The sequence below is a fragment of the Brassica napus genome, chromosome A6 (genome assembly GCF_020379485.1).
Source record: "Brassica napus cultivar Da-Ae chromosome A6, Da-Ae, whole genome shotgun sequence".
In the NCBI taxonomy this organism is placed as follows: Eukaryota; Viridiplantae; Streptophyta; class Magnoliopsida; order Brassicales; family Brassicaceae; genus Brassica; species Brassica napus.
In genome coordinates this window covers 4,124,624-4,666,506 of record NC_063439.1, presented here as the reverse complement: position 1 = coordinate 4,666,506, position 541,883 = coordinate 4,124,624, and the positions used below count along the sequence as shown (strand labels likewise).

Below are 541,883 nucleotides of genomic sequence, written 5' to 3'. Positions count from 1 at the left end.
AACGCCTAGCGAGTTAGTGAAAAATCGGAAATTAATCGGAGAGTAATCGGTGATTAATTTTTTAATATTTTTAAATTATAAATATTTATATATAAATAAAATATGAATATAAACATCAAAATACATAAAGAGACATCACAGGATGCGTTGGTGTAATGGAGTGCGCAGATGTTGGGGCAGTTTAAGGTCAACGGTTCGATGGACTGCCAATGCGTATTTAATTTTACGCCAAAAAATTTTAAAAACACATATCAAAGATCCCACATCGGTAAGGTATAAAGAGGAAAAGGGTTGAAGACATCTATAAATAGTCACTAGCTAGTCTCTGAGTAGTTACTTGCAAATGGGCTTTAAATATAAGCCCATAATTAACTGGATAGTTGAAGTTTACGCGGATTTAAGCGGTAAAAGTCGGTTCAAAAACCGATTAATCGCTTCGATTGACCGATTTATCGGTCGTCCGCATAGTTAAGCCGATTTGGCTTTAATCGCGGCGCTGGCTTGCCGTCGAACGCCTACGCGGACGATTTTGCGGCTAGGCGTCGGCGTTTTAGAACACGAGGGTTAACTAATCTAGACTTAGGGTTTAGAGTTGAAGGGTGGGATAGGGTTTTTGGAATGTGAAATTTAGAATTCTAATAAATATATAAAGAAATACTTAAAAAGTATATAAAAAATTTAAAAAAAGTAGTTTCAAACATGATTTTCGTTTTTGAAAAAGAAATTTGAAAAAAGAATAAAAAAAATTCGAAAAAACAATTTCAAAAAAAAACTTTATAAAAAAGTTTGAATTTGAAAAACTATAATTCGAAAACATAAAAAAAAAGTTTCTTTTTTTTATTATTTTTTTATTATTTAAATAATAATTTATTATATATAAATAACAAGTGCATAAGAGTCTTTTGCCACTTAGGGCCTGACTGGTTCAACCGCATCAGTTGCGATTGCGGGAGTTTGCGGATGCAGGTAGTTGCGGTTTCTAGCGGTTTTAAGAGATTTGTACGACTGGTTCTGCGGTTAGAAATTGGTGCGTTTGCGAGATACTTATGACTGGTTAACTAGCAAATGCAGGAGCGGTTAAATAATAAATTAACAATATTTACATTTTTATAATTCTAATTTAATTTTTTTATTGAATATTTTTATTTTAATATTTATATTGTTTTGGAAAAAAAAATTTTATTCTCCCGCAACCGCAAACACTAGCTGGAACCAACTTTTTAATTTATGAGGTTCAGAGCGATTTGGAGCGGTTTGGAGCGATTTGAGCGATTGTTGCAAAACGCCAACAACCGCTACCAATCACAAAAGCTGCGTTTGCGGGTGATAGCTGGAAAACCAGTCATACCCTTAATGAAAAAAAGTATTTTTGAAAATGTCTCTTTAGTGGTGGTAAAAATGAAAAGTGGTACCATAAAAATGGTAAACATGTAATTTCTCTTAAAATGAATATTATTACTCTATATTAGAAGTAATATTGTTCATCCATTTATATTTGATGTAAGGTTTGGTATATTATTAAATATATTTTACTTTATATTTACCGTTAAAAAAATGGAAAACTATTTAAAATGCTCAAATCGCGAACTTTCTATTACAATCGAATCATTTATTAAATAAAAGTCGATCCTGTTTGGCTCCAAAAAATCCAATTGGCGTGGTTTACGTGTGAACATAGAATGCAACTTAACAAAGAATATAATTATTTATCAAACAAGAAAAACGCGGACGAAAACCCTCTCTACCCCTCTTGAAGAAACCCTAGCCTCCATCATCGTCCGCTCCGGCTCGGCGGCGTTTTTGCCGGTGCCGGAGGCCCTCTCTCCCTTCCTTCCTCTTTTTTTTCCTTTGCTCTCCTATACACCTCTTTCTCCCCTTCCGATATGCTCTCTACTCTGTCTTCGCTGGAATCCTAACGCCGGAATCTGCTCGCGAGGATTCAAGGCCTCCAGTGACCGACGGATATGGAGTAGAGGCGAGGTAGTTGGAGCACTGGGTGTTGAGAGAGTCGGCGTTTAGGATCGACGGCTCGCCAGATCTATTTTCCCTTCAGATCCACGGCGGTGCTTTCACGACGGCGGCGCGTGACTCGCTCAGGAGCCTCCTCCACCTAGGACCTTTCGTTTTCTAAAGCGATGAGGGATTTTCGTAGGAGTGGACTTCGGTTAGAGAGCTTTGTGCTCTGATGGGGAATTTATGTTTCCCTCGACCCTTGTTCGGGATGGTCTCCGTTGGTCATGCCTATGGAGACGCGTGCAGGAGCGTTTGGTCGGCGTGTGTTGACAGCGTACCCCTGAGGACGGCGCGTGCAGTTCAAGCGACTGAAGTTGGGGTCTGAGTCGTCTATGGCTCGATCCTGTTCTGAAGATTGATTCACCATCTCTGGTTTCCTCCGGTCACGGTATCATCATTTTACTCCTTGCTATAAAACCACGGTGTTGGCAAACCAGCAGGAGAGAGCTTCCTTTTCCCAGTGCGTTTTTCAAGCCTATATTCACCTTAGGGTGTTTTGGAAGACATGAGCTTTAGTTGCCGGTTCTCGGCGATAACATATGGCAAGCTCTTACATCTCAGGAGTTGTCAACCGGAGGTGTAGAGTATGACAACCCATATGGTGAAGTCCCAACATCCCAGCGCCGGTTTTGGCCCTTGCGCTAACTGGTGGTTGAGCTTTACACTTTTTGTCTTGTGGACTCTGCTGAAATGATGATACGGCTGTCGCCAAGGTCCGAATTTTGATCCGCAGTTCTCTTTTGTGCCTCAAGTTCAGAGACAGGGATCTCCTTTGGATGAGTGTTCAGTCGGGACAATGCACTCCGGTGTTGTTGCTTATGGGCCATGGTTTTCACTCTAATTTTGCGGAGCCCAAAAGCTTGTAGCTAAGAGAATGTCTTGAATGACAACCAGATGCCACAGGTTGATGTCCTATCTCTCGAAACTATTGGCAACGAACTCCGGATCCTTTGCAAGATGCAAAGTCTAAGCTCTTAGGACTCTGATTGCCTTGTCTAAGAAGTTGCGCCAGTTTGGTGTTGATGCAGTTGGTCTTGCGCTCCACTCAAATCCCACGGTACCAACAGCTCCGGGCTTCAATATGAGTTTCTCTGATAGGATACTTGGAGATCTAAGATAGCTTAGGGCCAGCTTTGCATTCTTGTTTATAGTGGTAGAATTAGTGTGGTGTAAGGGACGGTTCATTTCGAGTCGTGGAATGAACTCGTTCTCGTTTGTGGTCAAAGAGTACAACAATGTATGATTGGGTAGCGTAGGATCCATCGATGTGTTCCTAGGTGGTACTAGATCGCTTTGTTGTCTTTGTGGTTGAAATCTATTTAGGTCAAAATCATTGTAAACTCTATATTGGTTAATGAAAGTTGAAGTTGAGCCAAAAAAAAAAAAAGAATGCAACTTAACGAATCAAAATACATAATAGCGTGACATGTACGTGGCATAAAGTTTCTATTGCTCCAACAAAACCTCTTTTATTATCTTATATGATAAAATTCGATTTCTCCTTTATACATTATATTTTTGACCTCCGGATATTTTTATTTGATTACTAATAGAAACGACCAAATTACAATACACTGGCCGCTGCCCCTCTTATCACAATAGTCATCATCCTTTTCAACTATCTAAAATATCTAATCATTCTAAATTTCTTTTTTTTTATTACCAGCAAACAAATTACGAATAATAAATACTAATGCGTTTTGGGACGCCACTTGTACCCTCGATGTTGAAACCTGGAGAAATATTTGTGGTGCCGCTAAATTCCAAATATAATTTGTTTTTTTGAGAAAAAAAAATTGAATCCAAATTTATTAAAAACATAGATCTAACCTACAGATAAACCATTTTTCGAATATTCAAATGGATCGAAATGCAATAGTACGTATTCGTGCAAGATGACCACGAAAATGTAACTTATTTTCGCATGATAGTTAGATCGAACCTAAAATGTGGTGACATCCCAAACATTTTCCTTTACCATCCCAAACATTTCCTTACGACCACAACTCACCGTCGACTATTCCAAATATAATTTTATGGGTTCATTTGTCGTAGTTCTACATTCAACGTAGTATCTCGTGGTCGTTCCCAGAGTTCTGTTTATTTATATATTATTGTTGTAAGGAAATCTCTTGGTGCATATATTTCTTTATAATCTTTTGTTTTGGTTAAGTTTAATTTGAATCTGAGATGGAACTGACAATTTTTATTTTTTTAGTTATGCAACAAATTTTTTTACATCTACTAGTATGAAATGGAAATGACACATTTTCATCTATAAGTTCATTTTCTCTTTGAATGTATTGTGGCTTATTTTGCAGATAGTAATCATCATCATTGCTATCCGATGTGAATAAAATAACATAACTTTATGCATTCTCTAACCCAAGAACTTATCGAGTTTATCTCTATCGTCACGAAAGAGAAAGGACAATGAATATAACACACATATATGTGTGTGTATCTATATATTATACTTATCCCCTTTGCACATATACTTTACTTGAATAATTAAACCCCTTCATGTGACGAGATCAACCCTTATAAGAACGAGAGATTCGTTTTTGTCACGGATCCTTATCTGTCTGCATTTGTTTTTCAGCTATATGCAATTATTTAATAATTTCATTTGATCAGATTAATGCCATAAATCTAAGTATCCAACATTTTAAAATTTTGAAGTCATGTTTTCTTTGGTCAAACTTCGAAGTATTGAACTAATGAATCAAAAATCCATACTAAGTCTTCGAATGTTTATAACCGCCCCGCTCCGCACCGCAGTTAACAGTGACAAAAATCTCTATATATACCATATATTTATATGTTTTTATAACTGTTAAAACGACACTGCAGTTGAACCGCTTGTTCTGCACCGCTTAAACCGCAGTCACCATTCGGAGCCTAAAATTGTCGTGATTAATTTTCTAGAACCCTAGGTTAGATCGCGGTCAATAACAAACGCTATTCACGCATTTAAAACATTTTCATTCTACACACACATCACCTCTCTACCTAAAAGTATCTAGCTAACAACATTTTAGAGTAGCCACATTTTCTAGTAGTTTTACCACAATTTTCTGGCTTCTTGCATATATATATATATATATCCACACATATATTCGAAACAATTGAATTTTATGATTTGTGAATGTGTTTTAATATCATAGGACAGTTATAGGCAACGTGAATCAATATGTAATATGATGCATCCGTTTTATTCAGTTCCCAATTTTTAATGGTGTCGGCCAATTAGTACCTGGACTGGACCAGCCGCTTTGAAAAATAAAATTATATGATATATTTATTACGTGGCATGTATTTTGTAGATGTGGATTGAGATGGCGCAGCCTTAAAGATATCTTAAGTCACTCTAGCTAAAGTTATCTATACTATTAAAGCAAAATCCCTCATAGGATTCTGCTCTTATTTTGTTAGATATTTACAATAGTGTGCCACTCATAAATTTTTGTTTAATATAATTAATTATATTGCCTTAAACACTTTAACTCACTAAAAGAATATTCCTAAATAATGGCTATAACCGATTGTTCATTAACCGTAAAATCTCAACATAATTATTCATTAATTAAACAAATGCCTAATAATTCACACACCTATTATCAAGATCTCACGTCCACATATAAGAAAATAATACATTACTACCAATAGAAAAATGGGTCCTAATCAAAACATTTGTTACGGGTGTATATTACTTAATTACTTATGTTATAACTAACTGCATCATAAAAGTCAAAACATTTGTTACGGGTGTATATTACACATATTTTACTATAATAATTATTATTTTTCTTTCATGTATAACAATTAGTTATTATAGACATAGAGTGAAATAACATATTATTTTGTATACATATTATATTACACTGTATGTATACGGATGTTAGATGTTACTTTTAATTGAATTGTATTTTATCTTATTTAATTAGCTGAATTATTTGAAATTTAAGAAAAATCTATTACTTTGAAAATATACTTCCATGTATTCATCTGAATTGTTGTTATATTAAACTTGGTCACAAAACATTTCGATCATTCAAAATAAAATAATTAAAAAGGACTCCTACATATTAATTCTAAGATTGCATTTTAATAAAAATATTTAAATTAAGACGGATTGAACCAACATTTTAACACAAGTTTTATTATAAAATAAATATCTAAACTGATTAATAAAAGGTATGAGTTATTAAAACAAAATCAATGAAAAAATTAAATAAATAAATTACTTATAATACGGTTTTGAATAATTTTAAATTTACTAAATTGTAGTTCACCTAAGAAAAAAGCATAATAAATAGTACATATAATTTTTTATAACTAAATACAAACCTAAAAGAAACAAATTATATAAATTATAATTTTGTTACATAAAAATATTTAAACTAAAATTCAATCCCGCGCTTTCAAAACGCGGGTCAAAATCTAGTAGTTATTATATCAGTTAATCTTTAACCGAAAGGTTTCTCTGTGGCACCGAAGATAAATTATAATTTAAACATTACCACATTATCCCCTAACGATAATCGCGATTACAATAAACTAATTTAAAATTATTCATAAGTAGATAAACACTCACTTTAAGAATTTATTTATTTTACAAATGCTATAACGTTTTAATGATTCGACGATTTACTTTGTTTAAGTAAAAATAATGTTCCTATGAATGATACATCAGCAACGAAAAGTTACACACACTTAGTTGACTACGATCGTAAGATTATTGATGGGGAAATCGTGACGAGGATTGCGTATATATAAAAATTCATATATGTTACCCGATAACCACTTGACATCATCGAAAATTCGGTTAGTGGAATAATAAAAGATTAGACGTTATTTCTTCCAGTTTTCACGTTTATCTATTACATTGTCACTTACTGGTAATGTTATACATATTTAACTAGGAGCATATTGGCAATTCGCCCAGAATATTATTTTATTATTGTTAATTATTATTTTTTGAATGATATAGTTAACTAATTATGCGATCGTTTTTATTTGCAAAGAGCATTATTTTGTATTTTTTATTATGTTATGTAGTAATAGGTGATATGCTAACATATTATGTGTATTTTTTTAATAATATGTTGTTGTGAGTATAGTAGTATTTACTAGTGGTGGAGTGAGTTTGTGATGTAATGCATATTGAATTTCAATAATTTTACATTTGGAGATTTGTTGACTCTAAAGCTAATAGTTTCAGGATACAAAAATAATATTTTTTTCCAATTATTTGAACATTACTTTTTAAAAATGTTTTATGCTCTTTCTTTATATTTTTACATTGAGCCATCCCAATCTATGCATTTCGTTTATCTTTCCAGCGTGTTGTGATTCTCACCATCACCAAAAAAGACTCACATATGTGCTCTTGTTCCTCCTCACCTTTTTCTCCTCTTCTTCCTTAGATTTCGGCTCAAGTTAGGAACTGCATCTCCTTGGTTTGGGTCAGAGTTTAGTCGTCTTTAAAGTTATTTTTCTCGTCGTTAGCTTACCATCGATAGTCCTTTCTCGTCTTGGTTTTCAAGATATGGTTTTTGGTGATCTGACTTCTATAGCTCGAGGACGGCTACACGATTTGATGATTTCATTTTGTCTACCCTTCCATATATGTTCCCTCATCTCGTTGCAGCTTTCATCGCTGCTTGAGTCTCTGTGACTCTCCTTTTCGCCATGTTTGGCACTCCAGGTTTGGATAGTGTTCTCCTCCGAGTATGCTCTGTAGATTTGGAAGATTGCGTATGGTCTCAAGTCTGGGCTCTGGTTTCTCGGGGATTGGCTTCTGTTCTCCCTCACTTATGTTGTTCTCTTATTCCCTTGCTTCCCTTAGTATAAATGTGTTGATTTAGTCTCTTAGAGCTTTGGTCCCTTCTATCCAGAGCCTTATGGTTCTTCACCGGCATATGCGTCTTGTTTGTGCTTGTTTAGTTTGTGAGGTGCTTCTTACCTCTTAGTTGGTGGTTGTGCTTATCGTTCGTTATGTATGTCTCTTCCTGCTTCGTGGTGATTTTGGCCTTCAGTTGATTATTCTTCCTCTAACCCGCTTTCTTGGTTCTTTGCATTGGTCTTTGATCACGCTCCTTTGTGTTCGAGGAATTGCTTTATCTCAAGATTATCTTTCTACATTTTTCTGACTTTTGATTGTTCTGGCCAAGACACTCTATAATAAAGTGGGGTAAGACAGTTTTCGTTCTTGATCGTCTTTGAGCTTTGGACCTTTATTGAGTTAGTGTTACTTTGACATTTTTTTTCTCTGTGATTATGGAGGTTTTATGTTTAGATTATGTATTATGCTTTAGTTTGGTTAATATTAAGATAAATATATAGTTGTAAATGAAATAATAGAAAATAGTAAAAAATAATAAAATAGCAAAAAATTATGTTATTTTTAGCTGTGTATAAATTAAATATTTATGGTTTATGTCCTTTCTATCCAGAGCTTTGTGGTTCTTCACCGGCATAAGCGTCTTGTTTGTGCTTGTTTAGTTTTTATGGTGCTTCTTACCTCTTAGCTGGTAGTTGTGCTTATCGTTCATTATGTATGTCTCTTCTTGCTTAGTGGTGATTTTGGCTTTCTGTTGATTATTCTTCTTCTAGCCCGCTTTCTTGGTTCTTTGCATTAGTCCTTGATCACGCTCCTTTGTATTCGAGGGGTTGCTTTATCTCAAGATCATCTTTCTATATTTTCTGACTTTTTATTGTTTTGGCCAAGATATTCTATGATAAAGTGGGATAAGTTAGTTTTCGTTTTTGATCGCTTTTGAGCTATATACCTTTATTGCGTTAGTGTTACCTTGGCATTTTTTTCCTGTGATTATGGAGGTTTTATGTTTAGATTATGTGTTTTGCTTTAGTTTAGTTAATATTAAGATAAATATATAGTTGTAAATGAAATAATAGAATATAGTAAAAATAATAAAATAGCAAAAATTTATGTTACTTTTAGTTGTGAATAAATTAAATATTTAAAATACATTTCTATATATTTTTTTTTCTTTATTCGCTTTTCAATTTTTGAATAATAAAATAGATTATCAAACTTCAAATGATGATGGTTAGTGTGAGAAGAATTAGATAGTGCATAATTAGAAAACAGTGAACTAAATTGCAATAATCTAAAAGAAAAATGATCTAAAATGTAAACGACAAAAAAAAACACATGTCAACAAACTCTCATTCCGCATGTAATAAGAAGAGAGAAAAATCTATTTTATATATATAGGTTTTTTGACAACAACAATACGAATCTTTAGAAAAAGCAACAACGATACGATTCATTTTTCCTAATTTTTAATTACATTGTGACTATATTTCAGTTTTTTTGTAACGATATTCTATAAAAAAAAGGACTACTATTGAAATCCTACTATGTAGCATCCCTAAAGATAAATTTTCTCCTTTGAATAATCACAATAAAATATTCCATTTGTTTTATAATTAGAATTGCTTAAAAATTTTGCACATAGATTAAGAAAATTAGTAATTTTCTGTTTTATCTCTATATAATACGCTTTTTTGTTTGATTTTATTAATCTAATCAATTAATTTTAAATCTTAATTTTTATCTACTTAAAAAATTATCATTAAAATTGGATTATTCACGCATGTTATAAATAAGAGATAATTATCATTCCTTATATTTTGGTTATACATTATAACCCTCCTTCGACAAGTAAAGTCTATTCAGAGTTATACAATGATAACAATATTTCTCCTAGACTCACGCAAACATTAATACGAGTTTGGATTATTCATAACTCTATTTTGTATTTTGAATCTTCGACTGTGCAAATAAAATAATGTCAATTACCTTGCATTTGAATCTTGGACTGTTTTTTTATAATTCTTGACAATGCACTAATAAAACAAATCTACACATACATCATCATCATGCATTTTTTAATCATATACAATATATATGTGGATGATAGAATTCATCGACATTTATCATTGATGCATGTCAGGACCGTCTCAAATTAATTTTAGGCCCTGTTCAAAAAACATTTTAATCGTATATTTTATAAAACCTTGAGGTATATATAGACGAAATATTGCAGATGTATAAATTAGTAGATAGATGTATTAAATGATTATTTAAATTATTATTGGCACTGGATGTATTTATGAATAAAGGGAATGGGACAAACGATTGGCACTGGAGTCATATGCTAATAATATTAACTAGAACAACCAAAAAATATTTCCTAAAATTATGCTAACAAAAAACATTAATGATTTATGTTTATCTTCCTAGAGTTTAAAAACCTAACCGAATAATAACATATAACAATTTTCTTTTATTTTCTTGGCCCAAAATTTTAAGAATGACTTTTTGATCTTTCTAGAATTCAATTAGTAGTTGACAAAAAAAAAAGAATTCAGTTAGTAGCCCATTTTGATATGAATTCTCTAACCAAACTTTTAATTTCATTTATGTTTAATAATTATTATTTTTTGATAAAATAAATACCAATCATTTTTTTCATATAAATTTACGTATTGAAAATATATTAAGTAAGTTCATATCTATAAATCTATACATTTTCAAACTAAAAATTTACAATAATTATTTTGCGTATGAAAAAAATTATTACACAACTGAAGATTATCACACTTTACTAACTTTTTCTAAATTTTTAAATTAAGTTGAATTTTAAAGATTTGTTTTATGAATTTTAGATTTCTTTTTACTTCTATTTAAAAATTATTAATACTTTGATATATTTTGGATATTAAAATGGGCACGTGTTTAAAATTTTGTGTATTAAAATGAGCAAAATATTAGTTAAGGTATTAAATTGGGTAACAAAAAAATCTTGGTATTATAAAGCTTTATAAAATTTAGTTGAGATTTTTTTATTGATTTTTTTTCTTTTGCATATTATAATTTTTTATATTATGAAAATATTAGAATAGTATTATAAGTATAATTATGTCAAACTATACAAATAACTATACATTTGCATTATCAACTATGTAAATAATATAATTTAATACAAAACAACAAAATGTTATACAAAACTTTTAGAAAAATCATCAAATCATGAAATGTTAATTTTAAAACATCAAGCATCAATATAAATATAAATAATTGTACGCATATCACGGGGTTAGAATCTAGTTAATGAATTAAAATTAAGGGTAAAAACTGAAAATTTGATTTTATATTTATATTGAAAATGTAAAACGATATTTATATTGAAACAAATTTGAAAACTTAAAATGATATTTAATATGAAACAGGAGGAATAGTATATTATGCTAGATGATGTTCTCAATTTTGGTCATATTCAAAGCTAGCCTTCTTTTTAGTTTTTTTTTTTTTAACAACACACAAATTTCATTAGCAAGGAAGAATTCAGTACAACATAGCCGAAGTGCTGTTACAAAGAGCTGATTTTTCTAGGGAATCAGCTCTAGAGTTTTGAGCTCTCGGGATGAAAGTAAACAAGATAAATGCGAAAGTAGATGATAAAAGCTCAACATCCATTAGAACCTCCATTGACAAAATAATAAGAACATGTTTTTCTCGAGGCTCCATCTAAACCAGGACTCTTGTCTTGTTTCTAAAGTTACATTAATACTGATACCAGCAAAATACTATAAAATAAAGAAAAACAATGAAGAAAGCATAAGAAATGGAATCGTTTTTTTTTGGCTAAAAGAGTATAAGATATGGATGAGTTGGATACAGGTAGGAATCCGAATAAATCATTGGGTTTGAAATGTATGAGCATGATATAGATATAAATTTTATATCTTAAATACTAACTCCTTCAGCCAAAAGATGAGACTATTTCTCTTCGTCTTTTTCTTAAAAAAATTGTAGTTGAATATTGAACTCGTGAGGTGGTGACGGATGGATGATTAGCAAGTTGTTTGACCATTGCACTGACATAGGCTCATAAGTTCTTCTGCTAGCATTTAGCATTTTTTTTTTTTTTTTGGTAAAAATGTAAAGCTAGCATTTAGCATTAATATCAGCATTTAGCATTAATAATTTAATCTGCAGTGTACTCAAGGTTTATGAAATTTTCAATTTTAAAATTTATTTGAAATGTAATATTAATTATCATTAAAATTTATTAACATATTTTAAGGTAAAATATTAATTTTTGCTTTCGTACTAGCTTTAATAGTTTAATCAATTTGCAATGGAATTTTGTATTTTATACTATAAACTAACTAAAACAGCAAATTGGATAATTTTTTTGGTTAATAAGTAAGTTTGATTATACGATATAACATTTTCATAGCATAGTAAATACGAAATCATAAAAAGCTAATTCAACATATTGAGTGTGAAAAAAAACATATCGAGTGTGAAAGCTTGAAGCTCAGAAGATCCTTCTTCAATAAAGCAATCTAACTATATAAAAATGTTTTATATAGTACGTCTTCTGTTCGAATCAGATATTTCCCAAATTCGCATTTTGTTTCTTACACTAATCGATATATCGTTAAAACTTGACAAAATTAAAGGAAGAGACTGATGATAAATTTATTTAAACGACAAAAGAATATATTAGTACTAAAAGGACCAAGTTGCGAAAATAGGGTCCACCTTCGGACCAATAAGAACTCGTCCGTACAAATTATGTCTATTTATACCTATGTTTGGTTGTTTCATTTTTGTTGTTTATTTTAGCGTCATAAATCATATGCTACTACTGTACTTCTTTTAAGTACTGTTATTTATTTTTTAAAATATAAGTCCTTTCACTATTTTCAAAAAGAAAGAACTTCAAGTAACCCTCCTACTCCTAATACTCAAATATATGAGATATAAATTCCAACGAAAAAATTACAAACAGGTAGTGGAAACCAACTTTATTATAAAATGATAAACTAAGAATGCAGTACATAATCGTGCTGGTGAAAGTGCATTTATTCGATAATTAGCACATGTTTTACAGTTTTCATAACTAAAATGAAGGGCCTATCACTTTCTAAACCAAACTAGATCTCAAATACTTAGAATCATAACAAGAAACATGGATGAGTCCTATGACATTCTATAAGAAAAGAAAGGTAAGGATGAAGTGCCAACAGCCACGTGACAGCATAATCATATAGTTCTACAGAAAATTCAGCCATCGCATATTTTTCCTTTATTTTGTGGCCGCATACTCATTTAGGACCATCTGAATTTAAACGCCAAGAAATATTAGGTCGAATGTGGAAATTAGGTTGTGATGTTTATTTTTTGTATGGGTCTGTGCAGCCAAAAGTATAATCTGTCATCTGTTTTTTTACCAAAAACAGTAATCAAAATGAAACGTTTAGATGACAGTCTAGAAAGCTGATTAATTTGTGTCTTTTGGAACACGATTAATTAGTTTAAATCTCACTTTATATGATAACTAAAATTCATTTTATAAAATAGAAATATCAAAAGAAATATATTTTTTTTTTTAAAATACAAAAATCTAAAACTAACAACGTCTAGACGATCTACAAATATGAAGTTTGAACATAAGTTTCAAATGTGTGACACCAATAACCAGAACTATGAAACTTCGATTGTACGGGTCCTACTACAATGCACCATCAAGTCTAGTTTCGAGAAAAAAAAACACTTTAATTGCTCAAGAACTCTAAAAATAATTGTCCTGTAAAAACCCTAGGTTCAAAAGAAAAAACGGGAACAAAAATTAAAAGGGAAAAAGAAAAGAAAAGTAGTTGTGCTGCTGTCAAGAAGCGCCCATATTTATTCATCCACACAAAACACGTACGACCATGCCTCATAGTGATTTGTCATTGCCCCACCTCCCATCCTAGTGGATCAAATTGAATATAATAACAAAAAAATCAAATAGAAACATGTAAATCAAAGATACAAAAATGTCAACAATATTTCTATTGGAAGAAGGGAGAACCAATCAAATTTGGATCTCACAATATTTTGCAGAGCTCTAATTGGTTCTTTGCATAAAAACGAAACCTAACTAAAGGTCCGAATGGTAACCGCGGTTTTGGTAATAAAAGCGGTGCGGAATTGAAGTGCGGTACGGTCCAACTGCGGTTCGTGCGGTTTATGGAATAGGTGCGGTTTTGATAGAATTAGCGGTGCGGATTTGTGTTTGATTGGTGAAAATATAATATGCGGAATTGAAAAAGTTAAAATATAAATATTATAAAGGAAACATATCATTATAACTAACATAACTAAAAAATTTAAATATTAACAAATATTTTTAAGTGCACATGATTTATTTTAAATTTAAATTAAAAACTCGAGTTTGATATTGAACCGAGTCATTGACTTATGACGAGTTTAACTGATTTTTGACCAATTTTCTAGTTCGATTTTGTTGTAATTATTTTCACATTATTAATATTTATGATTTTAGTTTGTTTGTTTTCTGTTTTTTTTTATAATAAATTAAACAAAAAGGAAAATGTTTTGGATTTAATTTGTAAAAATAAAAAGATATTAATTTCATAAAGTATTTTAGATGAATTAAATCTATATTTTTGAAAAAGTTGTAAGCTAATAAAGTAAAATATATTATTTAAAATAAATCAAGGGGAATTTTAAATATTAGAACTATTTTGAAATAACAATTCTAATATATATAATATTCATTAATTACTAATAAAGCATTTTGAAAATAAAAAATACAATTAAAAATGTAAATAAAGTGGTAAATAAAATAAATAAAAACTAATATTTAATACTTTAATTTTCTCATAACATATGTAGAACACTATCTTTTGCTTTCTCATTTGTACAAATGAAATAGATTAAGCATTTTAAATTACTACGTAAATTTATTGTCATGTTTTAATAATAAAAAGAATATCTAGCTTCAAAACCAAAGCAATTGTGAGACACGTTACTTACATATTACAATGATAGTATTAGATGTTTTACCAAAAAAAAAAAATGATAGTATTAGATGATATAAAATATTTATATCAATAAAATAATATAAAAATAAAAGCCATCAAGTGCGTTATTGGTTGGACCGCTGGTCATGGCCTGCTTTGATAATTCAAGTGCGTTATTTGTTTTAACACGAACAAACAAAAAACAGTTTTTGACAAGTGCGTTATTTTCAGAAAAACGCTTTTGATTTATGTTTTGTGTTGATTGGTGACATCTGCGGTTTTTCTGTCCCATCATAACAAATACGCACCGCGAAGGTGTTCCCATTCATAACCTAATGCTAGAATAATGCTTTGGTAAAGCAACAAATAAATCAGATGATCAGATAAGATTGTAAGCTATCCACATCACTAGTTTTTGTTTGCAAATCATACTATAATAATGCATACGTATTTATGGTATTATACTACAAAAGTAGTTATTTTCCATAAAGAGTAAAAACACAAAGAAAGCAGGGAATTTAATTGGGCTTGATTTTACCAGTATGCATATTTCTGATGTCGTCGGTCGTATATATTATCAATATAATAAAGGTCTATTTAGCTAGAAATCAAAATTCAGTGTGGTAATTGCAGATCTATGCAAACTTTTTAATAATTGGCGAACCATGACAATTTTTCCATGAGTTGCCAATTATCTCCTTTATCCACACCTTCCTCGTTACCTGCTACCCGGGTTGCTAGCAAATAATTAAATTTGTATTCAAAACGCAATACACTTAGCGAAACCGGCTACATTCTTTTAAAACTATGATATTAGTTATTGCAACCGGATGTATCTATAAAAATTAAAGAGAGAAGAGTTTTGATATATTTTACAAGTAACTTGCAACCGGCAGTTATGACTATTTATTAGTTTTATAAGTGTACAAAATCGGTTATATTTTTCCAAATTGGTGAGAGAAGAGTTGTAAGATATTTTTAGAGAGGAGAAGTGAAGAGAAGAGGAGAAGATATTTCGGTGAGGATAAGATATTTTCGAAGAGGAGAAACCGTAGTTGCCTATACATAAAAACCGGGTACAACTAATAGAAACCGGATTTGAGTATATACATAAAAACCATGTACAAAGTATAGAAACCGGATTCGAGTATAATTGTCTGAATACTATTTTTGTCGACTTACAGGGACTTCGTTAGGTGAACCCGGTGGAGATGAGTAATGGCTGAGATTTGCCAACATTTTTTCTCTTATCTTACGATTCTTGTAGTCACCTACTCCCTAGGTTGTTTGGAGGAACCGGGAATTGAATCTGAAACTTTTTTTTTCATTGGGAGAAAAAAAATCAAAAGCAAAAATGAAAGAAAAGAAACAAACTTTGCTTGAAAAAAACATAAGAAACAGAACACATGTTCGTTATTACACACATGAAAGAAACGACAAAGGTTGTTGTAATAAGGAGAGAAAAGAGACCAATTTTAATGGCGGTGACTCGGAATCCACATGATTTGAGGATGAGACCGATGCTACTTGTCGTACTCGTACTCACCTACTCCCGTAGGTTGTTTGGAGGAAGTGGGAATTGAGACCGATTCGGGGAATAATATTATTACAGATCCCTTTGGTTTTTTTGCATAAAAGAGAAAGAAAGTCTTAATTCTTTGCATTATTGACACTTTTTGTGTGCAACTGTCTGTTTTAAGTAATCACGTCTGACGTGTAACAGATACTGTACTTTGATTTTCCTGTGGAAATAAGGACTGTCTTGGTATTACCTAAAAAAATACAGTGTCTTACCCATCTACCTAATTATCTCCTATATTTTTGCTATCTAGTGCAAATCCCCTATAATAAATCCCAATAAAAAATCATCTTCCTTACAATGTTATGAAATGGGATAACTAAGAAAACAAAAATAAAGAAGCAAAATCAAATAGTTTTTTTCTTTCTCCTTTTCGATCTTTGAGTGCATTATACGGACGACCATCATGGTAGCAATATACGTTTTTCTATAGAAAAAAACGTAGGAAAAGACTGAAGGAATAAATAAATAAATAAATAAATAAATAAGAAGAAAAAAACATCTAAAATGTAAAATAGAACATAAGTCACAGAATAAAGAAGCAGATACATATTTGGAGAAATCGTGGATTTTTACATCAATTTTGGTACTGTTATTTATATTTACCTTTTTAGAAGAATATTTTTACAGATACATAAAATATGAGATTTCTTTAAAAAGACAAAAGATTTCTCTATCATTATTATATATATATATAACTGTTTAAATAAATAATAATACAAAATAAACTTTTTAAATAGCTTTCGAATTATACATTTCAATTTCATTTTTTATAAAGTTTTTATTTTTTTTTTGAAATTCAAAAAAAAAATTTAAACTATTTTAAATTGTTTTATATAATATTTTAAGTATTTATTTATTTATTAAAATCATGAGCTTCACCTTTCAAAATTTCACCCCTCAAATCTAAACTTTAAGTTTAAATTAGTTAACTTAGAGCTATAATCTTTATATATCTTTTTGAAACTAAAAGTAAATGTGGCTAAAGTAAACATAAAAAATGATACTAAGAATGTATTTCTACATATTTTTCCATATTTATATCATTAACTAAGAAATTATTTATAATAATAAAAAGAAACCATCATTGAAGATTGAAGAATAAAAATCAGATCTGGAGTATGAAGTTTCTGAAAAAGAGACTACATTAGCAGCAACAAAATCTCAGCACGATAATAAAATCTAATACTATTTGTTTGTTTTTTCTTATAGTATTATCTTTTTTTTGTAACACTCTTATATTATTATCTTACTATTTATAAAGAAGCATCAAAACTCAGGGGGGATGAACTTTGGTAAAAGGATGTCAATTTTTCACGTGGACCCTTTATCCAATCCTGGTCCACACGTCGGACCCACTTTCCCATGCACACAGCCCACAACATATTCATTTCTATATTTGTTCATATACTCATAATATTTATTTTCTCATACAACTAACTAAAACAACGTATAATATTTTAACAGCGCAATGAGCCATGCATTGACCTAATATAGTAACCAAAGTAAATGCGAATCATCATAGTATATTTGTAGTATTAGCTATTTCAATATTCTTCGACGACGCTTCCTTTGGGGTCATTGTGTGTTAAGTTGACCCATACACACAACCCATATTACTTGCCATACACCTGCCCATATACTATAATTAATCCCCTGAAACACGCATTCTACAGATATTATTTTTATGTGTTACCCAAATAAAAAGTGACAATAAAATAATATCATATGTGACACTTGCTGTTTCTTTATTTCCCTCCCTTCACTCTCTCTCCTTCTTTCTATATATGTACACACGCATACATACACACACCACAAACACAACATCAGACTATCTCTCAAAATACATTTTCTTGTTTCTCCATTGTTTCCATAAGAAAGTTTCAAGAAACAGAACAAAAAAAAATCAAGAAGTCAATGGAAGTGAGTAGCGTAGACGAGAGTACAACGAGTACAGGTTCCATATGCGAAACTCCGGCGATGACGTCGGCAAAGTCGTCGGTGAATCTACACAGGATGGGAAGCGGATCTAGCGTGGTGCTAGATTCGGAGAACGGAGTTGAGGCGGAGTCGAGGAAGCTTCCCTCGTCCAAGTATAAAGGCGTAGTTCCTCAGCCGAACGGACGATGGGGAGCTCAGATTTACGAGAAGCACCAGCGCGTGTGGCTAGGTACTTTCAACGAGGAAGACGAGGCGGCGCGTTCTTACGACGTGGCGGTTTACAGGTTCCGAGGACGAGACGCCGTCACGAACTTCAAAGAGGCGAGGCTCGACGACGGAGAGGTCGAGTTTTTGAGTTCTCATTCGAAAGCCGAGATCGTCGATATGCTGAGGAAGCATACGTATAGCGAGGAGCTCGAGCAGAGCAAACGGCGAAGAAACGGTAACGGAAACACGGCTAGGACGTTGACGTCGTCGTTGAACGGCGACGGCGTTTCGACGACGGAGTTTAGATCAGCGGAGGCTCTGTTTGAGAAAGCGGTAACGCCAAGCGACGTTGGGAAGCTAAACCGTCTTGTAATACCGAAACACCACGCGGAGAAACATTTTCCGTTACCGTCGAGTAACGTTTCCGTTAAGGGAGTGCTGTTGAACTTTGAGGACGTGACGGGGAAAGTGTGGAGATTCCGTTACTCGTATTGGAACAGTAGTCAAAGCTATGTGTTGACCAAAGGTTGGAGCCGGTTCGTTAAGGAGAAGAATCTACTTGCTGGTGATGTGGTTAGTTTCAGCAGATCCGAGGGTCAGGATCAACAGCTATATATTGGGTGGAAATCGAGATCCGGACCGGATGTAGAAACGGGTCGGGTTTTGAGACTGTTCGGAGTCAACATTTCACCGGAGAGTTCGAGAACCGAAGTCGTAGGGAGCAAGAGAGTGAACGATACTGAGATGTTGTCGTTGGTGTGTAGTAAGAAACAACGCATCTTTCACGCCTCGTAACAACTCCTCTTTCCTTTTGTTTTAATATGTTTTTAATTCCACTTTCGATCTCTTTTCAGTTGAATCAGTTTCTACTTATTGCCAAAGGTTCATGAGTTGTTTTTGTTGTAATGATGAACTGTATATTTTATATTTAGAATAAAAAGGTTCTTTTGATCTCTCATGAGTTTTTGTAGCATGAGAATGTTTTTACCAAATCTCGCCGTGTTACTTTCTATTTCATGTGTAGTAGAAGTAGAACAAATATGCAAGCATCTATTTCATGTGTATATAGAACGCATATGTATGCATTACCTACTACTGCTTATGTTATTTGATGACATTCATACGAAAGATACCCTGACTAAAAATATAACCGATGCTCTAGCAATGAGTCGAGTAGTAATTTAGAAAACGTTTTCCTATTATAGGCCAAGTTTTGAAGCGTTGTTAAGTTTCCAGCAAAAAAAAATTTTCATAGCTGCGACATGACCACTATTCTGAAAACATATACTAAGATATATCGTACTCCGATTCCCATGGCAAAAGAGATAGACAGTTTATAATCAATGCTTATGAATGATTTTGAACGAAAATTGAATGGTCAATAACGATTAAGATTTCAATTTTTGTTGAATAATGTTTCTTATAAAATTATTTAGGCTATGAACTGAAGTTTGTTTGTTTGTTTGTTAATGGTATTGCTTAAAGTCATGATATATAATGATAACATAAATTACAAATGATGTATATGTAGACATTAGTTACAGAATGTGGTTATTAGTTACGTAGAGATGTACTGATCTTATGAATGTTTCGTCTATATGCGTTTTCTTCGGTTCAGTTTGGTGGACTGTAACATTATTCAAGTATAGCATAAACTTTGTATCAAACAACTAACTAGTACCCACTCAATTCGAAGACACATCCAAAAAAAAAAAGAAATATATATATATCTCAAGTTGAATTCGAATAGTAGTACATCAGGAGCATAGGTGAAAATTACAAGACTATAAGTCCCAATCAACAACACAATCTAGTACGATTTCATCCATATAGTTTTGTTTCATACTATAGATATTCATTTTTGTATGATTTACTGGTCAGATGGTAGAAATGTTTGACATTAACGTTTGGTAGTGATCACCCTAATTTGTCCTCTGGAGGCATATATAAAATAAAGTAACTGGATGTAATAATATAAATATATTTTACCAAAAAAGGAATATACATAATGCATATAAACGGCTGTGATTCCAGCATGATTGTATTTTTACATCCGTTAATGCCTCCCACTTTCGTTAGTAATTTGTCTTTGGTAGCTCCTTTTTCAATCAATTTGCATGGAAACGATGAGCATGTGCATATAGTCGAGGAACAAACTTTCACAACTGATTAGCCATTTAAACTTTTACATTTCATGGTTTTCATTTGTTTTTATATATGATTATTGAATAATAACAAATCCATAGAGCTTTTGCAAAACCGACTATCACAGTTGGAACCACAAAATGTGTGACATGGTCACACACACACTGACACACACAGCCGTTCCTGACCTCAATTTTAGAGAAGCTGATAAAGCTCACCAGAAAATATGTTGAGCCGTCAAAGGATGTGAAGCCGACGGCTCAGCCCGGTGGCACAGTTCAAAATTTTACTGTTTAACTATCTCAGTTTCTCTGTTGATAAGGGGCCTGCGTTTTATTGGGCATTTGATAAGTCTTTCTCATTAACCTAATAACTCATATTGGGCCTATATATGTCTATTATTTTAACACTGCTATAATTTATAGCATATTGCCCTTAATTGTTGGGCTTTTAATTACAAGGTTTCATACTGGCTTTTAAGGTATTATAGAGCCGCTTCTCGTTATGTGACTAAGCTGGATGTTTTTCTTAGACTTTATCATATGCCATGTAAACCTGCTATAAATGGAAAGTTTGGCCTGTCAGGCGCGTGGCCATAAATTTCCAACACTAACATTTTCCTTTTTTTCTTATCTATGTATTTTTAAAATATTTTTATAAAATATAAATTTTATTTAGTTGGTGTTACAAAAAAATATTATTTAGTTGTATATAATTATCCACTATTTTTATCTAAATCGCATGCGCTATTCTCTATAGCAGGAGTAGCAAGCCGGAGGTTTTAGCTATCGTTAGCATCCTCACCTTGTCTCGTTCAAAAGTGCTCAGTTGAAGTCTTTGTGCTTTATTATTCTCTGTAAAAGTTCTTTTGTTTTGTTCCTCATTTCTGCTAGTTTAGATCGGTTTAGTATTAAGGTTGATTAATGTTCTTGGTTTTAGTCTTCCCGTGTTTAGGACTAAGTCTCTCCGATCTTGGAACCAGAGGCAGATCCACGTTGTGAAATGGATCCACATTCTGCAACAATTTTGGTTTGAGTACATAGCTTATGACACTTGGTTTGGCTCTCTTTTAGTGATTTTTGATTTGTTTTTTATATTGGGCTCTAGTCCAACTTATAAGAGTCTGAATCTGCCACTGCTTGGAACTTTCGTCTCTAGAGAGGTTTGTAAAACCTGTCGACTTATGTATTCCAAAATGAATCCCTCCCCTTGTAATCTTCTTTGTTAATATTACTAGTGTTTAAAAAAAAAGTATCCACTTACTTTAGTCAGGTACTCCTTACAATCTCTCAGTTTTTTTTTTCTTTTTTGAAATTAATATCTACCAGTTTACAATTTCCTAAACAACATTTTATACTCCGTACCTTACTGGATCCAGTTTACTCAAAGTTTGGAACTAAAATTCTACACGACATTTTATTTATATTCGAATCAAGATATTTCTGACAAGTAGTCTGAGAGATTACGTAGTTTTTTGGTTATAACAGTGTGTTTGAAAAAATAATCACTTTGCATTTTTTGACAAAAATCACTTACAACACGATGCGATAGAGAAAAGATTAGATAAAATATAGAAAATGAGACAGGGAGGGAGAGTGACAGAGAAACTGAAGTAACCTAAGAGTCGTGAAATTTCTCTCTCCAAGTGTAACATAGACAACAAATGTGTGTAACGTTAGACATCACTACATAAAGTGACAACAGACAGTTTCTGTGTTTGGATAATTCGAACTGCCACTTTCGACGATTTAATTACCATTGTATGTTACCTCCATTATTTATCACCAGAGGTGCACTCTTTTATAGCCACTGCATCATATATATTTTTATTAAAATTTTAGGTCTCATTTAATAAATCATCGTTTTGTAGTCCAATTTAGGAGAACACTAAAGAAATATGAATATTGGGGATTGCTCGTATATAAATCCCAACTTTCATGTCCATATATTTCCTAGCATGTAAATAATGTTATAGATCCAAGAAGAAAAAACTTGCGGTGCTCTATAAAGTTTACACATTACAGTCGGACCTTGATCTGAGATATCTCTCGGTTACAAAAGAAAATGCAAACCGATTAATTATTATAGATAACCAATTATTTTTTTTGGGTAAGAAAAGTTTATTACTAAAAAGGCAGAAATTGTTTGATGGATCATGGAGGCATGGAGCTATGACAAGGTTAGACGCACTTAAAATCCGAATCCACTAGACATTTATTTCGGGAATTCATACTAAAAGATACTTTAAAATTCACTAACCGTGATGAAAAATATAATATCAAACACATCTCGCTTAAACAAACCCTAGTTAACACCCATGGATCGTAAAATGGTCATTTAATTAGTGGTTGTCATTAGAAATTTGACCATAACGACGAAAGTGTTCATATCTAATCCCGTAGTTCTTCTCTTCACGACCACTTTCTCCATTACCATCTTCTTCTTCTTCATCATCATCTCGTTCATCTTCTTCCTCCATATGATCGTCATCATCATCATCATCTTCATCTCCTTCTCCAATGGATACAACACGATCACCTACCGTGTGAGCCGCATGACCATCTCCAAAAGCCCTAACGTGATCTTTGAGAGACCTCTTATGCTTAAAATCCGATCCGCAAACGCAAAACCACACCTTTCCACAATTCTTCTCGTGCGTTCTCCAATCGCCTCTCACTGCAAATGTCTTCTCGCACTTTTTGCGGCAACGAAAAGGTTTCGCTCCGTGCTTTCGCTTGTAATGCGTTTGGAGCGTTCTAAAGTCTTTGAGAGGCTTTGCTCTTGGATGGTCTATGTTATTCTTACAACCTTCTGCACAACAGTAACATGGCAGCCTTAGTATCGAAGATGATGATTTCGTCCCTCGCAGCGACTCTGGACCCTTTCGGTATTGCGAACCATGACCCCACATATGCATCTACAGAAAAAAATACGAAAGATGTAACTTAAATAAAACAGTAATTTGGTTATTTCATGTTTCACGTCAAGTTCATCTATCATGAACATTACTTCGTTGATTATAAATCATCTTGACGATTATAATAAATATCTTGGAAAACATGATAATTCTATACACATATATGGTTAACATAACTAGTAGTATTTATGAAGATAATATGAGATAATGTCCAATTGATACCCTTGAAACGCAGAGAGGTACAGATCGAAGTTAATTCAACAATTTTTTTTATAATTAAATTATTTTCAAAATACTTTTTTATAACCATTTAAATCAGCTAGCAACACATATGAGATTATTTATGTAGATCGTAATAAACGTGGATTTAAAAGGAACTGGGAATATATATGGGAGTCAGATCAAGAAAATTTCCTGATGATATATAATTACATCAATTTTGTAGTATGAATAATTGAATAGTATATAATGATATTCAAACCTGCATGTTATTGAAGCGGTTGAAAGTTTTGTTACAGACAGAACAAGAGAACTGAGTGGGACCGACAAGGATCTGAGAAAGAGAAGGAATCCAATACTGTCCCTGCCTCGCCGTCAAACCCTCATGGTTGTCCCCGCTGGTTTCTTTTTCGGAAACCGGAGGTCCGATATGAAGAGCAACCGTGACGTCATTAGGGTTTGTTAAAGGGAGATTATGATCGATTTCGTGATTCGGAGAAGGTTTAGTGCTGGTGGGTTTGTGATTGTTAGGGTATTGTTGACCAGGAGGTCCAAGGCGGAGGACGACGGAGTCTTCGTCGCCGGGGATGCAATATTGGTTATCATTAAACATTGAGGAGAGAGAAGGAGATATAAAAGAGAAAGATGGGGTTTGGGTAAATGGTGGAGAAAGACAATGGAGGCTGGACGAATTGGTAATAAATGGTTCGTTTATTTTGTACTTACTTTCGCTTTTGTTCGATCCTCGTAAATTGATGAGTGAGTGAGTTGCAGACCCATGTTTAGTGCCAAACATAAGATATACACATTAGTCATGATTCAACTGTAATGTTTATAGGATGCATCTTTTAACGTTTGGATATGAAATATATACTGGTAATCTTTAATGTTCCCTTCGTTAGTACATTATTTCTAGGATAGAGTTAGAATTCTATTTTTTTTTTAAACTACAATTGATATATAGAATGAGCTTTTTTTATCAAACATAACCCAAAGACGACTATCATTTTAAATGAATGGAACCCCATGGGTGACGTTACAACCAAAAAAAAAAGCAAAAAAAACCAAGAATTTTTTTTCAGTCGTAGTTCAAATTAATGTAGCGTTGGGTTTGAAACAAATTTTGTGTTTCAAAAATCTATTATACTATATGATATTAGACCAAGAAATGTAAAATCTAAAGTTTGGAACTCCATTAGTTAACAAAAATTAAAGTATTCGTACTTGGTTTCAGCCGCATAAGTAAGAAATAAAACTAATATGCAAACAATGCATATTCTTATTATCTTAGCTGTGTAAGCCTTATCAAGAAAAATTTGAATTTTTGTATTATCATATAGTACTAGATAGAAACCGAATGGATCATTTTTTTTTGCTAAGCAAAACCGAATGAATCATATTTACATGTTACCATATACTAGACAGAAAAACCGAATGAACCATTACCAAGTGAACCATCACATCTGAATTTTGTATTACCAAGTGATCCACGGAAAAACCGAATGAACCACACGTTCGAAAATATCGGACATGGATACACATATGTTAATTTAACGTGAGGAAAGTGTTACTGTATAAATTAAAAAGTTGATGTGGGAATCTGTCACTCATTATTAGCAAAGAATGTACTATTTCACTTGGAACTCGCTCTACTACTTTCTAGGATCTCAAAACCATCCTTGGTTTCACGACTTCTCTCTTTCAGTTCTTCTAATCTATTAAATATATTTATACTATATATATATATATATTATCTGAGTGAACATTTACTCTCCTCAGAATTCACAAACCTAAAGAAAAAGGTGAGAGTACGCTCTGATACAAAAGAAAGGCAATAGACATGGAGAAACGTGGCGTTAACTGTAGATGCGAAAGCTTCTGTCTCTCTCCGCTTTCATCATCTGAGTTCTGAACCAACTTACTGAGATAGTGATAGTCTCAGTGATGATGATATTATTAAAGTTCCCATATTAAATTTTAAATAAATCTGTCCTGCCAAAAGATACCCTAATCTATTCTCACACTTTTTTACTTTAGTTTAAAATCTAAGGAAAGTGGGGAAGTTTACTTATTTGCTTGTTAATGGAACTGGAATATAAAGTTGGACGAAAAGTATACATTCTGCTTTGCTTCATTGCTACAATTAATGCTAAATGCATGTGGTATAAGTTTTTTTTCTCTTTGAAAGAGGTTACCCCTGTGTTTGAATATTATTAACGTAACTAATGAGGATATTAAATTTCTGTGATATGTATTGTGAAAACATGATTTTGTAAAAAAAAAATCAAGTGTTTTGATCTTTATTATTTAATTTTTATATCTATTTGGGATTTATGTAAATTAGAGTACCTTTAATGGTTAGTATCTACAAATAAGTTTCTAAACTAAAAAATAATAATATTCTAAACAAACAAAATTGTATAATTAAAAGTTAATGCTTTTAAAAAGTCTAGACCACTTACATATGACCATATGTCCAATGAGTACGAGAACAGTGGATTCAAATGTGTTTGCATAATTGGTTTTCTCTTTTCTATTTTATTTTCTTTTTTATTTTTCTTAAATGTTAAGATACCGTAGAAATCCTCCTCGATGAAAGTGCTCTTAGGCCATCATTATCCCTAAAACCGTGAAAGGTTTTCTTATTTTTTTTTTTTGTCTGAAAAAAATAATAATAATAATTAAAAAGCGCATCAATCGCGGGCCACCACGTATCGATGGAGCCCGCGAACAGTGCAAAAACCCCTACAAATTCGGTTTTTATTTTGGGCTTTCTAAAACCGATTCTTAACATTTTGGTGGGGCCCCTCATTAAAAAGGCACTAAGAACCTCTTTAAAACCTTACGATAATGATGGCCTTAGAGCATCTTTATCCTAAAGCCCCTATAGGGTCTCTTAGTATTTTTTTAGTAATTTTAATTAGTTAAAGTGAGGTTAGAGACCTAACTAAGAAACCCGTATAATTAGCACTTCCATTGCAAGTCTCTTGTTTAGGGATTCTTAAAAAACAGATTTTTTTTCCTTTTTTTTAAGAAAAGATTTTATTTATTAAATTACAACATTAGAAAAGAAAAAAATTTAAACATAGATTTTAATATAGAACTTCAAAACAAAGATAAGTAAAAAAACGATAACAAATTGAAAGATACATTCGAGATTAGTTGTTTTCCACTGACGAGAGGAATCGAGAGAGAGAAGGCCAAAGGGTGACCCATAGGAGAGGAATCGAGAGAGATACAGCGCCAAGAAGAGAGACAACGCCGACGAAAGCCACCGAGAGAGACAAGCCAGAGAAGAGACCACCCACGGACCAAGGGAATCAAGAGAGAGAAGCCCAAAGGGTTCCTCAGCGAGAAGAATCGAGAGAGGTAGAACGCCGAGGAGACCTAGATCGCCGGCGAGATCAACCGAAGGAGACGAGCCAGAGAAGATCCGCTCCACCGCGGAGAGGTTTTGAGAGAGAGAGACACGATTTCGTCGAGGCAAAACAAACAAATGAGAGAGAACCCGAGAAGGCCGAAACACCACCTCTCCTTCGCTCAGTCTTCTTTCGACACCTGTCTCTAAGCGACGTTCCTACCGGGGCTTGTTTAAGCAACGTGTTTTGCTCTTTTTCTATTTTTCATTTTTTTTTAATTGTTAATTAACATAAGAGACAGGGGTTAGAAACCCCGATAAAGATGCCCTTATTAGAACTCTTAAAATTTGTATTATGTATATATCTATGTATGTATATATTATATAGGTATAAGTATTTGTGGGGTCCATAATTTTTGTGGAACCCCATAGACAAAAGTTCTTAAATTCTCTATTGGAGGTGCTCTTAGGATTTCAATATTTTCTGAAAAGTAACAAGGACTTTTAAAAATTAATTTATGCTTCTTTAGTAAGAGTTTTTAGTGTTTTTGTTTCATTAATATTAAGTGAGTCTATTTGAGTTTCGCTGTTAAAACCAGTTATTTTCATGGCTGAAACAAAAAAAGTAAGATGATCTCTTGTACATGTCGATCTGAAACATTTGACCAGCTTTCCTATAGACAAAGGACATTGGTTTTAAAGTTTGTGCTATAAATTAAACTATTGGATTAATTGCAACGATTTTCTATAGACAAGATACTTGTTTTCTCTATTGCTGCATCAGTATAATTAGATTAACATGATTGTCGACTGTAACTGTTTAAACGGAATCTTCTTTTTTTTTTAACAAAAAATAAATAAACGGAATCTTCTAACCTCGCTAAATAGTCCACGAAACTTTAAACCGAGGTACTTTCTATATTTTGATTAGACATATCGAAAAAAACCTTAAAACTATATCGTAGAGAGAGAAAAAAAAGAAGTTAGCAAAGAATCACACAAACATATATTATATGAAATCTTGGTCTGATCAAAGTCTTTTCATATTTTTGGTTGATTGAAGCAGTTAGATTCTGAAACTTTAAAGAATCCGAAGCAGAAGAACACAAAATAGTACGGCTGAAACAAAACTGTAGCTCCCTCATCTCCTGTGTATCTCTCCCTGCTCTGTCGCATTATATTTATTAATTAGTTTAAACTCTCTTTTTTTGTATATCACTGAAATCCGTGGACTCGATGAACAGATGAAAGCTATTTTTCAATGTTTCTTTTTCATTCGTGATGTTATAATTTTATTTACCCTTTTTTTTATTGAACAAAAAAAAAATTACCCATTTTTTTTCATCTCACAACTCTTCTTTCCTAATCCCAACATTTTCTTACCCTTTTCACCTTTTTTTGTCTAACAATCTATTTCACGTGGCATAAGAAAACATGAGCGTCTAATCTAGAGTACATATAGTAATTTAATTTGATGCTCGATTGATAAAATGATAATAGTTTACTATTGCAAATCTGGTGACGTCCTTAAAATTTTAAAGAGTGTACTTGACAAAATAGTCTACTATTGTGAAAGGCTTAAATGTGGTGGTCCAACATTAGGCCCTATTGGGCTTGAAAATGGTAAGCAATCACAAAAAGGCAAAAAGACGGCGTCGTTTTACAATGTGATTGCATGTGGTTTGATACGAGCCTTTAAGATAACTCCCGAGTCTCTGAAGGATTAAAAGCAAATAGAGATTTACACCGATACGATGTGCCAACTCATTTCATAATTTCCTATCTAATCAACAAATTGACTCAATAATCACCGATTTCAAGCTTATTGGCACGATAATTCTATCATTAAAGATGACAGCTAGATCGTTATAGTGATGTCTTCTTCTTTTTTATACGAAAATATCATCTAAACAGTATAAGAGAAATTGGAAGTATATATGTTAACCTAGATGGGCTTCCAACCTAAAACCAATTGGTACTAAGTGGAGTGGCCCATCTATCTTATATATTGCTAAGGATCCTTTTCAATATCCGATGTGGAATATTTATCCCTAATACGCCCCCTCGAGATGATGGCTCTTTGAGCATCAATCTCGGAATATTCGGGCAAGGATCGATGGGCCGACTTTGGACTGGATCGATAATGGATCGGATTGGACTGCGTGGATCAGGCTCTGATACCATGTTAAGCTAGATGGACTTCCAACCTAAAACCAATTGGTACTAAGTGGAGTGGCCCATCCATCTTATATATTGCTAAGGATCCCTTCTAATATCCGATGTGGGACATTTATCCCTAATAATGTACGAATCAAAACTCCTGTTGATTGTGAAAGGCATTGGCGTCCATTATCTTGGAAATTTGGAATGAAGCACGAGGATCTTTGCTAATACAGTCCAACATGTTATGTTTTTTTTTCCATGTTTTACTTGGCAATGATACAGATCCAACTAATTCATATTACCGGTTAAGAGTCAAAAATGCTATACACCTACATATACGGAAGCAAATAATTAGATATGTAGAAAAAATTCAACAAAGTCAATAATTTTTATAGAATATATGTGAATTCAAATGGATAACGGGATTTTATTTTTGTATGAAATAATAGAGATGGAAAAAAAAAAAATTTTGGTGTAAATGTTAAATTCATACCAAGACTTTTCTTTTACATTGTACGAGAGGATCCACTTATTACAAAAAGGAACAAAGACAGAGCAAACTGTTACAAGCAAAGAAGATCTAAGCGATCATCTAAGGATCCGGTGGAGGAATTCAGAAGCAGACTTGCGGGGGAGAGTGAGTAGCAGCAGATGATGGCGGGAGGGAAATGAGACGATCACACATGAGGCGATCAGCACGCGCAATAACACCAGCTTCAGACGTTGACGTTTGCTGGAATATGCGAAAGTTCTTCTTTCTCCAGATGCAGTAGATAATACATTGCAGCAAGAGCTTACTCACCCCTTGTAGAGACACGGAAGAAGCCACCTGATAATGGGAGAGAATACCAGCCACTGCCTGCAGCGTTGTAGGAGGAGAGGGAATAACATGACCAGTGAATCGCGCCCAGACAGCAACCACAAAAGGACACCCGAAGAATAGGTGCTGATGAGATTCTTGATCCAAAGAGCAAAGGACGCACTGCAAGGGAACGTCAATTCCCCAAGAAGCAAGTTGATCCCTTGTAGGCAGCCGTGAAAGCATAGCCATCCAAGTAATGAAGGAACATCTTGGAATCTTCTCCTTAAACCAGACCAATGAGTACCACTGGACTGTAGGAGCTGCCTCGCGGATAGAGTGCCAAGTTGCCTTAGTTGAGAACTTAGGAAACAACTTAAATGTGGTTATCTTCTTGTACAGCTTTTTTTCCTTCTCCCATTATGTGGCTTCGTCATGAAGAGACATTTGGCTTTTGAGTTTGAAGTCATATATTGGTCAATACAAGTTTAGTGATCATCCTTTAACAAAACCTAGATCTCATCATATTTTGACAATCTTGTACAACTGTAGCAGGCTCATGCATGCCACTTTTCTTTCCGGGTTTCTCTAAGTATTTAGTAGTACTTAAAACAACTCAGCATTTTTACTCCGAAATTCCTAATAACAAATAATTTCCTAGACTATATTTGCGAAGTGATTTTACCACATGTCCTTTCTACAATCAATTTCACAAAACAAATATGACATGACTACTGAAATTGATGACATGTCTTATAGCTTAATATGACATGGACAATTGTATTTAATGTTAATTTATATTTTTGGTAAACTTTTTAAAATATGGTAATAACTCATATATTACATTTAATGTCAATTCATATTTTTGGAATTTTTTTTAGAATATGGGAATAACTCATAAATCATCACTAAAATAAATATATTCAAATATGACATTATAAATTTCGAATATAATTTAATTATATATTTTTAAATTATACAATTTTATTACTAAAATTTTCAAAAATGTATACAATTGTTTTTAGAAAAATTATAAAAATTTAATCGTAAAATCATTATTTTTTTATATATCTACAAATTTTATAAATATTGTTTAATTTTAATTTTTGGTAATTATGCAACTTTTACAAATTTATTTAATATACTTAATTAAAATAAATAGATCAAAAAATCTATCTAAGATTATAATTTCAAATATATACATGCATATTCTTAAGTATATTTTCTATGTTTAATTAAATCAAATTTATATTAAAATATGAACAAGTGAGTCGAGTAGTGGTTGAAGCTAATAAAGCTGCAACGGCTGCAATTCAGAATCAGATGGATGGTAAATTTTGTCAAAGTTGAAACTTTTTGGTGAAAGGAAAAAAAGTTGCAAATCTTTTTTGTTTTGGTTTGATGTTGATTTCGGTTTTGTTACCGGTTTTCTCTGTAACCCTGATTGAGCTAAAAGAAATGGGAAGCTTGTTTCAGAGGTTTTTAACATAGAAATTTCGATCTTTATTATTTCTTTCTTGACAACAATCTGTATGTACATAGAAGAAGTAGAAGAAGATGAAGATGGTGTCTTCTGTTTTTGTAAATCAACGGCTTTATGATGGAATCTTTGGGAAGAAGTGATGTTGATTGATATTATGATCTTGATCTGGATCACTGACATGTCTTTCTTTTAGATATTACACAATAATTTTGTAATAGTTTACTGTCACTTGGTTGCCCAAGGAAAACTAAAAATTTAGGAGAAGGATGAGAAGATTCTTGCTCGGTCTACGCTCGTAGTATCAAAATAGAATGCAATAATTCTAATTCTATTTTTTAACTGAGAGCTTTACGTATATAGGTACTTTCGGCTTCCACTTTTACAGTTTAACATACTTGTAGCTGGTGGTGTACTTTGTGTCTTACTTTTGAATTATTGTGACAAAAATGCCCTTTACGAAAAGTCTCGTGACTAGTTGGTAGGTTTCTGGAGTCTTGTGCTTTTATAGTGACAATTGAATTAGTGCAAATTAAATTTGATCCGATGGATGTGTGTTTCGTGGTACATAAGAAGTTTTTTTTATTTTGTGTTTAACTGTATAGTAAATTTTTTTTAGTTATGCATATTAACGTAATGTATGGTTGATTTGGGAATGAGTTGTTATGTTATAATAGAAGGTGCAGTTAGTAAGAACATACATTTGTGGTCAAGATCATAGTATAGGTATGATCATTAAAAAATTGTGGTCATTTCTTTGAGATTCATAATTTGTTTTTTAATAACTTTTTGCTGACCATTACAATTCAATAATTGTGGTTATGGAGAAATTATTTTATAAGCAAGTATGGTTATAAAATTTGGTTCATTGGCTTATTGATGTGGTTAGGCAAGTGTGGTTATAAGCTTTGGATCTTTTTCTTTTCTTCCAGCTTTCTCACCTCTCGTTTTGAATCTCACCGTCCATTAAACAAAAAAAATCAAAATATAGAGGAAGAAAATCATAAATCCACCATATTTATGATTAAAAGGTATATGGCATCACTATTCTTCGCTTAACCTTTGGTTTCATTATCTTTCATCTCGATATCTACGAGCAAGAAAAAAGTGAAGAATAGAAGGTGACTCAGATCTGACTCAACGACGCGGTGAGAGCGAGCGAACTTCACCTATGAACGTTAAGCTTCCTTGAGATCTAACGCTTCCACCGTCGAAGAAAACTTTGTCATCATCACTTCCAACTGAATCGCCTCTTTCAATATTTTTTTATTTTTTGGATTCTTTTCTCGTGAAATAAAAATTTGTATTGAAGAATAAAAGGAAAAAAAGAGAAAGGTAAAGCTTCACAAAGAGTTGGGTCACGATAAAAGTAAGGGAAATAGAAAGATAATTAATTTCAGGGGTAATTTAGACAATAGCACGTACAAAAATACTTGACATGGGAAAAGTATGCTAAAGTGATATAGAGCAGAGATAAAGTATGTCTAAGTGTAAATTTTTCTTTTTAACTATTACTAGAATAGAACCCGCACTTTAAAAGTGCGAAATTATTTTTTTGACAAATGTATTAACATGTTAGTTTCAGATATGGGTGTTCAGATTTAGCTCGCTTTTAGATTGTATTCTTGGTTTTCGATTTGGTTCAGGCTAGTTGTGATTTTTCATTTTTGGTTCAAAAATATAGGAAATGGTTTCAGATAAATTACACTTTTTTGTTCTTAAAAGTTTACAAAAACTTTTTTTTGCTCTTAAAAGATTTTGAACGATTTCGATTTCATTATGTTTATGTGAAGCATATTTATAGGGTACAAAATGTATTTTAAATATTACAATGTTTTTAGTGAATCATCTGTTTGTTATAAAAACCAAAGAAACACATTACAAAATCTTAGATAGGTATAGTTTATATTATCTAATAGCAGTGTTTTAAAACTCGATTTGGACCCGCAGGCGAACCGGTAAATTCGGTAATCCGATATATAATCCGGTTTGCGTCTTATAAAAATCATTATTTAAGAATCCAACAAACTCACAAAAACCACAAAAACCCAAAACCCGTATATCGGTTAAATCATTGGTTGAACCAGTAGGTAACTTTTATTAGAATCTATTTTATATTATAATTAAGAATTTAGTTTTCAATTTTTATCGTATATAATACCGATTAAACTGTTTTATTTTATAGTATATAATTTTAATTCAATTTTTATTTTATGTATTTATATGAATTGTGTATTGTGCTATGACAAATAAAAGTCAACACCTAAGTGACGTAACAGGTGAACCGGATCTAATGTTTATATGATTCATGCTATTTTGAAGTTTTTGTGTTCATAATAAGGTTAATATAACTCTAACAGAAGAAAAAGTGATTTTGGTCAAGACGCCATATTACAGATACAATATGTTATTATAAATAAGGAAAGAACATAACATTAATGTATGAAAATGTATCAAAAAAATGTATCAATAGGAACCAGAGAGAAACAAACACAATTACCAACGATGTCATTATTGTAGAATAACTATACTGAGAGTTGTGTTAGGTCCAACAGGTCCAATCTAATTTAATATGCATTGACCAGGTCCAATCTATTTAGTAAGGCGTTGGTTTAGTAGATAACCGAATTAGCGTTTAGTATGTCGTTTTTTTTAGTTTAAGTAGATCTCATGATATTTGTATAAGTTGCGTGTAATAAGATTATAACATTCTTGAAAAGGTCCAAAAGTTAATGATAACATGTAACATTTTACATTTTTGTTAAAATTTAATTTTTATATTTGTTTTTTTAGTCATATATACGTTTTTCTTCGATAGTATTGAACTATTGATATATAGTAACTTCGAAAAGCCCAACCAATAATGTATTTTTTTTCAAAAAAACCCACGAGCTAAAAAATATCTGTAAATATTTTTTTTTGAAATATGTAATTTTTATATTTGTGTTATTTTGTAATCATATTTGTGTTTAGTGAAGTACATAATCATTTTTCTACATAATTATTTTTAAATTTTTACATGTTTTGCGCTTAATTTGTATATAGATACTTGTCTTATTTTAGTTTTCGTTTTGTTTTAATGGTTTAAAATAGTAAATTTTTAATTTATTTTTTAACGCTCTTGTATTGGTTCAATTTTTTTAATAGAAATGTGTTAATATGTTATGTCTGCTCATTTTCATACTTGATAAATAGCTTGCATGTATACTGAAATAACCTATAAAAACTTTGGTCATAAAAATTAGGAAAATATTCATGTTTACCATTTTCATGGTACTATTATTCATTTTTACCACCATTAAAAGGACATTTTCAAAAATATCTTCTTCATTAAGTAGCAAAAGACTCTTATAGATAATTATTTAAATATATAATATATATATATATATATATATAATTTCGAATTATACTTTTTCAAATTTGAACTTTTTAATAAATGTTTTTTTTAATTTTCTTTAGATTTTTTTTATGTTTGAAACTATTTTGAAATTTTTTTATATTTTTTATATTTTTAAGTGTTTATTTATATATTTATTAGAATATTAAATTTTAACATTTTAAAAACCCTACACCACCCCTCAACTCTAAACCTAGATTAGTTAACCATATCGTTATAAATGTCGCTACATTTATTAAAAGTGAGGGTAAAAGTGGTTAGCCTAAACATGAAAATTGATATTTTTGACAATTTCTCTAAAAATTAAATGTTATCAATAACCCATTCCACCACTAATTAATTTAATATTAGTTAACTTTTAAAATTTCATTTTAATATATACCGAGTTGATTTGTAAAATTTTTATTTTACGAAACAATGTATATTCATATAAAATTTTTATTTATGTTTTCAATATTTTATAATCAATTTATATTTTATATAAAAATAATTGTATAACAATTAAAATATAATAATTCATTTATTTGGTGTGTCTCATGTTTGTTTTAATTTATTTATAACAAACTAAAATTAAAACCAAGTTTTTAAATTGTTTTGTAGTCAAAAAGAATTTTTTATAAATTATTAATATAACAAATTAATGTGTTTGTTATAGAAGTCTTGAAAATATATATAATAACTCAAATATAAGATATTTAAATTTAAAATATTGTTGTCATAGAAAATTAAGATATTTTCAAAAAATCTAATTCTTATAGAAGTTTATAAATTACTAGAGATTTTTTCCGCGCTTCGCGCGGATTATGTCTTATAAATTTATTTTATTTATAATATTATTTGTTAATTTTTTTCTTTTATATTAACTTCTTGTTTTTCCAATGTTAGTTTTTCTTAATTTAAATTTATATGTTAATAATTTTTCATTTTTTTGTTGTAGATGGAGAATTATATTTTTTATTGATGATTTTTTGTATGTGATAGTGACATAAACTTTTTGAAATTTTAAAATAATATTATATATAGTACGATTAACACATTAAAGAAGAGAAACATATTCAGACACATTTTACACAGGTTTTATATGCATAATTTTAAACATTATATATGTATATATTATAAGTTTGAAACATGTAAATGCTTTCTAAAGCTAAATACTTGTTCTGAGTTTACATAACTTATCGAAAGTTTTATCTCTTTTTAAATTCAAATCACAGAAAAAATATAAAAAAGTCAGTATAGATAGGTTTTTTGGGCTTTTAAATCAACACTGAAAAATTACATGAATCAGATAACAACAGTTTTGTAAACAACTGGATAAAATTTGACCGAGCCAAAGATTTTCACACAATATGTTCTTTCTTCTTCAAATTGCGAAGAGCCTATAGGCACAAGAAAAAAATCATAATTTTTGTTTTCACTTATATAACATTTTTTCTCCTTTACACACGGAGTTTATTACACTGCTATAAGCAATGTAGAACTCTATTCATATAAGATTCACATCTATGCATTTTGACAAAGAAGAATTTCAGCCATCTTTAGTTTCGGAATGTACCAACTTCAGTCATATACACTATATTTTCTCTATGATTCAAAACTTATAATTTTAATATATGTGCAGATTTCCATGTGAAAAGGCACGCACGCCATCTATCATTCAACCTATTACTTTTTCCAAAGTAAACACTATAATCTTCGTTTGGTTAGCTCCACAAACTAATCTCTTTGGATCAGTTTATCAAAAAATATGGATACTAATGTCAGAAAAGAATATAAACACTTTCAACAATACATATTGGCACAAGAATATTTGGTTCAAGGAACATATTCCACGTAATGCGTTTATATCATGGCTGGCTTTGCGGAGAAGACTGCCAACCAAGGATCGCTTGAGGCGTTGGGGATTAAATGTCTCAGGAACGTGCGCCCTTTGTAATCTGGAAATAGAGACTCACCATCATCTCTTCTTTGAGTGCTCTTTCTCTCGCTTGATATGGGAGCCTTTTGCTGCTGAAGTTTGGATTTCTCCTCCGGCTGATCTACACTCTGTTGCAGCCTAGATCAATCAACCTCGCGTCAACGTAGATGCACATGTTACTCCAGTCATCAAGCTCTACTTTCAGTCATGTCTCCTCACCTTCATCAGTCATCCTTGCCTCTTTCGACCGTATGATGCGTGACCGTCTCCTCTCTTACCCGGTAAGTTCTTCTTTCTCATCTTCTCTACTTCTTTTTATATTTCTTGTATAAGACTTCCTTAAGGCTTTTTTTACCTTGAGTTGTTGTTGGTTGTTTTTGTTTCCTTGCTGTAATAAGTTGTTTAAAAACAACAGTGTAACCTTTTAGAAAATAATAATCTTAACATCTTACCAAAAAAAAAACAACAAATATTGACTTATTTATGTGAATATATATTTTATTTTAAATCATTATAGTGGACGAATAAAACACCATATTTTGTACAACAAATTTTCTTAGATTCACCTCATCATACTCACCATTTTACCATTTTAATTACATAATTTTACATGAGCTTCTTCATCCTTCCCGGTTATTTTCTCTTTATTTATAACTACAATATAATGTTATAAATTATATATATTATAAATTAATAATTTATTTACCCTTAAAGTCTAACTATTAAAATATAACATAATTCAATATAGATATATGATTCTATTAATAAATTAGCAGTTACAAATTTGAAATTTCTAGAAATATCAAAAGTTGTATGTTAGTTAATTATTTTCTAAATGATATTTATTTTTAATTCTTTTTAGATGAGAATATTTTGGCTGAGGTGGATAGTCTCAAAAGCCTTGAATTTAGTCCCTTTTATATAGTAGGATGGTGATGGAGGGTTTAATAGATTATATACCCGTACTACTTCCTCAATCAAATAGTTAATGTGTTTGTTATAGACTCCAATATGCAATTTACTGTAACTGTTATTTACCCAATGCCATGTGCATTTGGTATAAACAAAATGAAAAAAAAAATTATTAATATCTGAAAATGTCAAATAATGTGTAGTGGAAAGAAGTGGATCCCGTGTATTGTGGGATTACACTAAATTGAATGTCACGAAATGGAGCATTTAGATTAGTAAAAGTAGTTACGGTTATCCAATTGTCTTTAGATTCAGTTGAGCAAAAAAAAATTAATATATATAAATTCATTAAATCTATTAATAGAATAGATTAGATTTTGACCTGCATTTTCTAAGAGCGGGTTTGTTTTCGAAATTAAATATTTTTTTAAAATGAATTTCAATAAAAAAAAATAGTGTATAGGTCTAGGTACATTTACATAGAACCATGAACCGAACCATATCAAACAGAAAAACACAAAACCAAAATTGAAATTAATTTCATAAATAACCCAGCAGATATGATATCTCTGAAGTCAAAAATTGAAACCGAACATAGAACCAAATGGGTACTTGAGTTTTAAAATACAAATTATATACCAATAAATAATAATTATATTTGATTTCTAAATAACCAAATATCTAAAAACTACTATTTATAAACCAAATTACCCAAAATTAAAATACCCTAATATTTTTTATTAAAAATATCAGATATCTTTGTCCGATATCATATTAGCCAAAATTGAAATACCCAAAATATCAGATATTTTTTATTTAAAATTATCCAAATCATTTAATGTTTTTATTCGAACAAATTGAATTTCCTGATATTCCACAAAATTAAATTTCCTTGATTTTACACTCTTGGTTGACATTTTTATATGAACCCAATTATGGAGATTGGTAATGTTGCCAAATGATGAAACATGTTTTATTGGTTTAATTGGTTTGAGAGTCACAAATACAATTATCAATAAACTTTAATGGGCTTTTTATTCCCTTTGGCTATATGACGGAAGAGCATTAAAATTCTCTCCTGTATTTGGTAAGATAATAGTCATTAGCATATTCTCCATATATTCTTTATTGAGATGTGTTTGTTTTTTATTTTAAAATTTTAATGATGGTCACATGTTGTTATAATATATAGGGAAATACCAAAATATAATAAAAGGAAAGGGTCCAAATAACTTTCATAGGTAGATTTTTTGGAATTCCTTCCCTTTTAATAGTATTAATACTAAATTTTTCACCCGCACATCCGTTCGGGTAGATTTTCATTTTATAAATATATAACGGATACCATCGCGAAACTTTAAAAGATATTTATATTTTAGTGTTATATATTGTGTAAATCTATAATGTTATTGGTTATGTTTCTTATTCGATATTATTAATGTATAATGATTTGTTTTATATAATATACTTTATTATTAATTATAATTATATATTAATATATTTTCGAGTTTGGTAAAATAATTTCATAGTATGAAATTAAAAAAATTGAGAATCTCCTTCATTTTTTCTAATTTTTACAGACTGAATAAATATATTTTAAAATTTTATTTAGTTATACTATAAAACTGATATTTTCTTAGCATAATTTATATTTCTATATTATTTATTTTAGTATATTGTGGGATTTTATAAGTAAATACATAATAATAATACTATATTATTAATTATGAAATCAATCGCTACATTAATTTAAAAATATTTTAAAATTTTATTAAGATTTTGTTAGGGTTTTTAACATATTTTGTTATAAGTAAAAATAAAATTAAAATTTACAGTTAAAATTTATTTATTAATATCTATATAATTTATAAGATTTTTTCGAAATTTTATATATTAAATAAATTAACTTAAATAGTCAAATAGATGTAATTGATTGATGAAAGATAAGAATATTAAGAAAAAAAAGGGAAAGACGGCGATGAGCAAGGCGATTTAGGGTTTCATGTTTTCTCGAAGATGGGATCCGGGGATTACCAACGGTGAATGGATCGAAGGGAATCTTGGTCAAATCAAGGTTCGGACAGATACGGGAAGACGATTTTCATCACACCATCGATGTATGATAATGGAATTCCGAGTGGATATCTCAGAGGAGATCTGGAAGATTGGGTTTGTTGGGGAACAAAATTCGATTTCAATCATCTTTAAGATGAAATCGATTGCATTTAAAGGTATTACCTTTCATTCCCTCCAACTGAGTATCTTTCTGGATGGAGAGGAGATGCAAGGGACCGTCAAACCCGAACTCTGGAAACCTGCAGAGTTAATTTTTATGGATCAAGTCTTACTAGTATCTAGCAAGCAGTGGGTGGGGGTTTTTATTTTCAAAATATGCTCCATGAGTTTTTGTTTGTCTTTGGGACTTATGGGTCTTGAGGGTTTTGCCCCGTTTATGGTCTTCTTTACGTGTTTGCAATGGAATGATATAGTTTCTTTGGCTTTGTGGTGTTGTGATTCTTCTTGGTTCCTTAAGGCCTACGGTATACTCCTTAAGCTTAGCATTGGTAAGGACTCTGTAGTTTGGGTTCGATTGGGAATGGGTACTATGACTGTTGATGGATCTTGGACGTCTCTAGAGTGTATGTGGGTCTTTTTTATGTTAGCCTGGTTAGTTGAGGTTAGCTGCTTTAATAGGAGATCGGCTAGGACTATTGGATCACTTTGGAGATTCACTCGATGGTATCATGCATGCATTGTTGGTTTTTGGTGCAGGTGCTATTACGGTTTGCTGGGGGAGAGTAGGAAAGTCTCATCTTGGGTGGGAGCAGGGGGCGTAGATACACAAGCTCTGTCGATGTGGAGAGACAAGATCGAGTTTAGGTTCTCGTTTATAAAGGTTTTTATATGGGAGATGCAAGGGAGGATGGCAAGGGATATGAATTGTGTCTCTTTAAACACATTCATTTACCTGATGGGATGGCAGTGTTGGAGAGAATACTCCCATGACGGTTGGAATGTGGTAAGTAGGTTGCTTGGGTTTGAAGGTATTACCGTATCGGAGAAAGGTTTCAACCGAGTGTGGTGTTTTGTGTTTTTAACGGAGTGTGGTTTTTGTAAGTTGTATTATTGGTGGCAAATCTGTTTATTATGGGAAACAAGAGTTTTTTTAAATATTGTGTGGGATCATATTTTGGTTATGTGGATTCAGAGAAGGCTACTTAATTTTTTAAATGAGACCTCTTTTATTCGTAAACGTTGGAAGGTCAGGGATTACCTAACAATTTTTTTAGTATATAAACGTTCTGGGCAACTGGAATATTTGAGGAAATGGTCGGGGATGATATATACAAGGAAAATCATAAGGATGAATGGATTTTGGAGTATGGTTGGAAAGGGAAACAATGAGACTAAGAATTTCATTAAATTAGAAGTCTCTAGTCTCACGGAGCAACCAGATTTTCTTTTTTAATGAGAGTTCTAAGTTGGAATTACAGAGGAGTGGGAAGTAAGTGGACCATCAGGTATCTTAGGGAAATATGGCATAAGCATAAACCGGATTTTTTATTTTTATCTGAAAAAAAACAAGATTCTCTGCTAAGGTATCTAACAGGTTTTTTACGGATCCTTTCATGCATCATAATGTTAAGTATCTTGTCTGGTGGTATCAGTGGGAATGAAAGGAAGAAGGGGCTTCACAGGATTGTTTTCATGGTGATAATATTGCCGACGGATAATAAGATGTTGGTAATAGAGCGGTTTGTACAAATGCTAGTTTTGCTGGTTCTGTTGGATAAAGTGACGTTTGTATTGGAGAGTTATTATCAGAATGGCGAGGAATGGCTTGGTTGGGGGACATGTAAAAGAAAACATATTAGTTTGTGCTGGTTTGGAAGTGTGAATATTTTTCGTTTGCAAGTTCAAAGTAATATTAGGGCATTAGTTTTTAATTGTCGATTCTTTTGGTTGTTTGGGAGATTATGGTTTTCGGGTTGTAGAATTCATCTAGCCGGTTTAACAACGATGCAAATGCCACAGGTTTGGTTTCGTGAGCGGTGGAAACAGTACTTTATTAAATACTCTCGGAGTGTGTTCTTCGGTAAAGGTGTGACGGATTTATTTATGGGTACTGCATGTGTTTTAATCATCAGGAGGTGGTTTTCATGGAATTCTGGACTGGATGGGTTTTTGGGTGGCATTGGACCTGAATCTTCTCGCTCGTATGAGCAATACAAACGTTTTTATTTATGAAAATATTAAGTTGGAATTGCAGAGGACTTGGAAGTCATTGGACCATAAGTTATCTTAAGGAAATACGGCATAAACATAAACCAGACTTTTTATTTCTTTCTGAGACTAAACAGGAGTTTGAATTTGTTCAAAAATTTCAATCTCATTATGGGTATGATAATCTGGTCACGGTGGATCCGAACGGGAGGAGTGGTGGTTTAGTTCTCTTTTATAACAACGAGTACCAAGTAAAGATCCTATATTCTAGTAATCGAATGATTGATGTTGAAGCGGTGACTAAGGGGAAACAAGTCTTTCTTACTTTTGTTTATGGAGATCCGGTTCAACAGCTTAGAGAACAAGTATGGGAAAGATTAACTCGGTATGGGCTAGCACGATCGGAACCTTGGTTTATTATTGGAGATCTAAATGAAATTACTGGGAATCATGAAAAGGATGGGGGGGCTTTACGCAATGCAGCTTCTTTTATTCCCTTTAATAATATGATTAGAAATAGTGGTTTGCTTGAATTTCCGGCCCGAGGTAATAAAATGTCATGGCAAGGACGAAGGGGTAAAGGGAAAGGAGCATTTACGGTTAGATGTCGTCTGGATAGAGCCTTGGCTAACGAGGAATGGCATACACTTTTCCCATATTCTTATACAGAATATTTGAGAATGGTGGGATCGGATCATAGACCAGTGGTAGCTTTTTTGGACGATAAGGTCCCAGGACGGAAAAGAGGACAATTCAGGTTTGACAAGCGGTGGATTGGCCAAGAAGGACTCATGGAATCAATTGTATCGGGATGGACAGAAAATCAGGAAGGCATTTCTGGTGATTTTACGACAAAGATCAATAATTGTCGTCATGAAATATCAACATGGCGGAAGAATAATCAACCATATGGGAAGGACAAAATTCTTAATCTTCAAAATGCGTTGGAAGAAGTACAAACTGATAACAATAGGTCACAAGAGGAAATTATTGAGATTTCCAGGAAATTACAAGAGGCATATAGGGATGAAGAGGAATATTGGCACCAGAAGAGTAGGAATATGTGGTATTCATCTGGGGACCTAAATACTAAGTTTTATCATGCTTTGACAAAGCAACGACGGATCCGAAACAAAATAGTGGGTCTCCACGATGAAGAAGGTAATTGGATCTCAGAAGAAAATGGTGTTGAGAAAGTGGCAGTGGATTATTTTACTGGCTTGTTTAGTTCATCCAACCCACGGGAGTTTGATAGTTTCTTGGAGGAAATAGGTCCTTCAATTTCCCCCCAGATGAATCAATTGTTATTACGAAGAGCTACGGAGGAAGAAGTTAGACAAGCACTATTCATGATGCATCCAGAGAAAGCGCCTGGCCCAGATGGAATGACGGCCCTCTTTTTCCAACATTCCTGGAGCGTTGTTAAGAAGGATGTGGTTGATTTGGTTAATAATTTTTTGGTCTCAGGAGATATGGATTCACGTTTAAACATAACAAACATCTGTATGATCCCAAAAGTCGAGAGACCTACCAGGATGGCGGAACTAAGACCGATAAGCCTATGTAACGTTGGTTATAAGATCATTTCGAAAGTTTTGTGTCAGAGATTGAAGATTTGTCTTCCCCATTTAATTTCGGAGACGCAATCGGCTTTTGTGGCAGGAAGGTTAATATCAGACAATATTCTTATTGCGCAGGAAATGTTTCATGGGTTGCGAACCAACAAATCCTGTCAAAATAAGTTTATGGCAATTAAAACGGATATGAGTAAGGCATATGATCGGATAGAGTGGAGTTTTATTGAGGCCTTACTTACTAAAATGGGATTTGACCCGCATTGGGTTAAATTAATGCAAGAATGTATATCTTCAGTTCAATATAGAGTTTTACTCAATGGGCAGCCTCGAGGTCTCATTATCCCTAAGCGGGGTTTACGGCAGGGAGATCCATTATCTCCTTATTTATTTATTATGTGCACAGAGGCTCTAATTATGAATATCAAAAAGGCAGAGCGGATGAAACAATTAACCGGTATGAAGGTAGCCCGAGCGTGTCCAGCTGTTTCTCATCTGCTATTTGCGGATGATAGTTTGTTCTTTTGCAAGGCCAATAAAGAAGAGTGTCATACTATTCTTAGGATACTAAAGGATTATGAGGCTGTGTCAGGACAACAAATTAATTTTCAAAAATCTTCAATTCAATTTGGACATAAGATTGAGGAATCAAGCCGTCAGGAATTGCGAGATATTTTGGGGATTCAGAATTTAGGAGGAATGGGTTCCTATTTGGGATTGCCGGAAAGCTTAGGAGGATCCAAGGTTCAGGTGTTTGGTTTTGTACAAGATCGGTTGAATAATAGGGTGAATGGTTGGACTTTTAGATTTTTCACCAAAGGGGGAAAAGAGGTGATTATTAAATCAGTCATAACGGCCCTACCAAACCATGTAATGTCGGTGTATCGATTACCGAAAGCCACAGTGAAGAAATTAACGAGTGCGGTTGCTCAGTTTTGGTGGAGTCCAGGAGGAAGTACACGTGGTATGCATTGGAAATCATGGGATAAATTGTGTGAACACAAGGATAACGGTGGATTAGGGTTCAAAGATTTAAATGATTTTAATACGGCAATGCTTGGAAAGCAATTGTGGAGACTGATCGAGAAGCCAAATTCTCTTTTCTCTCGAGTCTTCAAAGGACGGTATTATAGGAATGCTTCACCCCTGGAACCGATTCGCTCATATTCTCCGTCGTATGGCTGGAGGAGTATCACCTCTGCTAGATCTCTGGTTTGTAAAGGACTAATTAAAAGGGTGGGTACAGGATCATCTATCTCAGTATGGAACGATCCCTGGATCCCATCCACTCGCCCGAGACCAGCTAATAAAAATTTTCACAATAGTTACCCGGATCTTACAGTGGATTCCCTTATTCATCAGGAATCTCGCACTTGGAATTTACAGGCACTTAGGACTTTGGTGGAGCCAGATGATGCAAAGTTGATTGAAGGTATTCCTCTGAGTAGAAATCAGATGGAAGATAGAAATGGTTGGCATTTCACTAATAATGGAAAATATTCGGTACAATCAGGGTATCAAGTAGAAAGGATTTATCCTGACAAGAAAAAACCACCAGATTATTATGGTCCCAATGTGGACATACTTAAGGCTTTTTGTTGGAAAGTTAAGTGCCCTCCAAAGTTATGGCATTTTATATGGCAGTTGATAACAGGTTGTATAGCAGTGACAAAGAATTTAAAATCAAGAGGAATACAAGGAGATACTGTTTGTGCACGGTGTGGAAATCCAGAGGAATCAGTTAATCATGTTTTCTTTGAATGTCCTCCGGCACGACAAGTGTGGGCACTATCAAAGATCCCATCAAACCCAAATATTTTTCCAACTGGTTCCCTTTTTACTAATATGGATCATTTATTTTGGAGAGTTAACCCGAAAATGGAGGATCATCAGTTTGCATGGATACTATGGTATATTTGGAAGGGCAGGAATAATAAGGTTTTCAGTAATATTGATGTTGAGCCGAGAGACGTTAAAATTAGCAGAATTAGAGTCAAGACTTTGGAATGAAGCGCAGAATATCAACAATCCAAGGGTCGCTCCTGAAGTTCAAGGCAGATTGCCCTTAGTGACCACAGGTAGATGGTGTTTTACGGATGGTTCTTGGAAGGATAAAGATGGTTTTTCAGGCCAAGGTTGGCTCAGTACACTTCCAGGGTTTGAGAGACTGTTAGGGGCAAGGAATGTAAGGGCAAGTTTATCACCTCTTCATGCGGAGATAGAGGCACTGATTTGGGCAATGGAATGTATGAAAAATTTACGACAGTATCAGGTTACTTTCGCAACGGATTGTTCTCAACTGGTGAAGATGGTTTCGGAACCAGAGGAATGGCCAGCATTTGAGAGTTACCTGGAGGATATCAAGCTTTTGAGAAGAAGTTTCACCAATTCAGAAGTTATTCATGTATCGAGGACGGACAATAAAATGGCGGACCGCTTGGCACGCAGTGCTAGGATACAACCGTCGTTCGTCATACATATGGATACAGAGTCACCACCTTGGTTTACGGAGTCTTTATGAGTCTGTAAATTTTCTTGCTGTAAAAAAAAAAAAAAAGATGTAATTGATGAAATAGACCTAGTATGATTTTTTATGGTATTTCTTTTAATAAAGAAGATATAGAATATAATTATAAAATTTTGAAAAATAGCATACACTTTTATTTTATTTTGTTTCATAATAAAATTTTATTTAAATTAATGTATAATAGTATATATTATTAATTACGAAATTACTCAATGGTATTAATTTAAATAAAATATTTTAAAATTTTAGAAAGATTTTGTTAGATTTTTTCTCAATATTTTGTTATAACTAAAAATAAAATTTAAATTTACAAATAAAATTGATTTATTATTAATATTTTTATATATTGAATAGATTAATATAAATAATTAAATAAATGTAATTAATGAAATGAACCTAAATAAGGTTAGTATGACTTTTTTATGGTAGATAAAAATGGTACTTCTTTTTTAATAGAGAAGATGTTAGCTAACCGAACAGTGGTGGTTAATGAAAGAGGATGCTTTGGGGGGAAATATGTAAATATTGTTGGTTTTGAGACTTGTTTCTGCGGATATTATTTAGCTAAGTTAGTTAAGCTTCAGCCAAACAGTACTAGTTATAAAAAAAAAGTTATGTTAGCTGAAGTTATTTTCAGTTATCTTGGATTCATAATGTAAACATAGCTTAGTATCAGCATCTTGTTCCCAAACAGTAAAGTATATGCACTTTTAATTGAAAATATGACATGTATGCAAAGACAATAAAGAGAGCTGCAAATCCCCTCCCTGGACATAACAAAGTACAATAGGCACAAGAGATTTCCTCTCACAGTGGTACAGTACACTGTCGCCAAATGAAGACAAAACACAATAAAGGTAGAGAATTTTGCTTCCACAGCAAGGTGCTCTGCTTGCTCTATTTATAGACTTACTAACCTACAAGAAAGCAAAGCAAAGCAGAGCAAAAAGCAAAGCAAAGAAGAGAGCAAAAAAAAAACAATGGCTGGAGGAGGTGTAGTACGATTTGTTGTGAAGTTGATCAAAATGGCTCTTTCAGTTCTGAAGGAGGTCTCAAAGGTGATTCTCAGGAAAGGCAAAGGTTAGTGGGGCTCAACCTTCTACTATTTCTTTCTAATTTTCCATTCTCTGTTTCTCTAACTACACAATATCTTTATTTGTTGTCAGCTTGGGTTGTGAAGGTTTCTGAAGGCAACCAGGTCCTTCTTTCAAAGGGTTTTCAGAACCTTGTTTGAGAAGATTTGGGAGAGAGTTGGGGGAGAAGATGTCAGGGAGAGGATTGAGCAGTTGAGGGAGGAGTATGAGAAGTCAAGGAATGAGAGGGAGGAGGAGTGTGAGAAGTTGAGGAAGGATGCTGAGGAGGAGGAAGCTGCTGAGGAGAAAGAGAAGGAAGCTGCTGAAGAGAAAGAGGAGGAGGAAGAAGAAGAGGAGACCAAGTGGAGCAAGATGGATGAAGAGATGGAGCGTATCTGTGGAGTCTGTGGAGCTGGAGATCCGTTTGTTTGGGGAAACTAGAAGAAATAAGTAGTAGTTTTTGTTTCTGTTCGTTCTTGTGTCTTGTCATGTGTTAGAAATAATCTGGTTAGTTTATTTAAATTTGATGTAAAAATAATTGATAGATATTTCGTAATAACAAATGCTTGTAGAATTATATATGTAATTATCACATTAACTTCTCAAACATATATTATGTATCTTCTTCGGCGTTTTCTTATTTTTTCGCTACCATTTCATTCTTTTAATTAAATTTTTGCTAATGTTTTCCTAATTTTTTACATATTTTTACCAAATATTTATTTTGCTCTCTAAATAATAATACAAAACATACAATCATCAAACCAAAAATCAATCTTAGAATTCTTTTTAATCATAACATTACCATATTCAATATATTATTTGACTTAAATGCAAAACAATTTTTAAATCAAACTTCTCACATGTTCCGTTAAATATAATCCTCCTAATCCTCAATGCCTAATTATTTATAAAGCATTTATAGACATTATAATAGATTAGTAGTTATTATAGATACGATTATTTTTATATGAATATGAAATCATTATATCGATTTCAACTTTATTGTAATAGATAGATACATATTGGACATTATGGTTTAAGATCCTGTTACGCCTTTAGTTTAATTTTTTGCTATAACAAAATCTCTTCAAATCACTTAATTACGATATGACTCATAAGTTTTGTTTTTGGATGAAAGGTGGATATGACTTGTAAGTAACAAAAGGAAATGGACAACTAGCTTTTGTAAAAGACAAAGCACATGACCTCTAACTTTAATCCAGTTATACATGAATATAAGACTATCTTAATTTTACTAGCAAACAATTCTTTGCTACAAAATCTCTTTTCTAAATACGAAAGTGTTTGGCCTGCTAAGCTTGGCATCGCATGTTTGGTAGCTACTGATTCTCGAAAGCGACCAAAGAAAAAAAAATCAATAGTTATATGATAACAAAAGAAGAATTTTTCTTATTCAAGACTTCAAATAAATGATAAATCTGTCATCTGCGGCCAATTTTCAGAATCAGGGTAAGTAGAAGTAGGAAAATTTTGGTCGAGCAAAGACATGAACCACTACAACTTTTTGAAAACAGTGATCAAGACAAAGGTTATTAAAACCTAATCCAGTCGGCTATATTGACTTTGCTTGATTTTATCTTAAGCATCACCATTATTATCCATTGCAAAACTTCTTATTTGTGTTTATATATTTATAAATATCACATTGCTAAATATAGCTCAAGAATTATCATCATGACTTTATTAAACACTGTATATATATATGAATTCGAACACTGAAACTCTTTTGTCGCATCGTAGTCCACTAAAATTCGAAAACTGAAACTCTTTTGTCGCATTTTGTCACAAGAATTATCATCATGATTTTCCGCATCAAATCTATTTAGTAAATATGTATGATTGAATAACACTTGATTTGAATTAAAATTTATGAATCATTAAATCAATAACACATGATTTCAATACATATTTTAAAATCATAGAATCAATAACACTAAATTTAATTTGGATTTTCAAATCCATCAAAATACACTAACCAATAACCGCTACTAAGATAGCTCATGAGTCTCTGAAAGGACAATTAAAGCAAATAGAGATTTACACCGATACGATACCGACTCATTTCATAATTTCCTATCTAATCAACAAATTGACTCAATAATCACCGAATTCAAGCTTATTGGCACGATAATTATATCATTAAAGATAACAGCTAGATCGTTAGTTATGTCTTCTTCTTCTTTTTTTATAGGGAAGTTTACTAGAATGACTTAAATTAGTGTAGAAATTACTAGAATGACTCTTAGAAGTTTTAAATTACTAAAAATATTTTATGGTCGAAAATACCCTTGACTATAGTTATGATCAAAAAACAATATTACAAAAGTGCCATTTGAAATTATTAAAAAAATTTCGACGGCAGATTTATTTAACGAAAAACAAATCTACCGAAATATAAATCTGTTAAATTAAACTGTTGTAAAATTTATATCTGCCATGTATTTGGTGGCAGACTTTTCTGTTACGGTAGATATTTTTAAGCTGGTAAATTTGTTTGACCGATTTAAGATTGTCGATAGATTTATCTATTTTAGTCTGTCATATGTAGTAACCGATTTGTTGAAGTCATCAGTTTTTTTTCGAAGTAGTCAGAGTTTTGAGACAGATATGTTTATCAGTAATATATATAAATTTTTATGATAGATATGTTTACCCGATTTAAATTTTCAATCGACTTTTGTATTCATTTGGTGGCAGATTTTATAAATTGCTGTTTTCGGTAGCAGACTTTTAGACTTTTAGACTTTTAAACAAAAATCTGGGTTTTGAGTAAGCCAAACTTAAATCAATAGAAATTAAAGCTGGTTTACTTTCATTTTGAATCTGGTTTATTTCTAGTGTAACTAAGACCATTTTTTTAAGTTTGCAACTGTTGTCTTCTTCATCCCACTTTTCTTTCTTATCAAGATGTCCCTATTTCAGTCTCTTGTTGCTATCTTTATATATTGGCGAAATCAGCGGTTGATGTTTTTGCATTCGAGCATACAACTTGTTTGGTTCTTTTGTTACATTCAAGCATACAACTTGTTTGGTTCTATTTGGCTTTTGGAATTATTTTGTGTCGGAATTACATTCGAACATACAACTTGTTTGGTTCTATATATTTCATAATTTACAACTAACTAAGCCGCAAATTCTTACGTAATAGCCATCTGATACAACATATACGGACATTTCTCGTGAAGTCAACATAATTTACAATAACTAAACTAGCTCTCATCTTCTGTTTCATAGCTTAAAGATCATCTCATTTATGCTGCTTACATGAATGCTCTTCTTCTACAATCTGCTAGGAAGAGATCAAGAGATTCAGTTTCTCCTTCCAAGTTGGAAAAGCTATCCCAAAAACAATTTATAATACTTTTACATCATTACACTAAACTTTCTCGTTGTCAGTTTCCTACTACAACCAGACTTATAACTCTCGTAGGCAAGCGAGCTTCTAGGGAAAAATGTAGTTCCAGAACTCTTGCTGCTTCTTGGTGATCTCCTTCTCTCCATTGATGGTCAAAGAACTCACAAATCATTTACAAACTCTGTCCTCAATCTAGTACAAACTAATTCTCAAATACCTGATAAAAACAAAATCTTCATTTTTTAACAAAACACCAATATAGACAGACATAAACAAGAAATATAAAGAACATAGGACTTTTCTAATTATGTCTGAAAATTGCAGATTCTTGTTACAGAACTATCAATTTTACTTTATGGTTTCTCCTAAACCATAAACTGAGATTTACAGTTTCATCATGTAAAGAAAGAAAATTGACAGTGGAGCCAATCAAACACTGAACTTTGCTATGGACTGGAATTTGGGCTTTTCAAAATCAAACAATCACTCAATCAATAGATGTAGTACATGAACCCTAACAAATCTGAGTAGTAAAGAATCGTGAATTATCGTTAAAATCTTCGGAAATGATGAAGAGATTTCCGTCGAAGGCGACTTATGGTTCCTCCCCTGCGATGGAGATGACAGCGAGATAGTGTGGAGGAGGCGGATTTGAAGTCGGAGATAACTGATATATGGTGTTTTATACATCTTGTATATATGCTTTTAAATTGGTTTTCAAGTCTTTATCGAGTCTTCCTAGTCCTTTTGGAGTCATTACAGGTCTGGAGTTGCATTGGATGGGAGATGGATCAGCTGGAACAAAAGAGGCAGAAAACAATGCAATTTGGTGGTTTTCACGCAGAACAGTCTTGATGACTGTTCCGAGTGAGTGTTCCAGCGGCAGAGATTTTTTAGGAAACTACAATCATTACGGGATTTGCCCTAATTATCCATATTTTCTCTCCCAGCCGCCTGTGGCTTTGATATATCATATTTTCTGTTTCTCTTTATCATTCTACGCTATTCTAGACAGAAGAAAACCATTGGAGACTTTAGAATTTGAGGATTTGCTTATTGTAAAGGGAGAAGGCTCCATCTCTCTCGTCATAGAGAAGATTATCATGAACCCTATTCTTATTCTATTGAATTGCATGATGTTTTATTCAGTCTTTGTCTCTGTGATTTCTTTGTCCATGTCTGAGTAGTCGCTTGTTAGGTTTAGGGTGTTAAGGATCATGGATCATTGAGCTAGACACAAATAGGATTGTTATTCTTTGATATCTCTGTCTATTGTTATGCTTATTGCTTATGTTAAACTGGCCATTTAGCATCTGATCACAAGTTTAATCTATTCATCAAAAGTGTTTTAGGTTACTGGAAATAGCATAGATAGGCGATTTGTCCTTAGCCAACGAAAGCTGATGTTAAGGCGAATCGTGAACAAATTGAATCTGAACTTAATGCTTGTCATCATTCTCTGATCCAAACGACAGTTTAGGCATTAGGATTGCTTGATAAATTGGTAGACACCACGACAGTGGGTTTATCTATTCTTGTTGTTCAAGTTCTAGATTGGCTCATATTGTTTTCTTGAATAGTTGTGTAGCTCATGATCCTAAGTATCCCAATGAATCACCCTGAACCTAGCTCTTTTAATCATCTGAAAACCTTTTAACTAGTCTTTTATTTTCTGTTATAATACCTCAATCTTAAAACCCCCATATTGTTTTAGCTAAGTATTGATCCTATAGAAATAAAGTGTAACAGTTGGTCTTTGTGGATTCGATCCTAAAGTGCTACATCGACATACCATTCGATTGTGGTAGTGTGCACATTAGGTTATTTGGTGTGCGTATACACGTAATATCAAATTGGCGCCGTTGCCGGGGACCATCTTTTTACCTTTATTTTTCGGTTATTTATTTAGTCTAAGACCTCTAACTTGCCTTATCATTTTTGTTGCAGCTAATGTTCCAGGTGCATGACCAGTAGACATACTCGGAGAAACGCACAAGGAGAGTTAGTTACATTTACTAACAAGGAGCTAGCAAGGTTAGAAAGAACAAATCGTCAACAGCCAAGGCAAACTGACACCACTATGGGTGATCACGCCAATCAGGATGATCTCGCTGCGGCTATGGCACTCATGCAGCAGCAGATGCAACAAATGCAGCAGACCATCCAAGCTCAGCAGGATGCTGCTGAACAGGCTGCTCTCGCGCAGCAAGAACAACAGGCGCAGACTGTTCCAATCGGGCAGAGAAACCTTCCGCGTAACATCCCTACTACGCGCTCTGCCATTGTTCCTCCACTCTGCACCAGGCAGGACTTCGAGATCAAGCCTGCTTTGATTGGTCTAGTACAGAGAAAGGTGTTCTCTGGTCTCTCTACAGAAATTCCAATGGAGCATATTGAGAGCTTCGAAAAAGTCTGCAGTTTCACTCGCGTGAATGGTGTTCCACCAGACTACATCACGTGCATGTTATTCCCATTCTCTCTTGATGGAAAAGCTGCACGGTGGTTGAACTCTCTCCCTACCGGCTCTCTCACTTCATGGGAACAGGTCCGATCAGCGTTCCTCAGCCATTTCTACTCTAAAGCGAGAACAACTGCATTGAGGAACAAGATCACCTCCTTCAGACAGCTCACTGATGAGCTTTTCTGCGACGCATGGGAGCGCTTCAATGACTATCGCAGAGAATGTCCTCACCATGGATTTGATGATGATTATATTCTGGACATTTTCTATGATGGAGTGGACTGGAAATACCAAGGTGCTCTAAACTCTGCGAGCAATGGAGACTTCATGACTCAAACCACTGCTGGAGCGTTTAAGCTGATTGAGAACATGTCTGCTAGCTCAGCTAATAAGAAAGAGGAGAGTGATTGCTCCAAGAAAGGAAACAGTTCTGACGCCCAGAAAATAGATGAGCTGACTGCCAAAGTTGATCAGCGCTACTGAAAAACAACCAAGGGCACGTCTTCAGCATGGAGCAAGCTACGGCCGGGCATTTTCAGAACCAGAACAAGCGACAACCGCAGAGCAATCAGCAAGCTGTTCCAGCTAACGAGAACAGTCATCCAGATGAGCTGCAAGGTCTGGGTATGATGATGCAACAGCTGTTGCAGGGTCAGCAGGTTCAGGCCAAAGTGTTGAATCAGGTAACCACAGAAATTGACACCAGGATGGGCAACATGTTCACTGAGCTGAATAACAAGTATGACAATCTTGCGATCCATATGAGAAAGATCGATGTTCAGCTTGCTCAAACAGCTGAGAGTGTCAAGAGGCAACAAGAGACGCTCCCTGGAAGAACTGATAAAAATCCTAGGACTGAGCACTGTAATGCAGTAGAGCAGCCGTTTGCTGAGACTATTCTAGTCGCAGAAGAGAACACAGAGCAGTCTGCTAGCTCTGGAGTGATTGCTCCTAGCGAACCTGCTGAGACTCCACCATCTCGAGTCTATGTTCCCAAAGTTCCCTATCCAATTCCACCTAGACATCTGATGGATTCCATTAGTGAAGAGCAGCTGATAGGTTTTAACAAGATGGTGAGAAGGCTTCCTAAAGAACTTGCATTTGAAGATGCTCTGCAGATTCGTCCATTGCTCAAGTTCTTTAAAAACTGTAGAGAGACTCAAGAGGAGATCAAGGTCCTCTATACCAAAGCACTGTCTACACCAGCACTGAAAGTATTGCCTAAGGTTGATGATCCTGGAAAGTTTGTTTTCCCATGTTCCATCGCAGGAACAACCTTCAAGGATGCTCTTTGTGACTCTGGTTCTTGTGTGAATCTCGTCTCAAAGGCTATTGTAGACGATTTGGCTATTGCTGATGTTGAGCGTTCTCAGCTGACCCTAACCTTTGCAAACTCTTCCAGAGCAGTCCCATATGGAACCATCCGCAGCCTTCATGTTCAAGTAGGGGAATGCATTGTTCCTGCTGAGTTTCAAGTTGTTGAGATGAACAAGGATCATGAGATGCCTTTGATATTTGGAAGGACATTCATGGCTACTGTTGGAGCAACCATCGATATGCCCAACAAGAGAGTCTGCTTCTCCAACATCAACAAGAAAGTTTTCTACAAGGCTGTACCCACCAGATCTTCCTCATCACACGCCTCTCGCATCTCAGTGTTTGATGTAGAAAAGCTGAAAGTTGTTCCAGAAAAGGAGCATGGTGATAAGGGTGAGAGCAGGCTGTTCTCTGATGAAGATCCTAGCACTGATCCTACTAAATTCAGAGGGAATTCAAGGGTGAAACAGAAAGTCCAGAAGAAAAGGATCAAGGGAGATCCTTCAATGACTTTGATACCTCTCAAGTGTGATGAGAACTCCATTGAGTATGAGGTAAAGTGCAAAGGTACCTCTAAACCGTTCTCTAAAGTCAGAGTTATTCTCACACATGAGCTGAAGGAGAAAGGGGAAGCTGCTGTGAAAGGGTTGTTGAGCAGAGTTTTGAAGCTGAACATGTCTGATTGTGGAGCTTGTTTTGGAACAAGCCCTCCTGCTCAACCCGACTGATCCCAGTCACCAAGTCAAGCTAGAGACTTAAACCAAGCGCTTGGTGGGAGGCAACCCACTGGTGAGTGTCATTAACTTTAGGATTTTCTTTTTACTTATTTTTGTTTTTAGTTTGTTGAGTCTCAGGTCAGAAATCAGAAAATCCGAGACCCTTGACTGGAGCAAGCAGCTGGCTGCTCTCATTCCAGAGCATCCTTTACCGGAGCAACCGCGTCTAGCTCTGTCAGGCTGCTCCGCGCCAGGTAAGTATCTCGAACAAAAAAAAATGTTTATTCTTGATTTCACCTTCTCTCTGATTTATTTTCACACCAGGGACGTTGTGAAGTAAGTCTGGGGGAGGGTTTTCGTCGTTTACTAACTCGTTTCTTTCTTTTGTTTTTCTTTTGGGTCAATATGAGTCAGTTTTTATTGAGTCAGTCAAAACTTTGTGGAAATTAGGACCTTATTCTGTGTTGATAACTGACCACCTCGTGCTTTAGTTATCTTATTCAGTGACCTTAGCAGTGGCGAAAGACACACATGTGGACCTGGAACACCCTGACATATCTCACTTGATTCTCCAGAAGTTCTCAGCCGATCAGGTTACACTGGGTAGACTTAACTCCACCTTACTTGAACCTAATCTTGACTGAAATTCTTCTTGTTATGGGCATTAGATCAGGGAAACGAGAACACACTCAGGACTTCTTATCCTTTTTATCCATCTTGCTGATCCTGAGTGGCTAGCTCATCTTTAGCTAGTTCCCACCCTGCACCTTAGCCTTTATTCCACCTTCATGCATTTGTTTTTCAGTGTCATATGTGCAGATATGTGCAAAAAGGTCGGAGAGGAAAGGATCAACGCAGCCTCCTACTCGTTACTGCTGCAGAAATTATGTCAGAACGGAGAACAAGCAGATAATGGGAGCAACCGCTTTATAACCAAGAGCAGGGGTGGAGAGCCAGAATGGTCGCGAAATCAGAACCACCAGTGGCACTCAGAACAATCATGTGTTACCTCCTTCTTCGTCACATCACCATATCAGTCTTCAAAAAAAAAAAAAAAAAAAAAAAAAAAAAAAAGTGATGGAGAAGGAGAAGAAAGAAAAGAAACATGGAGCCACTGGAAAGGTCGAGCAAGAAGTTGGTACCAAGTATTGAAGAGTGTGTAGAGGAAAGTGGAAAGCAGAACAATCAGTTGCCTGTTCCGTCATCAGAACAGTCGCACCAGATAGAGCAAAAACGAGTAGAGGCTGTGGACATCAATGGATCTATCCTCTCTTGCCATTTTGTGTGATATCCTGCATCCTCTTCAATGAAATGGTAGCCCCTAAACACTCTTAACTCCACCATTAAATAGCCTGTTCCACACCTAGACCGTCTACCCTGAATGATGCCTGTGATGAGAAGCTCACGCTACTCTTAAATGAATGTAGGGAGTTCTGTCTCGATAGTGTTGCTTTTTCAGGTTTGAGATGAAGAGTATGGAGCCGATTTTTGAACAGCAGTCAGTGGGGTTCCGGTAAGGGTGTGTTGTCCTAGTTTCTCTGCTTGTATGGTTCAGAGATTCGTGGTTAAAGTATGGTTGCTGAGAATAGGAGAGTTCCCACACTTTCAAACCTTTCTCCCTGTTCTTGATACTTGACATTGTTTGAGGACAAACAAGGATCTAAGTCTGGGGGAATTGATATATGGTGTTTTATACATCTTGTATATATGCTTTTAAATTGGTTTTCAAGTCTTTATCGAGTCTTCCTAGTCCTTTTGGAGTCATTACAGGTCTGGAGTTGCATTGGATGGGAGATGGATCAGCTGGAACAAAAGAGGCAGAAAACAATGCAATTTGGTGGTTTTCACGCAGAACAGTCTTGATGACTGTTCCGAGTGAGTGTTCCAGCGGCAGAGATTTTTTAGGAAACTACAATCATTACGGGATTTGCCCTAATTATCCATATTTTCTCTCCCAGCCGCCTGTGGCTTTGATATATCATATTTTCTGTTTCTCTTTATCATTCTACGCTATTCTAGACAGAAGAAAACCATTGGAGACTTTAGAATTTGAGGATTTGCTTATTGTAAAGGGAGAAGGCTCCATCTCTCTCGTCATAGAGAAGATTATCCTGAACCCTATTCTTATTCTATTGAATTGCATGATGTTTTATTCAGTCTTTGTCTCTGTGATTTCTTTGTCCATGTCTGAGTAGTCGCTTGTTAGGTTTAGGGTGTTAAGGATCATGGATCATTGAGCTAGACACAAATAGGATTGTTATTCTTTGATATCTCTGTCTATTGTTATGCTTATTGCTTATGTTAAACTGGCCATTTAGCATCTGATCACAAGTTTAATCTATTCATCAAAAGTGTTTTAGGTTACTGGAAATAGCATAGATAGGCGATTTGTCCTTAGCCAACGAAAGCTGATGTTAAGGCGAATCGTGAACAAATTGAATCTGAACTTAATGCTTGTCATCATTCTCTGATCCAAACGACAGTTTAGGCATTAGGATTGCTTGATAAATTGGTAGACACCACGACAGTGGGTTTATCTATTCTTGTTGTTCAAGTTCTAGATTGGCTCATATTGTTTTCTTGAATAGTTGTGTAGCTCATGATCCTAAGTATCCCAATGAATCACCCTGAACCTAGCTCTTTTAATCATCTGAAAACCTTTTAACTAGTCTTTTATTTTCTGTTATAATACCTCAATCTTAAAACCCCCATATTGTTTTAGCTAAGTATTGATCCTATAGAAATAAAGTGTAACAGTTGGTCTCTGTGGATTCGATCCTAAAGTGCTACATCGACATACCATTCGATTGTGGTAGTGTGCACATTAGGTTATTTGGTGTGCGTATACACGTAATATCAAATTGCACAGAGATGGAGGCGGAGGCGGAGGTCACAGAGATGGAAGTTGCAGAGATGACCCTGATTGTAGGTTTGTCGGCATGAAGCGCTTCACCCGTGAAAGGGTTTTGTTTTTGTTTTTTATTTTGTTAAATTATATCCCTAATAATATTTCAATGGCAAATTTGTGATTACTGAAAAGTAGGTTGGGTTTTATGTACTTTTGCTTAGTATATGTGTTATGCTAGTAATTACAATATTTTAAGAGTTAGTTGAGTAATATTAGGTATGATGGGAGTCATTATAAGTAATTTCTCTTTTTTATATGGAAATATCATCTAAACAGTATAAGAGAAATTAAAAGTATCTACGAATCAAAACTACTGTTGATTGTGAAAGGCATTGGCGTACCATTATCTTGGAAATTTGCAATGAAGCATGAGGATCTTTGCTAATACAGTCCAACACGTTATGTTTCTTCTTTTCATGTTTTACTTGGCAATGATAAAGATCCAACTAATTAATATTACCGGTCAAGAGTCAAAAATGTTATACACCTACATATACGGAAACAAATAAATATAGATATGTAGAACGAATTGAACAAAGTCAATAATTTTTATAGAATATATGTGAATCCAAATGGATAAGGTGATTTTATTTTTGTATGAAATAATAGAGATGGAAAAATCCTTAAATGTGGTTATCTTCTTGTACAGCTTTTTTTTTTCCCTTCTCCATGATTTGGCTTCTTTATGAAGAGACATTTGGCTTTTGAGTTTGAAGTCATATATTGGTCAGTACAAGTTTATTGATCATCCTTTAACAAAACCTAGATCTCATCATATATTGACAATTTTGTACAACTATAGCAAGCTCATGCATGCCACTTTTCTTTCCGGGTTTATCTAAGTATTTAGTACTTACAACAAGCCAGCATTTTTATTCAAAAATTCATAATAATAACAAATAATTATATGATTATTGCCAGAGAAAATACTATAACACGAAGGCTGGTAGTCAAAATTTAGGAATGAATAAAAGGAACAAAAAATGTAAATAAATCAAATAATGAAATTATGGAAACAAAAATAGAATTTAATTTCATCTCATTCTATAATTTATTCACGATTTTTAATCATAAATGTGTCATAACTTCAACAAAAAAAAGTGTTATAGCTATGTTCCACTTTTTACATATTCCACAAAAATTAATGGAATGAGATTCGTTTTTTTAAGTTATTCCCTACCCTTTGATTCTAATTAGTAAATCCAGTTGCACCCGGAAAGACTCCGACTGTATCCATTATAATTTGGTTCAAAATTATAAAATTTAACTTGATTTATAGCATGAATAATCGAATATAGCTTTCTTCATACTTTATAGAATACAACTGTAATTTGTTTTTATAAAAATGCAACTTTAATATAAACAATACTTAATTTCCGCATTTATATTTGACTTTTATTTTCTTAAATTCAATTTTAAATAAAATCCCAAAGAATAGAAAACCAATACTTTATTAAATTTTCAAGTGCCTTTTATTTACAACAGTTTATTCTTACATAACTAAAAACTCGGAATCACAGTACCGAATATTCACCACTCCCTATCTACTACTATACCATAACAAAATAAATAACCATTAGTTGTGTCTTTTATAAACGTAATATTTAAGCACATCAAGGCGTATAAAATATAAAAACATGAACCGCAAGATTCGTCTTGTAATGCGACATGCCGACTATGTTTTTTATTCTATCAAGATAGTGATCCTTGAGAGGTTTATGGAGACATATATATACATGTATTGATCCTTCTCTCTAAACAGAATAAATCTTAAATTAGAGGTGAATTATTAATTTATCCCTAAAGCACCATGATTAAGAAGATACGCAATATGGACTACAACCAGGAGGAATGTGGTCAATACATCGAAGCTCTTGAAGAAGAACGTCGCAAGATTCTTGTCTTTCAACGTGAACTTCCTCTTTGCTTAGACCTCGTAACCCAAGGTGCTTATAAATGCAAGATTGCGAGTTATGTTTTCCTTTTCCTGAATAAAACAAATAAGAAAATACAATATATATGAAAACTTATATTTTTATTTCTTTTGTCTGTTAAGCGATCGAGAGGTGTAAGAAGGAGATAACAGAGACGGCTACAGATAATGTGTACGGACAATCAGAGTGCTCGGAGCAAACAACCGGACAGTGTACGCCTGTCTTGGAACAATTTCTTACCATTAAAGACTCATCGCCCTTTAATGAAGAAGAGGTAGAAGAAGAATTCGAGGATGAGCAGGGAAATCACGACCCCGAAAATGATTCTGAGGACAAGAACATGAAGTCTGATTGGCTTAAGTCTGTTCAGCTCTGGAACCAACCAGACCCGCTTCTTCCAAAAGAGGTAATTATATTAGAGAACCCATATATCGAAACTGATCAAGACAAAATCTCACGACGACAATCTAAATATTTGTATTTTGCATTTCGGAACAGTCGCAACAGATGATGGAGACGGTGGTGAAGAGAGATGAAAGTATGAGAGAAGATGCAATGGCTAACAGTGGCGAACGAAGGAGGAGAGAGACGGAGAGAAAGCAGAGAAGGTGTTGGTCGTCGCAGTTGCATAGACGCTTCTTGAACGCTCTCCAACACTTAGGTGGACCTCATGGTGAGTTTTAATAATATTCCTATACGGCCTATTTAATTTTCTAACGATTTAACAAATACTTTAGTATTTAGGGTTCATCAACTTTTTTTTTGAACATTTAAAAAGGTATATTTGTATATTTTTCATCAACTTTTTAGTTAGTATATTTATTTTGGCTCCATTTTTCAGTAGCTACGCCAAAGCAAATAAGAGAGTTAATGAAGGTTGATGGATTAACAAATGATGAAGTTAAAAGCCATTTACAGGTAACGCATGCATTCTTTTCTTTCTACTATTTGAATTACAAATTCAGGGCACTAAAAACTCTATTTCTAGAAAAAACTGATGTTATTTTTTTAATTGGATATATAACAGAAATATAGACTGCATACAAGAAGACCAAGCCAAACAGTCCCTAACAACGGGAACTCTCAAAAGCAACATTTCGTAGTCGTCGGGGGTTTATGGGTACCACAATCTGACTACTCTACGGGAAAGACCACCGGAAGAGCCACCACTAGCGGCACAACCACGACGACGACCACAACCACCACCACCGGGATCTATGGAGCAATGGCCGCACCACCACCGCCACAGTGGCCGAGCCACTTCAATTTTACGCCGTCGATTATTGTGGAAGAAGGATCAGGAAGCCATAGCGACGAGGTGGTAGTCCGATGTAGCTCGCCGGCGATGTCTTCTTCTACTCGCAATTATTATGTCACTAAAAATTAATTTGTTTTTACGTACCCTCTCCAATGTATTGATTCATTTTATTGTACTGTTATTGTGTCTCATGTTAGAAAATATGATACCGTGATGAAAAGAGTGTATAGACTATAGAGTTTTGCACCGGAAACAATATTAATACTGAGAATATATGCCACTTTTAATTTGCATATTCTTGTTGCTCTATTCGTTTTTCTACTATTCCAATTTTGTTGACTTGTTATATTCTTGACATTAACGTATATGTGAAATAAGAAAATATGGAATTTTTTGGGGGGGGGTTTGTTCTGTTCTTATTACAATTTCAGTCATATTGTGTTCTAATTAGAAGAAATTTCCAGTATGGCATTATCTATTATTATTGTGCTTAATGATCATGTTTTTGTCAGTAAATAGTATTAGGGCTACTCTTTTTTTGTTAGCAAAATTTACTATCACAGTAAAATAATATGGACTTCTAGCAAAAAAAATAATAATATGGACGAATATATGCTTATATCATGTAACTGATTTTTTTTATAGAATATGTAGTATGAACATGGCGGTAGAGTCGAGCAAAGGGATCTTCTTAAAAGTATATACTTTTTTTTGTCGACCATATATATTTATAAGATGCACAAAACCACATGACAACAAAGTTGATCTTATTATGATAACAATAAGACCCGGAAGGACTTATTGAATTGGTTGCATTCTGGGAACGAATATGCTCGAATCCGAATGCATAACTTACTATACTTATAGTTCTATATATACCATTGTCAACATATTTCAATATTAAAGCTGATTTCATGTTGCCTGAATATGATTACAAATATGCACGTTAGCTACTGTATATGCCATTGTCGTAGAGTATACTCCCGCTGTGGAAGACTTTTATTCATTAAATAAACATGGTTAGGTCAGTTAATATATTTGCCTATTTGGGCAGTATCTCTCAGAATCTTGAATTAATCTAAAGTGTTTTAAATAATTTTTATTAGTCGTACCGGTCTTACAATTAGGTTTGCCTTTTGTTGTGGCTCTAGGTACCATGTGGCCTTTTAGAAAAAAACTTATGTCTATATCAGATTATTGGTGTGAAAAGTATAAAAAGTGTAGGATATCAAGATATTAAAACAAAGATGTTTAACGATATTACTTAATAAACCATATTCTCTCTTTGTTTTTTTCTTATGTTCAATGCTTTCTTTCACTTTGATTAATAACAAATTATATAGCACTTAATCAATTCAATACTCAAATGTATTATTTTTATTGTAAATGCTTAATAAAAAATGTTTAAAATTATGTTTTGGTTTACATCCTAACTTTTTCGAATAATGTCTTTAGAAATTTTTAAAAGTAAAATGACATATGACATTTTTCTGAATTTTTATATAAAATTTTTATCTTAGATAAAATAATTTAATACTTATTATGTAAATAAATTCATTTATTAAGGATGTATATTTCCATTTTAAGATTAGTTTGTTTTCCGACGTGCAGATTATCAATAAGACGACTTTCGTCTTCAACATCGGATTAACCTGACTAAAATTCCATATGCAGAATAAACAAACAAATTAGATTAACATTTTACTTTGAAAATATAAATATGTAATATACGGTGTACTGACGACAGATCCAAATGACCAGGAATCGGATTAGGTTTTCATTAAGTATGCGTTTAATAATATACTAGTAATTAGGATGGCTAGTTAGTTAAAGCTTTAAGCATGAGTTTATGTGCCCTTTCACACAAGTTAAAGGATAAAAATATAAAATGGCTCTTGATACTTATTTTAAGAGTAGTATTTATAATTGAAACAAGGGAAACATACAGATAATTAAGCAATCAACAAACCTCCTTTATTGGTCTATATCCAACATCTAAAAAATCATAAACTTGCGTGGAATATTCGAATTGATCTAATTAAGTCGCTATATTAAACTTGTAGAAAGAGTACAAATTTATGTGCGACCTTAACTTATCATCTTTATACACGTAAGTACGTGCTAATCTTGTTTTAATCCTCAGCAAAGTGTTTGACATTGTGAAATAAATTTTGTTTTAATCTTCAGCAAAATGGTTGACATTGTGAAATAACCAATATTTATATTCTTTTCCCAGCACATTACTGGTTGACATTGTGAAATTAATTTTTAACTATGTAACATGAACCCTTGAGAGGATTCTTCGTGGTGACTAGTAAACTAGATAGAAGCTCGGAGAAATATTTTTGAATATGTTTGAAAATAATGAGATAGTTAAAAATTAAACGATATGCATTGTCATCACATTTACAAAGAAGTGTTTTTCTGTATGTATGATTCAGGCATTGTGTATATGTTATATTATTCGAAGGTCATACTCGAATGATTTTCTGCTTTGAACATATCCCAACGAGAAGAATGATTCTTCAACAATCCAAACTTTGGGCTTCATGTGCCAGCCTCACATTGGTCCAAACCGTCCACATTGTTAGATGCCCAATCACACCTAATTGGTCATCTGCATTTTGCAGTCTGATAAAAATTGAGAGGGTTTATAATATAGTTAGTGAATCTTCTTCAACTTGGATTGAAGCTCTTGTAGTCCTGTGTCATAAGGCAGGTCTCAGCTGAAGCGCTGTCCATTGAATTGGGCCTATTAAAGATAAGAATTAAACGGGCCTAAATATAATGGCCCATATAGCTCGATTAAATACGGCGACGTATAAAAGAAGCTTCTCACTTGTCACTTGTCAGTTTCATCATCATCTTCCTCTCGGAAACGAGAAAAAAGATTCCTCTCGCTCTCTCTCTCTTCTCTCCTCTCAAGGGTTTCAGTTTCCCGCGCATTATAGACGAAAACATGGCTCCTAAAACGGATAACACAGAAGGTATAATAATCTCGCGAACAAATCCTCTACTCTCTTTTGATTTTGATTTCTCTCTCGTTTCCTGATTTTGTTTCGAATCTGCAGCGATCGTACTCAACTTTGTAAACGAGGTAATAATCACTTCTTCTGCTTATCGGGAGACCTAATTTATCCCCTTGAGCTATGTCTAACTGATTTATGAATCGATCATGTGAAGCTTATAAAATCAACTGAGTTTGGAATTTTTGGTTTTATAATATAATCAAAATCCGTTTTGTTATTGTGTTTGTTTGTTTGTTTGTTGCAGCAAAACCGACCTCTGAACACGCAAAACGCAGCTGATGCGCTGCAAAAGTTTAGCCTCAAGAAGACTGCTGTTCAGAAAGCGCTTGATAGCCTCGCTGATGCTGGCAAAATCACTTTCAAGGAGTATGGCAAGCAGAAGCTGTACATTGCTAGGCAAGACCAGTTCGAGATCCCAAACACTGAGGAGCTTGCTCTGATGAAAGAAGAAAACGCAAAGCTTCAAGAACAGGTTCAGGAGAAGAGGAAGACGATCAGTGAAGTGGAGTCAGGTGTGTTTGTTAACCTGCTTTTGAATCACTGAGGAATCTTTATTATGCTGTCTTGATGTTATCATTCTTCTTCACAGAAATAAAGAGCTTGCAGTCAAACTTGACACTAGAGGAGATACAAGAGAAAGATGCTAAGCTAAGGAAAGAGGTACATGACATGCTCTCTTAGCCTTTGGCTTAGGTAATAGGTAAAAAAAAGCTTAAAAGGTTGGTTTCAACATTGTACCAGGTTAAGGAAATGGAAGAGAAGCTGATCAAACTACGTGAAGGTGTTACACTGGTGAGGCCGGAAGACAAGAAGGCTGTTGAAGATATGTACTCTGACAAGATCAATCAGTGGAGAAAGCGCAAGAGGATGTTCAGAGACGTTTGGGATACTGTCACTGAGAATTTTCCCAGAGATATTAAGGAGTTTAAGGTGAAAAGTTCATACAATTACGTTAGAATAAGTTTCATCTTTCAAACTACATTAACCTAATGTTGACTTGGTAGGAGGAGCTTGGAGTTGAATATGATGAAGATGTCGGCCTAAGTCTGCAGGCTTATTCTGACCTGATTCCACATGGTAAAAAGAGGGGCAGAGGGCAGTAACTTTCAGGTAACTTCTTTGAAATTTCCCTCCCTCAGGTCAATTTGTTTCTAGAAACTTAGACAAAATATGCCATCTATATAGAATACAATAGTTTTACACCCTTGACCAAGGCATAAAGAACACACAAAGATATTGTACACACACTCAGTCACTAAAAACATAGATGCACCTGAAATAAAACTTAGTATCCACGAACCTGTCTGGTCCTAACTGAAATAGGACCCTTTAAAATAGCTTTACGTATAATAGGCTCTTCAACCGAATGAACCATGTTGTCCACATGTCCTGTATCCGCTCTATCAGAACCATCCATAAGACTTTCCTCATCTTTAACCTCAGTAGTAGTATTAGTCTTAGCATTATGTTTGGTTTCTTCCTCACTGTCGTAGACGACAAAAGCCTTCTCCAACAACTTCACAGGGTCTTCTCTAAATGACATCACATCCTCAATATTATCATCTGTATCCGATATAGACTTCTTAGGTTCTGATCTCACATCCACTTCACCTTCTGAAAGATGAACATCCTCCACATGTCCTGCATCTGCTCTATCAGAACAATCCTTGAGACTTTCCTCATCTTTAACCTCCGTAGTAGTATTAGTCTTAGCAATTTGCTTGGTTTCTTCCTCACTGTCGTATAAAACATCATCCTTCTCCAGCAGCTTCACAGGGTCTTCCCTAAGTGACATCACATCCTCAATAGTATCTTCTGGATCCGATATAGACTTCTTAGATTCTGATCTCACATCCACTTCACCTTTTGAAAGATCACCATCATCATTAGCTTCTTGTTCTGTTTTATTGTTTCCAGAACCACTAGATGAACTCCCCCCACCATTATTACCCGTATTGTCAGGTCCACAAGGCGAAAACTGACAAAGCTCTACAGCTGCTCGTGCAGCCACTGCTGCATGAGCTGCTGACTCAAACGCTGCTTGTGCAGCATCAGCCACGTCTTTGTACTTCTGCTTTCCTCTCTTAACCAAATCAGACAACCCATAACCTTCACCAATCTCATCTTCTCGAACTTCATTTGTTAACTTAGCCTTGGAAACATCTGATTGTCCCTGTCCCTGCACGAATCATAAAATTTGATGGTTAGTACATGCTGTCCTCATTTTTAAAATTTGTTGTGGATTGCAGGTTTACTTACCTCAGTGGACGTAGAAGAAGCTTCTTCAAGTTTCAAAACGATGTTATTTTCTGCTGCAATCTCCTTCAAAACCTTCATTCTAACTTCTCTCGGTGGATGTCTTGTCGACAACTTCTGAATTATCTATAGTAGTAACACCAAAAAGAAACATGAATATAACAAGTTGAGAAGGTGTTTTGTTCTGTATTTAGAGATATCTATATAACGTATTGAATACACTATTAGGTTGAATGAATCAAAGTTGCTTACTTTGGGATTAACCCCACAATTACTCCGCAACTCAATGGACCTAGCTGCAATATCTTTGCCAAAACGCGAAACCAAAACATTACGGATCTCTTGAAGCTCAGGAAACTCTCCGATTCTAGAAGCTGCAAAGAGCAAGCTCGAAACAGCTTCCAGAAGCTCATCAGGGCAATCTCTGTTGTGTTCGAAGAGGTGAACACGGTCGAGCAAGAGAGTGAAGTAGCCATGGATGAAGAAGAGAACGTCGAGTGTGCTTTGGTCTTTAATGACTTGGTCGACTCTGTGGTAAGCGTTCTCGTGTTGCCCAAGCTTAAGAAGCTCGGTGACATCAGAGGTGGCATGAGAACATCTGACTTGACGTTGGTTCTTGAGAATAGAGAGCCTAGTGAGAGCTAAGTTGAGAAGAGCCTTGAACTTCTTGGTTTTGAAAGTCCGACCAAGCAAAGCGTCTAGCTTCTTCCCCATTTTGTTCTCAACAAGTTGAAGAGGAGATAGCTGAAAAAGGTTTAGAGTGATTCTTGGTTTCAATGGGAGTTTTATAAGAAGGTAAGAAAATATAGACGCGTTACGAGTTACGACGTTCGATGACTTAGCAACGGAGTAGGAAAAAAACGACCAACTGAAGAAAAAGTATGGGGTCCGTAATTATAAAAACAACAAGGACACTTCTGAAAATCGTGCGAGAGGGTTAATTATCTTTTAATTAACGCGGGGATTAATTATCTTTTAGATTAAATAAATAAATAATTTAAAATGTACATGAGTAACATACATGAGAAGTTACTTTTTGTTTTTCTATTCTTTTTGTCTAGCTGATGTGAATATTACAAATTTTCATATATATATATATATATATATATATATATATATATACCTTCATTATTAGAAAATTTTGAATATATTTCTCATCTGAACACCAAATGCATGGAAGATTCAGGTTCTCCACATCTCAAATGTGATTTTCCGTTGCAATCACTAATATACGGTATAACGTGGATTCATAACGAGGAGAACGTTCGTGCCTTCGTAGACATATTAGACCATATCCAATGGTGATACTCCCACTTGAGTCCTTAACAATATTTTAAGCATAAATTTTTTTTTTTTTTTTTTTCATTAGTTAAGGATTCGGATCTAAAATACTCGTCCAATGGTGATCCTGAAAAATGAGTCCTTAGGAATAAAATAATATTATTTTTTTAAAAAAATTAAAATTGAAATTTTATTAATTGCATTATTAAAAAAAAAGATACAATGATTTAATAATATTCCAAAGAGAACTAATTATTAATCTTGATTACCAAATTTATTCCAAATGTTTTCGATCAAATCATTCTTCAATCGATCATGAGTTTGCCTATCACGAAGATCATTGCGGTCGGGAAATGTATCATTGAACAATGTAGGAATTTCGTTTAGGACCTCCGAGGTTCTCGAAGATTCTCCTTCTTGAAAATCTGAAATATTAACCCGGTTTGTATAACCATCTCGTTCATCTTCAACTATCATATTGTGTAGTATGATACATGCTCTCATAATCTTCCCTATCTTCTCTCTGTCCAATGTACGAACCGGGTTTTTCACTATCGCAAACCGAGCTTGCAATACTCCAAATGCCCGCTCGACATCTTTTCGGGCTGCTTCTTGCCATTTAGCAAATGACGCTTGTTTGGGACATTGAGGGAGTGTGATAGATTGGATAAATGTTGACCACTTTGGATATATACCGTCCGTGAGATAGTATGCCAACTTATACATGTGTCCGTTGACCATGTACCTTACCCTCGGAGCTCGACCTTCTAAGATATCGTCAAAAACCGGAGACCGATCGAGGACATTAATATCGTTTAAGGTACCTGGAAGACCGAAGAAAGCGTGCCATATCCAAAGATCTTGTGAAGCTACAGCCTCTAAAACAATCGTCGGTTTTCCGGATCCACGTGTGTATTGTCCTTTCCAAGCGGTTGGGCAGTTTTTCCACTCCCAATGCATACAGTCAATGCTCCCGACCATCCCTGGAAAACCGCGTTGCTCTCCAATATAGAGTAGTCGTTGAAGATCCTCCTTTGTGGGTCGTCGTAGATACTCATTACCAAATAAGTGTATAACTGCGTCAGTGAAATGATGTAAACAAGAGTGTGCTGTAGTGTCCGCAAGTCGGAGATATTCGTCAACCGAGTCAGCCGCTGTACCATAAGCAAGCAGACGAATAGCCGCCGTACACTTTTGAAGTGATGATAGACCCCACCTACCGGTTGCATCTTTTCTCTGCTGAAAGAATATAAAGTTCTGCTTGAGGGCTCTGACAATACGCAGGAATAAATTCTTGTTCATGCGGAAACGTCTTCTAAATATTTGTGCCGAGTATGTCGGGTCTTCACTGAAGTAGTCATTCCATAACTGATCATCTCCTCCTTCACGGTCTCGTTCAATATAAGCACGGTTCGCCTCATCATCGGGTTGGTCCTCCACTATGTCGTTGTAGTAATCTTCAACTATTTCATCAACAAGTTCGTCTATTCTTTCGTCTAGACCATCGGATGAAGATGTTGACATTTTAAGAAGTCCTAATATGTTAATCATAGAAAACTTTAATTTTGAACTTTTTTAAATAGAGTTTATCATATTTACAATATTATAAAACTTTAAGTTTGAACCTTTCATCAACAAATTTTTATCATATTAACAATATTATAAAACTTTAATTTTGAACCTTCTCATATTAGGAATATTATTGAACTTTAATTCTGAACTTTTTAAAATAAAGTTTATCATATTAACAATATTATAAAACTTTAATTTTGAACATTCTCATATTAGGAATATTATTGAACTTTAAAGATAAATAAAATTTTATTTTGTTTTAGATATGCACATTTTTTTTTTTTAAATAGTCATATTACGATTATTATAGAACTTTAGTTTTGAGCTGTTATTTAAAATACTAGTCATATTACAAAAAAAAAAAAAATTTGATGGTTTGTGATTTTACAAACCGTTTGTGATTTTACTAACCGGTTTGACGATGAAGATCTCAGCACCAAAAGAACAAGTGTCTCACTGTATTGTACGATGTAACCTTCACGTGGAATGTTGAAAGAGGAATCAAATGTGCATATCTAAAACAAGATTAATAACAAGATTATTAACAAAGATGGATCAAAGAGATATGTAAACAAGATTAATAACAAGATTACTAACAAGATTGTTTACAAAATTATGTTAGCATGATTATTAACAGTTATATTCTATCAGCCGATTATGTAAACAAGATTATGTAAACAAGATTATGTGCAGCGGTTTTGATACAAAGAGAAGATTATGTAAACAAGATTATGTAAGCAAAGAAGAAGATAATGTTACATAAGTTTTGATACAAAGAAGAATATAATGTTACATAAGTTTTGATACAAAGTGAAGCTTACATATGATCCGTGAAATGTTACATATGATCCGAGGAAAACAATGAGAGTACTTTAGAAACTCTCTGAAAACATGAACTTGACTCTCAAGAGGAAAACAATGAGACTACACTGCAAAGACTACAACTACTACTTATAATACATATGCTAGAGAGAGTGACCCGTGACTCATACAACTACACCCGTGATTCCTACTCCATCACCCGTGAATCCTACTCCATCACCCGTGATTCCTACTCCATCAGATAAAGACCCGTGACTCCTTCCCACATGCGAACCTGTCAAAACAGAGTGACAAGAGTTAGTACCGTGTCATAACCATTAAAAAACAATCAGTACACAAACAGTTCTACCTCAAAAGCAAGATTGAAAATAGATCATATCATTTCGGACATTAGTTTGAGCATGAGACTGTTTTCCATATCTGAGAGAGGTTCTTTCTTAGCTAGTAAACGATCAAGAAGCTTTTGTTTAGACAGTTTCTCTTTAATTTCTAAAACCCCATGTAGCCTCGACAACTCCTCCTCCCTGCCACTCTTCTTCTTCTTGGTACTAGCTTTGGCCGCTTTAACCCCGCGAGGTCTAACTTCTGGATCGACACCTTCGGCCACTTCTGTATCCACCTCCACAGCTTGTTTGCGCTTCTCCTTTCCAGCGTCCTTAGCAGGATAGTGGGAGCACCATTTCTGGTCGTATCTCAGCTCCCTCCAGCAGTGATCCATGGCGAACTTGTAGCCGACCGTGTTGAAGAAAATGTCCAAGGCGGTTTTCATCACATCATCATCGTTTTGCCCACTTCTCTGCTCCCTCAGAGCCGCATCGTAGCAGCCACAGAACTTGGATACATCGCCGTTAATCCTAGACCACCTCTGCTTGCAAGAGGTGATCTCTCTCGGTACTGTCCCAGCGAGGAGAGGACTTGCGTTGTAGTACTCTACTATACGCTTCCAGAAAGAAGTGGACTTCTGCTCGTTGCTCATCACAGGGTCCTTACTGGTGTTTAGCCAAGCACCAATAAGGATTTTATCATCTCTGGGAGTCCATTTTCTCCTCTCAGGACATGAGGCATTTGGATTCACACCAGACTTTGCCCGAACGTCCGGAGAAGAGCTCACAGGAGACTTAGCAGGAACGTCGGGAGCACTCATGAAAGGAGAGTCATCAGGACCTTGACTACCGAACCAAAAAGGTTCAGGTGAATCAAGGTCAACTGGAATTTGACTAAAGAGAAGATTACTAAAATTTTTTCCATTAGCCATTGTTTTAATTGTTTCTCTGTGACACTCTACTAGTGACACAGAGGGCTTAAGTAAGCCTTCTACTCGATTAATAGCAATCAGATCAGAGCAGTTGAGAAGGTGGAAAGCAAATGAGTTCATTAACTACTCGACTAATTAAAAGCACATCAAATCAAACCTAAATTACTACAACCACTTTCTTTCCTTCCGGTTTCGAATCTAAATAACTACAACTACTTTCTTTCCAAGCAAATCAAAACCTAAAAGCACATTTAATTTTCCTTCCGGTTTCGAAACTAAATTACTACAACTACTAATAATATAATTACCTCGTTAAAGAAACAAAGCACGTACGCCCCAATCCTCTGAATCCTTTCCAAGTATTCCTGAAAAATAAATGAGTAAACAATCAACTTTCACACACTTTCAATATTTATAATACATATGAGAGATGAAAAAATAAAAGGAAGTAACTCACCTAGCACAATAAGCAACACCAACCCTAACACTAAGCTGAAGACCATTAGCTTAGCTCCTGATTTCTTCTTTGTGAACTCGGAAACTTGCTTCTCAAGACGGAGTAACTTCTGCTCACGTTGATTCGCTTCACCCTTAACCGCATTAAGCTCCCTCTGAAACTCTCTCAGCTCCTCCTCCACCGCCACGTCCCACCATTTCCAGACGTGGCAGTCTCTATCATCGGCATTGGAGCACGTTATGTAACGTCGGTATGGATCTTTTGGCGTTTGGGAGTATCCGTGAACTGGCTCTGAACCACAGTAGCATGTCCTTGGGATGCCATCATCACCCTCTGCTGATGGTTCCCAGTCACTGGCTTCTGCATTCCACCGAGTAATCTCAGCTTCAGCCGCGTACATCTCACATTCGGCTTCAAGGAGGGAGGTTAAGTCTGGAGAGTGTGAGGAGGAAGAAGGCTGGCTGTAACTGTATCGTCCCATTATCGTTTATCTGCAACCAAAACAAGTAAACACTTATGTTAAGGACCAATAAAATCAACAGCAAATAACGAGTAAGAACAACGTTAATCAATTACGTATGTTAAAGAACAACAGCAATCAATGTTAAATAATCAAAAGCACATGAACGAGAATCATGTGGGAACAAGAGATGAGTGTTGACAATAAGGACCTCTTGCTAAAAATCTTGATTCTCATTAAGCGGAAAAGGAACAATAGATTTGACATGTAAAGAGCTGAGCAACACGGTCCCCAAAATCGTTAAAGAGCAGCTCTCTGTAATCAACAAGAGAGGAGATCCGAGACCGATACAAACCATAAACGTTTGGAAACCCTATCTAAACCCCCAAAGAATCCGTAAATCGATTTTGCCCCAAATATTTATGAAACCCTAATTTGAAAATTTTCTCAAATCTGTCGGAATCCGAGAACCAAACCCTTAATACAGAACAAACAAGATGGAGAGTGATCTATAATCGATAAATCTACGAGTTAAAGCTTTGATTTACCTTACACGAGCCGAGGATGAGAGATCGAGCAGAATCGTCTCGAAATCGCCTTATGTCGAAGAGGAGTTTTTTTTTTTCGGTTTGGCTCGAGAATGATTTTTTTTTTCGACCCTACACAAACCAAACACAAATTCGATCCACTCACCACGTGACGCGTGGCTAAGGATTGAATCCTTAAGTCCGCTGCGACGGACCAATCCTTCGTCGATTTAACGCTAATAATAGTATTTAATTACAATTATGCTTAAGGATTTCTCTTATGGACCGGGTGAAATCCACCGTTGGACATGGTCTTAGTTTCAGTGAACTATCGTAAGAAGAATTCCCAACACAAAATACGTATAGGACAAGAGAGTCTCTTAATTCGATTTTGGTCAACATTATGCTCCGTAAATCACATTTCTATGGTTCCAACTTTCATGGTTTCTTTATTTTCTTCTCTTTTTAGCTTTCTTAAGAAGCTGCTATTGGAGCACTCATTTCAAACGCTGTGAAATAGACACCAGAGAACTGTCATTGTTACGGCTCTTATTCTTCATATTGTAATTTATTTAAGAACGACAGGTTTAAAGGGATTATTGACACGTTTCCCCTTGGCACTAACAGCCCATTAGAAAACACCTTAATCTCCACTTTATTAGGTGTGACATCAAATTAAACAACAACTGAAAATTTAAAAACCTTTGTAGACTTCTTCAACTCGTCTTTAAGTAACTTTCCACATCATGAACATTTTATTAAGTATGATGATCATGGTGTCATAATGATAAAGAGAGGCTTTTCTTATGTTAGGTAGGAAAAGAGCTGTTTAATTACGAAGCTAACTCCACTAATCTCGATTATCCTAAGACACTAACATAAACCAAACATGTTATAGTCTTTTTGTAATTATAGATTTGCAAATCAAAGTTCTAATGCTACTGCAGACCCCAAGCGTTTCCTCAAAGCGATAAAATGATATTATGTGAATCCACCTAGCAAACTATTGTAGTTAAAGCCATCATGTAGCAAAAGAATGATAGATAATAATCCACAGAGGAGATTCTAAAATCAAAATTAAAATGTGTAATATATAGACACACATGTATCTAGGGCATGTGTTCACTTGCCCGTGATGAATGTGTGAGCTAATGCATGTGACACTGAAAGTCTCTTTTCACGATCAATTATGGAAATTTTGTCCATAAGATCTCTGAAATGCAACTAACACCTTGATATCCTCACCTGCATATATAGCCTTTAATCACTGAACCAAAATATTTTCCTTCATTTTTCTCTTTATTGTCTGTAAAAAAGGAACAGATAAAACATTTTTTTAGGATAAAACAATTACTAAACCTTGATTCATAATAATTCAAATTACATAAAAGTTGTAGATATTATATACGGAATGGTTTGTTACCTTTCCACTAACACTGTCCCCCTCTGTAGCATTGAAGCTTAAGTCCTAACCAAATTGCTGATCTATAAATGGTCCTTGTTAAATAGTAGAAGGTATCAGAACAAAACTTAAACGCTGATGCTTTGAAACCGAAGAAATAATATAATCTCCAGTGTTAAACTTAAAGCTGAACTTGCGAAGCATCTTTTTAGGGAAGGGACCTTTCAGTTCCATATGGAGGCGTAATATATCATTGTTGCGGAGCCAGGGAAAAGAACTGTGTACGATTTTGTAGCTCTTTAGAAGCGACTAACAAGTAACAAGATATGGTGTAAGTGTGTAACTTCGTTTTAACCAGCAAACCATTCACCTAGACAATCAAGTCACGACCAGATGTTAGAAATTAGTGAATCAATCAGGAAGAAAAAAACATAAACATGTTGCCAGGCTTTATGTCGCAGTAAAGAACAGCACAGTTCTTGGGATGTTTAAGGTATATGAGTAACTGCTTCGCATACAATCTAACTGCAGACAATTTAAGACGACCAATGTTTTTTTTTTTTTTTTTTTTGCTAACATTTGACAAGACGACCAATGTTACGACCAAACTTCTTGAAAACCTCATGTTCACTCATCTTCTTGCAGTGTAACAACGTTCTTTGCATATGCATTGTGAGACTCAGGTTATCTAATCTTACTGGCGAGAAAATCAGAAGAAGGTATATAATTTGTTTTTGTATACTGAGGTACCACAAGATCTTCTACTAGGAGTCCTAACTATTATTACATATAACCCCGGGTAGGTTTATAAGCTATTCCAGTTTAACTCGACCGGTTATCCCGGATCTTATGTCCACTTTGTTACAATTAGTTCCACAGGTTCGGTTACTGATTTTTGAAACGCTATTGAACAGTTCAATTCGGTTTTCAAGAAATCATATATGGTTGGTTAACTTTTTTTTTTTTTTTTTTTTTTGTAACACATATGGTTGGTTAACTATAAACCGAAAATCAGTCTCAACGATGAAGAAATACTTTTTAGTAGTTGTTTGGTTTGGGCCTTATGGATATGGGATATGGTTCATGGGCTATCTTTATCGACTTTTTCTAAAGATGAAGGTAATAAAGAGATTGAGAGAAAATTTCATATACTATATATAAATTCCACATTAACAAAAACTATTAAAGATCTGGCTAAATAAAAAAATGAAGGTGTCAAATAAAGAGATAGAGAATGAGATTTCATACTGCATTAATTTCACATTAACACTATTAAAGATCTGGGAAGAACAAACAAACGAATTCGCTTATATTAATCTAGAAAATTACCCCCACTAACAAAGTATTTAACTTTCCTAATTTAAAAAAAAAAACATAATTTCCTAATCCTAATAATTAATTAATAGAAAATTAACAATCTACCATAAAATGATAGGGGGTAAAAAAACGACATGGAAGCAGCCACACGCTTTACAAAACGGCATCGTTTTAACATCTTCCACCTAATTTAAAGTTTTTACTCCGCCGGTAAAGACTCCGTCCGCCACGAAAATAGCTCGCCGGCATCGAAACCATCATCGGAAAATTCAAACAGCCCCTCTACGGCAAGGTAATCTCCGACGCCGGAACCGAAATCTAACGAGCCGTAGTAATTCGACAAATGATCCTCGAACCCCCATAACTCGTCGACTCCTGACGAATCCGACGACGCTCGCACCAGATCCGTTAACGTCTCCGTCGTTTCAACCTCCTTCGCGACGGGAACCGGAGAAACCGGCGGCAGACCAAGCTCGTCATCGGACGCCTCGAGAAGGTAGCCGAGATCCGGCTGAGTTTCACCGACCGTGGTAACCGTCGAAGACAACTCGTCCTCGAAACTCTTCATGACCGAGTCGAGATCTTGACTCACCGGTTCAGGATCCGAGTCATCGAGAACGTCGAATAAATCGTCTCTCAGCCTCTTCACCTCGGGGGAATCAATAACCGTTTCGTCAGACTCGTCCCTGACTCGCTTTTTCTCAGCTGAGTCGGTCCGAGTTAGCCTCTCTTCGTTAACCAACAACTCCTCCGCCATACTCTTTCGGGTTTATTTTTTTTGTTCGGGGAAACTTTTTTATTTTATCAGTGGCAGTATTGAAATTAGTGAGGGGTAGAGGTGCAGAATGGGAAGAAGGGAACACGAGGCTTTATAGTAAGAGAAAAGAGAGAGCGAGAATGTGAGGAGGGGAAATGTAAAAGAGCGAGAGAAACGCGTGAGATTGTGACGGATTGTTAGGCGCGTGGGAGAGCGAATCCTTTGGAATCACGGATCCCTCGCTTTTGTTTTTTGTTTATTTCTTTCTTTTTTAGCTTTTTCTGGTTTTTGTCTTTTTAATATTTTCTTACACAACATTGTTTTGAAAACTTCCAGATGTCCCTTTCTAGTTTTAAAAGTATAATTAATCGATTTGAATTCGGAATTGAAGTCCGGTCACGTTGATGTGCACATGCCCAGTCAATTACGCCCTCTGGATAGTTATTTATTTTCCTTTTTTTAACATAACTTCTTGATTTTTCCAAAATAATTTTCTTTCAACTTTATTTTGGAAAAATTCGAATATTTCTAGAAATAATCTCAAGTAACCTCAGACTTGGAATATCAACTTTTGTTTATAAGTATAATAACATAGAAGTTGAAAACAAAAAAATATGATAATATATAAGTTTCTATTTTCCTGGTTTGCTATGTGACAAAATTATGTCAATACATACTATCTTATCAACTAGTCGAATGGACGACCAACAAATAAAAGTCACAACTAGTAAAATGAAGCAAACGAATTGGTAAATATTTACATCTCGTGGTTAATTACTATGTGAACATAGTAATAAATAATTCACGAACGTTAATTTGCAGCTTTTGAAAAAAGAAGAAGGTTATATTGTAGCTACTGTTTCACTCTTACAACATTCTTTACATGCTTGTTTGCTTTCGTTCTATGAGTTAGCTACTTAGCTCCATTATGCAACCACACTTTCTGCATATGCATGGCTTCAGTGTTTTGGAACTTTTGTTCCAAGCTGTGTTTCACAAGACAAACACTTGTAAATACCAAATAATTGTCTGATCAAATTGAAATCAGCATTATGTATCAATATATAAAATGTTTGTCGTAGTATTATATCGAGTGGTCGTAGACTTTGGGTGGTCTTTTAGCACCATAGATTCAACTTTATCGTCCAGGGTACAGATTAAAGTTTAAACCGACAGGGGAAAAAAGAATACATATGAATGCATATTGTGTGATATACAACCTTTTTGTCTATTGTGTTCTGTTAAATCATTGGCCCATGTCGAGCGATGTGAATGCATTTTTTATATGAATGATTTCGATATCTACACAGGACTGAATCATTTTTTGATCATTTACGCGTATAAGTAAATAGACTTATTGGCATAAATTTATTTCCCATGTTCATACTTATACATGGTATGAAGCAGACAACATTCCCACTTCGAGTTTGCTATTTTCATTGGTCGACTCGAACCAAAGACAATTCATAGTACAAAGTAGAAGAACAAAAAATACATGGCGACCTCGAATCGAAAACCATTTGTTATTTATGATATGCGGAATACTAAACTGATTCAACAATTTTATAAATATTTTTCTTAATCAAGTAGATTTTTTGGAACAATTTTTATTGTTTATGATTCCGCTGATGGGCAACAGAAAATAAATTATATTGTGGTGAGAAATCGAGTTAATAAAACTTCAGTCTAATGGTTTTTGCGATTTTATAATTCAACTATATTTATAAAAATTACATCGTTATGTAGTTCTATTATTGAGAGCATATATGTTTAAGAATTAGGTAAGTTTAGAAATTTTGAGTTTTGGAATAACGTATCGATTTAAACAAGAGGCTAGTGTTTTGATTTGTGGGCAGTGTGCATCTTCGCAAATATACGTGGTTTTAGCAAAGTGGAGTGACAAAAAGAAGCAAAGTTGTGATTCTTGGGTAATAAATATACTCGATCCATTACTTCTTCTTTCATAATGAAACCAGTACTTAACAAATAAATAATTATATGATTGTATTATCAATGCACGTTTCTCTTATTTTGGTAAGACATTTCGAGCGGTCCAAACCAAACATACTGGTATGAATTTTGGTGGTCAGTGCGTTTTGATTATCTATCGCACTATAGTTCTTTTCTCATATTTAGGGAGTAATCAGAATTCGCACGTCAAAATTCGCGGTAACTATTTTTTTATAAGTTATACAGTTTGAGTCTAATATGAGATATGTTTTCTGAACGCACGGATACTTTCTCTTTCTTTTATTTGTCGACGATGATCAAAATTCCCGTCTCTCAAGCAATATATAGTTTAATTTTATTTTAAGATATGAAACACAGAACGCCACTAGATGCAACTTTGCACATAGAAATGCAATAAACACGATGAATTACCTTTTATCATATGAAATAAATAATTGACTTTATATATGCAAACTGCTATCAGTCTACATTATTATTCCTGAATCTAATATTTTTATTTTGTGTGGTTTTCTTTTCTTTTGTTCAGCTTGTGGCTTTCTTGTTTTTTTCTAATACCAAACGTTTTATATTAAAATCAAAAATACAATAGATTAAGTCGGTTACAATTGGAGAGAAAATAATTAAAATGTGATGAATGATAGATGTGGCTAAAGAGAAAAGAGATCCGTAGAGAATTTTACTTTGTATTTTTAAAATCTGCGTTTGAGAAAAAGCAAAAAATTCGAAATCAAAGTTGAATAACTTATGGTTTTCTAATATATACATCCACATGGAAGAGAGGCTCCTGAAACTGAATTTTAAATTCAAAATATTAGATGACAACAAAGTAGGTACAAAAGACAAAATGTACCTCTTCGGATATTTGGATGGTTTTAGTTCTTTACTAGAGAAATTATCTTATATCACTAAATATGCGTATACGTATGCATACCATATGATATAATTTTCGTCTCATCGTGCATATCATACACGTATCAATAAATAAATTTCAATAATACCCAAGGTCTTTTGTCAAAAGTTTAAAAAAGAATCCCAAGGTCCACTACAATCAATAAATTGACACCATTAATAAACTCTGCACGTAGTGAGTTACGTACTCTCTCAAACTTGGAAATCCATATTAATTAATGTCAGCTATAAACTACTATAAAAGGTTCTTATGTTTACTGTAGTTTAAAACAACTCATGAGTCTCTCTGTAATCTGTATTTATAAGTGATTTAAAAAAAAAAGTTTGTATCGTCAATAATAAACTAATTAAAGTGAAGGTGGAGGCATGGAGCATATCAGCATAATTGTTTTTGTGAACGGTAATGCTCATGTTGGGTATGAAACATCAAACTGGGGACGGTTTCAAAAACTAGCGTATGTTTTTAATATCAGCATACCGTAGCATATACTACGATTTCATTTTTATATGATTAATCCAAATGCACTTGAAATATATAAACTTATACAAGGCCCCTTAACAACGCATCACGTGAGTACAAAGCAATTAAGTACACAACCTCACACAGTAAATTACGTGGTCTCCACGACTCCACCCAGTGTTCCATATATATTTTAATTTCATTAGAAAAGCAAAAACTTAATTTTCCTTGGATTTGATAAATTTTCACCTGCCATATAATCAATTGGATCTAACTAAGCGTTTAAACTTTGAATTGTATCATTTGTTAATTTGGAGCTAGAACTCGCATTTAGATGTGATAATCGAGAAGGCATATAGGTAACTTAGAAAGTACTGCAGTAAGAAAGTGGTAGTTGACGAATTTCCATGTGCCCACCACCAAACTAGTACAGTCTATAGCTTGCATCTAAAAGGTTATATATAGGTAGTTTATTATCATCGATTTGATTAATGATACTTTAAATGCTACTAAACTTAGCTGAAGTTTTATAGTCCGGCTAATAATAGAGACAACCCACCGAATGATATAACAATCCCATGTAAACGCATGCCCTAGCCCTAATTTAGGATTGAGTATAGTTTTTTTTTCTTTTGAAATGAGCTATTATTATCTTAGTAGTTTCTAAGATTGAGAATTAAACTTTCATGAAGATTGTTTCATGCAAGCTTTTTCCTGCTACAGGCTATTTAGTCTTATCTTTGTAAACTTTTAGGTTTTTAAATTTGAAAGCCTTTAGTAAAAAAAAGAGCTATTATCATTGTTATTTTTGCTAGCTAGTATTTTTTTTTAATTTGTTTAACCAGCAAAAGAAAATCAGATTTATTTATTACGTACACGAACCATGCTGATGATGCTTGCTAGTGTTACTGTTAGATGATGCTAGTTTGTTTACTTCAAGTTTATAAGTTGGAGAAAAGTTTATATCATGTTACAAAAAAAAAAGAAAAAGTTTATATCTATAGAGTTGAGTATGATTCGATCCATTAAGTCCAGACTTTATTTTATCCAGCAACACAAGCTAAAACCCCGGAAAATTTAATTATGTTTCGTATGGTTAAACACTTAACACTATGACGAATTCATGGGAAAACAACTTTAACAAATTCTTTGGTCCATAGGAAAAAAAAATCTAAAAAGATAATAGTCTTACAAATTCGCCTTTTTGTGGCTTTTAACAAGAACAAAATAATAATTTAGCCGTTTGGTTTTTGGTTATATCAGTTATGGATTATGTTATTTTTCAACCAAAAAAAAATTATGTGGATATGGAAGATCAGGGACATACGCAAACACGACATAATTCAATATTTTTGTTGTTTGTCAAAACATCATAAGATTCGATATTTAAAACCATATAAATAACATAATTATATATATATATATGCCTTCTTAAAACACTATATATATATATATTATTTTTTTTTACTTATACATATATGACATCTTGGGAGATATTTCCCAGTTTTCTACATGATTATTTGGGATTATTTCGACATCGAACATTCGAACAATTAGCTAAAAGAGCGTAAAGTTCGGTAAAAAAAACAAATTAAAGTGCGTATTGATGTGAAGTATAATTATGTAGCATATTTTAGATTAAATGTTAGATTTATCTGAAAGAATGTTGTCATAGTTCGTAAATGTAAATTATAGTCAAAACTCAAAACAGATAAATTATTTACCACGCTTATGACATTTTAATGAGAATTGAGAAGTTCAAATTTTTTTTTTGAGAAATCCAGACATTAGTAAATACGACAATACTATAAAGCTTATACTATAATATAAGTATATTTTTGTGTCCCAAACAATTATCAGATGTATTTTTAGATCAAAATCACAAAATTTGAATAGAATAATAATTCATTTTTAAATTTCTTTTTTTTTTAAATGGAATTTTCTAATAGTAAAATTTAGAAGGACGATTTAATTCAAGTGCGCATTGCTTTCACGTCCCATCGTCTTTGGTCAGTGCCACGATAATTGCCTCCGTGGAATGGTCCTCTGCTACAGCCTACTGTATTACAAAATTACAATCACGGTTTAAAAATTTGATTACTTGTTACAAATTAAAATAAGTTCGTAAAAGTGACTTTTAACGAAAATAATGCGGTTAAGGTCTTTAAAAATATTGATTGGGCGTGCTTAAGTTAAGGCTGAAAGAATTTTTCAGTAAAGCTTCCGAGTTTGGACCCTGTGTTCAATTTAAAATGACAAGACTATGCGGTTAGTGAAGTTTTAAATTTGAATATCTTGTTGGTTATAAACTTATACGTAAGAAAAGAACGAATATCTTTTGGTTATTACTTATCGCAAATACCGTTTGAACCAAAATTAGGTATTAATTATCCTAGTCCTTCTCTTCGTTCATCTAAAGTACCTTAAAATAGTAATTGTCTTAGACATACTATTTGCGCGCGCGCGCACATATATATATATATATTCATTCCGATCTAAAAAGTATGATATAAAATAATAAAAATAGATTTCGTTTTTCTTCAACAAATTTTGATCTCTAGAACCTAAAATATTATTAAAATATTTTTTTAAATCATTCAATTGGTTACCAAAAAAATTTTTAAAATATAATGGACTATATAGTTTGTTATTTAAACATTTTATATACTGTTATTACAAAAAACATTTTACATATTAAAATATAAAAAAAACATCATATATTATTAAATGAAAATATCATATATTTTACGAAGCAAAGAGAATGCTATATAGTGAATATTAGGGGTGGGCAAAGTATCCGTACAATTTGATTTGATCCGTTATTTGTTCTGATTCAATTCGAAAAAAATCGGATATTCATGACATAACAAATCACAAATACTAATATTTTTAAAAACGGATATCTAATCTGATCTGTTATATACATATGTATATATATATGTAATATATAAGTTTTATAATATTACTATTCACTAAATTAATTATTTAGTTATTTTTTTTTTAAAGTATGTAGCTTTATAATTAATTAAATATTATTATTTACATCATATTTTTCTCTCTTTATTTTTTAATTTTGTTTTAAAATTAAATTATTTTTAACGGGTCTAATCGAATTTCTGGTAAATTATTTAAAACACCGAATATCTAAAAGTTATTGATTGAATTGAATCGAAAAATAAATTATCCGTGCCGAACAGATCACGAATAGTGCTGGGAATATGAATCATTATCCGCGGGCCTCGCCCCATTTGATCCGCTGCGGGGCGGGTGCGGGTCGAGTGATTTGAAAAATTTGGTTCGCGGGTGCGGGTGCGGGTTGAGTGATTTTTATGCGAGGCGAGTGCGGGTCAGCCAAAATTCAGTGCGGGTACCCGCCAACCCGCAAAAACTAAAAAAGAAAAGATTTTTTTTTTTTAAATATTATTTTTAAATAGAAAATTTTTAAAAAATAATTTAATTTTAATTATAAATAGATTAATATTTATTATTTTTAATAAAAAATATTTAAAATATTAAATTTTATTGTTATTTTTAATAAAAAAATATTTAAAATATTAAATTTTATTATTATTTTAATAAAAAATATTTAAATTAATAATTTTTAATATTATTAATATTATCCGCGGGTCTAGCGGATCATCCGCGGGTTTCACGAACATCGAGATCCGCTCCGTGATATACTAGAGTTTGACACAGATGACTTTGCCATGCCCTAAAATTAAACTTATACAGACCATATATAACAGTTGTGACAACAATTACAACAGATTTTTCAATCAATCCACGTCACTATCACAATCGCCGTTGGCTCCACGTAGTATAATATATATTTGCTTTGATGGTCTCAGATATGTACTATGGTAAATAATAAAATAGTAGTTTGTCATTCATCGATTGAATCTTCAAGTTTGTAAACGTCTGACCTGAAATGTTTTTTCTTTATTGAACGTGAAATGGTTGTTTTAAAAGCTGGACCAGAACTTCAAACAGATTAATGTAGTGTTATATATAATCTCAATGTTTAATCAGTTAAAACACCAACATAATTTCTCAAAGTAAGATTATATATATTAAAAATGTAAAACCTAGCATAAAAATGATTCCACGTCTAATGTAATATGATGTCCCGATAAAAGAATGACTCGTTAACAAAAAAAGTGATGCATGATTAATCTGCTGGACAGCTTTGTAAGAAAAATAAAGGAGAAGTTTACATAAATAAATAAATATAAATAAACCTTTACCAGAAAAAAAAAATTATAAATAACCCGTATTTTTTCCTATATTCTTCTTTTTCAGAAAATTAGAACAATTGACTTGAGGTTATATAGATGCTTTATTTTTCACGAGAAACTAGGTGTTTTCCTGCACCATGTACAGTGATAAATTTTTTAAAAGTTAAATTATATTTAAAATGAAATTTATTAATATTATATATTTTATTATTTTTGACTAATATTTAATATAAAGTTGATTATTTAAGCATAAAATTAAGAAAAAATAATTTTGTTTATTTTAAATTACATTTAATAATATATATGTAATATATTTAAAATTTGAATCTTAGATAAAAAAATTATCTATTTATTTTGATTAAATGTATTAAATCAACGTGTATAAAATTACTAAAAAATCATATAAAAATTGTATAATTATTAAAAATTAAAACTAAATAATATTTATAAAATTTGTAGACATTTAAAAGAAACTAATGAAATTACGATTAACAATTTATTAATATTTTTAAAAAGATGTAGAAAATTTTGAAAATATTAGTAATAAAAATTATATAATTATAAAAATACAATTAAATAATGTATTTCAAAATTTATAATGCATATTTTAATATATTTAGTGATGATTTATGAATTATTACCATATTTTAAGAAGTTTACCAAAAATATAAATCAATATTAAATGTATTGTATTAGTTATTGTTATATTCTATAAAATTTACCAAAAATATATGTCAGTAATAAATGTGATTGTCAATGTCATATTAACTATAACCCATATCATCAATTTTGTTAGCCATATCATCATTGTTTTTGTAAAAATAATTATAGAGATGACATGTAGCAAAATCACTTCGTAAATATAGTATAGGGGATAAGAAGTTGTATCCAATTTGGAAAAGTAGAAAACAGTTTAAGCATTGGTGCTCATTCTTTTTCCATAGAATTTTCAAAGTATCTTATTTATTTATTTATTTATTTTTCACTCTTTTTAATTTCTATTTTTACAACATCTTTCACAGACATAAGAATGAAAATCATCCAAGCAAAAGCATATTTTGTGAAAGTTTAATATAATGTTTGAGTGGATGTATTTTGGGATGGATATATAAGGACTATTAGTTACAAAAACAAAACAAAATATACAATGACTTTTAGTTCAAGAGTATAACCGTTTAAGAAATGTTATGCCCTTTAACATTTATTTAACCAAAAAATATATATATGTGACGACCTAACACCTTTTTCTTTGGGAACAAATTACGACCTAACACCTAACCCAACAAGGCCAACGCTATTTTGTTCGATTTCACGACGTTTTGGTAAAAGTCTATTAAATTGCCTTATGTTGCTTTCACAATTAAACTTGTCAACCTATTTTATCCCGTAGTTATCTTCATTTTTTTCTTAGGGCAGGTTTAACCAAAAACGGCACGTATTATTTAAGTCATTTTCCATTATTTATAGTAGCATCATCATGTTCATTGTAAGAAAATTAACGTCTTATAAGTTTATAACATATGAACATCGTAAAGTTGGTTTAGCAAAAAAAAAAATAAACATCGTAAGGTTAACCATTATTTTACCAAACAAATAGTTTATTGCGTACAACTCTTAGCTATAATATTTATATAATTAAATAGTCACACAAAACTCGCATATAGAGATGGCAAAAGAAGAACCTGCCCGCGGGCCAGGCCCGTGTGAACTTGCTTCGGGTCGGGATTGGGTTCTAAGACATAGGCCCGAATTTTAAGCGGGCCTTGCGGGTAAGGCTTGTGCGGTTTTGGGCCAGACGCGGGATTGGCTCGATGTGTACCGCGGGGCTCCGCCAAAGACGATCTCCTCCAGCTCGATCGGTGAGAGAGATGGCGATTGGAAAGCCGATCTCTTCTAGCTCTCACCGTGAGAGAAATGGCTTCTCCTCTTCTTTGATCCGTCACTAAGCTCCACTTCTCTATGCATGTTCTTCATCTTCTCGTTTGATCCATCTCTCATCTCTTCGCTGTTTCAGCTTAATTCTTTTCTTTTGAGCCACGATTCAAGAACTAAGGGCCTTTTGATGTTGCTGATGAACATCAATGCATTCAGGTAAGGATAAAGTTTTCGATTACATGTTCTTTTGCTCATTACCGTGATTTAATTTGTAAGGACAGATAAAAATTCATTCCCTAATTCTTTATTGTGGATTACATGATCTTTAGTGAAAGAAGAACAAGATATTGGGTCTGTTTTGTCTCTAATCAACCGGCTACACAATGACCAATCGTGTAAGTTGTCGTGTCTCATTGTTATCTCTTATCAAACAGCTTCTTATCGAGAATATATGGAGCTTCTTTTGCGATGTTTGCGTGAACAAGAATATTGTTGTTTGTTCTCATCATGAGTTAAACACAAGTGTTTGTAACAATCCAAAGATTTTGATGTTTGCGTGAACAAGAATATTGTTGTTTGTTCTCATCTTTTGCGATGTCTGCGTGAACAAAGAATATTGATGTTTGTTTTTATACTCTGTTTTCGCTCTGTTCGGTCTTGATATTGAAATCAGAAGTATGTTCGGCCTGTTGTTTCTTAATGTCCTTATCATATAAACTCAAGTGATTTTAGTCATCTATTTTCTAAAACTTTTTCTTTATAATGACATGTGGTGAGTGGGGGATTGTATTATGATCAAGGAGGAGAACGATATGAGAATGCAAAGGACACTTCACACTTGCATTCCGATCTATAAGGCAAAGGACCTCAGGTTAGTCTCTGTTCTATTTTTTTTTTTATGTCGTCTCCAGTTCTTATGATAAGAGCTGATAGAATTTAGATACTTGGTTACTAGTACATAGATCTCTTTGTTTCTTGTGTTGTTGTGTTCTTATAGCTGATAGAATTTAGGTAATAGGTTACTAGTACATAGATCTTTTTGTTTCTTGTGTTGTTGTGTTCTTCTGTTCTTATAGCTGATAGAATTTAGGTAATAGGTTACTACTTACTAGTACTTGATCGTCTATGCGTGGATGGTTGCTTGTTCTTGATCGTCTCTTACATATGATATGGTTGCTTGCTCTTGATTGTTTAGTTTGATAGTTTGATAGGATTTGAGTATGAGACTTGATCTTTACGTCTGATAGTTTAGATAATAAAAATTTCTTATAATGGTTGAGTCTCTGACCAATGAGAAATAAGAGAATAGTTGCTATAATTTTTAAAATTGCAAAAAAAAATAGAAACAGAACCCTAAACAATATTACCTAAACTCACGACCTAAGCAAAAAAAAAAAACGACGCAGAAACCTAAACTCTATCTCTAAGTCTCTAACGAAGAAGAGAGAAAGAGATGACAGATGATGGTTCAAGTTTCGATCCAAATTTCACACCGTTGAATACAATGGATTTTGAGAGCCAGCGAGTCCTTGGAGTTATTTTGGCAGCTGATGAGGCTGATGATGGTTCATCTGATGGAGCAAAAAAGAAGCAAAGAAAGAAGAGAAGGCTTATTCAAGCTGATGATGATGAAGATGATAGTGATGTTGAAATCACTCCTCCACCAATACAAGCTACTACTCTGCGCAAACAAGCCACCTGCGGAACCGTGCGAGCCTTGAAATCAAAGAAACCAATGTTGCAGTCTACTCTAGACGGTGGCATTGGATCGTCTTCGTCTCCTAAGGCGAGTAAAAGGAAAACCAAAACCAAATCTATTCACTTTACCATCCGTGGGGGGAGAAAAAGCTCCAGGCCGACACAAGGTAATGGCAAGAATAAGAAGAAGATTCAAGAGGAGCAGCTTGATTCTGAAGGTGAATTTGAAGAGGACGAGATGGAGAACGAGAAGGAGGGTAGGCAGTGGTCTGATGTATGGCCCCATTTTACTAAGATTCGAAATTCCAATGGTGAGCAGAAAGCTAAATGCAATTATTGTAAGAATGACTATGCATGGACTTCCCACGGGCATGGAACAAGTGATTTGAGAAGGCATCGTGACAGATGCAAACTCTTTCCAAGGAATCTCCGAACAAAAAAACTTGATGCTGAAGCCAAATTAGTAAGTGGCAAGTATGATCATGTTGTGTTCAAGCAGCTGGTAACCAAGACTATAATCCAGCATGACCTACCTTACTCATATGTTGAGTATGAGCAAGTCAGAGAAACTTGGAAGCACTTGAATCCTGACGTCAAATTCTTTTGTCGGAACACAGCTAAAGCAGAGGTCTATCGGTTTTATGAAAACGAGAGAGAGACATTGAAGAGGGAATTGGCTAGTCTTCCAGGAAGAGTAAGCTTCACTTCTGATTTGTGGTCATCACTGAAACGGAAGGGTTATATGTGTCTGACAGCACATTACATTGACCGAAATTGGAGGCTAAACAGTAAAATACTGACTTTTTGTGCTCTCCCACCGCCTCACACAGGTATGAATGTTGCTTTAAAGCTTCTTGAATCTGTGGAAGAGTGGGGACTAGAGAAAAAAATGTTCTCTCTCACATTAGACAATGCTACAAGTAATGATTCGATGCAAGATATAGTGAAAACTCAGGTGCTTTTGAGCAATGATTTGTTGTGTGGAGGTGAGTTTTTTCACGTCAGATGTGCAGCTCACATACTCAACCTCATTGTGCAAGATGGTTTGAAGGTTATTAAAGACTCTTTGCACAAAGTTAGAGAGAGTGTTAAGTATGTAACAGCGTCAGAAACGCGTGAGATGACGTTTGCAAAATGCGTGGATGCTGCTGGTATAAAGGAGAATGCTGGTTTGATAATGGATGTGCAGACAAGATGGAACTCGACATTCTATATGCTTGAAAGAGCCCTTCCGTACCGTGAAGCGTTTGTTAAGTTGGAGATATATGATAGGAGAAACTATAAGTTTTTGCCTACAGCTACAGAATGGAGCAGAGCTGCGAAAATATGTGTTTTCTTGGAGCCTTTTGCTAAGATTACTAGTTTGATGTCAGGTTCGAAATACCCAACATCGAACTTGTATTTCTATCAGGTATGGAAGATCCATAATTGGCTGCAGATAAATGAGGAAAGCGATGATGAGATTATCCGAGAGATGGTGATACCGATGAAAGAGAAGTTCGATAAGTACTGGGAAGAAGTCAGTGATCTTTTTGCAATGACAGCTGTCTTTGATCCACGCTTGAAGCTTCCAGTTGTAGAGTATTGTTTAGGGAGACTTGACATGAGTACACGTGATGCGAAAATGAAGAACTTGCGTCTGAAGCTGGAAACTTTGTTTCAATCATACGACAAAAAATCAAAGTCAACATCACCTTCTGCAGAGCCTCGTGAGATGGATCAACAAAATGTTCATGGAGGACCGAAAGGAACATTTGAGAACTATGGTGTAAGTCTCCTGTTTCGTTTTTTTTTTAAATTACTTATGAACCTGCGGTAGATATAGATAGCTTTGAAAGTTTTGATATTCCATCAAATTGTTTTTAAATTTTTTTTTAAACACTACAGGATTTTTTTGCGTTTCGCAAAAGTAGTGTTGCTGCGAGTGGAAAGACAGCTCTCCAAGCTTATTTGGATGAACCTGAACTAGATATGGATAGCTTTGAAAGTTTGGATATTCTCGACTGGTGGAAAGATAATACTCACAGATTTGGTGATTTGCCAGCAATGGCTTGTGATCTGCTTAGCATTCCGATCACAACAGTGGCTTCAGAATCCTCCTTTAGCATCGGTTCGAGAGTTCTGAACAAATACAGGAGCCGTCTACTTCCCAAAAATGTGCAGGCTCTGATATGTAGTAGGAATTGGATAAAAGGATTCGAAGCTTATGAACATGGTAAATTATTCACTTTGTTATATATTTTAGGGTGTCATGTTCTTTAAATTTAATTAACTTCGATTTTTAATATCTACAGAAGATGAAATGGATGGTGAAGAAGAGATAGTTGAAGTTGAAGAAGAAGAAACTTGATTTTTATTTTGATCTGGTGTTTTTTTTTATTCGCATTATGGATTTTGTGGCGCTCTTTTTCCCTTGTCGGGTTTTGTCCTAATGGGTTTTCTCGATAAGGTTTTTACCGAGGCCACGTTACATTGTTTGGATTTTGTTTGGGTGTTCATTTACATTACTTGGATATGATTACTTAGATTTGGTGTTGTTACTTAATGTCATTCTTATGCATACACATCAGTGCATACGCATCAAAGATTATTTCTGTTTTAGTTTCTTGTTGATACTACATGCCATTCAACACAAGAATAATGTTTTCCCGATAAGGTTCAATATGTTTGTATTGAACACAAGAGTAATGTTATGTAAGATACGTAGAGATGAAACGTATGATAGAGGTTCATATACTTCTTTTGTTGATCTGTATGACTGTATCGAGAAGCATTGACTCAAAAGCTATAGTTAAGCATCAAATGAGACGTTCAACTTCTGGATGGTGACCCGCGGGCCTACCCGCAAAGACCTGTGCACTAGGCGGGGCGGGATTGGACATTGCTTCTCGATACCGCATCCCGCGGCGGGCCAGCCCGCTGTGACCCGACTGAACTTGAGCCCGTGGCGGGGCGGGCCATTTGGTTGCGGGTGGGCTCGTTTGCCATCTCTACTCGCATAGTGAAGAACCCTAGGATAGGGAGGATCTCTTTAGCTGGGTGTTGGATATGATCCGAGAAGGCAAACGGCACTTCTGGAACTGAGATGGATTGAAAGGATCGTCAAGAGATGCGGAATGGCTCTTGATATACCCACGATCTAAGGCTAACCACCTAAGAACAAATGTAGTGTGTTGGTTAACCACCAAACGACACACAAAGATGATTGGCTGACCACCAAATCAACAAGCCGGTTCAAACCGATGAACTAGCTAAAGAACTCTCTCTCTCACTCAGAGAAGAAACGAAATAAACTCAAAAACATAGACTAATTTTATTCATAGAAGAGCTTACATATTTATACTACTTGTGGTCAAAGAAAGATTAAGAGTTTTTGTGGAAAACTAGAAACTTAGAAAACATAAACAAAGACTAAGACTTTTGACTAGAAATAAGTGTGTTGTTGAATGCCCCTTGATATGACCACGACTTTGACTCCTTTTGTTGATATTTCTTGATGCAAATGGGCAGGAGACCATCAGCAAAGTCCTGGTCGAATTTGGTGTAAAATCGACCCAAATTGAATTTGTTATGAATTTTTCTTTGGGCTGAAAAAGGTCCATTTCGCGCAGCCACTAAACCAGCTCCATCCTCAGTGTCACTTAGCTCATTCAGCTCCAAGCTAGTGTCACTTAGCTCACTCAGCTCATCCAGCTCATATATGTAAGTGTCACTTTGATTCAGCTCGACTAGCTCGCCCAAATAAGTGTCACTTCGTCCAACTCGTCCAAATTTAGCTTCTGGCTCGTCCATGGTTGCTTCATCCGATGGGGAAACCTTGGTTGGGTCGAGTTGTGCACCATCCTGGCCCGGGTCTACGATCCAGGGCACATCATTCCCTCTCTCTTCAAAAAGATTTGTCCTCAAATCTGAAACATTAAAAGGAAAAGGATTATAAGCAAAAGAACCATAATCAGAACGTTGCTCACCTTGAGTTCGGTACGGTTTGTGAATGGAAGATGGTTCTTCTTGATGACCACAGTTTTGCTCTCCACCTGACCCTTCCTTCGGTTCATGTGCATAGTCATCGAAAATTGGTAAAATGTCTTCCTTTTCTGGCTCGGTTTCAACTTTTTCCAAAGTCACCAACGATTTCTGTTTTTGGCACTTGTTTGCATAATGACCGACCCTATGGCATTTGAAGCACCTGGTAGAAAGAGCCTTACTTGTGGTTTTCACAGCCTTGCTTTTATCAGAAGACAACACATTAGTTTTCAAATCAGAATTTGAAAGAGAAGAAGAATTACTTTGTTGTTTTGGTGCTGAAGAAGTGTTGTTGGTTTCCTTCTTTTTGAGTTGCCGGACAACATGAATCGCCTTATGCAACATCTTTTCCAAGCTGGCATAAGTATGAAGCTCGCTCTGATCAGGCACAACACAGTTGCTTCTCTTGGCTTTGGTGAAGGGACGATCACCACTTCTGACCAACTTCTCATCATCGCACCTGTTTTGTCTCTTCTTTTGTTTCTGCACAAAGTCAAACTCATTAGAAGCAAACTGTTTCTTATCAAAAATCAATTGATCCTTTTCAAAAACAGTTTTAAAAGGAAAGTAGACGTCTTGTTGTGGTTTTGATTTCTTGAGAAGTCCAAACATCCTGAAAACACTTAACAAAGTTAGAAAATAAAAATCCTCACACTCTCAAGTGTTTAGCTCTCTATTTTTAAATGGTCACTCAGAGTTCTTTCACTGGTTCAAAGGATGATAGGCAGTCAAATTCAGCAATCAAAACCCAAAACAAACTTTGTGGGAAAAGAAAAGAGAAAGAAAGATGAAGAGAATTTTGATATGGATCCGCCTTAACTGTCCTAAGGCTGGGTTTCTCTTCAGCCAGCAGGGTTTCTCTTCCACCACTCCCCCTGGATTTCTCTTCAGAAGTGATTCAAGCCAAAACTTTTACTCTTTTTCTTTTCTTTTTTTTTTATCTTTTTTTTTAAATAACTGGCGATCACAAGGGAGTAAAGGAACAGCCCGGATCGAAAAAGAAATAAGAAAAGAAAAATGATGAAGATATGAGAAGATGATAAGAAGAATGAAAACAAACCAGCCAAAGTGGCTCTGATACCAACTGAAGAACCCTAGGATAGGGAGGATCTCTTTAGCTGGGTGTTGGATATGATCCGAGAAGGCAAACGGCACTTCTGGAACTGAGATGGATTGAAAGGATCGTCAAGAGATGCGGAATGGCTCTTGATATACCCACGATCTAAGGCTAACCACCTAAGAACAAATGTAGTGTGTTGGTTAACCACCAAACGACACACAAAGATGATTGGCTGACCACCAAATCAACAAGCCGGTTCAAACCGATGAACTAGCTAAAGAACTCTCTCTCTCACTCAGAGAAGAAACGAAATAAACTCAAAAACATAGACTAATTTTATTCATAGAAGAGCTTACATATTTATACTACTTGTGGTCAAAGAAAGATTAAGAGTTTTTGTGGAAAACTAGAAACTTAGAAAACATAAACAAAGACTAAGACTTTTGACTAGAAATAAGTGTGTTGTTGAATGCCCCTTGATATGACCACGACTTTGACTCCTTTTGTTGATATTTCTTGATGCAAATGGGCAGGAGACCATCAGCAAAGTCCTGGTCGAATTTGGTGTAAAATCGACCCAAATTGAATTTGTTATGAATTTTTCTTTGGGCTGAAAAAGGTCCATTTCGCGCAGCCACTAAACCAGCTCCATCCTCAGTGTCACTTAGCTCATTCAGCTCCAAGCTAGTGTCACTTAGCTCACTCAGCTCATCCAGCTCATATATGTAAGTGTCACTTTGATTCAGCTCGACTAGCTCGCCCAAATAAGTGTCACTTCGTCCAACTCGTCCAAATTTAGCTTCTGGCTCGTCCATGGTTGCTTCATCCGATGGGGAAACCTTGGTTGGGTCGAGTTGTGCACCATCCTGGCCCGGGTCTACGATCCAGGGCACATCACATAGTATATTGAGATAAACCTGCTTAATTTTTCAAAATATATATTTTGATTAAACATCAACTAAATAAACAGAGGGTGTACATAACAACTGTTGTATATTAAACCTAAAGAGAGGTTAAAAGAACCCCACCCATTTCAGAATAAAGATATCTACTCTAGAATTTTAGTTCGCTCACAAGAATGGGACCTTTACATAAGGTAGGGACTCTTTTTTTTTTTATTTTTTTGATCAAAAAGGTAGGGACTCTTAGAAGATAATAGAAGATGCTGTTTAAATTGATTGAAAAGAATATATATATCTTCAGTTGAGCAATCAAATATTTTGTATGGAAAAATAAAAGCCACGTCATTTGAATATTTGAGCAATTTATTGCCCGTGTTATTTGTTGTATTTTTGTTTGTCCCGTTTGCCTTATGGTAAGTCGTTTTCAGTCTTAGCTTATGATTTGGGTTATTAAGTTGTGAATTAAAAGAAGATAAGAAACCCACACCTATTCACCAACTATACGGTAACGTACGTAGTCGTGCAAATCACTATTCTATAGATCCTGATTTGGCAATTCTTCTTGTAGTTACGACCAAATATATACAGACAAATTTGAAACTATATTTATAAAAAAAAAAGGTAAAAAACTCATTCCACCTATGTTTAACTTTCTACGCCAACTTATTCTACACGGGCTGGCTTTAAAAGCCTCATATATAAAGTCCATTAGTTATGTACAAATAGGAAATAGAATTGATATAGATAGGGGTATTCACTATTGAGGTTTAGGCTTATTTTAAATAGGCCCATATAGTCATACGTGCACAACTGAATTTTCTTTTATAAAATGTCGGAAAAATAAAATGATGAAATATTTTCATCAAAATAGTAGATACTAGGGTCGGCCCGCCCTACGGACGGGATGAAAATTAACAAATAATTTAAATAGTTAGAGTAAATATTTAATATAATTAGACTAAATAAACCATATTATCTGAAAAATTAGTTATAATTTTAAAAATAAATATTACTTGTTATTTTTCAGAATATGATTTAATTTTTTCTTGCTAAAAGATTTAAGATGATTTTCTTTTGTTAAGTAATCTATGTTTTAGTTATATTAAGAATTGAATGTTGCTTTACATAATTTGAAACAAACAAAAACAATAGATTCTGTTACAATTTGGGAAAGGAAAAAAATCCACATGGTAAACCTTCGATTGCAACTTGAAAAAGAAAAACAAAAAATTGTAACGCAGGTGTTAACAATTATTTTTTTCAAATATTAAAAAAATTTTAAGAACAAAAAAAATCCATTTAAGATATTATTTTTTCATGTTTTCTCAAACTCCGACCAACATAAATAAAAATTAAATTTAACAAATAATTTTTATGTAGTTATCAAGTTCAATTTTATGAAAATCTACAATAATATACATCACACGACAATCAACATCCCACGCGTAGCGCATACTTACCCTAATATATAAAATAAAATTGATTTAAAGGTTCTAAGAATATCTACATGGACAAAAAAGAAAAAGAAAATAGCACATCATTTATACTAAATAATAACATGTCAATTATACTAATAAATAATAAAATTCACCAATAAAATTATCTAATTGATATCTTTGTTGTTTTCTTAAATGTTACCTTTTATTAAAAACTGTAATTTTCAAAATCAAATAAAAAAATATAAATCATTTTTTTGAAAAAAAAACTAACGAAAAGAAAAAAATCATAAAACGCTAAAACTATATATGCAAAATAATAAAAATAACTTAAAAGAGCATTTTCAAAACATTTCCTTAAGCATGTCAAAATATTCAAAATAGTATTTATCAAAATCTTTTTTTTTTATCATTCGTTAGCAGTTTTAACTGTAAAGTTATAAACAATCCATTTTTTTGAACAAAAAACAATCCATTTTAATCATGAAACATCAAAAAAAAAACTTTAATATGTAAAAACATAACAAAAATTTAAACAATGTGTATGATGTCTGAATTTTTAAGAAGTTCAAAATTTATTTACACGCTGATATATTTAAAGTTATGGTAATACTTTAGTTATATTAGACATGTGCCCATTTTTTCCTAGATTTAATAGCTAACATAAAATTTGTTTCTCTCTTATGTTTATACTAATAACATATCATTTATACTAATAAATAATAAAAATCACCAATACTTAAAAAGTTAAGAAGTTGTTAAATTAAATAATTTTTTTAATTGTTCCCAGTCATAGCAAATTTGAAATTATTAAAATTAGTGGTTTTTAAAAATGAGATTATATAAATTTAACTATATTTAAAAATTAGTGCTTCAAAGAGGTCGATGGCTTTTTGAGTACGGTGTGGCATGAGGTCGGGATTTTATGGTTTTTCTTTTCCAGTCGCTTAGTTTTATTGAAATTCAGAGATGTGTACCCATAGTTACAAATTGTAAGAACATAACCTTTATTCATCTTTATTTATTCAGTCACTGTTACAAATTTGACTTAGACATGATGAAACTCACAAATTGTAGAATTTTAGGCGAGTCATCGCACTTTTTCATATCTACATGTGTTTTAACATAACCCAAAGGTTTTATATTTTCTTTTCTGGTCCCTTGTTTTATGTGAACTCATAGATGTGTACCCATAGTTACAAAACTTAAAAACATAACCTTTCTTCTTTTATGTATATAATAATCACATGATTAGTGAACAACTGAACATGATAACGCTAGAATCTTATGCGAGTGATTACACTCTTATAAATCTACATATGTTTTACATACATTCATAAACACTGGTGAAGAATAAGAAAAATAATATTTAGTTAGAGAATATTGATGCTCGTGTGTTATTAGAGAACTAATGATGTTTTATGTATTTTGTGCAATAAAATCTAATATAGTTAGATTTATAGAATGCCACTGCGCCCCTTAATTAAATCTTCTTTTGTTCGCAAGTCTCTCTTTTAAATTATTATCATCACTATTGCAACACTTGTAACAACTACTGTAGCTATTTCTAATTATAAAATGTGAAAGTTAAAATGGAATTGCTTGTATACTATATAATACTTGTAATCTTGAAGTATATAATCAGATTCACAGGTATATATGGAGACTGGTCTCATTCAAAGAGTATATCTTACGAATGAAAACTCGGTTCTTGTTTTTCTTGTATGTATTGCAGATATTTAGCAAACTCAACACAAATAGATTCACAGTTTTACATATTTATATGTATCTATACTATAATAAAAGGGTTATATAATCAACAGGGAGAGTGTCCACGTAGGACATTAAAATCATCCAATCAAGAAATCTCTTTTTGACACGTCATCAAGCCAGCTCAGTTGCTTTGGTTCTTCTTCACGCCTTTCGCGATCCGAGAGGATTCATTCGACATTTTCCTTTTTCATTTTTCCAGAACCCGTTTTGCTAGATCAAATCCTAAAACCCTTTGCTTTTCCTCTCTTAATCCACGTTATCCAGTGATCCTAAAAGAAGTGTTATTTTATCTCGAAGGATTCCGATGGGATCTAAACGCAGCGATGGAGGCTTGCCGCAGAAAACCTTGCCGTCGCCGGCTAAACCTCCGTCTGAGAATCAGAGAACCGCGGCGGAGGAACAAAGGAGAAACGAGAAGATCGTGAGATTCACAGAACTGAGCCGTGGTATCTGCACAGGTTCTAAGGGAATGAAGGATCGGCCGATACGATGCATGACGTCTTCAGGAACGTCAGAAGGAAGAGGAGATCAGAAGAAATCTGGTTCTCTGGTTCTCAGACGGAGGTTGTGATGAATCACTTGGAGCTCTTGGTGGCGTTTGGTTCACTGAAGGATTTTCTTTTTGATGGTTGTGAACAGGTCAGATATGGAAGAGAAGAAGCTTGCAGACGATAGAGTCAGCGATGAGCAAGTAAAGAGAATTGAATTGATGGTTTCTGATGTTGATGCGAGGGATACCAAAGATGAGGTCTTTGAGGAAGCTATCGACAGTTTGAAGCCTGAATCTTTCCAAGCCGATGATGGGTTACACGAGGATTGCCTTCAGAGGAGAGGAAGTGAAAGTGCCAGAGGTTAATGGAGAGAGCCATGGTGAGGCAAACCTGCAACATATAACTACGGGAGAGGCTGTACCAGGTTTTGTGACTTCCCAAGTGAATGGTGATGAAGGGGAAGCAGGTGCAGGGAATGTCAGCGAGACAGCTACACTTTCTTTTTCTGAAAATGGAATCTTCTCCCATGAGAAGAAAGCTGTTCTCCTCTCTTTCGGGTAAGCTTTTATGGTTTCATTTTCAATTAATTCTTCTTCTATGTATATCTTTGAAAATAGACGAGTACTCTATAGTTTGTGGTGATAATCCTGAGCTATTGTTTTTTTACTCTATTTTATTGTTAGGGTTGTTGGAATTTTTATCAAAACTTAAGTCTTTTTGTTTGATTGGTGCAATGATTGGTGATTTCGTTTTGGTTATGCTTCTGAGCAGGTCAGAGAAGGAAGAGAAGAAGCTTGGAGACGATAGAATCATCCATGACCAAGTAGAGAACAATATATTACTGGTTTCTGATGTTGATGCGAGGGATGCCTATGATGAGGTCTTTGTGGAAGCTATTACTGGTTAGTTTTGATAAAATTTGTAATTGCAGTTATATATATTGGACTACTTTGTTCATGAAGAATACATGACCTCTACGTAAGTTTATGGTGTCTTGATCAAACATATTTCTCTTACCAAATTATGGCTATTTCCATTAATTCACTTGGTTTAATGTTTCTGAAGTCTGTTTGTCGATTTTGATTTCACTATTTCCAGGTGGGACATAACCGCAAAGAGATTGGGTTTCATGCTGGTGTTTGGAGATCTCCTGTGCATTCCTTTCACATTTAGCATTCAGGCATGGAACTAACACAATTAGGACATACTTAAATTCATCTTATAGTTAGTATCTGCTTAGCATGTTACAGTTTATCCCGGAAACAATATCATTCTTGAATGCTTGATCACTCTGTGACTGGATTGCCTTCTCTCTGGTTCAGGGCTGGCCTTTTGCACAACAAAGTAGAACTAACAGTTCCTGCAATTGTAGCCAACTGCTTTGTGTTCTTGATAGGGTAAGTTCTGAGTCATTGTTTGTTTATTTTACGTTCTTAGGAACTGAACTTAGAAAGAAACCCACAAGCTGTTCTTTTTGGCAAGTACATGGTTTTTAGAGGGGCTTACAAACAAAAACATATATTTAAGAAGAACCCTAAAACACATATAAGGATTGCTTTGAGAATGAGTCTGGGGCACAAAGAAATGGTGAGACTGTTGCCGAATACAACACTGTTAAATATGCTTCAGGTGATAGCATTCAAGTAGCTTCGGGTGAGAAATCCTTGAATGATAGTATTGAAGTAGCTTGCGCTGGGACCTCATCTCCATTGGAGGTGGAATAAGCTGTAAGGATGTCACAGAGATTGGTAATCCCCATCTCCTTTACAGAGTTTGGTAGCAACAAGTTATAAATTGCACGAGCAAATGGTAACTCTTTTGAATCCGTTAAGACAGAGGAAGCCGATTTCCTATGTAAAGCTCTGGTCGTTGGGGTACTCCAACAAAATGGTTGGTCACACCGGATGCAGCATGAAGTTAGACAAATCTGGCACTTCCCTTCGCTGCAACAGATGTGTTTCTACGAACATTACCGGGATTATCAGGTACGAAGTTTACATCCTGATCTATATATAAGCGAATACCCTTACTTAGATAGGCTTTAACATTTATCGGCCTCTTTTTACAGGTTCCGTGTTGAGCTAGCAGATGATGATGGCAACGATTGTGCCACGTTTTGTGGTCTTCGATAGGGATATGAGTAAGCACACCGAGCAAGAAGCAGACACTCTGGCTCTCGACGAGGTACATTTTTGCTACTGTGCTACATTTTTCCTATGTTAACAGTGGTCACGATCACTCTGAATGGCTCTAAAACATTAAATCTACTACATATAAGTGGGGGTGAAGGGCAAGAGCTACCAAGATGCCTTGAAGAGCTAGCTGGGAAGGACTATGTTTTTCAAATTCATGTGACTCCGTACAGTTTCACCCCTAACCACCGTACCTTCACCATCTCTGCAATCAGTGATGCTAGCTCCTTTTGCATTCACGCTCACGCAGAGGTGCGTTACACACGAGTTTTCAAAAAAAAATTCTTCTTATAGATTTTAAAAAACACATGTACAACTGTGTCACAGAGTTGCACCAGCAACCCAACTGCAGTGGTTGACGGGGAAGATGGACAACTAACAGCATCTGCCAGCAACACGGTTGAAGGGGTGAAGATAGAAATGGGCGTTGATTGCAGAGAAAGAAAACAGCCGCAAAATGCCCCCGTGAATGATAGTTTTAAGTCGATCATACTGTCAACCCATTTACCTTTCATGTCTTTTAAAATTTCTGCATTCCTATGTTTTCCCCATTTTGAACTTTTGTTGTCTCTTGCATCTTCAGCAAACTACCTCCCACACGGAGGATAGAGACTTTGATTTTATATAAAAAAGGCTGTGTTGACGGGTTTCTGCATATTGAAAATCTTCTTACCTTAATGCATTAGTCCATCTTTTTTGTAGGCGGTAAAATGAACCGAACGAAGCTACAAAATACTTAGATAGGCATATTCTACAACTAAACAAATTTAAGTGTATCACCATCGTCTACTAGAATTTTCATAGTTTAAATTTTTCAGTCTCACGCCATTCAAATCATGCGGGAGCCTACAATAAAATGTCAGTTATAACAACCTACTTCCACTCTTTTTAAAGAAATGTTAGGATTTGGTAAACAAAACAAAAAAAAAACAGACAAAAAAAACTATTGCTCTCGAAGATATTACTTCCGTTTGAATATAAAAAATTAAAACTAGCGAAAGTCTAATTCATAGTTTATTACAATTTCAGATTAATTAATGTAGGCATCTTTATAAGATCATTATTTGGAAACACATTCATGCATATTTAAAAAAAAAACTCCACAACAAAACGTCCACAACAACAACAAAAACAACCTCCAAGATCATAACCCAACCTCAAACATCATACTACTTATCAGCACAACTTATGGGTTTGTACTTCAAATATAGCGATAAAGCGACAATACTTTTTGTAGGTTTGGTTATAATTTGACTTAACATATCCCGGATCATAAGATGGTTCTGTTTGACATAAAAATAACAGATTTAAACCATGGGCTATTTTAAACAGAAACCATGTTAACTAATTTCATTTATCCTATTTCTGCTGAGATTTCATCAACGCCATTTGACAAATTTTCCACAGATTTTTTTCTCGGTCACTTAGAAAATATTTTCAATATGTATATCAAACCAAGTTTGCCTAGCTGTGAACTTAGTTAGATCAATGAACTTAATTTCTCAACTGAAATAAACGAAGTAAGAAGTCCGTTAATATGTTGGTTTGTACTTCCTTTTGAGGACGGAAGACCTAACTCAATAATTCTAAAACCATAACAATGGTTAAATAATTTGTAAATTTATCAATTATTTAACATAAAAATAATCGAAATAAAATAGATTTCTGAACATTACTAAAGTTTAATAACTACCAGTCCATTTTTCTGACCATTCTATTCAAAATGTCTTAAAATATACACAACAAATTGTGAGTTTTAATCATTTTGTAATTTCCAAATAAATTTAAAATTTTCTATTATTTTGTAATTTATAATTGATTCTAATGTATATTTACAAATACAAATGTTAAGTTATAAATTCAAGTTATAAATTTTAAAACTATAGAAGACAAACCCGGGCGTAGCCCGGGACAGTCCCTAGTATTGAGAAAGAAAAGTGACAATATTTCAAGAAGCACCTATAATGTTTTTGAACCATTTAAAGCTTTTTCTAATGGATCCCTGCATCTTCTGTTTAACTGAGTAAAACCTTATAGGCAGCTACTCTTCTCTTCCTACGGGATTCCGGATCGCTGAAACTCCAGCTCCTTGACGCCATACCATCCCCGTTCAAACGCTTTTGCTTTTCTTTATTTTCATGATCTGGTAATCGTTTGTCTGATCAGCGGCTGAATCGTTGATGTAACCTTTCACCACAGCTTCGTCTCGGTTTCCATACTCGGCTACGGCAGCCTTTGCAGCTGTTGGCTCCATTTCTTTCTTGGAGAGATATGACAGACTCAAAAGCACCCACTAAGGCCTTAACTTTGCTCTTGAAAGTCTCCACAAGCTTATTAGCTGTTTCAAAAGATACAATGGAAAAATCAAAATCACAGGCTCTAACAATCCATAAATGATTTGTGAATATAAGATTAGAGTATGGATCAAGAAGCCAAGGTGATTTGTGGGCTGGAATCTCAAAAAATCATACCTGAAAGCACGTTGCTTATGAGCTCGTATTGCTTCTCTAGCTGTAACCGCAAATCATAAGTTGAGAATAGGTCACAGTAGTCCGTGTAAGAAATTAAAATTTCAACAAAACGAAGAAATATTACCGTAGAATTTGGCTAGGTTTGGCTTGCCTTAACTGTTCATCATCATCCTAGCCTTTATCATCTTAAATCTGTTCCCCTGAAACTTTTGAAACTCTCTAAGACTCATAAGATTTTTCTCTATGATGCATCAAAGCTTCAGACGCTCTCCCTCCACTCGATCGAATCAATGGTTCTGATTCATTTATTTGCTCATCTATCGAAGCATAGAATCAGACCAAAATCCGAATCAGTAAACATATCAAACATAACTGAGGAAAAAAAAACACAAAGATACTAAAACAAAAAGGTACAAACCCAATGAAAAGAAAAAAGATCGAGCTCCCTGCAGATGGAATCATCAAAAGATTAATAAGGAATATGAGATTAAATTAAACAGTAAAGAACCGAATCTCATTGTTTTTAAAAAGTTTGTACCTCCTGATGCTTTTAATCGTCCTGAAGCATAAAGTTAGTCATTGTCTCTTCACAGCATCAGAGGAAGACTTTATCAAAGGATCTTTGTATGCTTGATATGAAAGATGAATCGAAAGTGATTGTGAAGATCCATCCCACCCGCAATCTCTCCAATATATAGATCAAAGGAAGGAAACAGAGAGGTTTATATTATCATTGGTTAAATAAAAATCATATTAATGGAGAATTAAGTAGAATACGTTGAATCTACGTTCGGGGAGGTTAAGAGTTGCAAAAAGAAAACTTTGGGTTTTCAGAGTTTTGCGGAACGGCGAGGGTGAAGAAGAATCAAAGAACGATAACCCAAAAACCTAATGTGCCACGTGTCGCCGCGAGAGAGAGTGAGTTATTTAGGTGGTGTCTGACGTGTCATAAGGAGGAGAGAGCAAACCGTTCTTTATATATAAAGATTATATATATATATAACAAACAAAACATGTAAGAGTAACCCATTGTAACAATGCAACAACCTCTTTTCTTACATCCCACAAATGACTAATCAATTTCTCTTTTTTTTTTGTTCTTCTATGCATAGCCACCAGCCATACCGATATTTGAACCGGAGCGGTTAGCTTTGTGAGTAGGCGGAGAAGAGACAGATTTGGTAAAGTGGAAGTAGTAGTAGACATTAAGGATCATAGTTGCAACCGTAAAAACTGCTCCTGCAATGAAAATTCCTTTGCGTAACGATTCACACGAGAAGGCTTGTGCGCTCAAGTACTTTGTGTGGTATGCGTTCTTAGTCGCTCCCGCAATTAAACAAGCTTCAGCTACCAGAAACGTCATCCTGAAATTGTCAAATTTGGAAATAAAGCTACTGATACATTGATGTTCAAAGCTTCGATAACAAAACATGGACAAGAAAAAAAAACATCAGGAACTCTTACCAAGAAGAGATGAAATATATAATAGACCAAGCACGGTCACTTCCTGGGGATAAAGGTCTACCAAAGCACATACATTTGGTGACACCCATAAGCAATGATTCACTAGAGAGGAGGAAAAGGAAAGCTCCAACTCCATAACCAGTGGCTACATCAGAGCTATAAACGCAGTACGTTGCATTTGTTATTGGGTCTTGTATACTTTTTCCCTGTCACATAGAATAAAAAAATGAAAAGAGAAAACATTATGTGTCACACAAACTAAACTCAATCTATGCTTCAGTCTCATGAACATAGTCTCAAACGGTTAACTCAAACCAGATGAATCTAAGAGATATGAGCTTAATTGCAACAAGTAACTCTAATTACATTCATCAGCATCATTCTATTCGAAGACTACAAATTATAGCGAGCTTCGAAATCAAAGTAGAGTTCGTCCAGAGGATAAAAACCCTAGCTTAGATAAACAAAGTGAGATACTGAGAGAGAAGAGCGATGTACAATGCTCCGGCGGCGTTCGGCGGCGATGGAGAAGCCGAAGGCGACTAAACAGAGGGCGATGACGAGGACGAAAACAAGAGTAGAGCCTTTCCCTTCTCCCATGAATCCCGCGATGAGAGAGATTGAGACTTTGTTTTCTTGGCAGAGCCGACGAGGTGAGTGAGAGAGAGCTGGAAATGAGCGAGTAAAGTGAAAACACGACCAGTGTGAGTCTAGTTGAAACGATGAGCACGTGCGTAACAGCGCGTGTATAACACTCTAAGTTATGAATATGTGAGGAGATAAATTACGTGGGATAAGAAGCGCGTTGATAAGGATTGTTGAATCTTGTGTTCGGTCCTTTTTAAAAAGTTAAGTGGGGCTTACCGCTTTCCAAGATAAAGGTCATTTTTGAAGTGCTGGGCTTATTAATGGGCTTTTGAATCCGAAAACGTTTCTTTCGTAGCCCGATAATTTGTGGACTATCTGTTTCTTAAATATATATACAGTTTACAAATGTGAGAAAATTTTAACTACAAAAAACTGTCACACTACAAAATTACAGTTTTCTCTATTTATTTATAATAATAAGTGAACGTATTTAATGTTTCAAAATTGCGATTGGTACAATATTACAGTTTTTTTTGTCCCACACTGCAGGGGAAAGTTACATGTCGGGGGTAATTTTAGATTGTTTGTTTGTTTACTTGACTAGTTCGATATAAATGAGTGGCACTACATAATTTGATGCTTTTTAATAAATTTTTATTAATTGGAAATAAAGGCAGCGAGAATTCCGGCCATAAAGTTTGACGAATCTTTTGGGTTTGATTGACACATTAAAAGCAAAACAAAAACAAATTATTACAAATTTGATTTTTCTCAAGTTGTAAGCAAAGAATCGAAATAGATCCACAGACAAAGAAATAATGAGTTGTCCTCATGTCACTTGCCTGGTCTGTAACCAACTAACCATTGCCTGGTCGAATGTACGTGTATTACTCTCATATATACATATTATATTATTCTGTATTACTCTAATATATTATTCCATTTTCACATCATAACAGAATAATTCTTAAGTTAAGTTTTATTCTATTTTCGTGTCCAAAAAAAAAGGTTTTATTCTATTTTCCTTTCCTTTTTACTTCAAAATAAGTAAGAATCAAAGAATCAAAGAACAAAGTAAATAATACAATCATTCAATTTGTAGAGTAATTTTTTTACTTAATATTTTCGGGTTAACATGTTTATGTGCATTTTTAACATGTACACAATATTCATTACTTCATTTAAATGAAAGTGCACCATTAATTCACTAATGTATGTCACAAAATAGGGAGTAAATGAGACTCGAAAATATTCAATTCCTTTGAAATTTACATATGTACAAAAGAGACAACATATAGAAATGATATCTTCACATTTCAAAACTCTTTCCTTTTGTTACAATAAGGAACTAATGCTCTTATTACTAATGATACCAACCACTCACAAACCCTTTCTGTCTTCCCTTTTTTACTTACAAAAATTCCCAAATAGGACCCAAAATCCTAAATTTTATATTACAGCCCTTTTTTAAATTACCCAAATTTTCAACATATTTGCACATTTTCACCAAAAAAACCAACATGATCCAACATCATTACCAATCCTAAACCTCTCTTTTTAATTGTTTTTTTTTAAATCCAATCTCTGTTATATATTTGCACTTTAATCATCTCTTAAGCAAGAGTCGGAACGCTGCTGCGCCTGTCCCTGTCAAGACAATTGAATCCCACGACACGAACAGGAGGTTTGTTCCCAAAGTTAGTCACCACCCTAACGCACCCGCCACCACCGCTCCTTGGAGACGACGGTGGTGGCGGCTTGGTTGCGCGTGGGGTGTACGGAGGAGGAGCCACCACGAAAAGCTCGTCACGAAAAAGCGAATCCTTTGTTAAAGGGTTAGAAACTCTACTTGGCGGTGACCCCGTGAAGAAAGGATCTTGCTGCTCACAACCACCACCACCCTGTAAAACAAACATAAACACAAAGATCAATTTCACATAATAAAACAAAAAAAAACTTTACATATCAAATAACAAAAAGATTCACTCTTTACCTTCGCAAGGATGAGATCCAACATCTCCCTTCTTGAATTCGATTCAGACAGCTCCATCTGGTGACTGAATAAAGCAAAAAAAAAAAAGACAAAACCAATCAATAAAGTTGTTACCTTTACATGTATAAAATCATGAAAACGTTAGATCTGTTTTATTACCTGACTTGCCGCCTGAGAGATCGAGCAAGGTGTTGGTGGTGGCTGAGGACATCGAGACGACGCGGTTGAGGGCAAAGGAGGGCGGAGTTTCTCCTGGTCTCCTCGAAGGCGTTTTGTTGGACTCCAGAGGTGTTCATCTTCTTCTTCTTTGGTACTGAACAAAAGAATCAATCAAATTCTAATCAACCACTAGATGCTAATTTTCTTGTTTAATGGATTGATGATGAAAGGAGGCAAGAGAAAGAAAAATGTGTTATATATACAACAGGATAAGGAAGAGGAGGTGGTCAAAGGGTAACGTGTTTCTTATGGAGATCTGGTCACAATTGCATATTTAATTAATTAATTAAGATATTTATTAAAATTGAATTAAGACAAAGAAATGTAATAAAGACAACTTGACGATACTGTAAAAATAATTAATATTTTACTGTGAATGGTGATGATGTCAAGATCATAGTGGAGACAGGATTTTAATATTTTACTTTCTTTTAATTAAAGAATAAGTAAACTACAAAAAAAAAATCATCAGAAAAAGACATATTTATTATGAGAAGAACACAAACTCTGGTTCGATGATCTCTAGCTAGAGATGGTAATGAAAGTTTATGTTTTTCGATAAAACAAACATAAGTGATAGTTTCAGATCTAAAATCAGATAAGGATCTATAATTCGAGAAGTAGATCATTCAGATCCAGATCAATTTGTATCAGATGTATTCGAAAGAGAAGAGAAGTACCTGAAGGGAGGAAGAAGAAAGAGAGTTCTAAAGATAAGTCTTCTAATTGGCTCTTAGGTTAACAGCAAAAGGCAGATAAAAAGAGAGAAAAGCTGTAGCAGACAGCGATGCTATTGCGGAGGAATCCATATTTATTTATTTATTTTCATTTAATTTTTGTAACTTCAAAGTATTTTCCTTTATTGCGTCATAATAGCAAAACGCCTATTTTAGTTCTAACCTTTTTTAAAAATTAAACACATTTCACTAAAAAAATTATGACATTTTGCAAGTATAAACATTGGCCTGAGTATACCATTCACCATGAATACATGTTATATGGTAAAACACAAATTGTGGAAGCAAAAAATAAGTAGATTTTTGAAATTCTCAGTTAAACATCCACAGTGCTCCCATTTTAAGTATCATCTTGGTCTTGGCTCAACGGCTGTTAATCTGTGGGAAGGCGCTGCGTCTGAGTCAACTGTGATGAAGTAGCAAATTGGGTTTCTAATGGAAACATTGAGAAAGCAGAACCAAAGCTTACATGCCCGTTATGTCGTGGAGATGTAAGTAAACGGGTTGTGTACTTGTAGTACAAGCTGCTCGATGATGTTTCATAAACTCGAAGCCAAGGAGCTGTTCTTGCGAGACTTGTGATTATATATAGCAGAACCTACTGTGACTTGCAAGGATTGAGCATCCGAAAGGGAGGCCATCAGAGGCTGATGCTAGAACAGCGGATAGTTTTAGGTGATGTAATTAGCTCTATGCGTTCTTATATTTTGGGGAAGCAGATCAGGTAATGAAGAGGTTCTGTCCTTTGATCATTTCGTGTGGTTCTCGGTGTTCTTCGTGATTCGTGTGATTAGAACAGAGCCAGGTAGTAATAGTGGTACTAGTAAGTAGTAACTGGTCAGGTACATCTAGAGCTAGACCAGAGATTGGGTTAAAAGAAGGCTTATATCCTCTAGAAAATGATGGTAGGAGCTGGTATTCGGGTTTAAGTCCGTCTGAAGCTACAACAAATGCATAGGCCTTAGTCTGATAATGAATACGAAGAGGATTAGACACACTTTTGCTTTAGGTTAATATTGGAGAAGAAATCTAGGGAAGCTATTCTATGATTATTGTTAAAGGAGTTTGAATAAATGACTTTTCATGTTCATTTTAATTACGTCAATGGAATTTTGGCAGAATGATATCCTGAATGAAAGGTGTATTATTCTTTTGCTTTTTACTCATTTCCATTTAGGAACGATAGGGAACAAGATCTTGTGTGTGAACAAATATTTGCATCATTATAGTTTATCAGCAAAAACCCACATAAGTCAAAAACGGTGCCTAGGCTTGGGATAAAGGGCCAAGAAGTAAGTTTCTTACAATTGGGTCTTTACAAATATAATGAGTAATAACTAATGGCCCGGCCTCGCCTCTATATTTTAGGGCTTTTCTTCTGTTTAAATTTCTCACTTCTTTTCGACATATAGAGGAGGCAGAACGAGAACAATATGGAATTTTTATTGGCCTTGTCGTTATATGTACCATATAAGTATGAGCAAGGATTATATATACTAAGGTGTATACCTTTACCCATAATGTCCCCTCAAGCTATAGTCCTCTTGCTTCCATGCTCATTTTCACATTTCTAGAGAGATAAACTGTTAAAAGAGATCTCACAGAGCTTCTCTAAGTATCTCCATTCTTCACTCTTTAAGTCTTTATCCTTAGCTTCTTCCCTTCTGTCTTTGCCGTACTCATGTACGTGTCTTTCTCCTCTTTAATTTTCCTCTCTATCTCTCTTGCTAAATTTATTGTGAATTGAATCTTGTCAAATTTTGACAGGAGAGCTGAGGATAGCAACGCTTTGGATCTCAATAACTTACCTGATGATCCATCTAGAGACTTTTTCCCATTCTTCGAAGAAGGCTCTTCTTCCTCTTCTCCTGGTACACACTACTCTAAGCTTATTCTACTCTCCATTTCCTTTTATTTACTTGAAATATTATATTATGAAAATAAAGAAATTAATCTCTACTTCTGCCTTGGGTGTGGTTGTTTGGTAAATGAATGATACTAAGTCAACACCGTAATAATTGATACTAAGTCAACACCGTTAATAACTGTGAAAAATCTAATTAAGTTACTATTGAGTAGGAGGGTTTAGAGAGAAGCAAATCAAAGATGATCAAAAAGAGTACCAATGTAGATTTTGTTCACTAAAGTTTTTCAAATCTCAAGCTCTCGGTGGCCACATGAACCGCCACCGCCAAGGCAAGATCCCATTAATTATTTTATAGAATGTGTGTATATAATATGTGTGTGTTTGCATCATAAACCTAAACTTTGTATTTTGTTGATTATGGTACGGTGACATTAGAGAGGGAGACGGAGTCACTTAACAAAGCTCGTGAACTTGTTCTTCGCAACGATACATTTCCTCCTCATCAAGGACCTCCGTCATTTAGGTGCTTTATAATTTCTCTCTTTTCATTAGTCATTTTTCTTTTAGTCCTTACTTTAAATATCATTAAAATTTATACTTTGTTATATGTATGTTCTACATAGTTATCATCAAGGAGATGTGCATATTGGAGACCTAATAACACCATTCAAACCAATGATGTATCCACCAAGATTATTCTCCCCCTCCTCTCTTCTTCCCCCGCCACCACCACCACTTGTGCAACCTTATATGTATCCACCACCTCCTGCTCGGCGGCCGTCATCCTTTCCTCCCCGTCACACCAACGACTACTATTTGTACAACAATGGTACACATCACCAAACCCTAACCAATAGCGGTTGCGGTGGCCGTGCACCGCCTGACTCGAGCTACTCTTTCATTGGTGCACCCGTGGCTAATGGCTCTAAAGTTGATCCTCCTATTTCGCACCCTCTACCTCCACATCATGGGATATAACTAAGAAAATGGAAAAAATAGTTAAATTTTCTCCATTGAATGTTAGATTTTTTTACCTATATAGTTTTGTCGGATTACTGAAAGAGACATGACAAAGCAATTGATGGTGACAAAAAAGTGAACTGCTCCCTTCTCCAAAAGCAGACCATTATCGTTTTATGTTATTTTTCGGAACATTATATACATTTTTGAAACAATAGTTTCGTTTTTATGTTTGATTTGTTTGCTAGTCAATTTTCGTCGTCACGTTATACGTAGACATATGGTATAAACAATTTGAATTTGATAAATTTGTTTCTTCTGCACCTTTTTCTATTAGGTACTAGTATTTTAGCTGAAAAGTAGACGTTGTCTAAAAAAAAAAGCTGAAACGTAGACAAATCCTAGCATTAGCAACGGAATGACCAATTACACTCAGCTTTTATATTGAGTTCCTTACTTTTCCTATATATATCTACAGTTCTGGAGAGTAATATATAGTACAGTCAAACAAGTAAAAAGACAAGAATTTTTTAAAAAAACAAGGAAATAGACAATTCAAATATTATGACACTATACAAATCTAAGAAAAAATTGAAACAAACAAAAGAACTACATTTTGCTTCTTGTAAAGTAGTCAAAAGTAATGATCAAAGAGAGAGAGAACGATCAAACATATGATATCAAGCTGAAGCATGTTTGTGTGATAAAAGGAGAAAAGAGAGCAATGCATGAAAAGAAGAAATAAATCATAGTTTTGTGAAAGAAGGCTAACCCTAGATATGTATTTTCAGTCTTCCCAAGAGTTACATGTATGTATATAAAATGAATAAATCAGAGAGAGAAAGAGAATACGTCAAGACTCATTAAAAATAAAATAAAAAGGACTGAGACTATAGACAACTGTGGTAAGGAGAAAGGACTCATTGATGCAGTTAAGTTTCTTTTGTTTCAGTCTGTCGATTACAAACTTATTCTCTAAGGTCAGCTTTTACCATTTCTTAGCTTTTTTTTTTTGTCATCTACTGTTTCTTAGCTTTGCTCCTCAATTTCAACTCTACCCTACTCCTATATTATATGTATATGTATGTATTTGCGTGCGTGTGCTTATATGAGTTGATATACTCTCATTTATATATGCATATATAAAATAGATTTTGCACTTATTTGCAAATGGTTGCACTTGCACATATAGTATAAGGTTGTGTATAGTTATAAAATATACTATCAATGTGGTGATACACACATATCACAATTTAAAAGCATTTCAAGTAGTGACATAACATTACATGATAGGTGTGCGTCTATATCTGGAAGTACTCTATCTAATTATAATCCCTGAAATCCATGAAATAATGAAATTGGGAAAATGAGACGTTTATAATTAAGAGGGGAAACGACTAAGGTATAAGCTAAGAGTAGATAGAAAATGTGTTTCAAATTAAAATAGATGAAACAGGAAAGTAAAGCTTTTCCTATTTATGCAAATAAAAGTTTTTAGGGTTCAATTACCGATTGCTATATTTATTAGTAGTAGTTCAGCAGAATAGGCTGCTGAATCTGCTGTTCCTATACAATGACACCGCCCCAACTCTAGTACACACCAAAACCATACACTTAACTACTTAAATCTTCTTATAGATTTTCATAGGTTTGTTTATTTTAGGTATGTTTCAAGTAATGTAGTTTTGAGTAAATATTCATGTGAATAGTGTGAGCTTAGGATATGATACACCTAGTTTCGCTACACTAAAGCATTACCGCAAAGCATAGCTAGCGGTTTGTAATAATTTTCCTTCAACAGCATATATACAGTATTACAGTGTCATTTTCTCATACAAACTCTAACGCCAACGTAAAAATTGCGTATTAAACGTTATGAATTCTATGTGACTGATACGTATTTGGGATTTCCCATTGAACTAAATTATCTAGGATGGTTTGGGATTAGTGAAATCAACACATAAACCTTTTTTTCTTTGAAAGATAGAATCTAATGGGTAAGAATATAGAATATACACAAACAGCCTCTAACCTTCTAGCTCACTGGGAAGCTGTTGACTTTCGTCTTGAAGTCCTCAACTTGTATGTACTTTCGGAATCTGATTGTCTCTATGGCGCTTTAATCGGATGATAATCCTATCCCCTATATATTATTTGAGAAGCATTGCAACATTTTTTTGTAGCCACGTGTCATCACTAGAATGATTCTTAGAATCCTTAGAGAAATAGGTTGGTCCATTTAAATATATAATAAGTTTTTTATTAAACCATAATATATACATTATTAATGTGATTTATTATTTCCTTAAATAAGATTACGGAATTACCTAATGTGACTAAAGTATATATGACAATTAATAATTTTGAATAATAAAGATTTGATAAAAATAAGTGTGTATTATAATTATATTTGTTTAATTTTAAGCTATTAAAATAAATCAAACAATCATAGTAACGATATAATAAAAATTAAAAAAATTATTTATATATTATATTTTTAATTTTTAAAAACGAGTATAAATTACTAAAACTGTTAAAAATTTTACATTCAAATTTTGTGATCTATGATTTAAACTTTTGTTATGACATGATACAAATAATTGAAAAATAATATAAGTTAAAAGTCTCATTTAATAAGTATCAATAATTAAAAATATATAAAAATATGTATCATTTTAAATTAAACTATATGCCATATAAAAATACATAAATATCGTAATTTTGAAATTTATTTTGAACATTTTTTTTGATAAAAAATTTGAAAAAATATTGACAACTTAATTTTTTAAAATATTATAAATTACTTAAACCATTATTCCCACAGTGAAAATTTTGTTATCACTAATTTAGACTTTTGCTTATAATAGATACAAATGATTAAAAAAAATATGAACAAAAAGCATCATCTAATAAATATTAATATTAACATATACCATATATATGTTACTATCATTTAAATTTAATTATATATCATATCAAATAGGTTAAAATATTTTTTCGATTTATTAAATTTATTTATATGTTCACACCAATTTAATAATATAAGTAGTAGATAATGACTTTTTAATTATTCAATATATATTTATTATTTCATAATATGTTATAAACATATAATATATAAAATAATTTTCATATATAATGTTTATCCCGCGCAAGGCGCGGGTCTTAACCTAGTGTTATATTATAATTTTCATATATAATGTTTATCCCGCGCAAGGCGCGGGTCTTAACCTAGTGTTATATTATAGTCGAAGCAGTGTTAAATTTATTTGATAGTTTGGTGTTTCAGATGTGTTAAAAAATTTATTTGAATAACATTGAAATAATGCTCTCTTTGGCAAAAGAACGTACACTTTCAGGCCAAATCAGAATAAAAAAAACACATAAGTCATTGAACAACAGCAAGGACACACACATCATGATGGCTTGTAGTATTTGTTAGCCACGAACGGCATCTTGGTGATATTACCTTCATAAGGTTTCCCACGTACCAAGATCTTGACTTTAGTCCCTGTCTTGTGCTGACCAGACTTCACATACCCCATAGCTATGTTCTTCTTCAGGTTAGGACTAAACCCACCACTCGTGATCTCTCCAATCTTGTTACCATTCTCATCATGGACCTCGCTATGCGACCTCGCTGGTGGTCCCGATGAGAAAAACCTCACCCTTCTGATCGTAGGTTCATCTTCTAGCTGTTTGAGGATCACATCCGCGCCAAGAAACCCGCCTTCTGCTCTTCTACGTTTCCCTATGGCCCATGTGAGGCCCGCTTCAACAGGAGAGATGTGTTGCTCCATGTCATTGCCGTATAGAGAAAGCCCTGCTTCTAGCCTGAGACTGTCTCTTGCTCCTAGACCCGTTAGCCTTACCTTTCCCTCGGACTTCTCCAAGATTGCTTTGGCTAAATCAACTGCATGCTCTTATGGAACAGAGATCTCAAACCCGTCTTCCCCAGTATACCTGTAAAGCCAAAACAGAGAGATTCATTAACTGTGAGATCTTCTTGAACTCTTCCTCTTGAGCTATTAGTAAAAAATAGCTTTTTTTAACACAGTAAAAATAGCTAAAAAGGAAAAAATAATAGTACGTAAAGTGCATTCATTTCTTCTGCATCGACTCGATTTCTGATACTATCTGAGTGAATAAAGGATCTATTGAAGAGTTGAGAGTAAGGCTTAACCAGTAAATCCTTTATACTTAAAAAATCTCATATAATTTTTGAAATTTAAGGACTAATTGATAAATTATTAGACTATCGATAAAACACTTAATCATGATCAACTTCTAAGTAAATCTTTTGTTTTTGAAAAATATTAAGCACTAAGTAAGTTATTAGACAATCCTGTCAACACTTAATCATGATCAACTTTTAAGGAAATCCTTTGTATCTGAAAAATCTTGATATAATTTTTGACATTAAGGATCTATTAATAAGGTATGAGCTCCAGATAGCACTTAATCATTATCGACTTTTAGGTTTACGTGGGTGTTACGCATTAAAACCAAGAAACATGAGATGTTACCTGGTCCTGGTAAGGAAGCAGGTGGAACCATTAATGTCCAGAATCTGGAACTGTCCAAAGTAAAGCTTGCTCAAGTCTTCTTTAGTCAAGTGTTGAAGCAGCGGAGCAGCCAAAGGACCCTACATCACAACTCACAAGATTCAAGATCACAATGTACTTACAAGTAAACAGCAAAGGGGACATTAATCTTTTGGTTCAAGTCAATAGCCAAACCTGAAGGGCAAGAAGAGATCTCTCATCATGGATATGCCACAAGACATCACCTCCTTTGGATTTAAAAGCCTTCATGTGTTCCTCCATATGAGCCAAATCCTTATCTCTACAACCAGCATTCACCACCAGATAGATATGCTCATCAGTCACTTTAGTAATCACCGAGTCATCAATAGCACCTCCCTTCTCGTTTGTAAACACAGTCAAACTCCCTGTCCCAGGAGCCAAACCAGCCACGTCAGCAACCACGAGCTTCTCCAGAAAGGGAACACAGTCTTTGCCTTTAAGACTCAAACCACACATATGTGCAACATCAAACAAACTCCCATTGACCCTGCAGTTAACCGTTGAGTCAATGATGGAGTCTTTGTACTGTATTGGCATACTCCAACCAGAAAAGGGAACCATCTTTCCTCCATGAGCGACGTGGAAGTCGTAAAGAGCAGTCTTTTTCAGGTCAGCACCAGAGGCTAAGTAGCGGCGTGACAGAGGTTTCTTGTCGGATTGAGCAAGGCGACGGGTTATGGATTGGCCTAGCTGCCATAGACTCCCACCTCTCATCTTCTTCTTCTCCTCCTCCTCCTCCTCAAGTTAATATAAAAAGTTTGATCACATGAATGAATCTTTAGATGAAGCATTTTCATCCAAGATACTCAGTTGATTGACATTGATTAAACTCTTGCACTAACAATCTAATAAACAAAAAAAATGAGAATACTTTTAATCAATAAGGCATTAACTATAAGATTCAGATTCATTATGGAAAGCAATCCGGGAACTCAGTAATCGCAATGAGATGGAAGAAATCTTACAAAAGATTGTGACTTTGTTTTTGCCTCTGGAGCTTCTTCCAGATTCTTGACACTACTACTTACGTAATTAACTGATGATTCGCTAATAAATAAATATAAAAATTGGCATCAATGGCAAAATGGACTTTGTTGTATTGTAATATATCTTTAGGTATTACAAGTTTCAAAATTGAATTGAAAATGATAAGAAAAAAAGAAGGGGTTGGTGGTGGAGGACAAGGCAACCACATCCCCATTGAGTGGTAAGTAATGTTCTTTCTTTATCTTCTTTTAAATTTTGTAAAATCAAAATAAATATAAGTATTGCAAATCACAAGAAGAAGTAGTTGTTTGATCTTTGTACTATTTTCTGATACAACTTTCTTGTTGAAACTTTTGTTGTAATCATTCTTTATGTAAGCATGCTTCTATGAATATGAGTCATTGGTTTGGTACCACTTTGGATATATAGTATCGATAAGGCATTTTTTTCTTTTTCATATGGATTTAAAGACATAAAGAACAAGCACATGACACACACTGAACCACATCTACTTATTTTTATAGATCATATTCTAAGTCTTCCTTTATTTCATAAGATCACTTATTATTATGGTTTAGTTTTAGCCCTGTGATCTCACCCTAGTTCCTTCATAAAGTCTTTGTTGTCTACCAGAACCTGTCATTGTCAACCACCAAACACACCTTTTAGCAAATTCCAAACACTGAATCTAAATGAGCTCTTCAGTACAACAGGACCAGACCAGGCCACTTACCGTTTTCCAGCCATCTGGATCGAGAAATGAGACAATCTTAGTGCCTATTCCAGGAAGTGGTCCTGGTTCTCTAGTGATCTTTCCTCCTAGCTCTTTATTGACTATCTTCACAACTTCACCGCTTTTGTACACATCATCAGTGCCTATTGCAATCTGTTCATTACATTTTAACCATTTTAACCATCAAAGGAAACAACACAAACCGGTGCAAGACAAACATAACAGTAGGCAACAGTCTTAAGCACACACCTGTGCATATGCATTGCCCTTTTTGTACTCAGTCACGCCATATTTATAGGTTAGCTCCAAAACTACCGACTCATTAAATCCCATCATGCCTATGGTGTACTGTTTCATCCGACCCAAAACAAAGCTCGTTAAGGTAAAATACTTATTTACATCGTGACACACTGATTACTTCACCTTGTATTCAGGTTTCTTAATCCTTCTCAAGAGTCTCATCCCAAGGGCCTGCAAGGAATTAAAATTGAGGTATATAAACAAGAAACTCTACTAATGAATAATCAAAATATTAAGAAAACGTTTTCATCTGCGTTGTGTTACCTTCTCATAGAATTTGATGGCGCGGTCAAGGTCACCAACACGAAGCATGACTTGACAGAATGGTTCAGGAGTTGGACCTCTCTGGATGAGTTCAAAAGGGTAACCATCAGGGTCCTTCACAATGGCAATGATGCTGCTTCCACCTTCGACCGGACCAGGTTCTCTGGTGACATTTCCACCCTTGGCACGTACGGTCTCAACCATTTTGTAAACCTAACACAAAACTTTTATATCAAGGACTGACATGCATTAATATTGATTATTGAATTCTTAAAAACAAAGTAAGACAGACATACATCTTGAGTTGAAATGGTGAAATGACCAAATCCATCTCCAATGTCATATGAGCTAACGCCATAATCTGTAAACATCAAAAGATGTTAAAACTCTACATAAGAACCAAGTAGTTTCAGTTTTGTGGGAAAGTGCACAAATTGATGTTGGAAATATCTGAAAGTGAGTCAATGCTAATAGAAAAGACAGTATATATATACTATAAGTGAGCTCCACAGCGAAGTGGGATTTTTCAGATCCAAAACCCATAAAAGCATTAGAATACTTCTCCTTAGGGACATCTCTTTGCCTCGACACCTTCATGCCAAAGCACTCAGTGTAAAACCTAGTCAAGAATAATAATAAATAACTAAATGTTTGTTACAATATAAAATGAAGAAAGAATACTAAATGTATGAAAGCTATACTTGATTGTGCGGTCAAGATCACCAACACGGTATACAACATGGAAGAAACGGCGCGTGTCATTCTTTGGCCAATCCAACAACTCACCATTTGAAGCAACATCAGCCAATTTTCTGTATAAAAAAAAACAGAGAAAAACAAATGTAACACAAGGATTATCAAAGGAACACTTGGATCCCATAAGACAAACATATAAGATCCAGAAAACATCAATCGCAAGAACGATATCCATCAACTGAATCATGGAAATGTAGATAGTAGATCATCTGCAACATTAACTCACCTGAGAGAAGATGCACGAGGCGAGCAGATACCACTGGACTTGGAACGTCCGTCACTTGAAAAACAATCAGTTTCTAACTGACCGACAACTTCTCTGCTACTGCCTGTGATATAGTGTTACCATCACAGACACATTACAACCGATAGATTCATTATTTTTGGAACGATGAGGTCAAAGCTTCAACCTAACAATCAGTAGTTGTGATTACATTACCTGAAGACCAAATGTATAAAAAGATGATGAAACAAAGACATATCTGCGTTTTAGACATTTTGATTTGTCTCAAAACTCTTCTGCCTATCTCCTATTATATATATACATATAGAGATTTAAATTATATTAAATTATAAATCAAAACTACCTTTTTTTTTTTGAAGCACTACTTATATTAAATCAAACGTTCGAAACAGAGTTTGTTGCTGCCATAATGGCCAGCTCCGAAGATAAAACATTCTTCGCCAGTCCATCCGCTACACTGTTTCTCTCACGCGAGATCCAGGTGAACGAGATGGATTCAAAAGAAGAGGCAATAGAATAAACGTCAGCTAAAATGCCATACAAACCAACTAGAGGGGAGCGCAAGTTAATAGCTTTGATTAGGATCGCCGAATCCGACTCACATCTAAGCTTGGGGAGGCCAATTTCTCTGCACTTTAGGAGGGCTTCCCTCATCGCCAGACCTTCTGCTGCAAGAGGGGACTCAACATGCTGCGCAGTGGTCGAGAAAGGGGAGACTCTCCCCTCTCGATTAGTTGTCCATCCTAGCCCTGCAATTTTTAAATTCTCGTTCCAGGCAGCATCGGTTCTCACCAAAACGCAGTCATGAAGCGGGGGTCTGGGTGGTAGTGCTTGTTTTGTTGCAGCCAGCTGAAATTGGCTAAATATCCATTCTCGGGCGCAAGCGGTTGCTCTGGATATAGTTTCCTCTACCGTGATGATCTTTCCTTCAAAAACTAACTTGTTACGAGCTAGCCAAAGTTGCCAAACGATCCAAGGGGCAAGGGCTCCTGTAGAAACTCCAGTCGGTGGCAAGTTTTTCCTTGAGCAGAAGCTGCTCCAGTTGCTCCTTAAATCTATGGATCCACTGTATTCAATGCTTGGGGAGACAGGGGCTGTTTCCCATACCTGTCTAGCAAAGTCGCAATGAAAAAGCAGATGATCAATAGATTCAGGTAGATTACATCGTTTGCACTGTCCAGTGGTGTTGATTCCCCGGGATTTGAGAGCTTCGCCCACAGGTAGCGCCCCATGAAGCGCTTTCCAGATGAACAGCTTGATCTTTGGTGTTGTTTGAATTTTCCAAACATTCTTCTTCCAGTCGTAGGATGCATCCTCCGTGCTTACTGTATCCTCTGCGGTTCGAGAAGAAAGGACTGCAGCATAGCCGGTTTTGGTAGAGTAATCTCCTGTGTCAGTGCTCAGCCATGAGAGTTTGTCCGGAGCCCCGGTTAAGCTTGGCTTAATGGCTAAAATTCTCTGTTCCTCAAAAGGGAGCACACGCTGGATCATCCCAATATCCCATTCATTCCGGTCCGGGAGCATGAGGTCAGACACTGTGAGATGTGAGAATTCTCTCGGTGGTGGTCCCATGGGTCTCAGCTGTGTAGAGCAACTGAGCCATGGTTTTTCCCAGATGTTGATGCTGGAGCCATTGCCTACTTCCCATCCTGCGGAGTTGACAATGATATCGCGTCCAATCAAAACTCCACGCCAGCCATGCGAGATAGCAGTTTTTTCTGAGCATTCTAAGAAGCTCTCATCACTGCAATATTTTCCAAGTAGAACTCTTCCAAGTAGGCTGTCGGGATGGTTGATGATTCTCCAGCTCAGCTTTGCGAGGAAAGCTTCATTAAAACTCTGTATATCTCTGAAGTTTAAACCTCCACTATCTTTCGGTTGCACCAGCTTAGACCAAGCAATCCAAGCCATCTTCTTATCTCCTATGTTTGTGTCCCACCAGAATCGAGTCAAAGTTGATTGAATTCTCTTGCACAGAGATATCGGCAACTGGAAACAGGACATGGCGTGCGATGGAATGGGAGATAATACACTGGTGAGCATAGTCATATTTCCCGCAGTAGATAAGAACCTGTTTGACCAGCCACAAGCTTTTTGCTTTATTCGATCCACAATAGATGAGAAAAGATCTCGTTTATTCCTTCCAAACAGCTCTGGGAGTCCGAGGTATTTGCCGGTACCTCCCTCTTTCTGGATCGAAAGAGCATCCTTGATAGCTGATTTGAGAGCTGTCGGTGCGTGCCGAGAGAAGTTAATCGAAGATTTTTCTGTGTTGATTGACTGCCCGGAAGCCTCCTCATATCGCTTCAGTAATCGGCATAAAGCCTCGCCATTTTCCTTGCTTGCTCTAAGGAAAAACATTGTGTCGTCGGCGAAGAGGAGATGGTTGAGACGAGGACACCCTCGTGCTACACGGACCCCTTTAAGGGTTCCTTCCTCTTGCGCTTTGTTACATAGACCCGAGAGAACCTCACTACACAAGATAAAGATGTATGGTGAGAGAGGGTCTCCTTGACGGATACCTCTACTCGGTGTGACTCTTCCTCTAGGCGAGCCGTTAATGAGGAAGGAGTAAGTAACAGTAGAGACACACTGCATAATCCAGTTGATCTACTTCGGGTGGAAACCGAGGCGTTGAAAAACCAATCTGATGAAGTCCCATTCGAGCCTATCGTAGGCTTTGCTCATGTCGGTTTTAACCGCCATAGATACTCTCTTCTCAGCCTTGGACGTCTTGAGATAGTGAAGGACTTCATGAGTGATGAGGACATTGTCCGATATTGCCCGGCCCGGGACAAAGGCGGACTGGTTCTCCGAGATGATGTTCGATAACAGTGGCTGCAGTCTCTTGGTCAAGATCTTGGAGATGATCTTGTAGTAGACATTGCAGAGAGCGATGGGCCTGTATTCCGCAACTGTCTTCGGGCTTTGAATCTTCGGGATGAGCCGGATATGGGTTTTGTTGATCTTGTCAGGCAGCTTATCCGACACAAAGAACTCCTGGATTTCCTTGACTATATCCGCTCCTATATTTTCCCAGTTTGTGTGGAAGAAGCTGGCCGAGAAACCGTCAGGCCCCGGCGCTTTGTCTGCGTGAACAGAGAATGCTGCCTCTTTAATCTCCAATGCAGATGGTATGCGGATTAGCTCTTCATTTGTCTCTGCCGAGATCATTGGGGAGAGGGCGTAGTGCACTGTATCTTCTCTGTCTCCACCCATAGAGGTAAATAGTCGCTGGAAGTACTCGACAATAACCCTCCCAATTTGGTCCTCCTGGTAGACTGCTTCCCCTTCTGCGTTCTCAATGACCGAGAGGGCATTAACTCGTTTCCGGTTCTTTGACACAGCGTGAAAGTATCCGGTGTTTCTGTCTCCTAGGCTGAGCCACAGCTGCCTACTCCTTTGTTGCCAGTAGCTCTCCTCTGCTGCATAGGCTTCGTCGAGTTCCTTCGATACTTTCGCTATCAGCTCTGTGTCGTTTACAGGGTCCGTTAGAGCTTGTTCCAGCTGGTGCTTCTTTTCCTCTATACGGGCTCTACTGTTTAGAGCTTGCTGTCTGCTCCATTCGATTAGGACTGATCGTATAGCAGAGATCCTGTCATTGACAGTTCTAAATGATCCATTCTTCCACGTCTTGGCCACTAGTTCTTTAACTTCTGGATTGTTCTTAAGCCGTCGATCATAGCGGAACATTCCACGTTTCTTCTTCTTTTCTGGCTCGAAAAAGGATAATAAGGGTTTGTGGTCAGATCCTTCAAAGGTAAGGTATTGGGAACTTGCAGTCGGAAACAACTCAGCCCAGTCACTATTCGCAACTGCACGATCTAGCCTACAGCGAACCAGATCATCACCACGCTTCCCTCTCCATGACAAGAAATCTCCCGAGTATTGGAGGTCAAATAAATCGCCTTCGGAAAAGAAGGTTCTCAAATCTGTGAAGGATCCTTCAGGGCGAATTGCCCCACCATCTTTCTCTGCGTTGCTAAGTAGGTCGTTGAAATCGCCGGTTAAAAACCAGGGAGCTTCTCGGGCCGTGTTCAGATCAATCAACTGATCCCATAGTTCTTTTCGTTGAGGTCTGTTAGTGTCGCCGTAGACAAAGGAAGCGAAAAAATTTTTCCCTTCAAAGATAATACAAGTATCAATACAGTTTGTAGAAGTAGAGAGAACTTGAAGGTTAATTTCTTGCTTCCACAATAGCGCCAATCCTCCAGCCCCGTGCCCCACAGGTGAAACTAGAACTCTGTTTTCATACTGCAGCTTGTCCGTCTTCTTTGCAACAAAGCTGTCGGGGTTTTTAGTTTCCATAAGGAAAAGAATGTCAGGAGAAATGTTTCTCTTCATCTCCTTTAGACGTCGAACTGTCCGGGGATTCCCCAAACCCTGACAGTTCCAACTCGCAACTTTTAAGGAACGAGAGAAGATGGATTTTGAAAATCCATCTTTCTTCTTCTTGATGATGCCGGAATCAAATTGCAGATGGGCTGATCCTCCGAGTTTGTTTGCACCTCTGCTCTTCCGTTTGCTCCTCGGGCTCCTCGGACTCCTCGGGAACCTCGTGATGAAGAGGGTTTTGACTTCGCCTTCTGCGGGTTTCTTTGATCCGTTTCCGGAATAAGTTTTCTTCTGGTGAGAGGTGGTTTATCTTGTGGGAGTTTTCTCTTTTTGGAAGTCGATCCTCTGATTAACTTTGGGCTTCCTTGCACCGTACGTCTTCCTGGTGGTCTTCCAGGCTTTCTCTTGCCTGTTTCCTTGGATGCATCTTGACCTGGTCCTTGTAAAGGTTGGACAGTAGGCCCTAGCCGGAGAGCAGCTGGTACTCTTTCCGCTGTGGGTTGCTGTTCCGGGCTTTGCAAGGTATCTGTAGGCGCTATCAAGGTTGCCTGCAGCATAAGAGCTGCTGTTTCCTCCATTTCACCTTCTTCCTCTGCTCTTCTCATGCGTTCCTTGCGGGCCGCGCTCTCAGTTGGATCATTGCATTGGGTGTATTGTATCATGGCCTCCCTGACTTCTCCCACTGCTGCATTAAAAACTTCCACTGGAACAGAGGCTTGAACTTCTTCCAGGGGAATCCCCCTAGTTGGATTGATTTTTGACTGCCGTGTAGGAGATTACTCTCTTCCTGGTATTGATCTATCTCTGGATCTAGTTGGTTGCAGGCTGCGGTCCCTGGATAAATAATTATCCGAAATGTTCCTTCTCAGGTCCCGTGGCCTAGAAGAAACCTCACGCAGGTGCAGGTTTGTGTCACGGTGATAGGAGGACCGACTATCTTGGCTACGATAGTCCTCTCTTCCCCGCTTGGGGTCCTCACTAAAGTATCTTCGAGGGACTGTATCTTGGCTGGAGCGAGACCTGCGTCGGGCCTCTAGTTCATCTCGCGCATCAGCATGGCGATCTCGCCGGTTATAGTCTTGTCTTCCACTGTGCTCTGACCCTTGAGCTGTGAAATGGAAAATATTAGAACCTGAGTCGTGTTGCTTGTAGTGCGTTCCCCTTCTCTCAGGCTCCTCATTTCCCATGCTAGCTTCCTGAGCTTTAAGAGCTCTTGCTTCATGCTTGGCCTCCAAACAATCTTTTAAGTCATGATCCAAGCGGAAACATTTAGGACAATGCCTATCGAGCTTTTCATATACGAAGCTCGCTGTAACTTCATCTCCATTCGCATACTCAATCACCGATGATTTGATTAGCGGGAGCAGTCCATTCACCTGCACCCTCATTCTCACCGTTGATGAAGTGATCTCCATCTTTTCAAAAACACCCAGATCTTCGCCAAGTTTCTGGATTGTCTCCTCTGTCCATAGATGTACAGGAATTCCTTGAACTTTAATCCAAAAAGGCAAGAGGGATGGGAAATTTTTGGAGACAGTGGGTTCCCATCTCTGAACAATAACCATCCATCTTCCATAATAGTAGGGTCTTTTTTCCAAGACCGATAGTAGATCCTCCTCACTGTCAAATTGAAACTGGAACATTCCGTTTCCTAGGTCAGATCCTCCTCAAGTCTTCTTTAGTCAAGTGCTGAAGCACCGGAGCAGCCAAAGGACCCTAACATCACCAGGTTCAAGATCACAATGTACTTAAAACTACAAGTAAACATCAATAGCCAAACCTGAAGGGCGAGAAGAGATCTCTCATCATGGATATGCCACTAGACATCACCTCCTTTGGATTTAAAAGCCTTCATGTGTTCCTCAATATGAGCCAAATCCTTATCTCTACAACCAGCATTCACCACCAGATAGATATACTCATCAGTCACTTAAGTACACCGAGTCATCAATAGCACCACCTTTCTCGTTTGTAAACACAATCAAGCTCCCTGTCCCAGGAGCCAAACCAGCCACGTCAGCAACCACGAGATTCTCCAGAAAGGGAACACAGTCTTTGCCTTTAAGACTCAAACCACACATATGTGCAACATCAAACAAACTCCCATTGACCCTGCAGATAACCGTCAAGTCAATGATGGAGTCTTTGTACTGTATTGGCATACTCCAACCAGCAAAGGGAACCATCTTTCCTCCATGAGCGACGTGGAAGTCGTAAAGAGCTGTCTTTTTCAGGTCAGCACCAGAGGCCAAGTAGCGGCGTGACAAAGCTTTCTTGTCGGATTGAGCAAGACGACGAGTTATGGATTGCCCTAGCTGCCATAGACTCCCACCTCTCATCTTCTCCTCCTCCTCCTCAAGTTAATATAAACAGTTTGATCACATGAATGAATCTTTAGATGAAGCATTTTCATCCAAGATACTCAGTTGACTGACATTGATTAAACTCTTGCACTAACAATCTAATAAACAAAAAAAAATGAGAACACTTTTAATCAATAAGGCCTTAACTATAAGATTCAGATTCATTATGGAAACCAATCTGGGAACTTAGTAATCGCAATGAGATGGAAGAAATCTTACAAATGATTGTGACTTTGTTGTAACTAACTGATGATTCGCTAATAAATAAATAAATATTGGTATCAATGGCAAAATGGACTTTGTGGTATTGTAATATATCTTTAGGTATTACAAGTTTCAAAATTGAATTGAAAATGATAAGAAAAAAAGAAGGGGTTGGTGGTGGAGGACAAGGCAACCACATCCCCATTGAGTGGTAAGTAATGTTCTTTATTTATCTTCTTTTAAATTTTGTAAAATCAAAATAAATATAAGTATTGCAAATCACAAGAAGAAGTAGTTGTTTGATCTTTGTACTATTTTCTGATACAACTTTCTTGTTGAAACTTTTGTTGTAATCATTCTTTATGTAAGCATGCTTCTATGAATATGAGTCATTGGTTTGGTACCACTTTGGATATATAGTATCGATAAGGCATTTTTTTCTTTTTCATATGGATTTAAAGACATAAAGAACAAGCACATGACACACACTGAACCACATCTACTTATTTTTATAGATCATATTCTAAGTCTTCCTTTATTTCATAAGATCACTTATTATTATGGTTTAGTTTTAGCCCTGTGATCTCACCCTAGTTCCTTCATAAAGTCTTTGTTGTCTACCAGAACCTGTCATTGTCAACCACCAAACACACCTTTTAGCAAATTCCAAACACTGAATCTAAATGAGCTCTTCAGTACAACAGGACCAGACCAGGCCACTTACCGTTTTCCAGCCATCTGGATCGAGAAATGAGACAATCTTAGTGCCTATTCCAGGAAGTGGTCCTGGTTCTCTAGTGATCTTTCCTCCTAGCTCTTTATTGACTATCTTCACAACTTCACCGCTTTTGTACACATCATCAGTGCCTATTGCAATCTGTTCATTACATTTTAACCATTTTAACCATCAAAGGAAACAACACAAACCGGTGCAAGACAAACATAACAGTAGGCAACAGTCTTAAGCACACACCTGTGCATATGCATTGCCCTTTTTGTACTCAGTCACGCCATATTTATAGGTTAGCTCCAAAACTACCGACTCATTAAATCCCATCATGCCTATGGTGTACTGTTTCATCCGACCCAAAACAAAGCTCGTTAAGGTAAAATACTTATTTACATCGTGACACACTGATTACTTCACCTTGTATTCAGGTTTCTTAATCCTTCTCAAGAGTCTCATCCCAAGGGCCTGCAAGGAATTAAAATTGAGGTATATAAACAAGAAACTCTACTAATGAATAATCAAAATATTAAGAAAACGTTTTCATCTGCGTTGTGTTACCTTCTCATAGAATTTGATGGCGCGGTCAAGGTCACCAACACGAAGCATGACTTGACAGAATGGTTCAGGAGTTGGACCTCTCTGGATGAGTTCAAAAGGGTAACCATCAGGGTCCTTCACAATGGCAATGATGCTGCTTCCACCTTCGACCGGACCAGGTTCTCTGGTGACATTTCCACCCTTGGCACGTACGGTCTCAACCATTTTGTAAACCTAACACAAAACTTTTATATCAAGGACTGACATGCATTAATATTGATTATTGAATTCTTAAAAACAAAGTAAGACAGACATACATCTTGAGTTGAAATGGTGAAATGACCAAATCCATCTCCAATGTCATATGAGCTAACGCCATAATCTGTAAACATCAAAAGATGTTAAAACTCTACATAAGAACCAAGTAGTTTCAGTTTTGTGGGAAAGTGCACAAATTGATGTTGGAAATATCTGAAAGTGAGTCAATGCTAATAGAAAAGACAGTATATATATACTATAAGTGAGCTCCACAGCGAAGTGGGATTTTTCAGATCCAAAACCCATAAAAGCATTAGAATACTTCTCCTTAGGGACATCTCTTTGCCTCGACACCTTCATGCCAAAGCACTCAGTGTAAAACCTAGTCAAGAATAATAATAAATAACTAAATGTTTGTTACAATATAAAATGAAGAAAGAATACTAAATGTATGAAAGCTATACTTGATTGTGCGGTCAAGATCACCAACACGGTATACAACATGGAAGAAACGGCGCGTGTCATTCTTTGGCCAATCCAACAACTCACCATTTGAAGCAACATCAGCCAATTTTCTGTATTAAAAAAAAACAGAGAAAAACAAATGTAACACAAGGATTATCAAAGGAACACTTGGATCCCATAAGACAAACATATAAGATCCAGAAAACATCAATCGCAAGAACGATATCCATCAACTGAATCATGGAAATGTAGATAGTAGATCATCTGCAACATTAACTCACCTGAGAGAAGATGCACGAGGCGAGCAGATACCACTGGACTTGGAACGTCCGTCACTTGAAAAACAATCAGTTTCTAACTGACCGACAACTTCTCTGCTACTGCCTGTGATATAGTGTTACCATCACAGACACATTACAACCGATAGATTCATTATTTTTGGAACGATGAGGTCAAAGCTTCAACCTAACAATCAGTAGTTGTGATTACATTACCTGAAGACCACATGTATAAAAAGATGATGAAACAAAGACATATCTGCGTTTTAGACATTTTGATTTGTCTCAAAACTCTTCTGCCTATCTCCTATTATATATATACATATAGAGATTTAAATTATATTAAATTATAAATCAAAACTACCTATTTTAAGATTTTGTAGATATAAACTATGTGTAAATCATATCTCACCATATTAAAAAATTTGTTTATTTTTATATACGTTTTTCTTTTTTCATTAGATTCAAAATTTATTACACCCCCAAAAATATTAAAAAAAAAGTAATAACTTCAGTCAAAATATACTTTTTGGTAAAAAAAAGTTTGTTAACAGCATTTTTTTTGGTCAATTGTTTTTTGGTGGTCAACGGTCAAAATTGTTAGCAGCATTTATTACGAGGATTTAGTGACAATTAGTTTTGGAAAGTATTCATGTCCGGATTTGAACTGAACGATCAGTCTCAATGTCATTTGTTCAACAAAGCAACAGCTTTTGTAATAAAGATTATGAAACTAATCAGAGTTAGACAATCACTAAAACATTAGATATGTTTGGTTTCCGACAGTTAGTAAGTAATTCAAAGAACATTAAAATTAATGCACAAGCATGTTCTTAACAATAAGCTAAGATTAACTGTTTGTCTCACCAATGAAGAGTTTGAAGCTAAGTTTGGAAGATGAGAGAATGGTAAGAGAAGAGTCTTGGGGGTATACCAAAGCCATACAGCTAATTCTTCTGTTTGTTTGTATTCACATGGTTCTGCACTGTATGGCAACATGAAAAATTGGAGACTGTCTTCGGTTAACTGACTAGATCCATAGGATAGCACCCTAGGATACGGATGAAACTGGTGAATTCCTGCAAAACCATAAGGCAAGATTTTTAGAATCGGTTAGACCTGAGACCGGCTATAAAAGCTCTTGCGTTTGTGAGGACAGAGACCTGTAAATGGCCAAGGGCGTGCTGAGCACGTGTTTCAGCCATGGAAGCTTCAAAATCAATGTAGAATAAGTAATCAAAGTACCTGTCGTCATCCCAAAAACAACACTCAACTACTTCCTCAAAAATAGATGTGTTCATGCTGTGAACGTTATAAAACTACTTACTTGGCGCATCCATTGTTAGAACCATCAACTACTCTTAGCGGTCTTCTTCTCTGCGGACGACTTTCTATCTTGGATAAGTTAATGTTTCTTAAAGAAAAAACAGCCAAGGCCTTGAACAGCACACCAGGACCTTCTTCTAGCGAGAACACAATACTTGTCTAACAGAAACATAAGCATTACTATTGGCCATTATAACTTTCAGTTGATTTAGTAACTGTATAAGCATCTAGTTTTAGTTACCTTATATGGTCGATCTGTTCTTGGAATCATAGGATCTCTCGCAAGTATAAGAAACCGTGTCACATTGTTAGCATCATCCTGAAACTCAAGAACAAAATATCAACTTAAAGATTGCAGATGACTTATCAGTAAAGTGGAGGATGTAGAGTAATTACTTGTATGTTCTGTGCAAGAATATCTAGACCGTATATATTTGCAGCACGCACACTCGCCACTGCTCCTATACTCCTCTCGCCGCTCGAAGAAACAGTCTGAACAATGTTCAATGACTAATTAAAAAGTACAACCTTTTTAAGTGAACTGAACTAAACAAAAAACTCTTATCACCTGAGCAGCAGTAGCAGTGTCTTTTGCAGAGACTCTCTGTATGCCTAAATCGTTAAGTGAGTTCACACATTGATCAAGCGCCTGGAGATAAACAAAAACATCAGTGAACTTAGAAGAGTCTGAAGGAAATGGAGTTAAAAGAACCTGAGGATGGCTTAGAACGCATTTAATATCTTCTATACTAACACCAGGGACTCCCAAGAGACAATGATTAACAGGCAAATGAACTTCTTGGACAATGTGAAGCCTATGACGAAGAAGCAGATCATAGTTACGGTGGATACTACCACCTACTGAATTCTCTATCGGTAATACTGCTTTATCCACCAACCAAAGCTCCACAGCCTGAAAATAATATCCAAATCATATTGAAAACATAGTGTCGTGTGTATGGAGGTGACACTTAGATAAAAACCTGGAACGCAGTTTCAAACTGGTCACATGGTACGGTTTCACAGTTTGGATATGCTTTCAGTGCTGCTGTCTCGCTATATGCACCTGGTATGCCCTGCAATCGGATAGTGTAAAATTTAAACACAAGGAAAATGAAAGAAAGAGAACATTCATATTTGCAGGTTAGGTGAGGAAAGTAGTGCTTCACCTGAAACGAAATTCGCACTTTTGAATCATCCCCAGCAGAAGACGTAAGACTGTTTGCAGTTAGCGGTTCTGCAATGGGGGAGATATAAAAGAGGTAATAAGATTTAAAGCTAAGTGAGGCCATGACAGACAGTGTATTTGGTCTCATGATGCTTCTGGGGCTTGGTACGTTACTGTTTGTTAACAACCTACGTTTTGATTCATGATGCTAGACGCCAAGAAAGATCAAATGCCAGCTAATATGGAAGAAATAGTTTAGAATTAACATAACATATGGAGTACTTCTAGGACTATAATTGAGTTTCATAATACTTTTAGGCTTGGTACGTTACTTTACTAACTACATTAGGAGAAACCAGTATCTTTCACACTCAAAATTTTATTGATAGCACGTGTAGCAAGCCCTATGGGGGGGGGGGGGGGGGGGGGACCTTAAAATGACACTGATTGATTAATTTATGAGACTACAGGACAATAAAGATGAGTTCCGAGACATCAAATGCAGCTACTAATATGGAGGAGAAAACTTAGCATTAACAAAACATATCTAAGACTACAGAACAATAAAGATGAGTTCCGAGACATCAAATGCAGCTACAAATATGGAAAAAGGATTCGCAATATTGCCATATTGTCTTATGAGACTACAAGACAAGAAAGTCTGAATCTGAAACATCAAATGCAGCTCCTGATATGGAGAAAAAAAAAGAATCTAGTATTAACAAAACACACTACACTATGTTTCATAAATGATCCACAACATCTCCACCAGCAATGATATCTCATCTGCTTAAACAAAGATTCCCACAAAATGAAAATTCAGCTAAACAATCCCCCTATAAAAATTTACAACTTTCGAATTGGATTATAGCATAGGCAGACACAACCAATCTCAACATTTTCACGTGAAGGTCATAGAACAACATGAGAAGGGGAAGAGTATGACTCACTAGGAAGCATACTCAAGTCTCTATGAAAAGTTTCCGGCTGGGGACTCTCCTGAGTCAGACCCATTTCATCAGAGGGCTTCTTGAGCTCACGTCCGTACGGAACCTCCCCTCCAACGACAGTGACGGCTCTCTGGGAAGCCGAGGAGGAGCATTCCCAGAGGGGGATACGACGTCGTTTAATGTCGAAACCCAGCAGAGGGTAGTGATAATAAGCCGTCTGGGGACAAGCCCAGATGGGGAAACACCTCAGAGCCATAGCAAAAAAAAAAAAGTTAGTAGCTTTCGTTGAGACGACGAGATCGGGCAATGCGAAAGAGAAATCTGAAGGTATTAGGACAACAAAACTGTCATTGGAAAAACGAGTTTGGTAGGAAAGTATCTTTTAAGAGTCGTAACAAAAAGTTTGGATTTTTTTGGTCTTATAAAGGAAGAGCAGACTTGGAAACTCAGACGGAAAGGGTCCACACTTGGCAGTTGGCATACGTTGATTGTTTTCCATTATTCTTACGTTTGGTGAAGTTGACTGATAAAAATGAATAGATTTTTTCAGTCTGTCAACAACAAATAGTTTTGTTCACGTTTTAAATGGCACCTTTAATTATATAACTGTCTTTTAGGATTATTATGCAAGGATTGATAAAAAAAGGATTATATTGAAATTAATTGCAATAATGTCATTGGCTATTGAAAACTTATAAAAAAAAACTTTTAATTAAATAAAGTGTATTTGAAAATCTCTTACTTTATACTGTTTCTGAAATAAAACATGATTATGACTGGATGTTACATTAAGTAGATAAAACCAGCTAATGATTTACTTCTCCATTTACTAAATGGGGTTTTGCATTTTTGCCAGCGAAATCCTTTTAAAACTATATAATATATCATATTTTAAGTTCTAAAGTATAATTTTTTTATTTAAAATCTTTTACACATTGTTGAACATTGAAAACCTTTTTTAACTCACTCTTTAGGTGATGCCATGCCACCTTGATGAATCATGGTTTAAGCCGTTTTTTGAAATAAAAAAAATTGTACTATTACCAAATAATACCATCAATGCAATTGCATAATTACCAAAGAATAAACATCAATTTTTAGATAGCATATCTTGTATTACAATTTACAAGTTTTGAAAATAATAAAGAAATCAGTTTATAGATTAGCATATTGCTCTTGTCTCTTGGTCGCTGCCTAGCGCTTCTTCCTTCACAACATAGCAAAAAACTAGTGCCTATGCCTTGCTAGGCAAGGTAGGTACACTCTGTTCATCTCTGAAGAAGTTTTGCGGATCTACGGCAGTTTTCACTTTCACCAACCTATCGAAATTCTCTCCAAAGTACTTCCTCCCATAAACCTCAGCCTCTCTGTAACTATTCGGCCCGTGAGTATTAACACCAATATCCAAATCCCTGTAGTTGAGATACGTGTGCCTAGGGTTCTGCGTCACATAAGGAGCCATGTAGCTATAGAAGCTCCTCGTCTGCTGCAAGAAACTGCTCTCAGCTGCCGTCCCCGGGTCTTTCCAGTTAATCGAGTGCTGGACTTTGTAAAGCTTCGTCCTGTGAGGGAACGGAGTCGCGGTCGTAGCCACCTCGCTCATCTTCCCTCCGTAAGGGTTAAACACCAGCCCTGTCTTCCCGACCTCGATCATCTTCCTCATCAAGTAATCCAACCCTTCTTTGGTTATCTCCTTCTCCACGTAATCCGACTTCCTCTTCCCGTAAGACGCCGAGTCCGGGTTACGGTCCAGCAAGATCTCGGGTTTCACCTGTGTAGCGTTATCATTATTCGCCCACCATAACACAGACTGTATCCACGTAAGCTCGGTACAGTTCTCTTGCTTCAGACCGAGCTCTGGGAAGTCTCTTGTTAACAAAGACAAGACATCGCTCGACTTACCGAGAAACAAGGCCACGACTGAAGCTCTAACCGTCTGGGCTTTGTTTCGCGTCACGGGCTGTAATAAAAGCCTCATGAAGAGGCTTGGATCGGTCTTGGGAGCAACGAACTGCCATTTATGAACCATATCAACTGCGTTCTCGTCTAAGTTTTTCTCCACTCTGAAGACGGTAACGGTCGGGGGGACGGGGACGAGCGTGATCTTGTAAGCCAAGATCACACCGAAGCTCGCGCCTCCTCCTCCTCTAATGGCCCAGAAGAGATCTTCTCCCATTGCTTTACGATCAAGAACGCGTCCGTTAACGTCCACGATCTTCGCGTCGGTGACGTAGTCAACGGAGAGACCGTACTTTCTGATCATGTTACCGTATCCTCCGCCGCTGATGTGCCCTCCGGCTCCGACGGTGGGACAGACTCCGGCGGGGAACCCGTGGAGCTTTGTTTTCTCCCATATCCTGTAGTAAACCTCGCCGAGGGTGGCGCCGGCTCCCACCCACGCGGACTCGCCGACGACGGTGATGTTGCGGAGGTTGGACATGTCGAGGACGAAGAAAGGGACGTTGGAGGTGTAGGAAACGCCTTCGTAGTCGTGGCCGCCGCTTCGCGTTTTCAGCTGGATGTTGAGGGACTTGGTGCAGAGGACTGCGGCTTGGACGTGGGGCTCGGAACGCGCCGCGATCACGATGGCTGGTTTGGAGGTGGTGGAAGTGTTGAAACGCGCGTTTCGGATGTAGGCGCGTAGGGTGGGGGTGAAAGCGGGTGCGGTTTGGGGTAAGACGACGTCGGATAAGGAGTTAGGAGGGGATTTTGTTTGGTTTGAGAAACATTGGAGAAAGTTTTGGTAGAGTGTTGGGTTCGGAGGAGAGACAGCGGCAAGAGACGTTGTTGAGATGAAGAAGAAGAAAGAAATCAAACAAACGAGCTTCATTTCTTTTTCTTCCTCTGATTTTCTTTATTGATTGATTTTTGTGGGTGTTCTTTGGTATATATAGTACATAGATTCCTGAAAGTCTTAGCTGTAATTCTTACCATTGGCTAATATTAGATTTTGTTATAATGGACGATTACTAAAAGTCAAGTTTTTTTCTCGTTACATAGTCAATTTTGTTTATCTTCTATTAGACCATACGCAACGCAGGTTGTTAAGTAATTCTTAGCGCAAATCCTTAGGGAAATTTGAAATAAAAACGATTATTAAATTAGGTTAAGTTAAGAAAGAATCCTTACCTAAGGATTTTTCGGCTTTGGTCCTAGATGAGCTGGCAACACCTGATTGGTGCGGAGAAGCGTTGTGTTTCGTATAGCGAAACAAACTTTCATTTACGCGTCTCGATCTGAAAAAAAAACCTCTACATCTCTCCAGGCGAAGGCAAAGGCGATTCGTCGATCCGCGTCGTCGAAGGTAAATCCGACCGTTTAAACTCATTATTTTTTCTTATGGGGTTGATGCATGTTGATTTCATCAGTTTTTAGGGATCCGATTGTGAGATTTGAATAGCTTTCGGCCTTGAAATCGAATTGGGGATTTAATTCGAATTATGGCACGCTTATTTCGGTTCTCCAGGTACCTTAAACGATATTAACGTCCTTGATCGATCACCTGTATTTGATGACATTTATCAAGGTCGAGCTCCAAGGGTAACGTACATGGTCAACGGACACCAATATGATTTGGCGTACTACCTCACGGACGGTATATATCCAAAATGGTCAACATTTATCCAATCTATCACACTCCCTCAAGGTCCTAAAGCAGAGTTATTTGCTAAAGTTCAAGAAGCTACCCGAAAAGATGTGGAGCGTGCTTTTGGGGTATTGCAAGCTCGATTTGCGATAGTAAAAAACCCGGCGCTGTCATTGGACAAAGGAAAAATAGGGAATATTATGAGAGCATGTATCATACTGCATAATATGATAGTCGAAAATGAACGGGGTGGATACACTCTGTACGATACATCTAAATTTGAAGAAGGAGAATCGAGCAGAAGTTCACATGTTGAGCATATTAACAACATGCCTACCCATTTCGGTAATATGCTTGGTCTACGGAATCATGTTCGAGATAGGCGTACACACGAAGCATTGAAAAATGATTTAATCGAAAATATTTGGAACAAGTTTGGTGATGATGAAGATGTATAATTATTGTATGTTTACTTTTAATCATTGAATAAAAAAAATTTAAAATTAAATTTTTTAAAAAATTTAATAATTTAAAATTCTTAAGGACCTCATTTTGAGTAACACCATTGGACATACATTTTAGACTTAAATCCTTAACTATTCAAAAAGCAAAAAAAACTACTATTATAATCGTAAGGACTCCAATGGTGGGTAACACCATTGGAGTTTCTCTTACGTGATAACTCTAATTTGAAGAAAGTATTTATAGTTAACTATGATGGTTCATGGTTGTAACCAGTGGCGGAGCCAGAAAATTTTTATACCGGGGTCGGAAAAAAATAAAAAAATATATTTTATATACCATAAAAACTACATATATTCTAGGCACACTCCATTGTCTATCGAATGAAAAAAATTATTTAAACAAAAAAAATGTTTATACAATGACTGCTTCTTTGTTTAGAGTATTCTGTATTTTTAAAGTTTTTAAGAAAAAAATAGCAACAATGAATAAAAAACAAAGCTCTATCTTTATCTCTAAAATACACATGATTATTGCAGTTTTACTCTACGTACACTCATAGCTTGAAACTTTTTTATGACTGTTTTATTGGCTAAAAAAAACCAACCTAAAATTTAACTAAAAAATAATTATAGAGTACGAGTTAGGAGTCCGCCGTCATCTTCTGTTCCCGAGGAAAAGGAACATATTTTATTTTCTTTTTTATGTTTACTTGTTTTATAATATTTTTACATTGTAAATTAGTTGGACCTAATACAATTTGGGATTAAACTAACATATTACTAAAGATTAAAATAACAAAACATGTTTAGGGATTTTATTTTTTTGGATAATTATCAAAAAAATGAGGTTAAAACTAATATAACTCCAAAGTTTCAATGATATAAAGTATAATTATTTTAATTGTATAATTAAATTTTAGCTTCAGTGTTAAGTAATTATTTTTATGGGGTCAAAATTATTTTTTTAGTGGAGTCAACACAAATTTTGCTTAAAACAAAACAATATTTTTTTTTAAAGTAGTGGGATCAGCTGACCCCCCTCCTCGTATGCTGCATCCGCCTCTGGTTGTAACAGCCGGAGAAAAAAAAACAAAACGAGAATGATGGTTGTAAACTTGGTGTTTTTAGTAGTTTTTTCAAGATTTTGATTGACAAGAATGAAAACAAGACTAGTGCGGCTACGTATGGAAAACATTTGCAAAACATCTGGGTCTCCGAAACCTTGTCTAAAGCCGGAACTAATGATTTGGAATTCAGCCCCCTGAGAACGTAATCTGTCTCATGCAGAGAGTTTCAAGGAGAAATGAGAACTGTTCAGTGTCGTTTATGACAAAGCCGAGGAATTTGTGGAGCCAATGAAGCAGCTGACTGGATCTGAATGTTTAGTTGACGAGTAACTCAGGCCAAACAGTAGCTGTTGGTGCTGCAAATTGTCTCCCTCCCATTAGTGCAGTAAGGCTTGACCAGATGAGTAGACCGGCTTACACTGTTCCTGTACCGGATATGATCCTGGGTTCTCTAAAGACTCTACTCAATATAGAGTACATACTTCTACACACATACCTTCTCAAGTAGTAAATCTATACACATAACACTTTGTAAGCTAAAACTGCAACTGCATAACTCTTGAATCTGTTATAATGAAAGTTTTTTCCTTGGTAAAGAGTGGTCTTAATCAGTCTGACCAAGTAAGAAGCAACACTTTGATGGTTGATTAATTTGATTCGTAAGACTATTTTCAATGGTTTACTTTATTTTTATTCTAAAATAGAATAATTTTATAATAAAATTGAGTTATACTTTTCAAGAGTGAAAATAAAGTGATGAATAAAAAAATAATTTATTTTATATATAGAATAAATTTCTTTTTTATTATATAAAAAAAAAATAGAGTATCATTAAAACATTTTAAGTCTATTTTAGAGTGAAAAATATAGTGGAGTTGGAGATGCTCTAAATTTTTATGTTGGCTAATTAATCTGGTTTTGTGTTTTGTATTAAGTCATGATTATCTCAATTTTGAAAGAAAGAAAAAAGCCGATTCACAAGAAAACCGTGACAAAGAGAAGATAAAAAGAGTTAGAAGCCCACACGGTCGTCTCAGAAACCAGAGTTAATTTCGCAACACACGTAATTTGCTAAGGTCTAAGCGAACTATCAAACCAAAAATTAGGATTCTGGGTCTGATCAAGAGCCTAATAGACTCTCGAAAGTGTCTCTCTTTTCTCTTCTCACCTCCCAAAAACTCTTCCTTTAGGATAAGCTCCACCGATCTGTTGTGTGTTTCTCTGTAATTTTGTTTCGTATTTTTCCTTATGGATTTCAATGATCCGATGCTTGCCCTGAGTTCCTGGATTGGTCAAGTGAGTTTCTTGGTAGGCTCTTTAGTTCACTAGGCTTATGGAACTAGTGATCATTGATCAAGAACAGTTTGGTATGCTCATATGAATTGTGAAGTCATTTATTCATATGTGTATGTGTGTGTGTTTTTTTTTGTATTCCACAGATTGGTGATTTTGGACTTGGTTTGCTATGGCGTTTCATACACATTGTTGTGACCTTGTGTCACATTGTCTCTGGCATCTTTGAGGCGGTTGAAAGCTATGCGATCTCGTTAGGATTGATTCAGAAGTATAGTTCAATTGATATCGAGAAGCTCAAGTGTCTAGCTGTTGTAGTGGACATCGAAGCAGCTCGTGATGTTTCCAAGGTTGTTGAGCTTTTGCAATGGCTAACGACCATTGGGGTGAAACAAGTTGGTCTTTTTGACTCTCAAGGTAAGAAGATGTCTTTTATCAAACCAATCTCGAACTGTTACATTCATCAATATATATATATATGTATGAAGATCTCTTAGAGTTGGCTTCTTTTAGGTTTATTGAAGAAATCCAAGGATATGATCCTTGAAATGGTGCCACGTTCAGTGTTGTTACAGGTATGATATAAAGCATACCATTCATTTTGATAAACTACATTTTCTTTAGTGTGGTCATGAATCAAATCTTTTAGCTTCTCGGTTCTCCCTAGCTCATGATATAAAGAAACCTTATAGATTAGTAAAAGTTATATGCAAATGGAGCTGTTTTGATTGTTACTTAACCTGCTTTGTGTCTGTCTTCTTCTTACATAGGAGACTGGTGAAAAGGATACTTCGGGCATCGCTTTAGAATTCATTTCGTCGTCTGACAATAAAGAAGCTGTTGTGAAAGCAGCCAACATACTATTCCAGAAGTACTTGAAATCCAGGCATCCTGGGAAGGATGAAGGGGAAAACGTTTTTACAGAGACTCATCTGAACGAAGCATTAAGAGTTGTTGGTTAGTGTTGATTCTCTCATATGGAACTCAAATAACTATTTAAAGTCTCTTGAAGAGAAACTGATGATTTGAACTCTGGCAGGTGAGAGTGTACACGTTCCTGATCTGTTACTAGTTTATGGACCTGTAAGGAGCCACCTCGGTTTCCCTGCTTGGAGACTTCGATACACCGAGATCGTGTATGTGCTTTTTTGCTGACCATTAACTCTTATATATTCAGATCTGAATCTCATTAAGTTGGTCTTTTATTTGTTTGTTGATAGACATATGGGATCGTTGAAGTATATGAGATACGGTTCCCTTTTGAAGGCAATCCACAAATTCACAGGCGTGCGCCAAAACTATGGCAAGTCTTTCATCCTCCACCATTATATATGCAACACAAGATCAATTCACACTCTTTACAGACTGAAGTTACTTTCTCTTGATTAATGGGAGGAAACTGATATGTTTTGGATTGTTTTTGACAGGGGTTTGATGGTGATTACAGAGAGCAGGGATTCCAATAGAAATTTTTGAATGTGATTCACATATTTGTCGTTCAAAGGAGACTTTGTTGGAGAGCTGTTAATTCAGTGCAGGCTGTGCAGCCACCATTGTTGTCAATTAGTTCACATCTTGTTCTGACAGTTCCATCTTATACAGATTCACAACTTAAAAGCTACATATGCCTTCGCATTGTATATGATTTAAAGTACTAAGAAAAATACTAATGAGCTGGACCAATCCACCCCAGTAGTGTGTGGTCATAATTCGCGTATAGTTTTCTGTTTACTAGAAACCCAAACTGGTTTATGCACAAATGTCAGTTACAGCAGTTCATTGCAATGAGCAAATAGATACTCGCTGCTACGCCAAACACTACTGTTCCAACTTTAGGCTTTATATTAAACATCATTTACGTACCAGCTTTCAGACAAGGGCAAGACTCGAATTAATGTTTGGTCAAGAACCCAATCCAAGAGCCAACACAGCAACAACGTCTGGAGACTCTGTCTGCTTCATTCAGCAAGTTCAAAACTAATCCAACTTAATTCATTTTCATCATACATCTAAATAATCCCATTATGCTTGCAAATTTATTAAAACAAAAAACAGACAAATATTATATTATACTTACGGCTACAAATTATGATCTAATATTTTTTAAGTTATAGAAAAAACTAAAACGTTTTGGCTATTCTAACTGTTATATATTCTTCAACAACAACGAAAAAAAAAACTGTTATATAATATATGCCATCATGATTCATTGCTTGATATTTGACCAAATTTAGTATGGTAAAAATACCCCAGTCATAATTTTAATTATATATCTTCTTTTGCATTGACTGATTATTTTTGAAAACTTTTCTTTTTCAAATCCCATTGTTTTAAAGAATAAAATCCTATAATAGGAATGGCACCTCTTTTTTAATTATTCTACATTGCAAATCTAATTTAGAGTTAAAAAGGTAAGACTTTATTTTTTTAATGTTGCCAAAACAAATATAAAAACAGTTACTCGCTTGCCCATAAAGTTATGGAAACAAATGTATTTCCGTTGACTGTGTTGTCTAAATAACTACGTAACATATTTGTTTCTGTTCAAGAGTTATACACTGAACAAATATGGCTAAGTCGTCTCCGGTGAAGATACCGGCCACTAGTCTAGAGGATTATGCTCACAGTCCATTCCATTACGCCGTCGTTTTGGGAGACCACGTTGGTCTAACTCGTCTTGTTTCCTCCTTGCCTAAGCTAACCGAGCCAGAACAAATACACACCGAGTCAGACTCCGCGAGCCAGGAGCGACTCGCCGAGCAAATCTCCGCCTCCATCGACCGCCGCGACGTTCCCTTGCGCGAGACGCCTCTCCATCTAGCGGTTCGCATAGGCGACGTTTTCGCCGCGGAGACGATCTCCTCCGCCGGCGCCGACATCACGCTCCAGAACGCCGCGGGATGGAGCCCCTTGCACGAGGCGCTTTGCCGCCGGAACGCCGAGATCACGGAGACGGTGCTCCGGCATCAGCGCCGCTCGGCTTGGTGCAAATGGAGACGGAGGCTGCCGCATTTGATCGCCGTCCTCCGCCGCATGAGAGACTTCTACATGGAGATTTCTTTCCACTTCGAGAGCTCCGTGATCCCCTTCGTCGGAAAGATAGCTCCTTCCGACACGTACAGGATCTGGAAACGCGGCGGAGATCTGCGCGCGGACACTTCTTTGGCCGGGTTCGACCGGTTCAAGATCCGCCGCGCGAGCCAGAGCTTTCTTTTCCTCGGAGACGGAGACGAGTTTCTCGACGTGGCTCCCGGTACGTTGCTTGTGTTGAACCGAGACGATAAAACGATCTCAAACGCGTTTGAAAACGCGAATGATCCGATTAGCGACGGTGAGATCGCCGGTTTTTGCTCTCGGACGAGCTTGTACCGTCCGGGGATGGACGTTACGAAGGCAGAGCTCGTTGAGATGACGAACTGGCGACGGCAGGTGAAGACTGAAACGGTCGGAGAGTGGAGAGCTAAAGGCTACGAGGTTGCGAACGTGAGTTTCAGTTTCAAGTCGAGGAGAGTTGTCGCTGTCGGAGAAACGGAGCAGAACTCGGCTTTGGACTGTAAGAATAATCGGAGTTTCTCAGAACCGCAGAGGAGGCCGCACGGTTGTTCCAACGCTGAGGAGAAAGAGTTTCAGCCGTCGTCGTCGTCGCGGAGGAGTAGAAAGTCGGTTTCTTTACCGGCGGAGGGGGTTTCGGTGGCGGGTTCGGTGCCGAGGATCAAAGAGAAGGAGTATGTGAAGAGTTTGAGTCCTTCGGTTTGGTTAACGGAGGATTTTCCTTCGAAGACGGAGGAGCTGCTTCCCCTGCTTGATATTTTAGCCAATCATGTTAAAGCTGTTCGGAGAATGAGGGAGCTGCTCACCGCTAAGTTCCCGCCGGGAACTTTCCCGGTAAAGGTATAAACGGCCGTTCTTGGAAACTACACTTTAATTGCGTTTCAGTTTTGTCACCTTTGAGAAATAGAAACCGTATTGTGCCAATAAAATTCACACGTGTTATAAATTTATTGGATGGATGCTGATGTGGCAAACATTACAAAGTACGAGGAAAAAAGTGTAATAAAATCTAGGTGACACTATCAATTTTCGGTTTGGTCTCAAAGTCAACGTTTCTGTTTGGTTCAATGGGTCAACCGTAATTAGACAGTACTGATTACGTTTTTTTTTGGTGGACCCAGTTGTCGATACCGGTGATACCAACGGTGAAGGTAGTCGTGACATTCAGCAAGTTTGTGCCTCTCCGGCCGATAGATCAGTTCTACACACCGCTATCAAGCCCGAGACACCTCTCGGCGGCAGTCGAAGACCAATGCGACGTGGAGAGTGAGGAAACATCCGACATAGGAACGTCAACAAGTTCACGCTCATCGTTTTCAACGTCGTCTTGGAGGAGACTGAGCATCACAGGCACCGGGAAAAGTGCACAGCGACGGCTGGAGGAGGAGCAGGCACAAATGGTGGATCCCTTTTCGATAGCGACAGGGTATAAGTGGACGAGCAACTCAGATAAATCAGGTAATGAATCAAACCACTTGTTACATGTTGATTCTTTTTTTGTAACTTTTTGATTATTGTCAATATGAATAGGGTAGTAACATCACTAGACTTCTTTTTGAAATAAAAAGTTAAAAAACTCTAAACTTCTCAGTTTTTCTTATCTCGTTTTAATTTTGTTGATAAAAAAGAAGACAGCATAAATTCTCCATACACAACAATGGTATCGTTTCTCTCATGTTACTTTTGATTTTGTAGGTAAAAGAATCACTCTATCATGTGGATGTGCTCAAGTAGTTCTCCGGGAAAAATAAACATCTTGGGCTGAAAGTTCTAATGGGCCAATGTTTCAAGGGTAGATCACTAATAGACCTATGTGTTTCATTTTTGTTGTTGTAAACTCATCAAAGGTTAAATAATTGATCTAAGATTCCAAGATGATTCTTAGATCTTGAATTAATAATTAAATGAGATGCAGGGATGTTTTGTTTATAGGCTTTTGATAACCTAACTCTTGTTGATTAGTATCTGTAACAAAACTGTAGAGTAAAATAATAGAATAAAAAGCAAAAACTAGATGGGGTTAGGTTGTTTTTTATATAACCTGTTCCTTTTATGCTTTTGGAAAAGTTGAAAGATTCCAAACAACGTTTGCTTTGCAAGTTGGAAACGAACTAACATGAGTTGGCAAGTCCATTCCAAGACAACCCAAATAATCATATTTCAATATTTTATATAAAACATAAAGACTTTAGGTTAAAGATGACAACCTAAATATATTGTTTACTAATATCTACACTCAGAAATGAAATAAATTGACAACCCATCCACTATTAGTGTCTCCATCCTCACATTTCCACTTATCTTGCTCATTCATCATCGTTTATTTCATCTTTGCCAAGAATTCGAGGTAGTCTTTATTTACTTATTTTTCTTCTATGCATAACTATATGAATCCATATGGAGGTTTGAATACAATTTTATTTGATCGTAATAGAATGGCGAGTGAAGCACCGAGTTGGGCGGATCAGTGGGGGAACGGAGGAATTGGGGTGATGGCAGCGAAGGAGGAGACCACTGACGGTAAGAAAGACGCCTCCGGGAAGAAGTCCAGCAAGGCCAAAGCAGGGTTTAACCGAGCTAAGATGGTTGCATTTATTGGTGTCAATTGGATGAAAAATCTTGTGCATAGGAAGAAGAAGGACGCTACTTCTTCATAAATAAATAAATAAAGGGTTTTTAGTAATTAAACCCCTCAACTAAAGATGAATCGTAAAAAAAACCCTCAACTAAAAATCTTGTGAAATAAACCCTCAACTTTAGTTTCGTTAACATATGTTACCCTCCGTTTAAAAAACCGTGACGGAGGGTGACATATGTTAACGGCTTATAAGTTGAGGGTTTATTTCACTGGATTTTTAGTTGAGGGTTTTTTTCACGATTCATCTTTAGTTGAGGGGTTTTATCACTAAAAGTCATTAAATTATTTATTATCATTTATGCATTGTTTTAAGATTTATAAGCCTTTAAAACTAATTTATAAATTTTAATACATTAATATATTTGTATATTAATTTATACATCTTAAATTAATAATTTTTAACACTACTTACAACTTATTATAACTTTGAAATATTAAATTATTTGATATTTGGAAATAGTGATATAAAAAATTTGTGTGTTTATATCGTCATTTTCAAATATGAAATAATTGAAAGTTTCTAAGTTATATTAAGTCTTTAGTAGTGTCGAGATAATTCATCCATGAAGTCAATCTTTCTATTTAGAGTATGACACACTTTTTCTTTTTTTCATGATTTATGTCATCCGGTTCATACTTCTCCCCCCTCCAAAATAATGCATGATTATTTTTATTCTCATTGATTTCTGAATAACTACATTATATTTTTATTTTCTTGATCAATAATATATTTGAAACATAAAGTAATACAATAAATCAAGAACAATATAGGAAAATAGGAAAGTATGAGTCTGATGACGAAAATCATGAAAATAAGAAAAAGTACGTCATACTCCAAATAGAAAGATTGACTTCATGGATGAATTATCCTCAACACTACTTAAGATTTAATATAACTTAGAAACTTTCAATTATTTGATATTTGAAAATGACGATATAAACACACAATTTTTTTTATATCACTATTGTCAAATATCAAATAATTTAATATTTTGAAGTTATAATAAGTTGTAAATCGTGTTGAAAATTATTAATTTAAAATGTATAAATTAATTTTATAATAGATTAATGTATTAATAATATACATTAGTTTTAAAGGCTTACAAATCAATCTAAAACAATGTATAAATGAATAATAAATAACTTAAAAACCCTTTAATAACTTTTAGTGATAAAACCCCTCAACTATTTTTGAATCGTAAAAAAAACCCTCAACTAAGTTTTCAACATTATAAACCCTCAACTTATAAACCGTTAACAAATGTTACCCTCCGTCATGGTTTTTTAAACGGAGGGTAACATATGTTAACGGAACTAAAGTTGAGGGTTTATTTCACAGGATTTTTAGTTGAGGGTTTTTTTTACGATTCATCTTTAGTTGAGGGGTTTAATTACTATAAACCCATAAATAAAATGTGCTTTCTGTTTCTTTTTCTCCTTTGGAGTGTCTCAGTTTACTATTACTTCATTCTTTTTAAAAGATGTGTTTGAGATGGTGCATCCCACGAATGAGTTTGAGATTTGTTCGTATATTTGATGTGCCTCGATCCTATTTACACATTTCGAACGTATTTAACTGCGCTTGCATAACCGTCTCCAGGCCCGGTTCTATGTGTGTATGTGTCCACCAACAGTGCATTTGCACTGTGTCCAATTGATTTTTGTTACTATTCTTTTTCTAAAAAGAGCCCAAATTTATAAAGAACTTCGAAATTGGCCCAAAGTTTCAAGTTTATAATAGATCATTAAATTAAGGGTTTATAGTAATTAAACCCCTCAACTAAAGATGAATCGTAAAAAAAACCCTCAACTAAAAATCCTGTGAAATAAACCCTCAACTTTAGTTCCGTTAACATATGTTACCCTCCGTTTAAAAAACCATGACGGAGGGTAACATTTGTTAACGGTTTATAAGTTGAGGGTTTATAATGTTGAAAACTTAGTTGAGGGTTTTTTTTACGATTCAAAAATAGTTGAGGGGTTTTATCACTAAAAGTTATTAAAGGGTTTTTAAGTTATTTATTATTCATTTATACATTGTTTTAGATTGATTTGTAAGCCTTTAAAACTAATGTATATTATTAATACATTAATCTATTATAAAATTAATTTATACATTTTAAATTAATAATTTTCAACACGATTTACAACTTATTATAACTTCAAAATATTAAATTATTTGATATTTGACAATAGTGATATAAAAAAAATTGTGTGTTTATATCGTCATTTTCAAATATCAAATAATTGAAAGTTTCTAAGTTATATTAAATCTTAAGTAGTGTTGAGGATAATTCATCCATGAAGTCAATCTTTCTATTTGGAGTATGACGTACTTTTTCTTATTTTCATGATTTTCGTCATCAGACTCATACTTTCCTATTTTCCTATATTGTTCTTGATTTATTGTATTACTTTATGTTTCAAATATATTATTGATCAAGAAAATAAAAATATAATGTAGTTATTCAGAAATCAATGAGAATAAAAATAATCATGCATTATTTTGGAGGGGGGAGAAGTATGAACCGGATGACATAAATCATGAAAAAAAGAAAAAGTGTGTCATACTCTAAATAGAAAGATTGACTTCATGGATGAATTATCTCGACACTACTAAAGACTTAATATAACTTAGAAACTTTCAATTATTTCATATTTGAAAATGACGATATAAACACACAAATTTTTTATATCACTATTTCCAAATATCAAATAATTTAATATTTCAAAGTTATAATAAGTTGTAAGTAGTGTTAAAAATTATTAATTTAAGATGTATAAATTAATATACAAATATATTAATGTATTAAAATTTATAAATTAGTTTTAAAGGCTTATAAATCTTAAAACAATGCATAAATGATAATAAATAATTTAATGACTTTTAGTGATAAAACCCCTCAACTAAAGATGAATCGTGAAAAAAACCCTCAACTAAAAATCCAGTGAAATAAACCCTCAACTTATAAGCCGTTAACATATGTCACCCTCCGTCACGGTTTTTTAAACGGAGGGTAACATATGTTAACGAAACTAAAGTTGAGGGTTTATTTCACAAGATTTTTAGTTGAGGGTTTTTTTTACGATTCATCTTTAGTTGAGGGGTTTAATTACTAAAAACCCTTAAATTAACTCAGCACAGGCGCAAAATATAGTCTAGCCAGGTCTGTGCGTTTGTTTTATCAGGCCCGGGTTGATGATGATGTTATGGTTTACAATAAATTTAGTTTTGTTTTTTGAGAAAAAAAATGGTTATCGTTCACAACTTCACATCATGGTTCACATTAAATTATGTGTATGCATTTACGTTAGTATTTGCATTTCCATTGTAGGCCGTTTTAACGGGAGTACAAAGACCACATGTTGAAACTTTTGAGATTATTATCATGGTTGACCCAAAAAAATCTTTTAGAGATAAATCGAGAGACATGAAAACAGATCTGCTATGATCACTTTCATGCTTTTTTGAAGATGATGCATATGATTTTTCCCATATGTAATGTACACAATAAAACATACTATAACGTTTAGACAAAAAAAATGATAGGAACTTAACAATATAGGAAATACATACGGAGGGAGAATATTTGGAAACTAGAGCCATATTAAATTCGAAATTCAAATGTATATTGGGAGTGTGACAAAACCCCACCAACATGCCTTGCTTTCTCTTACAAACCTCATAAATACTGGTAAACTGAAAGCTCGTGGGAACAAATTTTTTTTTACTGAGCGTGGGAACATTGTTCCTTCTTAATTAATCGGCTATCTAGCATGTAGCATAGATAATTACATTACGTATTATTTATATAGATATATGCACCAATTACCAGTATACAAAAGCCGATAAAATTTAATTTTCGAGATAGTTATGACTTATGAATTGGATCGAAAAATCCGTTTCGAAATAGACATACTTATTAGTGACCAATATATATTTCATTGGTCATGCTTATTTCGTCGGCTACAAATAGATTAGCTCGGTTCATATAATAATACGTATTTGCTATGACAATTAATTATAATGCTTCATTTTTTATAGTTTATATTGATTTGGTTAGAAGACTTTGAAGTGGTTAAACCATATATAAATTAGAGTTTTCAAGACCAAATTGTTAAGCCACTGTGACAACAAACTCTTGTTCTTGGAGTCTATCTAAGTTTGTTTTCATGATTAATATCATCGGTTGTGATTAAAAAAAATCATTGGTTGTAGTTGTACTAGAACAAAAATTTAAATTTAATAAGAACACATAATGGTACTTTTTTGAAAAAAAGTTTTCTAATAGAAACAATTCAAATTCAATAAGACAACCTCCTTTTTGGTATGGGGTTGTTGGTCTAATTTAATGCTAGTATGTTGCCTTGCCTTTCTTCTTCAACCATCTTCATATTTATAACTTCCTCTCCTTCACTTTGCAGTCCCACAATCTTTCAAATAGCCACGTTCCTTTTTTTCTCCGTTGATGCTACTTTTGTCTTTGACGTTGCTGAAAGTAAGAGTTCTGCAAGGATCCGATGATGTTCACCGGTAAAGTAACATTTTCAGTGCCGACACATCATTTTTATATACTTGTAATATGGTTTTATAGTTGATGTTACTTATTTGTTTCCTGATTTTCTGAGATATGCTGAATTATGATGTAAGGTAACGCGAGATATTAGTGCGGTTCAATCAAATAGTCGTGTTCTCACTTGATAGAGATCGGTTTTGTTCGATTGAGCCGTGCCAATATCACGCGTCAACCCAAAACGGTAAAGATGGTTTTATTAACCGTGAAGGTATTCTTATAATTTTTTAAAAACTGTTTCCTATTTTGAACAATATTTAACTGATGCCTTAATCTTTTTTGTTGCTCCGAAGGTATGTTGACACGCGACACAAACCCCAAAATCCAAGTACAACTGCGATATAACACTTCTATTTTTAGAAAGTAAATAAGAAATTTTAAGCAAAAAGAAAAATATGTAGTAATAGCTAGAATGAAAATGTTGTCGTGGGTTTTCTATCGCGAGGAGATTGCAACAATACAGAGAATTATAAGTTTTGATTTGTACTTATTTGCACTTCTGTCTACAGTTAATTGGCTTGTTTTTAACGTTACTTAAATAAAAGTGTAAGGTTAATAGGTTATAATCCGCTATTTGTCAATCTTAGAAGTTAGAACAACACTCTCTCAGTAGGCAATAGGGTTTATTATTTAATTCCATCAAGTCGTTCAACATTTCCGGAAGTATGTTTTGTGACAAAATGTAAACACTTTCCGAAAATTCGTTAGATTATTCATAATTTAGTGAAATAAGGAAACCGTTTCCTTAATCTTCTCACAACGAATGTTATTAATATGTGAATCAAAATGTTCCAACTTATAAAATTCAAACTCGACGGTAGCAAAAATTCCCAAGACCGAATAAATAAGTTATGATGCGAGTCTACCTGAAATCGAGCAGACTTGTTCCAATATATATTTTTTTAATGAAATACAATTGTAATTCCTGGTAAAAGAGTTGATATTGAACTCAAAAGCTTCTTAATAATAGGTCAGAAAAAAACAAAAAGGCGGAAATAGTGGCAGTGAGATTTAATGAGAAGCAAGAAAAAGAGGACATGTGGGAATTAATAAAAGGCACAACAACAACCAAGGACTCTTTATCTGTCAGTCATAGGACAAACCAAATGTGACCATAACCATTATTTCATTGCCTCTCATTAAACCACTTCACTCACCATTTTTTGCATACATTTATTCATCTTCTCACCCAAAAACCCTACTATTAATATATTCCACAAGTAAATATTATGTTGTATAATTATGAATATAGTAAGAAAATTTTGTTTCTCTTTATATTTTTTTTCTCAAGAACTCGACGTCCATAACGCAATTTCAGGTTCACCACAACGTTCGTGAACATCAGCCATTCTCTCGGCCGACTGACAGATTCCGCTGCATTTCCAGTCAAACGATGCCGCACAAACATCTCCCATCATTGCTTTTAGTTGACAATCTGCGTTTCCAAAATGAAATGAAACGTTACTATCTAAACCGGTAACTAGTACAAACTAAACTAAACCAAACCAAACCAGACTTGTTAAACTGTTTTACCATGAGGAGAAGTACTGCAACAAAGTCTTCTGTCATTAACATGCTCAACGTCCAGTCCTATGAACCAAGATCCCAACGACACATCCTCATTCGCATACTTGTGCAGTAAATCTCTTTATTTCAGAAAAGTAATTTTAAATCCATTAGACTAGAGGTCTTTTTCCCAACCATTTTGTTTGCGTTATACCACTATTAAGACAAACTTACTGGTTGATCAATATGTAAGTTGCTAGATCCTTAGAAATAGCGTAGAACTGTCCCGTGGCATGGCGAAAATACCTGTTCCCGATCTCTCCAAACTTCCAATACTCTGGTTCATGGTACTTCACACCCCTGTTTGTTTGGAAACATTTTTACTTTTAGGCTGCTGCTTTAAGAACCTAGGTGTTTTTTTTCACTTACTTTATTGCTAGGACAGGACCGGACTTCATGCATCCGATATAAGCACGAGGCTTGTTCCGGTGACTTGATAAAGTCGTCTTGAGAGTAGCTACCAGAAAAAAAGGACATCAAAACAAAATGGATGAAATGATATACAATATAAAGATTAAAGATGAAGCATTTTGATTATTTTATTTTTGTTTTTACCAAGATTCACATGAACATCATCATCAACTTTGATGTAGAATTCAGCGTCCCACAAGGAAACAGCTGTAGCGAAAAACGTCTTTGTCTTTGCGGATAACGCCATATATCCCTCTCTATGTTCCTGTGTTTGATGTCTAAAGCTTTTAATACAAAAAATAGCAAAAAAAAAACAGCAATCATCACAAGAGAATAAAGTGTTTACCAGTCTCAAGAAATCACCATATGTTTTCTCCTCTGCTTCAATAGCTTTCTCAAGAACGCTAAGAGACAACGTACTAAAACCAGAAAATTATAATGTCAGTATTGGTGTAAATGCTTTGTTTTATTCACTACAGAACATGACTTCTCCTTTGTACCTGTGTCCTATAACAAAGCGAACGATGATGCCTTTCTCTTCCTCCAATTTCTTAAGCTTCTCTCCTGAAATGATCGTTTAGAGGACCCAAAAGAAAGTTACATTTTCCCGGTTTATTTATACTCAAAGCAACTCGAGAAACAGCCTTTACCTTGTGGCATCCATGTTGACCGGACTGAGTCACGTCTCTTACGACTACTAAAGGCAGTGTTGATACCAATAACCATGAAGTATTTTCTTTTCTTGGCTTCTTCAGACATGCTAAACTTGCCTGACAATGACTCCCTCTCTGCTCTAGCAGCTACCAGTTTCATCTCCAAACTTGCAATGGATTTATCTAAGATCCTGCATTTGTTTTTGATATATATTTAACAGCAACATCATCTACAATCATATATATATCAATCATTCATAGATACTATCTGGTAAAGTTTCTAAATGGTTGTACCCGATAGTGTTGTTACCATATTCCAAAACCTGCTAAATAACACAAGATGAAACAATGAAACATCGATTGTTCAAGTGAAGTGATTAATGATTATTGCCAAGAACGCAGAAGTCTTACATTGTTTTTATTCTGAACGTGATCACCAGATTTTAAGCTTAGTTTGGAGAGTGTTGATATGCCTCTACCTTCAGGTACATTCCACACCCTGATATAATGTTGATGAATATCATCAACCCATTTTTTCATAACCAAGTACAAACCCTTCACTCCCATAAGATAAAAAAAACAAACACACTGCAGTGATACATAATAACAAAAAAGATGCAAGCTCCTCTATGTTCTTTTCATACTTGAGTCCATATCAACTGTTCTATTTCCAATACATTCCAGGCTATGATTGGAATGAAGTAAACCAAATTGATTGCAAAGAGAATTGATCAACTACTGAAAGTTACAATGTGCCACCATTTGATTAAATCTATAGTTTTTAATTGGAATATGTGTTGATTACTCACAAAAGCTACACGGAAACATGAGCAAATAGACCTGTCTGATAAAAGCACGTCTACACCGACAAAACTAGGAACTTGAGAAATCTACTTAAATATTTGGAGAGAATCAAAAGCAGATTTAGTCCCCAAGAAGATAAAATTAGTAAACATGCAAACCGATTAAAGCTCAAGAAAATAGAGCAAGAATCAAGACATGAACAGTGAGTTACCAAACTTTTCTACAGAAATCGTCGAACAAAAGCAAAAATGGGCACTAAAAGGTTTTTGTAATACCTGTTACTGAAGAACATTCCAAGGCAGAAACTTGCGATGCAGAAGAAAAACACAGAGTTTCTAGAAACCACATTTCTTGGAGTAAAGTAGTGATCTCCAAAACTTCCTCCTCCTCTGTTCTTGAAAGACATTTTGATTTAGCTGAAAGAGCTCAAATTCCAAGAGTAGTAGTCAATGCAAAATCAAAGATTTATTTAAGTTGAAGTCAAAGATTCAAGCTAACTTTTTGTGGGTCTCTTTTCTGTTTGATGGAATATCTCTCTGACTGTTTATCGCTTCACACACTCTCTCTCTACACCTGAGAGTGAGAGATGCATGAAGAAATAATAAACACAAACACACAAAAATGTTATTTTTATAACTATAAAACGGGTAACGTTTGGCAAAATGCGATGATGGCGTTTCTAATGATAGTTTTTGGAGTTACTAAAAATGTCAAAACTGATGACATTTTTTTTTGGTTACTAATTCAAATGATAACCGCAGCTGAAAGAGTTACAGCTTTAGTGTCAGGTTAAGGCTTTTTTTTTTTTGAAAAATCTAAATTATAGAAATCAGTTGAGAAATATAATCGTGGTAGGTATGTATAATAAACAAACTTTGATTAGCTTTATTTTATTCAGAATTACAAAAGCAGAATCAATATGATAACAGAAGAAGAAAGGATCAAAAGCTAATTTCTGTACATTACAAAGATAATTTATACTTTCCTTTTCTTTTGTCACTTGCGTGCAGAGTGATAGAGCTCAATGTACTCAAGCGCAGGACGATTCCATGACCAGTCTTGCTCCATCACCGTCTTACATAGTGAGTTAAACCACTCTCTACCATCATACCACGCTGATATCGCCCTGTAAGAACAAAAAAAACATTAATAGTAATGCTCCAATCAACGAGAGTGTTAGTTTAGTTTTACCTATTGAGAGCATAGTCCACACCAGGAGCATCAGCCCCGTCGAAGCTGAAGCCGTTAGGTTCTAGAACTTGTGCTTGTGCTCTTTCTTTATCATGGTCCACATCAAAAACCGTGTCGTAGAGTCCTATATTGGACAAAAGATACACCATAACCTTAAAGTCAGCTCGGTCTTAAGGTAATCAGGTAAAACCATTACCTCCAGTTTTTCTAACGACAGGAACAGAGCCGTATCTCATGGCTATGAGCTGTGTCAGTCCACACGGCTCAAATATCGACGGTACAAGAATAAAGTCAGCCCCTGCGTATATCTGTAAACACACACAAAAAGACTTAAGAGCAACACAGAGAGCAAAGTAGTGAGTTCTGTTATTTTTTTTACCAAATGGGAAAGAGGTTCATCGTAGGTTAGAACAAGCCGAGCACGGTCCCCATGAGTAGAATGCAACTGGTTAGCCAAGTTCACAAAATCATTTTGGATCCGAGGATCCGGAGCTGAACCTAGCAACACAACCTGCTTTCAAGAAAAACTGGTAAGGATTGTGAAAAGTTCATGACAAGAACTTTTAAAGGGTTGAGTAAGGACCTGTCCATTGCGTTCCAAGGTACGCCAAATAGCGTGTTTGATCAAATGTATTCCTTTCTGGTGAGTTAAGCGCGTAATAATCCCTACTAACGGAAGATCAGAACTCTTTAGTCCAAGCCTCTTTTGCAATTCTTCCTTTGCTGCTCTTTTGCCTTCTAACACGTTCTCTGAAGTATAAGGCACCTAAGAACAACACAAAAGTGTCCAAACATCACACAAGATGTAGCAAAGGACGGAAAAGGAGAAGGGATGTGATGAAAGCTTTACGGGTATGAAGTTATCGTTGTACGGATCCCATATATCAGGGTCGATACCGTTTACTATTCCGTGGAACTTGTATAAATGTGGAGATATCACAGAGTTTCCAGCTACTTCCTTGGCATACGTTCGTGACACCTGATGATATCAACAGCAGAATGAATATTTGTTAAACAGATATGCTAAGAGGGTAATGGTTTCCAGCACTAACCGTAGTTGCTTTATCTGCAAATGTCATGGCTTTACCAATGGCACCTGCCCCAAATTCCAGATTATGGATTGTGAAGACAACACGAGTTTTAACTAAACCGTAATGAGTGTAATGATCCTTGAACAGCCATGAAACTGGAGCACTTGACCAGTCGTGACAGTGAAGAATGTCCTGTACATGTTTGAGACCATGCGTTAGACTTTCATATTGAGAATTATCGATAAGACGAGTAGACGCACTGGATGAAAGCCTCCTTGAAGAAGAAATTCAAGAGCAGCATGACAGAAGAAACCAAATCTTCCTGCATCATCTGCGCAACCGTAAACACATCCTCTCTGAAACAATCTGCACCAGTCAAGCATGCAACAGCTTCTTCATGCCATTAAGAGATGATGAATGGATTGTGTAAAAGACTTTAAAAGAAATTTGTAAAAAAGCTAACCCGTTTTGCGGATCTAAGAAGTAAACAGAAACGCCTTCCACCTTCCCATGCCAGACTTTTATTTCTGTACCTCCCCAGTGATAGCTTCTGTTGAACTGCAAGTCCTTCACCTATTTTTTTTCCACAAAATTTAAGTACAAAGAGAGATCCACAGCTACAAAAGGGAAGTGAAAGTGGCAAGTATGAGAAAGGGTATCGATCTTACAAAGTTGTACTTTATGCAATCATACTTTGGAAATATGATATCCACATTATGGTTTAGTTCTTGAACAGCGCGAGATAGACTAGTGACCACATCACCTAAGCCTCCAACCTGCAGAAGGCAATAAACATAAACCAACCTAAGACATTATGTACAATGTTATTGATGGCTACAAGCCTCACGTCTTACCTTTGCAATGGGTGCCATTTCAACAGCAATATGAACAATGTGCAATGGTGGTTCCTTGGCAATACCTCCCACGACAGGTAAGTGGTAATCCAAACCATCTTTGTTATCAAAAACTCCACCATCTTCTTTCTCGGAGAAAACAAAGTCCATCATGTAAGCATCCAACGGGACCTTAGCTGAAAAAAAGAAAGAAAGAAGAGATATACATTAGTCAAATATCATTTAAAGTTTACAAAACTGAGATCTTACCAGAAGTCTTCAAGTGTGAGCTTCCATCATCTGCTGCTTCCATTTTCTGAGGTGGCAAAGGACCCAAGCGATGAGTCCAACGATTAAAAGAGCCTCTAAACCAAACCTCAGGCTTTCCTTTCAAAACCGTGTTTGAAGGATTGTACAAAACTGTCACAGAGCTTCCTGCTTGAATCTCTAGAGGCTCCGTGTAAACCACGTCTTTCTGGGAAAGCAGAAACTTTTTGAGTGTTCGTTCCTTTGTTTCTGCTTTCAAACGAGCTGTTTTCTCCATCTGCCCATTTACAAAGATGAAGATATGTAAATCTAGAAAAGAGGACAACCAAAATGTATTGAGCACTAACCTTGACACGCATAGCTTCCTCCTTTAACCGTCTCTCCTCCTGAAGTTTCCTAAACATTAGATCTTCTTCCTCTGACCAGTAAGCTTCTTCTGGTGTTCTTAGAGGAACAAGTGCGTGGAACTCTTGGCGACTATTGTTGTCATACAGAAACGCTCCTTCAGGCGGTCCATCAGCAAAGACCCAGTCAATGACTAGAGCACGGACCGGCACTATGACTGCATATCAAATTACAAAACTTCAAAAAAAAAAAACGGCAAAACAGGATATGCGACTACACAAATATATACCTTCAGCGACCCACCAGTCTCCGTTCTTTGAATCATCCTTTATCTCACCATCAACAAGCTTTTCAACGATAGATAAACCATCGACCCAATTGTTAAACCCTCCATGTATCCAGATCTCTTTGGCATTAGCTAGATGACCAGAGCTTTTGTTGTAATATAGCTTCACTCTATCTCCACCTTGGAAATTACTCGGCTCAATGTACCATACATTCCTAGCCGAGACTACAGCTTTCTCAAGAGCCTGTTGAAGCATCTCACGTCTCTTCCGAGTTTCAACCTTTGCTTGTGCTCTATCAGCTTCAATAGCAGCCTTCCGAGCTTCGATTCTTCTCTTCTCTTCCTCTTCCCTTTCCCTCTCAGCTTCTTCCTTAGCTAGCTTCTCTTGCTCTCTCCACTTCTCTTCTAGAAGAAAATTCTCAAACTCTACTTTATCCATCCCATTTTTCACATCTATACAGAAATCTTTCGAGTCATTGTTGTCATAAACACTTTGGCCGTTGAAGAACACAAAGTCAATCTTATATGCTTCTTTAGGGATATGAAGGAGACATGACAACCAATCTCCATTGATCCATGTCTTTTCCAATCTCCTCGTGAAAGATTTCCATCTCCAGTCGTTGAACGCCCCCATGATCAAAACATCTGGTTCTTTGTTCAGAGTTGATAGAGTTATGTTGAGAAACACTTCTATGTCTTCATCAGGCTTCGCAGTAAGAGGATATACAAACATTCTATCACCTCTCAACAAAGTTTCCTCTGCAAGTGATTCTATTTCCTTCCTATGAAGATTCTCTCTTTCAACTTTTAGCTCTTGGTCTAATAAAGCGTCAACCTCAGTTTCCGACCTATCTAATACATTCCTCTCACCAAAAACAACAGAACTTTGTTTCTCCACATCCGCTTTAGCTCCTGGCAACTTACTGATCTCTAAAACCTCATTTGTTATTGTAGAAGTTGCATTGCTATCTTTTTCACCGTTCTTCTTGGGAGTTTTTTTCTGAGCACTTCCCACCGTTGTTCGTCGCTCAAAGCCTCTTGGAGCTGAGCTTTTGGGCCCAGAAGCTGACATTCTCCCTTGCTTCTTCCTTGAAAAATCTTGGTGAACAAAACAAGAAATGCATCAAAAAAGACTGACTCAGAAATGAACAATGAGTAAGTTACAGACCATGTGAACCGAATCTTGATTATTAACCTGCACTTGCCGTGATCTGATGCAGAATCCCATTTGAGCTGTATTGACTTTCCAACGAAGCAAGCTGGGAACCAAACATGTCAGATGGATAGTTAATCACCTTTTCACAATCTCTATGCCAGAACATTAGATAAGAAGAAGAACTGAAACTAGTTAATCACACCAGAAGTAACCAAGCTGAATATTATAATCCAAAACTAATAAGATGAGACATTTCTGCATTTCTCCAAACTAGGACCAGAGTTGAATCTACTAAAAAACACTACATTCAGTCAAATTTCAGTTCCAACTAAAGATCTCCTAATCAAAAAGGCGATCTCACTTTTAAAAAATAAGGTAGAACACTGTGCACTTCAATTCCCAAGAAAAGAAAAGTAGAATCCAAAGAGCATCGAACTCGCCAAAAATACGTATAAGAGTGAGTATCAAGGAAAGGGAAAGAAACTTACACTGGAAAAGGAGTAAGATTTGGGGTGAGGATGGAGAAAACCAATACAAGTATTGATCTTGAGCCGACCCTTTTGATGGAACACCAGTCTGATACTCACCGGTCTGTGTATCTGCCAACACATTTCCATGGCTGCCCCAAACAAACACCAGAAAAGACAAGGAAAGTGTCTATGTGCACTTGTTCAGGTAGGAGATTTATGCTGAGAAGAGATTAAAGAATGTTTGTTGTTGAAGCATCCAGTCCACTACCTCACCACGCCATTCCTCAATCTCTGAAACTCATCTCTATATTATTCCACAGAAAATTATAATTTATTAAGAAAGAGAGAGAGAGATAAGCATTAAGCCATGTGTTGGTTAGTATTATTTTATCATGAAAATTAAAAACGTTTAAACATATCATTGCTTAGATATAACGACATGTAGCAAAATAACAACGGAAGATTTATACAATAGTAGTCGCAGCCATTCATTTTTAACTTATTAGTTATCACTGAGAAAATTCCAACAACATACGTCGTTTACTGAAATGTAGTTTTGTTCTTCTTTCTTTCTGTATATCTCGTGACAAAGATATATAACTTGGCCACGTGTCAGACATACCTCCGATTTTTACAAGTCGACGTTAAAGCCTAAGCCATTCTCTTTTCCCCAACGCTGACCGTTGATTAGATTCCTCAAAGGGTCCACGCGTACGAACAAGATGCAAACCATTCTGTGGCTTTGAACTATGGCGCTCCATCAAGAAGAGGACTAACAATAGATTTGTAAATCTGTTCATGAGGTCTAACTCCATTAAGAACCATGTAATCATGCAGCTCAACAACTTCATCTCCACCGCGATTCTTACTAAACCATGTAATCAGAGTTCCATACGTTATAGAATCAGGAACAACACCTCTCTCAACCATAACCTTCAAAACCTCCTTTGCTTTCTCGCAGCACCCAAACTTGCACAAATAATTGATCAAGATGTTGTAAGTCACCAAGCTAACCAGCTTCTTCTCACCCTCACCCTTCTGCATTTCAGATAAGACACTCACAGCTTCTTCCACATTCCCAATTTTGAGAGACTCGTTCAACACCGTGTTGTACGTCACAACGTCCTTGCTCTCCATAGCCTTCACCACTGCTGCAGCCGCATTACTCAACCCTTGCTTGCTCAATCCACTCACAATCGAATTGTAAATCACAAGATTCGGCAGCTTCTTCTTCATCTTGACCATACCATCATACACATCCACAGCTTTCTCCACCTTCCCTTCCTTTAAATATCCATCGATCAAAGTACCAAACGAAACCGCGTCAACGCTTAAACCACGAACAAACATACTCCCTAGAATCTGATCAGCACATCTCATCTTCCTCTCCGTTACAAAATGGTGCATTAGTGTGTTGTAACAAACTACATCTTCCTCAAGTTTAATCCTTCTCTGTAACTTAACAGCTTCCTCTACGTACCCGTTTCTACATAAACCTCTAATAACAATAGCGTGAGTAAACCTGTCTATCTCCACCTCTTTACTAATCATATCACTCAACACCAACAAAGCTCCTTCCACGTCACCGTCCATAAACAGCCAATAAACAACAGAGTTACACACAACGGTATTCGCCTTAAGTCCTCTACTCGTCATCTCATCGCACAGCCTCAAAGCCTCGTCTGACCTCCCACATCTTCCATACGCATCAACCAAAGCTCCGTACGTTCTCTCATTACACTCAACACCTGACTTAACCATCTCACCACGGATCCTCTCCGCCAAATCCAACCTCCCAATCTTGCAAAACCCGTTGACAATTGTATTATACGTAACATCATTAGGCGAGACAAACCCTCCAGACATAACTCTCATCTTACCTAAAAGCTCCAACGCGAACTCCATATCTCCAACCTTACAAGCTCCATCGATCATCATGTTAAAGCTAACTACGTTAGGCCAGACACCACTTTTCAGCATCCTGTAAAACACTGACAACGCTTCAAGCAACTTACACTCCTTACAAAACGAGTATATAACAAGATTAAACGTGTTCACGTTCTCAACGTATCCCATCTCCTTGTAAACGCTCCAGAACCAATCAATCTCGTTCAGATTAATTAAACATCCCATGAAGTTGTTCAACGCGTGGACAGAGACGTTGAACCCCTCTGCTCTGACCTGCTCGATCACTTCACAAGCTCCCTCAGCGTCGCCGTTTTGCGTACAAGCTCTGACCAAAGAGTCAAACACGTCGGTACTCGAACCACAAGGCTCGTAGCTTCGAACCAAACCGGACAAGACCTGTAAAGGACTCAACTTTGACATGAGACTCGCCATTATTGACAAAGCATCGTCGAACCTTCTGGACTCAACCAGCAGATGAATCATTACACAAGAGGCTTCGGAGGGGTTAGCGACGGTGTTGTTCCCCAGGAACCAGTTGTGGAACTCGAGAGCTAGCTTCGGGGAGGTTCGGAACTGGAGAAGGACTCTGGTTGCCAAGGGGTTTGTGAGAGATGGGGAGAGCTGGTGAAGAGCGTTCCATCTTCTTTGCCTTAGGTTCAAACAGAGGGAACTGAAGAGGATGTCTTCAGGGTCGGGGGGGTTCGAGAACTTCTTGGCGACGTGGAAGGAGCGTACTACTAGGAATCGAGTTCTTCTGAAGAGAACTTGAGCGAACATACAGTACAAGAGTGACGCCGGTGGCGGCGGCGGAGCCGGTGTGAGCTTCTGTGGAAGAGAGAAAGGTTTAGCCGTTTAGGGGACTTTAACGAGAAAACGGTTCGAATTAAGACAGAGCTTATATACCGGACTTTGATAACCGGTTTAGGAATAACCGAAAACTGGTATTGGTGATCATCAGCTATGTTTTGCAAATTGCACACCCCCCCCCCCCCCCCCAAAATAGTTCTTTTTTTTACTAACCAAAAAGTCCTTTTCCAAATTATTGTAATTAATTTTATAAACTAGCAATTTTTTAAAAACTAACATTTAAATTAAGTTTTTTTTGGATAAGTTGGTCAATCGGTGTATAAAACTATTATATTTTACGAATAAAACCTCTATAAATTAATAATGTTGGAACTACACCAAGACTATAATTTTTTTATTAATTTATAGATATATTAATTTATCGATATAATAACTGAACCAAAAAATCAATTTGAGACTATAAAATTATATTATTTTATAAAATTATAAATAAGTTGTGTTTTCAAAAATTCCTATAGCAATTCAAAAAATAAAAAAGAGTTTCAAGTGCATGAGTAACATGACATTAATACCGTAAGTTGCTACGGAGAAAGATTATTAACATGGCTAAACAAATGTTCCCTCCACCCTAGACGTATAGACCATAGAATATAAACGAAGAATATACTTTTGTTTTTGTGTTTAGTATAGTTTTAAGAAGTTGGGTCTCTGTCCAATTTGGGCCCCCATGACATCAGTATAGTATTTTTCCCACTCCCTCTACCATATATAAACAGCTGATATCATTTATTTATTCATGATCCATTGGGCACAGTGAAATCACTAGACATAGCTGCACACTTGCTTCACCTTTCTTCCGTATCTGTTTTTTAATCGGGATATTTTATATTTGGCATCAAAGTTCAGAGTAATCTGAAAACATCTTACTGTCGAATTATAAAAATTTAGATGTAACACGAGCTCATTGATCAAATATGTATTTCATGAAAAATATTCACTAATTTCATAAACCATAACCAGCACAAACTGGATACTAGAAGTACATGATTTCATTTATCATTTATTGCAAAAAAAAAAAAAAAATCATACGAAGACAATCAGAAGATATGACTTTGTCTACGAAATATTGACATCTAGAACTTATAGCATTCTTGAATTTTTTTCTATAATAATCAATGTTGTTGGATTTCAATGTACTACGTCTAAGAATAAAGGAATCAAATTATTGAGAGAGTGATGAACGGTGAAGAGAGGGTTTGAGCAAGATAAGAATGGAAAGAGATGTGTTGAGCCCACACATATGAAGGGCATGACCACAATATAGACTTCTCGATCATATATTCACTCTCAAAGGTCCTTTCTTGAAAAAGGCAAAGGCATTATAACTGACAAAGGGATCGAAAACAATTTTTTGACAAACTTCCCTTCTATTATGCTTTATCACAAGACTCTTAACTTGTGTCACTTTCTTTTGACCCCAATCCATACCCTACCCCCTCCATATCCTCTTCATGTCTATACAACATACATGAGTACATACATAAACATATATATACATATCATACGTGTGTGTTTGAGATTGGTATATAGATCAAAACATAAATCATTTGGCAGTGACTGGTTATCATGTGATGTTTCATAGACCACTAGATCAGTCCATTTAGGTATCTTTCTTCCATGCATTCATAGTTATACAGTCAGAACTCAGAAGTAGTTCTGTTTAGACTCTCTTCTATGTTATAACTTTCAATGACGTGTCTATTATATATTTGTTTATAACAAGATGCCATTTGATCAACCATCATGATTTTTGTTGGGAAAATTTAATTGAAAATAGTGTCTTTTCCTACTCGTGAGTGCCCACTTTGAAGTGGATTCTTTGGACAGTTTACCTGTGGACACAATAATGTTGCGAGGACACATCTGTTCTCATTAATTATATACAAACTTGCCTTTCATATCATGTCAAATTATCACTTAATTAATAACCAGACCTAATACTATTTGATAAACTAATCTTTTACCATCATAAACAATACCAGTGCTCTCAGCTCAATCATTAATATCCTTGTTACGTAGAACATGACATATGAATTGGGTTTATCATTATTAATATGTTATTCATCATATTTAGCTAAAAATGAATACTACGAGGAACAAAAATCGTATAACTAATTTGCAGTTCTGAATAAAATTTTATATTTGCTTTTTTCTGCAAATTTAAAGTTTCCGAGGTTCATGTCATGATGATATTTCTTGGTCCAGAACTAATTTATGTAATATTCATAAAAATTGAAGCCATTCTGTTACAATCATAGATTCGAGCTCGAAAGAAAGAAGTCAATCAAGTCTCTCTCAGTAAATTATCACTCAACCTTTGTAACCTATCGTCTGCCTTTGATCAAGAGTTATTTGGTAACTTTAAATGATATTGCATTTGCATGAAATAAAATTTTACGCAGCATCGCACATGAGGTTCTTGAGGATTATCAAACAATTAAAGAAAATTAGAAAGAAAAACATTATGCATGGGAAGCCAAATAAGTCTTATACATCTCACGCTTGGGATTCAAGAAAGTTTCAAAACTAATTCTACACAATAAGCAACTTTTTTTTCAAACTTTTCCAGCTGAAAATTTTAAATGTTTTTTTAATTATATATATATTGCTACTTAATTAGCCGTAGAACCCTGTTTGGCTCCAAATCGCGTCTCGAACGCGCCTCAGTTCTCGCCCTTTGAGAGTCTTTCCAACTCCTTCGAACACCGACGCGCCGCCGCCAGATTTCCTGCTCCGCCGCTTTTGACTCTTAGCTAGGTACTCGTGTGGCGGCATCATCCCGGATTCTTCATCCTCCTCTTCCTCCGACTCGTGTATCGACTCAACCGAGTTGACTCGGTATATTTTACTCCAGTCCGGCACGTTCACCGGCGCCGACGACGCTAGCTGCCGCTGTGCTTGTCCTCCTCCTCCTCCTCCTCCTACTTCTCCACCGCCAACTTCTCCTCCGCCGCGTATCTGATGCACGATCGTCGGCGACGATGACATGTCCTCGAACGCCAGCGACAGACCACCACACACGCGCCCGTTCCTCATCACCGCATCGCGTGAACTCCACGCGCCAAAGGATTCGGGTGTATCCTCGGGGATGTGATCAACGGCGTGTGACCAGACGTCCTCTTCGGTGAGCTCTGATTCGTCGGTGACGGAGTTTCCGTTACTGTCACCGAAACTGTAGCTGCTCCCAAGGTACCTCTCGCTCTGGCTTATCGTCAGCTTTCGAACCCTTGCCATCAAAGCTCCACACGATCTGTTATATTATGTTAATTACTTTTAAATTAGTTTCTTAAACATTCAGAGATTATATGTAATTGGAGATTTTGCTATAAGTTTTAAACCGAGCGAAATGAACGAGTATATATAGCATTTTTCTGATCACAAGAGTCCAAAAGAATGTGAGATGAGAGTTAAAGAAATCTAAATATCAAACATACCCCTATTATTATAAAGTTTCTCACAAAACACCCATGAATTTATCGTTTTGCTGGATGCACCCTGATCTTAATTTCTAGAAATGAGTGGTCCTTCGGTAGGGAGTTTGTTTCCACCGTTGGATATTTAATATAAAATCAACTTTTGGATGGAAAAAGTTTGCACGAAAAGTAGTACGTAATAATTTCGTGAATGTGTTTAATATTCTGCCATCTAATAAGCGCAGCGAATTTTTAATTCAGACCATCTATTTTGTCTTTCATCAAATCAAATGAGAATATTTGTGATCTCAAATCTGGTGGTATTTTAATAGTAAGGGGATCTTCGTAGGAAACACGAAACAAATGAGGAGTTAAATGGAAAACTTGATAACGTTAATAATAAAAGAAAAAAAAACGAAAAAGAAAATTGGAATAGTTTCTTGTCTGAGTAATCATTAATGTGGATAAAAGGCCCTCCATTTCCCACACGTAACAGTTAACAGATAAACAATTTGGATACGCTGTAATAAGACTAGACATGCCACGTTACGCGCTGCTGTGAGGCGCGTGTGATTTAGTCGACAGTCACCCAAGAAAGTCTAGGAAACACTTATTATCAACTTGCCAAATTGGGGGAAAAGTTGCAAATTATAGATCACTCGTTTGGGTAAATGAAAAGATTGTTCACGAGAAGTTTTTTTTGTTTGTTCATAATATTTTTATCAAAACCAGAAGAAGTTAGCCAAATTGTTTTTGTGCAAGTGCATGACTCAAATCATATTCATATGCTACACTATAGAGTTGATCATTTGTCTACACCGAGGTTTAGTTACTACGTATTAATTTGTATTCTAAAATTTATATAGTATGGTCTTCAAAATGCCAGTTTTTTCTTGTCCTTCATTATGTTCCAAGTGTCTATTATCTTCGTTTTCACGTGACTTGTGGTTATGATCATTCTTGCCTAGATTGATCGCAACATTGATATTTCCAAACTAGTAAATCATATATACTCGAGTTGAACTGAAATATATACCTGCATTTTGTTTGAAGATTAATCTATAGTTGTAACTTTAGTTTCAGTTTGGTTTGAATATTTATCACCTTGAACCAAACTGAGTGGACAAAAATTATCTCGGACTTACAGTACGTAGTTGGATACAACTTTTTTTCTAAAATAAAAAATATATATATCGACCCATAAAGGGCAATCGGAACAGTGGTTTTCCGGTAAGCCGGAGAAACATTGACAACTAGGTTACAAACGAGAAATTGAAAGGGTCTACAAGCTAGGGGTGGGCACTTTACCCGATATCCGATATGGCACCCGAACCCGATCCGAAAAAACCGAACCGAAATCCGAACCGAAGTAGCAAAATACCCGAACGGGTATTGAATAATGAGAGATTGGATACCCGAACCCGAACGGATAATACTCGAACCCGAATGGATATCCGAAGATAACCGAACATATGTATAATTAACCTTATGTTTCTAGTTTATATCTCTCATTTTATATAAAATATTTATATTGATACTACACATACTTTAAGTTCATATGATATACATACAATTACGGAAAAAATGATTTGCTACTCACTTAAAATGCATGTCGAGTTTTTTATTTCAAAAATTAACAAAAAGTTATATCCAAAATTAAAAAAAAAATAACTAAATTAATGCATTTTTAGTTTTAAAATGTTATGTCCAAATCTATTAACCATTCAATCTATTAAAAATAAAAAATTAGTTAACTAAAAGTTATATTTTTAAATACAACAAACTTGAGAAATGAAATTTTTTTTTTTTTTTTTTCAAAATCTAAATATCCGAACCCGATCCGAAATAACCGAATCCGAACTAAAAATACCCGAACCCGATCCGAAGTACAGAAATACCCGAACGGGTTCTAGACCTCTATACCGAAATACCCGAAAATCCGAAATACCCGATCCGAACCCGAACGGGTACCCAAACGCCCACCCCTACTAGAAGCAATCTAAGCAAACAAGGAGTAAAGGTCATGGGAAAGAAAGCACGGAAACAACTTACCTCCAACAACTTGAACCATCTTGAAACTGAACTGAGCTTGACTATACTTGTCCTGCCCTTATTAAGTTTTAAGTTTGAAACATAGAAAACGTGTTTACAATAATTTAATCACAAAATAATAATTGATTACCTATTAAATTTTTTCCATCATCATTTTTCCTTTTTTAATCTTATGGATCAATTACTTTAACTGCATTACGCCATATATATGAAATGCAGTGATCGAAACTACAGTTAACTATCGGCTCTAAGTGATAATCAAAATCTAGGAGTTTTTTTCTATGGTTACGGAAAACGAGCCGTGGTTAGAGACGATATATATATCTAACTATAATTTTAATTCATTGGTTCGTAAGGAGATTAAACTTTGACCAAGTTACAAAAGGAATCAAATCATACACATAACACATCTGTACATTTTGATTGGGAACTCAATATTTAAATAAAAGTGGAACGTCGAGTAGCTCAAGTATATACTTCACAACTATGACCATTGTTTAATTGTTTGAAACAAAACTAAAGAATTGATAAATCATTGATTGTTAATCAAGGGCGTAGATTAATTTTAACTTTTAAATAAATACTAAAAAGCAGCTCTCCACTTGTGACGAACATAGTACAAAGAGAGGAAAGGGCCCCAGTGTGTCCACATTGAACGGCTGAGAAGGAGAGACATAGCATCATACACATTTCGTAAACACAGAAGCTACGATTATTTTAACAGATTTGTTTTGGTTTTCTTTCTCGTAGTCGTTTTGAGTTGTTATTATTTTACAGATTTTCCCACTTTTGTACCCATATTTATAAGCAACTTAGAGTATTTGTTTCCAATAGTTGGAAAAAATATTAAATATTAAATACGGTTAATTTTTATTTATTTATGACATGGTTTAGTGCAGATACACAATATTAAATAGGGTTAATTTTTGAATATTCTGGTTTGTGTATGCTTACGAAAGAGAATATCCTATTCTAACATGTTTTTAGACATATAATTCGACTAATATTCTTCATGAATTTGTCAGTTAGCCAGAACGACAAAGTCAATTAGAAATCTCCATGTTATATTTTCCGTGAACAATACTCTTTCAATGGTTACCAAAAAAATACTCTTTCAATTATGGATAAAATAAATAAAATGACACAAAAAAAGATCAGCTAAAATTATAATTTTCCATTTTTAGTTAGATTATCTTACAATTTGACAGCATCTGTTTAGCAGAAAAAGGGGCTACATAATTCATTATGTTTGTAAATCCATCACGTATATGGTAATTGTAGATGACTCATGAGTGGTATTCCACTCAATAATGCTTAGGAAATAAAGAAAAAAAAATAAAAATAAAACATACAATCAGATATAATAAAAGTAGTGATAGAAACAGATACAATATTTTTTTAAAAAAAAAAACAGATACAATAAATATTAAAAACCAAAAAAATTGTGTAATATAGATATTTCTATATTACACGTCTAAATCAATGTAGGGATATATATTTTTAATTTGACAATTTTTTTGTCAATAATATATAAGTCAGGTAAGTTGTCTTTTTGCAAGACGAATAAGTCATTATGTTATTCTTACTCACTAACCCCACAATAGACCCCTACTACCTCTACGTAGTTTACTTGTTTGTAATCTACTGTATTTTTAAAATGACATAAATAGATCAACTGTATAATTAAGCTATTCATAATTTTATATTATGAATGATAGGACACACATTATCCAATCCTATTATTTACGAATTTATTCTGTGTAAAACCAGACAGTTGAATCCTCGTGATTTTCTTCCACAATGCTTTTGAATGTTTTTATCTCCTCCAAATTTATTGTTACGATATAAATAAACTTTCTCATGTGAAATATCCAGTTTAAGTTAAAATTGTTGAGGTGTGGAAAGATTATAAATCTAATTTATAAAAGCAAACCCTTGCAGAAGCTGACGAGCTTAGCATCTTCAAGTTTTTAATATAGTATTCAATTTGGAAATCGAATTTCTTGGAGTTGGAAAGTATAAAGAGAATAACATGATTTGGCCATGTGCAATCGTAACGCCGGAAAAAGATTGGATCTCTAGATTCAATGGATCATTAGAAACAAAAAAAGAAAAAGATAATACAGTTTTTAATGTTTTTGTTAAATTCATTTTAGAAAGAAACAAACAAAACACGTGACAAAAGAACAGAAAAAAAAAATCTTCCATGTAGATAGAGTTCAACATTTGATAAACAATGACAACAAAGCTAAACAAGAGGTTGACATTGATAATTTCCGTATTCTCTAACAGACTTAACTTACAATAACAAGTTTGCTCACAATGTTTAGTTTATTTTGCAGTAGTTCCCACTAAACTTCCAAGATGCAATGATTAAAGATATAAGATAAGATTATAAATGTAACCATGTCCCTGAATCGTGGGAGCACTTTGGCATGATGATTGGTTTGAAGATACACTTGTTTCTTTGTTGTTGATCTTGAAGCTCAAATATACCACACTATGAAAAAGTTGTTTCGGATGGCCGTCTTCGTAGGTTCCCCACACTATCAAAATCGCATATGTGTCCCTTTGTTCATCTAACATGAATTGATGTAGTGCGGATTGGTCCTGTTAGTGTGGACTGATAAATGTTACAAAATTTATCAGTCCAATTCTGTTAACCTAGACTACAATGTCTCCAGCCTTTATCAACTTGCCGTTTTGTTAAACAACCAGCTTGACTTATTCGCTAGACTGCGAATGATAATGTTGTCTAATTAATCAGTACGAACACATCGTTAAAAATAACTCTGAAAATTCTTCAAACGATATTTTTGAGAGGATGATCTTCGCATAAGTAGACATTAACCTAAGCTTAGATGCTTCAAACAACAAATCCTACCTACCGGTGAATTCAAGACTATGATTAGAGGCCATCTATATTACTTTTAGAACATTAGTTATCCTTCAGAGACACAAACTCAAAATAGTTGGCTGCATCTTCCAAAGATCTTGCCATCTTAATCAAACGTTCAACTCTTTTCAACTTCATCTCCTCAGGTCCCACTTTTCTTGCCATCAACAAACACTTCTCTAACTCATCAACAAACCAATTCATCTCTTCATACTTTTCCTCCAAGGAATGTTTTGCATCCATCAACTTAACCCTAACACTTTCCTCCCTCCACAATTCAGCCATTTGCAACATCTGCATCTCCTCCTCCGTCTCATCCCATTTTCTTCTTGTTTCTGCCTTCAAATCATCGATCCTCGTCACCAGTTCTACGCACACCTTCTCTAGTGTGTCTCTTTCTCTCCTCAACCGATTCAGTGATGATTCCATATCCCACATCTTCTTCTTTAACATAGCATTCTCAGTATTAGCTCTTTTCCTTTCTTCCCTCTCTTTGCTTAACTTCTATTTCAAGTAATCAACAAGTGGATCAGTGTTTTCTTCCCGGCTTATACTTTGGTCTCTGATGAAAGATCTAATCATCTAATATTTTCTGTAGATCCAAACTTTTCTGTCTCAAGCTCTTTGATTCTAGATTGAGCCTTCCATAACTCGGTTTCAAGACGAGGAACGAGGCTACCGTCTAGGTACTCGTCTTCGTGAAACTTCTCACTAGGTTCAACGGAGTAGTACGTTCTGAATGATCCTAAGTCCCACTTAGTTATTCTCTCCATCTGCAACATCGTAATTTAAATTAGATAGACTTCATGTTCTCTAGACAAATATGTTACGGCTATATCATATGTGAACCAACTCATGTTTATTGATGTGACAGACAGTGGCCAGTGTGCACAAAAGACTGTTTCTGTGACTTGTATCTTTTTGGAGGTTGAAAAGAATAGTTTGGTAGGACTTGGCTGTTTTTTATTTGCCGGTTAACGTCAGACAAACTCGTCATTGGACCGAACCTAATCTCTTAAACTTAAGAAACCAAATAAAGATTATGATGGCAGGAGTTTGTATTCTAGTAGTTTGTGAAGATGCCGTTAATTAGTGTCATAGTCTAGTGTTCAAAATTAAAAAGAGATGTGCGTGTTTGTGAATTGTGAGTGATAAAGAAGGACTAAATATCGGTCGGACCAGGAGAAACCGGATTGATTTAACACATTACAATAAACAAATCACTTAGAATATACGTACCAAGTGTAGGCAAAGAAAATCAACCTAGAGGAATCTCAGAAACCAAACCAACTGATCACAAACCTGATATAGCTAAAACGTTCTGCTTTTGAAGCCTTGACGCAAGCTTCCTCGCCGAGACTTTAAATCCTTTGGATCGAGGTTGTTGGAAGAAATATTACAACGGCATAAAAGTGTCAGTTCTTGTCTCTCTGGTAACTAGAATATGCGACGGAGGAGATGTGAAGGCGGCCGTCCATAAATACAATGACAATAAGGAGTTAACCATTTTTTCAGACATACATATATAGAATTATACATACACAGATACATCTGGATCTTTACATTGAATCATAATGCACAATATTAAGAAACAAAATCTGTATTGTTGGACCCAATTTTAGGTAATACCTTAATGGACCGCGATCAAAGACATGAGCCTTAGGGAGCTGAAGCCCATAGCAAATAGTCGAGTTTGAAGAGGAGTCGTCGAGGTCGCGGAGATCGCGGAACAAGAGACGGAGATCTCGGAACCGTTACGAACATCACGAGGTTGACTTACTATAAAGGAAGAAGAAGGGATATGAAGAGGGACACGTTGAAAATCCTAGAGAGAGCTACACACATACATCGACCTTGTTTTCTCCTGTTCTTAGATCATTTTCTTTACCGATCTCACTTGTGTAATTCGATCTAGTCCAACTTATTGTATTCGATCCTATTCATCAATAAAATCTATTTTTGCTTACTGGAAACTATTAACATCGTGTTCTAAAGATATTGTTGCGTACATCTTTTGTCTTCCCTAGATCAAACTCCCGATCACAATTAAATATTTAGTGTAGATTTTAGATTCTACTCTTGTCTCTTGGTACCACATTTGGTCTCTTTACATCTGTATATGCTGTTGTTATCATATTTCAAATAAATGCTTATGATTTAGTAACAAGTTCTGAACGTTTTCCTCGTCTAGTAATCAGATAATGTTACATTTTTCTTATGATTATGAATTATTGAAACTTGATTTGGTTGTTGGACAAGTTTTCACACTTTCTTATCAACATCACCAATATCTTTTTCTGAAACCACATTATATGTATGCAGATTATAAAGAAACACAATCTGGTCTTCTGGTCTTCAGAGTAGGCTCATCTCTCATAACTAGCATAAACTAAACAAGTTTTGCATCAAATCTCCATTGGAAATAGAACATTCTCAGAAACAGCAAACTTAGAAAGCTAGAAATCAAGAGTCAATTAAAGAGCAAAAAAACAAGTAAAGAAGCAGACGAACAAACCAACAGCAATACTAAAACCAGAGAGGGACAAAAGCAAAGTTGCAATACAACCTTAAACCCTGTCTTTTTAAGACAGTTGGCGACGCTTGTAACGCACCATCACACTGCCTTTAACGCCAACCACCATAGCGTTCCAGTCGATCTCAGGGAACGGTGAAACCAACTCAAGCTCAAAGTTCCTCAACAGATGACTCCATATGGCTTTGATCTGCAGGTAAGCAAAGGGCTCTCCAAGACACCCATGCCTACCTCCACCGAACGAGATGTACGAAAACGCTCCCGCGGCTTTGTCCTCTTCTCTTCCCGGGGAGAACCTATCCGGATCATAGCTGTCCGGGTCCTTGAAGATATGCGGCAAGCGGTTGGCAAACGCAGGCGAGGTTGCAACGATATGACCCTTTGGGATGTCATAGGTCTTTCCATCACGTGCCGTCACGCTGAAGTCACTGTGGGAGGCTCTCATGAGCATGATCAACGGAGGGTGAAGCCTCAGCGCTTCCTTGATGCAACGGTAGAGCACATCCATCTCGGACAAGATGTCGTGATCGATCTTGTCTCCGTGTTTCTCCATCAGCTTCCTCTGCTCATCCAAGGCAGCTGAGAAGTACTCTTTGTACTTCATCAGATACGCGCCGGTCCACGTGGAAGTGATGGAGCTCGTGTGCTGTCCCGCAAAGAGAGCAGCGATGAGCAGACCGGTGACCTCGGACTCCGTCGTCTGCCTCCCGTCCTTGTACTTGGACTCGATGAAGCACTGCAACATGTCGTTCTCGCATTTGCCGGAGCGTTTTCTCGACCCTATGATCTTTGTGAAAATCTCAGAGAGCTTTTCACGTGCACGGTCGCGGCGACGGTGAGCTGGAATTGGGAGGTAAGGGAAGAGAACGCTGATGGGAAGCATGCCGTTGTCAAGGTCGTGGAACAAAGCGGACACGTCATCGAAAAGCTGGTCACGAACTTCACGACCTAGTAAACATCTACTTGCAGTTAAGATGATGAGACGCTCTAGCTCAGTCTTCAAATCAACTTCACCACTCTCTCCCCATTTCGAGAAAAACTCCTACCAAAGAAAACAAACACAAGCATTAACCATTTGTGTTAGAGGTCCAGTGACCGTGACCAGTGACGGCTGGGACGAAACTAATATTATATGCAGTGATTTTTTTCATTAAAAAAAATTAAATTTATACCAGCAAAACACACACAACAGTTAAACAACAGTTACTTAGAGCATCATTAATCCAGATTCTTAATCTGAGGTTCTTAACTCGTGACTATTTGATACTTTTTTATTTATTTTTTCGGCTAAAAACCGGATTTTATATCACTTATCTAAGAGACAATTCGAAGCTAAGAAACAGTTCTTAGCCGAAGAGTCCGGGTTAATCATGGTGTTAGTGGAAAGCTTTAAATGTTTTGATATTACCTCAGCTTCAGTAACCATCATCTCCACATATCCTTTCAACTTATTAACCCTTAGAGCCTCAGTGAAGAACCTGAACTGCTCCTGGCGAACGGTGTAGTCGACATCGAAGACAACACCAGGGCCAAAGGTAGGGACATTGAACTGGTAGACTTCCTGCTGGCTGAGATCAGACTCTGGAGCTTTGAAGAAATGGGCGGAGACTTCAGGGCCGATGAGAAAGGTCATCTTTTTGTGGAGGAGGTTGACTGTGAAGACGCTTCCTAGCTTGGGGTACTCGTCTCTGAGCATGACGATGGGGCCTTTGAGGAAACGGAGGAGGTTTCCGATGAGGGGAGGCCATGCTTTGAGAGTGGGAGGGAGACGCTTCTTCTTGGAGGAGGATGTGAAGAAGGAGTAGATTAGTTTGGCTATGACGAGTGTCGCTATTGTAACCAAACCTGTTTTGAGTAGATTCTTGTCTGAATCCAATTCCATTTTTTTTTTCCTGTTATGAAAGAAAAGTCAAAAGCAAACATCACGATGCAAGTAGTTAGATCAGATCTTGATTGGTTCAGATTGGTTCGTGGCTGATCTAATCTAGTGTAGTGAAGATCGAGAGGTTAAGCATTGTGATAAATCGAAAAAGCTTACTTTGGAGAAATCAAATGGATAACGAGGATCGGGGTTTCAGAGACGGCGCGTGAAGAAGAAGAAGAAGGAGAAGAGACGGCTCTTCAGAGATGCTCTCTCTCACGATGGAGAAACAGTCGCTTTCCACGCTCAAGTGAAGCTGCTTTCTCTCGCCTGTTTATTTCTACTCTTCATTTTTTTTTTTTTCTAAAATGAAGTGGCATTTTTATTTATTTATTATTTTCTTAGTAGTTTTTGTTGATTGGATGGTATTTATAATTTAGTAAGAGAAAAACCAACGGCGGTAAATGGTTTATCATTAGGAAATGCAAAAAACAAAAAACAAAAATGATTGTGGAGGTGATTGGTTGAGCTTTAGTTTTATTTATTTTTAAATCATTAAATTTTACCAATCATGTTGTAGGCTTGTAGCTTTACTTTTAAAAATTAAAATCTACATCAAATTTTTATTTAGTTTTACCAATCAAAACTTTTTTTTTTATGTATTTTAGGCAAAAATACTACATCATCTTCTTATAGGCTGTAGAATCTATAAAATAAAAAAATATCTATAATATCAAATAAATTATATAATCATAATAAAAACTTTTATAAATATTTTAATTTTGAATTTGAGTTTTTTAATTACAATAATTTTTTATAATTTATAAAAAATATTAATATAAATTATTTTAATTCATATAAAATAATAATTATATATATACAACACATATTTCATATATTTTATTTTAAAATATCTACAGCATATAACTTACGGTTACAATAAATTTAACTACAGCAAAAATCTCTACAGAAAAAGTCTACAGTAACAACTTTACAGCTACCACCAATTTATCTACCCTAAACATCTACAGCTAAATTAAAGTCGAACCAATCATCATCACTGATTTTTCTAATAACACTATGTAGGGGGTTTGAATTATGAAAAACATATTAATGATTTATATTATAATTTTTTTTTGTTGTTGTATGAATTCGTTAGTGTTCATGATTTAGACGAAGATGCCATCGTACACCTTGTCCACATCATGAGATATCCATATATCTTCTTCTTACACGCTTGTGGTCATTTTTATCATGTGCCTCTTCTCCCTTTCTATTTGGATTCTCACGTTTTAACTCAATCTCTTCTTCACGTTCTCCTTTTTTTTTTTTTGTTATTTGGGGGAAAAACGGATAATATCCGAGTAAAAGACCTAAAATGGTGGTGGGGGACTAAGTAAAATAGCTGGATAGGATTTTGTCTAATGCCTTGACGGAGAAAACAAAGTAACTCGACTCTCTTTTTTAACAACTATTTAACAAACGACCGAGTCGTAGTGAGCTCGTGGCCACAACAACACATGTGAGTATTAGAAACAGCACCACTTTTGTCCTTGTTAGTTCCCAAACTTGGAATATTTTTCTCTGAGATCGATCTCTAACCACATATTTTATTACTATTATTATGTATGCTTCACTAGTGATCTGTTTCAGAGAGCATCTTCCTCATGCACACATGATAGTTATAAAACTAGCAAAACTCAGTACTGTGAGAAATCTGGCTTAATGATAAATTAGAAGTAGTTACATAAGTTAATGTTTTCCCCTAATAGAAACTAGCTGAAACATGAAAAAATCAATACAATTCGTTCAAAAATATTCACCTTATGGACAGCGAAATTGATTTCGGACCTCAACCAATAGACAAATCACCAAGAGAGAAAGAAGAAAAGCAAATTTTGAAAAATCAACCCCTCAAGAATAATCGTTTTCAAATCGTTTGACAAAAATGAAAATGATAGTTTCAAATGTGAGAAATACACTGTGAGACTTTAGCCTTATTCTTTTTTTTCATCTTCATTTAGAATAATAAAGATAACAAAATTTAAGATAAAAAAAAAGAAGAGAAAATCAATCAAGCTCCATATCATCCGAGTTCCTACGTCCGTGGGATCCATTATGTTCCGATTTGTTGGGAGGAGAGTTTGACTTCCCAATGTACTTGCACGTCCTACAACACATTCAAGATCCTTTCCATCAGTTAACAAAACATGACCTGACTTGATTCCATCATTGGTAAGTGAATATAGCTGTCAAGAGATACATATTATATTTACTTACGCGTTAAGAGCATCGGCCTTTCTCCTGATTTCACCAGATTGCAGCTCCGGATGGTTATGTGATTCTTGTTCCGTGGTTCTCTCGTGGAGCCATCTCTCGACTTTCTTACATTCATCAAGAACCTGAAGACCAAAACATACATAATGGCTATATAGTTAAACCATATAGCAATCTACACTAACTTTATCCGCCTCAAAAGTCATCATTATAGATTGAGAATAATGTTAGTAGTTTCGTATCAAACCGCGTTCTTTCTTGGAGGAGGAAGAGACTCTGCAGCCATCCGATTATCAGCTATAGTTTTCGCAAGGTCTTTTGATGCTTGTACTCGCTCTTCTCCATCTTTAAATCGATTTTCAATAGGATCAATGAGCTGCTCAGAGTTGAAACGTCAATTATCAATTAGGACATGAAAGTCATCTGCAGTATACTAACCTTCATATACAAAAATCTTAAGGATTTAGCTACCTTTTTGATGTCATTCAACTTCTCGATGTACGCATTTTCAGATTCATCATCACCATCTTCGTATAGCCATTCCTCTGTTTCTTGAAGATTTCTGGCGATGCATTCCCGTTCTGACTCAGTTGCAGTGCTTCTATACGTATTTAACATCTGCCAGTATACACAATATTATTTTGCTAAGTGATAAAAATCTTGAAGAGCGAGTAGACATATTTTAGCAAAATTGATAGAAGGAACCTTTGGATACTACCAAAGCCAGATTGGTACCTTATCACGCATCTCATAAACAAAGGATTCAAGAGCATTTTTTTTATCCTTTGTCGATTCCATCTTCAGATCTTGCTGTACTAAAGAGTACTCTCTCTGTTTGGCCTCCAATAACTCATCCTTTGTCAATGCACCAGAGACGTTCTCAACAACTGAAATTTTCATTCTTTTGATAGCCTTATGATCATTACCCTACACAATTCAAGAGAAACTTATCTCAGTATTTGTGCAGATTAGCAAGCTTTGGACAAGAGAAACTCCGGATCAACCATTTGATTGTTTAAGAAATGAATCGAGATGCCAATACTTCAAGATCAGCTTCACTTATCGGGCTTTAAGCTTTCTTACAATGAAACTGTATTTCTTTAGACGTTCCTAAATCATACTTACAGTAGAACCTGACGAAGGGTCTGAAGTGCCATCCTTTGTAGCAGGAGACTGATGGTTATTTTCGGATACTGTCTCTTCAGAAGTCGTATTCTCCTTAGGATCCTCTATTAGCTGTTTTCGGAAACAGAGAGTTTAGACTAAAGCTAGGTAAAAACGTAAACGGCTAAATTATCTGGAAAGTATTGGTATCAGATTGTACTCACAGAAGCTGAATCAATGGTGACAATCCCGTGGAGATTCAGCTGAACTCTTACTTTGACACGTGCTGCTTCTCCGTGGGAACTTTGAAAAGGACCAATCTACAAGACATCACACAGCAGAATAAGAGTTCCATAAATTATGTAGAGCCTAATGATGGCATAACCATCCAAAGTGTACTCAGAGGAAGGCCTGAGAGATAGCATACCGTAAAGGTGCCTATCTGACTTGGTGAATCTGGAGATATTTCGTTATGATCTTCGTAAAAGGCTTTCAAATGGAACGTGTTTTCTCTACGTAGAGTAAGAACCTTCACGCTTGGAAAGACTTGGCCTTTAGGAAAGAGCATTTCATTCGATGGTGTGTTTATGGGACCTTTATCAGATGAAAAGCCAATTGAGAAAGGGAAAGAATCTTGAACCTGAAAAACGGGGAAGCATAAACAAAAAATACATCAGCCATTCACAGTAAACAAATTCGTAAATGTACACACTCCATCATGCTTCAACAGACAGCATATCTGTAACAACTACAATAATATATTCATCTGCTCAATAAGTTTTTTAAACAGAAACAAGAACTACGAAAGAGTATTATCACATAGAGAAAAGAGCTTACCTCATAATCTCTCACTCGAAAAATTGGACTGAGCATTGCACACTGAAGCGCACATCCACGAGCAACGCACTCGCTAGCATTCACAGTCCTGCCAAGCTCCCTCTTAAACAACGAGCTTAGCATCTTAGATATAGCTGGGATTCTAGACCCTGAACCAACTAGCTCCACCGAATGAATCTGATCCAAACTCAGACCAGAGTCAGCCAAAGCCTTTTGACACGGAACAATCAATCTCTCCAACAAGCCAGATGACAACTTCTCAAACTCTTCTCTCTTGATGAAGCTCTTCACATCTTTCTCCTCCATCAGACATTCTATATTCAGAGGAGCCTCAGCATTTGCGCTCAAGACCTTCTTCACTTTCTCACACGACGCCCTTAACCTAACACACGCCTTGGTATTTGTATATACATCAATGCTGTATTTCTCCTTGAACTCAACAGCAAAGTAGTTAAATAAAACCTCATCAAAATCTCTCCCGCCCAAGTTTCTATCCGAACCATGAGAAAGCACTCTCATGCTCCCAGACCCAAACGACGCCACACAAACTTGCGTATCGCAGTGACCGATGTCGACAAACACAATGCAAGTAGGGCTCGAGTTAGCCGCCAAGTCTGTCTTATATATACCATATCCAAGCGCAGTAGCAGTACAATCATGCATCAATCTCAACGGCCTCAAGCCAGCAATCGCCGCCGCATCCAAATAAGCAAGCCTCTGCGAGTTAGTAAAATAGGAAGGAATCCCAATGACACAGTCCGAAACAGGCGTTTTGAGACTCTTCTCCGCCACCTGCTTCAAATGCGAAAGCAACATGCCTAATATCTGAACCGGACTAAAGCTCTGCACCTCGCCCATGTACCGAAGCTGAATCTGAATCCCACCATCAGCAGAGTCCTCAGAAGTCTCGAAAGGGAACAGCTTCAGATCCTTCTGAACATCAGGCTCTTTAAACTTCCTACCGATCAGCCTCTTCAACTGAGAGATGGTGGATTTGGGATGCATAGTAGCAGAGGCAGCAGCAGCAGCGCCCATGAACCTCTGCTTCTCACCAAAGGAAACCATACCTGGATTCTCTCTGTTGGATTCATCGTTCAACAAAACATCGATCCCACGTTGCTTTGCAACAGCGATAACACAGTTCTCGTTCCCAACGTCGAATCCCACCACACTCATCTTCAACAATCCTCAAAGCACCAAAAAATAAAAAAAATATCAATCTCGCGAAACGCAATCTCTACTCCATGATCTTCCTGTTTCAATCTCTAGTGTGATTACAGGATCGCTAAAACTAGGAGAGGATTTAGAAATGTTGTTATCTTATCGTCCTAGATTTTCTAAGCAATGTTAATAAAGAGATCTTAGATGCGCATTGTGAGATTCATCTAAGCGGAGGAGAAATCGAATCGATGAGGGATGAAGAAGACCTGAGGATGATCGAAACTTCGAAGACGTGATGAAGGAGCTCCGATGACTTCAGACGAGGACAACGTGAGCGAAGAAAGACGATGATGAGGAGAAATTGGAACGAGGCCAAGGGGAAAGGGAGAAGGAAACAAATTTATTTGCATTTGAGTCCTTATAAATTCCTTCAAATTAATTTAATAACCCAAGATATTTTTATGAAATTAATTTCATTTTTTGACATTAATTTTTTTGTCAACATTTTGACATTATTAGAATTTAAGTCAGATGATTTTATATACACCATTCTAAATTAAACAAATCAAATCTGTTACATTAAAAATATTCATTTAAATAATGTATACATTGTTTTTCTAAAATTAAAAAAATTAGTTTTTTTTATGAAAAAATATTGATGAACCTTAATTAAATTACTAAACCAAAATAGTTTTCACTGTTACATAGAATCTAAGATGGTTCAGTTGTGTGGGATGCTAATTTGAAAAATAAACTTTGAAATCTACCATGAACCAAAAACAACTTTGTTATTACAACTTCAAGATTGATTTATTTCCTCTTTATATGAAAGAAACAGAACTCATGGTTTTTTTCATATTACATTTCTTGACCAGATTCTGTAGTGGAGATAAACAGAAATTAATTCAAGAAAGAAAAAAAAAGTGAAATACATAGAAGACAATTAAAAAAAAAAAATCAAAAATCAAACTTCAAGAGCGAAAATAGGTCTTGGTAGTCCATTTGTTGCACCACCGTGGAACATCTTCTTCAAGGCTCTCATGCTGCTTTGAGAATGCTTTTGAATCCCGCCAAATCTAACGGCGGATTCTATGTTCCGACGTAGCTTAGTCAAACTCTTCCCGATCTTGGCCTTCAACCTTAGCAGCTTCATCCTCAGAAACGACGACGGGTGAGAAGAACGACGAGACACCACGTCGGCCTTTTGAAGCGTTTTGTAAATCAAGAACTTGGCTCGTCGGTGAGACACCTCTTCTGGATCTTCCTTGTCTATCTTTGAGTAAAGACATGGCTGATTGAAGAGGGTCATTTTCAACGATGATCTTTTGTGGAAGAGAGGAGTTGAAATGAGAAAGTATTTGTAGTCAATGTATTAGACAGTGCTGGTGCACTAACTTAATTGTAACTTGTATACCTGGTTTTTGTTGTTGTGATTCTTGTGAAGTTGAACTTTTCTTGATATAATAAATATAATATAAGTCAAACCATTAGGACAATAAGATATGCTAAGATAGTAGAGGTTGTTATGAATATCCAGCTAACAATGCATAGTTAATGCTATACTCCTTATTTATGTTGCAAACTAAGGTCATATAGTTTATATACACTTGATAAATTATAAGATAACACCTTAGTCTATAACCATTTCAGTTTAGAAGATTGCCGTCCAACTTTTTTTTTATTTTGTTTGTTTTGAAAGTAAGGCAATAAGCTTGCAAAATCAAACTTAAATAATCAGATTCTTCTTCCTGTGTCCCTTGGTTTGAACAACGGGTCTAAGGAGATTTTTATAATCAATTTTCAAAGCTAAAAGCTGTTAAGTGTTAGGGCTAATGTGAGAGTCCATATATGACTCCGGAGATTCATTAAGTTATCGAGTACAATGTATAGATATGGAGACACATGCCACACTGCCTCTACATACACCTCTAAAGACAATTTTATTGTCTTAGACATCAAATATCTCCAACTCTTCTAATCCTGGAGATTAGTTGTGTTCAATTTATATATTCTCTGACATATATTAATACGTAAATTAAAGCAGGCTATGTTTTCTTATCTAACTTTGTGGAGAGCCTCATCGTACATGATATTTTTTTTCATTGTACATAAATCTTCACCAACTCGATTGAATTATTCACTAATCTCTAAATTTTAAAATTCCTTCAAAATTTCACTCCCAATAACCCCCTAAGAGAAAGAAAGAAAAAGTTTTATGATGCCATTTAATTATGTTTCTTTACTCTCAAAGCAAACAAAGGAGACAGAAAAGGAAAATAGAAGCATCGCAAAACATTATTCAGAGTCACAAGCTCTTCACACTAGTTATCGGTACTCTTGAGCAAGAGAAACTCTCCTAAAACAAGTTGATAGATACGATGGGTGACTATAAAACGCTTTGGGCACAATAATTACACCGGATCCGTGGCGCAATGGTAGCGCGTCTGACTCCAGATCAGAAGGTTGCGTGTTCGATTCACGTCGGGTTCAAAACCCCGGTTCAGACATAGATCCAAAATTTTTTACTTTTGCTAAACTCGTTTTCGTTTCATCAAGGACCGTCACTATCGCTGACTATAGATAAACATAAACGGTCCATATCTGATTCAAGAAAACCATTTTAATTCGTCAAACCCCTTAACCGGTTTAAACCTGATCTCTCTCCACCGTCCAGCGTCGTCGTCTCCATTTCTACTGAATCCTTAGTAATGGCGTCTCTCTTGCGCATCTTAACATCCGAACCTCTCGCTCACAAGGTGAATCAGTTCAGATTAATCTCAACGGCTTCATCACTCCTCACTAGCAACCATCACAAGAAGAGCCGGCACGTCCTCTCCCTCCTCAGAACCGAGAACAATCCAGATCGAATCCTCGAGATCTGTAGATCCGCTTCCCTCACACCCGACCACCACCACCTCCACCGCGTCGCCTTCTCCGTCGCGGTGGCGACACTATCCAACGCCAAACACTTGGCCGCCGTATCACACCTCCTCGACGGAGTGATCAAGAGCGAACCGCATCCGAAACCCGAGAGCTTCGCCGTCCGCGTGATCATCCTCTACGGGAGAGCGAACATGCTCGAGCGGTCTCTACAAACATTCCACGACCTCGAGAGGTACGAGATCCAGAGAACGGTGAAGTCGTTGAACGCTCTGTTACTCGCTTGCTTGGCGGCGAGGGATTACGAAGAAGCGAGACGAGTCTACTTCGAAACGCGGAAGGAGTACGGCGGCATCGAGCCTGATCTCGAGACGTACAATCGAATCATCAAGGCCTTGTGCGAATCGAACTCGACGGGCTCGTCCTACTCTATTGTCGCGGAGATGGAGAGGAGGCGTGTGAAGCCGAGAGCTTCTACCTTCGGGTTGATGATTGAAGGTTTCTACAAGGAGGAGAAGTACGATGAGGTGAGGAGAGTGTTGAGGTTGATGAGAGAGTTTGGTGTTCACGTGGGTATCGCGACTTACAACGTCATGGTTCGGTGTTTGTGTGAGAGGAAGAGAACTAGAGAAGCTAAGGCGTTGCTTTGTGGAGTTATGTCGACTAGGATGAGACCCAACTCAGTGACGTATTCTCTTTTGATTCATGGGTTTTGCAGCGAGGGGGATTTGGATGAGGCGATGAGTGTGTTTGAGGTTATGGTGAAGAGCGGGTGCAAGCCGGGTTGTGAGTGTTACTTTGATTTGATACGGTGTTTGTGTAAAGGAGGAGACTTTGAGACGGCTTTGGTGCTTTGTAGGGAGAGTATGGAGAGTCATTGGGTTCCCAGTTTCAGTGTCATGAGGTGGCTTGTTCATGGACTTGTTGGTAGTAACAAGGTTGATGAAGCTAGAGAGGTGATTGCGCAAGTGAAACACAAGTTTTCAAGAAATGTTCACTTGTGGAATCAAGTTGAAGCTGACTTGTCTCGGTGAACATACTTATGCTGCGAGAGTTAACTACCTATTTTCTATCTAATTATCATGTAACATGTTTCGATTCCCCCATGAACAATGGAGTTACACTTGAACCCAATGTATATAATTTTTTAAGGAGAAATCAGATTCAATCTCTTAAACATACTCCAAACCCCCCACCCCCCACCCCCCCCCCCATGTAATAGACTCTAAAACATCTATATACCATATATGATTTTTTTTTTTTTGATTTGGTTAAAAACCACACAGAAGCTGTTGAACTATGCGACTGGGAAGTTTGTAAAGGTATACACAGGACATACCAACAAAGTATTCTGCATCACATCCGCGTTTTCTGTGACCATCCTGTTCACAACCAGATTGCAAATCATTTAGATAGAACGATCAGTCGATCAGGATATGGAAACAGGATGCTTCCTTACAACATGAGTTTTAGTTATAATAATGTAATTTGCTATGTGAGATTTGATTATACACCTTCAAGTGTGATTGCAATATCTGCATGGTCGTCAAGATATACATCACACATGAAAGCATACTATGAGATGTTATTAATATCTCACACTTTCAATGTTGTATTTATCAAACTTACAATGTACTGAATAAATATGAAGTCCCCCTGCGATTAGTGAATTCAAAAACTCTATAATTTCTCTCTCTCAGATTCAACAACATTCAACAGTAAGGGAGGAGGGCGACATCTAGGCCTGGGAATATGAATTTTTATCCGTGGGGCCCGTTGATCCGCCGCGGAGCGGGTGCGGATCGAACAATTTGGAAAAATCGATTCGTGGGTGAGGGGCGGGTGCGGGTTGGTGGATTTTGAAACGCGGGTACCCGCCAACCCGCAATTTTTTGTTTTTTTTAATTTTTAAAGAAAAATATTGTTTTTTTGGAAAAATGTATATTTTTAAAGAAAATACAAGAATTTTTAAAAATATAATCAAAATATTTAAAATTTTAATTATAAATATATTATTTATGTTATATTTTACAAAAATTAAATTAAATAAATATTTTTTAAAATAAAAATATAACCTGTGGGTTACCCGCAAATTAAGCGGGGCGGGTGCGGATACAAGTTTATTTGTTCACGGGTTGTGCGGGTCGAATTTTTTGACAAAATAAAAATTGTAACCCGGTTAGTGGGTCAGCGGGGCGGGGTTTGACCTGCAACCCAGCCCTAGCGACATCAAGAATGAGATACACAACTTGTTACGCTCAATCCTTTGCCTCCTCTACAGAGCAGTCATGCAATGTTAGAGTCTCGAGCTTACTATCTTCTTTGCAAGTAAGTTTCCTTTTTTTTTTTGTAACACGCAAGTAAGTTTCCTTGATGAGAAACTTTTGCTAATATGTGACATATCTAGTTTCATCTCAACTATTAGACCAACAAAAAAAAAAAGAACTTGATGTGCTAGACAGATGCATAAACACATTTCCAATATTACTATTTGTGGGTTTGTCAAGCACATGCAGTACTAGGCCTATGCAGTAGCAAATGAGGACAAGACATAAAGATATACGACAATAAAACTTAAGGAGCCATACCTTAACAAAATCATATACAAGTCAAAGAAGGAGAAAAAAACTGAAAGAAGGAGAAGAAGAAGGATGATGTCATTCGGCCACATTTTGTTTCTTTCAATATTATTGTTTGAATACGGAAATTCTGGGGACATATTAAGGAGTGGAGATAGATGGGTTTCAGTTAAGGGCGGCACACTCGTGTCTTCTAAGGGAACATTTGAGGCTGGGTTCTTTAGAGCTGCAGGAACGGAGAGCTGGTTTTTAGGGATTTGGTACAAAAATGTAGCCGAAAGAACTTATGTCTGGGTAGGTAATAGAGAAGAACCTTTACACAGTTCTAACGGGACCTTAGAGGTGGTTGATGATCAGCTGGTTATCCGGGACAACTCTAAACCTGTGTGGTTCGCGACTAGAAGAAGAGAGAGTTCTTCATCTTCAACAACAACGGCAGTTGCTCAACTCCTGGAAAACGGTAATCTCGTTCTCAAAGATGTCAACAACGACAATCCTGAAGATTTCTTTTGGCAGAGTTTCGATGAACCAACCGATACCATACTTCCTGAGATGAAATTAGTATGGAATTACCAAAACTGGTATCTGACTTTGTGGAGAGCATTTGATGATCCACGACCAGGAAATTTTTTCTTCGGATTCATAACTCCGCAGTATCCGGTTCTTGCCATTTGGTATAATGACTTCCTTCTTTACAGGAGCGGTCCTTGGAACGGATACAAGTTCATCGGAGCTCCACCCTTGTTTAGATTAGAATGGAAGAACCAGCATATCTTGTATTTGTCAATTAATACTACTACTACTTCGCCAGACTACACAAGAGTACAATTAGACAATGATGGATCAGTGAGACACTACACCTGGAATCAAAGAGCCAAAAAGTGGGACCAGCAATGGAGCTTATCGCCTGACCAGTGCGAACTTCATAGGACATGTTATGGGAACGCTTATTGTCGCGTTGGTTCATCATCTCCAGCTTGTGAGTGTATCCCAGGTTTTGAGTTCAGTAGCATGAACGTGACAACAAAAGAGTGTGTGCAGAAAAAGAATTGGACCTGCAACGGAGACGACCATTTCTCACTTGTTCGGAAAATGAATATTCCAGACAGCCGTAATGCCAAATCTAACCCGTCCATCACCAAGCCAGAACAATGCGGTAAGATTTGCCTTGGGGATTGCACTTGTACTGCTTATTCTATGAGCATAAGCCTAGAAACTGACAACTGGAGCTGTATAACATGGAGCGGAGACTTGCTTGACCTCCGCAGTTATTCCGATGAGGGTCTAGACCTTTATGTGCGAACGGCTGGTAATTCCATTAATAATTAACTTGTCAACTCTTTAGAATCTATTTGCTTTTATAACTCTCTCTCTCTCTCTCTCTCTTTTTTCTTTATTCCAGGGAAGAAGAAAAGCAAAACAGGATTGATCGTAGGTACTTGTGTTTGTATCTTGGTGGTTTTGGCTCTTTTAGCATTATTTTGCTACTGGAGGAGGAAAAAGACGAGAGAAATAGAAAGAGAAAGAGAAAGAGAAAGAGCCACCACCGCTGCATCATCAATTGGTAAGTAAAGAAAGAGGAGAGGAATTCTTTTTTTTTTTCTTTGAGCAAAAGAAAGATCATCTATATATATATACTACTCTGTATGTTTTAATTGCATACGTACGTACATCTTTATAACTGATCTTCTGTAAATTTTTTGTTGAAGAAATAATGATGCCAAGGGAAAGAGAAAACCTAATAGAGGCCGATCAACTATCTGCCCCGATGGATTTTGCCATGATAGTGAATGCCACAGACAACTTCTCTCAAGAGATCGGACATGGTGGGTTTGGGTATGTGTACAAGGTAAAACACTTTTTTTTTTCTTTTTTTTTTTAGTCCTCTCTCTCTGCTGCATTGTAGTTGACACACCATGTAATGTAATGTAGGGTTCTTAATTTTAGTGCTTAATTAATTTATGACCAGGGTGTGTTAGCCAGCGGGGAAGAAATCGCTGTCAAGAAACTTTCACAACTCTCGAAACAAGGGTTGGATGAGTTCCGTACCGAGGTGAGGTCTATTTCACGCCTTAGACACCTTAACATCGTCCGCCTGTATGGTTGGAGCGTTTACAAGGAAGAGAAGCTCTTGATATACGAGTATCTAGTGAACGGCAGCTTAGAGCGTCATCTTTTTGGTTAGCTGTTTTAATTTTGATTTGGGAATCATATATATATATATATATATATATATAAGTCAAAAAATAAGATTGATGATATATAAATATATATTCTGGTCGGTTTTGTAGGTGGTGGTGAGCTAAATTGGGAAACGAGATTTCATATTATCAAGGGTGTAGCTCAAGGCCTAGCATATATCGAAGAAGGGGGATACGATCTGATTCTACACCGGGACTTGAAACCTGATAATATCTTACTTGATAGATATATGACACCGAAGATATCCGATTTCGGCTTGGCCCGAATGTGTGCAAGGAGCGAGAAGGAAGTTTTCACACAGCATACGGCTGGAACTCAGTATGTTATCAAGACTTTATATTTTTCTGAAATAGTATTTTTTTTTTTTTTTGTTAGATCAATTACCTAAGTTCTTGATTCGTTATTATGCAGTGGCTACGTATCGCCAGAATCCCTGTTACATGGCATATTCTCATCTGCGTCTGACGTCTTCAGCTTTGGCGTTATTGTTCTTGAAATTGTTAACGGGAAAAGGAACAGATCATTCTCCTCTTCCATTGGCTATCTTCTCGGCTACGTAAGCTTTTTCTTAGAGTTGATATGTTTTGCTTCTTCGGGAAATAGAAAAAATATGAATGAATGAAACAGAAACAACGATCAATTGTGTTTTCTTTGTTTTTGTTGAAAAGGCGTGGAACAAATATAATGAAGGAAACTGGAGTGAAATCATCGATGAGAAGATCAGACAAGACTGTGTAGAGTCTTGGCAAGTGTTGAGATGCATTGAAGTGGGACTTCTGTGTTCTCAATATTTTGCAAGGGACAGACCGAAAATATCCCTGGTCGTGGCTCAACTCCAACAGGAAACTATTGAGATTCAAAAGCCAAAACGCCCTGCCTTTTACCCAATTGATCATGAAGGCAAAAGTGGTATTCCATCCTCTTCAAACTTTAAGGGAGAATCTTCAACATCTACTTCCTGTACGGTTAACGGCTACACGTTTTCAGAGATCGATGCTCGGTGATTTCTTAATTACTTACTATGCGGCTGATAAGTAGCTGGAACTTGGTGTATATCATTTTATCTGTATTTTTCCATTTTGTTTCTTTTCCACAAGTTTTTAATTTGGTTTAAAAACATCTTACTGAAAAAAAAATCGTTAAATAACTATAAGCTTAACATCTCAAGAGCATCCCCGTTAGTGAAACTTAGGAGGAGGGCTCAATAATCATTTATTATTATTATTTTATTTTATTTCGTTTGATTTAAAAAAAAAATAAAAAATAAAAAAAATAACCGAAACAGTGATGAAACGGGTTCACAATAAGACACTTCTGTGAAACAGGTTCATAGTTCAAAAATATTATAATTTTTTTTTTTGGAAAACGTGAGAGACTGAGAGTGAACCCCCAATGAAAATGCTCTAACATCGTCTATTTCTCGTCAGCGTTGTCCATTTCTTTATTGTTTTGTCAATGTCATCTTAAATTTGAACACATATACATAACTAAACAACAATTAAGCATATACCCATAACAACAAATTAGCTACAGTATGCTATATATTTTCTAGAGTTTTATGAATATTTTTTATAATATCTCTTTTTTTGTAACTGAATAATATTACATTTCTTATTCCTAAGCAATATGAACCGTTTGATTTTCTTCTTGTTTTTTTTACCTTTTTATATCTTCTTTTGTCTTATACTTTCTTTTTTTCTTCTTCTCCTTCTCCCAATTTATTTGATATGTATATTATGAATCATATATAACTCAACCAAAATATTTTATTGGTAATAATATACATATTTTATACATATATCATTACTTAAATTTTTTAAAAGGATTTTTAAGCACTATCAGATGAAGCTTGTACTATACTATATATCTAAAGGATATTAAAATAATATAGTACGCCTGATTATATATAAAAGAGAACAGAGTTTCTTCTCCTTAAGGCACCTCATCAAGAAGTATTATAAGACCTAGATTTTTTAACCGTGCTACCCGCGGATAAGATATTATATGTATTTCTCAATTCTAAAAATATAATGTATAATAATATATTATATTATTTAAAAAATATAAAATAAGACTACATAACATAAATATATTTTTAAAACTTTCTTTGCGGAAATCATTATGTTGTTTGATTGTTGTACTTGATTCACATATTTGCATATATAATTGTGATAGATGAATAAAAATATATTTTTATTATCAGTAAATAATATATACTTATTATATAATATAAGAAAAATGAAATTATTTACTTTTTAAACAAACTTGTCTCATGTTGGGACTCGGTTATGAACATATCATATTCGAAGGATACATTTTTACAGTTATCAATCTTCTTAACAGTCGAGAAACAAATCTGAATTTCAAAACAATATCTCATACGATCTCTTTGTGAAATAACTGATCTGAAAAAATTGAATTTAGGCATAAAAAATGATTAAAAATGGATGTGCAGATGTGTTATCTAAGTTAGCTTTACAAAGTATTATTCATAGTTCATATATTATTTATATCCATCCTATTTTTTTTATCCATTCTTTCTTAAACATCTTGAAATAACTGATGCTAATTAATAATAAACTTTTGGCTGGCAAAAAAAAATCAAATTTGTCTAATTATCGCTTAATTTGTCTAACTGATATATGTATTTCTCAATTCTAAAAAAAATAATATATAATATTGTATTATATTATTTAAAGAATATAAAATAAGACTACATGACATAAATATATTTTTTAATTTTTTTTGTGTGGAAATCATTAAGTTGTTTGATTGTTGTACTTGATTCACATATTTGTATAGATATTTATGATAGATAAATAACTATATTTTTATTATCAGTAAATAGTATATATTTATTATATAATATAAGAAAAATGAAATTATTTTCTTTTTAAACAAACTTGTCTCATGTTGGGGACTCGATTATAGACATATCATATTTGAATGAGACATTTTTATAGTTATCAATCTTTTTAACTGTCAAGAAACAAATCTGAATATCAAAACAATATTTCATACGATCTCTTTGTGGAATAACTGATCTGAAGAAATTGAATTTAGGCATAAAAAATAACTGGAAACGGATGTGCAGATGTGTTATTTAAGTCAGCTTTACTAAGTACTATTCACAGTTCATAAATCATTTATGTTCATCCTATTTTTTTGTCCATAATTTCTTAAACATTTTGAAATAACTGATGCTAATTAATAATAAACTTTTAGCTGGAAAAAAAAATCAAATTTGTCTAATTATCGCTTAAATATTTTATTAATATTGTCTAAGAAGCTTTTAAGTAATATCATAGTTTAATTTTTATTAGTTTATTTTTTTTTAATTTTTAGAGTTTTTTTGCATTTAAGTTTTTTTCCATATTAAGCTTTTATTTCTTTCACAGAATTGATATATATATATATATATGTCATAAAATTACCATCAAATCAGTTTTACTTATTTATTATTTTGTTTTTAATGAAAATACACTTTTAAAATAATTTAATTTAAAATTAAATTATATATTAATTTGTTGTATTCTAACAATTTGATTGATTTAATTAATTTGCTTTGGTGGATAACTTAAAAAGTTTTCATATGAATCTGGAAAAGCAAGCTTATGTTGTTATATTATGTTTATTTGTGTATATAGAATCTATATATAATGCTAGTGTAATAAAGAATGAACATTATTTTTTTTGTAACTTCAAAAAGATACATTATTACAATTTGAAATTAATCAAAATTGAATAAAATGGTAATTAAATATTTGTAAATCTAATTGTTTTTTTTATCTTGTTTAGTTGGATTCTCATGAAAAGAAATCTATAGGTTAAACAAATGTTTCAAAATTTGTTGTGTTATTGTTTTAAATTACAAAATTTATTGAATTGATATATTTAATTATTGCACCCTTAAATAATATTTTATTAAGACATTAGAGAACTATGTTTTGAGTTGTTTTGTTAAAATTGTACAAAAATCTATGCTTTTTCATATTTGTCACGAAAATTATATGTTAAACTTATTTTTACAAAATTCTTAACTTTGCCACGAAAACAAAAATCTATGCTTTTTCATATTTGTCAATGTTCTCACACTTTCAAAAAATATATTAGCTTAGTCAATTACTTATTTTTTTTTACAAAACAAAGTATCGGAGTCTTGAAAGTTGAATTCATATTATTGTAATTGTACTTAAGAGTTTGTGATTACTTACTTAGTGATTCTTGTATATGTGTCCAAGAAAGTTTCGATGGCTTAGTGGTAACTGCCATATATTTATGTCATACTAACCCGGGTTCGATCATTTCCTTCGCATTGTTTTTTCATTTTTTATGAAAAAATCAATGAGATGACGTGGCAACTTTGACCTCTCTGATTGGTTGATTTTCCTATCCTACATGGACATCCTCTCCATGGCTTATATTTACTTTTTAGTATTGTATATATTGATTCTTAACTTTGTCTCGAAAACAAAAATCTATGATTTTTCATATTTGTCAATGTTCTCATACTTTGAAAGAATATATTTGCTTAGTCTATTACTTATTTTTTTCACAAAAGAAAGTATCAGTGTCTTGAAAGTTGAATTCATATTATTGTAATTGTACATAAGAGTTTATGATTACATACTTAGTGATTCTTGTATATATGTCCAAGAAAGTTTCAATGGCTTAGTGGTAACTGCCATATATTTATGTCACACTGACCCGGGTTCGATCATTTCCTTCGCATTGTTTTTTCATTTTTTTACGAAAAAATCAATGAGATGACGTGGTAACTTCGAGCTCTCTGATTGGTTGATTTTCCTATCCTACGTGGACATCCTCTCCTTGGCTTATATTTGTCTTTTAGTATTGTATTGATTGACACATAAATATAGTTTTAAAAAATATTTAATCGTCCTAAAATTTTCATTTTCCTAACATTTTAACCAAATCAATTAACAAATCTATATCATGATCCATAAATATTTTCAAATCAATATTTCATTTTTAGTCAAACAAAACTTCCCACATCAATCTTTTATTAATTTATAATAATTTAGTGAACTACATAATGTAATCTAAAAACTTAAATTTTAAAAACAAAATTAATAGCAACAAGTTCATAAGAACAAAATTGAGAAAAATCCTTTTATGCTATTGCTTTTCACGTTTCATCAAACTCATGCCAATGGAAATATATATAATCTCATGAATTATTTTTTCTCTTTTTGACCATCAAATTTAATTTTATAAAAAAATGATGGAATATCGTAACAAAAATTAATATATAATCAAGATCTAGATTTAGAGAGAATCATGTAAACAAACACTAAAAAGAAAAAAATAATTAAAATACATAGTGTAACTTGAGTTTGTTGAAAAGTTTAGTCAATAAATAATAATTTAGTGAAACTTACATAATAAAATGGAAAAACATAAAATTTGAAAAAGAAATAGAGAAAAATCATAAGAACAAAAAAGATAAAATCCATTTATAATATTATTTCACATGTTATCATACTCAAACTACAAACGAAATCTCACATGTATGTTTTCCTCCTTTGTGGTTACAAGCTCAAGTTTAGAGAAATAAAAATGAAAAATGATGGCAAAGTACAACCAATGTCTACTTGATACACTAAAAATGAACATTTACTATTATCAAGTTAACAGTGGTTGTTGTAATACTTAAGATTCAGTTTCATAGGACGAGTCTACACTTTATCTTTATGAGTTTTCTGCTTAGAGAAAAAAAATGAAGTAGAGATGGAGATACCCTTACATTTCTATGATTACTTATCATTGACTGTATATCCGCATATCCAACAAGCCTCCAAACCCAAATTTTGATGTATTTTGTTCTCCAACCGATCCTAAAACTCAAAACAATATACTCCTATTTCCTAAAATGTCAAACTCATTAAACCTGCCGAGGTTCAACTTTTGAGGCCCTTTAAACCCTATTTACTTTTCATTATTTTTATATAATAAATCAAATATAAATACATAATACTTCTTATCACTTTAATATTTATAAATATATCTCAACCAAATGTTCACATATAGTTATGTATATATCTTATTACCGATGCATAAACACATAAATATGTTATAAATACAATTAATTATTAAAATAAAATTTTTATGTATATGTAGTTTAAAAATTTCGCCACTCTCTTGTCTAATAAATGTGTTGTCAAAAAATAAATTACCTCAATCTCTTCGTCTATTACAACTTCTCTCAGATTTTGTTCATCCCATTGATTAGCTTATGTCATAAAAACTGGTTGACAATACACGCAATGATATTTTGAGTCCTCGTTCGTGGTGCATGGTCAGGAATCCATGAATTTGTCCACATGTATTAGTGATGGGCCTAACTCACACCCAAAAGCTAGTTCAAAAGTGGAAGATTGCCATACAGATATATATTGCCCAAGGACCATGTCACCACACGATGTGGGACTTTAATAGGCCTCCTCGAGATGTGGGTGGGTAACGGTCTAATGGAAACAGCCCAAGCCCAACATCTCGGAAATACCACAGCAATATGAGCCATTTTTACAGGCTACATAAGTAGGAAACTGTTTATATGAGAAATCATATGCTGGGCCAAACCTAGCTCTGATACCATATTAGTGATGGGCCTAACTCACACCCAAAAGCTACCTCAAGAGTGGAAGATTGCCCATACACATATATATTGCCCAAAGACCATGTCACCACACGATGTGGGACTTCAATAGGCCCCCTCGAGATGTGGATGGGTAACAATCCAATGGAAACAGCCCAAGCCCAACATCTCGGAAATACCACATCAATATGGGCCATTTTTACAGGCTACATAAGTAGAAAACTGTTTATATGGAAAATCATATGCTGGGCCAAACCTGGCTCTGATACCATATTAGTGATGAGCCTAACTCACACCCAAAAGCTAGCTGAAGAGTGAAGCTCAGTCTGAGCAAGATAAATGATGAAAGTATGAACCATCATCTCAGGCTCTCACCTATAACATTGCTTCTCTCTGACTCTCTTTCTCTATATTTCTAATTGTCCCAAAACTTTTAGGTAAGATAGACGATGCTCTATATATACGAGATTCACTAATTTTCCAACATATGTGTATGTATATACTTGTACAATGTTTAGTCTAATGATGGTCTTAATTAGCCAACATACCTTTTTCTGTGATTACAAAACTTGAATTCCTAAAATCTATCTTCACTTTAAACTTGTCAAGAGTATCACTCTAAACAACATATTTTATTTATCGTTCTAGTACATGGGATTTCCATTACGTCTGGTTTCAATCGCGCTCTCTCTCTATGTGATCTAGCTAGCATATATGTGCCGTAGCTGTAATGTATTGTGTGATCTCTCAAAAAATTTCTGTATTAATTGACTTCACGTATGGAAAAAAATGTTGTTATTAGATGAGAACATGTTAGTGTAAATTTGGTTTCACCTGTTGACTTCACCAGTCTCTTCTTTCATGGTGTACAAGCTCCATGCTATCAACTGGTCTAACTATTTTCATTTGGTTTTAGTCTCAATCCGTTCATTCATTGCAGGAATTCAGACTAGTTATACCAAGACCTAAGTTTTTACCAAGCTCATAAGTTCAAAGCACCTACGGTTACAGCCAAAAATGGTTCTTCCTCTCCGTATGGTCTCATGCTCAACTGACATTGGCCTCCCACTGTGTCATGTGAGTATCATTACCCAAGCATCTGATATATTAGCTTAAACCTTACTGACTTGAAACTCCCATGAGTCAACTATAATGTTTTGGTAAATAATTGAAGGTAAGTTAGAATTTGTGCTGACAAAAAAAGTTAAAATTTCTTTATTTGATTATGAAGCTCTGTTTTTCTATCCTCCATTAATTTTTGGGTCTACAGATTTGGGCATACCTGCAAATTTGATCACTCCATGAGCTCTTCTTCTTCTTCTTCACTAAGCTACATCCCGATGGTTTCTTCTGTCACTGATATGCCCCTCACGCCTTACCCTCTTGAGTACTCATTGCTCAGCACATTAGCTCTATCATCATCATCCTCAGATGAAAACGCACAGGACTTCACTCTCCGAGCTCCAAGTAAACTCAAAACCACAACACAAGTGGTGGCTCTGAACCGTTGCTGTTGAAGTCTCTCCGTCTTCTTCTTTGACCACCAGCCTGAGCCATTCTGATCCTGCTGAGACCAAAAAGAAGACTCAGTTAGCACTGAGTTTAAGACTTCGAAGTTAAAGATACGAAGCTCAAAGGAGAGAACCTCACTCTATTTTAAACCCAGGTTTCAGGACTGGTGTTGCGGTTCCTGTTGGTGTGCCAAGCAAAGACGATGCCTTCAGGACTCATCCGATGAAATTGCTGAACGAGAGGAATATCAAGGGTACTTTCTTTGGCAACTACAAACCCAAAACTGACATTCCAGGGGTTGTCAAAAAATACATGAACAAGGAGTTGGAGCTTGAGAAGTTCTCACTCACACAGTACCATTTTCTGAGATCAACAAGGCCTTTGCTTACATGTTGAAGAGAGAAAGCATGCATTGCATCATCACCATGGTGCTTGAAACCAACATTCTCCTACCAATAATGTATACTTTGTGTGAGTGTTTAGTAGACATCTCTTATTGCTTTTGGTTTTTAAAGTCTCTAATATATTACCATATCGTTGTAATAGTTTTCATTCTAATAAAAAAATATATTACATTTCCCTTTAAGCGTGTGTGTATTCAACATTCAGAATGCAAACGAACTAACCGTAGTGACTCAAAAGGTCTGCCTTTACCTTCCTTCTCACGGTTTACCCTAATATTAGCAACCCCCCCCCCCCAAACGCAGCTCCAGTTTTCCACATCGAAAGAAACAAGCCTGAACATGTTGCAGGAATGTACTCAGCTATCCCTTATATGCAATCTCTCAGGTTAACCATGGTCAATACTCTTCTTCTGCCATATCTTAAAAAGAAGGTGAAGGAGAAGAACCTTTGTAACATAGTGTTTGGAAGTTGTTGGAATCATGTAATATTTCTTTTATTGTATGGATTGTTTCTGTTTGGTTAGTAACAACAACAATAATAACCGTTTATGGTAACAATATTATACTTTTGATAGGAAATAATATTTTTCTTTCAAAAACTTAAATGTAGTGTGTACTATTGTAATAAACTATCTTATATTCACCAAATCTTTTAAATAATGTTAAATACTTCATAAATAATTTTTAAAATTGATTCATTTCCAATTCAATTAATTTATTGACATCAATATGTTAACAAAAAAAAATCAAAGTTCATGTAGTAAAATACAAAACATAAATTTATCGTAATTTTTAATATTATCGTGACATCATATTTACATACAAAAAACTAAATTTATAAATATTATTAAAAGTCTAAATTTTTTTTACAAAAAGTATTAGAATAAACAAAAAAATCCATCATCCCAAATTAAAAATAAGCAGAGCTCGAAGACATGAAAAAATAATAATTTATATTTATGTTCATCATCTTTATTTTTACTTGCTATATATGGTTCAGTAAAATATAACCTTATTTTAAATATTAAAAATTACCCACATTGGAACAAAACACATTAAAATGATAGTATTCATTTACAAAAAAAACTACAAAATATTAAATTAAAACTGTAAAAATTAAGAAACTAATAAAAAATAGAACCAAACTATTTATGTAATAGTAAACAAATATACATGAGCTTCAAAAGTCGTAAATTACTAATGCATCAAAGGTACCTTATTTAGACGAATTGAAATATTCGAAATGGAATATTATACATATACATTCAAGTGTTAATTTATAATATAAACAACTGATTTAAATTTTCAATATTTTATTCGGCTTTTCAGTATCATATTCAACCTAACATAATAATGAAATGCAATGCAATTATGTAATGTCCAATCCATTCATACAAATGATAATCATGAAAACCACCAGCATATTCTTGAGAGCCCAAAATATACTAACTGATAATTAACCAATCAACTATGGGTGTAAGCACTTAACATGTGTTCTTCCTCGCAAATGATGCCAATGTAAGTCCCATATGCTCAAGAGTTTGGTTAGGAAACTACCAGTGAGAGCAAAAGAAATGTAACTTTAAATAAGGGTTGTGTGGATATATATATAATTATGATTCATATCAAGACGTGCAAAATGTTTTTGGAATCAATGGCTTACATCTATTTTGCTGCAGTTATTGAATTAAAGTTCCCGACAAATTTGCTAATGAGTGATATCGTTGCTTTCTTTAACAATGAGAGCCCTTCAGTCGATGGTGTTAACCTTGCTTCTAATGATTGATATCATCTTTTTTCGTTTTGGATCATTGCTATTATTTTTTTTTCAGATATTATTTGAGTTTTTGGTTAAAGGTGAAATTGCCCAAGGAATGATAAAAGAAAAAGACTTGGTTTAGGCAAAGTATATGCTATTCAGAGAAAAGTTTAATCGGAGCCATTTTGAAGGTTCATTGAGAATATACTTCAGGCTTACCCTACTTTAAGAGTTTTTTTTTTATGTATGTTTCTGATAATCGATCATGTCGAAATAAAGAAAATAGTTATAAGAGTGGACTCTCAATCCCCAACCCAAATTGAGTAGTACCGAAGTAGAAAGTCACGAATCAACAATACCTAAACAATACCTATTAGATCAATATAAACCCACTAATTGTTATATTCTTACTATAGAAAACAAGGAGTCCACCAATATATTCTGCCAAAACTTCAAAGACACACTAACCATATTATAGGAACCTTAAAATTTCAAGAAATCTCATAACTAATCGTACTTTACAATCACGATGACGTTTTTGTTCCCGATACGAACCACTCACCACCCAATCGGACAACCCAACAAAGCCAACCCATTATACAAAGCATAATATGGTTAAGAACTTGTACATTTTTTAAATAATTCCAACCATCTATGTAAGTTGAAAATAAATACAAAAGTCTTTATTTATGAGATCATTTTACTTTTTCATTTTACTATTCAGTGAGTAAACTGTCACATGTTATTTTGTAAAGAAAATATAACGAGACCATGTTATAACCGTAACAATTTCATAACAATTATATATTCAACATTTCATTAGGATTATTTTGTTTCTTGTTTAGGTTAGTTGAGTTAATTGAGTTTAGAAAAAAGGTTGAGACTGTTTGGTAATCGGCTATTCTCTTTGTTCAATGTAAAAAACTAACGAAAGAATATAATGCAACCTCACAAAAGTTTAACCAATTATATTCTTAATTTTAAACAGAGAGAGAAAAACATTTTTAAAGACAAGTTTAAAACTTGTAATATATTTTTTTGAACATTTTTAAAGACAGTTTTGTAATTTTTTTTTTTTTTGAAAATTTGTAATATATATATCCAAAATATTACAAATGATAAAATACTTCAATTTGGAAAAGAATCGGTCTTTTTAATGCACGATTTGGTGCAATTACATTGGGGGTGATTGGTTGGGCTGTAGAAAGTGACTTTAGCTTTAATTTTCATCTACAACCTTAAATACTACCAATCATGCTTTATCTTGGTTTTTAAAGCTACAACCAAAAAATTAAAACTACAGCAAAAACACACAAAAAATGGCTGTAAACATCTTATTTTCTAAAGCCCCATTTTTTTAGCTGTAGGAAATTTTAAAGCTACATCATTTAAAGCTAAATCAAAAATCCTACAGACAAAATATTAAAGTAAATTTTCTACAATTACAACCCAACCAATCACCCCCATTATTAGAAATATCTAAACAAAAACAGCAACAAATAGGGTCGGATTTTCTATGGTTAACATGCATAAGAAACATAACATATTACATATCCATAGCTTTTAATTACTTTCTTAATATACTGCGCAAACGACGTCGTGCCATCATCTTAAGACAGAACAACGTCAAATCTGAATCTCTTTCTTTTGCTGTCAGAATCCGACAGATAGACAGAGGAGAGAGAGAAGGCGCGAACACACAGAGAGAAGGAGACGATCCCAAGACAGACAATGGACGATCCTTCGAACGCAAAATCCAACCAATTGCCACCTCCGACGTCAACACCCTTCCGTACCACCGGCGAGCTCACTCAGAGGTTCAATTCCGTCTCCCTGAAGATCTAGATCTCTCCGAACCGTTCGGAGGGTTCGAAGACCTCGGATCCGAGGATGACCTCTCCTGCTCGTACATGGACATCGAGAAGCTCGGATCCGGATCCGACTCCGCTGGACCCTCCGCTCTGAGATCCGATAACCCGTTTCCCGAGGCTGGGGACTCGAGGCCTAGGCACAGGCACAGGCACAGCCTCTCGGTTGATGGTGGGTCTTCGACTCTGGAGTCGATAGAGGCGAAGAAAGCCATGGCTCGTGATAAACTTGCTGAGCTTTGGGTCGTTGACCCTAAGCGAGCTAAAAGGTTTCGTCTTTAACCTCAAAGTTCGTGTCTTTTCCCCAACCTCCATAGAACAGTAAACAAGTTGACTTAGCAAAAATTAAAACATAGTAGAGGCCAATGATCGGGAATTGTCGTTGCTGCACATAGCCCGCCACTCGAAAAACTCCACCTCCTGCACCCAAGACACCGCGACTTATCGTTGCTGCTCACGCCCGCCACACGATAACGTCCAAGACACCAAGACCCTATGACTTCATAACCTGGCAGGACGAACCATTATTTGATTCAGATTCACACAACCTTCAGAGACGGCTGCGACGTTCTCAACGCCCACTTACTCCAAGATATAAGTCCAAACAAACTCTTCACGACTACGAAGCCTTGCCAAACGAAATGAACCACTCCATACACACTAATGGAAGAAGAAACGTAACGGCAAGCGACCACTACAACCACCACCATACAAAATAAAATCTGCTAAATCAACTCTCACCATGGGAACTTTTGACATCAAACAAACTAAAACTTGAGCCACCACAACATCTAGAAAACATGATGCTCCAACAAGCGTTGATGAAGTTTGACGGTTTCCAATTGCTCCAACTATTAGTCTCCTATTGATAAAAATTCAGCTCGTGTACTAACAGACAATCACAATGGCACATTCCGATCAAACTACATCCCTCCAACAATCACCATCCCGACTCTAAGCTAAGAACCGAACAACACAGTTCAGACTAAAAAAGGCAGGTCTTGACATCGAAAGCGAAGCAGGGAACACCAAATCGCATCTGCCAATCTCCTCCAACAGTCTCACCGCCACAGAGGGAGGTAGATCTGTGGTGAAGGAGCTGTCTTTCCTCGCCACGCGCCGCCGTCACAAGCTACAGTCGGAGATCTGCAGAAGGAAAAATCAGATCTGACAAAAGCTTTAACCCTAAAAACCGGTTCCCATCTCCACCGTCTCGCTATGAGTCTTGCCGTTGCTCCATAGAAGGCCGGACTCCGTCACCGTCAACCGCAATAGAGCTCAGATTGAAGCCTCGACAGTTACAGAGTGACATGCATATCGACCAGAGAGAACCGTAGGAGAGGAGAGCAAAGATTAAACAAGATCAAAGAAGGAAGGGAAACGCCTCCGGCTCCGCCGAGAAGGTGGCCGGAGCTAGCTCTTCTTCGTCGGAGTTTTTTGTGTTATCGCCTTCTTATCCAAAGGAAATGTACTATATACCTAATTACGGAATTTTCTTACCTCGACAGATTTATCTTTCTTTAAAAAAAAAATCACATTATGAAAACAGGTCGTAAAGCTCCTTTTCTCTTTATTAAAAAAAAATGCATCAGTTCCTTTCACCATTTCACTACTGCTTGCTCAAGTTTCTGATGACATATGGAAGTATACCTCCATGGTTGAAGTATGCCAATTCCACCTGCACATTTACCCCCATTAATTAGTTTCACACTGAAAAACTGCCTTTTCGAAAACAGAATATTCTATTCTCTTCACTTACCTCAGTGTCGAAGCGGACTGTGCAAGTGAAAGACTTTCCGTTGTCTGTGGTGACGGTAACATCTTGGCCAGGTCTTATCTCTGAGATATCGGTTGGGAGATGGATAGTGTAACGCTCATGACCCGTCAATCCAAGTGTGTCTGCATCTTCACCAGACTTAAAGCACAACGGGATGATTCCCATTCCCACCAAGTTGCTACGGTGAATCCTCTCAAAACTCTTAGCTATCACTGCTTTCACACCCTGAAAAGTTCAAATGTCTCAGTGGATGTAAAATAGTAGCAAGCGAAAGGGGATCTAAGCAAACCTGTAGCATAGGTCCCTTAGCAGCCCAATCACGTGAGCTACCACTTCCATACTCGGCTCCAGCTAGAATAATCGTGTCTTCACCAGATGACTTGTACCTCTGATAATACAGTAGACACTGAACATGATCAACTTTATAATCAACAGTATAAAGTTTGATTAAATAAAACAAACAAACGAACCATGGCTGCGTCGAAGACTGAAAGCTTCTCTCCAGAAGGAATGTGAACAGTCTTGGGTCCAACTTCCCCATTCATGAGCTTGTTAACGATACGGATGTTAGCAAAAGTGCCCCTGGCCATTATTTCGTCATTCCCACGGCGACTTCCATATGAGTTGAAGTCCTTGCGATCAACCCCACGCTCCATGAGATATTTTGCAGCGGGACTGTCCTTTTGGATGTTTCCAGCTGGAGAGATGTGATCAGTGGTGATACTGTCCCCAAAGTTGAGGAAACAGTAAGCATCATTCACACTGTGTGGACCTGGAGGTTCCATGGTCATGTCCTTGAAATATGGTGGCTCGTGAATGTAAGTCGACTTGGGATCCCATGAGTAGAGTGTGTTTTCAGGAACAGACAGTTCATTCCACATCGGGTTACCCTTGGTGATCGACTCGTATGTTGCTCGGAACATGTCAGGCAAAACACTGGACTGAACAACCTGATCCATATGTCGAAAGACTAATTTAATAATTCTGTATCAGAGGGATGTTTTGTTCTCTGGTTGTAAGTTGAATATATACCTCAGCAATTTCTTCCGTGGTTGGCCAGATGTCCCTTAGGAAGACGTCCTTGCCGTTCTTTCCAGTGCCAATAGGCTCTGTTTCAAAGTCAATGTTAACCTGGGAAATAAGATGAAAAAGAGTGTTAAATTAGCAATATGATGATGGGTTATGTGTCATTATCACATACAAAAATGTAGGTTGAAATTTGAGAAGTTCACGCAATTTATTACCGTTCCCGCAAGAGCGTAGGCAACAACCAGAGGAGGAGATGCAAGGTAGTTGGCTCTTGTTAGTGGATGAACACGACCCTCAAAGTTCCTGTTTCCAGAAAGCACAGCAGCCGCCACAATGTCTAACAATAAGCAATAACAAATTAGCCTTATAACTTAGATCAATGTCAAGTTAGAAAGTCCAAAGTAAGTCTTAGTTGTGAATCTCAAAAATACCATTTTCTGTGATAGCAGCTCCCACTGATTCATTAATTTCTCCAGAGTTACCAATGCACGTAGTGCAGCCATAGCCCACAATATTGAAACCTTGCTGGTTCAGATATTCTTGCAGTCCACTGCATGGAGTGTAATGTAAACTTAATTTTCTCCACACAGAAGCAATAATCAAGCTTTAAGCCTTCAACATCAGAGAACTTGAAATTAATATGACATACCTCTTTAGTAAGTATTTTGTAACAACTCCTGAGCCTGGCGCAAGACTTGTCTTTATCCAAGGCTTAACCTAGAGAGGCAAGTTTTTTTCACAAAGGATTAGAAAAAGTCAAAGTATCAGAGAGATTTCTAGTTTGATCTAGTGACTGAAACGAACCTGTAGGCCAAGGTCACAAGCCTTTTTCGCAACAAGACCAGCACCAAGCATGACACTGGGGTTTGATGTATTAGTACAGCTTGTGATCGCAGCAATCACTACACTTCCATGTGTAATCTCTGCTGGTTTTCCATTAAACGAAAAGTTTGCCACTTTTTCTTGTGCCTCCTTAGGGATTGCAAAACCCTGCAAAGAATGTTAAGCACAATTCGTTAAAAACTGTAACATCCACAATGTGCAACAACAGACAGTACATAGACCGAGTAGGTGCTTAGGAAATACGACTTCCACATAACGAAGCTTCTAATTACATACCTTGAACCCAACTTTACTGTCGAGACATGAGTTCCAGTCAGCTTTCATTTCCTTCAAAGGAACACGATCATGTGGCCTGCACAGTAGATATCAATAAGATTGTCTGATCAAGTAATAAGACAATACACTTAGTGACTACAAGAATCAAGAGAACCCATACCTCTTTGGTCCAGAAATGCAAGGTTCAACATTGTCCAGGTTCAGTTCCAGATATGAGGAGTAAGCTCGATCTTGCTGAGGCTGAATTTATTCACAAAGCAAGGAAGTCAAATAAAACAAGAAAGGAGATGAAAAGCCAAAACCCCCAAACATGTAAAGGACAAGGCTGATGTACCTCATTGTAGTCGACAAACATATTGTTTGCCCGAAGGTACGCTTCAATCATGGCCACCTGCCATAAAGTATTAAATCAGCCCAGAGATATGAATATACAAAGAAAGGAGATTAAAAGACAAAATACTTACAGTCTCATCACTTCGTCCAGTCAATTTGAGATATTGTAGAGTAACATGATCCACAGGGAAGAAGCCCATGGTTGCACCATACTCGGGAGACATATTGGCAATTGTGGCCCTGTCAGCTAGGGACAGACCACTCATACCATCACCTAATAAGAAGAAAAACTTGAGATTCTCCAAAAAAAAACGTCTTTAAAAAGGAGCAGAACAGTTAAGAGTTTAAAAGAAAATAGATTACCATAAAACTCAACAAACTTTCCAACAACACCATGCTTCCTGAGTATCTGAGTCACTGTTAGAACCAAATCAGTAGCTGTAACACCATTACGCATTTTCCCAGACAGCTTGAATCCAACGACACCGGGCAATACCATACTCATCGGCTGACAAAGCAATAAGAGTTATCATTACAAGAAGGGTTGAATATAACAAAAATCTCATTGACCTGGAGCAGAAAAGTTAACAAAATAGAGTGGTACAACGAATGTCTAGTAAAGTAATCTCTGGATTCACCAATATAAGATGTGGGTAATGTCAATAATCAATAGTTTACCTGGCCAAGCATTGTCGCCTCAGCTTCAATGCCACCAACTCCCCATCCAGCAACTCCCAAGCCATCAATCATAGTTGTGTGTGAATCAGTTCCAACCACACTGTCTGGGTAGAGAACGCCTTGGGTGTTGAACACAACTCTTCCAAGATATTCCAGATTGACCTGAAATTTTCAAATCAGGGTTAAACCGAGACCAAACGCAAAATAGTTACCTGATGCACAATACCAGAGCCATCAAAATGAACAAAGGAAGATAATAAAATGTAAACAACATTTCAATACACTGGAAACATTTGAAAAAGATATATACGGAGAACCAAAAACATGGAGTTGCACACTGCAAAATAGTTACCTGATGCACAATACCAGAGCCAGGAGGCACAACAAGCATGTTCTGGAAAGCAGTCGAGCCCCATTTAAGGAAAGCAAACCTCTCCTTGTTCCTCTGGAACTCAAGCTCCATGTTTGCTTGCACTGCATTCTCAGATCGAGCAACATCAACTTGAACAGAATGGTCAATCACAAGATCCACCGGAACCTGGGAGCCATTGCCCAACGTAAGAAAAATCCAGAAGCCTAAGCTAAAAAAAAATTGAAAAAGTACCAAAGGGTTGATTTTGTTGGAATCACTGCCAAGCTTGTTCATAGCATCACGCATACAAGCAAGGTCAACAACAGCGGGGACTCCAGTAAAGTCCTGAAGAAGAACACGAGCTGGCTTGAAGGGAATCTCGACTTGTTTAGGAGCAGTCTTTTCCCAGTCGATAATCTTCTCAACATCTTCCTTGGTGACTTGGAAGTTATCACAGTTACGAATGACGGATTCGAGAAGAATCCTGATAGAGTAAGGCAATTTATCTACAAAACAGCGATAATGAAATTAGATGAGCAAAACGAAGAAGATGATTTTGTGTAACAAACTTTCTGTTATTCTCTCGTTAGACCAAAATGAAGAAGGATTAGTCAGCTCGAGTTGATTCCGGTTTACACGGAACAGACATTTAAGTTAACCAACCTAAACCATACAATAGTGAATCAATCAAACCGATTAATATTTACCAATCCTTGGATCGTTGAGAGCAGGCAAGCTGTAGAACTTCCCGAACTCGCCACCTCCAGGCTTAGGAAGAGTAGTGAAGATCCCCTTGAAGGGATGCTCCGACGCTGAAACAAATAAAGAAAAAACTCTTATGATTTGCGAAATCGAAGCTAGATCCGAAATTATTACCCATGGAAGAGAAGTTCCTCTCGAGGCGGTCTAAACCGGGAGAGACGGCTCTGATCTGAGAGCTGAGGCGAAAGGGAGATGGTCTGGAGTGAAGGCAGTGGCTCCATCGAGGAAGAGATCGGAAAGCGGGTGAGGAAGTGCCGAAAGATCTACGGCCGAGAAGAGACGAAGGCGGGGAAGGAGATGCGGAGGAGGAGGATTGAGTCAGAGACGATCGGGAGGAGAGGAGTGGAGAGCGAGAAGAAGCGGCTCGAAGGAGGGAGGAAGATGTGGTTTTATACATGATGAGAGACAATCATATCACGGAGGATGGTGATTGATGATGAATCAGATGGAAACGAACATGGAGAGAGAGGCTGATGAGTGCCATATAAGAGAATGAATATTGGATGTGCGATAATGTCTCTGTGGGCTGGGCCCCGTTTGCACAAATCATTTCTTCCCCTAATAGATCGATTAGAAATGAACACTATTGTAATTGGGCTTGTTCAAATCCAATAGGTTCAATTTCAGTTCGGTTTATTGGGGTTTTCAGTTTTTTTTTGTAACAGTATAATTGTCAATTTAAATTCTTTTTTTCTTGATACCATCAATGGAAAAATAAAAAGTCATGCTTCTTTTCAACGCTGATTTATTAGTATAGATTACAATTATGAAAAAAAATTACATGCACGATTCGACAACCGATAATATTACTCTATGAAAATATACGTCTAACTGCATCACTAAAAATGTCATATGAAGCTCCACATCTAACCAATTTTATTTGTATTACTTTGAAAATCCTTTGTAAGTTTTTCCTTCTTAGCATGTATAATTATTTAATAAATTATTTTTCTGGGAAATAAAATCTAGACATGCTGGTGTAAAAGTATTAACAAAACATTTAGTCAAAGGACCAAAAGGGTTTTCACGATAAAAAAAGTATGTTACTAAAGTAATCATTTATAAATAATAGAATATTAAAGAACAAAAAAGAATAGAGATGTTTCTATCATCAAAGAAAATAATCAATTTAGAAAAGTTCAAAATTTAAAAATAAAAATAATCAAAAACAAAATACAAGCATGAAAGAAAAGTTGCTAATATTTTATATGATAATCACATATAATATTTACATTGTAAATTAATTATAGAAATCAAAATTTTATTTCTGGATATAAAAATAATTTTATGATAACAAGCACTTTCTCCTGTCGGGATTCGAAAACAATCTATACTATACTAAAAGGGGGATATAAGCCATGAAGAGAGTGTCCACATAGGATAGAAAAATCAACCAATCAGAGAATCCGAAATTGCCATGTCATCTCATTTATTTTTCGTAAAAAATAAAAAAACAATGCGAATGTGAGAATCGAACCCGGGTTAGTATGATATATATATATAGGACAGTTACCACTAAGCCATTGAAACTTTCTTGGACACATATACAAGAACCACTAAGTATATAATCACAAATTCTTATGTACATTTACAATAATATGAATTCAACTTTCAAGACTCCGATACTTTGTTTTGTAAAAAAAAATAAGTAAGTGACTAAGCTAATATATTCTTAGAAAGTGTGAGAACGTTGACAAATATGAAAAAACATAGATTTTTGTTTTCGTGACAAAGTTAAGAATTTTGTAAAAGTAAGTTTAACATATAAATTTTCGTGACAAATATGAAAAAACATAGATTTTTGTAAAATTTTGACAAAACAACTCATAACATACTTCTCTAATGTCTTAATAAAATATTATTTAAGGGTGCAATAATTAAATATATTAATTCAATAAATTTTGTAATTTATAGACAAAACAATAACACAACAAATTTTGAAACATTTGTTTAACCTATCAATTTTTTTTTCATGAGAATCCAACTAAACAAGATAAAAATAATAATTAGATTTAACAAATATTTAATTACCATTTTATTCAATTTTGATTAATTTCAAATTATCATAATGTATCTTTTTGAAGTTACAAATATGAAAAAGCATAGATTTTTGTACAATTTCACAAAACAACTCAAAACATATTTTTATAATGTCTTAATAAAATATTATTTAAGGATGCAATAATTAAATATATTAATTCAATAAATTTTATAATTTATAGACAAAACAATACCACAAAAATTTTTGAAACATTTGTTTAACCAATCGATTTTTTTTCATGAGAATCCAACTAAACAATTAGATTTACAAATATTTAATTACCATTTTATTCAATTTTGATTCATTTTAAATTGTAATAATGTATATTTTTGAAGTTACAAAAAAATAATGTTCTTTCTTTATTACACTAGCATTATATATAGATTCTATATACACAAAATAAATATAATATAACAACATAAACTTGCTTTCCCCGATTCATATGAAAACTTTTTAAGTTATCCACCAAAGCAAATTAATTAAATCAATGAAATTGTTAAAATACAGCAAATTAATATATAATTTTATTTTAAATTAAATTATTTAAAAAGTGTATTTTCGTTAAAACAAAATAATAAATAAGTAAAACTGATTTGATGGTAATTTTTATGATATATATATATATATATATCAATTCTGTGAAAGAAATAGAAGTTTAATATGGAAAAAAATCTTAAATACAAAAACCTCTAAAAATTAACAAAAAAACTAATAAATTGAACTATGATATCACTTAAAAGCTTCTTTGACCATATTAATAAAATATTTAAGCGATAATTAGACAAATTTGATTTTTTTTCCAGCAACAAGTTTATTATTAATTAGCATCAGTTATTTCAAGATGTTTAAGAAATGGTGGACAAAAAAATAGGATGGACATTAATGATATATGAACTATGAATAGTGCTTTGTGAAGCAGACTTAGATAACATATATGCACATCCATTTTCAGTCCTTTTTTATGCCTAAATTCAATTTCTTCAGAGTAGTTATTCCACAAATAGATCGTATGAGATATTGTTTTGATATGTAGATTTGTTTTTTCAATGTTAAGAAGATTGATAACTGTAAAAATGTCTCCTTCGTATATGATATGTCTATAACCGAGTCTCCAACATGAGACAAGTTTGTTTAAAAAGTAAATAATTTTATTTTTCTTATATTATATAATCAATATATATTATTTACTGATAATAAATATATAGTTATTCATCTATCACAAATATCTATGCAAATATGTGAATCAAGTACAACAATCAAACAACATAATGATTTCCACAAAGAAAATTTAAAAAATATATTTATGTTATGTAGTCATATTTTATATTTTTTAAATAATGTAATATAATATTATACATTATTTTTTAGAATTGAGAAATACATATATCACTTAGACAAATTAAGCGATAATTAAACAAATTTGATTTTTATTTTGTGAGCAAAAAGTTTATTATTAATTAGCATTACTTATTTCAAGATGTTTAAGAAATGATGGACAAAAAAATAGGATGGACATAAATGATATATGAACTATAAATAGTTTTTTGTAAAGCTGACTTAGATAACCCATATGCATATCCATTTCCAGTCCTTTTTGATGCATAAATTCAATTTCTTCAAAGCAGTTATTCCACAAAGAGATCGTATGAGATATTGTTTTAATATTCAGATTTGTTTATTGATTGTTAAGAACATTGATAAGTGTAAAAATGTTTCATTCGAATATGATATGTCTATAACCGAGTCCCCAACATGAGACAAGTTTATTAAAAAGTAAATAATTTCATTTTTCTTATATTATATAATAAATATATATTATTTACTGATAATAAAAATATAGTTATTCATCTATCACAAATATCTATGCAAATATGTGAATTAAGTACAACAATCAAACAACATAATGATATCCACAAAGAAAATATAAAAAATATATTTATGTTATGTAGTCTTATTTTCTATTTTTTAAATAATATAATACAATATTATACATTATTTTTTAGAATTGAGAAATACATATAATATCTTATCCGCGCGTAGCGCGGTTAAAAAATCTAGTAATAATAAGAGGTTGTAAATGCATGTTCAGGTGCCTCCACTCCATAATCCTTGAAGATAAGAGTTTAGATATTTTTCTTCACACGTTTAAATAGTGTCGCAAGATGCTGGCATGACATATATACATATATATACATTTTTATATTACCATATAAATTCGAAACTAAGAAAATGGATCTATTATTTGACCCCAAAAAAAAAAGGATCTATTTGCTCTCTCTTTTTTTTTTTGGTCAAATGATCTATTTGCTCTCTTAATTCGCATATTCATGCACATATGCTTCGAGAGTACATTAAACTGTGAGACTAGACCTTGACCCGACCGGGTGGGTATTTATTTTATGTTTTTAGTTTTTTTTTATATTAAATGATGTATTTGTAATATTGAAAAATAAATTCATATTGAAAATTAATCTTTGCAGTTATAATAAAAATTAAAAGTTTAATAAAATATTCTGATATAAATTTTAAATTTCGTAATTAAAATAATATAGAGGCAGTCATATTTTTTTCCAATTTCAAAATCTAATCTTCCTTAAAGACAAAGAAAATAAATTTATAAATACATAAAATATATAAACATATTTGGAACTATAATTTCAATTAAAATAAATTTGTTAAAGAAAAATAATCTTACTGTTATTATTTATTTCTAGAGCTTGACCCGTGACCGTATAAATATTTGCTTTCACTTTATTTTTTTTCTTTGTACTAATGGTATAATATATATATGTAAATTAAAATATATTACATAATTGTTAATATAACATTTTTAAACATAACAATTTTATTTATTACTTTGAATAATTATATTTTTTTATTTTAATCGTCTATTATATCACATTGTATCATGTAAACAAAATCCAATATTTATAACTAATTGGACTTATGTTATGACAACATTATACTAATATATGAATAAACTATTTTATATTTTATTTATATGTTATATAAATTGATTATGATGTGTGATTTTTTATTTTATTATTTATTACTTATAAATATTAAAAATATTGAGTATGTTAATACGAAATATATTAGGAAATTTATTTTGGTTATGATTTGATAAAGAAAATCTATTATTTAAATTTTGGAAAGATATTAAATGTTTAATTCTATTATTTAAATTAGGAAAAGACAAGCATGCTTAAATATAGGTTCAATAAATATCTCAATGGTATTCTAATGTAAATAAGTGATAAAACTAAGGGATATTTCTATTTTGTACTTCTCTTTTAATAATATAGACTAGATCTTGACCCGTGCATCCGCACGGGTGTTTATTTTAATATAAAAGATATATAGAATTTTTCATAACACAAATGGTTGCATAAACATGCATCCATATGAATGTTTATTTTCGATTTGTAGTATATAACATTTACGATAGATCGGTGATTTTTAAGCTCATATTATGGTTGGATACTAAACCAATCAAAATGATATGTTATATAACATATTCGTCAATTAGTAATTTTTATTTACATCAACCATTTTGATGTATTTATTTATAAATTAAAACACCAATTAGTATTGTTATGTTGTATATTAATAAATCTATCTTTCTAAAATAGAATAAAATATGTCAAATAAAATTCACTTTTGTTTTAATAAAATAGATAGTAATGGTAATTTTACAGTAAAATTAATTAGAGAATATTTCAGTTAGAGAATAATGGTAAGTTTGTTTAGAGGGTATTCTACCAAAATAAATGATTTATAGCTAATTAGATAATAATTATTAAATCAGTGGCATAAATTGTAATTATGATGATGAATAAATAATTATTTTGGTTTTAATAATATAGATTTGAATTGGAAATAAATGAGAATCATAAATAAATGGTAAATTTAAGTGATGTCCTTAAATTTATAGGCTGGTGCACAAATATAGGAAGTAGGCTGGTCAAAAGAATATCCTCTAAATGTAGAGTTTTTGTTACTGTGTTTTTTTCGAAATAAAAAAGATAATTGTTTTTTTTGCGGTTAAATAGGAGGATTATAGATTATCTGATTCGGAAAATATTTAAAAATCTGATTTGAATGAAAGTATGTTAAGAGTAACAAAAATATAACATGGTTTTTATTCATAAAAAATCACATGAAAGTTTGTAGCAAACAAACCAGTTTATGATTTTGCAGCTAGAGTGATATGAATGAATGAACGTGTAGCTTATGAATTAGAAAAAATTGTAAGTATTTTGAGTAATAAAATTCTTAAATCATTTATTTCTGTTCGTACATGTTAGAGCAGCTATTGAGCTACTGGTGAGGAAGAAAAGAAAACAAACTTTCGGTGAATAATTTTTTATGGGAGTAATTGAAAATGTTTTCTATGTCATTTATTACTTTCCTATATTATGCTTACTAATTTTCATATATTATACTTACTAATTTTACGGTTTTATGACTTGATGTAATCCAAGTTTTTAGTTTGCATTCGTTTTGGGAAATTAGATAGTATTAGTTTAAGAAAGACATTGATTAATGGTTATAGTTATTTCAATGGTATTACATTGTAAATAAATGCAAATTTTAAATGTGAATATATAAGTGTACTTCTCTTTTAATAATATAGATACTATAAATGAGAAATCAACGTTTCCTTTAATAATTAACCAAATGATAGTTGTTAGTTTAATTAATAGGGTACAAATATTGTTTTGAAATAATAGCTCTAGATTAAATATTAGAGCATCTCCAATGTAAAACTCCATTTTTTCCTTTAAAATGGAGTAAAAGTGAAAATGGAGTAAAATTGCTCTAACCCTACTCCATTTCCCACTCCATAATGGAGTGATGAACAAACAAAAAAAAGATTACTCCATTTATGGAGTAAATTTCATTATGGAGTGATATATGGAGTTAGGTTGGAGCATTTCTTACTCCATATTCACTTTTACTCCATTTTAGAGAAAAAAATGGAGTAGGGATGGAGATGCCCTTAGTGGCATTCAATGGTAATTATTTAGAAAAAGTTAGGGTTAAGTACTAAATGTACTTCAACTTTAATAGTTTAGATGTCGTGAAAATAAATATTTTATATTGGTATAAGAGCTCAAGATCCAACAGTGATTTTACTTTTTTTTTGAATACCAGAAAGGCAGAAAGTCCAGGACCGTATCTTGTAATCCCTACCTGAAACCACATTATGTAGTATTAGTTATGTTCCAATGATCATTCGACCTAGAGACTTCTGACACAATGGTTTAGATTATTTTCAGTAGAGATAATGACCTCTAATACAGTGAATAAACTTTGATTATGAAACCATGTAGAAGAACTGATAATGTAGCGTAGAAATGTAATACTGCAGAGGTTAGCATAGTTTCTAGAAAGGAAATATCCTGGCTCACCTGAAAAGTCTCAAGTTAGTAAATTTGCATAATGTAATAGGTTCCTGTATAAGTTTCCTAATTTTTGTAGGTATTTGATTACTTTCAATATTAATTTATAATAAAATTAGATACATTATATATTAATAATAACAAAGTAGAAAAAAATTAGTACTAATTGAACCTCTGAATGCTAAATAGGGTCCTCTTTAACGCCAGTTGATCAATATTGAGAAATTACCACAAATTCCACATTCATAGTACTATTTTTTTTATGTTTAAACTAATTTAGACTTAGTGTTTAGAGTTGAATGGTGGGGTATGGTTTTTGAAATGTGAAATTTAGGATTCTAATATATATATATATAAATACTTAAAAAAATTAAAAAGAATTTCTACATAATTTTCGATTTTCAAAAAGAAAATTTGAAAAAAAATTCAAAAAAAACAAAATTCAAAAAAAAAAAATTATAAAAAGTTTGAATTTGAAAAAAAAAAATATTCGAAAACATATAAAAAATTATTTAAATAATATTCATTGTATATATAGAGAATAAGGGTATAATAGTCTTTCGCCACTTAATTAAGAACATATTTTTGAAAATAGCTCTTTAGTAGTGGTAAAGATGAATAATAGTACCATGAAAATGGCGGAAGCGCTTGCAATCCGTGAGACTCTCTTTCACGCCACTTCCCTGGATTTCACTTCAATTTGGCTCCGATCAGATGATCAAGCACTTATCAAATCGATCTCTATGAAACAGGAACCGACAGAACTCTACGGCGTCTTTTCGGATATCGACTCACTATCCTCTTCTTTTCTTTATTGTCTTTTAGTTTTCTCTCTAGATCTCAAAACGGATTTGCAGACTCTATTGCTAAATTCCATATACTTTCAAACTTTGGGTTGAGATCCAACTAGATTGTCTTCTTTTACTCTTTTTTTTAGTAAAATTCAATTTCTAAAAAAAAAAATGATGAAAGTGGTAAACATAAAATTTTCTCCTCAATATTTAGCATTGTTCACGATATCCATATTAATCTTGCGCTGATACCCAGAGGACTTCAAGCTCGTGAAGAATTGATGATGATCTTTTCAAACGTCATCAACTCATAGTTTTTTTTTTCCCTTAATTCAAGCATGATACCAATTTTGTTGTAGGAAATTAACTCTTTCAGTGATTGTGCATCGCTTTGCGTCTAAATAGTTTAATTTCTTTAGTGAGTAACTTCTATCCATATAGCTTAATTTCTCCCGTGAGCAACTTCCAAAATGAACAATGGAACTAAAACTACAAAACATGTTCCGCTAATAAAATATGAAACAAAGACTAAAACTAACATTACAAAGTGATGAAACTGCAGCACATCACCTATTTATTAAGAGCAATCTCAAAATTAAATGTATCACATTTTATATGTACAACACTGTATTATATATAAAAGACGTCCAGGTTCATTAATTTTTTTTTTTTGGTAAAATGTTAAATTATTATACCAAGTTTTAAATTTGTGACAGAGATTACACAGAAAACTTGTAGCGGAATGCAAAAAGAAAACTAAACAACAAATCTAGACCGAAAGAATCAAACCCGCAGAAAAGCAGAGCAAAGCCAAAAAGCCAGATTAGTAACGAGTCAAGCTCGGTCCAGAGAACCAAGGTTAGTCGAGAACGGGAATCGGGCACCGCGAGCTACCGGAGAGAAAGGCGCCCTCAAACCTTGAAACAACGGTTCCTACAGCTTCCGACTGCTATGCCTAAACCAAACCCGGACAAAGAAACCGAGCACGAACAAACCCGAAACACCAGACAACTATACTTCCGACGGCACGAAAGATAACCACCAAGCGACGATGCCGTCGTTCGTCGAAGAGACCCGGAGATTGCCGCCTCCAGTTCCACCCGCCGTGACCGTTTACACCCATTGAACCGAAATCTCATATAGAGAAGCGGACCGAAAGATGGTTACCTCTCCGGATGCACAACCGCAGGAGAACGAACCGTTCGCTAGACCAACTACTGCACGGCTAGAGAACAAGCTCCACACCAACAAAACGAGTTTGACCCAAGAGCCGCATACCTTATTGAGAGAGTGATGAAGACGTGGAGCACTCAGGCCACGGCAAAAGACCAAACCGGATACACCGGAAACTGCTCTGGAGAAGAACAGGAAGAACAAGGAACTCGCCTAATACACGCGCCATGCCACTACAACGCGCCGCCGTGACCTACGCACGTCGCCACCAGACCACACCAACGACGGAGAGACCGAGTCGGAGAGAGCCCACACGCGCCTCCCGGAGATCACCCGAAGAAGCAGAGAAACAGATCTCAGATCCGCGGAGACAGAAACCCTAACTGAACCATACCAAAGAACCCCACCACCACGCCACTAGCCGGAGGAGAACAACGACGATCCAGGTTCATTAATCATCACAAGTGGGCATGTTGCTACGAAATAGTGACTTTATTTTTAAGTTTATGAGCTATATACTACAACCATAATTTTGTTGTTATTATGTTTTAAACTTATTACTAATCGATAAATTTACAATAAATTGTTGGTTTAGCTCTGTTTGAAAATTATGAAGCATGACCATTTTTCTAAAAAAAAAATATAATTATTATAAAAAAAAAATTCTAGCAAAGAATCAATCTAAATGTATAACAAAATGAGTTTATTTTATTTAGAAAAATATATATCCAAAGATAAGCAATTTGATAAAAATCATTATATTCAAAATCACAGTTCTAAATGAAATAACATTATAAAACTATTCCGAAAGTTATTTACTTTCTATATATAAAAATTAATAAATTAATTTAAAAGTTTATAATCATATCAAAATTAAATATCCAGTGATAAAGATGATAAATATTTTTCTAAGCAATGACCATATCGACTCCTTGATCAGTGGCTGAAAGTCCGGTGCCTCTACCTTGAAGCTGCACACAACCCGCTTGGCATGCACCATCACAAATTTCTTGAGTTGCTTCGGTCACTTTCATGCATATTGGCATACATTCTCTGTGGCACAACGGCAATACTTTTTTTCCTATTAATGCTTCCTGCCCAGCCACGATCTTCATCCATGACAAAACCGTAATTATCATCAAACTCAGGGTGGCTAAGTTTCTGCTCCGACTCTTCATCTTTTTGCTCTGTACGTGGATATATTTGATCAGAGAGAGAGAGATTGAGGAAGAAATGGTTGCTTGGGAGAAAAGGGAAGGATTTTGAACTGAAGGGGATGGTCAAGATTCAAAAGATAGTCATGGCCTCATATGTGTTCGCTTTTTCCGTGAACATTCACTATTCTGTTATTAAGCGGTTCTATTGGTGCAAAAAATAGAAAGCTAGAGGGTTCACATTGCGAAACAACAATAAAACAAATTGACAGCTGTGGGATTTGAACCCACGCCCTTTCGGACCAGAGCCTAAATCTGGCGCCTTAGACCACTCGGCCAAACTGTCGTTGCATTTATCTGCCGACTCTACATTTATAGATAAACTAATGTTTTTGTAAGTTTTGACTTCTCTATTAGGACCGACGTGCATCATATAAAAAATCATATATAAGATGAAACATAGGATAAACCATTTGTAGCAAATAGGAAAATTTATACACGGATTATATAAAAAATCGATGTATTTTCCTACCTAATGGTCATTCAAATAAACTAGTTCCCACACAAGTAAAGTATATATATTAGAGCGTTATATACTTCACTAGCGACGATACCATGCATATTTGTTTTAAAAAAAAAAACTATCTCTCTACATAACTCATTACATTAGTACAATGTTGTATTATGATCTTAATAGTCTTGTTATGGTATATCTAGTCTAGATAAACAAGGTCGAGTTGCATATAGTAATATTATTATCTGTAACTTCATTCTGCCATCTTAGATCTATAACATTCATATCCATACAAAACTAGTTATTATGTAAAATACTAAAATGTATAGAATACTGGATAATGGGAGAGACAGTCCAATTTACTAATCTTTGACAGCCTAATAAATTAGTAAACCCAAGTGTATTATTTATCCGATTTCTTTTTCATAACGTGCTTGTTTCACGTGCTTTGTCTCTGCCTAGTGGCTAGTGGCTAGTGGCTATACCAAAAAGATGAGAGGCAAGCTCTTTTGTTGAACAGAATATTATGGTCCAAAGCATATTGCATATTTACGATTGTCACATACATTTAGTAATTTATAGTTAATTCTATATGTTGTGTTCATCCGGTTAATTTCTGTAAAATGAGCATGGTTTTCAGGACAATGTGCAATTAGATATAAAATACATGTTTAACTTTGCGGATTGTATCAAATGTGCTGTTTAATCCGAGAAGCAGATGATGTTTTTGGTTCATTACTTGTTATTGTTTCACTACAGTGGTAGATAAACTTAACTCTCGCAGCTGTTTATTCATGACTTAGTTTTTACTATATAAGATCTCTTTACATACATGGATGATTAAATTCATATAGTTGACAAACAAAAAAACAAAGAATTAAATAATGTTTTCTGTCTTCTTGCTTTTACATGAACATTTCCACTTGGTGGCAGCCTGGCGGACCAATGATTCTCCATGTTCTCTTGTTAATTTCATAATTCCCAGAACACCACAGCTCATGATTCATCAATATTGACTAATCTCACTTTCTTCAAAACCGGTCGGTGCTGAAGAAGCTTAACCGGGTTTTCAAGTTCGATCTAAGCAAACAGTTTACACTTTACAGTAATCATTGAGTTTACTTTTAATTTTTCTCGTTTTTAAATAATTATTTCTTTATGCCTTCATTTACAAATTAAATATATTTTCACAAAACGTATCCAACGTCGAAACCCAAAAATAATACTAGAAAACTAAGAAGAATTATTAGTGGTCAGAACAGTAAATTTTCCGGTCTTTAAATTAAAGCAATAAAGCTCCATCGTCTTCTCACTCACGGAACTCGTAACCAGTGAAATCACGTTCTCCCTCTCTCTCTTTGAAATATTCGAAGCTGAGACAACACAATGGAGAAGAGATATTCTTCCATGGCGGCTGTGCTCTTCTTCGTGGCGGCTCTAATGGTGTCTTCCTCAATCACAGCAGTACCGACACAGTCGTTCGAAGAAAACTTCAATATAATGTGGTCTGAAAACCACTTCACGACTTCCGAGGATGGACAGATCTGGAATCTCGCCTTAGACAACGATACCGGTACGTTCGGATCCATTAGCCAGGAATCTCCGGTTTTAAGATTAGTGTTGCGCGCAGTCTTCTTTAACTCAAGATTCATTTATTTGAGTTTCTTCAAACAGGATGTGGATTTCAGACAAAGCACATGTACAGATTCGGATGGTTCAGTATGAAGCTAAAGCTCGTCGGCGGCGACTCAGCCGGCGTCGTCACCGCTTACTACGTGAGCTCTTGTTTTATTTTAATTTTTCAATCTTGGAAAGATAATATTTTCATTTTGTATTATTAATTCTTTTTTTTTTTATGAGCAGATGTGTTCGGAGAATGGAGCCGGACCGGAGAGAGACGAGATAGATTTCGAATTTCTAGGGAACCGAACCGGAGAACCGTACATCATTCAGACCAATGTGTTTAAGAACGGAACCGGGAATCGCGAGATGCGACATTCCCTCTGGTTCGACCCAACCAAGGACTACCACACCTACTCAATTCTTTGGAATAACCACCAGCTCGTGTAAGTCCTCTCTTGATCTCAAAGCTAGCTTATGTTAACCAAACTTCTTAACAAAATCGAACCCGACCAAATTGAATCGAATTGGTTAATTTTATCAAATGGTACAATATGTAATCCGGTTAAACTCAATGCAAATCACAGGTTTTTCGTGGATAGAGTACCGATTCGAGTGTACAAAAACAGCGACAAGGTACCAAACAACGATTTCTTCCCGAACCAGAAGCCGATGTACTTGTTTTCCAGCATCTGGAACGCCGACGACTGGGCGACACGTGGCGGTCTCGAGAAGACCGACTGGAAAAAAGCTCCGTTCGTCTCTTCCTACAAGGACTTCGCCGTTGAAGGCTGCCGTTGGAAGGATCCGTTCCCTGCTTGTGTCTCCACCACAACGGAGAACTGGTGGGACCAGTACGACGCATGGCACTTGTCAAAGACACAGAAGATGGACTATGCGTGGGTGCAACGTAACCTTGTCGTATACGATTATTGTCAGGACCGTGAGAGATTCCCTAAAATGCCTTGGGAGTGTTCCATTAGCCCTTGGGCTTAAGCTCAATTTTTGGTCTTTCGTCTTAAGTATTGAGTTGAAATGGTTGCTGTAATAATTTTGTACGTTTTTTTTTCTTCTTCTTCATTTCATTTCTTATTGATTGTATCATCTGTTATTTAATTAATTAATTATTTAGTCGGCTATGTCTCGTAACTTTGCACTATAATATTTTTTCAACTGATGACACTATATATTCATTAAATATAGGGCTTATTTAGGGAATAATCAAAAAAACAAGAGAAATTAGATTTTTAGAGAGAGAGAAGAGAGAGATAGGAAGAGAAAAGAGGAGAGAGGGTGGGATTTTAGTTAGATAGTGAATTTTGGTTTTTTTCTTAGCTATTGGGTGCAATTTCTCTTAAATATAATTGATTTTGCCGACAAAAAAAACAAACTAATTTTGTTTGGCAATTTGCATATCAATTCTGGTTTGGGGTATACAATTTGAGTTAGATACATGATGGTGATCAAAGAATATAACTCAACAAGATCTACACATTTTTTTTAATAAAAAGTTGCATTGTCATCCTTAGCTTTCTGTATCATCAAATTATCTTTAATTAGTTTAATCCGTGACAATTATCTTGTTTTTAAACGTGAGTTGATTCCTTTGTGTTTCATTTTCCCATATTGGTGAAACAAAATAGTGCTTCCAACCGTCTCTCACTATTCTGAAATTTACCAGCATATATCGGATCTTTTCTTTGTATAGTTTGATGAAGATGTAGAACAATATCTAAAATAGCTAGTTTTAGAAAGAAGAAAATCCCAACAATAAAGATAAACAAAACGATAGTGATGATTAAGGGTCTGACTGGTTCAAACGCAGCGGTTGCGGTTGCGGGAGTTTGAGTTTGCGGTTGCGGTTTCCAACGGTTTCAAGAGATTTGTACGACTGGTTCGGTGGTTAGAAATTGGTGCATTTGCGGGATACTTATGACTGGTTAACTAACAAATACAACATCGGTTAAATAATAAATTAACAATATTTATATTTTATATAATTATAAAAAATATCAAAAATCATAATATTATAATAAATATGAAAATTATATTTAGAAAGTTATTGTTTTACATTTTTAATATCATAGAAAATATTTTTATTTTAAAATTTTATAATATTATTTAAAATATAATAGATATATTTTAGTATTTTTATAATTCCAATTTAAAATTATTATTATTATTTTTATTTTTGTATTTATATGGTTTTTGAAAAAAAAAAAAATTATCCTTCCGCAACCGTCCGCAACCGCAAACGCTAGTTGGAACCAGCTTTTGATTTTAAGAGGTTCGGAGCGGTTTGAAGCGATTTGTAGTAGTTTGTATGATTGTTTCGAAACGCTGTCAACCGCTAGCAACCGCAAAAGCTGCGTTTGCGGATGGTAGCGGGGAAACCAGTCAGGCCCTTAGGGCCTGACTGGTTCAAACGCAGCGGTTGCGGTTGCGGCTGCGGGCGTTTGCGGATGCGGGTGGTTGCGGTTTCTAGCGGTTTTAAGAGATTTGTACGACTGGTTCTGCGGTTAGAAATTGGTGCGTTTGCGGGATATTTATGACTGGTTAACTACCAAATATAGCAGCGGTTAAATAATAAATTAACAATATTTATATTTTATATAATTATAAAAATATGAAAAATCATAATATTATAATAAATATGTAAAATGTATTTTCAAAGTTATAGTTTTAAATTTTTAAAATTATAGAAAATATTTTTATTTTAAAATTTTATAATATTAATTAAAATATAATAGATATATTTTAATATTTTTATAATTCCATTTTAAAAAATTTATTGAATATTTTTATTTTTGTATTTATATGGTTTTTAAAAAAAAAAGAAAAAAAATTATCCTCCCGCAATCGCCCGCAACCGCAAACGCTAGCTGGAACCAGCTTTTGAATTTAAGAGGTTCGGAGCGGTTTGAAGCGATTTGTAGCGGTTTGTATGATTGTTTCGAAACACTGTCAACCGCTACCAATCGCAAAAGCTGCGTTTGTGGGTGGTAGCGGAGAAACCAATCAAGCTGTAAGTGTCTGAAAAATTGGTCAAACTTCTCGACAGAATAAATGGGTTTGCGAAATTGAAGCCGAGTTTTTATGAGTTACACCAAAAACGGTAATTCAATGGTGTACTTTTTTTACTTAAATCTACTACAACATTCTATAAAATAAAAATTATTAATTATTTTTATGGTTATTGAAATCAATTGTATTTTGAATAATATCAAAAAATAATCCTAATAAATCTTGAAAATGTTAAATCAAATTAATGCACTCAGAAAATAAAAAAGATTATTTTTTCAATAATAAGATGTGTTTAGGTTTTTTTACAAAAAAAAAAAAGATGTGTTTAGGTAAAAGTGCAAATTTTAAGAAGTACTATTACATTTTTATTTTAAAGTATAACCACCATTTAACGTTAAATATACAACATTTAACCAATTATCAAATAAATTTAATATTTGCATATAAAATTGTAAAAATTTTATAAATTAGAAAAAAAATAAAAAATAAATAATCGTATATAAACCTCAACCTCAACCTCAGTTTCAACCTGTCCCAAAGACAAAAACCCTAAAGAGTTTTGATGTCAGGGAAACGTTTCAATCCGTTGGAAGACCCGCCGAGTGCATCATCTAGCGACGAAGATGACCAAGTAAAGACGACTTCACTCGCACGAAACTCTTCTTCGGAAGAAGAAACTGATGATGAGTCATCCTTGAAGTCTGCTCCGGAGAAGCATCAAGCTTCCGATTCCGAATCTGGGTCTGATGAGAAGAATCCAGGAACGAAGGATTCAGCTGTGGTGAAGAAGAATCATGATTCCAAAAAGGTGAAACCTTTAACAAAGAAGCGTTCTTTGAGTGAGAGAGATGGAGCAGCCTCGAAGGAGGCCAAGAAGACCTATTTCCAGCGAGTTTGGAGTGAGGAAGATGAGATTGCTGTTTTACAAGGTCTTATTGATTACAGAAACCATACCGGGGCCAGTCCTTATGATGACACAAACGCGTTTTATCTGTCTGTGAAGAAATCTATTAGCTTTGATGTTAGTAAAATCCAAGTCATAAAGAAGATTTGGGGTTTGAAGACTAAGTATGAGAACAATCTTGGCAAAGGGGAGCTGACATTTTCTAAACCTCATGATCTCAAGGCCTTTGATTTGTCCAAGTTTGTTTGGGGAGCTGATGGGGCGGCTTTGGATTCAGCTGTCAAGTCCAATGGGAAGTCCAAGAAGAGCAGTAAGTCTAAAGTCGAGCCCGAGAAGGTGGCTTTGGATTCAGCTAATGGGAAGTCGAAGAAGAGCAGTAAGTCGTCGTCGAAGAAGGTTGAGCCTGAGAAGCAAGAGCTAGCTTCTTCTTCTTCGCCCAATGGTAAAAGCTGTGAAGAAGAGGCGATGACTAATAAAGGAGAAGCATCGAGTGTTGTGGAAGTGGATGCGTTTGATAAGTCTGTTCTTGTTAAGGCACTAGCGCGTTTTGGTGTGGATGATCTTTCTGCTCAGCGAGGTTGGAGTAGGCTTGCCTTAGAGGATAAGAAGAGATTCGAGGAGGAGTGGAAAGTGTTGCAGCTTAGGGAGCTTGAGTTTTATTCCAAGAAGAGTGGTTTCATTCATGAGGTGATTACAAAGATGGCTGAATCATTTCCACCAAACCCTTAAAGACATATATGTTTTTGGTTCTGTCTCTTTTGCATTGAACTCTGGCCTTTTTGTGTTTTTGTTCTTTCTATTGATTCTTTAAGAGTTCATTTTGGAATATTTGCGGATTTATTAATATCAATGATTCAAGTTCTTAACTAAAAGTGAAGCTATTTAAATGTTATGATGTTAATTTGATACAATCACGAAACATACTCAGCCGTGTTATGCGCTGCTTGTATTTGCTGGCTGCACATTCTCTTTGTCTTCTTTCTTAGCAGCAATGGCTGAAACATAGTATCCTGAAGTCACCAGTCCATGTCCGAGACAAAATATGCCTCCAATAAGAAAGAGCCAACGATGAGGCAAGCTGCAGAATCTATTCGATCTCGAGTTGGCCAATGTTGCTAACATCAGCGTTGAGTAGCTGACAGCAAAGAAGATCCTAAGACACAAAGGTATGTCAAAAGAATCTCAAGTAAGTCTTTTTGAAAATTCAAACTTTGTGTTGAATGGGTTTTTAAAATCTTTTGCATTTACCAGGAGATAACAAGGAGAGCTACTGCGAGAATCTTGTTGGCCGTTGCTCTCGTGAAATCTTGCTTAGAGCGAATGTACGTGCAGCCTCCAAGCACATTGGCTGTGACATGGACGATAGACAGTAGCACCATTGCAGCTACTCCCTCAGCAAAAGCTCCAGAGCTTGGGCTTCTTGGACATCCTGTATGTCTTGAATGTTGTTGACGAGCATGATGATGTTGCTGCTGCTGTTTTGCAAAGGAGAAACATCAACAAACACAAGAAATGAAAATAAATTCATTTGTACTATTGGTATAAAGATTCGAAACCTTGCTCTGAGCAATCTCAGCTTCTATCCCGAGGACTGCAGCTGTAATGTCTGCACATATGATGAGAACAGAAACCAAGAAGCCAAGTTCGCTTTCCATCTCTTTCTTATTCATAATTTACATATTTTGTTTATTCTTGATTTACTCTATTTATTTCCATTGTTAGTATGAAAGTTTTAAGGAAGAGGAAAGAATAAGATTACTTTCCTAAGCCTCCCTCTCATTACAAGACAACAGAGAGATTCAGTTTTTGGTCTCACCAAGCAAGTAAAGTTTCATTCCTTTATAAATCATATTACTTCAGATACTTTTCTTGTAAACTAGTGTGTATTATTAGATAAACCTTTTTTTTTTATAAAGATATGAACATTCAGATTGAAATAAGAGGTTGATCACATGTTTGACTTTTTCACTTCAAAAAAAAAAGTCAAAGATCAATAGAGGCAGCAGCATGTGCTATATACTCTGTTTGGAACGTGAAGAGAAGTGAAAAAAAGTATGATTACCATATCTTTCTTTCTGTAATCACATATGCTAAATTATCATATATTTTTTTCCAGGTTGTAACTGATGATTTGACCAAGCTTAATAGCTATAAATGTTAATCTTAGCTGTGTTATTGATTTTCTGAAACGTTTTTTCTTCTTCTTGGTGGTTCTTTTATGGTGTGATGTGATAATCTTAATACTTATGGAAGTCTTCAATCTCGTTTTGGAAACAGTTTGTGCGGATATGGTCAAGCCGGAAGAGACACAGAGAGAGACGTGTCTGAACAAAAGCCAAGTTTCATAGAAACTATATATAATTCACATCTAAAGACGGATCTTGAACAAACATGCGTGGAGTTTGGCTTTATCTCAAGAAGTCCCTTAGCTGCTGCGATGCTCAGAAGCCAAGCGACGGTAATGATCCAGAGAAGAACCTAATCCAGGAGATGAAGAATCCATCGGGAGTGTCCAATCTGAGGAATGAGTTTGTCGCTTATGGAGATGAGGGAGCTATGCAGAATCCAAGCTTCCGTAGCTCACGGTCTCTGGAGAGCGCCAAGTTTATAAACACCATGAGATTCGAGGGCAGTGGGGGAGCATCTTCTTCTGATTTGCTTTCAGGTCGTTACTCTTCTGAGAGGTTTGATGTTATTGGCTCTGACATCTGCGGTTTTGGAGCTCTCTCTTGTAGATTATGTCGCCAGAGAGTCAGAGATCTTTATGCGTTTGAGACTCATTATCTTACTAATCACTCTGGTAAGACTCTTATTAGTTCTCTAATCAATTTCTTGAGGAGAGTTTGATTTGTTTAAATTTTTATTTTTGGTAGTCACTAGACTTTTAGAAGGAGACTTCTCGAGAACAACTGTAGAGTTGATCTGCAACAGAGGCTACTCTCACAAGCTTGGCAAGACGAAAGGGAGCAACGTTTCAGCTATTTTGAAAGTCCAGAACCTTCAGAGAGTCGTCGCGGAGTTTGAGAACTACAGAGAGCTCGTGAAAATAAGAGCAACCAAGCTTTCGAAGAAACACTCTCGCTGTGTGGCTGATGGGAACGAGTTTCTTGGGTTCCACGGTACAACTCTTTCTTGCTCCCTCGGTTTGAGCAGCAACAGCGGCTCTTCAAACCTCTGTTTCTCGGATCAGTGTGGAGTTTGTCAGATTTTAAGACACGGGTTCGCTTCTAAAACGAGACAAGATGGGATTAAAGGAGTTCTCACAGCGTCAGCTTGCTCTGCGGCTCTTGAAGGGATCGAAATGGAACGAGGAAGAAGCAGAGGTGGAGTGAAAGCTGTTGTGCTGTGTAGAGTGATCGCAGGGAGGGTTCATAAACCTATGAAGAAGTTTGAAGATCCTAATGGTTTTTCTGAGTTTGATTCATTGGCGTTGAAAGTGGGACCAAATGCTATACTTGAAGAGCTTTATTTATTGAGTACTAAAGCTCTGTTGCCTTGCTTTGTTATAATCTTTAAGCCTCGAAACAACACCTCATAATCAAATTTTAATTCTTTGTTTCTTGTATAATTTTATTTTTTTTACCTCATTGCCTCCACTAGTAACTCTACCTCATTGCCAAACCCAAGTTGTCACCAACATGGCCATGTCTTTCTCATCTCATGAGGAAGATGACTGCGTTGTGTTATGTCTATCAAGTCCTTGGGACGACTACTCAGCTTATGTAGAGAACCAAAACTCAAGCTTCTTCACCTCCAAGAGAGATGAAATGTTTCACATACCCTACTTCTAGAGGTCACCAATCATGGGATCTTCAGCAATACATGACCGTTGTCAACTTTGAATTGTTAAGAATTTAAACCTTTTATAATGATTTGTTTCCTTATAAAACGAGTTGATTCTTGATTTCATTCAAAATTACTGCATGCTTATGAGTTATATGGTTACAAAATAAATTATTTCTTCGGGTTGGAGTTTCGTTCCGCTTGGTTTGTTTCGGTTTTGGAGTTTAGCATCATCTAACCGAATCTAGAAGTGCCGAGCCCGATGCCTGCCACGTAATCAAAACGTAAATAATTTATTCCAAGAGGGATAGTTTCGTCATTTCGTTCTTAGGCATTAGAAGAACATTTTTCCGATCATCGAGGAATAAAGGTTTTCAATACTATTTAATAAAAAAATCCGAGAGGAGGAGGATTGAGAAGAATCTGAAGCTGAACGAGACGAAACCTTTTTGAGAGCGAGCGAGCGAGAGAGAGAGGGTGGTCTCCGTCGTCTTCTTCTTCCCCGTCTCTCCGGCGGCGAAAAAAACTCAAATCTCAATCGGAGAAGATAAGAATAACACGCGATACATAAAACGAGAGATTGATTAAAAAAAAAAAAGATGTCGAAGAAGAAAGCTGCTGGTAGCACCATGACGCTCAAGGACTTCCACGGCGGCTCGATTCCATCTGATCTCGCTCTCCCTTCCGCTCCTGGAGTGTAAGTCATAACTCTTTCTCATCGCCTGTATAGATCAATCGAATCCTTGATTCATGAAGATATTATCAGATCTACGCGAATCACGATCGTTCTAGGTCTATTAGTTGTACTGGATGAACAGCGTCTGTGATTTTATTGAGTTATTGACTTTATTCCTTGATTTTTAGGGTTCCGAAGGTTACAACGGATCGAGCTTTTGTTGATAGAGCGCCTTGGGGAGGTAGGCCGGATCAGAGGACAAGGCCGAGCTCGTCTCATACTTTGAGAAACTTTGATGATAAATCACTTTTTCTTCCTCACACTGCCAATATTGGACGTAATTTCAGCGAGGATGAACGGAGGCCTCTTGATGGTCACTCTGCTCCTCGTAGGATGGTTAGTGATGATGTTTTTAGAGTTGCTAACAGCCGCTTGGAGGTGAAAGCTGACTCGGGTTTAACTGGGAGGCACGGTGGTTGGTCAGCTGCGGCTGGAACTGTTGACGGTGGGAGCTCAGTTTCAGGAACTAATCCTAATGTTTGGGCTGCGAGGAAGGAGGTCCCTGTGGTGGTGGCTAATGATGAGGTGGGGCGGTCTTCTTGGAACACGCAGCCACCTGTTTCTAATTTGGTTCATTCGAGTGCGATTGAGCAAGTGTCTTCAGGGAGGTGGCAGACTAAGCTTTTGGTTCCTTCTCAGATGGGTTTTGATGTTGTTAAGCATTCGGAGATGGAGAGCAGAGGTTACAAGGGTAATAGCCATGTGGTTAATCAAGGGGATGGGACGCATGGAACATATGTAGAACGTGGCTTGGTCGCTGAAGATGGGATTCAGGGTGGGAGGAAGTTTGCTCGTGAGTATGAGAAGCTCCCTGGGCCAACTTATTTGGACGCAAAGGAAGTGAAAGCTGTACCTCATCCAAATTATTCTGACGTTAGGCCTGCTGGGCATTTTGTGCAACCAACTGCACCTTCTGAAGCTGTGGAACGACCTAAGCTGAACCTGCTACCTCGGACAAAACCTATTGAAAGCGTTGAGAAGCCTGTGATTGATGGAAAACTGGTACTAGTTATACAAGTTTCTGAGCTATTTCTTTTGGCTTTCAGGTTTTCTTTCTTGGTAAACTGTGTGTTCTGATGGCTCAACTCTATATCTGCAGGAAAATGGTGTTTCAAATCTTATTCAACGTGAAATTGGTTATGTGGCACAGAAAAATATGAACGTTTCAAAACCTGGGTTGTCTGCAGATGAGATTCCTAACAAGCCGGTCGAGCGCCCCAAGTTGAATCTGAAGCCTGTGGCACAGTTGCTTGAGAAACCAGAAGTTAAGACTGAAAAGGAGAGGTAAGAAACTAAGGATGTTCAAAATTTAATCTGGTTATGGTGGTACTTATATTTATAGTCTCAACTCAGTTATAATCAATCATTTGGAGCTTGGGGACATTGGTAGTGTGATACAAAAAAAATTGGTTGATTTGGCTTGATTGATGGCAAATACTGAAATGATTAGGCTCTGAGTCGCGACATGTTTTGATAATTATTCAAATTGAAAGAGCTGCTTATATTGGCTTTGTGTCAAACTATCCTCAGACGTCCAAGATAGTAGAATATGAAACCATTGGATTCCATTCGTAGTTATTTGCGCTAGCTTTTTTTCTGACATTCGCTTCTCTAGATTATTAACTAGACTGACTCCTTGGCGATAAGTATATATTTGTGTGTCAAACATGCTTACGTTTTCTGGTTCCTGGTGCAGAAACGCAGTTTTTGGCGGTGCCAGACCACGAGAGCTGGTGAGTGCACTTTGTTTCATCTTGTTGTGTAACATTCTCTTGTTAAGTCACCCTTTTGTTCATCATCAATCGATTTTCTTTGCTATGTAGAGTTAATCTAGTTTTTCAACTTGATCTTAACCTGTCTATTTTGGTACTAGGTGTTGAAGGAGCGAGGCATTGATGAGACCGAGCATCACAAATTGGAGCAACAGTTAGAAAGGTAGAACCGGTTTCTTTTAGCCTCTTGCACTCTGTATAGACATTCTGGGATTCAACGCTTACTTTTTGATTATGTTTTGTTCAAAAGGACGGTCCTCAATCCCATCGAAAGAGTTCCAGTTCCAGAGCACGCAGTCCAAAGACCAGTGAGTTCTCCTCGTGAGCTGAGAACGAGGAAATTCGACCAAAAGGACGTGAGAAATGTAAGCGAAGTAGCCAGATCCGAAACCCAGAGGCGAAACTGGCGTGATAATGATGTCAAGAACCCAAGACAGCAACCGCAGGCTCAGGAGAAGACGAGGCATCCATCACCAGAGACATGGCGAAAACCCGTTCCCCAGAAACCGGAGTCACCAGACGGAACAGGACACCGTCCCGGGAAAGCAGCCTCTCCTCTTGAGCTAGCTCAAGCCTACTCTGACACTAAATCCGGAACAGGAAGCAGCAGTTTTAACATGAGCCGCAACAACCAAACGCAGCAACCGTTCTCACGGTTGGTAGGATCGACAACAACGAAACCAAAGCATATTAATGGCTACTGAGACATTGTTCGTTTGTTCTTTATTCGGAGTGGTTTTTAGTTCCGACTAATTGGGTCTTTAAGTTCTCGAACACATCTCATGAGGGTTTTGTGGGAATGTTATGGGAGATTTGAATGTGATATGGTTTCCCTTATGAATGGGGTCGGATTACATAAGCCTACGTTTTTGTTCTTTCTTCTTTGGTTATACATTTTTTCTAACCACTAGTAAAAATATTTGAAATCTTTTTACATGAACACAACATTGCACGGTATGAGATCGGACCATTGTGTAGTGTATGCGAGCATAATAAAAAAAAAAACTGTGCGCGTTTGTCTACAAAATAGAGTACGTTATCTTTTCAAACAAACGTAAATCTTTATTTCCACGAAAAATAATTATCAAAGATCAAATCATAAATGTACAAATCTCCATTTGAATGCATCTAAAAACGTGTTGTTATCTTTCAAAGAAACGTAAATCTTCATGTCTACGAAAAGAAAGCAACCCCATTAGTTTAGTATATATGTATTCAGCCGAGCTTCAGGAAGCAAAGCAATGGCTTTGGCCAGCGAGGAGGGTGGAGTGTGAGGAGGGAACCCATAAAGACAGTGGATATCATGGATTTCTCCCGGAGTAACAGAAGCACGGCAGGGTCAAAACTCTGTTCCTGCGTGCTTCAAACTTTCCGGAAGGAAACCGCGATACCCGCGGTCTCTATGAGTTCTTTCCTCCCTGACTTCTTTAATTTTCTTATGCTGCTCAAAAGCTCTGCCCCTTGTAGCCCAAGACTCTCTGGCTTTTGCTGTGTAATACCATGTTCACCTTGTAATACCATGTTCTTTGTTCTCTGTGTTATATAGAACAATGCTGAAATGTAGTAATTTCATTATTGTTTAACTATTTGTAGTTGTCACTTATTTGATCTTGAAGAGTATCATTTTTCACCTTATCAACGCTTTGAGCTCGTAAATCCTATCAATTTTGTTTCTCCAAATTCCAATTTACAAGCATATTAAGAACTCGGGAGAAAATTTGAAAAACAATCATGAATGCATGGGAACTAATGAAAGATGAATTCCTTAGAACAATAACACATCTCTCTGCTAAGAAACATTCATAACACATAGTAGAGGCACTGACATACATATGACAAAATGTTAACGTCGGTCTAAAACCAACATGACTCAGATTGATTGAAGTTTCTACACCAAACAGTACACAGAGAGTTTCATACATGTTTTTAATATATAGGTCTCTGACGAGAGACTCTTTCAGAACATTTGCATCCTCCTTAACCCTTTTCTTAAGAGTTGTCTGATTTTTCCAGAGCTGCAATGAAATAAATAGTGATGTCAGTATAAATCCATAATGACAAAGAAAAGCTCAAAAAAAGAAACATAGAGAGTAAGAAGACTGTACTGTTGTAGTTGAGAAGCTTCTCAATCAGATCAACATGAGTCATGAGCATACGCCTGCAGCAGTACCTAACTAAGTTGAGCGCATCAAGTGCGTCCCTGCAAATTGTAACCCTTTTTTATAATTCATTGAGCAACAAACAAACAAACAAACAAAAAAACAAGAAGAGGCTAAAACGAAATAAAGTGTTCACTAATGACATGAACAAGATATGCATAATAGTCTCTTCCAATAACATGTGAAGAAGAGAGCATAATCAAAAGCAAACCAATGTTACTTTCAACTCTTTAACAGTGGATGGATGCAAAAAAATATCTACAAACTACTAAATATCAAAACTAGATAAACAGAAGATTATTGAAAGCTAAATCCTTTGAACAACAAAACTCAATGATTGGTTTCGTTTCTGCTGTTAACTAATCTCATACTTGATGAGTCTCATTATGCTCCCTCCTAAAATAGATCCAGTAGCCAAAACTGGACTAATTTCTCTCAAAATTCAAATAAAGTAGTCTCCTTTCACCACAAAATTCAAAGAAGAAAGTAGTCGCTTACCCTTCAGTGTAGTCGAGCTGGAGAAGATCAAGATACGCATCCCACTTGTTTCCAATCACCTACACAAATCAACACTTACTAAAGGTCAAAACTTTCTCTCTCGAAACGAGTTTATCTAATCGAGCTAGAACCATATTCATATCAGCTAAGAGAGAGCAGAGATGTCTTGTTTGTCGACTGTAGAGTAAAGTAAAAAAAAAAAAAAACCTTTCCACAGGTAAAGCAGCGAACAGGGATGATCATCTTGATTCTTGAGTTACGCACTGAAACCTCTAAACTTCGTCTCTCTCTCAATCTTTTTCTCAGGTTGGGAGTTTAGGGTTTACTGCTTCACTTCACGCTTTCCTTTTTAATAGGTGAAGGAAGAACAGAACACAAAAGGGCTTGACGATGACTGTGTTTTGAGACGCTTCACCAAAACGACGTCGTATTGAGTGATATCTGGTTGGCTCCGGTTTGATTCGGTTTTGTTTATCGACGGTCTTTAATTTATTCGGTCCGATCCATACACCATGCTCTGTTATAACATTTATTTTATTGATTAATCTTGAATATCTTCTCTATTAAAAGAGAAGTATCATTTTTATCTATTACAAAATAGTTATACTAGAAGTTTAGATCTATATATTCAAATAAATTTTTTTATTGTTTACATTAGTTTATTTAATGTATAACATTTCTAAATAATTATAAAGATATTAATAACAAATCCATTTTAACTATAAATTTAAATTTTAGTTTTAGGAATAAAAAAATCTGTTGAAAAAAAAATCTAACAATTTTTTTTAAAAATTTAAATATTCTTTTAGTTAATACACTGATTAATTTAGCAATTAGTAGTATAATATTATTATAAATTAATTTTAATTAATTTTTTTTATTATAAACAAAATAATGAAATTATATGCTAATTTTAGAAATTTTATAAGTATGTTCTATATTATATTAAAATAGAAGTAATTAATGAATTACATATTAAAATTATGTTTTTTGTGCAAACATATTAAAATTATGTTGAATTGGTAAACCAATATATTTAAAAAAAATACTTTCATTAAAAGATAAATAAATAAAATATCATTCACTGTTTAAAGTGACTAAAATATTATTCACCTTTTAAAATGATTAATACCATAAATTAAGTAATATTTTTTTCAAAAAAATAAAATTGGTAACATATGTTAAATTTTAATATTTAGAAGTATATATTATTTATTAAGTTATTTTTAAAATGACAGAAATATATTATCATAAATTATTTTATACAAAATAATATAAAATTTTATATCTATAAATGAAATGTTATTAGCATGGGTGTGCAGGTAGAATGTAGTTTTTCATAAGAGCGTTAGACCAACCATAAAAGAAAAAAAAATAAGAGCATGTAAAGCATACGTTACATGCTAATACATCAGCTTCATTTATTATTTAATTAAAACAAAAAAAAATGGTGCTCTTCTGAAGCTAACTCCCGGTTAATAACCATAAGAGGATATCTCAAACTGACTTCTTTCGAGTTGATGATTCTCATAACCATACGGATACGAATCCCCGAAAAGGTAGTCTGAAGTCGTCTTCCACGGATCAGAATCATTACTCTCCCAGCACGAAACTTCAGCCGCACGTTTTCGATCCTCCTGGAGTCTTTTGTTACGTAAGACACAAGGAAAATAGCCTCCGAATATCAACTCGCACATATCCGTCGCTTCTAAGCCGTAACCTGACGGAACATACACAGCTTTCACTTCTCCTTTATCTTCAGCATCAGGTTTAGTAGTAGTTCCATAGCTTGAACTATCTTCTTTTTCCTCTTCTTCCTGATGAACATACACAGGTTTCACTTCTCCTGTATCTACACTTTCAGGTTTAGTAGTTACATAGCTTGAACTGTCATCTTCTTCTTCTTCCTCTTCATCCTCATCTTCTTCCCATTCTTCATCATCTTCCTCTTCTTCTTGATGATCATCTTCTTTAGTGGTTTCCAATGGTCTAGCTTCCTCTAAAGGTTCAGAGAACGTTACACGTTTCTTAACAACTTTCTTTTCACCACCATCGTAAACACCAAGAGGAACAGGAGCTATAACCTCTGGAGGAGAAGGAGGGTTTCCCTGAGTAGATGTTGAAGGAGGGTAACATATTTTCACCGATGGAGGAAGAGGTTTCCCGTACGTTGCAGCGATATCGTAGCCACCACCGTACGGCGTCGGATCGTACTCCTCGAACTCCGGCTCGTTGAAGCCTTGAACAGAGCGATAGATGCTAAACTGAGGAGGAGACTCGTAGGTCGTGTAGACATTCGGATCATAAAACAAGTGCTTAGGCTCAGACATGGTGTAGACAGAGTAAGCAACAGATGCAGAGGTTGTCTCATACTCAGATGATCCATTCCAATTATCATAATAACCACTATTATAACTCATTGTATCATTACTGTTATAACTCATTGGCTCGAAACCAAACTGCTGCAGTTGATTGTTATCGTAATAGTTATGATCATAGAGACTATTAACCTGATTGGAATCGTATGGGATCTGGTAATGCTCATAGTAGTTGGCCATCTTGTAATTTGATCCTCAGAGAGCTTCAAGGATGATCTTGAAAGTCACTCTTGCTCTGCTATTGGTGAGAGAAGAAGATTAGGTGGAACATTGATTTGAAATGTTTGGTTATAAGTCAATGTAGAGTAGTGTATTATTCCATGTGATGTGTTGATAAGGTGGGGACAACTCTGATGCAGATGGTGACGAGTGTGCTGTGACCCTACAAGTAAAGTTGCCACCAAACGCAACTTTCTTGTCCTTATCTGGAATTTAAGTATTAAGAAAACGTGGAAACGGGCGGTGGGCAGAGATTCCATTCCTCCAACCAAACAAATATGATTTGAATACCTTTGCTACAGAGTTAACCGGAACGAACCGTAACCAAAACCAAAGGGCCTGTCTCATCAATTATCATCACAGATTACATCCGGTTTGAATAAGCTAGGGACTAACCGATCGGTCAAAATCTCACACAGTCCATTTAAAAGGGCCTTGTTGTCTTATCATAGTTTCAAGAGGAATCAGAAGCGGGTGGTGGTGCTTGTCTTGGTTTCCTCTGCTGCTCAGGAGGTGGTGGACCGTCTCTTTTTCGTTCGTACCTCTTACTTTGATACTTGGAGTTATTGCGCTGCTTTGGTTGGTAGGTTGGGTATGTGCATGGGATTATCTCTCCATTGATGTACTTGTCGCCTAAACAGGAATACGAGTGAGTTAAAGAGAGAGATCTATCTATCTTAGACAGGACCCATTGTAAATCAGAACTAGGCTTAGATAGGGTTACCTCCATAGTCCTTGTTCTTGACATCTATGTAGGAGTCAGGCAAAACCCAGAGAACTCCAGGCAAACCTGTGAATATTGAAAGACTGAGAAGTCAGCATCTTTATAAGCATAAACTTTCAGTAAGAAAATGAAAGCTTTCCATAATCAGTAAACTCACCCTTGAACTTCTCAGATGTTTCTTCGTCAATGGTGCATTGGAATCCAGTATAAGTGGTGGTACTGAATGCATACATATTCTTCTTTGCCTCTTCCATGCTGTGCAAATACACACAAGTGCACTCAATAAAGCACACACAAGGAATAGGTTACGCTGGAGTGGAACTTGGACACAGTCACTCAAACAAGTACACTAACTGGTTATAAAAGCAGCACGGCAATATGCATATAAGATTAAAGTTCTCTAACAAAAACTAGCAACAGAAAATAAACTTTAAGCAGTAGTCATTTCTTGCAAAACACAAGTCACCTTATCCGAGATATTCTAAGTCAGGAGTCCTAATCTAGTGCTATTCCACAAACATCTTTTTTCCATGACTTGCTTAAAATGTTGACTCAATTATAACAAAGAGACAACCATAAACAACATCTGTAATTCTTCCCCATATTTTCATTCTTGGATGCTCCAAGAACATGTACGCATATGAAGACAGTGTTTTAGCAGTCGAATCCTAAATAAGAACTTTTTGCTATTTAATATGCGTAATTGGAATAGCTCAAGACCGCCTACTACTCTACATTGTTAATTGAAACCATTGCGTAGTGCTATGAATCTCTTCATCGGAACATTATATCAGATGTTCAACCTGTTTGCATAACTCAAGAGATTAATAAAATAAGCAAGACTGAAACTTTACACTAATATATATATATATTCATAATAAACGAACCTCAACCTACTTTCAAACTCTCAAGGTAACCTCTAAGAACAAAATCAACTTCAAAGCAAACAATAAAGGTTAAGCCTTTACTGTCTTAAGAGAACTACTGAGAGAAGAGAGAAAACGAACCTTCCAAGAACAGTAGCGAGAGTGTTGAGGTAAGTATCAATCATCTGCTCTCTCGTTGGCGCTGGATCCTTGGGGAACTCCATCACAATCAGCCAGTGATTGTAATCGCACCCTGGAAGCATTATCGTCTCCCTCTGCTCGTTGCTGCTGCTCCTTCTCGACGAGTAATCCGAATCCACCGTCGCAGCCTTGACAATCGCAGCCCGACGCGAGGAGATGCTTTGGAGCAGAGGATTCCATTTTCCGGTAAGGCGGATACCGGAGGAGAGTGTAGGAGAGCGTGTCGGGTGGCTTACGGGAAGTACCGTTTTGGGGACAAGCACGGAAGAAGTTGTAGTGAAGGAAGCCATTGTGAATTGCAGACAGCAAGAGAGATTGTTCCGCTCGGACAACACTTTGACGATAGATTCAAGGGGATAATAAGACCTTTAAACGACATCGTATTGTCGTAAGATTCATCATTGGCTTGTGGACTTGCATTGGGCCGAGATTATGTTCAGCCCATAGCTACACTTAATCCAAATTCAACCTTAAAACTAGGAGTCTTCAATTTTATACTCCTTCTATTAAGATTTCTTAATAAATGTGTTTGACATTTTTCACACGTATAAAAAAATGCTTGAAATATATTTAAATTGTTATTAACTACACATATTTAACTAATACTATCTGAGATAAATATCCCACTATATAAAAGCTACTAATTTTGGATGTTATAAAGGATGCCACATAGGCAAAATATTCTCCGCCATTCATTCTGCCACGTCACTGGTAACCCAGACCAACAAATCGTAATTGCAGCCCAGCCCGTTAATCGGTTTCGCTCACGAAATTGCTGTCTCCGTCTCTTTGCTGTTGGGCCAGATTAAAAAATTTTCCAGCCCATCCCATTACTTATTTCAACTTTCAAACTATTTTCTTTTGCATTTTCTATTATTTCAGACAATTTTTTATTTCAACTGTTTTCTATAACAATGTGCAAACCGCCTAAGTTCCCTTTGATCTTAAAATAGTACGCCCAAGATAACAAAACCCCCTCATTTCACACAGTCCCTGTAAATTTCTATAAAAAACTAAATTCTACTATCAAACCCACCCAACAAATTTACTACTACCACCTATAATTATGGCCCGGCCTACTTAAACTTTAAAAAAAACCATGACAATACTTAAAAAAAACACACCCTAACTATGTTCACTTCAAAAAAAAAAATTTAAACAAAATTGCCAAAAAAATACTAATTCTCATTCTTATCTATGTAGCACATGCACCACAAGATCAAAGCAATTAGGACAACACCCTCGAACCTCATCCAATAATCGTTAGGATCCTTAGGGTCTGGCCCATCACAAATCACAAAAATAAAGAGGCTTTCCTAGGGACAACTTTCATATGTCTTGACATCCAGGTTTGTCTAAAATTCATATTTTTAATTATTCCAACTATATTTCAAATGATTGCTTCTAACCACTAAACAGGAACAAAAAATGGAGGGGAAGGTACCTATTTCTACGTCTGACACAATGTACCAACGCTTCGAAGAAGGAAAAATTTATCACATTAGATATTTTAATCTCCTCCCCAATAACCAACGTTACAGGCTTACCGATCAACCATACATAATCAATATCAAAGAAACAACAACTATTACACTGATTCAAGAAAACATTGCACCGATTCCTTCATACATATTCCGGCCACAACGCTACACCCAGTTGATCAGCTTAGCAAGTGAAACCAACTTCCTACCAGGTAAAAAAAAACAAAAACTCTCTCACACAAAAATAAATCCTAATTTTTTTCCAAACAACCAAATTATTCCTACAGATGTTGTTGGCCGCATTTGCCTCATGCAAGGAAGTGATTTATATAACCACTACACAGATTCAAAAATCATCATTGGATTACGTTTAGACAGGTACAAACTTTTTATTAAGTAATAATTGGTTTACAACTAAACAAAATCTAATACAATAATTATTTGTAGATCGAAATTGGTACGTCTAACTTTATGGGACAAGTAGGCATCTAATTTCAAAGAGTTAAATCGCATATCAACAAGGAAAAAACAAGTCGTAATCATCACAAGTATCATTCCACGGATACATGAAGGTAATAAACTAAACATAAACTTTACAAAAAACTAAATGCTAACAAATATTTGCCTTTTTCAGAAAAACTATCACTCACAGCAACACCTGGAACGCGCTTCTACTTTAACAACGAAATTGATATCATTCAACGCTTCCAAAAGAGGAATAAACTGCTATCCTAAGCCTCATAGCAAACACCACCAGTTAACTTTTAAAACATTTACGTTACCACTTCCTACATCAATTAAATTGTCACACACAAAGATTATTTTCTCATTCAAATATCGAATTCCTCAAAACTATTTATTATTCATACTTACAGTTGTTTTTTAAAAAAAAATGATCACCGTTTCGAACTTCTCCCCTGTATAAAAAAACAAAACTTAACTTATCATTTCAGAAACCAAAAAACACACAATTTTAATTCACCTGATTTTTATTAAACATGTAATCCGCGCGCAGCGCGGACGCCGGCCCTAGTAATTATAAAATTAATAAAGTTTGCAATTAATTTTTAGCTGAAAGTAAATATAATTTGCACTGAAATTCTTAAGTAATATTTTTTGTGTAACAAGAAAAAATATTAGAATGACACTTATTATGAAATAAAAAATATTAATTAAAATTAATATAATTTTTTGTTTAACATTAGATATAAACTAATATCATTTATATTAATAATAGTTCTTTTTATTGAAACACAAGTTCAACAGAAGTTGTTATCTTGTTAAGATTACAGAGGAAAATAGTGATTGACTTACATATTTTCAGATTCAACAAAATATCAAGTTGCAAGCTCAAAAATAAACAAATTTTAAATTCAACGGAAATAGAAACACTATCATAGTCTTCAACCAGGAAGAAGAAGAAGATTTGCAAGCATCTCCTTAATCAAGATGTAAGAGTTTAATCTTTTAAACCTTAATTAATTTCTTCTCTAATTCGGAATAAGCCTACACTACACTGTAAAAATAATAATTTCCACCCGAATTAGAAACCCAACAAATCTAACCATTGCGATTGAACCACTAATATACTATTGTAATTCAATACTCCTTATGTTTCTTAAGAGTATCATTTTAACATTTTTTTCTTATTGTACAAGGAATGCAATTTAAGAATTGTATTATAATTTATATTATTTTTAGTTTGATATTAGTTGTAAACTGCATTTTTCAATGTAAACTGCATTTATTGTATAAATAATTTTGTTTATCTCAAATACTATCAATCAAATATGTATAATTAATGAACATAAATGCATTTCAATAATTTTTTAATAGGCATACAAAATATCATAATGATATTTTTTAGTGAAACGGAAAGAATAATTTATACTAAAATATGAAAATACACAAAGCATCAATAGTATATTAAAACTTTCATTTTTTACTTGTATACGAGTTAGGGTGCGTTTGCAACGCTTCCACAGCTGGTGCCGCCGCCGCGGTTACCTGAGTCACAGCAGGGACCGCTGGTTGATTAGGGGTTTGATCGACCATCGCTGTCGCGGGGGCAGTTCCAGATGCCGCCGCCATACCGCTGATATTTAAGGTTTCTTCGCGTATGTGTGCAAGACAGCGAGAGATTCTGTGTGTTTCTAAATTTCTGCGATATATATCTTTTTTTTTTCCGTGTTAAGGTTAACTCACGAAAAGAAGTAAAGAGAGTGCACTACAGTTTTGTCTGTATTTATACGTTCGCTAATTAACGAATCGGTTCCAACGGATCTTTGATGCGTCTCTTCAGATTTAGACCGAGATTTACGCGGGACCTTGTGGGCCCGTCATGGGCTTTCTGTTGAAATTGAAGAAAGGACGTCTGTGGATGCCACGTGTACTTTTTTTTTTGTCCTTGTTCTTTCTTTTTGTCGCCATTTTATGCATTTTGAGAATTGGTAATATTCTGACCAAATCAAATGATATTTATTTTGTTTCTGCGTTGCTTATGAGTCTTTCAGAACTTTTAACAAGTGTACAGTTTATTAGGAACAATATGGTCAAGTTAAATCAATTGGTCCTGACATTTGTCTTGCTATATTTTAGTTTGTACCTAGGGTTTGGAGTGGACTCCATCGGGTTTGGATAGCCGGACCAAGGATTGGTCTCCCTTGCTTTAATTTGCCTATCACCCGTTCTGAGTCGCCTTCGGGACAGTCGCGGATCCAAGACTGTTCTCCGGTTGAAACCTCCAATGATCTCTGTTTGTTTATTGCATACATGGGCATCATTACTATTTTGAGGTCTATTGAAACCTAATAGCTTTCACTATTATTTTATCTAGCTAAAGCTTTGATCTCTGTTCAAATATTTTATTGTTCTAAGAAGGTTTTGTTTTTACCTTTTTGTGGTTTTCTTAGGCACATCTCCTATGTTTAGTAGCTTCGTTAAATTCACTAAGATTTGATTTCTACATAACCTATTCTTTGTTATTATATACTTTTACTTATTTAATTTTTATTTTAATTTTTGGCAAAATATATGTGTTTTATGTATTGCAATGAATGTCAATTAATTAGTTTCACGTCTTTTTATAACATGAAGACAAACTGAATGAATATCAATATAGATGATAAGTTCTAAAATTGATAAGGTCAAAGATGGAAATTATAACATAAATTGATTTTTAAAAAACATTATTTACAAATAAAGATATGTATTTTTGTGGTATAAACAAAGGTGATGATTGGTTCGACTGTAGCTTTAAAACTTTAGCTGTAGATGTTTAGATGTAGATAAATCGGTTGTAGCTGTAAAGTTGTCTGTAAACTTTTTCTGCAGAGACTTTTGCTGTATAGGGCTGTTCAATATGGTAAAACCGAACCGTACCGAACCGAACCGAACCGAAATAGACAATATGGTTTGGTTTTGGTATATACCATATAAACCGAATGGATATAATTTTATAAAAACCGTAAGATTTGGATATGGTTTGGTATATAACCGATTAAACCGAATAAATCGAACAAAACCGATTAAAAGTAGAAACATGTAAATATATATTTATTTTATAACAATACATGAAAATCTATTTGTTACATAAGTTAAATTTGTGTTAATAACTATTACCATAATTTTATAGTAATAAAAAATCATAATTTGTAAAACACTTGAACTATAACTAAATATCGCAATTCAGACATCTTATTTTCTAAGTCTTTTTTTGATTTATTTTAGTCTTCACTAAATTAATATGAAGATTATAAATTTGATGGACAATAATTAATGGAAAATTTTCAATTGAAAAAGCATGACTCTAATGAACACTAAATATGAAAGAGTGAAAAAACTTTTCTTTTATGTTTCTGTTTTGTTTCATATTTTTATTTTCAAAATTTCAAGTTTTGATTTTAGTTATAGATTTGATTATTTTATTTGATGGTAGAAGCATTTTTATTTTTTGTTCATTTATTTGAAAATGTAATATATTTTTAATAAATTACTGTGTTGATAATATGACTCTAAAATTTATATAATATGATCTCAAACAAAATAATTATGTTTTTTGGTATAAAACCGAATAAACCGAAAACCGATGGTATATAAACCGAACCGAACCGAAGTAAATATGAATTTAGAATGGTAGTTATATTTTATTAACCGAAATTCCGAAAACCAAAAAAATGAAAGTTTTAATATACTATTATAATTTTACAGCAATAATTCTGCATACATTCATAAAAGTATATAAAGATCCATAAACCAATATCGCTATTAACTTAACTATAAGAGTAAAGACTATTGTTGTAACATAGAGAAAGACACTTGTAATTATTTTTAACGACCTTGAACGTCGGTGAGGGTAACATCATTGACAGAACTGCCGGTTTCTCCACTAGGCCAGTTACCTGAGCTGCCGCCATTTTTGACGTTTCTCTTCCTCCCCACTGTAAACGCAGGATGCTTCGGAGATGGAAGATCAATGGCGTTATGTCCCAACATGAACACAACAGAAGACATGTCTGGTCTGTCCGAAGCGCTTTCTTGCACGCAAAGCAACCCAATGTGTACGCACTTCATCACTTCGTTCTCTTCATAACTCTCTGCGTCCATTAACGTGTCTATGATCTCTCTTGCCTCACCTTTTTCCCACAGACCCCAAATCTACAGACGAAAGAACCAACATTGTCTTGTTTCCGACACAAACCTTAACCATGATATGAAATGAAATATAATTCTACAAAAAAAAAATATAATAATAATTTAACTTACATGTCCGACTAGGTTTGAATTTTCGTTGTAGATTGCACTATTCTTCTTTCCTGTTATGATCTCTAAAATCAATATTCCGAAGCTGTAGACGTCGGATTTTATTGAGAACTGACCATCCATTGCATACTCTGGTGACATATATCCACTGTGACAATGAGATTGAAACGATTCTTTTAGATTGAATAGAAAGTTAAAAGAGTCTTGTGGATAGTGAGAAAGAATATTAACTCACTATGTTCCAACAACTCGGTTTGTGCTTCCTTCGATTTGGTTGCCTCCAAAGATTCTAGCCATGCCAAAGTCAGCAATCTTGGGGATCATTTCGTTGTCGAGAAGTACATTGCTGGCCTTGAGGTCTCTGTGGATGATCCTCAGTCTTGAATCTTGATGTAGATACAAGATTCCCCGCGCAATCCCTCGGATTATCCCCATCCGTTTTGACCAATCTAACTCCGCTCTATGCTCCTCACCTAAGAGGAGAAAAGAAACAAATTTATTGATCTTTATGAAAGAGAGAATTTGGTTTTGTGTTGGTAACGTTGAACGTACGGAATATGAAACAGTCTAGGCTCTTGTTTGGTAAATACTCGTATATCAACATCTTCTCTTCCGATTCAACGCAACATCCTAAAATCCTCACGAGGTTTCGATGCTGCAGCTTTGATATCAACTTGACCTCGTTCTTGAACTCTTCCATTCCTTGGCCTGAGTTTTTTGACAACCTCTTCACTGCTATCTCCATACCGTTTTGTAACATGCCCTGAAGCAGAAACGAAGGAACCATTCCTTACTAATTATTGAACTTAACAAGATTGCTCATACATATAATATATATAGTACAGGCATTACGTATATGGTTTTATTTTACCTTGTAAACGGGTCCGAAACCACCTGCTCCAAGCTTGTTTTGGAAAGAGAAGTTATTAGTTGCTGCAGCGATCGTGCTAAGCTCAAAGAGAGGCAACTCCCCCTTTCTTGATTTATCCTCAAGATCTTCTAATACAAATGGCTCTTCAATATCAAAAGAGCTCGGGGCGAAGGTTGATGGAGGTTTCTTATGCTTTATAGCCTCTGCATGTGTACATGTTTTCAATTTATTAGCAAGGATACATATATATTTATACGATCATCATCAGAGAGTTACTTACGTCTTCGTTTCTTTATGAAACAGAACAACATGATCACTAGCAACACCACGACTACAATCATACTGATGAGAATTAAGAAAAGTCTCCTCTTCCCTGATGATCCACTTCCATTCCACCGCGCTGAAACAAGCAAAACAAATCAAAATAATGAAACAGAAACAAGTAGCAGAGTCTATGTGTATATCAATACCTAACTCTGCTTTATCTACACGTAGATAGAAATCTTGTCCTGCACTCAAGTATGTCCTTGTATCCAACATATCACCGTGCCATGTCAAGCACCCTTTCGCTCCGTCTTCGCTCTCGTGGTAAGCGCTCGCATAAGCGACACAAGAGCAGTTCCTCAAGCACCTCTTTTCACATTCTTTAAGCGTTATGTTCATATCCACACTCACACCTGATGTGTTTGGAACCTTCACCCGCTTCAACTTCGCAAAACCTTCTCTCCCATTACATATCGAAGCCGCGTTGCTCCTCTTGCACCCATCAGAAGCATCTCTCAGGTTCCAAGCTTGGGGCGTTTTAGGCTCGTGCCCCGGTAGGCAAGAGCACTCAAACTTGTCTGGACTCGTGGTATCGCAGTAACCGTTAAGGCCACAGTGGTTGTAGCTGTCACACTTCTCCTCAGGAGCCGACCAGAACCCGATCCACTTCTTATCCTTCCCGTTCCACGTGAACCGCTGCAGGGTCCCCGTCTCGTTCAGCACCATTCTCGTTATGACTAGAGGACTCAACACACCGTACGTGATCGATACTTCATCAGGACTGTTCACAAAGGAGATATTGAATATAAACTTGTTTGTCATCTCAGGCACACCGCTCCATCTCTGCCCTGTCCATGACCCAGTACGCCACCACAGAGTCGTTCCTTTATACATCATCATCTGCGGAAACCCTCTACGCTCTATCCGGTACGTAACGTTACCGAAGCCAGGGTCGCCAGGAGATCTCCACGACGTCATGAACCGGTCAACACCGTCTTGGCGAGTGTATCCGAACTTCATAAAGGGAAGCAACGTGTTCGTAGGATGGTTAAAGCTCTCCCAGAAGCTTTTCCCTGTGACAGGATCAAGCAGGACAAGGTTGCCTAGATCAGACAGCTTCGCAACTAAAGCTGGTTCTGAGATCGTATCCAAAACATCGGTGGACCAGATAGGTTCTGTTCCGTTGACAGATGCATACACACAGAGATTCCCTCTGCTGCTGAACTTTATATGACCAGACGTGTCGTTAATAGGATGGTCTCTGTTTGCAACCCATACAACTGTCTGCTCAGAGACTTGAGCATACCAAATCCCAACGTACCTGAGGTTTGAAGTCCCCAGGCTGAAGAATCCAAAAGCGAATCTCTTTCCTTCAGAGAAGATAACATCACCATCTCTCATGGACTGTGTTCTCATGATCATGTTGTTGGACAAACAAGAATGGACAAGGAAGGAGAATAAAACAAAGAAAAAGATGAAGAAGATCTTCATCCTGTGTTTTGTTTTTTGAATCAGAGTTTGATGGAAACGTATTAATGCTATGTGTCTTATTGAAATCCCAAGTGGGACTCACCTGAACTAACAACATTAACTGCAGTCATCAATCAGTCACGCTCGGTTCCGGATTTATCTCTCTAAGGTTGAACTTTCAAACATGTAAAAAACATGTGACTTGCAACATGACACGAACTAAAAAGGTTACCAACGTCGTGAAACTTTTTCTTCCTTGTCCAGTGTCCATTCAACCATTGCCTCTTTTTCACTGTGCAGGAACTGGAATCAGTCCACGCCACCTAAATTTCCCTACAATAATAAATACCTACTTATGTGTAACATGACAAGCATATATATATTGATATTCAAAGACCTACTTTATACAATATTGACAACTGAAACTTAGAAGACAAGAGTCACTTTTACATATATCATTTCTACTTCTTATTTTATTTTAATGAGCTAAGCTCAAGGAAATGTAAATCTAGACGGATTCATGGTATTTAACACAGTGCTATATATGCTGTCTCAAGCATATTATGTTGATCTTCTCTGCCTTTAGAGTATGCCTGTAATATCACCTTTGCCTGTAATATGCGGTCTCAAGCATCCCTTCCACATTCATTCTCATGGTAACCAACACAATAAAAAATCATACATCCTAATGTACTTTTTTTTATCCTTGGTAAGGAACTCTATAAGATATATCAATCACTACCTAGAAACACTTACATCCCATAGCAGGTTAAGTTAAAGATGATAATGACTGGCAATAACTTTATGTGACATTTTAACCACTACCCTCAAAGATTTATTATATATACCAATCCCCATAGCAAGTGAATATTAAGTTGACAATGACTGGATATATTAAATTCAGCAAATTCATCAGCCAATAAGCATAATCAAGAAAGGGTATGATGATCATAAGTCTTACAAAGGTAATATGAGGAGAAACCATGGGAACAATCAGATCCATCAGCGGGGAGCCAACCACCACCGCCACTCTTCCCCATTTCTTCTCCTGCTTCCTCCTTATTTCATAGTTAATCAACGTCTCACACGTAGTTGCAATTAAAACTAAAACACACACTTCTATGGAAGTAGTTTATCAAAATAAGATAGATCTCTCGACAATTCAGAATATTTCAACGGCCATGAACATCAGTGAGAGTAATGTCATTAACAGAATTGCTATTTTCTCCACTGGGGTAAGCACCGGAGGTGCTGTCGTCATTCTTGACGTGTGTCTTCCTTCCGGACGTAAACGCAGGATGCTTGGGAGGAGGAAAGTCATTGGCCTTATGACCAAACATGGACACAACAGAGGGCATGTCTGGTCTATCCGAAGCATTTTCTTGTACGCAAAGCAACCCAATGTGTACGCACTTCATCACTTCGCTCTCATCATAAATCTTTTGGTTCATTAGTTTGTCTACGATCTTTGTTGCTTCACCTTTGTTCCATAGATCCCATATCTACAAAATAAGACGAAATAAACAATATTTGGTTATGTTATGTTCTGCTTTGATCCAGGTTTATGTAAAAAAAATTGCATATTCTAGTTACTTGTCCAACTAGGTTCAAAGATTCCTTGTGGAACGCACTGTTTTTCTTCCCTGTTATGATCTCTAAGATCAATACTCCGAAGCTGTAGACGTCGGATTTAACGGAGAAGTGACCCTCCATTGCATACTCAGGTGACATATATCCACTGTGACAATGAGATTGAAAACGATGTAAGGTTGAAAGATTCTGCACAGTTCAATGTGAATTATAAAAGACTATCTCACTATGTTCCGACGACACGATTTGTGCTTCCTCTGATTTGGTTGCCCCCAAAGATTCTCGCCATGCCAAAATCCGCAATCTTGGGGATCATTTCATTGTCAAGAAGTACATTGCTGGCCTTGAGGTCTCTGTGGATGATCCTCAGTCTTGAATCTTGATGAAGGTACAAGATTCCGCGAGCAATCCCGTGTATTATCTCCATCCGTTTTGGCCAATTTAACTCCGATCTCTGCTCTTCATCTACGTGAAACACAACACCATAAGATCTTTCTGAATTGGAAGATTCGAATGTGTAGACTACATGCATCAGACAGGTTGAACTTACCGAATATGAAACAGTCTAGACTCTTGTTTGGTAAATACTCGTATACCAACATCTTCTCTTCCGATTCAACGCAACATCCTAACATCCTCACGAGATTCCGATGCTGTAACTTCGATATCAACTTGACCTCGTTCTTGAACTCTTCCATCCCTTGGCCTGAGTTTTTAGACAACCTCTTCACTGCTATCTCCGCACCGTCTTCTAACACGCCCTGAGTAGATATCGTTTTTGATTGAAAACATCTTAAACATTCCTTCCTACTTATTGAACTTAAAGATTGTTCTGATGGAGGAGTATTGTTAAAGATTTGCATAACATAAAAAGTTCAGGCATATTTGAAGATGCAGTTTGCATCTTCCTTACCTTATAAACGGGTCCGAAACCACCTTCTCCAAGCTTGTTACGGAAAGCAAAATTGTTCGTCGCTGTAACGATTGTGTTAAGCTCAAAGAGAGGTAACTCCCATTCTCTCCCCCGGTCCTCTTCAAATCTGAATGGAGAACCTGGAGCCAAGGTTGTTGAGGATCTTCTTTCCCTGTTCGACTCTGCAGGTGAAAATTTGCAAAATAGCCAGTTGTGAGATAATCAAGAAACATAAAAGCTTGATAGATACATCGTAGAGATATTCACTTACTTCGTCGCTTCCTTACGTAACAGAACGAAATGACGGCTAGTAACATTACGGCTGCAATCAAACTGATGACAATGATAAGGACTCTCCTCTTCCGTAATAAGCCATCTTTGTTCCACCGCTCTGCAACAAGTAAGCAAACCCTTACTAAGTACTTCAAAATACTTTAGATTGAAATGTTTCTTATATTCCCTATGTTCTAGATCCCTCAGAAATCATTAGAATGCATTTATAATTATACATACCTATCTCTTCCCTGTCTGCACGTATGTAGAAATCTTGTCCCGTGTTCATGTATATCCTCGCATCCAACATATCGCCGTGCCATGTCAAGCACCCTCTTGCTCCCCCCACACCTTCATGGTAAGCGCTTGCGTAAGCGACACAAGAGCAGTTCCCTAAGCACCTCTGTTTGCACTCCTTCAGTGTTATGTTCATATCCACACTTGCAACTGATGTGTCGGGAATCTTCACGCGCTTTAACTTCACAAACCCTTCTTTCTCACGGCCGCATATTGAAGCGTTGTTTTTCTTAGTACACCCACCGGAAGTGTCCCTCAAGAGCCAATCCCGGGGCATCTTCGGCTCAAAACCAGGTAGGCATGTGCACACAAACGATGCTGAACCTGTGGGATCGCAGTAACCGTTAAGGCCGCAGTGTGCATAATTGTCGCATTCCTCTTTAGGAACCGACCAGTACACATTCCATTTCTTCTCCGTTTCGACCCATGTGAGACGCTGCACGTTTCCTGTCTCGTTCACCATCATTCTTGTTAGGACTGAAGCATCCGTCACACGGTTGGTTGTGGATACTTCGTCCTGGTTATTAACAAACGAGCTATGGAAGATAGAAGAGCCTCTTCTTCTTGACATTCCTGGCACACCGCTCCATCCCAACCCGGTCCAGGATCCCGTACGCCACCATGGGGTCAGACCTTTGTACAGAATCAGCTGCGGGAACCCCGTGCGATTTATCCGGTATGTGAAAGCTCCAGAGCTTGGGTCACCTGGAGATTTCCAAGACGTTAGAAAGCGATCCAAGCCGTCTTTTCGTGTGAAACCCAACCTCATAGACGGAAGAGAAGAGTCCGTAGGATGATCAAAGCTCTCCCAGAAACCTTTCCCTGTAACTGAGTCAAGCAGAACAAGGTTCCCTAGAGGAGAGAGTCTCGCAACTAGAGTTGGTTCCAGGACACTGTCTGAAACATTGGTCGACCAGAGAGGTTCTGTTGTGTTGGCTGATGCATAGATGCAGAGGTTCCCACTGCTGCTGAACCTTATCACCCCAGATGTGTCATTCATGGGACTGTCTCTGTTAGCAACCCATACAACAGTCTGCTCAGAGATTTGAGCATACCAAATCCCGACGTAACGGAGGTTTGAAACTCCAAGGCTGAAGAATCCAAATGCAAACCTCTTCCCTTCAGAGATTATGACATCACCATCTCTCATGGAATGTGTTCTCATGATCGTATCGTCGCAGGTACAAGACTGGAGGAGGCAGAAAAACAAGAAGAAGACGAAGACGATCTTCATTTCAGTGTTTGTTTCAGAACAAGAGTTTCCATGAAGCGAGCAAATGCTGTCGGTCTATATTAAAAGCCAAGTGGGCCACACCTGAAATAGGAAACTTGTATCGTAGTGTTCTTCTGTGTCTTTTACGGAGCAGTTAACATCGGTCATTTACACCCATTGTAAGAGAAGAGTCATGTGACATAGAAAATTAGACGAACAAACAGGGAACCAGTAAATAGTCAAGTCAATACAAGTCTTCACTAAATACTAAATAGCCAGGCCCCGTTTACCTAGAATAATAAATGTATACTGATGTAACGGCACAATCATACTGTGATATTTGAAACCTGTTTTTATAAACAAATTTCTAAGTGATTAAAACTTACAAAACAAAACTCAAAGTTAGTGGTAAATAACTAAATATACACTTCTTTATATTTTCTTCAAACGCTAATCCTCCAAAGACACCTAGAAAAAAAGTACATCAATATGCTCTAGAAAGGTTACTGTGCATCTACTTTTGCATTTCAGATTTCGCAGTTGAGCTTGGAAAACTCTCAGATTATGTAAGGAGTAGTAAACCAAATTCAGCTTGCACATAATCAATCGTTTGCACTTTGCATTACCTCTGGCTTCCTTCTAATGGAACAGAACATCAAGGCAATTAGAAAGAGTGAGGGATCTCCTCCTTCCATATGAAACATGCTTACTCAACCTATCTGAAACAAACAGCAAACATATAAAATGATTTAGATTTTAAGGTCATCTGTATAGAGGTGACCTGAATAATATACATGTTCCATTTAAAAATAAGCGTTGCAAACTATGTATAGAGTTACATGTCTCAGGTATGCAAAGGTTAGCTATGTAGCTGTGACTACTACACGTAGATAAAACTCTGCTTCAGAGACTATAACATTGCCGTGTATCAGTGGCGCTCTTCTCATCTAAACAAACGATTCGTTTCACTTCCAAAAACTCTCTTCTTGTTGAACATCCACATCACCATAGGAGCCAACGTAAGACGATTTTGACTCAAAAGCAAGGCAATACGCTCTTACGAAACCATTGGCAACCACCATATGTAGAATCTGAATCAAATCAATTGCCTACCTAAACTCCAATGACTCCTTGACCGGCGGCGAATGTAATCGAAAGCAAGGCACAGATCTCTCTGCTTCGGAGACTATAACATTTGACATATATACTATCTACTATCATCCAAGCAATTGATTCGTTTCACCTCCACTTGTGTGAATGGAGACTTGAAATACCAAAAAAAAAGCGTAATATGGCGATTTTCTGCCCACGGCCGGCCGGCGATGCGCGTGGCTCATACGCGCCGTCGAAGCAGGGGAATCGCATTCCTACTACTGGAAACGGATTCAACTTTACGGTTTCGCCCTTCTGTTTAAGTCGAATTTTCAGTTTGATTGCCATTCCCTTAGAGAGAGAGAGAGATTCTATTTAGTTGCTATGGGCCTTGATTGGGCTCAGTCGGATCTATTTGCCTTTACTCGAAAATTGAAATTTTAGAAAGCCATAGTTATTTCAAAAAAAGAAATTGTTCCCGCTTTTCTGCTCGTTTTGAAAAAAATATCTAATCTTTAAAATAATTGGAGAATATATTCTGTTTTTTTCAACTTAAATACAGTAATAATACTCACTCTATGGGTTGATTACTAAACCTAATTTTTTTTTCTTTCGAAGTGTTCCCAGCCGCCAAAACCTTTGTTCTTAGATCTATAGCTTCCCCGGTGGTTTGGCTTCGTCACCGCCGGGGAGGCTCTTTTCTACTTTCTCTCATGTGGTTTATTTTCTCCATTCCAATTTCGTCATCTTCTCATATTTTTTGTCCGGCAGTGTTGTTTGACGGTCTCAAATACAACTTTTTTGTGTTCTTGGTTGATGCTAGAGAAAGGAAGGTGTTTTAGTTCTCTTCACCGGTCCAGTCTCAAGTTGGTGGTTTCATATCCATAGCTCTCGTTCTCGCGGAGGTTTTGATAAATGGTTCGTCGGTGGTGGCGTTTGTCCGGCCATATATGTGGCTGGTGTTTCCAGATACGTTTTTGCTATCCCAGTTAGGGATTAGTCCTTGTTACCTGATAGAAGCAATGTAGCGGCTGAAGAGATTGCCAAAAGTGTTACTCGTGACAATAGGCGTACGGGGTCCATCTTGGTTATCTGACCTCATCCTTGCTGAGGCGATTTCAACTATCAACCAGCATCTTACATGAAGCTTGGGTCAAGACAGTCTCCCGGGAGGTCTTCCCTAATCAAGCTTCCTTGGTTAGCTTCATCTGCAGAAGTTACTGCTTTGTTTACTTTTAAAAAGCACCTAAAAAAAAATACTCACTCTATTTTTTACTACTTGATGTTTTACTCTAATGCACAAATATTAAGAAAAACCACTATATCCGTTTCAAAATAGATGATGTTTTATAGAGTTTTTCATGTTTTAAAATATATGATGTTTTCATATTTCAATGTACTTTTTAACTTTATCAAAAACTGTGTAACCAATCATATTTTGTAATCTGTTTTGTGATTGGTTAAATAATTTTTAATTTATATTTTAATGATATTTTTATAGATAAAAGACAAGTTTCTTAATAGTTGTGTCACATCCTAAAACTTTATGTATTTTGAAACAAAGTGAGTATTTTTTAACAAAAGCATCACTAAATTACAATATATAGTTAATTTATTTAATTATAAATAAAAATAAGAAAAATTCAATTGATTACACAGTTTTTGATAAAGTTACATAGATTTGTGCAAACTTCATCTATTATGAAACAACAAAACTTCTCTAAAACATAAATCATATTGAAACGGAGGAAGTATGTTTGAAGTCTTTTCAGATAACACGTTCCTCGTCTTCTCTGTGTTCTTGTTCACTCAAGCATACATAGAAATATCACCTTTAGATTATGCCTGTAGCATCACTTTTGTCTACACATACATAGAAATATTGTCATGAACTCTAATAATCCATGGTATTCAACATACTGTCTATATATGCGGTGTCAAACATCCACATTCATTCTCATGGTCACCTGACACAATAAAAAATCATACATCTAATATGTTTGGCATCCTCTTTGGAAAAGAACTCTATAAGATAATATCAATCACTAACAAGAAACACTTACATAGTTACATCCCATAGCAGGTGAAGTTAAAGATGATAATGACTGGCAATAACTTTATGCTTTTTATTTCTCCTAAAGAGTTTGTGGAAAAAAAAACTTTTATGTGACATTTTAACCACTACCCCAAAGATAAACTCAGTAAATTCATCAGCCAATAAGCATAATCCAGAAAGAGTATGATCATAAATAAGTCTTACAAAGGTAATAAGAGGAGAAACCATGGGAACAATGAAAACATCAGATCCATCAGCAGGGAGCTAACCACCACCACCACTCTTCCCCATTTCTTCTCCGGCTTCCTCCTTGTTTCATAGTTATCAAAAATAAGATACATCTCTCAATAATTCAAAATATTTCAACGGCCATAAACATCAGTGAGAGTAATGTCATTAACAGAAGCGCTGTTTTCTCCACTGAGGTCGTCATTCTTGACGTGTGGCTTCCTTCCCGACGTAAACGCAGGATGCTTGGGAGGAGGAAAGTCATTGGCGTTATGACCAAACATGGACACAACAGAGGGCATGTCTGGTCTATCCGAAGCATTTTCTTGCACGCAAAGCAACCCAATGTGTACGCACTTCATCACTTCGCTCTCATCATTAATATCTTGATTCATTAGTTTGTCGTCTATGACAGCTGTTGCTTCACCTTTGTTCCATAGATCCCATATCTACAAGACAAGACGAAATAAACATCATTTGGTTATGTTATGTTCTGATTTGATCCTCTGTTCATGTAATTCTTTTTGCTACTTACACGTCCAACAAGGTTCGATGATTCCTTGTGGAAAGCACTGTTTTTCTTTCCTGTTATGATCTCTAACATCAATACTCCAAAGCTGTAGACGTCGGATTTAACGGAGAAATGACCCTCCATTGCATACTCAGGTGACATATATCCACTGTGACAATGAGATTGAAAACGATGTAAGGTTGAAAGATTCTGCACAGTTCAATGTGAATTGTAAAAGACTAACTCACTATGTTCCGACGACCCGATTTGTGCTTCCTCTGATTTGTTTTCCTCCAAAGATTCTAGCCATGCCAAAATCCGCAATCTTGGGGATCATTTCATTGTCAAGCAGTACATTGCTGGCCTTGAGGTCTCTGTGGATGATCCTCAGTCTTGAATCTTGATGAAGATACAAGATTCCGCGAGCAATCCCGCATATTATCTCCATCCGTTTAGGCCAATCCAACTCCGCTCTCTGCTCTTCATCTACGTGAAACACAACACCATAAGATCTTTGAATGTGTAGACTAGACTACAAGCATCAGAAATCTTGAACTTACGGAATATGAAATAGTCTAGGCTCTTGTTTGGTAAATACTCGTATACCAACATCTTCTCTTCTGATTCAACGCAACATCCTAACATCTTCACTAGATTTCGATGCTGCAACTTCGATATCAGCTTGACCTCGTTCTTGAACTCTTCCATTCCTTGGCCTGAGTTTTTCGACAACCTCTTCACTGCTATCTCCATACCGTTTTCTAACACCCCCTGAGTGGAGAGAGACACAACGTAATTTGTTTTGTTTGACGGAATAGTATTGTTAAAGATTTGCATATGCATAAAAAGTTTAGGCACATTTTGGAAGATGCATTGTACCTTATAAACGGGTCCGAAACCACCTTCTCCAAGCTTGTTACGGAAAGCGAAATTGTTCGTCGCTGTAGCGATCGTGTTAAGCTCAAAGAGAGGTAACTCCCATTCTCTCCCCCCCTGATCCTCTTCAAATCTGAATGTGTCACTAATATCAAAAGAACCTGGAGCCAAGGTTGTTGAGGATCTTCTATCCCTGTTCGACTCTGCAGGTGAGAATGTTTCAAAATAGCTAGTTGTGAGATAAGCAAGAAACATATGAGCTTGAAAGATACATCGTAGAGATATTCACTTACTTCGTCGCTTCCTTACGTAACAGAACGAAATGACAGCTAGTAACATCAAGGCTGCAATCAAACTGATGACAATGACAATGACTCTCCTCTTCCCTAATGAGCCATTTTTATTCCACCGCTCTGCAACAAGTAACCAAACCGGTACTAAGTACTTCAAAATACGTTAGATTGAAATGCTTTTTCTATTCGTCAAAATTATTAAAATAGATTTATACATATATACCTAACTCTTCCCTGTCTACACGTATGTAGAAGTCTTGTCCAGAACTCAAGAGTGACCTTGTATCCAACATATCACCGTGCCATGTCAAGCACCCTTTTTCTCCTCCCACACCCTCGTGGTAAGCGCTTGCGTAACCGACGCAAGAGCAGTTCCGTAAGCACCTCAGTTTACATTCCTTCAATGTTATGTTCATATCCACACGTGCAATTGACGTGTCGGGAATCTTCGCGTTCGTTAACTTCACAAAGCCTTCTTTCTCACGGCATAGTGAAGTTTCGTTTTTCCTCGAACACCCGCCCGTGTAGTCCCTCAATAACCAATCCCGGGGCATCTTTGGCTCAAAGCCAGGCAGGCATGTGCACGCTTCTGAACTTGTGGGACGGCAGTAACCGTTATGGCCGCAGTGTGCATAATTGTCGCATTCCTCTTTAGGAATTGACCAGAACACATTCCATCTCTTCTCCTTTGCGCTCCATGTGAGACGTTGCACCTTTCCTGTCTCGTTCACCATCATTCTTGTTATGACTGAAGCATCCATCACGCGGTTAGTCATCGATACCTCGTCCTGATTATTAACAAACAAGATTTGGAAGACAACGCCGCTCCATCTCAACCCGGTCCACGACCCCGTACGCCACAATGGGGTCAGACCTTTGTACAGAATCAGCTGCGGGAACCCCGTGCGATTTATCCGTAACGAGAAAGTTCCAGAAGCAGGGTCACCAGGAGATTTCCAAGACGTCAGAACGCGATCCAAACCGTCTTTTCGTGTGAAACCCAACCTCATAAACGGAAGAGAAGAGTCAGTCGGATGATCAAAGCTCCCCCAGTAACCTCTCCCTGTGAGTGTATCAAGGAGAACAAGGTTCCCTAGAGGAGAGAGTCTCGCAACTAGAGTTGGTTCCGGGACACTGTCTGAAACATTAGTCGACCAGAGAGGTTCTGTTGTGTTGACTGATGCATAGATGCAGAGATTCCCTCTGCTGCTGAACCTTATCACCCCAGACGTGTCGTTCATGGGACTGTCTCTGTTAGCAACCCATACAACAGTCTGCTCAGAGACTTGAGCATACCAAATCCCGACGTAACGGAGGTTTGAAACTCCAAGGCTGAAGAATCCAAATGCAAATCTCTTCCCGTCTGAGAATATGACATCACCATCTCTCATGGACTGTGTTCTCATGATCGTATTGTCGCAGACACAAGACTGGAGGAGGGAGAGAAAGAAGAAAAAATTGAAGAAGACGATCTTCATTTCAGTGTTTGTTTCAGAACAAGGGTACGAGAAACTGCTGTGAGTCTATATTAAAAGCCAAGTGGGTCACACCTGAAATATAACAAACTTGTATCTTAGTGGTCTTCTCTGTCTTTTGTGGAGCAGTTAACATCGATCATTGACGAGAAGAGTCATGTGACTTAGAACATTAGACGAAGTAACAGGGCACAAGTAATAGTCAAGTCAAGTCCATACAATGACAATCCTTCACTAAATAATAAATAATCAGGCCACGTTTACATACAATAATAAATATATACTAATGTATCAACACGGCACAATCATATTTCTGATATTTGAAACCTGTTTTTATAAACAAATTTCTCAATGATTAAAACTTACAAAACAAAACTCAAAGTTAGAGATGTAAGCTAAAAGAAAGTAAATATAAACTTCTTCATATTTTCTTCAAGCACTAATCCTCCAAAGACATCTAGAAAAGTAGAGCAATATGCTCTAGAAAGCTTGGAAAACTCTCAGATTATTGAAGTAGTAAACCAAAATCAGCTTGCACATAATCAATCGTTTGCATTACCTCTGACCTCCTTATTATGGAAAAGAACATTAAGGCAATTAATTAGAAAGAGTGACGGATCCTCCCCCTCCCATATGAAGCATGCTTACTCAAACCTCTCTGAAACAGCAAACATCTAAAATGGTTTAGATTTTATATGTGTTCATTTTAAAATAAGAGTTACAAACAATGTAACAAGTTGCATGTCTCACGTAATACGTTACCTATGGCTGGCGCTGTGTCTACTGAAAAAAAAGAAGAATAAGAGGCATTGCATATGGCAATGTTATAGTATCTGGATCCCTGGTTTCTCTGCTCCAGAGACTATAACATTGCCATGTATATATATTAATGGCTCTCTTCTCATCTAAACAATTGATTCGTTTCACCTCCACTCGTTAAGAGTTGAAACTTCAACACGAAAACAATCTCGTAATATTCAGAAACACCAAAACTCTCTTCTACATCCCTAACTCTCGCAGATAGAAACCAAGTACAGATTTCTCTGCTTCTTCGTAGACGACTACAACATTGCCGTATACATCCAAACAATTGATTCGTTTCATCTCAACTCGTGGCTCACACGTGCCGACGAAGCAGGGGAATCGCAGTCTACTACTCTTGAAGCGGACTCAACTTTACGATTTCAACTCTACGAGAGAGAGTCTATCTATGGGCCTTGGTGGGCTCACTAGGATCAATTTGTATATACTTAAGATTAATGAAGCCCAAACTGAAACATTTGGGAGGAGCTAAGTGAAAAACATAGGCGCTTGCCGCGCTGCGAATTGTTCCCGCTTTGCTACTTACTTTTGAAAAATATCTATATTTTAAAAGAATTGGATAATATATTTTTTTTTCTCATAAATGAAGTAATAATAGTTTCTTTCTGTTAACACGTTCATCCTCTCTTTGTTGTCGTTACCTATTCTCTCATCCCTCCGGACCCGGAGCAAATCAGGTGACTGTTAACACCAAAAAAAAACAATGAAGCGCCCGGAGCCTTCCACGGATCTATCCTTTACCGGAGAGCCCATCCCAGCTGAAGAAGCTATAGCGAAATGGCCCTCTCGCTATAGATCTTCAAAGGCTAGAGTATCTGCCACAGTGGGAACTCCAAAGGATGGGTAAATGTTGTTTCTTTTTTTCCTCAGTTAAATTCTCTCGAAACGTTCTTTATCTTGTGTTTGTGTTCTTGAAACAGTGAAGAGAATCTGGAGCAGGCTAAACGTCACTACAGCCAAGCTCTTGTAGATGGAACTCTTTTCAATCTTGGTGACGATGTTTACGTTAAAGTAAGCTCTCTTTTATTTTCCGTTATTAATTGTAGTGTGTTGTAGTGGCATTTCTTCTGTTGACTTTATAATAGTGAAAATAGATTTGAGAAAGTTTCTTAATTTAATCCTATAGTTAATTGTATCTGATGCATTTTTTTGGTTTAGGCTGAGGACGGGAACCCGAATTATATCGCAAAGATTGTTGAGTTTTTTGAAGCGATTGATGGTGAGCCGTACTTTAGAGCTCGATGGTTTTATAGACCTGAAGATACGGTGAGATGTTACTGTGTGTTGCGGCTTTGAGCTGACTATAAGTAGATTTATCTTCTTGCTCTTTGCTAATTGATGCTCTTGTTTATTGTTATTAGGTTATCAAAACCCTTGCAAGTGAGGTACAAGAGAAGAGGGTGTTTCTTTCCAATGTTGAGGATGATAATCCCCTCAATTGCATTGTCTCCCGCGTTAATATTGTGAAAGTTCCAGCCAAGGTATTTGATTTGATTACAATGAGTTCAGAGTAGCGTAGTTGCACGAGAAGTTTTCTGATTGCGTGTCACTTTTTTTTTGCAACAGATTGTTTCCGGAGCTGAGGAGAGAGTTATACCGCCTTGTGATTTTTATTACGATATGAAATATGAGCTAGCTCACCTGACCTTTTCAACTGCAGCGGATGGTACTTGAGTTTTGATCATTCATATTCTTGCTAACTTTGTTCATAGTGTTTTAAAGACTACTGATGATTTCTGTCTAACCAAAATGTACCAACACAGATGGTGATGCGTCATCAACAATTTCAAGTGAATCTGATTCCAACTGCATTCAGATTCCGCAGCAGAAGGAAAAGTTCTTGCTTGATCTATACAGTGGATGTGGAGCAATGTCAACTGGGTTGTGTATGGGGGCTTCCCTCTCAGGCGTAAAGTTGATTAAGGTAGTGTTCCACTTCCACATTAAAATTTTGTTGTATTTGTGCAAGATTTTACTTAGCTTTTTCTGATTTTCAGAAATGGGCAGTAGATATCAACAGCTTCGCTTGTGATAGTTTGAGACTGAACCATCCTGAAACTGAGGTAATTACTTATTGCTGATTTTGTATAGTGTGTTAGGAAGTTGATTGTCCACACATGTGATCAGTTGATTTTAAATGTTGAGCAGGTTAGAAACGAAGCTGCGGAAGACTTTCTAAAATTGCTCATAGAATGGAGAAAGTTATGCCAAAAGTTTGGACTTATTTCCACTACGGAGGTAATAGAATCAGATGGTGATTCGGAAGATGAAGAAGAAGATGGCGATGAAAATGATGACGCAGATGGAGATAGTAACGGCTCTGACATTCCACCTGAAGAGTTCGAGGTAGACAAGTTCCTTGATATTTGTTTTGGAAATCCTAATGGACTTAAGGCAGAATCTGCATTTCATCTTAAGGTACACGAACTTGACTATAATCTGGAATCTCCATTACATATAAACAAAATTTTTATTCTTTGTAAGATGTAATTCAGACGTTTGCTTTTCTTTTTTATCTCAATACTCTCAGGTGCGTTGGAAAGGTTATGGTCCTGATGAAGATACTTGGGAGCCTTTTGATGGGTTAAGGTAACTATTCCATATCTCTATTTTCCTTTTGTAGTGATGTTTTATTGTTATTGATGTTCTTCACACTATATACAACAGAAAATGCAAAGATAAGTTAAAGGAGTTTGTGACGACCGGGTTCAACACTAACCGATTTCCCCTTCCGGTAAGTCGCGTTACTTCTTTACTATGCGTTTGATGAATGAGGCAAAACCAATAGTTCTATTAAAGAATATCATCATTTTTAAAATAATTGTTTGGCTCATCATCTGAAATTTTATGGTTTTTAACTTCAGCCTCTTCAAAATATGTTTCTTTCCCAGGGAGATGTTCATTTTGTGTGTGGAGGTCCTCCATGTCAAGGAATTAGCGGCTTTAACCGTTTCAGAAATAACAAAGCACCACTTGAAGATGAAAAGAATCGGCAGTTGTTGGTGTATATGGACATTATAGACTATTTGAAGCCAAATTATGTGCTCATGGAAAATGTCGTAGATCTCTTAAGGTTTTCAAAGGGATTTTGTGCCCGTTATGCTGTTGCTCGTCTAGTTGCGATGAACTATCAGACAAGATTAGGCATGATGACAGCGGGTTCTTACGGTGTTCCTCAGGTCAGAAATAGAGTATTCTTGTGGGGGGCACAACCAACTGAGGTAAATATTAGTTACATTATATATATCAGTAAGTTATTGTCTTATAAGAAGTGATCCTTATTGCTCTCATAATTTGGTTAACAACAGAAACTGCCACCTTACCCTTTGCCTACTCACGAGACTCTCGCTAAATGCTTAACCCCTACAGAATTTGAGGCAAGTGACAAGTCATTTTGTTATGAGGACGTTTGTACTTTTCAATCTCATAGACTCTTGCCATTATCGCATTGCTTATTCATTTGTTGTAAATGCAGGAAATACAAGTTGGATATAGGCAAAGGAATCTTCTTCAGTTAGAAAAGGCTCTTACTCTTGCAGATGCGATAAGCGATCTCCCACCAGTGTGTATCTAAACCTTAAAATTGTCGTATTATGAAACCTTATGTCTACATAGTTCATCGGTCACCTTTTTTTTAATGCTGCAGGCGACAAATTATGAAAAAACCGATGAAAGGAAATATGATACAAGACCTCAAACAAACTTTCAGAAGTTCATACGTCTTTCAAGAGCTGGTGAGAATCTTAACTCCATAGAGTTTCCCTTGATGCTTACCTGTAATAACCAATGGTCTTGTTTCAGAGTCAATAATCCCCCTGGATGGTGGAGATGCTTCAAAGTCAAGAATACTGTATGATCACCAACCACTTGAACTAAATGACGACGACCTTGAACGGGTTTGCCATATTGTAAAGAAGAAGGTATGAGTCACTATCTTTTTTGATGCGATTCGTTATAGTACTTCCTTTAATGGTTCAATATGTAATAATCTCATATTCTTGTTATGGACTCTTATTGCTACAGGGTGCCAACTTCAGAGATTTGCCTGGTGTTATAGTTGATGAAGACAACAAAGTGAAATTTGACCCTTCTGTAGAACGACCAAAACTGAAATCTGGAAAATTTCTGGTACAAATGAATCCATTCTCAGCTCTGTGTATTTTTTCAGTTCCCATTTTTCTGCAGCTTCATATTGACCTGGCTTGTGTTTTTGCTTCAGGTTCCTGATTATGCAGTGTCATTTGTCAATGGAAAATCGAAAAAGTGACTTTCTCTAACTAATATGCTTCTTTTGGATCCTATTTCTCATTACCTTGTATTTAATTCACTAAAGTAACTCATCTGCTAACTGAATGTCAGGCCATTTGGTCGTCTGTGGTGGGACGAGATTGTTCATACAGTTGTGACAAGAGCAGAACCTCACAACCAGGTAAGTTTTTTTTTTACATTTCCATTTGCCTATTTCCTCTGCCCCTTTGAATTCTTTAGTGACCTCTTTGTCACAGATTGTAATCCATCCGTTGCAAGATCGTGTATTAACAGTTCGTGAGAACGCCAGAATACAAGGGTTTCCTGATTTTTATAAGCTATGTGGCCCAATAAAGGAGAAGTAAGTCCTCACTTCCTGCTTCTTTACAATCATTTCTAGAATTTGCTTTGTGTGTTTGATGTTGGAGATTCTAATATGAAAAAAACTGGATTTTCAGATACATCCAGGTTGGGAATGCGGTGGCTGTCCCTGTAGGGGTTGCGTTAGGATATGCTTTCGGGTTGGCAAGTCAAGGGCTTACCGATAATCAGCCTGTAATAAAACTCCCCTTCCAGTATCCTCAGTGTATGCAAGGAAAAACTGAAGAGCACTCTGCTTGAGAAGGTTAAAAAGGAAAGGTCTGTCTTCTCATGCAAGATTCAAAGGAAGAAGATGAATGTCTTGATTGGTTAAGAGTATTTTTATTAGTTTACATTGAAACGTTGTTGTGTGTACTAAATGAGTAATGACCCATGTGGGTCTCACTGAACCAAACAAAAATTGTGGTTACTAGCAGATTCTATGTCGGAACAATTTGTTACTGTTTTTTTTTTCAAACTTAAAAATAAACCATTGATATTTGTTACAGCAATTCCGCATCATCTAACTCAAATCATATGCTTTAGGCGAGAACCAAACACAATCACACAAAGTGGCATCAATTTTCAGAATTTAGGCAATGCGCCAAGTTGGTTTTAACCAGATTTCTGATAAAAGCTCTACGAACAACCTTTTGTTCATTCATGAGAAAAGCTACAACCTGTCTGAAAGCTAGACAATTCATGTCGATGATGCAGAAAGCTAAGCCTCCTTATCCTCCAAAGCCTTGAGCTCTTGCCTCCATTCCTCCAACTTAGAGAACTTCTCCAATTGCTCCGGCTTTAGGTCTTTGGGAGCAGTCTTCTGCTGCTGAGCTTCTGTGAGTCGGATCTGCATATATGTTAACAGAAGATGACAAACAGACAATTACACAACCCCGCTAGATTGCAGGTTTCTGCAACAACTTGGATCATCATATCTCTCACACCAAAAACATTCTCAAATCTTATTCTAAAGCAAGCTTGGGAAGTTTGAAATCTTACTTTCTTCTTAAGTGTACGTATTCTTTTCTCAGTGTCTTCTCTTGCAGTTCCTGGATTGGGTGCTTCTCCAAGTTCCGAAGTAAGAGACGCTACATCCTTATTTGAAGAAACGTCTAAAGCCTCCAAACCAGAAACCAATACATTAACAGATTGGGAACCATTGCTTGGAGTCACAACAGGAACAGCTTCTTCTTTGTCTACATTACTACTAGCTGATCCATCCTCAGAGCTGGTACCTTTTTGCAAAGCAGCCTACAGAGGTGATAATATGGAAGCATGTTACAATAAATGAAGATGAAGCTTACACATGGATAAGAGTTGAGACATATACCTGTAACCTCTTCTCTTTCTTACGTTCGTTCTTCTTAGCAGCTTTGGTCTTTGGTTTAGGAGTTGGATCCGGTTCATAACCTGGAGGTCCTAGTGAGGCCAGCTCCTTCTTCATCTATTGCAAAGAAAAATACAAGTTTTGAATGAATACTGTTCTATCTACATTTTATGCCTTGCTTCAACCGATAGAATTGATTCAAATCGACTACAAACGATTCATATCCAGGAGAAGTAGCAGAATAGTGTTGAGGGAAAAAATATTATATACCAAAGAACCTTTGGACTGATAAACGACAACTTCATCTTGAGGAACATATCCAGCTCGAATCCGGATGGGTTTGCGGAGAGTACCATCAGGTCTACGTGTAGGCTCCAGAATCCTCTCACCTTCTTTAAGGTTTTTGCTCAGTTCAGCCATTTGCTTCTTCTGTTCCCCGATTCTGTTGCTGCTTCCCATCTGTTTCAATCACCCTCGTCACTTGTCTTCTTTCCCAGCTATCAAGTTCTCCGTTTTCTGTATCAAAAATTCCAGGGATCATTAGACATCATGGACTCCAATATTAACACAGTAAAACAAATCAAATTTTTGGTTAACAGATGAACTGAATCCAACACTTTGCGAAAGAAGCCAAATGCGCAGCAGTATAGTTAACATATTTAAGCTGACTAGGGCCTGAAACATGACTCGTGTATTCATGCACACCAAATGACTTACGACAACCACACAAACAGCCAGTGAGACAATGCCTTAATATATTCATGCAATCAAAAGTCATTTAAAAAAAACTAATCAAGACAGGAGGCTAGTCACTTAGTTCAATATCTCAACACTCACTTTTGACCTCCTCCTCTAAAGATTAAAGTACAAAGTCCCAAGCTTTCTTTCTGTATAATCATCAAAGCACAAAACTTTAGGGACAATATCTCACTGGCTGCTATTAAGAACCACAAGCCAAATCTCCAATACAAATCCTAAAATCATTACTTCTTTAGATTCAAAGTTTGACCACTCTAAAGCTCAATTCAATTTTCTCTAATTCGTCTCCTCGCAGTGAAAATCAAACGAATTTAGCTAACCTATTTTCTGCAAGCGACCAGAGAGAGAGAGAGAAGGAGAGAACTCTGACCTAATGAGATGCAGGTTTTCGCCGTCGCCGGAGAACCCAAACCCGGTTAAAAGCAAGCGGTTATGAGAAAAGAAAAAAAAAAAAGTTACGACAGGTTAATAGTCTTTGGACCGACCAAAGGGTTTAGTTTTAATTTAGTTTGTTGATGACATCATCATTGTCTGGGTTGACAATGTCACACGTCGACTAAAAATCAAAAATTTAGCGTTCAACCTAAGCCCAACATTACCTAAACATCTCTCTCTCTCTCTCTCTCTCTCTCTCTCTCTCTCTCTCTCTCTCTTCCCTTGTCGGCTTTAGGTTTCTTCTCCGGGAGGTATTTTCGAACCCAACCAACGCCGGTGACCGACTTAATCATTACCCTTTCTTGCTCCCACCAAGTCCAAGTCAATGAGAAAATGCTCCTTATTTTAAACGTGTTAAAGATCCACCATACCCAACAACAACAAGCTACGTTTCCTCCTCATTCTCTCGCATTGGTTTCTCACCCTCGCCGCCATGTCAAGGTTTGTTTTTTCTTATTTGTTCCTCAAGCTTGGATTGTATTCTCATAGACCCACCACCAATTTCGTATTTTTATTGTGGATTCTGATCCGAGACTCATTTATGATCCCAAATGCAGATTTTTTTTACTGGATTTATGTATAAAGTTCCAAACTTTTAGGAGTGTACGTCTTACTGTTAATCAGATCCTTCTTTAGCCTCTCTTAGCTGATAACTTCTTTCTCTCTTCTTTCAGATTTTTAATCTTTAGAATCGTTGGAAAACAAAAGGAATATCTTTTATTAAATCAGAAAGAGAGAGCTTCCCAAGCTGCTCTAAGGTCGCCTCAGTTCAGAGTTTACACTTCCTCCTCTAGGATTCCGAGTAATGGACTTTGTAAAGGAAGCTTTTTGAGTAATCACCTGTCGCGCCGTTGTTGTTCTACTACTACTACTACTGTCTCTGCAAGAAATGTAGTCACTCATCATGCTCAAGTTGCTTGGAACAGGCTTCACCGCCAATGGAACTTACCTCGCATAAACACCATTGCTCAAGCTTTCTGCTTGTCTCTCACCCGTTCACACCTCTTAATCCCCGGCATCGCTGCCGTCACTTGTGGAAAAGTAGCATGGGCGGCGCAACGAGCTCCCTTAGATCCCTATCCTTCGCATAAATCACTCTACACAAGGGCCAAGAACGGTCCCATCTTCCTCACTTCGTTGTTGTTTTCGGTTATAGAGGGTTTTATTTTGATAGGGAGAGCTTTCTACATAGCTTGTTTGTTTACTCCTAGTGTTCTGATGGGTCTGGTTGTTGAAGTGTGTGGGCCACGGTTTAGGAAAGTGTGGCTTGAGATGGTTCATCGAACTCTTGAACGAGCAGGTCCTGCTTTCATCAAATGGGGTCAATGGGCAGCTACCAGACCAGATCTCTTCCCTCAGGATCTATGCTCCCAGCTCTCAAAGCTTCACAGTGATGCTCCTCAGCATAGCTTTGCGTACACCAAGAAAACTATAGAGAAGGCGTTTGGTCGTAAACTCTCCGAGATATTCGAGGAGTTTGAAGAGGCGCCGTTAGCGTCAGGGAGCATTGCTCAGGTCCACAGAGCTTCCTTGAGGTTTCAGTATCCAGGGCAAAAGTCAAAGTCTTCTTTAGTTGCTGTTAAAGTTAGACATCCAGGCGTAGGTGAATCTATAAGGAGAGACTTTGTGATAATCAACTTCGTGGCGAGGGTATCGACTTTGGTTCCTGCTTTGAAGTGGCTGAGACTGGACGAGAGTGTGCAGCAGTTCGGTGTCTTCATGCTATCTCAAGTCGATCTCGCGAGGGAAGCTTCTCATTTGAGCAGGTTCATATACAACTTCAGGAGATGGAAAGATGTTTCTTTCCCTAAACCTGTGTATCCGCTTGTGCACCCTGCTGTTCTGGTGGAGACTTATGAGCACGGAGAGAGCGTGGCGCGTTACGTTGATGGCGTGGAAGGACATGAGTGGATTAAAACTAGATTAGCTCACATTGGGACTCATGCTCTCTTGAAGATGCTCCTGGTAAGAGAGAGCATCTTTGTAGTCTTTTTTTTAATAAGATCATGCCTTCATTGATGCTATGATTTCTTCAGGTTGATAACTTTATTCACGCTGACATGCATCCGGGGAACATCCTTGTCCGGAAAAAGGCTTCTCGTGGAGGTCTTTTCAAAACGAAGAAGCCACATATCGTTTTCCTTGACGTGGGGATGACTGCAGAGCTATCAAAGAACGACAGAGAGAACTTGCTTGATTTCTTCAAGGCGGTTGCGCTTAGAGATGGCAGGACTGCTGCTGAGCGAACGCTTAAGTTATCTAGAAAGCAGAACTGCCCCAATCCAGAGGCTTTTATTGAGGTAATGATAAGTTCCATATTACCTCAGAAAACAGTTAAAATTGTCAGATGTAATTCGAGATTCTTTAAGTATGTGATGAATGATGATACGTTTATGTTTTGGCAGGAAGTAGAAGAAGCATTCAAGTTCTGGGGAACCGCTGAGGGAGACTTAGTGCATCCAGCAGATTGTATGCACGAGTTACTTGAGAAAGTAAGGCGCCATAGAGTTAATATTGATGGGAATGTATGCACCGTGATGGTGACAACACTAGTTCTCGAGGTGAGCCAAAATCTTTGCTTCTTTTTTTTTTCTTCCAAAATTTCAGTTTTGATTTTCAGTATCATGGAGCTTTTGGTATACATAGGACCAAAAACTAAGCTTGTTGTAGTAATTGAGCTTAAAGATGTAGCCTAGTTTGATCCGGTTACTCTTTATAACAAATCTAAAGTTTGTTTCAATCTGTTGTTAATGGATTTTGGTTATTATAGGGTTGGCAACGGAAGCTTGATCCAGGATATGATGTGATGCACACGCTGCAAACAATGGTGCTGAAAACCGACTGGGCTAAGTCTCTTTCTTATACGGTGGATGGTCTGATGGCACCGTAGGAGAATAAAAGGTTTCAATCTTTTTTTTTCAAATGTTGTTTGTCATCATAATAGGAGTCGACAGGTTTTACACATCTTAGATGAAAGAACATAGAAAGAAAGTACATGTTCTTGTTTATTTTTCATTCTTTTTTTAATCTCCTTTTTTTCTTTTTGTTGGTATGGATTTTGGTTCATTCTAACTCCATCATAGATTTGTATTTACGCGGTTGATGTCCTGTATTAACCGCCTGTTTGTTCTCTTAACCGAAGAACAGTGAACATAAAACAATTAGAAGGACTGCCTGTGAATGGTCCAGAGAATTTGAATAAAGTGTTCACGTCCATGTACATCTCTCTGCCTATCTATCTAGTTGTCTTGTACACCTTGTGGTTTTTCTGATTTTATTTTGACAACAGTATAACAGAACCGAACCAGAACAAAATGCCTGACAACGTATTGTTTCTGTTGTATAGTTTCGTTTCTTTTTGCAGCTTAAAATATCTAAACTCTAGTTCAGAAACTGAATTGACGCATATCTTCTCTGTAACTTACAACGGTATCTATGACCATCATCATCAAATATATTATCATACAAATAGGTGGCTATATATACAGATAACTGGCACTGGTACACACTATTAGCATACAAGTGGGTTCTCAATGTTTCTCCTTTCAAATAGAACTTCCATGTTTGCTCTATACCACAGTTTCGAAAAGACAAACATGAAAGTTATCTTCTGACATGATTATGCGTCAATGGTGAACACACCACAGCTGATGATGATACAGAGCTTGTCTCAGTATACTCTCGTCTACGTTGGGTTTTTAGGGTTCAGATGACATTGTTGATACAATAACTGGAGGAGAATGCAGCTCAAGCAAAGATTTTCCTTCGGGATAGCCGCCTATGCATAGCGTGTCTCCTCGACCATGCCAGATACCGTCATGTACATTGTTTATCTCCAGTGTTTTCGATTCCTACATCACATTCACAAGCAAGTTGAACCAAAAACGGTATAAATAAATGGATACAGCTTGCTATCATCTGTGAACAAATACACACCTGAGTTAATGTACAAAACGGACACATGAGATGTTGGATGCAATCGTCAAATAAACTATCAGCACCCTGTAAAGAAAAAAAAAGAGAATCGAAATGTCATAATCTCCTCAGCACATAATCACAGAGACAAACAACAAAAAGGAAAGCTTACTCTAATGTTAAACTTCCTTCTTATCTGCATACGGAAGAACCCCAAGTAGGAAGCAATCAAAAGGACGAAAGCAACAGCCAGATAGAGAAAACAATGCCTTTTGGTTACAGCAAAAGCTGCAACGTTGAATAGGAGACCGATGATAAGAATCATATGAACAGTACCCTGACACAACACAACACACACAAAATTGATAAGTCAGATACATAGAAAAGACAACATCTTTCAATGATTGGGAACTCAAAGGGGATTTTATACCTGAAGAAAGCAGGAACCAAAACCGGTTCTTGTCATGTTCTTCCCGAATCTGTAGCACGGACAGCTAAAAGACAAAAGATAAAAAATAAAACTATTAAACAAACTCTTGCTTCGTTATCATTCCAATGTCTGGAGGATATAAACTCACCAAGCGGATTCGATGCAGAGACGACGATCCTCGAGGCAGTCCATAACATCGCCTTCCCAGAGCCGCAAAACGCCGCCGCCGTATTCATCATCTTCTCCGTCGGAGCTCTCGAGTTTCCTCCACTTCCCCTGAGTCTGAAGCGCCACCGTCGAGCAAAGCAGGTCGAAATCCAACACAGATATGCCTTCCAACTCCGCTAGCATCTCCCTCTCTTCCACCGCCGCGCCGCCGCCGCCTTCAACTCCAATGTCGCCTATTACGGTGGCTCCACCGCTCTCTAGCTTACCCGAATCCGCCATTGATAAAAAAGGAGAAAACTTTAGGGTTTTTTAATCTCTACTCTGCAAAAAAGGATCTTCCTTTAATGGGTGAAGAAACGCCTTTTGGATGCTTTATGGCGGGTAATTAATTATTCATAAACCTACCATAAAGCTGTCATTACTAACGGTACAGCTGTTTGCCACGTGGATATTCTGATAGTGGAGAGTGATTGATGTCTCTTTATTCTTATCTCTATTATGCGATTCCTTTTATTTGGATTTTTTTTATAATGTCCGAAAAGGTAACAGAAAACAAAATAATCAACAACTTGTGTTTTTTTGTACATCAAATGTAACGCTAAGATAGTAAGATTTGTTTTTGACCAAAAAAAAAAAGATAGTAAGATTTGTTAATCAAACACCGGATTAGTAAGACCATCTCCAATGCTACACTATAATTTTCTCTATATTTCACTCTAAAATAGAGTAACTCTATTATAGAGTTGGATTTACTCCAATGGTTCACTCTATAATAGAGTTACTCTATAATAGAGTGAAATATAGAGTATTTTTGTTTTTTCACTCTATATTTGGAGTAAAAAAACAAGAATACTCTATATTTCACTCTATTATAGAGTAACTCTATTATAGAGTGAACCATTGGAGCAAATTCAACTCTATAATAGAGTTACTCTATTTTAGTGTAAATTATAGAGGAAAAAATAGAGTCCCCTTGGAGATGCTCTAACGTTGTTAAATAAATAGGACTTTGGCTAATTTTGGGCTGCATGTACTATATATCGTTTAATTCGTTTAAATACTTAAAGGCCTGACTGGTTCAAACGCAGCGGTTGCGGAAGTTTGTGGATACGGGCGGTTGCGGTTTCTAGCGATTTTAATAGATTTGCATGACTGGTAATGCAGTTAAAAATTGATGCGTTTGCGGGTGACTTATGACTGGTTAACTACTAAATGCGATAACAGTCAAATAATAAATTACCAATATTTACATTTAATATAATTATAAAAATATCAAAAATCATAAAATTATAATAAATATAAAATTTATATTTAGAAAGTTATAATTTTAATTTTTGAAAATTTATTGAAATTGTTTTATTATAAAATTTTATAATATTAATTAATATAATAGATATATTTAATATTTTCATAATTTCAATTTTAATTTTTTTATTAAATATTTTTACTTTTGTATATATACTGTTTAAAAGAAAGAAAAAATTTTTACCCTCCCGCAACCGCAAACTCTAGCTGGAGCCAGCTTTTGAATTTATGAAATTCAGAGCGGTTTGAAGCGGTTTAAAATGATTTGAGTGATTGTTGCAAACTGCCGACAACCGCTACCAACTGCAAAAGCTGCGTTTGCGGGTGGTAGCGGGAAAACCAGTCGCCCCTAAATTACGGGTACGTTGTTACTAATTACCATGAGTAACTTAGATCGATTCTATCTACCAGGCCTGGCCCAAAGTTATTTTTCGCTTAACCCAAGGACATTTGAGCCCATTTAACTGAGATTTTACTACCTCCGTTAGATCTTAAACTCATCAATCGAACGGCTCTTAACAAACTCCAAATCTTGCAACAGAAGAAGTACAAGACGACCAAAGTTTTGTTCCGTCTCTCTCCTTGTCCGTATCTCCACCGTCAAAGCCAAAAACTCATTCCTTTTACCCAAAGAAACAGTCTTTCATTTCATCGCCGACAAAACCATGGCTTCACCGGGAAAATCACCGAGGAAATCACCAACCGTCGTCACCGTGCAGCCGTCGTCCCCCAGGTTCCCGATCACCACCACACCGACGGCCGGAGCTCAGCGCAAGATCGGGATCGCCGTCGATCTAAGCGACGAGAGCGCCTACGCAGTCCAATGGGCCGTTCAGAACTATCTCCGATCAGGAGACGCCGTCGTGCTCCTCCACGTTCAGCCGACGAGCGTCCTCTACGGCGCCGACTGGGGAGCCATTGACTTGTCTCCGCAGTGGGATCCGGAGAACGAAGAGTCTCAGAAGAAGCTCGAAGACGATTTCGATATTTTCACCAACAAGAAGGCGAGCGACGTTGCTCAGCCTCTTGTCGAAGCCGAGATACCGTTTAAGATTCATATCGTGAAAGATCACGATATGAAGGAGAGGCTGTGTTTGGAGGTTGAGAGGTTAGGGCTTAGTACGTTGATCATGGGTAGCAGAGGGTTCGGAGCTACGAAGAGGAGCAGCAAAGGGAGGTTGGGGAGCGTTAGTGATTACTCTGTTCATCACTGTGCTTGTCCGGTGGTGGTTGTTAGGTTTCCGGATGATAAGGACGGAGAGGATGAGAAGTCCGGCGAGAATGGTGTTGAGAATCTGGGGGAAAGCGATAAGCTTCATACGGTTCCTGAGGTAGCTGAGGAAGAGGGAGACAAGGAGGAGTATCATGATGCTTCGGATAAGCAGCAGCAGCAACAAGCAGGTCAATTTCAATTTAGCTAGGGTATAAGATAGTGTATAGAAGGATCTTTGTTTTGACTTTTATGTTGGCCACTGATGTTGAGTCAGCTTCTATGTTGCAGAAGGAGACCTCTCTAAGGAGTCATAGAAGGAGAAGAAAAGCGTTTATGTGCCCTTTGGTTTGTGTTCTTGATCTGGTGTTTGGGGTTTGGACTAAATCTTTTGAGTTGTAAGTATGGTCATGTTTTCTGAGTTTTTGTTTTGAACTGTGTGGAAGTTCAGACATTAATGGATTCAGTGTCTTGTGTTTGTCTTTGGAAAAAAAAAAAACAGTTGAAAAATATTTCTTCAATGTTTCAACGAACGAACCATACAAAATAATAACGTCTTTGACGGTTCCAAAATTAATATTCACATCCGTCTCTTACACTCCAGTAGTTTTCGTAGTAGGAAAGTCAGCTTTAGCAGCACAAGTCGGTGCTAATGGTTAAAGAAGATTCAAACTAGACGAACGTCGACTCTTTGGATACATATAAAGACACAATACATGAAGCTCAATGTTCTCCCAAACAGAAAGGGACGAGACTTGCCTGAGAACACATGGGTCGTTCTCGTTTCCTTCTTCTTCTTACCTTGTCTTTTGTTGTATCTTTGAGGTTTTGTTTGTGTGTGGATGTACTCTCGTTCTCTACTGAGCTCAAAGACTCAGAGACGCTCGTGTCCAGCCCCAGCACTTTCAGGTTTGGTTTCTTCAGTCCGGTTAACTCCAAGGGTCGCTACGCTGGAGTTTGGTTCAATAACATTCCTGCGCAGAAGCAGGCTGTAGTTTGGGTAGCAAACAAAGACAGCCCGATCAACGACTCTTCGGGAAAGATTCTGATATCCAAAGACGGGAACCTCGTGGTTATAGATGGTCGTGGACACGTTCACTGGTCCACGAACCTCTCACGACCATTAGGATCTCCCAACACCACACACGCAAGGCTTCTGAGTACAGGGAACCTCGTACTTCAAGAAGGAGATAAGAAACTGTGGGAGAGCTTCGAGCATCCTCAGAACGCGTTCTTACCAACAATGACCATCTCCACCGACGCAAGAACGGGGAAGAGACTCATCCTCAGATCGTGGAAAAGCCTATCTGATCCTTCGCCAGGACGCTACTCAGCCGGTGTGATTCCTTTACCGTTTCCAGAGCTCGCCTTGTGGAAAGACGGTCTTATGCTGTGGCGTAGCGGCCCGTGGAATGGTCAAAACTTCCTCGGACTACCGGAGAGGGACTCGCGTATCGATCTCTACGGGTTTAAACTTGCTAATGACAACAGAGGATCCGTCTCCATGTCCTTTGGTTATAACCAATCCATGTATCATTTCCTCTTGGACACCGAGGGGCACGCGATGGAGAAGTACTGGAGCGAGGCTAACCAAGAATGGAGTTCGGGGTTGATGTTTCCGATAAACTGCGATATATATGCTAAATGTGGCCAGTTCACTAGCTGCCAATCCGGTTTAGACCCGCCTTGTAAGTGTATTAAAGGGTTTGAGCCGCGGAGCTACCAGGAGTGGAACAGGGGGAACTGGACTCAGGGATGCGTGAGAAAGACCCTGTTGCAGTGCCAGAGGGCCAACAATAATGGAAGTAGAGAGGGTGATGGTTTTTTGAGGTTGAAGAAGATGAAAGTTCCCAACAATCCACAGCGGTCTGAAGTCAACGAGCAAGACTGTCCTGGAAGCTGTCTGAGAAACTGTTCTTGTACTGCTTACTTTTATGACACAGGGTTGGGCTGTCTTCTGTGGAGCGGAGACTTGATCGACATGCAAGAGTTTTTAACCTCTGGCGTTACACTTCACGTCCGTTTAGCTGGTTCTGAACTCAGTAAGTAACATTCCGACATTAGTTTCATCATTTTACTAAAACTAACTCGCATATGTTCCTCAACAGAAACCTCCAGCAACCGATCACTTGTGATCGTAATCACGATAGTAGGATGCGCGTTTCTTGTTGCGGTGATTGTTCTTTTAGCACTGAGGAAGGTAGCAAAGCGTAGAGGTCAGAGAGTTATTATATATGTACTCATGTCTCTATAGATATTTTTAGATTTAACAAACTTTTTCGATTAATCAACAGAGAAAACCAGAAACGCGAGGTTACTGTTTGAGAGAATGGAAGCTTTAAATAGTAACGAGTCCGGAGCCATCGCTGTGAATCAAAACAAGCTTAAAGAGCTACCGTTGTTCGAGTATCAAGTTTTAGCTGCAGTTACTGAAAACTTCGCTGTCACAAACAAGCTAGGAGAAGGAGGGTTTGGTTCCGTTTACAAGGTTTGTTTGTAAACAGTTTATATGCTTTCATTGGTACGAGAGGTTACAACTTTTCTTGTGCAGGGGAAGTTACGAGAAGGGCAAGAGATCGCTGTGAAGAGGCTCTCACAAACCTCTGGACAAGGACTAGACGAGTTTGTTAACGAGGTGGTTGTGATCTCTAAGCTGCAACACCGGAACCTCGTGAGATTGCTTGGTTTCTGCATTGAAGGAGAAGAAAGGATGCTGGTCTATGAGTTCATGCCAGGGAACTCTTTGGATGCATGCTTATCTGGTAATTAACTTAACCGTTTGGTTTAACTTTGTTCTGTTTTAATTTGCTTTATGTCTTAATCCAGACCCGGTGAAGCAAAGACTTCTTGACTGGAAGACTCGGTTTAACATAATAGATGGGATCTGTAGAGGTCTTATGTACCTTCACAGAGATTCAAGACTGAGGATCATACACAGAGATCTCAAAGGCAGTAATATTTTGTTAGATGAGAATCTAAACCCCAAGATATCTGATTTTGGACTCGCCAGGATCTTCCGGGGGAATGAGGATGAAGCGAGCACCCTAAGAGTGGTTGGAACATAGTGAGTTTAACTATTTTCATTGAACTTTTGTTGATAACAAAACTGACAAAAGCATAACCTTCCCAGTGGTTATATGGCACCTGAGTATGCATTGGGAGGGCTATTCTCGGAGAAGTCAGATGTTTTCAGCTTAGGAGTCATACTATTGGAGATTGTGAGTGGAAGAAGAAACTCAAGCTTTAACAATGATGACCAGAATCTGAACCTCTCAGCTTATGTAAGACTATTAATGAGCTTTCCTTCTACAAACAAAAGGTTGTACACCATTCTTGAAACCTTTCTTTTTTTTTTTGTCCTAGGCATGGAAACTATGGAATGATGGAGAAGCCACCACTCTTGTGGATCCTGTCATCCTTGAAGAGTGTTTTGAAAACCAAATACGAAGATGTGTGCACATAGGACTATTGTGTGTGCAAGATCACGCTAATGATAGACCGAGCGTTTCGACCGTGATTTGGATGCTAAGTACAGAGAACTCAAACCTTCCCGAGCCGAAGCAGCCAGCGTTTATAGCTAGAAGGGTATCACCGGACGCTGAATCACCTTGGGAAAGTGAGCAAAGAGCATCTATCAACAATGTGAGCATCACTGAAATCATAGGACGTTAGCTCTGTAAGTTGCATAGAAACCTGATACTAAAGAATATATTAACAAGCTAATTAAGCTGTATTTTTTTGTATGTAAGAGTAATCTGTAGGATTAAAGCTTCAAATATTTGGAATCTAGAAAGTTTATTGTATGAGGTCACATAAATAGAGAACATGAGTCCTTTTTGTTCCTCTCCTTAAGCTTGATATAGACGGCAATACTGTATACATCTTGAAAAAAATATGTTATCTAGGAATAGAGCTTGAATAAATGATAGCCATCTTGTGATGAACTCTGTTTTGTGCTAGTCAAGGTTGTTGTTGTGTATTTAATGAATCCATGAAAAGTCAATACAGATCTTATCCATTATTCAGGTTTATTTCCGTATATACTCGGTAACGAAAACACAATACCATAGTGTTTTAATTCTTTCTCTCGGTTTTAAAATTTCACCGCTTAAAATCCATAATGTGCTCAAGTGTTATCCATTAATGTCAAAGCCATAATGAAAACTATTGGTGTTCTTTAAGTTCTGTGTCATGTTCAAAGTCACATGAATCAGTTCTTAAGTTGCATCCTTTGAGTAATTACCGGAACTTTACAGCTAATGTTGTTAGTTTAATGGTGTTCAACTTGGCTTTTAATACTACACAGCATTCATACGTTTCATCACATCAACCTACTGCTCATAAACAAACATAGCAATGAAGATTGTCTTTGTCATCTTCTTTTGCTCCTTCCTCCAAACTTGTATCTCCAATGATACCATCATGAGAAGACAGTCACTGAGAGATGGTGATGTCATACTTTCCGAAGGGGGGAGGTTCGCCTTTGGATTCTTCAGCCTGGGGACTTCAAATCTCCGGTATGTGGGGATTTGGTATGCTCAAATCTCTGAACAAACCGTTGTATGGGTTGCAAACCGAGACCGTCCCATTAATGACACATCTGGTCTGATAAAGTTCAGCAGCAGAGGGAATCTCTGCATCTATGCATCAGTCAACACAACAGAACCTCTCTGGTCGACCAATGTTTCCGACAGTATCTCCGAACCAACTCTAGTTGCAAGACTCTCTAACACAGGGAACCTTGTTCTCCTTGATACACTCACAGGGAGAGGTTACTGGGAGAGCTTTGATCATCCTACAGACACTTTTCTTCCCTTTATGAAACTTGGTTTCACACGAAAAGACGGTTTGGATCGGGTTCTGACATCATGGAGATCTCCAAACGACCCTGGCTCCGGAAACCGTACTCTACGGATGGACCGTAGAGGGTTTCCGGAGCTGATTCTACACAAGGGTACGATCCAATGGTGGCGCACCGGGCCGTGGACCGGGCTGAGATGGAGCGGCGTGCCCGAAATGAACAGAGGATACATCTTCAACAACTCGTTCGTGAATAATCAAGATGAGGTATCGTTCACTTACGGTGTAACGGATGCTTCGGTCATAACGAGGTTGAAAGTGAACGAGAGAGGAACCATACAACGGTTCACATGGATCGCTAGGGATAACAGATGGAACGAGTTCTGGTCGGTTCCTAAAGAGGAATGCGACTACTACGCACACTGTGGGGTTAACGGTTTCTGCGATCCCATTAGCTCAGAGACGTTTGAGTGCACGTGCTTACCTGGCTTCGAGCCCAAGATTACTCGTCACTGGTTCTTGAGGGACTATACTGGCGGGTGTTCGAGGAAGAACAAAACCTCGCTGTGCCGTGAGAAAGACGGGTTTGTGAAGTTAACGCACGCGAAGATTCCCGATACAGAAAATGCAAGTGTTGATATGAGCGTAACGTTGAAGGAGTGCAAACAGAAGTGCTTAGGGAACTGCTCTTGTGTCGGTTACGCGAGCGCTTACCACGACGGTGAGGGAGGAGAAAGAGGGTGCTTGACGTGGCACGGTGATATGTTGGATACGAGGACTTACTTGAATTCTGGACAAGATTTCTACATACGTGTCGACAAGGAAGAGTTAGGTACTTAAAATCTATTCCTCAAGTTCTTCTTCTGTTTCTAAAGTACTTGTGTAGTGATTTTATTTCTTGTTTCAGCGCGGTGGGACAGTAATGGCTCATCAAGGAAGACGAGAGTTGTTCTGGTTCTCATCAGTTTGTCTGCAGCCGTGATGTTACTAATGGTCATTGTGTTCTGTTTTGTAAGGAAGCGGCGAAGTAAGTAAATGTATCTATTTAGGTTCATAACTTCCTTGAATAGCACGCAACTACCTATTTAAAATATTCTTAACTGCAGAGTTAAACAGTCTTAGAAGATCTTCAACAACCTTCTCCTTTGATTTTGAAGACTCACTCAAATTTGAAGATGACAGGGAGTTACCTCTCTTTGATCTTAACACCATCGCTGCAGCCACTGATAACTTTTCTTCCCACAACAAGCTTGGAGCTGGTGGTTTCGGACCTGTTTATAAGGTAGGGAAAATGATAATCCATAGTCACTTTTATAAATGAAAATCTTCATCAATATTTCTCCAAATGAACAAGTATAGATTTATGGGGTTTGAAACAATTACTAAACATATATTTTTCTTAATCATTTGGAAGCAGAATAATAATACATATTTACTACTATTTTTTTGGGGTCATAGACGAATGTTTCATTTTTCTATTTCAGGGCGTGTTACAAAACGGTATGGAGGTAGCAGTGAAGAGGTTATCGAAAAACTCGGGCCAAGGAATGGAAGAGTTCAAGAACGAAGTCAAGTTGATATCGAAGCTGCAGCATCGAAACCTCGTGAGGATCTTAGGGTGTTGCGTCGAGCTGGAAGAGAAGATGTTGATATACGAGTACTTACCAAACAAGAGCCTAGACTGTTTCATATTCGGTAAGTTCAACATTTTCCAACAAATTCAAATTTCCCCCTTCAGAAAGATCAATTAGTTTGTATTTGTTATCCTCCTCTTAAGATGAAGAGCAAAGAGCGGCGCTGGATTGGCCGAAACGGAAAGGAATAATCAGAGGAATTGCTCGTGGAACCATGTATCTACATCAAGATTCAAGACTGAGGATCATCCACAGAGACCTCAAGGCCAGCAATATACTTCTTGACAACGAAATGATCCCCAAGATTTCGGATTTCGGCATGGCTAGAATCTTTGGAGGCAACCAAATCGAAGGATGCACTAACCGGGTCGTTGGAACAATGTTAGTTACTCTTTACTTTACTTATAAAGCTATTCAAAAACTTCAAACCATAAGTTGTTTCAATCTCATTTTCACAGTGGATATATGTCACCTGAGTATGCAATGGAGGGTCATTTCTCCGTTAAATCTGACGTCTACAGCTTTGGAGTATTGATCTTAGAGATCATAAGCGGAAAGAAAAACAGTGCTTTCCACAAGGAATCATCGAACCTTGTCGGACACGTAAGTACTAAACTGCATATTTTATCCACCTTACAAACTGAGGAATAGAATAGAACATAACATAAGCAAATGCTTGTTTTTTTTCATCTTTGTAGATTTGGGATCTATGGGAAAAAGGTGAAGCAAAAGACATCATAGACGATTTAATGGACCAAGAGAGTTATAATGAGAGCGAAGTGGTGAAGTGCATACATATTGGGTTGCTTTGCGTGCAAGAAAACGCTTCGGACAGAGTAGATATGTCCTCTGTTCTCATCATGTTGGGTCAAAACGCTATTGATCTTCCAAATCCGAAGCTTCCTGCGTTTACTTCCGTGAGAAGGAGAGGCCGAGAAAATGTTGCTTTGCCCATTGCAGAACCTGGTAGTTCTGTTAATGACATCACCTTCACCGATGTCCAAGGTCGTTAAATTTCTTACAAAGAGAGAAAAAAAAGAGAGGAAGTTTCTTGGTTTCACTATAATAAATTTCTGCAGAATATTCAAAGATATTGTTATGTATATTTAATGAAATTGAAACCATGATAAGTCAAAACTGGTCTTATCCACAATTCCAAACTATCGAGGTTCGTTCATTTCACTATATATATACATAGCAAAGCAACCCAAAACACAAAACCTTAAAACACAAAACCTTGAAGGATGTGATAGGAGAACGAGGGTGCATTGCTCTGGGCATATCTGATAAGGCTGTTGTTGCAGATGTCCTGAGTAAGCACCGAAGAAGACGACACCGTGAGAGCCGTCTGAATGAGATTGAGAATGAATTAGAAGCGCTTAGGAATGGAGTCAGTGGGGAGGAGGATACTCCTCTTTGGAAACAGAGAGATGGGAAGTATGCAAGTGTTTTCTCTGCAAAGAAAACATGGCTGCAGTTGCGATCGGCTCAGACAGTCTGTGAGTGGAGTCAAGGGGTATGGTTCACACAGTACACACCGAAATATTCCTTCCTCGTATGGGTTGCACTCCGACAACGACTGCAGACATGTGATAGGATAAACCGGTGGAACGCTACAGCAAACACAGCCTGTGTGCTCTGTGATGCAGCTGATGAAACCTGCCACCATCTCTTCTTCAGCTGCAACTACTCAAGACAAATCTGGAAATCACTGGCTGGTGGGATTCTCCAGAATGCGTTCACTACATCTTGGAATGACGTTGTAGAAATCATCTCCAACACAAGCCTGCCACCGACGAAGAAGTTCCTTATCCGCTACACCTTTCAAGCTACGGTACATGCGCTGTGGAGAGAGAGAAATGCCCGTAGGCATGGAGAACAGCCACAAACTGTGAATGTCATCACCAAGTTTGTAGATAAAACAATCAGACTCAAGCTACTCTCAGTCAAGGGGCTGGGGCAAAAGTATCTTGAGGAGAGCTTGACCACTTGGTTTGCAACAAGAGAGAGACCACCATGAAGGGATTTTTTTCATAGAATCTAGAGTATAGAGTTTTCTTACAAAAACAACAGAAGCACTTGATGTACAAAGTTTTGATTGAATAAAATTTTACATTCACTCAAAAAAAAAAGACAAAACCTACTGTGGCTTTTCAAAAACATGTTTGGTTTTTTCATTTCTCCTTGTCCTTCAGGTTCAGCTTCAGCTTCTTCATCCATTTTAGTTAAGTTTCAATACAAGAATCTACTGAAATTGTCAATCAACCCACCTCAGTTTCACATAAGGTGTTTTAAACTGAGGTAATAAGACCAAATCTGAACATAACATCTCTGATATACATCTTTTATTCTTAATCTAATCATTAACTTGCAAACATAGAGTTTCTCAAACCTTATATTATACAAACATACATACTTATTAGATTCTTACAACATACTCAACCCACATCCTAATGTCTATATTGACTTACAGCACTCCACACATTTTATTCTACACACATCATAATGTCGACATTGACATATAACAATCCAAACATTTTTAATCAACACACTTAATTGTACATAATCGGATTGGATTTATGATCTTACCGCCCTGTAACAGATGTGAGGCTCACATCATTGATAGACTCCTTTTGACTACTCTGGTCAGAAGATTCACCCTCAGACTTTTCTCTTCTTGTTATAAACGCAGGCTGCTTCGGCTCAGGGAGGTCCATGTTCTCAGTTGTTAGCATCCAGATCACAGTTGAAACATTCGGTCTATCATTAGCAACTTCTTGCACACACAACAAACTAATCTGAACACATTTTGTTATCTCTTTCTCGAAAGACTCATCAAAGACGTTTGGATCTGCTAGAGAAGCAGCCTCACCCTCATTCCACAGCGTCCACACCTATAAACATACCAAATTTACAGGTAAAGTTTAAAAGGTAGAAAATCTACTAAACAATGATTGTTAGTGCACACTTACATAAGCTAACAGGTTTGGATAATTATCTTTCTTGTAAGAGTTTCTTCTCCCACTTATGATCTCTAAAAGTATAACCCCCAAGCTGAAAACATCTGATTTTTCTGAAAATAAACCTTCCATTGCATATTCCGGTGACATGTAGCCGCTGCAACAACATCAAAAAAATAATTCATATAGGTTATGATAATACTGGCTTTCAAAATATTTGTGTTACTATTTTTCCGAAATGAGTACTTACTATGTTCCTACAACCCTTCTTGTGTTAGCTTCATCTTCATTTGCTCGGAAAACTCTTGCAAGCCCAAAATCAGATATTTTGGGATTCAGGTTGTCATCTAACAAAATGTTGCTGGCTTTTAGATCTCTGTGTATGATCCTTAGTCTTGAATCTCTGTGAAGGTACAGAAGACCCCTGCATATTCCTTCCATTATGTTCAACCGTGTCTTCCAATCAAGAATCTTTTGCTTCAAAGGGTCTAAAGAAAGAGCTTACAAAATCATTAGCTTTCCTAAGTAAGAACGAAAGAGAGGAGATCATTTTACCAAATAGATAGGCATCCAAGCTTTTGTTTGGCATATACTCGTAGACTAGCAACCTTTCTTCACCTTCAATGCAACAGCCAAGTAACTTCACCAGATTCCTATGTTGCAACTTGGAGATCACAACCACTTCGTTCATAAGCTCCTCAAGTCCTTGTCCTGATGCCCTTGAGAGCCTCTTCACTGCTATTTCTTGCCCTTCAGGTAACTTTCCCTGAAGAAAAAAAAAATATTGATATGAGATTGTATAGAAAAATCTCTTTTCAGAAAGTGTTTTGTTTAGTGCCTTTACCTTGTAAACAGGACCAAATCCGCCTTGTCCGAGCTTGCTTCTGAGAGAGAAGTCATCAGTTGCTGTAGCTAACACTTGGAACTCAAAGAGCGGAAGCTCCTCTAGCTTAACTTGGTTAGAAGCAGCCTCATCACCACTGTTAACTTCTTCCATTCTCTTTAACAACTGCTCTACACTTCTATCTTTCTTTGGTTCTCCTAAGGCAATGATTTAAGAAGCAAACAAATTATTATAAAAGGAAAAATCTCAAGCAAGAGTAAAGAACACTCTAACCTGGACGCTTTTTGAGTTTCAGGCATGCTAAAAGAACACAGACCGCAGAAACAAACACAATGCCTAGCACAAGTGCTGTGATCATTACTGCTCTCTTGCTGTGTGCTTCTACAAGATTTTGGTGAGATGTCATTAGTCAAAGAATAATAAGAAAGGTGAGACTACTAAAGTTTCTTTTACTCACTGAGTTCAGAATGCGAAAGCCGAATATAAAGATCAATGCCACTTCCCAAGAAAGATTGCATATCAACTAAGTTACCACTCCAAAGCATGCATCCAATGCCTTGATCATATGCATAAGCTGTGCAAGAACAGTTATCTAAACAAACCTTAGGACAAGCTTGCGCATTAGCTAAAGATGGTTGCACATTCACTGGTACTTTCATCTTCTGCACTTTCAAAAACCAATCTTCTTTTCCTCCATTACTACTTCCATTCTTGACTCTTTCGCACCGTAGTGGAGCTCTTCTCACACATCCACTAATCCAGTTTCCTAAACTCCACTCAGTGTTGTTCCTAGGCACAAACCCTTTTATGCATTTACACTGTGGGTCTTCCCGGTAATTGCAGCTCCCATATGGACCACATCTATTGTATTCATCACAATCTGTAGATGGGAACCTGACACCAACTCTCCAATCATTCATAGAAGTACTCCAATCTCTCTGGTATATAGCTCCATTAGGATCCAAGTTGAAGTGATACAAGAAAGAGTCATTAGCAAAGGTCAGTAAAACCGTTCCTTGGTTATCATTATTGAGGTTAAACCCATCAATGTTCAGAAGGGAATCCATATCCGGTAAACCGATGAAAACCTGACCGTTCCAGGGACCGCTACGCCACTGTGGAACCTTGTTCTTCCAGATTAGAAGCTCGGGAAACGGGAAAGCGACAAGGCCAACTGTATAGTTCCCTGTTGAAGGATCTGTATAGCTTCTCCAAGAAGTAAGCCCTGTATTCTCTCCGGTTCCATTGTTAATCCCAAGACTCATTCTTGGCAACATAGAACTATAGGGATGCTTGAAACTCTCCCACAGAATCTCACCGTTGTTTCTGTTGTCTTGTAACCTAAGATTCCCATTTTCCATTAGCTGAACCCAAGTTTCATTTGGAGCTACTGGTACTGTGACGTTGGTGGACCATAGAAGGCTGTTTCGACCATCCGTGACCACGAGGTTTCCGTCGTCAGAGATGGAAACAACACCGGAAGTGTCGTTGATGGGAGCCTCCCTGTTGGCGACCCAAACCACAGTTTGAACTGGAATCTTGTCGTACCAAATCCCAACGTAACGTAACCGACCAGTTGAGTTTACAGGAGTGAAGAAACCAAACCTGAACACACCACTTTTGGAGAGAAGTGTCTTTGACTCTGAGTCTTTGATCGGAGTTGAGAACGTGATTCTGTCTTCGCCGAAACATAGTCTCGGAGAGAAGCAAGAGAATGCTGCAAGAAGAATAAGAACAACAAAACAAGGACGTGAGTTCAGTAGAACCACCATAGCTACTAAGTGAAAAAGAACAGGTTCCAGTTTTGCTTTGTTGTTTCTCTTTGGAAAGTTATCGTGTACGAAAGGCAAGTTAATATAGTGGTGGTCTCTTTGGAAGATATCGTGTACGAGAGGCAAGTTAATATAGTGGTGGTCTTTGTCTCTATAAGAAGACTTTCTTTCAAAGAAGATTGTTTCTGTCGTAGAGTGACATTTGGGCAGTGACTTCAACATCGTAAGTCAAGCGAATTTGTCGGTTATTGAGTGGTAAAATGTCATAAATTACCATCGATGGCAGAACTTGATGTTCTGTGTCTTTCTGTAAAGTCACATGCAAACACTATTGTAGTAATATGTTTAATTTTTTCACATTTAAGTTAAAATGGCAGAACTCTGTCAAGTTGCAATGGCGACGTACATACAAACTGTATCATTGCCCCCCCCCCCCCCCCCCCCCCCCCCCCCCCCCCCCCCCCCCCCCCCAAGTTCACCATTATGTTACCATGTGTCAAAAAAGATAGAAAACAACTCGTAAATGAAACATTTTGTATGGTCTAAAGATCAGACTCTTTTACTACTTATCAAGGAAAAAAAAACATTGAAACTACATCCGATTTTTTCAGACGTAACTGTTTTTTTTTGCTATAGGAATGCAATCAGTGGTAAACAGAACCTTGAAAGACTAGCAATAAGATCACATAGACCAATGACACTGAAGCAGGAAACGGTATTGGAGCTTTCCACACAGTTAACAATAGAAATTTTGAAAAGGAAAAAGACGAAGAAGGAAAGCAAGATAAGGAGAATCATTTCAAGAAAAAATCTACTGTCATCGTATACAGGGTTCACATAGCCCAAACAATCTCTGCTCCTCTGTTCATGATTATCAGAGCCAAATCTAGGCAGACAAGGCCTTTTCCTACCGCTCTTAGCTACGGTTCTAGAGTCTTTCAGTTGTTCCCACGGGCAAACAGTTTTCGACATAGTTCCATCAAGAACCCGGGACGAGATCATCATCCAATGCTCTTATCAGTTACATACACCTTATCTAAAGAAAAGAAGAGTCTCCCATCACCAGTGTTGGTGTCCACCAACCGTCTTCAAACCCGCTGTTTAGGGTCCCCCGTCGTCGGTTCATACTCCGACTTTAGTATGTTCTTCAGAACATCAGTTTCAGGGTTTCAAGTGAAGCATCTCTACGGGTATCTTCGCCCCTTTAACACACCTATTGCTGTACTTTTCGTTTATTGTCTGGCCGTTGAGATTAACTTCGGTTGTAATCATTTGAACCTGTTCGATTTTTAGTTTAATATAAGCTTTCGTGACAAAAAAAAAATCTACTGTGGCTTCTCAAGAGTCAAGAACATGTTTCGGTTCCATTCCCATCAAGGTTAATTAATTCATCTAAGAGTAGGTCAAGTTTCAGCACTAGAATTTATTGTAACTACCAACACAGCTCAGTTTCACATTAGGTGTTTTTAACTGAGGTAAATAGTACAAAGTCTGTACTAGATGAATCTGAACATAACTTCTCTAACAATAAAAAAAATTTAGAAAAGTAGGAAGAAGACAAAGCCTACTGTGTCATCTCAAGAGTCAAGAACATAATTCGGTTTTGTTTTTCTCCCTTTCCAACAGGTTCAGTTTCTCCATCAAGGTTAATTAATTCATTTAAGAGTAGAATTTATTATAACTAACACACCTCAGTTTCACATAAGGTTTTTTAACTGAGGTAACAATACCAAGTCTGTACTAGATGAATCCGAACATAACTTCCCTGATTCTTTAATCAAACCATTAACGATCGCGGCAGCCACTGATAACTTCTCTTCCCATAACAAGCTTGGAGCTGGTGGTTTCGGACCTGTTTATTGTTAAACAGAGCATGACTCAAAACGACGCAGCTTTGGCTCAGGATCAGAAAGGTAAAGCGAATATGGGCCAAGACGAGACAAAGCCCAGTCGACAAAGAAGAGTGCATCTTCGGTGGTCTTAGTGGCTTAAGGCTACAGCCCTCGATTCTCTTAAGGATCAGGATTGAGCCATCTGTCTAGTGAGCTACGGTTTTCATTCTCTAGCATAAATATACTAAACTAGGTTGTAATCGTTGAGGTAATGAATGAAATGAAAGTTCAGTGAAACAAATTCATCTTCTTCATAAGTTTTTCAGTTTTTATAAATCTCTTTATTTATAAGGTAGGGAAGATATTTGTTTTTTTCATCTTTGTAGATTTGGGATCTATGGGAAAAAGGTGAAGCAAAGGACATCATAGACAACTTTATGGATCAAGGGACTTATAACGAGAGCGAAGTGGTGAAGTGCATACACATTGGGTTGCTTTGCGTACAAGAAAACGCTTCGGACAGAGTAGATATGTCCTCTGTTCTCATCATGTTGGGTCAAAACGCTATTGATCTTCCAAATCCTAAGCTTCCTGCGTTTACTTCCGTGAGAAGGAGAGGCCGCGAAATTGTTTCTTTGCTCATTGCAGAGCCGGGTAGTTCTGTTAATGACGTTACCTTCACCGATGTTCAAGGTCGTTAAATTTCTTACAAAGAAAGAAGAAGAAAAAGAGAGAGTAAATTTCTTTCTTGGCTTCACTATAATAAAATTTATGCAGAAGAGTCAAAGATGTTGTTATGTATTTAATGGAATTATGAAAGGTCAAAACTGATCTTATCCACAATTCCAAACTATCCAGGTTCGTTCATTTCACTATATATATACATAGCAAAGCAACCCAAACACACAAAACCATAATAGTGTGGCTTCTCAAGAAAAAAAAATGGCTTCTCAAGAACATATGTGGTTTATGTTCTTTCTCCTTTTCAGCTTCTTCATCCAGGTTAGTTAAGTTTCAGTACTAGAAACTATTGAAAGTGATTTTACTGAGGTCATAAGACCAAATCTGAACTTAACTTCTCAGATATACATCTCTTGTTCTTTAATCTAACCATTAAGCATGCGCAGAATAATAAAATTTTCAAACGTAGGAGTTTCTCAAACCAGTATTTTATATAAACATATATATTTTCTAGATTTTTACAACTTATTCAACATTCATCATAATGTCTATTTTATATTGACTTATAACACTCCACACATTTTATTCAACACACATCATAATGTCTATATTGACTTATAACACTCCACATATTATAATCAACACACTTAATTATTCGCCAAACATATTCAAACCTTTTTAATTATACATAATCAGATTGGCTTTATGTTCTTAACGCCCTGTAACAGATGTGAGGCTCACATCATTGATAGAGACCTTCTGACTACTCTGGTCAGAAGATTCACCCTCAGACTTTTCTCTTCTTGTTATAAACGCAGGCTGATTCGGCTCGGGGAGGTTCATGTTCTCGGTGGTTAGCATCCAAATCACGGTTGAAACATTAGGTCGATCGTCAGCAACTTCTTGCACACACAACAAACCAATCTGAACACATTTTGTTATCTCTTTCTCGAAAGACTCATCAAAGACGTTTGGATCTGCTAGAGAAGCAGCCTCTCCCTCATTCCACAGCGTCCACACCTGTAAGAATATCAAATTTACAGGTAAAGTTTAAAAGCTATAAAAGTTACTAAACACTGATTATTAGTACACACTTACATAAGCTAAAAGGTTTGGATAATTATCTTCCTTGTGAGAGTTTTTTTTCCCACTTATGATCTCTAAAAGTATAACCCCCAAGCTGAAAACGTCTGATTTTTCTGAAAATAAGCCTTCCATAGCATATTCCGGTGACATATAGCCACTGCAATAACAAATATTTCATTAATATGATAACCCTTCTTGTTGTGTATAATGGGAATGGATACTTACTATGTTCCTACAACCCTTCTTGTGTTAGCTTCATCTTCATTCGCTAGGAAAACTCTTGCAAGCCCGAAATCAGATATTTTGGGATTCATGTTGTCATCTAACAAAATGTTGCTGGCTTTTAGATCTCTGTGTATGATCCTTAGTCTTGAATCTCTGTGAAGGTACAGAAGACCCCTGCATATTCCTTCCATTATGTTCAACCGTGTCTTCCAGTCAAGAATCTTTTGCTTCAAAGGGTCTGAAGAAAGAGCTTACAAAATCATTAGCTTTCCTAAGTAAGAACAAAAGAGAGGAGATCATTTTACCAAATAGATAGGCATCCAAGCTTTTCTTTGGCATATATTCGTAGACTAGCAACCTTTCTTCACCTTCAATGCAACAGCCAAGTAACTTCACCAGATTCCTATGTTGCAACTTCGAAATGACAACCACTTCGTTCATAAGCTCCTCAAGTCCTTGTCCTGATGCCCTTGAGAGCCTCTTCACTGCTATTTCTTGCCCTTCAGGTAATTTTCCCTGAAGAAAAAAAAATATTAATATGAGATTTTATACAAAAATCTCTTTTCAGAAAGTGTTTTTTTTAAGTGTCTTCACCTTGTAAACAGGACCAAATCCGCCTTGTCCGAGCTTGCTTCTGAGAGAGAAGTCATCAGTTGCTGTAGCTAACACTTGAAACTCAAAGAGCGGAAGCTCCTCTAGCTTGACTTGGTTAGAAGCAGGCTCATCACCACTGTTAACTTCTTCCATTCTCTTTAACAATTGCTCTACGCTTCTATCTTTCTTTGGTTCTCCTAAGGCAACGATTGAAGATGCAAACAAATAATTATAAAAGGAAAAATCTCAAGCAAGAGTAAAGAAAATTCTAACCCGGACGCTTTTTGAGTTTCAGGCATGCTAAAAGAACGCAGACCGCAACAACAAACACAACGCCTAGAACAAGTGCTGTGATCATTACTGCTCTCTTGCTATGTGCTTCTACAAGATTTTGGTGAGATGTCATTAGTCAATGAAGAAGAATAAATGTGAGATTAGTAAAGTTTTTTTTTTACTCACTGAGTTCAGAATGCGAGAGACGAATATAAAGATCAATGCCACTTCCCAAGAACGATTGCATATCAACCAAGCTACCGCTCCAAAGCATGCATCCAATGCCTTGATCATATGCATAAGCTGTGCAAGAACAGTTATCTAAACAAGCCTTAGGACAAGCTTGCGCATTAGCTAAAGACGGTTGCACATTGACAGGTACTTTCATCTTCTGCACTTTCAAAAACCAATCTTCTTTTCCTCCATTACTACTTCCATTTCTAACCCTTTCACACCTTAATGGAGCTCTTCTCACACATCCATTAATCCAGTTTCCTCCACTCCACTCTGTGCTATTCCTCGGCACAAAACCTTGTATGCACTTGCACTGTGGATCTTCCCGGTAATTGCAGCTCCCATAAGGACCACATCTACTGTATTCATCACAGTCTGTAGATGGGAACCGAACACCGACTCGCCAGTCATTCATAGAAGTACTCCAGTCTCTCTGGTATATAGCTCCATTAGGATCCAAGTTGAAGTGATACATGAAGGAGTCATTAGCATAGCTCAACGAAACCGTTCCGTGGTTATCATTGTTGAGGTTAAAACCATCAATGTTGAGGAGAGAATCCATATCCGGTAAACCGATGAAAACCTGACCATTCCAGGGACCGCTACGCCACTGTGGAACCTTGTTCTTCCAGATTAGAAGCTCGGGAAACGGGAAAGCGACAAGGCCAACTGTATAGTTCCCTGTTGAAGGATCTGTATAGTTTCTCCAAGAAGTAAGACCGATGTTTTCTCCGGTTTTACTGTTGGTCAAGAGACTCATTCTTGGCAACACAGAGCTATAGGGATGCTTGAAACTCTCCCATATGATCTCTCCGTTGTTTCTGTTGTCTTGTAGCCTAAGATTCCCGTTTTCCATTAGCTGGACCCAAGTAGCATTTGGAGCTACTGGTACTGTGACGTTGGTAGACCATATACTGCGGTTTCTACCATCGGTAACCACGAGGTTTCCGTCGTCAGAGATGGAAACAACACCGGAAGTGTCGTTGATGGGAGCGTCTCTGTTGGCGACCCAGACCACTGTTTGAACTGGAATCTTGTCGTACCAAATCCCAACATAACGTAAGCGAGAAGTGGAGTTTGCAGGAGTGAAGAAACCAAACCTGAAAATGCCCTTTTTGCATAGAAGTGTCTTTGACTCTGAGTCTTTGATCGGAGTTGAGAAGGTGAGTCTGTCTTCGCCGAAACATAGCCTCAGAGAGAAGCAAGAGAATGCTGCAAGAAGAAGAATAAGAACAAAACAAGGATGTGAGTTCAGTAGAACCACCATAACTACTAAGTGAAACAGAGAAGTTCTAGTTTTGCTTTGTTGTTTCTCTTTGTAAGATATAGTGTACGAGAGGTAAGTTAATATAGTGGTGGTCTTTGTCTCTATAAGAAGACTTAAGAAGAGGAAAGTGCTGATGTTTTAATCTTTCAAGGAAGATTTTTGGTTCTGTCGTAGTGGGACATAATGGGCAGTGACTTCAACATAGTAAGTCTAGCGATTTTGTTATTGAATGGTGAAAGGTCATAAGTTACCATCCCTCTCAATCAACTTGATGTTCTTTGTCTTTCTGTAAAGTCACATGCAAACTATTCGAGTGATAACTATGTTTTAGAAATTGTGTTTAGCTCTTTCACATACTGTTAAGATGCCAGAACTCTGTCAAGTTGCAATGGCGACATACATACTAACTGCATTATTCCTCCAGCTTCACCACTATGTTACCATGTCTCAACAAATATTTTATAAGAGAGACGGTAGGCAATGATCTACTCTTTTATTACCCATCAAGGCAATAAAACATGGCCGCCATCCATGAATATGCCTTTGAAGACTAGCACTAAAATCACATAGACCAATGACATTCAAGCAGGCATCATTATTGGAGATTCCAATAAGAAATAAAAAAAAAAGAAAAAGAAGAAGAAAAGCAAGATAAGGAGAATCTTTTCAAGACAAAACTTACTGTCTGTGGCTTCTCAAGAGTCAAGAACATGTTACACGTTCAGTTTCTTCATCCAAGTTAATTAATTCATCTAAGAGTAGGTCAAGTTACAGACTTACAGTACTAGAATCTATTGTAAATTTGTAACTATCACCACAGCTCAGTTTCACATTATGTGTTTTTAACTGAGGTAATGATAACAAGTCTATGCTAAATGAATCTAAACATAACTTCCCTGAAATACATTTTTTACTCCCTCCGTTTCAGAATGATCCATATTTTAGAAAAAAAAATTGTTTCTAAAAGATTCATATTTTAAGTGTTTTGTTAATAAGTGTGAAAACTCTAAAATATATATTATTTTGAAACTGAGAGAGTATTATTTAACCAAACTATTAAACATGCACAGAATAACACAATTTGCAAGCATATGTGATTCTCAAAACATACATTATATAAACAAAAATATTAGCTCTGTGCGCTTAGCGCCCTGTTACAGCTGTGAGACTCACATCATTGACAGAGACCTTTTGACTACTCTGGTCAGAAGATTCAGCCTCAGAAGCTCCTCTTCTTGCTATAATCGCAGGCTGCTTCGGCTCTTTGAGGTTCGTGTTTTCGGTGGTTAGCATCCAAATCACGGTTGAAACATTCGGTCTATCGTTAGCAACTTCTTGCACACACAACAAACCAATCTGAACACATTTCGTTATCTCTTTCTCGAAAGACTCATCAAAGACGCTTGGATCTGCTAGAGAAGCAGCCTCACCCTCATTCCAAAGCTTCCACGCCTGTAAAAAGACCATATTACAGGTAAGATTCAAAGCTAGTAAACTTACTAAACAGTACACACTTACATAAGCCAAAAGGTTTAGATTATTTTCTTCCTTGTGGGAGATTCTTCTCCCACTTATGATCTCTAAAAGTATAACCCCCAAGCTGAAAACGTCTGACTTTTCTGAAAATAAACCTTCCATTGCATATTCCGGTGACATATAGCCGCTGCAATAACAAATGGTTATGATGGTTTTCAAAATATGTGTTCTTGTATATTGGGAATGGGATACTTACTAAGTTCCTACAACCCTTCTTGTGTTAGCTTCATCTTCATTAGCTCGGAAAACTCTTGCAAGCCCAAAATCAGATATTTTGGGATTCAGATTGTCATCTAACAAAATGTTGCTAGCTTTTAGATCTCTGTGTATGATCTTTAGTCTTGAATCTCTGTGAAGATACAAAAGACCTCTGCATATTCCTTCCATTATGTTCAACCGTGTCTTCCAGTCAAGAATCTTTTGCTTCAATGGGTCTGGAAAAAAAAGCTAGCAACCCCATTAGCCTTGTATTCAATCAACTCAGGTAAATACAGAGTTTAAAGACAGAGGAGGTAACTTTACCAAATAGATAAGCATCCAAGCTTTTCTTTGACATATATTCGTAGACTAACAGCCTCTCTTCACCTTCAATGCAACAACCAAGTAACTTCACCAGATTCCTATGTTGCAACTTCGAAATGACAACCACTTCATTCATAAGTTCCTCAAGTCCTTGTCCTGATGCCCTTGAGAGCCTCTTCACCGCTATTTCTTGCCCTTCAGGCAATTTACCCTGAAGATAAAAACATTACCAATCAGTTAGTCTGAGAATATACACACATCTTTTTTTTCAAAACTGGTTCTTGTTAGATGCCTTCACCTTGTAAACAGGACCAAACCCTCCTTGTCCGAGCTTGTTTCTGAGAGAGAAGCTATCAGTTGCTGTGGCTAACACTTGAAACTCAAAGAGAGGAAGCTCCTTGAGCTTCACTTGGTTAGAAGCAGACTCATTACCACTTGTAAGTTCTTCCATTCTCTTAAACATTATCTCCGCACTTCTATCTTTCTTTGGTTCTGCTAAGACAATATAACAAACAAAATTATGGTTAATAAAAAAAACAATAACATCATCAATGAGCTACACAAAAAAAACTCTAACCTGGACGTTTTCTGAATCTCCTGCATGCTAAAAGAACACAAACAGCAGCAACGAACGCAACACCTAGCACGGATGCAGTGATCACAATTGCTAAACTACTATGTGTTTCTACAAAGATTTGGTGAGCAAACATAAGTCAACTAAATAAAACTAAGTGAGAGACTAGTAGAGAGAAATATTTTTTACTCACTGAGTTCAGAATGAGCAAGTCTAATATTAAGATCAATGCCACTTCCAACAAACGATTGCATATCAACCAAGCTACCACTCCAAAGCATGCATCCGATCCCTTTATCATAAGCATAAGCCGTGCAAGAACAGTTATCAGTACATTGCTGTGGACAAGCCTGCTCGTTAGCTAGAGACTGTATTGCATTGATCGGCACTTTCATCTTCTCCAGTTTCATAAACCCATCTTCTTTTCCTCCACCACCACCGTTACTTGCATTGCACTTCAACATAGCTCTTCTCACACACCCATTACTCCAGTTCCTTGCATCCCACTCGGTCTCGTTCCTCGGCACAAACCCTTTAACGCATTTACATTGTGTCTCTTCCCTTGAATTGCAGATCCCGTACGGACCACACTTACCATATGCATCACAGTCCGTCTTTGGAAACCGTACACCGATCCTCCAGTCTCTCAGAGGAGCTCTCCAGTCTCTCTGGTAGATAGCTCCATCAGGATCCAAGTTGAAGTGATACATGAAAGAACCATTAGCGTAGGACATCGAAACCGTTCCTTGGTTATCATTGTTGAGGTTAAACCCATCGAGAAACAGAAGAGAGTCCACGTCGGGTAAACCAACAAAAACCTGACCGTTCCAGGGACCGCTGCGCCAGATAGGGACGTTGTTCTTCCAGATGAGAAGCTCGGGGAACGTGTAAGGAGCAAGACCAGCTGTGTACTCCCCCGTGGAAGGATCTGTGTAGCTTTTCCAAGAAGTGAGTTTGAGATTCTCTCCGGTTCTGTTGTTGGTGCCGAGAGTCATTTTGGGTAAGAAGGAGTTGTAAGGATGCTTGAAACTCTCCCAGAGAGTCTCCCCGTTGTTTCTGCTGTCTTGTAACGCAAGATTCCCTGTGTCCATCAGCTGGACCCATGTAGTAGTTGGAGCTACTGGTACTGTGACGTTGGTGGACCATAGAGTGCGGTTTCTACCGTCGGTGACCACGAGGTTTCCGTCTTTGGAGGAGATGGAGACAACGCCGGAAGTGTCGTTGATGGGAGAGTCTTTGTTGGCGACCCAAACCACGGTTTGGATTGGCATCTTGTCGTACCATATCCCAACGTAACGTAACCTAGAAGTGGAGTTTACTGGAGTGAAGAAACCGAACCTGAACACACCGCTTTTGCAGAGGAGTGTATCTGAGTTTGAGTCTTTGATCGGAGTTGTGAACGTGATTCTGTCTTCCCCCAAACATAGCCTCAAGGAGAAGCAAGAGACTGTTGCAAGTAGAAGAACAAGACGACGACGTGTGTTCAGTAGAACCACCATAACTAGTCCAGTTTAGCTTTTTTGTTTGTTCTCTTTAGAAGATTTTCTTGAAAGAGAGGTATAAATTAAATATAAGTAATCGTAAGACAAAGAAGAAAGATGATGTAGTTTTTCTTGGGAAGAAGATTTGTTCTGTGGTGTAGGAACGTGTTTGGTGGCTACATTGAATTTCACAGTAAGCAAAGAGAGTGGAATCAACCACCAGTATTGACTTTTCTTCTGATGTTAGTGTGGGAATAAGAAAAGAAAGCTAGAAAGAGGACTACTTGCGTTTTAGTGCCAATCTTACTGGGGACCATTGTGTTTTAACTTTTTGAGTAATTGTATTCAAAAACAACACGCTTTTCAACCCTTTTATTTTTACTATCCTTCGAGGAAAATGTGAAATTTCTACGTAGATAAGGAATAGGAGTAGTCAATGGACCGTCAAATGAGGTGTCTTATTGTAAGAACATTAACAGACTTCATACGTATAACTGTATAAAGTCATCTAGAGTTTTATACTCATGGCAGTCTGTCATAGGATACTGTTTCATCAAATGATTCCCGAGTCCTACGAAGAAGGTAGTTGACTTGACTTCAACAGCTTACCAAATAGGTCATCAAAGCTCTTAATATGAAAAGGACTTGTATGTTATTGATCAACTTGAACCTGCTAACAATTATACTGACTACTATGTTTAAGAGCACCAGCATTAATGAACCCCCGGTTGGGGTTCATAATTTGAATTTTTTTTATTTTTATTTTTATTTTTCGTTTGATTTTTTTAAAAATAAAAATAATAAAATAAAAAATTGACCAATAACGGGTTGCCACGTGGTGTAGGGTCCGCTGAACATTGACGATCCGGGTTCATGCGGAAGGAGCGTGGCGAGACAGAATCATTATTGTAGCATATTATAATATATTTTTTTCTGGAGAAGCATGTGAACTCCATTCACGAACCGCCAATGCTGGTGCTCTAAGAATTGTATTTCACACAGGGCCATTCTTTAGTGTAGGTTTTTCAGACATCTAACATGCTAAGACACTAGTATTTTTTATAACTGCAATCAGTGTTAAATAGAACCAAGAATGTACTTGGAAAGACTAGCATTAAGGAATCACAGAGACCAATGAGACTGAAGCATGAAACCTACGGTTCTTCCGTTACTATTGGCAAGATAAACAAGACCTGGACTTAAGCTAAACCGGCTGCCTATGTTGAATTTGAGAAACGATTCCACTTGAAACAGATCATGGTTTCTTGAACCATCCAAGACTCCCCCAACGCTCATGCCCCATCCCACTTCATCCTCTGGTTTGTCTGTGATAGACACTGACCATTTCACTTGCTTCTCTCTTGACTTCTGAATCTCAATCCATCCCCCAATTCTCGTACACTCGTCCATCAGAGAGCTGTCTACCTTCAAAGCAATGAAGCTAGACGACACATGATCCAAACTTCTGCTCATCTCCAGAGACTGTGCTGATGATTCAGGCTCCATATCAATATCAACACGGCGTCTTAGGAAACTCACTGGAAGTGTAACAGCTCCAGAAGGATAGTGGAGGCTGTTAGACGGTGATAAAATCTGGTGACAGCCGAGTAGAGATAGTTTCACACCACTCAGAATGTTGCAGGTTACTTGCCCAAAAGTTCTGAGACAGCGACTCCTCGCATTCAAACCTTGTTCAGCTTCAAGGTTTGTGATGGATTGAGCCAGAGAAGCTGCCATGTTTGACTTTCTGACTGTTAATCCAATGGCACTACCATTACGTTGGTTCAAAAGAGGTGGTCCAAGTTCAGAAACTTCTGTAAGATTCATCCCCTGCAACACCAATGTAGTTGTATCTGTAGCTTCATTAATAGCATAAAGAAAGGACAATAACTAGTGGATAGATACCTGGTAAGAAGACACAAGAGAAGCATCAGCATCAATGTCTCTAAAACGCGCGCCAACGGGAATAGCAACTGCAGAGAACCAATCATTAACCTCCGCCTTGTAAAAGACTTTAGCTAAAGACAGCTCCTGTTTCCCTGAAACACCATCACTGTGCTCTCCTTTGTATCCAGCAACGAGCTCAGCCACAAGCTTATCCGTCTCCCTAAGACTCGTTTCGAACACGAACCTCGAAAGCAATCCAGGTCTCACTCCTTGTCTCTCGAGTCCAACGAAACTCTCCTCGTCGGTGTTTCCCATCAGCAGCATTCCCCCAAGGGCGTGAACTTCACCCTTCACAAGGGTGCTGGTCTCTCGAAAGGGACCTCCTTTAGGGAGTTTATAAGAGGAAAGTATCCGCTCAACTTTCTCTTGTCTGTCTCTGAGCTTCATCAGATCAGAGAATGCTTCTCTTTGCAACCGCTTCAAGATATCAATCTGATACATACATACATACATAGTTCCCCAAATTGTGTTTAAGGTAAAAAAGATAACGTTTTTGAGGATAAAGTTAAATACTTTCGTGTACCCATTTCAATCAAGAGGTCGAAGAAGAAGAAGAAGGAGACGGGATGGAAGATACCGGATTCTGGCGGGAGGCTAAGTCTTGGCTCGATTTCGCAAAGCTGTTCACTTTCTCCACCATAGAAGCAATTGGATCCATTTATCGGAGAGACTGATGGGGGAAAGGTTGATAGATAATCGCGAGAATGATAGATACAAACGATGGAAAGAGATGCTGTTGGAGTGTAACAATGTGCGTGACGATCGATTTTTCGGTTTGATTCGGTTTTTGATAATTTTCCGGTTTTTTAAGCTTTGATCGATACTAAACCCCAAAATTAGTTGGATTTGGTCCGTTGAAGATTTGGTTTAGTTTGGTTTTTGTCTGATGCTCTATGTATCCTAATTGTGGCCTATCCTTTGACATGTGACTTAAACAAGAACATTTTAGTGTTTCAGATATATGTCCAGTTTACCGACGCTAAGCGCTGATTTTTCTAATATTATTTAGTTATTTTGATACATAATTTAAGAATATGGTTTGTTAACATAGTTTTATAAAATTAGAAAATAATTCATGATATCCTAGAAAATAAACTATTTATCGAAAACATGAATATACATGTATATTAATTTGATTATCCTGTCAGCATAATTGATGTTAAGATGAAACCGTTTGAGACCATGTCCTGACTTGGAAGTTATAGAATGTGATGGTGGTAATCAGATAAATTCGAAGGATTTAAAAACTAAAAGATCGAATGAGTTTTTCTTTGTTAGGGGAAAATCTTGCTAACAATTGTTTTGTTAATTATCTGATTGGTTTTGTTTTAAGCCTTATCTTGACATTAATTGGTATTTTAAAGCAAATGACATATTTTCCATGTTGATTAGTCAGATACGTGAATATATAGATAAAAAATTATAGAGAAAAGGCATTTGAAATCCATAAAGTTAATTTCGAACGTGGGATTAAAATAATTTGATAAATTAAGTAGTTAGGGCATCTCCAATTCCACTCCATATTTTACTCCAAAATTGAGAAAATAGAGTGAGAAATGGAGTAATGAACAAAAAATAAGAAGATTACTCCATTTATAGAGTAATGCTTTTATTTTTTGTTCATCACTCCATTTCCCACTCTATTTTCTCAATTTTGAAGTAAAATATGGAGTGAGGTTGGAGATGCTCTTAAGTATATGAAATTGCTGAAAAAAAATGGGACTGATGTGACAGCTTTTTCAACTGTTTATTTCATATCAAATTTTGATTGGATAGATGACTTGTGGTTTATTATATAAAAGATAAAATGTTTAATTTTCTGGTACTGATCTCATTGTTTAATCGCATACCAATTACCAAGTAAGAACCAATTGTTTTAAAAATATTATTACTGGAATTCTGAAAAAATGTTACTTTCTTCTGTTTCAACATACAAATAATTTTGAAATTTTTTGCTTGTTTCACAATGTAATGTAAGTTGTTTTCAAAATGTAATTTAAAAAGTAATATAATAAAATAATATTTAAATAAAAGTTAAAAATAAAGTTAGAAGTATGTTTTGTTATTGGTTATTTTCTCCATTTAATTAAATGTTAAAGCCATAATATGTTTTTCTAATATTTTGGTGTTTTAGGCAAAACTACTTATAATTATAACAGAGAAAGTATTGTATATCGTTGTATAGTTTTCGGGCATTAGATTAGATTATTGATATGGCTAATGGAAACTCTTTTTGACAGACAAAAAAAATAAACTATTCTATTAATTATTGTTGCATGCATCTGCTCATGTGTACAAGTTCTCCGAATATTTTGTAGGTACGATAATCGTTTTGTAAGATTGTCATCAGAGTTAATATCGTCGATTCGAAAATTCAAGGTACAAAAAAAAAAAAAATACAAACAAAGCAGCGAGCCAGCGACAAATGAAGTAATAGAACAATCAATCAAACGGAGCATGTTATACATTTCTAATTCTCACCACTAGCCCAGCATTAGTTGGTCGAAACATTCATACTATTGGGGTTTACTAATTTTTTGTTTTCTTCGAGTATCTACGTTCTTCTTTGCCGTCTAATTAACAAGTATATTATCACTTAATTATACTAACTTTTTTGAAAACAAGTTTTTTTTTTTTTTGGTGTAAATGTTAAAATTTAAACCATTTTTAAGAGTTTACATTGTTGTGTGACACAACTTATTACATAGAAGGATAAGAGAGAAGAGAGTGAACAAGAGAGAGTAAGAGCCAGTAAGAGCAAGCAAGAACAAGGAGGAGCGCTAACTATAAGGTGATAAGAACCAAAAGTACAGCTCAAGCAACGACGGGGAAGGAGTTGACGCCGTGGTTCGAGACAAAGACAGTAGCCTATCTCGCATAGCACGATAGAAATAAAAGAAAGACAAAATAAAAGAAAGACAGTAGCCTATCTCGCCGGGGAAGGAGTTGACGCCGTGGTTTGAAAACAAGTTGAGAATAAAAGAAAGACAAAATAAAAGCATGCTAGCTTTCCAACGAGCTTCCATTATGGAAATGTTATCAATGTTTATATAAATATATCAAGTGGCCATTTGATAGTATTAGCTTTAGTAGGGTTCCAGTTCCATTATCATATACACAACAAAGAACAAAGCCAAAAGACTAAGAAATCAAATTTTGAATTTAATTACTTCCTTCTTTTTTTTTTGAAACACCAATTTTATTACTTCCTATAGCAAAAAATTTACCAACCAACAAAAAAAAAAAAAAATACCAACCAAAATTAGAAAAGGTATGAAGGGAAATGAAAAGAAAGCATGATTTGACAAAGAAGGCCATAAGAATCATGATAAATAAGAAAAATGCAGAGTCCAAAAAGCACAAAAGAACACGGTGAATTATTGAGAAGTCTGTCTGCACATGTGGAACAATAGTAGAATGTTGAAAGCACCTTTTCTATAAAAAAAAAACAGTCGAAAGAAAGCCTTTAATTTATAGTCTCTCATTGCGGGTCTTATCATCTTCATCTACGTCTCCTTCCTTATATTATGACATAACTTTGGCTTTGTAAACTTGCGTAGCCTACTAATTAAAAAAATTGTGAGCTAAACATAAAGAAGAACACGAAACTCTCTGTGTCTTCTCTCTTTCTTTCTCACTGTGTTTTTTATAATTAAGCTCTAATGGCGAATCAGGTAAAAGAGAGGACTTTAGAGCAGACCTCTACGTGGGCAGTTGCTGTGGTTTGCTTCGTGTTACTATTCATTTCCATTGTCCTTGAACATTCCATTCACAAAATTGGAAGCGTAAGTCCCTTTGATTCTTCCTCATCTTCTTTCATAATTCCATTATATGTCAAGATTCCCTCTGTTTCTTCTTTTGTTTAGCTTTCTTTTTCTTTCTTTTTTCGACATATTTTTTGTGTTTTTTTGGATTTTTGTTGTTATGATCGTCTTCATGCTTTGTTCATGTTCTGTTTCCTACTCTGTCTCTGCTTTAATAATCACTCTCTTCGTGCTCTGCTTTATTACTCTTCTCTTATGACTAAATCTGCTCTTTGTTTTTTTTTTAACTGGCAGTGGTTTAAGAAGAAGCACAAGAAGGCTCTTTATGAAGCTCTTGAAAAGATCAAAGCAGGTAAAATTACTAGCACTAAAAATATATATTTTGCTACTTTACTTCTTCTATTAGCAAGCTTTTTTTTTGGTGTTCAGAACTTATGCTCATGGGATTCATATCACTACTCTTAACAATCGGACAAACACCAATCTCAAACATCTGCATCTCCCAAAGCGTTGCATCATCAATGCACCCTTGCAGCGCCGCTGATGAAGCTAGAAAATACGGCAAAAAGGTTCCCGCTAAACAAGAAGACGATGGTGAAGAAAATTCCGGTCATAGAAGACTTCTCCTTGATTTAGCTGAGTCTTACATCCATAGGCGAAGTTTAGCCACCAAAGGTTATGACAAATGCGCTGAAAAGGTGACTAACAATCTCCCGTACATAAATATATAAGAACCACTCTCTGCTCCTCCAATGTATGATTGTGATTGACGGATTATCTCAGGGTAAAGTGGCTTTTGTATCTGCTTATGGTATCCACCAGCTTCATATATTCATCTTCATCCTCGCGGTGGTTCATATTATCTACTGCATTGTTACTTATGCTCTCGGAAAGACCAAGGTAATTTTTTTTCTTGTGAATCAAGAAAGACTTGTATGCAACAAGATTTGATTATGGTTTTCTTGAGTATTGTAGACGAGGAGGTGGAAGCACTGGGAGAATGAGACCAAGACAATAGAATATCACTATTCCAACGGTATGTATATGTATATTATTAAATCAGATTTTAAAACCTAAACAGGAATTTTTTGATGGTGAATGCATTCTTGTTATGTAGATCCTGAGAGGTTCAGGTTTGCCAGAGACACATCTTTCGGGAGAAGGCATCTCAATTTCTGGAGCAAGACGAGTGTTACGTTATGGACTGTGTGTTTTTTCAGACAGTTCTTTGGATCTGTCACCAAAGTTGATTACTTAGCTTTGCGGCATGGTTTCATCATGGTAGGAACCTTATATAGTGTGATCTTTTGTTTTGTTTTATCTACTGTTTAGTATAACAAGTATAATTCTAACCTGTAGAAAATGATCTAACCTACTCTTTTTCTCAGGCGCATTTGGCTCCAGGGAGTGAAAGAACATTCGATTTCCGCAAGTATATTCAGAAAACAGTAGAAGAAGACTTCAAAACAGTAGTCGAAATCAGGTTTGGAGCTACTTAATGACTTTTATTTTATAATCTGAGAACAATCCAACTTGGAAGATTTGTCTTGACATCTTTGCTAATTAACGTTATGCAGTCCGGTTATCTGGTTTGTCGCCGTGCTATTCCTCTTGACCAACACAAACGGTAACGCTCATTGCTTTACCACGCAAACACACAATATATATATGCATCAATATATATATGTACAACACTAACATCGGTTTTTCATTTGAAACAGGATTACATTCTTTCCTGTGGTTACCATTCATTCCACTTGTCGTAAGTACAACAAAAAATAACTAAAAATTTGCTCAGTTTTGTCCTTTGGTTTTTAAGAGAATGAATGTAATCTTGCAGGTGATTCTAGTAGTTGGAACAAAGCTTCAAGTCACTATAACCAAATTGTGTCTAAGAATCCAAGAGAAAGGTGATGTGGTGAGAGGTGCCCCTGTGGTTCAGCCTGGTGATGATCTCTTTTGGTTTGGCCGCCCTCGGTTCATCCTTTTCCTTATCCATTTGGTTCTTTTCACGGTACGGTTTGATATCCTTTAACCACTAGATTTATGCCGCCCAACGGCATGATAATTAACAAACTTGGCTTCACTTTTCAGAATGCATTTCAGCTTGCTTTCTTTGCCTGGAGTACGGTAAGCAATCGATCCAGTTTTCACATTATTCACACAAACATTATGGAGCCATACTAATTGTTGTGTAATGAACTTTTGGCATCTGCAGTATGAATTCACCCTCAGGAATTGTTTCTATGAGAACGATGCAGATGTGGTCATTAGAATTGTAGTTGGGTAAGTTAACAAATTAACTTGACTGTTGTATACGCGGGAAAAAAACATCTTTTAACTGACAAAATCACAACCTTGCAGAGTTGTTGTACAAATACTTTGCAGCTATGTTACTCTTCCACTCTATGCTCTTGTCACTCAGGTACTAACACAACAAAATTTTCAGAGAGATAAAAATCATACAGGATTTTTTATATGATTTTAGTTTTTTTTTCTGACATTGTGTTTGAAATGTTTGTAGATGGGTTCTACGATGAGGCCAACGGTGTTCAACGAAAGAGTAGCCACAGCGATAAAGACATGGCATCACACGGCAAAGAAGCATACAAAACACGGAAAACACACTGAATCAAACACACCTTACACTAGCCGTCCAACTACACCAACTCATGGCTCATCTCCATTGCATATTCTTAATAACCGAAGTGTTGAGACTTTACCGAGTTCTACTTCTCCTAGATACTCTGATCATCATGACCACCACCAGTTTTGGGATCCTGAGTCTCAATACCAAGAAGCTGGACCTTCCACACATCATTCTCTTGCGCACGAAAGCTCGGAAAAGCAACCTGTTCTTGGTTCCGTGGAACTTCCTCCTATACGGACTACCAAAAGCTCAAGAGATTTTTCCTTTAAGAGGTAGATGGTTCTTGATTTACGTATGTTATACATTATTACATGTATGAGACCTGCACCATCTATAAAGATAGATGATTACATTCACTGGCCAAGCTTAAAGAGTTTCTCGAGTTTTAGAGAATTTAACAACAAATAAAGTAAGAACACGCTGAACTGAAGATATATAAAAAAGAATCATATGCATAATTTCGCCACCATGTGGTACTGAATTATATAAACATAAATATATCTAGATGAGTACACTTTGTTTTCTTTACCGAAATTAGAAATTACAAATCTTTTTTTTCTTCTTAAAACATCCTCATTTAAAACAAACTAAACATGTTTAGTTCCTTGGTTGCTGCTGCTCTTGCCCATCTCAACTCCATTCCCATACTCACCATCCTCCACAAACCTTGACCAATACCAATGTGACCTCCACACTTGTCCCATTTCCTCAATCGGAATCCCTTTAGTCTCCGGCAAGAAGATGTAGACGAAAATCGACATCACTATCACGAAGAAGGCGAATACAAGGAACAGCCCAAACTTCAAATGGCAAAGCATCGTCAAGAATATCTGAGCGATTATGAACGTGAAGATCATGTTCACCGACACCGTGATACTCTGAGCGGCCGACCTTATCTCCAAGGGGAAGATCTCACTAGGTACTAACCACCCTAGAGGACCCCATGACCATGCGAAACCCGCCACATAGATGCATATAAACGTTACAACCACTATAGCATACCACTTTGGTAACTCACCAGGGGTCCCGTCTACCCCGAACTTGGCCCCTATGCATGCAGCAACCACAGCCTACAATCACACAATAAAAAAAACAAACGACATTTTTTCATTAGAGTAATGAATATATGCTAATGCAGATAGATTCCAAAAACGATATACATTAGGTCTAAATCATAATATATAAACGTTCATACCAAACGAAATATCAATCTCTATGCACATATATGACATAACGTCAAGTATAAGTTCATATATCATAATATCAAACTTTAGAATATAGCTCTCTAAAACGCATCTACGTTCAACATAACTTTATATGATAAGTCGAATGTGTTTCCTTACCTGGCATATAAGCATTTGTGTACCACCTTCAAGAAAGAGAAACCGACGTCCCCACTTGTCAACACCATAGATTGACACAAGCGTGGCAGCGACGTTGACCGAGCCAGTGACCACGGCAGACATGAGAGAAGCGTCGGTCGTGAAACCAATGGTGTTGAACAAAACAGGAGCGTAAAACATAATCACATTGATTCCCGTAAGCTGCTGAAAGAAAGGAATCATAATGGCCATGGTGAGATGGGGGCGGTATTTACGGCGGAGGAGGTTCGTCCACGGGTGCTCTATCGACTGAGACTCTTTACTAGCTGCGACTAAATCGTCGAACTCTTGGCTAACGTCATCGACGCCACGGATACGTCTGAGCTTGGTTTTGGCCTCCTCGTGCTGGCCTCGCTCGATCATTGAGTTGGGAGTGTCAGGAAGGACTAGGGAGCCGAGTGTGATGATCAGGGCAGGGACCACAGCACCGCCGAGACTGAGACGCCATCCCCAGCCTCCTTTGATCTTGGCAAAGAAGTAGTTGAGCACTTCAGCTACGAGGATTCCGATTGTAATTGAAAGCTGGAAGCCGATGTTTAGCGCTCCCCTGTATTTGTATGGAGCCATTTCAGATAGGTAAAGTGGCACAGCCTGTTAATAGACATGAAAACATGGTTAGTCACGTCATTTAAACAATGATTGTTTACGTGATTAGTGCTTTTCAAAGTTGAAGATTCATATTGTTTGGAATCAAGAAGGGCATGAAATTAAAATACGGGGTTTAAAGAGGGTTAGTTACGGCATTGTGTTTAACTACAAGTAGATACGGTCCGAATATGACCTTTTCTAACTAAAGATACGTATCAATGAGTGAGCAAAAAGTTAAATACGATATGACATCATAAACAATATATTAACTAATTAAATCATTGAATATAAAGAGAAAGAGACATCACGGGTTAACAGAACAGACCATGTGGACTTGTGGATATTCAGCCGAAAACAAATCTATCAGGAATTAAAAAATTGCTATTATCATATAATATCATGTGGAAAATAATTATCGTCGTTGTAAACTGATAGTAAAAGCAAGAGAAAATTAATAATGTCAACTTGACCTAACTAGTTGATGATTATGTTCAATGAAAGTGGTTGGTCCATAACTTTTTTCAAAAACCAAGGTACATTTATAGCGAAATAAACATAAGTTCAAATTCATTAAATTTTATGAAACAACACGTATTTAATTTGACTTTTTCCTACTCGTGATGTAAGTGTGAAAAGGAGAAATAATTGTGGTTTTTTTTTTGACTGACCTGATTAGCGAAACCGATACCAAAACCAAGCAAGATACGGCCAACGATGAGCATCCAAACGTGCTTAGCAAAGCCATTGATAAGAGCTCCGGCGCAAAAGAGTATGCCACCAAAGAGCATCGAGAGCCTCCGTCCGAACTTCCTCGTCACGGTGGAAGCCACCAGCGACGATATTAGCGCCGCTAAATATAGGGACGAAGTGAACAGCGTAAGCGTGGGACTATCGTATTGACAGTACTGGTTTGTAGTCGCGTCTGCTTGCTGTTTACGGTAAACCGACGGGAAGAAACGCCGGAGGAAAGATGGCATCGACGTCACTCCACCTGTGGTTTTTAAATAAATTTACAAAATAAAAAAATGATCAGAAAGGGTTTTCATGAAACTATAGAAACATGTGGATTATTTTGTAATTTTTTTAAAAAAAAAGTCTATGTTACTGTTGATGATTGTGTATTTTTGAGTTATGTGTGTGTTAAATGAATGAAGAGGAACATAGATACATCATACATGTGGTGTGGAAATGTAAAAGCTGAGAAATAGTGAGATACTGACCAGAGATTCCGATATCGTATCCGAAGATGAGACCACCCATGGCAGCAACGACACAAGTGAAGAGAACAAAGGGAGTGAGTTTGCCGGGATAAGCCTTTTGGCCATCTCCGACTACGAATCCACCGCCAGCCATTTTCTAAAGAGATCTCTACAGTAATTATTTATCTTTTCTGACCTCTTTTTGCTAAGATGTTTTTCTTTCTTTCTTTGCAAACAAAAGTGGAGTGGACGTGTTGATGGAGAGGTCAGAGATTACTTATTAGAGTTATATATAGACAGTGGGGAAGAGAAGGGGGAAAGTGGTTGAGCTGTCTCTCCGTATTTTATTAGCTGTGAATCCATAATAATTTTGATTTTTTTTTCTCGTAGTTATTTTTTTTACTAATTATCCACATCATATGATAATTCAATAATGCGTCGCTGTTTCATAACTTTGAGAAACTTGGTGACCGCTATGTGAACATTATTAACTGCGTCATGTTTATATCGACTTCAAGAGCATGTAGACTTTTCAGAGCATCTCCAATGTAAAACTTCATTTTTTCCTCCAAAATGAAGTAAAAGTGAAAATAGAGTAAAATTGCTCCAATCCTACTTCATTTCTCACTCCATAATGGAGTGATGAACAAACAAAAAATAGATTACTCCATTTATGGAGTAAATTTCATTATAGAGTGAGATATGGAGTTGGATTGAAACATTTTTTACTTCATTTTCGTTTTTACTTCATTTTAGAGAAAAAAATGGAGTGGGGATGGAGATGCCCTCTCAAATATTAGTAGCTTGGTAGTCGTATTTATGATAGGACATTTCTTATACTACTAATGGCTTAGTGAATAGTGAAATAGAATAATGATAACGTTTCAGAATTAGTTTCAGTAAATTTGATATTTCATAAAGTGAGAAGGAACCATCTGAAGAAATTTAATACAGCCAAAAATCTGACAAATCAATCTGGTAAAAAGAAAAGTGGGTTGGCCACATCCAAATTTTGCAATGCGCATGTCATGTGTGAATAACATTGTCGACCATGTACGCATGACCGTCTGTCAAAGTGTAAATCAAATGCAGTTTTGATTTTTAAGACCCACTTGATGGTTCGACGGGTCTAATTCACATTATGGTCAATGTTTTTTACATCTCTTTGGCCCGTGGGTAAGACGTGGATAAACATAAATATATTTAGATTGCGAGTAAAAGATAACAGTGAAACCATTCTGGTTTTATTTAGAAAACCCTGTGACAAAAAAAACATTTATGTAACTATGACCCAGTACAAGCATAATACTGAACCATCCATATCCAAGTTTTGTGTAACAAGTCCACCATAGTACTCTGAGCTATTGTTATCTACAGTAGTTTGTACCCATATTTTGACTAAGATCAGTTCATACGTGCTAATATTCCTGGAAATATTCACTATCAATTTTCCTTTTAGACAAATACTTTAAAACCAGATAACCCTAACGTTAATAAATTGTGTATCACAAGCTATCATAATTCATAACATCAAACTTTACCCAAAAGAAGAGTTCGCGTCGGTGGACTGGTGGCAAATTAATCATACACGTCATATACTAATCAGCAAGGATCACATTTCATTCGACGGTCCAACTAATTTTCTTTATCTATTGGATAACATTAAATTCGTTTTGGATAATGTTCTAATTAGAATTAATTTGTTTCATGTGATGCAACATGGTATTTTTCTCATAACGTGACTACAAATTTTTCTTTACAGATATAAAGTTTGAATTCACAAATAGTTATGGTTTTCAACCACTAAATAATCTGGCTTTTCAAGAAACAGCATTAACAGTAAGCATTAGTTACGTGGCATGCTTATCCATATGTTTTATTTGAAAGTTTTTTCTAACGTTCACATATACAAATCCGGGACGTAAAGTGGGATCTTGTTTGACGCGGGAGAGCGAATTTGGAGGAAAAAAGTAAAGAGGAATAAAGTGATTATTTAAAACAAAGGGGGCTAAAGGTAATTAAAAAAAGCTGGGCTCGTTCTTTTCCCAGATTCGCGGCACTTCTGTGCTGTGACTAACATTTGCTTATGTTTTATCATAGTCCACACGGTCTTTCTTCATTTCTAACCAAACTCACGGCGAAGTTTTCAAGTTACATATTTGTCAAATATCTTAAAACTAACATCTATGGTAACTGCTGGAATAACGATTATGAAAGGAACGAATTATACGTCGTAGTGAATCAGATGGTCCCGCGGATTTTGTCAAGGGAATATAAAAGAACTTATCAAAAGAAGATCTATACAGAAATTAACTGAGTTATGTTTATTCGCATTTTTTTTTTTTGGTCAAGTGTTTATTCGCATTTTTTATTCAATCTTTCCTCGTCAAGTGCAGAGCAAATTTAAATGAATTTTAGGATTAATGGAATTACAATTATAAATTAGGTAGCGTTTGACAAAATAAATTAATTTCAAGAAAAAAAAACTATACAGCATTTAAAAAATAAAATAATCTTTGACCAAAAAGGAGAACATATCAGTTATATTTTCATTTCAAAAATGGTCTACCCAGTTGAAGGCATAATTAATTTCCGAAAAGGATATTAAGTTATTTGAGGGTTTTAATTTTGAAGTATAGTCATTTGAAACTGACTTATGTTTAATTAATACCATATTAAATGTTCTAAGGAAAATTAATAAGGAGGAAACTTCAATGAATATTGAAGACTAATCTTTTGTATATATAAAAATAATAATTCAGAAAGAAATCTAACCAAGAAAAAAGTTATAGGAGAAAAATAAGCAAAAAAAAAAAAGAAGTCAATGTCAACTAAAGAAATGATGGTCACAAGCGAGTGGCGCCCATTGTGTTTGGTTGGTTTCACAAATGCCGAATTCCACACAAGGTTTACTCTCCAAGACTTGTTGGTCCAATGGTCCCATCGCTGCTTGACATCACACACTAAACTATCTATCGTCTATCGACGTTTTAACTATGAAAAGTCGACGAAACTCCCTTCCACACTTGCACCGAATCAAGGGCCAATCTCAACACAACGACCAAATGAATATAATCGATCGGATGGATAATACAATTTATAATTATAAAATCTAAAGTCTATATGTCTTTTTGGTTAAAGTAGACTTCTGTATATCGAGAATAAAATCTAGATGTATGTTTCAACTCGAGTGTCTACACTACATTCGCAGACAACTGATCTGAAGTGTTCTATATACGTGACAGATTCACACTGTCAATTTCCCAAGCTGGTAGATTCTTTGATCGACTATGTATATAAGACGAATGCAAAAAAAATGTCGACGACAAAAGGGAAGCAAGCGAAGTTTCCATGCATGCCTTTTTGGCTTTTTCTCTTAGCTATTAGTTACACGCAGCATCAATCATCAAATGAGTTTTTTTTTTTTTCAAATGAGTTGATAAACTTGCGGGATCATGAGATCTGAGGCAAAAAGAGCTATAATCCTGCGGGATGTCTTGTAATGTTTGCAATTTCAATATAAAAAGTAAGTTATTTAATATTAAAAAAAAGTTGATAAACTTGCAAATTAAAAGTGAAAATATATTTTGTGAAAGTATAGCGTAACCCGTATTTTCCACGTTCATACGAATGCAACTATCATATCCCCCACATTTCAACTTCCATTGAAAGTGACTTCAATTTGAAATTGCTTGTGTTAATAGAATTATACTTGAAATTAAATATAAGAGCGTTGACGGACGAATCATGTTCGTGCGTGCCGAACGGCTGAAACTAATGGTGCCATCAAAGCAATTTAACAGCAAGACTTAGTTGGTCTCTCCTTCCATTGACTTGACTTTTATTCATAATTCTACTAATTATTTTAGAAGACAAATCTTAGTATGATAGGGGGGAAATAATGCGTGCATCATACACACAGACATACAATATATGCAATCAAAGAAAACAGTTGGAAAATTTGGTACTATCTAGTACTCCCTCCGTTTTTTTATATATGACGCTTTAGGATTATGCACATAGATTAAGAAATATTTAATTTTTAAACAAAAACATCATTAATTGTTTACCTAACCACAATTTAACCAATAATAAAAGAGAAACTATAATATCATTGGTCATCTAGCATTAATTAGTAATAAATTTTACATAGAAAACTGAAAACGTCAAATAATTTGGAACAAAAAAATTCCTCTAAAACGTCATATATAAAAAAACGGAGGGAGTAGTAACTAGTTGTTGACTTGTGGTCATTCATAAGGAAATGAAGTAGTGACTAATGACTATTCGTAGTCGTGACAAAAAAAAAAAAAAAAAAGACTATTCGTAGAAATGTCGTGAAAACTAACCAAGTGACAATGAAGACCAACCAAAATCAGTAGTGATCCGCTAAGGACGAAATAATTAGATAGTAAGAAAATTTAGTAGTCGCTTCTTCGATTTAATAAAACTAAACCTGCAAATTTTTTTGTCTTTTTGTTGTTCTGATCCTTTTATATATTCTAGTTTGCTTCTTTACAGCCGACCCCCAAGATATATGTTGTCACATACTCACATGCAACTGAATACTTAATCCAGAGATATTTACGAAAAGAAAGAAATTAGTATTGAAGTTCACAGATAGGCAGATATGGATTATGTAAGGATTATTTATTTTGAACAATTAGTACTCGATTAATCATGTCAGTAACATTCAAAAACAGTTCCAAAAATAGAGTTGATTGCAGCGAAATTTGTGTATGGAAAATATTTAATCGGCCGAAGCTCAGAATTCAATATGTTGGATAAAATAAAATTACGCCAAGGAAAAACAAGGCCTAGGCCCAAATTCTAATAAGAGGTTTAATCTTTTTTGTGTTTGAAACACAATAGGTTTAACTTATCCTCTATGAAATGAACTGATATATAATATGGATATTTGCAGGAATAAAAATTCAGCATTTTGTCCTTTTGGTGTAAAACTCTTTTCGTCAATTTTCTCTCTTTTTTATCCATTTCATTTTTAAAATTTAACGAAATAAATAGTTTTATAACTCACAATTTATAAAAAAAATTAAGCAGTAAAATACTCATATATACAAATTGGTATTTTTTTTGGTTGAAAATTTTGATAAATTAAAATTTTAAATTATGTTCTACAAAAAATAAATTTCATATTCTACGAAAAATTGGTTAGTAGAACAAACAATTAGGTTTCAAAAATTGGTTAGTAGAACAAAAATTGCACTTTATGTGTCAAGCTAGCATTTCAAAAGACTATCATCTCTCTACCTAACAACAATTTACAGACAGACCAAACAAAGCTCCCTAGTAAAAAAAACTAAAGAAGTTTAACTTCAACCAGTTCTTCAACTAAAGCTCTTGAAGAAACTGGATCGTGTGATTGCATGTGGTGTCGAATATTTTCACTAGGTTTCCCACAACAAGAAAGGGGAAAGACCTGATCCTGAAATCCAAATTGTCAGATATTCATTTGAAAAGAGCCACTGAGATTTTAGAAGCTTTCTTTTCGCAGGATATCCTGGAAAGCCGGGTTTTTTTCTTCAATGGAACTTCGGTCTCATTTCCCAAATGATCAACCTTGTTCCGGAAAAACAGAGTTTTCCTTGGTGTTATGTATTCAAAATGTGATTTCTTCGCAATCAATGTCTGCATGAATAAACAAATTATCAGAATCATTTTGTTCAGTCGCAAGATTTCAAAAGAGTCTCTAGCAAATGATGCTATCTACTTACAGCTTCACGTATAGTCTTTGACACATTAAACAACTGCTTTAAATCTCCATGCTCCACTCCACATATAATCCTTATCTGCAAATAATCCAATAAAAGTTTTCAGTAACTTCAGTCTCACCCAATAATTTTTTTTCTCTGGCCAAAAGTATAAGCATTTCACAGGGGAAACTGAAAATTATCCATTTTCAGTATTGACTTTGTTCCTAGAGACAAGAAATAATTCAAGATTTATCTCTATGTGAGTAATCATCAGAACAAGAACACAAAAAAACAACTAATCCAAATAACCCATATATAATTAAAAAAAACCTATTATAACGGGTTTGTGAGATTTGTTTAAAAGAAGACAAACCAGGATATCTTGAGGAAGAGATTCAAGCTCTCGATTCTTGCCAATGGGAATCAAAACCCTCTTCCTCCCAAATCCTTTCTTATACTTATCACAGTCTAACCCTAACCCTAGTCCACCATCACCAACTACTTTTCGATTTGTGTTTGATGATGATTTCACGGCACCTAATCCCTTCTTCCTCAATGCCATGTCGCTAATATTATCAAAATCCCACGTTCCTGTATCAGGAAAACATGTAACAAAATATAATGTTTCAGATGTAGTAACCAATGGACCCAAGAACAGTGGGAAAGTAGAGAGAAAACAATGGATGTTGGGGAATAAAGAAAACATATGAAGTGAATATAGGAACAAGAAGTATTTAGAAGAAAAATAATTTCAAAACTTCAGTTAAACTGTAGTTATCTACTTCCTCAAATATCTCAAAGCTGTTGCACAAAACAAAAAAAAATCTGAAAAACATGTGCGATTTTCACTTCTATTTTTCACCACTATACGTGAGAATAGGTTGTTGCATTATCAGTGTAGCAGAACTAAAATCAACACAGCTTATTTATCCTTCTTTGATTTGAAAAAAACAAATTATGTACCTTATTTTCATAGTAAACATTAATCGTGAAAAATAATAATATGATTCGTGATTAAACAATAGAACACAAGACAAAAAAATTAACTTTCAGTGATGTTATGTGGCAAACAATAACTCACAGAAAAACCAGCATGGGAATGGTGTATGCTGTAACGTGGTGACATGTTTCTTTGTTTACTACGTTCATTCGGTGACTTCCTCGGATTCTATGAACGTAGAAAACATTCTGACATTGTTTTCTGTTCTTCTCTCCAACCACGTGCGTTGTCTATTAAATTCTTATCACTGACCTTTGATTTATTTTGTTAAATCTTGCTACAATTGTATTTTTCCAACTCATGTGAATTTTAAATTATATTCAAAAGAGGCTTTCTTAAAAGATAGGAGTATTGAAATTTGGTGAACAAAGTACCTGGTACGTCATAAATTTCGAGAGAGATAACTATTGAGCCATTTAACTCCTTTATATACACATTCAACTTTTTGGGGCACTATGTTATACTTAATTTGATAATTATTATTTTTACTTTGTGGTTCTGTAAATTACATACTGGAGTCATTGTAACCGATATTCATAGTAAATAGATGTCAAACAATCCAAATATATATAGCCTCTTTTCAAGAATTTTTAGTTTGAGTTTGAGAAACTTTCTTCTTTTAGCTTTGGAGGTAGAAGAGAAGCTAGGTCCCAAATATTTAACTTAAGAATATCTCAGAACTTTTTCTTTATCAAAAGATTTTCTATTTAAGCTTGAGAAATAAAATGTTTTTTTTTTTTTTGAACTAAGCTTTCATATTAAAATGCATGAGAAATAAAATTTACAAGCCCTTGGCTAGTTTTCAGAGCAAGGCCCAGTAGTTTTTGAAACCCAAATAAAAGATCATAATTTAGTATCCAATGGAGGCCGAGGATTGAGTCGGGGTAGTGAGAGTCATCATGCTAGCCACCGCTGCATCAACCGGGAAGAGATAATTGGGTTGCTTGATCGAAAACTCAGTATCTTATCTCTCATTTGCCTATCGATCAAACGCCTGATCGCATCTGGGGATCGATATACCTGTCGATGGAGCCGGCTGTTGCGTTCCGACCAGATCCAGTACATGCAGCTTTGCCAACAGAGGAGAGTGAGCATTCCCAGTGGTGATCGACTACTCAATGCTTGCATTTGGTTCAGAACCTGCGGCCATGGCCTCTGGGGTAGAAGGCCACATCTCTGCGCCAAAGGAAGCCAAATCTGCCAAGCATAACTGCAATCAAAGTATAAATGGTTCCTACACTCAGGAGCCGAGTTGCAAAGGAGACAGGACGGGTCGGTTCGAAGTCCCCATCGTAACAACCTATCGCGAGTAGGACACCTGTCAAGGACGATCAACCATGTCATGAAACTCTGTTTTGGGATCCCTCTTTTGTTCCAAACAGAGTCATGCCAAGGTACAGTAGCTCCTGCCTCCCTGAGTTTGTTGTAGACCTGACCAGTAGAGTAGCGCTTGCTAGTTTGGCCATCTATCTCCCACTCATAATAGTCTTCATCTTGCGTGAGAGTGATGGTAGTCATGTACACGTGCAGGTTGACTTGAGCTTCAGAGCGTGCTGGTGGCAGTAGCCATCGTCCATTATAGTAGAGTGAAGCCAGAGTAGTGTTGTTTGGGATACCTAAGGTGGCACTGCGAAGGAGCGATCTTAGGCATCCGAGAGGGCACCAGTTGTCTGTCCAGAATCTGCAAGTGGCCCCATTCTCCACCCGAATCTTGATCCAAGGGAAAAGCTCACCACTAAGTTTTAGTATCTTGTTTACCTGCCAGGAGAACCGCTGGCTTGGCTTAGTGATCCACAGGTTGCTAACGCTCCCTTGGAGGATCTCTTCACGGAACCACGCTACCCACACCGATCCAGCCTGGAAAAACAGCAGCCATATTAGCTTCAAACAACATGCTTTGTTCCAGATTGCAAGGTCCTTGATTCCCAGCCCTCCCTCTGTTTTTGGTTTAGTTACTTCTGCCCATGCAACTCTAGCAGTGTGATGCTCTTCAATGTCTCCCTTCCAAAGGAATACTCCACATAGTGAATTTATACGTTTTACACAAGCTTTGGGCAGGATAAACGTCGAGCACCAGAAGGTTGTGATTCCAGTAATGACCGTTTTGATGAGCAGCAGCCTCCCCGCAAAAGAAAGAGCTTTGGAGGACCAAGAAGAGAACTTGGTCTTGATCTGTTGAAGCAGCCCTTCGCAATTTAGGAGAGTGAGCTTTTTGGTACATAATGGCACTCCTAGATAACGCACAGGCAGTGACCCCAGGGGCATCCCTGTTGAGAATTGAATAAGCTCTGTCTCCCCGACGCTCAGTCCCGAAGCAAAGAAGGAGGACTTTTGAACGCTTACTGCAAGGCCCGACCGGTGCTCAAACTCACGAAGTATTTGCAGTACAGCTTGAACGGATTCGAGCGAACCATCCATGAAGATCAGGAGGTCATCAGCGAAGCAAAGATGGGTCATTCTAGATGATTCACAACCCTTGTGGTAGTTGAATTTCATTTCACGGGCAGCCTTGTTCAGCATCAGAGAAAGATTGTTCATTGCCAAAACGAAGAGGTAAGGAGAAAGGGGATCTCCCTGCCTTAACCCCCTTGTACCTTTGAAGTAGCCATTCACTGATCCGTTATACCCAATTGTGAAGTTTGTAGTGCACACACATGCCTTCAGCCAGTGAAGATAATTTTGAGGCAGATTCAACCCCTGGAGACAAGAGAAAAGGAAGTCCCACGATAAGGTATCAAAAGCTTTCGCTATATCCACCTTAATGGTTATCCTTCTCTGACCATTAGACTTGTGATAACCGTGAACCAGTTGACCTGCAAGAGAGGTGTTCTCAACCAGCAACCTATCCTTCACGAAGGCTGTCTGATTCGGAACTATGATTCCCGGTAGCAGTGGCTTGAGCTTCCTTACTAGTATGCGAGAGACTACTTTGTAGATTGTGTTAAGGCAAGCAATGGGCCTGTAGTCAGTGATAAGTGACGCGCCTGTGTGCTTTGGAACAAGAGTGAGGATAGTGGCATTCGTCGAAGCAGGCATGAAGGAGGTGTAGAAGAAATTCTGTATTGCTTGTACAACTTCCGTACCTAGAAAATCCCAGGACGCTTTGTAGAAAGCAGAGGTAAGACCATCTGGTCCTGGCGCCTTGTTTGGATTTAGTTTTAACAGAATCTTCATGATTTCCTCAGGAGTTGGGATGTTGATCATTTGCGCCGCCTGAGCGTCTGAGCAGAGGAACGCAGTCAGCGAATGGAACCACGATGGAGGAGATGGAACTGTGAGCGGTAAGACTGTCGGTCCCAGTATACACTGGAAGTGGGTAATAGCGTGGCTACTCATCTCCAGGGGATCAGTAATCAGAACTCCCGTAGACAGTGAAAATGAGCGGATAGTGTTGAAGTTGAGGCGAGTCTGGACAATTCTGAAGAAGTATGTTGTATTTTGATCGCCCTCCTTTAGCCAGTTAATACGGGACCGCTGCCTAAAGTACATCTCCTCTATCTTCCTCAGGAAGATCCACTTCTGGAGCGCCAATTGTTCTTGTTCAAACAGTTCTGGTGTTGGCGTTGATAGGACCTGTCCCTGCACAAGTTGCACTAAACAGTTAGCCTCTCCTACTCTCTTTTGTATTTCTGAAAAATTATCTTTATTTAGAGATTTTAGAACACTCTTGATTTGTTTTTGTTTCCAGAACAGGCCAGTGAGGTTCGAGGCAATGCTTCCGGCGCAAGACCAAGCTTCAGAGACCACACTGTGAAAGTCAGGGTGGAGAGTTAGGTAGTTGAAGAATTTGAAGGGTCTAGTACCAGAGGAGGGGATTTTATAGGACAGGTCGGTGAGACAAGGTGAGTGATCTGAAAATAGAGCTGGGAGGAAAAAAGAGGTACAGTTTGGGAACAGGTTCAAGACAGGGTTATTGATGAGAAGCCGATCAAGTTTCTTTGCTATGGGATCATCAGGCTGGCGGTTAGTCCAGGTGAATAGTGGGCCTTGAAACCGCATGTCAAACAGTCCCATTTGAAGGAGACAGTCTTTGAGTTCTATCATCCGCGAGGAGAAGCTGTCGACAGAGGCCAGAGAATGCTCATCATAGTGAGTGATTTGATTCAGATCACCTCCTATCATCCATGGGACAGTGGATAGCGCATAAGATTGACAGAGATTCAGGAGCTCTATCCAGAGGTCAGTTCTCTCAACACTCTCATTAGAAGCGTATATTGCAGTGTAGACAAAGAGGCTAGAACCCGGAAGCTTGATCTCACAGGTGAGGGTTTGACGGGACTGGCTCAAGAGCTTCACTGATACAGAATCTTTCCAAATCATTACGATTCGACCATCTTCATCAGACAGATGGTTAGAGGCAAAGTTCCATCCTCGACAGACTTTATTCATTAGGTAGCTAAGATTATGATCTTTTATATGGGTTTCCAAAATAGTACCAAAAATGGGCTGCTGACAAGCTAACCATTGAGAAAAGGGTAAATGCTTATCCGGATCATTTAGACCACGGACATTCCAAAAAAAGAGTTTTGCACTCATTGGGTTAAGTCTTTGCCTTCTTCAGGAGGAAGAAGACCATGTGGATCCAGGGGAGCAAAAGGGTTAAAAGTATGTACTGACGAAGGGGAGTGAGGCTCAGAACGGGAAGAGGTTTTTGGGTCAGAAGAAGTAAAAAAGGAGAGTTGGGCAGTGAACGATGGAAAAACCTCAAGACTTGGGTTAGAGCGGGTACGTTTCAGAGAAGGCTTTGGGTCAGAGTTAGGGGAGGAGTCGAAAGGGGGGTTGGTGTTTTTGAAAGGCTTATGGTGGTGGGTGGAGTGTGTTGGAGGCTTTTTGAAAGTTGGGTGGGGATTTTTAGAGGACAGGGAGGAGGCGAATTTGAAGGTTCCATCAGCAAGGTTATTGATTGACAAAGGGGGGACAGGGGCTAAGGAGGAAGGATCTGTAACAGTAGTAGGAGTTTCAACCTCCATACTGACCACAGAACTGTTAGTAGACCCGATAGGCTTCTTTGCAGAGGCTGAGCCATTGGGTGGGCAAGTGGAGGTTGAAGGGACATCCTTGACAGGAGGGGGTTTTTTATGGGATTTTTGTGGGGTTTTGCTCACTTGCTTTGGTTGAGGGGGGAGTTGGAGACAATTTTTTACTATGTGACCCAACTCATTACAGTGGGTGCAAGTTGGTGGAAGCCATGGATAGGACACCATTACCTCAACAACTTCACCATTCTGACGTTGGAATTCGACCACAGAAGGCAGAGGCTTTGTCAGATCAACCGCCACTTTGACGTGAGATAGGGTCAAGCTGACAAGGTTTTTGGTGAAATCATCTGTCTCTTTCGGCTCTCCAACAAGGCCCGCTACCAGACTCAAGCCATCATCATGTCGGAGATCTAGAGGAACGCCTGTGAGATGAGCCCATATCTGGATGGACTCTAGAGCAGGCGCAGTGAACGAAGCTTTTGAGGACCATTGAACAGCATGAAACATTGAATCCCCTATGTACCAGACTGATTTCTCAATGATTTTTTGCCTCAGATAAGCAGAGGGAATTCTCACAAGCATCGAATAAGATAAAGGGTTGGTGTGTATTTCCACACGCTTCCCTTTACCCCACATGTGATTAAGCACATTCTGAATCTGAGTGAAAGGTGGTGGTCTACCATTAAAGTAGCATATTATGAAGTCCTTATGCAGTTCTTCACCTTTCTGGAAAACACTATCAGGTATCAGCACACGGGGTCTGCCAGATTCTGCAATGGACACAGGTGCCAAACGACGAAGGGTTTTGTTTTCGGATTTTCGAATTTTTTCAACAAGAGTGGGAGCTGGGGGGTTAGCGGCCAAGGTAGGGTTTTTAGGGGGAATTTCAGTTGAGGTAGGGGGTGGACATGGCTTTGCGGGTGAAGGATTTTGGAGTATAGGGTTTTGGTTAACAGACGGTGGGGGTAGGGTAAAAGGAACAGGAACAGAGCCATTAGAAGCTCTGTTAGTGTGAACAGGTGAGGTAGGTTTTGGAGGAATAACTTTGAGGGTATCAAGGTTTCCAAGGTTAGCTTTTCCAATCGACCCAAAGCTAACAGCGGAGAGCTGATTTGCTGGTAGATTAGACAGAGGAGTACCTGGTAAGAGGGGATCTACACCAGCAGTGGAGAGAGGAAGAGAGGTCGAGACTACGGCCTTGGATAACCTGGCAGTTTGTAGTTCACGACGGGAGAGAGGAGGAGAGTTGTCAAGAGGGGGGAAATAAAATGTTTGTTTCAGTTTATCTAAAGTATGTGATCTGATAGAACTTATAAAAAAGGAAAGATGCCATTTAGGGACAAGTCTTTTCCGTTTTGACGACAGTAAGTACATTGGTCACAAAGCATAAGATTCGAGAGCATAGACTAAAGAATATTTGTGTGACAACCAAAAGCTCCCGCCAAAAAAAGCACTGCGCAGTTGCCGAGATAGACCATCCATTACACGGACAAAAAAGTATAATGATTTGTACCCCAAAGAAAGAATAATGAGTGATAATTTTGTTGCCTTCGCTATCTTAGAAGAACCCAATGTAGTATTGGATATACATCACTAGTTAGGATATTTCCTATGTGAATATAAAGTAGTAAGTATAAGTACATACTCTAGCTTATCTCCTATGTAAATATTCTTCCACATATTCTCTTGTTGTACCTATATATATTGTACGCTACTCATTCAATAGAGTATCAAGTTATTTTAATAAAATATCAGGTATCGTATAAGTGATGTATATCCAATATGTAGGGTAAGCTTAAGATGTAAATACTTCAATCTATGAAGAGTTCAAAGAATATTCAGGACTTACTATTTTACTAAGATGCAAAGTCTTAGATCCTCTTCTATGTTGCATACACATTCCCTATACATAGGATAAACTAAGACTTCATCGATTTGCATGTACATATACCCTAAATTTGTCAGTTTTCTTCACTATAATTTCCAAACTATTCACTTTTTTGTTATGTTTTGAGGTCAAAATTACAAAGGCGAAAACTCTTTTAAAACAATGTAGTGGAGACGCCAAAAAAGAAAACTAACGAAGATATATCAAAATAATGGTTATAAGAGAAGGCAGAAAATATAAAATTACAATGCATATGTTTCTCTATAAGACTATAACAAATCAACATACATGTTATTGTCACATCCACTACTAAAGATGGAGATAATAACGATCCCATGTTTCAAAAAAAAAATTGTTCTACAAATCCCTTTCCGTGGTTTCATCATATATACTCTAACTACCCCCTTAAAGAAAGAAAAAACAAGAAGAAGGAATAGGCGAAGAGTTGTAAGAATCAGAATCAAACTCTAAAAAATTCATTTCAGCATGAGCATAATATGGGGCATAACGGGAATAAGAAGAAGGATAAAGACAACGATGAAGAGAATGATGGCATAACAAGTCCATTTCCTCGAGCTCTTTTGGTATTCCCTCGCGTCTTGGAGCTGATCGGTCCCTCTTCTCACAAACGAGCTAGCCTTTGCCACATGGCTCTCTATATTGTTCAGCTGTTGCCCTTGTGCTTCTACTAAAGCCGCCATGTCCAAGAAAACTTGGTGCAGCTCAAGTAGATTCTTCTCTATCTCCTTCACTGCATCATGTCTTTCCTGGATCTCAGATATCGTGTCCATGATCTCACCTCTTCCTTGCTCTTGAATCGCTTTTTGGAGAAAATTTTCACTCTCACCGCTTGCAATCAAGTTATCAATTGTTTGCTCGTCCGCTTTTTCTCCTGTTATTGTGAAATACCTGCACCAATTCCAACAAAAGTCACAAACAGAGCAATACCTTGCGACACAAGAAAACCTAAAAAAGGAAAGACCTGCGCTCTACGGTTTCCTTATACTCATCGTTCATTCGCGCACGTAGACTCTGGAAACTATCCATCAAGTCCTTCAACTTCTTCCCGAGACCGCTAACCACAGAAGACCGAGTCCTATCAGTAGACGAACCGGGCCCACAACCCGGGACATTACGGCTATTAGCGTTGGCTTTCTCTAGGGCTTCGAGCTTCTGCTTAATGATTTTGACCCTCTTAAGGACCTGACCCACGTCAGCATCCATCTTAGCTCGTAGCTCCTTCACCTTCTTGGCATTGTGCACGGTCTGGCATTCTTCGTTGGAGTCTTGAAGCTTCTTATAAAGAGTCTCCACTCCTTTCATGTCATCCTTCACATTCTCAACGTCCTCGAAGAATTTGTCGAGGTTCATCGTTTCTTGACCTGCTTCCACATCGCTCATTTGAGCCTGGTTCCGCTTGAACGAATTTGAGAATAAGTCATTCATCTTTTCACTCTATTTTTTTATGATGTTTCCTCTGGTTTTTGTTTAGTTTATGTACAAATTCTTGTTTTTTTTAATTCAGTGGTTTTGTTCAAAAGCAATAGACAAAGACATCTTCTTTTTGAATACGAAGAAGATGCAATGATCTTTTATTATTATTTTAGTTTTATGAGTTGAAAAAAAAGAAGAAAAAGCTTAAGTTTTGTTGGGAGGTTTATTTTGTTAACGTTAGAACGAGAGTCACAAGCAGTTTTGGTAATTATCTAAAATTAGCTTAATGGCATAACTTTGTTCTCAGCTATTGTTAAAAGACGCTAATATCCCTTTAATGGGCCGAACCTAAAGCCCAATTACAAACTCTCATCTCTTTTAGTTTGAATAAAACCCTAAAACCCTAATTTGGTTTCCTCGAATCGCTTTCATCTCCGATCCGACAAAGTATCTCGCGATGAACGATGACGGTGAGGCGGGGGCATTGGCTCCGCCGACGAGAGCTAGGCATATCGGGAAGAGAGCTCTAAAGAACAAAAGCGTCACCGTCTCTTTTGATGAGAAAGATCTCAAGTATGTTTCAATCGCGATAATCTGATTCAGAGTCACATAATCAATCTTGACATCTCTAATCGCTGTTTGTTTCGCGAAATTAGGGATTTTGTGACTGGGTTTCACAAGAGGAAGAAAAAGAGGAGAAAGGAAGCTCAGAAGCAGCAGGAGGAGTCTTTGAGGCGTAAGCGTATCGAGGCTCGTAAGAAGGTGAGGAACATGACCTTTGTTCTGAATCGTTTTGATGAAAAGTTTTGAGTTTTTATTTTGCTTAAAGTTTGTGTTTTTATTTTGCTTAAAGTTTGAGTTTTTATTTTGCTTAAAGTTTGAGTTTTTATTTTGCCTCTTGCTATTCTGAAGTATTGTATCTGAGCTTTGCAGAGGAAATTGGAACAGATGATGGTTGCTGGTAATGCTGAGGAAACTGAAGATGTAGAAGCTGAGGAGGAGGAGGATGCAGAGATTAAAGAGGCAGAGCCTGATGCTTTAACTTCTGGTAAAATTCTTCCTAATCACTTTAGTTTTGTATGTAGAATTGATTGATTGATTGGAATCGAGAAGTTGTTGTATTGAGTGTGTTTTTTTTTTTTTTTTTTTTTATTTGCTATCCTGGGCCCTGGCCATGTTCTAATGTTTGTTGTGTTTTATTTGTGGGTGAAAGGAACGACAATGTATGATACAGGGGAGCTGAAAGTTACTGTGACAACAAGCGAGATATCTCGTGAAGAGGATGAGCCTGTTCGCAGGGAAAAGACCCAATCAACTGAATCAGGTTCTACTGCCAAAGCTTCCACATCACAGCCGGCGCCTTTGAGGAAGTCCAAACCGGCTAAGCAGAACCGGAGACACAAGTCTAGCACCAAAACTATGAAGAAAAGGGATAAGAAGAAACAAGCAAGAGGGATCAAGAGTACGCGGTAGTAGTGAAAGAGGGATTTGTGTTGTTTCTTATGAAAGTTCAGTGTTTTTTGGAGCTTCTGATTATGAAAATTCTCAAGCGTTGATACGGTTGAAATTGTGTGTAACAATCAGATAATGTTTTTCTTTTAGTAACAAGAATATTTATCAATCCGATTATGTCTACAAAGCAAAGAGAAAGAAGAAGAAACAAGCAAAGAGGAAAGCTATAGAAATTTCTGTTGTGTCTTTTGATAGCGAAGCGTTTGGATCTTTCAGTATTAATATCAGAAACTATCTCTATACATTTTGGTTTGAATGGTAACCACTAACCGCTGAAGTTTGAAACAATAGGATAATGTTGAAACATGTATTAATCAAATTCGTAATGTTTCAAGAGTCTTGTCAGAAACTATCTCTATACATTTTGGTTTGAATGGTAACCACTAACCGTTGAAGGTTAACTACTGCGGTCGGAGGCTAACTGATTTAGGGGGTTAGTGGGAGAGCAACTTTTAAAGAAACGAAGAATTTAAAGATTCTATTGTTATTGGTTTAGTGATTCTTAAAGTCTTAATCAAATCTTTTGTTATTGGTGTGATGATTTTATAATTCTCATTAAATCCTTAGTTATTGGTATAATGATTTTGTAATTCATTGTAGAATCTTTAGTTATTCAAAAAGTTGAGTATTTTAAATTTTGCAATTCTATTAAACTCTTGTGTTATTGAAACAATGATTCTTTACATTTTTTTACTCATCAATCACTACTTTCAAAATACTAGAGTAATAGATGGTATTCTCAAAGTTTGGATGATAAAATTTTTTAAAAAAAATTGTCAAATAAAAAACATAGATCTTATACAAATAAAAACATAAATATATAATAACAGAAGAGATTGAACGGTGCCATTATAGCACATCTAACATGTCTTTCTCTGATCCCAAAGATATCGGGAGCTTCATTGTTAACAGATTTCAGACCGGTATCTCTTTGCAACACAGTCTACAAAGTTATCTCAAAAATTTTAGCTTCGCGACTAAAGCTTATAACAGAGCTTGCAGTACAAAGGAATCAAGCTGGTTTTGTAAAGGGTAGAAAATTAAGTGATAATGTCCTTCTAGCATCTGAATTGGTGGCAGATTTCAACAAGGATGGCAGAGTTTCGCGAGGTTGTCTGCAGGTGGACATAACAAAGGCTTTTGATAGCATTGAATGGGAGTTTATCATAAACATCCTCTTAGCCTTTGAGCTCCCACCTGTATTTATACAGTGGATCAAAACATGCATATCTACGCCTTACTACTCGGTGGCTATCAATGGAGAACTAGCTGGTTTCTTTCCGGGACAGAAAGGGCTTCGCCAAGGAGATCCCATCTCATCATCATTGTTTGTCTTGGCTATGGACATTCTTTCAAAAGAATTAGACAAAGCCGTACTGGAAGGTAGAATTGGAGCTCACCCTGCCTGCAATGACCCTCTAGTTTCTCACCTAAGCTTCACAGATGATGTTCTTATTTTCTTTGATGGTTTAGCCCCCTCGATGCGAGGCATTCTTGATGTTCTCAGGGAATTTCAGAGAAACTCAGGTTTAGCTCTAAATTTGAGAAAAACTTCTGTTTTTATTGATGGGAATAATCGTGAGGCAGCCTCTGCCCTTGCTGCTGAATTTGGTATAACTCAAGGTTCTCTTCCCGTAAAGTACCTTGGCCTTCCCCTATCTCCTACTAGGCTAAAACGAGGTGACTACCAGCCGCTGATTGACAAGATCAAATCAAGAGTTAGCTCATGGACTGCTCGTCACCTATCCGTCTGGAGTTAATACAATCTGTTCTTTACAACATTATCAGATTCTGGGCATCAGTCTTTCCACTATCTAAAGGGTGTCTTCAATTGCTTGAGCAAATTTTAAATGCCTTCCTCTGGTCCGGAGGTTCCACGTCTGCAAGGGGAGCAAAGGTTTCTTGGGCGACAGTGTGTACACCGAAGAAAAGTGGAGGATTGGGATTGAAAAGGCTTCTAGGTCTAAACAATGTCTACAGAGTGAAGCTCCTATGGAAACTTTTTGCTGGAACCGATTCACTCTGGATAGCTTGGGTAAAGCGGAACTACATTGAAGACAGGATCTTCTGGGTCTCAGATTTCTCAAATGTGGGCAGTTGGATTTGGAGAAGCTTGATGAATCTGCGCCCTATAGCGAGACCTTTTATACTTTGCCATGTTAACTCAGGCAGAACTGCATCTTTCTGGTTTGATAATTGGACCAAACATGGTGCGCTTATTGACATTACTGGACTAAATGGTCCTATGGTCTCCGGAATCCCCGCTGAAGCCAGTGTTTCCACGGCGGTTATGATGGGAGGATGGTCTTCGTCAAGAAGCAGGAGCCCAACTTTGTTATCTTTAAGGGCTTCACTACCTTCACAGCCGCCAGACACAAATTCCCCCGAAGAGGATTACTTTCTATGGAGAAACTCAGTAAATGATCCTCCATCTATGTTTTCAGCATCGAAGCTCTGGCATTCTCTACACCCGGATCCTGCTCTAGTCCCCTGGTACAAAGCAGTCTGGTTTAAAAAGAGAATCCCTAAACATGCTTTCATTACATGGCTGCTGGTCTGGGACAGAATGAAAACAAGGGACAAACTGATAGTGTGGGGAATGAACGTTCCAGCATCATGTCTACTATGTGGTCACATGAATGAATCAACTACACATCTCTTCTTCGAGTGTGACTATTCAAATGATGTGTGGAACAGATTGTTTGCAAGAAGTCGTATCCAATACCCAGCTGCTACATTGGAGGAGATAGTCCTTTGGATTACTGCTGGTCCTGCCGAAGGAAAATTCACAGAAGTCATCAAGCTCATATTTCAAGCAGCAATTTACTATATTTGGAAAGAGAGAAACTCAAGGCTGCATTCCGGGATCTCTAGACCGACATCGATACTTGTGAAGGACATATTTCTGCAGTTAAGAGCAAAGCTTTACTCGTTGGACAGAGCGGATCAACTTTGTAGAACACCATCTCACCAATCTGCGGAAACCATTTCATACTTGTGGGTTTGGTTTGACAGATTTCAAGTGTGACAAAGGAATCAAGCTTCAAGAGGCATTAGTACATCATTTTCTAAATCTTGCTTCACAGAGTTTCATATTTAAATGTTTCCAAATTTCCGGTTGTTATTTTATATTTCGTACTTGGGATGTAAAAACTCTTATAATTAATTTAGAAATGGTATCTTCAGGTTAAAAAAAAAAAAACATGTCTTTCAAAAATTTAATACCATAGAAAATTTAAAATAACAAAACCCAGATTTTTCATATACATATAACATGTTTTTTAAAGATTTAATACCATAGAATTTGATATATTATATATATTTATATACCTCATTGTTAACGTTCAATATATTTTCAACACATAGTTCACATATTATATGAAATTTTTTCTAGAAGAATATTCTTATATAAATATTTTACATAAATAATAACAAAAATTAATGTAATTATGAATCCATGACAATCTATGAAAGTTGTATGAATTCTTTAAATATGGATGCACTTGTTTGTTAAATTCCATGAAAACTTTCCAATTCTTCAAAAATCTATTAAACTTTTCAAATCCATAAACTCTTCATGAGTCAGCCTCCCAATGACTTATTAGGCATCACAAGTTGCAGTGTTTATAACAAATCTGTATAAAAACTCAAGGAGTGTAACATTTTATGTTACATTTTAAGTTGTTTTTGTTTGTTTTTTTGTTTGTGTTATTCATTTTTGGGTGTAATGTTTGTATTATTCATATAGAACTGTTAAACATTATTCAAAGAGCTCGTTATTAAAAAAAAAACATTAATCAAAGAGCTCCTTGACCTCGACCTAATTATAGCAGAGCAAAGGACAGGAGAGATCTTTTAAACCCCGTCAGGTCAGCTTTCCGTGAATCACGGTCCAATATATGCCACCTTTGAGAATTGAAACTTGACCTTGGCCACTTCTTAAGGAAATAAACATTATGAAATTTGTTTCATCCTTTCACAAAAAATTGAAATTGTCTGATCCAATAATTATTGCTGAGAAAACGCCTTTGATTTATCATTTATCTAAAGTTGTAGATCTTTTATTCATTTAATCCGTAGTGTGATAGAGTCCAAAATGGAGCATTTTAGTAACAAAAATCCACAAAATCACAACCACTTTCGTTATTTTGTTTCCCATGCATATTCAGAATATCGATTATTACTTTTGTTTTGAATTTGGATTTAGAACAAAATAGAGTAATTCTTGGGTTCACCCCCTAGGGTGAACCTATAGGTTCACCAACCAATAGTATTTGAGTATTTGATATTTGATATCTTTTAAAAAAGGAAACAACATTAAATTTCCAAATAAGATTATCTTTTTAAAATAAAACAATAAAAATACATAAAAATAGTTACAAAAAATAAATAAATAAATATTTTTAAGTCTTCAGCAAAATACTAAACCCTATACCCTAAATCTTAAACCCTAAACCTTAAATTTTGGATAAACTCTAAACGTTTGAAAATCCTAAACCCTAAATCATACATTAAAAACTAAATTTTAATAACACTAAACCCTAAATTCTAATCACTAAACCCTAAACCCTTGGGTAAAACCTAAACCTTTGGGTAAACCCTGAACCCTTGGATAAATCATAATCTCTAGAGTTTAATTTTAAATATTTTTGATTTACAGTTTATGATTTATGATGATTTATCCAAGGGTTCAGGGTTTACCCAAGGGTTTAGGGTTTAGTGATTAGGATTTAGGGTTTAGTGTTATTAAAATTTAGTTTTTAATGTATGATTTAGGGTTTAGGATTTTCAAACGTTTAGAGTTTATCCAAAGTTTAAGGTTTAGGGTTTAGGGTTTAAGATTTAGGATATAGGGTTTAGTATTTTGCTGAAAACTTAAAAATATTTATTTATTTATTTTTTGTAACTATTTTTATGTATTTTTATTGTTTTATTTTAAAAAGATAATCTTATTTGGAAATTTAATGTTGTTTCCTTTTTTAAAAGATATCAAATATCAAATACTCAAACACTATTGGTTGGTGAACCTAGAGGTTCACCCTAGGGGGTGAACCCAAGAATTACTCAACAAAATACTATTAGCAATTAATTGTATATAGTATATACTGAAGTTAAAATCCATGCATGCCTGTATTTATTTAGCGTAATCTTATTTTAAGAAAAAATATGTTATAGTATGGACCAAGAAAATGAAAGTATGGACCAGGAATAAAATTGAAACGTTGAATCAAATTTGTGGTTGTCACTTGTGATCAGTAACGTAAGTGGTATACGGGGCCAGCCTGCAGTTTATATGTGTAAGTGTGTAACCCTAACAAAAACGTCTAAACGGATGTGTCTTAGCTTGTATCACACAATTATATATCTTGAATATTACTAAATGGCTACACACACCAAGAAAAAGAAAGATAAAGCCACACAAGAGGCATACATACTATATCACGTCTCGTTGGCTCGTTGCAAATGGATGTCGCATCGGGAGTGAGACCTAAGGGGAAGCAAATTAAATACAAGGCCATTTTAAGTTCGTTACCAACAAAAAGAAGTCATGAGGGGAAGACTTGGAGAACTACTGTGTTTAGTTTATTTTCGCATTACAACATTTTAATTTAGAGATTGCAGAATTGACACGTTTGACATCTCTAACTTTTATCCACTAGCTGCACGTACGCAAACAAAATAAGTACAAAGGATGTCACCTAACTTGTCCCATGGCCTTATTCAATCCCATCCGTCCATCTTCCTTTTCTTTAGATCCAACGGTATTTTATAAAACAATAGCCTAAGCTTCCCATGAACCCCATGCACCTATATATAACATCAAAAGTCTATACATGGAGAGAAACACACAAATAGGAAAATGGCTTCGCCAATGAGTACGATTAAGGTGGCGGTTGTCTCAACCGTAATCACCGCTATGTCTCTGTTTGTAATGTCTTGTGTTCCTACCGCACTAGATCTCTCCTCATCTCGGTTCCCAATCCTTTGGAGTTCATTTCTCTCGTGGCTGAAACCACCTTACCTCTTCGTCATCATCAATGTTATAATCATTACAACGATTGTAACTTCTTCCAAGTACTTCCAGAGCACCGGTGTCAACCAAGATTGTGAGGTGAAGGACGTTGATATGGATGGTCATTTCGTGGCCATATTTCCACCGCCGATCGTCGTCACGGATGTGGATAGATCGGAGGTTGTATGTGAAGAGAAGGAGGAGGAGGAGATTACAGGACTTAACAACGGTGGAGATGAGCTTGTGATGTTGACATGGAAGTTGAATAAAGTGCCTACGACGATAACGGACGAGTCAGAAACTAAGAAGGCGCTGGTTTCGGCAAGATTCAGCCACCGTAAACCGGTCAAAGTGACTTCAAAAGGTAACAACAGGAAGAAGGCGTCTAGGGTGGTGAAACCAAAGTGGCACGAGAACACGTGGAAGATGATGGTAACGGAGGAACTTGAGTCAACGCCGTTGACTCATCATTCCTGGAGCCCTGAGACGCTCAGACTTGGCGCCGGGGAGTCACAACCTGTCTTGAGGGAATCGGAGACTTTCAGGGACATTACTAATAATTATCCAATATCTCCCACGGTGACGGAGATGTCGCCGAGTCTGGAGGAGCTGAATCAAAAATTCGAAGCTTTTATAAAGAAAGGTAAGGAGGAGATGCTGGATTCCCTGAGATTAGACAAAGATGTGGATTCACAAGCCAGGCTTATTAGCTTTTGAATCTCGTATACACAGCAAAAACTCAACACAATAAGATATTAGAATAATAACTTAAAAAAAACTGAATATAACAATGGGTATTGGTATTGTAAATTTGTAATACAATATAGTTGGTATTGTAATAATGCACATAGCAGTGATGGATAAGCTTCAATAATAGAGAAATCTAAAACCCTAAATGGTAACACCAGATGTATCCTGTTGAGACTCTAGAATCAGTGAATCCAACTTGATTTCATGAACCTTTGTTGTTAGATCCGGAGCTGGGCCAAAGCCCATAATTAATTATATCACACATGTATATGATAAAAACATGTCGTATGATCACGTGACATGGGTTGTTTAATAACGACGACTAACAGATATTTTTTTCTCGAACTCTCGATAGTCGAAGGAAAAGAGTTTTGTTGACTATTAACGCCGTGACATATAACGGCCAGATGACAGAACGTTATACAAACTCAGCGACTCACTTTCACCAACAGACATCACAGGGCAGTTGAAACGATGTCGTTTTCTGCCCGCTCTGGATTTCAACGAAGTTCCATTTGCCTAATGTTTCTATTTCTATGTCGGTATAATAAGCAAATAAAATATGCTCACATTGTTTTCTTTTCCGAAACTTCCTCACATCGTCTCTTGTGTGCACAAAATGAAGTAATGAACTCCGGCACATGTACTTGTGACCAAAGTCAAAAATAGCTTTATTGAAAATTCTTATCACATTCGTCACTTAACTACGCAACAGGTACATTATTAATTCTTCGAACAACAAGCTATTGGTTGTACGTTATAACCCAGTATATAGTTGTTTTTTTGGTATACAACTATTTTAAAGTATTAAATCTCTTACTACAAATGAATAAAATCAAAAATTCATGCACATCTAGACGAACTAATGGTTTAATATATATATAGTTTTCCAAAGTGACAATGGCGATAGGATTTAACCAAACCTACTGTCACGTTTAGATATTTCTGAATTTAATTCATAAATTCAAATAGAATCCGAAAGAAACAACTATATCAAACAAAGATTTAAGATAATTTGGAGCTGTTGAGTGTATAATAAAGAAACAAAAACATCATCTACTCACTAATTAACAAGTTTTAGCATTTTTGGGATATCATCTTCCATGACCGATCACAATATTAATTCTAACAACGAAGCTAATTCTTGATCAAACTCGTTACACCGTATAAAATATCTTAATGAGGTATCATCCGAGCTTACATCTTTTTCATAAGACGTTTGTAAATCGAACAAATCAACTTTCACACTATATTTTGTGGAAAATGAAATAAATTTTAAAGTGATTCTCTAGATATATGTATATATATATATATGTGTGTGTGGTTTTGAGGAAGCATGATTTTATTTTCGTCATCGATCTATGCTAAATATTTTGCTACACATATTGGTCGGCAAAGAAAACAGAACATTAAAAAAAACTTAATATTAAGAGTGGATTAGATAGCACTCGAGACGAGTCGTGGTCAAATATACAACAGTTGGAAAATTGACCTCCATATGGCCCGTTCATGCTGCTTAGCTCTTAAGATATTGTCAAAAGGAATAAATCTCTTTAAGATATTTTTCCTTTTCATTATAAGTATTTCTCTCTTTTATTCGTAGATACATATTTCTGTTTTTAGTATGCACCACATCTGGATCCATATCTCATCAGTCATTTCATTTACAATCTATGCAGCAAACAAATTAACGTACGTAAACACAAACATGCATGTAGATAATTAATGATGGACACTATACGGGAATTTGTGATATTAACAATTTAGAAAGTAGCAGAATCAAAGGGTTTGGCTTTCAAAGAAGTTTGTATCTAAGCTTCATCGGTGGGCACTTGAGTGTCAAAAGATCCGTTTTGGCTTAAGCAAAACTCGATTTATCTAAAGTCTTCTCTCGAGGCTGCTTTCTTGCTTTCAATGCAAAAAAATGACAGATGATCATGTGGTGTAAGGGTGTTTTGAGTCTCTTAATATCTTTAGTGGGTTTTCTACCTTTCGGGATAATATCAGAACGAATATATGTAATGATTTCGTTATGAAATCTTTTATTTTTGTCCAGTAACTTTAGTACTCCTCCATATCTTAATCTAATCAAGACATCCAGTGACATATTAGCTAAGTCAGATGGTTTAGAAAATAAGAGATATGTTCGCTTAATGATATTATGAATCAAGTTGTCTTGTGGTAGGTAAAAATAACTAATAATATGTTTACGACGATTTAATTTAAAACGATTTGCTATTGGAAAATCTTAGACTTTGGTTAACCCATGTTAACTTAGCTTCGGATAAGAGACGATTTTTAGTTTTTTTTTAGATTTTAACTAAAAAAAACTAAGAACCATCTATTAAATAAGAGATTAAAAGTCGTCTTTTAGTCAAAAAGTGTTAAAAACAAAAAACAAAAAAAATGTCAAATCATAAGTTAAAAACCCCGGCTAAGAGACTGAAGTTAATCATGTCCTTAGTATTAACTAGTAATTGATTTTTAGGTACTCTCCGGTCTCTACTTTAAATATCATCAAGTGACCTAGTAAACCAGTTTAGCAAAATCATTTTTAAGAGATAAGAATACATGCATATATCATGAATAAGTTGTCTTGTGATGGGAATTATATTAACTAGTAATGATTAATAATACTATATAATTTGTTGACAAAAAAATGATTTACAATTTAAGTTTAAATTAAAGAAATGAGTGGCATTTATATAAAATCATAGTATTAACTTTTTTTGTCAGCTAATCATAGTACTATTAACTGAAAAACGCATTCACTACTTTAAAGGAATGATTAATGTAAATCTCTTACGGAGAGTCTCTTATCGAAAATTAGAGACGTCTCTTAATTTTATTTTATTTTAAGTTAAGACGTGTTTCTTAGGGGGGTTATTGGGAGTGAAATTTTGAAAGAATTTTAAAATTTAGAGATTTCATTGTTATTGGTTAATGAATTCTTAAAATCTTATTAGAATCCTTTGTTATTGGTTTGTGGACTTTTAAATTCTATGGAAATCCTATGTTATTCAAAAAGTTTAGTTTTTATTGACTTTGTAATTCTATTAAACTCTTTTGTTATTGGGACATAAATTCTCTCTAGTTTTACTCATAACACACAACTTTACAAATATCACATATAGTCATAGGATTCTCAAAATCTATGTACCAAAACACACAAAAACACAAATACATAAACACAACAAGATTTTTTACATTTTTATTGTCAAGTCAAAGATAATTGTAAAAAGAAAACTAAAGATAGAAGAAATTATTAAAAATAACAATTTTAAAAAAAATCATTCATGAAATATAACTATTTGATATTAAAATAAAATCATGAGAAAATTCATAGGTTGATCTTAAAAACTTTAAAACAAAAATCAAACAAGACAAATCAAAATGTCAAAATATTAAAAAACCAAAATTTTTATCTAATTTTCAAATAGTTCTCTTTTATGAAAGAATTTAAAAAAAAAATAATAATAGAAAGATAAGTTTCGAAAGAAAAGTATATATGAAAATCTATTATAATTAATGACAATTTATACAATACATTGGGTAAAAATTCATCAAATCTACTTAACTTTTAAAAATCTATTAACTCTTGAATTTTCAAACTTCACACAAATTCTATTTTCAATAGGCCTTCCTTAGTTTTTTTAGTTAAAAGCTAAAAGATCCTACTTAAAAAAACACGCATTAATCAATCATGGTCTAAGCCACTACTATCTATAAAAAAAGTGGTTTTACTTTGACAACGCAAAAATGTATTACTCGTTTATCCACACATAAAGTGACACAATATCGTTTGAATCCTTATTAAGAGACCAATATTATATATTTATATATTAGATAAATTAAAACTTCTTACATATATGCACGGCCAGTGAATGTGAATCATCAATAATTCAGAAGAATATATAACTTCTATGTAGTAACAAAGTGACTTTTTTTTTAACAAAGCGACTTTTAAATTCGCTTTATACATGTTTAAATTTTTGTCGACCACTACATATTCAATTATTTCGTTTGTTTTCCAATGAAAATAAAAGAAGGCCATATAAGGCAAAAAAGACGTGGCCGTAGCGTGGGTAAATACTGGAAACGAAATATACGAATATACACTCATACTAGGTTTGACTAATAAGAGAAAAAAAATTATTAATGTCGGCGACTAATAAGAGAATATCAACGTAAAAAAGAAGAGAATATTTATTTTATTTTATAATATACTAGCTAGGAGATATGAGTGGTGGACACGTGAAGTTTTGTTAACGTTTCAATAAGACGGAACCAATAAAAAATAGTTATTTCCTGCTCGTGTTATGTTGTGTAAGGGGATGCGCCTACTATCTGATACGATCGTGACCGTTCATATAGTTAATCTTAAATCTAACGGTGTAAATCAGCTATCCCACTAGTCCCCTCTCTCTATATAAACGATAGAACAACACAGCCAAAGAGCCTGACAACTACTAAACACCATTCGATAAACCCGAAGAGAGAGAGAGGGAGATAAAGAAGGAGAAAAAGACTAGATCGGGAAAAAATGGCGTCATGGATTAAACCGGTGCTAATCTCTACGGGAGTTGTTGCTGTAGCTATGCAACTAAAAATCATCGTCCCTGTTGTGGCACTAGACTTCTCTCGAGCTCCCATCCTTTTCAGTTCCTTTCTCTCGTGGCTGAAACCACCATACCTCTACGTCATCACCAACGTCATCATCGTCATGATCGGATTTTCATCCATGTACTACCGGATCATCACAAACCCCGACGGCAAAGACCACGAGGGTTCATACAGCGGCGACCATAAGTTTCATAATCATGAGCAGAACGTCCACCGAGCTCAACCACGGCGGTCGGAGACGGCGAAGCATGAAGACTTCAGTTTCGTAGCCGAAACTCAGCCGTCAAAGAAGGAAAATGAGACCCCGAAGGTGGTTACGGAGAAGCTAGCCGAACCGGCGGCAAAAGTAGAGGAGGAGAAGAAGTGTTTAGTGGTTGTGGCCAAACCGGAAAATCTGACTCCGGTTGAGAAGCCTCTTGTTTCGGCTAGGATCGGTCAACGCAAAATGGTCAAGACCACCACAGCAGGTAACTAAGTTAATACTATTATACAATAAACATTAACAAGTTGGACAAAGAAGGTGACGTACGTCACAAGTTAGATGTTCTAGTTGAAAACGAAACCTAAATACTATTTTACTAAGACGTTGCTTTGGTAATTTTATTCAGAACGAAACTCTTTGAAAGCGTTGAGAGTGGCGAAGCCAAAGCGGCAAGAGACTCTTGAGAATACGTGGAAGATGATAACGGAAGGGAAACCGTTGACTAGCTATTACCGGAGACCAGACACGTTCGGACTTGGCGTAGAAGATTCCAACAAGACGAAACCATTCGGTTTGAAGAAGGCGGAGACGCTTACTGATCGAACTAAGTACTACCTGTCACCGGCCGTGTCACGGAGTCGAAATGAGCTGAATGTAAGAGCTGAGGCGTTTATAAAAAAGTGCAACGACGAAAGGTTCGAGTCGATGAGACAGGACACAGAAGTGACTCGTCGTGGTCTTTCGTTTTAGTTATGGTGTTTGTTTTTGTTTTGTCTATTCAAATTTCAATTTCATTTTCTTAGACGCTAATAACAAAAAGGAAATGGCAAATGTGGAAAGTCATGGATAAACAAAGCACCTTGATTGGCTTAGTTTGGTTTAGTTGTTATATCGCATTTTTCATTCACGAATGTACAGGCAAGGCATCAAATAGATATTTTTCCTCGTTAAAAGATTGTTTTGTGTCCAAGTAGTTACTCATAAACACACAAACAAGATATTAGACATTATTAACATTAAAATATTTTCCCCCAGGAAATAAAACTTTGAAAATTATCATTAGCGAATGTATAGTGTACAGAAAGTCAAGCTTATACAATAATAACAAAAACAAGATAGAGATTTGACATCTGATGTGATGTAGATATTTTTCCCTTCTGTAACAGATATTTTGAGAGAGGTTTCTGTTTTCTTGTGTTTTGTCATTATCAGGCGATAGGGAGAACGTGATTCACGGCAAGACTCATGAAAGATTGTTTAAGACTAATGTTTAAGAAATCGCCAAGCTATAGTTAGATAAAAGTATATATGAAATTATTGCAGTTAGATAATATATATGAAATTATTGACTGAAAAGTAGTTTTTTTTAACACAACTTAATTTCATTAAACTTTTAACATGCTTGATTACAACGATTATAGGGAATAATACATTCTCTTTGATTGAAAACATAAACTACAACAGTATATAAAATAAATGAGATAATTCTTCAATCAAACATGACAGTGGAGACGGAGCTTGAATGCGTCGAGATAGCCTTAACAACGAATCAGATAGTATAGAAATAGTCACATATAGTGATGTTGACCCTCATAGACGAGGAACCTGAAACTGAAGCTCGACATCGAGTTCAGACTTCAGATAATCATCTCCTTTCATAGAAAAGAGGTATGTAGAGACCAATCCGGTGAACTCACCGGTAAACTATTCTTCTAGTTTTCTTGAAAAAAAGATATGACATTATACACAAACTAAAGATCCCGGTGAATCCACCAGAAATCCTTTGCATTGTTATCACGTGGATCAAATCATCAAACACCCATGGACACGAGCTTAAGATTTGGTGGGCTGACTATATAAACGGTAACTTCATAATTCTTAAAAGGCCAGGCCCATAATATTAACCTTCTCGGCTTTGAGATGAACGGCCATCTGATCAAAAAATTTGGAAGCTTACGGTTTGAAATCTGAACTCAAATTGAATAAACACAAATACACAATCTATTTTTTTTTTTTTTTGAACTTTGCTGCTGTAAAAACAAAACAAAACAAAAAGGTCAAAGAGCTGAAGAATGTAAAAGTTACACATCACAACCAATAGCTTCAGGAGGGATCATGAGTTCAAATCGCAGCTCTCATGGCTCCTCTTGCAGCATCCCTTTTCATCTCATCTGCTTTCCCGCTCCCTCGGAAGTACATGTATACTTGCTGCACATGTAAAATTGCCACATTTCAAATGTTAAGAGAGTCTTCTACCTCTGAAAACTATACTGATGCAGAGACTATCTCTTTTCGGTTCTAAAAGACAAGGAAAGAGACCTGAATAACCCAGATGCTGACCACTGATTCAAGGCAGAAAAACGCAAACCCGATGAAGTAGAAGATCTGTCACAGGCAAAACAAGAATTCAATGATCAATGAGGATATAAGCGGTTCATAAGACAAAAGTTGACACAATCCAAGAGCTCATAAGGGATACAAAAAAGAAGAGCTTACTCCGACCAATGCCTGACTGCTCAACATATCTAGCGCAGGTAATATGCCCCTGTGAATTCGAGGATCAATCAAAATAGAGTAACTAATAACAAGCTTGATATGCAAGTATTAACTGATTTAACTCTAGATGTCTTTAAGCTTTTTAGAAGAAACTTACGCAAGTGACTTTCCTTTGAAGACGATAGGAGGAGCAACTGCAGCAAAGACGCAGAAAACTATGTGGAGCTGTGTGCCACAGAAAGGATTGTGTCAGATTGAAATTCTAACTGACTCACTCGGGTAAGAGATATAACCATTATTAGCTAGGGGCTCACCATGTAGAACAAGAAGAACCATCCAAAGCTCAATGCGCTATCATTTCTGCAGGAATCCAACACAAAATAAACACACTGAATCAGAGAATATGGAAAGAAAAAAAATATACTGTGAACACTTTTCCTCCATTAGTACACAATTGCGTTTTTTAGTGACAAGGTATGAGAAGTAAAAACCTGAAGGCACGGTAGAGAGGACGATACCATAACACATAGCCTCCTGGGACACCGGATATGAAGTAAATAAGAGCAAGAAGCCAAATCGTTACTCCTGAACAAAAGAAAAAAAAACAAACTCGAGGTTGTAAGACATGCGAATGGTCAGCGGAAAAAAAAGAAAATAAGACTTGAGTAAGAGAACAAGAAGAGACCTTCTCCTTTGATCCAAGCTGTAGTAACGGCGATGACGTTCCAGAAAAGTGCAAGAACCAACCCTGTTGGAGATGGAGACACACGAGTAATGTTCTGACTCAAACCTATATAGGTGAAATTAACATAGGAATGTCCATAAGACTATATTGACGTACCCAAGTATGTTGAGAAAGCAATATACTGTAGCCTTTGGAGACGAATAGGAATCTCATTTGCAATGTCATGGTGGATAAGAGGGAACAAGGGCGGCCAGTTTTTCACCTCGATAACAATTCCAGCTAGAAATAAAAGGTCAAAAAATATAAAGAGCAGACTAGAGAAGATATAAAACCAAACATAAAAGGCATTGTATGTACCTCGTGCAGCAGCATCCTCTTTCCGTTTGAGATCCTACACAACAGAAAACAAAACTGAATCATCTACTGAAAATGAAAGTTATACAGGAACACCCACATCAGCAATATCAATGTTCTTCAGGATGGTGTTTGTTTGTTACCTGCTCACGTCGTTTAAGCTCAGCTTCTTTGGCTTGGAGCTCCTTCTCCTTCTTCTTCAGATCCTGTATTCAAACAAGGAAGTGTCATTAAAACTAATCGCAAAACGTATGATATCTACTCCGACTTCAACAACCGAACCTGTGCACCAGACCCTGGTCTGTCAAGAGGAACGTCAACGGTGCGACCATAGCCAAAACCAGCAGGTTCCGGAGGCAAAGGCGATAGTCTGGAACTCGAAGCAGCTGGTACACTCCCGGGATTCTAATAAAGCATACAAATTTAACAATCATCATCAGTCTTGCACCACCACTACCTTCTTCAGAATCAAAGAAGAGCTCCATGGGACAGTGATACCAAAAGAAAAACAACAAAAGAGACGAAATCAAGAACACTAAACCCATCTGATTAGCCACAATATAATCCAAAAAGTTACAAAATTTAAAACAAATTTGGATTTACATTCTCACAAAATGGCTATTCTGTTACAGATTCCATAACAAAGCGGATTAATCAACACAAGACACAAACTTTAAGTAAGACTACTGATGAGAATGGACAAAACCCAATTCGAAGGAAGCAAACTTTTTAAAGGGAAAATAACACATTTTGATCCAATCGAAAGAGTGAAGAAAGGAGGAAGGCTTACAGCAAAAGGATTGACTTCGTCTCCTTCGTCGAAGGGGTTCCGATCGTAACGACCTGCCATCCTTTACAAACGCTTATCGACGAACACTTTGATCTGAGAGATCTCTCTTTCTCTTCACAAGGACTCAAAAGATTACACTTTTAAAGAGAAGTAAAAGGAAATTGAGAATTTCACCAAATTGATATTACATCCCATATATACCGATTCACCTCCTTATTTTACTTTATTATTTACTTTATTTTAATAACAGTTTGGAATTATATTGTTTTTACTAATATTTGTGATAATTACTTTTGTTAGCATTATCTTATTTTTATATTCATTCCTTATGTTTCGAGCAAAATTTTCGTTTCAAAATAAGTTTTGTTTTCTAATTTTAACGTAAAATTTATTGCTTTAATATTTTCATATATTTATTTATTGATTGAAATATGTTAATTTAATATTTTTTTTATTAGTTGAAATGTAGTAATGTATTGACATTAATAATAATGTTTTTATTTTAGAAATATATTAAATTAAATATTTTTTTAATCTATATGTTTAAATCTAAAACGACAATTAAAATAAAAAATATATATTAAAATTAAACACAGAAGACATAGAGAACAGATGAAGACAAATTAACCAATTTTAATTTGTAAACCATTTTCATTTTAGATTTATCTCTTTTGGATTTCCCCAATTTTTAAAGTAAAATATTTGGGATGTTAAACAAGGTTATAAACTTATTTTCTCCCTAAATAACTGAGCTAAATAATACAGTATAAAACTAATTACAAAAACTAAGCAAATCTCTCGTGTAAAAAAAAATCCTTGTTTATGCTACTTATGCGTTATGCTGTTGATGTCTCTTGACTTCTCTTATGCTTCACCCTGTGAGTGTTACCACGCTTTAGTCTTCTGTTACTAATGCTGTTACTCTTCTGCTTCTTCTTCGAGCTCGATGAAAATGGATCGATCCAGTTCTTGTCTTCTTCCACCGCTTTTTTCCATCTTTCTTCAAACCTTTGAAGCTCCCATGTCGACTGCCTCCTTATCTACTTGTTTCATCACACACTACGTTGCTAAGTTTTTTTTAGCTTCTATAACGATAAACCAAAGAAGATAGTTGTATAGATATTTACTCACCGAGGTTCTTGAATCAAATGTTGTATGGCCATGTCTCTGTGAAAATATGATGAAAAAGAATCATAAAGGTGTTAGTTAGCTTTTCTCTCGTTGGATGCCAAAAAGTGTGGAGTGTTTTGATGTCAATAAAACTTACGTTAGTCCTAACGTCACGAGTTCTGGTCTGCAGGTATTAGAGAAACAAACGAGTTATATAAGGTAAAGCGTTCGTTCATCGAGATCAAAACGAGTTCGGATTTAGAAAGATCATACCTTCTTATCAGAAGGTACACTTTCACCCAAAGTTTGAATGCCTTGATGAAAGATGTACTCTCTATCCACGATCCCTACCTTCATTTTCCTGTCTCCCTAAAACACGTTCAAACCATTCTCATAAATGTGAGACAATCAAACGAAAAGTTGCTGAACCATAATGTTTTTAGACTATTTCAAGGTTTCAAAAAGGACTAAGATGTTCATTTCAGAAAGATAATAAATTAGAGCAATATTTTGAAAGAGAAGTGTGATCACCTGTGCACAATACCCAAGTTTCATATCCATTCCCCATCCATGAACCAAGTCATTCTAAAAAAGCCAAAACAAAAATGACCTCAAGTAAAAAAGTTGAAGGGAGCAGTTAACTTTCTATAGATAAATAACGGCAAGTGAAAAATATTTTACCTGTATAAGATTCCAAGTGCAAAACCAAGCAGCTCTTGAAAACACAGGAGCCATTCCTTCAACAAATCTACAAAACAACAAAAGGAAAGTGTTATCATTTAAATATATATACACTCAATAATTCACAGAAATTATTCTGTCGCCTACTAAGCCATTACCCTGTGCAAGGAGGATCTTCACTAGTATTAGAACATTTCTTAGTGCCTCTATTGATGTAAACTCTCCTGTGTTCATGACATCATGTTGTACATTAAGTGCCAAACACTTTGAAAACAAACAAAGAGAAAAACTCTCTCCTATTGAAGTAGATTTGAACCTATGAAATTTCTTTGTTTTGGAACGGAGTGTGATCTTGTGGTGGATTTCAGTCGAGTTTCGGTCCAAAGCCGGTTGAGATATCTCCAGTCCCTCTGCTTTAACTATCTTCAAATACCTTCAGAAAATGATTGGTGTCACACTCAATCTTTACGGCTTAAAAAAAGAAACTGAAACTTACCTCTCTGGTGTGAAGTTCTCTACTCCAAGATCCTCATCCCAAAGAAAAATATAATCATAAATGGATACAACGTCCGGATGGAGAAATCGTTTTGCAAACCACCTGAAAATCAAGAAAAGGAAACATATATAATAAACCAATGTTACACAAGTAAAACATATAAACAAAACATTGTCTCAATGTTATGCATTGGAAGAGAAAAATAAGTACCATTTAGTCTGGTTCTGTGCAACTATATGTATGGCCTTTGAACTCCACTCAAGATCCCACCATTTATCCATATTTCCATCGTAATGGAAAAGAACAACCGTGAAATTCGCTGGAAGAAACTGAGAAGACACATAAACTTTACATATGAAACCTAATAGTTCTTCAATGCCTAGGATTAATTTAGGATCAACTCAGAAAAATATATATAATACCTTCTTTACCATGGCATCGACATTACCCTTTTGCTTAATGCCTACGGGTACGGCCAACAAGTTACGGTTAGTCATTTCAACACCCTGTGTTTTAACAATCACAATACACATCAGAAAATCCTCTAATTCTTGCCATAATTCTTGATGCAGAAGCACTAACCTTTGCCCTTAAACTATTACTAGACCAGAGAGGCTTTAGTTCAAGGTCCGATCTAGGCTGTAAGATACCACGCGGCAAGCCTTTTAGTTTCTCATCGACTGGTTCAGATTCCTTGATACAGTCCAGGAGGAGTGAAATTTACATTAAACCGTTTACAAATGAAGACAATATAAGATGATAGTGCAGAGTACCAAAATGTTACCACTGCCATGTCAAAGGGATAATCTGCTTCCTCTAGCTGAAAGGTACAAGTAATAAAAGGAGTTTACTAATCAAACCAACACATCCAAAGAGATCAAAATGATAGAATTTTGGTTCCAAGATTACCTCAGTCTCTTCGAATTGAATATTAGTGGTCTTATACCAAAAGATCAAAAGTGCTGTACACATGAGAAGCAAAAAAGGTTTTACTCTCCACCCGGATTTACCCTGCAAGACTCAGAAACGTTTTACCATGAGATTCCGAGCTAGTAGTCCAAAACGGTATAATAATAATAACTCGAACATAATTGAGGTTCTACTAACTAGACCAAGCTTACCACATCTTGAGGATTGTTTCTTCTCTTGACAAACGACTTCAATGATTTGATCGACTTCATAGCCGGCAAACCATGTTCCATAATCTATATTTGCTACACAATCATAATTAGAAATTAAAAAAAAAACAATTCAACGCAAGAAGTTACAAATCTTACAAGAAGCAGAAAACTCTCACCTGCTTTTGTGTTCTCCCAAGAACAGAGAACAAGAACACTTTAAACCAGACCTCACTCACTGAATCTCAGTTTAATAGGCTATTAGGCTGTGAATTCAAGACCAATGCATGTCGCTCGTATGATCAGTCTGAATTATCCAGAAGAAGAGACAAAATAGTCACGCTAAACAAAGCACAAACGAGAGTAGCAACAGAGGAAACTGAAATCAGACGCTCTAGATACAGCTAATGCACAACACAATATTTTCAATAAAAATGAAATTTTAGAATCCCCTGCATATATTATATATATATATATAATATAAAAGTTTCCAGAAAAAGAGCAATAAAAAATTGAAGCGGCAAGTTTTGTAACAGCAACAGAAAGATGGCGTTCTTCAGGTTTTACTATCTGGGGCCCCATAATTTTTTTAAAGGAATGAAATAGAAAATTTAGGATGAGTTTACTAATTGTATAGATCTAACGAAGAATAATGATTACTGTTTATTGTTTCCTCTAACGTTAATATATAAAAAGCTCTCATTGATTTGCAAAACTTATAGACAAGGAAAGAAGAAACACACACACATAATACGAAATCATTCAAATTCCTCTATTTACAAGAATACAGAGGAGGACAGAGAATGGAATAGACAAAGGTCAATGATGAAATTTAATGGCTGTGTGTGTTTGATTTATAAATTTTAGGATCTTAAAAGCGACAATAATTATCAAAGACGACCACCAAAGAAAATAAATTCACGGAACATAAATAGAAAATCAGGTATCAGACGAAGAAGACCTTTGAGAAAAGTCTGAAGCATGCAGAATCACTTTGACGAGAGAAGACAAGAGCCAGCTAGAGAGAGAGAGAGAACACAAGAGAAGAAGAGTTTGTTTGCTTTTGCATGAAAGAGAAACAAGAAAAAAAACTGGGGAACTTTTATAGGTCACGATAAATTTAGTATTATCGATCAGACTGAACGAGACGAAAACGAAACCTATCTAACAAAAAATAATAATATCAAATTAAGACAATTTTAAAAAGAATAAAAGTATCGCGACTCGTGTCCTACCCCGTGTTAATCTTACTTACTTGGTTGACAAATATATACAATTTTTGTTTTATTTTTAAATCGTACTTTGAAACTTGGATTCTGCTATACCGTTTACGATAGTATTCTAATAGTATAAAAAAAAGTAAAGAAAAGAAAATTCCATGTTTTGCGTTCTTTTACAATAACTTCATTGAGACCGGAGTTTTATGTAGTTCACTCCTTACGCCACTCCGGAACCCAATAAGTTTCATTTTCTTCTCTGTTCTTCTTCTTCTTGATTCGTGCAACTAATGTGGCTTATAACGAATCCGGTTTTTTAGCTCTATGTTTTTGGTTTTCCAATTGTTTTTTTTTTCATCTTTGAATATCAACATGATTGAACCAAACTAAAGTGAATTGGTGCATGCAAAAATGTAGTATTCCAAACTTTTTTCTCTCTTCTTAAAAAAGCTTATGTAGATATACTATATTCAAATGGTTTAAATATATTTACACGATTGTTTTATACTTTACCACATGATTTTATTTTACCTAGTAAGTAGCATTAGCCAATGGAATTATCATCTAAGTAATGCTACAGGAACTAAAAGTCTACAGAGTAAAAAGTTCGAAGAAATCCCGAAACGGCAGAAGCGGTAAAACGTTTTCAATTACCAAGTCGGTGAGAGTTTAGAAGTTTCAGTTTTAGTTAGCTAAAATATACTAGAAGAACAAAATTTGCAAGTTTGATAGTATTGTATAGTGGATAAATGTTTTTTTAGTAGAAGTCATGCATGACATTTAATAAGATTACCATTATCGAATAGCCAAATGTGGAAGAGTTGCAATATGCAACGGTATAAGCTTCTTTGATCATTTATCCCGTTACGAAATAAGGGCAATAAACGTAACCTCTCCCTCTTTTGCTACTAAAACAATACTGAAAAATGACATTGCACGTAACTGACTGTGACTACATTTTAATACGTAACCGTGTGTTTTAGTTTTAGGTAAGAAGTAAGAACATATTGTTACATAATTCTTTAAAGTTGTTTAGAACAAAATAGACGAAGCTATATTGCGTTAACAAAATATTAGTGCTTAATTGGAGATGTTCACGATGATTGTGTTTCTGATCATATGATATTTTCACGTCCCAAGACATTTCCAAACTCAACCACGGTTTCAAATACATACGACTCTAGTTAACCTACCAAACAAGTAATTAAAAGCTGCAACCGGATTGTTCATACGTTACATTCATCAAAGGAATAAACAAGAATCTGACAAATAAAATATCCTTCTGCGTTGTAGTCCAAGGCTTGTATATCTTCTTAGATCATATGTTGAAGATCTTGGACAATTTCTGATACGGGCGGTCTGAATCCTGGCTCCATCTATACATCAAAAGAAGTCAAAAGGGGTTAGTTCATTGATCTAATGCTCTCTCACTTAATATGGTGATGAATCTAAGTGAAAATTTTACCTGGAGAGAACGTGATATGATATCTGCAAAACGTGACAACGATTTCTTTGGATAAGCTCCATGTAACGACGGATCAACCATTCTTGTCAACGCATCTATGTCATGAAGCCTAGGTATAGCCCACTGCGCTAGTGTCTGATGTCCCCTCGGCCTCGTCCTGCATATATAACGGGCTTGCTCTTAAGTGAGACATGTTCTCGTTCGTGTCATAATCTTTAATCTCTTTAGAGTATGTATGCTAACCTGTCAAATGGTCTGCGTCCAGTGAGCAATTCTAACATAACAACCCCAAGGCTATATACATCGCTCTGACAAGTGTAGCTTCCATACTCCACCTCAGGAGCCGCATAACCCGCCATCTACAATTTTATAACCAATTCTCTTACAGAACTCACTCCTATGTCAAGATTTTGGATTTACAAGAATATTCATACCTGACTCGTTGGACGTGGTGGTAACATATAAGCCAAACCGCTGTCTGCAACACGCACAGAGAGCTTTTCATCAAGGAGAACCTTGGAAGACTTGAAGTTCTGGTGTACAACCGGCGGTTGGCATACCTCGTGAAGGAACCTGAAACCAAACACACTCATAAAGTTCCTCTACATGTTCCAAATATAGACATTTTGAGGTTCGTTTAAACTTACTGTAATGCCTTGGAAGCTCCTAAAGCAATATTAATACGCACATTCCAAGTGAGCTTCTTGTGCAACTTGCGATCCAAATGCAACGCATCTTGTAATGATCCATTAGGACAGTACTCATACACAAGCAGCCGTTGACCATACTCATTACAGTAACCAAGAAACTCCAATATATTCCCTCGTTTAAGCTTCAAAACATTGGAGACTAGGTTGAGGAACTCCCCATCACTCTGCGTTTTGTTGATTGTATTGCTCAGCTTCTTCACCGCAAGATACTACACATCACAGAGACTGAGTTTAAGAGTGCAAAATGGATAAGTACTAGGTTAAGAGGGAAAGTATTAACACACCTTGCCATGAGGAAACACGGCTCGGTAAACATTACCAAGCGACCCTTCACCGATGATAAGCTCTTCAGAGAAACCATTTGTGTACTGCTGAAGTGAAGCAACGGTGAAAACAGTAGCCGAAGATGAAGAATTCAACCCTGGAGGAAAATGAGCTGCTCTCTTTGAAGCAGCAGAATCGTCATTAGACTGGAAACGCCTCGGTGGTTGTTGTAGCGGCTTTTGCACATCCTTGTTATAATACGAAGCAGGAGGAATCGCTCTCCTGCTCTCTTCAGGCCGTGGTGGCGGCATAGGATAACCATACTTCCTGTCTCCACCTCCATATCCATCGTAAGGCTTAACCATAGGCTCCCTAGAAACTGCAAAAAAACAACAAAAGAAAGCCAGTGAGCCACAACACTCAAGTAAGTTTTGTTTTTTCTTTTTAATCAGTGTACCTTTTCCCAAAGTGGGGGTTGGTTGAGATGGAGGTTTATTGAAGTACGGTCGTTGTAAATCTTTACGAGCATCAGCTCCATAACGGTTATACTTCTTCCCTCTGCAACATCTCCAAAGTGTAACACACAAGCCGGATACGAGAACAATTATAGCCACTGAGGAAACGACTAGAATGATTCTCTGAGTGGACCAAAACTTTCCTGAGCCTGAACCTGAAGGAGGTGATATTTGTAAAGTTGGTTGTCCTGACCCAGAGTTCCAGGGATCACCTCCTACGTTATCAGAAGGTGGTGACCAAACCAAAGGTGGTGGTGGTGGTAGCAGTGGAGCAAAAGGAGCAGGAGGAACATTGGAGACAGGAGGGACACGAGGAAGAGGAGGAGCATGGTGAGTAGCGGGAGGAGGATCAGCAGCAGGTGGAGGGGGTGTTATAATGGATGTGTTGAATGGAGTTCCATCTTTTCTGCAGTTATAATGACAGACAAAACTTGAATGGCTGAAGCAAGAAAAAAAATTACAACTATAAAACATACTTAACTTGAAGTTTGGGACTTTTAATAGATTTGGAGGTATAGGTCCAGAGAACAAGTTGTTTGCTACATTCCTGAACCAAAAAGATATTCATAAACTATAGTAAGTTACTGAAGCTAACTTTAGAGTCAAGAACAAAGAGTAAAAAATATTACAAATCGGTTAAGGAGAGATCTTCTATAACATCAAGTGTTCCAATGAGCTTGTTGTCCTGCAGATATCTGCAGTCTAACCACATTAGATGTATAGAAGCAATGGTAACAATCTGTCTTTACCAAAATCTATGAAACTTACAGTATCTTGAGAGCAGCTAAGTCTCCCATGGAAGGAGGTAAACGGCCTTCCAGTATGTTAGCCGATAAGTCCCTGCAATTAGATACTAAATGCGTAAGCATGGAAGAACCCCCCAAGGGGAAGAAAAGAAGAGAAGAAAACATCACAGTTTAGTCAGTTTTGTTAGCTGCTGAAAGTAATCTGGAATCTCTCCTGATAAAACATTGTTCCCTAACGACCTGTAGGGGGAAAATAAAGAGTATCAGAAAAGATAAAAAGACTAGAGATGCGAGAAACAGTATCCAAAGACTTACAGTTCTGACAACTCGGTTAAAAAGGACAGTGTAAAGGGTATATTCCCAGTGAAGCGGTTGCTAGAGAGAGATCTGAAACAAAGACAAATGAAACCAAAAGTGTGAATGTGTTTAGCTGTTTGGAACTGTTAAATCAATTCTCAAAACGCACAGGTTTCGGATGGTAGAAGGCAAAGCCTGTGGAATTGTCCCTGAGATGTGATTGTCACTGAAGTCCCTGTCCATATAAACAAGGGAGGGAAAGTGTATACGTTATTTATTAGTCAAGAAGGCTCAAAAGGAAGCATGTAGATGAAACAAGAAGGCTTTGCTTACATGACTTGGATAGATGAAAAATCAGCAAGGGTGTCACTTAAGCTTCCACCAACCTTCATGCCGCGTATACTTCTGCAGCCAACAACAATAATCACACCTGGTCAGAACCTGAATAAATCTTCTTATCTTTGGTGAGAAGTTAAAAGAGCAGAAGAAGAAGATGAAGTGTACATTTCAGTGATGTTTGAGGAATCACAGACAACACCTTGCCACTTTTCTCCACAAGGGTCTCCTCCAAAAGCAAGCCACCGATGTAGAGACGGTGCTCCCAAAGTAATGTACAAGTTATTAATCGCAGAAACTGCAAGAAAACAAACCCCATCACAAAACCATCTTCCACAATTTCTAAAAAAAAAAAAAAGAGAATAAGTAGGACACTTTCAGGGTCTTGGAGTGAACACCCTAACAAAACTTTTAGGGTTTTTGAGTCTAGTCTCAAAGCAATAGAATCTACCAATCTGGAGCAGCGAAGACAAAGCTAATGGTTTACCTAGTTTACCCTAAAACTGATGCAAGTAGTCACTTTCACTTGACAGAACTCAAAATCTAGTGAGTTCAATAAACTAAAGTAAACAGATAGGCATTAAGAAGAGAGATTATTACCATCTCGGAGATTGGTGACTCCAGCGGAGAAGGGCATTGTTGTCAAGGCCAAAACAGAGAGAACAAAGAACACTTGTCGACTTGTAAAGATCATAGCTTCACTCTTTACTTGAACTCGGATTAGAGTGTCTGCTTCCAAGAAAACTTTGAGGTAAACGAAGATTATGAGTTACTGTGGAAAGAAAAAGGAGAAGGAATTAAAAGGGAAAGTGAAACATAATTTCGTCGGAATTCAAGAGAGAGAGAAAGAGTAGAGAGTAGTGAGTGTGTTTTGTCTTGAAGAACGAGCGCAAACGGCTTTGTTTTTTTTAGTTGAAGGCTTCGTCTCAAATTTTAATGTTTTTTTCTTTGTCGCCATTGCTCATCTAACTATAGTTTCTTCGTGTATTTAATATCTTTGATGTAAATGGCTTTTTCTAATGCCTTTAGGTATAACTACAAGTTAATATCATTATGAGAAATTCATTACAAAAAATTGTGTTGTCCAAGAAAATAAAGGAAAACATTCTTCGTTTGAAACAAAGATTGTGATAGTCGGATCACATTTTATTACAGCAACTTGTATCCGTTCTGGAACCATTCAAATACTTTATATCCACAAATAACATATATAATCCTAATAATATGTGATCCATTAATTCACCTAGGCTAATAAATCCAAATGATACAACAAGAAGTAGTTATGGTTACATCATTTTCTTCTGATTAAATTGGCAGACTTGCAACCTATTAAGTGTGATGGGCCATGAAAGCAGTGAAGTGGAAAAGCTCTGCAAAGTGTTGTATTATGGGAGAAGAGAGTGAGACCCCACGATGTCAACATATCACTCCCGTTTTACGTTATTGTAGTTTAATGCTTCTTGGTGGGTATAAATGGTTGATTGTGAGATTGTTCTCGTAGTTTTTTCTGTCTACAAGTTTTGATACCACAATTCAAACTATTTGGTTGATGTTGTCTTAGTTTTTTTTTTTTTTTAACGCTGGATTTCATATTCAAAAGCAAGAGCCAAAGACCCAAGCCGAGGCAAGCCTCAAGGAAAGTACAGAGGTTAAACAACCTCAACAAAACAGAGTAACAAAAGAAAAGACAGTAACATAAAAACAAAGAAGCCACCAATAGGTGGTGAAGCAGGACATAACTCCCAAGATAGAGAGTGAAGACTATAGTTTAAGAATGTGGGTTAGCCGCTTCTTGCTCTAAAAAACTATTTGGTTGATGTTGTCTTAGTTCAATTACATTTTTTTAGTTTCAATGAACTATATTACATTATTTGGAAAGTAGAAACACTTACCATATTAAAACTTATCACTGTTATTTGATTTTTTTTGTGGTATAACCTTTTGAAAAAGAGAGACAATTTCATAATTGCACTTTGTGGATATCATATTAGCAATTAATAATTCTGGTTTTGTGTTTACAGTTACAACTTACTATCACTTCTTACCAATTTCTTAAGAAAATGATATATTTAATTTGTATCTTGTTGTTTTGGTCATGTAGTGAAGGACGTGTGAACAATCAATGGTACTAATAATTTTTTGGCATGCATGTTTTCTTAGTTTGAGATAAGATTTACTTTGATACTCATGTGTGACTATATATCTGCATGAGCTATTAATGACCCGAGTAATAACACCAGCAAACTGAAGCCGTCGACTATTGCTGGTTTTGCACCTTGACTAATCTTGACAAAGTGTATTGGTTACTGAGACTATATGCAAAAGCTGAAAATAAATGCACAACAATATTCTAATGGCCTTTAACAAGTGAAGATATGGGCCTAAATTGGTCGATTATGTATCGTCAAGCCCACTTGAAGGAAACCTCCCGCTAGTGACAACTTACAACTACGGTATGATTCCTACCATTGTTTTGGTCAGACCAAGATGCCAATTAGATTAAACCTAACCAATACTACATACAAATACCGAATTAAAATTTGGTTTTACTTAACTCTACATTTGAAAATAATTCGCAAATTCAACTAGAAAATTGTAGACCGAAACTAAACTAGTAGAATAATTTTATATTCTAGTCGTTTTAAATATTTTAAGAAATCAAAGTGGTCAAACTTGAACATGATCTCTCACTCTACATAATTAGCAGTTCAACTACTATAAAACCATTGATATTAAAAGTGAAATGAACTGTCACAATTAAAATGTTTTTTTCACACCATATCAAACAATCAAGATAGATTAGGATTCAAGTAGATAGGGTATCCAGTAGTTGAACTATCAATTCAAACGTTATGTTAATGCGAACGATCATTGTAGTGCTAATATACAAACAAAAATTAGTTATGACTTATGAGCTTTGGCGATGCATTAATGTGAGTTCGAACTATAGGTCTCTTTAAAAAAGTGTTTATAGGCGAAATATACATCTTGTAAAGTTAGGCTTTATTATTTGTCCTCAATGTTTAAGATGGTCTCTCATTATCCCCAAAAAGCGAAACAAGATTAAAGAATGCAAAGGGTACTTTTTGGTCACCTGTTACCAGAGGATCCAAGGCACATAATTCGCTTATTCAAAATCACACTAGCTTCATTTTACTTCAAATTTTGGTTTTGACATCGGCCCTCCCAGCATTTTCTGCCCTACCAAATTTTAATCCGTTATAAATCATATAGTCTTGAAAACTCACGAATCACGATATTAGAAACCGTTAAAAAGCAAAATCTATTACAATGCTTTCTCCAAAGATGAGCCTAACTAGTAAAGAAAATTGCTATAGGAAAGAAAAATGTTTGAATGGTCTACCAAACAAATGTAATCAACTGTTTGTAATGTGAAAACCCCTAAATCTCTAAGTGTAAAAGTGAAATAATCAAATTGAAGGATCCCATAATTATTTTACACGGTTGGAGATCTAAAATAAGATAGCATAATCCTACATAGTCTGTATATAGAGGATTTGAGTAAGGCTGCGAATACACAAGTCAGAACATATCAAACAATTTGAACATATATACGATGAACTAGGTTTTGTCATTTGTTACATGGACATTTTTGACTCTCTCTGTGTTCAGCATAGAAGAATCTCATTATATACTAGTATATAGTTTGGAGTATGAATTGTGTATCCATAATATCAAATACTATATATTTTGGAAAGAAAATGCGCATAAAAATCTTAGAAATCCGAAATTCAATAATATTATATTGTATTTATTTAGCAATTAGACTTTATAGTTTATACATAAACATTCAAAAGCTTAATCAACTCTTTGACTAGGTTGATTAAATAACTATATTGTTAAGTATTTCATATAGTTTATAATACACACAACATACTCAAGTTGATTAGTTGAAGATCATTATTAACATGACCCAAGTCCAGAATCAAGTGAAGCCCAGCAACAATACAAAGCCTGCTACTGCACTGAGACAAGAAGACAGAAGAGCATTAGACTTGCTCATGCAAAAGAGCTGTTCTCAGTGTACGAGAAAGGAGAGTATCCAGCTAGCTAACCGTTACGCTATCTTATCTACAGCAGGCTAATGAAACCACAGCTGGCGTCAGTCTAGATCCTTCTTGTAGAGTGTATAAATATCAAGTCTTGTAATGAGTTATTTTCATCAGAAATAAAACGTAAAACTTCAGTCTTTATCTCTGTTCTTGCTTCTGCCTTTATGGTATCAGAGCACAGAAAGTAGATCTTGGATTCGCTTTCTTGCTCATCATGGACGGAAATCCCGATCCTCAGTCTGCGTCTAACTTGACGATTACTCAGTGTGTCACCTTGAAGTTGAAGGATGACAACTATTTGCTCTGGAAACTGCAGTTTGAGCAGTTCCTTTCTTCTCAGATGCTTCTCGGCTACGTCAACGGCACGCACCCTCGACCAGCTCAAACCATCACTGTTCGCGAAGGAGACCAGGTTACTGAAGCAGCTAACCCGGAGTTTGTCAAGTGGGTACAAAAAGACCAGCTAATCATGGCCTGGATCTATGGTACTCTTACTGAGAATGCTCTTCGCTCAGTGTATGGACTTCATTCTTCACAAGAGGTGTGGGTAGCTCTAGGACAGAAGTACAACCGTGTCTCTGCCTCCCGGAAGCTTGCTCTTCAGAGACGTATTCAGAATACTACAAAGGCCAACAAGACGATGACGGTGTATCTGTCTGAAATCAAGACGTTGTGTGACCAGCTTGATTCCATTGGAGCACCTATTCCTGACAGTGAAAAGATCTTCGGCGTTCTCAACGGTTTGGGTAAAGATTATGAGTCTATATGTGCGGTCATTGAAAACTCTATGGACCTTGTTCCGGCTCCGAATCTTGATGATGTAATGTCCAAGCTGACAGCTTTTGATGAAAAGCTTCAGAGTTATGCTGTTTCCTCTGAAGTTACACCTCACCAGGCGTTTTATACACAGAGAGGAGGTTACTCTGGTAGAGGAAGAGGACAGTACAGAGGAGGATCAAGAGGTCGTGGCTACTCAACTCAAGGCCGGGGTTTTTATCAACAGTTTGGTCAGACTGGTGGACGTGGAACACAACAGAACTCAGGAGGAGGAGGTTCGCGTCCAACATGTCAGATCTGTGGAAAATATGGTCACTCTGCAGTCTCATGTTACAAGCGCTTTGATCAGCATTATCAAGCTGAAGTTCCGCAAGCACTGGCTGCTATAAGAGGATCAGAGGGTCATGAGTATGAGAACAACGACTGGTATCCAGACTCTGGGGCTACCCATCATGTCACAAACTCATCACATAATCTTCAGTCTGCTCAGCCTTACTCGGGTTCCGACTCAGTCTTGGTTGGTAATGGAGATTTCTTGCCGATCACGCATGTGGGTTCTATTGCTTTACCAGTGATGTCAGGTACGCTTCCTCTTAATAACGTTCTTGTATGTCCTGGTATAACCAAGTCTCTGCTGTCTGTGTCCAAATTAACTGATGACTACCCATGTGAAATCACGTTTGACTCACGAACTGTTCTTGTTAAGGACAAAGCAACACACAAGCTTCTCAGTCGGGGAAGTAAACATGAAGGTCTGTATAGATTGGAGAATCCTCAGTTTCTGGCATTTTACTCATCAAGGCAGCAGAGCACAAGTGATGTGATTTGGCACAAGAGATTGGGGCATCCTCATCATCAGATTCTTCAACATCTATCAGCAATCCAGTCTATTTCAGTTAATAAAGTCTATAAGACTATGTGTGAGTCATGTCATTTAGGAAAGACTTCAAAGCTTCCTTTCTTTAATTCAGTGTATCAGTCTCAAAATCCCTTAGAGAGGATTCACTGTGATGTATGGGGTCCAGCACCTGTTACCTCAGTTCAAGGATTCAGATATTATGTGATCTTTATTGATAACTTTTCAAGATTTTCATGGCTCTATCCTATCAAACTCAAGTCTGATGTATATGCTGTCTTCAAAACGTTTCAAAGCTTGGTAGAGAACCAATTTGGCAGAAAGATAAGCATATTTCAGAGTGATGGTGGTGGAGAATTTGTCAATACACAGCTCATGACTCACCTTGCAAGCTGCGGTATCAAGCATTATTTGTCATGCCCACACACCCCTGAGCAAAATGGTTTGGCAGAACGAAAGCATAGACACCTTCTGGAGCTTGGAATGTCAATGATCTTTGAAGCTCGTCTTCCACAGAATTTATGGGTTGAAGCTGTGTTCACTGCGAACTTTCTCTCAAATCTCTTACCTACATCAGTTCATGATAAGAGTCTAAGTCCGTTTGAGAAGATCAACGGGGTTGCTCCAGTATACACAGCTTTGAGAGTGTTTGGCTGCGCTTGCTATCCATACCTCCGTCCTTATGCACACAACAAATTCGACCCTAAGAGTTTGCTGTGTGTCTTTGTGGGATATACTGAGAAACATAAAGGATACAGATGTCTTCATCCACATACGGGCCGTGTGTTCATCAGTCGTCATGTTCTGTTTGATGAAGAAAGATACCCCTATGCTACTGACTATCAAAGTTTCTTACCACAAGCTGATACGCCTCTACTATCAGCATGGTACAAAGGTCTTCCGGTGCCTATGTCAACTACAGAAGACAAGGATCAGTCTACACCTGAAGAACAAGTGGTCTCGGGAATGAGAAAACAGAATCATACTGCACCAACACCTCATTTTGAGTATGTTGAAGCTGACTTTCCTCCATTGCTACAAGAAGCTCCTGTGTTAGTCCCTCCACCCGCACCAAATGTTCCTGTTCAACCAGTGCCTGTGGTTCCTGTGCAACAACAACCCCAAGAAGATAATGCTCATCAGATGGTAACAAGAGCTAAAGATGGTATTAGAAAACCAAATCCAAGATATACCTTACATACTGTCAAAGGCATACCATCAGAACCTAAGAGTATTGCAGAGGCACTCAATCATTCAGGCTGGAAAGACTCGATGGGAGAAGAAATAGATACATGTGAGGAGACAAGGACTTGGAGCTTAGTTCCGCGTCCAGACAATACACATGTCTTAGGTTGCAGATGGGTGCACAAAGTGAAGCTGAATGCAGATGGAAGTGTGCTGAAGTTAAGATCACGGTTGGTTGCAAAAGGCAATGAACAAGAAGAAGGAGTTGATTTTCTTGAGACTTATAGTCCTGTGGTGAGAACAGCGACAGTAAGGATGGTTCTGCATACAGCAACAGTTAACAAGTGGGATATAAAGCAGTTAGATGTCAAGAATGCCTTCTTGCATGGAGACTTAACAGAGACAGTGTACATGAGACAGCCACCAGGATTTGTAAACTCGAAGTTTCCAGATCATGTGTGTCTTCTTCATAAGGCAATCTATGGTTTAAAACAAGCTCCCAGAGCTTGGTTTGATAAATTCAGCTCTTTTCTCCTAGCCTATGGGTTTGTCTGCAGTGTGAAAGATCCCTCCTTGTTCATCTATCGTCATGGAGAAGCAACAATCTTTCTTCTCTTGTATGTAGATGACATGGTTTTAACTGGAAATGATTCAGCTGCGATGAAGAAGCTACTGGAGTATCTTAGTTCAGAGTTCAGAATGAAGGACATGGGCTCTCTGAGTTATTTTCTTGGTGTTCAAGTTAAGTATACACCAACAGGCATCTTTCTAAATCAAGAGAAGTATGCGTCAGATTTATTACATGCAGCAGGGATGGTTGATTGTGCTCCTATGCCAACACCTTTGCCATTACAACTTGATCGTGTACCTCATCAAGATGAGTTATTCAGCGATCCAACATATTTTAGGAGTCTTGCGGGCAAGCTTCAATATCTTACTTTAACAAGACCAGACCTGCAATTTGCTGTCAATCTTGTGTGTCAAAAGATGCATCAGCCAACAATGGCAGACTTTCATTTGTTGAAGAGGGTTCTGCGGTACACAAAAGGGACAATTGCCATGGGACTTCATTTTAAATCGGCATCTGATTCTTCCTTGAAAGCATTCTGTGACAGTGACTGGGCAGGTTGTCATGAAACAAGGAGATCTACAGGTGGTTTTCTGACAATGCTAGGCTCTAATCTCATTTCCTGGTCAGCCAAAAGACAAGACTCTGTCTCAAGATCATCAACAGAAGCTGAGTACAGATCTCTCTCTGATACGGCAGCTGAGATATCATGGATATCAGATGTTCTGAGTGAGCTTGGCAGCAACAACACAAAGCCTGCTACTGTCTACTGTGATAACCTATCTGCTGTACATCTTACAGCCAATCCGGTACTGCACAAGAAGTCCAAGCATTTTGCCACTCATTATCATTATGCTCGGGAACAGGTTGCAAAAGGATCCTTGATAGTGCAGCATGTTCCATCTTCAGCTCAACTGGCAGACATTTTTACCAAGTCTTTACCTCAGGCTGCATACTACGCGCTCAGAAACAAACTCGGTGTGGTTGAACCACCCACCACGAGTTTGCGAGGGGGTATTAACATGACCCAAGTCCAGAATCAAGTGAAGCCCATCAACAATACAAAGCCTGCTACTGCACTGAGACAAGAAGACAAAAGAGCATTAGACTTGCTCATGCAAAAGAGCTGTTCTCAGTGTACGAGAAAGGAGAGTATCCAGCTAGCTAACCGTTACGCTATCTTATCTACAGCAGGCTAATGAAGCCACAGCTGGCGTCAGTCTAGATCCTTCTTGTAGAGTGTATAAATATCAAGTCTTGTAATGAGTTATTTTCATCAGAAATAAAACGTAAAACTTCAGTCTTTATCTCTGTTCTTGCTTCTGCCTTTAATCATAACATAAAGATACATAGTTAGACTAAACTTAGTTTACATGTTATTTGAATTTTGTGTATGGTAACAAACTTTTTAGGGGAGTCAAAGTTACCAACCCTTTTTTGCTTGCGTCTGATTTTTTCTGTCAGAAAATATAATAATGATGTCAGAGAAGCAAATCTTTTGCCGTCCAACAACTCAAACATACGTTCATATAATTTCTTTATTGATTTTATCTTTTTCCTTACTCTTATAATTGCCGAAAAATGGAAATATATCTTCTCCTTACTCTTATTGTTACCGAAAAACTGAAAATATATTTTAGACACAACCAAACAAATCTTGAAATTGCCAAACTTATGAATACTGAGAATAGATCCAATACAAAGCTAAACAAATTCTTTGATTAAAATCCATCGATAATTCGAGTATTATGCTCCGGAATATTCTTCTTCGCAATAATAATAATCTCATAGAAAAATGAAACACTCTAAGGATACAAGAGGGTTTTCAAACGAATCATTAGAGGTAGAATTATCATTCTGACTCGGCCACTGACGATGACAGTCTTGCTCCGACCCGTTTTTATTCGGATAAGGTCTCACCCGGCCCGGAGACTGACCTTTTTTCATCATTACACCACCATTGTCCGTACTTACATAATGATTCCGACTCGGCCCCACCATGACGGGCCTGTTGATTGCCGGCGACCTGGACCTCCTCCTCTCGGACCTCTCAGTCGGGTCTCTCTGACCCGTACCCGATGGCACCATCCTCACCGAGCCAGCTCCTTCTCCTCCTCCTTCGATGTTTCTCTTACGTGGAGACATATCTGTTCTCCGGGTCGGGTAGTTATTAGCCACGACCCGGTCCCGATATTTCGCCGGAGACCTCTGTCTCACTCCATGCAGTTTCCTCTGTTTCACTTCTTCCTCGTCGCACCCACTCACGATAGAAAGCAAGCTCTCGCTCAAACTGCAAACTTCCGAAACCTCTGATCCTTTTCCCGGTTCAACCGAACCTTTCTCGGCTAAAACCGGGTCAGGATCAGCGTCGACAGCTCCAGGTTTCTTCTCCTCCTCCACCTCCTCTTCTGGAACCTTGTTCCTTGTCGTTTCCATTGCCGAATTGTCGTTTAGTGAAGTTACCAATGTGGTTTCGGACAAGACTTCTTTGACTACTGTCTCTTCCTCGACAACGGCTACCGGAGACAGTGCTGTTGTGTTCTTTCTGGAGACAGGCTCATTTTTCTTGTCGGTGGTGGCAGTGGCGGTGGCTGTGGCGGAAATGCAACAACCCATAATAGACAACGGCGTAGTTTTTTCTTTTTCTTTTATGCTGTGTTATGATAGTAGCAGAGACTGGATGTGTAGGGAGACATGTATGGGTATTTATCGGCAATATTTTGGATTTAAGTGAGAAAAACTAACTTTTCACCGACGTTTATATTTTTTCTATTCATTACAGTAAGCCTAAAAAATGTTTAAAGATGAGTTGATAACAGTTAATAGTCAGAATGATAAGTTTTTTTTTAAAAACATGGTTTTGTTGTGTGCCACCTAGCAAGTGGCTACAGCGTTAACTACGGAAACTATTTGAATTAAATTTAAGAAAATGACCAGTCATTAAAACAAAACTGCTATCACCACTCCATATGTACACACCAGTCAGGCAGTCACCACCATGCAAATTACGCATAAAATTTTGTTTATTATTATGACATATTTCTCTCTTTTTTTTTATCGGGTAAAATAGTACATCACGTAATTAATATTGATATCTATTTTACAGATTTGTACTGGCATGATCTATAAGTACAAGTTTACTGTGATTGTGAACTCGTAAGCATTATCTTGCATGTGTGTGCGGACTTGGTCAATCCAAACTGTGAAATCTACACTCTTCATTCAATCCGTCTAAGAGATACGCATGCTTTTTTTTTTGGACCAAGATACGCATGCTTTAAAAACTCTTGAAACATAGATAAATTAAAATTTTATTTTGATGCAAGAAAATATATTTCCCTATACTATATGTGGATTCTAAAAGTCACACATGCGAAAGACTTGTATAAGTCAACTTTTCCAAAAAACAGTGGTACAACATATGACAGAAGTGCCATTTAGAATGACCAGACGATAAAGTTATATACATGTACCATTTACATAGTAGTCGAATCGATATTGACTACACAAACAAGAGAGTCATATGGCTATTGGCTACATTCCAAAATCCAGAAAATTACAGATTCTTTCACTCACTAACATAAAGATTAAAGGTGTACACAAAACCCAAGTCCCAAGCCCATTTACCATAACAAGCAAGTTTTTTTTTTTCTTTGAACACATAACAAGCAAGTTAGATGTTGATTTTTATATCAGTTTACTAGTGTGAAGTAACTCCAGTGAGGATTGGACTTTAGAGGTGAAGATAAGAGTTGTGTGCAAAGTTCCAAATCTTTGAGAAAGAAAAAAGTGACTATACTCTCTTCTCTCTCTCATGTAACTAGCAAATGGCAGAGAAATTATAAAACTAGTGTCAAATCTTGAATATATATGCTTAATTAAACCAAGGAGAAACCAGTTTCAATCCTAATGCTATGTACATAAAATACGCATAAATAACTCCCGAACCCAATAAATGTAGCGGAATCATCAGGAGAAAAAAAAAACATCAGATGCCAAACTCAACTCAGCTCAATGTGGTTGGTGGCTTGAAATGTTTTAATAAAGCCAATGGTGGTGGCGATACGAGATCAAATAAACAGTCTTTCAACATTCTTGAATGGAGTTTGAGTTGGAAGAATCACTCGATGAGCTATGTTGATGCTGAGACTGTGAGATGATGCGTTGAGGACATGGCACGGGCGCTGGATGCGCGATGAAAGTAGGGATATCATCTCCTGGCATCAATACCGATACACCGTTTGTGTAAACAGTCATCTGCATGATTAATACATCAGAAAAAATCAGTCATTCATAAATTTAAAAGAAAAACACAAACAAAAAGCCAACAGATAGAAGCAAAAGATTCTCATAATAAATTTATTTCATGAGCCAACAAAACACATTAGCAAATGAGATAATTTGAGTGGGAGAAGACAATGACAGATCTAATACATGTGTCATTGTTCCCCAACAGAAACTCAAGTTAAGAGCAAGGAAAGGGGCAAACACACTTGGCTTAAGTTTACATTTATGGGTCCTCCCATGTCTTGGAATGGTTCTATCTAGTCTATGATCACATGGTTTGTTCCATAACCATGCAAAATCAATCTATAAATGCCAGTCAGTCTTTATCAAAACGAGTATATCTAACAAGAAAACAAGGTATAAAAAGAGGTCCCACGATCATCAGGGAGGAAGACCTAATTCAATCTTTGACCCGTTTCTCGAAACACAAGTGGGATTCAATAGCCGTTTATAACCAATGTTAACCTACTGCTATTTAGAATTTAAAACTCCACATGAAACTATTATTCCAGCAATATGACAATGAAGAGCAAACTCTTTAATGTGCTACTATTTCTCTAATAACTCCATTCAAGTTCACATATGGATTAAGATCTTACTGGCATTGGTCTTTGGAGTCAAGAAGACTATGCAGTCTCCATTTAATCCACAAGAACATGACTTAACTCTAGAATAGGAGGGATGTTAGGTTTCAAGAAAGTTTGTGGGGTCATTTGTGTTCCTAGGACATGTCAGTCACACATGGTCTTATTAGACTTGGACGTTAGACCTCATTTTCCATCTACAACACGCATAGTTTTTTGTATTTACACGTCAATAATACTTATAAACGAATCAATCTCCAACAAACAAGACTTCATTACACTTGTTCCTTGTCTCCTTTAGTCATTATGAAGAAGCAAAAAAAATTAAAACAGGAGATTCTGAATGACGAAAGAAATCAATGAATGCATCACCATATATACATCTATATATATATAGTCAAATAGTGTATGCATGTGTGAGTGAGACATCTTTAATGTTGATTATGTAAAAGCATGTGCAATGTTTGGTCTCTTTCAATACTCAAATAGTACACAGAATCAAAACCTCTATGATGTTTTCTTCATTTGCTTTTGAGATGAACGTGTTCACAACAAATGAAAATAACCCCAAAACTTAAAAATGTAAACTTTTATTTGGAATAATAATTAAGCAAAAGCTAAACCTTTTGTGTCTAGTACACAATTAAGAAAAACAGAAGCTTTCTTTTAGTTCTTGTTTTACCAGAAGTTCATCACACGTGTCAAAATCAGATTTGACGGGAATCAAAGTGTTTTAACACTTAACTTAACAGTACTAATCAGACAATAACGCGACAATTAAGGAATCTATGTTTTACGACTTTATTCTTACCGAAGCGAAAAGTAAAAAGTACTTGCCTTTGGAGATTGATAACCGAGCTTAGATGCTGCGCCGTTGAACCCGACCCGAGAATCCATACCCGAAAGGACCCGACCAGAAGATGAATCTTGGTTAGTAGTAGTAGTAGTAGTAGTGGTGGTGGTCCGGATCAGTCTCTCGAAGATAGCCATGACGAGGAACATTGAGATGAGAATAGCCGTTGCGACGAAACCGAACGAGACGGCGTTGACTGAGTCGTCGAATCGAGATTTCCACGGCTCTTCTCGCCGGAGATTCATCGGAGCTCCAATGGGTGGCCATTGATGAAGGTTAATGCTCGTCTTCAACCGCTCAAGCTCTCTCATTTCTGATATTAAAACCGAACAGAAGTTAGTTTGAATTTTAGCGTTTTTGAAAGTTCGTTAATGGCGAAACAGAGAGAGAGAGATGTGAGGGAAGTGAGTGAGCTATTGAGATGAAGGAGAAGAAGAAAGGGAGCCAAGTGGGGCTAATATGTGAGAATGTGAAAGTTTTGGGATTTTAAATTAAATTTTGTAACTTTTCGGGAACACACATGTTGTCCTTTATTGCACAGCTTTTCCTGCAAAATTTACAAAGAGAATAGTGTTTTTTGTTTACTAAAACACTTTTTGAGTTTGATTAATGAACAAAATAGCATACGTATAGGCAGAATCTTTAACTTTTATTTTTTTTATCACGACGAACATACTTTGTACCATTAACGACACGCGTGACTGGATGATTATTTTTAGCAAGCATAATTGGTTTATCCTAAAGTATAAACTACACGTAATATATTAAGTCAGTACTTTATTTTTGCAGATCTGAATCAAAGTGATACCATTTGTCGAGAGAAAAGTACAATAAGAAATAACATACTAATACTTTTTACTATTGTTAGAATTTGGACAAGTAACAAAGATCTAACCAGAACCAAGAATAGACATTACTTTAATCCGATTAGTCGCTTTTCTTGGTTTACTGGAAGGTTTTGTAAACGAAACCGAAGCAACAGAAACAAGAAGCAAGCAAGTAGATTCTCTTAATAAAAGTACACATGTGGTGGAACAAGATTAGAGATAAGAGGGGACAATACAATGCATCACAGTTCACAAGGGAGAACAAACTCCATTCCACAGTTTTTTTTTTTAACTTTATTCATTCCACAAAGTTAAAAGTTGAATGATGGAAATACATGTCAAAATCTAAGCCAAGATTCAGAGCTAATGCGCATGAGCGTTGGAAGTCCAGTAAAAGTGATCCATCGTGCATGGAGTTCAATAGTGGATAAGGAAGTGAGGAAAGATATCTCTGGTGGCAATATATTTTTTATGTAATTCACATTTTATACAAAACCGAGTTTTTGTGTTTGTTCAAACCTATTTGTTTTGTACCAATCTCTCTCTTGTTACATCATCTACATAACGGAATATCTTTCAGGGTACAATAACTGCTATTATAAGAAATTAAAGATGTGTAGCTTAAATGTTTCATTGCTTAGTATATATACAGAAAGTGCCTTAACTGCAATTAATGAGGGAAACCAAACAGTTAACTATTATGGATTTGGATTTTAGACATTAGACTATCTTGAATGTGTAGAATTCAAAAATGACAACAATGATTTTGCAAGAAATCTAGAACTTTTTAGCAAGAAATCTAGAACTTTTTAGCAAAAAAAAAAAAAAAATCTAGAACTTTTCTTATTTTGTTACTTGTCCTTGCTAAACTTTTAAATAAAATTTAAAACCATTAGGAATTTTTTGAACAGGTTTATATTTCAATAAATGAAAAAAATAAACAAAGGAAAGAATAAATCTGTGTATAGTACCAACGCTGTAAACTTGTTATAAACCTGAAATAACCCCACCATGGTGCATATGTTATTTTGATGTTCCAACTCAGACGTTTTATACGTGTTAGGATGGCGAAATATTCTAAACTAACAAATTTGGTCACCTCCAAGATTATCTGGCTTTTTAACCCTAGTCTCTAGCAATAATCATATTTAGAATTTAATATTTCTATTCAAATTGTATAACGTTACCAAACACTTATAAAATACTGTATTTAAAAAAAAAAATATATAAACTAAAAGCAGTGATAGAATATATAATCAATTCAAAGTCTCAATGGGTAAATGTCTTATTTTCTACTAGTATTTTACTATTTTTACACTCTTTTGTTTTATTTTATTGTTTTCATTAGTGAAAAGAAAGAATGTTTAAATTTTAAATGAAAAGAATATTGATTCGTTGAGATAGTAGCAGACAAAGACCAAACAGTTGAATAAAAGAAAAAACAGAGTATCCGAAAATGATGTTGAGGCACTCTGCCCAAAGTTTCTTCTTCTTCCTCTTTACTCTGTTATGTCTCTTTCTCGTGACCCCCCCAAATGTAAATTTCTCGCACGAATTCTGTTACCAAAAAAAAGCTGCTCACTCTTTTCTTCACTCCCTCTCTTTCTTTTTCTTCTGCCGAAACTTCCAATATCCATTCATAAAGACCCTTTTAAACCTTTACAATCCAGAAAGTGGTTTATTTTAAGTAAAAATGAGACTGGAGAGTAGTTTCAAGGCGTTGAATCAGTACCGGAAGAAGATGTTCAGGAGAGTAAAGGAGGCGGTGATGAAGACGAAGAAGAAGAAGAAACAGACTATGTTTCAGTATGATCCATCTAGTTACGCCTTGAACTTCGACGATGGAGGAGAGGTTCCTCAAAGATTCTCCGGCGACTTTAAACACTGCAAGATCACTTTGATTTACGTTGTCTCTGTCAAATTTTGAGAATTTTCTCTTTCTTTCTTTTCACATTCGGTTACAGTTTTGAAGCAGTCCACACTTGTTTCAGTGTCTCCCTCTCTCTCTCTGTCATTTCTTGTTTTTTTTTTTCAGTGTAAGACTATTTTACTAAAAACTTGAATCCTTTGTTTACATGTTACTCTAGAAATGATTTATTTATGAAGCATTTTTGTTACTAATCCTTGCGCCAATGCTAACGTAGACACCGTGATTACTTGTTGAACACTTTGAAAAAGAACGAAAAAAAATTGTTATTCAAGATCATGAAACACTTTTTTTGGTACTTAGCTACTCTGTATTTCTTCCACCATTTTGAATTTTTTATAAACAACTAAATATGGGGTGTATAAAGACTAACTGTAAAAATTATGGGAAACAATGATTCTGATAGGGTTAGACAATGACTAAATGCTACTACAATTAGTTTAGCTCTTTGTGTTTAAATCACCTGGAATATGGATTTGTGTTTATTGCCTAATATGTTTGGAGTCCATAAACCACATACTAGTTGAAAGAGAAGCACATTTGACTCTATTCTATAATGAATGTTAAATTTTTGGGACATTTTTTTGCAGCTATCTATCTGGTTAGCTGAGAGATATACAAGCAAGACAGAGCTTGGGAAGTACATTAAAGAAAAGTGAGATAAGTAGACAAAGAAGCAACTTTTATGGTTCGTTGGTCAAACACCCAACAAACTCGAAAATCAATTTTCAATAGCCCCTTTCACAAGTAGCTTTCTAGGAACCGTACTCGTGTTGGAGAATAAGAGCCAAACAAGTAACCAACATTGAGAACACAACCCATTTCTTGTTTACTGTTTACCAAGTGGTCCAATATTTTCATCAGCAAGCAAACCAGTGTATATTCATAAATGCAATGCCCCATAAACTTCATCTCAATCGATTTATAGACAATGAATCAATGGTTGAAATATCTACTGAAATGGAGAAAGTTGAGGTTGCTTTTGTATAACGAGTGAAGTTCACCATTATATAAAAAACAGTGTGATTGACATGTATATCAATCTCTAGTCTTAGTTGACACAAATACATTGTCTATAGATAAAATATTACTATACACAACATTACATCATCAATAAATAGAGTCTCAAACCAAATATATTCAATCCTGAGTTTTGTCTCCACCACATCTATCATTCAACCAACTAACAATATCGTTACGAACAATCTCAGTGTTGTCATCAGGTTCACCAAACAACATCGGATGCATCATCCCTTCATAAATCTTCAACGTCTTGTCTTTACTCTTGGCATCTTCGTATAATCTTCAGGATCAGTCACAGCATCTGCAGTTCCATGTAACACAATGAAAGAAATGCTCACATCTTTTAGCTTCTTCCCCAAGTAATCCGTAACCCTAAGTAGTTCCATCACTGTACCTAACCTTGATTGCTCACTGTACCTCATCGGATTCCTGGTGGCGGTCGGTTTCTTCTCTTCCCCTTTGATCGTCTTCTCCAACAGATCGTCTGTCGAGGAAGGAGAAGGAAGCCATGAACGAGTGAAGACTAGAGGTTGATTCCACGAGGGGAAGTGAAGAAAGATTTGGAGCCGATCATGCCTCTGAGATTAAAGTAGTCTTCCTCTGAAGTCTCTTCCCAAAAATTGATCTCTGGCGCAATCTGATGTTCAGACATCGAATCGAAGCCGAAGCGAGAGAGATTGTTATTTCCTGAGACTTTGTGTGTCTTGTGGTTCTGAATCTTCTCATGAGTGGTTTTGTCTTGACTTTTGAACAAACGTTTTCAAGGCGCTTACTATTGTATTTCTTTTAGTTTGGGCCTTGGGGCTGGGGCTACTTATCTCGGCTGAGAAGTAGTTCGGCTGAGCAATTCAGGCCCAATTTTATTCGGATATGTAATTTTGGGATTACTATCACGTGATCACGATAATCGTGTTTCCACGTGAAAGTATCTTTCAAGGATCATTTACAAGAGCTTTGGTGATATTAGAGCATCTCCATTAGTGAAACTGGAGGAGGGGTCTTGGAGAAATTAATTATTAATTTTTTTTTGATTAAAAAAAAAAAATTACTAAACCAATCACGGGTCGCCACGTGGTGTGGAGTCCGCGAAACAGTGACGAACCCGGTTCACAATGAAAAACTTTTGAAAGACAGGTTCATGAAATATATGGAGTCCATAAATATTATAATATTTTTTTTTTTTGGAAAACGTGAGAGCTTGGGAGAGTGAACCCCTAATGAGGATGATCTTATACACTACATAGGGAAGACGACTGATAACAAAACCCATTTTTATGAAAATTCTTAAATGAATAATTCATTTGGCTTTTGCTACGAAAATCAAACGTCTACAACAAATCCATTAATTTCATACCGAGGAAGATTTAGTTTAAAAAATATGAATAACCTAAAACTTGAAATCCATAAAGATCAAACAGAAAACCTTAATATTCAAGCAGACTTATCTTCAGGGCGGTGTTAGTAAGGTGGTAGGTGGGGTTTAAAAAAATTCTGTGTTTTTCTAGTATAAATTTTGTTTGCGACTCCAGCATAAATTTTTAACTAACCCCACAAAGAAAAAAACGCCAAAGACAAAATAATCAAATAATTATTTTAAGTTTTGGTGTTTAGGTTTCGGTTCATTTTAGACTCAGTTTTAATTTGAATCCACTTTAATATGAATCCACTTTAATATGAATCCACAAACGACTATCTAAAATAAAATAAAATAAATCAGCATTAAAAAAATATTAGATAATTCCATAGCTTTTATTAAAAAAAAATGTCAACAAATGTTGTACGTTGCTTGTTTTAATTTTCTTGCTAGTGTTTTTCGTTTTCATATATTTTACTATTCACTACAAAAAGACGAGTAAAACATGTTTACGTTCTAATTTACTTTAGTATCTATAGGTCATATTTTTGTGTTTATATCAAGTTAGATATGACATGATTTAAACTCATAGAAAATTTAAGATCTATATTTATAATTTATATATTTAAATATGTAATTTATTTTGTCATTCTTAATAGATAATGCATCGGTTCCTAAAATACAAATATTTAAAATGTTAGAAATTATAACAATGTTTTTTAATGATGTTTGGTTTTAGGTGGTTGTATTTATTGTTTATTCAAATAAAAATCTAAATTTTATAAAAATTGTGATAAAAATAAAGTATAGATGAATTATAATGTACTTTAACTTTTAAAAAATTATGAATAATTTTTTATTTTGACCCCAGTAAAAAAAGATTTTTGGTTCCGCTACTGCTTATCTTATCTCTTTTCTATCATTTTCCTGATAAATATTATTTTTAATGTAAATATTTCGTTAAAACTACCTGTATAGTTTCAAATTGAAAAAGTGAATAGTAAAAGATTCCATAAAACCTATAAATCTCTTGTTTGTTTGTGGAAGAGTGGATCTAGTCAAAAAGCTAATTCAAATGAACTTATGTTATGCGCACTTTCACTCTTTGGATGGATAAGAATCACCGGTAAAAAGTGAGATTTTAGCAATACTTTGACCCAATGGTGTTGTTATATTACAGCTCATCTTATTATCGTGCAAACTTATCTCTCAGTACATGTTACGATAGTGTTCATGTCTCTTTTTGTCTGCATGGATCGGAGACTCGTACATTCAAGTTTACAACCTCTAAAACTTCACGATTTTAGTCAAAATCTTTTTAATTTTTCGCAGACCCGGTCCAGAACACATTAATAATATTGTTGACAATATTTTTGTTGTCCCCAAAATGGGTATTGCCGCCAAACTTTTTCTAGCATTCGACTCTAATGGACACGTACTTAATAAACATAACAATATCGATGAGATGAGTAAGACTGTAAGAGAATACGAATAAGTATACTGACGAATGGTTTATGTAATAGAAGTGGCTAAGGAATGTAGCATAGTTTCTAGATGGGTCCAATTGTTGAGGATTAACACTCTCGCATAGGTCATCTCTCTAGTCTAGAAGTACTGTGGTTATATTCCATATGCTTATATAATCCTTCAAGTACTCATTTTAAAAGTTGGAACCTATACCTTCTATCTTTGATAGTGACGATCAAACATTTCACCTTCTCTCAATCTCTCTTGGTGCGCACTATATAATTTTAGCATTAATAGTCTCATTTCTCTACTGATTTCCAGATCCGTTGTCTATATTTATTTTTTTCATTTCAATACGAGTATATCGATAATCGATAAACTTCAGGCTGTCTATCTACAAATTTATCTATAAACACATCTATTCAGTCGGTATAATATTGCCTCTACTAATAAAAATGATTGAAACTGAATGAAAATTAAATCTTGACATTTTTCCTACTGACCGTGTATACATATGGGAATCCAACGAGATGCTTCCATCGAGAATACCACATCAGATGAAAAGTAAAGAGCTCAAGAGATCATATTTTACTTTTGTATTTGAAAAATTAATTTAAGATTTTAATTAAAGTATTTATTTTATAAATAAAACATGAATTAAATATAAATATGAATGGTGGAATTTTATGGAAAACAAATAAAATAACTATCTAAAAATAAAGTAAAAGATAATTAAAAATATGTATTTTTAATGTCTATTTTTTAATCATTTAAATATATAGAGTATTAGTTAACTATGAGACAAGTAATATGAGAGCATATGAGTCATCAACTAGTTGGTAACTTGGCCATGGAATCCCTAATTGTTTATTGATTTTTTTATATATCAAAAGATTCATCAATATGATCTCAACGCGTGTAGTATTATGGGATGTCTTTGTCGTGTATCATTTAAGAATTCATCGACCCATTCACAGAGTGTCTAGAGACAATTCCCCAAGATCTATTGGCCAATATAATAGTATATTATTACAATTACACCTACACGGTGTATTAATAAGGTTAAGTGGGTATCCATATATAGTTCTGAGAACAGAGAATCATATAAGTGGACATCCATTGGCCAAAACGGACTCATGGAGTCTGGTCTAACAGTTAATTAAGCGGTCCCCATATTAAACACCAACATAAACTATCAATTAAAACATATAAAACATGTTAATTACGTGAAAATAATTGAAATAGCAATAAAAATAAAAATATTTGAAGGTGATTAGATAGATCATTAACTTGTGTATATACTAGTATAATACAACAACCTATAAGCTCCAAGGTAGTGGCCATTCACCAATGCAAGAGATCCAAGAAGAATGTATTATTTATGTTGTTTTCTAAACAAAATATTATAATGCTCTAATTTAAGATTCAACCATATATATTGTCAACAAGAAAACAAGATTGTGCAACGATTTTTTAAAAACGAGACAATCCCATATTTTAAAAAAACGTTCTATGACCTTAACCAGCAAAATAGTGACCAACGAGATACTATCACTTTTACGTACTTGTAGCTTATTAATAAGATGCCGAAACATAGTATCAGTGATATGGGTTAGAACAGATTCATTTAATTTTTTTTTGTTGCTTTTTCATGTGTGTTTCTCAATGCTATTTCTATTACTTCTCTATCTCTGCAACGGAAATGACATACACCTTTGTACAGGTGAATATGATTTCGGTTGGACCCCCAAAATCATTAGCATATGGGTTATCTGTGTTAGAACTTAGACATTATATATATGCAGGCATAAGGAAAAATTGGTTGACGACTAACGATTTAATTAGCCAAAGAATTGCTTGGATAAAATATAAAGACTTCTTATATTTTTGTTTGTGCAAACATGATTTATTATTTGAATCACAAAAGTATATATTTAGTAAATAAGGAAAATTTGTAAAAAATCAACAATCAGCCATGTCTTATATTGAAAAATCTTTCATATTCATTACTTTTCAAGAAACTTTAATATATAGTTTTTTTTTCATTTGAGAAACGAAGCTACGATTTCTTTATGCAAAAAAAATTAAAGTATGTATGTATTTGCATATATAGAGAGCCAGACTGTCTCATAATTAATGATAACGGAAGCTAATGTATGTGCTGCATGACATATGCTGATATAGAGAAATAAGTTCTTGAACATGCAATTCTTGCACTACATTCTGATATTGACACTTCTATATAGATATGCACATTAATTACCTTCCCAACAATTAATTGAATTTTTTTTTATCCAGTATGAAACGTAATATATAATCCAGAGATGATTTCCCTCTCATTCCTCATCAGAGAAAGTTGGAGTCCATGTCATAACCATTCAACAACAAACGCTTTTTGCCTCTTTCTCTAAGTTTCTAAATGTGTAGTTAACCTTTTTAGAACTCATGTATTTAAACTATTGCCGAGACGTCCAACTATCAATTTGAACTATGCAAGAAGAAAGGTATGCATAGTGGTATGTATCCAGTTAAAAAAATCATTTTAGTTTTGACAGGATTAAACCCTAACACCATGTGTAGTGGCATGGTGGCTGTCTGCTAAAGTTCTTAGAGAGAGTTCATGGTCAGTTTTTCTAGTGGGACTATTTTAGAGGTGAGAAAGAAAAAGATAACATTATACATGCATTAGATCTTCACTATTTAATTATTTAGTTTTCTTAAAAAACTATAAGTACATCAAATTGAATTCTCAAGAATCCCAACGGCGCATAAGGTTCGCCACAAAACTATATCTTTCTACTTTGCTAATGATGAGGTTCTTGTGGATTTATTTAACGCTTTTTATAATATATAGAAAATATATTTAAAAATAATATGTAAATTAAAGGGCACCATCGATTTGGAATATATACCTCCATTTGCCTTTCTCAACAGTCAATTCTTGCTCAAAGATGTTGCAACGTGACATGTCTCTTATTTTATGAAATGTATATTTTTCGGAATATCCTCATCATATATAACCTAGGAGTCTATGACGTGAGCGATAGTTGAGAAGTTATTCATTGGTCTCATAAGCTTGACAATCATATATTGGTTCGTAAAACTTGATCTTACTATAATCTTATTCTTATTCACATATATAGTTTTTCCATTCATGGATATAGTTCCATTTAACTTATTATACTCTGCAAAATTGATGCAACATATTACTTCGTACCGATCTGTTACATTAATAAATCACAATTTTATCCCAGATAACATATACTGCTTAGTAAACATGTTAAAATATATTTTATTTTATCAGTTCACTTTTGACAATTGTCTCATACAAATATTGTTTAGATCGTAATGTAACCTGTAATATTCAAGACATATATGATTAGTATGCAGTAAAGCTAAGTTAGCTTAGCTAACTCAATCAATCAAGAATCAAAACTATTGCGATTTTCCCAACAATAAATATAAATTATAACACTAAGAAAAAAAAGGCGCTGGTTATATTAAATTCTGGTTTAAATACATTATAAACATTCTAGACTGATCTCAAATGTTTTCGTTAGGATCTTGTAAAAAAATAGGACTTATTACACAGCTACGAAGCTGCATAGCCAGCAATACTTATTTGACTTGGGTTTTAGTGGGCGATTGATTATTACCATGTGCATAACAAGTAGTCCGAGTACGACTGAAATTTCACCAACTCAAGGTCTGCAGTTGATATATATTTTTGTGGATTAATGTAAATTCTAATTTATTAGATGCAATACTAAAGCCTGTTATAGTACAAAAAGGAGAGGAAATATACATAAGCTTACTTTTAACCGACTGAATTAGCAATATTTGATCTAGGGTTTAACCCGCAAATGCATTTTTTGCGGTTGATAGTTGTTGTTAGGACTGGCGTTTTACAACAATTACAAAAAATGATACAAACCATTTTATACCACTCTAAACCTCTAAAAATCAAAAACTGATTTCAGTTAGCGTTTGTGGTTGCGAACGGTTGTGGAAAGGTAAATTTTTTTTTTTGAAAAAATTATATAAATATATAAATAATATTTTAAATAAGTTTAAATTTTTGAGATGATATAAATACTAATATATATATATAAGTTTAATACTATGATTTTATAAATATAGTTTTTATATTTATTATATTAATATGATTTATAAATATAATTTTATATTTATTATTTATTATTGGGTTTTAATATTATCATTTTTAATTTTTTTTTGTCTACTAAATATTTTTTTATTAATTATTTTTTTGCATTTGCGGATAAACCAGTCAAAAATGATCCGTAAACACAACAATTTTTAAACGTTGTGTTAGTCATAGAAAACACTTAATAAAGCTTGAAACCGCAACTATCCGCTTCTGTAAATTTTTGCACCCACAATCGATGCGTTCAAACTAGTCAGGCTCCTAATACGACTGAGTTACATATTTGTAAATTTTTTTGAACTTAGTTAACAATTATAATAATACAAAACTTAAGAAAAAAATTATAATTGTCATAAATGTGTTCTTTTCCTTTTATGTAATATTTTTATATAAGTAACAATGTGAATAGAATTTATCAAATCATATGTTAGAATAATAATTATATAATTTTATACATTAAATTTTTTTAATATAATCAAGATATACATGTATTTATATATGATCGGATCAGATCGAATATCCGCATCCTAAAATTTTAATATTTGTGATTTGCTTCGATTTTAACGGATATTGATTTTTAGTATTTGCTTTGCTTCGAAAATTTATAGATATCCGGAATTTTCGGATCGAATCGAAACGGTTAGCGAATCGAATCAAATTCGACGGATAAAATGTCCAGCTCTAACTAGAAGTTCATGGCTTTAAAAAAAAGATTTATCGATGGCATTATTCAGTTCCTAGTCTAAACCTAGAGAAAAAACAATCCGCCGGTAGGCATAGCACTTCTAAGCCGGTTAAGTATTGCAAAATCTATATCTTATATTTGACTTGTGAGTTATGAATCATACGTTAATGCTAATTTTAAGCTAGTAACTATCGTCTTGCTTAGGGTAGCATTCCAGTTTCCTCAGTTTATATATTCATCACTAGTTATTATGCTTTTGTGGGGTCAATTAATCCTCTTATTTTCTTAGGTTAAAAAGGATAATATAATGTAGATTGAATTTATATTACTTTTGGTCATGACGTGGTTCAAACCCCATCAAAAAGAAAGTGCTTCATCCACTCTATATAAGTCAAGTATACGAATTTTCTCGAATATGTCCCTATAAATATTTTTTATTTTAAGATGGAATTATACGACCAACTGAACAAATTAAAGCCACCAATTGCCGCATAGGACTATTCTTCCATATCCACTTAATTAAAAATTAATAATATACTAAAGAAAAAAAATCTTTTCATCTTAGCTTATAAATAGACATCTAAGTCTTAGAACTTTCTTATCATCTTATTACGTTTCCTTGATCTTCTTAACAACTTAAACCTAAAATGGATTATCACACCAAGAATATATCTACTTGGTTAATCTCTTTGTGGTTTACCACTCTCTTAATACTACTCCCGATGGTTATATGTACTAGACAACACCGGTTTGATAGCCCGAAACAAAAAAGCTTGTTGGCCAACGAGCAAGATCTGGTGACAGATTTGCCTGGACAGCCTGACGTGAGTTTCAGACATTATGCCGGTTATGTCCCTGTGGACGAATCCAACGGAAGAGCTATGTTTTATTGGTTCTTTGAGGCCATGGATCTTCCCAAGGAGAAACCTCTAGTTCTCTGGCTTAATGGAGGTAATCCTATATTTTAAAATATTCATGCATGTATCCGAACTATTTTATATTCTCATATTTTTAGATCAGTCTTGATTGATATCCTGTGAAATAGTACACTGATAACACGGTTAGTTCCGCAGAATGTTTAGTAATTACATAATTTACAGTATCATTATTTACATTAATTTGGCCGTTCCAACGTCAACATAAAATATATTTTTATCCTGTTATTAAACTATTTTCTGATGTTGTCTAACGGGAGAACACACTTAGATTTTAATCATTTGTATATTGTGTATATAGGTCCAGGTTGTTCTTCTGTGGGATATGGAGCAACACAAGAAATTGGTCCCTTTCTCGTGGACGCCAACGAAAACGGACTTAAATTTAATCCATACGCATGGAATAAAGGTTAGTTTTTTTGTATAGTTTTCATATCTATATGTAAATGAAAATGAATAAAATAATGAAAAAGGTTGATTTGCTGATGCAGAGGCCAACATGCTGTTTTTAGAATCTCCCGTCGGTGTTGGCTTTTCGTATTCAAACACAACTAGCGATTATCAAAAACTTGACGATGACTTTACAGGCAGGTCCATTATTATTTTAATAAATATATAATCTATAGTCTCTGTCCTTATAACGAAGAATATGATATATAGTACGTACTCCATAGACATAACTATATGCTTCATTCTTTCTTTCATAAAACTTATATGCTTCATTTTTTTTTCTTTTTGAAACACACTTATATGCTTCATTCTCTCTTCTTTTTTTTCTACGATCAGCAAGAGATGCATTCAGTTTTCTTTGCAACTGGTTCGAGAAATTCCCTGAACACAAAGGAAATACGTTCTACATCGCCGGCGAAAGCTACGCAGGTTAACTAACGAACCATCTTAATTAATTTTGCTGTTAATATCTTTTAAATTAAGTTAAAAGTTAATTCGTTTTTTATTTTTATTTTGGTGACCGTATTTATATTTGCAGGAAAATACGTACCGGAGCTAGCAGAGGTCGTGTACGATAACAATAACAAGAACAATGGTTCATCGCTTCACATCAACCTTAAGGGTATTTTGGTACGTTTGAATCTCTTACTGATATTAGTGTTTCTTGACCCAAAGTAAAAATACGAGTTTAAAACCTAGTGAAAAATATAGTTACGTCGCATTTAATATAAACAATAAAATGTACGTAGCTATATAAAAAACTTTTCTCTTTTGGTTTTGGCGGTGTAGCTTGGGAATCCTGAGACATCTGATGCAGATGATTGGAGAGGTTGGGTGGATTACGCATGGAGCCACGCAGTTATATCTGATGAGACGCATAGGATCATAACCAGGACTTGTAATTTCAGCAGCGACAATACTTGGAGCGACGACGAGTGCTCTGAAGCCGTAGACGAAGTTCAAAAGCAGTACGACGAGATCGATATCTATAGCCTCTATACATCGGTTTGTATAGGAGATTCTGCCCGATCGTCTTACTTGGATTCTAAACAATTCAAGACTAATTCTCACACCAGTTCCAAGAGGGTACGACATCATTATATAACATTATACATACTACCTCATTATATTCTGATGGTTGAAATTTATGATCAAAGATTACAATATAAGCGTCAATCAAAGTTTTTTTTTTTCGTTATAACAAAATTTTGTTTTCATGCCTTAGGTGCCACCAAGGCGCTTGGGTGGATATGACCCATGCTTAGACGATTACGCTAGAATATTCTACAACAGAGCAGATGTTCAGAAGTCTCTTCATGCGAGTGATGGAGTTAATCTCAAGGACTGGAGGATTTGCAAGTACTCTTCCCATTCTTCATGTGTTTCTTATTAATTATTTTGTATAAAATCTGATGGAAGTTGTCTAAACTTTGGTATTCTGAGATTTCAGCATGGACATCTTTCATAACTGGACTTATATTAAGCCCTCGGTTTTGCCTATATACGAGAAACTGATTGCCGGTGGATTAAGAATATGGGTTTACAGGTAAATTAATTCCTGGTTTGTTTCACTTTGCAAATTAAAAATTATAACAAATTAATTATTTTCAACAAGTTTCAAACTTCAGGAAAATAGAGTATAAAATTCGGTTGCCTATTATGCAAGTAACCACTATACACAGTTTATTTTGCTTTGGTTATATGCTTGTGAGACTTTTTGTTATTTTCCGATGCATGGTAAATATTCCACTTAACCGTTGCTTTGGTTCTGTGATGGCTCAGTGGTGACACAGACGGAAGAGTTCCAGTACTCGCGACAAGGTATAGCTTAAGCGCACTCGAATTACCCATCAAGACAGCTTGGAGGCCTTGGTACCATGAGAAACAGGTACCCATGAATCTGATTAACCTGTTCTTAATTTGAGTTTGATTACAATGGCTAAGTTTCTTGATAATGGTACTTACAACAGGTAAGTGGATGGCTCCAAGAATACGAAGGTCTAACGTTTGCTACGTTCAGAGGAGCTGGACATGCGGTGCCTTCCTTCAAACCAAGCAGCTCTCTTGCCTTTTTCTCGGCCTTTCTCACCGGAATTCCTCCGCCACCGTCACGGTAGAGAAGCACTTATTAACGATTCAAAGGATGGTTTACTTAGTCTAATGAGTCGTCTTTATGTCTTCAGAATGTATGAAAGATTTTGGGTTTCGTTACGTTAACTTGTCAGACACGGTATAAGGGGGGAAAAGGATTGTAACATGTAAAAGATAAACTGAACGTGACTATGCTACTTTCTATGTGATGATCATAATCATAAAATGATAAATTTCAATACCTAAAGATTGTGTAATGATCACTAAAATAATGTTTCGAATACAGCCACTTAAGATCATAATGAATAATGATATAAGGGAAATGCATTAGCAAGTTTTAACTTCTAGAATAATTTCAACTTTTAAATAAAAAGTGAACAGCTAAAATCAAAAAGTAATTAATCTGAAAACATTATCAAATATCTTGTGGAACACCAACTTTTTATAATCATTTGTAACCGTTGATTTTTGTTAATCAAATCAAACAATCGTTGGCACCGTTGGTCAAATCAAAGCCATACACATACATATACACAGGTGTACATGTATGATGCATGATGCATCTCTCTTTTTTAGGATAAGAATATAGAACATGCATGCATCTAAATCTATACCTTCTTATAATGTTTCCTTCCTTTCTTAATGAAAAAAAAAAAGTCCCCATATTTCATTTGGTCAACATTAACAATATTGTTATTGTTATTATTATTTACAATTATTGTTCCATTTCTTACATACCTTATAGATATAAAAACAATTCCCCCAGTGCTATTGACTAGAAAAATTAAAACAGTGATTCGAATCGTTGACTGCGATTAAGATTTTGGTCAGTGGCGAATCCAAAATAATTTTTGACTGGATGCACAGTGTAAATTTACTAATTGTAAAATGTGTATATATAAAATTAGGCTGAGGAACACACTATGATAAAAATGAGCTTTGAAATAATATTCTTAGTTAGCTGGGAAAAAAATCACTGTATTTATTTTAACCATTTGACAACCATGATTGATTAATATTTATATTCTTGAGACTTTTACATTGTGAAAGAAAGAAATCGTTACACTTTAATGTCTTTCTTATAAAACTTTGACTCCAAGTTAGAAAATATTGTTGTCATATTTTGGCATAAAAAAATATAACTACTCCCTCCTCTCTTTCACAACAATAGATTTTTTAATGTTTTCACATATATTAAAAAAAATACATTTTAACAAACGTATTATTTTTTATAATTTTCAACTTTCAATAATTTTAATAAATAATAATTTAATAAAGTCAATTAATTCTCTTAGAGATCATAATCTTTCATAAAAAAATATAAAAAGTCTAATTTTGTGAAACAATTTTTTTTAAGAAAAATATCTAACTTAACGAAACGGAGGGTTCTAGCATATTGCCTTAAATTCTAGTCTACATTTTGAAAGAAAGAGAGCGTTACACTTTCATTCCCTTTTTATAATACTGATTTCAAGTAAAAAATAATAATTAATTTCATATTTAGCATAGAAGAACTCGAATATAATGAGCATAATGTCATTCAAACCGCATGAAGAGTTCCAGCTTGTTTCTGCCGCATGGTTGTTCATTTTCTGTCGCGTACTCCGTATTATCATCTCCTTTACTTCTTTTGTTAATAACTTTTTCTCGGTATATTGTTGGCTCTTGCTGCTGTAAATTTGTTTTTAACAATTCTTGCTGCAGTAGTTGGAAGTTAAAAAATCATTTCCATTTCAAACAAAAAGAATAAGAATAATAAAGAAATTTGGTTTTGAATTGTCTTTTATAGTAGATTTCTTTGTTGACCAGGAAAAAAAAGGAAGTAGATCTCCTATTTTTTTACCAATTATACTAAATTCAATTCCTCTACTTTTAGAATATTTTAGAAATAATTTTCTTTTTACAATTTATGTTTGTAACTTCTTATTTCGAGAAATCAATGCAGGTGCCACGTGTCATAATTGGATAAGTGATATATATATATTAGATAGAGGTGGAGCCTCAAAGTTTAATAAACAGTAAACACACTTAGCTTCACATGTTTTATCTCCTTGAGTCTGTTTCCCTTGGTAACTATTACAAGGTTATCAACACTCCAGTCTCTCTTTTCTCCGTTGATGAATCATGAGTGTGAAAACCTGTAAAGCCGAGGTAATAATATTTTATCTATTTCACTAATTGTTCTAATTTATCTTTTGTATCGAAACTTGATTTGATTTCTTCTTTTTTTTTTGGTTGTTGTAAACTTTTGTTACAGCCTGTAAACTGGCAGGCATCACTTAGGAGTTGTATGACCAAACAGGATGTAAAACGTTCTCCGGTTTCTCCATCATCCTCGATCAAGACGTCTAGATCTTCATTAGTGAGCCAAAAAACAATGTTACAGCCTGTAAGAGGGCAAGCATCAGTTACAAGTAGTAAGACCAAACAAGATGTTAAACCCTCTTTGGTTTCTCCATCATCATCCATCAACGCGTCTAGATCTCCATTAATGAGCCAAAAGACTTCGTTACAGCCTGTCAAAGGGAAGACATCACCTACAAGTAATAAGACCAAACAAGATGTTAAACCTTCTTTGGTTTCTCCATCATCATCCATCAAGGTCTCTAGATCTCCACTCGTAAGCCAAACAACTTCAAGACGTGTTGCTTCGTCGGCCAAAGATATAAAAGATTCTCACAAAGAAATAACAAAGAACTCAAGTTCGAGCAAAGGGCCAGGAAATTTTATTCTTACGGTCGAGCTTCGAAAGAAGATTATCACATTTAGGGGCATCATCGACCTTCCTCTTCTCACCGGTCATCTTTCCATACCCAATGTAAGTTTACGATCTTTTGGGATAATAATTTTTTATAAGAGATTGACATGTTAGTGATATCTTCTTACATTTTTTTGTGCTCATTCTTATGCTCTAATGATTCTTCCTCTGATACTAATCACACAACTAGGAAGTTACCCTAGTGATATTATATCAAAAGGTATAACAAAATAACGTATCTAGATATTTTACGATATCAAAAAAAAGGTATCTAAATATTTACATATTAGTCCCTAACACTGATCATTTATTACTATATGAGTTTATATTAACAAAAAAAAAGATGACACTACCGTAAAATAATGTGAAGAAGTTTGTCACTAGCTACAAATCGAAGTAACGATTATTAGACCAGCTTCGACGAAACCCGCCACTTGAATTGTTTCATAAGTTTAATATAAATTGATCTTTTTTGTGTGTGTTTCTGTTGGGGCTATATTGCTAGCTGGTGACGCGTACGATGGAAGATCTCCATGAGCTATGTCCTGATATCGTCGACAGCTCGCGTCTCTTGGATACAAAACATGCTGCAGACACGGATAAGGTTCTCCTCTCATAACCAAATTGTGATTATTTTTTGTTTTCTAATCAAAACTGCTCTTGCAACAGTTGCTTGATCAGTTTTACAACGCTTTGAAATCAATTGGAGATTCATGGATCGATGACCATGAATGGATCATCAAATCTAAGTATAGGAAGAGTAATAGCCTTAAGAAGAATCTATCTGATCGACTTTGTAAGCATTCCAAAAATCTTGTGATTCTTTGTCATACAAACTTTGTACCGCTTTGATTTCGTGTGACATACTCTATATATATTTGGTTTATTGCAGTTGAAAAGGTGATAGCTGCATTAGATGGACTGAATAAGGGTATGAACGAGAGGCTCAATATGACAGAGATCAACAGTGATGAAGAGAAGAAAACGGTTACGAAGCAACCGATCACGACAAGAACGGTCCAGACTCCACCGAGTAAAGTTGGAGACGTTGCAATTTCTGTTTCAAACTTTCCAAGAAACGTGAGAATGCAAGCCCTTGTCAAACTGAGTCCTATCGATGTGAAGCGACTCAATATCCAAAAGAGTATGTGCCAGGAAGAAGCTCATAGAAATGATGATGATGATAATGATAATGAGAGTGTTAAGGAGAAGCAGAAGAGTGTAACAGAAAAGATTGAGAAAGCAAAAGAAGCAATCCTTGTGGAACAAGATACTGTTAAAACCTGCTCAAAGGGTTCAGAGAAGTCTGAAACTATGCCTGAATCTTTGGCTCTGTCTACTCCTCATTCAGTGAATGCTGCACCACGGCCGCCACAGCCACTTCCAGTGGCTGCTCCAAAAGGACCAGCTGCGCCGCCTCCTCCACCTCTAGTGGCGGCAGCACCACTGCCTCCAACTCTAGTGGTGGCAGCACCACTGCCTCCGCCACCAGGGGCTGCAACACTACTGCCTCCACCTCCGCTTCCAGTGGCTCCAGGAAAAGGACTAGGTGCACCACCACCACCACTTCCAATGGCTCCAGGGAAAGGACTGGGTGCCCCACCATTCCCAATGGCTCCAGGAAAAGGAACAGGGGCTCCACCACCACCACCGCCACTTCGCTTGGGAGCCAAGAAAGCAACTAGCAAACTGAAGAGATCAAGACACCTAGGGGAACTCTTCAGATTCCTGAGGGGGAAAATCGAAGGTAAGGATCCAAAAACAAGATCCCGTGGCGGCGCTGGAGGAAGCAAAGCTGGAATAGGAAGCGCTCCAGCCGGAGGAAAGCAAGGAATGGCTGAAGCTCTTGCTGAGATAACAAAGAAGTAAAAAAATCACATAACAACAACAACTAAAATGGTAAAAAAAACTGATACATGGCTTTATGTTTTGATGACTACACACACAGGTCAGCTTATTTTCAGCAAATAGAAGCGGATGTGGAAATGTATATGAAAGCTATCAATGAGCTGAAAAAAGAGATCTCCAGCTTCAAGAGCAAGGACATGGCAGAGCTTCAGAAGTTCCACCTTTATATAGAATCAGTGCTTGAGAAACTAACAGATGAAACAAAGGTCAGTGCCAACAACAACAACAAGTGTTGTAGTCCATTAAAAATTATCACACGAACTTTCTTTATCAGATATGTTTGAACTTTTGATTAGGTTCTAGCGAGATGTGAAGAGTTCCCGGAGAGTAAACTGGAAGCGATAAGAATGGCTGCTGCATTGTACTCAAATCTGCAGTGTATGATCAAAGTGCTCAAGAACTGGAAGATTGAGTCCCCTGCTGAACAACTTTTCGATAAGACTGAACGTTACTTTGCAAAGGTAAACCATTAGGAATACTGATTTTACTATATATAGTTTCTTTGCTTGAATTGATCTGAAGAGTAATGATTGAAAACAGATAAGAAAAGAGATTGACACTCTAGAGCAGACCAAAGTAGAAGAAGAAAAGAAGTTCAAGAAACATAACATTCATTTCGACTTCGGTTTACTTATTCAGATCAAGGAATTAATGGTTGACATCTCATCAGGCTGCATGGAACTTGCATTAAAGGTAATATCAAAAACCTTGTAACTCACGACATTACTTTTGCAAACATCTGATCAAACACGATTAAAATGGAATCTCTTGGTTCAAAAACTCGCAGGAGAAGAGAGAAGCAAAGATTGCATCAGAATCACGCGGGGGAAAGCATTGCAGGATCAAGAACAAGACCGTAGGATGGGCAAAAACGCTGTGGAGGGCATTTCAGTTTGCGTTCGGAGTTTACACATTTGCTGGTGGACAAGACGACCGAGCTGATAAGATTACCAGAGAGTTGGGTAATGAGATCGAACTCATCCTCAACAACGAATGATTCCTCATGACCTCACTCTTGCCTCTTAGTATATGTTTCATCTGAAAATGTCAGACAAATATTTCAGTCTCTTTAGAAGACACTTAAAAGTGATTTGGATCTCTAATATCTAACAAAAATGTTGTAATCTAATCAACAAGAAGCTGTTGTAATTTTATATATTAAGATAAAGCCATTACAACTTCAGTCTTCAGTTAAAGATAATTCGAAGAATCAGCCATTCATGTACAAGTTGTTTTTGCAATTCTTATTTATAACAGCTTCAAATGTTGATAGATTCAATTCAAAACTCAATCATCGTTTATATATACACCAGAATGTAGATGTTCATATTATATCATATAGGATGTAATAAAACAAATTAAAAAAAAAATTAGAAGTCGTAAAGCAAACTTGTATATATGATCAAGGATATCAAGAAAACTACAAAAGAATTGATGTTTACAAGTGAGAGACATCGAGAACAACCCTAAGCCGTGACAGACAAGTAAAAACAAACTCTAAAACAAAGATTTTGAACATACTACTTGTATAGAGCCTTATATCATACATGAACATGATTAACTATGAACTATATAGTCTATGACCACCAGAGTCAGTGATCACTCCCAAAAGCATTCCAAGTTTTTTTTGTTTCTTCCAGAAGCTGTACAGAGAAAAATGAGAGAGAAGAATTGATTTGCCCTTTTTACGGTAGTTTGCAGGATTCAATTACTTCCATCACTGCTTTATGTGTCTCCGGAGGGATCATGTTTAGAGTCGTGTGAAATGCCTGAACAAAACAGAGAACACAGTTATACGTTAAATGAACTTTGAGATTTCTCTAGCATGGAACAGAGCAGCCATAAGGGGTTTAAAGAGGCACGTACCACAAATCTCTCCAGGACCGGTACTAGAATTGCGAGGTTGCGTTTTGGGAGATAGTCTTTGATGGAGTTGCGGATACTTCTACTGCTAGAGGATCCAATAACACGTTTAGTTTCTTGAGAAAGTTCATATGGATTATGATATATAATAAAAGATCAGAAACGAAAAAAGACCTTTCAGTTGAAAGAAAAGCGAGTAGTAGAGCAGAGTATGCCTCCACTATCATCTTTTCCGCTTCCTTTTCGCCTTCTAAAACAGCTTCTTCGTCATCCTGAACACCCCAAAAACAAAAAACGCAGGATTAATAAATAAAAACCTTTTCACGAAATGTTTAGGTGCTGGTACTCACTAAGGTGAAAGGAGTTGTTTCTTCTTTGGTGTCTGCTGATCCTTGATTGGTGAGAAAGATTGAACATAATAAAGGAATCATCTCCTGTTCACTCTCTTGCAACCCTTCTGGTTTTGTAATAGGAACACTCGCTGAAGCAAGTCGTGACCTGGAAAAGAAAAAAACTACCTGATTAGAGAAAAGACGACCAAGAGTATGACTACTCCAACTTGTATTGACTCGACCACACGATGGTATTAAATTTTCATTAAGAATTTTATGTGTACCTGTTGACTCCGTCTTTCTCAACCAAATTTACCAGCAAACCCAAGATGGCAACAAGAAAATCTAACTCCTGATCTGTAAGATGTTTGTCTTTCTTCTGTTGGGAAGATCCTGTCACATCCATCTCATTGAAAAGAGGAGATCCGGTGAAAGACGGAAAGTGTCTGGCAATTAGTTCAGCCATGCTTTCCAGCCCTTTGCACCCACCAACTTGCCGACAACCGACAGCGTTATCATTTGTTAAGTTCATCAAAACCTGCAAAAAAAAAAAAATCATGAACTAAATTGATGCTATTGGGGCTATAGATCAGTAAACAGATGGTAAGAACATCACCTTAACCGCTGTTAGAAGGCAATCAGATAAAAGACATAGACATTCTTCATCAATGTCATTTGTTGTAGACAAAGATACTTGCAGCGGTGGACTGCAGTCTCTGCCACTTGACTCTTCCTGGGAATTCAACCTTTGGTTTGATGATTCCTCTTGGCTCGGGAACCGCTGATGCAAACATTCATCTTTACTCTTCTTGTAGCACCCTTTCTTCTTTTGAGCTCTAGGTTTCTTTTGCTTTACAGATGCTAACGCCCACTTGGAAGGTTTAGAATCTTCCAAATCAAACGCAAAAGGATCTTGGTTTTCATCTAGGAATGAATATTTTCCATTTCTTTTACCACTTGGTTCTTCAACTTGGTTAGTCCTTGAAGTACTTCTGGCGATGTCACTACCCAGTGACGCCAATCTGCCTGCAAACGAACCAGCTATCGATGAACCGACTCTGGTCGTTGGCTTAGTGGGCTCATTTCCTGACACACTTGATTGATAACCCGACGTCGATGAAGGTGGCGAGTCCAAATCGATTATGGATTGATATCTCTGGGACACACTCCCATTCCTGGTTGAGATGGAGCCAACGGTTGAGCATGTATCTGAACTTATTGTCACAACCTCATTGTTAACTGCAAAAGATAGAAGAGGCTTAACATATAAAAATATAGAGACCAGAGGGGAGATAGAGACTCATTTGTGATTAAGAATAATAAAATACCTCTACGATCTGCTACCAAGATGCCAGCAATTGAACAGTGAGGATTTACATTGTGAGTACTTGAAACCCCTCCACGTAGGTGAAGACCTAGCCATCAGTCCAACCATATATCAGGATTAGAGATGATAGAACGGGAAGAAGTCATAATGTGAAACAATTCAAAACCAGAAGGGGTATCAATTGCGAACCTGAAAGCATCTTAATGACACTTATTGTGAGCTCTGTGAAAGACATTCGAGATTCATGAGAACCCAAACATTTCTTAAACCCGAGCAAATGATTCTGAAAAAACAAAATTAGCGTTGGAGTCAATATTATCTCAGGCACAGAGTTGTATAATTTTGCAACTTTATAACAGCTGATAAACGTCAGAATTTCCAGAATATTGTCATGAATCTATATAAGAGATACCTGGTTGTCTGTGCTGAGGAACGTAGCATTCTCCATGATTTTCAGACATTTCAAAAGCAGCATTAAAGTCTGCTTATGCAGACTATCTTTCTTATCCTGATAGGACAGTGTGTCGCATTCCACCCAGCGCTGCATATAGAATCTGTATTAGCTAAATATAACATTATGCAATTGCAAACTTCCCGCAGTCAAAGACAACTAATGCAGGTTACAAAGGTAGTAATCTAAGATGATTTAAAAAAGTTATCAACGTCCTAGGCAGTTAGAGACCTCAGTTTGCATGTGCAGATGAAGAAAGAAAACGCATGATCATACCTCCATAACAGTGTGACAGTCCATAACAACCTCAAGGACTGCATCAAGTCCACCTAGTTCTCGCAGTTTCTCCTTGAAATTCCCTCCAGTCTTTTTCACAGAACCAGAAGTATCTGGGGTGAGGGAAAATGAAACTATATTATCACAGTAGAATCTATGGTACAATAAATATCAGAGAACAATATCTATTAACAATTCTAAGATGATCTCAGAAATAGTTAGCTAGTAATTATTTCCAACAGAAGAGGCCAAAAAAAAAATCAAATACCATCAAACGAAATTTTGGATAAGCAAGCCCTCTCCATAGTCAACAAAGCCACCCATTTCGTACATAGCTCAGGTCTCGTTGTTTCGGCTTTATAGCTATCAGCAGATCTCATCTCCTTGCAATTAACAAGAAGTTCCTGAACACTTGAAAGTATAACGCTAGAGCTCGGATCATTCGTTTTCACCGCATCCTGTGCTGGACCAACATCCTTACGTAAAGATAAGAGCTTAAATCCTATACTGCGTGGCTTCCCCTGGGTGCTAGTGACAACCACAGGTTTCAACAACTTTATCAGAAACTTGATGCACTTGGGTGACTCCATAAAGTGCTCGTCTTGACCCTGGAATCATGAAAATGAATTGGTCGTGTTGAGGTTAAACTGTATCAAACATCAAACAGCATTTCACTTACGTCAGCAGTTAGCAGAAAGAAAAGCGTGGCTGCGGCAAGATTGCTTGGTATGTCATCGAGGCTAAGACTCAAAATCGCATCAATTATGGTTTGGGAGATCCTGAAACAATAACCCCCCACACAATTAGGGTAATCTCGTCCACTCAACCAATGAATCAATAGATGAAACAAACAGAAAATTTCCCAGCTTTGGCATCACAAAATTCGTATAAAAATCGTACCCTAATCCACAAGATCGAAAATTTACGAGAACCCATAACTCAAACAGATCCATTTCACAAAACCCACATGAAAATTCTTAAAATTTGTGACAAAAAAAAAAACTCAAACCCTAGAAGGGGCAAGCGTGTACCCTTGAGCCCTCAAGGAGCGGCGCTGGTGCTGAGAAGCACAAATCGACAGCAGAGACGACAAGCTAGCCCTCCGGATCCTAACCTGCTGCCCATTCCTCAACCCATCAAGCGCGAAGTTAACCTCGTCCTCGTGCTCCATCAGCTCGCCGAACTCCTGCGCCTCGAGCAACGTGGAGGTAAACCCCTCGCCGTTCCTCGATCTTTTCGCCCTCCGTGGATAATCCTCTCGAGATTCTGACATGGAAGAAGAATGCCACGAATCTTGGCTGGAGAAAGGGAGGAGGGAGTAATCGAGGGGCTCGATGTCGGGAGACGAAGAGGAGGAGAGATATTCCGTCTGCGAGACGGTGTCGTTTAGAGAGTCGGAGAGGGTTCTTTGCGGCATACCCGGCTTGCGGCGGCCGTAGGTTCGCTCCATCATCGCCGGGTCGTTGAAATTTGGGGAAATTTTTTGGGGGAGATTTTAGGTGAGAAATCAAGAGAAGGGTAGTTTCGGGATTAAAAGAAGACTAATCGTAAGATCTCTTTCTAGCTGAAGAAGAGAGACAGCAGCAAAGGCAGGGGCTGTTTTTTTATGAACCTTTTAAATAAATAAAAATGTTTAAAATTTCATTAAATGTTGATATTCGACTTTTTACGAAACTTAACAAATATTTTTAGTTTAAAAAGAAAAAAAATCCGAAAATATGACCCAAAATTTCAACTACTTTCGGTTTTCAGGCATTAGAATGTTTAATTGGTTATTGACAAAAAAAGGAATGAATTTTAATTGGTTGAATAGTTGGGTTTGGGTTTGGGTTTGATTTGATGAGCCAACTGTTAACTTTTGGGCTTGTAAAACCCAAAAAGCAGTAAAAGAGAGGCAAAGCAAGCCCAAGAGATAAAGCACCTAGTAGTCGTTTTGTTTGTCATCATTTTCTTTTGCAAAGTTTTTAACTATAAACAACACATGTAGAGAAGATGATCAACCATTGTTAATGGTCCTGTCACATACCACAGGTGAGACTGGTAACCATTATATGAATAATAAGAACAAATAAAAAAAATAAGTAGGAATAAAATTTGAAGAATGATGAGAAATGATAGTTTCTTATCAAAACTAATAAATAATTAATTTGTTTTATAATTTTCTACAAACAAAGAAATGAAGAAAAATGAAAAAGAAAATATATTCTTTGTGAAATGGTAAAAAATTTAAAAAATATTAAAAAACATAATATTATTCTTCATTCTTTTGGTCATCGGTCGTACGAGTTTGAGAGGTAGAATATTTACCGAGATATCAAATGAAAATTTGAAGATAAAGACATTTTTTTAATAAATACTCCGTTGAACAGATTAATTAAAATATTTGCATTTAAACTGTCGAAAATTTAAATTTATTTACTCAAAAAGAAAACACTCACCGTGTTTTCGATTAAGAAAAATATTTGTATCTAACACCGTTGAAAAGATTAATAAAACAAAATGAGATGTCATACGATGAGAATGAAAAAACAAAGTCAACTAAAGATATCAATTTTTATAAAAGTTAGCTCCCGAATATATAATTCAATTAAATGGGTTTACGGCATTTTTAGCCATGGTTTCATTTTAAAATTGAAAGAAAAAAGATTCCTAATAAAAGCGGGAGGCCAAACATCTCGGCTCTTCGTGTCTGTCTGGTAATTAATTCCTACGCACGACAAAGTTCTCCTAATCTCTCTCTCTCTTCTGGTCTTCTCTTTCCGACATTTGCCCGATCAATTTTTTCTTCTTCTCGATGCAATGACAACTCCACGATCGCCGGCGACAGATTTCTTCGGAATCTCCAAGACAGCATGCAAAGCTTACAAATCCATCGTCACAAAACTGCATCCTCTCTCTTCTCATCGCAAAACCGACTCTCACTCCGACAACGATTCCGTACGTCCCCTCTCTCTCTCTCAACAAATCTGATTTTTATCATTATTATGGATTAAAAAATTGAAACTTTGAAAAAAAATGTAATGAATTCGATATTTTTTTCAGACGATCCACCAGAAATATCTAGAGGAGAAATTCGCGGAGGAGGATGATCTCATCGCTGCTCGGAGAGGTCTCCGTTTACAGAGCATGGACGACAGCTCCGTCTTCAAACGCCGTTCTTCTCTCTTATCAAACTCCAGCAGCCGCCGCAGCCACACGCCGCAAGCTCGTCCCACATACCTCACCTCCGCCTCTTCCAACCGCCGCTCCACTTTCTCAAGAACCACCAGCCGCAGAGACGACGGAGGCGGCAGCAGCCACGGAGGCGTAGGGAGAACACACGGCCTCAAATCTCGCCCCGTCTCCAACAGCGCGAGCCCGATGACGTCGCCTTTCACGAGCCCGAGAGGGAAAGATCAGACCCTGGGAGATTTGTTCGGCTCCGCGCAGGGGCTAACGTCTCCTCCGAGCTCTACACCGTCTTCTCCTAAAACCATTTCGAAGAGCCGTAGCAAGAGAGATAAAGACGGGAGATCAGGGTCCACGACGTCGTTTTCGAAGAGCACGAGCACGAGACATCAGTCGAAGAGGGATACGGGTGGGTCAGTGGGGAGGAGCGTGAGCAGGAGGAGCACGACGCCGATAGTTTTCTCTCAGTCGACTCAGCCGAAGAAGCCGCCGGCTGTGGAGAAAAAGCTCGAGTGTACGTTGGAAGAGCTCTGCCATGGTGGAGTCAAGAACATCAAGATCACTAGGGACATTATTACCGATGAAGGGTTTGTCTCAAACTCATTTCTTCAAGTTTGGTTCGGTCTTATTGGTTGCGGGCACAACTTTGCAACCACTACACCAATGAAACATTAAAAAAAATAATAATAATTTAGTTTTGGGTTTCAAAATTATTGGAAATTTTTTTTATATAGACAAATATTCCTAAATCATAAAAGTAATTTTATTAAGGTATTAAAAAATATTTATAGCTCGGCCATGTTTATCTGCTTTGGTCCATTCATTGTGTTCTGTAATGAACAGGTTGATTAGGAAACAAGAAGAGACGTTGAAAGTGAACATCAAACCAGGATGGAAGAAAGGGACCAAGATCACATTCGAAGGAGTAGGCAACGAGAAACCTGGCTACCTCCCTGAAGACATCACGTTCGTGGTCGAAGAAAAGAGACATCCTTTGTTCAAAAGACGTGGTGACGACTTAGAGATTGCGGTCGAGATTCCACTTGTAAAGGCTTTGACTGGATGCAAACTCTCGGTGCCGTTACTGAGTGGTGAGTCGATGTCAGTATCTGTAGGAGAAGTCATCTTTCATGGGTTTGAGAAGGCTATTAAAGGTCAAGGTTTGCCTAATGCTAAAGAAGAAGGTAAACTAGGAGACTTGAGAATCACGTTTTTAGTGAATTTTCCTAAGAAGTTGAGCGAAGAACAACGATCAATTGCCTATGAGGTCTTGAAAGATTGTTCTTGGGCTTAAAGGTTGATAATATATTGGTTTCATGCCACTCACTCCATGTCTGCTCATTTGTTCTTCTTTGTATATAAGATTCACAAGTTGAGGCTTTGAAGTTGTGTTGACACTTTAGGCTTTTACATATTATTATGTTTTTCTTAGAGTGACCTGTTTTATATGATTCTTACTGTGAATGATACAATTGTTCGATTGGTTACAAAAAATTGTTTGTCATAAGCATCTTATTAATCCCAAGGATTTGATTGATTGGCATCTTATTAATCCCAAGGATTTCTGGTATTGCTCGATTGGTTACAAAACTAGTGAACATATATATTAACATATTTAATAAATATTCATCGACCGCATAGCGCAGTGGATTAGCGCGTCTGACTTCGGATCAGAAGGTCGTGGGTTTGACTCCCACTGTGGTCGCACTTTTGAAATTTTTTGGAGTTATGTAGGAAAGAGAAGCTGTATTTACAAGATGTTCTCCGTTTCTATCTCATTGCTTTCAGTAGAAACTATGACTCAAAAGGAGCACTAATCCCTTCACTGTTGATCTTCTTGAGAAAGCTAACATTATGGGCTGAAGATTCATGAAAGAATAACAGTTATTGAACTATAATACACAAGTGACATCCATAAAATACACATGACGTCTGTAACACTAAAACAAGAGTATATAAAAGAATGGCACCAGGAGTCCTTTGACTTTTGTCTATACAGTGCTCCTAAGCGTTTAATTTGGAATCGTTCAGCTTCCTTTAACAATTTTTAAGTTCCCTTGGGAATCACTTTACGCACTTAATCTTGTTTCTTCTTTCTTATGAAGCTTGGTTTAAACCAAGAGCTCTTGGTCTAGTGGTAATGAAACTCCAGCTGGAATGTTCGTTCTGGGTTCGAGTCGTCTTGGCCACCTTCCTGCCTATAACCGTGCGTATCCGGATAAAAAGCCTCGTGAAAATTAGTCTGGGTTTACCGTCTAGGATCTTCACAGATATTTAAAAAAAAAAAACTTGGTTTACGTTGTCGCAGCTACTTGAAATCCATAAAAACCAGTACGTATAAAGAGTCTCTTTTGTTGGTACCAAAGCCTACTTATTGAAGGTGTCATTTTGGTGTAAGTCAACTAAGAAAAGAAAACCTTTGGTCACTTAGACCATCTTTAACGGTGATCCTTAATGGGATCCTTAAGGTAATTTGGTGATTTATTTAAATGAAAACAAAATTAAAGGGGGAAAGTCGATCCTTAATAGGTAGTTTTTGTGACCGATTATTATGGTGGTTTTTAGACCACGTGTCCGGCCCACATTTTTTCTATTTTTTTTTCCTTTTTCTTTTCTTTCTTTCTTTCGTTTTCTCACAGTTTCGTATATTTTTGTTTTCTCCGTCAGAGGAGAACGATCCAAAGAGACGACAGATGCGACTACATAGGTCCGTCTCGATCCTCACCGTCGTGTTCTCTCGTCCTCTCCGTCACGAGTGAATCGAAGAAAACACCACAGACGAAGACTCTCTCGTTCCTCACCGCGTCTTCTCTCGTCGCGATCGTCCGAAGAAGGATCGAAATCCACGATTTGCGTCTCCTCCGTCGGTCCTAACGGCGACTTCTCCGTCTTCTCTTGTCTCCTCCGTCAGACGAGTGTCTCGGTCCTGTTCGCGTCTCCTCCATCATCTCTTCTCAAACCCGTTAGAGAAGAACCGAAACCCACCACAAGCTCTTGTATTGCTCTTAGTTTTGGAGAATTGAGTTTATATTTTTGTTCCTGCAGGTCATTTATCGGATTAAGCTACCAGGACCTGCAATAATAGGAGAGGTAATTTCAATTGTGCAATTTGTATTTGTCATCGTGGGTTATGATTGTTTAGTTGGAAATCTGATTCATTATCTTTGACACACTAATACGTCCTTGAATGTGGTCTAGTTCTGTTGCCTGTTAACAAGAGAGGACTGTTACATTCCCCAAAAACTGATCTCTGTCAGAAAGTATCAAGCTTTGAGCTTGATGATTCTCTAGTTCATTGTGTTCTTCCAAGATTTGAGGTAATTTAAATAAGTGGGTTCTCACTAGTTTCCCATTCTTCTTCTTCTGATCTGTGCTTATATAGTGGTTTGATCTTTTGTCTTTAAGGTAGAAGATGGAGCAGTTCAAAGAGAGGAAGTTCGCAGAGAATGTGGTAAAGGTTTCACTTCTTCTAAAGCTCTTTGTGGTCACATGGCTTGTCACTTTGAGAGAGAGAAGAGGGTGTCATGTTCTCATTTTTTTCAGGTCAAGAAGAGTGTAAAGTCATCAGTCATCAGTCACGGACTTGTGTAGTAATCACTTGTGCAATGCTTACGTACCAACTCTTGTAATCTTGTATTCTTGCAAACTCTTGTAGTCATCAGTCAGGACTTGTAAAGCTTTGTGTCTATATAAACTTGTGAACTCTTGTAGTCTTGTCTATATAAACTTTGTATACCAAACTTTTATTCACAACACTCTTCTTCATTCATCACACATCTTCTCTCAAGTTCCTTCTCAAGTTCTTTTTTGAAAACAAGTTTCATAAACAAGTTTCCTTCGACTTGTAAACAAGTTTTATAAAAAAAAATTATCTCATGGTTTTTTTTTCTCAAAACAATTTTGAGTGATCACTTAATGAAAATTTTGATTAACATTTTGATCAAACCTTTGAGAATTTTTCCATTCATTTACCTTTGAGAATTTTTCCATTCAAGCTCAGATTTTTTTTTCGAATTATTTTCGATTATTATACTAATCTTTGTTGTTATGTATTTTTAAAATCAATGTTTTAAATGTTATCTTTTTATATGTTTTATTTAATAAATAATTTTTTATTAAAAATAATTTTTTTTTTAAGAACCCGTAATTAAGAAATTCCCATTGGACCGCTCAAAATAAGAGTTTCTTAACTAGAGTTCTTAATTCAACTTAAGTACATTTAAAATATTAAATAATCATTAAGAAACCTACTTAAGGATCATGGGATAATCATGCTCTTAGATATGGCATTAAGAAAAGACTCGGGTGTAAATGTGTCGCGATATTATTAAGTCAGACCATGGATTACGGCAACGGCTTTATTGATGTACTAGATATTGACCCGCCCTCGAGAGGGCGGGTATATGTTTTGTTTTTAAATTTTTTGTCTAATATAATTTATATGGTTGTGTGTTTGTAGAATCATATTTTTGTATGATATGAATTTAATAGAATAGATAATTTTTGTAAGTATATTAAATAAATCAAGTTCCATATGTATTTGTGTCTTTCCTTATATCATATATGTATTTTTTTTGTAATCATATTTGTGTTTTTATCTCTGATCATATATTCATATTATAGACTACATGTAGGGATAAGAGTTCAGGTTCGATTCCGACTATTCAGATATTGGTCTTTAGATGAGAGATTAAAACCTATTTGGATATTTATAAATTTTAGTTCAGATTCAGTTTGGATCATTACGGGTTCAGTTCAAATATGGATATTCATTTAAATTATGTAAAAATATTAAAATACAAATATACCATAAATTCTATTAATTGTGCGACTGGTTTTTCCGCTACCACCCGCAAACGCTGCTTTTGCGGTTGGTAGCGGTTGTCGGCGGTTTGCAACAATCACTCAAATCGCTCTAAACCGCTTCAACCCGCTCCGAATCTCATAAATTCAAAAGCTGGCTCCAGCTACCGTTTGCGGTTGCGGGCGGTTGCGGGAGGATAATTTTTTTTCTTTTTTTAAATCAATATATATACAAAAGTAAAAATGTTTAATAAAAAATTTAAAATTGAAATTATAAAAATATTAAAATATATCTATTATATTTTAATTAATATTATAAAATTTTATAATAAAAACAATTTCAATAAATTTTCAAAAATTTATGGGTGAAATTAAAAATATTTAATAAAAAATATTAATTAAAATAAAGAATCCGAGTAATAGTTGGGATTATGTTAGGAAAAATGAAATACATGAACATCATCGAAAAAATTGTTGGGATTTGAACAGTAAAAATAATGGTGGTTACATAACAAAAATAAGATATATGGATACAGTTAAAAAAGTGGTGGTTGCCGATCATTAGGCACTCTAAGTGGAGGGTTACATAATATATATATATATTTCATTGCAGTTATATTAAAAAGGTATGTATTATTAAAATTTAAGTTGTACATAACTTTTTATCAATGGGTCACACTGCTGTTTTAATAAAATAGATATTAAAATAAGACTCGTCAAAAGTATTTTTTCTTTCTTTTCTAGTATAGAAAAATTCAACTTGCAAAACCCAGTGTCTCTAAAATCATCACTGTCTTCCTCTCTATGGATCCCATAAGTTCAAGTTAAAGCAAAAAGAAAACAATTAGAGATATGGAAAACTCCAAAGACGAGACGATGTCTGCTTTAGTGTTGCGAGGTTTTATTGTAGGAGCAATATTAATCCTTATTTTTGTAGTCTCCTCAAGATGTTATAAGGCCGTACGACGTGAGTCCTCGAATCCATATACTGATCTCTCTATTCGACCGATTAGTTTTGGTGTAATAAGTTTTTTTTCTGCATGCTTTTGCTATGATCTGTATTTATAGGCGCTCGAAAGGCGTCCAAGAAAACCTCCTCAAGACCTGCGAACAAAAGGTATGGATGTCGTGTGAACAAAACTAGTGCATGTAATATGAAATATTCTGATGAGTGGGCGCCTTCGCGTCCGCCTAAGGCAAGTGATGGATTAATAAACCAAGCATACGCAGTGGAAGAGTTCGCTATGGGAGGACAAAACGACAGTGATTCCGATTAGGGAATTTTAAAATAGGATTATGGTTTGTGATTTTTTTTGGTTCAATATGGTTTATGAATTTTCTTTGCATGCTTGTAATGGTAGATCTGACTGATTTACTATCATTAAAATTGTTTGTTATATGACAGATTTAATTACCGTCCACCAACTTTTTCTTTTATTTGCCTTGATTCAAATATTATAAAGATTTAAGGGACTATCATTGTTAAAAGGATAATTACAATGTGTGCTAGATCCATTGATCTTATTCATACATCATCAACATGGCAACATCGATAAAACTGATTATGAATAAGCTTAAAAAAGCTACCGTCTCTCTTTTTTTGAGTAAATTAAATCATGGCGTCTTCTTGATGGGTTGTAATAACGACATCAGAAGTTGGGAGAGCGATGCACGTGAGAACAAACCCTTCGCTGATCTGGCCATCGTCTAAGAAGCTCTGGTCCGACTGGTCAACCGAGCCAGAGACTATTTTCCCGGCGCAGCTCGAGCAAGCTCCCGCACGGCACGAGTACGGCAAGTCGAGTCCGGACTCCTCCGCCGCGTCGAGGACGTACGTGTCACCGTCGCACTCCACTTCCTTCTCTCCATCTGGTGTTATGAACTTCACCTTGTAGGTAGCCATGGCGGTGACGCGGCCGCCGCGAGAGGTGGAGGATTTGAGGCCGAAGAGGGATTGTGTGTTGGCCGCCGGGAGAGATCTGAGGCTGTTTGGTGTCTGCTGGCGGCGGAGGAAGGGTGTGTTTACGGTGACGCTGGAGAGAGCAGTGGAAGCCATTATCGAAAGAGATGATTAATCTTCTTCTTGTTTGTGAGAGCGTGTGGCTTTTGTTGAGATGGAGTAGAATAGTGTGAGGGAGAGAGGATTATAAAAGAGGTGGAGTTTTTGAACACTATCCGCCACGTGGCGCAAGATATGTGGGTGCTTCTACTATCTTCTTGGGAGTAGTATTGTCTCTGTGTGAGTATGTGTTACATGTGTGCATTGATATGTTGGTGAGAATTAGTTAGTATGTGGTTGGGCTTGGGATGATTCTAGACTTGTCCAATTGCTCCTTGAGGACACATTCAATGTTCCAAGTGAAGTGAAGTTATAAGGAACAAGGGAAAAAATTACAGGTAGTAGTAGTAGTTGCTGTATATTACACCCACTCAAATTCTAATCTAAAGAGGAAAAACAATTCACTTACCAAAAAAAACACAAAGACCCCATTGAAGAATACTTATATATTCCCCCTCTCTACTGGCGTTTATATATAATGTATGTCCACCATAACAAGCTTCCTTCTCAACTCGGTGTTTTTTTACCTCTATTGATATCTCTAGTCGCATTTGATGTTTCTGTAGATTCTCCTTACAAACAGGTTTGATCCCAAGAATCCAACCGCTCCTGCAAGATTTATATACAAAGAAAATTTACTCAAGACCAGTAACACCAAACGCTAATTTTGAAGAGGGTGAAGAGAGAGCGTTCTCACCGCAAAGGATTCCAAGGCCAAGACAGAACATCATGGTGTACCCAAAGTAGAAGCTTGTTTGGAAGAATCCGGACATCTTCGTCTTCACGTAGTAGTAATAGATGGAGTATAGGTAGACATAGACAGCCGTTGACGCAGCAGAGAAAAACGAAGTCCATTGCCAGTGATAATTCTCAGCGTTCAGAAGGAAATAAGTTCCCACTATTGTCACACAGACCGTCACTATCACCAGAATCACGAAAACCAGCAGCATGAATCCATACACGTAGTACACCTGTCCAACACAACAAATGACTATCAGGAATGTAGGTCTAACATAACAAGCCTAGGTCTTAAGTGTCGCAGATTGTATCTGTTGCGAGTTTGTCAGAGCACAGTTAGTGAGGTCTGGGTTTATAAGGCTGTCCAGGCAGATAGATAGTTGAGTCTCTCATTGATCAAGTCTCTGGTTTGTTCAATTTGTAAAAGAACTAGCAGTTTCTTAACTTTGTTATAAAAGCAACTACTATTATTACCTTGTAATTCCAGAAGGATGTGAAGACGAAGTACATCTCAATGAAGATGCTTCCAAATGGTAGCAGACCTCCCATCAGGGAGACAACCGATGGAGTCAAGTACCATTTTTTCTCAGGGATCGGACGTGGAATAGTCTTTACACGGCATGGATTGTTTGGAGCACCACTCCAGTTTCTTCCCACGACTGTCCCGAGGAGGGCTAAGGGGAAGGAAATGAAACCCCAAATTACAAACACAACCACCATTGTCCCGAAAGGAATAGCCGCAAGGGATCCATAGAATATGGCAATTGTGTTTAGGATAAAGCCGATCCCAAAGCACAAAAAGGGGAATAGAGAAGCCGTGAGGACCATGCACTTGATCCAGTGCTTACCTGAACATATCAGACATTTAAAAATAAAATTAAAAAAATAAACTATCAAAGGTAAACACATGAGAGATCTGCCAAGAAGAATAGGTCATACCCCCGCTTCTTGAGTACATTCCACCACTCACGTAACCAGAGACAAAGGAAGTCAGAGCATAGCAAACTATGAAAGTTGTGACAATTGCTCCTCTTCTGAAATAATCAGAATACGAATCAAACAAACAAGCTGAGGTCTGCTGCCAAATATAAAAGTATTACAAAGAATAAAGACGAAAAGAGGTTGGCACGTGAGAAGAAGAGTGTGATACGTACCCAACATATAGAGTCCCTACGATGGCCATCAATATGACAAGAAGAATAAGCAACGCCAACTGTGCACCTGTGCCGACAACAGCTGAGAGAAGAACTAAACTAAATGGTGGTCTGAACACATCCCCATGCACAAGTTTCCAGCCGGATTCTTCATTTACATCCCGTTCCTGTGGCCATCAATATGAATGTCACAAAACGGTTTTACAGCCTCAAAAAATAAAGAAGTAAGTGTTTGACAGCCAATAGCGTAAAATATCGTGCAGCTATGTCAAATAAAAGGTGAGGAAACATCACCAAGCTCTCGAGATCATCATCTTCACGAGCATACTTCGCGTAATCATTTCTGAGAGTTCTCATCAATATCATTGAGACAAGACCGGTGAGAAAAATAACCATCATGAACGAGTTAAAGATGGAGAACCAATGGATCTGCAAAACAGAAAAAAAAAGTCTTAGGAGGTCTATAAAGCTTGAACAAACATTTTGAAGAGATGAATCCATTGTGAAACTATGAACCAATCACAACAAAAGATACCAAGCAAAAAGTTACCTGGTGCTCGAAGAATGGATAATCCAAATACACATCAAAACGGCGGGCAAATGTGACATCGGTTGGAATCCATTGAACAGAATACGTCAGATCCACAGTCCTCCCTGCTTCCAATGGCCTTGGGTTGTCTTGAGTGAGATTAACATGAATAATCTATAAAAAAATTAATTAAATATCAGTGCATGTGGCTCACATGATACTCATATTATTGCTTAATGGCGTAGTGACAACCGACCTGGTCTTTGTTGTATTTGACGATAATGTTCTTATGCGTGTAGAGGACATGTTTGCCGTTTTCACCATTTTTGTCAGATTGCAGCTCACCAACGAATCCTACAATAGCGATGAGAGAGGAGTATTAACACTATCTAAAGCTAAAACAGAAACACGATTGATTTTGGATATAAAAAGTAAAAATACAGAAGCTCGTACCCCACAAAGGCAGATCATCTGAAGTTAGAACCACCGGATGAAAGTCCACGCAAATAAGATGCCACCAAATGAGAAATAAGGTTAGCGATTGTAAGAAGTTACAAGCTACTTCAGCAGCAATAAGTACAAAGGAAACGTGAAACATTACCCATAAAGAACTCAAACCAGTAGCTAGACTCGATGGCATCTTTAAAATGCTCGACTTTAAGTTCGTCGAGTTCAAGCTTACAGATCACGTTCCTGTCAACATTTTCTGTGGAAAAAGGTAATTGTAATTAGAACATACACAGCTAAGATAACTAGCAATGTTAAGAATTAGTAAAACAAACTCAAGAATTTGATAGGGATCTCGCTGTCAATGAGCTCGTTGCCACCAAGAACTTCACCAAGACCACCCCATTTGTGAACATCGTTTAGAGAGGGGCGGCAAAAGGGAAGGCTGTAGTAGTTGTACGTTTCTTGTGGATTGTTGTACGGCCCAACTTTGTTCACCCACAGTGTAACCTGCTCATCAGCTTGATACTGGAACAACAAAACAAAACAAAAACATTGACTTGTCTGAAATGTATATATGTTACTCTGATTTATTCATAAAGAAGCCTAAGTCACAATGAAGCTCCAGGATCCGACCCAATAAATAAATAAAAGTTAATTCATAAACATTAAACACCATGCAAATCACGAGATCTACAGACACATTAACTCGATTCGAGCTGTATATTACAAAAACGGAATGTGGAGATCCGAGTCTAACCTTGTGATCTGAATCAGAGGCGAGAGAGGTTGCGAGAAGAGAAACGAGAAGAAGGAAGACAGCGGCGGTGGCTGAGGAGGAGGAAGACGGCATCGCGAAATGCGGCGGACGATCAGATCTGACGAAGAATGCGTTAGATAGAGCAATGAGTAGGGTCGATGATCTGATTCAAATTGGCGCAAATTGCATTATCGAGAATACAGTGTTAGCAGCTCTCTCTCTCTCTCTCTCGTTTCTCGGCAGCAAGCGATCGAGGGAGCGAGCGAGAGACCAAACTAAATAGAAGAGAGCAGCAGCACACAGTATTGCTGTTGATGTTTTGTTCGGTAGAGATCCTCTCTCTGAGACTGAGTGTATGGCTTTGGGTTATCAATCCGTTAATTGGGCCTCGTTTATTAGTTTAGAGGCCCAAATGAAATCTAGAGTGAATTTAATAGCATGAGGGTCCCACTTTGTTAAAAAAAGGAAGCATCATGAGAAGGGGAGAGATTCTTCATTCTCATTCTCTTTCTCATCATCATTTACTATTATCCGAAGAAGAAGAAGAAGAAAAACAAAAAACAAAAAAGTCGATTCTTCGCTTTGGCTTCAAATCTCAATCATCGTTATCGCTTTCCTTCTGCTCTGCGAATCGCGAGATCTCGGAATCGCATCCTTGATTTTTGGATAACTGATTGGTTTCTTTTTTGTCCTCGTTGTTCACGATTTCACGTTAAAATTTGAAGCTTGGTAGGGAGAGCTGGAAATTTTCAATTTTGTGTAATAAGGGTTGTTGATTTAGAGAGTAGCGAAGATGGAGAAGTACGAGCTGGTGAAAGACATAGGAGCTGGGAACTTCGGAGTCGCGAGGCTCATGAAGGTCAAAGACTCCAAGGAGCTCGTTGCCATGAAGTACATCGAGCGTGGTCCCAAGGTCCGTCCTCTCCTCCGCTCATTATATAGTGCCTAGTTATCTCAGAGTTGTAAGGGCTTTGTTGTTTTTGGATGCAGATTGATGAGAATGTGGCAAGAGAGATCATCAATCACAGATCACTTCGCCATCCTAATATCATCCGCTTTAAGGAGGTTTTGTAAATTTTCTGACATGTGTTCTCCTCTCTGTGGTGAAAAAGGATTATCTTTATGAAGTTGATTTATATTACAGGTTGTGTTGACTCCAACTCATCTTGCCATTGCCATGGAGTATGCCGCTGGTGGTGAACTTTTCGAGAGGATCTGCAGTGCTGGAAGATTCAGTGAGGATGAGGTCAGCTTTGTCATCTAAAAGTTGTGACCTTTTTTTACTACTATGCAAGTACTACTTAGGATTGTTTTTTTTCAGAGCTCTGAATGGTCTTTCGAACAGAAGAATATAAAACATGTGAATCTTCTTATATGGGATGGGATATTCTTTCTAATCCCTTTTTTTTTTCTCTTTTCCAGGCGAGATACTTCTTCCAGCAGCTTATATCAGGTGTTAGCTATTGCCATGCTATGGTAAGGCAAATATTTATTGACTTGAGGAAGAAATTTCTAATCCCCTAGATGTTTGAGATCACCTTTTTTTTTTTTCATTTCGTGGCAGCAAATATGCCACAGAGATCTGAAGCTCGAGAACACACTCCTTGATGGTAGTCCTGCTCCACGTCTCAAAATCTGTGATTTTGGTTATTCCAAGGTCTAACATTATACAAAAACTACCAAGTTCTCCTATTTTATATACGTGATCCTCTGTCGAAAAAGCATTGTCAAGCGTTTTGTTCTTCTTCTTTGTGTAGTCCTCTCTACTACACTCGAGGCCTAAATCAACTGTTGGAACTCCAGCATATATTGCACCTGAGGTCCTTTCTCGGAGAGAATATGATGGCAAGGTACTCTTATTGCTATTTGACTCTTGGTCAATCAAGGCATCATTGTTCTTTGCAATGAAAGTTACCTAAATTAATGGGTTTCTTTGAAACTGTCATGCTTTTCGCATTAACTTTGTGGGAATTGGTAAAATTTCTAATCGTTTTTTTTTTCTTTCAGATGGCTGATGTGTGGTCTTGTGGTGTGACTCTCTATGTCATGCTGGTTGGAGCATACCCTTTTGAAGACCAGGAAGACCCCAAAAACTTCAGGAAAACTATACAAGTTGGTTTCTTCCTCTGAGCCATATATTTCGCTGGAAGTATGGTCCATCATGTTCATCAATGTGTGATCTTCTTGTTATACAGAAAATCATGGCTGTTCAGTACAAGATCCCGGACTACGTCCACATCTCACAAGATTGCAAACATCTCCTTTCCCGTATATTTGTGGCCAACTCAGTCAAGGTATACACATCAATCAAATGAGCTCAAAATGTTTATAAAAAGATGGTTTTGTTTGACAATTGAGCTACGCTGTTGTTGTTTTGGCAGAGGATAACCATTGCGGAAATCAAGAAACACCCATGGTTCACGAAGAACTTGCCAAGGGAGCTCACAGAGACAGCTCAAGCTGCATATTTCAAGAAAGAGAATCCAACCTTCTCCGCCCAGACCGCTGAAGAGATCATGAAGATAGTGGATGACGCCAAAACGCCTCCACCTGTTTCCCGCTCCATAGGAGGTTTTGGCTGGGGAGGAGAGGGAGATGCAGAGGAGGTGGATGAAGAGGAGGTGGAGGAAGACGAAGACGAAGAAGATGAATATGATAAGACTGTAAAGGAAGCACACGCGAGTGGAGAAGTGATAATCAGTTGAATATTTTTTGGTTTGTCTTTGTAAGAAAGAAGTTGTCGTTGGTTTGCTGAAACGTAAAATATCCTTTTTTTTATGTGTCTTTGCCAATAACAATGCTTTGGTTTGGGTTCTTGAAGATTTGTAAAATTCGCAGTATAAGAAGAACAAATAGTGGTTGATTATGAGTCCCTACAGTGTGTGAACATTGCGACCTCAACTTGTAAATTAGATTTCTTGTTTACTCTCTCTTTCTGAGTTTTGCCATCAGCAAAGGTAGAGTGAGAGAGTATGTTTGGTTGAGAGATTACAATATTCGAGCGTAGCGTTTCACAGATAAAAGTCAATGCTTCTTTTCTTATTGTTTATTCATTTCTTGTAGAATACTAACACCTTCAAGTCTTCCTTCATCTTTAGTAGCTGTGGTGGTTTCATTCTACAGGTTTCTGGCTTGGTAGGGCCTTGAACAGTAGTTGAGTTTTGTCGATAATGGAGAAGTACAAGGTGGTGAAAGATATAGGTGCTGGATATATCGAATTGGGTGGACTCATGAGGGTCAAAAACTCCAAAGAACTTGTTGCCATGAAGTTCATCGAGCGTGGCTCAAAGGTCCTTTTCTCTAGAACTTTGTATGTGTGTGTATAGTTGCTAATGTTGTTATGAGCTGGTGATCTCTGGTTCCCACATGAAGGCAAACACAAGCAATTATCTGAGATCTGTAGTTTATTATTTTCTGGCTTTTGTTGTTTTGGGATACAGATTGATGAGGACTTGGTAAGAGAGATCATGAAACATAAATCACTTCACCATCCAAATGTTATCCGATTTAAGGAGGTCAGTGAATAATTTTTTTTGTTAAAGCTTTGTACATCATTGGCAATTTTTGGAAAGGTTATGTAGTCAAAGTTATACTAGTGTTGGTAACTGAGGTAAACCTCATAGCTTTCATCTTCCATACTTTTGGGGGTTTCTGGCTTTCCATACAAGTGGTGTCGACTCCAACCCATCTTGCCATTGTCATGGAATATGCTGCTCGTGGTGAACTCTATAAACATATAAGGAGAGCTGGAAGATTCAGCGAGGATGATGTGAGTTTTGGTATGAAAAGTGATAGTAGATTAGTATGAAAGGAAGAAGAGAGAAACTTGCGGATCTTTCTCTTATTTTTTTTTCATTTGCACAAAAGAAACAATTGTAAGATAATCATCTGCTTCCCTGATGAGGATCTCATGCATTACTTTCTAATCCTTATGTTCTTTTATTTTATTTTTTCCAGGCGAGATACTTATTCCAACAGCTTATATCAGCTGTTAGCTACTGCCATGCTATGGTAAGGCAAAAAGATATTGACTTGAGGAAGTTTAGTACCGATCTTTTTACATGTCTGAATTCATTTCCTTGTTGCAGCAAATGTGTCATAGAGATCTGAAGCTCGAAGACACGTTCCTGGATGGAAGTCCCGAACCATGTCTGAAAATCTGTGATTTCAGTTATTCCAAGGTCTATGGCATATATATATTTATCTCCAAGCACTCATAGAAACTTTCCAAGTTGTGTACTCTTCTTATGAGAGCATCTTTTATAAGTGTTCTTGTCCTAAACCAGCATGTTCAAGTGATTTTTTCTAATATATTGTAGTCTGTTGTGCTACAATCTTGCCCCAGCTCGAAAACTAGAACTGCGGCTTATATCCCACCTGAGATCTTTTCTTGCAGCGAATATGATGGCAAGGTAAGCTTTATTTTTGTCCCAAGGCTTTGGTAAATGAACAATGGCAATGGATTCAAATGGAATGGAACAATGGGTTTCTGGTTTAATTCATAGATGGCTGATATATGGTCTTGCGGGGTAACTCTTTATGTCATGCTGGTTGGAGCACGCCCATTTGAAGACGAGAACGACCACAGAAACTTCGGTAAAACGATGCAAGTAGGTCTCTCTCTTTAGGCGCTTTGTATTTTGCATTCCACATCTTCCTCACCAATTTGTCATCTTGTTTATTTTTCAGAATATAAAGGATGTCCAGTACAAGATCCCAGACGACGTTCATATTTCACAGGACTGCACTCATCTCCTTTCCCTTCTATTTATCGCCACACCAGTCGAGTTATATTTATATAAATGAAGCCACATGTGTTTTCGAGAGATAGCTTTGATTCTCAAGTTGCTTTGGTATTGGCCATGTTGATCCGCAGAGGATTAGTATTGCAGATATCAAGAAACACCCATGGTTCCTGAAAAATCTACCAAGTCTCCTCACAGAAACAGCTCAAGCTGCATATTTCAGTAAAGAGAACCAAAGCTTCTCTGTCCAGGCTGCTGAAGAGATCATGAAGATAGTGGATGCTACTAAAAGGCCTCCGCCTGTTTCTCTACACATTGGAGGTTTTGGCTGGGGAGAAAAGGAAGGAGATGCAGAGAGACAATATGAAGAATAGTATGGAGAAGGAGATATTGCGAAGAAGTGTAATATGAAAGTTCTTGTTGGTTTGTTGAAAAATGATTATATTTACGTAAAATTTGATTCATTAGCACATCTACAAATGTTACTACTCTCTGTTATCTATCTCGTGAAACAAAAAGTACATACATCGATTACATTCTTATTTACCTCTCTGACCTCTACTAAACTTCGGCTCCGATCGAGATCTTACCATCGTCCTTGAGACGATATGATGCTTGGACAAGATCTCTGCGATGAGTTGCCGACCAAACAAATGAGATTGCTTAAGAACAAGGTTTCTTGTCGAGGAGTCAACAACATATCCTTGACCAGGCATCCATTGTAGTAGTTGAAGAAGTAACTCCTTTTTATCTGGCTGTGAAATGTATCGTGCAATCGCAATCTCAAACTGAACCTAACAAACAGAAGCAGACAGTGACAGCAAAAATGAGATCATCCAGTATTGCAAGCTTCAATCAATTTGTTCCCGGTTCGTTTATTTACCTGATCGATTTTGTGGCCAGAACCATGCAAGACCTTCAGAACATCGTTCACTAAATTAATATTCCCCGAGACCATAAAAGCTTTACAAAATCTCTTCAAAGTAGGCTGTGAGATCACCTTTGCATTGTCCTGATACACAGTTTTCACCATGGCTTCAGACCAAATGTTAAAATTTGCCTAATAGAGAGGGATTTCAAACCTTCACTACAACGTATGCGTCTTTAAAGAGTTTCCCATGGATTAGAATGTGAAGAATCTTCTCATGCAGATCCTTGCATATAGTTCTTTTGCTGTATCTCAGCATATTGTAGACCGAGAACGCTTCTGAATGAGCTCTAACTTTACCTAGATGGTAAATCAAAGACGAACAAAGTTCCTGCAAAAATATACAACATAAGTTGAAAGAGACCGCAACTTATTAAAACACTAAAAATGCCTTTGATGCTAGTTATTACCTCCTCAAGCCGGTGACCTTTACTATGCATGTCAAGCAAGGTTTGGTAGGCAAGTAGGTGCAGTTTCTCCTTGATGAAATATTTTATCAAGATATGGAACGTGTTATAGTCGGGACTAACGGCTTGCTCGTCCATCTTCTTCATCATCCGCATAACACTTTCCATTTCTCCTGCTCTGCAATAGGCGCAGAGCATTGTGTTCAACATAACCAAGTCGCATTTTTCGTAAGTGGTCTCAGAGTCCCTTGCAAGTTGTTTTGCCTCCTCGAAGCGCTTGCTTCTGCATAAAGCAGCTATCATGATGCTGTTTGCATAGCCATCTGTAAACAGGAAATTGTAGTGGTTCTGTGTTTAAAATATGCAGTGATTCAGAAACTAAAGCAGCATATGATGGAAGAGTCAAGAATGAATTATCAGTCAAATAAACATACCAGATTTAACACCTTTCACTTTCATATCATCAAAGATTGTCATTGCTTCTTCTAACTTTCCCGTCTTTGAAAGACCATCCATCAGCATACAATATGGCATCTAGCGAAGAAAATAATGTTATTTTTAACTTAAGAAAATTGCAGCCTATAGAGAAACACTATATGAGCATCAGTTAATATATAGTTATACCAAGATTGCATACCAATAAGCAATGTTTTCTATCATGTAATTATATAAATGAAAGTTGTACATTGATTGTCACACATGATAAATATTATTGGTAATTACTACTTTCAATATTTTGCAAAAATTACACGGTTGCAGCCAAATTTATAAACTTTATATTGCTCTTTTCTATAGTATATGCATAGAGCTTTACCTCGTTTTCGGCGTAGCCTGCAGATTCAAGTTCAGATAGTAATTCTCTTGACCTTTCAAACAAACCTCCTTTAATATAAACCTTTAGTAAAGTTGTCATCATCACCTGTCAAATTTGCACATAGAGTTATACGAGAAACAAGGAACCAAAATAGTAAAAGAACTAGTCTCTCATATGATAGCAACAAATGTGATTGCATGAGAAGATAAATACTAACAAACACAAACCTTGTTTGGCACTAATCCTACTGATTTCATCTCGGCCATCAGCTCATCAGCTTTCTTGTAATCTCCTTTCCAAGAATAAGAGTTGAGCAAGGAGCTGTAATGATAAATATTGGGGGAATGACCTTCATCTTTCATCTGCTGGATAAAGCTTTCAGCTTCTTCACATCGACCATTCGAAGCACAAATTGCCAAGACAGTCCCATACATCACACCATCCATCTTTATCCCATTATGCGGCAGCTCTCCAACGAGCTCCATAGCCTTAGGAAACCCATTTTTCACCTTGATGAAACCTGCAAGCAGCTACACACATCAAAGAAGAAGAAAAAAATATATTACAGAACATATACAAAAACAAAAAATAAACAAGATGTTGCATTTGCATATATAATGACATACCGTGTTATACGTAACAACATCTGGTTTCAGACCATCACGCTTCATCTGATCAAACAACTTGATGCAGCTGTCAAGCTTCCCGTTCTTCACCAGACAGCTAAGAACGGAGTTACATATATAGACATTGGTTTTGGTAGACTCGTCAGGGATGCTTTGGTATATCTCTAGAGCCTTTGAGACGCTTTTAGCTCCAACAAACTTGATGCAGCTACTGTAAGTTGAGTCACTAACTTTACCATGTTGTTGCATCCAATCAAAGAGCTGCCAAAAAACATTTTTAAAAATTATGTCTTATGAATTTTTTCGTGACAACCTGTCCCGTGGACCCCAGGCTGGCCCTGCAGAGCATCGACCCCAACCCCTCACTTATGAACTCTCACTGACTCTATAATGCGCTTGGCGTTACTCGAACCCAAGACCTCACCTCAATAACCTACATGGAGGAGTCAATGAGGACTCACACTGCATAGCTGTGAGCCGGGGTCCGAGTGAGCGGGGCGGGTTGTTACACTTTTATGTTGAGTTTAAATCGAAGTTTTACCTGTATAAGATCCTGCCAGCGTCCGGAGATTCCGAAATCACGAAGAATCACGTTCAAGTCTTGGACTTTCAAAACTCTAGCTAATCTGCAGAGTGTGTGGAGTTAAAAGTGATGAGAGACTATCATCATCATAAGAGTTGGAAGCAAAAAGATTGATGCTTTACCTCTGGAGAGATGAGAGGAAGTCAGGGGACTGTTCAATCTCAGAGATTGCGGATTTTCTCGAAAGGAAGGATTTGGAGTGAGGCTTTGTGCGAGGAGCTTCTGCTACTACTACTACGGTCGCCGGTGATTTCACGACGGTGGTTGCTGTGAGAGTTCGTACGGAGAGGGTGGAGTGGGGGAGAGAGGAAGAGGGGCGAGAGTTGGTGATGAAGAGATGAGGACACCGTGGTTCGAAGCCCAGAAGTGGCGTCTCCATGTTCTTCTTCGAGCTACTACTTACCGAGTAAAGACAGGGAGAGAGAGAGAGAGGAGAAGTATCTTACCGGAACTGTGTTTGGGTCCACGTGGACGGTACGAGTCCGTGTTTCGCAAGATTAAGCAGGCTTTCTGTTTTGGCCTTTTGGGCTTTTGACATGGGCTAAAGAGTGATTGTCAGATGGGCCGTACTGTTGGTTCATAATGCATAGTACTTGTGTTTATTTATTTAGCAGGAAAACAAAATTTGTAGGTTTCCAACTTACATTAAACCACTAAGTTAATCTTATAAAGTTTTCATAAATCTTTAAAGTCGTGAAGTAGTTTCCGTTTTGTTTGACTATTTATCTTAACATACTGACATTTTTTGATAAAACATAATAAGAGCACCTCCAACGTGAGGTGAAAATGAGTTTTTAGAGATAAAAATAGTAATAATTTAGGAAAGAGAAACATCACAATTTTTTTTAATTACTAATCTTTTAGAACCGGTTTGGTACTTAAAAAGACAATTGTCCTTTAGGCAATGTTTCAACATGTTTCAAGAAAACTAAAATAGTTAAATATTAATATACTTTTTTTTTAGAAACCCCACAAGTATTAGCCGTTAGTGTTGTTCTAAGTACTGTTTTTTTTGAAACTTGGATAACAATATAACATAATAAGTACTGTTGGAAAATGTATATTTCCACATAATTTAGACTATATAAAGAAGAACACTTTTTTGCCAACTTATTTTCTTAACTATTTATGTGTATTGGAGAAGATGGGAAAATAAAGAAATGAGATTCTTTGCAACGAACTGAACGGCAGGAGCCGACAAGGAACATCACAGCCCCACTCCACACTTCTCTTCATACGTTTCGTGACACCCACTTCACCACTTTTCTCACTTTTCATCAACTTCTAAAATATCTATCCGAATACCAATTTGTTGTTCTTTCGTAGGAGACTTTAATGTTATTGCAATTGCTTATTTAGTCCCCAAAGCAATTTTGATATATATCATAGTTGATTAAAAAAGGCACTATATGATTCATATTAAATAAAAAATATTTAATTAATCATGTTGAGACTTTGCAAAATTTGCAATTCTTGTTTATAGGGCACTGGAGTAGTATTTTTGCATTATACTGTAGCATATGCAAATTATATAAAGAAAACACAGGTGAATTTATGCATATCGATCATTAAATTATTATCAGTTGGAACCTTATTTTCCAAACCCCAAAATGATATTTTTGATCATTATAAGTTAGTTTTTCGCCGAATATATTGAAGCGGACGTGTATGCTTCCTCAAATGAAAAACAATGCACAAAGCAAAAGCAAACAAATAAAAAAATTAGCAAGCAACGTAAAGGGGTCCATGTCTAATTAGCAAAAGGAAAACAATAAAAAAATGTCAGGATCCTATCATGCATGGTTTGTCTTGTTCATTTGTGTTGTCACAATTCACGAAGTCACCATCTCTTTTAATAGTATCGCACAACATCGTTGTCCTTCTTTGTTCATTTTTTTTTCATCTCCCCACGTCAACATCGTCCATAGCTAAATTTAGTTATTTGAAAAACCTCAGCAGAAAAAATATATCTGGTCGGGCTTTCTTATCTATAGAAAACTAAATCTTATCCTGGACGGTGTAAATGTCTTTTTGTTTTCTTATACAGCCTTTTATGTGATTTTATTTGGTCTATAAAACCTACATTTGAAGTAGTATCGGAGTACAGTGAAATATATAAACATCAGGGATTTTTTTTTTCTTTTTCTGAAGTTGTTGTTATTCTTCGCAAATTTCTGAGCGTTAGGAGTGGTCAACTTTAATTTATTTGTCTACATCAACTCATCAAAGTACTTTGATTTATTTGTTCTTTGGGTCGTGCTATGATTAATTTCAACGTAAAACGTCGTGCATGTAAATATGATCAGATCAACATGGTTGAACTTTTTGTTGCTTTTGTCATCTTTTCTTTTTGGTCATCGGTTGAAACTTTTTTCGTTTTGTCTCACATTCTTTCAGTTATATTCTATTGAAAATATATAATAATTGTTCAACTACAAAGATTTTTTTTTTGTTAGGTTTAAACGTGAAAAATGAATTGGTTGTTTAAACTTTCCAATGTTTTTAAACTGCAACATATAGTCATCAATGATGCAACTCTACTAATGATCACTTTTCTGCAACGCAACCACATGCAGTAAACTATATTTTGAGGAATGTAATGCATTTGTTTCGTGGGAATAAAGCTCTTTTCCAGTGGAGAGCCTTGCGGGTATTTTAAGCCTATTAGGCTTTATTCTGAACGAGCGTATAAATCCCAAGTATAAAACTATGTATAATGGATTGCATTCCCTTCAATTATTTGTGAAAATATGTTTTTCGATAACAGTAGACAAATAATAATTTTATATGGGATTATTAATCAACGAACGTCGTCCGAATCAAATATGGATTTGATTATTTGAACCTCCTGGATGATTTGACAGTTGTACAATTTTAAAGTTAACATAGATTATCCGAACTAATTATATATTGATCTGACTTAAAATTTTGTTAGATAACTTAGATTATTTTTAAAAAAATTGGGTTGACCGTAATGCATGAGAAAATAAACTCATTTCGATACGAAAATGTATTTATAATCAATTGGTTGTTGGACGTATCAGAGATCTCACATTATTTTAGTATGTTCACATTCGGTATACTAACAAATTCGATTTTCATAATTGGAAGAATCGAATAACACGCTATTCATCATCAAAATATGAAGACTAGTAGGTGTTCTTATCATTTAAAAAATATACTTTGGAATAATAAATGGTTTAAAATCCCTAGATTAAAAATATCTACCGTTAACATATTTGACTTTACAATTAAATTAATTACATGTTCTTACTCAAATACGATTAATAATAATTAGGGCATCTCCAACTCCACTCCATATTTTACTCCAAAATTGAGAAAATAGAGTGGGAAATGGAGTAATGAACAAAAAATAAAAAGATTACTCTATTTATAAAGTAATGTTTTTATTTTTTGTTCATCACTTTATTTTCCACTCCATTTTTTTCATTTTGGAGTAAAATATGAAATGGAGTTGGAGATGCTCTTAGTGTTTAGTTTATGCAGTGTTTGGCAATATACCAACTCCAACAAATCACTATTTGAAAAGCATGCGAAATTTAAATTCGCTACCTAGAGGATATTAACAACATAACAACTGAAATTTGTAATTTAGTGATTTGTTTTCATCGATCCTGCAACTATATATGATAATCCATATAGTAAAATTACATTCAAAATATGAGAGACTGCGTATGTTAGTCGTAGAAGGTCAAAAAAGTTCATAACCGGTATTTAAATCCGAGAATCTGACTTACATTTTCTCATGTCATTTTTTTCCATTTATAAATGATTAAAGCCTTCAAAAAAAATGATGAAGTAATTAAAATGCAATTTCTCAAATTAAAAAAAAAAAACTTTTTGGGAAAAAAAAAGAACAAAGACTATATATATTTCTTGAGAAAATATGTGCCCATTTATATGAACCAGTCAATTCAATACAATAATAAAAGATTTTTTTATGGTTCAACATAATAATAAAAGATATTTATGAGAGAAGAGAAAGGAAAAAGAAAAAAGAAACATGTCGCATAAATTCGCTAAAAAGAGAAAAGAGGAAGCTGGTTTTGAATGGGAACATTGGTGCATGCGGGCGGAAACATAACTATTTTACAGTTAAAACATCAGAATAAATTAAAAAAAAAAAAAGCTTCTCAAACCTCTCTCAACCTCTTTGGCCTTTCTTCTCTTCTTCTTCCTTCTCTCTTGTTAAGATTCGTCTGGGTGAGTACGCTGCGTATTTGGGTGTCTTACTTACTTGTGTGTATTAATTAATCAAATGATTAGCTCTTTCTGTTTTGAATAATGAATTTGAATGGAGCTACTGCCCAATAGCTATTTCGTCTCGTATAGATTGGTTGAGTACTGGGTTTTGCTGTTTGACTTCTTCACGATTGAGTATTTGATCAATCCTACGAGTTTCTTATTCAAAAATTTGATCTTTATTCACCTGCAGAGAAGTGCTCAAGAAGGCAGCTTTAGACATCAAATGTTCTTGTATCACTAGAAGCTAAGCTGAGATGGATACAAGGTGTTTGTGTGTTTCGTTCTTAACTAATCAATTCCTAATTCATTTCCCACCCACCTTGTTAAAGTTTGATACTTTCTGTGTAGTAGTATCCTCAACCCTCTTGGAGAAAGAAGAGAATTCTCAAACGGTGATTTCTACTCTGGTGAAGTTAAAGGACTGCTCCCTCATGGTAAGGGAATGTACTCATGGTCAGATGGAACTATCTACGAAGGAGACTGGGACCAAGGCAAAATCTCTGGCAAAGGGAAGCTTATATGGTCCTCCGGAGCCAAATACGAAGGAGACTTCTCCGGTGGATACCTTCACGGCATCGGCACCATGACTTCACCAGACCAATCTGTTTACAGTGGAGCTTGGAGGATGAACGTAAGGCACGGTCTCGGGAGGAAAGAGTATTGCAACTCTGATCTTTACGATGGCTCCTGGAGAGAAGGGTCGCAAGAAGGGCGTGGTAGCTATTCTTGGACTAATGGGAATAGGTACATAGGGAGCTGGAAGAAGGGTGGAATGTGTGGGAGAGGGGTGATGAGATGGGGGAACGGTGATCTTTTCGATGGGTTTTGGTTGAATGGGTGTAGACATGGCTCTGGTGTTTATAAGTTTGCTGATGGGTCTTTGTATTTTGGGACGTGGTCTCGTGGTGTTAAAGATGGGAAAGGGATTTATTATCCTGCTGGGAGTAAACATCCTTCTCTGAAGAAGTGGTGTCGGTCTCTTGAGTATGATGACACGGGGAAGTTTGTGCTGTCTCGTAGCTCGTCGATAGATGTTGATGAGCTGAGGAGTTTGAGTTTGAGTGCTGTGAATCGAAGTCTTTCCATGAGAACTTCAACTAGTGGAATGTCTGATCATCCAAGAGAGTTGACATCTAAGTCTGCAAGGTCTTTGGGGTCAGGGCAAAGCGAGGGACAGGATAAGAAGAACCGTGTCGCTTACGAGAGGGAGTACATGCAAGGAGTTTTGATTAGAGAAAGTGTCGTCACGAGTTCTGTTGACAGGTCACTCAAAATTAGACCACCTTCAACTCTTAGTAAACAAGTCAGTGCCAGGACTTTCTTGACCTTTCTTACTGGGGAACATAACTATCATCTGATGCTAAATCTCCAACTTGGTATCAGGTAAACTATGTCAACACCATTAAGTCTAATGACCACTACATGTTAATATCAACATCTATGTATCCACTGCATATTTCTCTAAGGTTGCATTATAATATTCCTCTTAACACAAGAATCATTGGAAGTTTATAGGTATACTGTTGGGAAAATTACACCAGTGCCAAGGAGAGACGTACGTGCTTCTGACTTTGGTAAGAAGGCCAGAACGGTGATGTTCTTCCCTAAAGACGGCTCTAATTTTACGCCTCCACACAAATCTATCGACTTCTCTTGGAAAGACTATTGTCCTATGGTTTTCAGGTAAAAACAGTTTTTCTTCTGGCAGATAAAGATACTTGTAAAAGTTATGAACATCTTACCGCTGCCTTATATCTCTGTTGTTCCTCTTGATCTGTCTATCTTAAGGATCAAACAATTATGAGATAAGTGATTGTTTGTTCATTCATTTGATATTCTGTGCCTTTTGTTTCAGGAATTTGAGGGAAATGTTCAAGTTAGATGCAGCAGAGTACATGATGTCTATCTGTGGTGATGATGGCCTGACAGAGATTTGTTCCCCAGGGAAAAGTGGCAGTATCTTCTACCTTTCTCACGATGACAGATTTGTGATCAAGACATTAAAAAAATCTGAGTTGAAGGTTTGAAACTGACACAAAAGCTGTGATTTGATTCTTGCTAGAACTAACTGATCATCCATCTTTTTTTTTTTTTTGGTTTATAGGTTCTACTCAGAATGTTACCTAGGTACTATAAACATGTAGGGGACCATGAGAACACACTTATAACCAAATTCTTTGGAGTTCATAGGATCACACTCAAGTGGGGGAAAAAGGTAGGAACTTACATTTTATTCTTTAAGGTTTTTTCTGTAACATGAGCATGAGCTTTTTGGGTCTTTTGATAGGTACGCTTTGTGGTCATGGGAAATATGTTTTGCACAGAGCTGAAGATTCATCGTCGATATGATCTCAAGGGTTCATCACATGGGAGATTTACTGAAAAGATTAAAATCCAAGAAAAAACCACATTGAAGGATCTTGATCTTGCTTATGAATTTCATATGGACAAGCTGTTAAGGGAAGCACTCTTCAAGTGAGCGCTATTATCTTCTTCTTCCTGAAATTGTTTACAGTTTCTTGGTGCATTCATCGTAAGAAATGATTAAGCAGCTGTGTTTTTCATTTGAAAGTTTCTAATTGTTTGTGAAACTTCTTGTTTCGGCAGGCAAATTTACTTGGACTGCGCGTTCTTGGAATCTCTACAGATCATTGACTACAGTCTTCTACTGGGATTACATTTTAGAGCACCAGGACAACTTAATGATATCCTTGAGCCTCCTAATGCAATGTCAGATCAAGAGAGCGTTTCCTCTGTAGACGGTAGGTGTCAGTAAGTTTGAAGAATTCTATTAGTATTCTAATGAAAAGCTTTAAGACACTTCATGCCTTTATATATGAAGATGATTACAGAACAGCATTGAAGCAGATGGGGCCGTGTATATGTAACTTACCGTTTCATATTTTTATTTTCAGTTGGTGTGACTCAAGAACTCTCCATTCCTCCAAAAGGGTTGCTATTGGTGACTCACGAACCCAACTCCGTGAGTACTGTACCAGGTCCTCACATCAGAGGAAGCACACTCAGAGCATTTTCCGTTGGAGAGCAGGAAGTTGATCTCATTCTTCCTGGAACCGCAAGGTTTACTTATTTCCATCTCTTTTGTTTTCTTCATTTGATAAGTGCTTATAGCTTAACAATGTCATTGCATCTATCGTCTTTTGTTAGGCTGCGGGTACAATTAGGAGTGAACATGCCGGCTCAAGCTCACCACAAGCTTGATGAGGACAAGGAAGAGTCTGCTACAATTGAGCTCTTTGAAGTATACGATGTGGTGGTGTACATGGGAATTATAGATATTCTACAAGAGTATAACACCAAGAAGAAAGTGGAGCATAAATGCAAGTCTTTGCAGTATGATCCCATGACCATATCTGTGACCGAACCCACCATTTACTCAAAACGCTTTGTCAATTTTCTGCATAAGGTGTTCCCTGAAGAGATGTAGGACTCAAACAACAATCATTCTTCTTCCATTTAAGATCATCTAGTCAATGCTTTTTATACATCTGACATTGAAAAACCTCACTGTGAATGTTTTTTAATTTTTTTTAAGTACAATGAATGTGCTTCAGGATGATGCTTATATATTTGCAACACAAACTTAGTATGTAATAGTCATGACATAAAAATACAAACGAGAATCTAAGCTAGAACTACAGGATAATATAAAAGGGGTTTAAGCACCAACAAATAATTATAAAGCATCTTTGAGAGAAAGAAACACATATCATCACAACAGAATCATTTTCATTTTTCCCTTCATCCATTCACTTGGAGCTTAAGGCAAAAGATAACTTAGGGCGTGATTTGTTTTTACCCAACAGTTTCATCTGTTTCAAACGTTCTTCTTCCTCTTCTGCTTTCTTCTTTCGCATCGCTTCTTCCTTCTGTCTTTGCCGCTCCTCCAGCTCCCGATAACGTTCCTCCTCTTTCCTTTGCCTCTCCATTGCTTCCTTTAGCTGAGCTTCTTCTAGTTTCTTCCGGTTCTCCTCTTCTATTCTCGACATCTCTTCTCTCCCTTGTTGCTCTCTTTCCTGCGACAAACACCGCATGACGCCCTGAAAAAAGGCTCGTTCATCAACAACTCTCCATGATAGGCAGATTCATAATAGCAATTCGAATTTATCGAAAAATGCCAAGAGCAAGGTTCTAAAAAGAATGATGATGAACTATCAACTATGTCACTGTGTGATAAGGATAAGAACAGACGTCTACCTCTTTTTCTTTGGCTTCGATAAGAGAAGCTGCCTTCTCCTTCTCAAGTTGAGCTGCGACTTCTTCATTAAGTCTCCTTCGTCCTTCCTCCAACAGTGTTAGAATTTCCATTTTGATTTTCTCAGACTGCAAGCTTTCTTCAACCTTTTTCAGAATAGCTTCTTCAACCCGTTTCGTAGTTTCGTCCTCTATTAGCTTTAGTTCTGCTTCCTGCTGTCGCCTGTTGGAAAACATAGTTAATAGTTAGAAGACACCCACAGTAGATTCAGAGCCATAAATATCACCTGGACTTTTTCATATCTTGATGTCTTCAATCTTGAACAGAATAGAAGCAAAAATACTATTCGAAGAACGATAAATTTCGTGAAGGATATTTTAACACCACCATAGACACAAACAAACCTTAGCTAAGCTATTCTTGTTCTTTTAACGTATACATGTTTAACTCAGTCACGATCCATGTAAATGACTCTCAGAACTTATCAAATCGAGATAATATGAACATTATTGCCAGAAGATCAAATATAACAAGTCGAATAATAGCTTATCTCCCTTTAAGCGAAGCCACTGAGACAATGCCATGAAACCTGTTGCACTTTTAAGACTAATAATCAAAGCACTCCCACGTTACAGTAGAATAACATTTGCGAACACAAAACTTTAGTTTGACATAACATATACCTTTTCCGCTCTTCCTCTTCTCTGATTAGTTTTTCCCCATTCCTATTTTTAGCTGACTCAAAGGTTGTGGCAGGAGACCTTCTTGCAGGAGATGGAGAAGAGCTCCTACTCTTTTGTCTTTTGTAACGTTTTGGTGTTGGTGAACGTCGCTTAGGAGTAACAGATCGACTCCGGTGGCGCCTAGGAGAAATAGAACGACTTCTTCGTCTGTACAACACCCAAAATAAAGCGGTAAGCAAAAGCTGGAACGGATGAACTACCACGCACATGAAGACTAGGCATCAAGTAGCCCACACCTTCACATAACGAAAACAAAAAGTATGTGCAGTTACCTCATACACTGATAAGAACTATCAGCTCCAACTTTTATCACATGAAGAAGCTAATGTGAGAAAGGATCAATGAAAGAATAACCAACAGCATCACCAGCTCACTTCCCCTCCCATAGAACGGGAAGAAATTTGAGCTTTTAACATAATGGCAAGAGCATGGATCCAGGATCCTCTTCTTAATTTCTCAGCCATGTTCTCAACATATCATTCTATTATCCTACTTAGAAACATAAGGTGGTTTTTATCTCTTTATTTTTAACAATCTCCATTTAAAAAGAACATCATAATGAGTTAATGACTGCTCAGGAACTTCTGAGAGAAACTACTAATGTTATCCCAACTACCATCTGCTTTTATGAATATGCAGGCTGCACTATCTAAAACGTGAAACTCCGGTAATAAAATAATCCAATAAATTGAAAATTGCAGCCAAAACTTCTTACAATAATCAAACAGAATTAGAAAAAATGTTTCCAACAAGACCATCACTCAAAAACTATTAAGACAGCATTTGTATCATCCAGATAGATTCTATAGTTTCTTACATCTAGCCAGCAAGATACATAACAGTGATCCATAGTTTCTTACAGTCCTTATGATGAACCAATTAATAACGAATAGCTCAGAAAATAATACGTGTATCACCTGCTATGGGAATAAGACGAGTATGGAGAACGGCTCCTGTCTCTTCTGCTTCTCCTGCTATGCCTGTGCCTTACAGGAGACCTCGAGTGCTTTCTGCGCCGTGAAGGTGATGGAGAAGGTGACCTCGATCTTGACAAGTCCCGAGGCATCTCTAAATTAATCAGCAATTTGCTTTATAACAAGATCAGATTAAATCTCAAAACTTTCTGCAAAATCCAGAATCAACAACTAATAATATTAGCAGGTGAAATAATATTAATCAAATTCGTCTATTAAATCTCAAATTTGCTCAACCATAAAAGAGCTACCTAGAAAATCAGCTGAAATCGTCTGACTTACCGGAGAATCGTGTATGGTTGGATCGGCTCAAGAGAGTCAACACGGAGAGAGAGAGGAAGACGGGTACGGGTACGGATTCTGGTGGATACACTTGTTTTGTTGAAGATGAAGCCAGTTTTGTAATGCCTGGAAAGCCTTTTGGGCTTACATGATACCGTAGGGGTTTGGGCCTTTTTAAAAGTCCAATGGGCCGTACGGGTTTATTGCAGAATATCCTACTTTTTAATCCGTCATTCGGCTTCTTTCCATTTGATTAGATAAGAGCAAAATAAGTTTTGAAATTCAGTGTCCATTATATAATCAGAAAAAATTGCAAGCAATGACATTTTATATATTCTAGACATGTATGTGGTGTATATTTTATATATCGATTCGTCCTTTACATTTTCATTTTTGTTATACATAAAACACTATAGGTGATAAAATAGTAAATTAATTTTATAATGTATTTGTGGTAAGTGGTAACACACCAATAACTTAACATTGCCCGCAAATTTCATGCTCATCTTCTCTCACTTTTCACTTCACTAAATCACGTTTCACTAAACCCACAATCTTCATGCACATTTCCCCACACCATGCACGTCCATCCAATGCATACATACATGATCATGCCTAGGTTTGGGAAAATATTAATTAATCCTGAGAATGGAGTTACGTGTTCATACTTTCATCTCTGAACAAAATCATTTCAGCCAATTAATAATTGAACTTTTGATCCCTTTAAAGACTTATTTCGTGGGAAAAACGGTTGTCTCAGTGTAAAATATGCTAGTCACATTTTCTCATGCACTATATTATATATATGAACACATAAATTTGGAGTACTTGAATGACGTACGTAGATCAAGCCAAATAACTACACCCAAACAAAACAATATGAAGAAGCAAAAGTTCACAGCCTTTGTTAAAGAACTAAACGTACGCATGAAGAAAGAACCGATCACTCTCCGATACATTCACATCCTTGGCACAGTTGTCTTCTTCACCTCCATCTCATCTCTTGTCATCCTCCTCGCTCTTTACCTCAACCAACGACTCCAAACTTCTCTCTTCTTCCAAAACGATCATCTCTCATCCAATCCTCTCACTTCTCCTTCTCTTTCTCCTCCTCCTCCACATGGCAGTGACATGTCGGACGAAGAGCTAATGCGGCGAGCAGCAATTGCACCACGTGAAGCGGTGATGAATGAGACTCATCCAAAGGTTGCCTTCATGTTTCTGACGAGGTGGAACTTGCCGTTGTCCCCTCTTTGGGAAATATTCTTCAGTGGCCATGAAGATTTTTATTCCATTTATGTTCATACATCGCCTGAGTTCACAGAGGAGCCACCAGAATCTTCCGTATTTTACAAGAAACGCATACCAAGCAAGGTCTGCTTAATATTGATAGATTTATTTATTAACATTCATCGATATAATTTCATATTTTATTATCAAAATTTGCAGGCCGTTGAATGGGGAAGATCGTCCATGATGGACGCAGAGCGGCGTCTTTTATCGCACGCGCTTCTAAAACCATCGAACGCTCGCTTCGTCCTCCTCTCCGAGACATGCATCCCTCTCTTTAACTTCACCACAGTCTACACTTACCTCATGGGCTCCACTCGCTCTTTCCTCGGCTCATTCGACGACCCAAGGCCCATGGGCCGAGGCCGTTACAACCCCAAAATGCTCCCGCACGTGTCTCTCTCCGACTGGCGGAAAGGAAACCAGTGGTTCGAGCTCTCACGGAGAGTCGCCGCCGAGATCATCTCCGATCACCGGTATTACAATGTCTTTAAGGATCACTGCCGCCCGCCGTGTTACATCGACGAGCATTATATTCCGACATTGGTTAACAAAATATGCCCGGAGATGAATTCGAACCGGACAGTGACGTGGGTGGATTGGTCAAGGGGTGGGTCCCATCCAGCGAGGTTTGTGAGGAAGGATATCCGGGTCGGGTTCTTGGATAGGATCCGGTTTGGGTCGAATTGTAGCTACGAGGGTGAGGTGACGAACGTGTGTTTTCTATTTGCAAGGAAGTTTCATGTGAGCACTCTCGAGCCTCTCGTGAAGATTGCTCCATATTTGTATGGAATTTAAAACTTTAAATCATTGGTAATAAATAATGTATTTAAACTAAAATATTCTAACCAGCCAAAGCACATGGCCAGAAGAAGAGTACGTATTAATGTACTCCTGTATGTTTAGATTACTATGTCCGAGTGGCAAATTAAGTGGTCAAATTTCTTGGCCTCCAAACTAAGTTCTAATCATTTGTTTGCGTTAATCGTTTTGACTTTTTAGTTGAGTTTCGTATCGACTATATATATGTTCTTTGTCTGGTCTAAGATTGGATCAGTTTAGTTAATCTCGCATGATATTTACCATGTTCAGTCTTTTTTTTTTTTTTGTTGTTGCTAAATTACCATGTTCAGTCTTATAATGTTCAGTCTTATTATAGCTTGTTTGTTTCAAGCAGATCGGGAGGTTATGTCATGATCTTTCGATAAGATGGCCACATGATAGCATAACTGACCGAGAGAAAGATAGGATAAGTTTATCAAAGGTGGCTGTCGACTTTATCAGGAGGATTTCTCGTTTGACCAAAAACTTTATTTGTGTCGTTGAATCGATATAGTAAAATAAATAAAAGGTGGCTGTCAACTTTCTTGGCGTGCAAACCAAGTTCTAAATAGTGTATCTTAGTGTACAAAGACTTCGTAAGTTCTTCTTAATATAATAGAAAAGGATTTAGTAAGTTTATTATATATATATATATCAAGTCCTAGACATGTATTTTGAACTCATAATATTTTCTTCCACATTGATAAACCATATTACCGGAAACAGTCTTCCATTTTCCTGCAAAACCTAACCTAACTTTGTCATAGGCTTCATCTGGTTCTGAAATATGGAGGTTGCAGAAATTGGTAGAAAGAAAATCAACCAAAGTGTTAGACATCAACAGCAGCACGGTGAACTCAGAAAGAACCAACACCGAGACGCGAGGCTAATAGAAGAGAGTGAGAAAATGGTAGAAGAGCTACAACAACAAATGTTTTACATTGGAAGAAAAATTCCTGAAAAACAGGTATGTATGCTTATTGATAGAAGTGTTCATTTTGGATAACAAGAAATGAAATCACTCAAATACTTGTTGAGATAAATAGTTATCTCCGTATAGCTTGTGAATGAACTTAACCAGGCTTGATACTGCTACATGTATATGTTACTCTTCAAAAACCAGCTTAATCTTGGTAGTGCCAAGTCGAAGGCAAGCTACAGATTGGACTATGGATGGAGTTACGGAGAAAAAATGATATATAGGAATTCCGAGTTGGATCGAAAAAAGATGGAGCTTGAAAAGCTAACTTTCACTCATGGTGCATATCGTGACAAGAAGGCTGTTCTATATTTCTCTTCCGGAAGAGAAGCAGAAGTTAACATTCATGTTAGTTAATTCTAATCGCTTATCTTCTTTGTTTTGTCTAGCTCGATCTCAAAATGTTGAAAGTTAAAAAACAAAACCTATAACAAGAATGGATATTTACAGAACCTAAATTGCCGGATGTTGCATGAGGCACGTAGCATCGGTGAGGAAAGACTTTTTCTCAATATGGCTAATAAAAAGCATAGTAACTCTGGTTCTTCTCTTAAAGAACTTGATCAACAAGTTAAGTTTATTTCTCTAGCCACAAGACCTTCCATTAGACCTTATTCATTGTTTTATCTTTTCATTTTGGTTTTTACTTTTAACCATCTCTGTTGTATTGGTATAGGTAGGATCTGTCCTTTGTTAACATCCATTGATAACTTTCTTGTTCCATCATATTCGAGATATGTTTTTCTGATAGAGTTTTACCTATCGATTCTCTTGTAACAACTCAATCACAACACTCCAAACACTTTATTAAATCAATGAGATGACGAACTACACTTTAGATCTCGAACCGTTGAGATGCGTCGGCTTAACCCGAGCACAATCTCCTCAAGAACACTGGCTTAACCCAGCTGCTCTCACTCAAGTCTCGCGACTCAATTCTAAATCCAAAAGCTCCCTCCCCGTAAACGACGACCTTGTGCTTTTATACTTGATTCTTGTTCAACAGCAAAGTCTCTGAACCAAGGAGAGTATCTTCTCAAATGCCAGCTCAGCATATAAAGACTTCACCAGCCTTCTAATCCTCCTATCTTCTCACGTACCCAAAGCTAATACAAGCTTATCATTTTCTTATGAGTTTGTGTCAATCAACGCAGATTTGTTGGTTAGGCCACGATCTTGTGATGAAATGGCGACTCAATAGCACAAGCGATCGAGATGAAACAAGAAAAAAACTAATGGAACTTGTACTGGAACGAGAACAATTATTTCGTGACGCTCCAGTAAAAGGTTTCCTATGGAATTCATTACCGTCTACAACTAATTTACGGAAACAGATTCAGGTACTATAACCAAACTAGAGAAGATTTTGACTCGCACTACAAGAAAACAGGGGGATTCTGATGGCCGAAATCGTCAGAAATTCGTCGGAATAGACCGATCCTGACGAATTTCTGACGAACCAGTCCGTCGGTATAATTTCGTCCGAAAAAAAAGATTCGTCGGAATTTCGTCAGACCTTCCGACGACTTTCTGACGAATACCGAGAAACGTCATTCTGACGAACTTCCGACGATATTCCGATGCGGACACACGAGACCAGAGTTCATCGGAAAAACTATATACCGACGGAGCACGTTCCTCGGACTATACCGACGAACCGAGTCCTCGGAAAATACTGACGGACTATGGTTCGTCGGAATTTTCCGAGGAACCTTCTCCGTCGGTATTTTCCGAGGACTTCGTTCGTCGGTATAGTCCGACGCCCTCAATTCGTCGGAATATATCAATTTTAAATACGAATTAATTTTGCATTTTTATATATATATTTTTTTATATTAAAAATTAATTAATAAATAAATAAAATCTGAAATTTAAAACTAATAATATTATAGAATTTAAATTCATACAAACCGAAATAGAAAAAAAACATTCAGAAAGTTTTAAAAAGCAGAAAAAACTAAGAACTCGAAGACATCAAACGATCTAGCTTCTGCATTATCTCGGCGTTGAACTTCTTCTGGAGCGGGAATATATGCGGGAACCGAGTTTTGTTCGTGAGACGATCCCGATGCACGGGAACTGCTCACCAAACTACGTCGAAGACGGGCTGCGGGGCGGGGTACATCCTCGGACCTAAAAAAAAATTAATACATCAAAAATCTTTTCAAATCATTTCTATTTTTAATGTTTTCATTTATATATTTACAAAAGGTTTTATAAACGTTTTAAAAAAAACTATTAAACCTTTTATTATACATAGTTTATTACTGGAAACTTATAAAAAATTATAAAAATTTTAAATTTTTTTATTATACATGATTTATATATATATATATATATATATACACGTATACAAAATTATAATTTTTTTATAAATATAGAAAAATGTTGTTAAAAATATTTTTAAAATTTTTAAAAAACATTTTATTATACATAGTTTATTACTGGAAACTTGAAAAACGTTTTTAAAAATCAAAAAATGTTTTAAAAATAGTAAAACGTTTTGAATTTTAACAAAAACACAAAATAATTCCAAGAAAAACTAAAACAACAATCCAAACAACAATCCTAACTTATATATCCTAAACTATCCATTCAATCCTAAAATTTTCAATCAAACAACCTAAAATCCGAGATCTAACTTCCAAAACCCTAAAAAAATGAGATAAAACAAGGTTGGGATGATTCTTACATGATTTGGGGTTTGGGGAAGAGATATGAGGGTGAGAAGAGGATTCGCCGGTGATAGGAGCTCGAGAATGGTCGGAATCGCCGTGAAAGGGAGAGAAATTGCGCAGAGGATTGAGAGAGAGGCGGAGGCGGAAATAACGAAGAAGGAAGAAGAAGGGTAATTATATTTAACGTTTCCGACGGACACAGATTCGTCAGTATACCGTCGGGATAATGAAATATATACCAATTGGCGGTTCGCGAAAATTTTCACGTGGTTTGGTTTTCCCGGGTAAATTGAAATTCCGACGGAATTGGTGTCCGTCAGTATATTCCGACGGAATACTGACAACTTTTTCTGACCGAATTCCGACGACTTAGTGTTTAGGGGTTGATTACAAGTTTCTAAATGCAAAATCTAAATCTTTGATAATATATATAGTATTTGCATAAAGATTTAACATTAAAAATGTTCTTATAACACGATTTTACACAACAACATTTTTTGTAGTGTAAGATTAGATGAATATGATTGTATAAGTATATGAGTGTTAAGATGAGATGTTATGAAAACAATGATATGCATACATAAATATTTTAATGAGTTGTTATATTTGAACGGTTGTGATCTAATACTATACTAAACACTTATTATGTGTTATATTCATAGTTTTGGCATCTAAATTTATAGATTTTTATGTTTGAAATTTTTTAGAAACACATGTCCTCGGTCTAGTTCGTCGGAATGTCGTCGGTATATTCCGACGAATTACGGAGGACATTTCCAAACTTCAATGGAACCCTTTGTCGTCACTATGTCGTCGGTATTTTGCGAGGGATTTCCGACGGAAACATGGTTCATCGGAAATTCGTCAGAAAATTCCGACGGAATACCGACGGCGGTAACAGTTATATCTGTTAATCGGAATGTCGTCGGAAGTTCGTCGGTATATTCCGACGAATTTTCGACGACTACAACGGTTATATGTTTTATCAGAATGTCGTCGAAAATTTGTCGGAATATTCCGACGAGCCATTTTTCCTCGGAAATTCGTCGGAAATGGCCGACGGAATTCCGACGACTTCAATTTTTTTGTTTTCGTCGGAAATTGGTCGGAAATCCGTCACAAACGTCCGACGACATTGTAGTCCGTCGGAACCTCCGTCGGAATTTGGCGTGTTTTCTTGTAGTGTCGGTTTTAGTTTCAGTCTCTTTGTTCATCACTTTATGATATATATGTAAACTCTGTTTGTCGTAGTCTGTGGAGAAATGCAAAGAAAAAAGGATAAAATCAATTTCAGAGAGAAGAAAGGAGATAGAATCTCACAAAAGAGAATTAAGGAAGGCTGAGAATGAGATCAAGTCTTTGAGAAAAACTTTGGAGAGGATTCGCCAGAAAAAGCAAAAAGCTTTGCAAACACTTTCACTTCTTAAGGAGTCCTTACAAGAACCACTGTGAATATCTATGGAGTTTGCTCTTAAAACTTTTCTATCAGCATATAGGCACTTGATGTACAAAACTGTTTTTTTAATGAATAAAATTTAACAGTCAAAAAGAGAAAAAAAGAAGAAGAGATTGTCACTTCTTAGCATAATGTTTCTTGTTGTTCAAAAAAAAAAAGAGCAGTGTTTCTTTTCTTGTTTGAACATCACTTAGCTTATAGTAATATATGAAAACTATAACCAACAAGTTGGATTAGTGGCGCTTGAGAGATAATCCCAATACGGCGAATCTGCAGTTCGATCCGGATTACCTTAAATGATAAGAATATATAGCTGTTGCAGGTTTTGTGAGATTAGTCGGTTGACCTCGATCGCCAATTTCTCAAGGTTATAAAAAAAACTATGAAGTTTGTATTTTTTTAATATGTAAAAAGTTTGGAGGGTGAAAATGCAGAATAGCTAAGCGGGGGTTATTGGTCGGTGTATTTTGATGGATTTGAAAATCCAAACTAAATCTAGTGTTATTGGTTCTATGATTTTAAAATATGTATTGAAATCATGTGTTATTCGTTTAATGATTCATAAATTCTAATTCAAATCAAGTGTTATTCGTTTAATGATTCATAAATTCTAATTCAAATCAAGTGTTATTCAATCATACGGATTTACTAATAGATTTGATTTCATAATGTATTTGAATGAATTTGCATGGATTTCTTTGTGAAAAATACAAAGGCCCAAATCCGAAGAAAAACCTCCGGATTTGTAAATATTAATCCGAGAAAATTTGAAAATTTGTATATTTTACTTGGATTTATAAATGCTATATGGACTAGATTCTTTCTCCGCGCTACGCGCGGAAAATATATTTAAATTTGTTACATTTATCATTTTTATTTGTATTTTAAATTTGATTTTCTTAATATTTTTATTTTGAAGTAAGTATTTCTATTATATATTTATATTATATGTAACACAATTAACTAATAAAATATGAAAAATCAAGTCCGAGATTTTAGAGTTATGTAAAAAATATATAATTATGTATAGAACATAAATTATCTTAGTTTAAAAGATCGGAATCTCATCTCGAATAAATTCACGAAAATAAAAAGTACTCCAATAACCTACTTAAAATATAAAACCCCCTTTTTAAAAAGCGTACTTAATAAAAATATTTCGTGTAATAGTTGAAAACTAATAATTGAATATCAATCTAGAATATTATTTTAATATATCTAATGCTAAAATATTAATTGTAATAAACAAATTTTGAATTTTGTAATATTACATGAATTAGATGTCTTTAACATCTAAAATCTATTTTATTAACTTAATATATTTTTATTCATTTTTTATTTTAACGTTACAAAATATTGCTTTAGTTTTCTTTGTATATTAATTTTTTAATAATTTAGTTTCTTTTTAAGTAATTTTAAAATTATCAAGAATATAATATATTTAAAATTATTTATTTAAATATATCCAAATATGATATTTCTTTTTTTATGTGTGTTTGCGTTGAACATATTTAATTTGTAGTTTGTTATTTAATAACACCTTGTTGCGTGCCGTTCTATAGTTTTAATGAATGTGTTGTCATTTCATTTTTATTACTACTAACATGATTTTTTAGTGATCAGTAATAATGTATTTTTAACGTTATGTATTATATTTTATCATATATTTTCTAACTCTTCATGCTGATACTTTTTTAGAATCATTTTAATTAGATAATAGGTTTGAAGATGTAAATAAAACTGTGTATGTTGTAAATTTAGACTTTTTAATGTAACTGAGCACTATCAAATATGGAATTATGTTATGATTTTGTTTTACTAAATCTTTCTTTCTCGGAATATTTTTTGTTTTATTTTGTATTTTAACAATTTTATTGCCTTATTCTTTAATTGCAGAGAATTGCTATTTCTAATTTTTGTTTCATATACTTTAAAAGTCTTCGGTTGATTTTTGTTTGTTTTCTTTCTCCAATTACAATGTACAGTTCGACCGTCTTTTTTTTGGGATCAAAGTACTAATATCATCAGATAGAAAAGCTTAAACTCTAAGAATTGACTGAGTATTTGTGCTAGAGAAAACTGATTTAGCTATTAATATAGTGAGATGTTATAATATTAGAAGGTACAAAAACTCTTCTCTGTTGTCCTACGCTGGACATAATTAAGTTGTTGCAAATTGATTGTATATTTGTGATAACTGGAAATACATTTTTATGTCTTCCTTACATCATCCTTGATTGGTTTACGGTTCGACCATTTCTAATATTGTGAGAGTAACATAATATTAGATGTTGATTATCTCATTCCACAGAATGAGAGCAATTCAAGGTGATACCACTTTACAATTGTATCCTCATATCTATATAGAGTTGGATTACTCTATCTATTGCAATCTCAAAATGTAATCAGTTTTAATTAAAATCTGTAATATTTAAAAGTTATTACTTTAGAAACTGCTATTTAATATATAAATTTAATCAGTTAAACAATAATTTACATAATTTAATTGGCCACACAATATCCAATAAATACAAATTTACATTAAAATATAAAAACAATTTATATAGTGAAACAAAAAAATGCTTTTAAACCATTTTATTATAAAATAAAGGAAATATTCAAATTATATTGAAACATTAGAATAGTAAAAATCAGAAAACCTCAAATCTCAATGTCGATCATTTACGTCGGCCATGCCTTAGACCATCTCTAATTTATTCCTTTATTTTTTCTCTAGAATAAAAGAATTTCATAATAGAGATGGATTTTTCTCCGATGTATTTTTCTATTTTCTCTCCTAAAAAAGAATATTCTTGATATATTCTTTTCAAAGTTTACAAATAATATTTCTTATTTGTGAAAGTTGAAAACCAGCCCAATTTATTTTAGTATTTTATAAAATAATTATGTTATTTACACTAAATATTTCTTTACAAACTATTATGTAAATAAAAAAAATATAATTATATTTATGTAAATAATATATTTCACAAAAAATATTTTTGGTTATAATTGTTTAAGTAAAAAGTTACAGGATCATTTTGTAAAAATAAATAGAGCAAGTGACATGGCAAAAATATAGTTTTTCTGGCCGATTATTTTTGCCTACGTGGACACTCTATCTGAGGCTTATATCCTCTAGTTTTAATTAAAATCTGTAATATTTAAAAGTTATTACTTTATAAAACTATCATTAATATATAAATTTAATCAATTACACAATAATTTCCATAATTTAATTGGCCACACAATATCCAATAAGTATAAAGTTATATTGAAATATAAAAACAATTTATATAGTGAAACAAAATATACATTTAAACAATTATAGTATCTCAACGTCGATCATTTACGTCGGCCATATACATCCAATGTATTTCTCTATTTTTTTCTATAAAATAGAAGAATTTCATAATAGAGATGGATTTGTCTCTGATGTATTTTTCTATTTTCTCTCCTGAAAATAATATTCTTGATATATTCTTTTCTAAGTTTACAAATAATACTTTTTATTTGTGAAAGTTGAAAACCAACCCAATTTAGTTTAGTATTTTATAAAATTATGAGAATTATGATATTATTTACACTAAATTTTTCTTTACAAACTATTATGTAAATAAAAAATATAATTATATTTATATAAATAATGTATTTCACTAAAAAAATATTTTCGGTCATAATTGTTTAAGTAAAAAGTTAAAGAATCATTTTTTAAAAATAAATAGAGGAGGTGACATGGAAAAAATATAGTTTTTCATTGGTCGATTATTTTTGCCTACGTGGACACTCTGTCTAAGGCTTATCAACTTAGGACACTCTATGTGGACCCCAATAATTATACAGTTTTATTTTTTTAATGTTTAATTTACTTTTAACTAAAAATAGGATCATCACTCTTAATTATTTTACAATAATTTTAACTATTTATTTTTATATTCATTTTAAAAATTATATTACTTTTCCAATTATAATAAAATATTATATAGTTACTTACTTTCTCTCGATGTTTTTTTAGTTTGCTATATCAATAAGTCACAATTTTTTTAAAAAAAATTACATACGGTAGGTAAAATTAAATTACTTTCTCTCTTAGTTATATGTTTGTTTCACGAATTAAATTGGTTTTTCATTATAAATTTTCTTTTAAAAATAATGATTTACACGATGTGAAAAATAAATTATTCATAATAACTAAAAATATTTGAAGACAAATAAGTAGACAATATGAAACTTACTATTTACACATATACATGTTTGTTAGAAGCTTAAATGTATTATTATATATGAAACCGAAGTTAACCATGTTACCAAAATAATTGATTTAAATTTGTGAAATGACTATTACTAACTAACTTACAAATTATAACCATTACAGTACTAAAATTGAAGTAAAGCTTGGCAAATAAGAAGCCACGGAAAACGAAAAAGTGTCAGCCTGCAATGGTCGGGGTGTTGGTAATCGTTAACGAAATTAGTTTGTTGTAATGTAAAAATGCAAGAATAATACGCAAATAGAATAGTTCACCGACTTGTAGACAAAGATAATGAATTTCCAAACATGATTGGGTTTATAGTCAGTTGTAAACTGTTTACGCCAGATGATGTAATAAAAGCAACATGCCAACAACTATGCACAAGTATTATTCTAGGAGCCGACGCCGTGGCTGACGACTATCCTCTTCAATCTATGTAAGGCGTGCCTTCTTAGTTGCTTTAAACTCGTCGGGATCAGCAAGTTCGTGACCGATGCACCACCTGCAGTTGTTTCACCAGCTGGTTCATTCTCATTATCAGGAGGACCGGCACAGACATTGATGGTAAGTGAGCTCACTCCCTGGGTTCAGAGGCAAAATACTGTTAGCTCCATAGGTGGTTGAAAAAAAAAAGTCTATGTCCATGTGGGCATCAGCTTACATCAACAACGAAATCTGGGACTGGTGGACAGTTACGCTTATTAAAAATGGATGAAATCGTGAAGGTCTGATGATTAGAAGTCAAACTGAAATGTGTCAGCCTAGCTGAAAACTGTATGTTTCTCCCATCAAGTTATGGACAGAGGGAGCTGGCTGTCTTTACGATTCTCAACACTTGCGGCCTAGCAAACCAAACGGAAAATGTCAAGCCATAACATGTAAATAAGCAAACTGTTAATTTAGATGGGTCCTGAGGTTTTAGACTCACGTGAAGGTGCCCAGCTTCAGCGGCTCTAATATTAGTTAGTTTTGTTATCTCCCCACCAGAACCGACGTAAACAGCTTCATCACTCTTATCTGCAACAGCAAGCTCCACACCGTATCTGCAAGACATACATACGGATCCATAAAAGATGTTGGTGGACAGGGGGTAGGAAGAAATTTGTTGATGTATAATAATATGAACAAATTCGAAAATATCGTGTACCTAAGGACACTGACGGCTGGTATCCAACACAACTGATAAGAATTAACGTATTAAAACCTCAAACTGATATGAGATTCAACTAAATAAGAATTAACATATTAAAACCTCAAAGGTTACAGTGGTGTGTATGTGAGAAACAGAAAATAAATGAATCACCTGGAAGCCACTACATCTCGATCTAGTGTAAGGAGGATCACATAAAAAATAAGCACCTACGTCCCTCAGTCTGCTTCCATAGCCATTCTGAGACAGCGGAATCATAAGCAGCAATGTGCTGAAAGGCCTTCCACGCAGATTTCCTGCGGAATTTTTGGTCGTTCTGAGCTCCTTTGAGATACTCCAAAACAGCTTGATAATCCTCTGAATCGACAACGATGAGGACATCTTTGTGGTTCTGTCCAACAACATTTGTCATCAAGATATGAATATAAGGAATAAGTTTCATATGCACATATATATACCTTAGCAACTGCTTTAATCATAGCAGCACCACCAATGTCGATGTTCTCAATCCCATCCTCAAAACTGATCCCACCTGGAGCAGTAACTTTGTCGTAGAACGGATACAAATTGATAACCACCACATCAAATGTACCTGTCATTCAATACAAAACAGAATGATGCTATTTAACACGAAGGAATACTACAGATAACTTGTCTCAGCCTTATAAAATAAAAGGCTAATCAAATGTTCAAACTCACCAACGCCATGCTCATTAAAAGCTTCCATATGATGCTCCACATCTCTTCTAGCGAGGATACCACCGTGTATGTTTGGGTGCAAAGTCTTCGCACGGTCATTAAGCTTCTTTTCGAGAAGAAAAAAAAAACAAAATGAGAGCTAAGCTTAATATACCAAACTCAACTTCTAAATCATTACCACCAGCTAAAGAATGAGGGAAGAGAAAGTCTCCACTTTGGTGACAGAGACTCCAGCATTCTCCAAGGTAGAGGCAGTTCCTCGAGTACAAACGATAGTGTATCTAGAAATAAAAAAATGAATCATTTTTCAATCCATAAACACTTATTAGGACAGAAACATAACTAAAAATTATGAAATAAGATATACCCTAACTCTTGAAGACCGTTGCCAAGAGTAGCTTAATCCTACTTGTCAGATAAAGATATCAAAGCTTGCTTCTTTCCTGATGTACACATGCCCATGTTACATTAAAAACCTTATTGTAAACATAATATAATTGAAATCAATCTCTGAATATGAACTTGCAGGTTAACAAAAAAAAACCAGAGGAGGCCGAGGACTGTGGCTGATTCTTTAGAGCTGTCTGAGACTCTGACATGGTTTGGACCGTAATGAAACTCGGACGCAGCAACTTAGAATAGACCTGCTGCTTCTAGACAAAATCAACAATAGCAGATATGAGAAACAGAGACACCAAGAAGAGGAACACGTTAACACAGGAAGAGGAGAGAACTCAAAGGCTGAGCAAAACGGAAAGGCGCGATTTCCTACGCAAATAGCTCCAGAGCGACCACTCACGGAGGTGGCGGTAGATAAATAACCGTTCCCTGTAGATAAATTCAACTCATCGGTTAACATAAATACTATCTCAATCGAGCAATATTAAATCAAGAGGAAAAAGTTAGAAAAATCAGTAGACAAACCTCTTCGTCGATAAGGAGAATCTCTTGTCCAATAAGGATCTTCGACTTTGGATTTCGAGCCTCCCCGATGTGAATCAGACGAAACTTCAACTTGGCTTCGCGTGGACGGAGTGAAGCATCTCTGAAGAACATCACTTGGTCGCCATGCGCAGAGGTGAGATGGAATGTCGAAGAGATTCGTCGGCTGGCCGTTTTAGGGTTATCCAAGAGCGAAGTGATGAGATGTCGTCATTCTCCGTTCTCTTTGATCTGGACTCTTGATCCATATGTTTCTTATATTTTGACAGATTGAAAAATATCAGCCCAATACCAGCCCAAGCAATGTCCGACGTGGAGAAAAGAACATGTCTTATTGGACGATTATTTTATCTGACGTGGAGGGTCTCAGCGATGAGATTATTTGCCTTTTAGTATTGTATTGATTTCTAAATCAATAAAAATATATAAACCAATAACACCTCCTAAAAACTTGAGATAGTAAATGGATAAAATTTCAAGTTTTGTAAAGTTAAACAGATTCTACTGAGTGAACACAATGCAGTGCAACTATATATAAAGTCATATTTATCATTTTGTCCCTGCACATAACTATGAAATTGAAGATCTTAATGGTTGACCAAAAGAAAAACTTACAATTAAAAACGATCAAACATTCACACTATAAAAAGCCCAGATATACCAATTCACACCATAAAAGCCCATTAAAAAGAGTTATTACAAAAAATAAAAGGTACAAAAGGGTATATTTGAAAATATAAAGAAGTTGTGGATGCTACTGGCTGTTTCCGAAGCAATCAATCACCATCAATAATCGTACCAACTAATAACGCCTCTGAATCTCTCGCCAGATCCATTTCAAACCGAATCACAAAGCCTGTTTCGAAGCTTCCCTTTCTGGTCTGAAAGTTTCTTTCGTTGTTTCATCAATGGCAACCTTTATAAATCTGGAGGATTCCCCAATGTTTCAGAAACAGGTGAAATTGGAATGCTGCTGAATACTTGGACGTTTTTGGTTCATGTTTAAAATTTTAATTTCAGGTTAATTTTGTGAAAGTTTTGAAATTTATTGTCTTTGATTTGATGGGATCAGGTTTGTTCCTTGGAAGGGACAGCTGAAGAGCTTAAAGATCGTTGTCAGAAGCTATATAAAGGTGTTAAGAAGTTTATGTATGTCTCAAAAAATCTATCCCTTTTCTTTTTTTTACTACTGTCTTAATCTCATTGTCTGATAATTTCTGTTGATATAAAGATTCTAAGAATACCATTTGTGGCATAATTTTTCATGAAATTGAAGTTAAGAGTATTGGTACCATTTTGTCGCTTCTCATACTTAATTAGCAATCGAGGATTAACTGTCTGAGCATTAAAGCTTTGTTGTTGATTGTTTTTCTATTTTCATGTAAATCTTCTTTGATTACAACTTTCTTCATTTTGCAATTCAATCCTTTGTGGCATCTCACCAACCTTATCTCATTATTTTTTCATTGATTTTTTCTTCTATAGGGGAGTTTTGGGAGAGGCATCCAAAGGAGAAAGTGCATTTGCAGATTGTCTTGAAGAATTTGGGGCTGGACATGATGATCCTATCAGTCTTTCCATTGGAGGTTATTGATTTATATTTGTAGCTTAAGACATCATTTCAGTTTATGTTTGTTCTCCACTTCTCCTAGTCATTGCCTTTAATGAAACCCTACATCTGGTACTCCAAAGAGACAGTGGTAGTCTCACATCTGACTTATTTGATTGGTATTCTTGTGTGTGACACCAGGCCCTGTTATATCCAAATTCATAAATACACTTCGAGAGCTTGCCTCTTATAAGGAGTTTCTTTGCTCACAGGTATTGCTCTCATAGACTCAATAGTATCTTGTGAGCAATAGTAAATGCTTGCAAAGACTAAAGATGCCTAACATTATCGAGAGAATATTTTTTTTGTTTGGTAATTTAAACGAAGATTTGGTTAGGATAGTAATTTAGAGTTTCCTGTCTTGATTGTTCTCTTGAAATATGATCATTTTTGTAGGTGGAGCATGTGTTACTTGAGAGGTTGATGAACTTTATTAATGTTGATCTACAAGAAGCTAAGGTATTCAATTATTATGTCTCCTAATTTTGAGAAATTTATTTTGTTTCCTAATCTCAAATTTATAAATTAACTGAAATTTGGACTTATTCAATGGTAAACATATATATATGATCGAAAACTCATACGTTTTCTAATCATCCACTATGTTGTTTCTTCCTCTGCAGGAGTCTCGCCACCGATTTGATAAAGCTGCTCATTCGTATGATCAGGTACTTGTCTATAGAGTCTACAGCTTCCTTAGTTTCTTGTAAATGTAATTGTAATTGATATGCTTTATCTTAAGTGGTGTAATGACTTTTCTTATCTACTTGTAGTCTCGTGAGAAGTTTGTGTCTCTAAAGAAGAATACAAGAGGAGAAATTGTTGCAGAGTTGGAAGAGGTAGAACATTTAGTTCTCTTATGTATTTATATTCTCTTTTTGACACTAACGCCAGAAATTAGATGCTGTTCTTTCTTAATATTATTTCGCACGCTCTTCCTTGCATGGTAACTTATTTGTGCTGTGTCATCCGAGTGACAGGATCTGGAGAACTCAAAGTCAACATTTGAGAAGAGCCGTTTCAACCTCGTATGCTTACCTTACTAACAGAAGCCGTTACCATTTACTTTCAATATTTGTACTACTAAATTTTGCTTTGGTTGAAGAATCCAGGTCAATTCATTGATGACTATTGAAGCTAAAAAGAAGTATGAGTTTTTGGAATCTATAAGTGCAATTATGGATGCTCATCTCAGATATTTTAAACTTGTAGGGTCTCTAATTCTACATTCTAATCTCTTTACCATCTAAGACCAACCAAATTTGACATATGTGTCCTGATTTGATCCTTAACTTGATGTCTTTTTTTTTCAGGGATATGACTTGCTGGGTCAACTGGAACCATATATCCATCAGGTACAAAACTTTAGTTTAGATGAGCAGAAGTACTTAAGTCCACCGACGCTGATACTTGTATGACTCTTACAGATATTAACATATGCCCAACAATCAAAAGAACAGTCCAAGATTGAACAAGATCGACTAGCTAGACGAATTCAAGAATTCAGAACGCAGTCTGAGTTAGACAGCCAACAACTTGCCGCTAATGCGGAGGTCTCTGGTGTTAATGGAAACCGTGTTGTTGGAACTATCCCGTATAAAAATACCGAAACAAGTTTAACAGCAGACAAGGAAGTAAGTGTTTGTTTCCCAATGCAATTATGCAGCATACAGAGAGACTTGTTCTGTGTTTCAGCATTGTATGAATTGATTCTGGTCTTACGAGGTTTCTTTTTCTTTTTTGGGCACGGATGCAGGTAATTAAACAAGGGTATTTATTAAAACGATCATCAAGTTTGAGAACTGATTGGAAAAGGAAATTTTTCGTCCTTGATAGTCATGGCTCCATGTACTATTACAGAAACAATGGCAATAAATCAATGGTACGTGCACAGACCTCTTTAACCTGCCTCAATTCCACCAGAGACGTCGTCCATAAAGAGTTTCTATTTGTTTTTAACGGTTAGTTTCTTTTTGTCATTCCCATTCTCAGGGATCACAGCATCACTACAGTGGTTCTTCTGACCATACTGGTGTCTTTGGTCGGTTTCGTGCAAGACACAATCGATCAGCTTCTCTCACTGAAGGCAGCTTAGGCTATAAAACTATCGATCTCCGCACTTGTTTGATAAAATTGGATGCAGAAGACATGGATCTTCGGCTATGTTTCAGAATCATTTCTCCTCAAAAAACTTACACACTTCAGGTATACCCACTTTACTCCCTATAAGACATGTATCGTTCTGGTCTGTTACAATGGTAATCAGCCATAGATTTATACTCTGACCAGGCTGAAAATGGAGCGGATAGGATGGACTGGGTAAACAAAATCACAGCAGCTATAGGGACGCTTCTGAACTCTCATTTTCTGCAACAGGTTTGACACAATAAGTCTCTTTCATTTACAATCTGAATTGATAAGGAAGTTCATTGCTAATACAGATCGTTTTTTTTTTTTTTTGCAGTCGCCAGTTCAGTACACTGGTTCTGTTCCTCCAAAAGGTGTTGTCTCCATGGATCAAAGTCAACATAATGATGCAAGAAGAAATATGGGGGATGATGTCTCCACAATACTCAGAGGAATTCCAGGGAATAATGTATGTGCAGAGTGCAATGCTCCTGATCCCGATTGGGCATCGTTGAATCTTGGAGTTTTGTTGTGCATTCAGTGCTCTGGTGTCCACAGGAACCTAGGGGTTCATATCTCCAAGGTATGAAGTTTGAGCTAGTTTTGCTACAATTTTTCCCCTTTGAATTTTCATTTTTTGGAGATAGTTTTGTCTTTAAACGGCCCAGTAGATCTGAAGTTTCTTTGGTAAACTCTCTCCAGCAGAGTTTATAGTTACTGTGGTTATAGCTTTTGGAGATTTGTTTTTCTCTGGTGGTCTTTAGTGCTAGATCTCTCTCTAAGCTGATGTCATTGATTTTGTGAACCCCACAAACTGCAGGTGAGATCCCTCACACTAGATGTGAAAGTGTGGGAGCCAACGATCTTGGACCTATTCAGAAATTTGGGAAATTTGTACTGTAACTCACTGTGGGAGGGGCTACTTCACCTTGACGATGACAGGTATGGTTTCTAAAAATATATATAGTTTATATGCCAATCAATGTTTTGTTTCATCATGACTCATACATGTAGCTGATGATGTAAAGTATTGTGTGTGTGTTTTTTTTGCAGTGAAAACGAATCAACATTTTCACGTGCTCCAATTTCAAAACCATCTCCAGACGATTCCTTTACTGTGAAGGAGAAATACATTCTAGCGAAGGTAATGTATAAGTTCTTACACTCCAATGTCCAATTCATGAAACGTGAGTATATTATATGATTTGTGGAAGGTGAAACTAAACATGAGTGATTATGATTATATGCTTGTGCTAGTACTTGGAGAAAGCATTAGTCATCAAAGACGAAAGCATAGGCAACCCTTCTGCTGCGTGTAGAATATGGGAAGCTGTTCAAAGCAGAAACATACGAGAAATATATCGACTGATCGTAACTTCAGGGGATGTGAATATCATCAACACCAAGTTCGATGACATAACTGATATTGATGCTTATCACCATGCTGACGCATCAGAGGAAGGAGTGAGGAAAAGACGAGATCCAACTGCGTGTCAGAGAATCAAAGACTCCAACGAACCAGGAAACTGTCTTCAAGGCTGTTCCTTACTCCATGTGGCTTGTCACATTGGTGACTCTGTCTTGCTTGAACTGTTGTTGCAGTTTGGTGCTGACCCAAACATGAGAGATTACCACGGAAGGACTCCGTTACACCATTGCATATCTTCAGGGAACCACAAGTTTGCAAAGATTCTACTCCGAAGGTAACATTTTAAACATTACAGGAACACATATTAGTAGTCAAACTAAGCCGGTTGTGTTCATCTTTCTTGAATTGTTTGTGTAATCACAGAGGAGCACGTCCATCGATAGAGGACGATGGAGGGCTAAGCGTGCTGGAAAGAGCAATGGAAATGGGAGCCATAACCGATGAAGAGCTCTTTCTTCTCTTAGCCGAGTGCGCTTAAAACCAACACTGCACATGTTCATTAGAATCACCTCTTTTAAACCATGAGATGATTCAGTTTGTTACAACTTCACAAACATATTTGGTTTATGAATATAAAATTCGAGGATTATAATTGAAAAATGAACCGTAAACAGAAAGATAACTTTTTTTTTTTTGCAAAACTACAATGGAGATCTGGATGTTTTTTTTCTTTCAAAAGCATCATAGCTTTTGTTTTTATTTAATGGAGTTTATCAGTCAAATTTCTCAATGCCAACATCTCAAATTTAATAAATTCAACAAATCTCATGCAAGTCCTACAGGTCGCTGAATCAAAATGGCGTTACGGGAAATGAAGAAAGAAGCTTTACACTATGAAACCTACTCCAAGAATCACAAAAGTTACTCGAGAAAAGCAATGAAGAAGGCACCACATCTATTGTTCTCTATATGCTCACTTGATCTTCCCTTGGCAAGCTCTGAACTGTATCAGACCATCTCCCAGGTGAATGTTCGCTACTGTTAGACGAGAACGGCGCTTCGGCTCTTGCATCCCTCACCATCTTCAACACCTCTCTCATCACAGGCCTGTTTTCCGGTTGAATGGTCACACAAACATTTGCGATACCCAAAAGCGCCTGAAGCTTCTCCTCTGATGCTTCGTTCCCTGAAGACGTCGGCTCCTCGCCTGATTCAGTCTCTTCTTCCCTCACCGCACGCACCCACCTAGAGATATCCGACCCGTATTCTTGAACAAGGTCCTGGAACGGTGTTCTACCTGTCAAAAGCTCGAGGAGAAGGACCCCGAAGCTGTAGACATCAGCAGGCTGCGTAGAGGCTCTCCGCGGGTCTCTACACTCTGGTGCTTTGTAAAAGAGAGAGACCGCGCTCGTTTCTTCAGCCGAGTCAGGGTCATGGAGACTGCTGAGGCCGTAGTCAGTGAGGCAGGACTCGAAATCAGGACCTAACAGGACATTGGAGGACTTCAAGTTCCCATGAGTTAGGCCAGGGTTCTGATGTATGTAGAGCAGAGCTGAGGCTAAGTCCTCAGCTATTTTCAGACATGATGTCCAATGTAGAGGCTTCCCGTTTCCAGAAGCTCGAGTTCCTACAAACAAACACACACACACATCAAATCTCTGCATGTCATTGTTATTACAAGTGAAACTACACACCGTGGATGAGAGTGAAGAGACTGCCATTGGGGAAGTAATCATAAACAAGCAAGCGTTCTTCTTTAGCCTGGAAGTAAGCTCTTAGAGAGACAAGGTTAGGGTGTCTGAGCTGTCCAAGGATCTCAACATGTCTCTTGAACTCCTCCATGCGAGGATACCTCGCGTTCTTGAGTCTCTTCACAGTGACTATGAACCCAGACTCCATCACGGCCTTGTACGTGCTCCCTAACGTCCCTCTCCCCAAAGTCTCAGCCGAAGCTTTGAGCAGATCCTCCATGGTGTATCTCACCACCGTCGTCTCGCCTGAATCGCTGGCTCCGAGGAAAACGAGAGTCCCCACTGCTCCTTCCTCGCTTCTCTCCCATGAGAAGCCTCTGTCTTTCCTCTCGATGTCCCTCTCCGTCTCCGAAGCTGTTGCTCCTCCTCCTCCTTGGGCTTCAGCTATTCCTTTGCCTTTTCTATCTTCCCTCGGAGACTTGATCCGCCGCTTCCGTCGACAGCAGAAGATGACAACCGTCAGGAGAAGGATGAGGATTAAAACTCCCCCGGCGGCGCTTCCGGCGATGATTCCGATTAGTTTCGCTTTGTCCTTCTTCTTAGACGGAGTAGGCGCTGGTTTCGACGGCGCAGGCGAAGTTCCGCACGGGATTCGAATCTGATCGCCGCAGAGAGCGGAGTTTCCGGCGAACGAACTCTCGTCGAACTGCTTTAACCCTCGCGTCGGCGGGATTTGGCCGGAGAGTTTGTTGTTGGAGACGTTGAAGAATCTGAGACTCGTCTGGTTAAGAGGAGGAATCGAACCGGCGAAGAGATTGTCCTGAACCTCGAACGTGTACAGCCGCGAGAGACGGAGGAGCGAGGTCGGGATCTTGCCGGATAATCTGTTACCGGAGAGGTTAATAGTTTTCAACCGGTGAAGCGAGGTGAGAGACTCCGGGAAGGAGCCGGTGAAGTTGTTGTCGTTGAGGTAAACCGATTTGAGATTGTGTAAACCGGAGAGGTTAGGGATTGAACCGGAGAGGGAATTTGATTTGAAACTGAGAACCCTAAGCTGGTCCAATTGGTTTAGGATCCTTTCGTCGAGTGAACCGGTGAGGTTTAGATACTCGAGGACGAGCTTGGAGACTCTTCCGTTTAGACATTCTTTGACTCCTTCCCAGTTGCAGAGATCTGTTCCTCGCCATGGAATCGAGTTCGATGGATCGATTGAGGATTTCAAGGAGAGGAGAGAGTCAACGTCGCTGGATCTCGCCGGAGAAAGTAAGAATAGTGTAGAAGCAAAGAGTAGGAACAATGTGGATGGAGGAGGAGGAGAAGAAGAGACCATGACTAAAGAGGGTGAATGGAATCAAGAAAGAATCAGAAATGAAATATAATGGTCGAATCGAGTTTCCATAAAAAGACAACTTATGAATCTCTTAGCCGTCACTTTCCATTATTAGTCACTTTTCAGATCTGCCCCCATTTGTTAAAGCATCTCGATCGAAGGAAAAGGAAAGAAAGGATGGAGGTTTACTACGAAACTGGAAGAGACTAGAGAGAAGAAGAAGAAGAAGGTGTGAGGGAGGGAGCATGAGGAGGAGTATTAATGAACATGTGAGAACTCTCTCTCTCTCACTTTGAGAGTATCTTTTCTCGAAGTTCTTGGTCGATGAAGATGTCACGTGAAGCCATGCCTGTAAAAAACTCTTTTATTGTTTTTTTTTCTCTCTCTCTCTCACTCAACCTTCTTCAATGCGTTCATGAATATTTTATATTTATATATATGGATGGACACACAATATACCATTGATTAATAATGGTTTTTTTATGAAGGAGAGACGAATAAGGGAAGAGAAATAATAATTGACGTTATTACTTTCTTTCCCAGCCAGATTCAGAGACAGATGGGTTTTGGGGCCAAGGAGTTACTGCTGCTGAGCAAAAAAGTTTTGGAAGGAGAAGAGAAATAAATAAATAAAAGAGATAGTGAGATCAATGGTGGTGAGCAGAAGAAATGTGGTGGACATATTAATTAGTGGTGGTGCATAATTTTAAGTAAAGAGAGACATTGTATTTCGATTTTAAAATTGGTGTCTGGCTCCTCATGCCAGCTCCAATGGGACTGCAAAACACTATTTTAGTGTGACTTTTGCACCAAATCATCTCCAATGGGACTGTAAAAATCACACCATTTTAGTGCAACACTAAAATTTGACACCAAATTTGGTGTGACACTATTCACCACACTAAAACACTATTCATTTCACTAAAATACTATTCACTTATTTTATTACTAAAACATACAATTAAATAAATGATAAATAAAAAACTTAATATATAAAATATTATAAAATAGTTTTAGTGTGAAGTTTAGTGTTATGGTTGGAGAAGACATTGGTTTTAGTGTTGAAATTACACTAAAATAGTGTGGTTTTAACACTAAAATAGTGTTTGTGGTTGGAGATGCCCTCATGCCTCTAAGCCAATTATTGAGCTTTCTTTTCAGCCTCTTTTTTCTTGTTGAATATTCGAATACTAATTTATAAATATATAATATATTATAGTATTTCTTATACTTCATTCTGGACCGCTGGTTAGAATAACGAGGTAATTTACTTTTGGTCAAAAGTGTATGAGAAGATAAGAAGAAAAAGATAAACTCACAAACTCATGGTTGGTGTTCCAAATATTTATTACACTAAAACGAGGATATTGAAGTAGTAATTAATTACGGATTTATGAGTTGCTTAGCTTAGGCGTGATGAAAATGTAATAAAGATAAACTGTGACTTGAGTTCACGTAAAGGCTGAGCAAAATTTAACCAATGAAAATCCTGTCCATCACCAAACCCCCAAGAAGAAGACTGCTGTCATTTAATTAGCATTTACTTTGTTTGACCTTCAATTCGTTCATGGGTTTTCGACCTTGGAGTAGTAGTACATGACCTAGAACTTGAAATCTTAAAATAAATACGTTTGATTCAATTAAAAAAACTACTAGTACATCCTTCTCGATAGCGCTATTACCTTGTTTGATTAGTTGGTTATATGAAAAAGATTTAGACTTTGAATTAAGACTTATTCTCCGATCAAAACCCTATAAACCGGGTGGAATTTTGGAGGGAAAACTTCTAGAGTTTTTGAATGCTTATTTGACTGTGTGACTGACTGTTAAAACGTGTTGACTGGTTAGTAATTACTTTTACGGCGTGTTACCCAAATTACAGCTTATCAAATGGCCCATGGCATTAAATGCATAAATATATTTCGAGGAATAATATGGTCCTGGCCTTTACAAAGTGAATACCATTATAATAGGTCCATGGGCTGGGTCCATCCTTGCTGATAATTTCTCAATTTGTTTGAAAAAAAAACATCTTGGGCCATTTACTGAGAGAATCCTAATTTTAGGGACTAGTTTGAAATTTCACCTTTTTAGCTAAAGAAAAATCAAAGAAGCCCTAACAAACAAACAAAAGGCTCTCTCTCTCCGCCGCCGGCAAAAAAATACCATCGCCGGCGAATCTCAGAAGGCTTTCATCATCTCCCTAGATTATTAATTCAATGGCAACCAGTCAGTAAACTTCTACTTTACTCTCTTCTCGTGCAAATACAATCTTACACTCTCTCGTGGTTTGTTTCTGCAGTGGCTAGGTCGTTTTTGCAGGCGATATCGAAGGACGAGGCGGTGGCTCCTCCGCTCAGAGTTGTTCAGATCGAAGGACTGGTATAACCTATCTCTCTGCTTCTGCGAATTTTAGTTTCATACGGTGTGATTGATCTCACTATTTCATTAATTTGCATATTAGCATTGAGTAAAAGAAGTAGTGATGCTGATGGATTGTGTATGATGCATATGTGTGTTAGGCTGTGCTGAAGATAATCAAACACTGCAAGGAGTTTGCACCTACGCTTGTCACAGGACAGCTTCTTGGACTTGATGTTGGTAGTGTTCTTGAAGTCACCAATTGTTTTCCTTTCCCTGTAAGTTAAAGACTATTTTACCCTCCCATTATAAGGATGTAATGGCTTGTCGTCCCTGATTGGCTGCAATAATCTGTAGGTGAGAGATGACGATGAAGAAATTGAAGCGGATGGTGCTAACTATCAGCTTGAGATGATGAGATGTTTGAGAGAGGTTAATGTCGATAATAACACTGTTGGCTGGTAGGTTTTCTCATTGTGTTGTGTCTGTTTGGAATCTTGCTTTTTTTTTTAGTGTGGAGTTAATAAGTTGCGTCTGATTTTTTTTTTTAATCAGGTATCAATCCACAGTTCTTGGATCATATCAGACCGTTGAATTGATTGAGACCTTCATGAATTACCAGGTATTTTTTCAGAATTATGTTTACCATGTCTTGGTGTTATGATACTCTAGATTCTGGAATGGTTTATTCAATATTCAATAGTTATGCAAGAAATGGGCTTTAAGAGATTATATCTTGTGCATCTGCAGGAGAACATCAAGAGGTGTGTGTGCATCATCTATGATCCCTCTAAAGCTGATCTAGGCGTCTTAGCTTTGAAGGCTTTGAAGCTTTCAGATTCCTTTATGGAGCTGTACCGTGGCGGAAACTTTACAGGCGAGAAGTATGTATCGTGATTTATCTATTAAAACTTTAGGTTTTATGAGCCACGTGGGATAGTTGTAGTGTTCTAATCACTATTTTTGGTCAGGTTGAGAGAGAAAAACTTCTCCTGGATGGATATTTTCGAGGAAATTCCTGTAAGTTTCTAGTGCTTTGCTCCTGTATCTTAAAGTATTACTAGCTTATCCTATAGTTAATTATGTTGGAATATTGATAGTGTTACCTATTTATGTTTCTTCTGAGAAAAGACTTTGGTTTAAACATCGGTTCTTTCTTTTGACAGATCAAGGTTTCAAACTCTGCGCTTGTCAGTGCGTTCATGACCGAGCTGGAGACTGATGCACCTGTCTCGCAGGTATAAGTTTATAACATCAGTATCTGGACAAGGCTTCTCGCTTGCTGCCAGTATTTCAGATTTTGACTCTTAACTCTTGGACATTTTCTCTTGTATAGGGTGATTATGATCGTCTACACTCATCAACCACTCCTTTCCTTGAGAACAATATGGAGTTTCTGATTAAATGCATGGACGATTTATCTATGGAACAGCAAAAGGTGTGACTTATTCTCGATTTTTTCTTCAGTTCTCACCCTTAGTACTATCTTAATACGATATCTTATTTTATACTTGCAGTTCCAATATTACTACCGGAACCTGTCCCGTCAGCAAGCGCAGCAACAAGCCTGGCTCCAGAAGAGGAGGTAGGTCGCATGATTGGTTCAGTTTGTTTCATTCTCTCGTCCTTAACATTTGTTATTATAGGACGGAGAACATGGCTCGTAGATCAGCAGGAGAAGAGCCTTTACCCGAAGAGGATCCATCAAACCCAATCTTCAAGCCGATCCCTGAACCGTCAAGGCTAGAGAGTTTCCTCATCACAAACCAAGTCTCAAACTTCTGCGGCCAAATCAATGGGTAGATTCTCGTGTTAACCTCTTTACAACCGTTTTCTTCATCTCGACCCTTGAATAATGAAATGAGTCGACCTGATGTTATGCAGAGTGGCTGGCCAGAACTTCAGCAGGCTCTACCTGACCAAGGCATTGCACGAAAACTGATTACAAGACCAGCCCAAGTTTTTCTTAAAACGGATCACATTTTTGTTTCATCTGGAAAGAAATTCAGTTTTGTAGTGAAATCGCATCATAATACATAATTTCTGAAGACATATTGTTAAATCTTAATGATAATGCAAACATTTTATGTTTAGCCTGTGTTAAGCTAATCAACTAGCAAGTATCAATTATAGTTTTATAGTCTTTCGTCGTACACATGGATTCAGAGTTACCACTTTGGTTTGCATGTCTATATGAGTATGTAATTTTTTTGCTGTAAAAAAAAAAAAAAGGTCCATTAATAAGTGGATATATATTACAAAATTAGGGATGTTAACTTAGGGTAAAATAACCCAGCCCAGCCCAACCCACAAATAACCCAACCCAGTTTATATCCAACCTGTAAAAACCCAGAAACATCAAAGTTGAAATCCAAACCCAAAAAATAACCCAATAGGATATAGGTTTACCCATGGGTACCCAAAGTATTATCTTATTTATTCTAAAAATATCATATAAAATATTAATATCATTAATGTTAGTTTTAATATATAAACAAGATTTCACAATTTTATAAAAAAACTTGTTTTGGCGCAAAAACTCGTTTACGATTTTGGCGGGAAAACCCGTTTTTCGGTTTCGGCGGGAAAACTTGGTTTTTTGGTTTCAGCAGGAAAACTCGTTTTGCGGTTTTGGCAGGAAATTTGGGTTTTGCGGTTTTGGCGGAAAATTTGGGTTTTGCGGTTTTGGCGGAAAAACTTGTTTTTACGGTTTTGGCAAGAAAACTCAGTTTTACGGTTTTGGCGGGAAAACTCGGTTTTGCGGTTTTCAGTCGGAAAACTCGATTTTAAGGTTTTGGCGGAAAACTCGGTTTTGAGGTTTTGGCGGGAAAATTCGGGTTTGCGGTTTTGGCGGGAAAACTCGATTTTGCGGTTTTCAGTCGGAAAACTCGGTTTTGCGGTTTTCAGTCGGAAAACTCGATTTTAAGGTTTTGGCGGAAAACTCGGTTTTGAGGTTTTGGCGAGAAAATTCGGTTTTGCGGTTTTCCGAGAACACTCGGTTTTGCGGTTTTGACGGAAAAACTTGGTTTTATGATTTTGGCGGAAAAACTCGGTTTTGCGGTTTTGACAGGAAAGCTCGATTTTTCGGTTTCAGCGGGAAAACTCATATTTTGGTTTCTGTGAGATAATTTATTTTTACGGTTTTGGCGGAAAAAACGTTTTTTGCAAATTTTATATAATTTAATTAAAATGGTGAAAATATAATAATATAACTGAAAACCCATGGGTACACCATTACCCTTTTATATTTACCCAATATAAATATGGGTTTCAAAATTAATACCCATAATCGATCCAATAAATCTTAAACGGGTAAAAACCCAACCCATTATTAGTGGGTTTTGGTAAACCCATGGATAATTACCCATGTTAACATCCCTATACAAAATAGAGGGAGCAAAGCAATAGGCGCATTAAAGTGACATCGTGTCCTTATTGCTTCTTCCTCAGAAAGAGTTCTTACCAAACACAACAACAACAATGGCGGTTTATCATCTCCTCCTCTCGACCTCTCCTTCGCTTGCTCTTCCTCCTCGCCGTCCTAACTTCAACTCAATCCTACGTACACCAGCTCACCCTCGTCTCGCAAAGTTCCCCACTTCCTCTCCACCGGCAATTCGGAAAACTCTCGTCCGTAGCACTCTCCGGGAAGACCCAGACGCAGACAATCCATCTCTGCTGATCGGAGAAGACTCTGCTGCTTTCGAATTAGGCAAACAGAAGCTTGTTTCCTGGGTTTACTTCGGCGTTATCCTTGGAGTCGTCCTCTACATCCTCAACGTCGTTTGGATCGATAACTCCACCGGTTTCGGAAAATCATACATCGACGCCGTCTCCACCCTCTCCGGCTCACCGGAGGTATGCAGATATTAAAGTAACCGAGCAAATTTCAGTTTTTTTACTGTAAAGGTTCACTCTTTTTTGCAGGTGGCGATGTTAATGCTTATACTAATCTTCGCAACTGTACACAGTGGGTTAGCTAGTCTGAGAGATGTAGGAGAGAAACTCATAGGCGAAAGAGCATTTCGTGTTCTCTTTGCTGGGGTCTCTCTTCCTTTAGCTATGAGCACCATTGTGAGTTTACTTACTACTACTCTCTTCTTACATGTTTTGAGGATCGAAATGGTGACTCTCTTTGTGGGTCATTGTAATTGCTTTTCAGGTTTTCTTTATAAACCATAGATACGATGGGTCACAGTTATGGCAGCTTCAGGGTGTTCCGGGTGTCCATGAAGCTATTTGGGTCGCTAACTTTGTGTCCTTCTTCTTTCTTTATCCTTCAACTTTCAATCTTTTAGAGGTGGCTGCTGTTGATAAGCCCAAGATGCATCTGTGGGAGACTGGCATCATGAGAATCACTCGCCATCCTCAGGTAATTTGGACATTGACTTTATATGCCTACACATTAGTACACAACCTATTGTGTTCCCTTCTTTGTTCGTGTTTCATAAACTTTACAATATGTAGAAAGATTGGCTCTTTAGTTTTTGTTTACATCTCTCTTCAACTTATGTTCCACAGATACTTGATATTGCATTTGATCTGTAACTCGAATCCAATTGCTTCATCATGAGTTTGAAACAATGTGTAGAAAGTTAGCTTTTTTTAAGCTATAGTTGTTGGATTTGTTGTTTCTCTATCAGTCTTCAAGAACGAGGAGTTGTTCTAGTGTCTTCTTTGTTAATGAGACTTGATGGTTGCACATATGTTCTCTTTTTCTTTTTCAGATGGTTGGACAGATCGTTTGGTGTTTGGCACACACTCTCTGGATTGGAAACTCAGTGGCTGCATCAGCTTCTCTTGGTTTGATTGCACACCATTTGTTTGGAGCGTGGAATGGGGACAGGAGATTAGCTAAAAGGTATGGAGACGCTTTTGAAGGCATCAAGAAGAGAACGAGTATAGTTCCGTTTGCCGCCATTATTGAAGGACGCCAAGTTTTGCCTGAGGATTACTACAAAGAGTTTGTTAGGTTGCCTTATCTTGCAATCACGGCGTTAACAGTTGGAGCCTATTTTGCTCACCCGCTAATGCAAGGTGCAAGCTTCAGGCTTCATTGGTAGATTCTTTATATTGTTTGCTGGTATCTTTAAAGGAGAAGTTTCATCCTAAAAACTTCTCAAGGAACAATGTATAATTACTTAACTAGAAGAAAGAAATGTATAAATACAAGAAGCTACTGCTTGTGATATGTGGCAAAGTATATTGAGAACTGAGAAATAGACATAATGTGTTTAATATATTGCCACTCAGATGTCATGGGGACTGATGAGTGATGGCAACGACCAACTCCCCTAAGAGCATCTCCAAAAAATTATCTATTAAAAAGTCTAGCATTCGCAAAACTCTATAATTAAAGTTTTAAGGTATTTTTATTCAAAAATAAAACTTCAAATTTAACTCTAAAATTATTTGTAATTTAAACTATGTTTTTTATATCTCTCATAATTAATATAAATCTATAAAACTTTTGTAGTTAACATATTTAAAATAATATTAATTGATAAAATTTTACACTAAAATATAAACTTATAAATAGAAATACATAATTAAATATTAAACTACAAGCAAAATACAATATTATTACAAAATTATTTTATTAATGTTCCATTTTTGGTTATACAAAATTTGTTTGGACAATATTTTAGAAGTTCTGGAAAAAATTTACTAGACTATTAGTGTTGTTGTAATATTTAAATTTGTGTAATAATTATGTCTTCATATATATATCTTCTTAATTTTTTATTAAGTTTCTTTTGTAATATTCTTATTCTCTAATTCTACTTTTAAAATATTATAAATTTTATTTTGATTTAAAAAAAAACTTTTATGTGTAAAATTTTAATTAAAAAAATAAATTTGAAATATTTGAAATATACAAAAGTTTTATAGATTAAAACTATAATGAAAAAAATACTTAAGAATCATAAATGTGATGTATAATTAATTATAAGGGCCATGATGCAAATAAAAAGATAAAACTTCAAATTTAGAATTTTGAATAGTATTCGAAGTTTCATTTCTTAAAACTCTAAATTTGAAATTTGAAATTTATTTTTGGAGAGTAAAAAACTATATATTTAAAGTTATAGAGTTTATTTTAGAGATGCTTTAATAGAGGAAATTTAACCTTTAGATATTAGTTAAAATCTAATAATGAACTCTTTATTTTAACAAGTACAAGTATGCAAAGAGTTTGATTCAAGTCTAGATTGATATCTAGCATCTAGATATTGATGCCCTAGAATATCTCTAAAGCTCTAATTTTTTAAAAAAATTGTAGGAAAACAAACAATTAATCAAAAAGAATAACCCGTAAACTTTTACACTCTAGTATTAAATTGTTCGAAAAGAGGGGACTATAAGCAAAAAATAAATAAAAATAAGAAAACCCCAAAGAGAAAAGACAGCAAAGGCATATTAATACACAACAAAACAAAAGTGTGCTTCTGCAAAAGCAGAGAGAGAGAGCGAAATAAAAATCAACACTTGCTACTATTCAACTCTCTGTCCCTTCCGGGAGTTTTGCAATTTGCTGCCACTCTCTCATCTTTTTAATCCTCCGCTCAGCTTCTCGCCAGAGTATCCCAGACGGTGTCTCCGACGTGTCTGTACCGTCTCTCTCTCTCGCTCTTGTTCGGTTCCATCTCTACGGATTAGGGATCTCGATTTGTTTTGAAATAGCTAATCAGTTTCATTCAACATCCATCCCAATGGATAACCACTCTGTGTTGCCGACTACTGCCACCACCGGTCTTGTGTTTCCGGCGAACTACGGTATTAAACCTGAAGCTGCTTTGGTCATGGATTGGTCCCCTGAGGAGCAGTATGTTTTGGAGAACGGTCTTGCAAAGTATGTATCTTTCTTCTTCTTATGCCGCTTCACCTTTGTTTTATTTTTTTTTGGATATTTCCTTCCCATTTGCAATTTTTTTTTATAAATTATTTAGCTTTTTCGTACTATGATATCAAAATTTTGGGAATTGTTTTATGAGAACTAGTGGGCACATTATATTCTTTTTTCATGATGGACTATTAAAAGTATGTTCCTTTGTTCATTGGGAATATAAAGTATTGCTCTTTGTGTGTTTCCATGAGATGTAAAACAATGCATGTTTGTTATCTAGGGACTTGGGACGATGCTCTTATGTTATGTTGTGTTGTTGTTGGTTTGTAGATTGAAAGATGATCCGAAAGTTTCAAAGTATGTGAAGATCGCTGCAGCTCTGCCAAAAAAAACTGTAAGGGATGTAGCATTGAGGTGTAGATGGATGACGGTAAGTTCGTAACGCCTCTCTTGGTTTCCCGTTATGTTTCCTTGCAAGTAAGTAATCCGAGGGATATTTTTAAAAAGCATATGCTAATATATGATGGATGATGATGCCAACTTTGCGTCTGCTTTGTGATAAAGATAATAAGACCTACAAAAAAAAAGCTATAGGTTTTTATTTATGAAAAGCCACACTCTGCCATGTCGTAAAGATTGTTTAAAGTGATGAGAAAAAAAGTGAAAATGACAAGTTTTGCTGACGCTAGAGACCTGTCTTTATATTAGCTTTGGAGTCCATGATTGTAGAGGGAATTGTTTGAAAAGGAAATAAGCCTAAAGCTTTTCAGAAACGATTTTTTGTAATTATCTTGAAATAGATAGTGCTCTTATGGGTGATGGCAGGGATCCCTATACTTTTTGGATTTTAGGAAATTTATGTTTGGCATCTTATCTTTGAATAGATGTTATAACACCTATGACAGGAGCTTTTTCTATAAATGATTATTTTTGCGCACAGCATATGGTTACATCATGATGCTAAATGTTTGCATGATAAAGTGAAACAAAATGATTTAAATGAAATATATCTTTTTATCATCATTGTGTTACCATCTCGCTCATGTTTCTGTCATGTGAGTCTTCAATCAGATATATGATGCAATCAAGCAGAAAGTTCCAAAAGTCCTTCTTTTTATATTATTTAGTGCTTGTTTGCTTTATTTTATCTTGCATTAGAGGTTTGTCATTGTCTCAAAGTTTGTTGGCTAATACGCGCATCTATTCTCACAGCGAAAACGAAGGAAAAGAGCAGAAACTAGTGCTGGGAAGAACATTAGCAATATAAAGGTAGGCTTGCTAACTTAAGCCTTTCGTGTGTCTAACTTCAGTAATAATAAATTTGTGAAGATAAGTGGCTTAATGGGAGCATAAGCGTATTTAGTTCTTGATTATAGCAAAAGTTACCATAATGGGTGTTTTTTATTGTGCTTAAGTTTGTTATCTATTTAGCAATAAATGATGGGCACCAGATCCAACTAAGGAGAAGTATTAGGACATATAACTTTAGCATCATCAGTATCTAAGCTTGTGGGTTTAGGATATTTGATAAAGGGGGAAATTTGTTATGTGTTTGGTCTCATATGTTGCATATTATTTTGATTGGATCATATGAAACCTTTGTAAATCAATATGCTTTTGAACTTGGTTCTAAAGACCATGCTTCTTCATGGTAAGGTGGTGGATACATCCCCAGAACTAAACATGCTAGCCAATGTGCCACAACAAAATGCTGTATATGTCATGAACAATATGCGCCACAGTACACATATTCCTTTTGAAGGTTTAGTGCTCTTATAATTCTTTGCTTTCTCCTGGGTTGTGTTGTGTTGTCTTAAAAATAAAAATATCAGTATTATCAGTTTGACACCTTTGCTAAACTATTTGTCTCAGGTCCAAGTGACCAAGTAATGGATCTTCTACAGCAAAATGCTCAGGCTTTTAGTCAAATTTCTTACAACCTCTCGGTGTACAAGGTAAATTTTAGTTTGTGCATGAGAAGATTGAGGGATTGGAATAAACAAAAAACTAGATAGAATAGAACATTGTATAGCAGATATCCACATGATCAGTTGTTTTTATAAAGAATTTGATACTATTTGGTCCAGTACCCTTGTTATCCTTTTGCAATGGAATTCACAAACAGATCTTAACTTGTTGTAAACAGTTGCAGGATAACATCAGTCTCTTTTATCAGGCAAGAAATAACATCAGCGCCATTCTGACCGAGTATGTGGATCTTTTTAATAGCAGATATCAGTTTCCACAATTGAGACACATGTTAGCTGTCTTGTTTTACTTTCTATGAATAAAGCTTCAGTTTCTAAACTCTTAGTTTCTGATGTAGCATGAAGCAGATGCCTGGTATCATGAGTCGGATGCTGCCTCTACCTGTTTCAGTTAACGATGATCTTGCCAGTCGTTTATTTGCGAGTACAACACAGGTAAACAAATTTTGTTGTAACGGGTCGAAATCCTTTAGTGATACCTTAGAGAACTATTGTGGGGATGGAAAGAAGAAGCTAATCAAAGTTCTCTGTGTGGCCCTAGAAGTGCTAAAGAGTTTAATATAATCTACATACATTGCTGTATTCTTGAGCAAAGTCTTTGTGTATGCATCTATGTTGAGGAACTGAATTAGATGTCTTAGCAGGACGTATCTAGGGAGGGAAAGTTTTAAGTGAAAATATACTTTTTAAGGAAAAACACAGCAACCATTAATGTCCTATAGTTTATCAATCACTGAGCATTTTCTCTTAGGAGCTGGTCAAGTTTGATGTTGAATGTATTGTTTTCCTTGTCTCACAGCCAAGATCATACACCATTAAACCAAGCATCCACCTAAAGCAAGAGCCGAGAATTTGATGGGGGGGAAAGCTGGACTTTGGCCGATGCTAAAGAAAATAACACAAGTACATGGTACGTGGAAAATGTTTCCGTGATCGACATGACACAGACACACGAGGGTTTATCAACTGCAAACACCGCTCCAGGACACACACACACAAGACTTGTGCTCTGAGAAGAATGAACTACAAGCTGCTTGAGCCAAGGTAAAAAATCTTTGGCCTTCACTAGAACATAAGATTCCTTGAAGTTCATAAAAGAGTTCCGGCATGGGTTGATGGAACATTAAAGCCCTTTGCTGTAATCATGTTGATGCTTAAATTAGTATAATGAACTGTTCTTCTGAGTTTGGTATGTGTAATACTAATTCTCGTTCAGGTAATATTTTGTAACAGTATCAAAAGTTTAAATTATATGAAACCATGGCAACAGAAGTAAGTAGTAAACTAGGCTTTTTCTATCATCGTCCCTAACTTGCATCATATCTCAAGCTTACTTTCCTTTAAAGTAATCTTTCCCAAAAAACCTGGATTTTCTCAACTCATTAAAAATGATTGCCTTCCTTCAACGCTCATCATATCCACAACTCACCACATCTTTTCATCTTTCCATGACTTCCATCAACACCGGAACACTTGAAAATGTCGAATTCTCCGTCCAGAACCTAATCAAGAGTTGGTGCAGACGGCAAAAATGGCGACAACTTTGCCTCTTCTCCCCAAAACAACATCCACAAGAACTCACCTCCATCGAACCACGGTGGAGAATCACTTTATCTGAGTTCCTAGAGTCATACCAAGTTCACCTTTTCACCATCTTCTTGCTCTCTCTCGACATTATCTTAATGTCCCTCGAACTATCTTCCTCTCTCCTCTCCTGCACATCAGCCAAGAAGACGTCAAACAAGGACGAATGGTTCCGTTGGGGAGGAACCGCCATTCTGAGCATCCTCGCCGTTAAATCCTCGGCTCTAGCTGTTGCTATGGGGAAATCGTTTTTCAGACAACCTGGCTGTGTGATGGACGGTGCGGTTGCCCTTATAGCTCTGGCTCTCCAGGTGTTTCTTGACAGGAAAGGGACAGGTTTCATAGTGGTGGTGAGCTTGTGGCGGGTTTTGAGGGTTGTGGAGACTGCTTTCGAGCTTAGCGATGAAGCCATTGAAGTGCAGATAGATGGAATCATCAACCAGTTTCAAGATCTTAGTCAAGAGAATAGAACATTGCTAGAGACTCTTGCAGAGAAAGATGAACTCATCAAGAAGCTAGAAGAAGAGATAAATCAATTCAAAGAAACTGTAACAAACCAATCATAGGGAGGCTATGTAAACTCAATATTCAGAAACTGTAACTCTCTCTCTTTTGTATTGTTTCAAGCAACTTAATTAAAGTAAACTCAAGCTGCATCTCATTAGAATGAAGAACTATGTTTCATAATACAACAGTTTAGTTCTAAAGCTAAGTAGATACAGCCAGAGATCACTTAGAAGAGAAGGTGGTGCAGTTATTTTCCTTAACAAGTTACCAATCTTTTATTATTATACATTTTATCACCGCTACTTAGCAAGTAAGACAAGAAACATTCACACAACTTTTCATCCTTTTCCAATTGAGATATTAAGCTACCTAAAAAAGGAAAAGAGAAAACTGTTTTTGCCCAGTTTGCTCATGTCAAGAAGTTGGCGTTAGTGCCAATACAGAATCTGAGTCAAGAACTTTGCCCTCCGGGTAAGCTGTGAAAGTAACATTCTTGACTTCACCAAACACTGAGTTGTCTAGACCGAAGTTTTTAGCAGGGGCCTGAGCAAGATTGTTGGATCTCTGCTGAATATGGCTTTCCATAGTTGTCACGGCTGAGACAACACAACCCTTAACAGTTACAGGAGGAGATATTGTAGACCCTTTATGATTAGTTAAAACCACACGAAAACTCTCGTACAGCTCCAAACGCAACACAAGCTCCAGCTGATTCTTTAGCAGGTCCACTTTGTGTTGTATCTCGGACAAGGAAACGTCGAGGGTGAAGCTAAAGATAAGCGTTAGTAATCCAGAGACAGGTTCGAGTCCCAGAGGATCCACAGTTATTCCACCAGGGAACTTCAGAACCTGAAAAGATGCTGGCTTCCCCAAAGTTGATTTGTTTAGGTTCAGACTCGACCTTTGAGCAAAGAGGTTAGCGAAAGAAGATCGCAGGGATGTTAACGAGTCTTTTCTTAATGTATGGTGAGTAAGTACAGGCAGAACTCCAAACTTGACTTCAGTGAAGTTAGATGCACCTGGTTGATGCAGAGACAGAACAGTCACCTGTTCTCAAGTTCAAACAATAAAATAGATATTAGACCTCTAAAACATACACATTTTATATAAGTTCTGGAGCAAAGAATGTGTACCTTGGTGTGGTTCCTGAGATCTAAACTTGAAAAGATATCCTTCTCTAGTTTTCCTTTATGGGAAATGATCTTAGAAGCTGGTTTGTGGAGTCTAAAGCATGCTTGTACTGATGCTGGTTGTTTCAGACAAAGAAAAGGACAATGTAAGAGTCATAATAAGAACTTTCAGTTAAAACTGAGGCTTAATACTTAAAAGTCTCCACCTTTAAGGCTCTAACTAAAGCAGCAAATCATATATATAAAACCAGAGATGGCTTATGTACTCAAAGTCTCCACCTTTAAGGCTCTAACTCAATATATAGAACCAGAGATAGCTTCTGTACTTTAAAGTCTTTACCTTTAGCGACTCTGTAACTTGAGAACAAAAAAGATAAACTTTGTGTTGAAAGAGAGGTTTACCATTGAGATGAACTATATGATCAGCATGGTGTCTAGGCAGCGATCGACGCGGCGGGAATAGCCAGAAGATCGCTGAAAGGAGAGTCGCGAAGCTAAGGACCAAAAAGATCACACATGTTAGACTAAACAGACGCGACAGGGCAGAGCAAAAGCTCCCACAGAAGAAGATTCGAGAAGATTCAGTTGCAGGGTTCTCAGGGTCAAGATTCTGTTGTCGTTGAACTTGTTCCTTCTTCTCCTTTAGTTGATTTACCATTGCAAGAGTATCTGAAAAGCTCTCGGTGTGTTTTTGTGTATTCTTTGAGAGAGAGAGGAGTTGGCTCAACCAACGTTGAGCAGAAGCAGAAGAAGCAAAAGGGTGAAACATCATCATCATCTCTTATGCTAGTCATTAAATAAGTACAAATGTAAAGAGTCAAATTAAGAGATAAATCATTTATTAGTTGTTTTCTGGTCAAAACATTTAATAACTGTTAATATGTATGTTTAAATGGTGTTTAGCCCTAAATATATACTAATGATATCAATTATTCAATTTGTGAACCACACTTACCTGTATTTAACAACTGTATTTTCCTGTATAAAATCACATTTAAAACTTTCCTGTTTATTACAATGAAACAGATAGATATAAAGATATTCATTTTAGATTTTGTTTCTAAACAAAATAACTAAATACTAAAACAGTTCTGTAAATAATTAATTAAAAAGAGCAGTAATGGGAAATAAGCTAAAGAAATCCACCATAAATTTTATTACCAATGACTGTGTTTTACTTGTTGACCATGCTATTCCCACGTTCTTACTTTAAGATAAAATAAGGATTATTTAAAATGTAATATGTTTCCTTGTTTTAATTATACGGTATTGGTATGGTTTGGTTTGAGATTGGAATTTGGTTTTATTTTCCGGTTTGTAAAAAAAAAAAGGAATGTATTCAAAATTCCGGTTTCTCTGGTAACATCTTGTTCGAATTGAATGAAATTGAAATGTATTTTTTTTTCCTGCTAATCAGTATTTCACCCATTGATTTCTGTTTATCATTCTGTTAGCTGAGCATTTCTAGTTTGAACTCTTGGGTAATTATTGTTTCCTGAGTTCATTGTTATGAACTTGTGTCTCTAATTCCGACAACGTATCCGAACTCTTCGCAGGATGTTGTCTTTAAAACAAATCATTATCATGGAACATAACAATGTTTTCTTGTTCAGATATTATTTGTTGCATTTTATAGTATGTATACATTTTTAGTCGTTAAAAGTGTTTGAAGGATAAACATGGAACATAACAATGTGAAAAGGTACATGACAAAATTTTGAGAAATGATTTACCTTTAGATTACTTCAAAAAAAAACTTGTAGAAAAGACTATTCAAGTTTTATTAAATAAATTTAAAGTAACAAGAGCATTTTAAAAAAAAACTCTAACTTCAAATATATAGTTTTTTTTTTGCTTCCTAAAAAAAAATTTCAAAACTTTAAATTATAGTTTTAAGAAGTGAGTTTCACTTTAACCAAGTGGTCTTGGCCTAGTGGTAAATGGCTCACAGCTCTGAGTACCGCCAAGGGTTCGATTTTTCTTGGCCACTCGGGACGTCTTAAGTGGTAAGAAAACGCGGATTCTGCGGACCTCGTAGTGATTTATCAAAAAAAACCTTTGGGATCACATTGCGGTTATCAAAAAAAAAAGTGAATTTCACTATTCAAAACTCAAAATTTGAAGTTTTATTTTTTTATTTGCTTTTTGGTCCTTACAATTAATTATACGTCATATTTATGATTCTTAAGTATTTTTTCATTCATCGTTTTAATCTTTAAATTTTTTGTATATTTTATATATTTCAAATTTATTTTTATAAATTTAAATTTTGCACATAAAATTTAAAAATATTTATAATGTTTTAAAAGTAGAATTAGACAACAAAAAATTACAAAAGAAATTTAATAATTCTTTTTTTAAAGATACATGAAGATATAATTATTACACAAATTTAAATAGTACAACAACACTAATAGGTTAGAAAATTTTCTCCGGAACTTCTAAAATATTGTCTAAACAAATTTTGTGTAACCGAAAATAGAGCATTAATAAAATAATTTCATGTAATAATGTGGTATTTTGCTTGTAGTTTAATATTTAATTATGTATTTTTATTTATACTTTTATATTTTAGTGTAAAATTTTATTAATTAATATTACTATAATATTTTTATATATGTGCTAGTTATTTATAAAGGTCTTATGGATTTATATTAATTATGACAAATATAAAGATCATAGTGTAAATTACAAATAATTTTAAAGTTAAATTTGAAGTTTTAATTTTGGAGAAGAACACATTGAAACTTCAAATATAGAATTTTGCAGACTCTATAACAGAAAGTATTTCTGGAGATGCTCTAATATACCAACATCCAAGGGAGTATGTTTTTTTTGGTCAAAGCATCTAAGGGAGTATATAACAACAATATTTGTTAAAATAAAATAGTTGTTAAAAAAAACAACAATATTTCTATGTATAAAGTATAAACTAGTCCACTTATGTATCAAAAAGAACTATGGTGAAGATAATCTGTTTAAAACAAGACAAACCTCAGATTATGTTTACATTTCTATAAACTACTAAAAAAAACTGGATAAACGCAAAACGCGCACCACCAACAATTTTAAAACAAAAAAAAATAACTTTTTTCTATATATAAACAACTATAGCCCCGACATAAAAATTGTCTCGGCTAATTTTTCTCAATTCAACTAAAAAGGTTTAAATAAAACAAATAACATGGCGGGTCGCGACACTTTCCAGCTGCGTTTTGCAGCCGTCGCGGCATCCGCCGCCGTATTGATCTTCCTCTTTTCCAGCCAAGCCGTGGAAGCATCACGTATGATGAACCTATGCTCTCACACCGCGTATCCATCTCTGTGCCAGCCTTTGGTGAAGCGTGTCACGAACCCAAGAAGAGCCACACACCAAACCATTCAGGCTTTGGAGGCTAAGACAAAGCTGGCTTTAACTGAAGCGGCCAGGTACAAAAGCGGTAACCAAGAGATCACTACATGTTATGAAACGTTTACCGACGCGCTATATAATTTGGCAAACGCGAGGAAGAGTATAAGGAAACGTAATGTGATGGCGATGAACACGTTTTTAACTGCGGCTGTGTCTGATTTTGGTGTATGTGTTGAAGGGTTCATTGACAAGGGTCAGGTTAATACGGTTCAAAATGCAGCGGTTGATTTGAGGAAAATTGGCACCAATAGCTTGATGTTGTCTACATTGATTAGATGATCAAATAACAAACATTTGTTATTTTCTCCAATAAAAAACTAATTAATTTCTTCTAAATGAAAAAGAGAACAAAAAATTCTAACTAATGAAAAATGGGTTTTTCTTTGTTGTTTTTGTTTTGGGGAGCTGTTTGTTGATCATCATTCGTCGTGTAAACGCCACTGGGTATAATTAATTATATTTATCTTATGTAATTAATTGCTATTAGATTATAATTTTTTCTTATGGTAATTTCAGTCAAATGATAGCTTTCAGAAATTTCATTTACCCATAGCATTATATCAACAGGTGGTGGTTAATACCTTACACTCCAGATATATTTTACGAAAAAAAAAAACAGATTATTGAGTAGCTGACATAAAGAAAATGTAGGGAAGATGCGCAAATAGAAAAAAAAAAGAACTTTAAGAATCAACAAGAAAAACATATATAATTTATAGATCTTATATTTGTCTCTCAAAATATACTAAATGTTAAACAAGAAAAAGATAACTAAAATTAACAGAGAGTATATAAAAGAAGGAAAAGAACACATAAAATGTTTCATGCTAAGTATTGCTGCTTGTGAACACTTGCTCTAGAGTCTCCCCAACCTTTTCTCTTTTGACAACAGCTGATTTTGTTTATTCTGTAGAGCTAAGAATAATAACACAATATATTGTATTAACATAATTAATTATATTCAGAGTGCTAATAAAATTTTCATTTAAAAAGAAAATAGAGCATTAATTCCAAGGTCGAGACAAGGTATAATTTTGTATGGTCCATCATTAGACGTATCATTTTACTATTATAAAACTGACGTCTAAACAAATTTTGGTGTAGTTAACGTAGTCCAAAACTTTGATTCAACAAAGCAAAATACATAAATTTTATTATGAAAGCATGTAAATATACGTCATACATGACACGTTCGATAACACATGAGACATGAAGAATATATATGTTTATATGGCTCGTGCTTAATGCTTATATTCAAGACATGAAGAATATATATGTTTATATGGCTCGTGCTTAATGCTTATATTCAAGACATGAAGAATAAGCTTTCATGGATAAAGGACCATAGGGTGGTTTTCATTTGGCGAGAAAGGAACAGAGTGGCAGATAGAATTGCAAAGGAAGTTTTTCCTCTGAGAATAACACCTCTAGATTATATTCTATGGTGCCAAGTTGGTTAAACCAGTTGAAGAGGATAAACATTGTATGTAGTTGGCTAATGAAAAGTTCGAAGTTGAGCTAGAAAAACACATGATGCATGACTTTTTTGTTAAAATTTTTTGGAGGTATTCGAGATCCATGGAGAGGCCTAGACTAATTCCTAAAGAGGTGTATATTCTCATTCTCGGACCAAAATCAAAAGCATCATATAGTTAGATTTTGCTTAGTCACTTTATGTAGACTGCTTGGAGAAGTTTGAAAACTGAATAGGTTTATCAAGGGTCTACATCATTATTAGTAAATACTCTCGGAAGAGTATTTAACACATATGTAATTTAATTTTGGCACTGAATTTTCTAAAATAATACTTCTAAGAAAAAGCTATATAACTAGAATGTATCTCAACTTTTTAAAAGTTATTCTTTGAAAAAAAAAATCTCGTACATTATATTTTTCATTATAATAAAATTGCTAAGAATCATGTGTTAATTATGCTTGTAGTTGACATTGTTCGTTGCAATAACTTTGGCCAGTATTTCCTGACCAACAGTGATGCAAATGTTCACAACACCAACAATCAGGTACCAGAGCATGGCATGGGCCATGATAACACGTTGGTACATTGATTCCGTAGTTCGATTTCTCCACCACTTGAACATCCATACTCGCACCTACATATCAATTTGAACACACAAGAACGATGAAAAAAATCAAAGAGACATTTGATATATGTGTGTATTAGACAGTATATGAAGAAACCTATACGCACACTGATGCAGAGCGAAAAGGGAGAGCATGACAATACAGGCTAGAGCGATTTGTAATGATTTCATGGTTAGGCTGCCTCAAAGGACTTTGTCGTGATTCTCTTTGTCTTATGATTAACTGTAATTGTCAGCACAATGTAATACTAAAATAAAGGAATTGAGACAAATTTATTTGGTTAGAGAACAATTCGCAATAATGTTTCTTGATTTCGGTCAACGTGCGAATATCACTATTAACTATTAAGTCATTCATGGAATTGGTATGGATTCACAGTGTATGATTCAACTTTCCATTTCCTACTATGAGAGATAAGACATGTAATAAGTTTATAGTTTGACTTCCAGGAATAACGTTCGATTACTTGCCAATTAATTTAGTCAACAGCTCTAGGTTTCCAAGATTGTGAAACTTTGATTTGACCATATTCATCTAAGGTTAACGCTTGACACCCTCAAGAAATAAATTCATTAATTCAGATAAACGTCTCATGTAAAATTTATATAATTAAGTTTGTTATTTTAACATGTTCGTTTACTGCATTATCTAAATCCCATCAGGAATACCCGTCAGATTCTATCAGCCATATCTTATTGGAAGACAATAATGATACCTGATCATCAAAAAAAAGTTGCCTATGATTTAGGGACTTGAGATAGCATCTTGAGAAAACTCTCCCTTTTTTTAATCAAGAACCCAGTGGCCACCCAAAAAAAAAAAAAAACTCTTTGTTTAACAATTTAACCAAATTGGAAGTTTCATAAAAAAAAAGCTTACAGGAAACATATAGAGAACACCAAGATAACAATTCACAAGAGATATGGGCTTCTTAAACAACCTCCACAGTAAAAAAAATTATCAGCTTAAATTTTTTCTCCATTTTCTTCGATCTTCCCTCTGCTTTGTTTCTTTAACAAATGGCTTACCAAAATATATAGAAGAAACAACAGTCACACATTACATGAGCCTGAGTTCGTACTCACCAGCCATGGTTATATATCTCACCCACGGAAGAGCTTGGTACCCGCTCTTCTCAATGACCTTCAAGTACCGAACCTGTAATACCCATAATTAACACCCATCAAGACTCTTCAGTTTAAAAGGTTTGCCTTCAGATTTGACTGCAGAACATAGAAAATTTACTAACCTGTATTCCTGAAACAGTGAAATATGGAATCTCGAATTTGACACGAATAGGAGCTTTTCGCTCAGGTGTTGCTTCCTCTGCGGTTATACTTGGGAGATGGAACTCTGCTCTCAACATATACTCCTACATTGTTTCAAAACTTAGTGTCTAAGCATTCAACATCATATAGTCAGTTCTCACATTAAAAAATCATTTGGCAGTTACCTTGTTCCCAGGGAAAGATTTGATTTTCCAAACCAATGCATCTTTTTCGGGAGCATATGCGGCAGACCCGAGAGATGTTCTAACTGTGGGGTTGGATGCATCAGTTGGTACAGGCAACTCGATCTCAACATTCGTTGCAGTGCTGCAGGAAAGCAACTCTTATTGAAACTTTTTTTTTATATCTTAAAAGGTAAAATCAAACAAAGTCACACACACAAACGATTCTAGTTACCTTCTTTCCTTGAACTGGCTTCTCGCTTTTACTAGCATCTCAACACGACTCCTAGAATGCCTCTCTATCTGAGCTTCGACCCATATAAGAGGCTTTACCTGAACAAATATTATGTAAGAATGAGATTTACTTTGTGCAAGGGGGGAACCATCCGCGCAGTATTTCACATTTCGAACCTGGGTACTGAGTCTATATGTCATTAAATCAAAAGCCCCATCAGGTGGTATGAATGATATCGTCCTATCGTTCTCAAAACGGGCCAATCGAACACACCTGTAATATGAAGAACGACACATGTAAGTATATATATATTTTCTTGAGTAAAAGAAAAACAGTGGTCTTGATGAGTGACTGTCAGAGAATGTTTCAGAGTTGCAAGAGGAAAGCGTACTGGTGAAATTTGATGTCCTCCAAATCAATAGCTTTTCCTTTTGTTGCTCGTCCCTGTGCTTCCAACAGTACTCTATCATTCAGACCTAGCTTACACTCTGGCATTCCACTGTAATAACCATGGATTAATAAGCAGAGAGTCAAAGAGGAGGGAGTTTTGATCTAGCACGCTTTGCTTGATACGCACCTCAAATATGTTCGCATCTTCAGTGCTCCAACGACATCAGACCTCACAATTTGCCCATTACTGTTCACAAGGATATTTACACTCTCTACCACGTCCAAGAAAACCTGGAAACCAAAACATCAACATTTACAGACCTAAACAATATTTAAAAAAAAAAAGTTTCCTGCTTGCAAACTAAAGCACATACTTCGTTTTTCTTAAACTGTAACCCCTCACTCCTCCACGAAACAGCATTAGTAACAGCCATAGGAGGTCTCTGCGTAACTTCCATCCTATAAGCATCAGTCTTGATGAACTCACTAAGGATCCTTGCTTCAGTATACTGAGGGTACCCAAAGTCCATCATCTCGTCAAGCAACTCATACTGCCACCAACACCAACACCAACATATATTCATCAAGAGAGATAACAAAATCTAGCATCTGAAGAAAGTATCAAAGGGACATTACCACAACCACAAAGTTATCCCTCAACGACTCTTCCTCCAACTCCTCAAAATAGTGCTTGAAGACCTACAAAATTAGTATTAAAAAAAAAAAAAGCACGGCATCATTTGAAAAACAGATCATAAAGGGGATGGACTGATGCTTTACATCGATGACGCGATGCAGGAAGAAGAGAAGACTGGCGGCGTTACAGTTCTGCCTGGAAGCTATCATGAGGTAAACGTTACTATGCTGTACAAACATGTAGGTCACTCCATTATCATAAACAACCGGTTCATTAGACTCTGAATCTCCCTGCAAGATCATCAACCAACATAAGCAAAACTCCACCATGGAGAAGTATAAATTGTATTGATTTTTTTTTTGAATTATACAAAGGCACAAAAGTGATCCAGACTAGTCAACACGTATCGGTCCACTGGCGATGCCAAAATATTAATTCCCTAGCGGTCGGGATTCGAACCCAGGTGTCGGTACTCACAGCTGTAAGCTCACAACATTTTTTGAGCTTAAAACAAGCAACCTTGGTTGTAAACAGTATTTTTTGTTTGAATTAATTTAACATTTTTTCAAAAAAAAAAAATTGTATTGATTACTGATCAAACTCTAATCTATGAACAATAAACAAACTCATCATCACAGATAAAATCACGATAATCTTATAATTGGTACTAGAGAGATCGAAGATTGGGGAGAGTAATCGTGGAGTAAACACCTCTTTCTCGATGAGTTTGGAGAAGAAACGCTCGGCTTGAGCAGCGGTGACGTCGCCGCGGTAATCGCGCCAGACGAGGACGCGGCCTTTGATGTCGAGCAGAAACAGCGCGGAGGCCGCCCCTGCCATTCTTTTGTTTCTCTAGGATTGCGCGATTTCAGATCCGATCAAACGGAAGACGAGATCTGAGGAGTTTTATTGCTTGGCCGGAGATGGGAGGTCGAGCATCAAAGAGAAGAATGAGCTGAGATCATCATCATGATGCTGCTGCAGCTTGACTGGTTTTCGATGAAAGTCTTTTTATTCACGATCTGACGATTTGCTCGATTCAGATTCCCATTACTCTGTGGCAGACATGCCTTTAGATTCCTTCGAAACGGCGTCGTATTGCGGTCGTGGTGACTAGCTTAAAAAAATGCTAATATCTAATCTATTAAAACAGAACTTATTTAACATGTTCTGACCATGTTAAAAACAGATTTCTTATACAATCTTAAAATAATATATTTTTGTATCAACCTAATAATATCCTTAAATAAAAAGTGACGCAAACTCATATCGTCATTCGTTTTTTTTTTTATATTATTTGTAATTGAATTTTAAAATCAGGAAACCTAATTTCAATTTCTGGGTTGTGTCTCCAAAGGAAGGAATATGATATCTCAATTCTTGAATCAGACTGGGTTGTGGATATCCGTTTGTTCTGTCGGAAGCTCCCGAAGATACATGACCCTTGGTAAAATCATGGCTGGGAACAAAGCCAAGAAAAATCAAAACTTTTCACAGATTCTTGAGAAGATTGAAGCAGAAGGACACTTCTTTCAGTGGCAACAAAAGTTTATATCGGGCATGTAAAACAGACAAATCATTTTTTCTTTTCGAAATGTTCTGCGTGTAAATACATGTTTGATCCAGTCAACTCGGATTGACTCCGTTTAGTTTATGTGACTTGAACGTGGACTGTCCTATAGTATGATTTTTCATTACGAACCAAAGACTTGGCTGTGGTTTAATATGTTTCTCGAACGATCTGTTGAATATTTTTCAGTATTTGTGGGTTTTAAATTTAAGCTGCGTTTAGATTCCTTGGGCCTCTTGTGACGGGTTTGGATTTAAACTGGAGATCCACTTATTGATTATGACAATTGTGTGGTGGAGTGTAACAGGTACTACTGACAATTGTGTGGTGGAGTGTAACAGGTACTACTCAATGTACAAACATGTGGAGAAACTAGCACAAGAGATTAGGAAAGGTGCTGCTCCTGGTGATGGTGTCAATGCCAAACTTTGGCAGGTCAGTCAGTGCTCTCTTTACTCGGTTTTCTATGAAACATTTCTGACAATTCTAGGCTACAATGAGACACAGAAACTGACCGTGAAATCTTTGAAACAGAATAGGAGTTGAAGTTAAAAACAAGTTCTTATGTCTGAATGAAACAGGGAATACATTTCTACTATATTTTTATTTACGGTGAATGTCTCTGGTACCTGTCAAGAAAAAACACTTAGCTCAATGCTTCAGTATGAAAGTGTCAAAATAACTCAAAAAATAAAAATCTCACTGATGCATGTTTTCAGCTGCCTTAAATTTAACTTGCATCCTCTCAAATAAATAAGAAGACATTCATTGACAAATTGATGAGAGTAAAGAACACAAAAATGTTTATGGAAGAATTATATTAGACTCTCATGAAAATAATGTTACAAGATGCATAGTTTATATAGAGAATAAATCAAACTAATTTCCTAAACTAATATGGAATAGTATATAATAGATAAATGACAAACTTTCTATTCTAATATATTGATGTATATCCTAATATTGACTATTGGATTGGATCGATCTTCTAGATCTCCCAATATTCATACTGAAGCATCGAGCTAAGTGTTTTTTCTTGACAGGTACTAGAGACGCTCCAAGAAGATGTGCTCTCTAAAATGAGTTCACCTCTAAAGAGTGATGCTCATCTTATCACCCCCAACGACCTAGACGAGGCTGATGAGTTTGTATTTTGCTTATCAAAAAGGTTCGGAATGATGGCTGCTCAGTTCAAGGCATTCTTAGATGAAACTGGTGGCCTCTGGAGGACTCAACAACTTGCTGGTAAGCCAGCCAGAATCTTCTACAGCACCGAGTCTCAAGGTGGTGGTCAAGAAGCCATGGTGTAAGTTTCTTTGCTCAATCCAAAACAACACTTCATCAAAGACACTTGCGTCAGTTTTCACGTTTTAGAGTTTTACTTGGTGTTATCATTGATTTCTAACACAATTTTGTTTTTGGAATCTTTGTAAGCAGGAGGCAAAAACTATATTCAGGCCAACTCTATTTTTATAAATCTTGATCTCATGCCAGTTAAGCAAACATAAGAATTTTTTATCTCATTTATTTATTTATTTCTAAACATAAGAATCAAGATACATGTTTACAACTACATATTTGGTTGCTAATGAAATTTATAGCATATGGTGAGTTGGTTTTCCGTCGCTTTTAACTCATTTTTAGTTAAATGATGAATTTTAACTTTTCTTTTTATCAAAGTTAACTTGGAGCGCCTGAGTAAGATAATAACACTATCATACAAATTCTACTAATCCCTTTGATGGACCCACAAAACATCAAGAAAATACAAAACCAAATATTGCCCATATAAGTGCGTAAATATTTTTTCGAACCACTAAAAATGTAGTTACCTAGATCAGAATCAAAATCGAAAATTTCATATCCTATTTTTGAATAGATCCAAAAATTATATCGGTTTCTAACACTGTTATTTGAACCAAACCAAACCAAGATAACTAATTTGATACCAAATCCTAATTCATAAATAACTAAATGGTTTCTATATTTTTTGAACCCAAAATCACAAGTAAATCAGAATCAAACTGAAAACAAAAAATAATTCGAAAGTAAACAAAAAAACGAACGTCTATGCCTAAACAATTTAGTGAATAAAACATACATGTTATTAAATTTGTCAACACATAATAATTTCGCGCTTTGAAAGCGCGGGTACTATCCTAGTTTTTTTTTTTTTACTGCCTAATAAAAGCAAGAGATTTGATTAGAGGAAGAAGGAAGAAGTGCTATCTTCTTTGATCATCAAAAATCAAATAATTCGCTGGCTAGTTGAAATCTTTGAGATGGTGATTACACATTCCATACATGCCTTTAGATTCCTTCGAAATGGCGTCGTTTTCGCAGTCTACTTGGACTTCCATAGATTTGTAATGTTCTTTTTAAAAAAAAAAAACATAGAAGCACTAAAAATGCTATTTGTTTCCTCTTTGATCATCAAATATCAAAAGGTCTAATTCGCTGGCTAGTTGAGATCTTTGAGATTGTAGTTTTTTTTTATATTTCCTTACAATGCAATTGAAGAATTCTTCTATACATGTTTCAAAACCTTTTTCTTTCTTTCACAAGCAATCCAACTTATGTTCATTGATTCGAGCTCGAGGCAGGGCAAAGCAACAAGCCGGCTTCATTATGACCAGAGATGATGTTTCATGTTCCTTTTTGGTTTGTGCCCTTTGAGGTAGTCGTCTTAGATTTGAGTGCTAAGCTACTTATATCGTCGTCACCTTCGAGATCACTGAAAGAAACATCATCCTCATCATTCACTGTGTACATTGGAGTCCACTTATGACCACAATCTTCCTCTTCTGGCCAATCATCATCATCATCATCTTTGAGTGTTGGCCTTAAGGCTTCCACTATTTTTGTCGATCTTCTGGATTGGTTCTTCCTCGATAACAGCTTTATCGATGAACTGCACATCCTCAGACACAGACACGGTTTCAACGTCGCGATACATGATTGAAGGAGGTTCGAAGGCATATATTCTTGGAGAAAGAAACTCAGGAGGAGCATGGTGGTAGAAACTCGAAGTTGATGGCTTAATCTCCTCCTGAAGAATATCTCCACGACCTGTTTTAGCAGAATTAGTTTGATTCTGAAGCTCTTTCATCCACAATGCTCTTGCTTCCATCACCTGTTTGATTGAGTGATAACAAACAGTCATGTTTCGTGTGGATTGTTGGAATAAAGAAGGTTGAGTAGAGGTTAGTTAACCTGTGGCGAAGACAGAAGCTGAGCATCGTGTTTACTGAGCCGTGAATGGAGAAGAACAAAGTAGACTTTCCAGAAGCAACCAACAGTAATGTGGTAAGGACAGGGTTCTATTCTCAGTGCAGCTAACCTCGGAGCAAGACGCTCTATAGCTAAAGCATGGCCTCTCTGATTATAAGACATTTCCAATTCTACAAGAAAGAAAATACAAATTTAAAAAAAAAACACAAGCATTGATGTTAGTAGCATTGAGTGAGTGTAGATTACCATCAAGATCCATTACTCGGGTTGAGTTCAAAACTAAACCCATAATAACTTCTTTTTTGCTCAACAAACTTCATTCAAACCATATAATTTTCTTGCCAACTGGAATTAGATTTTAACATCTAGAAGCTTTATCCGTAGATTTTCTTTTTTCTTTTCTGTTGAAAAGATTTTTTTAAATGAATTTGATTTTCGGAAAATTAAATTACGTTCAATATTCTCAATTTATTGTCATTAAGTACAAAGAAGTGAAATGAATCATCATTACATTATTGGATTTTCCTACATAAGAAAAAAACAAACCTCTGGAGTGGCAAATGCTTCAAACGAGACTATACACCAAAGATCATAAATCAGATTCTCACAAACCCAAAAATTATTTCCCGTTGGATTTGTCTACTCAGAACCACAAAAGCTTAAACTTGAAGAGCAGAAGCAATGGAACCAGCTAGGCTCAGAACTTCAAAGGGAGGTTTATTCATCACCTCTTTCACTGTCAGTCCACACGAGTCCGTGATCCAGAAATAGCTAAAACCTTCCGCAGGATCACCTGCAACACGTACAAAGATTTTTATTATGACTCAAAGAGAAAAAGATGGCTCGGCTTCATATCATTTGTGTAATGGTTGTAACCTTTGGTGTCAAGCTTGAAACGTTTCCATGAACTCTTGGGGAATATGCCGTGTGTTACATATGCGCTTATTTTCGCTGCTCCATGTGCAGCTAAGACTTTCTGCACAGTAACGAACGAATTGAGAATGGAGTAGTTAATACTTTTGAGAGTTGAATATGAGTACAGAACCTGGCATTCGATTAGCGTGCCTCCTGACTGAACCAAATCATCGACAATCACGACATGCCTTCCTTCAGCGTCTCCCTCTTTGATACGCACTATTCGTTTGTCTCCCATTCTAACTTTGTTACAAACAATCTGAATGACGCAGTGGATTACTAGGTAAGTCTGATATTCAGATTTTCTACTCAAGATACGATGATGCAATGCTTTTTTGGAGTTAGATACAATGTGACCTTTAAGAACTCATGATGCTAAAACACAGGTTTCTATATACTAAAACGGTCCACATGTATTCACTGTAAGATGCTAGTGAGAGACAGCTTTAGTAGAAAGTATGATACCGTTGGATAATGTTGTAGTTGTTTGTGGAAACGTTTCCATGCTCCATCATCCGGGAATGCAATAGATATCTGAAACAAATGAACATCAATAACAAACATGAATGAAGCTTGAATGGAACTCTAATCAACAGCGAGTTACATGAAAAAAAGCTCGTTCAATAGCGATGATGGAACTGATACAAATGTGATAAACTAAAGGGAAAGAGGCTTACGTTATCAGAATCAGGTAGAGCCTGGAGTCTATTCTTGAGCAAAGGTATACCACTTTCAAAGCACGGAAGTATAGTATCACCAAAGTAGAATCTCTCCTACAATCCAAACAAAGACACGCAAAAATCTAAGATAAAACATAGAACAAAAAAAGTCATCAGCATTGATCAGCGTTGTAATGAAGACCTGCAAGGCGTGTATATCGAATGTCACCAAGCTAGTCGGTCCTCCTCTAGAAGCCGGTATGTTCGAGAGTATCCTAGCCAGAGTAAAAGCAGTCGCCACGTCACCCTCGTCCTCCATTCTCTCAGAAGTTCCAGTGGGGAAGAAAGGGAGAACAAGTGTGAACGACGAAACAAAAAGCTTGGGGAGAGCATAGATAACAGAGAGCTGCTCAAAGATCACAGCCGGTGAACTGAACGAAGCCAAGAAAGCCACGTGCTGCCCACGAATGCCTTGAGCATTTTGTATGAACAGATTAGGGAATCCATCATCAAATTTCCTACAAAAAAGAACAAATGATTGTGAATTATACTTTGTTAACCAAAGACTCCTCAGCTTAGAATCCCTAATGCAAAAGTTCTCTCCACTACGAGTGATTTAAAAGAATCTCTCAAGGTCTCGACTTTGAACTCTGGAGTAAGACCATTGACCAAACCCACCAAAGAAACTCACATTTGAAAATTCGAATCGCTAAAAACAAAAGTCAACAACTTTCTTCATTTTTCACAAAAGAGAAACCTTTTTAAGTAATCAAATAGACAGAGAGAGAGAGAGAGATGAGAGATTGTTTACTTCCAATTGATGCTTCGTAGCTCGATACAATCCGATTGGGCGACGATCCTCTCGGCGAGATCTCTAGTCTCGTCGCTGTGGAAGAGGCAAACGCGCTTCGAGCACTTCGAACCAGATTCCGACGCTGACGCAGCCATCGATATCGGAGAAGACGACGAATTCGGGTTAATCAGGCTGATCGGATCCCCGTTAGACAAGAAATCGAGGCTCCGGTGACCCGACTGGTTCTCTAAGCTTCTCACTCCGCACCTCACGCAGCGACTACCGACTGTAGCGGTTTTGAAATTCAGAGAGGAAGAAGACGATAACGACGATGGGGAGGAGCTCAGCTGAGGGAGAGATAGAGAAGCAGCGGTTGTTGCAGTCGCCGGAGAAATAGCCGCCATTTCCGAAGACGAAGGGTCAAAAAATACGAAGTTTTCGGCGGATATCTTCAAATATTAAAAATTATAATTTTTTTGCGCTTAAAAAGAAGAATATGACATGTGGCGAAGAGGTTAGAGATTGACACATATGCCCCTACCTGTCAAATGAGACACGTTGTGAAAGATGTTGGATTTGTTCCGGTTTGGTCAGATTGATCTACCTAACCATCGGTTCGAGTTTAATTTATCCGAAAATTCACATTACAAGTATGTATGTTTAGGATTCTTCCAATTTCCAATCTTTTCTTTACAGTATTAAAGCCGATATCGAATGATTTTATCTAGGTTTAATTAGAATATCGATCGGGATATTCGGTTTGTTTCCGGTTTAAGAGGAAGGATGAGAAGGCAAGAATAAACTTGGGAAGGTACACGCGCCTTGGAATCGTTTTATGCATAAAAAAATGTGTTAGTTGAATAGAAGTAGCGTCAAACTATACCAACAGTATTCTTCATTAGTGTTCCACCGGTACACGAGAGGCTGCTAAAACATTTGTTTGTTATATGCTGAGATACCTCAACAACACCGACAAAACGAATAGTATAATTATTCTGATAATCTCTCAACCATCAAATTTTCTTTGGTGCAATAACTTTAGCGTCCAAGCTTCGAAGCCCTCGGAAATCTTTTTTTGACCAGAGATTTATTAGAAAGTCAAAACATATGACCGTCAACTGAACGGGTGTGGGCAATGTAAACTGAACAAAGTCTGAATCTCAACGACTCTTTTCCATTTAATAGTTGCATATTCTACAAGATACATTTAATACTACTGCATGTAAATCATTATTTATAACTATGATAAACATTAAATATGTGTTAGGTTTGTGTTTACACGCGTTTCCTCGGATTCCCTATTCTCATTTAAAACTCATTTTTGTATTTTCTGTGTTTCTCATTTTAGTCAGGTGTCACGGTTTCTCTGTCTCCCTTTTCTTATGAACTCTTCTCTCCATCACAGTTACTCCAATCCAAATTCCTTTTGAAACTATCCTGCGGAACACACGTTGTTTCTTTTCTGAACTTTTACTTAAACGCTTTGTAATTGTTACTAAGATTCAGACCTGCTAAGATTAATGTAGTCGTACGTTGGTTTTACATATAAAATATAAAGATTGTAGACACAAACACAACTTTTTATTTTTGTTAGAGGACATATCAAGGATGATTTGGCAGACGGATATGTACGCAAATCTAAACCCACCGACGTGCATGTCACATATATGTATCCACACACAAAAAAAACAGTAAACATACTAACCTACGTACTTAAGATACTATGTCACATATATATCTGTACTATCGTCGACAAGTTGGTGGAGACAAATACCCACTCATCACTAACGATGTAGGATATATGATGAATTGATGATCATATGCGCAATACTCACAAGTTGTAGATCCTGATAACTTGATTATCACTCCATGAAAAAGTACTTTAAAAATATATTTGGTGAACATATATAGATCAGTTTTCTTATATCTTCAGTGTATATTTATTTCGTTCAAATGAGTTGGGGACATAGATTTACACCAATAGAAACATATGCTCCTACTTTTTTTTTGCTTCCACATTCATAGATGTACGTACGTATAATTTTTGTTTGTTTTATACGAACCTGAATTCAAATGACAATACAACAAGAACTTTTCATATTTTGTCATTCTGTCTCGAAGGCATCCCTATAATCTTTTACTTCAACATATTTTAAGATTTTTGTGTAAGTGCTAAAATCATATTTTAAAGTCTACCACAAATGAAAATTAGTGATCTGACATGACAATATTTTTAACGTTGATTTATTATAATAGTAGAATTATAAAAAAAATTAGAGGATTCGACGATCAACGATTTTTTCTTTCCACAACTTCCGTGATATATTTAATTATAAAGTTTAAATTTCAAATTATGAATAGTTACCACTCCTCTACCCTTTATTCCCTCCACTTTCCACTCTGTTCTCAGAAACGAATATAAACTATTTCAAAAAGTACGCACTCAATGTCATTGTCTTTCTATAGTACATTTTTGTATCCGATAATTAAATTTGAAAAATAAAAAAAAAAACTTTTTCATAATATTTTAGTCAGAAGAAGAGGAAAATTACCGAACTGAATCGACACCGATCTGATTGATGCATTCAATTCCTTGTTGACTATAAAACCGGCATGTCCCCTTTCACTTCACATTCGCCACCTCCAAGATTCCCAAAATCAATACCTAAAGATTCCCAAAATCAATACTAAGGAGTTAATAGGCTTGAGAGAGAACAAGAGCAACAAGTCTCATTCAACTTCACAAAATCAATACCTAAAGATTCCCAAAAACCAAAGCAAGCCTTTGATTACTTTTGTTAATCAATTGCTCATTTTCTCTTAATCCACCTCCAAGAACTCATGGGATATTCCGACAAATCTTACAACCAACTCGAAGGCGAGATACGTGAAGCCACCGACGGTAAAAAATGGGTTATCGCCGGTCTTCCTCCACGTTCGCCGCTCAAGCCTATTAACTCCTCCTCCGACGTCATATTCACCGAAACAGAGGATCAAGATCAGTGTCCGACAACACCCACAGCGGTTTCTGTCAGAATTCCAAGAGTCCCGCCGTGCCCAGCCGCACCAAAGAAGCGGAAGCCGTCGTCCAAGTGCAGCTACGTTGCCACCGGTAGAGAGTTCTTCTGTCCACCAGACCTCGAAACCGTTTTCATTCAGAGAGCTGCTAGTTAACTCTGGTTTTTCACAACTTCTCTTTCTAACCTTCTTTAGGGTTGTAATATTCTTCTCGATTCTGGTTAAGTTTTAGATTCTGAACCTACTCTTATGCTCTTATGTGTGTTTTCAGTTCTAGACTTCTAGTAATGTTAGGACACTAATTAAGGTTGCTGAATAGAAAGTCTTTCGTGTTTATGTACAATTATCCCCCCTTTTCTAGTAGAATTAATAAATATACGACATCTCGTTTGTAGCTTGGTTTATTAATTTGCAAATTTTGAAATGTTTTTTAGTCTGATTATTTTCTCTCACTTTTTCCCCACTCATGTTTAATGAAGTCCGTTGATTGTATAAATCATTCTTCCTCGAAATACTGTAGTTTTTATTTTTGGAACTCTGATATGACATTAACAATATGATCCACAGATCAAAAGTTTTTCGCTTTTTATCTACTTTTTATTTTCTATGCCTTTTAATCTTTTAAATCATTAGAAAAAAAGAATCCTTCTTTCGTTTTTGCTAAAAAGAATGTTTCTTCTATGTATACAAAAATTAAACGAATATTTTTCTTTCTAAATTTTGTGGAAAGTTAAAGAATGCAAAAATATATATCCTTCTATTTCTTAAAACGAATATTATCTTATTCTAATCAAGTTCCAAGCTTCGAATCTCTTTTTACCATTTAGAATGTTCAAAGTATGTATATTGTACTCATACATGCACGCATTTATAGTTTACATTATTCTCATAACTGGACAAATTTGGTATTTTTTTCATGTATAGCATGCTATGGCTTATGCATGGGACAACAAAATATCATGTTATATCCCTTAATTTAGTCTCTAAACAATTTTTTGGTGGTAAAAGCAGCTCCAACAAAATATTTTAAAAGAGTTTTTAACTTTAAAAATAAATGAAAAATAATTAAAATAAAAGGGAACAAACTAAAGTTTTTAATAAAGAATTTTAAGGACCGGTTAAGGATGAAGAAAAACAGATGTCATTCTAATAATGTTTTATTGGGTTAACAAAATTTAAACATAAATAAAATAATCATAATAGTAATAGTAATTTTTTTTCAAGAAACCTGTACCGGTTCAGACCGACAGGGGCCAGTGCCAAGACCAACTTGCAGAAACATACAAATTTATAAATATTTACCATTTTGTATGTAAAAATACAAAGAAACCAGCTAGATCAGATGGTTTAATAGTGTTGTGCACCCCTTTAAATCTCAAGTTCGATTTTCCCTTAGTCTTTTATTTTATTTTGCACCTTCTGAAAAATTATTCTGGATTCGCCCCTGCAGACCGGGTGCCCTAAAGGATTTCCAATTTACAGTATGCACAAAATATATGCTTACGTCGGTTATATTTTAATATCATCAAACACCATTCGATGATGAATGTGAGTCAGTGACAGCCACCGACGTAAGTGGAATCCGAGAAAAGAATACGCCAAAAAGTTTTTGTCCTGTTCTCGCTTCATAACATTTCCAATATATATTTTTAAATATACTCGCTTTTGTTTTTGTCTAATAACAAGTATTATACTAATAACAAGTATTATACTATATGATGTATACATATTTTGTACTAAACTCGTCTATTGAATCCAATACATGTACTCTTCACGGTTGTATGTTCATGTACATGCAGCAAATTACACATGCATGTGACAGCGGAAAAGTGCCTTAAACTTGCAGAAACAAAATCACTAGTGTCCTACAACTCTCCAAAGGAAAAATCAATTTGACACACACAAATTTCATCTTATTAGTATATAATCATTATCTTTTTACCTGGGTGGTCCGGGGTTAAGTACCGGATTAAAAGGGATGAGGTTCAACCTACTATGCAAGTATTAGGTCAATACAGCCATCCGACACTAACAAACCGAGCACGTATAATCTCATAATAAATTAACTTATCGAGTAGGTACCAATTAAATTGTCCAACCTTGTCTAGCATAAATTTATTTTCTTATTCTTTATTTTTGTTTTATTAAATGGGAAGAGAGGGATTGTTTTTTTGTTTCTCTCTCTAGGTAACGTGATTGTCCATAACGCTTTTAGTTTAAAATTTTGAATGTGACCAATAATAACATAACAGGAATTAGAAGATGCGATAGACGGAATCTTATTATAGTATATGCTCCGAACCTTAGCAACATAAAGAATAATTTACAAAGGCTAAGAGAAACTATACGTTCTTACGAGGAAAAAGCTTTGCTCGTAAGTGGATAACGATGTACGCTTTTCTTTATCTACGTGAAAAGAAATGACATATGGTTATAATACTAAAAAACACATGGGAGGTTTCAGTTGACGACACTAAATTTACTTTTGATTTATCAATGTAATAAGGCTTTTCTTTATGAATAAAATTTAACATTCATTCAAAAAAAAAACACTAAATTTACTTTAGTAGATCATATTTCTAATGCTGATTATATAGGTTCGGAATGAAATCATAATCTCATCGAAAATCTGTTGAGAGCTCGGACAAGGATCTCAGCAATGTGTCAAGATTTTCAAGTTATCTACTCCTTTTTACATCATTGTCGTGTTATCTAACTGCATGTAAAACACTCAAAATAAACTCGATCTTTCGAATACATGACATAATAGTCGTTTTTATCAATAACTGTTAGTTTTTGTTGGAGTGTAAACATATTTAAGATTAATGCAAGTTTGGTTTGATCAAAAAAAAATTAATAACTGTTAGTTAGCTCCATATGTTGCTAGTTTTTTTTTTGGGACTACATATGTGTTGCTAGGTTCTCCATAGCAAACTCATCAAAGCGACGTAAAATAATAAGGAAGAAGAAAAAATGGTTAAAGAACAAGGACTATATGTAAACTTCTTACATTTTCTTTTGTCTACTTCGCTACAACGATTCAAAGAACAAACAATTGTGTGAAGCTTGCGTCACCTTAATTTGGCTTCTTATATGAAAGATATATTATGGATAGTCTTCACACTAAAAAGTGGCTAATTATTGGACACCACATGGTTAGAGATCCCATTTGGGGATCCCGGTGCGTTGTACTTGGAATAGCCGATTCCATTAAAATTCAGTGTCATCCTTCGGGATCTGAATGTTTTTTAGTTTCCAAGTTTTAAATATAATGCAAAAAAAAAAAAAATTTAAGAGGATGACAAAAAGAAAACACCAAGAAAGAAATAAATTGACCGTAGTTTAATCGATGCAGATTTTTAAATGCGGCGACACTTGGTATGTGTTTCCAGACACGTGGTACTCGTCACATGTTATATTTTATCGAAACTTGTTTGGACTAAGAAGGAGAATCGTAATTTCGGTCTTAAACTCTCCGGTTTTAGTTGACTAGAAGTAGAAGAGATATTCTTTTTAGATATAGAGTTCGTGCTTTTAAGTTTGAGCAATCATATGGTTTGTATAAGAAATCATGTTGTTAAGATTCATATTACTTGTTCATTTGAGCAATAGAAGTGTGTCACAATCATTTTGGGTGGAGAAAGTGACAAGTTGGAAGATCAAAGCCCAAAACTATTTTGCAAGGATCTGTTTTGTATAAGATCCATTAACAAAAATTCTAGAACTAAAAAGCTTAAAAAGTGTTACACTTGCATTTACAAATTATAACCCTAAGCTTCAGAAGTGTTACACTTGCATTTACAAATTATATGACAGACATTTGTAACTTAATTTTCAAAATTACCAAAAACGGTACAACTGTCATTCAAACAAACACGAGAATCTGGCAACTTTATTTTCCACGAATGTGATGATGCAGCACGAAGCTTTTAACGGCCAAGCCGAATATTTTTGTGTAAAAAGGGTGAAAGTGGGGAACTTTTAGTTGTATGATGACTTGGACCAAACATATAATAAGATATGATATCATGTCCACTAATTATTCACCTCCATCTCTAAGAATAAAATCAAATCAAATCAAATCATTCTCCTAGTCTGTACACGTATATCTCTCTTTATATATAACCCATTTAGACAGAGATTTCACCCACAAATCTTAAAAATAAAACCTCAAAAACAAATAATTCACAAAGATCTTCAACGGAATGAAAGACATTTCCTCAGCCTGAGAGGCGCACCCAGAAAAAATGCAAAACAAGCCATTCAAGGAGGCGACAGAAGAAACTCATTTCGAAACATTCCCCCCCCCCCCCCCCCCCCCCCCCCCCCCCCCCCAACATTTTGTTTAGTTTGGACATCCGAAGCAAGGAGACCAAAACAAAAACAAAAGTTGGGTTTTATGGTAATTGCAATACGGCAAGTCATAAATCGGCATCAGACTCGTGTGATCAAGTTCTATTGATTTGATATCGATTAAGTAAAATAGAGCATGAATTGTCTTAAGTTCTAAGTTCTACCGTACGAGATCAACTTTAACACTTTGCAACAATAAGACCAAAATTGTAGTATAGACCATCTTGTGATGTGTCTTTTCTTTCCCGTTTTGGTATAACAAGTGAATAATGTTTGCTCACAGGTCTTTATAATTAAGTTTCTGGTTTGTGATAAGAAAATCTATAAACTTCCATCTGAAAATCGTGACTGTTCTTAGACTACTTTTTTCCCATGGAAATTGTTAATCCATGTCTGAAATATATAACGAAAGATCACTTCGATCTTATTCAATCGGTGACGATTAGGAATGATGAGCGAGAAACATGCATGATGATCTGATAGTAGCCGCAAGGTGAAACTGTCACCCCCTATTGCTATCTAATTAACTTATATAAAATTAAATTGGAAAGATGAATATATCAAATGCTATATACTTGTTGTTAGGCAAACATGTTAACTGCATCATCAATTAACAATCAGAAACATTAGCTTTACAACAACAACGACAGAAGTTTCCCCGGCTGTATTTGCATGCAAGAAAATATACTTTGACAATACTAATACGAGGCTCGTGCAATAACACAATTCAGAAGAATAACTCTAAATGTCATGTAATCTTGCAGATTCACTCTCTTTGTCTCTTTGTCGAATTGATCGGTTCGGATGGGGTTCATGTCTGATATTTCAAGGCCATCTGTGTAATTGGATTAGTGGTCCTCATTAGAAAACAAAAAAAAAAGTCCAAAGAAAATTTTAGCTGTGTATGTATATATTAATTTTGTTTCTTAAAATATTTTCAACACACTTAATATAATTTACTAGGAAATGAAAACAATGTAATAATTCGTTTGAGTCAGTCTTCTCTTTCTCTGTGTTCTAATAAACTCTTTATGTTGTTGAAAAAAAACATTTTATCACAAAGATTTCATTCCAAAAGTTTATAAAGTGCCACTAAATTTAGTTTTTTTTAGTAGTTGATAAATTATAATTTTAGCCGATATAAAAAGGAAAGATGATATTTTCTTTGAGATAGAATAATTAGATTTTTTATTTAAAGTTTATGAGCTGTATTAAATGTCAATTATATATTTCTTAACCTGTATTTTCTATAAACTTTAAATATACTGGTATCTAATCAGTTATAGAAATGCCACTTAATTATTACCGTTTTCATAATTATTAATATAAATCTAACTTTTCGAACTAAAGTTTATTTAACATACATACTTGAAATTTATATTTCTTAATTACTTTTATTTGAGTTTTTTTTATTTCTTTTCTGATAAAATTAAAAAAAAAATATTAATTCCAAAAGTTCATAAATTGGCACCAAATTTAGTTTTGTATAGTTGATAAATTATAACTTTTGTCAATATAAAAAATAAAGATGACTATTTTTAGATAGAATAACTAGATTTTTTATTTAAAATTTGTGAGCTGTATAACATGTCAAATATATATATTTCTTATTATATATTTTTTTCTAGAAGCTTTAACTATACTGGAATCTAATCAGTTATAGAAATGCCACTTAATTATTATCGTTTCATATAATATCCAGGCTTTCAAATTTAAATACTACTATCTCCAAAATTATTTACAAATATCCCAAAATAGATATTTTCATTAACTTTCTATTTAAATTTTTTTTTGATAAAATGGGAATAAATATTTACTTAATTATTTGATGATAAAATCTAAATCGAATTTGATTGGTATGTATTGGAGGAATATTATTTACTTTTTCTGGTAATTTTCTACAAAACATGAAAAATAAAATTACATAAAAATAACCTTTAAATATGAAAAAATTACGGTCAGATTCGCAGTACCAACAAAATTCTCACAAATTATTAGTCTACGAACCAAGGACAGTTGAGTCTCTTGCTTGTCGTCAAAACTCAAACTTAATTAAAACCTAATTTACTTTCCTCCAACTCTTATATATATACATGTATGGCTTCTCATTTCTAGTGTCTCTCTCAAACTCACACTTTTCTCTCTATTAATTTATCTCGCAATCTCCTTCACTTTCTTTCCATCTAGACGCACCGCTTCACGTGAAAATGCAGCCGTCCGACGTTTCGGCAACTGTGGCCGAGAAGAAAGAGAAGGAGAAGAAGCGGCCAAGTGTATCAGTGTTCAAGCTTTTTTCCTTTGCTGATTTCTACGATTGCGTTCTGATGACTCTTGGATCCATTGGTGCGTGCATTCACGGTGCCTCCGTTCCAGTTTTCTTCATTTTCTTCGGCAAACTTATCAACATCATCGGTCTTGCTTACCTCTTCCCCCAAGAAGCTTCTCACAAAGTAGCCAAGGTCATATAAATATTTTCGTAATCGCTTATCCATAACTTAAGCTGTTGTGTTTGTTACGTTCAAATCCGTCCATCTGTTTTACCAAAAAAAAAACCGTCCATCTGACTAAGAAGTTCGATATAAATTGCATTGAATAGTATTGTTTAGAACTTGGAATGAATTGATTCGAATCTTGACTACACTAGAGTTAACATGACGATTCACAATATTCAGGAGCGATTAAGATCTAATAAATCCAACTTTTTAGAAATAAATATGATTCTTTGGGTTCAATGTATACTAGGATAAGACCCGCGCCTTGCGCGGGATTAACTTATTATTTTTATTATATTTTGGAGAATGAAACAATAGTTTGGCTTCATTTGGATTACGGGTGTTCAATCCGGATATCGGGTTGGTTTCGGTTCGGTTCGGTTTTTTCGGTATTTGGTTAGTAAAATATAACTATTATACTAAATCCATATTTACTTTGACTTTAGTCCTTCACATACTTTTGAAAGATTTCAACTGGACGACTAAATTGATCAGCCAATCTTGTTGCTTTAAATTATTAGTGTTTATATATATATATATTATTTAGTTTGAATATTTATTAAATAAAAATTCATATGCGTTATATTTTATGATCATTTGTAACTTATTATAACAAAAAAATAATCTATTGATCACACAATTTTCAGAGTGGGAATATTCAAATTTCTAATAATATATAGACGTTTTGAAAAATTCAAATATAACATATAAGAAAAATATAAATGTTTTTATTATATATTTAATGTGATTTTTTAATATCTTTCAATAATATAAAATTAAAAAAGAACTAAGATACCAAAATTGTTATCAAATATTTATTATTCATAATAATTAATTTTCATATATACGTTAATCATATTAGGTAATTTCGTAGATTCTAATTAAGGAAAGTGCAAAAAATATTTTGGTAGATTATTTATCAATTCGATAGTTAGTTTAATAAAAAATATAATGTAAGTCAAGATGGACCAACCTATTTTTCTAAGAATAGTATATTTTATATAGTCATTTATTAAATGAGAATTTATAATCATACAGTTCTATGATCATTCATATCATTTTATAACTGAATATTTAAATCATCGATAACAAAATTTTCAATGTGAAATCTTTAATAAGTTTATAATTTATAAATGTTTTTGAAAATTCATTGAAAGTTTTAATATTAAAATATTTATGTAATCTTATGGTATATAGTATATTCTATATATATATATATATATATAAATATATATGTTTTATTATTAAATGATATTTTTACTCATATGGTTTTAAAATAATGTGTATCTTCTTATAATATTAAATATAAGTTCATATTAATACAATTTTATGATCATTTGTAACTTATTATGACAAAAAAAAATCTATTGATCACAAAATTTTCAGAGTGGGGATCTTCAAATTTCTAATAATTTATAGACGTTTTGAAAAATTATAAATATAACATATAAGAAAAATTATTAATGTTTTTCTTATATATTTAATGTGATTTTTAAATATATTTTAATAATATAAAATTAAAAAAAGAACTAAGATACAAAAAATGTTATCAAATATTTATTATTCATTATAATTAATTTTCACATATACGTTAATCATATTAGGTAATTTCATAGCTTTTATTTAAGGAAAGTGCAAAACATTTTTGGTACGTTATTTATCAATTCGATAGTTAGTTTAATAAAAAGTGTAATATAAGTTAAGATAGACCAACCTATTTTTCTAGGAATAGTATATTTTGTATAGTTATTTATTAAATAAGAATTTATAATCATACGGTTCTATGATCGTTCATATCGTTTTATAACAAAATATTTAAATCATCGATAACAAAATTTTCAATCTGAAATCTTTAATAAGTTTATAATTTATAAATGTTCTTGAAAATTCATTGAAAGTTTTAATATTAAAATATTTATGTAATCTTATGGTATATAGTGTTTAATATATATATATATATATATATATATATATATTTATTTATTTTATTATTAAATGATATTTTTTACTCATATGGTTTTAAAATCATGTGTATCTTCTTTTAATAAAAATGTTAAACCATTGATTATTAATTTTTAACATAATAATTTTAATAGTTTTAGTCATTTATTGTCGTTTTTAAAAATTTAAAATATAACATATACGAAAAAATCTAAATTTTATTTTTATAGCTAATTTGATTGTTTAATTTATTTTAATAATATAAAATTAAACAAAAAATGATGGAGGAGATATACATTGTTATCAAATCTTTATTATTAAACTCATTAATTGTCATATATATATTAGTCATTTATGGTAATTCCGTAGGTTTTATTTAAGGAAAGAAAATATCATATCATATCATTATATCATATAGTTTGACCAACTTATATATCTAACAACATATAAAAATCGAATGTGGACCTACTTATTTTTCAATTGAATGTAATTGACTACCTAATTGAATGCCACCTATGCATTGGGACCTCTTTTAATTAATACAAAATTGAGGTTACATCTTTTCAAATGTTCCTCAATTAATATATAAGGGATGAGATACGTCAAATGAATCTCGGATGGAAGATCAAAATTGGTCAAAAGCTAATTCATTTTATTTGAAAATATATATGTACTTAATATAAATAGATTGCTAAAAGAAGTAATAAATATATTTGTACTTAACATGAATAGATTGCTAAGAAGTAATAATCTATTCAATTAAAATTGAAGTATATAATAATATACTTACCTATTTTAGTGTTTTTACAGATTTTCATTTTTTTTAACATAGTCTAACTATTTTATTTATTGTTTTATTTTAAAATTATTTCGACAACATTTATTACAAAAAAAAACAAAAGTAATCTATTTGAAGTGTTTTATTACTTTTTTACATTAATTTTTCATTTTTAACTATATCATTAATTGTCTTTACTAATATATTTATATGCTAACCATAATAATTTGCCTAATAATTTGACATGTTTAAATAAATGATAAGAATTCAAAATGGTTAACAATTTTTTTTTGTTCACAAAATGAGTTAAGCATGGGTATTCGGGCGCTCTTTTGAGTACAAATCATTTTTTGGGTATCGGGTTTTTGGATTATGAAATTAGGCTTTGTTCGCGTATTATATATTTTTCGGGTGGATTTCAAGTCATGTCCTTCCATATCTGGGTGGCTTCGGTTCTGATGTATAGAAACTTAAAAGTATCCAAATAACCAAAACTAACCATATTACGGTTTTGGTATTATGTACCCAAAGTACCCATACGACGGTTCATATATTTTGTATCCAAACTAAAAATAACTTAAAAATAATCAAAAATAACCATATTACTGTTGGCAAAAAAAAAGGTAACCATATTACTCTATTCGTTTTGAGTTCGATGTTGATGTGTAGTACCTAAAAATATTCAAATAGCTAATATACAATTAGTTATATGGTGATATATGTAAAATATATAACACTAACCATAAAAATAAATATTAAAAAAATAAAACCAATCTCTAGTTTATATTATTATGATTATGATTATGTTTACCCCGTTTAATTTGTATTTCTTTGACTATGCAGTACTCGCTGGATTTTGTATATCTGAGTGTGGCAATACTCTTCTCATCATGGTTAGGTAACAACATGACAAAGAACATATAAAACAATCATAATTTTTGAAGATACTGATACGAATAAGAATAATAAAAATGAATGCAAACAGAGGTTGCATGTTGGATGCATACGGGAGAAAGACAAGCTGCAAAAATAAGAAAAGCATATCTTCGGTCTATGTTAAGTCAAGACATAAGCTTATTCGACACCGAATCTTCCACCGGAGAAGTCATCTCCGCCATCACTTCCGACATACTTGTCGTCCAAGACGCTCTATCCGAAAAGGTACACCAAGGAGTAAGGCCATGTTCGTTTTTCTATTTGATGCAGTATCTAGATGTAGCATCTAAATATAACATCTAAATATTGTGTCAGATGTTGTTCGTTTTTATAGTTATTTATTTGTATTCGGTTTCCACAACAACATCTGGAAACACTAATCGGTATCAGTTTGATAACCTTAATCCGGTTTATGATATATGATAACCGGTATTTTGTCGCAGGTAGGAAACTTTCTGCACTGCATGAGCCGGTTTATAGCTGGTTTTGCAATCGGATTCGCGAGCGTATGGCAAATAAGTCTCGTCACTCTCTCCATAGTCCCACTCATTGCGGTCGCCGGTGGCATCTACGCTTATGTGAGCACCGGACTCCTCGCCAGTGTCCGAAAATCATACGTCAAAGCCGGCGAGATTGCGGAAGAGGTCGGTAACTTGTACAACAAGAAACTGTATCAATGTGAGTAATTATTATTTAATACCATACTTTTGTTCAAACTCAGGTGATCGGGAATGTGAGGACCGTACAAGCATTCACGGGAGAAGAAAAGGCGGTGAGATCATACGGAGAAGCACTGGAGAATACGTACACGTACGGGAGAAAAGCCGGTTTAGCTAAAGGACTAGGACTCGGTTCGATGCACTGTGTTCTGTTTTTGTCTTGGGCTTTGCTTGTTTGGTTCACAAGCATCATTGTTCACAAGGGGATTGCTAATGGCGGCGAGTCTTTCACCACCATGCTCAACGTTGTCATCGCTGGCTTGTAATAATAAAAGTTTTTATCCTTTGTTTTTTTTTTTTACATTTTCTTTATTTTCTTCTGTTTTGTTGATCACAAAGACTCTGTTTTGGTTTTGTGTAGGTCTCTTGGCCAGGCAGCACCAGACATCTCCACATTTGTACGAGCGAGAGCTGCTGCGTATCCTATCTTTCAGATGATTGAAAGGAACAAGGAGGTGAAAACAGGTCGTAAACTCGGGAAAGTAGACGGAGAGATTCAATTCAGGGACGTGACTTTCACATACCCGTCACGTCCCGACGTGCTGATCTTTGACAAGCTAAACCTAGTGATCCCTGCTGGGAAAGTCGTGGCGCTTGTTGGAGGAAGCGGGTCAGGTAAAAGCACGGTGATATCTCTGATCGAGAGGTTCTACGAGCCTACCGATGGGGCGGTGTTTCTTGACGGGAACGATGTTAGATACCTTGATCTTAAGTGGCTTAGAGGACACATTGGTCTGGTTAATCAAGAGCCTGCTTTTTTTGCAACTACCATTCGTGAGAACATTATGTATGGTAAAGATGACGCGACTGATGAGGAAATCACCCGTGCAGTGACGCTCTCGGAAGCAGTTTCATTCATCAATAAGCTACCAGATGGTTTTGAAACACAGGTCTGTCGAAAATTAGATAACTTGGAAGCCAAGAAACAAACCCTAAACTTTGCTTGTTATTTGTTTTTACAGGTTGGCGAGAGGGGGGGTTCAGCTATCAGGTGGGCAGAAGCAGACGATCACGATCTCGAGAGCCATCTTGAAGAACCCATCAATACTCTTACTGGACGAAGCAACAAGCGCGCTAGACGCAGAGTCAGAGAAAACCGTGCAAAAAGCTTTGGACAAAGTGATGGTCGGGAGAACAACGGTTGTGGTGGCTCATAGACTCTCCACCGTGAGAAACGCTGACATCATAGCCGTTGTTCACGGAGGAAACATCATTGAATCCGGAAGCCACGATGAACTCATCTCTAACCCGGACGGAGCTTACTCTTCTCTCTTACGTATCCAAGAAGCTGCAAACCCTAACGTAAACCACACTCCAAGCTTACCAGTCAGGTACTTAAACTTAAAGATGCCCAAATCTCGTGAAAATTTTCATCATGAAGGTTCTCTTTGTTTCGTTTTAACAGTACAGAACCCTTGCCGGAACGACCAATAACAAAGACGGACTTGTGTTCCATGGATCAATCAGGAAACCAACCAGACACAACTAGACAAGGCAAAGTAACATTGGGACGTCTCTACTCTATGATACGTCCTGACTGGAAGTATGGACTCTTTGGGTTGTTTGGTTCTTTAGTGGCCGGTTCTCAAATGCCGCTTTTCGCACTTGGGATCTCGCAGGCGTTAGTTTCTTATTACATGGACTGGGAGACGACTCAAAAAGAGGTCAAGAGGATCTCTATCCTCTTCTGTTGTGCCTCGGTCATTACCGTCATCTCACACGCCATCGAGCATACCACCTTTGGTATCATGGGTGAGCGTTTGACTCTCCGCGTCCGCCAAATGATGTTTTCAGGTACGCACAAACACAAAACCGCTAGCTGTTTAAATCATACTTCTTCCGTTTCAGATTGATTGTCGTTCTAGGTTTTTTCACAGATTAAGAAAACCGTTAAATGTCATGTTTTACCCCCAAATCAATAGATTGTTTATTTGACTATGTTAATTGATGAGTTAAGAGAATAGAGGTAAAATTGGAAAAACTAACAAATATAGTAAAAACTCTATAAATTAATAAACATGATAAATTAATAATAGTCCCAAATTGAACCGGTTCAAAATATGACACAAATCGATAAGAATATAATAATTATTAGAAAATCCTATGTAAATATATGGTCCCATTAAAATAAAAGTTAATAACTTATATGTATATATATATATATATATATATATTATATAAGTACTAGCAAACCATTGCATTATTTGTTTTATATTCACGATAAAATGATCTTTATATTTTTTTAATATTTTCTTTATATTTCATAATATTTTGATATTTAGTATAATTATATCTAAAACCACATTTAAATTCTGTGAAACATATTTTATGTATACCAAATCATATAATAAAAGTCATATAAAAGTCGCATTTCAAAATTTTAAGTAATGTATATACAGTAAAATCAAATATTTTTCTTATTTTATAAAAAAAAATATTTTGAAATAGATAATCTACAAAAGTAAGATGACAAAAAAAATCTACAAAAGTAAACTTTCATAAATTAATAATTCTGTAAATTAATAAGATACCATAGACCAAGCATTATTAATTTTATAGAATTTTTACTTTAAATGCAATAAAAACATAAAACAACTCTTAAAATGAAATAAATTTTAAAATCTAGAATGCAAACTAATCTTAGAAAAACAACTTAAATGAATAAACAAGTTTCATATAGGAAAACAATAATATCATATTTTTGAAGCTGTATAAATATAAATATAAAAGGTTATAAATTATTTATTTACATTATCAATGTACAAACCTTAAGACAAATTATTTGACTCAATCATATTTATCTCTAAATACTTTTTTGTTGTTTGTTTTGAGTTTGTTCTTAACAAGTTGATATGTGGATCTAATGTTTGGTTGTTGTCTTTTTGTACATTTAGCGATCCTGAGGAATGAAATTGGATGGTTTGATAAAGTGGATAACACTAGCTCAATGTTAGCGTCGCAGCTTGAAAGCGACAGCACTTTGCTTAGAACGATCGTGGTCGATAGGTCGACGATTCTGTTGGAGAATTTTGGACTAGTTGTGACATCTTTCATCATTTCTTTTATACTCAACTGGCGTCTCACTCTTGTTGTCTTGGCAAGATATCCATTGATCATCAGCGGACATATTAGTGAGGTAAAATACTCAGTTTATTGCGTTTTCTTTTTATTTCATATTTAAGCATTCACGTTTTTTATATTTTTTGTTGTTGTTGTTGTTGTTGTATTTGTTAGAAAATTTTCATGCAAGGCTATGGAGTAAACTTGAATAAAGCGTATTTAAAGGCTAACATGTTGGCCGGAGAGGCTATTAGCAACATTCGAACCGTAGCTGCCTTTTGTGCCGAGGTTAAGGTTCTAGAACTTTATTCCAACGAGCTTCGAGAACCTTCCGAACGTTCTTTTAGGCGTGGACAGATGGCTGGCATTTTGTACGGCGTCTCTCAGTTCTTCATCTTCTCCTCCTACGGCCTCGCCCTCTGGTATTTTATATTAAGCAATTTTACACAGAGAAATTAAGTAGAGAAGAGTGTAAAGATATTGATATGTTGGGTGTTGTAACAGGTACGGATCGGTTTTGATGGGGCAAGGATTATCAAGTTTCGAGTCTGTGATGAAAACATTCATGGTTTTGATAGTTACTGCGTTAGTGATGGGTGAAGTGTTGGCTCTAGCCCCTGATATACTTAAGGGAAACAAGATGGTTGCTTCGGTTTTCGAGCTATTGGACCGAAGAAGTCAGGTCGTTGGAGATAAAGGCGAGGAGCTGAGTAATGTGGAAGGTACTATTGAGCTCAAAGGTGTCCATTTCAGCTACCCTTCACGGCCTGATGTGACTATCTTCGGCGATTTCGACCTGACAGTTCCTTATGGGAAAAGCATGGCGCTCGTGGGACAAAGTGGGTCTGGGAAGAGTTCGGTCCTTTCGCTCATTCTTCGGTTCTATGATCCTACAGCCGGAATAATCATGATTGACGGTGAGTGCAAGCTCTTAACCTAATTACTTGAGTTACAAGAAACTCTGATCATAGGTATCTTGTACCACAAGAAATTGTTTAAAATCAAAATTATTACAGGACAAGACATCAGGAAACTGAAACTGAAATCGCTCCGAAGACACGTCGGTCTGGTTCAACAAGAACAGGCTCTTTTTGCGACAACTATCTACGAGAACATCTTGTATGGAAAAGAAGGAGCACTGGAGTCTGAAGTCATGGAAGCAGCTAAGCTTGCAAACGCTCACGACTTCATCTGCTCTCTCCCGGGAGGCTACTCAACTCAAGTTGGGGAACGTGGCATTCAAATGTCAGGCGGCCAGAGACAAAGGATAGCCATCGCTAGAGCCGTCCTCAAGAATCCAGCTATTCTGTTACTTGACGAAGCCACAAGCGCCTTGGACGTTGAATCAGAGCGTGTGGTAAGCTTTTTCTTCTTAGTATTTTAGGGTTTGGATCAAGATTTCTCACAAAGACTTAACTGGTTTATACTAGGTACAACAAGCATTGGATAGGCTAATGAGGAACAGGACCACGGTGGTAGTGGCTCACAGGCTATCGACGATCAAGAACTCAGATATGATAAGTGTGATACAAGAAGGTAAGATCATAGAGCAAGGCAGCCACAATAGCCTCATTGAGAATGAGAATGGTCCTTACTCTAGACTTATCAATCTCCAGCAGCAGCAACTATCCTGAATGATTTATAATTGACCTGTCAAGAATCTTCTAAAATTTATCTTTCGATCATACTTTCTTTCATGATGATCTGATCATGTTTTTTCATATTTTATTTATCTTCGTGAGTTTAAGTATTTCCAAATAATTAAAGATGTTCTACGTCTCACATTAGTCTTGTAATTTATAGTTTGCAACTTACAAATGATTGGTTTTCCTCATAAAACAAATTATATTGTTCAAAACCATATTTGTATTTTATTGAGTAGTCTATTAAACGTTCAAATAATAATCTCATGTACCAAACATCTAATATCTTACAATACTTACATGCAAGTGTATACTATATTAGGAACAAACATCTTTTAAGTATTTTGATTAACAACTTATTTTCTGTTACAACTACTCTCATTCCCTGGAAAAGCTGGTGGTTGTATCAGTTGTTCATTCGATTTCAGAGTATGACTGACACCTAACTTGTAGCCAACGTTTCAGCTTTAACCATTTTGATTTGTTTTAATTCTTTTTTTTTTGTCAGCAACATTTTGATTTGTTATAACATATAAGAAATTAGTTTTCACTGTAAACATTTTCCATAATTTGTCGTCTAACAATAAAGTAGGCATCTTTTTACCAAAAATAAATAAATCAAAGCAAGACATCTATCAATTGCTTAACCAAAAAGAATAGAAGAGAGAGAGATCTATCATTTGTTTTCTCCTGATTACATGTTTGACTTAGACCATGACTCCCTGACAGTGGTCTCCTCATGTGTGTTATCATCATCTCATGAACAGATAAGAGGATGACAAACTGAACCCAAAACTATCATGAGTTGTGACGCCGTAGCAAGGAACTCTTCATCTTTATGACCAAAGCGAAGACTGCAAAGCACGGTATATGCATCACTGTCACTCCCAAGTACCTGCACAAACATTAGGAAGCGATCACAACAAGTGTTTCTATTGAAAACTTTCCAGGGTACACACAAGATGTGAAGAGTTTATGAATGTGTACCATAAGGGTGCGTACGGTGAAGAAAGACTAAGAAATTGATATGGCCACCTGCACAAAACATGTATAAACAATATCACTTAAAACTCTTATGAAGAAAATAAAATGGTGCAAAAAGTGTTACCATAAGTTCTTGAAGGCATGGATTATCCACTGGTAAGCCACGTAAATGCAGCTCCAAAGTACAAAGTAAGAGATCCGGAACAGAGGGAACCGCTGGAACAGTGAAGAAAGATGATTTTTTTTTTGTTAAGTTCTAAATAAGAAAAGGCAGGAGATTCATGTATCAGCACACTATCTTTATTGAAGACTTACTAATGAATTGAGACACGTGTCACCGAGGAGAAACACAGCGTTGAGAGAATGCATACAAACATCTAGCTGCAATCCAAATTAAGATAATGTAAGGGTAAAGTGATCATAGAAAAATGAATCCAAATCACTCTAGAGAAGAGAACTTACAAAACTCAGTTTGTAACCATTAGTAAAGGGGTAGATAATCCCCCAAAACACGATATCTGTTAGCACAACAGCACCAGCACAAGTCTGCCACCAACATAAAACTTTGTTAAGTCATTCTGAAGCTTTGAGATGGCATTGTACAGTCTTCACTTTCTCAAGTCTCAACAAGAACTTACTTGGAACTGGATCTGAAAGACATAAACCCAAAACCCTGCTGCTTCTCGGACGGGTGCTTCTGAATGTTCAATGGGAGATTTTGGTGTAGTTCCAGCCTCATCACCGGTGATTGGTGGTCTATAAGTGCCTTGTTCTGGATCATGTATGCTTGTGTAACTCTCTGTGTGGCCACCAGCTTCTTTATTGTGGATGCAGCATCCATAAATAGATAACAACGAAGCATACTACAGAAGAAAAAAAGAATCATGGATTATGAAACTAAGACAGTAACCTCAACATGTAAAGTTCAAAGAGAGAGATACATACCCCAAAGTAGAGTGTGACAAGAGTAAACGTCCACCTGTTTCACCAACAAAGTTTGAATCTTTTTCATTCACTTCATTAAAAAATTGAAAACAAAGTTAAATGATATAAAACTCACTGAGTATAGAAGTAAAATATGCCAGCTCCATCGCGAACAACATTTGAAATGAGAAGAGTCAGCATTGCAGCAAATGAGAATACTCTAAAGGCAAGCAACCAACGAGGATGCACTCTTTTATAACATGTGCTCCAAGCTTCTTCTTGAAACAATGTCCCAGGGTGTTCTCGTCCTTCTCTTCTTTTGCCTTCGTATCTCCAAATGAGAATTGCTGCTAACAGTAGTGGAGCTAAGAGGATTAATGCGCAGCAAAGGACCCTCCAATTCAACCAGTAACTTGAGGCTGTTGTATCAGTAGCCATGCCACAGTCAACAGTCCTAACGATTCCAACCAAAAAAAAAAAAAGCAAAAAGGTGAGACCTTTTTTGTATTAAATCAACTTCAAGTTCTCTAAATCAAAAACATTCCACAATAATAACAGAACATAAGAGAATCCTAAGAACAGAAGATTACAAAATACCCTTTTGTTCCGATGATGATTCAGAGACTCTCCAGATGATTCAGACAAGACTCTTTATCGCATGCTCTCGAGTTCTAATGAGAGACCAGAAGAAAAAAGCAAAGATCTTTGTCGTATTATTAGTTGGTGGTTGACATAGGTAAGGAAGAGAGGAAGGTGGATAACCTTTTTTTGTCTTCTCGTACGTATATCTCTTTAAAGGAATCTCGGAGCTGGCCAGACCAATCGCAATTTGTTTTGTTACAAGGCCCGGTTATGTTCGGTTTAAGATATGGGTCCCTTCGTTTTTTTTTTCTGTTGGTTCAACCTCACAACCATATCACTTTAAACCGGACTAAACCAGGCTTGAGTGTCACTTTTTTTCAACAAAAAGGAACTTATTTACAAGAACTAGGCAAAGAGCCCGTGCGATATCGCACGGAAACTCATTTTATAAAAAATATATTATAATCTATAATTTTATAGTTTTATATGTCTGATAAAAAATTAAATCATATAAATAATTAAATTTAATTTTAATGATTAAAATATGATTTACAAAGTATTCAAATATATATATTATAAACCTTAATGTTTCCTTTAATTTTTTATCAAAACACATATTGCATACAATTGCGTCTTCATCTTTTTTAAGTTTTTTCATACATTTTTTACATGATAGTTATCTTCAACCACTTTTTGAACAAAATGCAATTTTATATGTTGGTAATTGTTATTTTGTATATTTATCTACTTGCTTTATTTATTGAAAATGAATATTCAGAAAATTGAATATTGTAATAAATATATGTTGATTTACGTTAATATGACTCGTCTCATTTATAATATTTTTTTTTTAATTTTGGGAGAGTTCTTATAAAATACCAACACTTATTATATAAACTAACACATTACTTAAATAAAACCAATATTTTTTAAAGCAATCCCACTTTGAGATGAAAAGACACCTTGTTTAGATGAAAAGTTGCAACTTTGACATTATTTTTTCACCATTTTATTATTAGTAGATTAGTGAAAATTTGATTTGAAAAATGCATGAGAGAGACTATTTATAGATTTTTTAAAGCTTATTTGAATAGTCACAACCCTTCAATATGAATAGTCGCATTCTTCTAATACTCACAACTTCTCACTTTTTAAAAGATACTAGTGAATAGTCACAACTTTTAGACTATTTTTAGAAGGACACAACCTTACAACATATAACTTTTAGAAAAGACACAACCCTCTACACATATTTTTCAAAAAACACAACCTTTCAACATAATTGAAGTTCACAACCTTAAGAATTAATTGGAAAAGACACAACCTTACAGCATAGAACTTTTAGAAAAGACACAACCCTTTACACTACTTTTTCAAAAGACACAACCTTTCAACATAAGTGGATTCACAACCTTAGAAATTAATTGGAAAAGACACAACCTTCCAATATAGAACTTTTAGAAAAGACACAACTCTTTACACTTTTTTTTCAAAAGACACAATTTTTCAACATAAGTGGACTCACAACCTTGACCAAGTCTTAGTTAAATTTAAATCTATGACATCATCAGTTACTATTCCAAACGATGTATCTTTACGTTTTATTTTGGAAAGACGCAACGCTTCTCAAGAGATGCAACGTTTTCAAAATAAATATTTTTAACAAGTTTATATATTGTTTCTTTATCGCTTTCTTCGTCATCATCATTTTTAACAAGTTTACCTTCTCATCAAAGACATTATTACAACTTTTTCAAAATACACAACTTTTCAACATAAGTGGATTCACAATCTTAAAAATTAATTGGAGAAGACACAACCTTCCAGCATAGAATTTTTAGAAAAGACACAACCCTTTACATTTTTTTTCAAAAGACACAATCTTTTAACATAAGTGGACTCACAACCTTTGGAATTAATTGGGATTGCTATTATTAGTAGATATACATGAACTACTTTTTATTTTCTACTTATAAGTCATAGATATTTGAAATAAAATATCCATCATTCCAATAGTATATTTTGACGTATGAATCTTTGACTGCTTTTTTTGCCAAATTTCTAACATTGGATTCGTAGTTTCAATGAATTTATTATAAATTCAATATGCTATACTGTACTTATGCTTCATAGATCTTTTTTTTTTTGTTCAACTGTTTCATAGATCTTAAGTGTTTTACTCTGGTATCATACATGTTCAAAGTGAAATTCAGATGCGGGGTGCGGATTGGTTTAGTCTTTGTGTCACGTTTGTAGTTTATCTAAGCGATGGTCCGATGAAATCACTTGGAGCAAGAAAAAACAGCAACTGAAACGTAAAATAATTAATCAAGGGTTTTCAATTACTAGACTGCATCTAAACAAGCAAACTTAGAAATAGATCACACAATTAATAGAGAAACCATTTCACATAAAAGGTCTACATTTATATAAGATGATTAGTTCATCTTAGCTATCTATAATAACCGAGGTTTCAAGCTTTTTCTCTTACATATCTAAAAGCCTAAAAGCAAAGTCTTTCGCTATGTCATATCCTTCTCGCAAACCTCGGCGATCTCCGAACATATCCACCTGTTCAAAAGTCATGGGAAAAAAACTCTCGTAAGAAGCGTCGTTTCAAACATCATTATTTCTTGATGTTTGGTAGATATGTTGATTGAGAAATTAATTTGGAATTTATTCACGATTAACTCTTACTTAAGAATGGCCTGGGAGAGACGAAATGACCATACGTTTCAAAGAAGTCCTTATTTTCCCTTTGAAGTCCTCTCCAAACTGCAAACAAAACAGAAACATTTGTGACGTTCTATCAATTAATGTGTCGACTGCCGATATACAAATGACTAACATGATCCAACCTTCGTCACAATATTCACCTCAATTTCCTGGAAACCTATATCTAAGATATCATCTTCGAACTAGTATAACGAACCCTTAGAAACAATTTTGATATATAGATTGTGTACAGACAAAGGCTATATATGTGTAATGGTTATAAAGACTAACTGGTGAGCGTAACGAGGGGTTGAATGCTTGCGTGGTGGTCTAACGCCTTGACGCATTCGTCACGAGTCATACGGAGTATAATGCATCTCTCTATCATATGTTGAACCTACCAAAGGATCGACCACTAATGTTTAGGATTCTTACACCAAATAAAAACGCATAATGGAAAAAAAAGAACACGCATAAACTGTATATATGTATAGATAGACGTACCATGCGAATGTATGTATGTGGTTGGCAATGGAGACAAGGGAGGTTCTGTTGTGATTGGTCATCATGATGAGTACACATTTTCTTCTTCTCTTTTGAAGGTTGTTCGTCTTCTTAGATCTCCAATTGATTTGGGGACAAATCCACCAAGAACTCTGGAAGAGAATTATTTGAGTTATAACGGAAAGATACAAAACGTGAAGATATTTTTATTGTGGCAAGATTATGAAGCCTTTAAATATAGATACACATGCATATACACGTACGCTGATACACATGTGGGTATATTGGATAGTGTTATTTAATGAGTTATCCAAGAGAAATCCAAGTGAAGGGCTACAAATAGAGGAGAGGATCCAAAGGATAGATTCTCTATATATCTGTCACATTTTCAACTTGATCACAATTTTTTTAGTTGATAATAACTTGTCTTTTGACTATGACTTCACAGTTCACTTTTTTTTCTTACTTCGTAGGAAATATATAATCTAGCAAACTTTAATTAGGGTTTTTGTCAGTATATTTAATCGGGCGAAAAACTTTTGGCTACTCTAAACCAATCGAACATATAATTCAAATACGAACCAAAACCCTTTCCAAAACTTAATTTTCATTTGTTGTGGTCGGTCCTACGATATTATTATAAGAAAATCGAAATAATATCCTTAGATTATATATAATTCCTTAACCGGGAATTAATAAATGGTTATGTGGAATATAGTGCCAATTCCTTGATAAGTATGACCTATCTGGCTAAAAGCATGCATGTTACAAAAGTGAATGGTCCCTTGTAAACGTCTGCCTTTTGAATTGTGTGGACAACCAAATGCCACTTGAATCATGCATACACGACAAGTTTTGTGTATAGAGGCAACTTGAAAGTTAAACTATGAGGTTCTCCGCAAATTTAGAAGATAAGTGTAGTTTGGTTCTAATGACGTATGACTGATGAGTGCATGTATGTGAATTCAATGGGTCTTAAGTCTTTACCTACCAAGTCTCAACTCTTGTGCAATGTCAGAAACTACTCTCTAATGTTCATGAATTTTGTGTGGCCAACTTAATGCCACTTGAGTCACGAATACACGACAAGTTTGGTGTATTGAGGCAACTAGAAAGTTGAACTATGGCTCTCCTCAAATTTAGAAGATACGTGTTTATGATGGCTGATGTGGTTCTTGTCACTGACGAGTGTGTGTGTATGAATTCAATGGGCCTTAAGTCTATCTACAAAGTCTCAACTCTTGTGCACTGGCAGGAACTGCTCGCAGGTGTTAAACATTACGATTCTTTAAGATCCTTCCAAAAACCATCATAATGTATTAATATATTTAGAGCTTTTGATTTTCAGAAATCGCATTGAAATGTCAGTGTTACTTAGCAGCAGCGATTCAAGCATTTCATAGGTAAAATAGACACTCTCATCACAAGCAAGATTAGGGCTAAAATCTTGTATGTGAACAGTTGAACGCAGATCAACCATATGGAAAGATTCTCTTAGTATAGTTGTAAACTTGTAATAATATGGGAGATGATATGTACACGAAACTCCATAACGACGGGGAGACTTATTTTTCTAACATCATGCAAGAATGATATTAGCCGGCCCAGAGCTACAAAGAAACATAATACTTTTAGAAAATCTTGCACCTATATTTGACTCAAATACGATGAATGCAAATTTTCATCTTAACTTTGATTCAAATTAGTTTCTGAAATTAATTGAAAAGCTCAAGGTTTCTTACATTCCTTTAATCTTGGTTGGCTCAGTTCAGTTTCTTTGTTACAAGAAAGTTCAAGAAATGTATTTAGAGCTGAATAGAGAATCTCTATTCTTGAAAGAAAAAAGCAAAGGTTATGCAGTGGACATAGTCAAAAGCTAAATCGTACAAGGCATAACAAATATTTTTTGTTTGAAAATAACAATTCTTCCAATCAAATATTAGTTGGATACCGTGTAAAACGTTACCAAAAAAATAGTACAAACAATAATAAATTGATTGAGTGTGGTTGCAACCACTAGAAACCTTTAGCTTTTTCTTTTTCAAACACACTTCTAAATGATATTCCCACTAAACGAAGGTTATTTGTACATAACCAAGAGTTAAACCACAAATACTACAAACACCCAAAATCTGAGTGGTTTTAAATCATACCAACCGAATTATAAACCAAATATTAATAAAGCTTTGTAATTTCAGTAACACATATTAAAATAAATTTAGGCTAGCAATACATTATTAGTGGATTTAAAATTTGAATTTATCAGCTAAAGTGATACTCGGTTCCTTGACGAACCAATGGAAACAAGCCTATCCATTACACATTTTTCATAATGATTTTTGTATTTTAAATTCCCACCGCTTACTTCCTTTTCCAAATATCCAGATTTTATATTCAAACATTACGATTACGATTGATTATTGCCATATATTTTATAATAACTAAGATATGACAATTATTTTCGTGTTTAACAAAAAAAAAAAAGCAATTATTTTTCCTCCGACAAACCTGGCGTGCGATGGGTTTGGTCCGGTCCAAGTTTCCAGAGAAAGTCATATGGTAACTACCAACTACTACTAAAGGGGCTCCCTTCCCCGCCAAAAACTTACCCGCCATATTTGCCCAACGACCAGGCGCGTGGGTCCCACTCGTAATTAAACGGTTCCTTCTCCTCTTCAACACACCGAGACACGGTTCGCTCCTTTTGATCTCTTCTTCTTCCGTTACCGTCGCATCAATTTGGGGTTAAATTTGTATGAAAAGACGCAAATAACCCTACAGATTGGTTGACCATCTCTTCCGCTGCCATAATTTTTCCCTCTACTCTGGAATCCGTGTCCTGACTTTGAATTCGACGTGAAGTAATTTATTCATTATTTTATCTTTATTTTCATACCTCACTCTGCATATTCCCACTTACATTTCGCATTACTAAATACAAATATGGTTGCCGAGTAATAAAATTATAGTCAAATGTTGAAATAAAACGGAATTTTCCACATGTAAACATCGTCGTTAAAAAATACTAAAATAAATAAATGATTCAATGGTTATATGTGTATTTGATACATTAAAAAAAAACAACTTCTCTGACGTAGTAGTTGATATTCATATGGTCTAACTACTAGATACATGTGAAATCATGAAACGATGAGGTTTCTAATACAAGTTTTATTGCCAGATTGCGCTTATATTAATCATGCGGTTTCCACAAGTTATTGCTCTCATACGCGATCACACAGCTGTGTTTAGATCTGACTTAGCTTGATGACACTAATCATGTTCCATGTTTTTTTCACCAACAAAATTGAAATATAATCTATATTGTATTTACTTTTAAATATACTAGAGCCCGTGTCCGCGCTTCGCGCGGATTACATATTTAATTAAAGAACAGTTTAATTAAGATTGAGAGTTTTGATGTTTCTGAAAGTGTAAGTTAAGTTTTGTTTCTTTTATAATGCGAAGACGTTGGAAGCGGTGATCATTTTTTTTATAAACTAAAGTAAGTTTGAATAATAAATTATGTTGATGAATTTAATATTCGTAAGAGAAAATAATATTTGAGTGTGCTTATTTAATTGACGTAGAAAGCTGTAACGTAAATTTTAAAAAAGTTGACTGGTGTCGTTTGCTATGAGGTTTAGGATAGCAATTTATTCCTCTTTTGGAAGCGTTGTATGATATCAATATCGTTGTCAAAGTAGAAGCGCGATCCAGGTGTGGTTATGAGTGATAGTTTCCCTGAAAAAGTGAAATATTTGTAAGCATTTAGTTTGACATAAACTTTATGTTTAGTTTATTACCTTCATGTAACCGTAGAATGATACTTGTGATGATTACGATTTGGTTTTTTGGTAGATATGGGATTTAACTCCCTGAAATTAGACGTCTCCTTGTCCCATAAAGTTAAACGTACCAGTTTGGATCTACAAATAATTATTGTATTATATTTCAAATTTTATATTTTCTATATATCTAGGGTATTAGGGTCATTTTGGGCATTTTTCTACATGTCATCTCTACAATTAAAAAATAAACATGAGACGGATAATTTTATTTAATGTTGGTAATATCTTATGCATCATCTATAAAATAAATATATATTCATATATAACATTCCAGATTTAGTAATATTATTATTTTTATATAATTATACAATTTGTATTACTAAAGCTTTTTAAAATATGCAATTTTTAAACATCTAAATATCTAATCATATGATATTTAGTTTCTTATATATCTACAAAATTTTAAAAATATTGTTTAGGCCAAATGTTTGATAATTATACAATTTTATATCATTTTTATTAGTTTTATACAATTTGATATAATATATATCAAATCTATATTAAATTTTATTAAGATAATAATAAAATCTATAACATTTAATAAAATTTATTTTTAAATATAAGTTAGAACAACACTAAGAACCTCAATTGAAATAGCATAATAGTGGGATGCGTGAGAAGCTTTGTGATTCAACATGCCTCCGGTCACTGTGACGAAAGACTAAACAAAAGCATGTAATTTCATAAAATAGAATGAGTTTTTTAGTTTCTTGGTATCATATACCGTAAATGAATATTGGGCTGACTTCAATATTAACTGGGATTCAAATAAATTGTTTGGGCTTCATAATTGACATAGATATCAGTCCAGTCTGAGATGAATAGGTAAATTGATTGGCCAGGAATTTTCTGCCTATGTGGCACATCTTAGAAGTCTCCAAAATAGCTCCTTTTATATAGTAGGATTGTTTTTTTTTTTTTTTTTTTGGCGTCCAAAGTAAAATTTTATTAATCTATAGTTTCCAAAAAGCTAGCTTCATGAGCTAGCCAAGGGGGAATCGAGTCCCCAATGAAACAAAAGTCTGAGTCACGTGATCGTCCTGCTTTAGAGAGGCAGTCCGCACGGATGTTTTCAGAGCGACGTATAAAACTGATAGAAAAAGAATCGAACTCTGAACTCAGGAAGTCGATATCGTCTAACTCAGCTCCAAGTGCAGGCCACTCCTGCGGTTCTTGAATGAGACGTACGAGTTGTTGACAGTCTGACTCAAAATGAACTTCTCGAACTCCTAGCTTCTTCGTCTCTCTCATTGCCCAACTCAAGCCTTCTGCTTCTGCTTGTAAAGGCGAGAAGGTTTTGTTCCATCTTCTTGCTCCGATTAATCTGATACGATTATCTTCTAATAGGACAAAGCCGAGACCTGTTCCTTCTTCATGTTCTTTCCAGGATGCATCCACCTGACATCGCCATTTATATAGCAGCCTTTGGACTTCGTTTGCTTGCACTGGGTTCTCCTCTGGAGCATGCTCATTTATTTCTTCTATTATTTGAGCCACACACCAGGATTCCGCTTCCCGGCTTGCAAGCTGAAGCGTATCAACTGGTGAGATATCCTTTGCGTTAAAGCACTTCTCGTTTCGAGCCTTCCATATGTACCATATCAGCCATGGAAACATTGAAACATTTCCAGCTTGTGTTGTCGCGTGAGGTACAAGCCTTAAGAGGTTGTCGATATTTGTATACACTGATGAACACGGGAATACCCCCGGAGCTGATGGTATCGACGACAGTGCCCAACATTGAACAGCAGGAGGACACTCGAAGATGATGTGGTTAATCGTCTCCTGGTCAGTACCGCATCTCTGGCACACCGCGTCTCTCCCACAGTGTCTTTCCTTCAGTTTACTCGCCGATGCAACAAAGCCCGACACCATGTTCCATATGAAGTGTTGAATCTTCCTTGGGCACTTTAGCTTCCAGATCGCGCTTTTAAGATCCGTCGTGTTTGGTTGCATTGCTCCTTGAGAGTCATTTTGCTTCCTTTGTTTCACCGCAACGGCATATCCCGACCGGACAGTATAGTTTCCTGAGCTTGTATGTCTCCATGTGTAAGCGTCTCTTCTTCCTGTTTTACTCAATCTAATGTCGAGGACTTTTGGGACATCAGCCACAGCAATAAATTCATGTACTAAATCAACATTCCATACTTTGCGATCAAAATCAATCAGATGATGAACCTTCAACCCCATATCTGTGTTTCCATTCCGTGGGAGGGCTGGGCGAGCTGGTGTATCAGGTATCCAGACATCCTCCCAGACCCTTGTCTCTGTTCCAGTTCCTATCGTTCTCTGTAGTCCACCTTCCAGAATATGTTTTGCTGCCATCAGACTTTTCCATCCAAAGGAAGGGTTGTTTGCCTTAGCCGTGGATAGCGGGTTCGAGTGTCTATAATATCTACCTTTTAAGACGCGTCCCAGTAATGAGTGCGGCTTGATAAGCAATCTCCAGACTTGTTTGGCAAGTAGTGCTAAGTTAAAATCACGAAAGTTACGGAAACCGAGCCCTCCATCTTCTAACGGCACACAAATTTTATCCCAAGCTACCCAGTGTAGGCCTCGATTATTATTTCGTGTGCTCCACCAATAACGCGCCACTGCGGCGGAAAGTTTGTTACAGATCTCTAGGGGGAGAAGATAGCAAGACATTACATAGGTCGGTACTGACTGAGCTACCGATTTTATCTGCACTTCTTTGCCCCCTTTCGAAAGTAATTTACCGGACCAGGAGTTGATATTCCCATTCAGCCGATCTTGCACGAAGGAAAAGACCTGTTTCTTGGAGCCACAGATCTTTTCTGGCATTCCTAAGTACATACCCATCCCACCTTCTTTGGTGATACCAAGAGATCTTTTCAGATCGTTTTTAATGGACGCTATGACCTTAGAACCGAACAGAACTGAAGATTTATTTTTATTCAGTTGTTGTCCTGAGGCTGAACCATAGACGTCAATGATTCGAACCAATTCTTCACACTGGGATTGCTCCGCTTTGCAAAAGAAAAGGCTGTCATCTGCGAACAAAAGGTGAGATATCGCTGGACTTTCTCGTGCGATCTTTATCCCAGTTAGTTTCTTCATCGTCTCTGCGTGCTTAATGTGAGAAATCAGAACTTCCGTGCATAAGATGAAGAGAAATGGTGATAGGGGTCCCCTTGGCGAAGGCCTCGAGCTGGTTTAATATGTCCTTTGGCTTCTCCATTGATCAAGACCTGATAAGACACCGAAGAAACGCATTTCATAACCAGGTGGACCCACTGTGGATCAAAACCAAATTTTAATAACAATGCTTCCAAGAAATTCCATTCCACTCGGTCATAGGCCTTGCTCATATCGGTTTTGATCGCCACAAATTTATCTTTACAGCTCTGGTTCGTTCGCAAGGCATGAAACATCTCCTGAGCCACAAATATATTATCTGTGATTAATCTCCCAGCCACAAAAGCAGACTGTGTTTCAGAGATAATGCTCGGGAGAATGCTTTTCAGCCTGGAGGAGAGAATCTTGGAAATGATCTTGTATCCTACGTTGCAGAGACTGATGGGCCGAAACTCTATCATAGACGTTGGTCGCTCTGTCTTTGGAATAAGGCAAATGTTAGTTTGGTTGAGCCTTTCATCAAAGTCGCCGGTGACAAAGAATTCTCGCACCATAGCACATACATCTTTGCCAATCGTTGTCCAAAATCGTTGATAGAATAAGCTTGTCATACCATCAGGGCCGGGTGCTTTTTCTGGGTTAATAGCAAAGGCGGCCTCTCGTATCTCCTCATCCTGAGGGATCTTAAGTAAACATTGGTTTGTTGTCTCACTAACCGACGCGGCAATATGCCGGATTGTATCTTCAATGGATGTGGGATTGGACGACGTAAAGAGATGTTGGAAGTAAGTTATCGCAACCTCTTCTATACCTTCCTCCGTCTCCACCCACTCATTCATCGAGTTTTGGAGTCTGGTGATCCTATTCCTTGCTCTTCTTTGTTTGGTTTTGGCATGGAAATATCTCGTGTTTCGGTCTCCTTCTCTCAGCCAGAGCATACGACTTTTTTGTTTCCAGTAAATCTCCTCCTCCCTATAGGCAGCGCAAAGCTTCCATTTAAGTTCCAGCTCTTCCTCACTTGAGATCGATTCATCAGCTTGCGCCTTGTCCAGTTTCTCTTTTAACTCCGCAATGAGAATCTCATTATTTGATGGATTCCTTTTTTTCCATTTCAAAATTGCCTTCCTTGTTCTGCTTATTTTCTCGTATAAGCTTGCATGGCCGTCCAACATAGGTGATTCCCAATCGGCTTTAACTACTTCTCTAAAGCCTTCTTTACTCATCCATCTCTTATCAAACTTGAAGTTCCGTCTACCCTGTTTCTCCTTGGTCAGAAAGCGCACAAGAATGGGTCGATGGTCAGAACCCCATCGAAGTAGATACTCCACATAAGTGTGGGAAAAAATGTGATGCCAGTCTTCGTTTCCGACTGCCCTATCCAACCGGCATTGGACTCTTCCCGCCCGAGTCCTTCCTGCCCAAGATAACGAGTTCCCTATGAAGGGAAAATCGATCATTCCACAGCTCGCAAGCATGTTCCTGAAAGATAAGAATGATGACTCAGCACGTTTCCTTCCGCCTTTCTTCTCTTCATTGCTTGTTATCTCGTTAAAATCGCCTAAGAGAAGCCAAGGTCCAGTCCTGTTAGCATTCAATCTTAGAATTCGTTCCCAAACATTCTCACGGTACTCAACCACCGGATCACCATAAACAAAAGTTATAGACACCTTGTGTCCTTCCACCTGTGCCTCAACATCAATCATGCGGTTATTAGAAAAATTAACAACCACATCAGCAGCATCCATATAAAATAAAGCCAATCCACCACTACGCCCAATCGGGTCAATGGTGAATAACTGATCATAACCAAACTCAATTTGAAAGTCTTGCAAGAAAGTAAAATTATTTTTTGTTTCTGAAAGAAAAAGAAAAGAAGGGTGAAAGCAGCGATGCAGCTCCCGAAGGTGCTGCTTTGTCAGGTAGGCTCCTGCCCCCTGACAATTCCAGGCGATGGCACTCATCTATGCGTACTGGGTGGTTTCTGGGAACCCACCAAACCTGATGCTACATTAGTTTTTCGGCCTTTAACAGCCGATGGATACACCTCAGTACGAGGGACCGGTATCATGCCCGGAGCTCTTGAAGAGTTGGGGCGTCCATGTTTGACAAGCTTTCCTTTAGGTGAAGCTCGTCCTCGAACTGCCAGCTTCTTCGATGCTGCTGTGCCCTTCCTATCCGGGCTTCGCGTTCCCCGCCGCTTGTTGATGGATATCGGAGGCATTGAGTCCTTCTGGATTTTTTTAACCTTCTCTGTTTCCTTTCCCATCCCTCTTGCTCCGCTATCATCTGTATTCTTCTGAGCTGGATTGTCCTTGACTACGACCTCCTGCGTCTCTGGTACCACCAAGTCATCGTCTGTTTCATCTAGTAGGTCGTCCTCGTTTAGCATTTCCTCATCCATTTCAAAATCCACACTCGCATATTGTTCAGTGATTTGGTTAATCTCCTCCTCACTCAAGAGCCCTGTTTCCTTTGGTGGGGATGGGTGCCCAGCCTGTCCCATCTTGTTCATTTCTCTCCCTGATGTATGAGTTTCTCTTCCTTCCACAGGCTTTGATGTTGCAGTCCCTGAACTTGTGTGTGCTGCTCTGTCGTCCCTTTGTGGACCCGTGATCATCTTATTCATTTCCACATGCACCTGATTCTCAGGGATATCCAGTGTTGTTGGTTCATTTATTATAAGCGTCCCATTAGCAATACGATCCTGCCTTTGATTATCTTCCTTCTCCCCTGAGTTCTCCCTAATTGCTTTTCCTTTTAGTCTCCATCTTCTAGCCTCCTCTGTTTCTCTTTCTCTCTCTTGCTCGGTCTCTCGTTCAGCTGTTCTGCGGTTGTGCCCTTCTATTCTTCTCTCTGTTACACGTACCGGTTGCCATTCAAATCGTGGTTCCCCTCTTGACTGGTGCACGTTTCTTCGTCCTGAGAGGTCACTTCGGTGAGCATTGTATGGCTCTGAGATAGTCCTTTGAGAGTCAGGTGATCGGTATGTTCGCAAAGGGGCGTCATTGCGTCTCCTTTCAGGAGACTCCTCCTGGTCCCGGTACCGGTTTTGTGGACTAGAACCTTTTACTCTCCAGCTGGAGGAAGAAGCAGAATCCCCATACCGACCATGTTTATGGCTTTCATAGGTTCGCTTAAAAGCTCTAGTATCTGGGGGGAGTTCTTTCTGGTAAGGATGGTACCTCTCCCGATCTCGGGGAATTTTACCAACAGAGTTGCCTTCAAGTCTATTCCATACCGTCTTTGCTTGGTAGTCCCGTCTACTTGAGATTCTGGCTCGAAGGTCCTCATACTCTGTTTTTTTATTATACTCTGTTCCACTGCGTTCATTTCTTCTCACCTGTTGATCAGCTAGCTTCCGGGCTCGATCAAGATTGTGTGGGTTCCTCATCTGAGAGTCAAACCTTACCTGAGACTCGAAACCTCGTGCCGGAGCCGAGAATGCTTCTTTAGCCGCCAGTTCCTCTTTTTCTTTTTGTTCCAGCCGAGCAATTCTGTTTACATCTCTCTGGTTTGTAGAAAGCTCAGGGCACGTGCCTTCTTCATGCGAGATTCTCTTGCAAGTGTAGCAATAGCGGTGTAGTTCCTCGTATTTCAAGGATACTGTGATAACATCCCCATTAGAGTACCCTGCTTTCCGTTCAAATTGTAAGGGTTCATCAGCATTTATCTTGACTCTGACTCTACCATTGTCTACATCGACCTTATCCACTTCTCCAAGAGCAAGTCCAATGCTCCTATAGGACTCATCTTTTTTGTAGTGTGTTGGGACTCCAATAACCGTGACCCACAGGAGCAGAAAGTTCGGGAAATCTTCTTTGATTGTTGGTATCCATCTTTCCAGCGAGAAGCTCCATTTGTTAAAGTGACAGGGGCGTCGAAGAAGTACCTTCTGCAGATCCTCCTCCTTATCAAAGTCAAACTGGAACTTATTATTCCCTAGGTTGATTCCCCTAACTCTACCTTCAGCATCCCAGATCCTACGTTTTGGCATATGTTTCAGTAAGGCCTCGACACTTCTTCCATCTTGATGAAACATTCTTCCCACAAGGGAGAGTTTGTACTTTTCCACAAGATCTGTGAAGTCAAACTCTGGGATTTTGATAATCTCCTCATCATCTTTTGAGCGTCTTCGAGAATGATGGGAGCTCTCAGCCCTGGAACGATCGGGCTTCGCTCGATACATCCTTGTATCAGTGACTTATTCAACGGAGAAAACACCCTAGTAAAGGGGAATAGGTTTTGAATTTAACGTTTCAAAGCGTTGTCTTGGTGAGCACGTATCAGTGAAAGCGCCGTCAGAGATTATGAGAACAAAAGACCATTGCAAGATGCAGGAAAACTAGGACGAGAGGAGTGTGGAGTAGTCTCCCTCTCTCCTAGAGCCACCGGAAAGAACTAGCTCCGATGAAGTACGTACAGATCTCAAAATCGCCTTCCAGTCGCCAAAACCCTAGCCGCTTATCTTTTTAATAACTTGTTCTTCATTCCATATAGTAGGATTGTTATTTGTACGTATTTAGATATTTGAAACGCCTTACTTTTCTAGTCAATAAGAAAAGCAACAAGGTAAAGTAAAACAACTCAAATTAAGCTGATCTCATTATGTCATATACTTAATCATAACAAAGTGGTTATGAATACTTATCAACTATGCTTATATTTTGAAAACGTTTTCAAACATAAAAACATTAATCATAATTTTAGTTTATAAAAGATGACACGTCAAATAACAAAATTAAAGAAAATAAGAAATCAATAATCTAATTTAATAACCATTTGTTTTCTTATGGTTATTGGGAGAAACGTATTAAACAAAAAAAGCTGATGGTAATGAATAGGTTTTGTTAAAAATGAGTCAAACCTACCATCTTTAACCAAAAAGAATGGAAAACTGAAACGCTAGCTTAACGAGGGAGAGATGAGATAGACAACACAACTCACGAGAGACGAAAAAGTAGCAGCACCGGTTCTTGTTTCTTTGGTGATTTACATTTACTTCTATCATCATCATCAACCATTTTTTTTGTTTTTTTTTGTTTTCTTTCCTATTCAAATTTAAAATAAGAAAAAAAGAGTTACTGTACTTTTGTCATATAAGTAAAATATTGAAACCAAACTTCCACCACTTTCTTCATCACTCTGGCCTGCTCCATCGAACCCGCTCAATTACTCATAATCCCATCATCATTCATTTTTCTTTTGTATTCTTCTCTTCACTTTTCTTATTCAAAAATACGTTTTTTTAATTATCTTGTGGCTTTAATTTAGTTGGATCTTGTTCTTCTTCCTTCTTCTATAGCCGTTTCATTTCAACAAAGGCATCTTCTTTTCTAACTCAAGATCCCTCATTCATCGGTTTGTCTCTCTCTTGATTTCTTAAACGGTCTTTGATCAGTTTAAAATTTATTGTTCTGGGCTTTTTGATTTTTTTTTTTAAAAAACAAAAATTCAACAAGGATCAAGCTTCTTTTGTTAAAGAAATCATGATGGTGATTTTGTTTCTTCTTATGCAGGATCTGAAAGGAAACTAAAGATTAACTAAATCAATCTGAAAAAAGGTATTATTTTTTCTTTTTCTTTTTTTGGAAAATTACAATTTCTATAGGGCCTTTGTTTCTGGATTACAGATCCTTCTTTGAATTTTTTGTAACTTTTCCATGTTCCCTTAGATTTTCACCTTAAATCAAATAAGTTAATAAATATGCAACTTTGACTATTGACCATTGAACCAACCAATCAATCAATTCTCTCTTCCTTACCTTAGTTCATCAGGCAAAATCTTAAAGGTTATATATAATTGTTCTCTTTGGTCTTGTTTGATTATAGTTTCAAAATATCAAACCTGTTGTATGATCCATCATTGACTCCCTTTACATTTCTCTGCTCTATAAATCTAGTTGTTATGGTTTATGTTTTGTCTTGCCTAACAGCTTCCTTCTTCCTTGATTGATTGCAGGCTTCACAGTTTTGCCTTTACATAAACGTTCATTGAAGAAGAAGATGCTAAGTGGAAACAATGGAAACACCGCGCCACAGGTTTTCATGAACGAGAACCAGTTGCAATACCATACAAACACACAATCTAATCAGCTTCACCTGCTCGGAACCAGTATGTTTCTTCTGTTTTGTCTGATCTCAAACATAATCAAACTCGAGAAACTGAGAATCATGTCTTTTGTTTTATGCAGTGGGAGGAGGTGGATGCACTACTGTTAATCCTGTAAACTATTTTGCTAATGATAATCTTGTTCCCATGGTTCGTCCTAATAAAAGAGGGAGGGAAGCTGAAAGCATTAGTAATAACAACAGCATCCAAAGGCAACATCAGCTTCAGATGTCTCTAAACTATAATCATAGTGTTCAAGAAGAAGCCCTCAAGGAGAATCTAGTCTCCACTGGTCTTAGACTGTCTTATGACGACGAGGAACGCAACTCTTCTGTGACTTCTGCTAGTGGCAGCATTGTAGCTGCTTCTCCATTCTCTCAGTCACTGGATGATAGTCTTCGGATCCACCTCCATAGACAAAAACATGAGCTAGACCAGTTTTTAAAAATCCAGGTACTGGTTTGTCTCGTTTATGTTCTGTCTTTTGCTCTTAAGGTTCTTTGTTTTGTAATGTATCTGTTTTGGTTTTTCAGGCAGCTCAAATGGCGAAAGGAGTGAGAGACATCAAACAGAGACAGATCGCGTCTCTTCTCAGCACAATAGAGCAAGGAGTGAGCAGGAAGCTTCAAGAGAAAGATCAGGAGATTGAGATCATGAACAGGAAGAACAAGGAGCTCGTGGAGAGGATAAAGCAAGTGACTACGGAAGCTCAGAACTGGCACCACAGAGCAAAGTACAATGAGTCTGTGGTTATTGCTTTAAAGAATAATCTGCAACAAGCAATGTCACACAACAATAACAACAAGAAAGTTACTGCAGATCAAGGTAAAGAAGGGTTTGGAGACAGCGAGATAGATGATGCAGCTTCATCGTACATTGACCCAAACAACAACAAGATGGGAAACCAGAGGATGAGATGCAGAATGTGCAATGCCAAGGAAGTGTCGGTGTTGCTTGTGCCGTGTAGGCACTTGAGTTTGTGTAAAGAATGTGATGTGTTCACTAGTGTTTGTCCTGTTTGCAAGTCTTTGAAAACTTCTAGCGTTCAGGTCTTCTTTTCTTGAATTTTGTGACAATAAAAATGGAACAGAAGGAAACAAAAAGTTCATTATATAAGAACTTTCAACTTTTGATATTGTTATATATGAAAAAAATAATTTGTATATGAGATTATTCTTCATATGTTTTTGATTACTTTTAATCATAATGGTATTATTACTTTTAAAAACACTAAAGAAATATGAAGAAAAAATCTATCCGAATGCATTGTAAGTGTTAAATCAACTAATCATCTAGTCTTCAAACAGTGTCACAAACTCTTACTAGCAGTCTTTGTTCGTTTCTGTCTCATCCAGTTGATGATGCATTCCTCTGCTTACCCATTTCACGAATGTTGTCCTGAATTGCTAGATAAATATCTCGTTTCTTGTCAAGATGGAAATCAAGATTCATGCCGTCATCATCTTTATACAGCAGCAATGATGTTAAGAGAGCAACAGGCCAAAAATCTTTGATATCTCTAAGAAGAAACCCTTCAAAATAAGACCAAACCAACCCGTTATAGAGTTATATACTATCATATGAAGGAACATTCCTTACTATAGTGGCTATTGAGGAATACCTGTGACTACTCTTATTTTCGATTTAACCGGGACCTCTGGATCATTTAGGGAGATGGATTCCCAGTGCTCAAGAACATCAGTAGCCCAGTCAAGCTTCTTAAGATGAAAAGGATCCATCAGCTGAAGAGGGAGAATCAATGGCAGGAATCTTTCCGCGGCACGGTGTATATTGATAACCTGTGGAGTACATAGATTTTGTTACCATGATAGTAATGCACTTGGGGATTAAGACACTGAAAATTAAAAATAAACAGATCTCACTGTTTCAGCGTCACTGCTCTTCCTCTTCATTGATACTTTGAAGATGTTATTGATAACAGAAACCTGGAGAAAGAGTTCATGTTTTGTTTGCTTAGAGAATCAAACTCAAGATTTTAGCTAATCTAATAAAAATAGTCATTGAGATATCATATACAGTACCAGTTTCCCCTTCTTATCCTTGTAAACTGTTTTCCTAAACGGGAGAAACATTGCCGCACAAAGAGCAAATCTTCTTTCTTCACGCTTTACCAAAAATAAAAATAAACAATTGTTGTCACCAGTAACGATCTAACTTAAAAATAAGTCAGTAAATAAGACACCATGGTGACAGGCTAATATTAGGCTCCACATAGCTTCCACGTAGGCTCGGGAGAGGCTACATCCAGAATGCAAGAAGTGCACAATTCTTACTTCGTTTCCAATCCGTTCTCTGCAAATTTTTCTTTCAAGTGCTACATTGATTTCCTCACTTGAAGCAGCTTCTTTCAGCTCTTCGTCCAGAGTAAAGCCAAACCTTGCACCTATTACACATGGGAATCGGTTAGCCAAGACTGAAAAAAAACATAACAAGAGAGAACAAAGCGAAAGATATGGGACAGAAACACAAATACCGAAGCGAATGGGCCTAAGAACTCGCAAGGGATCCTCCAGAAAGATAGTTTTTGCAGACACTGGAGTGGTGATTCTTCCAGACTTGAGGTCGTCAATGCCTGCCATTGCATCATTCCTCGTAAAAACTACTAGTTTGAGCATAAAAGGAGACACTAAGATGCACAAACTAATTAACCTCTTCCTGTAAGATCTTCTACTAAGCCAGTGTGAATATTGTAGAATAAGCTGTCAGATATAGATATATAAGACAAGAGATAAAGATGTCACAGATATTGATACGCACATTCATCAAGTTATACAGATAAAGATTGAGAGTACGTACCTATTTATAGTTAAGTCTCTCCTAAAAGCATCCTTTTAATAATATGGATGTTCACCGGTTCTCCTACTTTACGAGAAAAATATAGTTCTGGAACTTTTCAAGAAATCCTCTTCCTGTCATGTTGTCAATGGCAATGTCAATATCTTCAGAGTCTTTCCCTAGAAGCGAAGTGAAAAAGAGTGTTCGGAGATGGCATTGAGGAAACGTTAGAGAAGTGAAAGAGGTAAAAGTACCTTATCGCGCACCCAACCACCTGCGACGCGAAGTCGTGTGTCGCAGTTATTTTCGCGGAGGGCATCGAGGAGCAGGTTGAATATTCGCTGTTCCTTCTCAGTGAGATCGATTCCTTCTTTCAGCTCAACCCTCGTCATGGCGTAGCTTCGTCGGACAAATCAGTGAGATTTTAAAACCCTATTTATAGGGTTTGGTACGTTAATGGGCCGAGTCTTTCCTTCTCCTCTTTTACTAAACGAGCCATATGTTATGGGCCTCTTTTTCACTCTATGTCTATGGTGGGCTTTTTCTACTCTTTAAGCTATATATGGGTCTGCTGTAACAAAATTGTATTCACCCTTGGTGATGGTGATCTACATGCACCTGCCCCCACATTAACTGAGTGTAGCACAATTCGGATTATGTGAATTTAGCATGTTTGATTAAATAAGGTTAAGGTTTTTTTTTTTAATTAACCAAGGTTGTATGACAGGAGGAGAAGACCCAACCGACTAATCTCCTGGAGGCCTATCCACCAATGATGGCAAAATTGATTGCTCTACATAGAAGTGAGAGACACACACCACCTAACCACATGAAGAATTAGCAATTTCGCACTGAAAAAGAATCAATCTCTAACCTAGATCAACACGGCGATTCTTCATCTATTGCAAACTAGTAGACCATCACAATATGATTTAAATAAAGTTAATATTGGTCCACACTTTCGCATTTAACTCTTTTTTTTCATTTGTTTTTTACTTTTGTCCAATCCCTATGATTTTTCTTTCCTTTTTATTAACGTGTCAAATTTATTTTTTGTTCTCTCTTTTTCTTTTGTCATTTCAAGTTTCCTTGAATTTTATTAAATCAGTTATATTTTTCCAATTTGTTCAGTTTTGTAATGTAAATTTCAATTTGGAGTTTCAAAATTCTTATTTTGAATTTAATTAGTACAAATGCTTCTTCTAAGTATATATATATATATTATAATATTATAATAAATACAGTAAACTATTTTAAATAAATTGTATAGAAAATATATTGTGCCTCATAACGGTTAGTCTGGGCGGGAAATAATACTCCTCGAGAATCATTGGCTGCTTCTATGGTTCAACATAACTAATATACATGTGATATAATCACTGATATTTGTATTTAATCTGAATATACCGTATAATATCAAAATATATGGCTTACAATTGAATGTCAAACGATGATTGGACAGTGTAATGAGAACAAAATGTGTTGGAGAAGAGGATGGGAAAAGAGAGAAAATTTGTCTCTATGAATTTATGAAGCAACATAACAGTAAATACCCATGATCTCTCTTCTATTTCATATATACAGAACTAGTGGTATTCCGGCGCTACGCGCCGGGTTCATATGTTTTTTCTGAAATGAATTTACAATTTACTTTATGGTTTTAGTAAAGAAAATATGTTCAAAAATATGAATATGAAAATATGTTGAAAGTGAATGATATCCATTTGATAGTGGTTAGCGACCGTAATGTATTACTTTGTTTTGAAGTTGATTAGTTCAAAGAGGAATATCATAAGTGGTTGTGACTTATCGATTTGATAAAAATAGAATAAAAAACCGATAGTCCTAACAAAGTTAATTTAATTGGAATTTGAACATAAAGTAAAATTGATGTTTTATTTACAGAACATACTTGTACTCTTTAGTATCATGTTGACAGTATATGGAAGAAACATTTGAAGTTCTATTTTAGTGACTAATTTGAATTAAAACGTGTGTAATAAGCATAGGTGCTACCAGCGGGAAAGAAATGTTGTCAAAATGTTGATGTTTATATTTTTGTACGCCGTTTGATTTGAGCGGCCTTGACTAAAACTGTTGATGATTTCGTAATATTATAGATGTTGCCCCTCGAATATTGGCTAGCACATGCGATGATATTTTCTTTGATTTTAAGAAGTTTTTTTAATGATTGATAGTTGATGATTTGAATTCATTTTTTGAATTTTAATGAAGATAGCGATATTGAATTGGTATTACCACTTTACCAGTGACTAATTATGCTAAAACATTATAAGTAAATTCTGAATTGCTAAATTTTATTATTTGTTAAGGTGGACCCATTAAGTCTAAAAATGATATTTTTCCAACTCAACTCATTAGGGTAGACTGTGTAAAGTCTTAAACATTCTTAAAATTTTTCTTAAAAAATTCATTTATACATTGAGACAGAAAGAAGATAAATAATGTTAATTCTAAAAATTATTGTGTAACTCTTATGAAGATTGCATCATGCTGTAATTTTCCTTACTTGTAATTAATGTAATTTTGCTAAGTTAGAAATTTATCTGATATATTAGTTAAGGGAATTTTTATAATAATTCTGAAATGACAAAGACGTAAATTATCAATCAAATTATTAAATTATATTATTTTATTCAGCTGATTAGACCATTATAATAACACAAAATTAATTTTTATTTCTTAGTACTATATAAATAAATTGATTACATATTCATATATAATCATATAGACATATTATAATGTTACATTTCCTTAATGCGTTGGAATTTTACACATAAGTCTTAGAATCAATACTCAAATTTTCTTAGTAATTAAAATTAATCTATACACTTCAATTTAACTGGGAGGGAGACATAGCCAACACCAATATACATCACATTCCCCCCTGATTGTATAATTCCTAATACTTCCTAGAACTTGAGTTCCTAGAACTTGTACTCAGACCGGGGCGACTTGGTAGGATGACTCCACCTTTCACGGCCATCTCCTTTGTATTCGCCACCTTTCAGGAGTAGTAGCGTCAAGAATTTGCATGGACAAAGCCATCTCAGGCGATTAGTCATGTATGCTAAGTGCTAACCAGCTGATATACTATTTTATATTGAAAAATGTGAATAATATTGGAACAAATTACTTCTTTTTGTATGTGTGTGTGTCCTGTAACCAATAGCTTTCAGAATTTGGAGTTTGTATCATAAGAAATGAAGTGAAGATAATAGAAGATCCATGAGACCATCCCAGACATTTGGGATGAATTGATCACCAAGTTAAGTGTCTGACACTGTGTGTTAAACCAGCAAGTGATGGTTGCTCCACTGGTGTTGCATGATTATGGTTAAACTCTTATTCAAATGTATATTTCTCTTATTTTTGTTTCTTTAAACCTTGAGGCCTCTCATGTAGTTCACTACGTTTGGGTTACCTAAATAGTTAGTAAACTAAACTAACATTGGTGCACTTGGATTTTACATTTAATTCCCACATAACTTTTAGATCCATTTGTAAGGCTCATTAAGACTGTCCAATTGACAAGCAGCCACAAAGTTTTGTAACCAACAAAAATCGTGTGTTACATAAAATGCTCAGGCAATTCCTAAAGCCTTAGAACATCAAAGTCGCACTAACTCAAAAACTTAATCGGCATCTACGTCTATAATATCTGAAGACTAATTTGAGTTTTTAAGCGTTTCTCCTGCTCTCTGTAAACGTAGAGGAACTCAGCGGGTGCTCATAAACTCACCAGGTTAAACACCAGAAAGAAAAAAACAGGTCGAGAAGGTAGCCTTGATTTACATCATTTCCATTCAACAGTACTGGAATCAGTTCTCATCTCTTTAGTTCACCTTATACTTTCCAGTTTGACATTAGGAAACTACAGACTCACAAATCCAAATGCACAGCTGAAACATTTAATCACACTGTCAACTCTCTTAAGAGATTGTCTACTAAGGATTCCCAAAAAATCTTTCTGCAAAAGTTGTGGAGTACCCTGTTACATATGTAAGAGGTGAAGGTATGGTTTCAGTTTCTGTATCATAAATATAAAAAAAACTTGATGAATTGTATGCATCCATCTCTTGCAAATGAGAAGAATTTTGAGTCAAAAAGCTTTGTCTTCCAAGATAATTTGAAAACCATTTTCTCTTCTCTCTCATCAAACGCAGAGCCAGACCATTCCGCATCGACACACCTTTTGCCACAGAACTCGGTTTAGACAATAGAATCTTTAACAGACTCATACCAGGAGCTATTACCACTGCAAAATGAAAGAATCAAGACAACAATTCAAGTCTCGTCTCGGACAAAAGTTTATGTTATTACTAACAGAATATATTTATACCCAAATATAAGTCTTTTGGCTCCCAAATCCCAATCTTTCAAGATGGAGTGGTAAGAGAAAGAGGAATTAGGAAGATGGTTGAGTGTATGAGTTTAGTCCACGTAAACAATATTTGTAAAACACACAGAAACAAACCATTATTTTTGTCTGACTGTGGTTGTATGATTAAGGAGGACGTCGATGGACTGGTGCCGGGAAATAAACCGTAAACGTAGATCCACCGTACTGCTCTGTTTTCTGTCTCTTTAACACAACCTCGATAGATGTTGCCTCTGTTCTGGTCTTCTCCTCCGTTTTCCAATCTCTTCCTCCACCTTCAGTTTTTGTCGTCGCGGGAACTTGTCTGAATCTAGCATGTCCAGTTTTAGATCTACCGAGAAGAGATATAACCTTGACAACGTCAGTGACCGCCGTTATCTAAGAGGCTGAGCTTTATATAGAAGACCTTCCACCGGTTAGATATGAAGAGGTTGAGCTGGAATTAATTAATGCTACGGAGTGGGGCGAGTGAGATGAAACATGTTAATGGTCGGATCAAAGAAGTAAATAAATGGAAACGGAAGGCGTTACAGAAAGTGAATCGGCGACTGCTTCATCGGAATGAAAAGAGCTCAGACCAAATAACCTACACTAAGTTTTGTGCTTAGAGAAAAAAAAAACAATTGGGCCAGGACAAAATAACCTAATATAAGCCCAAATAGAAATTACTTTGGGAATAAACTATAGGAAGCTCATAATGGTTGCGAAAGGATTATTGAGAACAGAAAAAAAATTGGTTTGTAGGTTTTTTTTAAGTGCCAGGTGTCTAAAAAAGCCCCTATGTTAATGATGATGTGGAGAGCCTAAGGAGAGAGACAACTCTCCTTTATTATTTTATTATGTCTCTCTCCTTTATTATTATAGATATGAAACTAAATAATTTACAGTTTGGGAGTATAACATTATAAATACCAAAATGTTAGTTATAATTGTTTTTTTATGTTGTCTGGCTTAGGAAATTAGTACAACAAAACGAAAATAGTATTAGGATTTAGCCATTTAGGAGACCTTGAAAATATATAAAAATGCAAAACAAATTATAAAATAGACAATGGAAGGGAAGGACATTAAGGTAATTTGTGTTGACGTTGCATGGAGATGGAGTTCACGGGGTTGCCAATAGACACAACGAGGGATAAAGGTTCACGAGCAGCTCTGCGGTTGAAGACGGCATACAGAAGTATAGAACCTTATAAATTTCGTAAAGCCAAGAGATAAAACAAAAATTAATTAATCCAAAATCAAAGAAACGATAGCCACATGAAGGAAATAGCGTGTTACAATATATATACTTACGGTTACCAATATATTAAAGTTTTTCCTTTTAAAAATGACTCCGAAGGACGGAAGGAGATATATATATGAGTTAATCATATCAAGTCGTGGATTAACACAAATGGTGATTAAGAATCTAAGATCTGTGTGTGTTTGTTGTTTATATGTTTATATCTGATATTGTGTAAATAGATATTGTACTATTTCTGATTTAATTAGAATCGTTTTAATCATATCAAGATGTTTTCGTCTATTTATCCGATTCTTCAAGTATATAATCTACAATATATTCCCCTTAGTGACTACGAGTAAGTATTACAATGATTATATTTATACATAAATGTGCCTGATTATTCCTTTTTCAAATGCGTGAATTGAGTTTAAGAAACGTAGAAGACAGGTAACTTATATAAAATATATATGGCGTATTAGAGATATCGTATACGGTCCACAAATATAAAGTTTCGCTTTATCAACAACAGAAAAATTAAAGAGATTGGCACGAGATCATAAAGAGTCGAGCTGTGAAGTCAAAGGGGTCTATTTTTGTTATTATTTGATATCCAATAATTACAAAACTCTCGTGCACCTTACAGATTCCTCTATATTATTAACATATACATCTAAAATAGCTAAAATAATGTATACACGTAAAAGCTTATGGAGTATATATGTGCATCGATTTTTGGCTTATGCGATGTATTGTACACGTAAAAGCTCATGCGATGTATTGTACACGTAAAAGTATAACATGAAAAAAGTAGAACATGAAGCAAGATTTATACGCATCCACGTATGCAGTATTTCTTGGTGATATCTTTATAAATATTTATATGAATGTGATAAAACTTCTTGATGATTGGTATTGGTTCAGTCCCTCAAAAGAAAGTTTAACTTTGCATTCCTAGACTGATCGATCCATTCGGAAGGGATGATTTACATCGCTAAAAGGATATACCAACATTTCTTTAACAGAAGGGCTCCGTCCAAACATTTTCGACACCAAAATAGTTAATGAACAACGGATTAACGAGTTAATTATGAGTTTTTGAACATTGTTGTTTCTTACCACCAACAATGACATGCAACATGTTTTGTCCACCTATAAGTCTTCGATTTTAAAAAGTAACGTTAGCTTTAGGCTAATTTTAATAAATGATTTGTCGTACACATTTCTTGATTCTTTCCCTAGATAATGTAATTTTTTTGTAGTGATTCGTCTCTCGTGCAACAATGAACAGTGGCGTTTCCGCTAATTTTAGTGAAATAGAAGGTCCTTTAGAAGGATATATTTGGAGCTATATTTTTGCCAAACTAACTGTAATCTCAGTAAAGAAGGCAACATGTCTCTGGCATCTGACATATATAATAAAACGTTGCTAAAACAATTTTAACTTTCATGCAACTTCGTGTACAGCGAAGTATAATAATATTATGAGAAAGAGACTAGGATAGCACCAAACCAAGTTTTTGTTCCTAAAGTAGCATTCAAGGCTCAAAGTCACAAAAATAGGTTTCATTAAAGAGGTAAATATACACTTATACCCCTTGGGTTAATTAATCCAAACCTTAGGGTTTAGAGTTAAGGGGGTGGGGTTTTGGAATTAGGGTTTAAAATTTTATAAAAAATAAATACTTAAAATAAAAAATAAAAATTTTTAAAACAGTTTCAAAAATTATTTTTAAACTATAAAAAGAAAATTTGAAAAAAAAGTAAAAAAAAAATCAAAAAAAATTTTTTTAAAAAAAATTATAAAAATTTCGAATCTGGAAACATATAATCTGAAACTATAAAATTTATTTTTTATTTTTTTTTTTTTTTATTTTTTTATTATTTTTTTTTTTTTTGTTTGTTTATTTAATTTAAACCAAAGATACTAGAGACATTTTACCCTTTAATGAATGTCATTTTTGTGACTTTCTCCTTCTAGTGCTATTTTTGAGACATAAACTTCAAAAGGTGCTATTATTGACAATTGCCCTAATATTATTGCCACTAATATTATTGGATCGCTAATATATAGTATTATATATATATATCAGGGATTGTGTGTGCACGCAAGATCGTATTCGTATTTGAGCAAAAGCAAACACAAAGGGGAGTTTGGGGTTTCACCAATGTTTACAGAAAATAATCCATAACAATGTTAAAGGATTATGATTAAAACTTAAGAAAATTCCCTAGCCATTGCAATTTACGTTAAAAAAAATAGTATACTGAAAGTTATCCGAATTTTGGCAAAAAAAAGGAAAGTTGTCCGACTATTTGTTTATTAACCATCAAGAGTAACGTTTCATCTCTTCTTTGTGTGATGATATTCTGTAACACTAAGCGTATTTTTCATGGGGCGGCTGATCTCCGGATCAGCCGATAAGGCATATCAAAAATGTGATTGATATTCTCGACACAAAAATCTCATTTTCTTGTTGTTTATTTGAATATCGAAGAATCAGAAATATTAGATAGCCAACAGCTTTTTGGCTTTCAAAAAGAGGACTGTCGAATCACATATACTTAACTATTTGCAGATAGTAATCAGTATTTAACCATTAGCCTTTAATCATAACTCAGAAAACCATAATGGAAATAAACAATAGTCCCTTGTTCATTTTTGTTCTATTCCTTTAGGACAAAACAACTTCCATTTTTCCAGCTTACAACAGTTGAAGTGAGCCTTCTTTTGTATATATTCCTCAATTTTAGTTTTTTGAAGGAGAAGAACTTGTGTAAAACTATGAGCGCACAAAGATTTTTCTGAATCCCAAAGACGGTTTATGCTTATCCGTACATGACTGCACAATTGCATGTATATATATTAATTATGTTCTTTAATTTTTTTACAATTGGTTCTAATCATTTTTATCAACAATTAATGTCCTAAAGCCGTCTAAGACAAAATATGATTAATTTTTTGAAAACATTCAGAAAATAGTTCAATCACTGTACCGATCATCATAATTAAGGTAATAAAAAATAAAGGTAGTGAATAGTAACTAATTTATTTTAAAATTAAATATTTGTTAACAACAAATATATAAGTAAATAATTGATTTTCAAATAAGAAGAAACAAATTGTTCTTCCCCCATATTTAGAGCACTATCTTAATTTTTCTTGAATAATAAGTGAATTTAATGTAGATGTGTTAAAAAAAGGTAAGAAAAACTAGAAATTAATAACTGGCGGATTTGTGAATACAAAAGCAATGCCCGTGAAGTGGTGCATGTGAGTACTAAAAGAGATGTTATAATCAGTGTCCCATTGACAATATAGAGACCCACTCACGAGTCTCTTTCGTTTTATATATTCATATATACATGTAAATATATATATATATATATGTTTTATAAATTAACTCATTATTACAAACGAGACAAAGAAAATTCTCTACTTTTTTTTTATCAAAAGAAAATTCTCTACTTTTAATTCTTCCCTTTTTCTTTCTTATGAATTTAGTTTTTAGATTTTTACTATCCACTTTGTTTTGGTAACGTTTTTGACTACCCACTTGGAATCCTTATTCAATATTCATTGCATTTAGTTTAATTTATTAATAATTTCTTTTACCAGATTTCAGATTTTCTAATATATCATTATTTAACTGGATTTTAAATCTGTTTTTCAAGAATTTCTATGTTCTTGGCCATAGTCTCAACTCTCTAGCATGGTGTTCTTGATAATGATTGAAATATATTACAAATCACATTCCTATATATATTTTAAATAGTTATTTTTCTAAATGGCCTCTCAAATTTGGAGACCACAGTATATGTGAAATCATATGACAACATTATCGTGTTAATACGACAGATCCGACACATGCCTACGTTACATACACACATGCTTCAAGCCTTCAATGCTTGTATCGATCAAATGGTATATATAAAAAGATTAAGCAAGATCCTAAAACTGAATAGACACCACATTTTAAGTATCCATACTTTATGTTGCCCACAGACATGTGCTTGTATATATGTGATTATGTAAAGTCTTGGCCATCCATGTACGCAACCAAATTAGATGAGCTTTTGACCAACCAGTTATCTCTACGTGGTGTACAGTCCCTGGCCAGTATTTACTGCACATGCAGTTTAGGTTTTGGCGTTTGGAACTTTTTACCCATGGTGAAAAAGAATCTCGGTTTTAGTTATACTAGCTTTTGGCATATTTCGACTCACAACTTCCAAAAAATTCACAAAAAAAAAAACTTCCAAAAAATTCACGAATAATACTTTACATCACTGTTAATATCATCATTTATTTTACAAAAATCCAATTAAATCGAACTTTATGGTCTTATTATCACATATAGGTAGTAAGCTTAGACTTGTTCGTTTATTTAGTAGTTTTTAAAAATAAGTTTGTCACTCACAATATAGAAAATAAAGGACACTATTGATTAATTTTGGTTTAGTAGCTTAAATATAAAAATGCCGTTTTGAAAACCCGTGAGCTCTCCACATTCTTGGATTGCTTCCTTATTTAACTCCCCTCAAAAACGTTCTCTTTCTTTAAGTCTCGTACTCTCACCCACCACCAAACACTCTTGTTTAGACATAGTAACAAACCCACAAAAACATGATGATGAGAAAAGGTCTAAGGCTAAGAAGCATCACGATGGTGATGTTAATGGCGGTTTTGGTCTGGTCTGTAACCCTAGAGACCTGCATTGCTAGAAGAGGAAGACATTGGAGACATAACCACCGAAGCTCCTCTGACTTGTCTGATTCCTTGTCAAGCAAGAAACCGAAAAGCCATGGGAACAGTCATCACAACTCTCACAATAACAACAACAATCATCACCAGAAGTCTAAACCTAAACCGAAGCCAAAGCAGAAAACGCCGCCAAAAGCTGACGACAACAACTCTCCGGTGATCTCACCACCACCAAAAGTACAACCACCGTCTCTTCCGCCGCTAAAGGGATCTCAGGTCTTCAACGTGATGAATTTTGGAGCAAAGGGTGATGGCAAATGTGATGACACTAAGGTAAAAATAAACTAAATTTAATAAAATAGCTCATTAAATTATTATCCGTACAGTTTTCAACCCTAGTGCTAGTATTTGATTTAATTAGAGCATTTTAAATTTCGTTTTCATGAGAATTTTAGAAAGTTTAAATTACAGTTGGGATATTTTGAAACAGAACACGAGACAGAGCTAAGAAAAAGGTTTCTCTGTCTGTAAAGTTACTTTAAAACTTCTTAATAATTTTTTGTATCTTAAATGTTAAATTGCCCCAAAAGAAAAAGACAAACGAATATAAAGTGACAACAGAAATAACAGATTACAGATGGGACCACAAATCACAAGCGTTAATCACCATTATTATACTGGTGATTAGGGTAAATTAAAAGGGTTTCATAATGTTTGCAGGCGTTTGAAGCGGCTTGGGCAGCGGCTTGCAAAGTAGAGGCATCCATGATGACTGTACCGCCTGAATACACTTTTCTTGTAGGTCCAATCTCATTCTCTGGTCCTTATTGTCAAGCTAACATTGTGTTCCAGGTGAGAGTTGATCTTTTAAAATACAATAATTGTATCACTTTGGTTTAAAATATCTAAAACGTTTGAGTGTGTGGTTGCAGCTTGATGGTACTATTATAGCTCCAACGGATTCAAAATCATGGGGAAAAGGGTTAATGTGGTGGCTTGAATTCACAAAGCTGAAAGGAATTAAAGTACAAGGTAAAGGTGTGATTGATGGAAGAGGCTCTGGTTGGTGGCAACAAGATTACCCTTTCATTGATGGTGAAACTAAGCTCATCGTTCCCTTGAACAATTCTGTTCACCAAAACCCACCAATGCCAGTATGTTCATATACAAAAAAAAATTTAATTTTTTTTCTTCATAATTTGAAGGCTTATGTCTATATAACATTAAAAAAAATTTGAGTGCCAAGGCCAATATTTCATTAGACTGTGTCCAGCTCAGGCCTTGCTTCAGTAGTGTGTCATTTGTAGAATATTCATCCAAGATCAAACCCTTTTTATTTCACATTTGAACAGGAAAGAAGTGAGCTTGATTGGAAAATGCCAAGCATTAAACCAACGGTGAGAAAGAAAGAAACAAAAGAGTTTGGCACTATGAAAACTTTAAGCATTGATTTTTATACTAACTTGTGTTTCTGGTTTATATAGGCACTGCGATTCTATGGGAGTATTGGGGTAGAAGTGTCTGGTATAACTATCCAAAACAGTCCTCAGTGTCACCTCAAATTCGATAACTGCATCGACGTTGAGGTACATGACATGTCCGTTTCTTCACCTGGTGACAGTCCAAACACCGATGGGATTCACCTTCAGAACTCCAGAGATGTCCTCATTCACAGCACAACACTCGCTTGTGGTATGAATCTTGAATTCTTGAATCATAATTTCTTGAGTCTTGAATTCTTGAATAATATGAATGTTAGACTAATGGTGTATCTACGTGTGTGTGTGTGTGTGCAGGAGATGATTGTATCTCCATCCAAACAGGTTGCTCGAATGTATTCGTACACAACGTGAACTGTGGACCAGGTCACGGTATCAGCATAGGTAGTCTCGGCAAAGACAGCACAAAAGCGTGTGTCTCGAACATAACAGTGAGAGATGTGGCGATGCACAACACGATGACAGGCGTCAGGATCAAGACATGGCAAGGAGGAGTAGGATCAGTGAAAGGGATACTCTTCTCAAACATTCAACTCAATGAGGTCCAGCTTCCTATAGTGATAGACCAATTCTACTGTGACCATAGCAAATGCAAGAATCAGACATCAGCAGTTGCAGTGGAAGGAGTGACTTACGAGAGGATCAAAGGCACTTATACCGTGAAACCGGTTCATTTCGCATGCAGCGATAACTTCCCTTGCGTGGATGTGCAGTTATCTGCAATAGAGCTTAAGCCGGTTCAAGAAAAGTATCATATGTCTGATCCGTTTTGCTGGCAGACATTTGGTGAGCTCAATACTCCTACTCTTCCTCCTATTGATTGTTTACAGATTGGGAAGCCTGCAAGAAACAGAGTTCAGTCTGATCACGATGTATGTTGATGGGTCTTGGAACTAGTGTGAAACATGTAGATGAATGTATATCTTGTCTAAAAGCCTACTACTACTAGTAATCTAGTACCACTGCTTCATACGAATTATAGTTTAGTTTTAAATTGATGTCTTTTTCTATACTTTTATTGCTACTTAAATGTCTCACTTTATTGATCAGAATCAAGTGGTGATAAACCATATTGAGACCAGGCAGAGTTGCAGAAAATATTCTGCAATGGTCCTGAGGTTGGATAGAAAGATAAAGTATATTATCTGTGGTTGTAAAATGGATGTGAAAAGACAAAATCTTTAGCAATATGAATATTTGTATACTGTGCTATTTAATCAGAAGCCTTAGCTGGTCCTGCTAGTTACTGTTTACCAACATTGTGTGTTTAATAGGGAATGCAAGTTAAAGTATTTGAACCACACAAACATAATATAGAAAACAACACATTAGCTAGAGACAACGGTAAAAAGCATGGAGTGATCTCCTCCATCCTTGACTGACACAACAACGATTCAAAACTATATCACTCATTAATACTAATTTGAAATTCAAACCTATAGTACTCAAATAATCTGAAGTTTATATGCATGGACGTTTCACTTTACCAGTTAATAAACTTCCACCATTATCAGATCAATGTTGTAACCCCATTTTGTGAACTATATGTTGCAAGAATTCACGGAAAGAGCTTAAAATAATACTTTAAGAAAGAATAATTTACGCGGCAACCCGACAATGAAGCTGGAGGGTGAATCTTCCAGATATTGGTACTTTTCTTTCCTACAATGATTTACTGTAAAAATAACAATAAAGTAAATTTTTAGCCTATTTTCTCAGTCATTTTTAGAATTCAATTCGTCGAGATTTAGGAGACTTTCTATTTTTACACCTAAAAAGAACACGACAGAGAAAAAAACCTCAAGGAAGAAAAACATCATCAACTAACAAAAACCTGAATCAATTTGATAGAAACTCTCTTCCTATCATCCTTGAGTCACAAGAAACCCTTTAGGCTTGGTTTTTTTTTTTTCATCTCTCTTTTCGCTAGTTTCCACCAATCTTGTTGTTTTCATGAGCACATTGTATCTGAAAATAAATTCTGGTATTTCTGTGGGATTTTAGCCGAATTAGATTGGATCTCAGAGTAAACAGAAGATCCTTTCTTGTTCTCTACGGAACCTCTTTAAGAGCAAATGCTAACATGTAAAAGAAAGAAAGAGAACAAGCAAAGGTGAATAAAACAAATGGACAAGGTCCAGGAACAAGCAGATTTTATCGGAAAGAAGATAGCTCCGTTTGTTACTTCACATCAACCAAACCTCCCAGGATTCACTGATCAGAAAATCCTCGGCGGTTCACAGACGACACAGCCTCCAGCGACCTCACCTCCTTCTCCACCATCCCCAAACAGTGGTGGCGGCGGCTCACAATCATCTCCTCCACCGGTAACGGTTTCTCCACCACCATCAAATCAACCTCCTATTACAACTCCGCCTCCAAAGCCTCCTTCTTCACCTCCACCCTCTATAACTCCACCTCCGTCACCTCCTCAGCCTCAAACTCCGCCTCAATCCACCCCTTCCGGAGATTCTCCTGTGGTGATTCCTTCTCCAAAGCCTCAACTTCCTCTTCCTGCTCTTCCTCCTCCAACCTTAGTTACTCAGCAACCAGAGGCCAAACCTAATGATAACGGCCAAGAACAACCCAACAACCCTACTTCTCCTCCATCTCCGCCTTTAAACCCTTTATCACCGCCGTCAGGTAGCCAAGGCTCTCCTCCATTTTCATCTCCATCTCCTCCGGTTATCTCGCTAAACCCTAATCTCCCAAGAAACCCTTCACAACCTCTGGACTCACCTCCCGCGGAAGGATCAAATCATGTGCCCTCGTCCTCTTCTGTCCCGTCTCCTCCTTCCCTCTCCGGCTCCGATGACAACTCTGGAGGTTCTAATAGACATAATGGTGGTAATGGACAACAAAACAATGAACCTAACTTCACTGAGAAGGCATTGATCGGCATTGGGGTCGCAGGTGTCTTGGTCATTATAATCATTGCTGTCATCTTCTTCTTTAGGAGGAAACAAAAGAAATCTTCTTCCCCTCGGTCTAACCAGCAGTATTTGCCACCGGCTAATGTCTCTGTTCATACAGGTAACAAGACCAAAACATGTGTAAATTTACTTTTGGTGTGGTTTTTGATTCTTGTCTTCTTTTATGTTCTAGATTCTTGTTTTTCTGTTCTGATATTTATCTGCCTCCTAGTATTGTTCTTGATCCTTAGCTCCATGTTCTTGATTCGTGAATTCTTTTTTTTTTATTCTTGAATTCTTATTCTTGTTTTTATTTGATTCTTGAATGTTGATTCATGTTTTTCATTGTGACTTTTGTTCTTGATCCTAACTTTGGTTTTGGCGCAGAGGGACTCATTCACTACAGGCAAAACCCTGGAAACGGGCCCGCCTCGGCGCAGAACTCATTACCGGATACAAACAACAGTTTAGGGAATCCAAAACCAGGTCGAGGAACCCCTGACTCTGCAGTAATAGGGACTTCAAAGATCCCTTTCACCTTTGAGGAGCTAAGCGAGATAACAGAAGGATTTTCCAAGAGATTTGTCATAGGAGAAGGTGGGTTCGGGTGCGTCTTCAAGGGTATTCTTAGCGAGGGAAAGCCAATCGCTATTAAACAGCTAAAGTCGATCAGCGCAGAAGGATATAGAGAGTTCAAAGCTGAAGTGGAGATCATAAGCAGAGTGCATCATAGGCACTTGGTGTCTCTTGTGGGTTATTGCATCTGTGAGCAACATAGGTTCCTTATATATGAGTTTGTCCCCAACAATACCCTGGACTACCATTTACATGGTACTTTGCAAAATCTCTTTGTTTAATTAGCTCTATATTTTATTGAATTAAGATCAGATTTGTGTTGGTATTTAGTTTTGTATTGCCTAAGTACAACCTTCTTTATATTGTTGTCAGGCAAAGACTTACCGGTTTTGGAATGGACTAGAAGAGTCAAAATTGCAATAGGCGCAGCCAAAGGACTTGCTTATCTACATGAAGATTGTAAGTACTCTCCATTACATTTTCCAATTTATTTTCTTCGTAGTGTGAATTCTTTTTTTTTTGGTAAAAATTTAAAAGATTAATTTGATTTAAATGTTTACCCTGATTTAACTTTGTATCAATTTAATAGGTCACCCGAAGATTATCCATAGGGACATTAAATCGTCAAACATTCTGCTGGATGATGAATTCGAAGCTCAGGCAAAGTCAATATCTCATTTAATTTTATTTTGTTGTTTTTGATAATGATGCAGTATTCGTATTACATGATTATGATTTTCGACCAAGCATTTGATTAGTTACGTACAGGTTGCAGATTTTGGACTCGCCAGACTGAACGATACTGCACAGTCCCACATATCGACACGTGTCATGGGGACATTTGGGTACAGTTTCAATTCACAACAAAAATATTATAATCATCGTGTACAAGATAAGTTTTAATGAAAGACGACGTTACGTTGCATGGATGCATGCAGGTATTTAGCGCCAGAATATGCATCAAGCGGGAAATTAACGGACAGATCAGACGTGTTTTCATTTGGAGTTGTGCTACTCGAACTCATCACCGGCCGCAAACCTGTTGACACCTCTCAACCTTTGGGTGAAGAAAGTCTCGTTGAATGGGTACTTTTCATGTCTTGATTTGATAAATTTGGATTTTAAAAATGGAAATAACGAAATATGAGGGGTTCGTTTGGCTTGGTCAGGCACGTCCGCGGCTAATCGAGGCCATTGAAAAAGGTGACATCAGCGAAGTAGTGGATCCACGGCTGGAAAAGCATTACATCGAAGAAGAAGTTTATAGGATGATCGAGACGGCAGCCTCTTGTGTTAGGCACTCAGCTTTAAAACGACCTCGTATGGTTCAGGTCAGAACTGATTATCATGTAGTCCTAATAAATATGTTATACTAGTTTTAAAAGAAAAGTGATGCAGAGAGTGACGCTCTCACTTTTACAAAAAAAAACAGGTTGTAAGAGCTCTGGACACAAGAGACAACTTGTCGGATCTGTCAAACGGAGTCAAAGTGGGTCAAAGTACGGTCTACAACTCTGGTCAATACAGTAATGAGATTCGTATGTTCAGAAGAGCGTCTGAAGATTCATCTGATCTCGGTACTAGTAACGGCTACTACACAAGCCAAGACTTCACGAGCCGTGAACTTGAGAGCCGAGGCTTCAACACAAGTCACCAAACAAACAACTAAATCAATTTAGCTGGAATGTTGTAACCTAAGCTGTGTTGTTTGGTTCTTTTGGGACGGACTCATTAGAAATTTTGTGGATGTCTTAATTTAAAGAACTCAAAATCCAACACTAAGATCGAGTTTATAGTTTCAAACATGTAAGTTAACACCAAAAAAAGCTTGTGAGAATCAGATCTCAGCTGTAACTTGTGGCTCAAGCAAACAAAACATTTGACCTTTTTTGTTTGGTTGCTTATGTACATTGTCTTAAGGACTCTACATTTGGGTTTTCTGAAGTTCTCATCATCATCTTGAGCAGCAAATCTCTCAGATTTTCAGGTGTAGTTCCGTCTTTGCTCGCCTATAAAAAAAATACAAACTTTGATCAGATGCAAACAATATCTTGCGACTTAAGTTAGGGGAAATGAGATGTAATTAAGTTACCTTGACATTGAGAACGGTCATGACTCTGAGATCGAGTCTAGTGAAATTGACGTCTATAATCTCAAGTCCACAAGAGTCTACTGCTTCTATCAACCTTTTGAATCCATCCTGTTTATTATGCTCCTGCGCAACCCGGATCAAGAAACCTCGCTCACCAGTCTCGTACACTTCAAGACTCACCTGAAAGAGAGACAAGAAATCAAAGGCGTTACATGGGATAAATAATCATGATCTTAAGCCTCAATACTCTTTATACCTCGTTGTTAACTATCTTGTTGAGTCTAGATGCAACTTTTTCAGTATGTGGATTAGCTATTGCAGATTCTTCCTCTGCAGCGATTCTTCTGCTTTCTATCTCGTTGAATCCTCTCAGCTCATCTTCAAGTTTCTGCTTCTCTACTAGAAGCTGATTGATGTAATCAACCGCATCACTAAGAGTTCCATTTTTGTTCATCTGAATAACATAAAGAAATGGATAACCAATCAAAAAGGGAGAGTGATCACAAGAAAGAGTTATATATCAAAAAACCTGAAATGAATTTTCAGGAAGAACCTTTGTAACGTTAGGGACAACGGCTCTTAAAGCATAGATTCTCTGATTAATCCTCTCTCTTCGTTTTCTCTCTGAATGAAGATTCTTAGATTTGAAGTTTTCCTTTGCCACCTTCTTATCGTCCATGGTGTTTTGCATCACGACATCCTCTTCCTTGTGCATTAACATAGATTCCTCTTCTTTAGAAATGATCCTGAATGGGAGTGTTTGCTCAGGGTATGGTTCAAAGAAGGTGTTGCAATGTGATATGATCAAATCAACCAGGCTTTCATCCACCGGTTTCTGCAACAGAACCAAAAGAAGAGAGGACACATTGTATGAATGAAGTTACCACCAAACAATGTGACTGAACCTTTATGCTAAAATGCTAACATATTCTTTTCTTTTTTTTACCATTATGAAGGAGAAAAGCTCAACTAGACCATCACGCACAGGGACAAGAACCCTTGTGCTAAATATATCCTGCCAAAAAAAAAGAAAGACACTGAGATCAGATTGTTCTTATGATCAAATCCAATAGTTTTAATAAAAGATATAAACAAGTAAAAAAAAGAGTCTTTTAACCTGTTTAGATCCAGGACCTGAATTAACCAACCATTTGGGAGATTTTGACATGACTACTTCTCCATGAATCCTGTAAAATTTGAAGGAGCTTCATGCCATTTTAAAGCTTATAAAAAATGTCTCGAGGTTTGTAAGGATGAAACATAACAAATACCCGGGATAGAGAGGCATGAAGAGAGGAAAACGAGAGAGAGCTTCACAAGCTAAGGTTCTGATGTGATGCTTGTTGTCTTCATCTCTGCAAATAGAGCTCATCTTTTGCGTCTCTTCTTCTTCCACATGTTCATGCTTAATGTTCTTATCAATATAACTACCACTGCAGCAGCATCCCACCCATTCAATAAACCTGCTGATTATAAACGGAATAATCAGAAACCACAGTAGGCCTAACCAGGAGAAGACAATTTAGACAAAGAAGACATGTAGTATAGAAATTTTAAGACAAAACACGAGCAATAAAAACTTAATAGTACTGTCAAACTTTAAAACACACAAATCACCATAGAATCTCAAAGGCAAGATGAGGCAAAAGACTAATAAAACAGAAATTAAAACACCAAGACCCATTAGTATGCATCAAAATTGAAGTTTGTTACTGAAACAAAACAAAACATGTACAGATTCAACATGAACAACAACAACGAACACCCAGAGTGCAAGAGTGAGGTACCGAGAAGGATCATCGCCGAGTTTCCAGATAACGCAAAAGTCCCACTCTCTAGAATCAACAAAAGGTCGAAGAAACTCCTTCACTCTTTCACCACCTCTCATCATCATCTCTCTAACTCAAAGAAAAACAAAGGAAAGCCAAACAAAAAGCCTGCAACTTTTGTGATCTCTTTTGTTCTTACTTACTTATAAACTGGGACAAGGAGAGAGAGAGAGGGAGGTGTTTGGCATATACACATAAGGTACTCTGTCAAAACAAATCAGAACACGAATATACGATCGTACAGGACAAAAGTATTAACCAACTTCGCTTTTTGAATTAAAACCCCAGAGAGAGAGACAAAAGAAGATGAGTTGAATCGTCGTCTGTACCAATCCATGACGTATACAACTGACATCCGTAGACAGAGAGAGAAAGAGGGTCTCTACTCTGACTGTACGGAGATACTTACCATGTGCTAAAAAAAACGGCCATAAAGGTTTTCTTCTCTGAAAGCAAACAAAAAGAAGAAAAAAGGACTACTGTATGGTTTTTTTTTGATAGCTACACTTAACAATAGAGAAAGGTTCAACTTTTTTTTTTTTTTTGTTTCTTTCACTTTGATAAACTCATCCTCTATACCCATTTACTTGCAAGCTTGATAGCTTTAATACTTTCAAAAAATGATCGGATCTTAAAAATTACAAGATGACTTTAATTGAAAGAGCAAAGATACAACCATTTATACAATAAAAAATTATTAACATTTTCTTAGCTTATTACAAGATGACTTTGTGTTCATATAACCTCAATAAAGACAGACTTTTTTGATTAAAAAAAATATACAGTTCCGGTTAAGTTTATGGTTATTTATTTGATATCTTTTTAGCTCTCACAGTGGATCAAGCTTGATCCTTTTTTTCACTGATATTGCCTGCCACTGAAGGGTTGTTGCTTACCTCAGCGCAGATCGAAAATCTCGAACCTAAGGTTGGAGTTCTTGTAGACGTTTGAGCATTGCTCATAAACCGGGTTTCCATCTTCCGGTTCTTTGTGTGGGTGGAATCCTGTCTCCGAGCAGCCTCTCAGTATCTCCATTCCTCCAGGGTCCGTTAGCTTAAATATCCCATAACTCCTGCAACAGAATCAGTATGAGAGTTCATAATTGACTCCACGGTAATGAAGTTAAGATGGATTTGGAAACACATACCTAGAGCTATCTGTTGGAGCCACGACAATTGCAAAAGCCTCTGGCACCATTACCTGAAAAGGACGTGATAGAAACTGAGAACTGAATTGTCTCAAACCCATAAAGAAACAACACATAACAACCTGATACGAGTAATGGGTATGCAGATCGACTGATGACATGAAACAGCCCTGAGAAGGGTGAGTCTGTAAAGCACGCATACACTCATTATAGCAAAGCCAAGACAAATCAAAACATTGAGGAGGGAGCAGAGATAAGTACATGAATCCACCCAACAGGATAAAGCTCTCTTTCGTTTTGTATAGAAAACACATCCACTTCATTCATGGCTTGACACTGCCCATTTTTATTAGTACTATAAGTTAAGCAACCATCGTCACGTCTAACACCACCACGAAATGATCGAGAAAGATACTCACAGAGTTCGCAGTTGATTCTTGCTTAGGTATTATCAGAGTGGTCACATAAAAAACTCCTCTTTCCTTAAATCATTTAATCATGCAATTAAAATAAGACTTTAATAAACTTATCAAAAACATCATATCATCAAGATTGAGAGACTAATCTTACGAGGAAGGCAGCGAGAGTTCCACAAGTCTCGAGGTCCTTCTCAGTGTTCTCTCTCGCTAGCTCAGTGAAATCCTCCATCAACCTCTCTGACTAAACCCACAACAATCCCATTATATGATAGGTCCCTTGCCCAAGGTTATCAATGTTGATCGTAAGTAACAAGAACACAAGTAGTTTTGGGTAGATAAGTCTACCTCTTTTTGTCTTTTTCATTTCTTTAAATAGGAAAGTACATGAAGCAAATAACAAAAGGTGGAGTCATTGACTCCTACAATGCAGGAACATGGGAAAGGTGGAGAACGTTTACGGAAGAATCGTTCTACTTATTAATAACTGAAATAACAAAAGAAAAGGAATATCTTTAGGATTTAAAGATACTTGCTGTTTGGTTTACGTGGCCTTGTTGACTTTCTTGGCGCCACTTCAACGTCATCTTCGTCTTCCTCTTGTATCCTATCAACACTCCCATCCTCGGAAAGAACCTTGTCCTCAAGGTTCATGCGAAACGTAGGAAAGCTGGTAGTGATTTGTTGCGTGTCCTCCCAAGTTGCTTCAGAAGCAGGTAAGTCAACCCACTGGACCAATATCTCCGAGAGCTGTTGTCCCGATTTTAGGACCGTGCGTTGTTGAAGAACCCTGGAAGGAGTGAGGCGCAAGGTACCTGATTCCTTCAAAGGTGGTAACTGAACTGAAACGGGTTCCTCGTCTCCCACGCGCTTCTTCAAAACTGAAACATGGAAGACTGGATGGATTCGTGCAGTTGCAGGAAGAGCAAGACGGTAGGCGACCTGTCCTATGCGAGCCGCAATTTTGAAAGGGCCAAAGTAGCGGTGTGAAAGTTTCTGTGAAGAACGGCGGAGAACTGTTTTCTGGCGGTATGGTTGGAGTCGTAAGAAGACCCAGTCACCTATCTCGAACTCGACATCGCGGCGGTGTGTGTCGGCGAGCTGTTTCATTCTATTGTTGGAACCCGCCAAGTGTTGTTTTAACTCGTCCAGCAACTCGTCTCTTCTCTGCAGTTGTTCATCAATCTCACCGACAAGGGTAGAACCAATTTCATACCGTGGAATAGCTGGAGGGGGTCGACCGTAGAGAGCCTGGAAAGGGGTTGTGCCGGTGCTTGAGTGGAAGGTTGTGTTGTACCAGTATTCGGCCCAAGGAAGGAATGAGCTCCAGTGTGTTGGGCGTTGCTTGACAAAGCAGCGAAGATACTGTTCAATGCACCGGTTCACCACCTCTGTCTGTCCGTCTGTTTGAGGATGGTATGCGGTGGACATCTGAAGTTTTGTACCGGAGAGTCTCCATAGTTCCTTCCAGAAGTGGCTGAGGAAAACTGGGTCGCGGTCGCTCAGTATTGTGCGAGGTAGACCGTGAAGTTTGACGATATGAGCGACAAACTGTGAAGCAACAACTGAAGCAGTGTATGGGTGAGATAATGGTATGAGATGAGCGGACTTACTGAGCCTGTCTACGACTACCATGATTGTCGTGAATGATCCAGAACGAGGCAATCCGTCGACAAAGTCCATTGATATGTCTTCCCAAAGCTGGTCAGGAACTGGAAGTGGTTGAAGAAGTCCAGCCGGTGACATTGTTTGTGACTTCGCACGTTGACATGTATCGCAGTGAGAAATGTACTCCACTACCGTTTTGTGCATGGAAGGCCAATAGAAGTGATGAGAGAGCCGTTTGAACGTTCGCAAAACGCCGGAGTGACCACCCAACGTCGTATCGTGGTGCTCATATAGGAGTTGCTTGATAAGGGGAGAGCCTGGTGGGATGACAACCCTATTATTATAGCAGATAATGCCATCTTTCCAAGAGTAGGGATGACCTGGTTTCTCCTTAGCAGTGGCTCCTACACGGAGGAGGTATGGATCGGATGATGTGAGAGCGCGGAGGTTAGCCCAAATGGAGGTTTGTGGGACGGAGAGTGCGTTGAGGAGAGGGCTATCGGGGACTCGAGATAAGGCGTCTGCTGCTGAGTTTGTTTTGCCGGGCTTGTAAACAATGTCGTAATCATACCCAACGAGCTTAGACATCCATTTCTGTTGTTCTGGTGTTAGTATCCTCTGTTCCAACATATAGCGTAAGCTCCGCTGGTCAGTCTGGATTGTGAATTTGCGTCCCAGTAGGTAAGGTCTCCATGTGCGTATTGCGACGATGATCGCTAACATTTCTCGTGCATAAGTTGACCATGCTTTCTTCGTGACACCCAGTGATCGACTCATAAATGCAATGGGTTGCCCATGTTGAGAGAGAACGGCCCCAATGCCGTCGCCGGAGGCGTCAGTTTCAATCACAAAGGGTTGAGAGAAGTCTGGGAGAGCCAGCGTTGGGGTAGATGTCATTGCCTCCTTTAGGTTAGTGAAGGCTTTCTCTGCGTCAGAGCCCCATGTGAACTTACCCTTGCGGAGGAGGTTGGTAAGTGGACGAGCGATCAGGCCGTAATCCCGTACGAATTTGCGGTAGTAACCAGTAAGGCCAAGAAAGCCTCTGAGCTCCGTAACAGAAGTGGGAACCGGCCAATCTGTCATCGCCTGTACTTTAGATTGATCTACTGTGACGCCGGTGTTGGAGATAATGTGGCCAAGGTACTCAAGCTCTCTCTTCCCAAATTCGCACTTTTTAAACTTCACTGAAAGCTTGTGGTGTTGAATTAGGGTCAGGACTTCTCGAACGTGGTGTAAGTGTGACTCCCACGTTGGACTGTAGATGAGAATGTCGTCAAAAAAAACGAGCACAAATTTGCGCATATAGGGCCTGAAGATGTCGTTCATGAGTGACTGGAATGTGGATGGAGCGTTGCAGAGTCCGAAGGGCATGACCATATACTCGAAATGACCGTGATGAGTACGGAAGGCAGTCTTGTGAATGTCAGGAGAGCTCATTCGAACCTGATGAAAACCGGCTGTGAGATCGAGTTTGGTGAAGTAAGCTGAACCGTGGAGCTCGTCGAGCATATCCTCCACTGTAGGGATCGGAAATCGATCCTTGATGGTTGCGGAATTGAGTGCTCTGTAATCAGTACAGAATCGCCAGGAACCGTCCTTCTTCTTGACTAGGAGAACAGGAGAAGAAAACGGGCTCGAACTTGTACGTATTATGCCGGCCTCGAGCATGTCGGCAACCTGTCGCTCGATTTCGTCTTTCTGAAAGTAGGCGTATCGGTAAGGACGTACGTTGATGGGATCAGTCCCGTCTTTGAGCGTAATGGCGTGCTCGATGTCTCGCGGTGGAGGTAGACCCTCGGGAGGTTTGAAAATTCCGGTGAATTCATCGAGAATCGAGCGTAAGTCGTCGTTGAGTTCCTTAAGGTCAGGTGCTATCTCCGTCGGACAAAGCGCAAAGAGAAGATGACCTTGGCGGGCCTCCTTCTCTATTTCCTCTCTGGATGTGGGCCTAATTTTGTCTTGTTGAAGCCCGGTAAGAAGATGGGTTTGTCCTCCCCAATCAAGCTGGATGGTTTGGGCTTTCCAATCTGTGAGTATAGGCCCAAGGCTTTGGAGCCATTGAATTCCCATCACCAAATCCAGGCCCACTAAGGGAAGGGCGTAAAGTGTAATACGGAAATGAGCGCTTCCGATCTGGATCCCGACATCGTCGAACCTCCTACTGCAGCGAAGTGGCGTTCCGTTGGCCACACGGACAGTGAATGGTTTGATAGGCGTCGCCTGCAGCCTTAAGTCTGATGCGACTTTCTCGCTGATGAAGTTGTGTGTGGAGCCGCTATCCACGAGAGCATGCAGATGGCGGTGGTGAATGATAGCCAAGAGGCGCATTGTTGTCGGAGGATCCCAGCCGGTGAGGGCATGGAGAGTGATTTCCGGTGTGGAGTCATCCTCATCTGTGTCTGCGTCGTCAGCATCGGGTTCGGTATCATCACTACCCTCCATGATGAAGATTTGTGGGTTTGCGCACTTATGGCCCGGGGAATACTTCTCATCACAGCTGAAACAGAGGCCCAAACTTCGCTTTCGTCTCATCTCTTCCCAGCTGAGTTTGCGAGGTGTTTGTGCGGGACGCGGTGTAGCTGGTGTCGACGTGTTTGTTTTGGGAGTCGAGGTAGAGAATGAGTTATTTCTGGGTGTAAAGCGTTTCTGCTTCTGCAATTGATCATCTTTCATGCGAGCCAAGTTCATGACTTCTTGCAGAGTCTTTGGTTGGAACATACGGACATCATCGGCAATGGTGTGGTGAAGGCCTCCGAGGAATGTCCCGACAAGCGCTTCCTCTGACCAGTTTGAGACCTTGTTGCGTAGTCGTTCAAAGGCCCGTTGGTATTCTCGGAATGTTCCTGTCTGTCGGATCTTAGAGAGCTCTTCATGAAAGTTGGTGATACGCGTCGGACCAAACCGTGTCCACAATTCTCCCTCAAATGTCTCCCAAGATATAAGCGTCTGATCTACACCAAGTGCTCGTACAGTCGCCTGCCACCATTCGTTTGCTTCTTCCGTGAGGTGATAGGAGGCGAAACTGACGCGCTGGTTGCCGGTGATCTCATGGTAGGCAAAGTATTGGATGGCTTTGGTGAGCCATTCGGTTGGATCTCCCTCGCTGAAACGTGGGAGTTCGAGCTTAACATGTCGTCGGTTGTGATGAGCTCCTGCAAAAGGGTTGACATCGTCGGTGCGGTTAGTGGGTGTTGGTGTCGCCTCGGGTCGCGGTGGAATTTGTGATGTGCTGGATCCGGTCTCGCGATTGCCGAGGAGGAGCCCTCGCATTTCTTTGAGTGAATCTGCCATTGTACGATGGAGGGAATCTTCCAAGCCTCGAATTCTGTCGTTAACGCCGGTGGTGAGTTTGAGGAGTTCGTCTTGAACCATTCCCATACTTGTTTCGAGATCGTCAAGACGTTCTCTGTTGTTAGCCATGGTCTCGTTCCTTAGATTTTGAGACACAAGGCGGGTTTTTTGTGAATTTTTGGTAGTACGGGGCGGAATGATGTTTTTGGGTGGTGGTTGGTCGAGAAAAAAAAAAAAAAAAAAAAAAAAATTTGCAGGGTCTTGTTTGAACGTTGATTCAGGTGAATGCCGTTAACAAGATGAGAAAACTGTAGCTCTGATACCACTGATAGGTCCCTTGCCCAAGGTTATCAATGTTGATCGTAAGTAACAAGAACACAAGTAGTTTTGGGTAGATAAGTCTACCTCTTTTTGTCTTTTTCATTTCTTTAAATAGGAAAGTACATGAAGCAAATAACAAAAGGTGGAGTCATTGACTCCTACAATGCAGGAACATGGGAAAGGTGGAGAACGTTTACGGAAGAATCGTTCTACTTATTAATAACTGAAATAACAAAAGAAAAGGAATATCTTTAGGATTTAAAGATACTTGCTGTTTGGTTTACGTGGCCTTGTTGACTTTCTTGGCGCCACTTCAACGTCATCTTCGTCTTCCTCTTGTATCCTATCATTATATCACATAAAAATCGTTCCTTTTCGTCAAAAAAAAAAAAGAAGAAGAAGAGAAAGTCTTACTATATGAACATCTCTTAGTATCTTGGATGGTTCAGACGATTCTCCGTGAACCTCATCCGGACCAGAGAACAGAACCCGAGAAACGTGAGTTGATTTACTACATGTCCCGCTCTCTACGAAAGAGAGCGAGGGAGATGGAAACGACAGCGTTACCATCGAAGCATCTGTTGATAGGATACAAGAGGAAGACGAAGATGACGTTGAAGTGGCGCCAAGAAAGTCAACAAGGCCACGTAAACCAAACAGCAAGTATCTTTAAATCCTAAAGATATTCCTTTTCTTTTGTTATTTCAGTTATTAATAAGTAGAACGATTCTTCCGTAAACGTTCTCCACCTTTCCCATGTTCCTGCATTGTAGGAGTCAATGACTCCACCTTTTGTTATTTGCTTCATGTACTTTCCTATTTAAAGAAATGAAAAAGACAAAAAGAGGTAGACTTATCTACCCAAAACTACTTGTGTTCTTGTTACTTACGATCAACATTGATAACCTTGGGCAAGGGACCTATCAGTGGTATCAGAGCTACAGTTTTCTCATCTTGTTAACGGCATTCACCTGAATCAACGTTCAAACAAGACCCTGCAAATTTTTTTTTTTTTTTTTTTTTTTTCTCGACCAACCACCACCCAAAAACATCATTCCGCCCCGTACTACCAAAAATTCACAAAAAACCCGCCTTGTGTCTCAAAATCTAAGGAACGAGACCATGGCTAACAACAGAGAACGTCTTGACGATCTCGAAACAAGTATGGGAATGGTTCAAGACGAACTCCTCAAACTCACCACCGGCGTTAACGACAGAATTCGAGGCTTGGAAGATTCCCTCCATCGTACAATGGCAGATTCACTCAAAGAAATGCGAGGGCTCCTCCTCGGCAATCGCGAGACCGGATCCAGCACATCACAAATTCCACCGCGACCCGAGGTGACACCAACACCCACTAACCGCACCGACGATGTCAACCCTTTTGCAGGAGCTCATCACAACCGACGACATGTTAAGCTCGAACTCCCACGTTTCAGCGAGGGAGATCCAACCGAATGGCTCACCAAAGCCATCCAATACTTTGCCTACCATGAGATCACCGGCAACCAGCGCGTCAGTTTCGCCTCCTATCACCTCACGGAAGAAGCAAACGAATGGTGGCAGGCGACTGTACGAGCACTTGGTGTAGATCAGACGCTTATATCTTGGGAGACATTTGAGGGAGAATTGTGGACACGGTTTGGTCCGACGCGTATCACCAACTTTCATGAAGAGCTCTCTAAGATCCGACAGACAGGAACATTCCGAGAATACCAACGGGCCTTTGAACGACTACGCAACAAGGTCTCAAACTGGTCAGAGGAAGCGCTTGTCGGGACATTCCTCGGAGGCCTTCACCACACCATTGCCGATGATGTCCGTATGTTCCAACCAAAGACTCTGCAAGAAGTCATGAACTTGGCTCGCATGAAAGATGATCAATTGCAGAAGCAGAAACGCTTTACACCCAGAAATAACTCATTCTCTACCTCGACTCCCAAAAAAAACACGTCGACACCAGCTACACCGCGTCCCGCACAAACACCTCGCAAACTCAGCTGGGAAGAGATGAGACGAAAGCGAAGTTTGGGCCTCTGTTTCAGCTGTGATGAGAAGTATTCCCCGGGCCATAAGTGCGCAAACCCACAAATCTTCATCATGGAGGGTAGTGATGATACCGAACCCGATGCTGACGACGCAGACACAGATGAGGATGACTCCACACCGGAAATCACTCTCCATGCCCTCACCGGCTGGGATCCTCCGACAACAATGCGCCTCTTGGCTATCATTCACCACCGCCATCTGCATGCTCTCGTGGATAGCGGCTCCACACACAACTTCATCAGCGAGAAAGTCGCATCAGACTTAAGGCTGCAGGCGACGCCTATCAAACCATTCACTGTCCGTGTGGCCAACGGAACGCCACTTCGCTGCAGTAGGAGGTTCGACGATGTCGGGATCCAGATCGGAAGCGCTCATTTCCGTATTACACTTTACGCCCTTCCCTTAGTGGGCCTGGATTTGGTGATGGGAATTCAATGGCTCCAAAGCCTTGGGCCTATACTCACAGATTGGAAAGCCCAAACCATCCAGCTTGATTGGGGAGGACAAACCCATCTTCTTACCGGGCTTCAACAAGACAAAATTAGGCCCACATCCAGAGAGGAAATAGAGAAGGAGGCCCGCCAAGGTCATCTTCTCTTTGCGCTTTGTCCGACGGAGATAGCACCTGACCTTAAGGAACTCAACGACGACTTACGCTCGATTCTCGATGAATTCACCGGAATTTTCAAACCTCCCGAGGGTCTACCTCCACCGCGAGACATCGAGCACGCCATTACGCTCAAAGACGGGACTGATCCCATCAACGTACGTCCTTACCGATACGCCTACTTTCAGAAAGACGAAATCGAGCGACAGGTTGCCGACATGCTCGAGGCCGGCATAATACGTACAAGTTCGAGCCCGTTTTCTTCTCCTGTTCTCCTAGTCAAGAAGAAGGACGGTTCCTGGCGATTCTGTACTGATTACAGAGCACTCAATTCCGCAACCATCAAGGATCGATTTCCGATCCCTACAGTGGAGGATATGCTCGACGAGCTCCACGGTTCAGCTTACTTCACCAAACTCGATCTCACAGCCGGTTTTCATCAGGTTCGAATGAGCTCTCCTGACATTCACAAGACTGCCTTCCGTACTCATCACGGTCATTTCGAGTATATGGTCATGCCCTTCGGACTCTGCAACGCTCCATCCACATTCCAGTCACTCATGAACGACATCTTCAGGCCCTATATGCGCAAATTTGTGCTCGTTTTTTTTGACGACATTCTCATCTACAGTCCAACGTGGGAGTCACACTTACACCACGTTCGAGAAGTCCTGACCCTAATTCAACACCACAAGCTTTCAGTGAAGTTTAAAAAGTGCGAATTTGGGAAGAGAGAGCTTGAGTACCTTGGCCACATTATCTCCAACACCGGCGTCACAGTAGATCAATCTAAAGTACAGGCGATGACAGATTGGCCGGTTCCCACTTCTGTTACGGAGCTCAGAGGCTTTCTTGGCCTTACTGGTTACTACCGCAAATTCGTACGGGATTACGGCCTGATCGCTCGTCCACTTACCAACCTCCTCCGCAAGGGTAAGTTCACATGGGGCTCTGACGCAGAGAAAGCCTTCACTAACCTAAAGGAGGCAATGACATCTACCCCAACGCTGGCTCTCCCAGACTTCTCTCAACCCTTTGTGATTGAAACTGACGCCTCCGGCGACGGCATTGGGGCCGTTCTCTCTCAACATGGGCAACCCATTGCATTTATGAGTCGATCACTGGGTGTCACGAAGAAAGCATGGTCAACTTATGCACGAGAAATGTTAGCGATCATCGTCGCAATACGCACATGGAGACCTTACCTACTGGGACGCAAATTCACAATCCAGACTGACCAGCGGAGCTTACGCTATATGTTGGAACAGAGGATACTAACACCAGAACAACAGAAATGGATGTCTAAGCTCGTTGGGTATGATTACGACATTGTTTACAAGCCCGGCAAAACAAACTCAGCAGCAGACGCCTTATCTCGAGTCCCCGATAGCCCTCTCCTCAACGCACTCTCCGTCCCACAAACCTCCATTTGGGCTAACCTCCGCGCTCTCACATCATCCGATCCATACCTCCTCCGTGTAGGAGCCACTGCTAAGGAGAAACCAGGTCATCCCTACTCTTGGAAAGATGGCATTATCTGCTATAATAATAGGGTTGTCATCCCACCAGGCTCTCCCCTTATCAAGCAACTCCTATATGAGCACCACGATACGACGTTGGGTGGTCACTCCGGCGTTTTGCGAACGTTCAAACGGCTCTCTCATCACTTCTATTGGCCTTCCATGCACAAAACGGTAGTGGAGTACATTTCTCACTGCGATACATGTCAACGTGCGAAGTCACAAACAATGTCACCGGCTGGACTTCTTCAACCACTTCCAGTTCCTGACCAGCTTTGGGAAGACATATCAATGGACTTTGTCGACGGATTGCCTCGTTCTGGATCATTCACGACAATCATGGTAGTCGTAGACAGGCTCAGTAAGTCCGCTCATCTCATACCATTATCTCACCCATACACTGCTTCAGTTGTTGCTTCACAGTTTGTCGCTCATATCGTCAAACTTCACGGTCTACCTCGCACAATACTGAGCGACCGCGACCCAGTTTTCCTCAGCCACTTCTGGAAGGAACTATGGAGACTCTCCGGTACAAAACTTCAGATGTCCACCGCATACCATCCTCAAACAGACGGACAGACAGAGGTGGTGAACCGGTGCATTGAACAGTATCTTCGCTGCTTTGTCAAGCAACGCCCAACACACTGGAGCTCATTCCTTCCTTGGGCCGAATACTGGTACAACACAACCTTCCACTCAAGCACCGGCACAACCCCTTTCCAGGCTCTCTACGGTCGACCCCCTCCAGCTATTCCACGGTATGAAATTGGTTCTACCCTTGTCGGTGAGATTGATGAACAACTGCAGAGAAGAGACGAGTTGCTGGACGAGTTAAAACAACACTTGGCGGGTTCCAACAATAGAATGAAACAGCTCGCCGACACACACCGCCGCGATGTCGAGTTCGAGATAGGTGACTGGGTCTTCTTACGACTCCAACCATACCGCCAGAAAACAGTTCTCCGCCGTTCTTCACAGAAACTTTCACACCGCTACTTTGGCCCTTTCAAAATTGCGGCTCGCATAGGACAGGTCGCCTACCGTCTTGCTCTTCCTGCAACTGCACGAATCCATCCAGTCTTCCATGTTTCACTTTTGAAGAAGCGCGTGGGAGACGAGGAACCCGTTTCAGTTCAGTTACCACCTTTGAAGGAATCAGGTACCTTGCGCCTCACTCCTTCCAGGGTTCTTCAACAACGCACGGTCCTAAAATCGGGACAACAGCTCTCGGAGATATTGGTCCAGTGGGTTGACTTACCTGCTTCTGAAGCAACTTGGGAGGACACGCAACAAATCACTACCAGCTTTCCTACGTTTCGCATGAACCTTGAGGACAAGGTTCTTTCCGAGGATGGGAGTGTTGATAGGATACAAGAGGAAGACGAAGATGACGTTGAAGTGGCGCCAAGAAAGTCAACAAGGCCACGTAAACCAAACAGCAAGTATCTTTAAATCCTAAAGATATTCCTTTTCTTTTGTTATTTCAGTTATTAATAAGTAGAACGATTCTTCCGTAAACGTTCTCCACCTTTCCCATGTTCCTGCATTGTAGGAGTCAATGACTCCACCTTTTGTTATTTGCTTCATGTACTTTCCTATTTAAAGAAATGAAAAAGACAAAAAGAGGTAGACTTATCTACCCAAAACTACTTGTGTTCTTGTTACTTACGATCAACATTGATAACCTTGGGCAAGGGACCTATCATCTGTGCTCTACTGGATGATGAGCTTGCTTTTAGTGAGTGGAAGATGATCAAACAAACCGTCGCATACCGGTTTTAATGAACCGGTTCGGATTAAAAAAAACCGGGGTCTAATTTTTTTAAAAGGACGTGACACGTGTTCAGGTCATGAAACTACGGTTAGGTATTAATATTTTATGAATTTTTAGACAAAACACGCCGCGTCTTTGTGTGTTTATCATCAACACAACAGATCTGATCGCCTTTTAAGTCGTCTCTTCTCCCCCAAACCAAAACGTAAGCTGAGTTTCCAAAAACCCCTATCTTTTTTCTCTATTCGATCTTCTTATCGTGAGTGTTATCTGCTCGAACCGTGAGTCAAAAGATTACATTTTTTCATTTTTGTGTGATTAGCTTTGACTTTGTATTTATGGATGTGTTGTGATTGAAAAAAATGATCTGGGAGATTAAAGTCTTCATCTTTATCACTGTAATTAAGCTGTTTCGATTATAAGGTTCGAGATTGTTGTTTGTTTGTTTGTTTTTGAATTTTGAATTGTTATTGGTTCTGATCTGAGCAAAAGTATGTTTTTTTTTTTTTAAGAATGGCTGAGGCAACACCAGCTTTGAGGAAGCCTGTGTTCACCAAGGTTAATGAGCTGAGACCTGGAACCAATGGTCACTCATTGAATGTGAAAGTTGTCAGCTCGAAGATGGTGATGCAGAGAGGTGGAGGAGGAGGAGGTCGTCCCAATGGTCCTCAGGCTCGTCAGATGAGGATTGCAGAGTGTCTTGTTGGTGATGAGACTGGAATCATTATCTTTACTGCACGAAATGATCAAGGTCAGTACACAAATACATATGCGTGTTGCCTTTTTTGGAGGCATTTATCAAATTATAGGAAAGTGGATTGCTATTATTCTTGTTGCAAGTTTAGAGTTAGAGAGTGATAACGTTTGGATTGTAGGTTTTGATGTTGTGATTCGTTTTTGATTAGTGGATTTGATGAAAGAAGGCAAGATTGTGACCCTGCGCAACGCCAAGATCGACATGTACAAGGGATCTATGAGGCTTGCGGTTGATAGATGGGGACGCGTTGAAGTCGCTGAGGAGCCCACAGACATCACTGTCAAGGAAGATAACAATCTTTCCCTCATCGAGTATGAGCTTGTGAACGTTGAAGCTTGATTTGGCCCTCGGCCGCCGAAAGAAAACAGAGTTACTCAAAAAGTCCCATTCTCTAGTTGTAGAAGCAATAGCATCTCTATCTATCTGCTTTGAGTTTTTGCTTATCAGAATTTGCAGGTGGGTTTATGTATTATCTGGCTTGCTGGATCATTCTCTTGTTCTAGTTTTGGTTTCTTTGTGTTGTCTTTAGACGCTATAGAAAAATAAACTTATAAAGACATATGTAACGACGAGAACAATAAGTTTATCTTATTCCTACCAATGAAGGTCCACATCGAGACAACAGTTCAAATAGTTTGTATGATGACATCCTATAGCATGCGTCAAATATGTTGTGTAATGATATCATATAGTATTCGTCAAAAATGTTGGTGAATATATTGACAATTGGGTTTTGACTTTTTGACTAATGACTTAAAAGATTGGTTCGTACATGTGTTTTTTGCGTTCATGAAATACATCATTTTCTTAAGTATGAATAGCAGATTTACGGTCAATAAAAAAAAGAGGCTGGATTCGAGAACAAGTCCCTTTATCCAAGTGTCACCGAGAAGAATACAAAAGCAAGAATCAGAATTGACGAGACTGTGCGCAACGGTGCTAATTCAACATCGCCAAATGTTGTTGGGCTCGGATGAAAAAAAAGCTGAGAAAAAGTAAACCTTGACATGGTGTATTCTTGACCCCCAATTAGAGATTAGGAGATGTTAGAATAAAGGTTATATATGGTTTTAATGTCATTATCTCTCATTAATTCTTTCATATATTAATCAGTTTAATCTCTCAATTTTTATTTAGTAAATCAAACATAAGATGTAAGTATATTTTCATACACATATATCAGGTATTATTATTATGATGATCTTCAAAAACATGTTCAGGGACACTTGGGCCCGCCTTTGGAGTTTTTCATATCTCGGTAGCAAGGGCATTCGTCTCTGTGTCCAAAAGTGCCAGAGGGCACACAACCATTACACTTCTGGCAACATATATTGCAATCTTTGATGCACAAGTCATGTTGTGATGCCTTTGCGCATCTCACGTTGCACTTTCCACCACACGCTATTCATGCATCATCACACGTAAAATCTTATTATTAGAACTTTAGACAAAGTAGATCACCAAATGATAAGTTACCTAAACCAACTAACTAAATCAAGTACACTTACACGAATCCGCGGTTGAAAGCACGAACAATGAAGATGTGAGGAGAATAAAGATTATAGAGAATTGTACAATCACGAGCTTCATCTTCGTTTTCTGATTAAGATGATAAAAAGAAATTTATGTTTGAAAATTATTAGTGGTGATGACTTGGAGAAGATAAAAACCTATGGCTACAAGGAGAGGATACTTATAGTGAGAAAAACTGTAGTAAAAGATTTGTTATCTGTTTGTTTTAGTTTAAATAAATAAATAAATCAACAATTGCAGATATCCTACTTGTAATGCCTTTATTATTTTCAGTTATATTTCACATACAGAATCTAACCATGCACATATATATATATATATATATATATATATATATATATATATATATATATATATATATATATATATATACTTATAGTGAGAAAAACTTTATTATTTACTTTCTAGTAAATTTGTTAACTAACAAGAGAGTGAACCATGGTTAACATCATTTATTTATACACTTGTTATTAAAAACAAAATCAGCTATAATTCCAATCAGATTTTGTCACATACTTTTAGATTTTTCAAGTTTCAGCTTGAATATATGAAATAAAATAATTTTATATGAATATTACCTATCTGATTCATTTAATCTATATCTCTCAATCTTCATCCTTTTCTTTCTTTTGTGTTAAATTTAGCTTAATTTTCCTCTTAACAACTGTTTTTATTTAAAAACTAAGATAAAATATAATTGATAGTATTTAAGGTTGTAGATCAAAATTAAAACTAAAATCACTTCTTACAACCCAATCAATCACCCAATAGTAAAGATAGGTCGCCTAAAATAATATTTTGTATCTTATCATACTTTGCGTCTTGGATGATTTAAATTTTGTCGGGACGAACCATATGATTACCATGATGAGGAACCAAAGTTCAAACCTATGACTTGTTTAAATAGCTAGTTTCATGTGGTGGTATTCAAACGTTTGAAAAAGTACACGTGGAAAATGCATATAAGAAAAAGTTAACACTTATAGCAGTGTTTAAGAACACGGCTAAATGACAGATATACAGTATTAGGTAGTTCTTTGATTTTTCCTTTGCGGCTAACTTTTTTTTATCAATTTTCAAATGCTGTATTTTTAACAAAAAGTACTAGTTTGGTTTATCGGTTAGGGCAAAAGTCATTCCCAGTCGGTGATTTGTGTACTAATCAGCTTATAAAGTGATTTCAGCTGAATGACATGTGAAAAATATTTTAATCAAAAATTAAGAAATTGTTCTTATATTCCCGAACCCCGTCCTAAGATACCGTAAATCTAACATACAACCCGACAAACAATGAATTAGTCTAATGATTAACCATTTTAATTATCTATAACGTACAAAAATTAGAAATCGCAGATTTAATTCATGGTGGAAGGATCTACTCTCTAAAAAGTTCCAAACTACATAGTTTGCATGTGCAACAAAAATTCGTTCTCATTCTTTGCGTATAGATTTTAGTTTATACATGTAGATTTTATGTCGACGGTTAAAGTGTTTTTGTTTAATTTGTTAGTTTATACATGTAGATTTTAGAAGTTCCAGGTCCTTTTCATAAGCAACATCACCAATGACTTATGTTCAACAGTTTTGCCAAAAGTGTTTTAAGTATTGTCTGTAAGGAATGGATTAATGTATCCATTTCTGGTATGTCGAGTAATGAAAGTTGGTGACGTCGAATAATCACAGCTCATGACATGTGATAACTTTGGATGATAAATGTGAGCGGATGTGCACCTAGGTAGTTGAAGATGGCTGTTTGTCTACTTGTCTCTTTCAATCGGTAGTAGAAAACATTTTTCCTGTGTTTTTTTCGATTGATAACATTGCATACTTTTGCACGGCATTGATCATATCTCTATTAACATGTCCTCTCACTAATTTTACGCTATTTGAATAGTTTGACAAGATTTTTTTTTGTTGATAATAATTTTCTACAAACCTAATAACACACTGCCGAGCAATTCATTGGACCAAAACCTAGAGTTAAATATAAAGTCCCCGAAAAGTTCTTACCCATGTAAAACTGAATCTATGAAAACTAGCTATATCCTGGTAACAAATACATATGTAAAAAGGCATTATTAAGCAGTGTGTAAGCTCACGGGCGCAATTATAAAGCCATGACTTTATTGGGAAAATATCACTTTCTACTACAATTACGCAGCTTGTTCTCTCAAAATTGCGTACTATAATTACTCTCTCTCTCTCTCTCTCTCTCTCTCTCTCTCTCTCTCTCTCTCTCTCTCTCTCTCTCTCTCTCTCTCTCTCTCTCTCTCTCTCTCTTAATATATAGAGAGATGTGGAGTGAAACAAAAAGAGAAACATAGCAGCATATATAAAAGCTTAAAAGAGAAGAAAAAAGAATGGAGAGGGAAAAAGAAATAGGAGAACGAAGCTCATTGTCGTTGAGGGAAAAACGAAACCTCAGGGAGAAAGAGCGACGAATGCGTATGAAAGATCTATTCTGTTTACTCTCTTCCCATGTTTCTCCCACTCGTAGGGTTCGATTTTCTCTCTCTCTAGCACACTATACATGGATTATATTATGTCGGTAGATAGTAGAAATTCTTTGATAGATGTATATTTCAGTGGTTTTGCTTTCTTAGTCTATCTTAGAAACCAATTTCACACTTCTTTAAGTCTCTATAAAATCCTTTTGATAGATGTATTTGTATGACCTAAAGTGATGCACATAGCTAGGATTTACGCTTGTGTTATATTTTGATTATACACACATTCATGCAGAAAAGAAAAATCGTTATGTAACTTGTGATTTTTCTTTGCACCAGCAGTTACCAGTGCCCAAACTTATAGAACAAGCGACATCGTACATGATCCAGTTGAAAGAGAAAGTAAAGTATTTACAGGAGAAGAAAAAAACATTGTTAGGAGGAGAAGTCGGGTGTCGCTCAGAAGGATCGTCGTCGTCTCTTTTGCCAAAACTCAGTATCCATTCACGGGGTTCGATCATAGAGATGAACCTGATTATCAGTGTTAACATGAAAAGATTATCGTTACACGAGCTTATGGGAGTTTTTGAAGAAGAAGGAGCTCAAGTTATGAGTGCTAATCTCCAGAACTTGAATGATAGGACCGCTTATACAATCATCGCCCAGGT

The 541,883-nt window shown here is 36.3% G+C and overlaps 102 protein-coding genes, 5 long non-coding RNA genes, 4 other non-coding genes and 4 pseudogenes across 175 annotated transcripts in view; 49 read left to right on the top strand and 66 right to left on the bottom strand.

Annotated features, from left to right (window-relative positions):
• The first annotated feature begins 18,182 nt into the window (after positions 1–18,182).
• Positions 18,183–19,548, top strand: LOC106346436 (AP2/ERF and B3 domain-containing transcription factor RAV1). The gene has a single exon (XM_013785764.3). The coding sequence runs from the start codon at positions 18,365–18,367 to the stop codon at positions 19,388–19,390; it is 1,026 nt and encodes a 341-aa protein (XP_013641218.2). The 5' UTR covers positions 18,183–18,364; the 3' UTR covers positions 19,391–19,548.
• A 3,365-nt stretch (positions 19,549–22,913) lies between these two features.
• On the bottom strand, positions 22,914–25,600 carry LOC106351235 (zinc finger protein WIP6). Its single transcript, XM_013791054.3, has 2 exons — positions 24,139–25,600; positions 22,914–23,657 (listed from the first exon to the last, which is right to left on the bottom strand). Exons 1-2 carry the CDS (start codon positions 24,670–24,672, stop codon positions 23,082–23,084), a joined length of 1,110 nt encoding a protein of 369 aa, XP_013646508.2. The 5' UTR covers positions 24,673–25,600; the 3' UTR covers positions 22,914–23,081.
• Positions 25,601–30,010: 4,410 nt separating this feature from the next.
• Positions 30,011–30,448, bottom strand: LOC125575829. Its single transcript, XM_048734955.1, has one exon. It carries the CDS (start codon positions 30,446–30,448, stop codon positions 30,011–30,013), a length of 438 nt encoding a protein of 145 aa, XP_048590912.1.
• Positions 30,449–50,352: 19,904 nt separating this feature from the next.
• LOC106368701 lies at positions 50,353–51,348 on the bottom strand. The gene is made up of 2 exons (XR_001274090.3): positions 50,693–51,348; positions 50,353–50,611 (listed from the first exon to the last, which is right to left on the bottom strand). It is a non-coding gene; the product is annotated as an uncharacterized LOC106368701 (long non-coding RNA).
• Positions 51,349–53,273: 1,925 nt separating this feature from the next.
• LOC125576059 lies at positions 53,274–53,380 on the bottom strand. The gene has a single exon (XR_007314592.1). It is a non-coding gene; the product is annotated as a small nucleolar RNA R71 (small nucleolar RNA).
• A 6,387-nt stretch (positions 53,381–59,767) lies between these two features.
• LOC106351234 (transcription factor HRS1-like) lies at positions 59,768–61,581 on the top strand. 3 transcript variants are annotated; one of them, XM_048782194.1, is made up of 5 exons: positions 59,768–60,028; positions 60,139–60,421; positions 60,508–60,689; positions 60,861–60,934; positions 61,044–61,581. In XM_048782194.1, the coding sequence occupies exons 1-5, from the start codon at positions 59,893–59,895 to the stop codon at positions 61,401–61,403; spliced, it is 1,035 nt and encodes a 344-aa protein (XP_048638151.1). In that variant the 5' UTR covers positions 59,768–59,892; the 3' UTR covers positions 61,404–61,581. The 3 variants fall into 3 exon arrangements, with proteins under 3 accessions (XP_048638151.1, XP_048638150.1, XP_048638153.1); XM_048782193.1 differs by having other exon boundaries at positions 60,858–60,934; XM_048782196.1 differs by having other exon boundaries at positions 60,139–60,422; positions 60,515–60,689; positions 60,858–60,934.
• A 2,530-nt stretch (positions 61,582–64,111) lies between these two features.
• Positions 64,112–66,822, top strand: LOC106346434 (homologous-pairing protein 2 homolog). The gene is made up of 7 exons (XM_013785762.3): positions 64,112–64,261; positions 64,346–64,371; positions 64,548–64,815; positions 64,893–64,963; positions 65,045–65,233; positions 65,308–65,413; positions 66,553–66,822. The coding sequence occupies exons 1-6, from the start codon at positions 64,234–64,236 to the stop codon at positions 65,404–65,406; spliced, it is 681 nt and encodes a 226-aa protein (XP_013641216.2). The 5' UTR covers positions 64,112–64,233; the 3' UTR covers positions 65,407–65,413; positions 66,553–66,822.
• Positions 65,450–67,495, bottom strand: LOC106346435. Its single transcript, XM_022720669.2, has 3 exons — positions 66,812–67,495; positions 66,563–66,685; positions 65,450–66,482 (listed from the first exon to the last, which is right to left on the bottom strand). The coding sequence occupies exons 1-3, from the start codon at positions 67,271–67,273 to the stop codon at positions 65,589–65,591; spliced, it is 1,479 nt and encodes a 492-aa protein (XP_022576390.2). The 5' UTR covers positions 67,274–67,495; the 3' UTR covers positions 65,450–65,588.
• Positions 67,496–68,223: 728 nt separating this feature from the next.
• Positions 68,224–69,364, bottom strand: LOC106454109. The gene is made up of 3 exons (XM_048734954.1): positions 68,803–69,364; positions 68,381–68,664; positions 68,224–68,310 (listed from the first exon to the last, which is right to left on the bottom strand). Exons 1-3 carry the CDS (start codon positions 69,362–69,364, stop codon positions 68,224–68,226), a joined length of 933 nt encoding a protein of 310 aa, XP_048590911.1.
• A 782-nt stretch (positions 69,365–70,146) lies between these two features.
• LOC106375537 (glutathione S-transferase T3-like) lies at positions 70,147–73,245 on the bottom strand. Of its 3 annotated transcripts, XM_048782191.1 has the most exons (4): positions 72,955–73,245; positions 71,947–72,437; positions 71,798–71,854; positions 70,147–70,508 (listed from the first exon to the last, which is right to left on the bottom strand). In XM_048782191.1, exons 2-3 carry the CDS (start codon positions 72,425–72,427, stop codon positions 71,802–71,804), a joined length of 534 nt encoding a protein of 177 aa, XP_048638148.1. In that variant the 5' UTR covers positions 72,428–72,437; positions 72,955–73,245; the 3' UTR covers positions 70,147–70,508; positions 71,798–71,801. The 3 variants fall into 3 exon arrangements, 2 of the variants coding, with proteins under 2 accessions (XP_048638148.1, XP_048638147.1); XM_048782190.1 differs by having other exon boundaries at positions 70,147–71,854; XR_007340212.1 differs by lacking the exon at positions 72,955–73,245 and having other exon boundaries at positions 71,798–72,685.
• A 2,378-nt stretch (positions 73,246–75,623) lies between these two features.
• Positions 75,624–76,789, bottom strand: BNAA06G07410D. The gene has a single exon (XM_048782192.1). The coding sequence runs from the start codon at positions 76,407–76,409 to the stop codon at positions 75,852–75,854; it is 558 nt and encodes a 185-aa protein (XP_048638149.1). The 5' UTR covers positions 76,410–76,789; the 3' UTR covers positions 75,624–75,851.
• Positions 76,790–94,383: 17,594 nt separating this feature from the next.
• Positions 94,384–104,121, bottom strand: LOC106399242. Its single transcript, XM_048782188.1, has 4 exons — positions 103,868–104,121; positions 103,370–103,575; positions 102,898–103,269; positions 94,384–94,422 (listed from the first exon to the last, which is right to left on the bottom strand). Exons 1-3 carry the CDS (start codon positions 103,967–103,969, stop codon positions 103,008–103,010), a joined length of 570 nt encoding a protein of 189 aa, XP_048638145.1. The 5' UTR covers positions 103,970–104,121; the 3' UTR covers positions 94,384–94,422; positions 102,898–103,007.
• Positions 104,122–105,193: 1,072 nt separating this feature from the next.
• LOC125610183 lies at positions 105,194–106,992 on the bottom strand. Its single transcript, XM_048782189.1, has 4 exons — positions 106,850–106,992; positions 106,110–106,263; positions 105,951–106,014; positions 105,194–105,858 (listed from the first exon to the last, which is right to left on the bottom strand). The coding sequence occupies exons 2-4, from the start codon at positions 106,244–106,246 to the stop codon at positions 105,571–105,573; spliced, it is 489 nt and encodes a 162-aa protein (XP_048638146.1). The 5' UTR covers positions 106,247–106,263; positions 106,850–106,992; the 3' UTR covers positions 105,194–105,570.
• A 1,349-nt stretch (positions 106,993–108,341) lies between these two features.
• LOC106351233 (zinc finger protein JAGGED-like) lies at positions 108,342–111,774 on the top strand. Its single transcript, XM_048782187.1, has 5 exons — positions 108,342–108,589; positions 108,674–108,777; positions 108,986–109,102; positions 109,209–109,296; positions 109,397–111,774. Coding segments are annotated over exons 1-5 (666 nt in total). The 5' UTR covers positions 108,342–108,587; the 3' UTR covers positions 109,752–111,774.
• A 1,249-nt stretch (positions 111,775–113,023) lies between these two features.
• Positions 113,024–115,528, bottom strand: LOC106346429 (annotated as a pseudogene).
• Positions 115,529–115,732: 204 nt separating this feature from the next.
• LOC106346427 (lactoylglutathione lyase GLX1-like) lies at positions 115,733–117,934 on the bottom strand. Its single transcript, XM_013785752.3, has 10 exons — positions 117,799–117,934; positions 117,586–117,688; positions 117,305–117,415; positions 117,098–117,222; positions 116,900–116,964; positions 116,604–116,816; positions 116,463–116,510; positions 116,289–116,387; positions 116,040–116,192; positions 115,733–115,942 (listed from the first exon to the last, which is right to left on the bottom strand). Exons 1-10 carry the CDS (start codon positions 117,854–117,856, stop codon positions 115,901–115,903), a joined length of 1,017 nt encoding a protein of 338 aa, XP_013641206.2. The 5' UTR covers positions 117,857–117,934; the 3' UTR covers positions 115,733–115,900.
• Positions 117,935–117,978: 44 nt separating this feature from the next.
• Positions 117,979–120,201, bottom strand: LOC125575828. Its single transcript, XM_048734952.1, has one exon. The coding sequence runs from the start codon at positions 120,199–120,201 to the stop codon at positions 117,979–117,981; it is 2,223 nt and encodes a 740-aa protein (XP_048590909.1).
• Positions 120,202–124,927: 4,726 nt separating this feature from the next.
• Positions 124,928–126,993, bottom strand: LOC125610182 (lactoylglutathione lyase GLX1-like). The gene is made up of 9 exons (XM_048782186.1): positions 126,777–126,993; positions 126,495–126,605; positions 126,288–126,412; positions 126,090–126,154; positions 125,794–126,006; positions 125,653–125,700; positions 125,479–125,577; positions 125,230–125,382; positions 124,928–125,132 (listed from the first exon to the last, which is right to left on the bottom strand). Exons 3-9 carry the CDS (start codon positions 126,388–126,390, stop codon positions 125,091–125,093), a joined length of 723 nt encoding a protein of 240 aa, XP_048638143.1. The 5' UTR covers positions 126,391–126,412; positions 126,495–126,605; positions 126,777–126,993; the 3' UTR covers positions 124,928–125,090.
• Positions 126,994–127,463: 470 nt separating this feature from the next.
• LOC106397471 (arogenate dehydratase/prephenate dehydratase 1, chloroplastic) lies at positions 127,464–130,651 on the bottom strand. Of its 2 annotated transcripts, XM_013838056.3 has the most exons (10): positions 130,218–130,638; positions 129,269–129,336; positions 129,083–129,175; positions 128,812–129,012; positions 128,668–128,748; positions 128,496–128,591; positions 128,341–128,418; positions 128,101–128,258; positions 127,937–128,018; positions 127,464–127,852 (listed from the first exon to the last, which is right to left on the bottom strand). In XM_013838056.3, the coding sequence occupies exons 1-10, from the start codon at positions 130,471–130,473 to the stop codon at positions 127,796–127,798; spliced, it is 1,170 nt and encodes a 389-aa protein (XP_013693510.2). In that variant the 5' UTR covers positions 130,474–130,638; the 3' UTR covers positions 127,464–127,795. The 2 variants fall into 2 exon arrangements, with proteins under 2 accessions (XP_013693510.2, XP_048638142.1); XM_048782185.1 differs by having other exon boundaries at positions 128,668–129,012; positions 130,218–130,651.
• Positions 130,652–131,265: 614 nt separating this feature from the next.
• On the bottom strand, positions 131,266–133,094 carry LOC106351232 (berberine bridge enzyme-like 2). The gene has a single exon (XM_013791049.3). It carries the CDS (start codon positions 133,045–133,047, stop codon positions 131,452–131,454), a length of 1,596 nt encoding a protein of 531 aa, XP_013646503.2. The 5' UTR covers positions 133,048–133,094; the 3' UTR covers positions 131,266–131,451.
• A 3,222-nt stretch (positions 133,095–136,316) lies between these two features.
• LOC106346424 (dehydrodolichyl diphosphate synthase complex subunit NUS1) lies at positions 136,317–138,267 on the top strand. 2 transcript variants are annotated; one of them, XM_013785750.3, is made up of 7 exons: positions 136,317–136,630; positions 136,774–137,044; positions 137,141–137,202; positions 137,398–137,584; positions 137,667–137,763; positions 137,848–137,930; positions 138,055–138,267. In XM_013785750.3, the coding sequence occupies exons 1-7, from the start codon at positions 136,583–136,585 to the stop codon at positions 138,060–138,062; spliced, it is 756 nt and encodes a 251-aa protein (XP_013641204.2). In that variant the 5' UTR covers positions 136,317–136,582; the 3' UTR covers positions 138,063–138,267. The 2 variants fall into 2 exon arrangements, with proteins under 2 accessions (XP_013641204.2, XP_013641203.2); XM_013785749.3 differs by having other exon boundaries at positions 136,330–136,642.
• A 138-nt stretch (positions 138,268–138,405) lies between these two features.
• Positions 138,406–143,892, top strand: LOC106351229 (ankyrin repeat domain-containing protein 13C). 3 transcript variants are annotated; one of them, XR_007340211.1, is made up of 4 exons: positions 138,406–140,518; positions 140,800–141,136; positions 141,374–142,025; positions 142,113–142,280. XR_007340211.1 is itself a non-coding variant. In XM_048782184.1 (4 exons), exons 1-3 carry the CDS (start codon positions 139,196–139,198, stop codon positions 142,333–142,335), a joined length of 1,926 nt encoding a protein of 641 aa, XP_048638141.1. In that variant the 5' UTR covers positions 139,181–139,195; the 3' UTR covers positions 142,336–142,343; positions 143,725–143,892. The 3 variants fall into 3 exon arrangements, 2 of the variants coding, with proteins under 2 accessions (XP_048638141.1, XP_048638140.1); XM_048782184.1 differs by lacking the exon at positions 141,374–142,025 and adding an exon at positions 143,725–143,892 and having other exon boundaries at positions 139,181–140,518; positions 140,800–141,172; positions 142,106–142,343; XM_048782183.1 differs by lacking the exons at positions 138,406–140,518; positions 140,800–141,136 and adding an exon at positions 143,725–143,892 and having other exon boundaries at positions 142,014–142,025; positions 142,113–142,343.
• A 2,410-nt stretch (positions 143,893–146,302) lies between these two features.
• Positions 146,303–147,447, top strand: LOC111198823. The gene is made up of 3 exons (XR_002652944.2): positions 146,303–146,850; positions 146,968–147,101; positions 147,184–147,447. It is a non-coding gene; the product is annotated as an uncharacterized LOC111198823 (long non-coding RNA).
• A 675-nt stretch (positions 147,448–148,122) lies between these two features.
• On the bottom strand, positions 148,123–151,077 carry LOC106351228 (probable beta-1,3-galactosyltransferase 1). 2 transcript variants are annotated; one of them, XM_013791044.3, is made up of 11 exons: positions 150,600–151,077; positions 149,932–150,019; positions 149,815–149,846; positions 149,518–149,711; positions 149,368–149,431; positions 149,214–149,286; positions 149,012–149,132; positions 148,826–148,913; positions 148,631–148,756; positions 148,424–148,536; positions 148,123–148,325 (listed from the first exon to the last, which is right to left on the bottom strand). In XM_013791044.3, the coding sequence occupies exons 1-11, from the start codon at positions 150,728–150,730 to the stop codon at positions 148,177–148,179; spliced, it is 1,179 nt and encodes a 392-aa protein (XP_013646498.2). In that variant the 5' UTR covers positions 150,731–151,077; the 3' UTR covers positions 148,123–148,176. The 2 variants fall into 2 exon arrangements, with proteins under 2 accessions (XP_013646498.2, XP_013646499.2); XM_013791045.3 differs by having other exon boundaries at positions 149,815–149,843.
• Positions 151,078–151,184: 107 nt separating this feature from the next.
• On the bottom strand, positions 151,185–156,165 carry LOC106346422 (starch synthase 3, chloroplastic/amyloplastic). Its single transcript, XM_013785747.3, has 16 exons — positions 155,922–156,165; positions 155,473–155,536; positions 154,281–155,375; positions 153,994–154,208; positions 153,650–153,923; positions 153,401–153,576; positions 153,215–153,322; positions 153,010–153,119; positions 152,807–152,912; positions 152,568–152,738; positions 152,366–152,494; positions 152,099–152,281; positions 151,895–152,026; positions 151,712–151,823; positions 151,516–151,639; positions 151,185–151,450 (listed from the first exon to the last, which is right to left on the bottom strand). The coding sequence occupies exons 1-16, from the start codon at positions 156,048–156,050 to the stop codon at positions 151,321–151,323; spliced, it is 3,258 nt and encodes a 1,085-aa protein (XP_013641201.2). The 5' UTR covers positions 156,051–156,165; the 3' UTR covers positions 151,185–151,320.
• A 485-nt stretch (positions 156,166–156,650) lies between these two features.
• LOC106346423 (pentatricopeptide repeat-containing protein At1g11710, mitochondrial-like) lies at positions 156,651–158,588 on the bottom strand. Its single transcript, XM_013785748.3, has one exon. It carries the CDS (start codon positions 158,586–158,588, stop codon positions 156,651–156,653), a length of 1,938 nt encoding a protein of 645 aa, XP_013641202.2.
• Positions 158,589–161,118: 2,530 nt separating this feature from the next.
• BNAA06G07300D lies at positions 161,119–162,048 on the bottom strand. The gene has a single exon (XM_013785746.3). It carries the CDS (start codon positions 161,910–161,912, stop codon positions 161,295–161,297), a length of 618 nt encoding a protein of 205 aa, XP_013641200.2. The 5' UTR covers positions 161,913–162,048; the 3' UTR covers positions 161,119–161,294.
• Positions 162,049–164,095: 2,047 nt separating this feature from the next.
• LOC106349754 lies at positions 164,096–167,978 on the bottom strand (annotated as a pseudogene).
• Positions 167,979–169,429: 1,451 nt separating this feature from the next.
• On the bottom strand, positions 169,430–171,841 carry LOC106346420 (sterol 14-demethylase). Its single transcript, XM_013785745.3, has 3 exons — positions 171,611–171,841; positions 170,981–171,464; positions 169,430–170,614 (listed from the first exon to the last, which is right to left on the bottom strand). The coding sequence occupies exons 2-3, from the start codon at positions 171,452–171,454 to the stop codon at positions 169,622–169,624; spliced, it is 1,467 nt and encodes a 488-aa protein (XP_013641199.2). The 5' UTR covers positions 171,455–171,464; positions 171,611–171,841; the 3' UTR covers positions 169,430–169,621.
• Positions 171,842–173,329: 1,488 nt separating this feature from the next.
• On the bottom strand, positions 173,330–177,237 carry LOC106401402 (heat shock 70 kDa protein 16). 2 transcript variants are annotated; one of them, XM_022703253.2, is made up of 10 exons: positions 177,079–177,237; positions 175,652–176,827; positions 175,242–175,454; positions 175,039–175,134; positions 174,836–174,946; positions 174,446–174,637; positions 174,182–174,328; positions 173,958–174,086; positions 173,714–173,835; positions 173,330–173,603 (listed from the first exon to the last, which is right to left on the bottom strand). In XM_022703253.2, exons 1-10 carry the CDS (start codon positions 177,220–177,222, stop codon positions 173,504–173,506), a joined length of 2,430 nt encoding a protein of 809 aa, XP_022558974.2. In that variant the 5' UTR covers positions 177,223–177,237; the 3' UTR covers positions 173,330–173,503. The 2 variants fall into 2 exon arrangements, with proteins under 2 accessions (XP_022558974.2, XP_048638139.1); XM_048782182.1 differs by having other exon boundaries at positions 175,652–176,838; positions 177,079–177,211.
• An 85-nt stretch (positions 177,238–177,322) lies between these two features.
• Positions 177,323–178,372, bottom strand: BNACNNG18060D. The gene has a single exon (XM_013841219.3). It carries the CDS (start codon positions 178,119–178,121, stop codon positions 177,777–177,779), a length of 345 nt encoding a protein of 114 aa, XP_013696673.2. The 5' UTR covers positions 178,122–178,372; the 3' UTR covers positions 177,323–177,776.
• An 858-nt stretch (positions 178,373–179,230) lies between these two features.
• Positions 179,231–179,302, top strand: TRNAW-CCA. Its single transcript has one exon. It is a non-coding gene; the product is annotated as a tRNA-Trp (tRNA).
• A 118-nt stretch (positions 179,303–179,420) lies between these two features.
• Positions 179,421–180,871, top strand: LOC125610181 (pentatricopeptide repeat-containing protein At1g11630, mitochondrial-like). The gene has a single exon (XM_048782181.1). It carries the CDS (start codon positions 179,521–179,523, stop codon positions 180,724–180,726), a length of 1,206 nt encoding a protein of 401 aa, XP_048638138.1. The 5' UTR covers positions 179,421–179,520; the 3' UTR covers positions 180,727–180,871.
• A 2,577-nt stretch (positions 180,872–183,448) lies between these two features.
• Positions 183,449–185,623, top strand: LOC106349753 (G-type lectin S-receptor-like serine/threonine-protein kinase SRK). The gene is made up of 7 exons (XM_048782180.1): positions 183,449–183,580; positions 183,674–183,835; positions 183,981–184,120; positions 184,241–184,451; positions 184,563–184,791; positions 184,885–185,029; positions 185,142–185,623. The coding sequence occupies exons 1-7, from the start codon at positions 183,469–183,471 to the stop codon at positions 185,475–185,477; spliced, it is 1,335 nt and encodes a 444-aa protein (XP_048638137.1). The 5' UTR covers positions 183,449–183,468; the 3' UTR covers positions 185,478–185,623.
• Positions 185,624–198,111: 12,488 nt separating this feature from the next.
• Positions 198,112–203,157, bottom strand: LOC106349751 (aconitate hydratase 3, mitochondrial). Its single transcript, XM_048782179.1, has 19 exons — positions 202,800–203,157; positions 202,631–202,735; positions 202,176–202,429; positions 201,924–202,109; positions 201,572–201,733; positions 201,257–201,401; positions 201,025–201,167; positions 200,895–200,951; positions 200,721–200,800; positions 200,561–200,636; positions 200,246–200,431; positions 200,091–200,158; positions 199,873–199,991; positions 199,657–199,778; positions 199,445–199,543; positions 198,883–199,362; positions 198,702–198,800; positions 198,395–198,637; positions 198,112–198,313 (listed from the first exon to the last, which is right to left on the bottom strand). Exons 1-19 carry the CDS (start codon positions 203,080–203,082, stop codon positions 198,245–198,247), a joined length of 2,976 nt encoding a protein of 991 aa, XP_048638136.1. The 5' UTR covers positions 203,083–203,157; the 3' UTR covers positions 198,112–198,244.
• A 9,799-nt stretch (positions 203,158–212,956) lies between these two features.
• Positions 212,957–213,738, bottom strand: BNAA06G07190D. Its single transcript, XM_048782178.1, has one exon. The coding sequence runs from the start codon at positions 213,271–213,273 to the stop codon at positions 213,004–213,006; it is 270 nt and encodes an 89-aa protein (XP_048638135.1). The 5' UTR covers positions 213,274–213,738; the 3' UTR covers positions 212,957–213,003.
• On the bottom strand, positions 213,516–213,595 carry TRNAL-UAG. The gene has a single exon. It is a non-coding gene; the product is annotated as a tRNA-Leu (tRNA).
• A 1,327-nt stretch (positions 213,739–215,065) lies between the features above and the next one.
• LOC106385883 (probable xyloglucan endotransglucosylase/hydrolase protein 8) lies at positions 215,066–216,522 on the top strand. Its single transcript, XM_013825786.3, has 4 exons — positions 215,066–215,336; positions 215,438–215,538; positions 215,627–215,829; positions 215,971–216,522. The coding sequence occupies exons 1-4, from the start codon at positions 215,150–215,152 to the stop codon at positions 216,377–216,379; spliced, it is 900 nt and encodes a 299-aa protein (XP_013681240.1). The 5' UTR covers positions 215,066–215,149; the 3' UTR covers positions 216,380–216,522.
• A 2,422-nt stretch (positions 216,523–218,944) lies between these two features.
• LOC106389434 (probable transcription factor At1g11510) lies at positions 218,945–220,203 on the top strand. Its single transcript, XM_013829680.3, has one exon. It carries the CDS (start codon positions 218,970–218,972, stop codon positions 220,038–220,040), a length of 1,071 nt encoding a protein of 356 aa, XP_013685134.2. The 5' UTR covers positions 218,945–218,969; the 3' UTR covers positions 220,041–220,203.
• LOC106389435 (protein DESIGUAL 3-like) lies at positions 220,129–221,111 on the bottom strand. Of its 2 annotated transcripts, none has more exons than XM_013829681.3 (3): positions 220,868–221,111; positions 220,560–220,786; positions 220,129–220,464 (listed from the first exon to the last, which is right to left on the bottom strand). In XM_013829681.3, the coding sequence occupies exons 1-3, from the start codon at positions 220,979–220,981 to the stop codon at positions 220,245–220,247; spliced, it is 561 nt and encodes a 186-aa protein (XP_013685135.2). In that variant the 5' UTR covers positions 220,982–221,111; the 3' UTR covers positions 220,129–220,244. The 2 variants fall into 2 exon arrangements, with proteins under 2 accessions (XP_013685135.2, XP_013685136.2); XM_013829682.3 differs by having other exon boundaries at positions 220,560–220,783; positions 220,868–221,033.
• Positions 221,112–221,223: 112 nt separating this feature from the next.
• On the top strand, positions 221,224–223,676 carry LOC106389432. Its single transcript, XM_022720664.2, has 3 exons — positions 221,224–221,363; positions 221,589–222,111; positions 222,185–223,676. Exons 2-3 carry the CDS (start codon positions 221,703–221,705, stop codon positions 222,847–222,849), a joined length of 1,074 nt encoding a protein of 357 aa, XP_022576385.1. The 5' UTR covers positions 221,224–221,363; positions 221,589–221,702; the 3' UTR covers positions 222,850–223,676.
• Positions 223,506–226,542, top strand: LOC106389436. The gene is made up of 6 exons (XM_013829684.3): positions 223,506–223,791; positions 223,959–224,832; positions 224,930–225,114; positions 225,527–225,563; positions 225,704–225,765; positions 225,853–226,542. The coding sequence occupies exons 1-6, from the start codon at positions 223,694–223,696 to the stop codon at positions 226,304–226,306; spliced, it is 1,710 nt and encodes a 569-aa protein (XP_013685138.2). The 5' UTR covers positions 223,506–223,693; the 3' UTR covers positions 226,307–226,542.
• An 807-nt stretch (positions 226,543–227,349) lies between these two features.
• Positions 227,350–228,661, bottom strand: LOC106449027 (DNA-directed RNA polymerases I, II, and III subunit RPABC5). Its single transcript, XM_048782177.1, has 4 exons — positions 228,467–228,661; positions 228,260–228,318; positions 227,708–227,802; positions 227,350–227,617 (listed from the first exon to the last, which is right to left on the bottom strand). Exons 1-4 carry the CDS (start codon positions 228,500–228,502, stop codon positions 227,592–227,594), a joined length of 216 nt encoding a protein of 71 aa, XP_048638134.1. The 5' UTR covers positions 228,503–228,661; the 3' UTR covers positions 227,350–227,591.
• Positions 228,662–229,576: 915 nt separating this feature from the next.
• LOC106444947 lies at positions 229,577–231,052 on the bottom strand. Its single transcript, XM_013886390.3, has one exon. It carries the CDS (start codon positions 230,815–230,817, stop codon positions 229,735–229,737), a length of 1,083 nt encoding a protein of 360 aa, XP_013741844.2. The 5' UTR covers positions 230,818–231,052; the 3' UTR covers positions 229,577–229,734.
• Positions 231,053–231,115: 63 nt separating this feature from the next.
• Positions 231,116–232,992, bottom strand: LOC106401342 (multiple organellar RNA editing factor 9, chloroplastic). Its single transcript, XM_048782175.1, has 4 exons — positions 232,588–232,992; positions 231,738–231,835; positions 231,581–231,646; positions 231,116–231,489 (listed from the first exon to the last, which is right to left on the bottom strand). Exons 1-4 carry the CDS (start codon positions 232,935–232,937, stop codon positions 231,311–231,313), a joined length of 693 nt encoding a protein of 230 aa, XP_048638132.1. The 5' UTR covers positions 232,938–232,992; the 3' UTR covers positions 231,116–231,310.
• A 1,895-nt stretch (positions 232,993–234,887) lies between these two features.
• On the bottom strand, positions 234,888–235,190 carry LOC125610180. The gene is made up of 2 exons (XR_007340210.1): positions 235,111–235,190; positions 234,888–235,045 (listed from the first exon to the last, which is right to left on the bottom strand). It is a non-coding gene; the product is annotated as an uncharacterized LOC125610180 (long non-coding RNA).
• A 3,107-nt stretch (positions 235,191–238,297) lies between these two features.
• LOC106389442 (G-type lectin S-receptor-like serine/threonine-protein kinase At1g11410) lies at positions 238,298–241,812 on the bottom strand. Of its 2 annotated transcripts, XM_048782172.1 has the most exons (7): positions 240,231–241,807; positions 240,041–240,160; positions 239,761–239,963; positions 239,442–239,652; positions 239,125–239,362; positions 238,893–239,037; positions 238,298–238,784 (listed from the first exon to the last, which is right to left on the bottom strand). In XM_048782172.1, exons 1-7 carry the CDS (start codon positions 241,513–241,515, stop codon positions 238,458–238,460), a joined length of 2,529 nt encoding a protein of 842 aa, XP_048638129.1. In that variant the 5' UTR covers positions 241,516–241,807; the 3' UTR covers positions 238,298–238,457. The 2 variants fall into 2 exon arrangements, with proteins under 2 accessions (XP_048638129.1, XP_048638130.1); XM_048782173.1 differs by lacking the exon at positions 238,298–238,784 and having other exon boundaries at positions 238,951–239,037; positions 239,121–239,362; positions 240,231–241,812.
• A 552-nt stretch (positions 241,813–242,364) lies between these two features.
• Positions 242,365–247,248, bottom strand: LOC106349810 (G-type lectin S-receptor-like serine/threonine-protein kinase RKS1). 7 transcript variants are annotated; one of them, XM_048782166.1, is made up of 11 exons: positions 246,620–247,202; positions 246,407–246,499; positions 246,071–246,127; positions 245,883–245,920; positions 244,511–245,756; positions 244,269–244,388; positions 243,998–244,179; positions 243,635–243,845; positions 243,312–243,549; positions 243,088–243,232; positions 242,365–242,996 (listed from the first exon to the last, which is right to left on the bottom strand). In XM_048782166.1, the coding sequence occupies exons 3-11, from the start codon at positions 246,108–246,110 to the stop codon at positions 242,667–242,669; spliced, it is 2,550 nt and encodes an 849-aa protein (XP_048638123.1). In that variant the 5' UTR covers positions 246,111–246,127; positions 246,407–246,499; positions 246,620–247,202; the 3' UTR covers positions 242,365–242,666. The 7 variants fall into 7 exon arrangements, with proteins under 7 accessions (XP_048638123.1, XP_048638124.1, XP_048638122.1 ...); XM_048782167.1 differs by having other exon boundaries at positions 246,894–247,202; XM_048782165.1 differs by having other exon boundaries at positions 246,071–246,499; positions 246,620–247,248.
• Positions 247,249–249,091: 1,843 nt separating this feature from the next.
• Positions 249,092–252,679, bottom strand: LOC106389441 (G-type lectin S-receptor-like serine/threonine-protein kinase RKS1). Of its 2 annotated transcripts, XM_013829692.3 has the most exons (7): positions 251,060–252,679; positions 250,837–250,956; positions 250,547–250,746; positions 250,228–250,438; positions 249,916–250,153; positions 249,692–249,836; positions 249,092–249,605 (listed from the first exon to the last, which is right to left on the bottom strand). In XM_013829692.3, exons 1-7 carry the CDS (start codon positions 252,312–252,314, stop codon positions 249,291–249,293), a joined length of 2,484 nt encoding a protein of 827 aa, XP_013685146.2. In that variant the 5' UTR covers positions 252,315–252,679; the 3' UTR covers positions 249,092–249,290. The 2 variants fall into 2 exon arrangements, with proteins under 2 accessions (XP_013685146.2, XP_048638131.1); XM_048782174.1 differs by lacking the exons at positions 249,092–249,605; positions 249,692–249,836 and having other exon boundaries at positions 249,915–250,153; positions 251,060–252,350.
• Positions 252,680–253,712: 1,033 nt separating this feature from the next.
• Positions 253,713–258,253, top strand: LOC106349859 (putative DNA (cytosine-5)-methyltransferase CMT1). The gene is made up of 20 exons (XM_048782163.1): positions 253,713–253,976; positions 254,054–254,144; positions 254,292–254,399; positions 254,495–254,614; positions 254,700–254,799; positions 254,897–255,057; positions 255,131–255,196; positions 255,282–255,551; positions 255,664–255,722; positions 255,801–255,867; positions 256,025–256,354; positions 256,442–256,510; positions 256,609–256,695; positions 256,780–256,867; positions 256,935–257,053; positions 257,157–257,261; positions 257,353–257,396; positions 257,493–257,562; positions 257,639–257,742; positions 257,840–258,253. Exons 1-20 carry the CDS (start codon positions 253,837–253,839, stop codon positions 258,000–258,002), a joined length of 2,361 nt encoding a protein of 786 aa, XP_048638120.1. The 5' UTR covers positions 253,713–253,836; the 3' UTR covers positions 258,003–258,253.
• A 12-nt stretch (positions 258,254–258,265) lies between these two features.
• LOC106349960 (partner of Y14 and mago-like) lies at positions 258,266–260,388 on the bottom strand. Of its 2 annotated transcripts, XM_022720640.2 has the most exons (6): positions 260,201–260,292; positions 259,909–259,958; positions 259,342–259,587; positions 259,075–259,188; positions 258,744–258,995; positions 258,266–258,591 (listed from the first exon to the last, which is right to left on the bottom strand). In XM_022720640.2, exons 3-6 carry the CDS (start codon positions 259,528–259,530, stop codon positions 258,463–258,465), a joined length of 684 nt encoding a protein of 227 aa, XP_022576361.1. In that variant the 5' UTR covers positions 259,531–259,587; positions 259,909–259,958; positions 260,201–260,292; the 3' UTR covers positions 258,266–258,462. The 2 variants fall into 2 exon arrangements, with proteins under 2 accessions (XP_022576361.1, XP_013645374.1); XM_013789920.3 differs by lacking the exon at positions 259,909–259,958 and having other exon boundaries at positions 260,201–260,388.
• A 46-nt stretch (positions 260,389–260,434) lies between these two features.
• LOC106389445 (probable serine/threonine-protein kinase abkC) lies at positions 260,435–263,485 on the top strand. The gene is made up of 5 exons (XM_048782164.1): positions 260,435–260,706; positions 260,940–262,230; positions 262,302–262,565; positions 262,671–262,826; positions 263,036–263,485. Exons 1-5 carry the CDS (start codon positions 260,699–260,701, stop codon positions 263,153–263,155), a joined length of 1,839 nt encoding a protein of 612 aa, XP_048638121.1. The 5' UTR covers positions 260,435–260,698; the 3' UTR covers positions 263,156–263,485.
• Positions 263,486–263,699: 214 nt separating this feature from the next.
• On the bottom strand, positions 263,700–265,170 carry LOC106389446. The gene is made up of 5 exons (XM_013829702.3): positions 264,759–265,170; positions 264,611–264,674; positions 264,353–264,517; positions 264,202–264,267; positions 263,700–264,116 (listed from the first exon to the last, which is right to left on the bottom strand). Exons 1-5 carry the CDS (start codon positions 265,055–265,057, stop codon positions 263,964–263,966), a joined length of 747 nt encoding a protein of 248 aa, XP_013685156.2. The 5' UTR covers positions 265,058–265,170; the 3' UTR covers positions 263,700–263,963.
• A 1,469-nt stretch (positions 265,171–266,639) lies between these two features.
• Positions 266,640–267,805, top strand: LOC106349939 (universal stress protein PHOS32). The gene is made up of 2 exons (XM_013789900.3): positions 266,640–267,484; positions 267,585–267,805. The coding sequence occupies exons 1-2, from the start codon at positions 266,749–266,751 to the stop codon at positions 267,608–267,610; spliced, it is 762 nt and encodes a 253-aa protein (XP_013645354.2). The 5' UTR covers positions 266,640–266,748; the 3' UTR covers positions 267,611–267,805.
• Positions 267,806–268,015: 210 nt separating this feature from the next.
• Positions 268,016–271,137, top strand: LOC106349829 (G-type lectin S-receptor-like serine/threonine-protein kinase SD1-13). Its single transcript, XM_013789799.3, has 7 exons — positions 268,016–269,335; positions 269,402–269,509; positions 269,588–269,781; positions 269,845–270,055; positions 270,120–270,357; positions 270,424–270,574; positions 270,657–271,137. The coding sequence occupies exons 1-7, from the start codon at positions 268,063–268,065 to the stop codon at positions 270,963–270,965; spliced, it is 2,484 nt and encodes an 827-aa protein (XP_013645253.2). The 5' UTR covers positions 268,016–268,062; the 3' UTR covers positions 270,966–271,137.
• A 278-nt stretch (positions 271,138–271,415) lies between these two features.
• LOC106349837 (G-type lectin S-receptor-like serine/threonine-protein kinase RKS1) lies at positions 271,416–274,904 on the top strand. Of its 2 annotated transcripts, none has more exons than XM_048782162.1 (7): positions 271,416–272,925; positions 273,001–273,120; positions 273,200–273,375; positions 273,578–273,788; positions 273,877–274,108; positions 274,186–274,330; positions 274,426–274,904. In XM_048782162.1, the coding sequence occupies exons 1-7, from the start codon at positions 271,650–271,652 to the stop codon at positions 274,738–274,740; spliced, it is 2,475 nt and encodes an 824-aa protein (XP_048638119.1). In that variant the 5' UTR covers positions 271,416–271,649; the 3' UTR covers positions 274,741–274,904. The 2 variants fall into 2 exon arrangements, with proteins under 2 accessions (XP_048638119.1, XP_013645261.2); XM_013789807.3 differs by having other exon boundaries at positions 271,432–272,925; positions 273,871–274,108.
• Positions 274,905–276,104: 1,200 nt separating this feature from the next.
• LOC106349801 (G-type lectin S-receptor-like serine/threonine-protein kinase At1g11330) lies at positions 276,105–279,700 on the bottom strand. Its single transcript, XM_013789770.3, has 7 exons — positions 277,989–279,700; positions 277,805–277,912; positions 277,532–277,728; positions 277,243–277,453; positions 276,938–277,175; positions 276,700–276,844; positions 276,105–276,621 (listed from the first exon to the last, which is right to left on the bottom strand). The coding sequence occupies exons 1-7, from the start codon at positions 279,523–279,525 to the stop codon at positions 276,313–276,315; spliced, it is 2,745 nt and encodes a 914-aa protein (XP_013645224.2). The 5' UTR covers positions 279,526–279,700; the 3' UTR covers positions 276,105–276,312.
• A 1,704-nt stretch (positions 279,701–281,404) lies between these two features.
• Positions 281,405–285,829, top strand: LOC111216236. Its single transcript, XR_007340209.1, has 4 exons — positions 281,405–282,137; positions 282,635–282,859; positions 283,289–283,633; positions 283,733–285,829. It is a non-coding gene; the product is annotated as an uncharacterized LOC111216236 (long non-coding RNA).
• Positions 282,151–285,495, bottom strand: LOC106368122 (G-type lectin S-receptor-like serine/threonine-protein kinase At1g11330). Its single transcript, XM_048782161.1, has 7 exons — positions 284,181–285,495; positions 283,995–284,102; positions 283,722–283,918; positions 283,433–283,643; positions 283,128–283,365; positions 282,915–283,059; positions 282,151–282,836 (listed from the first exon to the last, which is right to left on the bottom strand). Exons 1-7 carry the CDS (start codon positions 285,493–285,495, stop codon positions 282,528–282,530), a joined length of 2,523 nt encoding a protein of 840 aa, XP_048638118.1. The 3' UTR covers positions 282,151–282,527.
• A 660-nt stretch (positions 285,830–286,489) lies between the features above and the next one.
• Positions 286,490–289,853, bottom strand: LOC111198401 (G-type lectin S-receptor-like serine/threonine-protein kinase At1g11330). Its single transcript, XM_022720638.2, has 7 exons — positions 288,321–289,853; positions 288,131–288,238; positions 287,852–288,045; positions 287,554–287,764; positions 287,228–287,465; positions 287,014–287,158; positions 286,490–286,947 (listed from the first exon to the last, which is right to left on the bottom strand). The coding sequence occupies exons 1-7, from the start codon at positions 289,624–289,626 to the stop codon at positions 286,639–286,641; spliced, it is 2,511 nt and encodes an 836-aa protein (XP_022576359.2). The 5' UTR covers positions 289,627–289,853; the 3' UTR covers positions 286,490–286,638.
• A 794-nt stretch (positions 289,854–290,647) lies between these two features.
• Positions 290,648–292,347, bottom strand: LOC106349994. 2 transcript variants are annotated; one of them, XM_013789943.3, is made up of 3 exons: positions 292,133–292,347; positions 291,514–291,987; positions 290,648–291,438 (listed from the first exon to the last, which is right to left on the bottom strand). In XM_013789943.3, the coding sequence occupies exons 1-3, from the start codon at positions 292,211–292,213 to the stop codon at positions 290,731–290,733; spliced, it is 1,263 nt and encodes a 420-aa protein (XP_013645397.2). In that variant the 5' UTR covers positions 292,214–292,347; the 3' UTR covers positions 290,648–290,730. The 2 variants fall into 2 exon arrangements, with proteins under 2 accessions (XP_013645397.2, XP_013645403.2); XM_013789949.3 differs by having other exon boundaries at positions 292,079–292,327.
• A 2,680-nt stretch (positions 292,348–295,027) lies between these two features.
• On the top strand, positions 295,028–298,325 carry LOC106350006 (MLO-like protein 2). Its single transcript, XM_013789955.3, has 14 exons — positions 295,028–295,340; positions 295,614–295,671; positions 295,749–296,017; positions 296,103–296,219; positions 296,295–296,355; positions 296,437–296,600; positions 296,708–296,802; positions 296,897–296,946; positions 297,041–297,081; positions 297,160–297,333; positions 297,414–297,449; positions 297,538–297,605; positions 297,684–297,744; positions 297,844–298,325. The coding sequence occupies exons 1-14, from the start codon at positions 295,218–295,220 to the stop codon at positions 298,243–298,245; spliced, it is 1,719 nt and encodes a 572-aa protein (XP_013645409.2). The 5' UTR covers positions 295,028–295,217; the 3' UTR covers positions 298,246–298,325.
• A 95-nt stretch (positions 298,326–298,420) lies between these two features.
• LOC106350014 (sugar transport protein 1) lies at positions 298,421–301,449 on the bottom strand. The gene is made up of 4 exons (XM_013789962.3): positions 301,160–301,449; positions 300,608–300,930; positions 299,313–299,942; positions 298,421–299,039 (listed from the first exon to the last, which is right to left on the bottom strand). The coding sequence occupies exons 1-4, from the start codon at positions 301,290–301,292 to the stop codon at positions 298,557–298,559; spliced, it is 1,569 nt and encodes a 522-aa protein (XP_013645416.2). The 5' UTR covers positions 301,293–301,449; the 3' UTR covers positions 298,421–298,556.
• A 4,902-nt stretch (positions 301,450–306,351) lies between these two features.
• Positions 306,352–308,528, bottom strand: LOC106380866 (F-box protein At1g61340). Of its 2 annotated transcripts, XM_048782160.1 has the most exons (4): positions 307,934–308,528; positions 307,226–307,443; positions 306,874–306,948; positions 306,352–306,787 (listed from the first exon to the last, which is right to left on the bottom strand). In XM_048782160.1, exons 2-4 carry the CDS (start codon positions 307,412–307,414, stop codon positions 306,608–306,610), a joined length of 444 nt encoding a protein of 147 aa, XP_048638117.1. In that variant the 5' UTR covers positions 307,415–307,443; positions 307,934–308,528; the 3' UTR covers positions 306,352–306,607. The 2 variants fall into 2 exon arrangements, with proteins under 2 accessions (XP_048638117.1, XP_013676166.2); XM_013820712.3 differs by lacking the exon at positions 307,934–308,528 and having other exon boundaries at positions 307,226–307,812.
• Positions 308,529–314,981: 6,453 nt separating this feature from the next.
• On the bottom strand, positions 314,982–316,377 carry LOC106380884 (syntaxin-125). The gene is made up of 2 exons (XM_013820725.3): positions 315,702–316,377; positions 314,982–315,628 (listed from the first exon to the last, which is right to left on the bottom strand). The coding sequence occupies exons 1-2, from the start codon at positions 316,163–316,165 to the stop codon at positions 315,196–315,198; spliced, it is 897 nt and encodes a 298-aa protein (XP_013676179.1). The 5' UTR covers positions 316,166–316,377; the 3' UTR covers positions 314,982–315,195.
• Positions 316,378–316,507: 130 nt separating this feature from the next.
• LOC106350021 (ribosomal RNA-processing protein 17) lies at positions 316,508–317,774 on the top strand. The gene is made up of 4 exons (XM_013789967.2): positions 316,508–316,726; positions 316,810–316,915; positions 317,087–317,201; positions 317,367–317,774. Exons 1-4 carry the CDS (start codon positions 316,611–316,613, stop codon positions 317,624–317,626), a joined length of 597 nt encoding a protein of 198 aa, XP_013645421.1. The 5' UTR covers positions 316,508–316,610; the 3' UTR covers positions 317,627–317,774.
• A 5,192-nt stretch (positions 317,775–322,966) lies between these two features.
• Positions 322,967–324,416, top strand: LOC106368146. The gene has a single exon (XM_013808047.3). The coding sequence runs from the start codon at positions 323,526–323,528 to the stop codon at positions 324,393–324,395; it is 870 nt and encodes a 289-aa protein (XP_013663501.2). The 5' UTR covers positions 322,967–323,525; the 3' UTR covers positions 324,396–324,416.
• A 4,474-nt stretch (positions 324,417–328,890) lies between these two features.
• LOC106350029 lies at positions 328,891–330,206 on the top strand. The gene is made up of 2 exons (XM_013789972.3): positions 328,891–329,518; positions 329,660–330,206. The coding sequence occupies exons 1-2, from the start codon at positions 328,972–328,974 to the stop codon at positions 330,001–330,003; spliced, it is 891 nt and encodes a 296-aa protein (XP_013645426.2). The 5' UTR covers positions 328,891–328,971; the 3' UTR covers positions 330,004–330,206.
• Positions 330,207–331,206: 1,000 nt separating this feature from the next.
• Positions 331,207–333,753, bottom strand: LOC106350034 (secretory carrier-associated membrane protein 5). The gene is made up of 12 exons (XM_013789979.3): positions 333,579–333,753; positions 333,071–333,193; positions 332,932–332,994; positions 332,792–332,825; positions 332,591–332,713; positions 332,435–332,497; positions 332,241–332,334; positions 332,064–332,109; positions 331,907–331,974; positions 331,750–331,798; positions 331,573–331,638; positions 331,207–331,461 (listed from the first exon to the last, which is right to left on the bottom strand). Exons 1-12 carry the CDS (start codon positions 333,636–333,638, stop codon positions 331,375–331,377), a joined length of 876 nt encoding a protein of 291 aa, XP_013645433.2. The 5' UTR covers positions 333,639–333,753; the 3' UTR covers positions 331,207–331,374.
• A 543-nt stretch (positions 333,754–334,296) lies between these two features.
• BNAA06G06880D lies at positions 334,297–338,145 on the bottom strand. Of its 7 annotated transcripts, none has more exons than XM_048782158.1 (17): positions 337,945–338,145; positions 337,163–337,241; positions 336,987–337,070; positions 336,775–336,876; positions 336,650–336,685; positions 336,448–336,558; positions 336,288–336,371; positions 336,076–336,194; positions 335,866–335,967; positions 335,686–335,802; positions 335,528–335,593; positions 335,370–335,436; positions 335,220–335,273; positions 334,962–335,057; positions 334,846–334,872; positions 334,710–334,745; positions 334,297–334,618 (listed from the first exon to the last, which is right to left on the bottom strand). In XM_048782158.1, the coding sequence occupies exons 3-17, from the start codon at positions 337,065–337,067 to the stop codon at positions 334,415–334,417; spliced, it is 1,302 nt and encodes a 433-aa protein (XP_048638115.1). In that variant the 5' UTR covers positions 337,068–337,070; positions 337,163–337,241; positions 337,945–338,145; the 3' UTR covers positions 334,297–334,414. The 7 variants fall into 7 exon arrangements, with proteins under 7 accessions (XP_048638115.1, XP_013645447.2, XP_013645441.2 ...); XM_013789993.3 differs by having other exon boundaries at positions 336,987–337,079; positions 337,163–337,325; positions 337,945–338,142; XM_013789987.3 differs by having other exon boundaries at positions 336,987–337,079; positions 337,163–337,290; positions 337,945–338,142.
• A 1,139-nt stretch (positions 338,146–339,284) lies between these two features.
• Positions 339,285–343,420, bottom strand: LOC106350062 (protein STRUBBELIG). The gene is made up of 16 exons (XM_013790008.3): positions 343,134–343,420; positions 342,702–342,831; positions 342,531–342,602; positions 342,367–342,432; positions 342,216–342,287; positions 342,069–342,140; positions 341,923–341,994; positions 341,784–341,849; positions 341,636–341,701; positions 341,097–341,560; positions 340,660–341,018; positions 340,313–340,584; positions 340,100–340,238; positions 339,909–340,024; positions 339,666–339,822; positions 339,285–339,576 (listed from the first exon to the last, which is right to left on the bottom strand). The coding sequence occupies exons 1-16, from the start codon at positions 343,225–343,227 to the stop codon at positions 339,514–339,516; spliced, it is 2,280 nt and encodes a 759-aa protein (XP_013645462.2). The 5' UTR covers positions 343,228–343,420; the 3' UTR covers positions 339,285–339,513.
• Positions 343,421–351,647: 8,227 nt separating this feature from the next.
• On the bottom strand, positions 351,648–352,776 carry LOC106380905. The gene has a single exon (XM_013820747.3). The coding sequence runs from the start codon at positions 352,606–352,608 to the stop codon at positions 351,778–351,780; it is 831 nt and encodes a 276-aa protein (XP_013676201.2). The 5' UTR covers positions 352,609–352,776; the 3' UTR covers positions 351,648–351,777.
• A 1,052-nt stretch (positions 352,777–353,828) lies between these two features.
• Positions 353,829–356,165, bottom strand: LOC106380913. Its single transcript, XM_013820761.3, has 2 exons — positions 355,701–356,165; positions 353,829–354,249 (listed from the first exon to the last, which is right to left on the bottom strand). Exons 1-2 carry the CDS (start codon positions 356,025–356,027, stop codon positions 354,079–354,081), a joined length of 498 nt encoding a protein of 165 aa, XP_013676215.2. The 5' UTR covers positions 356,028–356,165; the 3' UTR covers positions 353,829–354,078.
• Positions 356,166–357,126: 961 nt separating this feature from the next.
• BNAA06G06840D lies at positions 357,127–360,100 on the top strand. Its single transcript, XM_048782155.1, has one exon. It carries the CDS (start codon positions 358,237–358,239, stop codon positions 358,468–358,470), a length of 234 nt encoding a protein of 77 aa, XP_048638112.1. The 5' UTR covers positions 357,127–358,236; the 3' UTR covers positions 358,471–360,100.
• A 7,664-nt stretch (positions 360,101–367,764) lies between these two features.
• Positions 367,765–370,887, top strand: LOC106380933 (serine carboxypeptidase-like 31). The gene is made up of 10 exons (XM_013820782.3): positions 367,765–368,115; positions 368,401–368,508; positions 368,591–368,686; positions 368,886–368,978; positions 369,088–369,179; positions 369,339–369,635; positions 369,775–369,908; positions 370,000–370,095; positions 370,332–370,437; positions 370,520–370,887. Exons 1-10 carry the CDS (start codon positions 367,812–367,814, stop codon positions 370,664–370,666), a joined length of 1,473 nt encoding a protein of 490 aa, XP_013676236.1. The 5' UTR covers positions 367,765–367,811; the 3' UTR covers positions 370,667–370,887.
• Positions 370,888–372,513: 1,626 nt separating this feature from the next.
• LOC106357952 (uncharacterized protein At4g04980-like) lies at positions 372,514–376,488 on the top strand. Its single transcript, XM_048782154.1, has 9 exons — positions 372,514–372,791; positions 372,898–373,458; positions 373,904–374,002; positions 374,068–374,194; positions 374,291–375,263; positions 375,347–375,512; positions 375,603–375,767; positions 375,847–375,999; positions 376,094–376,488. The coding sequence occupies exons 1-9, from the start codon at positions 372,765–372,767 to the stop codon at positions 376,301–376,303; spliced, it is 2,481 nt and encodes an 826-aa protein (XP_048638111.1). The 5' UTR covers positions 372,514–372,764; the 3' UTR covers positions 376,304–376,488.
• A 193-nt stretch (positions 376,489–376,681) lies between these two features.
• On the bottom strand, positions 376,682–381,152 carry LOC106357951 (wings apart-like protein 1). 2 transcript variants are annotated; one of them, XM_022703257.2, is made up of 13 exons: positions 380,587–381,152; positions 380,235–380,334; positions 379,824–380,163; positions 379,556–379,668; positions 379,241–379,369; positions 379,018–379,111; positions 378,830–378,916; positions 378,118–378,740; positions 377,786–378,039; positions 377,520–377,667; positions 377,344–377,441; positions 377,173–377,257; positions 376,682–377,075 (listed from the first exon to the last, which is right to left on the bottom strand). In XM_022703257.2, exons 1-13 carry the CDS (start codon positions 381,006–381,008, stop codon positions 376,992–376,994), a joined length of 2,577 nt encoding a protein of 858 aa, XP_022558978.2. In that variant the 5' UTR covers positions 381,009–381,152; the 3' UTR covers positions 376,682–376,991. The 2 variants fall into 2 exon arrangements, with proteins under 2 accessions (XP_022558978.2, XP_013653132.2); XM_013797678.3 differs by having other exon boundaries at positions 377,173–377,254.
• Positions 381,153–382,079: 927 nt separating this feature from the next.
• LOC106380950 (chaperone protein DnaJ) lies at positions 382,080–384,284 on the top strand. Its single transcript, XM_013820802.3, has 3 exons — positions 382,080–382,492; positions 382,598–383,310; positions 383,567–384,284. Exons 1-3 carry the CDS (start codon positions 382,355–382,357, stop codon positions 384,015–384,017), a joined length of 1,302 nt encoding a protein of 433 aa, XP_013676256.2. The 5' UTR covers positions 382,080–382,354; the 3' UTR covers positions 384,018–384,284.
• A 70-nt stretch (positions 384,285–384,354) lies between these two features.
• TRNAR-UCG lies at positions 384,355–384,428 on the top strand. Its single transcript has one exon. It is a non-coding gene; the product is annotated as a tRNA-Arg (tRNA).
• Positions 384,429–385,282: 854 nt separating this feature from the next.
• On the top strand, positions 385,283–386,478 carry LOC125610178. 2 transcript variants are annotated; one of them, XR_007340208.1, is made up of 4 exons: positions 385,283–385,813; positions 385,922–386,040; positions 386,129–386,174; positions 386,267–386,478. It is a non-coding gene; the product is annotated as an uncharacterized LOC125610178 (long non-coding RNA). The 2 variants fall into 2 exon arrangements; XR_007340207.1 differs by having other exon boundaries at positions 386,129–386,180.
• A 2,527-nt stretch (positions 386,479–389,005) lies between these two features.
• Positions 389,006–389,762, bottom strand: LOC106350097 (ferredoxin-1, chloroplastic). Its single transcript, XM_048782153.1, has one exon. The coding sequence runs from the start codon at positions 389,580–389,582 to the stop codon at positions 389,136–389,138; it is 447 nt and encodes a 148-aa protein (XP_048638110.1). The 5' UTR covers positions 389,583–389,762; the 3' UTR covers positions 389,006–389,135.
• Positions 389,763–389,876: 114 nt separating this feature from the next.
• LOC106350086 (transmembrane 9 superfamily member 1) lies at positions 389,877–393,548 on the bottom strand. Its single transcript, XM_013790029.3, has 12 exons — positions 393,214–393,548; positions 392,789–392,981; positions 392,608–392,712; positions 392,460–392,477; positions 392,263–392,360; positions 392,028–392,180; positions 391,772–391,906; positions 391,478–391,644; positions 391,263–391,357; positions 390,798–391,171; positions 390,283–390,556; positions 389,877–390,194 (listed from the first exon to the last, which is right to left on the bottom strand). Exons 1-12 carry the CDS (start codon positions 393,304–393,306, stop codon positions 390,127–390,129), a joined length of 1,773 nt encoding a protein of 590 aa, XP_013645483.2. The 5' UTR covers positions 393,307–393,548; the 3' UTR covers positions 389,877–390,126.
• A 205-nt stretch (positions 393,549–393,753) lies between these two features.
• On the top strand, positions 393,754–396,080 carry LOC106350115 (serine/threonine-protein kinase SRK2A-like). Its single transcript, XM_013790049.3, has 9 exons — positions 393,754–394,126; positions 394,204–394,278; positions 394,358–394,459; positions 394,636–394,689; positions 394,778–394,870; positions 394,971–395,063; positions 395,221–395,325; positions 395,409–395,507; positions 395,595–396,080. The coding sequence occupies exons 1-9, from the start codon at positions 394,007–394,009 to the stop codon at positions 395,916–395,918; spliced, it is 1,065 nt and encodes a 354-aa protein (XP_013645503.2). The 5' UTR covers positions 393,754–394,006; the 3' UTR covers positions 395,919–396,080.
• Positions 396,081–396,309: 229 nt separating this feature from the next.
• On the top strand, positions 396,310–398,147 carry LOC106368166 (serine/threonine-protein kinase SRK2B-like). The gene is made up of 7 exons (XM_048782152.1): positions 396,310–396,503; positions 396,654–396,982; positions 397,171–397,224; positions 397,302–397,394; positions 397,533–397,625; positions 397,719–397,823; positions 397,903–398,147. Exons 2-7 carry the CDS (start codon positions 396,914–396,916, stop codon positions 398,017–398,019), a joined length of 531 nt encoding a protein of 176 aa, XP_048638109.1. The 5' UTR covers positions 396,310–396,503; positions 396,654–396,913; the 3' UTR covers positions 398,020–398,147.
• A 235-nt stretch (positions 398,148–398,382) lies between these two features.
• Positions 398,383–401,758, bottom strand: LOC106350122 (pentatricopeptide repeat-containing protein At1g10910, chloroplastic). Its single transcript, XM_048782151.1, has 10 exons — positions 401,439–401,758; positions 401,275–401,359; positions 400,734–400,994; positions 400,335–400,637; positions 400,108–400,212; positions 399,728–399,827; positions 399,297–399,616; positions 399,041–399,217; positions 398,842–398,970; positions 398,383–398,752 (listed from the first exon to the last, which is right to left on the bottom strand). The coding sequence occupies exons 1-10, from the start codon at positions 401,693–401,695 to the stop codon at positions 398,498–398,500; spliced, it is 1,992 nt and encodes a 663-aa protein (XP_048638108.1). The 5' UTR covers positions 401,696–401,758; the 3' UTR covers positions 398,383–398,497.
• A 3,616-nt stretch (positions 401,759–405,374) lies between these two features.
• On the top strand, positions 405,375–409,162 carry LOC106350132 (phosphatidylinositol 4-phosphate 5-kinase 7). Of its 2 annotated transcripts, none has more exons than XM_048782146.1 (10): positions 405,375–405,540; positions 405,773–405,847; positions 405,934–406,965; positions 407,098–407,265; positions 407,438–407,603; positions 407,687–407,797; positions 407,870–408,057; positions 408,190–408,344; positions 408,498–408,663; positions 408,751–409,162. In XM_048782146.1, the coding sequence occupies exons 2-10, from the start codon at positions 405,837–405,839 to the stop codon at positions 409,028–409,030; spliced, it is 2,277 nt and encodes a 758-aa protein (XP_048638103.1). In that variant the 5' UTR covers positions 405,375–405,540; positions 405,773–405,836; the 3' UTR covers positions 409,031–409,162. The 2 variants fall into 2 exon arrangements, with proteins under 2 accessions (XP_048638103.1, XP_048638102.1); XM_048782145.1 differs by having other exon boundaries at positions 405,392–405,540; positions 405,931–406,965.
• Positions 409,163–409,228: 66 nt separating this feature from the next.
• Positions 409,229–411,915, bottom strand: LOC106350144 (uncharacterized protein At1g10890). 5 transcript variants are annotated; one of them, XM_013790075.3, is made up of 5 exons: positions 411,798–411,915; positions 411,459–411,664; positions 410,482–410,688; positions 409,801–410,020; positions 409,229–409,643 (listed from the first exon to the last, which is right to left on the bottom strand). In XM_013790075.3, exons 2-5 carry the CDS (start codon positions 411,605–411,607, stop codon positions 409,353–409,355), a joined length of 867 nt encoding a protein of 288 aa, XP_013645529.2. In that variant the 5' UTR covers positions 411,608–411,664; positions 411,798–411,915; the 3' UTR covers positions 409,229–409,352. The 5 variants fall into 5 exon arrangements, with proteins under 5 accessions (XP_013645529.2, XP_048638107.1, XP_048638105.1 ...); XM_048782150.1 differs by having other exon boundaries at positions 410,814–411,664; positions 411,767–411,862; XM_048782148.1 differs by having other exon boundaries at positions 411,459–411,609; positions 411,798–411,852.
• A 677-nt stretch (positions 411,916–412,592) lies between these two features.
• Positions 412,593–413,927, top strand: LOC111216235 (glycosyltransferase BC10-like). Its single transcript, XM_048782141.1, has 2 exons — positions 412,593–413,171; positions 413,247–413,927. Exons 1-2 carry the CDS (start codon positions 412,677–412,679, stop codon positions 413,883–413,885), a joined length of 1,134 nt encoding a protein of 377 aa, XP_048638098.1. The 5' UTR covers positions 412,593–412,676; the 3' UTR covers positions 413,886–413,927.
• Positions 413,928–414,216: 289 nt separating this feature from the next.
• On the top strand, positions 414,217–416,827 carry LOC106380967. 2 transcript variants are annotated; one of them, XM_048782142.1, is made up of 4 exons: positions 414,223–414,876; positions 415,033–415,236; positions 415,339–415,458; positions 416,043–416,827. In XM_048782142.1, the coding sequence occupies exons 1-4, from the start codon at positions 414,697–414,699 to the stop codon at positions 416,235–416,237; spliced, it is 699 nt and encodes a 232-aa protein (XP_048638099.1). In that variant the 5' UTR covers positions 414,223–414,696; the 3' UTR covers positions 416,238–416,827. The 2 variants fall into 2 exon arrangements, with proteins under 2 accessions (XP_048638101.1, XP_048638099.1); XM_048782144.1 differs by lacking the exon at positions 415,339–415,458 and having other exon boundaries at positions 414,217–414,876.
• Positions 416,828–423,526: 6,699 nt separating this feature from the next.
• LOC106366021 lies at positions 423,527–426,360 on the bottom strand. Of its 18 annotated transcripts, none has more exons than XR_007340197.1 (12): positions 426,049–426,345; positions 425,859–425,952; positions 425,669–425,771; positions 425,492–425,567; positions 425,303–425,405; positions 425,129–425,227; positions 424,884–425,017; positions 424,579–424,816; positions 424,423–424,454; positions 424,204–424,318; positions 423,937–424,117; positions 423,527–423,856 (listed from the first exon to the last, which is right to left on the bottom strand). XR_007340197.1 is itself a non-coding variant. In XM_048782140.1 (6 exons), exons 2-5 carry the CDS (start codon positions 424,804–424,806, stop codon positions 424,064–424,066), a joined length of 429 nt encoding a protein of 142 aa, XP_048638097.1. In that variant the 5' UTR covers positions 424,807–424,816; positions 424,884–425,126; the 3' UTR covers positions 423,527–423,856; positions 423,937–424,063. The 18 variants fall into 18 exon arrangements, 1 of the variants encoding a protein (XP_048638097.1); XR_007340196.1 differs by having other exon boundaries at positions 425,125–425,227; positions 426,049–426,337; XR_007340193.1 differs by having other exon boundaries at positions 425,125–425,230; positions 425,669–425,777; positions 426,049–426,333.
• Positions 426,361–426,809: 449 nt separating this feature from the next.
• On the top strand, positions 426,810–431,902 carry LOC106350152 (ADP-ribosylation factor GTPase-activating protein AGD4). 3 transcript variants are annotated; one of them, XM_048782138.1, is made up of 20 exons: positions 426,824–426,945; positions 427,017–427,022; positions 427,139–427,215; positions 427,552–427,652; positions 427,817–427,887; positions 428,072–428,134; positions 428,299–428,343; positions 428,449–428,514; positions 428,656–428,703; positions 428,788–428,883; positions 428,989–429,030; positions 429,103–429,309; positions 429,432–429,557; positions 429,668–429,880; positions 429,965–430,051; positions 430,140–430,385; positions 430,623–430,744; positions 430,856–430,946; positions 431,060–431,505; positions 431,595–431,902. In XM_048782138.1, coding segments are annotated over exons 3-20 (2,187 nt in total). In that variant the 5' UTR covers positions 426,824–426,945; positions 427,017–427,022; positions 427,139–427,213; the 3' UTR covers positions 431,710–431,902. The 3 variants fall into 3 exon arrangements, with proteins under 3 accessions (XP_013645534.2, XP_048638095.1, XP_048638096.1); XM_013790080.3 differs by having other exon boundaries at positions 426,810–427,022; XM_048782139.1 differs by lacking the exons at positions 426,824–426,945; positions 427,017–427,022; positions 427,139–427,215; positions 427,552–427,652; positions 427,817–427,887 and having other exon boundaries at positions 428,781–428,883.
• A 51-nt stretch (positions 431,903–431,953) lies between these two features.
• Positions 431,954–434,681, bottom strand: LOC106350163 (inactive leucine-rich repeat receptor-like serine/threonine-protein kinase At1g60630). Its single transcript, XM_013790089.3, has 2 exons — positions 432,866–434,681; positions 431,954–432,798 (listed from the first exon to the last, which is right to left on the bottom strand). Exons 1-2 carry the CDS (start codon positions 434,190–434,192, stop codon positions 432,137–432,139), a joined length of 1,989 nt encoding a protein of 662 aa, XP_013645543.2. The 5' UTR covers positions 434,193–434,681; the 3' UTR covers positions 431,954–432,136.
• Positions 434,682–436,167: 1,486 nt separating this feature from the next.
• LOC106350171 (eukaryotic translation initiation factor 3 subunit H) lies at positions 436,168–438,646 on the top strand. The gene is made up of 12 exons (XM_013790096.3): positions 436,168–436,421; positions 436,495–436,574; positions 436,715–436,831; positions 436,911–437,014; positions 437,109–437,175; positions 437,304–437,437; positions 437,525–437,573; positions 437,720–437,791; positions 437,890–437,991; positions 438,071–438,138; positions 438,200–438,352; positions 438,438–438,646. Exons 1-12 carry the CDS (start codon positions 436,412–436,414, stop codon positions 438,493–438,495), a joined length of 1,014 nt encoding a protein of 337 aa, XP_013645550.1. The 5' UTR covers positions 436,168–436,411; the 3' UTR covers positions 438,496–438,646.
• A 1,293-nt stretch (positions 438,647–439,939) lies between these two features.
• Positions 439,940–441,744, top strand: LOC106350180 (15-cis-zeta-carotene isomerase, chloroplastic). The gene is made up of 4 exons (XM_013790104.3): positions 439,940–440,411; positions 440,481–440,627; positions 440,716–440,925; positions 441,281–441,744. The coding sequence occupies exons 1-4, from the start codon at positions 440,034–440,036 to the stop codon at positions 441,614–441,616; spliced, it is 1,071 nt and encodes a 356-aa protein (XP_013645558.2). The 5' UTR covers positions 439,940–440,033; the 3' UTR covers positions 441,617–441,744.
• A 1,246-nt stretch (positions 441,745–442,990) lies between these two features.
• Positions 442,991–446,694, top strand: LOC106368192. Of its 2 annotated transcripts, none has more exons than XM_048782136.1 (8): positions 442,991–443,406; positions 443,731–443,830; positions 444,613–444,669; positions 445,057–445,162; positions 445,273–445,355; positions 445,547–445,608; positions 445,727–445,823; positions 446,188–446,694. In XM_048782136.1, exons 1-8 carry the CDS (start codon positions 443,267–443,269, stop codon positions 446,242–446,244), a joined length of 702 nt encoding a protein of 233 aa, XP_048638093.1. In that variant the 5' UTR covers positions 442,991–443,266; the 3' UTR covers positions 446,245–446,694. The 2 variants fall into 2 exon arrangements, with proteins under 2 accessions (XP_048638093.1, XP_048638094.1); XM_048782137.1 differs by having other exon boundaries at positions 442,995–443,406; positions 445,553–445,608.
• Positions 446,695–446,776: 82 nt separating this feature from the next.
• LOC125610177 lies at positions 446,777–447,560 on the top strand. Its single transcript, XM_048782135.1, has one exon. The coding sequence runs from the start codon at positions 446,777–446,779 to the stop codon at positions 447,536–447,538; it is 762 nt and encodes a 253-aa protein (XP_048638092.1). The 3' UTR covers positions 447,539–447,560.
• Positions 447,561–447,708: 148 nt separating this feature from the next.
• Positions 447,709–449,453, bottom strand: LOC125610176. The gene is made up of 3 exons (XM_048782134.1): positions 449,012–449,453; positions 448,613–448,725; positions 447,709–448,526 (listed from the first exon to the last, which is right to left on the bottom strand). The coding sequence occupies exons 1-3, from the start codon at positions 449,385–449,387 to the stop codon at positions 447,894–447,896; spliced, it is 1,122 nt and encodes a 373-aa protein (XP_048638091.1). The 5' UTR covers positions 449,388–449,453; the 3' UTR covers positions 447,709–447,893.
• Positions 449,454–451,731: 2,278 nt separating this feature from the next.
• On the top strand, positions 451,732–452,386 carry BNAA06G06610D. Its single transcript, XM_013820830.3, has one exon. The coding sequence runs from the start codon at positions 451,794–451,796 to the stop codon at positions 452,298–452,300; it is 507 nt and encodes a 168-aa protein (XP_013676284.1). The 5' UTR covers positions 451,732–451,793; the 3' UTR covers positions 452,301–452,386.
• Positions 452,387–454,939: 2,553 nt separating this feature from the next.
• On the bottom strand, positions 454,940–457,902 carry LOC106350220 (AP-1 complex subunit mu-2). Its single transcript, XM_013790134.3, has 11 exons — positions 457,548–457,902; positions 456,980–457,126; positions 456,836–456,898; positions 456,574–456,750; positions 456,387–456,490; positions 456,201–456,308; positions 455,986–456,082; positions 455,810–455,907; positions 455,578–455,719; positions 455,374–455,496; positions 454,940–455,282 (listed from the first exon to the last, which is right to left on the bottom strand). Exons 1-11 carry the CDS (start codon positions 457,674–457,676, stop codon positions 455,184–455,186), a joined length of 1,287 nt encoding a protein of 428 aa, XP_013645588.1. The 5' UTR covers positions 457,677–457,902; the 3' UTR covers positions 454,940–455,183.
• LOC106368219 lies at positions 457,679–461,896 on the bottom strand (annotated as a pseudogene).
• Positions 458,292–459,716, top strand: LOC106368209 (probable NAD(P)H dehydrogenase (quinone) FQR1-like 1). Its single transcript, XM_022688101.2, has 3 exons — positions 458,292–458,394; positions 458,714–458,841; positions 459,450–459,716. Exons 1-3 carry the CDS (start codon positions 458,292–458,294, stop codon positions 459,714–459,716), a joined length of 498 nt encoding a protein of 165 aa, XP_022543822.2.
• Positions 461,897–462,085: 189 nt separating the features above from the next.
• On the bottom strand, positions 462,086–464,464 carry LOC106350237 (ribose-phosphate pyrophosphokinase 3, chloroplastic). Its single transcript, XM_013790148.3, has 7 exons — positions 464,023–464,464; positions 463,414–463,729; positions 463,230–463,325; positions 463,018–463,086; positions 462,683–462,811; positions 462,514–462,613; positions 462,086–462,430 (listed from the first exon to the last, which is right to left on the bottom strand). The coding sequence occupies exons 1-7, from the start codon at positions 464,406–464,408 to the stop codon at positions 462,297–462,299; spliced, it is 1,230 nt and encodes a 409-aa protein (XP_013645602.2). The 5' UTR covers positions 464,409–464,464; the 3' UTR covers positions 462,086–462,296.
• A 2,252-nt stretch (positions 464,465–466,716) lies between these two features.
• On the top strand, positions 466,717–467,416 carry BNAA06G38040D (cyclin-dependent protein kinase inhibitor SMR8). The gene has a single exon (XM_013820843.3). It carries the CDS (start codon positions 466,846–466,848, stop codon positions 467,176–467,178), a length of 333 nt encoding a protein of 110 aa, XP_013676297.2. The 5' UTR covers positions 466,717–466,845; the 3' UTR covers positions 467,179–467,416.
• Positions 467,417–473,582: 6,166 nt separating this feature from the next.
• Positions 473,583–482,935, top strand: LOC106368240 (ABC transporter B family member 10). The gene is made up of 13 exons (XM_048734951.1): positions 473,583–473,834; positions 477,430–477,484; positions 477,572–477,747; positions 477,966–478,166; positions 478,244–478,503; positions 478,603–479,131; positions 479,226–479,572; positions 479,647–480,035; positions 481,136–481,377; positions 481,476–481,723; positions 481,806–482,218; positions 482,318–482,658; positions 482,732–482,935. Exons 1-13 carry the CDS (start codon positions 473,583–473,585, stop codon positions 482,933–482,935), a joined length of 3,657 nt encoding a protein of 1,218 aa, XP_048590908.1.
• A 549-nt stretch (positions 482,936–483,484) lies between these two features.
• BNAA06G06540D lies at positions 483,485–485,662 on the bottom strand. Its single transcript, XM_013790164.3, has 9 exons — positions 485,450–485,662; positions 484,989–485,306; positions 484,874–484,907; positions 484,567–484,791; positions 484,391–484,474; positions 484,244–484,309; positions 484,053–484,144; positions 483,932–483,979; positions 483,485–483,839 (listed from the first exon to the last, which is right to left on the bottom strand). Exons 2-9 carry the CDS (start codon positions 485,288–485,290, stop codon positions 483,743–483,745), a joined length of 948 nt encoding a protein of 315 aa, XP_013645618.2. The 5' UTR covers positions 485,291–485,306; positions 485,450–485,662; the 3' UTR covers positions 483,485–483,742.
• Positions 485,663–487,733: 2,071 nt separating this feature from the next.
• Positions 487,734–488,960, bottom strand: BNAA06G06530D. The gene is made up of 4 exons (XM_013820852.3): positions 488,654–488,960; positions 488,441–488,546; positions 488,132–488,209; positions 487,734–488,005 (listed from the first exon to the last, which is right to left on the bottom strand). The coding sequence occupies exons 1-4, from the start codon at positions 488,729–488,731 to the stop codon at positions 487,962–487,964; spliced, it is 306 nt and encodes a 101-aa protein (XP_013676306.1). The 5' UTR covers positions 488,732–488,960; the 3' UTR covers positions 487,734–487,961.
• An 11,509-nt stretch (positions 488,961–500,469) lies between these two features.
• On the top strand, positions 500,470–502,874 carry LOC106350262 (probable BOI-related E3 ubiquitin-protein ligase 2). Of its 3 annotated transcripts, none has more exons than XM_013790181.3 (5): positions 500,470–500,584; positions 501,117–501,161; positions 501,560–501,712; positions 501,792–502,162; positions 502,243–502,874. In XM_013790181.3, the coding sequence occupies exons 3-5, from the start codon at positions 501,604–501,606 to the stop codon at positions 502,771–502,773; spliced, it is 1,011 nt and encodes a 336-aa protein (XP_013645635.2). In that variant the 5' UTR covers positions 500,470–500,584; positions 501,117–501,161; positions 501,560–501,603; the 3' UTR covers positions 502,774–502,874. The 3 variants fall into 3 exon arrangements, with proteins under 3 accessions (XP_013645635.2, XP_048638090.1, XP_013645625.2); XM_048782133.1 differs by lacking the exon at positions 500,470–500,584 and adding an exon at positions 500,636–500,958 and having other exon boundaries at positions 501,117–501,158; positions 501,558–501,712; XM_013790171.3 differs by lacking the exon at positions 500,470–500,584 and adding an exon at positions 500,639–500,958.
• A 182-nt stretch (positions 502,875–503,056) lies between these two features.
• On the bottom strand, positions 503,057–506,375 carry LOC106368248 (annotated as a pseudogene).
• An 8,235-nt stretch (positions 506,376–514,610) lies between these two features.
• LOC106350277 (polygalacturonase At1g48100-like) lies at positions 514,611–517,348 on the top strand. Its single transcript, XM_013790187.3, has 6 exons — positions 514,611–515,170; positions 515,558–515,689; positions 515,770–515,991; positions 516,190–516,234; positions 516,322–516,529; positions 516,634–517,348. Exons 1-6 carry the CDS (start codon positions 514,760–514,762, stop codon positions 517,215–517,217), a joined length of 1,602 nt encoding a protein of 533 aa, XP_013645641.2. The 5' UTR covers positions 514,611–514,759; the 3' UTR covers positions 517,218–517,348.
• A 783-nt stretch (positions 517,349–518,131) lies between these two features.
• LOC106368268 (putative proline-rich receptor-like protein kinase PERK11) lies at positions 518,132–521,528 on the top strand. Its single transcript, XM_013808188.3, has 8 exons — positions 518,132–519,369; positions 519,636–520,079; positions 520,197–520,283; positions 520,414–520,484; positions 520,593–520,669; positions 520,763–520,910; positions 520,994–521,155; positions 521,257–521,528. The coding sequence occupies exons 1-8, from the start codon at positions 518,463–518,465 to the stop codon at positions 521,491–521,493; spliced, it is 2,133 nt and encodes a 710-aa protein (XP_013663642.2). The 5' UTR covers positions 518,132–518,462; the 3' UTR covers positions 521,494–521,528.
• Positions 521,529–521,571: 43 nt separating this feature from the next.
• Positions 521,572–524,262, bottom strand: LOC106380998 (transcription factor bHLH90). Of its 2 annotated transcripts, none has more exons than XM_048782132.1 (8): positions 523,704–524,262; positions 523,188–523,382; positions 523,034–523,103; positions 522,863–522,931; positions 522,470–522,751; positions 522,173–522,370; positions 521,917–522,096; positions 521,572–521,833 (listed from the first exon to the last, which is right to left on the bottom strand). In XM_048782132.1, the coding sequence occupies exons 1-8, from the start codon at positions 523,808–523,810 to the stop codon at positions 521,726–521,728; spliced, it is 1,209 nt and encodes a 402-aa protein (XP_048638089.1). In that variant the 5' UTR covers positions 523,811–524,262; the 3' UTR covers positions 521,572–521,725. The 2 variants fall into 2 exon arrangements, with proteins under 2 accessions (XP_048638089.1, XP_013676325.2); XM_013820871.3 differs by having other exon boundaries at positions 523,188–523,379; positions 523,704–524,256.
• Positions 524,263–524,639: 377 nt separating this feature from the next.
• Positions 524,640–536,501, bottom strand: LOC106381015 (AMSH-like ubiquitin thioesterase 2). 2 transcript variants are annotated; one of them, XM_048782128.1, is made up of 8 exons: positions 536,411–536,501; positions 530,943–531,106; positions 525,463–525,552; positions 525,312–525,374; positions 525,154–525,228; positions 525,015–525,077; positions 524,893–524,945; positions 524,640–524,817 (listed from the first exon to the last, which is right to left on the bottom strand). In XM_048782128.1, the coding sequence occupies exons 2-8, from the start codon at positions 531,096–531,098 to the stop codon at positions 524,643–524,645; spliced, it is 675 nt and encodes a 224-aa protein (XP_048638085.1). In that variant the 5' UTR covers positions 531,099–531,106; positions 536,411–536,501; the 3' UTR covers positions 524,640–524,642. The 2 variants fall into 2 exon arrangements, with proteins under 2 accessions (XP_048638085.1, XP_048638084.1); XM_048782127.1 differs by having other exon boundaries at positions 524,893–525,077.
• A 65-nt stretch (positions 536,502–536,566) lies between these two features.
• Positions 536,567–537,836, top strand: BNAA06G06470D (uncharacterized protein At4g28440). Of its 4 annotated transcripts, none has more exons than XM_013790198.3 (3): positions 536,567–536,683; positions 536,991–537,229; positions 537,384–537,836. In XM_013790198.3, the coding sequence occupies exons 2-3, from the start codon at positions 536,992–536,994 to the stop codon at positions 537,572–537,574; spliced, it is 429 nt and encodes a 142-aa protein (XP_013645652.1). In that variant the 5' UTR covers positions 536,567–536,683; position 536,991; the 3' UTR covers positions 537,575–537,836. The 4 variants fall into 4 exon arrangements, with proteins under 4 accessions (XP_013645652.1, XP_013645655.1, XP_048638087.1 ...); XM_013790201.3 differs by having other exon boundaries at positions 536,599–536,759; XM_048782130.1 differs by having other exon boundaries at positions 536,608–536,901.
• A 504-nt stretch (positions 537,837–538,340) lies between these two features.
• LOC106356277 (gibberellin-regulated protein 8) lies at positions 538,341–538,943 on the bottom strand. The gene is made up of 2 exons (XM_048782131.1): positions 538,744–538,943; positions 538,341–538,636 (listed from the first exon to the last, which is right to left on the bottom strand). The coding sequence occupies exons 1-2, from the start codon at positions 538,823–538,825 to the stop codon at positions 538,452–538,454; spliced, it is 267 nt and encodes an 88-aa protein (XP_048638088.1). The 5' UTR covers positions 538,826–538,943; the 3' UTR covers positions 538,341–538,451.
• A 2,185-nt stretch (positions 538,944–541,128) lies between these two features.
• The window catches only part of LOC125610175 (transcription factor bHLH168-like), a 1,113-nt gene continuing 358 nt past the window's right edge, over positions 541,129–541,883 (top strand). The window contains exons 1-2 of the mRNA XM_048782126.1: positions 541,129–541,266; positions 541,558–541,881. Coding sequence (XP_048638083.1) covers positions 541,129–541,266; positions 541,558–541,881 — 462 coding nt within the window. The remainder of the gene's footprint in view (positions 541,267–541,557; positions 541,882–541,883) is intronic.

Bases quoted from the DNA above. Each gene is read 5' to 3' on its own strand.
- LOC106346436 (XM_013785764.3), top strand. From the start codon at position 18,365: ATGGAAGTGAGTAGCGTAGACGAGAGTACAACGAGTACAGGTTCCATA.
- LOC106351235 (XM_013791054.3), bottom strand. From the start codon at position 24,672: ATGTTTGGCACTAAACATGGGTCTGCAACTCACTCACTCATCAATTTA. The intron at 23,658-24,138 runs GTTTGAATATCA...TTTTTTCTGTAG, and splicing joins ACCGCTTCAATAACATGCAG to ATGCATATGTGGGGTCATGG.
- LOC125575829 (XM_048734955.1), bottom strand. From the start codon at position 30,448: ATGGCTATGCTTTCACGGCTGCCTACAAGGGATCAACTTGCTTCTTGG.
- LOC106351234 (XM_048782193.1), top strand. From the start codon at position 59,893: ATGATTAAGAAGATACGCAATATGGACTACAACCAGGAGGAATGTGGT. The intron at 60,029-60,138 runs GTGCTTATAAAT...TTGTCTGTTAAG, and splicing joins CTTAGACCTCGTAACCCAAG to CGATCGAGAGGTGTAAGAAG. The intron at 60,690-60,857 runs GTGAGTTTTAAT...TCCATTTTTCAG, and splicing joins ACACTTAGGTGGACCTCATG to TAGCTACGCCAAAGCAAATA.
- LOC106346434 (XM_013785762.3), top strand. From the start codon at position 64,234: ATGGCTCCTAAAACGGATAACACAGAAG. The intron at 64,262-64,345 runs GTATAATAATCT...TCGAATCTGCAG, and splicing joins TAAAACGGATAACACAGAAG to CGATCGTACTCAACTTTGTA. The intron at 64,964-65,044 runs GTACATGACATG...ACATTGTACCAG, and splicing joins ATGCTAAGCTAAGGAAAGAG to GTTAAGGAAATGGAAGAGAA.
- LOC106346435 (XM_022720669.2), bottom strand. From the start codon at position 67,273: ATGGGGAAGAAGCTAGACGCTTTGCTTGGTCGGACTTTCAAAACCAAG. The intron at 66,686-66,811 runs GTAAGCAACTTT...TTACTACTATAG, and splicing joins ATTGTGGGGTTAATCCCAAA to ATAATTCAGAAGTTGTCGAC. The intron at 66,483-66,562 runs GTAAGTAAACCT...TGATTCGTGCAG, and splicing joins CTTCTTCTACGTCCACTGAG to GGACAGGGACAATCAGATGT.
- LOC106454109 (XM_048734954.1), bottom strand. From the start codon at position 69,364: ATGTCAACATCTTCATCCGATGGTCTAGACGAAAGAATAGACGAACTT. The intron at 68,665-68,802 runs GTATGCATTGGG...TCGGTCTTCCAG, and splicing joins GATGGTCGGGAGCATTGACT to GTACCTTAAACGATATTAAT. The intron at 68,311-68,380 runs GTTCGTACATTG...ACAATATGATAG, and splicing joins TTGCGATAGTGAAAAACCCG to TTGAAGATGAACGAGATGGT.
- LOC106375537 (XM_048782190.1), bottom strand. From the start codon at position 71,609: ATGAACTCATTTGCTTTCCACCTTCTCAACTGCTCTGATCTGATTGCT.
- BNAA06G07410D (XM_048782192.1), bottom strand. From the start codon at position 76,409: ATGGCGGAGGAGTTGTTGGTTAACGAAGAGAGGCTAACTCGGACCGAC.
- LOC106399242 (XM_048782188.1), bottom strand. From the start codon at position 103,969: ATGGGAGAAGGGAAAGGCTCTACTCTTGTTTTCGTCCTCGTCATCGCC. The intron at 103,576-103,867 runs GTACATCGCTCT...TCTATGTGACAG, and splicing joins CCGAACGCCGCCGGAGCATT to GGAAAAAGTATACAAGACCC. The intron at 103,270-103,369 runs GTAAGAGTTCCT...TGACAATTTCAG, and splicing joins ATATATTTCATCTCTTCTTG to GATGACGTTTCTGGTAGCTG.
- LOC125610183 (XM_048782189.1), bottom strand. From the start codon at position 106,246: ATGAACACCTCTGGAGTCCAACAAAACGCCTTCGAGGAGACCAGGAGA. The intron at 106,015-106,109 runs GTAATAAAACAG...TGCTTTATTCAG, and splicing joins TCTCTCAGGCGGCAAGTCAG to TCACCAGATGGAGCTGTCTG. The intron at 105,859-105,950 runs GTAAAGAGTGAA...TTTGTTTTACAG, and splicing joins TGGATCTCATCCTTGCGAAG to GGTGGTGGTGGTTGTGAGCA.
- LOC106351233 (XM_048782187.1), top strand. The intron at 108,778-108,985 runs GTACACACTACT...ACTATTGAGTAG, and splicing joins CTCTTCTTCCTCTTCTCCTG to GAGGGTTTAGAGAGAAGCAA. The intron at 109,297-109,396 runs GTGCTTTATAAT...TGTTCTACATAG, and splicing joins CAAGGACCTCCGTCATTTAG to TTATCATCAAGGAGATGTGC.
- LOC106346427 (XM_013785752.3), bottom strand. From the start codon at position 117,856: ATGTCTAAAACGCAGATATGTCTTTGTTTCATCATCTTTTTATACATT. The intron at 116,511-116,603 runs GTAACACAACGC...AATTCCTTGCAG, and splicing joins CCATCAAATTCTATGAGAAG to GCCCTTGGGATGAGACTCTT. The intron at 115,943-116,039 runs GTAAGTGGCCTG...TGACAATGACAG, and splicing joins ATCCAGATGGCTGGAAAACG to GTTCTGGTAGACAACAAAGA.
- LOC125575828 (XM_048734952.1), bottom strand. From the start codon at position 120,201: ATGCAGTGTGTCTCTACTGTTACTTACTCCTTCCTCATTAACGGCTCG.
- LOC125610182 (XM_048782186.1), bottom strand. From the start codon at position 126,390: ATGAAGGTGTCGAGGCAAAGAGATGTCCCTAAGGAGAAGTATTCTAAT. The intron at 125,701-125,793 runs GTAACACAACGC...AATTCCTTGCAG, and splicing joins CCATCAAATTCTATGAGAAG to GCCCTTGGGATGAGACTCTT. The intron at 125,578-125,652 runs GTGAAGTAATCA...CGGATGAAACAG, and splicing joins TTAAGAAACCTGAATACAAG to TACACCATAGGCATGATGGG.
- LOC106397471 (XM_048782185.1), bottom strand. From the start codon at position 130,473: ATGGCTCTGAGGTGTTTCCCCATCTGGGCTTGTCCCCAGACGGCTTAT. The intron at 129,337-130,217 runs GTGAGTCATACT...CCCCCATTGCAG, and splicing joins AGACTTGAGTATGCTTCCTA to AACCGCTAACTGCAAACAGT. The intron at 128,419-128,495 runs GTAATTACTCTA...CTTGAGTTTCAG, and splicing joins TTCTTGCACAGAACATACAA to GATGATGCTAACAATGTGAC.
- LOC106351232 (XM_013791049.3), bottom strand. From the start codon at position 133,047: ATGAAGCTCGTTTGTTTGATTTCTTTCTTCTTCTTCATCTCAACAACG.
- LOC106346424 (XM_013785749.3), top strand. From the start codon at position 136,583: ATGGATTTCAATGATCCGATGCTTGCCCTGAGTTCCTGGATTGGTCAA. The intron at 137,203-137,397 runs GTATGATATAAA...CTTCTTACATAG, and splicing joins CACGTTCAGTGTTGTTACAG to GAGACTGGTGAAAAGGATAC. The intron at 137,585-137,666 runs GTTAGTGTTGAT...GAACTCTGGCAG, and splicing joins CGAAGCATTAAGAGTTGTTG to GTGAGAGTGTACACGTTCCT.
- LOC106351229 (XM_048782184.1), top strand. From the start codon at position 139,196: ATGGCTAAGTCGTCTCCGGTGAAGATACCGGCCACTAGTCTAGAGGAT. The intron at 140,519-140,799 runs GTATAAACGGCC...TGGTGGACCCAG, and splicing joins CGGGAACTTTCCCGGTAAAG to TTGTCGATACCGGTGATACC. The intron at 141,173-142,105 runs TTTTTGTAACTT...TTTTATTTGATC, and splicing joins CTTGTTACATGTTGATTCTT to GTAATAGAATGGCGAGTGAA.
- LOC106351228 (XM_013791044.3), bottom strand. From the start codon at position 150,730: ATGTCTTTCAAGAACAGAGGAGGAGGAAGTTTTGGAGATCACTACTTT. The intron at 150,020-150,599 runs GTATTACAAAAA...ACATTATATCAG, and splicing joins GGAATGTTCTTCAGTAACAG to GGTGTGGAATGTACCTGAAG. The intron at 149,432-149,517 runs GTAAAGGCTGTT...CGATCATTTCAG, and splicing joins GTCAACATGGATGCCACAAG to GAGAGAAGCTTAAGAAATTG.
- LOC106346422 (XM_013785747.3), bottom strand. From the start codon at position 156,050: ATGGAAATGTGTTGGCAGATACACAGACCGGTGAGTATCAGACTGGTG. The intron at 153,120-153,214 runs GTAAGATCGATA...GAAAAAAAATAG, and splicing joins ATTGCATAAAGTACAACTTT to GTGAAGGACTTGCAGTTCAA. The intron at 152,027-152,098 runs GTCCTTACTCAA...TCTTGAAAGCAG, and splicing joins CCTTGGAACGCAATGGACAG to GTTGTGTTGCTAGGTTCAGC.
- LOC106346423 (XM_013785748.3), bottom strand. From the start codon at position 158,588: ATGTTCGCTCAAGTTCTCTTCAGAAGAACTCGATTCCTAGTAGTACGC.
- BNAA06G07300D (XM_013785746.3), bottom strand. From the start codon at position 161,912: ATGGCAAGGGTTCGAAAGCTGACGATAAGCCAGAGCGAGAGGTACCTT.
- LOC106346420 (XM_013785745.3), bottom strand. From the start codon at position 171,454: ATGGAATTGGATTCAGACAAGAATCTACTCAAAACAGGTTTGGTTACA. The intron at 170,615-170,980 runs GTAATATCAAAA...TTTCTTTGGTAG, and splicing joins TGATGGTTACTGAAGCTGAG to GAGTTTTTCTCGAAATGGGG.
- LOC106401402 (XM_022703253.2), bottom strand. From the start codon at position 177,222: ATGCAAATAAATTTGTTTCCTTCTCCCTTTCCCCTTGGCCTCGTTCCA. The intron at 176,828-177,078 runs GTCTTCTTCATC...GGATTGTTGAAG, and splicing joins GAAGTTTCGATCATCCTCAG to ATGAGTGTGGTGGGATTCGA. The intron at 173,604-173,713 runs GTAAGTAAATAT...AATGTGTTGTAG, and splicing joins AAGGCCGATGCTCTTAACGC to GACGTGCAAGTACATTGGGA.
- BNACNNG18060D (XM_013841219.3), bottom strand. From the start codon at position 178,121: ATGACCCTCTTCAATCAGCCATGTCTTTACTCAAAGATAGACAAGGAA.
- LOC125610181 (XM_048782181.1), top strand. From the start codon at position 179,521: ATGGCGTCTCTCTTGCGCATCTTAACATCCGAACCTCTCGCTCACAAG.
- LOC106349753 (XM_048782180.1), top strand. From the start codon at position 183,469: ATGAGCATAAGCCTAGAAACTGACAACTGGAGCTGTATAACATGGAGC. The intron at 183,836-183,980 runs GTAAGTAAAGAA...TTTTTGTTGAAG, and splicing joins CACCGCTGCATCATCAATTG to AAATAATGATGCCAAGGGAA. The intron at 184,452-184,562 runs GTTAGCTGTTTT...TCGGTTTTGTAG, and splicing joins CTTAGAGCGTCATCTTTTTG to GTGGTGGTGAGCTAAATTGG.
- LOC106349751 (XM_048782179.1), bottom strand. From the start codon at position 203,082: ATGTATAAAACCACATCTTCCTCCCTCCTTCGAGCCGCTTCTTCTCGC. The intron at 202,430-202,630 runs GTAAATATTAAT...GCTGTTTTGTAG, and splicing joins TCTCAACGATCCAAGGATTG to ATAAATTGCCTTACTCTATC. The intron at 201,402-201,571 runs GTAAACTATTGA...TTGCTTTGTCAG, and splicing joins AGGCGACAATGCTTGGCCAG to CCGATGAGTATGGTATTGCC.
- BNAA06G07190D (XM_048782178.1), bottom strand. From the start codon at position 213,273: ATGAAGAGTCGGAGCAGAAACTTAGCCACCCTGAGTTTGATGATAATT.
- LOC106385883 (XM_013825786.3), top strand. From the start codon at position 215,150: ATGGAGAAGAGATATTCTTCCATGGCGGCTGTGCTCTTCTTCGTGGCG. The intron at 215,337-215,437 runs GTACGTTCGGAT...TTCTTCAAACAG, and splicing joins CGCCTTAGACAACGATACCG to GATGTGGATTTCAGACAAAG. The intron at 215,830-215,970 runs GTAAGTCCTCTC...TGCAAATCACAG, and splicing joins TGGAATAACCACCAGCTCGT to GTTTTTCGTGGATAGAGTAC.
- LOC106389434 (XM_013829680.3), top strand. From the start codon at position 218,970: ATGTCAGGGAAACGTTTCAATCCGTTGGAAGACCCGCCGAGTGCATCA.
- LOC106389435 (XM_013829681.3), bottom strand. From the start codon at position 220,981: ATGAATAAGAAAGAGATGGAAAGCGAACTTGGCTTCTTGGTTTCTGTT. The intron at 220,787-220,867 runs GTTTCGAATCTT...TTTGCAAAACAG, and splicing joins CTGAGATTGCTCAGAGCAAG to CAGCAGCAACATCATCATGC. The intron at 220,465-220,559 runs GTAAATGCAAAA...TTTGTGTCTTAG, and splicing joins GCTCTCCTTGTTATCTCCTG to GATCTTCTTTGCTGTCAGCT.
- LOC106389432 (XM_022720664.2), top strand. From the start codon at position 221,703: ATGCGTGGAGTTTGGCTTTATCTCAAGAAGTCCCTTAGCTGCTGCGAT. The intron at 222,112-222,184 runs GTAAGACTCTTA...TATTTTTGGTAG, and splicing joins TTATCTTACTAATCACTCTG to TCACTAGACTTTTAGAAGGA.
- LOC106389436 (XM_013829684.3), top strand. From the start codon at position 223,694: ATGTCGAAGAAGAAAGCTGCTGGTAGCACCATGACGCTCAAGGACTTC. The intron at 223,792-223,958 runs GTAAGTCATAAC...CTTGATTTTTAG, and splicing joins CTCCCTTCCGCTCCTGGAGT to GGTTCCGAAGGTTACAACGG. The intron at 225,564-225,703 runs GTGAGTGCACTT...TTTTGGTACTAG, and splicing joins GTGCCAGACCACGAGAGCTG to GTGTTGAAGGAGCGAGGCAT.
- LOC106449027 (XM_048782177.1), bottom strand. From the start codon at position 228,502: ATGATCATCCCTGTTCGCTGCTTTACCTGTGGAAAG. The intron at 228,319-228,466 runs GTTTTTTTTTTT...TGATTTGTGTAG, and splicing joins GCTGCTTTACCTGTGGAAAG to GTGATTGGAAACAAGTGGGA. The intron at 227,618-227,707 runs GTACAGTCTTCT...ATTTCATTGCAG, and splicing joins GAAGCTTCTCAACTACAACA to CTCTGGAAAAATCAGACAAC.
- LOC106444947 (XM_013886390.3), bottom strand. From the start codon at position 230,817: ATGGCCAACTACTATGAGCATTACCAGATCCCATACGATTCCAATCAG.
- LOC106401342 (XM_048782175.1), bottom strand. From the start codon at position 232,937: ATGGCTTCCTTCACTACAACTTCTTCCGTGCTTGTCCCCAAAACGGTA. The intron at 231,836-232,587 runs GTTCGTTTTCTC...GTATTTGCACAG, and splicing joins CTCGCTACTGTTCTTGGAAG to CATGGAAGAGGCAAAGAAGA. The intron at 231,647-231,737 runs GTGAGTTTACTG...CAATATTCACAG, and splicing joins AACATCTGAGAAGTTCAAGG to GTTTGCCTGGAGTTCTCTGG.
- LOC106389442 (XM_048782172.1), bottom strand. From the start codon at position 241,515: ATGAAGATCTTCTTCATCTTTTTCTTTGTTTTATTCTCCTTCCTTGTC. The intron at 240,161-240,230 runs GTATTGATATAC...TGCTTGTTTCAG, and splicing joins TGTAGATAAAGCAGAGTTAG to CGCGGTGGAATGGAAGTGGA. The intron at 239,964-240,040 runs GTAAGTAACTCT...GTACACATGCAG, and splicing joins TTTCATAAAGAAACGAAGAC to AGGCTATAAAGCATAAGAAA.
- LOC106349810 (XM_048782165.1), bottom strand. From the start codon at position 246,110: ATGATTGTGCCGTTACATCAGTATACATTTATTATTCTAG. The intron at 243,846-243,997 runs GTAAGGAAGATG...ATATCTACTCAG, and splicing joins GTTTCGGACCCGTTTATAAG to GGCGTGTTAGAAGACGGTGC. The intron at 243,233-243,311 runs GTGAGATAGTCT...TCATTGTCACAG, and splicing joins AATCGTGTCGTCGGAACATA to TGGATATATGTCACCTGAGT.
- LOC106389441 (XM_013829692.3), bottom strand. From the start codon at position 252,314: ATGAAGATCGTCTTCTTCAATTTTTTCTTCTTTCTCTCCCTCCTCCAG. The intron at 249,837-249,915 runs GTGAGTTAGTCT...TCATTGTCACAG, and splicing joins AATCGGGTCGTCGGAACATA to TGGATATATGTCACCTGAGT. The intron at 249,606-249,691 runs GTAAGTAGCAAA...CTTGTCTTGTAG, and splicing joins CATCGAACCTTGTTGGACGT to ATATGGGATCTATGGAACAA.
- LOC106349859 (XM_048782163.1), top strand. From the start codon at position 253,837: ATGAAGCGCCCGGAGCCTTCCACGGATCTATCCTTTACCGGAGAGCCC. The intron at 254,400-254,494 runs GTGAGATGTTAC...TATTGTTATTAG, and splicing joins TTTATAGACCTGAAGATACG to GTTATCAAAACCCTTGCAAG. The intron at 257,397-257,492 runs GTGACTTTCTCT...ACTGAATGTCAG, and splicing joins GTCAATGGAAAATCGAAAAA to GCCATTTGGTCGTCTGTGGT.
- LOC106349960 (XM_013789920.3), bottom strand. From the start codon at position 259,530: ATGGGAAGCAGCAACAGAATCGGGGAACAGAAGAAGCAAATGGCTGAA. The intron at 258,996-259,074 runs GTATATGTCTCA...TCACCTCTGTAG, and splicing joins AGAAAGAGAAGAGGTTACAG to GCTGCTTTGCAAAAAGGTAC. The intron at 258,592-258,743 runs GTAAGATTTCAA...ACATATATGCAG, and splicing joins TACGTACACTTAAGAAGAAA to ATCCGACTCACAGAAGCTCA.
- LOC106389445 (XM_048782164.1), top strand. The intron at 262,231-262,301 runs GTAAGAGAGAGC...TGATTTCTTCAG, and splicing joins CTCTCTTGAAGATGCTCCTG to GTTGATAACTTTATTCACGC. The intron at 262,827-263,035 runs GTGAGCCAAAAT...TGGTTATTATAG, and splicing joins TGACAACACTAGTTCTCGAG to GGTTGGCAACGGAAGCTTGA.
- LOC106389446 (XM_013829702.3), bottom strand. From the start codon at position 265,057: ATGGCGGATTCGGGTAAGCTAGAGAGCGGTGGAGCCACCGTAATAGGC. The intron at 264,268-264,352 runs GTAAGCTTTCCT...TTTTCTTTACAG, and splicing joins GAAGGAAGTTTAACATTAGA to GGTGCTGATAGTTTATTTGA. The intron at 264,117-264,201 runs GTGTGTATTTGT...AATGTGATGTAG, and splicing joins CGTTTTGTACATTAACTCAG to GAATCGAAAACACTGGAGAT.
- LOC106349939 (XM_013789900.3), top strand. From the start codon at position 266,749: ATGGCTTCACCGGGAAAATCACCGAGGAAATCACCAACCGTCGTCACC. The intron at 267,485-267,584 runs GTCAATTTCAAT...TCTATGTTGCAG, and splicing joins GCAGCAGCAGCAACAAGCAG to AAGGAGACCTCTCTAAGGAG.
- LOC106349829 (XM_013789799.3), top strand. From the start codon at position 268,063: ATGGGTCGTTCTCGTTTCCTTCTTCTTCTTACCTTGTCTTTTGTTGTA. The intron at 269,336-269,401 runs GTAAGTAACATT...GTTCCTCAACAG, and splicing joins TTTAGCTGGTTCTGAACTCA to AAACCTCCAGCAACCGATCA. The intron at 270,056-270,119 runs GTAATTAACTTA...GTCTTAATCCAG, and splicing joins TTTGGATGCATGCTTATCTG to ACCCGGTGAAGCAAAGACTT.
- LOC106349837 (XM_013789807.3), top strand. From the start codon at position 271,650: ATGAAGATTGTCTTTGTCATCTTCTTTTGCTCCTTCCTCCAAACTTGT. The intron at 274,109-274,185 runs GTTAGTTACTCT...TCATTTTCACAG, and splicing joins AACCGGGTCGTTGGAACAAT to TGGATATATGTCACCTGAGT. The intron at 274,331-274,425 runs GTAAGTACTAAA...TCATCTTTGTAG, and splicing joins CATCGAACCTTGTCGGACAC to ATTTGGGATCTATGGGAAAA.
- LOC106349801 (XM_013789770.3), bottom strand. From the start codon at position 279,525: ATGTTGAAGTCACTGCCCAAATGTCACTCTACGACAGAAACAATCTTC. The intron at 276,845-276,937 runs GTAAGTACTCAT...ATGTTGTTGCAG, and splicing joins AGAAGGGTTGTAGGAACATA to CGGCTACATGTCACCGGAAT. The intron at 276,622-276,699 runs GTAAGTGTGCAC...GTATGTTTATAG, and splicing joins ATCCAAACCTGTTAGCTTAT to GTGTGGACGCTGTGGAATGA.
- LOC106368122 (XM_048782161.1), bottom strand. From the start codon at position 285,495: ATGGTGGTTCTACTGAACTCACATCCTTGTTTTGTTCTTATTCTTCTT. The intron at 283,919-283,994 runs GTTAGAATTTTC...TCGTTGCCTTAG, and splicing joins GAAACTCAAAAAGCGTCCGG to GAGAACCAAAGAAAGATAGA. The intron at 283,644-283,721 runs GTGAAGACACTT...TTTTTTCTTCAG, and splicing joins GATTTGGTCCTGTTTACAAG to GGAAAATTACCTGAAGGGCA.
- LOC111198401 (XM_022720638.2), bottom strand. From the start codon at position 289,626: ATGGTGGTTCTACTGAACACACGTCGTCGTCTTGTTCTTCTACTTGCA. The intron at 287,765-287,851 runs GTGAAGGCATCT...TTTTATCTTCAG, and splicing joins GGTTTGGTCCTGTTTACAAG to GGTAAATTGCCTGAAGGGCA. The intron at 286,948-287,013 runs GTAAGTGTGTAC...GTCTTTTTACAG, and splicing joins ATCTAAACCTTTTGGCTTAT to GCGTGGAAGCTTTGGAATGA.
- LOC106349994 (XM_013789943.3), bottom strand. From the start codon at position 292,213: ATGGATCCAATTGCTTCTATGGTGGAGAAAGTGAACAGCTTTGCGAAA. The intron at 291,988-292,132 runs GTATCTTCCATC...TGTATGTATCAG, and splicing joins TAGCCTCCCGCCAGAATCCG to ATTGATATCTTGAAGCGGTT. The intron at 291,439-291,513 runs GTATCTATCCAC...TTGGTGTTGCAG, and splicing joins CTCTTGTGTCTTCTTACCAG to GGGATGAATCTTACAGAAGT.
- LOC106350006 (XM_013789955.3), top strand. From the start codon at position 295,218: ATGGCGAATCAGGTAAAAGAGAGGACTTTAGAGCAGACCTCTACGTGG. The intron at 296,947-297,040 runs GTAACGCTCATT...CATTTGAAACAG, and splicing joins CCTCTTGACCAACACAAACG to GATTACATTCTTTCCTGTGG. The intron at 297,082-297,159 runs GTAAGTACAACA...GTAATCTTGCAG, and splicing joins TACCATTCATTCCACTTGTC to GTGATTCTAGTAGTTGGAAC.
- LOC106350014 (XM_013789962.3), bottom strand. From the start codon at position 301,292: ATGGCTGGCGGTGGATTCGTAGTCGGAGATGGCCAAAAGGCTTATCCC. The intron at 300,931-301,159 runs GTCAGTATCTCA...TAAAAACCACAG, and splicing joins ATACGATATCGGAATCTCTG to GTGGAGTGACGTCGATGCCA. The intron at 299,040-299,312 runs GTAAGGAAACAC...GTGTGATTGTAG, and splicing joins CACAAATGCTTATATGCCAG to GCTGTGGTTGCTGCATGCAT.
- LOC106380866 (XM_013820712.3), bottom strand. From the start codon at position 307,558: ATGTTTTCTTTATTCCCCAACATCCATTGTTTTCTCTCTACTTTCCCA. The intron at 306,949-307,225 runs GTTTGTCTTCTT...GATTATTTGCAG, and splicing joins CTCTTCCTCAAGATATCCTG to ATAAGGATTATATGTGGAGT. The intron at 306,788-306,873 runs GTAAGTAGATAG...TTATTCATGCAG, and splicing joins CAAAGACTATACGTGAAGCT to ACATTGATTGCGAAGAAATC.
- LOC106380884 (XM_013820725.3), bottom strand. From the start codon at position 316,165: ATGAATGACTTATTCTCAAATTCGTTCAAGCGGAACCAGGCTCAAATG. The intron at 315,629-315,701 runs GTCTTTCCTTTT...GAATTGGTGCAG, and splicing joins AAGGAAACCGTAGAGCGCAG to GTATTTCACAATAACAGGAG.
- LOC106350021 (XM_013789967.2), top strand. From the start codon at position 316,611: ATGAACGATGACGGTGAGGCGGGGGCATTGGCTCCGCCGACGAGAGCT. The intron at 316,727-316,809 runs GTATGTTTCAAT...TCGCGAAATTAG, and splicing joins TTTGATGAGAAAGATCTCAA to GGATTTTGTGACTGGGTTTC. The intron at 316,916-317,086 runs GTGAGGAACATG...TGAGCTTTGCAG, and splicing joins GTATCGAGGCTCGTAAGAAG to AGGAAATTGGAACAGATGAT.
- LOC106368146 (XM_013808047.3), top strand. From the start codon at position 323,526: ATGGCTTCGCCAATGAGTACGATTAAGGTGGCGGTTGTCTCAACCGTA.
- LOC106350029 (XM_013789972.3), top strand. From the start codon at position 328,972: ATGGCGTCATGGATTAAACCGGTGCTAATCTCTACGGGAGTTGTTGCT. The intron at 329,519-329,659 runs GTAACTAAGTTA...AATTTTATTCAG, and splicing joins GGTCAAGACCACCACAGCAG to AACGAAACTCTTTGAAAGCG.
- LOC106350034 (XM_013789979.3), bottom strand. From the start codon at position 333,638: ATGGCAGGTCGTTACGATCGGAACCCCTTCGACGAAGGAGACGAAGTC. The intron at 332,335-332,434 runs GTCTCTTCTTGT...TCTTTTGTTCAG, and splicing joins AGCTTGGATCAAAGGAGAAG to GAGTAACGATTTGGCTTCTT. The intron at 332,110-332,240 runs GTTTTTACTTCT...GGATTCCTGCAG, and splicing joins CCTCTCTACCGTGCCTTCAG to AAATGATAGCGCATTGAGCT.
- BNAA06G06880D (XM_048782158.1), bottom strand. From the start codon at position 337,067: ATGGAACATGGTTTGCCGGCTATGAAGTCGATCAAATCATTGAAGTCG. The intron at 335,594-335,685 runs GTTCAAATCTAC...TCATGAACACAG, and splicing joins AAAACAAAGAAATTTCATAG to GAGAGTTTACATCAATAGAG. The intron at 334,746-334,845 runs GTAAGTTTTATT...ATATTTTCACAG, and splicing joins CTCGTGACGTTAGGACTAAC to AGACATGGCCATACAACATT.
- LOC106350062 (XM_013790008.3), bottom strand. From the start codon at position 343,227: ATGATCTTTACAAGTCGACAAGTGTTCTTTGTTCTCTCTGTTTTGGCC. The intron at 342,433-342,530 runs GTAAGCAAAGCC...TTATATGGACAG, and splicing joins TTTTCATCTATCCAAGTCAT to GGACTTCAGTGACAATCACA. The intron at 342,288-342,366 runs GTGCGTTTTGAG...TCTTTGTTTCAG, and splicing joins CCTTCTACCATCCGAAACCT to ATCTCTCTCTAGCAACCGCT.
- LOC106380905 (XM_013820747.3), bottom strand. From the start codon at position 352,608: ATGGGTTGTTGCATTTCCGCCACAGCCACCGCCACTGCCACCACCGAC.
- LOC106380913 (XM_013820761.3), bottom strand. From the start codon at position 356,027: ATGAGAGAGCTTGAGCGGTTGAAGACGAGCATTAACCTTCATCAATGG. The intron at 354,250-355,700 runs GCAAGTACTTTT...TTAATCATGCAG, and splicing joins TCGGTTATCAATCTCCAAAG to ATGACTGTTTACACAAACGG.
- BNAA06G06840D (XM_048782155.1), top strand. From the start codon at position 358,237: ATGAGACTGGAGAGTAGTTTCAAGGCGTTGAATCAGTACCGGAAGAAG.
- LOC106380933 (XM_013820782.3), top strand. From the start codon at position 367,812: ATGGATTATCACACCAAGAATATATCTACTTGGTTAATCTCTTTGTGG. The intron at 368,116-368,400 runs GTAATCCTATAT...TTGTGTATATAG, and splicing joins AGTTCTCTGGCTTAATGGAG to GTCCAGGTTGTTCTTCTGTG. The intron at 370,096-370,331 runs GTAAATTAATTC...GTGATGGCTCAG, and splicing joins TTAAGAATATGGGTTTACAG to TGGTGACACAGACGGAAGAG.
- LOC106357952 (XM_048782154.1), top strand. From the start codon at position 372,765: ATGAGTGTGAAAACCTGTAAAGCCGAG. The intron at 375,513-375,602 runs GTCAGTGCCAAC...ACTTTTGATTAG, and splicing joins AACTAACAGATGAAACAAAG to GTTCTAGCGAGATGTGAAGA. The intron at 375,768-375,846 runs GTAAACCATTAG...GATTGAAAACAG, and splicing joins CTGAACGTTACTTTGCAAAG to ATAAGAAAAGAGATTGACAC.
- LOC106357951 (XM_022703257.2), bottom strand. From the start codon at position 381,008: ATGATGGAGCGAACCTACGGCCGCCGCAAGCCGGGTATGCCGCAAAGA. The intron at 380,335-380,586 runs GTACACGCTTGC...TTATTGTTTCAG, and splicing joins CGCTCCTTGAGGGCTCAAGG to GATCTCCCAAACCATAATTG. The intron at 379,669-379,823 runs GTATTTGATTTT...CCCTCACCCCAG, and splicing joins ATCCAAAATTTCGTTTGATG to ATACTTCTGGTTCTGTGAAA.
- LOC106380950 (XM_013820802.3), top strand. From the start codon at position 382,355: ATGACAACTCCACGATCGCCGGCGACAGATTTCTTCGGAATCTCCAAG. The intron at 382,493-382,597 runs GTACGTCCCCTC...TATTTTTTTCAG, and splicing joins CTCACTCCGACAACGATTCC to ACGATCCACCAGAAATATCT. The intron at 383,311-383,566 runs GTTTGTCTCAAA...TGTAATGAACAG, and splicing joins GACATTATTACCGATGAAGG to GTTGATTAGGAAACAAGAAG.
- LOC106350097 (XM_048782153.1), bottom strand. From the start codon at position 389,582: ATGGCTTCCACTGCTCTCTCCAGCGTCACCGTAAACACACCCTTCCTC.
- LOC106350086 (XM_013790029.3), bottom strand. From the start codon at position 393,306: ATGCCGTCTTCCTCCTCCTCAGCCACCGCCGCTGTCTTCCTTCTTCTC. The intron at 391,907-392,027 runs GTAACTTTTTGC...TCTGTTTTGCAG, and splicing joins ATCCATTCTTCGAGCACCAG to ATCCATTGGTTCTCCATCTT. The intron at 391,358-391,477 runs GTACGTATCACA...TGATTATTTCAG, and splicing joins GTAGGGACTCTATATGTTGG to AAGAGGAGCAATTGTCACAA.
- LOC106350115 (XM_013790049.3), top strand. From the start codon at position 394,007: ATGGAGAAGTACGAGCTGGTGAAAGACATAGGAGCTGGGAACTTCGGA. The intron at 394,279-394,357 runs GTTTTGTAAATT...TTTATATTACAG, and splicing joins ATATCATCCGCTTTAAGGAG to GTTGTGTTGACTCCAACTCA. The intron at 394,460-394,635 runs GTCAGCTTTGTC...TCTCTTTTCCAG, and splicing joins GAAGATTCAGTGAGGATGAG to GCGAGATACTTCTTCCAGCA.
- LOC106368166 (XM_048782152.1), top strand. From the start codon at position 396,914: ATGGAATATGCTGCTCGTGGTGAACTCTATAAACATATAAGGAGAGCT. The intron at 397,225-397,301 runs GTAAGGCAAAAA...TCCTTGTTGCAG, and splicing joins TTAGCTACTGCCATGCTATG to CAAATGTGTCATAGAGATCT. The intron at 397,626-397,718 runs GTAAGCTTTATT...TTTAATTCATAG, and splicing joins GCAGCGAATATGATGGCAAG to ATGGCTGATATATGGTCTTG.
- LOC106350122 (XM_048782151.1), bottom strand. From the start codon at position 401,695: ATGGAGACGCCACTTCTGGGCTTCGAACCACGGTGTCCTCATCTCTTC. The intron at 400,995-401,274 runs GTAAAACTTCGA...GTTTTTTGGCAG, and splicing joins GCTGGCAGGATCTTATACAG to CTCTTTGATTGGATGCAACA. The intron at 399,828-400,107 runs GTAAAGCTCTAT...TTTCTTCGCTAG, and splicing joins CAGGCTACGCCGAAAACGAG to ATGCCATATTGTATGCTGAT.
- LOC106350132 (XM_048782145.1), top strand. The intron at 407,604-407,686 runs GTTTGAAACTGA...TTTGGTTTATAG, and splicing joins TAAAAAAATCTGAGTTGAAG to GTTCTACTCAGAATGTTACC. The intron at 408,058-408,189 runs GTGAGCGCTATT...TTGTTTCGGCAG, and splicing joins TTAAGGGAAGCACTCTTCAA to GCAAATTTACTTGGACTGCG.
- LOC106350144 (XM_013790075.3), bottom strand. From the start codon at position 411,607: ATGCCTCGGGACTTGTCAAGATCGAGGTCACCTTCTCCATCACCTTCA. The intron at 410,021-410,481 runs GTATATGTTATG...GTTTTCCAACAG, and splicing joins GAAGAGGAAGAGCGGAAAAG to GCGACAGCAGGAAGCAGAAC. The intron at 409,644-409,800 runs GTAGACGTCTGT...GCCTTTTTTCAG, and splicing joins TCGAAGCCAAAGAAAAAGAG to GGCGTCATGCGGTGTTTGTC.
- LOC111216235 (XM_048782141.1), top strand. From the start codon at position 412,677: ATGAAGAAGCAAAAGTTCACAGCCTTTGTTAAAGAACTAAACGTACGC. The intron at 413,172-413,246 runs GTCTGCTTAATA...CAAAATTTGCAG, and splicing joins AGAAACGCATACCAAGCAAG to GCCGTTGAATGGGGAAGATC.
- LOC106380967 (XM_048782142.1), top strand. From the start codon at position 414,697: ATGGAGGTTGCAGAAATTGGTAGAAAGAAAATCAACCAAAGTGTTAGA. The intron at 415,237-415,338 runs GTTAGTTAATTC...GGATATTTACAG, and splicing joins AAGCAGAAGTTAACATTCAT to AACCTAAATTGCCGGATGTT. The intron at 415,459-416,042 runs GTTAAGTTTATT...CAATCAACGCAG, and splicing joins TTAAAGAACTTGATCAACAA to ATTTGTTGGTTAGGCCACGA.
- LOC106366021 (XM_048782140.1), bottom strand. From the start codon at position 424,806: ATGTCCTCATCGTTGTCGATTCAGAGGATTATCAAGCTGTTTTGGAGT. The intron at 424,455-424,578 runs GTGATTCATTTA...AATTCTTATCAG, and splicing joins CGAGATGTAGTGGCTTCCAG to TTGTGTTGGATACCAGCCGT. The intron at 424,118-424,203 runs GTGAGTCTAAAA...TTGGTTTGCTAG, and splicing joins CTGAAGCTGGGCACCTTCAC to GCCGCAAGTGTTGAGAATCG.
- LOC106350152 (XM_013790080.3), top strand. From the start codon at position 426,975: ATGGCAACCTTTATAAATCTGGAGGATTCCCCAATGTTTCAGAAACAG. The intron at 427,653-427,816 runs GTTATTGATTTA...GTGTGACACCAG, and splicing joins TATCAGTCTTTCCATTGGAG to GCCCTGTTATATCCAAATTC. The intron at 430,745-430,855 runs GTATGGTTTCTA...TTTTTTTTGCAG, and splicing joins CTTCACCTTGACGATGACAG to TGAAAACGAATCAACATTTT.
- LOC106350163 (XM_013790089.3), bottom strand. From the start codon at position 434,192: ATGGTCTCTTCTTCTCCTCCTCCTCCATCCACATTGTTCCTACTCTTT. The intron at 432,799-432,865 runs GTGTGTAGTTTC...GTTTGTTTGTAG, and splicing joins TCTCTTCACTCTCATCCACG to GAACTCGAGCTTCTGGAAAC.
- LOC106350171 (XM_013790096.3), top strand. The intron at 436,575-436,714 runs GTATAACCTATC...TATGTGTGTTAG, and splicing joins TTGTTCAGATCGAAGGACTG to GCTGTGCTGAAGATAATCAA. The intron at 437,176-437,303 runs GTATTTTTTCAG...GTGCATCTGCAG, and splicing joins AGACCTTCATGAATTACCAG to GAGAACATCAAGAGGTGTGT.
- LOC106350180 (XM_013790104.3), top strand. From the start codon at position 440,034: ATGGCGGTTTATCATCTCCTCCTCTCGACCTCTCCTTCGCTTGCTCTT. The intron at 440,628-440,715 runs GTGAGTTTACTT...ATTGCTTTTCAG, and splicing joins CTTTAGCTATGAGCACCATT to GTTTTCTTTATAAACCATAG. The intron at 440,926-441,280 runs GTAATTTGGACA...TTTCTTTTTCAG, and splicing joins GAATCACTCGCCATCCTCAG to ATGGTTGGACAGATCGTTTG.
- LOC106368192 (XM_048782136.1), top strand. From the start codon at position 443,267: ATGGATAACCACTCTGTGTTGCCGACTACTGCCACCACCGGTCTTGTG. The intron at 445,163-445,272 runs GTTTAGTGCTCT...TATTTGTCTCAG, and splicing joins TACACATATTCCTTTTGAAG to GTCCAAGTGACCAAGTAATG. The intron at 445,356-445,546 runs GTAAATTTTAGT...TGTTGTAAACAG, and splicing joins ACAACCTCTCGGTGTACAAG to TTGCAGGATAACATCAGTCT.
- LOC125610177 (XM_048782135.1), top strand. From the start codon at position 446,777: ATGATTGCCTTCCTTCAACGCTCATCATATCCACAACTCACCACATCT.
- LOC125610176 (XM_048782134.1), bottom strand. From the start codon at position 449,387: ATGATGATGATGTTTCACCCTTTTGCTTCTTCTGCTTCTGCTCAACGT. The intron at 448,726-449,011 runs GTAAACCTCTCT...TGAAACAACCAG, and splicing joins TCATATAGTTCATCTCAATG to CATCAGTACAAGCATGCTTT. The intron at 448,527-448,612 runs GTACACATTCTT...ACTTGAGAACAG, and splicing joins ATCTCAGGAACCACACCAAG to GTGACTGTTCTGTCTCTGCA.
- BNAA06G06610D (XM_013820830.3), top strand. From the start codon at position 451,794: ATGGCGGGTCGCGACACTTTCCAGCTGCGTTTTGCAGCCGTCGCGGCA.
- LOC106350220 (XM_013790134.3), bottom strand. From the start codon at position 457,676: ATGGCAGGGGCGGCCTCCGCGCTGTTTCTGCTCGACATCAAAGGCCGC. The intron at 456,899-456,979 runs GTAAAGCATCAG...CTAATTTTGTAG, and splicing joins TCCTGCATCGCGTCATCGAT to GTCTTCAAGCACTATTTTGA. The intron at 456,083-456,200 runs GTACGCTTTCCT...TTCATATTACAG, and splicing joins GAGGACATCAAATTTCACCA to GTGTGTTCGATTGGCCCGTT.
- LOC106368209 (XM_022688101.2), top strand. From the start codon at position 458,292: ATGGCTGGGAACAAAGCCAAGAAAAATCAAAACTTTTCACAGATTCTT. The intron at 458,395-458,713 runs GCATGTAAAACA...GGAGTGTAACAG, and splicing joins GCAACAAAAGTTTATATCGG to GTACTACTGACAATTGTGTG. The intron at 458,842-459,449 runs GTCAGTCAGTGC...TTTTCTTGACAG, and splicing joins TCAATGCCAAACTTTGGCAG to GTACTAGAGACGCTCCAAGA.
- LOC106350237 (XM_013790148.3), bottom strand. From the start codon at position 464,408: ATGGCGGCTATTTCTCCGGCGACTGCAACAACCGCTGCTTCTCTATCT. The intron at 462,812-463,017 runs GTATCATACTTT...TGCGTCATTCAG, and splicing joins AACTACAACATTATCCAACG to ATTGTTTGTAACAAAGTTAG. The intron at 462,614-462,682 runs GTTCTGTACTCA...GTTACTGTGCAG, and splicing joins GCACGCTAATCGAATGCCAG to AAAGTCTTAGCTGCACATGG.
- BNAA06G38040D (XM_013820843.3), top strand. From the start codon at position 466,846: ATGGGATATTCCGACAAATCTTACAACCAACTCGAAGGCGAGATACGT.
- LOC106368240 (XM_048734951.1), top strand. From the start codon at position 473,583: ATGCAGCCGTCCGACGTTTCGGCAACTGTGGCCGAGAAGAAAGAGAAG. The intron at 473,835-477,429 runs GTCATATAAATA...TTGACTATGCAG, and splicing joins CTTCTCACAAAGTAGCCAAG to TACTCGCTGGATTTTGTATA. The intron at 477,748-477,965 runs GTACACCAAGGA...ATTTTGTCGCAG, and splicing joins AAGACGCTCTATCCGAAAAG to GTAGGAAACTTTCTGCACTG.
- BNAA06G06540D (XM_013790164.3), bottom strand. From the start codon at position 485,290: ATGGCTACTGATACAACAGCCTCAAGTTACTGGTTGAATTGGAGGGTC. The intron at 484,145-484,243 runs GTAAGTCTTCAA...TCACTGTTCCAG, and splicing joins ACACGTGTCTCAATTCATTA to CGGTTCCCTCTGTTCCGGAT. The intron at 483,840-483,931 runs GTACACATTCAT...ATGTTTGTGCAG, and splicing joins TCACCGTACGCACCCTTATG to GTACTTGGGAGTGACAGTGA.
- BNAA06G06530D (XM_013820852.3), bottom strand. From the start codon at position 488,731: ATGTGTACTCATCATGATGACCAATCACAACAGAACCTCCCTTGTCTC. The intron at 488,547-488,653 runs GTACGTCTATCT...ATCCTTTGGTAG, and splicing joins CACATACATACATTCGCATG to GTTCAACATATGATAGAGAG. The intron at 488,210-488,440 runs GTTAGTCTTTAT...TTTTGTTTGCAG, and splicing joins ACCCCTCGTTACGCTCACCA to TTTGGAGAGGACTTCAAAGG.
- LOC106350262 (XM_013790181.3), top strand. From the start codon at position 501,604: ATGCTAAGTGGAAACAATGGAAACACCGCGCCACAGGTTTTCATGAAC. The intron at 501,713-501,791 runs GTATGTTTCTTC...TGTTTTATGCAG, and splicing joins GCTTCACCTGCTCGGAACCA to TGGGAGGAGGTGGATGCACT. The intron at 502,163-502,242 runs GTACTGGTTTGT...TTGGTTTTTCAG, and splicing joins ACCAGTTTTTAAAAATCCAG to GCAGCTCAAATGGCGAAAGG.
- LOC106350277 (XM_013790187.3), top strand. From the start codon at position 514,760: ATGATGATGAGAAAAGGTCTAAGGCTAAGAAGCATCACGATGGTGATG. The intron at 515,171-515,557 runs GTAAAAATAAAC...TAATGTTTGCAG, and splicing joins GCAAATGTGATGACACTAAG to GCGTTTGAAGCGGCTTGGGC. The intron at 515,690-515,769 runs GTGAGAGTTGAT...GTGTGGTTGCAG, and splicing joins AAGCTAACATTGTGTTCCAG to CTTGATGGTACTATTATAGC.
- LOC106368268 (XM_013808188.3), top strand. From the start codon at position 518,463: ATGGACAAGGTCCAGGAACAAGCAGATTTTATCGGAAAGAAGATAGCT. The intron at 520,080-520,196 runs GTACTTTGCAAA...TATTGTTGTCAG, and splicing joins CCTGGACTACCATTTACATG to GCAAAGACTTACCGGTTTTG. The intron at 520,670-520,762 runs GTACAGTTTCAA...GGATGCATGCAG, and splicing joins CGTGTCATGGGGACATTTGG to GTATTTAGCGCCAGAATATG.
- LOC106380998 (XM_048782132.1), bottom strand. From the start codon at position 523,810: ATGATGATGAGAGGTGGTGAAAGAGTGAAGGAGTTTCTTCGACCTTTT. The intron at 522,932-523,033 runs GTTAAAAGACTC...TTTTTTTGGCAG, and splicing joins CAGGTCCTGGATCTAAACAG to GATATATTTAGCACAAGGGT. The intron at 522,752-522,862 runs GTAAAAAAAAGA...GTTCTGTTGCAG, and splicing joins AGCTTTTCTCCTTCATAATG to AAACCGGTGGATGAAAGCCT.
- LOC106381015 (XM_048782127.1), bottom strand. From the start codon at position 531,098: ATGGTAACGCTGTCGTTTCCATCTCCCTCGCTCTCTTTCGTAGAGAGC. The intron at 525,553-530,942 runs GTAAGACTTTCT...TTGTGGGTTTAG, and splicing joins TACTAAGAGATGTTCATATA to TCAGAGAGGTTGATGGAGGA. The intron at 525,375-525,462 runs GTAAGATTAGTC...AAATGATTTAAG, and splicing joins GAACTCTCGCTGCCTTCCTC to GAAAGAGGAGTTTTTTATGT.
- BNAA06G06470D (XM_013790198.3), top strand. From the start codon at position 536,992: ATGGCTGAGGCAACACCAGCTTTGAGGAAGCCTGTGTTCACCAAGGTT. The intron at 537,230-537,383 runs GTCAGTACACAA...GTTTTTGATTAG, and splicing joins TACTGCACGAAATGATCAAG to TGGATTTGATGAAAGAAGGC.
- LOC106356277 (XM_048782131.1), bottom strand. From the start codon at position 538,825: ATGAAGCTCGTGATTGTACAATTCTCTATAATCTTTATTCTCCTCACA. The intron at 538,637-538,743 runs GTAAGTGTACTT...ATGCATGAATAG, and splicing joins GCTTTCAACCGCGGATTCGT to CGTGTGGTGGAAAGTGCAAC.